The sequence below is a fragment of the Vulpes vulpes genome, chromosome 10, assembly GCF_048418805.1.
Source record: "Vulpes vulpes isolate BD-2025 chromosome 10, VulVul3, whole genome shotgun sequence".
Taxonomy (NCBI): domain Eukaryota; kingdom Metazoa; phylum Chordata; class Mammalia; order Carnivora; family Canidae; genus Vulpes; species Vulpes vulpes.
Genome location: NC_132789.1, coordinates 24,741,607 through 25,254,996, shown reverse-complemented (window position 1 = coordinate 25,254,996; position 513,390 = coordinate 24,741,607). Strand labels below are relative to the sequence as shown.

General features: G+C 47.0%; 14 protein-coding genes across 54 annotated transcripts; 7 read left to right on the top strand and 7 right to left on the bottom strand.

The window, feature by feature from the left end:
- Positions 1 to 12,489: 12,489 nt before the first annotated feature.
- PLA2G3 (phospholipase A2 group III) lies at positions 12,490 to 18,069 on the top strand. The gene is made up of 7 exons (XM_025986012.2): positions 12,490 to 13,171; positions 14,199 to 14,331; positions 14,565 to 14,699; positions 14,989 to 15,296; positions 15,964 to 16,093; positions 16,202 to 16,318; positions 16,956 to 18,069. Exons 1-7 carry the CDS (start codon positions 12,634 to 12,636, stop codon positions 17,131 to 17,133), a joined length of 1,539 nt encoding a protein of 512 aa, XP_025841797.2. The 5' UTR covers positions 12,490 to 12,633; the 3' UTR covers positions 17,134 to 18,069.
- Positions 18,070 to 18,176: 107 nt separating this feature from the next.
- INPP5J (inositol polyphosphate-5-phosphatase J) lies at positions 18,177 to 27,492 on the bottom strand. The gene is made up of 13 exons (XM_025985969.2): positions 26,831 to 27,492; positions 24,040 to 25,202; positions 23,553 to 23,669; positions 23,319 to 23,427; positions 23,001 to 23,117; positions 22,504 to 22,679; positions 21,957 to 22,068; positions 21,707 to 21,816; positions 21,378 to 21,561; positions 19,599 to 19,736; positions 19,361 to 19,438; positions 19,131 to 19,235; positions 18,177 to 18,943 (listed from the first exon to the last, which is right to left on the bottom strand). The coding sequence occupies exons 1-13, from the start codon at positions 26,939 to 26,941 to the stop codon at positions 18,437 to 18,439; spliced, it is 3,027 nt and encodes a 1,008-aa protein (XP_025841754.2). The 5' UTR covers positions 26,942 to 27,492; the 3' UTR covers positions 18,177 to 18,436.
- Positions 27,493 to 33,809: 6,317 nt separating this feature from the next.
- Positions 33,810 to 36,676, top strand: SELENOM (selenoprotein M). Of its 2 annotated transcripts, XM_025986006.2 has the most exons (5): positions 33,810 to 34,185; positions 35,369 to 35,404; positions 35,781 to 35,815; positions 36,145 to 36,223; positions 36,322 to 36,676. In XM_025986006.2, exons 1-5 carry the CDS (start codon positions 34,066 to 34,068, stop codon positions 36,478 to 36,480), a joined length of 429 nt encoding a protein of 142 aa, XP_025841791.1. In that variant the 5' UTR covers positions 33,810 to 34,065; the 3' UTR covers positions 36,481 to 36,676. The 2 variants fall into 2 exon arrangements, with proteins under 2 accessions (XP_025841791.1, XP_025841792.1); XM_025986007.2 differs by lacking the exon at positions 35,369 to 35,404.
- A 177-nt stretch (positions 36,677 to 36,853) lies between these two features.
- Positions 36,854 to 59,446, bottom strand: SMTN (smoothelin). Of its 14 annotated transcripts, XM_072723185.1 has the most exons (22): positions 59,257 to 59,440; positions 57,424 to 57,554; positions 52,312 to 52,460; positions 51,839 to 51,932; positions 51,658 to 51,736; positions 51,467 to 51,564; positions 50,263 to 50,583; positions 50,102 to 50,174; positions 49,434 to 49,505; positions 48,835 to 49,353; positions 48,468 to 48,640; positions 46,450 to 46,542; positions 45,207 to 45,359; positions 45,055 to 45,130; positions 43,819 to 43,983; positions 43,657 to 43,719; positions 43,376 to 43,442; positions 42,247 to 42,420; positions 41,932 to 42,049; positions 41,202 to 41,353; positions 40,064 to 40,229; positions 36,854 to 37,157 (listed from the first exon to the last, which is right to left on the bottom strand). In XM_072723185.1, the coding sequence occupies exons 2-21, from the start codon at positions 57,472 to 57,474 to the stop codon at positions 40,085 to 40,087; spliced, it is 2,835 nt and encodes a 944-aa protein (XP_072579286.1). In that variant the 5' UTR covers positions 57,475 to 57,554; positions 59,257 to 59,440; the 3' UTR covers positions 36,854 to 37,157; positions 40,064 to 40,084. The 14 variants fall into 14 exon arrangements, with proteins under 14 accessions (XP_072579286.1, XP_025841721.1, XP_072579279.1 ...); XM_025985936.2 differs by lacking the exon at positions 46,450 to 46,542 and having other exon boundaries at positions 59,257 to 59,446; XM_072723178.1 differs by lacking the exon at positions 46,450 to 46,542 and having other exon boundaries at positions 50,263 to 50,409; positions 59,257 to 59,436.
- Positions 59,447 to 141,826: 82,380 nt separating this feature from the next.
- On the bottom strand, positions 141,827 to 151,985 carry TUG1 (taurine up-regulated 1; the record flags this gene model as incomplete). Its single annotated transcript, XM_072722464.1, has 2 exons — positions 141,827 to 148,435; positions 149,588 to 151,985. A coding segment is annotated over one exon (462 nt), but the record flags the coding sequence as incomplete, so codon positions are not given.
- On the top strand, positions 151,507 to 194,178 carry MORC2 (MORC family CW-type zinc finger 2). Of its 8 annotated transcripts, none has more exons than XM_072723172.1 (27): positions 151,615 to 153,532; positions 160,652 to 160,705; positions 163,050 to 163,084; positions 169,242 to 169,310; positions 169,828 to 169,918; positions 173,127 to 173,235; positions 177,315 to 177,474; positions 177,587 to 177,698; positions 178,187 to 178,312; positions 178,933 to 179,012; positions 179,735 to 179,817; positions 180,373 to 180,458; positions 181,578 to 181,718; positions 181,815 to 181,969; positions 182,085 to 182,213; positions 182,705 to 182,810; positions 183,125 to 183,257; positions 184,435 to 184,509; positions 184,630 to 185,010; positions 185,597 to 185,728; positions 186,362 to 186,416; positions 186,832 to 186,973; positions 187,096 to 187,356; positions 187,444 to 187,537; positions 191,012 to 191,191; positions 191,324 to 191,386; positions 192,498 to 194,178. In XM_072723172.1, exons 1-27 carry the CDS (start codon positions 153,465 to 153,467, stop codon positions 192,564 to 192,566), a joined length of 3,189 nt encoding a protein of 1,062 aa, XP_072579273.1. In that variant the 5' UTR covers positions 151,615 to 153,464; the 3' UTR covers positions 192,567 to 194,178. The 8 variants fall into 8 exon arrangements, with proteins under 8 accessions (XP_025841685.1, XP_072579273.1, XP_072579272.1 ...); XM_072723171.1 differs by having other exon boundaries at positions 191,012 to 191,200; XM_025985899.2 differs by having other exon boundaries at positions 191,012 to 191,200; positions 191,294 to 191,386.
- Positions 194,179 to 207,880: 13,702 nt separating this feature from the next.
- On the bottom strand, positions 207,881 to 401,406 carry OSBP2 (oxysterol binding protein 2). 8 transcript variants are annotated; one of them, XM_072723163.1, is made up of 15 exons: positions 401,065 to 401,406; positions 398,698 to 398,809; positions 343,638 to 343,846; positions 236,909 to 237,165; positions 223,684 to 223,876; positions 222,780 to 222,897; positions 221,521 to 221,572; positions 221,123 to 221,269; positions 219,864 to 220,109; positions 217,392 to 217,512; positions 217,023 to 217,126; positions 216,855 to 216,950; positions 216,584 to 216,768; positions 209,666 to 209,892; positions 207,881 to 209,480 (listed from the first exon to the last, which is right to left on the bottom strand). In XM_072723163.1, the coding sequence occupies exons 2-15, from the start codon at positions 398,724 to 398,726 to the stop codon at positions 209,338 to 209,340; spliced, it is 2,127 nt and encodes a 708-aa protein (XP_072579264.1). In that variant the 5' UTR covers positions 398,727 to 398,809; positions 401,065 to 401,406; the 3' UTR covers positions 207,881 to 209,337. The 8 variants fall into 8 exon arrangements, with proteins under 8 accessions (XP_072579264.1, XP_025841691.2, XP_025841692.2 ...); XM_025985906.2 differs by lacking the exons at positions 398,698 to 398,809; positions 401,065 to 401,406 and adding an exon at positions 380,389 to 381,127 and having other exon boundaries at positions 207,881 to 209,483; XM_025985907.2 differs by lacking the exons at positions 398,698 to 398,809; positions 401,065 to 401,406 and adding an exon at positions 380,389 to 381,127.
- Positions 395,103 to 401,294, bottom strand: C10H5orf52 (chromosome 10 C5orf52 homolog). Its single transcript, XM_025985908.2, has 3 exons — positions 401,065 to 401,294; positions 398,698 to 398,809; positions 395,103 to 395,386 (listed from the first exon to the last, which is right to left on the bottom strand). The coding sequence occupies exons 1-3, from the start codon at positions 401,292 to 401,294 to the stop codon at positions 395,228 to 395,230; spliced, it is 501 nt and encodes a 166-aa protein (XP_025841693.1). The 3' UTR covers positions 395,103 to 395,227.
- DUSP18 (dual specificity phosphatase 18) lies at positions 401,344 to 422,422 on the top strand. Of its 8 annotated transcripts, none has more exons than XR_011994688.1 (5): positions 401,542 to 401,856; positions 405,811 to 407,396; positions 418,422 to 418,577; positions 418,923 to 419,063; positions 419,588 to 422,422. XR_011994688.1 is itself a non-coding variant. In XM_025986027.2 (2 exons), exon 2 carries the CDS (start codon positions 405,880 to 405,882, stop codon positions 406,444 to 406,446), a length of 567 nt encoding a protein of 188 aa, XP_025841812.1. In that variant the 5' UTR covers positions 401,344 to 401,856; positions 405,811 to 405,879; the 3' UTR covers positions 406,447 to 411,292. The 8 variants fall into 8 exon arrangements, 1 of the variants encoding a protein (XP_025841812.1); XR_011994691.1 differs by having other exon boundaries at positions 401,547 to 401,856; positions 405,811 to 406,893; XR_003233167.2 differs by having other exon boundaries at positions 401,507 to 401,856; positions 405,811 to 406,893; positions 418,422 to 419,063.
- SLC35E4 (solute carrier family 35 member E4) lies at positions 420,960 to 427,357 on the bottom strand. The gene is made up of 2 exons (XM_025986026.2): positions 426,236 to 427,357; positions 420,960 to 421,923 (listed from the first exon to the last, which is right to left on the bottom strand). Exons 1-2 carry the CDS (start codon positions 426,852 to 426,854, stop codon positions 421,490 to 421,492), a joined length of 1,053 nt encoding a protein of 350 aa, XP_025841811.1. The 5' UTR covers positions 426,855 to 427,357; the 3' UTR covers positions 420,960 to 421,489.
- A 4,226-nt stretch (positions 427,358 to 431,583) lies between these two features.
- TCN2 (transcobalamin 2) lies at positions 431,584 to 467,955 on the bottom strand. 2 transcript variants are annotated; one of them, XM_025985972.2, is made up of 12 exons: positions 467,862 to 467,955; positions 451,567 to 451,672; positions 448,540 to 448,691; positions 448,004 to 448,148; positions 442,985 to 443,177; positions 442,160 to 442,335; positions 440,510 to 440,671; positions 439,049 to 439,221; positions 438,731 to 438,917; positions 437,724 to 437,889; positions 435,000 to 435,115; positions 431,584 to 432,170 (listed from the first exon to the last, which is right to left on the bottom strand). In XM_025985972.2, exons 4-12 carry the CDS (start codon positions 448,065 to 448,067, stop codon positions 432,109 to 432,111), a joined length of 1,299 nt encoding a protein of 432 aa, XP_025841757.1. In that variant the 5' UTR covers positions 448,068 to 448,148; positions 448,540 to 448,691; positions 451,567 to 451,672; positions 467,862 to 467,955; the 3' UTR covers positions 431,584 to 432,108. The 2 variants fall into 2 exon arrangements, with proteins under 2 accessions (XP_025841757.1, XP_025841756.1); XM_025985971.2 differs by lacking the exons at positions 451,567 to 451,672; positions 467,862 to 467,955 and having other exon boundaries at positions 448,501 to 448,596.
- A 58-nt stretch (positions 467,956 to 468,013) lies between these two features.
- PES1 (pescadillo ribosomal biogenesis factor 1) lies at positions 468,014 to 484,659 on the top strand. 2 transcript variants are annotated; one of them, XM_072723161.1, is made up of 15 exons: positions 468,014 to 468,325; positions 472,066 to 472,145; positions 472,904 to 473,057; positions 474,252 to 474,361; positions 477,110 to 477,281; positions 477,372 to 477,461; positions 479,973 to 480,089; positions 480,208 to 480,282; positions 480,504 to 480,590; positions 480,725 to 480,855; positions 481,222 to 481,347; positions 481,464 to 481,648; positions 482,120 to 482,277; positions 482,434 to 482,595; positions 484,169 to 484,659. In XM_072723161.1, exons 1-15 carry the CDS (start codon positions 468,302 to 468,304, stop codon positions 484,250 to 484,252), a joined length of 1,755 nt encoding a protein of 584 aa, XP_072579262.1. In that variant the 5' UTR covers positions 468,014 to 468,301; the 3' UTR covers positions 484,253 to 484,659. The 2 variants fall into 2 exon arrangements, with proteins under 2 accessions (XP_072579262.1, XP_072579263.1); XM_072723162.1 differs by lacking the exon at positions 479,973 to 480,089 and having other exon boundaries at positions 468,236 to 468,325.
- LOC112909839 (small ribosomal subunit protein eS24-like) lies at positions 469,970 to 470,813 on the top strand. The gene has a single exon (XM_025985956.2). The coding sequence runs from the start codon at positions 470,301 to 470,303 to the stop codon at positions 470,691 to 470,693; it is 393 nt and encodes a 130-aa protein (XP_025841741.2). The 5' UTR covers positions 469,970 to 470,300; the 3' UTR covers positions 470,694 to 470,813.
- A 1,667-nt stretch (positions 484,660 to 486,326) lies between the features above and the next one.
- On the top strand, positions 486,327 to 502,869 carry GAL3ST1 (galactose-3-O-sulfotransferase 1). Of its 4 annotated transcripts, none has more exons than XM_025985967.2 (4): positions 486,486 to 486,637; positions 494,608 to 494,682; positions 500,511 to 500,650; positions 501,439 to 502,869. In XM_025985967.2, exons 3-4 carry the CDS (start codon positions 500,520 to 500,522, stop codon positions 502,580 to 502,582), a joined length of 1,275 nt encoding a protein of 424 aa, XP_025841752.1. In that variant the 5' UTR covers positions 486,486 to 486,637; positions 494,608 to 494,682; positions 500,511 to 500,519; the 3' UTR covers positions 502,583 to 502,869. The 4 variants fall into 4 exon arrangements, with proteins under 4 accessions (XP_025841751.1, XP_025841750.1, XP_025841752.1 ...); XM_025985968.2 differs by having other exon boundaries at positions 486,500 to 486,637; positions 501,442 to 502,869; XM_025985966.2 differs by lacking the exon at positions 494,608 to 494,682 and having other exon boundaries at positions 486,327 to 486,637; positions 501,442 to 502,869.
- The last annotated feature ends 10,521 nt before the right edge of the window (positions 502,870 to 513,390 follow it).

The following is a 513,390-nucleotide window of genomic DNA, read 5'->3' as shown; positions in this document are numbered from 1 at the left end:
GCTATTAATCCTTATTGTAGCAACATTAAATTTTCTAAATTTGATCGCTATATTGTGTTTAAGAGAATGTCTTTGTTCTTAGAAAATATTCCCTGAAATATTGAGGGGTTAAAGGGCACAATGACTCTACCTCATTTCAAATTACTCAGAAAAAAGTGGATTGTGGGGATCCCTGGGTGGCGCAGCGGTTTGGCGCCTGCCTTTGGCCCAGGGCGCGATCCTGGAGACCCGGGATCGAATCCCACGTCGGGCTTCTGGTGCATGGAGCCTGCTTCTCCCTCCGCCTGTGTCTCTGCCTCTCTCTCTCTCTGTGACTATCATAAATAAATAAAAAATTAAAAAAAAAAGTGGATTGTGTGTGTATGTGTGGCGGGTGAATGATTAAGTAAATGAGGCAAAATATAAACAAGTGGTGAATCAAGGTAAAAGGCACATGGGAGTTCCTTATATCGTTGTTGCGACTTTTATTTAAATTATTAAATAAAAGACAAATCTTTTACAAGACAAAATCTTTGCTTTCATGTCTAGTGGGAAAAGTATTGAACATGTGATCACAAAACTAATAGGCTACTTATCCTGAAGATAATAATAGCTCACATTTGCTGAGCTTAACTAAACACACTCCACACAAGAGTTCATTTGGCCCTCACAGCAGTCCTTTGAATGGTTTTGGTGTTTATCTCCATTTTACAAATGGATAAAGGAAAAGTTTTTAAAGTTTACACAATTTTTGGATGCCTGGGTCGTTTAGCAGTTGAGCATCTGCCTTTGGCTCCATGATCCTGGAGTTCCAGGATTGAGTCTCACATCAGGCTCCTGCGAGGAGTCTGCTTCTCCCTCTGCTTCTCGCTGTGTCTCTTGTGAATAAATAAATAAAATCTTTTTAAAAGTTTACACAATTTTATCACTTAATTAAAAATGTCCAACTCACATACTGATAGCTGGTAGAGATGCAGTTTGCACCTAGGCAGTTGTTCTCTGGAGTTTTTGACAAACATTTATTAACTGCCTACAATTATCCCAGAGGCTGTAGTAGAGATTGAGTCTGAGTAGGTAGTAGATGAAGGTAGTAGATGAAATAAACTCATAGATGAAATTCATCATCTGCTGGTCTTCTTTTCAGGTTTCTGTGAACAGGGAGTAACACAGGACGTGTTTATAGCCACACAAACCTGGATCTGAGTTCAGGCTCTGAGAAAAATAAAAGCAGCTTTTGATATCCCAGAGCTAGCCTGGCACTCACAGGTAGTCCTTGGTGTTCTCCTGTTGAATATATGCTCTCCCCCAAATTATTTAACATAAGCCCCAAATCTAAATGTCCTTTCTAACCCTCTGTTATTGAGATACTCCATCATTCCTCATGGTTTGCATCCTTCACTTTCTGATAACCAGTAATAAGCCCAACCCATCCAACCACAGGTGTATTCCTGGTGGTCTTCGACTGAAGGGCATTGAAAGTCCCCATGCTTACTAGCTATGTGAATTTAGATGAGCAGTTTCACTTACAGAAGTCCCCATTTCCTCATTTGTTTATTGGGGAAATTTATTTCTTCGGAAGGTTGTTGTAAGGATATAGAACAGGCTTAGCACTGAATGAGCTCTCAGTATACCTTAAAAAAATTCCTGCTTGAGCTTTCTCCTTTGAAAAAGTCACAGAGTACCATCATTATGAAAAGACAAGGGAGTACCAGCTTCAGTTAAGACAAAGTTGCCAAATATATTATCCTTTGCTGTTTTTGTTGGGTTCAACAGGCAGACTAAAGGCAAGAGTTCAACTTTTCCTTTGTCAGAAATGAGGTCATTCTCATGGTCTCTTCTGGAAAACAAAAACCACATTCCTGAAACTTCAATGTTAGGGAACCAACACTGTTTATTTCTTCCTGTTCTTGGTATTAAAGACATTCCCAAGAAATAACAGAATTGGAACTAGCAAACTTGGAAGCACTTCAGCTTCAAAAATATATCAAGTAATACCTTCTCTATTTTAGCACACTAAGTAAGGCACTTATGGACCGCAAAAGCACCCTGTTGGTGATGTTTGCGTCTATCCTGTCAGGACCCAGCTTCTGGTCCTTCCTAATATTATTTAATGCTTACAACAAATTGTGATGAGTAAAAAATATTCAGTCCTGTGGGACAGAATAGAATAAATAGAAATGTTCTGATTTCTTCCTGTGCCTGTTCTGAGCATCCCAAGGGTTCTCATTTTAACAGCTCAAATCTTCCTTTTGCCCCCTTCCTTCCTCTCCCCTTAATCTTCTGATACTAATACTAATACTGGCAGCTAATATTTATTGAATGTTTATTAATGTGCTACATACTAGGCTAAGGGTTTTATACAATTTAATCCTCACCCCTGAATCGTGAATCAACTATTATTACACGTGAGGAGCGAGAGGCCCAGAGAAGTTAAGCAGCATACCCAATGCCTCACAGCTGAGGCTGAAGATTGGAATCTGCCTACAAAGCCTGCTCCTGTTGGAATGCTGCATCACCACCCTGGGCCAGAAAGTAGACTCTATGAAGATAAGTGGAGACTAGGAGCACAAGACAAGTAGGAGGCCACTGCAGAGACTCGAGGGAGCAGGAATATCAGTCAAGGAGTTTGAAGGGCCAAGAAGGTTGAATAGTGGGAAAAGGCAAGTAATTGGGTAGGAGAAAACTATGATTAAGGACTTGAGACCTCAGATATGTATCTGCCAGGTGAGGAGAGGCAAGAAATCTGGTAGACCTTCTGGCTTACTGGATCTGTTGAGGTTCACAGGTCCTTTCCCTTCTCTAAGCCTTAGTTTTCTCTTCTGTTCAATGCAGGGAAGAAAGATTCCAAGATCCTAGGAACCAGCCCAGCTCTGGTAGATGCCATCACTTTTTCCTCCAATCTCTTCATCTGACATGGGGGAGAATATATCCTGAGCCTGGCCCATCCCCACCCTCATCCTAGGATGAGGTCAGCCTCCCCTCATGGGTACAGGAAGCTCAGAGAGGAAGACCATGTGTATAGACAGAAGGGAGAAAAAGCTAGAGAAAGCATCCCCTAATCCTTCTCAATTCCAACCCTTCCATAGAGGAAGTTGGTGGGTTAGGAACATGGCCTCATCAGTTACCCAACCCAGGGCAAATGTGCAAATATTTGCTGCATGCCTCAGGCCATTAAGCCTTGTGCCCCAGGACAGCTCAGGGTCTGGTTCTTCTGCCTCCTGTTGGAGCCTGGCCTAGGACTCTGCCCATATGGTGACCTGCTGGCTGAGGGCAGAGTGAACAAAGGCTGCTTCCTAGGTTCGGGTCTGGATAGTATTATTTGTTTAGGAACATGGCCACAAGGTGGTATCATGGCCATATTCTGGAATCTTCTGCCTGGGTGATAGGCTCTTCCCAGAGGATTCTGGGATGTTCCCAACATGTGAGGCGTGGACAAAAGGCTAGAAAACCAAGGAAGGAGAAACTGGTGAAAGAGAGGAAAAATCTGGAAGGCACTAAGAAATCATGAGGTCCAATTCCTAGGCAGTGTAGGGAGGGAGGCGGGGCACTCATTGGGCCTCCCATCTCTGCCCTGAGCCCCTGGAAGCCCATACAAAAATGGTCAAGGTCTTAAGTGTTCAGCTCCACAGATTTTTACATTTGTACACACTCGTGTAATACCCACACAGACCTGTGCTGTGCAGTATAATGGCTTTTAGCCTCATGGGTGCTTGAAATGTGGAATCCAAAGTGAGACACACATTTTGAGTATAAAATACACACCAGATTTTTAAAGACAGAATGAGGAAAAGAAGGTAAAATAGATCATTGATAATTTAAAAATATTGATTACATGTTGAAATAATATTTTATGCATGGATTACATAAAATGTATTATTAAAATTAATTTCCCTTGTATTTCTACTTTTTAAACTGTGGATAGAAAATTGCAAATTACAGGATACCTGGGTGGCTCAGTGGTTGAGTGTCTGCCTTCAGCTCAGGGTGTGATCCCTGGGTCCTGGTATTGAGTTCTGCTGGGGCTCCCTGTATGGAGCCTACTTCTCCCTCTGCTGGTGTCTTTGCCTCTCTCATAAATAGATAAATAAAATCTTTTAAAAAAGAAAATTGCAAATTACATTTGTGGCTCACACTAGAGTTCTACTGTCGAGCACTGGTGTAGACAGAGTCTGATTTATTCATCTGTGAAAAAGGAACTCAAAGAGGTGGAGCTGATGTTCACACTGCCCACTGCTCTGCCACACTGTGGCCGAGTGGGATGGGAAATCAAGTTAGTTTGAACTCTGAGCCCATGGATGGACTGAACAGACTGGATGGACTGCTATTTGACCTCTTCCACGGTCATATCTTCTTTGAGACCTAAATCTTCTGTGGGGATCTAAAGTACACTTGCCCATTCTGTGTTGGGAGCATCAAGGAATAGGGCTTCCTGGAGGGAATGATTAAGCTGACACTTGAAAGATGAATAGGAACAAGCCAGATAAAAGAGAATATTTTAGGCAAAGGGAATGGCATGTACAAAGGCCTTAGGAGGGACTAGTGGTTGAGGAAATTAAACCAGCTCTATGTCACTAGAGCAGAGAAGTGGGGAGGGATCTAGTAGGCTCAGATCCTGCATGGTATGACAGTCTTCAACCTGAAGAACAGGGTGGGTCAGGGGACAGACCTGACTAGGGCTGTGTTAGAAAGATTAGACCTGCTGTGATTTGGAGAATCGTTATTCTTTTTTTTTTTTTTTAAGATTTTATTTATTTATTTATGAGAGACACAGAGAGAAAGAGAGAGGCAGAGACACAGGCAGAGGGAGAAGCAGGCTCCATGCAGGGAGCCTGACATGGGACTCGATTCTGGGTCTCCAGGATCATGCCCTGAAGGTGGCGCTAAACCGCTGAGCCACCCGGGCTGCCCGAGAATCGTTATTCTAAGAGAGAAACCTGAGAGCCTGTGAGGCAAAGGGCTTGTTAGTGTTCTACAGCGACTCAGAGGGTAGAGCCCAGACAGGAAAGACCAGGAAGTGCAAAAGGGACCAGAAACTTTCAAAGACAACCTTCTTTGTTCGGTTTCCCTAGGAGGTGCTGGCTTTAGGTGCCCACTAGATGGCAGCAGAGGCTGGAGTAAACACTGTGGACCTTGAAAGGGCCCCCAGTGCTGTTTCTACCAGGCCTTCCTGCTCCCACCTCCCTAGTCTGGGCTTGAAGGGGCTCCTCCCTGGGGCCCCTTGTCCAGGCCCAAGAGTAGCAGGAAGACCACTGGGTGCCAAGAGGTTCAAAGTCTGGTTCTAGCTCTAACTGCCATCTGCTGTTGACTTTGGTCAAATTCACAGATAAAAAACTGTGCTTGAGAACTTGAGTCCTTGGCTGTAGAAATGGGAGATTTATTATTTAGTTTATTGGGCCTGAGTTCTGCAGTCAGATCTCCCTCTGGCCTCCTGATCTTTCTTTTATGCTCCCCACCTACCCTCTAAATCCTGCTGAGTGAATTAGACTCCCAGGGCCTCTCAAGGGCCTCAAGGGCCAGTCTAACCCCAAGAGGGAAGGAGGGATTGTGAGCTAAGGTCTCTCAGAGCCAACAAACAACCCAGGTTTCAACCTCAGCCTGTGTAGAATGAAAAGATGGATAAGCAGCAGAGCTTTGGACCAGTCCTATCTCCTCCCTGTGCCTCCACTGTGAAGTGGGGTGAAGAGTTATTGCCTGCCTATTCTCATTTCACTGCTGGGTGGGGTCATCAGATGTATCAAATAAAAACACAGGATACCCAGTTAAATTAGAATTTCAGATAATAAAAAATAATTGCAATGTCCAGAGCATACACTTACACTAAAAATGATTCACTGATTTCTGAAGTTCAAATATAACTGGGCTTCTCTCTTTTATCTGACAACCCTACCACTTGGGCTTGGTCAGAATATAAATGTCAAGTGCCATCTGAATAGGAGGGTTGTGATTCTTGCCCTCAATGTCATTCTGTCCTATAACCCCAAGGCCCTCTGTGGCTGCCACGTTGAGCTAGACACAGCTCTCAGGGTCCGTTCTGCCCCCTTGTTCCTGTCCCAACAGTTCTGGGAGTGGGATCTCATGCCCAGTTCATGTGGGCTACTCATGACCTAATGTCAGTGAGCTTGTTTTCCATTCTCTGATCCTTACCATAATCCCTGGGAAGTTAAAAAAAAAAAAAAAAAAAGGCAAAGCAAACCAAAACCAAAAAACCAAAAAACAGAAAAGGTAGGCATGAGCTTACCAATCAATAGATTACATCATAGGGATTCAGCCAAGATAAGGGATTTAAGGGATTTGCCCCAAGCTGCCCAGTGAGAAGTGGAGCTAAAGGTTGAATTCAGGGTGTGGATAAGGATCTATTGAACCTCTTAAGACCCTACTAGCAGGCTGGAGTCAGTTGGGAGAATGGAAGGAGCCCACATTCTGCAGCGTGGGGGACTGGACGTTAAATTAGTTACACTGCGATCCTGCCTGCCTCCTGCCTTCAAATCCCCTCCTACTTATCAAAGGCCACTGAAGTACCCTATATGCACTCACATTAATCCTCATGGTATAGGCACTATTCTTATCTCCATTTTACCAATGAGGCACAAAGAGGCAAAAAGATTTGCCTTGGGTACGCTGGGTGGCTCAGCAGTTTAGTGCCACCTTTGGCCCAGGATCTGATCCTGAAGACCCAGGATCGAGTCCCATGTCAGGCTCCCTGCATGGAGCCTGCTTCTCTCTCTGCCTGTGTCTCTGTCTCTCTCTGTGTGTCTCTCATGCATAAATAAAATCTTAAAAAAAAAAAAAGAAAGGATTTGCCTAAGATCGCACAGAAAGTAAGGGAGAGGCCAGGACTCAAATCTGGGTCTGTCCTGGGTTTATGCTATTCCATTACACAGCTTTCCCCATCCCAGGTACTGGATACACACTCTAGATAGATAAATCAATCTACAAACAATGACAGTTTTGTTTCTTCCATTTCAGACATGACAATTTTATTATTATTATTATTATTATTATTATTATTATTATTATTAAGACAGAGAGAGAAAGAGAGCATGAGCAGGGGGAAAAGGCAAAGGGAGAGGGAAAATCAGATTCCTTGCTGAACAAAGGGCCCAAAGCAGGCCTTGATTCCAGGACTCTGAGATCATGACCTGAGCCAAAGGCAGATGTTTAATTGCCTAAGCCACCCAGGTGCCCCTGTATTTCTTTTTCTTATGTTATTGCACTGGCTGAGACTTCCAGTAGCATTAACAGTAGGTACGCATGACATATACCTGAATCTTTCTGTGTTACTTATGTATTGCTGTGTAATAAATACCTCAAAACCTAGAATCTCAAAAACAACAAACATTTATCATGTCACACAATTTCTGAAAGTTAGGAATTAAAGAGTAGCTTAGTTGAGTGATTCTGGCTCAAGGTCTCACAAGGTTACAGTAAAGTTATCTGCCAGATTTCTTCAAAGAAAATATGCAAATGGCCAGTAAGCATGAAAAGACAATCAACATCATTATATGTCAAAAATGCAAACAAAACCCATAATGAGATGCCACTTTAAACCTACTAATGATGACTATAAGATAGACAATAATAAATGTTGGCAAGGATGTGGAGAAATCAGAATTCTCAAAATACTGCTGGTGAATATGTAAAATAATGTAGCCACTTTGGAAACAGTTTGGCAGTTCTTCAAGTGGTTAAAGATAGAATTATCACATAATCCACCAATTCTACTCCTAGGTATGTGCCTAAGAGAAATTAAAACATATGTTCACATGAAAAGTTTTACATGAATGTTGGTGGGAGGATTATTCATAATAGCCAAAAAGTGGAAACAATCCAAGAGTCCATCAGCTAATGAATAAATTAATAAAGTGAAGTGTATCTATACAATGGAATATTATCCAGTCATAAAAAGGAATGAAGTACTAATATATGCTACAACACAAATGAACCTTTAAAACATTATGCTAAGTGGAAGAAGCTAGTCACAAAGGCCGTATATTGTATGATTCCATGTATATGAGATGTACAGTATAGGCAGCTCTATAGAGACATGAAGTAGATTAGTTGCTACTCAGGGGGAGTGAGGAAGGCAAAATGACTGTTATTTGTTGCAGGGTTTGTTTTTGGAATGATGAAAATGTTCTGGAATTAGGTAGTGGTGATGGTTGCACAAATTTGAACATACTTAAAACTATTAAGTTGTATACCTTAAATGGGTGAATTGTATGGTATGTGAATGATATCTCAATAAAGCTATTATCAAAGGTGGAGGGTGGGAGAGGTCAGGTGGTGCTGTACTCATTCATCTGAAGTAGGGGGAAGGGCAGAGGGAGAGGGAGAAGCAGACTTCCCACTAAGCAGGGAGCCCAACATGGGGCTCAATCCCAGGACCTGAGATTGTGACCTGAGCCAAAGGCAGATGTTTAATCAACTGAGCCGCACGGGTGCCCCTGAGATGTCTAGTTTTAAACACAGTTGTGTCTCATTACTTATTCCCTCAGACCCAGGGCTAGGCTCAGTTTATGCCTGGTATGCTTGGGGCTGAACTCCTACCTGGAAATCTTATGAGGGATAGTCCTATACCCAGATTCCTACTCCTTAGTCCTGGGATCTCCCAGAAGAAGACTGCCTTCTGGGCTTCCTCCCAGATGTCAGACTTCATCTGCCCATTGAGTTTCTTCTGATCTGCCCCAGCCAAATGGGATAAATTCCCAGATGCGGCAGCATCAGCTGCAGTCCTTCAGCATCTGCAGCAGCATTGGAGTGGATGCCACTGTCCTCCTGGGCAGCCCCCAACCAATGACTGCGCACAGTCAGGGCACTAGGGCCTGCCTATTTCTGCCCAGTTGGAGCTCTTGTGTGGGCAATCTTTGTGCCAGAGCTCCTTGTTGGCTGGCTGAGATCTGCTCAGAATGGCACCACAGTATGATGCTCTTACCCAGCTCTCCTTCCCTTCTACTCTCTCCCATAGATGTCACACTTGCAACATTCTGAAGGCTTTCTCTGCCCAATCCTGGTTCCTCCCCACCTCCTTTATCGATCACAGGCATTTCCTCCAATATATCTCTTGCACTTTCTAATTCCATCTTGATGGTGGCTTCCTAGAGGACCCAACTGACACTTAGGCCCTAGCTCCCCTGGGCTGCCAGACCCTGTCCCTGCAGGGAATGTATTCCTCTCCCAACTTGAGCATGCTCTGTCCCTCCTCCCCTCCTTTCTCTGTTCAGGGCCTCCCCCCTGTACCTGGCAGTAGTAGACACTCATGACTATTTGTTTTTGAATGAATGCAGAATGCTCTGGAGCTAGGTACTGCCTGCATCATTCTCCTGGCACAGATTGCTGAGAGCGACCTCCAGGTGGGGTAGAGAAGGCAAGCTCCCAGGGCTCTAGGCAGTGGGGAGGAAGACTCCAAGATGGGGAGGTGGTAGGGGAGGCAAGAGCCACCCAGTGTCACGGGAGGTCCTCCCCACAGGCCAAGAAAAATCTGACCTATGTTCTCCTCTCGTCTACTGTGTGACTCCTGGCAAGTTATTCCTCTTCTGGAGCCTTACTCCATCCATCTCAACAATGGGATGAGAAGCCCTGCCCTGCCTGTCTCCATAGGGAGGGGCAGGGGTTGTGAGCACCAAATGAGGTCATGCTTTGGAAAGGGCAGGATACACTGGGTCCTGGGCCTGGGGTCAGGGTGTGGAGGGAGAGAACAGGCAGAGAAGGAAGGAAGAGAGAAGAACGAAGAGAGAGAAACAGACACATAGGCACACCAAAGGAGGAAACCATGAGACATAATGAGGGAATGAGTGAGAAAGAGAAGAGGGAGGGAGGAGAGGAATGAGAAGACATTAAGAAACAAAGAGAGGAAAACATAGAGGAAAAAATTAAAAGAGAAACAGGATAAAGAGGGAGACAGGGATACTCAGAGCCAGAAAGGCACAAAGAAATGAGATAGAGAGGGAAGAAGGGGAGAAGGGACAGAGAAGAGTGGCACAGAGAGGGGAGAGAAAGAGAAGAAAGAAAGAAGAAGAAAGAAAGAAAGAAAGAAAGAAAGAAAGAAAGAAAGAAAGAGCAAGAAAGAAAGAAAGAAAGAAAGAAGAAAGAAAGAAAGAAAGAAAGAAAGAAAGAAAGAAAGAAAGGAAGGAAGGAAGGAAGGAAGGAAGGAAGGAAGGAAGAAAGAGGAGAAAGAAAATGAGATGAAGAGTTAGAGTCAGGAGAAGATGGAGAGGGAGGGATAGAAATGAGGAGAATTAGCCAGAGAGGGAAAGAGACCAAGAGATGGAAGGATGAGAGAGAAGCCAAAGGAGCCAGAGTGATGGGGACTCATGGACAGAGAGAGGGATAAGTGATCAGATCCTGGGGACCCCTGCCTCTCATCCCCCTGGGACCTACCGTGTACCCTTCCTCACCTGAGAGAGGTGGGGTTCCAGAGCAAAGCCTCAACTCCCCTTTTGTCTGCAAGGCTGGGCCTGTCCTGTCCTGCTGGTTTGGCTTCTGCGATCTCTGTGCCAAAGCCTCTGAGGGGCACTCCAGTGGGAGGCAGGGCTCCAAAGTCTATCCTGTAAGTTGACTGACGAGGCCACGGGGTGGAATCTGAAGGGAAAACCCAGTGACACCTCCCCTTGAGGCCTAGGCAAGCCCTAACCTGCCTTCCTTTAGGGCCCAGACAGGAAGAGACCTCAAAGGTCACCTTCACTGTTTTCTTCACTGCATAAAGGAGGATACTGAGGCCCAGAGAGGGGCAGGGACAAGTCTGAAGTCATAACAACCAGGTCACAGCTTAGCTGGGACTAGCTCTCATGGATGCTGTGGTCTGAAAATTTGGGGACTTGGTTTCTCCTGGCTAAATTGCTTCCTACCCAGGGATGTCCTGAGGCTTTAGTGACAGTGTCTTGGATGCCAGTTACTGCACAGAGAGTCTTATCCAACATCCCATGAACTGACTACTGTGATTATGCCCATCATACAGATAAGGAAACTAAGGCTCAGAGAAGTTAAGACTTTCAAAGCCTGAGGTCACACAGTGCCGGGACCCAAGTTAGGTCTGTTTGACCTTGAAATTTGGGTTCCTGGGACCTCCTACCCTTCCTGGACAATAGGCTCTGTACTATGGTAAAGGGGGCAGAGGTGGGTGGCCATTTCTACAACTGGGAAAAATTATCAAATCATGATTTCCAAACAATAGAGTTCTTCCCAGAGGGACCTACCTTTGTTCAGTGGTGTCCCTACCTTTGGGAACCCTAGGTCTCCCTACCTTTCCTGCCACCACTCTCTCTCTCTGTCTCACACCCCCCACCCCCAGCTTCTGGAGGAAGGAGTTTGGCTCCTGGGCACTCCCAGCAGCGCCCCCCTTCTCCCTGCCAATGTACATACAGTGAGATTCTCTTTCCCAGCTCTGCCTGTGGCTCTGCCTCACTGGGGCTCGCTCTCCTGGAATACACTGGGATGGAGGTTGAGAAGGATGTTGGGGGAGCAGTAGGCTGACGGACAGATGGATAGACAGACAAATCACTGTTCCTGCCAGTCCTGACCTCTCAGCAAAGCGTTCCAAGAACTCTACTACTATCCTCCCTTGCCAGGCACTCGAAGTTTCCTCACCCTCAGTGATCCTCAGTTTCTTCATCTTTCCTGTGTGTATAAGCACTCCAGCTTCCCCGGGTAGTTGGGAGCTGGATAAGACATCAGCTTTGGGACACAGGAACACGTGCTGGCAGTAGTCCTTCCCTGATGGAGAGACCTTTCCTGTCTCTTGTGGAACACACGATGCCTGCTGTGTCCCATCGGTGGCTCCAGTCCAAGGACAGAGATGGCTGCAGACTCAGCCCTCTGCCCAGCCCCCTGCTCCTCTAGAGACCATAGTCCAGAGCATTAGCCCTGCCCCGTGCCCTGCTCACAAGGCCTGCTCTGGCTGTGTCTCTACCGTCTATGGGACCAGGAGGGTTGCTGCTTGGCCAGGCCTGTGTCTCTGAGTCGCAGGAAGTGGAGAGCCCTGGGGCACTGTCCCGTGATTTGCTGAGAGGCTTTCTTAGAACCAGCGATGGGTGGTGGTGCACCCTAGGTGGCCAGGGGATGGACACTCCCTTTCCCAGAAGCCTCTGAACTCTTGGGGTTGGGGAGGTGCACAGGGCCCCAGTCCTGCCCTCACCTCGTTCATGCCGCTCTGGTAGAGGCCGCAGCCCTCTGCCAACTTCATAGAGGTGGGTGTGGCAGCCACCACTGGGGCAGGGGCTGAGGACAAGTTCTGGGAGCTTCCTAAGTGCCCCTGACCCCTCTTCTCTCCCCAGGGAGATAGAGATCCCCTCCTGGCCCCCTGCCTCAGGGCCCAAGACTTTGGCTCCCACAGTACCCATGCAGGCGGGGCTGGCAGCAGGTGACTGGATGAGAAAGGCGTGGTGAATGGGGGCGTGGGCCCTGGCAAGTGCACTCCTTGGCCAATCAGCAGCCTGCCCAGCCGGTGGATTGAGTTACAAGCCCGAGATCACCCCATACTCCAGCCTCCTTCCTACTCCTCCCAAAGCTCCATTCATTGGCCCCGCTGCACTGGGTCTGGAGGGCACTGCTTCCGCTCAATTGCTAAAGCTGCTGCTCAGTTGCTAAAGCTGCTGCCTCGTGGGCTGCCAGGGGTAGGTGTCCTGGGGGCTTTGTCTGCGTCGGCTGATCCGGGACGGAATGGGGGTTCCAGTAGTGCTGTTAGGGATGCTGAGCTTCCTGGGAGTGGCTGTGGGGGGCTCCTCTAACCTTCTCTGGGACAGCACCTCTTGCCACCTGGCCAGGCCCATCCCTGGCAACTCCTTGGGGACTCTGAGCTTTCTGGGCAAGGATGCCCAGGGACTGGCCCTGTTCCACACTCACTGGGACAGGCAGGGGAGGCTGCAAGCGTGTAGCCGGCAAGATGAGCCAGAGCTCACCGCAGCCTTCAGTGCCCTCTGTGCTGGGGAGATCACCCGGGGCTCCTTCATCCACACCCCTGGACCCAAGCTGCAGAGAACCCTGGCCACACTTCAGAGTCAGTGGGGGGCCTGCCGAGGGCCTGAAGAGCATCCAGCAGGGGCTAGGGAGAAGCGAGCAGCAGGGGCCAGGGAGGAGAAAGCAGAACAGAGTGGAGCACCTGGCAGCATAGGACACCAGCGGGTGAAGAGAGGCTGGACCATTCCTGGCACGCTGTGGTGTGGAGTAGGGGATTCTGCTGGGAACTCCTCGGAGCTGGGTGAGCCATGGGAATGTGGACTGAGGGGCAGGGGAGGGAAGTGCAGGCTTTCAGCTCTACCCCCCACTCATCCAGGCTATACACCCTTGGGGGAATCTAAGTTATTCAGACTTAACCACTCTGAATTTCAATGTCTTTATCTGTAAAATGGGGGTGACCATAAGTCTCATCATGGGTTGCTTAAATTAGGTCACAGATGGGAAATCTAATCAAAACCTTGGAATCCTCATTAATCACCCTCCCAGGGAAGGGTTGGACTGGACTGAGTCCAAGGTTGGGTGAGCCAAAACGCCATTACCCAAGAGGAGGCTTTATGATGACAGGATGCCCAGGGGAGTGGACGCCAAGGCCCAAAGGCCTGGGTTAGCAAATTCAAGCTGAACAAGTCACTTCCCCTCTCTGAACCTTGGTTTCCCTCACCTGTACCTGGAAGTGACATTTCCCTCACAGAACTGCTGTGAGCTTGGGTGTGGGAAGTGCCAGGCAATTGGGAAATGCTCAGTAAAAATCACTACTGCTCAGTTGGTAACAAATTTGGATGACTTTTTTGCACTCCATACTGCTGTCTTTGTGCATGCATGTATAGCGGGTTGGGGGAAGGCTTTGGCACCTGAGTTAGAGCAGATTGGCATCCTGGCAATGCCTCATCATGCCAGCGAGAAAGGTTGCACCCTGCCTCTTTGCCATTCCATGGCACACACATTCATAACTTTGGAGTTTTATTTGGGGTATGAGCTTGGGAGCTCTGGAGGCAGACTTCACTTCCCCTGAGGAAATCCCTTTCCTGGACAAGGGCTCCTGGGTGGGCTCCTTGGCATTTGCAGCTGCCCAATAAAGGCTGTGCCTGGTTGCTTTCTTCAAGCTTTGAAACTGAGAGTCCTCCAGAGGGAGAGTGGCCTGAGGCCACCCAGGGTGTCTGTGGCAGGGCTGGAGCAAGAACAAGGTCCCTGTTCCTGCACTGGGTAGGCATAGCAAGCGTGTGACACCCCTAACCCTGCTGAGCTGGGGCCCCCTCTGCTTCTTGCAGGGGTCTTCCAAGGTCCCGATCTCTGCTGCCAGGAACACGACCGCTGCCCACAGCACATCTCGCCCCTCCAGTACAACTATGGCATCCGAAACTACCGATTCCACACCATCTCCCACTGTGACTGTGATACTAGGTTGGTGGTGGGCAGAGAGGGCTGGGGGCTCAGGGGTGAGGTAGTTCCTGGGTGCAGAGGCTGGAATTCCAAAGAATCCTAAAGGATCAGCCAGCCAGACCCCACTGTGCAGGCGGGAAAACTGAGTCCTCGGAGAAGAAGAGATTCTTGGATCTCAAACCTCCTGTATGGCAGTGACTGGGTGGGCTTGGAGGAGGAGTTGGGTGGCCCCCTGAGTGCCAGCTCTTGGACAGGTTCCGGCAATGCCTGCAGAACCAGCAGGACTCCATCTCAGACATCATGGGTGTGGCCTTCTTCAATGTGCTGGAGATTCCCTGCTTCGTGCTGGAGGAGCAGGAGGCGTGTGTGGCGTGGTACTGGTGGGGAGGGTATGTGGCTGCCTCCTTCAATCCCCTGCCCAATCAGAGGTGGAACCCAGGCTCCAAGCTGTGGGAGGGAGGCTTGTCTGTATGTCCATCCTCTAGCAAATGATTCCTCATCCTCCCTGTCCTCTCCTCAGGGCAGGGCCCAGGATGCAGACCTTCCCTGGAGGCTCCACACAGCCCAGTGGGACAAGGGATGGGACTGTCAGAGCCTTGGTCTCCATGGAGATGAACCTGAGGCTTCTGGGGAGAGGGGATTAGGAGTTACCAATTGCCACCAATTGTCACCTTGTAGGTGTAGAACGTATGGCTCCATACCCCTTGCCCGCCTCCAGCCCAGGACCTTCTACAATGCCTCCTGGAGCTCCCCAGCCACCCCCCCAAGTCCCAGCCTCCAGAGCCCAGCCCCCAGCAAGCCTCGACAGAAGCAGCGTCCTCTGAAGCGGCCACCACAACGGAAAGGATCTAAGCGTCCCAACAAAACCAACACCACAGCTCTCCAGGTCCCCGTGGCCTCCATCAAACCTGACATATCCCCCACAGCCTGGCTGGAGGTCACCCATCCAGGCCTCCAGGGGTCACAGAATGGCCTCAAACCTCAGGGTGAGCTCAGAACCTGATTTGGAGGGCTCTTGGTGTGGGAAGGTGTCCCTACCTCTGTTGCTTCCTTTCCTGTTCCAAACTCCTCCTGGGGTCTCCCAACCTTCCCATCAAGTCATGCTGCAGCTAGAAGGATTTTCATAAACCCCAAACTTGACTATGTTAGTCCTCACTGAGTCTCCACCACGGCTCATGATGTCTCAATACCCAGGGGCGCTCAGGTGTTGGTTCTGCAGACCCTACTCCCCAGTTGAAACTCCAGTCTTACAAGTTTCATTTGGTTCCTCAAAAGCACCTTGCTCTCACCTCTGGACCTTTGCACATGCTGTTCCTTCTGCCTGGAGCACTCTCCCGAGTTGCCTTCTCCTTGTCTCAACTTAGCAGTCTCTACCACCCAAAAGCATTTCCTGACCTAGCTCTGGGCTATCTGGGCTATATGGTGGCACTGGTCTGTGTATGCGGGTGTTTGTGTGTGTGTGTGTGTGTGTGTGTGTGTGTGTGTGTGTGTGTGATGTGTGCATCATTCTCAGGGCAGGAAGGGCATGAGAGAGAGGAACACTGTGTGGCTGAGGACACGAACCCATGTTTCTCCTAAATGGCAGTGGGCATCAGTGGGGCTTTCCTGGGGGACCGGGCTTCCCTCACTACTATGTCCCTCACTCCAATCCAGATGCCCGCCGGGCCTGCCGCAGCTTCCGCCGCCTGGATCAGTGTGAACAGCAGATCGGGCCTCAGGAAACCAAATTCCAGCTACTCAATAGTGCCCATGAGCCCATCTTCCACTGCAACTGCACGCGTCGGTGAGGCCTGCTTGGGCCCTTGGGGGTGGGCAGCCTACTGCCAGTCACTGAAAAGGGGGCTCCGGGTGGCCAGACCCTGCCCTAGCCTAAGCCTGCCTCTGCCCTCAGTCTGGCACGTTTCCTGAGGCTCCACAGCCCGCCTGCGGGCACCAACATGCTTTGGGAGCTGCTAGGCATGACCTGCTTTGAGCTGGCCTCTCCACTGGACTGTGCTGAGGGCAAGGGGTAAGTAAGGGCAAGGCCAGAAGGGAGGGGGCATTTGGCCAGGGGGTGGGTCACCTGTCTTCCCTTCGTGTGCCAGGACCAGGGGATGGGGAAAGGGGTCAAGGCACCTCTGAGTTCCATCGTCACCATCACCCTACTCCCAGGTGCCCAGCTATGGCTCTGCACTTGGTTCATATGGGTCCATGTTGACTCTGTCACTTCCTGTGGGACCTACAAGTTCAGTCACCTCTCCGTGCCTCCATTCTCTTTGTAAAAAGCTTGTAGAAGCCAAGGAAATGGTGTGTGTGACACATATAGCCCAAGGCCTGCCTGACACATAGTAAAAATGCTTGCTTAATACTTACTCCTGAGCTAAAATCTCATTTCAGTTCGGATTCTCAGAGTAAGACCCTCATTACCTTCCCCATTTCACAGGTCAGGAAACCGAGGCCCAGCTTGGCCCAGGTGTCTACAGCCAGCTGGTAGCAGAACAGGGGCCTCTTGATGCCAGCCCAGGTTTCTCTTGCCCCCTTCGAGAAGTAACCCAGCTCTCCCTGGCCCCAGCCCTGCTTCTCTCTAGGCTCAATGCCCCTGTCTGCAGAGGAGGGCAGGATCCTTGGCAGCCTTAACCACCTGCCCCACTTTTCTCTGCCCACAGCTGTTCCAGAGACCCTAAAGCCATCAAGGTGTCAGCCAGACACTTGCGGCGACTTCAAAAGAGGCGGCTCCAGGTCTGGGGTGTGGGCACAGGTGAAGGGCAGGTGCGGCCTTCAGATCACACAAGAGCCCCCATATCGTTCTATGATCGCTGCCTGCAGCTGACCCAGGCAGCCTGAAGACCCAACGGGCAGCAGAAATCCTAGAACCACTGATCTCAGTTCCAGACTGGACCCTGCCCCCAGCTCTGCTTAGCCCTAGGGGGTCTTGGCTTCCTCTCCATATGTTAGACTGAAGCATGGCTTGGGCCCCTGTGGAAAGCCAGGGGGCTGGATGAGGAGGGAAGGGGAGGCAAGGCTGAAATGCTGGACCACGTCTCCTGCTGTGCTGAGCGCTCTTGAGTTGGTGACACGACCCCTCTGTGCTTGGATGTGAGGTTCAGGAAGCTCATTCTGATGTCTTGGGCCTAGGCCTTGCCAGATGGGAATGGGGAAGGGTAATTTATTACAGCAGCCTCAGGAGGTACCAAGAAGAGGTACATTTATCTCCAGGTTGCAAAATTAATACATGTTACAAAAATCTGTCCTGGGGAGCCCCAGCACCAACTTGCTGACACCTGAGGCAGCAGGTAGGGAATGAGATGTCACAGAAGTGTCTGTGTCTATATCCAGGAAAGGGGAGGGTGGCCAGAGGGGGCTTCCCAACTCTTCTTCTTGGGGGATCCCTTCTCTTAACAGCTATTGTGCTCTTCTTGGCACAGCCTTGGCCCACTTTTTCCTACTCTAAACCTAAATTCAAATCTCCTCTGTGTCCTTGAGTGAGGGACCTTCCCCACTCTGAGCCTTAGTCTCCTCCTCTGAAAAAGGGCCGTGTAATCAGAACCTACCTCATAGGATTGTTGAGGATTAAGTAAAATAATTTATGGAGAGTGCTTAGCACCCTCCCTCTAATGTATTGATAGCCAAACTGTGGATAGGTGTGTGATTCTGATAGACTCACCTCCTGGAGGCCTCACTTTGCCCACCTGCAAGATAGGTCTAAGAATTGCACTGAACTCAGCACCACAACTCAGGGTTGTGATGCAGATTAAAAGAGATGGCATGTGTAATGCATACAGCTGGTGCCTGGTAATTGTCAGATCTATCATCCTCTTGCCTCTTTAGTCCCTTCTTCTGACAACCCCAACCCCCAGGCTGCTAACAAGTTAGGAAGGAGTCAGGAGTGATGTTGGAGAATTTAATTTCTAATTGATGACCTCCAGGATTGCCCCCCACCCCATCCCAGATGGGGGCCAATAGGGCTTTGCTGATTGTCACAGTTGAGATGCCAGGACTCAGTTTGGGGGACCCCAGTTGGCCACCCCTGGCCAGGAGAGAGTGGCAGGTGTGGAGAAAGCTGGAGCAGCAGCAAGAAGGACATAGGTGGGTTTGCAGAAGATTGGGGCACAGTGGGGGCCACCTGGGCCCATCTGCCCACCTACCCTCATGGCCCCAGACCCCCTTCCTCCAGCCCCTGTCGGCCCTGGGGACTAGTAGACAGACTACTAGGGGCCGGGCCCTCCCGATTAGGTCCCCAGGAGCCACCACCACCAGGGTCAACGGTTTCCAGGCGCAAGGCAGGCAGCAAGCCCAGGCTTCGAGGCACAGATGGTGGGAAGGCCCAGGGACCAGGCAGCCCAGAGGGTCCCTCCTCACTACTGCCCCGGCTGCCACCATCATTGCCCTTGTCAGGAGCCACCCGGGGCAGGCGGCGGCTCTGGGGTGAGGGGCTGCGGCTGGCACCACGGCGTTCACGGGATGAAGGCCTCAGGGCAAGGCCAGGGAAGCGGGCCAGGCCTGGGCTGCGGCTACGGTGTCTCTTGGACTTGCCAGGGCTGGGGCTGCGGGACTTGGGTGCAAGCAGCTCCAGGGTACTGTCATCTTCATCCTCTGAGCTGGCACTTGAGCTATCTGTGCTGCTGCTGGCCAACTCCGAGGTAGGCAGCGAGATCTGGGGGGAAGGCTGGTTACTGGGGTGCCCCACTCCCCGACTAGCATCTTTGAACCACTCCAACCCTGCCCACTGACAGACTCAAGAAGGTCAGTTTACTTGTAGGAGATTATGGAGCAGAATGTAGAGGCTGTGACATTTGAAAAGGATCTATTAGCACCCCCGACCCCACGATCTGACTACTCACCTGGAAGGGCTCAGTGACACCAATGAGGATGCTGTGTGTGTGGCTGTAATAGCCCAGTATGAAATCTCCATGGCCCTTGGGCAATGACTCCTCACTGAAGGTCACCTGATGGGCCCAGGGCATAGGCTCAGGTTAGGGTCAAGGAGGCAGCTTCAAGGACTGTCCAAGCCACGTCCTGAGTCCCAAAGGCAACAGGGGACTCCTCCCACTCTCTGCTTCCCCTTCAGTACCTGGTAGATGTTCCCATCCACATCCTCGTGTTTGGCCCAGACATAAGCCACGTAGTCCTTGCAGTGGCGGAAACCTACCTGGGGTGAGAGGATTCAGGGTTGTGTCTCCTATCACGTGACTGCAGCCCCCCCCGCAGTGTAGCAGCAAACTCCAGAGAAGCCAGTGATCCCCCTGAGCCCCGGCTGCTCCTCCAGGTCCTCCCTTCCCAGAGTCCCTGACCATCCCTGCCCTTCTCACCCGGTACAAGCCAATCCAGTCCCAGGAGCTGCGGGCGAACACAGTCTCGATGCGGTACCTCACCACGGCCTGCTCTGGCCGCACCCACTCATCAGCCACCTCCAGTCGCACTAGTGGCACGTCGTCCCTGTAAGCAAACTGCCCAGGGGCAGGGGCAACATCGGGGGGACACCCTCTAAGTATCCTATACACCTAGGGCCCTTGGGCCTGAGTCAGCAAAGGGCCTTTGAAACCACCTTACAGATTGAGAAACCAAGGCAGAACAGGTCTAGGGTAAATGCCAGGCTTCCCACATCCCACCTCAGGGCTCCTTATGCCCAGAGCCTCCTTGGGCAGTGAGAACACAGCCTGGAGGTGAATAGTGTAGCCCTGGTTCTGTCATTCCTCTGCTGTTGTCCCTCAGGGAAGGACCCAGATGGTGTGTCAGGCTCAAGCTTTTGTCTGCTCCTCTGTTCATTGGGTTTCAGGTTTCCCTCCCTCCTCAGGTTTTGAGCCAGGCTGTTCCAGAAGAAACCGGCACATCCTCTTCCTGTCCTGAGGCTCCTAACAGCAGGTGTGCCTGGTGGCCTCTTGGAAATGATCTCCAGAGCCTTGTCAGGTCAAGGTCACTAAGTCTCGTTTTGATTGTGTTGCTTTCATGAAGAGACTCAAGTTTTCTGAGACTCAGTTTCCCCTCAGTAAAACAAGGAGGAGAATTTGGTATCTCAGGGCCAAAAAGGCATTCAAAGGGGTGACAGCCAAAGAGCCTGGCATGTAGTAGGTGCTCGACAGTTTAACGTTCTGCAAGGGTCAGAGTCCTTGATAAGGAGGGAAGGTCAGGGTAGGTTACCCAAAAGGAGTGGTTCCCAAGGTGAGGCCCCTGACTGAGGGTTAAATCTCACACCCAAGTCTTTTACCAAAGGTCATGGAAGGCCAGACTTGGGCAGATTTCCATTCCCATCTGAGGATATTGGCCAATGTCCCACTGACTGACCACATGACAAAGTTACCAGCGAAAACATTCTCTGGGCTGCAGGGCTCTCTCTTATCAGATCAAGGGAATCAGAGAGCCCAGAGTTGGGTTTCAGGACTGGAAAGATGGGATCTACCTTCCCTCACTGCTGAGCATATGTGCAGCTTGGGGAACATGCCTACCCTACTGGGGGCCTCAGTTTTCCCTGAGAAAAACAGAGTGTTGGGTTACATAGTCTCTCAGGTCTGGTTCTGACATTCTAGCATTTCTCTTTTTTACTTTGCCAACCAGAGACCTCAACCTTAAACGCAATGCTAAATTACAGTAATCCCTTAGAATTTAGCTTTGTATTTTTCATATCTCTACTCCTCCTCCCCATGACTACCTCATTCATGGTGCCTGGCACACGGCAAATAGTAAATAAATAATAAATAAATATGGGGTTTGAATAAATATTTTGATTTTTCTGGTCTTATTCTATACTATATAATGTGAATTTTAACAAATGTCCTGGCCTCACATCCAATCCCTCATGTCCTAATCCTTTCTCAGAAGAACAGAGCTAGGGATTCGTGGGGAAGGTATAGGACTCTGAAGACTAGCTTGGGTTCAAATCCTAATTCTTCTGTTCAGCAGCATGTGATGCTGTGTCTCTGAGCCTTGGTTTCTGCATCTGAAAATAGAGATCATAACCCACCCCTTCTCTGCTACAATGAATGGATGCTGCTGAGGGCAGGCTTTGCCCCCATCAAGGGGTTACTGGTGGGCCATGGGATGCTGAGCTGAATCTGGGGACATAATGACAGGAGGATGAGGCTGGGACTCACCTGCAGGACAAACTGGGCGGCCACGGGCTTATGGTCACTGACAGTGTATTCCATGTGGCTGCGGTAGCTGTGCTGGGTCACCTGGAGCCGATGGCTTTCCCGTCCTGAGGGGCTGGGACCCACACCTGGAGCCTTGACCTTCCACAGGATACGGTCTGTCCAGGCTGGCTTCCGCTTCTTGGCACTGAAGTGGGTAGGGGTGACCCAAGTTTCAGGGGCTAGGGTTTGAGGCACAGCCCCAGCTTTGCTTCTTGCCAATCCTCTTCCCTTTCTTCCCTATCCAGAAGACTTCAGCCCATGTGTCCACCTCATCCCAGTGCTGAGCTTACCTGGTGTCATATTTGTTAGTACCCACATCAAATTTGAAGGTGGGCGCAAAGTTGAGGGGCCCCTCTTGGAAGCCCTTCAGGATGGGCCAGGTGCTCTTGGCCATGTTGAGCTGTGAAGGTCCAAAAGGGTATGAATTGGACAATGGCTTGGACAGGGCAAGTGAAGGGAAGAGCCAGAGCCTAGTATACAAAGGTGTGCTGGTCATGCTCCATGTGCTTGGTGTTTAGGGTGTGGGCTGGGATTCTGCACCTGGTCCTTCTCCCAGAGCTGGTGGAGTTGGTCGCTGTCAATGGCAAACTTGACGAAGTGCAGGTCATAGCTCTCGATGCGGAAGTTGAGGTCCCCAAACCAGAACACGAGGCTGTTCCGGGGTGGGAGTCATCAAGGTCCACGGGATGAAAGCCCCACCCAGATCCTTCACCTCTACCTAACCAACAGCACTGGATGACCCTAGTAATGACACAATGGGTGGAGTGGGTGGCAGCAGATTCTCCGCCTGCCAAAGAACAGCAGGGGCATAAATCTAGAATAATGTTAGGTTGGACCCTGGGCAAGGCCCTGCCCCTCAACAAAGCTCCACCCCGCAGGCTCTGGCCCCACCAAACTTACATTCGTGTTCCTAGATGTAGTTTGAGGGTACCCGTCATAGGATCTGCCTCTCCCCACAAGGCCCACCCAGGCTGGTACAGGTTCCTGTGGCCAAGTATTTGGGACTCCACTCTCTGAGGCCTACTTCTCCTTCGCTAGCCTCCCCCCCGACCCCCACGCTCAATTTGGCCCCGGCCACAGCCCATACTCATGATCCAGGATGCCGTGTGCCCCAGGCCCCGGGAACTGCTGGAGGCTAAGGATGGTCTGGAAGTTGTCCTTGCGCTGCTCTGCTTTGTCCATGTGTGCAGGCAAGTGGCAGTTCAAGAAGCAGAGCATGTGCCCAAAGGCGGCCAGTCGCACACTCACTCCACCCTTGTTGCCCTTGGGAGACAAAGTTGGTCGAGAGTCAAGGGTGGGGCCTCGGCAAGTAGGTGAGGCACTGGGAGGGGCATCGAGAAGGGCGAGGCCAGCCCGCAGGTGGACAAGGCTTAGAGCAGGTGGGTTCTAAAAAAACGGAGCGGAGCACTGGATGGGGCAGGGACAGGAAGGGGTCTTGGTCTAGAAAATGGTGTGGGGTGTGGGGTGGCGTTGGGGAGAGGAAGGCCTCAGAGTCGGGGGTGGAGATGGAGAGGGGACCTTGCCAGTGTGTGGGGGACCGGAGGACTAATCTATAGACCCCTCTGGGGCTGCTCGCATGCTCACCCAATAGCCACCCAGGCCAGTGCGCGTGCAGTCCGTCTGCACATCCCTCAGGAAGGGCAGATGGTAGTACTTGGCGAACAGCAGCAAGATGACGCCCTGCATCCGCACGGTGCTCACCTGCGGCAGGAGGTGACCTGGTTGAGAGCTGGACACAACCCCCCCTCCCTCCGCCCCGCTGTGCGCTTTCCCCCAGTCTTTCAGAACTCCCATTTCGCAGACCTGGCCACAGAGGCCCAGCAGGCCCCACAGTGAGTCAAGGCAGAGCTAGGGCCAGGGATCCAGGGTCTCCACCCTTCCGGGGGCTGAGGGAGACGTTACCAGCACGAAGTTGAAGGGTGCCAGTGCGTCCATGAAGAGCTCGCTCCACTGGTCTGTGAAGAGCGCGTCCTTGAGCCGCTTGTTGATCATGGAGTTGACTTCCTGCAATCTGGGAGTCGAGGTGGGGGTGAAGCAGCTGTCAGGTTGGGGGTGCCCTAGAAGCCCCTCCCGTGGGCAAGGGTCTGGGAGGCACAAGGGGTTCCTGAGCAGGGTCCACATGCCCGGCCCCCTCACCCTATGGCAATCATGTCTGCCCCGTCACTGTCATCGCCACTGCTGCCCAGGTGGAGGAGGGATGTGACGTCATCAGGGGGCATGGCAGTGCCCACGTTCCATGTGACCACAGTGATCCTGGGGGTGGGGGTAGAGAAGGGGTTACCACTGGGCACCACTCCCTCATCCTCGGCCTCCCTCCCACAAGGATCTTTCTGGGGGAAATAAACTGAGGCAGGTGTGGGTGTAAGCTCTCAGGAGAAGGACAGTGGGCCCAGCCAATATCCCTCCTACCAGACTCTCCCAGGGGAAAGCCATTGAGGCAGAGGTGGGCAAGTCCCTTAGGAGGAGATGTTGTCTCCTGAGGGTTCCAGAGTAGGCCCAGTACCTCCCAAAGAATCCTCCTCAGGGAAGTAAACTGGGGCAGTGTAGGGTAAGCCACCCTGGAAGGACGGCTAACTTCACAGCTCAAGCCCTACCAGTCTTTCTTGAGAGAAGGCCCCCTCACCAGAAGCCAGGGTCGCTCTTGCAGGTAGGCTGAGCTGACCAAGAGGATGATGAGGTGGAGGTAGAAGGGGAGGTGGTGACTGGAGCTGGAGTTTCTCGAGGCTGAAGGCTGGGGCTCAAGTGCCCACTATGCCCCACACCCTGGCTGCCAGGCCTGGGGAGGGCTGTCTCAGGGGCTGGGGGGACACAGGGGGAGCGGTTGGGGGAGCGACTGGGGGAACGGCTGGGAGACCGGGGTGGCTTGGGTAGAGGTGGGGGCACAGTCTGGGCCGAGGAGGACCCTGGCCGGAAGGTGGGGGACAGAAGTCCTGGGGAACGGGTGGCAGGCTCTGGAGGGCCCTGGCCCACATCCAGGGGTAGCGTCTGGGGTGGCGGGGGCAGGACAGGATCCTCAGGGCTGCTACGAGGGGCCTCAGGCCGGGCTCTGAATGAGGGGGAGATCCGGGGGTCTGGGGGGCTTTGGATCAAGGATGTGGAGCCTGTGGGACCAGAGGCCAGAGCTGAAGGCTGCAGATGCGCTTCAGAAGAGGGGAGAGGTTTAGGAGCTGGGGCAGCCTTCTGTTTAGCTGGCTTCTGTCCCACAGAGGTCGAGGCTGAGGTCACAGAGGCTGGAGCCAGGGCCTGTTCTTGAGAGGACGACAAGACTGGACTGGGCACTGGGGAAGAGTTGGAGGGGGGCTGTGAGTGTTGCTCCTCAGATGCCAGGGCCAGGCTCAGGCCTGAGGCAGCCAGTGCTGGCTTGGGTCCCACGGAGGCAGGTGGCACCTGCTTCTGGTCCCTGGATGTTGGAGACAGCCTGGGCCGCAGGGTGGCTGGGGGAGGCCTCGGCCCCGCTGAGGCAGATATCACTAGCTGCCCCAGGGATGTCGGAGCCAGGACTGAGCCTGAGGTCACCGCAGGAGGCTTTGGCCCAGCCGAGGCAGACACGACTAACTGGCCCACAGATGTTGGAGCCAGGCTGGAGCTGCGGCGGGCAGGAGCTGTCTTCTGTCCTCCGGGGGTAGACAGTGGAGCCAGGATGGGTCGGGGAGATGCCAGAGCCAACCTGGGCCCCTCTGTGGAAGGTGGCACAGCCGCTCGCGGCCCCACGGCTGCTAGGGCCAATCTCGGTTCTGAGGGTGCCGGGGCTGCATTCTTCGACGGGAGTTGAAAACTTGAGTCCACCTGGAAGAAGACCAGTCAAAGACTCAGGGTAACCCTACCCGGGGGCTCGGGCCCCGTCTTCCATGGAGACCCCAGCATACTCCGTCTAGGTAAGAAAGGCACATCTTTGCAAGGAAGTTCTTCCTAATTTCTCACTTCAATCCATTCTGTTGCAAATCAGCTTCTCTTTTGGAGGAAACAGGAGACAGAACCTTATCTCCCTCTCTCAAGTCTGACACCTCTCACAGATGGGGAAACTAAGACCCCCAACTCAAACGAGGCAGCATGTGAGCCATACCCAAGGTTTCTTCCCTTGCCTTCCTGGCTGACTGACGCCCACTCCCTGGTCGCGCTGGAGGGCTGGGTGTCTGGAGTCAGGTTCCCTGGGCAGCTCTCCCTGCATTCCCTCCTGCTCCCCTGGCTAAGGGCTACTGACCTAACACCCCGGATCTGCCCTCTCTGGACACCTTGGGTCTAGCCTATTAAATTTCCCTCCTTTCCTCCATAGTTCCTCCAGGAACCCTCAGCTTTGTCCCTGTCAAGGATCCCAAACTCCTTGGCCACAGTCCTCCCTGTCCTCCTCACCCATTCCCAGAGTTCCATATAGAAGCAAGAGCCTAGGGCTAAGACTAGCCATGTCAATTCTAAGCCCAGCTCTCTGTCACCTTAGACAAGCACCTCTCTGCCCAGGGGCTCAGTTTTCATCTGTAAAATGATGGAATCCTGAGAAGCCTTGGTCTCATATTCTGTGCGTTTATGAGCCGAACATTTTCTAGGATTCCATTTGAACCCCATGGAATAGTCTGTCCTCATCAAGTGTGATTCTAACATTCTGTGTAAGTCCAGGATCCTGGCAGATCCTGGCAGGGCACTTCTCTGTGCCCAATTGTACCCTCTCCCCTGTGTCCCTCACCTTTGAGGACAGACAAGCAGGTATCCTCTTTTTGTCCGGCAGGTGGAGTGGGGGCAGGTGGAGTGGGGGAACGTGAGGCCCTGCAGGGACCTCCTCTCTCCTTCCCATCTGTCCTCTGTTTCTGATGCCCCTATCTCCAGAAGACGGGATAAAATGTCCTTTGCCAGGGAGGGCAGAAGGTTTACACTCCCCCTGAGGTGGCCCCATCCTTGCCTCCAGACATGCAGCTCTGTCTGTGTCCCGTGTCCTTCTCGGTTCAGAGAATCTGAAACTCTGCCTCCACCTTCCTCCCCAAACTTAGCTCTTTGAGACTGCATTTTAGGCTTCCTCCTCGGCTCCAAGTGTCCCCCCAACCACCACACCACCTCCAGCACTAGCAACTTAGACACCCCAGATGTCACCATTTTAGTTTTCACGAACAAGCCTCCTCATTTTGCATTGGTTCAGAGAGGACAAGCAACTTGCCCAAGGTCACACAGCAAAGCTGGAGCACAGCTGGATCCCCTGACACCCAGTCCAGGGCTTGCTGGGGGCTCCCGGAGATGGCGAACTCCATCTCTCTCTGGGTGTCCCATCACTGCCCCCTCAGCCCCCAGAGTGCCCTGTTTGCCTAGCCCCTGTTGGTGGGTAGAGGAGAGTGCCAGCCCCTCAGCCAGGGGCACCAGGGTGCCTGCCGTGTGTGGGGGTGTGTGGGACCAAGGATCAGGGATGGGGTGCTAGGTTTTAGCGGTCTTACCTTGGAGGGTGCCCCAGTTTGGGAAACCACATGGGGCACAGGCACAGGCAGGGGACCTAGGCCAGCCCGGGTCCCTGGCCTCCTACTGCCACTGCTGCTCTGGCCCTCCATGTCTGCAGCCCCTAGCAGCCCGGGCTCCCTCGGGCTCTGGCTCTAGCTCCTCCGCTCCCGGGAACCAGTGATGTCATCAGCCGTTTCAACCTGCTGAGAATTTAAAGACACAGGCACCTACTTCCCAACCTAGAGGTGGCCAAGGCAAGGTGGCCTACACTCTGGGAACCCTTCAAGCTGACTGCTGAGGCTGAAATGGCTGTGGGGCAGGGTGGAGAGTGTGCCCATTGGCCTGGCTTGGGGCCCGACCAGCAACATGGAGGAAGCTGTCTGTCTGTCCCCACTTTCCTGCCAGTAGGCCTGGTGGGTTCTCACTCGAGGGTGGGGTATTGACACACCTGACAGGTAAGGTAGAGACGGGTAGCTCGGAGGTCAGCACCCTCTCCAAGGCCACAGAGACACCTAAGTCCCTGCCATGATCCTGGGAGCTTGACTCCCTGCCAGCCCAGGGCTTGCTTTGTCCTCACCTTTGCCCCATTTCTGGGCCTTGGTGCCAGCCCCCTGCCTGCTCTATCCTTCCCATCGGAGAACCAGACACTCAGGCTCCAACTGCTGGAGCCTCAGCACCGCCCCAGCTATTCTACACACACCTGGCCATCTGCCCTGGATGTCTCCACAGCCCAGCCCCTCTCACCTTTCCTCTTTCCAGTATGCACTGGATGTGGTTTGTTAGAGGGACTTGCTCAAGGTCACCCAGCAAGGTGGGGAGATCTTAAGAGCTACAGTGAGGGGAGCTTTCTCAGTAACCCAAGACCCATGGGAGCCAATTGGGGTGTCTAGGGGAAGGGAACTAAGGTGGAGAAAGGCCCAGCAGTAGAGGAATAGACTGGCAGGAAGGTCAAAAACAGGCCTGGGAAACTTCGATGGCCAGGACCCAGCACAGGGTCCAGGGAAATGTTTGCTGAATGAACAGATGACTCAGTCAGGGAGTAAGGAAAGTGAATGAGTGACAGGGCTCAGATGTGGCCAGGGATGGCTGTGGGCCCTCTGCTTCTGCTTTCCTCTCCCTCTTACTCTTATCTGCTAAGAGATCCTGATTTCTCCAGAATTGCTGGATTGCTTTGAGAGGAATGATCACACTTAGTTTAGCCAGGAAATGTCCAGAGTTTTGTACCCAGGGCTCTTGGGTGGTCCACAGTCACTTCTGTATCCTCATGGGCCTGTGTTGTCCCCTGTATGAAAATTGCATGGACAGATGCCTCATCCCCTTCTCCTGGATGGGCTTCCTACCTTTGCTTGACTATCTCTGGTTCTAGTCTGTGTTCCCTGGCCAGTGACTCTGTGAGGCTGGAATTTGTAGGGGCAGAGACCCAGGCCATCTTAGGGCTCTGGAGTAGAAAGAATTTGGGGTGATGAAGGATGGTGGAAGTGATGAGTGGTTACTGGGGAGGTGATTATTGTGGAGATAACGACCTATGTAATTATGATCATGGAAATGGAGGAGTGATACTGATGATGGAGGTGGTGGTGATGGTTCAGATAAATGGAGGTAGTGGAGGTGATGACAAAATTACAGATATTGGGGATGGTCAAGATAGCAGAATGGTGGTAATGGTGATGAAGGTGATAGTAACGGAGGAGGAGAGATGGGGGTGGGGGAACAGCAGGGATATTATGTTGATGGTGGAAGAGATGGTGGTGGAGCTGTAGGTGAACGTGGGGATGGTGGTGACAGAGGAGGTAAGAGTGGACATGGTGGTGGCACTCAGGTCCCCAGAGAGAGAAGGAAAATTTGGACTCACCCTCCCCAGTCCTCTGACTCCTATTACATAGATGAGAAACTCCCCTGAGTACTAGCCTCTAATGCAATCCTGGAAGTTAGTTGGGGGAGCGCAGATCCCAGTTCCTAGGGCCTATTGTAGGATTCAGCCATCCAGAGCTCAGACAGGGGCATGCTGTCCTTTGGAAGCCAGGCAAATATCATGCAAATGAGTGTGCAGAGGGTTCCTGCACACTGCTGGCAGCGCAGGATTTCCTGTCATCTTCCCTCCCTGAAGTCAGATCCCATGGGACAGTCCCCCCAAGAGGAACTTTGTTTCTGGCCCTGCCACTGACTTACGTGGGGAGGTCACTCAGATTCCTGATTTGTGTAAGGAAGATTAAAACAGTAGATACCCCCTAAGGTTGCTGTGAAGTTTCAACAAGATGACATATATGAAGTGTTTAGCACAGAGCCTGGCACAAGCAAGCTCTCGGTGAGGGCAGCTGCTCTGGAGTTACCGTCACCAGTGCCATTATCATCATCATCTGCTCCAACCTGCCCATTTGGTGGATGCTGAAACTGAGGCCCAGTGTTAGTTTCGTTCCTTGAGGGGAAGGGACAGGGGCTCTGAGACCCAGACATGGCTTTGCCAGGGGAAGGGGGTGGAGGGCGGACCCTGGCTGAGAAGGGAGCAGGGTTAAGAGCTATATTTGAGCTCCTGGTGTGATGACTAAGGAGGTTGATAACAGGCTCTGGGGCTCTGGGTGGCAGGCTGGGGGCAGCTGCCAGGGAGAACCGCCCCCCTGGAGACGGCTGTCTCCAAAGGCCCCTCCTGCTTCCCTCCTTTCCCTCACTCCAGGGAGTAAGGGGGTGGTGTACTGAGGCAGAAGGTACATCTGGTCCAACCCCCCTCTTGGAAACTCTTAGTACTACCCTTCAGGCTGTTTAGGTCAGGAATAGGAAAGGAGGGAGCTGGTGATTGACAAATTATCTTACTTACTCTCCATAGTAACCCTGGGAGGTTGGTAAGAAATCCCCATTCGATGGAGGAAGAAACTGAGCTCTAGGGATTACACAACCAGTAGGGGACAGAGCATGGGGTTCCCAAGGAGACAGTGGATAATTCTCCCCCATAGAAGTGACCATTGAACTCCTCTGAAGGAGAGTCAGTGTTGCCAAATTGGAAAGAGAGAGGGAGGGAGGGAGAGAGAGAGAGAGAGAGAGAGAGAGAGAGAGAGAGAGAGAAATGCCCTGGGAAGCAGAGGGAGGAGCAGGGGCAAAAGAATGGAGTCCAGGCTATGACTGATGCAGAATCTGGGTATGTGTCCTCATGTCCTTTGGCTCAGAGTAAATTCATCATAAACAGGGAAGAGAGAGAGACTTCTCTTTCCTCCTCCTTCTCTTCCTTGAGCCATCTCCCGGGGGCACTTGAGAATAGTAATGGTACAGAAGGGTCTGTCCTCCTTCCTTTGGCTCCCTGATCAACCTGACCCAGGCCCACTGTGAAGGAGGTCACACTGGGGCCTCTAGCTGATAAATCTCTTGAGATGTGGAGTGTGCCACAGGGTACTGTAGGGAGGTATAAGAGGTAAGCATTCAGGAGGGCTTCCCTGAGGCGGAAGCATTCAGGGCACAGAGGAACATTTCTCTTCCCTTCACTCCAGGGTTCCTTATTCATACTGAGTACCACATGTTATGTCATTGTCTCCTCATTTTCCCCCTCTGGGGCAGGTGTCATCCTCACCTCCCATCCTGCCCTGCAGGAAATGGGTTCAAAGAGGAGTGACTTTCCCAAGGTCACACAGCTGGAGCTGAGCTCAGACATCCCTCCTCCCTCTCGACAGCTCCCCCTCCTCCCAGGCAGCCCAGCACCCGCTGTCAGCTGCTCTGAAGTGAGCAGCTATTTTTATTCTGGTGCGAGGGGATCTTGGGCAGCAGAGCCATGTAGGTTAGAAGGCTCTAGGACACCGGTTTCAGCAGGAAAGAGGAGGCTTAGTGCAAGAATGGAAGCTTGCCTGGGGGCTCCCATTTCCTGCCTACCAACCTGCCCTGTATGTATCATGTATCCAGAAATTGCTTTTCTGGAGATCAGAACAGAGCATAGCACCAGATTAAACCCTGGCCCTGATCCCAGGTCCAATTTGAGCCCTAATTTTGGTGTTAACTGAGCCTTGATCTCATGCCAAGATTGACCCTATACTATACCCTCACCGTAGCCTTAGATGGAGCCCTGACTCTACCCATGGACTGAGCCTGATCCAAGCCTGACTATGGCTGATCCCAACTTGAGACCTTGATTCTGGACCTAGATTGAGCCCTGATGCTCATCTAAGACTGAGCCATAGTCATAGACTGAATTCTAACCCCAGTCCAGACTAACCCTTGATTTTAGACTGAACCCCAACCCCAGGTCTAGAGAACTCCAAGTTTAGTCATTAACTAAATCCTAAAACTGGTGGCAGATTGAGCTATGATTTTGGTCACAGACTGAGGTCCAAGCCCAATTATTGACTGAGCCCTGATCTGACTCTAGCTCCAGACTCGGTTCTAAATCTGGCTTTAAGCCAAGGACTGACCCTGACCCTGAGCCTGACCCCATTACAGACTAAAACCCAAACATAGCCCCATCTGAGGAAGCCTGCTAGCCTAGATTATAAAATGCCACATAAGGGCATGGATTATAAGCAAAGATCTGTTCTGGGACATCCTCAGCCTCCCATGGGAGCTGATGCCAGAATGTTCCCGGTACTGTTGTGGCCAGTGTCTCTACCACTGGTTCCACTGTCTGGCTAGTCAACGCTCAGCAGCCTGGGCTGTGGCCCCTCTAGGCCACAGCATCTAGGTTAATGCAATGAGAGTGGTTTGGTGGCATCTGTCCAGTGAACAACATGGGCCCGTGAGGCACTGAGGTTTGGCTCTGTCAGCAGGAAAGCCACAGGCTCCATGGGGCCTCTGGCTTCAGCCACTCTGAGGCTCTTGCTGGGGTATGGGCTAAGGTTGAGGGAATCCATGACATTTGTCCCATTATTTTTGTAAACAAGGTTTACTGTTTGTATTTAGGTAATACATTGTTATTTTAGAAAATACAGAAAAAAATATAAAGGAGAAAAAATTCACCCTATAATTTTGTCTACCAAGAGATGACCATTTTTACTTCTTGAGTTGTTTCCTTCCAGATTTTGTTATTTGGTCTAGGCAGATATATCTATATCTTTATAGTTTATAAAATTGGTTGGCTACTCTGTTGATGCTACAACATCTGTTGCAGCCCATATCCTTGACAAGCTTCTGGAATGACTCCCAACTGGTTAAACCAATGAGCAATTTCCATTCCCCTAGTCACATGATTGGATAATGGATTGACTAGTGAGATACACAGAGACTTTTGCAAAAGAAATCTTGCTTTTTTCCTGAGAAGGTTACCAAAAAAGATCATTTCCCCTTCAGTAGATATAAATGATGAAGTCTGTGGTCCTTGTTACTATTGACAGCCATCTTGACACGGTGTAGGTAATTGGCCTCATGACAAGCTGTCACTATGGAAGGCAGAATGGAGAGAGATCAGGTCTTGGTGCCTTTATCAACTAGATCAAGCCTCACCTGAAACCCTTTTTGCTGACTTTTTTGTTGTTTGAGCTAACAGATTTCCTTTATTGTTTAAGCCAGTTTAACTTTGGGTTTCTGTGATTTGCAGCCCAGAACATCAGAACTCCCAAACAGCTATTACTGTTTTACAGCTCACATTTTTTTTCAATACCATAACCATGAACATTCTCCATGTTGTTCAACCCTATGCTGCATCGTTTAAAACAATTGCGTGATTTTCTATCCTAGGGTGGTACCATCATTTATTTAACTAATTCCCTGAGGTGACATACTTACGTTGTGTCTCCAGTTTTTCACCATTATAAACAGTGGAGTTCTTTTTTTTTAATACATATGTCAATAGTCTGGACAAAACCAGTTATATTTACAGTACCCTAATGTATTTACAGAAAATGGGTATTAAATAACAACTCTGGGCACCTGGGTGGCTCAGTGGTTGAGTGTCTGCCTTTGGCTCAGGTTGTGATCCTAGGATCCTGGGATCGAGTCCAGCATCAGGTTTCGTGCAGAGAGCTTGCTTCTCTCTTTTTTTTTTTTCTTCTGCTTCTCTCCCTCTGTCTGTGTCTCTGCCTCTCTGTGTCTCTCATAAATAAATAAATAAATAAATAAATAAAATCTTAAAAAATAAACAACTCTAAGCCCGTTATTATTATATCTTTACAATCAAGTCAATGAATGTGAGGTAGCAGGATGTAAGCAAAGAGCTCAGTGCAAACCTGACTTAATCCATTAGGCTTAGTGTTGAGGTCCCATGATAACTTTTAGAGGTTCTGAACATGCTTTAATATTAATTTATTTTAAAATTGAAAGAAAACCCCCAAACATATAATAATGAATCCAGCCAGGATTATATTCACTTTAAAAAAATTAAAGCAGTTGTAAAATGCAATTTTTAATACATATGTTTGTTTAATAGGGAGAAAAGGCCCAGGAGGGCAAAAATGCCTAAGAGTCCATTAACACTGTAATGCAGCTTTGGCTCGATGTGGAGAGGGATTCTGATTCCCAGTCCAGATTCGACAACAAAGAGCACTGTGATCAATTGGCCGTACCTGCCCCAGGCTTAAGGAGGGGAGGTGGCGTCCTTTATCTAGCCATCTTTGGTTTGATGAGATGAGCACAGGGATGTTTCAGGTTCAGTTCCCAGGTTCGCAACGTCTACCTTTCTGAGCCTGTTTCTCAACTTGCAAAAGGGAGTTCACAGGGGCCTCTATGAGGTAAGAAATGAAATACTGAAAGCTAACACTGTGCCCAGGACTGTTCCAAAGGGCTTTAGGTGTATTAACCCTCTTATTCTCCCAGCCCCTACAGAGTACGTAGTATTCCACATTCCTCCGTAATGTGTGTTCCAGGGATTTGAAACCCAGATCGGAATTTCAACCAAGCAAAGAAAAGGCACAAACAAGAATTATCCAAGCCTCAGTTTCCTCATCTTCAAGCCTCGCGGTCGGCCCAGACACTCCGGTGTCCGTCCGCATCCCTCCCGCGCCCCCTACCGGCGCGAGTGCGCACCACCTGGCCGCATCCCGCCACAGCGGCTGCGCTCCCGTCCGCAGGAGGAGCGCGGACACTCTTTCGGGGCTAGAAAAATAAAGGCCTCGGGGCCAGAGAAGATCTTGAGCCGGAGAAGGTTCCGGACCTCTCCGGAAGAGAGCTGAAGGCCCCTGCGCCGGCCCTGGGCGGACACCGACCTCGAGGGGCGTGGGCCCCGGCGGGGCGGGGCGGGGCGGGGGCGGGGCCAGCCGGCGGACCCAGACGTGGCGCAGCGGCCAGGCGGCTCGCCTCCTGCTCGCCGATCGTCTGCACCTCGGGCCCGATGCGCCTCCCGCTGCCTCCGCCGCCCCTGCTGCTGCTCCTCGCGGCACTCGCGGCAGCCGTCACCACCTTTCGGCCCGACTGGAACCGTCTGCACGGCCTGGCCCGCGCTCGGGTAGAGGTGAGTGCGCTGGTCCCTGGCTCAGGGACCCCTGCCGCAACCCTGTGGCCTCTTAGCTTTGGCATCACCGCTCACTTTGGCCCCGGGACCCTCCCGACTCCCACGTCCTTCTCAGGGCTGGGACCATCCCTCCCGCTCCCCAATCTCAGTACGCCCCAGCACCCACCGTGGAAGCCCGAGACACCACCGTTCTTGCGGCCTGGAAGCCTGAACTCCTCCCTAGTTTCCCATCCGGCTGGACAGCGGGCCCCCCAGACACGCTGGCCGTCCTTTAACTCTGCTCCTGGCCTAAGACTCTTCCAAACCTGCCCCCTGGAGCCTAACTTTACATCCTCCCATCACTTCACTTTTTCCTGGAATTCCTCCCCCACCCCAGTTCCGGTTGGTCTCTCCCTTGCGGTCGGAGGGAAGACTTTCTGGGCGCTTGCCCCACCATGCAAAAGCCAACTGCATTACTAACACTCGCAGCAGGTCCCCATCCTCCTCTGTGGGAAAGTTACCCGTCAGAGTTCTCGTTTGGTTGTGTGACTTGAATCATCACAGATCCTCTATGGGCCTTAGTTTTGTCTGCCTGAAGGACGGGGAGGAGGCGAGGAGGATGAGAATAGGTGGCCCTGGAGTCTGGACTTCTGCTGGGAGGTGCCCTTCCCCTCTGGGAATGCCGGGATGGGCCCACACACCCTCCCATGTTGGGGAAGCCACCAGATGGAGGCCCAGCTCTGCATGGGGCTAGGTAGGGACCAGATGGCAGGTATCTAACAGGGTCTCCACGGGAAATTATGAGCTGTTCTCTTCTGGCCTGCCTCCACCTTGAGGTTCTAGGGGCCAAAGTTCAGGCCCAGATCCCTACTGCCTGAGAGAAGTAGAATAATCTTTTTTTTTGGGGGGGGGCATTGGGAGTAAGTCAACAGTCAGTAAGGTAGGCAGGCAAGAGCCCCAAGGCTGGTAAGTGCCTTTTAGGTCTTGCTCCTCTTTTCCCTGATCTCTGTAGGCCTCAGTTTTCCTATCTGTACAGAGTTCCCCCTTCTGCTCATAAGGGACCTCCATCTCCACACCTTGGGGACTGCTGTTCCAGGGGTAATTCATAGCCCCACCAAACTCTGGGAGGAGGGTGAAGTGGTCTTGAGAGTGTGGTTGGGCAGGTATGAAGGACTCCTGACCTACCCAATTTGTCCCCCTCCAGACCTGTGGGGGATGACAGCTGAATCGCCTAAAGGAGGTAAGGTTTGTATTGTAGTTTTTTTGTTTTTTTTTTTTTAAAGAGGGAGGTTGAGGGTAGGGGTGGGCAGAAGGAGAGAGGGAGAGAGTCTCAAGCAGGCTCCACACCCCGCTTAGAGCCTGACTCCAGGCTTGATCTCACAACCCTGAGATCATGACTTGATCCGACATCAAGAGTTGCTTAACAGACTGAGTGACCCAGGCATCTCTGAAGGAGGTAAGTTTGAAGGGGTCTCCAGCTCTGTCCCCACTGAGCCTCTTGGAGGATGAGTAACAGAGTCCTACAGACTCTGTCAAGAGTGTGCGGCCTCAGCAGGCTTCAGTTTCTCGTTGGTATCTGGAGGGAGTTGGGGTCTGATGCTCTGGTTCTTCCCCAGGTGAAGGCCTTTGTCACCCAGGACATCCCTTTATAGTATCCTTTTTCTGTTCTAGGGGAGGAAGAAGGGGTGGGAGATCTGGGAAAATCTCCTTCCACTTAACTTCACAGATAGAGATGACACATGGTTTACATCTGACAAGTGGAACTGATTGATAGTGACCGCCCAGAGAATTCTTAGGTGGTAGGCATGAGAAATTGACTAGTGATGACTGCCACAGACACAGGAACTCCAACTTCCTCGAGTGTAAATGGGGATCCCTGCCCTACCTGGGCAAAAGGGGCGGTGCTGTTCACCTGCTGTACATAGGTGGGAGACCCCACCTGCCTTAGGCCACCACTGTCCACCTTAACAACAACTCCAGTCACAACCTGGTAATGAAACACCTCCCAGGGGCTGACCCAGAGCTCGTCCTCCTGGGCCACCACTACGAAGAACTGGAGGTGAGGCCTTGGAAGCCAGGCCGGGGTGTGGGTGGAGGTGGGGGGGGGCGAGGCGAGGCGAGGCGGGGCGCGCTGACCCCACCCCTCCTCTACTTCAGCGAATCCCACTCAGCGAAATGACCCGGGAGGAGATCAATGAGCTGGTGCAGGAGCTCGGCTTCTACCGCAAGGCGGCGCCCGACGAATCTGTTCCCCCCGAGTACCTGCGGGCGCCCGCCAGGCCCGCAGAAGGCGCTCCGGACCGTGCTGATCTTTAAGGTCCGGGGACGCGGGCCCGCCTCCTCCCCCCCCTGAGCCCTGGGGACAGAATGAAGCGCTCAGCGTCCCGGGAGCGTCTCCCTCGCTGAGGGCCGATGCCTCGTCCCAGAGCCGGCAGAGATGGAGGTGGGGGTTCTTCCTAACCCCCCTTTCTCCCATACCCAGCTCGATTAAATAAATCCTCTTCCGCCTTAACGGAGACTCGACTCCTTCCTTGCTGCGGGGGGGTGGGAAACAGGAGCCCCCCCCCCCCCATATGCCCGAGAGACCAGCATCCCCAAGTGCTTAGCCGCTGGAGTGGGTATTTTTGCACACCTTGCCAAGCTGCCCCCCCCATTCGACACCCCCCAGAGAGGTAGAGAGGAGTCAGGATCGTTGAAAACCAATAATTTATCAAAACGCAGCGTGTGTATGCAGGGGAGGGTGTCGCGACAGACAGGGCAGCAGTGGGCAGGCGCACAGGGAGGGGATGGTGCCTGGATGGTGGGTGCAGCTTGCCGCAGGCGGGCCGTGCGCGCAGGGAGGCTACACATTCTTCCCGCGCAGGCGCAGCTCGTGGCGCCGCAGGTGGTTGTAGAGCGACTGCACATAGGTGAAGACGCACTTGGGGTCGGGCTTCTTGCCCATGATCATCATGTCCTCCACCTCCACCAGGGGCACGCAGTCCACCAGCATCCTGCAGGAAGGGGGTACCAAGGTGGTTGTCAGCACCGAGCCCTCCTCCTGCCTCCTGCAGCTACCCTCTCCCCGGAAGTCTTTTCACTGCTGGCAGCCTGCTGATCTTCCATAAACTCCAGATTCTTGATTGACTGATGGGGTAAAAGCCTTCCGGAAAGACAGGAAACCCCAGGCTCCACTCACCCAAGCCTAGAAACGTCACTATGGGGAGCCAGTCCAGGCAAGTGGAGGTCAAGATGGGAGAGGAGAGCCATGCCCCCCATTCCACTCTGGACAAGGTCCAGACCCCAGACCCCACCCATGTTCTCTTTGGAGGACCACCTCCTGCACACCCTCATTGCAGACTCCTGCTGGCAGGAGCTTCTGGGTTGGGCCATTGGATCCAGAGGGGCCTTACCAATGGGAAATCTTGCTCTGCAGCCAGGACCTGCCCCAGTGAACCTCTGTGCCCTGGATTATCTCCCAGATGCCTTGCCTGGTACCTCCTGCAGAGAGGCCCAGGGGACAATCCTGCTACTTGAGATGGAGGACAGAGAGAGTGTGTGTGTGTGGGGGGGTAGTTCTTTAACCCTTACCACCTGCTTTGGGTAGAGCAGGGGAGGCAGATGAGGGTCTCAACCAATACAGACAGGCCCATCTACAACATGCTCAAGGATGGGGCTGCCCTTCTGTCCTCCAGAGTGCTAGATGTACTTTACAGAGAGGGAAACTGAGTCACAGAGCAGGAATCATGTTTCAAGCCCCATAGCCTAGCAGGTGCAGGGTTGGGCCTCCTGTGACTCAAGCACCCTAGCCCCGGGTGTTGATACCCACCTAGAGCCCCATCTTCCCTACTGTAGGGGCCATCTCCCCACTCTGGGGTGAATGGGCTGCGGCCTACTAAGCAATTGATAGTCCCAGAGCTCTAAAGCTGAAGTTTGCTCCTTGGCTCCATTTCCCCCTCCTGTCCCAAAGCAAGACCTCTTCTGCCTTGCTTCCTCCCATCAGTCCATGTTAACTGAATTCCTTTGGCAGGGAAGGTGTAAGGGCATGAATTGCTCCTATTGCCAACACACCAACACACCAAGGGACCCATGACTACTTCCTCCCATCTTGTGCCTTCAAGGTCAAACCTGGGACAATGGTAGGGTTGGAGCCTACTCCCAGCTCACCTGGACTCCTTCATGGAAGAAGCTTGGGAGGCAGGAGATCTCTGTTTCAGCCCAGGCTAAACCCGTGATCAGCTGTATGTACTAGATAAAGCTCTCCCCTGTTCTGTGACTTAGTTTCTCCATCTTTAAAACAACAAATTCTCTGCCTCATTTGAGACTTGGGAGCACTCAGGATGAATGAGGGAGTTTCTGACTCTGTTGCTGATGTGCTATGTGTCCCTGAGGTCATCTCTGGATTCATTTCCCCAGCTATACTATGGTGAAAAAGGCAGCCTCTCTCTGCAGCTTCTTCAAGTTGTGGCTATCTCCCCAGGGATCCTGGGCTCCCCAACGTGGAACTCCCTCCCATCTCTGGTGTCTTCCCTGGAGACCTTATAAAGCCATTGTTTACACTGGGGCTCACAGCTCAGGGCTCCAGCTGCCCCAGTGACAGGCCAAACACAGGGCAATTCGAGCAACAGCACGGCTGAGTCACACTTTCCAACTGGATCAGGGCCCCTCTCCCTCCAGGCCAGCCTGCTGGGCAGCAGCTCCTAAGTCCATATATGACCTGGAGACAGAACCAAGCCCATCCTCCCCTCACCTGTATGGCTTCTCTGGATATATGTGTACACATGTGGGCTGCCCACCATGTGGTTCCAAGCCCCAAGGGGCATCCGAGTGCACCACTAGCTCTGTCCCTGATTCACATTACTTTAGGCAATCCCTTTATACCCTCTGAGCTCTCTTGTCTTTTCTTCTCTCTACACAATGGGTGGGAAAAGTGATGTGGTAAGGAACAGAGCCACTATGTGGGGAGCCTGGAATTCTAGTTTCTGGCCCTGTCTCTGACCTAAAACCTCCAGGACGCTGAGCCACCTTTCTCCTTCTCTGAGCAGCATTGTCTGGAATGGACAGTTAGCTCAGGACCTGAATTCTCTACTGTGACCCTGAGGTGAGGTGACTAGAGAGAAAAATGCCAGAGCTGGTTTAAAGATCCAGAAACATCTTCCTGTTAAACTGGCCCTGCTCTTGAGCTCTCCAATGAGTGTGATACCACCAATTCCCCAGTGCCCAAACCGGAGGCCTAGCAGACTTCCTTGAGCCTCCTTCTTTCTCCTCAACTGGATACATCAGGAAGCCTGTCCTACTTCTTATTAAGCTGCTCCAGCTATCTAGCCCATTCCTTCCCTCCTCATCCCTCATCCAATCCTTGTTCTAGAATGCTAACCAGACAACACATATTCCTTCTCTGTTTGGAAATCTTTTAGGACTCTTGTCCTCAGGAGAAAGTTCAAACTCCTGTGGCCCCTTTCTTCCCTTCATACCCAGACTAAACTTCTTTCCCTTGCTGGCTGTGCCATGCTCTCCATCTCTCTCGCTTGTAGCCGTGGGCATAGGCTCATCCGTCCACCTGGGACTCCTTTTCCCTCCTCTAGCCTGAACTTGTTCAAATCCCAGCTAGGTTTGCACTTTTTTCAGATAGCTGTCCTGGACCTGCAGGCCGTGTCAGATGCCTCCTCTGGGGTTCCTTCCTGGGCTTGCTCCATCTCAGGCCTGCTCATGTAGGGTCATCACATGAGCAGGACCCTTTAGAATAATGGTCTTGCTTGCTAGGCCCTGAACTACCAGAGGTGGAGCCACATCTGGCTCCTTCTGGTTCTTCTCAGGGTCCCATTGCACCCCCCACCCCCTCCCAGGTCTCTCTCTGTGCCCGTGCCCCTCTGGTCAGATTCCAGCATACAGCGCAGGTGGGCGAGGCGGCGTTTCTCACCGTGGGGCCCCTGAGCAGGGGTTAGGACTTTTTGGTTTTTACCAGCCCCTTCTGGACCAGACAGCGGTAGAATTCCTGGATGTACGTGTACACGCACTTCCAGTCAGGCTCTCGAAGCCGCACCATGTCCTCTGTGTCCAGGAGCTGCGGGCAGTCCGCATGGGTCCTGGGGAGGGTAGGGGGCCGGGAAGGGGCAGGGAAGCAGGGCCCAGGATGGGAAGAGGGGGAAGAGGCAGAGAAGAGAAAGGGGAGGAGAACAGAGAGACACACACATACACACACACACAGAGACAAGAGTTCAGTTACATTCTCAGTGCTGCAATCTGCCGGCCCTCCCCGCATGCCCCTTCCCCATCGTGGACGTGCCGCTCACTACCCGTCACTAATGGTGTGCGATGCAGACAGGGGTGGGGGGCCAGACCAGTCACAGGTGCAGAGAACTCTTGGGGCAAGCGGGAACGGGGTGGGGGCAATGGCGTTGGCACTGAGGTTGGAGAGGAGGGCTGTGCCCCAGGGAGGGGGGGTGAGGGAGGCGTGAGAGGAGGTGGGGGAGGGGGAGGAGGAAGAAATCTGGGGGGACCAGAAAGAGAAAAGGAGAAAAGGAAAGACAGATGGAGGGTGCTGAGGGTGAGGTGAGCAGACAGGGTAACGATTCCAAAGTGGAGGGCTTGCTGATGTCCTATATAAGCCTCTGGCAACACCTATATAGGCTGGGCGGGCACGGTGCCCGGGCCAGGAGCCTCCTTTTGGAATCTCCAGCCGGGATCCCGTGGGAGCAGGAAGCTCTGATGATAGGGAGGAGAGCAGGACAGAGAAAGGCAGAGAGAAAGAGAGAGAGAGAGAGAGAGAGAGGAAGGAGGAGGGGGCAGAGGGAGGATGGAGGATATGGACAGGGCCACCTGGTGGGCCTTGGCCCGGGCTGGTAGGCGGGCGGCTCCTTCGGTCCGGCGGGCACCTGGCACGCTCAGCAGCGGGTGGGCAGGGTGGAGAGGACAGGGGTTTTCTTGGGAAGGGGGTATCAGCCGCTGTCTGACAATGCAGCTGGCCAGTTCCAGGGGCCTTGGGGCAGCTGAGCCTGGCCCAGACGCACAGCCCCAGATGCCCAGCTGATACCAGCTGGGCTGGGGCCCACACTTACTCAGCAGATGAGAAGGCCACCTCGAAGTTCTGACGCCGGTTCTGCGGGCTGAGCTGCCCATAGTCGAAGGCCTCAGGGAAGAAGTTATGCACCAGGGCACAGAAGGCCATCCCATCACTCCAACTTGAGGAGAAGTTCTGGATGTCCACATGCTATGTAGAGGTGGTAGAAGGACTGGTCAGCTTCCCCATAACTGCTATGCCCCCAGCATTTGACATTCCAAGAATTGGGCAACTGGGGTCAGAGAGGCCCTGTAGCTTGTCCAAGGCTGCACAGCAGTTGGGCAGTGGTAACATGAACGTCCTTCAATTCAGTTTGTCAGCTCCATATCTGCTACTTATAGGCACAGAGCAACCAGGAGGACCAGCTCCACCCAGCTACGACCATGGTCATGCCTCCTTCACTGCTTCCCTTACTTATAGAAATTTACCCAGCCCCCACTCCTCCTCCCAAAAGCAATGAGAGGGAACTTCAAGGGTGAGGTCTGGCTCTGAACTGGGCCCTCATTAGACCCTGCCACTTAATCATTTATTCTGGAATCTAGGGCATGTTGTGTGTCCTATTTGAGCCTTTCCTCATCCTCAAAGCGGGCTTCCATCCTTGCTGCCAGGCACAGGGGCTGCGAAGAGCACAGGGGGTGAGGAGCTCCGCCAAGAGGGAGGTGCAGAGCTGCGGGCAGGGGTTGGGAGGAGGAGAAAGAAGCCAGGCTGCTTGGCCTCTCAGCACTCACCTCATAGCCGCGTGTCTTGGCTCGGCACCAGTCCAGCAACATCTGCTTGATGCTGTTAGCGTTGGGGACTCCGAAGCTGGTGGAGCGCTGCACCGCTGCTCGCGGCCCCCCAGGGCTGCTGTAGGGGCGCGTCGGGGCCGCGTCACACGACCGCAGGGGGCGCTGCCTCCGCCGGCCCCCCACCAGCCGGCCCCAGACTCCGCCTTCCCGGTCCTTCAGGCCTCCGCCAGCACAGCTCCCACCTCAGCTTCCCGCTTCTGGCCCCGCCCCGCGGGGTGACTAGGCCCCGCCCCACCCCGCCCCCTTGCCACTCACCCCGCGGCGCCTTCCTTCTCCAGCTTCTCAATCATGGCTTTGCGCGCCTGTGAGGCTGAGGTCTTGGGCAGGCTCTGCGCCTTCATCAGCTCTTTCTTCTTCTCTGCCTGGCGTTTCTCGAGTGCCGCCAGGCTGCCGGGCCGTGGGCTGGCCTCATCCTCGCGGTCAAAGATACTGAGGGGTCGGAAGGCGACTGTCTGGCTGCTCTTGAGCCTCGACCCCCACTCGCCAAGGGAGGGGTCTTGTGCCCCAGACCCCGCATACACCCTGTGGTATATCCATGACCCGCAATGCTCTCCAGCAGGGGAGGTGTCCATATCATACCCATTTTATAGAGTAGACTGAGGCTCAAAGGACAAGAAGGTGGGAGCCACTCTTTTCTACGAATTTGGCCCTTGGGGAGTTCTCTGAGAAGCCTCACTCTATGATCGAGTTACAGGTGAGTTCAGATTCTGGGTGCTATCAACTAATAATGCCCACCAGCATGATCATAATGATGGCAATAATAACAGCTCATGTCTATTGAGCCTTTCCTATGTGCCATTTTAAACCTCACAAGGGAAAGGAGGGACCCTTATCGTTTCCACTAAATATGAGGAAACAGGCCCCTCTGAGGAAATCAGGCCTCAGATTTCAGAGGGCATGGGAGGGCAATGCAAGAACTTGAACACAGGTCTTTCTGATGCAGAGGTCTTGGACTCCTCTGGTTCCCAGCCTCAATTCTGATCCAACAGCCCTGATACACTCTGTATGATAGAGGTCCTCCCTCTATCATAAGAATAAGGTGCAAAAGTGTTCTGTGACAGGGGACATGGTCTGCAGATACTGGGAAGTGGCAGTGCCACCAGGCAGCTCAGTGGCAGGCAGGCCTCTCTAAGGGCTCAATGCTATCGCTGCCACTCATGCTGTGAGATCCTGAGCAACTCTCTGGCCTCCCCAGTGGTGTGGCTGAGGATTAGGTGAGATCGCAAGAGGAGCAGGAGAGGTCTGACTCCTACTCTGACTCTCCCTGCCTGTATGCTTGTCACCTTCCCAGCACCCTGGTCTACCCTTCTGTAGAATGGGTGTGCAGTGGGGTCCCATGTGCCACTGACTCCTCTGTGGTCTGGGGATGGGTACTTGTGCTCACCTGCCCATCTTCTTGGATGACGACGAGGAAAAGGTCTTGGTTTGCACCATGGTGCTGCCGCCACCATCTACAAGAAAGGGGAAGTGGAGCAGGGTGAAGGCTTAGGCTGGACATCAGGAGATAGGGTGCGGGGGTTTAGGGCAAAAGGTGGTAGCCACAGGCAGATAAGAGAAAGTGACTGCTGGACAGAGAGACACACAGATGAAGGTACGGAGAGAGAGCTTGAGGAAGAGTCTGAGGAGGTAGTCAGGCAGGCACAGCGCGACACCAGGCAGCCTTACTCTCCGAGCGCCTCACAAAACTTGACTCCACTGTGGTGGTGCGGGCCGTCCTCGTGCCATCATCTGGAAGGGCCAGGGGGTGAGAGGAAGAATGTGAGTCATGGGGCTGGTGGGGTGAATATATTCCCACCTGGAGCCCTTGAGCCCTGCTTGGTCACTTACTAGAGTGGACGAGCCGCTCAGTCTTGGTGACAGTGCTGACAGCTGAGCCATCGGCTGCCCGCTGGCTGTGCTGCGTGGTGGTCTCTGTGGCTGTGTTGCCACGGCCCTCCCCTGGCCGGGCCCGTGCCTCTTGCAGCCGCCGTTCCCGTTCCTTGTCCCGCTGGTCTGGGCGGGGGGATGCCCCATGCATGCCCAGAAGGGCCACCCATCACCCACACAGCACATATGCACGGGCACACAGGGCACACAAGATGGGGTGGAGGGCAACTTGTTAGAAATACTGAAGACACAGGGGACAAGGGCCCTCTTTAGAAGTAGCTGAGGGGGAGTGGGTAGCTGTCACTTGAAAGAGGTGGTGGGGTATGGTGTGTGGCAATGGACTCAGGGAAATGGACAAGGGAATATGGAATAGCTGAACTCAAAGGGGGGAGCATTTGAATCCAAGAAGGGAGTTTCTATGGGAATGAGGAGCTTATTAAAGAGGGAATAGGCAGATCTAGGGAGGAAGTAGCAGAGTTCAGGGAAGGAGAAGCTGAGTGAGACTAGTTGCTGCGTGGGCCTTTAAATGGGTCTTAGGTGGGAGAAGAGCAGCTAGAGGAGGAAATATCTAGATCCAAGAAGGGAGGAATTGGAGGTATGTGAGAAGTAATTTAATCCAGGGAAAGAGTAGCTGGGAGAGAAGCTGGCAATGAGGCCTAAGGAAGTAGGTGGGTGGGCACAGGGGCTAGGTGATCCTCAGTGGTGCTTGGAGGGAGCAGTCAGATTCAGAGAGTATCTGAAGCAGCAAATGAATCTAGAATCTGAGGGAAAGAATAGCTGGGTCCAAGAAGTAGCTGTGCTCACAGAAGGGGAAGCTGGTTGGGAGCAGGGGGCAGAGGCAGTGGTTATCATCAGTGGATCTCAAGGAGAGAAAAGCAGCTGGGGGAAGGAGTATTGGATTCAGGGAAGGAGTAGTTGGCAGTATGTAGGGAAGCAATGGGATCCAAGGAGGAGTAGGTAGGAGCGGGAGTAACTAGGTCTGGGAAGGAGATGAAAAGCTGGTTGGGGATGGTATAACTAGGGTGGCCAGGGGGAAAGAAGGGGCCAGGGAAGAGAGAAGCCAGATCCATCTGGGACTAGAAAAGAAGCTGGGTAGGGCAGTTACTGAACTGGAGTGCCCATGAGTGGACCCCAGAGTAAGGGGAACAGATGGGAAATGGGGCAGCTGGATCTGGAGTGGGGCAAGTGGCTCTCTACCTCTCTTCTTTTGTCGGAGCTCACGTAGTGCAGCCCGGATTAGCTTCCGTTCCTCAAAGTCTGTAGTCTGATCCAGCTGCAGATAGAACCCCTGTCATTACCCACCTGTCCCTGCCCCCTGGCCACCCCTAGTCCACCAGATCTGGCCATACCATCTTGTCCAGGATGCTTTCATCCTCAATGGCCATCAGCTCCTCAGTGCTTAGGGGGCTCCGCCTCTCTGGTGCTTTGTCCACTCGGGTTTGCTCGGCGCCATTAGCCACTTCCACTGCCGCAGAGGGGGGCCCTGCTGGCTCTGGCTCCATCTGCAGGATAGGGAGAGGGCATGGGCTTTAAGAAGGGGTATAGATGAAACCAAGCATGCCCCAAGCAGACAGGGAACTGGGCCCTGGGTCTGCGGGTACAGCCTGGAAATAACCACTACCCGGTTAGACTGCCCGTGCAAGGATGGTCATATTGTTGTCAGATTCAGGGAAGAGGTACTGACAGCCTTGCTGTAGGGCTTCCTATCTACCTGGAATTGTGCTAATACAATTAGTGGTGCCAATACTGGTCATTTGAATTTGGTAGTAAGCACTGAATAAATGCTTGGGATTTTGCTGTCCTCATGGAACATAAAGGAAAACTGAGGCTCAGGGTAGCTGTATAACTTGCCCACAGTCATTCTATAAGTGTGATGTAGCTTGCGGTCTGAGCTGAAGGTAGCTTAACTCTTGAACCTGAGTTCTTTCTGCTGCTTCATTCCCAGCCCCCTCCCAAGCAGGCTGTGCTCCATCCTGGCAGTTCCCAAGGCCTGGATCCTCCTGGGCCAATGTCCAGGCAGCACATGCCACACACACACACACACACACACACACACACACACACACACCAAAGGGGCTGGACCAGGGCCCTTGGGCTCCTGACCAGGTGTCTGACTGGGATTGCCCAGAGCCAAGTCCTCTCCAAAGCCTGCCCCTATTCCCTGCTCCCTCTAAGGGGCCTTCAGCCCCAACCTAGCACCCTTCCCCACCAGGCCATCTTCCAACAACTTGTGGACGAGCCCCCAGCCCAATTATCACAGCCCCTCCCCTCTTGGCAGGGCCTCTCTATCTGCTGTGAGGGTAAGGAGAGCTGAAGTGGCAGCTGCTTTAGGGCGACTCAGCCCAGCTGAGGCAGAGTAGCGGTGGGGGTGGGGGGCTGGGCCCTGGCCAGGGGCTGCTAGGGCAGTAACCACGCATGCCTCAGGGCCAGGAGCCTGGCACCCTTTCGCCTGAGTGTTGGAGCACCAGCATCCCAGTCCCTCTGCTGATAGGTAAACTGAGACCCAGAGAAGGTAGTGGCACACCTAAGGCCCCTCAGCAGAGGCAGAATCTGCTCAAAACCACCCGCTCTCCCCAGCCCGTAGGGACTTACGAGACTGCTGCTGTGGGCAGGGCCGGCAGAGGAGCGACGGCGGGTGCTGAAGGCAGGCGGGTGGGCCACGGGGGTCCCAGCATCCTCAGCCGCCTGGAAGAGGGCCTCGGGGTCGGCAGCAGCCAGGAGCAGCTCACTGGGCTCCAGCTCAGATTCAAGGTCAGGCGCAAGTGGGACCCCCAGCCGCAGACTCAGCACCTCCACCTGCCTGCCCAGCGCATCCAGCCGCCGGCTCAGTGCTGCCGTCTCCACCCGCAGCTCTTCAGCTGCCCGGGCCACTGGCTCCATGGCTGAGGCAGCTGCCTCAGCTGCCTGGGTCACTGCCGCCCGGCCTGCCTCAGCCACTGCCCGCAGCTCCTCCAATGCCAAGCCCAGTCGTTCCTCAAGGGCTGCAGCCAGCTCAGACCCAGGCCCCGGTACCCCCGGCATGGTGATGGCAGGGGCTCTATGATGGGGTGACGATGGGGACAGTGGTAGGGACAGTCGCCTCTGGCTGGCAGTGTCAGAGTCTTTGCAGCTGGCCTGAGGGCGCAGGCAAGGGCAGTGGGCCTGCCCCGCCCCTGTTGGCCTCCCGGCCTCCCAGCCTGCCACCTGCCAGCTGGGGCTGTGGCCCAAATAGAAACCTATTCTGGGCTCCCCGTGGAGGGGGCTGTGGGGGATGGGTGGCCTGCCCAAGCAGGCAGACCGCCAGGCCTGGCCCTGGCCCTGCGGAGATCACAGACTGGCAGCACAGCAAAGCTGCACCGGTTCTGAAGGACTGCCTAGGCCACAGCCCCAGGCCCCACAGATGAGGAAACCGAGGCACGGAGTGTGGAATGGGCCTCCCTGGGCCACCATTTACATTAGCTGTGAGGATCCAGTCTGCCAGACTCCAGAGCCTGCACGCCTTTGCCTTTAGGCCATGTGGTTTTAGAAAGCCTTGAACAAATGGGAGAAATGGAGGCACAGAGAGACGGGACTTTGAGCAATCTGCTATAACAAGTGCCTCGTCCCTGACATAAACATCCTCTGGCCTGCCTGTGGCCCTTGGATCCAACCACAGATTTTGAGCACATTTTAGGCACTTTTCTGCTTCCCCTTGATTTTAGATGGGGAAACTGAGGTGAGTCGGTGGTATGAGATGCAGGGCTCACTGTCACACCTCCCACCCACACCCCATGGCCACCTCTGCCACCATCTCCTCACCCCCTTGGCAGAGAGCACTTAGGTCCTGCTCTGTGGGGGAAAGGGTGCTTTCTCGCCCCCACCCTCTGCCTGTCACCCCAGAGAAGGCCCAAAGCTGGCTCTAGCCATCTCACCTCAACCAAAGTCCCATTCAGTCCCCAGTGCAGCCCAGAGGACATTACCTGGGCAGCCGGACAGCCCACTGGGGATCCCTTCCCCAGCTGAGCTCCCAGCCAGCTGATCCTAGGCTCGGGAATGAATAATGGAAGGGTGCAGCGTATTCAGTTCCCGTGGCACCTGCTAGGCTGTTGCCTCACCTGACTAGGCACCCCCTGCCTGTCCCCCCATTGATGCTTCTGCCCAACCTCCCCAGAGATGTTGACGCAGATGGTAATCACTAATCTCAATCTCCTAAGAGGCCAGGCTGATCTTGGATGAACAGATCAGCAGCTTTGCTTCTTGGGGCTGAGTTCCACTGTGGAGTAGGAGCAGGAGCACTGGGGTTGCCACAGGAAGAGGGAGCAAGCCCTCACCATCCTCTCTGAGCTTCCATCTTCCCATCTATTCATTAAGAACAAACCAACCAATTCTGTAGTAAGGACCAGAGATCAGCATGTGGGAAGCCTGAAGCCAGTACAGAGTAAGCTTCCAACATACCTAGTGGCTGATCCACTAGGGTCTGCCCTTAGCTCTGCCACCAACTGGCACCACCACCTTCTCTCTCTGGGCCTCAGTTTCCCTGTGTGTGCAATGGAGGAGGAGCAGAGCAGAGAAGCCCTGCTAGCCCTACATCCTGAAGCAGTCTACAGAAGATTAATGGACAGTGAGGCTGGCTGGGGAGTAAGGGGGCTCACCTTAATGCTGCAGCCTCTCCGGCTACCAGGGGAAGCATGGCTGAAGCTGGTGACATGAGTGACGCTACCCAGCTGGGCCAGGGTCGCAGGGCTGCTGATATGGGTGATGGTGCTCTTGCCCCCACTGCTGGTGCTCAGGAGGGTGGGAGGCGCCCGTAGCCCCAGCGTCAGTTCTGGAGGGGGAGAAGGGCTACTGTCAGATCTGCTGCGGTGAGGGCAATGCCAGCCAAGGTTAATGGTGCCCCCTGCTCCCAGCACATCCTCTTCAGAGGCACCCTGAATCCACAGCACTTGTCCTATGTACAGAGCTGGGTGGCTGGCTGCAGGCACTCATCCCCAGCAGTGGGGAGACAGCAGGGAGGCCTACCTGCCCTCTGGTTGCCTGTGGGCAGCAGCACTCGGCTTGTGGATGCCTGGCCACGGCCATCCTTGATCTCGATGGTGAATGTGGTCTTCATACTGGCCCCTGGCTCAGCAGTGCCGGCAGGCACGGGAAGCAGGGCACTGGGCTCCTCTGAGAGGGCCCCAGGCCCCCCTGCTCTGTTTTCAAGGGACCTGGCAGCCAAGCCCCGCCCCCTGGGGCCCTCCTCCCGGGGGCAGCTCTGAAGCTGGGCCAGGGGCCTGGCTGTTCCCCGTGGCTCCTTGCTGAATCGGGAGGAGGTATCACTGGGGGCCCGTGAGGAGGAGCCATTGGAAGAGGCAGGAGTAGTGCTGATGTGGGAGGGGCCCAGGAGTCTTGTGGGGGTTGAGGCACCCAGGGCCAACCGGGGTGGGCCATCCTGGAGCCCAGCAGCCATAGGAGAATCAGATGTGAACTTGCGCACACGATCCCGTACAGAGCCAGCCCGCTGGAATGGGGAAGGTCCGCTGGCAGGGTTTGGGGGCTCTAGAAAGGATAGGAGGGTTATCAGTGACTTGGTGGGACAGGTGCTGCCGCGAGTCTGCAGTAGTGAGAATAGGAGGTACCTTGGTTCTGGGCTGGCTGGCGGGGGCTGAGCACAGACAGGGAGCGTTGGCAGGGACGGGGTCCGGCCAGGTCTGGCAGTTTGGAGAAATGGTGGTGGCCAAGTGGGGGAAGATAAAGGAGGGTGGATATGGGGGTTCCACCTCTCACAGTTCTCTCGTCCACACCTCCTCTCATCCACACCTTCCAGGCCCTTCCTGTACTCCAGCCTCCCCATCCTGTTTTATACCTCTTTAGCTCTTGGCCTCCCCACTCAACTGTATCTCTCTTATAGACTCCTCCTCCTCCTCCTGCACTGACCTTAGGATGACTTGGACACTCCTGGGGACTGTGGCTAGGCTTGGGCTGGAGGAAGGGTGCCCAGATCTTCCCTGTTGATGGGGATGGGGGACACCCCCCCTGGCCAGCACTGCCCATGGCCTCAGCTTGAGATGGGTGCGCTCCCTTATTGGGGAAAAGAATGTGCCTGAGGCCCGTTGCCTTTCAAGGCTGCAGGGAGGCCTCTGCCCAAGGGTGGGGGGCGGGGCAGGAGGGGTGGGGATACTTCAGGGCAGTGGGAGGAGTGTCAGGGACTGCCTAGCCTTGAAGAAGCTGAAGCTATCTAGGCACTAGAGCCCATTTTCCAGACAGGGAAGGAGAGGCCTGTAGCTACCCCTCCTAGGACCCTCACCTGCTCTCTTTGTGTTGGAGGGATCTTTGGTGGGGCCTTGGACAGCTGGGGGCTCTGTGGGGCCAGACAGGAGCTGCAGGGGAGACAGAGCATTGGCAGGGCCTGACTCCCAAACCAAGGAGTTCACCTGCCTGGCATCCCTGTCCCTTATCCAGACTCACCTTGCTGACCACCTGCCTCTCAGTGCTGGGGGTGGCTGGCGGTTCCTGGGGCTCAGGACTGGTGGCCCTGGGTGGGCTGGAGGGTGGCTTGGGGCTGCCCACAGCCTCAGCAGCAGGACACTGGGCCTCAGCAGGCTCTAGTGGAGGCTCAGGAGAAGCAGTGGTGGGTGAACTGACAGGTGAGGCAGGTAAGCTGGGTGTGCCCCCAGGTGGGGCCCGCAGCAGGAGTGTCACTGTGGTCACATCCCGGCTGGTGCCCTGAGGGGTTGGGGTTGGCTCTGGGACCTCTGTGTGCTGCTCCCGTTTCTCTTGCTCTGGCACCTGTGGGTGACCCACAGGATGCAGCAACGGCTCCCGAGGCTGGCAGGTGCCCAGGGCAGGGCATGCAAAGCAGAGGAGCTAGGCATAGCTTCCTGTGGGCACACCTGTTTATGCATGAACACTGGCACACCATGGGCGGTCTCTGATTCTCACTTCCCAACCTCCTGGCAATGTCTAGTCAAGGGTGGTTCAGAGAGGACCAGATCCTATGTCAGGGGTTGGGGATGACAGGAGACCTGCTGGCGATTCCTGGTCTTAATATATCCCTGGAGCAGAGGCCCCTGACTCCTGATCCTAGCCAGGTTAATCAGAGGGTGTGTATGTGGGGGTACTCCTTCAGGGACTGGGACCCAGCGGCCTCTCCTGGCCACTTAGGGAATCTACATGGCTTGATCTCTCATCCACAGCCCCTGGAGAATAGTCAACTCTGTGAACAGTGCTCCACGAGTCAGCTGGGGTGCAATACGTAAGTCCTGATAAGCCAAAGTATGGCTGTGGGCTGTCTGGACAGGGAGGGACAGCTTCAGGATGGGTGTAAGCTGGGGAGGTACCAGGGTCTCAGTTTTGCATTTCAGGGAGATTGCATTGGCTATTGAATGGAGGCTGGATGGCCATGGCAGGTAAGAGGTAGGCACAGAAGTAGGGAGACCAGCAGGGTGGTAATGGGAGACATACTCAGGAGTAGGATAGACAGAGTAGCTTTGAGGGGAAGGCCTGGGTAGATGCAAAGTCTGGATTGGGGGACATCTGGCCAGAAGTCCCCCAAACACCCCCCACCTCCAGTCAAGTACCAGTCTAGCAAAGACACACAGGTGCTCTTTGCTGCTGGCATCTGTGGACACAGGACACTGGGCTACCCTCCCATCCTGCTCATATCCCTTACCTCACACTGTTCCAGCCTGTGTGCTGCCTGCCCCTTGCTCTCCTCTCTTGAGCCACCGTTGTGACGCCCGCTGCACAACCTCCCAGCCAACGTGGCAGCTGGAAGGGAAGGAGAAAATGTCAGCTGAGTGGCTGGGAGGTGCTGTGGGTAGCATGTAGCAAGGCACAGGGTGGGCCAGGCAGGGCACATACCCTCAATCTCCTGGGCCCTTATGCGGCGGATTGCAGCTCGGATCAGCTTGCGTTCTTCATACTCACCGGCACCTCGCAGCTGTGGATGAGAAGCAGTCCACAGGGCTGGATTGTGGAGTCCAGGGCTTTACCTGCCCTGCCCCAGCCTCTGCCCCAGCCCCTGCCGTGGCCTGGGCCTCACCAGTGCAGTCAGCTCTTCCACATCATTCATGGACTCCAACCGCCCTGCCAGCCGCGCCAGAGCAGCTTGCTGCTCTGCCTCCTGCTGCTGAGAGCTGCAGGGACATCATGATTATAACACCCACTGCCATAGCCAAATCTTGGAGGATGTGGGCTGAGGGTAGGGGTCAGGACAAGGTACCCAGAACTTTGGCAGAGGGGCAGGTAGCTGTGCACACCCTCTGGCTACATGCTGGCCCACACATGCCCATGTTACATGAGCGCAGGCTCAGCTGTGCTATCTACATGGGTGTGTCTGGGACTCCATGCCTGGGGAGTGGTCCAGGCCCGTAAACATCCCTGTGCATTCCAGATCCTGCCGGTACTGCCATTTGCACGCCCAGATGGGCAGCAGACACACCTGTGCCTGTACAACAAAGCTGAGCCTTGATACATACTCCTCCCACCTATATGACCAGTCCCCTGGCCACTCACTGCAGCCAGTTCTCCTTGTTGTCCTGCCGCTCGGCACGGAAGCGCTTGGATGCCAGGGCCTCCTCCTCACGCTGTAGCTCCTGCCGCTGCAACTCCCGGATGGCTGAGCGGATGCGCCGCCTCTCTGCCAGATCCGCTGTGACCTCCAACTGTGGGGCAGGCGGGGGGTGAGGAGCAAGTCATTTTGGCTGCTGGGGCGGAGGGCGGGCACCAGCTGCCCACAGCTTGGCCTGGGCCACAATGAGTGGTCTGTCTCTACTCTCTCTGCCACATGCCTGTCACAAGCCTGCCCTACCACCCACCCAAGGGTCTCAGGGAGACTGGGCTAAAGGAACCAGAGCTTCTGGACAGCCCACTGTGCACTATGGTTTACAGGATGGGCAACCAGGAACTGACCACCTGTGCCAGTTGCCAAGCCAGGCACTGCTTCCTGAGATTTGACTCCTGTCTGAGTCCTTCATCAAACCCCCAAGAGCCTGGGAGTCAGGAGGAAGGAGGCCACCCTATGGGCTCCTAACAGTGTCCCCGGGTAGAAAAGGGTGATTAGGGCAGCTGGAATCCACCCTGTGAGCGAGGAAGCCATGTTCTGGTCCCAAAGCACTATAGCCTTGCTGGGGGTGGCAGCCTCATCCACATTGGACTGATGGGAAAACTGAGGCAGGGGCACCTGCCCAGGAGTCCTAGTTTCTTGCCTGGCTAGGGGCTGTTTTCCTCTGTACTGACCCAGTCCTAACCACTATCAAAGGGGCCAGGGCCGAGAATAGGAGGATCAGTTCCCCAGATAGATAACACAACTGTACTAGGGTCTACCCAGGGCTCCAGAGAGGGCATCAATGGGGAACAGGTGCTCCCACCGGTTTCTTAGTTCCTCAATCCCTGGGAAGTTGGGGGTAGCTGGTCTAACCAGGTTCAGGAAAGGACACCTTCTCTGGGTAGAGTCAGCTAATTCTTTTTTTTTTTTTTTTCAAGATTTTATTTATTCATGAGAGACACACGGAGAGGCAGAGACATAGGCAGAGGGAGATGCAGGCTCCCTATGGGGAGCCCAATGCGGGACTCGATCCCAGGACCCAGGGATCACGGCCTGAACCAAAGGCAGATGCTCAACCACTGAGCCACCCACGCATCCCAAGATTCAGCTAATTCTATTGCCTTCCCTGCACCTCTCCTCCCTACGGTCTCTGTGGCTCAAGAGAGAGGCCTGGCTTGGGGAAATCATTCAGGGATAGGGTCCAGGAAACTTCTACCTCCTTCCTTTAAGCCTCCTCCCCGATCATTCCTTCCTACTCCCAGATGGGGGACCACATGGTGGTGGGGATAGGTTTCAGCAGGGTGTATGGGCTGGCCCCACTCTGCCTTTCGGTCACTTGTCCTAGTCTGAAAAGAGTAGAGAGAGCTCTGGGGGGACAGATCCCTCCATGGTTCCTTCAGGCTCCACATTTCTGAGGAGCTATGGGAGCGTCCCTTGAGGCTCAGGTCAAACTCTCAGCTTGCTCCAGCCTCAGTCCACTCCTGGCTGGGTAGTCAGGAGCACGTCCTTAACCTCTCTGTGTCCTGGTTTTCTCATCTGCCAAATGGAACAATGGCTCCTACCTCAGGGCAGTGGGTGAGGGTGGGGGCAGTGACTTGGGGTCCCCTGGCATAGCTATGCATGCAGTAAACGTCACCCCCTCCTTGCTTCCAGCCACTCAGGAGGGGGTAAAAAAGCAAGGGCAAGTGAGTACAAAATATGAAGCATCAATGACATTTATCAAGAACCTATATGACAAATCTTGCACTGAGCCCCCAGTTTGTCCTCATCTCACAGAAACCCTAGATACTTTATTACTCCTATTTGACAGATAAGGAAACTGTTGGCGCGAGGGGCAGAAGTCTTTTGTTCACAGCCAAATGCACTGAGCCAGGATTTGAACCCAGGTCTCTCGGACTCCAGGGTCTCCCTTGAATTGAAGATAGCTCTGGTGCTGGGGTCTGTCTGCCATGGTGGGTACCTCAAGGACCTGGGCACCACTGTGTAAGGAGCCCTCTCGCCTGGACTAGAGAGAACTATAATGGCCAAAGGGGACCTATTAGAGCAGCAGGAGGGAGAATGAGGCTCCCCTTCTTACCCCCAGTCCTGGCCTCAGGCCTAGAGTCCTCTGTGGTGCACTTGGAGATGGTAGGTCTGAGGGGTCAACTGGCTCAGTCCCCCTGGACAGGAGGGTAAAGAGGCTAAGGGATGCAATGACCAGCCAGCTGCCTCCTGGGTATCCCTTCTCAATGCCCTCCGTTGCAGAGATGGGGTTTTAGTCCCTGAAAATAGCCTGATGTGGAAACTTGGCTACCACTGTCCCCCTCTGGAAAATAGGCTCTTCTGTCCGATCCCCCCACCAAATGAGTGGGGTGGGGCTGGGGGAAGGACAACCTCTTTCCACTGGCCAACCCCCACCATGACCCTTCCCTTAGAGCCTGGATACTGTCTGCCCACAGTATCCCTGCTGTGTGGCCTATGTTCCCGCCCTCTCAGGCCCCCCTGTTGTGTGTGGAGGTGTCTGTGGGAGGGAGGGAAGGAAGCATAAAGCGCCATTGTCTACCAGAAGGAAGGGGAAGGGGATAGGGCGGTTTCCGAAACTGCCCAGTGAAATTCTCCCGGGAGGAAAGAGGGCACTTCCTCCTCCCGGGGGGCCGGGTCTCGGGGCCTTTCTGCCCTCGCTGTTGGGGAGTGGGGGGCGGGGCGTGACAGGCCCCGGCCTCTCCCTGGGCCTCAGTCTCCCCCTCAGCACAGCGCAGAAGACCTGCCAGACCTCCGCAGTCCGGGCTCCTGCAGCCACCCTGGAGGACCGGCCGCCGAGCGAGGCCTCGCCAGGGGGCGCTGACCGCCCGCAGGTTCCGGAGCCGCCGCCCGGCCGCCCGCCCACCCCCCGCCTCCCCGGCCGCCCCGAGCTAGGCGCCCGGTGGGGAGCCCGGCTGCGAGCCAGACGGGAAGCCCCCCCCCCCCCCCCGCACCTCGGCCACCGCCTGCTTTAAGGTCTCTGGTCGCGGGGAGGAAACCGAAGTTCCCAGCACCTAAGCAGTTCCCGAGGTCACGCGGCCAGGGCGCGCCGGAGCCCGAACTCGAACCCAGGACCGAGGCGGAAGGCGGCGCGCCCGCCCCCACGTGCCCCCGTCCCGCGCGGGCACCCCCCCGGCCCTCAGGAATGTGCGGGAGCGGCGGCGGAAGCGGCTGCCCGGTCCCGAATCGGCCCGGGGCTGGGGCTGGGGCGCCCGCCAGCTTTCCCTTATAAGGCCCGGCCCCGCGGGGAGGAGCCCTGCTGGGGACGCCCGGTTGTTGCCACGAGGCCGGCGGGGGCCAGACCGGCCCTGGGGCGGGGACCCTCGCGGGGCCCGGGCGAGGCAATGGCGGGCGCCGGCCGTGGGGTAGACGGCGGGCGACTTCGCGGTCCCGACACGAGGGGCCGCGTCTACTTAGTCCTCTCCCAGGGGCGGGGCCGGCCGGGGCGGGGCGGACGGCTGCTCCCGCTGTGGCTTCTCTGAAATTCCACGTGGGGGTGGGGGGTGGGGGTGGCGGCTTGGGAACCCCGGGCCTCACAGCGGCCCCCTGCAGATGGGGGTGCGCGGAGACTTGGTTTTCTTTCTGGAAAACTCTGCCTCTACTATCCCCGGCTGACTTCCCGCAAAGAGGGTGAGCTGACGTGGTGGGAACTTGTGGGAAACCAGTCGGGCACACAGCCGGCGTCGGCGGTGGCTGACACCCTAGAGTCTAGGCTCCGGGCCGGCCTAAGGGTCTGGTCCGAGGCCACACAGGCTGACCCCTTGGGTAGGTCGTGGCAGCGCTGGCCAACTGCCCAGTGACCCCTGCCTCCAGAAGAATGGTATGGGGGTGGGTTGATCACTCGCCTTCTCCTAGGTAAGATAAATCTTTACCCCCCCCCACACACACACTGCCCACCCTCACAAAGGTCAAGGGCGGGGTGGGGGGCGGGGCTCTGGCCCCTCCTGCAGTTCCGAAGCTCCCTGCCCTTGATAGTGGGCACAGGCCTGCCCCGTTGTGTTTGCCCTACAGCCCTTCTGTGCATGGGGATGGGTGGGCTACCGTTAGGGCGCTCAAGATGCTGGGAAGAGAATGAGACTATCCTTATTCCATCCTAAGATCTGGGTCCATGCCTCATCCTATCCCCATGCCAACTCTAAGACCTAGATAAATGTTTGCACAGATTTCCCCCTTCCATTTTACAGGTAAAGAAACTGAGGCTCAGAGAAGTAAAATGACACACTAGAAGTCACAGAGCTTATAAAGGCCCCTAAGGCCTTTCTCTTTATGGGCTCTTCTGGTTTTGGGTAAGTACCCAAGACTTGGTCCCCCATGACCCTCATTGGGGTTTTTTTTTGGATCCTGGCACAACCTCTTTGGGTGCCCTTGGGGAGGTGATTTCACCTCTCTGAGCCATAATGCCCTCCTGGCTTTTGGAGCTGCTGCTGTGGTCACAGCCTCTGTGAGATGGTCTAGCACCAAACCTGACCTCTGCTGTGCCCTGGCATTTTTAAAAAAGATTTATTTATTTATTTATTTATTTATTTGAGAGAGAGTGTGTGGGAGCAGGGGGGCGACAGAGGGAGAGAGAGAGAGAGAGAGAATCCTCACGCAGACTTCCAGTGAGTGGGGAGCCAGACATGGGGCTCAATCCCAGGACCCTGAAATCACAACCTGGGCTCAAACCAAGAGTCTGAGCCACCCAGGCACCCCCTTTTCCCCCAGCATTTTTTATCACTGCTTTACTATATCATTGGGCCAGCTTCCAGGGGCAGGCACTGCCCAGGCTATTGCTTGGGTGAGCAAATCTAGGCTCCCCACACCTGTAGTTGCACATGGGTGAGTCCTCAGGAGTTACTGTTTAAACAGGTGGTGGCAGTGGGGGGCTGGGAGGGACCAGGCCTTAGCACCTGGCATGGATAGGCACATGCTACTGGGTCCTCTGCATCAGCCATGCATAACAGGCTTAGTCCTGTTCCCATGGGCCCTCCCCCTGCCCCTTCCTCCCACCCCTCCTCTTGTCAGCTGAGAGGTAGCCTGGACAGGCCCTGCCTCTGACCTGGCTTGCCTGTCATCACAGTGGGGATGATTGGGCCACTTACCAGCTTTCGCAGGGCTCCCTCATCCAGTCCGGCTAAGGCCTCATCAGCCATCTTGCTGGCCCCTAGCTCTGTCCGTCCCCTCCTGGTGAGATCCCCAGTGCCCGTGGCACCTGACACCAGCTCAGGGAATTCTGCAGAGGACAGACATGAATCAGGCCTGCTGGGGCCTCTGGAAACCACAGATACTTGGGCTCTGTGCCTCAGTTTCCCTCTGTAACACATGATCATCTGTTGGGTGTCTCATCCTTGCTACCTGATTAAATCCTGGCTGGGAATTGCCCTCTGCCCTAGGCTGGTGTATTAAAAATTTAACAAACCAAGGGTGGAAGTCCCTAGTTCCAGCCCAGCCAACCTGATGCCAGCTGTGTGGTCAAAACTGGGCCTATCTTGAGCCTCAAACCGGGAGAGCAGAGACCTGGATTAAGAAGGCCCACCAGGCTGTTCTCACCACCAGGGGGTGCCCGCCAGACTCCAGTTTCCTGCCCCACCCACCTATCCTCAGGACTTGCCCAGCCCCCTCCCTGACCAAAAGCTCGGTCTCTGGCTGCCGGCTTCACCTATATCCAAATCCTAGCTGTCGTTACCCCTCATTTCTCCAGGTGATCTAATCCATCGGAGGTAACATCCTGTCTTCCACTTCTTGAGGGCAGTTCTCAATATACACTACTCTCTCCTCTTCCTGCCCTCGCCCTGATGCCAATTGTCCAAACCTCATGAAGCCAGGTGTCCAGGTACCCAGCTCCTCCTAACAATTTACACACTTAGAATTGAACTCCCTAGATAGAATGGCCTTCAGAACCTGATCTGTCCAACCTCTGGATAGGCAAAGCGAGGACTGAAGAGGGCCAGGGATTTGTCACAGGGGGAAGAAGGATCCCAAAGACCCAGAGGGCAGGGCTGGATTTAATAAAAATCGTGGCCATCTCTGGCTCCTGAAGCCCCCCTCCAAAGTGCCCCTAGGGGCTCAAGATATTCCCTCTTGCCCCATCACTGCCCATCAAAATGGTCCCCTAAATCCTGGCCCAACCTCAGCTCCTTCCTTCTTTCTGTAGTCCTCAGGTCTTTATGGAATTTGACGGCCTGACACACAGTTGGCGCTTAGTTAATGTATGTTGACTGAAATGCTACCCCCACCCCACATTGATTCATCCCTCAGTCATGCCTTCCCCCTCCCCAGAACAGTCACTTGTCGAGTCACCTCATCCGGTGAAGGTGTCTGATGGGGGCGGGGGGGTCCTAATCCACACAGAGTTCTTCAGACCCTGCCTATTCAAGTGGCTGCTTGCTTTTCCCATCCCCTTAGGCTTGGATGGGTGTAACTACCCATCTTCCCTCTGGTGGGGTCCTTGCCTCTTATCTGTCTACTCTGGGAGTAGTGCCCCCCAAGAGTGTCACTCCGTAATCACCAGACTTAGGTTCTGTGGACACTCTGAGCTCCTCCATGTCTACTGAGGGGCAGGAGTCCCTAATGCGTGAGCCTGGACGCCCAGGGGACTATAGGAAGTATTTCTCCTTAGAGACTCCTGCCGCTGCCCCACTTCAGTTCCAGGGCTCCTTGTCACACATACAGTCTGGGGTCCCCGGGGATTGAGAGAGGCCTCAGAGGAACGTGGGACCTTCTCCAAGGTGTGTGCCCCCCACCTTGACCCCCGACCCCTAGGGGGTCGTGGAGCCTCCAGAAGGTCCAGGGTATCCTTTCCCGCGGTCTAGAACCTTATCCCATGGCTTAGAGCCCCCGTGGCTGGGAGTCCCAGAACCCCTGTCCAGATATCCGGGTTCCACCCCCAGGACCCGTCGGGGGTCGCGGTGCCTCCCAGAGGCCTGCACACCCACCTCTCCGTCCGGCCCACCCGTTGGGCGCAGGCTCAGCTTAGGTCGCTCGGGATCCGACAGACAGACTGGGAGCCTTCAGGCGGAAGGCGCCGCGACCGGGATCCCAGTCCCCCTCAGCAACCGTCCCCGAGCCTCTGCAAGCGCCGCCCGTCCAGCCGCGCCGGCGGCCCCGCTAGCCCCGCCCCGCGCCGCCACACCGGCCAATTCTAGGGACGGTCCCGCCCACCCTCGTGCTCCATTGGGGAGATTCAAGTTGACGGCCACGCCCCTAGGCAGGCCCCGCCCCGCGCGGGCCGAGTGGTTAGGGGGCTGTCGTCTTGGGGCTACTGCTGCCCGGACCTTGGCTGGTTGGGCGGGCGTCGGCAGGAGGACGCAGCTTTGCACCAAAGTTGGGGACGGCACCCAAAGCCGGGGTGAGTGGCCCGGGACCGTCCTACTCGCGGAGTCTTCAGAACAGCCCCTCTCCGCCCTCCTCTTTGTTCCTGAGACCTTGTCCCTTCCCCCGACTCCGCCCCCTTCTCGCGTTAGCATCTGGGCTTGGCTGCAGCCCAGCCTACGTTTGGGACACCTGGTCCTGGCCACCTCAGAGCACGGACTGTGACCAGCAGGGCGTCGACCCTATGTTGGTGCATCTCAAGCAGCATCTCAGGTGAAGCAGGATCAATCACAACAACCCTTCCCCAGTCGACACACCTTTGCACAGACATTGCCTTCATCTATCAATCAGGCTTCTCCCTTCTGAGGCCCCTCAGGGTCCGCCTCTGGTTGCGCTGGAGTCCTTAATAGGGAATACGAAGTCCAGACACTGATTCAATAAATGGGGAAAACAGGCCCAGAGAGAGCCAACATGCCCAAGACAACAGCAGGAGTCAGCCAGGGAACCCAAGAGCTCAGATCCACTGGGGAAAGCCATTGTATCTGCTGCTGGAGGCCCAGGGCCCTCCCAATCCATAGATCCAGGGTCATTGAACCCTGCCTGTTCAAGGAGGCTGGAGGTAGGATCTGGAGTCCTGTCTGCCAAATAAAAATAATACATTTATTTTGTACTTGCCATGTACCAGGTATATAATCCCTATAGCAACCACTTGAGCACAGGGTTACTGTCCCATTTTACAGTTGAGAACAACAGCTGATAGGTAGTGGAACTGTGACTCATCCTAGCACTTTTTGAGCCCAGAATCTGCTCTTACTCACCGAGATGTGGAGTTGTGGGGAAGTGGTTTCAGCCTATTGCCCCAGCAGAGTTCTGCAGCCCTGCTGTCCAGATCTGTGACCACCCACCCACCCCACCTCACCCCCATCTAGAGAAAAGGCCCATACACTCCCAGACTCTTAAAAGGTGTCATCTTATTTCCTCATCACATCCACTTTACACATGGGAAAACCAGGGCACAGGGAGGGAAGAGACTTGTGAAGGTCACATGGGAGGAGGAGCAAACAGAGCCCATTTGGAGGCCATGGTTTGAGGTCCCCTTCTTCTGGGTAGGCCCCATCTAGGCCCTCTCTATTTGATCTAGGTGCCATTTCTTCTCCAGAATGAGGGTGAGCACCCTCCAAGGCAACTTGGTCCTACTTCAAACCTCGTGCGGCCCTGGGAACTTCTGTTGGGGTGGGGCACACCTAGGCTACCTGGGATTCTCAAGGCCTGCCTGTGTGGAGGCTGTCAGCTCCAGTGAATGGCTTGCTTCCTGCTAACCCTGCCCCTCGGTCCCGCAGGCTGGGAGGAACTACACAGGTGTGTCTGTGCCCGAGGACTTAATATGTTGCACACGCGCTCACCAGGTCTTGGCAGTACGGAAGAGGTGTGTGGGTCCCACCCCACCATCAAACCCTCAGAGCTGGGGTCCTCCTCCAGACCTACTGGCCTGACTCTTCCTTCCTCCCTGCCAAGGGTGGGGCAGGATGATGGTGGTGGCAAAACAAAGATCAAAGGGTAACAAGTTGCAGTACCTGGGAAGCTTCCAGCCACAGCGCAGGAAGGAGTAAACATCCCATGAAGAGGGTCTGCCATTAACTGAGCACCTATTGCATGTCAGACACAGGGTTTGACCTATTGCAAGTTGGACACTGGGCAAGATAAGTATTACCTGGATTTTACAGAAGAAGCAGCTTAGGGAGGTGAAGGCACTTTGGGCTGGTAATGGCATTCAAACTTGAGTGGAGTTCTGCTCCATACCTAAGGTCCTTTCCTCCAGCCTGCTGCCTCTAGCATGGGGGAAATCCTGGAAGACTTTTTGGAGGAGGTGATCTGCAAACTGATCCTTGAGGAAGGGTGCAAAAAAATCTATCATACAGAGAAGATGGGGGAAAGGCATGGAAGGTATTTGTGGCAGGGGAATAGTGTGAGTAAAGGCTGGGAGGTTTGTAAGTAGAAAAAGGAGGAGAGATGGGTTGTGGATTAAGCAGGCAATGGAGATGGGGGTGGGCCCTGAATGCCAGGTGAGCAAAGTGCACATATCTTGTAGGCACTAGAGAGGCCCCAGCCTCAGTCTCTCCATCTGCAAAATGAGGGGATTGGATTGGTCTGCTTCAGGCCCTCCCAGGGCAAGGGGATATAACAGAAGAGTCTGAATTCCTCCAGGTCCAAACCTGGACTGGCAGAGTGGGGAGTGGCTAGAGCAGCTCAGAGGCCAAGGGTAATATTTTGCTCCAGTGCCTGAGTCTGGGAATAAATATTTTACCAAGCTGGCAGCGCCAGATCCCTGAATCAACCTGGCTTCCCCTCCCCCCAGCTAGGGTCCTGCAGAAGGCAGGCTAAGTGACAGGTCTTAGCTGGGGCCCTGACCCAGGCAAAGTTTTGGTCCTTCCAAAGCCTCAGTTTCCTTATCTGCACAATGGAGGAATTATGGCCTGAGCTCCCTAAGCCCTCTCCCTAGACTACACAACATAAAATCCCAAGGCTTTCAGGGAGACCTCCCCTTGGGGTATGCTTACATGTGGCTGTGAGGCTGGCCAAGGCCAGAACCTTGGGCCTATGAAGGAGCTAGGCTTGGGGACCGCTTGGCATGGGGAGGAATGGAGGGTTAAATGTGAGTCAGAGTTGGGCCTGCCACTGGGGTCTCACAGCCTGGTCAGAGTAGGGGGAGACACAGTATCTGGCCTTTGAAAATTGTACAGAATGAAGTCCTCACCTGCTGTTTGGCATGGTGAGGAAGGGATCAGGAAAGGCCATCTGGAAAAGAGAACAGCATGAACAAAGGAAGGGAGGTAGGACCGTTGAGGGCTTTGTTGGGGGAAAAGTCAAGCAGGTGAAGCTGGAGCAGGAGGTCCTTGAGAACTGGTCCTTACTGGGGTTGGCAGGATCCAAGGGCTGTAACCTTCTTCCTCATGGGCAGAACTTGAGGCTCCCATGGTTCATGGCCAGCAGCCCCTGAAGCAGGACTGGGGACCTGTTTGGCAAACCAGTTTGGCAAGGCTGTCTCCTCTGTAATGTCATCCAGCTGCTGTGTTCTCTGAGCGACAGTGCTGGATAAACTTCCGGCCTTGGAGAAGGGGGCCTGGCCTTAAGTGCTGAGGGTTGGGAAAGGAGTGACTCTTCTTTGGAAACTTGGAGGCAAATGGCTTCTGGGAAGGAGAAGGAGGCTTGAGATGCCCGTGAACCCCAGGAACACATTCTCATGGAGAAAGAAGAGGATTCTGGATGGGCTGGCCTGGACCTCTTCTGACTTCTCAGGGATCAGTTCCCTGATGCCTGACATCTATCTAGGTTCATGATAGGGGCCCTGTGTACTTGCTGCTTAGTAGTTTGGAGCCTGGCACCAGACCACCCTTCTAATACAAGAGTGGCAATTTGTTGTTACCAAGACCCTCACAGCTCTAGCCCTGTGAGGTAGGACCATGATTATAGAGAAGGAGACAGGCTCAGCAAGGCCAGGCCATGCCCACACCTCACACAGGACTTGAACCTGGAATCCTCTTTTTTTTTTTTATTTTTTTAAAATTTTATTTATTCATGACACACACACAGAGAGAGGGAGAGACACAGGCAGAGGGAGAAGTAGGCTCCATGCAGGGAGCCCGACGTGGGACTCGATCCCGGGTCTCCAGGACCACGCCCTGGGCTGAAAGCGGCGCTAAACTGCTGGGCTACCAGGGGTGCCCTGAACCTGGAATCTTTAACTACAGTACCCCACCGTCTGCTGTTTGGGATCTGCCATCTGCCACATGGGCCCTTGTCCTATTTATTGACTATTCAGCATAGCAGCTGAATTTTGGCATCATGGAGTCCTAGGTGGCCACCTTGTGATCCAAATAGGATTACTGAGTCCCAGAGAGGGCAAGGACCAGGCTTCAGGTCACATAGCAACTTGGAGGTGGAATATCACTCTGCAGATCCCCAGCTTCCCAAATCCCTTCTTTCCCTCTTGGCCTGGCACATCCAAGCATGAAATAACATTAACTGGAGGATATTGAGTGCCTCTTATGTGCCATCTACTCGTTTAATCATCACTACAGCCCTGTGAAGTAGGTGCTCAGATTATATCCGTTTGGTAGATAAAGACACTGAAGCTCAGAGAGGGAAGGTCACTGGTCCAAGTTGACACGGCATCTTGGTGGTAGGACTGGGATCTGAACCCAGGGGTGTGGCCCTTTCCCCTTGGTGGACCCACTAGTCCTCACTGAAGGCGCAGAAGACCTCTAGGCAGGAGGGTGGGTGGCCCCTTTGCAGGCTCCAGAGGTGAGCAGGGTCCAGTTGGCAGTTTCCAAGCAGGCCTGGCCTCTCTGGGGTGGGTAGAAAAGTGCTGAGGCTGTGGAAATGCTCTGAACCTTCCCAGAGGAGGCGGCCACGGTGGGAGGGAGTGCTCGGTGCAGACCTCAGAGCCAAGTGGAGACGTGGCGGCTGGACCCGCTGCAGGCGAGGGAGGGCAGGCGGGGTGGGGCCCAAACCCAAACCGGCCTCCAGAGCAGCTTTCCCAGCCATCCGCCCGCCAGGCCCGGCCCTGCCCACCCTTCTAGCTCCCCATCTGGATTTGAGATGAGGACTCTGTGCTTAATAATAGCTGAGTGGCAGCAAAGGCAGTGCCTGGAGCTGCAGCCAGTGGAGGGCTAGGGTCCTCCATTGTGTCGTGCTGGCCTGGAACAGGTTTCAGAACTTACAAATAACAGCCAGTGTTTATGAAGTACATACCTGTGCCAAGCTTTGTGCTAAGGCTACGCCCACAGGAACTCATTTATTCCTCATGGACCCCCTCATGAGATACGACTGTTATTAGCCCTGTTTGAGGGCTAGAGAAACTGAGGCACAGAGAGTTAAGCAACTTGCCTCTGATGACTATGGCAGCTTCTGATTGCTGAGCATATACATGTCTGTCCTGGACGCTATGCATTTGAGGAAACTGTATGATGCATCATGGGCAGATTGTCACTTATTGAGATGAGGGAAAAAAAGACCCAGAGAGAAAAGGGACTTGTTCAAGGTTATATGGCTCAAGAGAGAGTCGAAACTCAAGCCCCGGACTCCCAAACTCTAGGGAAGTTAAAACCTTGGCTTCTGGAATCAGACAAACCTGAGTATGCTGAAGACATCACTGCTCCTTAGCTGTCTGGCCTTGGCAAATTGCATCGCCTGCCCAAGCCTCTGTTTTCTCCTCTAAAAATGGGGGTTTGGCTGAGATGATCCTATATCACCTGTCAGATAGTAAGTCCACATTGGGGATAGTGTGTTGTTGAAATTGTGCATTGATGCATCCACTCATTCAAGTCTCACAACAGCCCTGGAGGTGGGGACTCCTTTCCTACTTGTTTTACAGAAGAGAGGGAAACAGGAGGCTCAGGGAGGGAAAGGGACTTCCCCAGTACAAATAGCAAGCGAATCAGGATTGGAGCTCAGTGCTGTGATTCCAGAGGCTGAGCTCTTATTTCTTTACACTTTGCCTTTGATACTAAGGCACGGAGAGGGTATGGGCTATGCCTGGGTCACACAGCAAGGTACATCTTTAGGGACATCTGATGTGTACTTGCCAGGAGGGGGAGACCAGTCTGCCAGTCCCAATCCACCGAAGTCATAGCTTCTCCAGCTTTGGAGCTCAAGATATTCCCTAGCCTCAAATTTCTATAAAGATGCTCTGTTCTTCCAAAGGCTAGGCCAAGATCCAGATTTTGGGACCTTTTCCCCAGGAGGTTAGGGTGCTGGATTCTGGGTTCAGCTAGCAGAGTTGGAGAGGTTCCTTCTGGCCAAAGAGGACCTGTCCTCAGAGTCACCAGCAAAGCTCAGGGCATGAAGAGATCTTCAGGTTTTGCTTAAATCCTGATTCTTCCATTTACTATCTACTTCATCTTCCTGAGGCTCAGTTTCCTTGTCTTTCAGATGAGGGCACTAATACCTCCTGTGGTAGATTGTTTGCAAAAATAACTTCAATGCAATTGCCTCCCTGCAAGCACACCCTTTGCAAGACCTTGAAACCCTGCCCATCAGGAGACAGAATCTGTTTCTTCACAACCTTGAATCAGGGCTCAGCCATATAGCTTATTTTGGCCAATAGAATACAGAGGAGGTGACACTGCCTGTTCTGAGCCTGGACCTGAAGAGATCTTGTAGCTTCTGCTCGTTCTCTTGGAGCCTTCTCAGCTGGCTGTGAACAAATCTGGCTCTCCTGCTTGAGGATGACAGACCACCGGAGCAGGAATGAGTTGTCTTAGCTGAGGCTGTGCTAGTCAGTCACCAGCTGATCCAACAGCTGACCGCAGATGAATGCATAAGCCCAGCTGAGACCAGAAGAACCTTTAGCTGAGCCCAGCCCAAATTGCCAATCTGTGAAATTATGAGCTAAATAAATCGTTGCTCGTTTAAGGCACTATGTTTGGGGTGATTTGTTGTGCAGCATTGCTGTGGCAATAACTGGTATCCAGGGTTTTAAAAAAAATAATAATTTATTTAAGTTATCTCTATACCCAATGTAGGGCTTGAATTCATGACCTCCGAGATCAAGAGTTGCATGCTCTTCTAACAGAGCCAGCCAGGAGCCCCTGGTATACAGTTTTATTCAGTGTAATTAATGTAGCAAATAACAAATCTCAGTGGCTTATCCTAATCACAGTTTATTTCTCACTGACACAAAGGCTGATAAAGGGCAGGGATGGGACACCTGGGGCTCAGTCATTGGACACCTGCCTTCTACTCAAGGCATGATCCTGCGGTCCTGGGATCGAGTCCCACATCAGGATCCCTGCATAGGGCCTGTTTCTCCCTCTGCCTATGTCTCTGCCTCTCTCTCTCTGTGTCTCATGAATGAATAAATAAAATCTTTAAAAAGGGGGAGGTGGTGGAGCAGGGCTCTCCTAAGCCACTCTTGGAAGGCACCTCTCTTCCAAGCAGTGATTCCCTCGGTCCCTCCCTGGGATCCATTTTTGAGTCTTCCGCCTGTGGGAAGGGAGCCTAAAAATCAAAAGAGGCTCATTCACCCTTAATTGCTTTGCCCAGGGGTGATGTGTAATTTCATTGGCCAGAATGTAGCCACATGACTCTACTCAAGGCAAGCCAAGAATGAGGCTGTGCTCTTTCCTGTGTACCCAGGAAGAGGGAAGAGGTTGGGAAACACAAAGCATTGTTGCTCTACATTCCCTTTCTCCCTAGGCGGTCATGAGGGGTCAAGCAGAGAATTAACATCTTTAAAGAATTAATTCTAGCACCTAGCACAGGGTGGTTTGAATAAGGGACAATTTGTAGGTGAAGAATCTGAGGCTCAGAGGAGTTGAGAAATGTGCCCCAAATCATACAGCGAGCCAGTTGGGTAGCTGTTTTGTGGTAGTGAAGGGTTCAGGACACATCTGGGGTTGGAGAGGTCTGGGTATATAAGTCTCAACTCTGTCACTTCCTCACTGTGTCCCTTCCTTACTTAGTTTCTCTGGGATTCAGTTTCCTCATCCACAAAATGGGGAGAGCAATAGTTTCAACCTCAATAGTTTTGAGTGAGCATTCAGGAGCTTGTGTGTGTCAAGAGGTTAGCTTATTTTTTTTTTCAAGATTTTATTTATTTATTCATGAGAGACACAGAAAGAGAGAGAGAGGCAGAGACACAGGCAGAGGGAGAAGCAGGCTCCATGTAGGGAGCCCGATGTGAGACTCGATCCCAGGATTCCAGGATAATGCCCTGAGATGCTCAACCGCTGAGCCACCCAGGTGTCCCAAAAGGTTAGCTTAGATCCCGGTACATGGGCACTGCTTAATAAATATGAGCTACTTTGCCTTTGGCCCAGGGCGCGATCCTGGAGTCCCGGGATCGAGTCCTACGTCAGGCTCCTGGAATGGAGCATGCTTCTCTCTCCTCCTGTGTCTCTGCCTCTCTCTCTCTCTATGTTTATCATAAATAAAAAAATAAGCAAATCTTAAAAAAAAAAAACAATTGTGAAAAATAAATATGAGCCACTTATGCAGATGTGATGTTATTTTTGATCTTATCTTGCCAGGGTCAACATATTTATTCTGTTTTTTTTTTTTTTTTTTTTTAAGATTTTGTTTATTTATGCATGAGAGAAACAGAGAGAGAGAGAGGCACAGAGACACAGGCTCCATGCAGGGAGCCTGACGCGGGACTCGATCCCGGGTCTCCAGGATCACACCCTGGGCTGAAGGCAGCGCTAAACCGCTGAGCCATCCTGGCTGCCCCATTTATTCTGTTTTGTAGAAATTCTGTCCCTTCCCTTTACCTCTTGTGATGTGCATGGTTTTATTTAAGAGAAGAAATTTTTTCCTCAATTGGGTATTAGTCACTCAAACCTTTATAAACACAAAGCCCCCAAGCACCCATGGCTGTTCTGCTGACAGAGGTTTGAAACGCCCTCATTTTTGCTTCCTTTAGACTAAAGCTAAAGGCTTTAGCCCTTGAGCTAAAAGCTTGGCCCTGTGAAATGCATCCCCTTCCCAACCCACCCCTAGGATTGTGCCATCACTGGAGTGCCTGGGTGGCTCCCTTGGTTAAGCCTTTGGCGCAGCTCATGATCCCAGGTTCCTGGGAGCCCCACATCTGGCTCCCTGCTCAGTGGGGAGTCTGCTTCACGCTTTTCCTGTGCTCCTCACCTTCTGCTCATGCTCTCTCACTTTCTCTTTCTCTCAAGCAAATAAATAAAATCTTAAAAAAAAAAAAAAAGGATGGTCCCATTACTGAGAAAGGGGCAGGGCGAGAGGGTCTGGAGCTAATGGGCTCCAACTGGAGAAAGGCCAGAGCCAGAGAAGACCCTGCTGGGTGTGTGGTCTGGGCATTTTGAAAATGTCTGCCCACACGGAAGGAAAGGTCCAAGATGGGTAAGAAGTGGCTTCCCCTCCTTTTTTCCAATGTAATCCATCTCTGAGCTTCCCCTTGCAGCCAGCCAGACAGAGGTTCATGAGCATATGCTGAAACTTGGCAGATCTCATGGAACTCACAGTCTGGATAGGGAGACAGACTCAGCAAACAGAGTACCATATAAAGTTATCACTACAGATTAGGGTGAGCTCTGTGAAGGAGGGGCTACATGTCACAATGGGAGCACGTCCTGGGGGCCTACTTTACATTATTCTTAAAGTTCTGTTTTGAATGGATAATCCTAGGAGGTCAGGGAAGGTGTCTCTTGGGAGATAATTATGCTCAGATCTGGAGGATAAGAAGAAATTTGCTGAACAAAGAACTGAGTTGGCCTTGGGTGAGGGGTGGTGTTCCAGGCAGGGGCAACAGGCTGTGCAAATGCAGAAACTGATGGACGACCAATGTGACTGGAGGGTGAAGGGTAAAGGACAAGTATGATGGGAATGAGAAGGGAGAGGGGAGCAGGAGCCAGACCAAACGGTCCTTATAGGTGGTAAGTGGCTATATAATTTGTGGGGTCTGGTACAAAATGAAAACATGCTCCTTGTTCAAAAATATTAGGAGTTTCAAGATGGTCGGGACACTTGAGTGGCTCAGTTGGTTAAGCGGCTACCTTTGACTTGGGAGACGATCCCAGGGTCCTGGGATTGAGCCCTGCTTCAGGCTCCCTGCTCAGTGGGGAGCCTGCTTCTCCATCTCCATGCCACTTCCCCTATTTGTGCTCTCTCTCTCTCTCTCTCTCTCTGTCAAGTGAATAAATAAAATCTTAAAAAAAAAAAAAAAAGAACTTCAAAATGGTGACAGTAGAGCATTAAACCAAGCATAAGGTCCTGTGGAACTGCACAGATCATACACCTGTGAAGTTGGTCCTGCCTGTGGACCACTGTAAGAAGGAAGGACTTCACTGTGGGGCCTGGAGGGAGCCAATGAAGGCTTTTGAGTTAGGGGTGATAAGGTTTGATTTGCATAAGCTTTTGTTGCTGTCTTACTGCACCACATCTGGATGGTATGTGACCCTCTTCTGGGCACATGTGGCCTGATTCATTTTCTGAAATATTTTACATTCTCCTGCTCAAGAACCTGCAATGGCTTCCACCCCCTAATCAGATCCAGCCCAAACTCCCTACACAGACACTCCAGGTCCTTCATGATCTGCCCTCACACGATTTAGTTAACCTGTTGCCAACACAGGCTGTGTGGTGAATCCCAGAGATGATGAATTAACCTGAGGACACAAAGCAATTATAGGAGGGCAAGTCAGGACTAGAAGCCAGGTCTTCTGACGTTTGCCCACCCTGCCTTGGAGGGTGTGAAGCCTCACTGTGCTTTGTACCCTGCCCCCCAAAAATAGAACCTTGCACATAGTAGCTGCTCAATACATGCCTATGGCAGTGAGTTCCTCCGGGGCACATCTTTGCCAGGGTAATGGTGTTCTAGGGTCCAGGATGTAGTTAGCTTCCTTCCTGACTCCTCCTCTCCATCTCCCCTACCATACCCCCAGGGTGCCCGATAGGCTAGGTACTTCCCATAGGCATGTGTCTGGCCCACACAGCTTTTTAAAAGCTTTTTGAAATTGTCATTGACATTTAAAAATCAGGAAATTTCATAGGGAAATCTGCATTTTTGTTTCTCTGTAGTCTCCAGCTTGGATCTGGATTTCCCCCAAGTTAGCTAGCTGCTCCTTTCTGAAGTGAAGTCAATCCTCCAAAGGGGTTCCGCCCTAAGCCCCTATCAGGCCTGTGGGTTTTGGACCTCGAAGAAAGAACGCTCTATTTACCACCAAGGAGCTATCAGGATTCTGGAATCTGACCAATCAGGTGAATAATTCCTCCTTCTGGGGGTGGGGCCAAGAAAAGTAAACTGCTCTCAGGCTCTGCCAACGGGAAGAGGGAGGAATGCCCATGACCATGTGTTGTTGGTGTGGGTGAGAGCCTGTATGTAATGGGTAAGCTGGTTCACAATTAGGGAGTAATTAGTTACCAGCTAATTGATGCACAATACAGCTCAGGGGTTGGGAGGAGAACAAGGGACTGAAGCTCAGAAAGGAACCTCAGTCTCTTTCTGGAAAAATACTGAGAGAGGGCAATGAGGAATCCCCAGGGTAATGTTTGAAAACCTCTTTAATGTAGCGGAAGGAGATTTAAATGTTCAGAAGCTCCCCAACAAAGGTCTTGATCCCTTTGAGAAGCAGGTGTGTCTAACCAGGCTGTGGTGGTTGGGGCTGGATGGTACAGAGTAGGGCTGAGGAAGAGTAAGCCTTTCTTACTTTGGGGAGCAAAATACTTTTGGGTATTAGGAAAGGTTCTTTGCAAAAACTAGAAACCTCCCTGGATCACCCTGAGCAAAGGGGGACTTTATTAGAAGGCCATCAGAAGTGATATCAAGATTATAAAAATGTCACGGTAGAAACAACAAACTTGTTGTTTTAGTCCAAATTGTTTTCTGGTTTCCAGACTTCCTCACGATCAGCCTGTTTGTTAGAAGTACACACTTGCATTTGAGGTTTGGTCTTGGACCAGCAGTTTTGGCATCTCCTGGGCCCTTAGAAATGCAGAGTCTCAGGCCTCCCCCCTAGACCTACTGAAACAGAATCTGTATTTCAACAAGAGTTTCAGAGTGATTCATGTACACATTATAGTTTGGGTTTATGGCTACAAGGGAAGATGTTTCATAAACCTGAAGGTTCCTAGGCCTTCGAGGAGAGCTGTTGCCTTGGTGGTCTACCAAGGAGATGGATGTTTTCCAGGGTCCATTGGGGAGAGGTTAAAAAAATAGGCAAATAGTCTGGAACTGCTGCCACCAATTCCTGCCCAGGTGCTAGCGGGGCAGGAGTGCAGCCTACAGTAGCTGGCTTCCCAGGTGGAGATGGGCCAGAGAAACGCAGGCCTGTTACTTGTCAAGGAGGAGACTGCTCTGGACCCTAGAGGGAACGCCTTGTATGCTGCTGGGTCTCTACTTAGGGGGCTCTATTTTGAAACACTCATCTGCATGGCTGAAGTAAGGCAGAGGATGGCCTGGGCTGATGTCAGAGCTGGGGACCTTCAACCTTCCTGCTTTGCTCTGTCCAAGCAGTTCCTAAAAGCTGCCCTTGGGGCACAGAATGGAAGTAGCAATATTGACTTGGCTCTATAGGGAGTTTCAAAGCTCCCTCACCCTTTATCATATTTGATCTTCATAAGGGTCTCATACAAAGGACCAAAGAGAAATAGTCAAGCATAGATGGCTCCTGCCCCTAACAAGGGTTGAATTCAACCCCAGGAGTGACTGTAACAGCTAAGTTTAGTTAGAGCTCCTACTTAACTTGTACCTCCCTCTTGGTTTGTTCAAGTTCTGTTATTAAATTAGAAGTACTGTTGAGTTAGGAGGTTGGGTCAAGGCTGAGCTCATCCTTTCACATTATGAAGTTGTTAATTTAAAGTATGCCCATGTTAGAGCTCTCTGTAAGAGAAGAGTATCCATCCCAGCTCATTCAATACTTTGTGGGGTGTGAGTTTCCTCTTCAGGGCCAACACATTATTGGAGGAAGGCAATTCCTACTTCTCCCACTTATTTCTGCCACTTAGAGAAAGGATTTCTGACCTGCCAGCCACAGGTTCCAGGTGTCACTTGGCACTTCTAGGCGGCTCCCAAAATTAGAGATTTCAGAAGGAAATTGTCATTCTCTAGAGGGCTCACCTTATGTCTCCAAAACTTATTAAATGACATCACAAAAAAGGCTTGGCAATTGGGATGAGGGAGTCTGGCCAGTAAGGACAGATGGTTGCCTGCAGGCATGGATGCATGCAGGATGGAAACAGAGACCTGACAATAGGTGGTGGTGATGACAGAGCTGAGATCCCGGGGAAGAGAATGAACTATCCCGGTTAGTATTGTGGAACACTTCCACAAGCAATGTCCTCCTTTATCCTTGAGTGGTAAGATAGAATTATCCTCATTTGGGGTGCCTGGGTGATTCCATTGCTTAAGCATTTGCCTTCAGCTCAGATCAGGATCCCGAAGTCCTGGGATTGAGTCCCACATCAGGCTTTCTGCTCAATGGGGAGCCTCATTCTCCTTCTCCTTGCTTGTGCTCTTTTGCTATCTCTGTCTCTTTCTCAAGTAAAGAAATCTTAAAAAAAAAAAAAAAAAAAAAAAAAAAGAATTACTCCCATTTTACAGATAAAGATCCTAAGGTCTAGTAAGGTCATGGAGCTACACATAACCAAGCTAGGCATCTTAGACCGTTGCTTAGTGGGTGTACACCTGATATCTGTGGAATAAAAGTAGAGAGTGTGCATTTGATAACACTTTTCAAATGATGAGAAATTTATGTTTGTATAGTCTTAAGTGTCTCCCCACAAGACGCTTGCTAATTACAAAGAGGCCCTTTACAACAGAGAAACTTGGCAGATGTCTCTTTAGTCAAGTGACAGATGTTAACATCACCAGGAATAAATCATGTTGACAGAATGTAGCTCCTGAATGATACACTAATAAGACTACAATGTTGCTTGGTGGTATTCTTGCCAAAAATGCACAATCGTGATCTAAACATGGGAAAAAATCAGACATTCAAATTGAGGGATATTTTCTAAAATGACTTAGCAGCACTCTTCAGTGTCAAGGTCATAAGAGAAAAGAGAGATTGACCAACGGTCATAGATTGGAGGAGACTAAGAAGACATAAAAAGTAAATGCAATGTGGGACTCCGGATTAGAACATAAGAAAACTGGCAAAATTCAAACAAGGTCTGTAGGTTAGTTAATAGGATTCTTACCTTAGTGTTAATTTCCTGGTTCTGATCATTGTACTAAGGTTGTGTAAGATGTTAATATCTTACACAAGCTAAGTGAAGCTAAGTGAAGGGTACTGAAGGTGAAGACGTTAGCAGAACTCTGAACTATTTTGTCAACTTTCTGTAAATCGAAAATTATTTCATAATAAAACATTTGATACATGTGATGATATATAGACTATATCTCAATTTTTAAAAATAATAAAACTCTTGACAAAGTAAAGCACTAATATATAGCTTCTTCAGATGGTAACTTCTCCACCAGTGCTTATTTTTCTCTTCTAATTTGAGATGGCATTTAGAATCTCTGTACGTTCCACATAATCTCAGCTCAAATGCCATGTCTTCCAAGAAGATCTACTTGATCTCCACAGCTAGAAGTTATGTCTTCTTCCCCTGAACTCCTGTGATACTTTATCTGCACCTTTAGCGGGGCATTTATCATCTCCATAATGGACAGTTATGATATTTCCCATCCATTCCTCTTGCCTAGCTCCTCTTCCCCTTTCTGACTCCAATCACAACTTTCTCATGGGAGCTGCCATGTGTTTACAGACCTGTCCCAAGCCACAGTTGATTGTTTCAGGGCTAGACATGTGACTCAGCTGGGCCAATCAAACACCTTCCCGGATTCCCCCCATCCACTGGAACTGAAAAGTTCAATTGGTCTGTGGTGGTGCTTTGAGTTATGAGATGTGGAAGGTGTTTGCCATCACCTTCACTGCTACGTGGGGGAACCCTGTCTATCACTAGAGAGGGAAGACAACACAGAGAGAAGCAGAGAGTGAGAGTGAGAATGGAAGAGACCTGATTCTATTTGTTTTTGGAGTTTTCGGTCTTTGCCAAGTATAGATTGGTTGGTTGACCCTACTGTCTACTACATAATCCCCAGAATCCAATCTCCCAATAAAATCTCCTTCCAATAACTCTTTTTTACTTTATTCAGCAAGTTACTGAAGGAGAACATGTGAGTCCAGTGTCCCACTCATGCTGCAATAATTCCCAACTCCAACTTCTGACCAGGATAGTTTTATGTAACTCTCAACCCAAAGACACTCAAAGAATATAGCTACTCTGAATTATTTCCGTAAATGTTTTATGTCTCCCACTCATCTGGGGATTGCTAAAGCCCCATTTAGATTGTTTCACTGGCATGTGGCTAAGGAGAAAACTAGAACAATGCGGTGAGTTATAAAGGTAATTTTTTTTTAATTGCTAAATTCTGAAATTAGTCCTTGTTAAACTTTATGGTGACAATCGAAAGTAATGCTTTATTTTTCCTTTTTTTTTTTTTTTTAATGTTCTTTGACAAATAACAAAGTATTGCCCCATTTGGGGAGGACACTTTACAGGGATGTAAAATCCCAGAGTCTGGGAAGCACTGGCCAGGTAGTGATTCCTCTGGGCCAGAGCCCTTGCCTAGCTCTCAGCCCTGCTCCTGATACACGAGGGTGGGAGGTACCTTGGAAACCAGTGAGATGAGCTAATGGGTTTAGAGAGCTGTGCTGGTCTCCTGCCTGTCACGCGGGGGTGATCTGATTCAGAACTGTTATAGCTTGTCCATTCACTCCATTCTTTTATGATTTTCAAATCAGGCCAGATTTCTTTATCTATTTGCAAAATGCCCCACTCATCCTGTGTGACCTTTCCTTTCAAGTGGACCTCAGATTAATTTTCTCTTTTATTCTTACATCAACTAGGGGTGGCTTGACTGGGAGGAGAGGTGAAAACTCTTCTCTCAGAACATGGAGGGTCAACTTGCTGTGGTGGGGAGAGAGTATTGGGATGGGAGTCAGATAGCCTTGCCGTCCAACTCTGGTTTTCCCTCTGGCTGGTTGCTAACTCTCAGGCAACTTGGCTTTAGTTCCCAAGCTTCAGTTTTCATATCTATAAAATGGGGACGCAGCCTAGCCTACATTCTGCATGGGGCTTTTATGAGGGGCTGAGTAAGGCTTTGGAGACAATCTGGAAGTGGAGGCAGGGATAAAGAGGTGCCAGGAGTTGTTTTACAGGGCCAGTTGGGGGTATTTGAGTAGGAAAGGATGAAATGACAGGAATGGGAAAGTAGAGAAGCTGCTAAGTACTTCTTAGCTATTCCTAGCTATGTCTCTTACTTGCATGTGACCTCAGTTCTCTGTGCCTCAGGTTCCTTGTCTGGAAAGAGTCAGGCCCCATGGTCAGGATGTCACATTGGGCACTGCAGTACACATAGAGCTGGTTAGGGAGAGAGAGGCATTCTGGGTGAAGGGGGCTGCAGCAAAGGTTTGGGATTAGGAATTACGGCGGATTGGATGAGAAACACTGGTCTCTCGTGATGTGTTTCTTGGGTATAATAATATTACTTCTCTATCATGATGAGAATTAAACAAAATAATACAGATGGAAGCCTCAGCTTGAACTGGCACATGGCAAACTTGGTCATGGTGCTTATCCTTACTGCTATTGTTTTATTTTACCCATAAAGGAAACAAAATCTCTGAGAGGTGATGTGGCTGGCCAAGTCACATAGTTATTGGAGTCAGGCAGGATTTGAACCCCATCTTGACTCTAGAGGCCAGGCTCTGAACAACTGTGATACAGTTGCCCCTTTGTGGGGCCTCTGCTCTGGACCCCAGCTGCCTGCCTGACTCAGCAACTGTGGGTGGCCTTGCCTCCTGTGCGTGGGCAGCAGAGCCCGTAGGAAGCCTCCCAGTTCCTTGAAAACCAAATATGGCCAGACCAGGCCCTCTGAGGCCCGACCCCCAGGCTGGGCTTGCTCCTGCCTGCTCATCTGCCTTGTGGGGCCCTATTCCCTATACAACCTCCTGGTTCTGCCCCAGTGGACTCTGGGACAGCCTCTCTTCAGACCTCCTTCCTCATGGGATCTTGTTGAGCAAGTTACTGAAGGAGAATATGTGAGACCAGTGTCTCTTCCATGCTGCAATAATTCCTAACTCCAAGCCTTTGCTCATTCAGGCCCCTCCACCGGGATGCCTCTCTCCTTTATTGCTCTTATGCATTCTTTGGTGTCCAGTGTGGGGTATCAGGAAGAGTTACTTCCAGACTGTGTGACCTGGAGCAAGACACTCATCACATCCATCCATCCATCCATCCATCCATCCCACCTTCCCTTCCTTCTTTCCTCCCTCCTTCCCTTCCCCTTTCTTCTTTTTGTCCTTCCATCTTTCCTTCCTTCTTTTCTTTCTTTTTTTTTTTAAATGTTTTTTCTTTTTTTTTTTTTAATTTTTATTTATTTATGATAGTCACACACACACACACACAGAGAGAGGCAGAGACACAGGCAGAGGGAGAAGCAGGCTCCATGCACCGGGAGCCCAACGTGGGATTCGATCTCGGGTCTCCAGGATCGTGCCCTGGGCCAAAGGCAGGCGCCAAACCACTGCGCCACCCAGGGATCCCCCTTCCTTCTTTTCTTTCCTTTCTTCCTTTTTTCCTTCTTTTTGTCTTTCCATCTTTCCTTCCTTCCATCCAGTGGGTACTTACCTGTGCCAGCCACTTTATGTACAGTCTCTCCTTGTAGACTAGAAGCCTCTTGAAGATTGCAGACCAGGTGCCAGAAGATAATTATTCAACCACTATCTATGGGCCAAGGCTTGTCTTCACTACAGTGCTAGTGAAGCTCTCATTATCACCTCCATTTCATGTTGGGAAGACTGACAGTAAGGGGTGGGGGAGGGGAATCCAAAAGATGCACAGCTGAGAGGAGCAGAGCTGAGATTGAACCCTAATCTGTAGGACTCTAGAGGTAGTACCGCCCAACTCCTAATGGAGGGACAGACCATGGTGACGGTCAGGTCCTGGGGGAGGGCTGAGACCACTTCTTCTTCAGGTCTTAGCTTCTGAGTAATCCCCTTAACTCAGAGCCTTTCTGAGGAAGCTATCCCTCACTTTCCCTACTCCAGCCCCTCTGTGACTGGAGCTGACCTCTGCCAGGGTGGCTAGAGAGGATTAATTCTTTCCCTTGGATCCTCCTTTATGAGCCCTTGAGAGTGCCTGTCCCGTCTCATAAACTGCAAAGTCCTTCTTAAGGTCAGTTGCACCCTCGCCTCAGCCCTGCAGGGAACAGCAGAGCAGAGAGGATTTTCCCCATGGTTTGAATGGGAAACTGAGGTTCCTGCACTGGTCATATACCACATTAGGAGGTGGCTTTGCTTCAAAGAGCTGAGCATGGAATTAGCTGCTAGGTCTTTCCTGAAACCACGATATGAAGTGCTTAGAATGCAGCAGATCCCAGCTCTGCTACTCGCTAGCTGTGCAGCCTTGGGAGAGTCACTTCACCTTTTCTTTTCTTTTCTTTTTTCTTTTCTTTTCTTTTCTTTTCTTTTCTTTTCTTTTCTTTTCTTTTCTTTTCTTTCTTTTCTTTTCTTTCTTTCTTTTCTTTTCTTTTCTTTCTTTCTTTCTTTTCTTTCTTTCTTTTCTTTTTCTTTTCTTTCTTTCTTTTCTTTTTCTTTTCTTTCTTTTCTTTTCTTTCTTTTATTTTCTTTCTATTTTACTTATTTATTCATGAGAGACACGGAGAGAGAGGCAGAGACACAGGCAGAGGGAGAAGTAGGCTCCATGCAGGATGTGGAGGATCCATGCAGGATGCAGGATCGATGTGGGACTCGATCCTGGGACTCCAGGATCATGCCCTGAGCTGAAGGCATGGGGCTCAATCTCTGAACCACCCAAGTGTCCCTCACTTCACCTTTCTGAACCTTGTCTTCTCTTCAGACAAATGGGGCAGTGCTAGGACCCATTTGAGAGATGTTGGGAGGTTGAAATAAAATAATGGTTGAGAAGCACTTAGCACAGTGCCTGGAACATAGTGGGTGCTCAGACAATGAGGTTATTATTGTGCTAAGTTCCTAACATAGAACCTCAGATCAGGAGGGTTATCCAGGCCAAGTCTAATTTACTAACATTCCTTTATCAGTACTGGGTGCCCAGCACATCCACCAGGACACCATCCCTATAACTCAGTGCCATTCTACGGATGAGGTAACTGAGGCTCAGAGAGGGAAAGTGACTTGCCCTAACTTCCTGTCTAATCAGAGGAAGAGTCTGGGCCTGGACTCAGATCTGTGTCTATACCCTCTGCTCTCCAACCTTATCATGCTAAGGCCCAGAGAAGTTATGCGGAGCCCCGCAGCAGCTGGGGGCAGGTCAGACCACGCTGGGGAGACCTCTGCCATCCTGGCAGATCTGCACAGGTCTGGATAATGCTCCACTTCTAAGATTAAGACAGGAGCTGACTAACATAATCACCTCAGAAGGGTCTTGGAGTCTGGTCCATGGTCTCAGGCCAGCCAGCAGATCTCAGCTTCCCCAGACACCTCTCAGCCCCCACTCCACCCCGTGGCCACCCCTCCAGCTTTCCACGTGCTCCCCCTCTTTTTCAATCAGCTGAACCTTCTGCCAAAGAAAACTCGTCGATGCCTGCAAACCAGCCAGCTGGGGAGGAGGCTGCCCTGGAATGTCGGAGGGGGGTCACCAAGCTGTTTGTGAGCAGGCCAGCAGAGAAATGTGAGCAGCTACCTTTTTTGGGGAAAGTCCGAACTCCGGTGGGAAAAGATCCAGGCCTGGGCCTCAGTTTCCCCATTATCATTCATATGGGGTATGAGTAACTCCAGCTGTTGATTCAATAGGTGGTAGGTGACTGCTGGGTGCCAGACCCTGAGCTGGCCACTTGAGATACAGCCAGGACAGAGCTAAGCCCTGTCCTTGGGGTTGACTTTCCAGCAGAAGGCAGGCCCTCAGTAAGTTTCCCAATGAGCCAGAGGCAGCTGCCCCCAGCCCACAACCCTTGATCAACACCCAGGGCTGGGCAGGTTTCAGAACTCAGAATGGGGAGGGGGCTTTATTTTTAATTTTAAAAAAATATTTTATTTATTTATTTATTTATGAGAGACATGAGAGAGGCAAAGACACAGGCAGAGGGAGAAGCAGGCTCCATGCAGGGAGCCCAATGTGGGACTCGATCCCGGTCTCCAAGGTCACAACCTGGGCTAAAGGCAGTGCCAAACCGCTGAGCCACCCGAGCTGCCCTGGAGAAGGGGGTGGGGGGCTTTAGAAGGTGATTCAGTGGGGCCCACTCATCTCCAATTAAATCTATGAATATTGCTGTCATTAGAAGTGTGAGTATTGAGTAGAAGTGAGGTAAATACTTGTTCTGCTCAGCCCCAGTCTATCAGGGTCAGGTTTTGCCTCCAGAGGAGTTTCCTTCAAATACCCAGAAAAGCCTTTAGTTGTCTCGGCTTTGTGGACTGTTCGAGTTGAGACAAGGGATTGAAGCCCTGATTCATCTCCCCATTTTCTCAGACGAGAAAACTGAGACTCAGGGCAGAGGAGTCACATACCCACGGCCCTGGAGCAGGCAAATGGTGCCAGTAGGTGGGATGACAGGTCTCAATGACTCTAGATTCAGAGCTGGTGCCTGGCAGGGCCCTTGGGTGGGAGAGAAGCAGGGGCTGAGTAGGGAAGGCTCCTGAGCCAACCCTGGGCAGCCCACCAGCCAGTCCTGCCAGGAAGGAGTTAAGAGCATCCTGGGCCTCAGCCAGGCCTCTGCAAGGCGGTGGCAGCAGCAGCAGCAGCAGCAGCTCCTCCTCTCAGGGCCTGCCTGTCTGGGGCCTGTTTACCAGGCAGCGCTTGCATCACCGGCTTCAATGTGCAGTGCAAACACACTCACATTCTTGGGTCATGAGAAATGCACAATTGTGATGACATCATGCCCAGGGAGAAGATTCACGCCAGCCTCACTCCTGCCCACAGTCAAAGCTGTTTAATTAGTGTTCTTAACTGGAACTCTTGTCTTCTTGTAAAAACCAACTGGAGAAATGTATGGGTGGGAGTGAGGGGGGTTGGAGTGTGTGTGTGTGTGTTTTAAGGCATAAAAATAGCCCATCTGGGACTCCTTTTGGGGTATTTGTGAGTATCAATGCACCACTGTTTATATTAAATCTATGTCACACTGGACGTTTTCATCTGAATTTGGCTTGGAGACAGTTTGAGGGAAACCACCCATGTCTTTTTGTTCCCTCTAGTTTTTCCTTTTGGGAGGAAGACACGTAGGCTAAGTAAAAAGGCCCTTGGAGATGATTTAGACCAACCCTCATTATAAAGTCAAGGAAAAGGAAGCCCAAAGAGGGGAGGGCCTTGCCTGAGGTCACACAGCAAGGCTCTGAGTTCCCACAACACTCATATGGCATTTTGCAACACTACCTTCAGCCCCCACTTTGGTTTTGTGAGTTGGTTTTTCTAGGTGTTGGGAAGAGAGATGCCTCTAGCTAGAGACCTTCCTGGATGTCTTTTGAGATCAGAGTGGAGGTAATGCTGTTGTTGTTGTTGTTGGTGGTGGTGGTGGTGAATGTGGAGATGGCCTGGGAGCAAAGGAGAGAGATTGGGACCACAGGAGACCTCAACCTCACTCCCCTGATACCCTTTCCTCCAACAAAGGAAGCTACCCTAGGCAATCCCAGGCTTCCTTTATCACTCTCTTTGTAAGAAGTGCCACCCCCTAACTGGCCTCCTGTGATGATTGAAGACTTATTTCTGGGGATCCCTGGGTGGCTCAGCGGTTTAGCACCTGCCTTTGGCCCAGGGCGCGATCCTGGAGTCCCGGGATCGAGTACCACGTCGGGCTCCCGGCATGGAGCCTGCTTCTCCCTCTGCCTGTGTCTCTGCCTCTCTCTCTCTCTCTCTCTCTCTCTCTCTCTCTGTGTCTATCATGAATAAATAAATAAATAAATCTTAAAAAAGAAAGACTTATTTCCTACCAAGAGGTGCTAAATTTTTAGCAAATGAAAAGAGGAGACACCTCATTAAATTTGACTTTCAGATAAACAACAAAAAATGCTTTAATTTTTAAAAAGATTTTATTTATTTATTTGAGAGAGAGAGAGAGAGAGCATGAGCAGGGAGGAGGGGGAGAGGGAGAGGGAGAGGGAGAGGGAGAAGCATGAGGCTCCATCCCAGGACCCTGGGATCATGACCCAAGTGGAAGGCAGATGCTTAACTGAGCCATCCAGGCGCTTCTAAAAAACAAAAAATGTTTTAGTATAGATATGTCTCATGCAATATCGGGGCATCTGGCAATCTTAATCCTCTTCATCTTCTCATCATCATTGTGGCAGATACAGTGCCTCCCCATCAGTCTACCCTCTCCTTCCTCATTAACTGAACCCTGACTTTGTCTGGAGTGGCATTGTGTCCCAGGTGATGAGTCAATCATGATTAGTCTAAGGTAGTCATGACAATCCTATTCTCCTTTGCCTTCCCAGACTCCCTTGCAGTCAGGAATGATCTGGTGGCTGTAAAATATGTCTGTAAATTTTTTGACACTCTCCCTTTGAAAAGGTGGAGACTCATCCCCACAACCTTGACTACTGACTAGACTTGGTGACTTAATGACTCATTTCAAAGAGTGACTTCTGAGAGTAGGTCATAGAAACCATTGTTGCTTCTGGCCTGCTGTTCTGGGTTACTCACTCTGTGGGGAAACTAGCGGCCATATTATGAGGACATTCAACAGCCCTGTGGAGAGGCCCGCATGGGAGGAACTAAGTCCTCCCACTAGTAGCCAGCACCAACATGCCAGGCATGTGAGTGAGACACCTTGAAAGTGACTTCAGCCCCAGTCAGGCCTTTGAATGATTGCAGTATGGGCCGACATTTTGACTGCAACATAAGCCAGAGATATCTTTCTGTTAAGTATATTTTTAAAGATTTTATTTTGTTTATTTATTTATTTATTTTTAAGACTTTACTTTTAAGGGATACCTGGGTGGCTCAGTGGTTGAGCATCTGCCTTCAGCTCAGGCCATGATCTCAGGGTCCTGGGATCAAGTCCTGCATCAGGTTCTCCACAGAGAGCCTGCTTCTCCCTCTGCCTGTGTCTCTGCCTCTCTCCGTGTGTCTCTCATGAATAAATAAATAAATAAATAAATAAATAAATCTTTTTTAAAAAACGATTTTACTTTTAACTAATCTCTACACTCAATGCGGGGCTTGAACTTAAGAGTTGCATGCTCTATTGACTGAGCCAGCCAAGAGCCCCTGTATTAATCATATTTTAAATTTTATATATTTTATGATTTTTAAGCATCTTTGGAGAGCCTTGCTGGCTGGGAAAAGACTGCCCCTCCCAGTTAGGGCTGGCTGATTCCTGGAGACAGTAAACAGCCTATTGGTGAGCCCACCTTTCATACATAAATCAACTAATCCTGAGTCTACACCCCCAGCCACCTGCTTATCTAACTCACACACCAAGCCAATATTTCCCCTGACCTAGATCATCCTAGGGCCAGGTACTAGACAACTAGGGACAGCCCCTCTGCCCCAAAGTCCACTGGAATTATCCAAACTATGCAAACATTGCCCTGCCCTGCCTTGCTTTTCCCACAGAAACCCCAATGGAGGTTGTGGCCTTGGCCTTCTTTTGATCCTTTCTGACTCCTGGCTGACACTGATGCTTTCTCCTATCTATGGCCCTGCATGGTACGCTGTGCCTCTTGTTTCTAGGAGAACTATGAGTAATGTTCAACATTGCCTTCAGTGGCATTGAACTTTCCGTGTTGTCATGTAGTCATCTTGATAAATTAGGATTCAGACACAAATCACCCCTGAGAGATCCTGATCCAGAGCCACATAACTTCGCCATCCCTAGCTGACCCACAGAAACTGAGAGACAGTAAAATGTTTACAGTCTTAAGCAACTAGGTTTTGGGTAATTTGTTTCCCAACAATGGGTAACTAACATGAATGGTCATGTGACTGTGTTCTGACTTGTACAACATAAGGGAAAGTATGCTGGGGTGCTTCTAGGAAGCTTTCCTCATAAAAGAATCAGAAGGGAGAGGCGAGCTGAGGGGTATCACCCTCCTTGAACAAGGATGATACTTAGAGAAATGACAGCCGTTGGGGGACCAGGAAGCACTAAAAATAAGGATACGGGAGTGAAAAAGTAAAAAGCACTTGTGCCTTTTATTTTTATTTATTTTTAAATATTTTATTTGTTTACTTGAGAGAGAGAGAGAGAGAGAGAACAAGCAAGAGAGAGCATGAGCAGGGAGGAGGGGTAGATGGAGAGGGAGAAGCAGACACCCTGCTGAGCGGGGAGCCTAGTGTGGGAGCCTGCCCAGGATCCTAGGATCTTGACCTGAGCTGAAGGCAGACACTCAACTGACAGAGCCACCCAGATGCCCCTATTTTTATTTATTTATTTTTTTAAAAAAATGTATTTATTTATTTTGGAGTGAGAGAGTGCATGCCCATGAGTGGGGAGAGGAATAGAGGGAGAGAAACCTAAGCAGATTCTATGCTTACCGGGCCCAACTTAAGGCTTGGTCTTAGGACCCTGAGCAGAAATCAAGAGTTGGCTGTTCAACTGACTGAGCTACCCAGGTGCCCCACACTTTAAAACATCATTAAGCTGGTGGAATGATTCCATGACCACCTGCATCTGGATATGCAGGCAAGCAAACAATCAATGTGCTTATGGTTTAAGCTACTGTATTCTGCAACTTGCAGCTTAATGCATTCCTAACCAAAATAATCAGCATGCACAATAGCACCTCACTTTACTGGGAGTAACTTGTGTGATGACTTACTTATCTACAATCTGAAATGAAGCTAAAAGCCCAACTGAACACCAAAACCAATATCACAGTGTCCATACCAACCACCTTACCCTTAGGTAAGTGGGTCCTGGTCTTCACTCATAGCCTTTTAACTTTTACTTTAGACACAATTCTAACAAGCCAATCCTAAGGTATCTTCCCAGGCACAGGAGCTTAGAAATAAAATTCAATTCAATAATCAATCATTTGCTATTGTACAATGCACTGTGGGAGGCTGTGCATGACACTGGGTATCCATAAGTGAGCATTAAGAGAGAGAGCAACATGATCTGATTGGCCAAGCAACTTGGGCTGTAGAGACCAGAGCAAGCCTGGAAAAAGGAAAAGAGTAAAGTTGCTAGGGAATGCCAATTTATTAAGAAAATATATATTTCAAAGTATTTTTCCATGGAAAATTCCAGCTACAGGACAAATCACTCTAACTCTTCTTAATTGTTGCTAATACTGGTTTCCAAAATACCCCAAATACTTGTATGCTTTAACTTCCTGACTCTCTTAAGAAAGTTTTCACAAGTTAAATACTGTGCTGGGCCTGGATCTGAGTTCAGAGGAGATGCACAATGTTGGCAATTCTAAGATATCCTGATGCGCAGTTATTCCACTTGTGTAGATGGGCATCTATGGCCTAGGAACAGTGGGAGTGACACGATAAACTAGTGGCAGAGTGAGGACTAGAACCCAGAACTCTGAACATTTCCTTTCTCCAGGCAGTGAGGAAGGTAACATCAGTTCCCTCAAACCACCCGAACATTTTCTCTCATGAGGAAGAGGGTCTTCAAGCTCCCTCACCCCCACCCCCACCCCTCAGGTCAGGAAGCTCTGCCTGCCCAGGATTTCCTGTGTGTGGGAAAGAAACAGAATGAGCAGATAAATCCTCCGAGGCTTATTTTCAAGTGCATGAGGCCCTCTCCCTGGCCTCGATGCCCTGGCCAAGATGACCAATCCATTGACACATGTTTTGTGTGTTTCTAAAAGTACTTTAAAATGATGACTGTGCACCCATGAAGCTGGATGTGGTAGCAGAGGACCGTATGGGTCATTGTTCCTATGCTTGGGGGGCTACCTTGGTTTGAGTCCTCCCAGAAGCAGACCCTGGGACAAATATTTAAGTGTCACTAGTCTATCTGGGAAATGAATCCCTGTGGGAGAGTAAGGAAGTGAGACAGGGAATGGAAGTTTGCCAAGAAGGGAAGCATTATCAAGGTAGTCACTGGGGTGGATAACTAGAGCTCAGCCCCACTAGGGACCTCTCAGAGACAGTGTTGGGCATACCTCAGTCATCCCAACCAAAGATTTAGGGAGCTGGGGTGTCTACCCACCAATTTTCCACCCTTCAATGGTCAAGGGCTGCCAGTTCTTGGCACTTCCAGCTTACCCGCATGTAGTCATGAGAGCTCCTGAGGCCAGAATGAATAATGCTGTCAGGCAGAGTTATAGGATTGACAGTGAGCAGCTTTTGGTGGGTAGAGGTGATTGCAGTGGGATATGGGTGGTGTCTGTTCCAGTTGACCACTAATTGGTTTTACATTCACAGGAAAAGGTGGACGTGGGCCCAGGAGACAGGACTCCCCCTCTCTGGGGGAGGATGTGAAGGGTGTGTTCACTGCAACAGCAGGGGCTTTTTCCTGTCTGGGCCTCCATCCCTGCTTTCTTCTTGTGTTGGGGAGCCCCGTTTCTGTGATAGTCAGCTAGAATATCCACGTCTTCCTCTTTGACACTCAGCTAGACCACATTGCCCAGCCTCCCTTATAGTTAGGAAGAGCCATGTGCTGATACCAGAGAGTGAAATGTGAGCAGAATGGCTGTGTGGCTCCTCCAGACTTGGGCAAAAACAAACAAACAACAAAACAAGACCTGCCACATACTGTGCATTTTCCTATTTTCCCTTTCCATGGCTTATTTAGGGGCTGATGGTGGAATGTCTTTAATGGTGCTTTGGTGGAAGACAGTGTCATGCAAATTAGTACAGAAATCACTTTGCTAGCTGGAGTTATCTCTAGGAAGGAACAAGAAGATCTAGGAAGCACTTTGCCTCTTGTTCCAGGTAGAGAGAACAGCATGGACAAAGGCCATGGGGCAGGAAAGAGGAACCCAAAGCAAGTTGGTGTGACTGAAGGTAATGAGCAAGGGGATAGTGGTATGAGAGAAAGGTGCATGATCCTGATACAAGATTCATGGGTTTGTAGCAGGTATTTGATGGGTTTGGGCCAGACACAGCCTTGGCACCCTCTCCTGTCTCCCTAGGGCAAAGCATCAGCTTAAGAAACCAGATTGTAACCAGGAGGGGCTGAACCCAGAAGCTCAGAATCTGTGTGTGGCTTGGATAGTCGTGGAGTTCAGTGAGCCCCATGCCTGGGGTCCTCTGTTCTGGAGTCAGGGCCCTCTGAAGGGCTCTTCTGTGTTCCAGTCACAGCCCAGCCACCCCCCTAAAAGGATCATTCCCAGGTCACCTGGCCTGAATTTGGTGAGTCTTGAAAATCAGGAGGCCCAGACCTTCTCTTGGGCTGAGTCCCTCTCTTCCTACAGGAATGACTCTAATACCAGAGCTACAGGCTGGTCTTATGGGCTAGCCTGGGAACCTCACCACATTGTTTTGTTAAACCTCAAGTAACTGATTTAAGTAATGAAGTGTTGGGCCAGAGCTGCTTGCCTGACCTCCTGGGCTGCTTTTCGCCTGCCCTGCCCCCACCCCCTCCCCCAGAGCAGTGTCCTCTCGGGAAATGCAGCTGACCCAGCTGCATCCGTGGGAAGGCCTGGCCCCCACACCTCGCCCTCCTAGCCCTGCTGAGGCCTCAGGAAATGACCCTCTTAGCAGCCGCGAGCTGCGATCCAGAGGACAATGACAGAGAGACGGAAGCCTGTTTGTCTCAACTAACTTGTCCCTTTGGGTGGATGCCAGCTGCTGGAAACACAAAACTGAAGATTCAGTGGGAAAATATATTTAAAAAAAAAAACAAATAATCCTATGGGCTTTAGCCAACTTCTGAGGCTCTGAGGGATTTTGTTTTCTTTAATTGTGTGTGTTGTGTGTGTGTGTGAGTTTAAAATATAGATAAGGCTCAGAGAATCAAAGAATCTAAGGTTTGGAAGATCAGCTGTCCCACCCAAGCTGCAGGCCCCTGTGGCATCTGTCTTTATGTGGCTGGGCCCCACCTCTCCACACCACTGTTAATTATATTACTTGGCTTTGGCCACTGTCCCCAGCACACCTACACTTACCACCTAGAAACCCAAGAGCTCTTCTCAAACCCAAGTCCGGCCACCCCTTCTAGGGCTGCAGGCCAGCTCTGTCTCAGCTCAAATGCCTCTAAGGGGCTTCCTGACCACTCTCTCTGAAACAGCACCTCTCAACTGTTCTCTCTCAAAACATTCATCATTGCACTTAACCCTATCAGGAGTCATCTGGCTGGTTTACATATGCCCAGTGCATAGTAGGTGCTCAGTATATGTTTGTTGACTGACTGAATGTTTTCCAGTGGTAGTTGCATTTAGATCAGAGTTGACTCAGAGAATTCAGTGTTGATTGACTTGCAACAAACATTAGTATTGGTTACAAAGAGTGTGCCAGGGCCAGTAGGTAAATCAATCGAGAATATCCCTCATTCACTCATTCATTTGGAGAGTAGAGCCCTGAATAGGTAGGGATTTGGTTGAGGGGTGCAGAGAACAATAAGGAAGTGTCATGGAAGAGGGGATTTAAGGTGGGTTTTTCATCAAAAGAGAAGCCAGATGGGCTGGAGGACTGTCCAACTTGAAGGAACTGTCTGGCTTGGAAAATGTGAACCTAAATGTGTTTGGGAAAGGAAGAGAGCTGGGTGGCTCAGCAGTTGAGCATCTGCCTTTGGCTCAGGTTGTGATCCTGGGGTCCTGGGATCGAGTCTTGCATCCAGCTCTCTACAGGGAGTATTCTTCTCCCTCTGCCTGTGTCTCTGCCTTTCTCTGTGTGTCTCTCGTGAGTAAATAAATTAAATCTTAAAACAAAAAAAAAAAAGAGAAATGGAAGACAGCCATGGAGGGCAGAATTTAATTTATTCCCACTTTGGACTCCAGGAAAGGCAGAGACCCGGTTTCATTGGGGGCACTCCACAAGGTGGGGACACTCCGCCTTGTTTGCTGAAGCAGTGGAGCGATGAATGTGAAGGGCTGAGGTGGGCTGGGGGTGAAGCTGTTTTGTCATCCGGAATCCTTGAGTGCTGTGCTAAGCACTCTGGGTTTTCATCAAGAGGCAACAGAGTCTAATAAAAATAATGACGCTGAGAAGCCTGTTTCAAGATCCTGGATGTCACCGGCTCCAGAGTTTCAGTTCTCCAGTGATGCAGACTATTATGAGACGCTTCTGGAAAGTACAGTCACCTGGGACCCATCCTGGAAGGGTCTGATTCTCTGTTAGTTGGAGTTGGGGCCTGGTCACCTGCATTTTTACAACCTTTCCAAACGTTCTCATCATTTGCCAGGTTTGGTGACCACCGAGGTTCAGAGAGCTGAAGGCAGGCAGACAGCGGCAGAGGGGGCATCCGAACCAGGTCCATGTGGCCCTCCGTGTTTCCTCGCTTCTTCTGCAGCCTCCCTCTGGACTAGCTCCTCTCTCCAGTTTTCTTTTCCCCGGGATGCAAGTATCTGGCTGAGGCTGCCAGCTCCGTTCTCTCTTCCACTCCCCACCCCCAGCCTCAAAGGTCAGGTACCTCCCAGCCTTCTGCGGGCATGTCCATTTATGGCTCTGTTGTTCCAAAATGTGGCCAAATTTATAAACTCCCCCTTCCCGGAGACACGAAACAATTTGCGCAGAGTACAGTGTGGTGGGGAGAGCTGGGAGATTCGTCCGAGGCCTGGACTTCAGCCCGGGCCCAAGCCCAAAGAACTCTGGCGTGGGACAGGCCCCAGTCTCTCCTTGGGCCTCAGTTTCTCCACCTACAGAGCAAAGGAACTGGACTAATCATTCCTGAAGTTCTTCTTACATTTAGACACACCCAATTTACTACTTACAAATACCAATTTTGTAAATCTGTGGGCCCAATAATTGTAAAAGGGCTGGAGGATGGACTGCAACTCTAGGCTCTTTTGCTTCTTTTCTTTCTTGATAGCTTACTTGGTTTTTAAAATTAAAACAATTACTCAAGGAATCAGTTTCCACGGTGAAATGAAAGTCCCCCTCATCTGCTCCCTATTCCTACATTCCTCCCCAGAAATATCTATTGTCAAAAGTTTGGAATGGTGCTTTGAAGACAGGATTCTCTGCCTTTATTTATACGTGTATTTGTGTTAATAAGGGAAGGTTTTAATGGCATTTGTTTCTTACATACATGAGAATTGTATAGTTGGCATCTCACTCTTTTTTACGTAATGTCTTATATTCCTCTTGCTGTATCAACCTCTTTATTTATTTTTAAGATTTTATTTATTTGAGGGAGACTGAGTGAGAGGGAGCATGAGAGGAGGGTGGGTCAGAAGGAGAAGCAGACTCCCCACTAAGTGGGGAGCTCGATGTGGGGTTTGATCCTGGGACTCCAGGATCATGACCTGACCTGATGGCAGACGCTCAATTCATTGAGCCACCCAGGTGCCCCTCAACCTCTTTTTTTTTTTTTTAATTTTTATTTTATTTATTTATGATAGGCACACAGTGAGAGAGAGGCAGAGACACAGGCAGAGGGAGAAGCAGGCTCCATGCACCGGGAGCCCGACGCGGGACTCGATCCCTGGTCTCCAGGATCGCGCCCTGGGCCAAAGGCAGGCGCCAAACCGCTGCGCCACCCAGGGATCCCCTCAACCTCTTTTTTAAAAAACAGTTTGAGGTATGATTTATATACTATAAAATTCACCTGTTCTGAGGGTATAGCCCAATGACTTTGGCAAATGTGTAGGGCCATGCCATTTGACAATGAGCTCTTTGTCACTGGAGGTATACAAGCATACAAGTGGAGCCTGGCCAGTCATTTGTCAGGAGCTGTAAAGGAACTCTCAAAATCTGATGGGAAACTGGGCTGTGTGGCTTCCAAAGAGCAGTTTGGTTAAGGGGTTAAAACATTTCCACACCCTGCCCTGCCCCACAAGTGCCCTTGGGCCCATTTGCCAACATCCCTCAACCACAGGCAACCACTGATCTGTCTCCATAGATTTTCTTCTTCTGGACATTTCACATAAATGGAATAATTACAATATGCTCTTTTGCATTTTACTTCTTTGCTTAGCATAATGATTTGGAGGTTCATCCATGCTGTATGTGTATCATCCTCTCTCTTGCGAATATGCCGGTGTCTAGATATGCTACATTTTGTTTGTTTGCCAGTTGATGGACTCTAGGAGCATATTCAGTTTGGGGCTATTAGAAATGATATTGCTATAAGTGTTTGCATACAAGTTTGTGTGGGCATGTGTTCTCATTTCTCTCGGGCAGATAACCTCAATCCCAACCTTTTAAACTACTATGGTGTCCTCCACTGGAAAAATGAACTCTGATGTCACCTGTCCTCTGTCAATGGTCATTTAGATTGTTTTCAAGGTTTTATTTTTTTTTATAGATTTTTAATTTCTTTATGAGAGAGAGAGAGAGAGAGAGAGAGAGGCAGAGACACAGGCAGAGGGAGAAGCAGGCCCCACACAGGGAGCCGATGTGGGACTCGATCCTGGGTCTCTAGGTTTACACCCCAGGCTGAAGGCGGCGCTAAACTGCTGCGCTACCGGGGCTGCCCTGTTTTCAAGGTTTTATTCTCACAAGCCCGCTGGTCTGAGATTCTTCACCTATCCATCTTTGGGTGTGTGTGCTAGAAGAGAAATGGCTTGGTCATAGAGTATGTACATTTTACATTTGTTAGATTGTTGCCAAATCATCCTCCATGATACTCTTGCCTTCTCTTCAAAGGAACAGAGAATAGTGAGAGAGAGAATCCACTACAAAGATATCACCATGACTCCCACTCTGCCCATTGAGCTTGAGGGACTGGACAGGTAGGAGAAAGGCCTGGATAGAAGTCTCCAGGCTGGGGCAGTTACAAGATAGCTGAGGTCAAGCAGGAGAAAGCAGAGGCTGGTACAGGCACTAGAACCCTTCCTCCCAAGCTTCTCCTCTGCAAGCCTATAGGTAATGAACTCTTTGTCACTGAAGGTATGTAAGTGAAGCCTGGCCAGCCATTTGGGAGGGGCTATAAAGGTATTTTCAAAATCTGATGGGAAACTGGGCTATGTGGCTTCCAAGCAGCAGTTTGGCTAAAGAGTTGAGAACATGGGCTTAGCTGGCAGGGGCCCCTAGTTCAAACCTCAGCTCGGCCATTTCCTAGCTCTCTTCCTTCCAGCCTCCAGGTAACCATGGTTCTGACTCCTATCACCACAGAATTATCTTGTGCATTCTAGAACTTCATGCAAATGTTATTACACAGAACATTCTCTTGTATCTGGCTTATTTCATTCGTATTATGTTCATGAATTCCTGAGTTGTTTTTTTTTTTAAATCTCCCTTCTCCAGTAGGAGACATTCATCAATATTCAGTGATTCATTAATTTCTTCCATCACTGAGTCACTCATTCAACAAATATTTCTTGAGCCCTTACTGTATGGGGAGGGCCGGCCAAACACAGTAACCCATGGCAAAGACTGGTGAACTCTGAGTCTCCCAGGATTTTCTTTGAGTACAGACTATTTTGGCTCCAAATTCAGAATGGTGACAGCCCTACTGTGAACTACCCCAGTATCACGTAGAATCCCAGTTGCCAGAGGCCAAACAGCTCAGTGGTGAGGGGCTCAGACTCTGGCATCCATACACCTGCACTTAGTAGGTGATTAATAAACAGTGGCTATGACTATTTCCTTGGCACAGAAACATTGTAAGGAGAAGAGCCTTCCCCTTTTCCTAATCTTTCATTGGCCCTAAAAGGTAGGTACTATTACAATCTACATTTTACCAATGAGGAAAGGATGCTCAGAGAGGTGAGATAACTCTCCTGAGGTTGCACAACTGGTGAGTGGCTGTGTCAGGATTCAAACCCAGATCTGCTGAGTATCAAGTATGAGCTTTCACCTCTGCTACAGGGAATCAGCTGACGCCTCCTCCCCCTTCCTTTAAGCCAGAATCGCTCTGGACAAAGGTTGTGCACTTTGCCATTTCTTGTTGTCTTTTTCCTACTTTGAGGGTCAACCCAGGATGTTTTCCTAGCTTTGGATTTTGTCTATTTCAGCTTAAAATAATATTGGAGGGGGTGGGGAGAAGCACAGCTCACCAGCACCAATTCCTGCCCCTGTCCAGCATCCTGGGCCTGGGATCGAAATGGGCTCACTGCAATCTGTCCCCCTCCATCCTGCTTCCTGGGGAATGTCCTCTTTAGGGTCTTCCTGGACCCTCACTTGAAAGGTCTATCAAGTGCTCTCTAATGGCAACATTTTCCTAAGTGATAGACATGAGATTATACATTTGGGCTAGTTGTTACCAATGACCTGACTCACCCAGCTCAGCTTGTTCCTGTGAGTGAATGAGCCTTTCATTTTAACTGCTGGCTTTTAAGGGGCCAAGCATCCATTTTTCCAACCATGTAAAATCTATTAGAGAAGGAAAAATGTGATTCAAAGAAGTAGTTAAGTTTTCTCCATGGGAGCAAATTTTCCAGGGAAGAAAATATGTCAATCTTATGATATAATTGAGTGGCTTTCAAAAACATATTTTTTCAGCACATGAACCCTTTTGCAGAGGCCATTTAAGCTGAAGCTCAATATACAAATGGTAAAAGTGGAGTTTCTGTGACAGAAGGGGGAGGAGTGAGGTTGCCAACAGGCACAGGTTCCCTCTCACTCCCTTGCCACTCATTTCTCTGTGAAACTTGCCACTGGGTGTGGAACCCAGTTTGAGAACCTCTGAAAGCACCCTGGCCCGGGAGTAAGAACCCTGGGTCTGAGCTCCAAGGTCATTCTTTACTGGCGTGGGACCTCAGAAAAGGGGGCAGGCTTCTCTGGACTCAATTTTCCCATCTGGGAAATAGCACAGTTGTAACTAAATATAAACTTCTTTCTAGTTCCAAGATTCTGTGTTACTTGGGAAAATTTAGTTTGAAGCAGTAAACTGTTGGAAATACTGACTTTTGAAAAAAAAAAAGAAACAAAGTTCTCTTGTTCGAGGACATCCAGTAACAAACCCATGGCTATACAAGTATTTTCTAAGTAGAAGTGCTGTGGATCTCGGGTCTCCTTGCATGACTTGATAGAAAAAGACCAGGAGGTTCATTTGCTTCATTATTCAAAAGTAGGTTAAGTCAAATCATCATGCTGTACAGCTTAAATTTACACAGTGCTGTATGTCAATTACATCTCCATAAAACTTGGGGGGGGGGGAAGGAGATAATATTAAAGTGTCAAAAAAAAATACTACCCAGGAAAATCGCTCCTACAAATCAATGCCAAAGTCACTAACGTATTACCATATGTGTGGCAAGGGGAACACTCTAGAAAAAAAAAAAGTAAGCTAGAGTTGTCCCCTGTTATCCCATCTGTGTAATTGATTTGTCAATAACCCTTTCTCTCATGTTCATTATAGGAAATGTACTAAGTAATGAAACGTACTTAGTAATGAAAAGCCAAATGACATTAGCAAAGGCGGTTACTGAATATCAATGTAGACAATTAAAAAAAAATCAAACACACATGTGCACCTGGGAAAACCAGCAGTTCTGCTTTGCTTAGTGGTTTTTTGGGACACAGAGCTCTTAGTGCTAACACCAGAAAAATCCTAGGCAAGCTGGGTTGAGTTGGTCATCCACCTGACATATAGCAGTGACTATGTGCTAGATGCCGTTCCAAACATGTTTCACATATTAATTTTTTATTTTTTAAAAAGATTTCATTTATTTACTCATGAGAGACACAGAGACAGGCAGAGACATAGGCAGAGGGAGAAGCAGCCTGTTGCAGGACTTAATCCCAGGGCCCCAGGATCACTACCTGAGCCAAAGGAAGACATCCAACCACTGAGCCACCCAGGTGCCCCTCACATATTAACTTTTTAAATCTGAATTACAATCCTATAAGGGAGGTACTATCATGATCTCTATTTTGTAGGTCATCAGGAGGAAACTACAGCTCAAAGGGGTAAATGGCTTTTCCAAGGCCACACAATTGGCTGGAGGCGGAGCCAGGATGAAAACCCACCCAATATGGCTCTGATGCCGGTACCTGCTAACATCACGTCATCTTGCTCCTAAATTGTGTCTTTGGCGAATCACAGAGCTATGGCCAGTGTGTGGCCAAGGCCAGCCAGTGCTAATGTCATTTGGGTTTTCATTATTAAGTACGTTTCATTACTTAGTACATTTCCTATAATGAACATGAGAGAAAGGGTTATTGACAAATCAGTTACACAGATGGGATAACAGGGGACAACTTTAGCTTACTTTCTTTTTTTTTTTCTAGAGTGTTCCCCTTGCCACTCAGGAGACCCAGGCCTGGCTCTCTGTGTAATATTGAGGGACTATATCAGCTTCTTTGGATCCTGGCTTCCAGCTTGGTGAAATAAGGGGGCTGGTCTGGAACAATTTTTTTAAGTAGAACTTGTCACTCAGGACCCCAATGCATAGAACAGACCATAGTCACAAAATGTACATCGTCAGCATTTAGCTGGAAATTCTTCACGGTATACAGAATTCCTGAAACTCTGCTCCATAGCCTGAGGCTTCCAAAAGTGGAGTGTGAAAACTTGTGGTTTAATTGCTCTCTAAGGACCTTTGGAGCTTTAAAATTAAATCCAACATTTAATTCAAACATTTCATTTGTTCATGCCACAAAAATGTTTGAACTGCATAAGATTTGCCAGGCACTGGTCCAGGCACTGGGGCATCAGAGATGAGCTAGACAAGGATCTCTCCACCCTGGCGCTATTGTTGTTTGGGGCTCTTGTGCCTTGCAGAATGTTTAGCAGCATTCCTGGTATCTACTCGCTAGATGCCAGTAGCTCCTGCCCAGTGTGACAGTTCCAAATGTCTTCAAATGTTTCCAAACCGAACTTGGGGAGTAAAAATCAACCCTGGTTAAGAATTATTGAGCTAAAGTTATAAAGATCTCTCATTTCATGAGTTTATGTTCCCTGGGGAGGGACAGACAACAAACATTTCTTTTTTAAAGAAATGTGTGCTAAAGCGAAAATGGGGTGATGAGTTGGATGAGCAGAAAAGGTGTCTCTGAGAGGATGATATTTGATCTAGAACAGGAATGTCCAGCAGGAAGGAGCCAGTCATGCAAAGATCTGAAGGAAGAATGCTTTGGTCAGAGGAAGCACTGAAAACAAAGGCTGAGAGGTGAACAAAACTTGGCTTGATTAAGGTACATAATAAAGGTCAGTGTGCTAGGAACATTGAGGATCAGGGCAGAGGCAGGAGAGGTGAGCTGAGGGGGCATGGAAGGCAGGTAGAAAAGGGAAGGATCATATCATTGAGGGCCTCATGGGCCAGGGGAGGGAGGCTATTTTTAATTATGACCCTTGCCATGTGCTCCTGGGCTAGGTACTAGGGACACAAATGTGAAGAAAATAGTGAGCCCACAGAGGATGATACAATTAATTCTGTCTGAGGTGAGTCTAGGCAGGCTTCATGGTGGAGGTAACATTGGAGCTCATTTGAAGGATGGATAAGAATCCATTCTGTGGAGAAAAAGAAGAAGCAGAAATTGTTTCCCATACACTATGCATGTGATTCTCTCTATTAAAGTTGTTAAATTGCTAACTCCTGGGTCCTATCCCCAGAGGTGGTAGGGCCCAGGAATCTGTATTTAACACAGTGTTGTAATGATTCTGAAACAGTTGGAGGGGGACCTCACTTTGAGAATAGTGCTCCATGGCTTTCCTGTCACTTTTCTGGTGCTTGGTGGCGTATGAATGTCTGGGCAAGTCTTATTCCAGTTGGAAAGCATTCACTGGTTTATTGTATACCAGGGCCCAGGGGTAGAAGAGAAAGGCAGAAAGACCCAGTCTCTACCTCTCTGTGTCTCCAGTTATTCCTTCTCTTGTATGAAGAAACGGAGGCTCAGAGAGGATAAGTGACTCCCCCAAAGTACACAGCTTAGAAGAGGCCCATCTGGACACTGACCCCCGGTCCAGTTCTCTTTCTCTTCCACCAGCCACACTCAGGGTGTTCTGCTCTAGAGAATCCCTGCGTACACCACCCATGAAGCTAGTGTCCCCTGATTTGAAAGTCAGTTCTGACTCACACCAGAGGGAGCCACATGAAGCCAAGCAGGCCAGTTGCCAAAAGACCGGGCAGGAGAATGGACACAGGGTGCTACACACAAAGCTCTGAATGAGCAAGTGTCCCAAACGTTGGTTGTTTTTCTTTCTTCCAACGGACACACATGGCTATGAGGGGAAAAAATCTCACAAAAATATTCAGACCACAGGAAATATGTTGGCAACTGCCAGAGGTGTGGACAGGGGCTCTTGCAAGAACGGGCTGGTATGAGGCCAGCGCCAGGGATGACTGCTGGGAGTGTGACTAAGAACCTTCCTTCTCTGAAATCCAACCTCCTTTCCTTTTTAACTGGGTATTTGGGCCGCTGAGACCACACCAGATGTGGATCTGGAGCTGTACAAGTGGGTGATGAGCATGAAATTGTGTAAGCTGGCAATCATATAAGTGTGTAATGGCATAAGGGACTAAGCAGGTAAAAGGGTAACCCTGGAAGAGGGCAAGCAGATCAGCAAGTAAGTATGTAATTGCATTAGCACATGAGAGTGCAAGCATGTAAAAGGTCCATGTGCAAGGAGATAAGTGTTGGGCATGTAAGGAGGTAAACATGTGAGCTGGTAAGTGCATAAGAATGTAATTGAGCAACTAGGTCAGGACGGAAGCATGTAATTGTGTGGGCAGAAAGTTTGTAAATAAACAGACATGGGAGCAGGAAGTCATATAAGTGGATTAGCATGTAAATGGGTAAATGTGGAAAAATGTGAGTATTTGGCTTGCTACTCGAGGTGAGAGACATGCAGCTTCCACACACTACTGATGTGAACCAAGCCGTTTTCAGAATTTCAACCAGATCATGGTTTTGGCCTGTAATGTGGTGAGGTGACAATGTCCAAGACCCATTCTAGAGTATTCTCAGCACAAACTAGCCTTGGGTCATTTGGGACATTATTTCTATTTACCATACTGTCAAGCAGAGCAGACAAAGGCTCAGTGTGTCAGTGTGCTGTAGGGCTCATTCCCTAAAGTGGCCTTCGATGTCTATGAAGTGATTTTGAATGGTACAAAGATAAACACTTTTTTTTTCCTATCAACCATTACATGTATCTTATAGGAAAATTTAAAACTGGCCCTCCAAATGCATGATATCACCATGGCCTTTGTTTCTTAGGATGAGTTAAAAGAGGTAATGCATTTTGTTGAGTTAAAACATGAATTGACTCACTTCACAACTGGAAGCCCATATGGACTCCTAGAGTTGCTAGTAGTAGTGGCAGGAGCAAAGTCCTGGGCCATAATAACTTCCATTCCACAACCAGGGCACTGGCAGGTGGTCTCACCTATCCATAGTGACAGCAGTGAGCAGCAACAAAATATTGTGTTTCCTTGCTTCCCACGCCATGGCATAGGGGGATCTGGACCCAGTGGCATCTGCTCATCCCCACTGCTACGAGAATGTCCTCAATGAGAGCAGATAACCCAGAATAGCATTTTTCCCCAGCACATGGCACCGATAGAGATTGAGCAGGAGCCTCAGCATCACCAGAAGAATGAAGCAGATAATAGCTTTGCAAGAGTTCAGAGAATTAAGCTGCCACTGGAACTCAAGCCCAAGGAAACAGGCCAGAACCTACACCTCAACAGGGTGATTGCCAAAAATACAAGATTTCAGCAGGATCAAGAGCCTCCTGATGCAATTACCAAAATGTCCAGGATGAAATTTTAAAAATCATCTATTACCAAGAACTAGGAAAATTACAATTTGAATGAGAAAAGAAACTTAACAGGTGCTAATTACAAGATGAAGAGGATGTTTGAATTGCCTGACAATTTTAAAGCTGCTATCATAAGAATGCTTCAATAATAATGACAAATTCTCTTGAAACAAAAGTAAAAATAGAAAATCTCAACAAGGGCAGCCCAGGTGGCTCAGTGATTTAGCACCGCCTTCAGCCCAGGGCCTGATCCTGGGGACCCAGGATCGAGTTCCACGTCAGGCTCCCGACATGGAGCCTCATTCTCCCTCTGCCTGTGCCTCTGCCTCTCTCTCTCTCTCCATGTCTCTCATGAATAAATAAATAAAATCTAAAAAAAAAGAAAAGAAAATCTCAACAAAGAAATAGAAGTTATAAAAAGAACCAAGTGGTATTTATAGAACTAAAAAGAAAAAAACAGTAACCAAAATAAAAATCTTGCTTGATGGTTCTCATTATTGGAGTGGAGATGACAGAATAGAATTGTGAACCTGAAGACAGGACTATACAACCTACTCAATCTACACAACAGAGAGAAAAAAAGACTGAAAATAGATATAGAAGACATATCTGATAAAGAACTCATCCACAACATGCAAATAACACTCAACAATAAGAAGATAAATAACTTGATTAAAAAATAGGCCAAAGATTTAGCAGACACCTCACCAAAGAAGATCTAAATATGGAAAATAAGCATGTGAAAAGATGCTCTACATCATATGTTCACATTTAATGCAAATTAAAACAACAATTAGATACTACTACATGCCTATCAGTGTCCCAAACAACATCAAATGATGGTGAGGATATGGAGCAACAGAAATTTTCATTCATTGCTGGTGGGAATACAAAATGGTATAACCACTTTGGAAGACATCTTGGCAGTTTCTTACAAAACTGAACATACTCTTCCCATACAATCCAGCAATCATGCTGCTAGTTATTTATCTAAAGAAGCTGTAAAATTATGTTCACATGAAAACCTAGCAGCTTTATTTATAATTGCCAAAAATTGGAAAGAACCAAGGTATCCTTTTGTGGGGAATGGATAAATAAACTGTGGTACAACCAGTCAAAGAAATATTATTCACCACTAAAAAGAAATGAGCTATTAAGCCATGAAAAGACATGGAAAAACCTTAAATGCATAGAATTAAGTGAAAGAGGTCAATCTGAAAAGTTTACATATTATGTGATCCCAGCTATGTGCATTCTGGAAAAGGCAAAATTTATGTAGACAGTAAGAGATCAGTCATTACCAGAGGTTGGGGGTATGGAGAGCACAAAGGATTCACATCATTATACATTTGTCCAAGTCTATAGAATATATAAAACTAAGAATGAACCCTAAGATGACTGTGGACTTTAGGTGATAATGATGTGTCACTGTAGGTTCATTAGTTATAACAAATGTACCTCTCTGGTGAGGGATGTTGATAATGGGAGAGGCTATGCATGTGTGGGGGCATGGCACATATGGAAAATCTATGTACCTTCATCTCAGTTTTGCTTTGAACCTAAAACTCCTCTAATTTTTTTTTTAATTTTGAAAAAATTGAACAAAGTCTCATGGGTCTGTAGGACACGGATCTGCGAGACAATAACAAAAGATCTAACTTTCATACCATGTTCCAGAAGTGGAAAAAGAGTGTGGGGCTAGTGTTCATAGAAATAATATTTGAAAACTCATATTTGGTGAAAGACATAAAAATATAGTTACATGAAGCTTAGTGAATCCCAAAGAGGATAAACTCAAAGGATCCACATCAAGGTGCATCATAATTAAACTTTTAAAAACAAAGACAAAAAATATTATAAGCAGCCAGAGAAATGATACATTACCTATAAAGGAATATCGCCTTGAATGACAGCAACTTTCTCATCTGAAACCGTAGTGTCAGGAAATAAATGGTACATTTTTCAACTACTGAAGAAAATAAAGTATTGTTAACCCCAAATTTTATATCCAGTGAAACTATCCTCAAGGAATGAAAGGGGGGAAATAAAGCCATTTTAAGATGAATGAAAACTAAGAGAATTTGCTGCTAGCAGAATTGCCACTAAAGAATGGCTAAAGTTTGTTCTCTTGTCAGAAAGAAAATAACAGAAGGTTTAGAAATTAAAGAGCAATGGAATGGATAAAAATAGAATTAAACTATTCTTCACCTCATGATTTTTAATTATATTTTATGGTTGAAGCAAAATTTATAATACCATCCATTATGGTACACAATGTATGTAGAGGAAATATTTAAGACAATTATATTGAAAAAGTAGAAAAGTAAAGGGATCCAAATGGAAAAATATAGTTTCTATACTTCATTCAATGTGGTAAATATCAACACCAGAAGGCTGTGATGACTTACATAATTATATGGTAACACCTAGAATAGTTACTATAAAAACCACAAACAAATTTGAGATCCCTGGGTGGCTCAGTGGTTTAGTGCCTGCCTTCGGCCCAGGGCATGATCCTGGAGACCTGGAATCAAGTCCCATGTCAGGCTCCCTGCATGGAGCCTGCTTCTCTCTCTGCCTGTGTCTCTGCCTCTCTTGCTCTCTGTGTCTCTCTTAAATAAATAAATAAAATCTTAAAAAAACACAAACATATATTTGTATATTATACATTCTGTACAATATATTATATATTGTATAATTTGTATGTATACTGTGTATATATTCAAAGCAATATACTAAAAAACATCATAAGTAAATTAAGCTGAAACTCTAAAAATGTCACTTAAATGCTTAACCCACATGAAGGTAGTAAAAAGCAGTAGGATGAGCAACAGAGGGAAAAAAACAGAAAGCACATAATAAAATGTCAGACTTAAGCCTTGACACACCAATGGTTACTTCAAAATGTAAGTGGTGTAAAGATACCAATTATAAGACAGAGACTGGCAAAACAGAAAAAAATTACGGTCCAACTATGTACTGTCTATAAGCAATTCATTTCAAACATAATGATACAGGAAGGTTGAAAGTAAAATGATGGAAAAAGTTACATCATGCAAACATTAATTTTAAAAAGAAGGAATGACTATATTAATACTCAAAAAATTAGAATTCAGAGTAAGAAAATCACAAGAAACAATGAAGGACAATATATAATGATAAAATGATCGATCTGCCAAGAAGATATAGCAATCCTAAATGTATATGCAACAAATATCAGAGCTTGAAAATATATAAGCAAAAATGATATAACCAGAAGGAGAAATAGATAAATCCACATTATAGTTGGGAATTTTAACATATAATTCTCAGCAATTGATAGAACTACTAGACAAAAAAAATCAGAAAATATATAGAAGAATTGAACAACACCAACCAAAAGGGTCTAATGGACATTTATAGAACTCTCCACCTAACAACCACAAAATATATCTTTAAGGTGACCAAGGAACATTCACCAAGATTAACCATATTCTGGGTCATTAAACAAACTTAAACAAATTTTTAAAAACTGAAATCATACAGCATAAATGCTCTGACCATAACGGAATCAAACTAGAAAACAGTAATAGAAAGACAATAGGAAAATCTCCAAACTCTTGGAAATTAAATAATACATTTTAATTTATAGGTTAAAGAAGAAATATCAGAGGAAAAATTTTTAAATGTAGAACGAGGGCACCTGGGTGGCTCTGTCAATTAAGTGTCTACCTTTGGCTCAGGTCATGATCTAATGGTCCTGGGATTGAGCCCTGAGTTGGGCTCCCTGCTCAGTGGGGAATCTGCTTCTCCCTCTCCCTCTGCTTCTCCTCCCCACCCCCAGTTTGTGCTCTCTCGCAAATAAATAAATAAGTAAATAAATAAATAAATAAATAAATAAATAACATCTTAAAAAACATAGAACTGAATGAAAATGAAAATACAACATTTGTAGGATGCAGGTAATGCAGCGTTAAGAGGGAAATTGATAGCACTAAAATCTTTACATTAGAAAATAGGTAAGACACTAAGTTAATAATCTAAGTTCCCGCCTCAAGAAACTAGAAAAAGAAGAGAAAAATAAACCCAAAGCAGAGAGAATAAAGAAAATAATAAAAATAAGAGCAGAGGGATATGAAATTGAAAATTGAAGAACCGGAGAAAATTAATGAAACGAAAAGCTATTTCTTTGGGAAAAATTAATAAGATGACAAACTTCTAACAAGATGGGCAAAAAAAAAAATCAATATCAATATCAGAATGGATGGGAGATACCACAACAAATTGTGCAGCTATTAAAAGAATAAAAGAATACTACAAACAACTTCACACTATTGGACTTAGAAGAGATGAACCAATTCTTCAAAATCCACAAATTACCAAAGCTTGGTCAAGGTGAAATAGATAACTTCAATAATGCTTCGATTACTGAAGAAATTGAAATTTTAATTTAAGTGCTCTAAAAAACAAAAACAAAAACCCAACCCTCCAGTCCCTTTTGGTTTACTGGAGAATGTTACCTAATAGTCGAAGAATTAATGCCAATTTTACACACTCTTTTCCAGAATATAAAAGAGGAAGTTTCACTTCTTAATTCATTTTCTGAGGCTAGTACTATCTCTATACCAAACACAGAGAGAGGCAGCTCAAAATTGATCTTTCATAAATTTAGACCCAAAAATTCTCAAAAAGTTTTTAGCAAATCAAGTCCCACAATGTATAAAGAGAATAATATACCATCACTAAGTAGGATTTATTCAAGGCATGCAAATCTGGTTCATTATTTAAAAATTAATGAACATAACCCATCATTAATTTAAAAGTTATATACTGAAGCATAAGTCTAACAAAAGATGAACAGAATCTGTCTGATGAAAAGTACAAAATTCTGAAGAAAGAATCAAAGAAGTTCTAAATACTTGGGTAAACATACCATGTTCATGAATGAGAAGACACATTACAATAAAGATGTCAGTTCTGCTTACATTCATCTATGGATGAAATTTCTATCAAAATCTCAGCCAGTTTTTATATACAGAAATAATCTTATTCTGAAATTTATATGGAAAGGAAAGGACTCTAGGTTAACCAAAACAATTTTTCAAAAGAATAAAGTGAGAGGAATCACTTTTCCCAGTGTTAAGGCATACTATATAGCTACAGGACCTGATGGAGGGACAGACACATGGATCAATGGACCAAGATGGAAAATTCAGAAATATATCCACACAAATATTCCCAATCAATTTTTGACAAAGAGCAAAAACAATCCAATGGAGGAAGGACAGACTTTTCAGTAAATGGTGCCTAAATGGCAAAAAGAAAAAAAGAAGAAGAAAACTTCACATCTTATAAACCTTAACTCTAAATGAATTACAGACTAAATTGTAAAAACATAAAACTACAAAACATCTAGGCAAAATAAAATACAAGAGAAAGTCTTTGGAACCCAGGACTAGACAAAAAAGTTTTTGGATTTGACACCAAGGGATGCCTGAGTGGTTCAGTCAGCATAAGCATCTGACTCTTGATTTCAGCTCAGGTCATGATTATTGTGAGATTGAGCCCAGTGTGGGGCTCCATGCTTAGCACACAGTCTACTTGATATTCTCTCTTTCTTTCTCTCCCTCTGTCCCTCCCCCTTCTCATGTTCTCTTTCTCTCAAATAAATAAAATCTTAAAAATAAGATTTGATGCTAAAAGCATCGTCCATACAGTATGTTAAGTGAAACAAACCATTCACAGAAAGAAAACAACAACTGCATGATCACACTTAAATATGGAATCTAAAAAAGTCAAACCATAGAAGTAGAGAGGAGAACAGTGGTTATTAGGGGTTATAGTGGCCAGGTGAGTGGGGAGTTGGGGAGATATTGGTCAAAGGGTACAAAGTTGCTGTTATGTAAGATGAATAAGTCTAGAGATTTAATGTACAGCATGATGACTATTGTTAATAATACTGTATCAAATACTAGAATTTTGCTAAGAGAGTATATTTTATGTACTTTCACCACCAAAAAAGTACTAACTATGTGAGATGATGTGTTAATTAGCTTTGCTATAATAATTGTTTTACTATATATGTACACCAAAACATCATGTCGTACACCTTAAATAAATACAATTTTTATTTTTAAAAAGCATGGTCCATGAAGGAAAATTGATAAATTGGAGCTTGTCAACATTAAAAACTTTTGCTTTACAGAAAAGCATTAAGAGGATGAAAAGACAGGGATCCCTGGGTGGCGCAGCGGTTTGGCGCCTGCCTTTGGCCCAGGGTGCGATCCTGGAGACCCGGGATCGAATCCCACATCAGGCTCCCGGTGCATGGAGCCTGCTTCTCCCTCCGCCTGTGTCTCTGCCTCTCTCTCTCTCTCTGTGACTATCATAAATAAATAAAAAATTAAAAAAAAAAAAAGAGGATGAAAAGACAAATGACAGGCTGGGAGAAAATATTTACAAACAACATATCAGACATAGAAGAATATCTTGAATATATAAAGAACTCTCAAAACTGAACAGTAAGAAAATCAAACATTCTGATTAGAAAATGGGGAGAGGACGTGTACAGACATTTCATTGAATAGGATATATACAGTTGGCAAAAAATATGAAAAGATATTCAACATCATTAGCTGTTAGAGAAATGCAAGTAAAATCACCATACACCTATCAGAATAAAATAATAAATAGTTATAACACTAAATGCTGGTAAGGATGTGGAGAAACTGGATCACTCATATTGCTGGTGGAAATACAAAAAGGTACAGTGTCTCTGGAAAACAATTTCTTTTAAAACTAAAAATGGACCTACCAAATGACCCAACAATGAAAACTTATTTTCTTACAGAAACACATACACAAATATTCATAGTAGCTTTACTCATAATATTCCCATTCTGGAAACTACTCAAATGTCCTCTAGTGGGTGAATGGTCAAAGGAACTATGCTACATCTAGGGGCACGTGTGTAGCTTAGTTGGTTAAGTCCCTGACTCTTGATATTTTTTGGTCTAACTTTATTTATTAATGAGACACACACACACACAGAGGCAGAGGCACAGGCAGAGGGAGAAGCAGGTTCCATGTAGGGAGTCCAATGTGGGACTTGATCCTGGGACTCCAGGATTATGCCCTGGTCCAAAGGCAGGCACTGAACTGCTGAGCCACCCAGGGATTCCCTCTGACTCTTGATTTTGGCTCAAGTCATGATCTCAGGGTCATAAGATTGGGTCCCACGTATGGCTCTGCACTGGGTGTGGAACCTGCTTAAGATTCTCTCTCTCTCCTTCTGCCCCTCCCCACCTGCTCGCTGCTTGCTCTCTTAAAAAAAAAGAAAAGGAAGAAAAAAAGAAAGAAAAAGAAAGAGAGAAAGAAGAAAGACGAAAGAAGAAAAAAGAAAGAAAGAAAGAAAGAAAGAAAGAAAGAAAGAAGAAAGAAAGGAAAGAAAGAAAAAGAAACTATGGCATGGAATACTACTCAGAAAAAAATCCCCAAACTATTGATATACGGAATCATTTGGATGAATGTCAAGGAATGTATGCTGAATGAAAAAAAAAAAACAGTCTCAAAAGGAAGTATAGTGTACAATTCTAGTTAAGTGACATTCATTAAATAACAACTATAGAGATGGAGACTAGATTGGTTGTAGCCAGAGGTTAAGGATGGATGGGGAGTAGAATGGGTGTGGCTACAAAATAAGGTGGGAGGGAGTCTTGTGATGATTTAGTTACACATGCAATAAAATTGCATAGTGCCACATAAACACACACGCAGACAGGAGTGCATATCTGAATATGTTCTGGGGGTTGTACCATAATCAGTTTTCTGGTTGTTGTTGTTGTTTTAAGATTTATTTATTTGAGAGAGAGATCAAGAGTGCAGCACATGCATGTACACACTCAGGGGTAGGGGAGGAGGGGCAAAGGGAGAGGGAGACAATCTTAAGCAGACTCCCCACTGAGTGTGGTGCCCTAGACAGGCTTGACCTTGCGACCCTGAGATTATGACCTGAGCTGAAATCAAGAGTCAGGCTTAACTGATTGAACCACCCATATACCCCAGTTTCCCGATTTTGATATCAAAAGCATGGTCCATACATTAAGTTGTACAAGGTGTTGCTACTGGGGGAGGCTGGATGAAGAGTGTGTGGGACCTCCCTGTACATTTCTTCTTCCTTCTGGTGAATCTATAATTATTTCAAAATAAAACATCTTCTTAAAGTGAGATGATTTAAAGAAAAATTTTAAGCAAATAATAAGGGACACAGATATGGCAAAAACCATGAAGGTGGTAAAGTAAATGGCATTTAGACATTGTGCTGATGGAAAGGGCACAGGGTTTTGGGATCCTGGGTTCAAATCTTTGTCATCTACAAGCTGTGTGACTTTGGGTCAGTCTTTGCTTCTGTTTTCTTATCTGTGAAGTGAGGAGAATCAGATCCACTTGAGAAGACTGGATAAGGCTCAAAGGTGAGTGGATATCCTGAAAGGGCAGGTGGGTTCTGATGTAGGTTTACAGGATGAAGGAGCAGGAACCATCTTTCTTGGGTGGAATTCTCTGCCTCACTGATACATAGGATAAGCTCCTAGATTTGTTCAATGCCAGTGAGGGAGCTGGCTCTGAGTGATGGATCTGAGATGGGTGGGAGGTATTCCCAGAGGCTAGGGTTAAGAATGGGGTAGCCTGAGAGAGAAAGAGCAGCATGACTGTCCTGCCCTTAGGCCTAGCATCCCTTCTGGCCAATATGAGGTAACTGAGAATAAGTTTGTCTGAATAGGCCCAGGGCAGGTGAAGGGAAGGAATGCTAATAACTAGCCCAACCCAGCTAATAACCAATGACCTTTCCTACCTTTTAGGAAACTGGTGAGATCACAGGCTGACCTTGCCTTCTGCCCTCATATCTCAATAAGCTGCATAAGGGAGGAAAGGGCAACAGGGGCAGTGGCCTGGACAGCAGATTCTTCTTGCTCAGTGGAGAATGGCTCTGAAATCCAAGAAAGTTGCAGACCACTGCCAGATAGGTAGGACAAGAGTGCTTCATCCAGAACCTACTCAACACTGAGGAAGGGGATGCAGGCCCCAGAGGAAAAGTTTATTAGCAAAAGCAGCAGCCTTCTGCCTCTGCAATGAATTTACCAGGAGGAGCTGAGAGAGAACACTTATGAAGTGACATTGGCATCCTCAGGCTAGAGAAGAATGGCTACCATCCTTTCTTAAGTGAACACAAGGCTGACCCTTGACTGTGACATGGGTAATGCAGATACCCACAGGTGCCAAGATGCCAACATAAATGAAAGAAACCATTGAGCATAAAAAAGTAAAATAAAAACCAATAAAAGGACAAAGCTCACATGATCATCTCAATAGGTACAGAAAAATCTTGTGACAAAATCCAATACCTAGGGGTGCCTGGGTAGCTCAGTTGGTTAAGCATCTGCCTTAGGCTTAGGTCATGATTCCAGGATCCTGGGACAGAGCCCCATGTTAGGCTGCCTACTCAGTGAGGAGGCTGCTTCTCCCTCTCCCTCTGCCTGCTGATTCCCCTGCTTTGTGCTCTGTCAAATAAATGAATAAAATCATTAAAAAAATCCAATGCCTAGTAATGATAAAAACTCTCAGTAAACTTAGAATAGAAGGTTATTTCCTTAATCTGATGAAAAGCTTATAGCTACCATCATTATGGTGAAAGATTGCAATGCTTTTCTGCTAAGATCAGAAAGAAGGCAAAGGTGTCCAGACTTTCAGCTTGTATTCAACATTGTACTGGAGGCTCTAGATAGGTAACATGGAAAAATAAATAAAAGAAATGAAAGCCACCTATTTGGGAAAGCCATCTACTGTCTATATATGAATAATGGTCATATATATAAAAAATCGTAAAAGCGGTCACCTGGTTGGCTCAGTAGATGGAGAATGCAGCTCTTAATCTCAGGGTCATGAGTTTGAGCCGCATGTTGACTGTAGAGATTATGTAAAATAAATAAATAAACATTTAAAAAATAGAAATTCCTAAGGAATCTCACTCCTGTTACACATGCAAGCTGCTAGAACTAATGAATGAGTTTAGTAAAGTCACAGTATATAAAGTTAATATAAAGAAAAGAGATTGTGTTTCTCTATACTAGCAACAAATACTTTTAAACATGGAATTAGAAAATCATTCCATTCACAGTAGCATCAAAAAATAAAATGCTTAGGAATAAATTTATTAAAAGGAGTGCAAGACTTATACACTAAAAATTACAAAACACTGCTGAGAGAAATTAAAGAATATCTAAATATATGGAGATATTCATGTTCATGACTCATTATTGTTAAAATGGCAATTTCCCCCAAATTGATCTACACTTTCAATGCAATCCCAATAAAAATCCTAGTAGGATTTTTGTAGACATTGTCAAACATCCTAGAATTCATATGGAAATGTAAGGTCCAAAAATAGACAAAGAATTCAGAAAATAAAGAACAGCTGGAGAACTTACACTACTCAAGTACAAACTCAACTGGCAAATGGTTAGATATGTATCAATAGGACAGAATCAAGACCCTAGAAACAAACCTTTATGTTTATGGCCAACTGATTTGCCACAAACTGTCAGTGCAATTTGATAAGGAAAAGGTAGTTTTTTTCAGTAAATCGTTCTGGTAAGATTGAATATCAATATGAAAAATGATGAATTTACACCCTTTCTTCATACCATACAGAAAAATGAACTGAAAATGGGTCACAGACATAAATTTAAGAACTACAGCTATAAACCTTATAGAAGAAAACACAGAGGAGAACTTTGTATTCTCGAGTTAGGCAACGATTTCTTAGATATAACACTAAAATGATGATCCACAAAAGAAAAAAAAATAAGTTGGCCTTTAATAAAATGAAAAACTTTTGTTTTATGAAAGACACATTTATAAAAAGATTAAATTACAGACTGGAGAAAATATTTCATTTTATTTTTTTTTAATATTTTATTTATTTATTTGAGAGAGAGAGATAGTAAGAGAGCATGAGCAGGGGCAGGAAAGAGGGAGAAGCAGGCTCCCCATTGAATAGGGAGCCTGAAGCAGGGTTCAATCCCAGGACACTGAGATCATGACTTGAGCTGAAAGCAGAAGTTTAACCAATTGCTACCCAGGCACCCTTGGGGAAAATATTTTCAAACCATATATTTGATAATAAATATATAAATAATTCTTACAACTCAATAATAATAGCAAACTAAAATTTAAAAAAATGAACTAGAATCCAACAATATATAATAAGAACTATACACCACAACCAAGTGGGATTTATCCCAGGAATGCAAGGTTGGTTTAGATCTAAAAATCAATTAATGTAATACAAAATATCAATAAACTAAATAAAAAACCACATGATTATCTCAACAGATAGAGAAAGCATTTGACAAAATCCAGCACCCTTTCATGACAAAAGCATTAAGCAAAATAGGAATAGAAGTGAACCTCAACATGATAAAAAGTAACTATGAAAAACTTACAGCTACATCATACTTAATGCTGAAAGTGTGAGTACTTTTCCCTTAAGACTAGAAACAAGACAAGATGTCCACTCTTCTCACTTCTATTCAACATTGTGTTAGAGTTTCTAATCAGAAAAATTTTGCAAGAAAAATAACTGAATTGGATAGGAAAAAGTAAATCTGTATTTGCCAATGATATGATTTGTATATAGAAAATCCAAAGGAATACATTTAACAAGCTAATAATGCTGATAAATGAGCTCAGCAAAGTTACAGGATACACAATCAATATGCAAAATTATCAACTGTATTTCTATAAAGTTGCAATGAACAATTTTAAAATGAAATTAAGAGAACAATTCTAGGGGCACTTGGTTGGCTTAGTTGTTTAAGTGTCTGCCTTTGGCTCAGGTCATGATCTCAAAGTCCTGGGATTGAGCCCCCCAACATTGGGCTCTCTGCTCAGTGGGAGCCTACTTCTCTCTCTCCCTCTGCCTGCTGCTCTGCCTGCTTGTACTCTCTCTCTCTCTCTCTCTCTCTCTCTGTGTCAAATAATAAATAAACAGAATCTTTTTAAAAATAGAAAATTTCTATTTACAACAGCATAAGAAAGAATAAGATGTTTAGGAACGATTTAACAAAAGATGTGCAAAATACACTCTGAAAACAAAACATGGTTGAAAGAAATGGAAGAGAATCTAAATACATGGGAAAAGATGTCATGTTCATGAATTAGAAAGTCTGTATTGTTAAATGATAATTCTCTTCAAACTGACCTACAGATTCAACACAATCTCTATCAGAATCCCAGATGGCTTCTTTGTAGAAATTGATAAGGTTATTCTAGATTTCATATGGAGTTGCAAAAGACCCAGAGCAACCAAAATAATCTTGTAAAAGAACAAAGTTAGAGGACTCACACTTCATAGTTTCAAAACTTACTACAAAGCAACAATAATCAAGACAGTGTTTTTTTTTGTTTGTTTTTTGTTTTTTTTAAGACAGTGTGTTATGGGTTTAAGGAAGAATGTATGGATGAATGAAATATAATCAAGAGTCCAAAAGTAAACCCAGGTGTCTGTGGCCAACTGATTTTTGACAAGGGTTTCAAGGTCACTTAATGGGAAAATAATAGTCTTCAATAAATAGTGCTAGGACAACTGGAGAGCCATATGCAAAAGAAGGAAGTTTGATTCTTACCTCACATCATATATAAAAATTAGTGAAAAATAAATCAAAGACCTAAATAGAAGAGCTAAAAGTATAAAACTCATAGAAGAAAATGCAGGGTTGTAGTTCATGACCTCAAATTTGGCAATGGGTTCTTAGATATGACACCAAAGGCATGAAGAACAAAAGAAAAAGAGAAATTGGACTTCACCAAAACTGAAAAATTCTATACTTCAAAGTGACACCACTTTTAAAAGTAACAAGTTGAACAAAAATAAAAATGGCTGCACTATTGCCTCAGTGAAGCTTGATTTGTTTTTTGTTTTTTTTTCTTAAGATTTTTTTTTTTAAGAGCACATGAGCTCAAGTGGGGCAGGAGGCAGAGAGAGAAGGAGAGGCAGGCTCCCCACTGAGCAGGGAGCCCATAATGGGGCTCAATCCCAGGATCATGACATGAACTAAAGGCAGACACTTAAACCAGTTGAGCCACCCAGGTGCCCGAAAGCTTGATTTTAAAGTAACCTTTTTGATTTGTATTTCCCTAATGCCAAGTGATGTGGAGCATTTTTTCATGTGTCGGCCATTTGTATGTCTTCTTTGGAGAAATGTCTGTTCATGTCTTATACCCATTTCTTGAATATACTATTTGTTTTTTGGATATTGAGTTTGATAAGTTCTTTATAGGTCTTGGATACTAGCCCTTTATCCCATAAGACATTTGCAAATATCTTCTTCCATTATGTAGGTTGCCTTTTAGTTTTGTCGACTGCCTCCTTTGCTGTGCAGAAGCTTTTCATCTTGAGGAAGTCCCAATAGTTCATTTTTGCTTTTTGTTTCCCTTGCTTTTGAAGACATGTCTAGCAAGAAGTTGCTGTGGCTGAGGTCAAAGAGGTCACTGTCTGTGTTTTCCTCTAGGATTTGATGGATTCCTGTCTCACATTTAGGTCTCTCATCCATTTTGAGTTTATCTTTCTAAACTTTAAAATTTTTTTAAAGGTTTCGTTTATTTATTTTTTTGAGAGAATGAGTGATGGGGAGGAGCCAAGGGAGAGATAGAGAGAGAGAGAAAGAGAAAGAGAGAGAGACAGAAGCAGACTCCCTGCTGAACAGGAAGCCAACATGGGGCTCGATCCCAGGACCTGAAGATCATGACCTGAGTGAAGGCAGACGCTTAACCAACTGAGCCACCCAAGCACCCCATTTTGAGTTTATCTTTGTATATGGTGTAAGAAAATGGTCCAGTTTCATTCTTCAACATGTGGGTGTCCAATTTTTCCCAGCACCATTTGTTGAAGAGAGTGTCCTTTTTCCATTGGATATTCTTTCCTGTTTTGTCAAAGATTAGTTGATCTAGAGTTTAGGGTCCATTTCTGGGTACTCTGTTCTGTTCCATTGATCTTTGTGTCTAATTTTGTGTTAGTACCATATTGTCTTGATGATTTCAGCTTTGTAACATAGCTTGAACTCCAGCATTGTGATGCCACCAGCTTTGTTTTTCTTTTTTAACATTCCTCTGGCTATTCAGGATCTTTTCTGGTTCCATACAAATTTTAGGATTATTTTTTCCAGCTCTGTGAAAAATGTCAATGGTATTTTAATAGAGATTGCATTGAATGTGTAGATTGCTCTGAGTAACGCAGACATTTTAACAATATTTATTCTTCCAATCCATGAGCATGGAATGTTTTCCATTTCTTTGTGTCTTCCGCAATTTCTTTTATAAGTGTTCTGTAGTTTTTAGAGTATGGATCCTTTACCCGTTTGGTTATGTTTATTCCTAGGTATCTTATGGTTTTCGCTGCAATTGTAAATGGGATTCACTCCTTAATTTCTCTTTCTTCTGTTTCATTTTTAGTTTATAGTAATGCAACTGATTTCTGTGCATTGATTTTATATCCTGCCACATTGCTGAATTCCTGTATGAGTTCTAGCAATTTTGAGATGGAGACGTTTGGGTTTTCCAGATAAAGTATCATGTCATCTATGAAGAGTGAGAGTTTGACTCTTTTTTTAATTTAAGATTTTATTTATTTATTCATGAGAGACACAATGAGAAAGGCAGAGACATAGGCAGAGGGAGAAGCAGGTTCCCTGTGGGGAGCCTGATGCAGAAATCGATCCCAGGACCCTAGGATCACAACCTGAGCCAAAGGCAGACACTCAACCACTGAGCCACCCAGGTGCCCTGAGAGTTTGGCTTCTTTGACATCAGGGAAATACAAATCAAAACCACAACGAGATACTACCTCACATCTGTCAGAATGACTAAAATTGAGAAGTCAGGAAACAAATGTCGGCGAGGATGCAGAGAAAGGGGAGCCCTCTTACACTGCTGGTGGGAATGCAAGCTGGGAAAACCACTCTGGAAAACAGTATGGATGTTCCTCAAAAAGTTAAAAATAGAGCTATCCTATGACCCAGCAATTGCGCTACTAGGTATTTACCCAAAGATACAAATGTATTGATCCAAAGGGACACCTGCACCCCAATATTTATAGCAGCAATGTCTACACTAGCCAAACTGTGGATGGAGCCATGATGTCCTTCAACAGATGGATGGATAAAGAAGATGTTGTAATATATACAATGGAATATCACTCAGCCATCAGAAAGGATGAAAATTTACCATTTACATTAACGTTGATGGAATTGGAAGGTATAATGCTGAGCTAAATAAGTCTTTCAGAGAAGGACAATTATCATATGGTTCTACTCATGTGTGGAATATAAGAAACAGCACAGAGGATCACAGGGGAAGGGAGGGAAAACTGAATGGGAAGTCATCAGAGAGGGAGAAAAACCATGAGAGACTCTTAACTATAAGAAATGGAGGCGGGGATCCCTGGGTGGCGCAGCGGTTTGGCGCCTGCCTTTGGCCCAGGGCGCGATCCTGGAGACCCGGGATCGAATCCCACATCAGGCTCCCGGTGCATGGAGCCTGCTTCTCCCTCCGCCTGTGTCTCTGCCTCTCTCGCTCTCTCTGTGACTATCATAAATAAATAAATAAAAAATTAAAAAAAAAATTAAAAAAAAAAAAGAAATCGAGGCTTGCTGGAGGGGAAGTGAGGGGGATGGGGTAACTAGGTGATGGGCATAAGGAAGGGCATGTGTTGTGATGAGCACTGGGTGTTATAGCAACTGATGAATTATTGAACTCTATATCTGACACTGATGATGTACTATATGTTGGCTAATTGAATTTAAATTGAAAAAAATTAAAAGTAGCCTTTTTCCTCTCTTTCACAAGCCTTCCCTCCTCCCTTCTTAGCTTTTTGTTTCAGGAACCTGGTACCACCCTAAAGACAGGACAAAGAAGGCTGGCAGCAAGTACACAATTCCTGTCAAAACCAGCTAGATCCTGTTTTTCCCTATAAAATCCCCCAGCCCCTTCCTCTGGGCAGGTTTGCAGATTTTTGAAAGCCATATCCTGCTGCAGTCTCCTTTGTCTGGCGAAGCAATAAAGCTTTTGTTTCTCTTTATCCCAAACTTTGTCTTTGTGCTATATGTTGGCTCTGAAGCACAGGGGTTGGTTTTGGACAAATTGACACTGTCAAGAAAGTGAAATGACAACCCGTAGAATGGGAGAAAGTATTTACAAATCATATATCTGATAAGGGATTGGTATCTAGAATATATAAACAACTTTTATAACTCAATAATAAAAAGCCCAAGAAATCAATTTAAAAATAACCAAAAAACTTGAATGAGCTTTTTCTCCAAAGATATACAAATAGTCAATACACACAGGAAAAGATCCTCAAATTCAGTAGTCATCAAATAAATGCAAATCAAAACCATGAGATAGCACTTCACATCCACTAGAATGGCTGTAATTAAAAAGTCTATAACCAACTGGGCGCCTGGCGGGCTCAGTTGGTAGAGCATGTGACTCTTAATCTCAGAGTCATGGGTTCAAGCTCCACATTGGGCATGGAGCCTATTTAAAAGTCAAACAAAAAAAGTCACCAATGCTGGTGAGGATGTGAAGAAATCAGACCCCTCATATGCCATTGATGGGAATGCAAAAAAAACATGCTGCTTTGGAAAGCAGTTGGCACTAAACAGAATTACCACATGATTCAGCAATTACACTTCTAGACATATACTCAACAGAAATGAAAACATGTCCACATAAAAACTTGTACATGAATGTTCATAGCAGCATCATATATAATAGTTACAAACTGGAAACAATCCAAATGTCTACCAGTTGGTGAATGGATAAATGAAATATGGTAACAATGAAAAAATATTCAGCATAGAATATTACTCAGCAATAAAAAATAATGAAGTACTGACATAAGCTACATCATGGGTGAACCTCGATATGCTAAGTGAAATTAGCCAGACACAAATGGTCACAAATTATGATTCCACATAAATGAAATGCCCAGAAGAAACATATTTGTAGAGACAGAGAGCAGGTCATTGTGTGCCCAGGGTTGAGGTTGGAAGTAGAGATGAGTGGAAACACTCACAGGGCAACTTGTTAGGGTGCTGGCAATATTCTAAAATAATTGTGGTGATGGTTGATTTTATTGTCTAAGTAAGTATTTCCATCAAGCTGGGAAAAATCCAATAACTGGCAGATGGTAGGTGGGGAGGCATTGATGAAGCAAGTTTGGTAATATATATATAGATAATTATTTAAGCTGGGTAATGGATAATGGGGAGTCACAGCAGGTTGAATTGTGTCTTCTAAAAAGATATGTTAAAACCCTAAGTTCTTTTTTTTTTTTTTTTTTATGATAGTCACAGAGAGAGAGAGAGAGAGAGAGGCAGAGACACAGGCAGAGGGAGAAGCAGGCTCCATGCACCGGGAGCCTGACGTGGGATTCGATCCAGGGTCTCCAGGATCGCGCCCTGGGCGAAAGGCAGGCGCCAAACCGCTGCGCCACCCAGGGATCCCTAAAACCCTAAGTTCAAGTATTCATGGTTGTAACCTTAATTGGAAATAGGGTCTTTGTAGATGTAATCAAGTTAAAATGCAATCATACTGGATTAGAGGGGGCCCTCAATCCAATAATTTGATATCCTTACAAGGAAAGGAAGATTTGGAGACACAGAAACACGGAGGGACAACCTGTCATGTGAAGACAGGCAGAGACCATTGCCAACAAGCCAAGAAACACCAAGGATTGCTGAGAATCACCAGAAGCTAGGACGAAGCAAAGAATGTTTTTTCCCTAGAGCCTTCAGAGGAGCATGGCCCTGCTCACATCTTGATTTTGGACTTCCGGCCTCCAGAACTGTGAAAAATAAATTTCTTAAAAAAAACCCCAACAACAACAAACCAACAACCTTAAAGATGGATGTATTTGTTGTTTTATGCTATCCAATCTGTGGTAATTCCTTAGGGTAGCCTTAAGAAATGAATACAGAGTTCATTATACCATTATTTCTACTTTTCTGTATGTTTGATATTTTTCACAATAAAATGTTAAAAAAAAAACATTGTGAGCCAATTCAGAGGCCTCCATGGTAGGAACATTGTGGGTAGTAGACACTGCACGCATGCCTACAGAGGGCACACGCTCTGTCTAAAGGAGATCTCTCTGCTCTCGTGATTGCAATGCAGTGGAATGTGCATCGAGTGATGCCAGGGCTTCCAATTTATCTAAAGAAACTGGGAATCCATATTTTTCTGTGTGATCTCCTAAATTTGAAATGTTTGTAACTAATTTCAAAATCTTAAAACCTTATGTAGCTCTTTTAAAAAAAAAAAAGATTTTATTCATGTATTCATGAGAGACACACACACAGAGAGAGGCAGAGACACACAGGCAGAGGGAGAAGCAGGATCCCCTGTGGAGAGTCTGACACGGGACTCGATCCCAGGACCCCAGGATCACAACCCAAAGGCAGACCACCCAACCACTGAGCCACCCACATGCCCCTTGTGTAGCTTTTCATAGCAAGACATGGCAATTGTGTGTGTGTGTGTGTGTGTGTGTGTGTGTGTTTTACTTTTTCAAATATTCTCATAAACATAAGAGTAGGATAACAAAAGAACCCCCAAATCACACATACACACACATATACACAGTCCTTGTCTGGGCCAACTAAGATTTCTGTTGGTTGGATCTGACACTCAATTAACACTGGAATTACAGGTTTCTTAAGTGCCTATTATGTGCTAAACACTATGAACACATTTTATAGGCTGTATTTCTCATAATCATCATGAGGTAGTTATTATTCACGAGGAATTGTTTTTTTTTTTTTAAGTAAGCTCTACTCCTAATGTGGGGCTTGAACTCACGAACCCGAAATCAAGAGTTGCATGCTCTATCTACTGAGCCAGCCAGGTGCTCCTCATAAGGAATATTTTTTTTATATGGGCATAAAGTGAGGCAAAGACTTTGCCTTCTTAGTCCACCCATGAGTTGTTTTGAAAGGTCTATATCAACTGACCTTAAAAGAATGGACCCTGGAATCAGACCTGGAATCAAGACTCAGCTCTCAAGTTAAACACTATATGATTTGGGTGAGATACTAACATTCCAAGCCTCAGTTTCCTTGTGTATAAAATGGGGATGATATCAGGGCTTAATTCATGGGGTTATTGAAGAATGAAATAAGACAGTGTATATCAAATGCTTAGTCTGGTTCCTATAAAGGCAACTGGGAACTAGTAGATTATTATTATTGTCTTAAAATATTATGCAAAGTGCAAAGATTTCTTCCTTTAACTATAACTCCCTCCAGCACATTCCAAATTACTGCTTACAAAAATCTAACACTGAACTTTCTAGAAAATCCTTCTATGAAGAAATCTTTTGGTTTTCTTTTAAAGCAAATGGATTATACTCATTGTTTGCCATGTGTACAGATAGGATACATTCTCTATAAAATGCTATGTTGCTTTCCTTGCTGGGGAACTGCTATTGCCAGAGATGGCATTCTTCGCTCTCACCATTTTCTGGCAGGATGTCCAAGAGATTCCTGGTCTCTTGGCTGTTTCTCCCTGCCTGCCCAGCAGATGGCCACTGAAGTGTTTGTTTTCCTTCCAGTTCAATGTTGTAGGGATGACTTTTGAGGGAATAAGCAAGTCCCAAGGCAGAGTCTGATTTGCTCAGCTGGAATTTGATGTCCACTCTTGGGCCAATCAGCTGTGGTCTGGGAGGGTCATTTCAGTAGGGTGCTCTGGAGCTCTGACTCTCTGAGAACTAGAGGCATAGGTCACCAGCAGGGCCATCCTGTTCATGTAGTCAGACAAGAGGTGTGGAGATGTACAGGTTGATGCCAGAGATGACAACCATGGCCCTCTGGGGCATATCCCTGGGGGAAGTTGTTAATCGTTTTCTTTTTTGGATATGCACCAAGTTTATTAACTTATTAGTTAACCTAATCTTCTGGGGATTAGGACTTCATAACAGAAGAAAAAGATCTTCACTTTCCCTACCTTTGTGTTGTTTAAAATTTTTCTTTTTAATACACTTTATTTTTAGAGCCTTTTAGATTCATAGAAAAATTGACAAGATAGTACAGAGTACCCTGTGTCCAATTTCCCTATTATTGACATCTTCCATTAGTATGGATACATTTACTTACAATTAGTGAATTATATTCATTCATTATAATTAACTAAAGTCCATACTTTATTTAAATTTTCTTAGTTTTCACCTAATGTCTTTTTTTCTGTTTCAGGATTCCTCCAGGATACCACATTACATTTAGCTGTCATCTCTCCTTAGGCTCTTCTTAGCTGTGACAGTTTCTCAAATTTCTTGTTGCTGATGGCCTTGACAGATTTGAGAACTACTGGCCAAGTATGTTGTAGGCTGCTCCACTGTTGGATTTGTCTCATGTTTTTCCTCATAAGTTTGGATTTTTGGGAGGGAGACCACAGAGGTCTCCATTTTCATTACATCATATTAAGCATACATACTATCAACATGATTTATGCCTGTTGATATTGGCCTTGATCACCTAGCTGATGTAGTGTTTGTCAGGTTTCCTCCACTATTCCTCTTTCTATATTGTACACTTTGGAAAGGGAGTCACTATAATAGACTGTGCTTGATGGGTGAAGATTTCTGCTCTCCCTCCTTGAGAGTAGAGTATCTATATAAATTATTTAGAATTCTTTTGTATACTAGTTTCCAAGATCTGCCATAACAAATTACCACCGACTGGATGGCTTAAAACAACAGAAATGTATTCTCTCAGAGTTCTGGAGTCTAGAAGTCTGAAGTCAAAGTGTCAGCAGGGCTGTTTCCTCTGAAGGGTCTGAGAAAGAATCCTTTCCTGCCTTTCCTAGCTTCTGGTGCCCTCAGGCATTACTTGGCTTGTGGCAGCTTAACTCCAATCTCTGTCTCTACCTTCACATGGCTTTCTTTGTGTATTTGTGCTCTGTGCCCTCTTCTTATGAAGACATCAATCATTGGATGAAGGGCTCACTCTAAATCCAGTAGGATAGCACAAATATGCTATTTCCAAATAAAGTCACATTCTGAGGTTCCAGTGGACATGAGTTTTTAAGGGACACCATTTAGCCCTTTCCATTCTGCATGTCTCCACTTTCTTAATTTATTAAATCCTTTATATTTATTAAAGATATTTATTTTTTACTTTGGGTCCTGATCCAATACTATTTTTTTTTCTTGCTCAAATTATTTCAGTTTTGGCCATTAGGAACAATTTTAGTTGGTTTCTGTAATATATTCTCATTAAAATTTTTTTTTTAGTATTTCCTTATTCTCTGGAACCAGGATCATCTTGTATATTTCCTATACTTGTCCTAGAATCGGCTATTTCTCCAAGGAGTTCTGGTTACTTTTATTGGAGAAGGGGATTAGAAACCAAGATATGGACATTAAACATTCTCCTAGCTACTGGGGTGTCATTTCTTTTAGGTCTTCTCTGCTGACAGAACAAAAAATATTTGTGGTTAACAAATTAACTAACTATATACACACACATGCACACACAGCTATGCATTTTTCTATATATAATTTTTTGTATATAAAAAATAAAGAGACACCTGGGTAGCTCAGCAGTTCAGTGTCTGCCTTTGGTTCAGGGCGTGATCTCGAAGTCTCAGGATTGAGTCCCACATCAGCTCCCTGCATGGAGCTGCTTCTCCCTCTGCCTGTGTCTCTCATGAGTAAATAAATAAAATCTTTAAAAAAATTATATATAAAGCTGAACATGGGCTCATGTTGATGCATCTAATACTACATGGATTATTCTAGTCCTCTACCCTTGGGTATCTGTAAAGTATTCCAACACAGAAAATTCCCACCTCCCATTATCTGATACTCATTTACTTAATTGCCCTATTCCAGTATTCAGGTATCTGAATTGTTAACCTGTACCCACATAGGAGACCATGTTATTAACTAGAGTACAGTGCTTATGTGCAGTTCCTTTTGCCTTTAGTCTTACAGACCTGACTTTTTTCTCTCTTTTAAAATAAATTTTATTTATTTATTCCCTGAAATTATGACCTGAGCCAAAGGCAGTGCTCAATAACTGAGCCACCCACATGCTCGAACTGACTTATTTCAAAGATCTGCTTAGATCAGCACCCATGTCCCTTCAGTGGAGGCGTTTCACAGGCTCACACATGCATATAGTGAAATTCTCTTACCACAGCCTGCATTCCTTCCTAGGATCCCTCCACTTCCTAAATGATTTTTTTAAAAATTGCATACATTTAGGTTCATTCTTTGTGTGGCACAGTTCTGAGTTTTGAGAAATGCTATAATGAATTGCATCCATCATTACATTATCATACAGAATTTCATTGATTTAAAATCCCTTGCACTTCATTATTCATCCCTCTCTATGAACCTTTGATCTGATGTTGTGTGTGCTTTTTCCAACACCACAGGCAGTTAACTCAATCCTGACACCGTCTACCTGGAGATAGCATAAGATCCCATGGGTTAAAGGTTCGGTCCTTATAAGACACAACCTTCCTGGCCCAACTCTCCAGAAGCTAATCACAAGTTCAGGTTCTCACCTGTGCTTCTGACCAATCAGCTCTATCAGATATTCCCATGACTCCATCCTTGAGTTTTATTAATTTGCAACAGTGGCTCAAATAACTCAGAAAAACATTTTACTAACCAAATTACCAGTTTATTATAAAGGGATATAACTCAGGAACAGCCAGATGGGAGAGATGCATAAGGCAAGGTATGTGGGAAGAGACCCAGAGCTTCCATGTCTTCTGGGTGTCACTGTCCTCACATTTCCATGTGTTCACCAACCTAGAAGCTCTCCAAACTCTGTCCTTTGGGGTTTTACAGAGGCTTCATAACATAGGTATGATTGAACTCAATCCCTAGTCCTTCTCCCCTCCCTGGAGGCGGGGGGACACTGGAAGTTCCCACCCTTGAATCACATGTTTGTTTCCCTTGTTTCCCACCCTTAGGTGACCTAGAAGCTTTCCAAAAGTCACCTCATTCACCAAACAAAGACACATTTTTATCACTTTCATCACTTAGAAAATCCCAAGGGTTTTAGGAGCTTTGTGTCAGGACAGGGACGAATGAATATTTACTGCTTGCTATAAATCACAATATAGCATCTGGCATCCACTAATTATTATACTGTCTCTACAGTGTTGTGTTGTCCAATTGGAGTCACATAAGATATAGCCTTTTCATACCAGCTTCTTTCATTTTGCAATATGCATTTAAAGTTCTCCCATGTCTTTTCATGGCTTAATAGCTCATTTCTTTATATTGCTGAAAAATAATCCATCGTATAAATGTACCATAATTTATCCATTCATCTATTGAAAGACATCTTGGTTGCTTCCTGTTTGGGGCAATTATGAATAAAGCTGCTGCAAACATTTCCACAAGGTTTCTTTGTGTAAGGTGTTGTTGATTAATTCTGGGGGGACCTGGGGACCTGGCTTTGGCCCCTGATGACCCACGTTCCAGCTGTAGTATGAAAAACATCATTCACAGGTTTGCAGCTTTAAGGTGGTGGTTCTGAGATTCTCAGAGAGCCTAGCCTGTTCCTCCAGCTGAAAGAATCCTTCCCCGCTCTCAGCCCATGACTTTGACCACCCAAAACATTGACAACTTGCCTGTTCCAGCCTGTCCCCAGGAGTGCTCACTAAGGTCTCACTGCTTCCTACTCCTCCACCTCCAATTTCATGAATCTCAAAATGAACTCATTACCTTCTCCCTTAAACCTACACTAGGTTCTTTATTCATTCTCTTGGAGGGGGCACCCCGACCCATGCCCTCCTCCACTTCTCCCCACATCCAGTCAGTTATCTAGCCTGTGGGTTCATCCTGAAGTCTCTTCCTTCTCTGTTTCATCACCATCCATGCTTCTTAGGAGACATCTTTCTGAACTCCCCCTCTGCCCACCAACTTTTGAACTTTCAGACAAGCCATGCCATTTTGTGCCTCTGTACTTTTCCATAAGTCCTTCCCTCTGCCAGGATACACCCTTTCCCTCCTTAACTGTCTGGGAAATTCATATTCATCTTTCATTTTAAAAAATGTTATTATTATTATTTTTAAAGATTTTATTTATTTATTTGAGACAGAGAGCGAGGGAGAAGGAGAAGCAGACTCCTTGCTGAGTAGAGAGCCCGATGCGGGGCTCAATCCTGGGGACCCTGAGATTATGACTTGAGCCGAAGGTAGATGCTTAACTGACTGAGCCTCCCAAGTGCCCCCATGTTCATCGTTAAAAATTCTGTTGAGGCATCTGGAAAGCTCTACTTGTCTTCAATTTATATTCTTGCTACTGAAAGTGTGGTCCACAAATTATCTCATTTTTGGGATCACCTGGGAACTGTAGAAATTCAGACTCTCAGGCTCTGTCCCAGACCTACTGAATCAGGTCTGCCTTTTAAATGATCCCTAGGTGATGAGTGTGCACATTAAGGTTTGAGAAGTGTTCTATACCACTTCTGACACTGCATTTTCATTTTTTACATGAGTTGCATTGTTTTGTAACTATTCCTGTCAGTTTTCCCATCAAGACTGTGAGTTCCTTGAGGTCAGGGTCAGGGTCCATGTATATTCAGGGGCCAGTCAGGCTGTGGCAACTGAAATGGGGCCCAGATATTTGTCTAACCTTTGGGGATTTTCAGATCTGGGTACAAGCTCAATGGCAAGGGGAAACATTACAGAAGTGAGGCTCTTCTCATGCATTATTTTCTTTATCCTCACAAAGATGTTAAATAATGCATATCCTTTTTTTCTCCCCTTAGGATGAATTCATAAAAGAATAAATGGAGGGATCCCTGGGTGGCGCAGCGGTTTGGCGCCTGCCTTTGACCCAGGGCGCGATCCTGGAGACCCGGGATCGAATCCCACATCCGGCTCCCGGTGCATGGAGCCTGCTTCTCCCTCTGCCTGTTTTTCTGCCTCTCTCTCTCTCTCTCTCTCTGTGTGACTATCATAAAAAAAAAAAAGAATAAATGGAAAAATGAACAAAGGTTTATGTCTGAGAATGTTTATAATTACAAGAAATTAGAAGACTTAAATGTCCAACTAAATGCAACCATTAAAGTATGAGGTGCCTGGCTGGCTCAGTTGGAAGAGTGTGATCTCAGAGTCGTGAGTTTGAACCATACATTGGGTGTAGAGATTACTGAAAATAAAAATTTTAAAAAATAGCGTTATATGAATATATACTTATAAAGATAATATGCATTATACAAAGGCTTATAATTTTTGAAAATGACAAATTATGAATAAATTTAACAAATCTTAACTATATAGAGCTTTAGTGGGTAAGCATTAAAAGTAACAGTTTGGGGAGCAGCCCAGGTGGCTCAGCAGTTTAGTGCCACACTTGGCTCAGAGTGTGATCCTGGGGACCCGGGATTGAGTCCCACGTTGGGCTCCCTGCATGGAGCCTGCTTCTCCCTCTGCTTGTGTCTCTGCCTCTCTCCCCCTGTGTCTCTCATGAATATATAAATAAAATCTTAAAAAAAAGTAACAGTTTGTCCCCTAGCATCTATTAACTAAAATTTAACATCAGCTATCAGATATTAATTTCTAGTCCACACACAAAGAGTGAAATCCTATATGGTGTGAAGTGATGGCTTCTAAAGTCAGCTCATAATGTAAAATTTTATTCTTGTCAAAATTACCCTTAAAATATTTAAGATTTCATACAGTTCAATATATGTGATCTTCATATATACTATACCTCCTTTAGTAAGTCCACCTAGTTTTCCTAAGTCAGGAAATCACTTTTTTTCACTTGAGTATCAATTTGCATTTAGGGGTCAGGTTGAAATATTACATATATGTGAATATACATACATATGCATCTCTATCTCTATGTCTCTCTTTTTAATCTCCAAGCCTTTAAAAAATTTTTTAACATTTTATTTATTTATTCATAAGAGACACAGAGAGACAGAGACACAGGCAGAGGGAGAAGCAGGCTCCCTGCGGGGAGCCTGATGTGGGACTCAATCCCAGGACCCTGGGATCACGACCTGAGCAGAAGGCACATGCTCAACCATAGAGCCATCCAGGCATCCCAATCTCCAAGCCTTTTGAATTATATTTGGGTAATTGAACTCTTTTTACCCCTATTTCTCTAGCATACTACAATTCTGCATACATGAATTGTATCTTTCCACAATATCAGCCTTATTCGATCATAAAGCAAAGTTAACATAATTGTTAACCAACATTCCAAACTCAGTGACATTTCACTAGGCATTTAGCTTCATACACATCACATAAAGCAAAGCACAGTATGAAGTAACACAACAAACAATATACAATAAGGGGTAAGAAGTTAATGAATCAAGCACAAAGTCATTCCATGAGCATGCAGTTGAAATAAGGACTTGGTCTTGTCCAGGTCCATTCTTGAGACTTACTATTTATATGTTGAAACAGAGGAGGATCTCTATTATGTTGAGATCAATTGAGCATAAGGTTTGGAGAATGTTGCCTTACAAATGTAGTCAGACACGGAAGGGTCAGCATCTGGAGGGTCTGACAGTTTGCTGTAAAAGTCCTTCCTTCTTAAAGGAGTTTAATAAGTCCTGGATCTTTGCAGGCCACTACTGGTTCTACTATTTATCAACACTTCGTTCTTCCAGGCTCTTTTAGCTTTGCTGGTTATCAGTTCTGAGTGCTGCCAGCCTGTGCTGGTTTCAGTTATGTCTAGTTCTACCTGCAAAGCCCTTGGCTGCTTGTGTCACTGTTTGACATGAGTGACTCCATCTTGCTCTCTACGCCCCACAAAAATGAGAATATATTTTTCCGAAATTGGTTAATATTTTTCCAAGTCCCTTCATGTAAACTACCTTAATATTTTCAATACCTTTATCATCACTTATGGGAGCACCATAATTTAACCACTCTCTTCCTTTTTTTTCTTTTAAAGATTTTATTTATTTATTTGAGAGGGGGAGAGAGAGAGAGAGCACCAGCAGGAGGAGGGAGAAGCAGACCCCTCCCACCCAGCTGAACAAGGAGCCTGATGTGGGGCTCAATCCCAGGATCAGGAGATCATGACCTGAGCTGAAGGCAGAAGCTTAATGGACTGAGTCACCCAGGCACCCCAACTCTTCCCTTGTTGGACTTTTCCATTGTTTGCCATTTTATATTATTATGAACAATGTTGTGTGAAAATTAATACATGGAAATCTCATTTAGAATGAAGTCAGGAGGCTGTCAGGTGGTGCTGTCAAGCACTAACATTCCTTTATTGTAGACCCTACAGGAAGAGACACACCGTGCATGTGGATATTTCTTTATTATCCTAGCAGGAGGAAGAAAGGCTTTCCTTTTCCCCTGGCAACAGCTTAGCAAATCAGAGATTGTCACAATTCAGCCAATGAAAAGCCACTATACTTAGACATCCCAGTTTACTCCAATGGACTTTTTGTTTGTAACAGCTCCATCCTGTCTCCCCCTTTCCTCAATAACACAGCATTCCTCTCATTTTCCCCGTGGACTTCCCTGCATGCTTTTTGTCAGAGTTTGCTTAACCCAGCTTCCAATTCTTTGCCTTCCCTGAATAAACCAATTTTTGCTGGTAAAATAACTGGCAGTTTTCTTTTTAAGTTTAAAATTGTCATGAACATTCATTAACATATATTTGGCTTTCTTTTATAAAATATTTTATGGCTTAAAAATAATGTATATTTATGGTTAAATTTTTATTTATTCTTATCTTATTATTTTTTTAAAAACATGATTTATTTCTAGGGTGGAATGAATGGATTTTTTAAAAAAGTAAGCTCAATGCCCAACATGGGGCTCGAACCTCACAACTGGGAGATCAAGAGTTGCATGCTCCCCCTACTGAGCCAGCCAGGCAACTGTGTGGTTAGATTTTTAAAGAAAATTACTGAAAATATAACACATAAAGATGAAAATTAAAAATCATCCTTATAATTCCATCACCATTGTATATTGAGTCTTAGTTTTTTTATTATTATTTTTAAAAATTTTATTTATTTATTCATGAAAGACACAGGCAGAGGGAGAAGCAGGCTCCATGCAGAGAGCGTGACATGGGACTCAATCTTGGGTCTCCAGGATCGTGCCCTGGGCTGAAGGTGGTGCTAAACTGCTGAGCCACCAGGCTGCCCAAGTCTTAGTTTTTTAAATAAAATGTTTATCTTACTAGAATTTAACAGAAGAAAAAGAACTGAAGTGAAACCAATTTCCCTGCACCCTCCAAAATCCTTCTACATTTAAAAAGAGATTGTGAAATAGTAAGAGTGGGAACCTTGTGTTTTTTGTTAAACTTTGTTTTTCTTAATAGGTATAACTTTAAATTTCCATGTAGTAAAATATTGTCACCTGTCAAATAAAACTCAGAAGACAACTGTCACAGTTAAGCAAACAATAAACACACACATACACATTTTAAAAAATTTATTGAACAGGGCAAAGATTAAAATCTGAACCCACTAGAAGAAAGAATTCGAGAAAGGCTGATCCAAGAAAAGATCCAATAAAAGTGACAGATTGCTTGTAGGGCAAAAACATTAGACGTCCTATGAAAACATTTATTCTTGCTATCTATTTTAAACCCAACAAAGTTAATTGTGAACTCAGAGTATTAACTTCACTCCTCCCTCAATTTTTTTGTTCTATAATGGGTGGGCAATTTCATACTTGTTTAAAAAATCAACACCTTGCTAAGCTTTGAACATGTACTTTCAAGCATCTCTGCTCAGTGACCTGAGGCCCGGGGAATCTTGTAACATCTTGGACTTGCTTAAAGGCAGATTCCTACTGTCAGTGACAGAACTTAAAGGTGACCACCTGCAAACATGGTTTGACAATCTGTTTTGTGAGCCAGCTAGAGACTGTAAATCAGAATCTTGCCTTATTTGATGCCTTCTTTTTTCCTCTCTTTATTTACTTTAAATTTTTGCTCAGAGAAACCTATGGACTCTGCATTTGAGAGACATGACTCTTCTTTGCCAGAAAGGCAATAAAGTTAGCTTTGTTTCAGTTTGGTGATTTTTGTTTCCTACTTTTATTTTTTTTTTATTTATTTTATTTTATTTTATTTTTGTTTCCTACTTTTAAAAACACAATCAGTTGTCCAAAATCATGTGTATTTTACCCTTACCATGATTTTCCAGCATAGCTTGTCTCCCCCCCAGATTTTCCAACTGCGCTTTCCCTTTATGGCAGTCAGTCTTTTACCTTCATTTCACTTTTAATGGTTTTCAGATTTTTACTCAATTTGCACAATGACATCTATTACATCCTTACAGTTTTTGTCTCAGAGACATCTAATATCCAATTCTAGGTTTGATAGATTGTATTTTAGGTCTGCTGAATAGCTGTCAGGTTGGAATTTTTTCAAAATTTTTCCTGCTTTATTTCCACTATTTCTTTTTTTTTTTTTTCCTAGTCTTTTTCCTGGGCTCCTTTCTCAGTTTGTTGGAGTACATCCTCAAGTAGTTTTTTTTCAGAGAGGGTGTACAAGAGAAAGTTTTGGAATTCCAGCCTGTCTTCAGATATCTTCTTTTGCCCTCACATTTGCTTAACAGTATGGCTGGACATGGACTTTTCATTCAAAATTATTTTCTTTATAAAAGTCTCATGTAAGAAACAGAATTTTCGGGCAGCTCCGGTGGCGCAGTGGTTTAGCACCGCCTGCAGCTCAGGGCGTGATCCTGGAGACCCAGGATCGAGTCCCACATCTGGCTCCCTGCATGGAGCCTGCTTCTCCCTCTGCCTGTGTCTCTGCCTCTCTCTCTCTAGCTGCGTCTCTATGAATAAATAAATAAAAAATCTTAAAAAAAAAAAAGAAACAGAATTTTCAATATTTTAACAATTGGCATCAGAATTCACTTAAGGGAAGGGACTGTTTAAAGGATGGGAAAATGTACACTGATAAATTCTTGTGAGTAGAGGAGAAGGGAAAGAGTGTTTGAGAGAGACAAGGGGGAAACAGAAATCAGCCATATTGCTCATTAGGATACAAGGTGAGGAACTTGAATTGGTTCCAAGAGACCAAAGGCTTGGAGAGGGTGTCTAATGTCCAGGATGTAGTGGAATATGGCTGTTAGGGTACTTTTGGAGAAATGTGTCCACAAACTCTTTTAACACTCTGCTCTTCAAGAGATAGGGCTTAGTTCTGTCTCCCTTAAGTATGGGCTAGACTTGGTGATTTGCTTCTAATGAATAGAAAACAAATAGAAGTAATGGTGTGTGACTTTGGCATTGTGGCTTCTGTCTTATTGCCTTTAAGAGGATCTCCTCTCTCTTGGAATTCTGGGGGAAGCCAGCTACCATGTACAAAGGGTGTACTTGTACCTGAGACTGCCATGCTGAGGGGAAGCCCAAGGTAGGCATGTGGAAAAGGAGGATCAAGAAAGATGCCAACCTCCTTCCAACTATCCACCTGTTCTCAGCTCAGGTGCCATGCATGGACAATGAGAAAGACATCTGCGTCATTCCTGTCCCAGCAATCTATAGCCATCTTAGGCACTCCACTTGGTGTCCAGGGTATCTAAGCACAGAGATGAGTCATCCATACTATGTTCCGCCCATGATTCCTACAGAATCATGAGTATATAAAATGGTTGTTATTTTATACTACAAGGTTTTGGTATGTTATTTAATGATAAACAACTGGAAGAATCACAGTTTATAAATGTTTAACTCAGGCATTCTTTTTTTTAAAGATTTTTTTTTTAAAATTCTCATTTCTCTTTTTAAAAAAAAAATTTTTTTTTAATTTATTTATTTATGATAGTCACAGAGAGAGAGAGAGAGGGGCAGAGACACAGGCAGAGGGAGAAGCAGGCTCCATGCACTGGGAGCCCGACATGGGATTCGATCCCGGGTCTCCAGGATCACACCCTGGGTCAAAGGCAGGCGCCAAACCGCTGCGCCACCCAGGGATCCCTTTTTTAAAGATTTTTAAATTTATTTTAGAAAGAGAGAGAGAGAGAGAGAGAGAGAGCAGGGAGGGGAGGGGCACAGGGAGAGGGAGAGAGAGAATCTCAAGCAGACTCCCTGCTGAGTGGGGATCCTAATGCAGGGCTCAATACCATGATCTTAAGATCATGACTCAAGCCAAAATCAAGAGTAGGATACTCAACTGAATGAGCCATCCAGGTGCCCCTAACTCAGGCATTCTTTTAAATGTTTTAAAGGATTTTATTTATTTACTTGACAGAGAGTGCATGAGAATGGGGAGCAGAAGGCAGAGAAAGAGGGAGAAGCAGGCTCCCTGCTGAGCAAGGAGCCCGACGTGGGGCTCATCTCAGGACCCTGGGATCATGACCTGAGCCAAAGGCAGATGCTTAATGGACTGAGCCACCCAGGTGCCCCAACTCAGGTATTCTTAACAAAATTATTTTTTTAAGATTTTATTTATTTACTCATGAGAGACACAGATAGAGAGAGAGGCAGAGACACAGACACAGGAGAAGCAGGCTCCATGCAGGAAGGGTGACGTGGGACTCGATCCCAGGACTCCAGGAACATGCCCCAGGCCAAAGGCAGGTGCCAAAAACTGCTGAGCCACCCAGGCATCCCCAACAAAATTCTTACTACACATTTTTTTTATTATTGCAAAAGTAACACCTGTTTGTTGTAACACATTCAAATACAAAAATACTGTTTAGGGGTTGGGACCTTGTGGTATTTATCTCCATGACTTTAGTATCTAGCTCAGGGCCTGCACTTCCAGAAGCTTGATAAAGTTTACGGTGAATGATTCTTGCCTTCCTTTTCTCATCTCCTTCCTTACTGCTTTCCCTCTCACATTTACTTTTTTAAAGATTTTATTTACCTATTCATGAGAGACACACAGAGAGAGGCAGAGGGAGAAGCAGGTTCCTTGCGGGGAGACCAACGTGGGACTTGATGCCAGGACCCTGGGATCACTACCTGAACCAAAGGCAGATGCTCAACTGCTGAGCCACTCAGGTGCCCCTCCCTTTCACATTTAAAAGAAGGTTAAGCCCTAAAAGTTCTGAAACGGTGTGCCAGAGGTCATTTTCACTGCTCTGGGGGACAGGTAATCAGGCCTCATGGATGGTGGGCTGCCCAAGTCTCAGGCAGAAGGGTGCTAGCTTCTGCTATTCCAAGCTTGTCTGAGAACCCCTCTTGATTAGAGGTTAGGTTGTGGCTTACACAACTGAACTCTGCTAATAAGGCCAAGGCTAAGAGCTTTAGGGATATAGCTCAACTACAATGTTATGAGGCATTTGAAGGGGGAGAAATTTCTGGGAGACAACAGGCTATCTGGCCTTGGGTGTGTCATCCATTATAGGGCCTCAGTTTCCTCTTTCTGAGTCCTCCTTCCCAAAGCCCAGTCTGGGAAAAACCTGAGGCCATTAAAAGTGGAGTCTGGAAATGTTCCAAAATCCCAGGAACAAATTCACCCTTCTGATATTTCAAATTCTTTAGAAAATGTGGGCTGACACCGTGGAAAGCACAAGTTACAAAACAGTCCGTACAGACTGTTCTCTGTTTGTAACTTTATCCAGTCTCTCTGCATAGAACCAAGTTGGGGGAGGCGGTTTGCCAATATGTTATCTGTGGTTATCTAAGGGGGTGGGAGGAAATTATTCCTGGTAATTTTTATTTTCTTTTTGGTGTGCCTCCAAATGTTCTACAATGAGTATCTATTACCTTTCATAATCAAGAAATTTTAAAAATTTGTTTTAAATAGGCAATTTGACGTGCTCTTTGTCATGCTCAGTAGTACACAAGTTGCTTCTAGGTAACAGTGAAAAGGAGAGGAACCATCTATGCAGCCTTGTTAATGGAGATTGAGGGGTTTTCTAATGTATTAGCTTTCCATTGCTGTGTAACAAACAACATAGGGGCTTAGAGCTGCATGCATTTACTATCCTACAGTTTCTGTGGGTTGGGAGTCCAGGCATGGCTTGGCTGACTCCTCTTCTCAAGGACTCACAAGGCTCCAATTAAGGTGTTGGCCAGACTGCACCCTCATCCGGTGGCACAAATGGGGAAGAACCTGTTTCCAAGGTCCCTCAAGTTGGCAGAATTCAATTCCTTGTGGCTATAAGATGGACAGCCCCAGCTTTCTCCTTTGGTTGGAAGCCACCTTCTGCCTCTAGAGGCAGTTTCTTGCCAGGTGGGCTTTCCCAAAATGGCTACTTCAACAAATCAGCAAAAAGAGTCTCTAAAGCATATTTTCTAGCAAGATGGAGTCTTATATAATGTAATGTATCACAAAAGGACATCCCATCACCTTTGCCAGATGCTATTGGTTAGAAGAAAATCACAAGTCTCATCTCAGGGAGAAGTCCAACTCAAGCAGAATGGATTACTTAAAGGTTGTTATGAACCGAATGTTTGTGTCCCCACTGAATTCATGTTGAAGCCTTAACCCCAGCATGGCTATCTTTGGAGATGCCTCTACAGAAGCAATTAAGGTCAAATGAGATCATAAGGGTAAGGCCCTCATCTGATAAGGACTACTATCCTTATAAGAGGAGGCACCAAAGAGTTCACTCTTTCTCCTCACACACACTGAGAAAAGGCCATGTGAGGATGGATTGAGACGGTAGCCATCTGTAAACCAGGAAGAGAGCCCTCCCTAGAAACCAAATTGGTGGGTCACCCTGATTTCAGACTTCCAGCCTCTATAACTTTGAGAGAATAAGTTTTTGTTGAATGAACTATCCAATCTGTGGTATTTTCTTATGGCACTCTGAGTTAAGACAAGTGTGAATGCCAGCAGGCACTGATCATTGTGGGGGCACCTAAGAGTTTGTCTGCCCACACTTAATATTGTAATGTTGGCTGAAATTTCAAATAGAAATTCTGAAAGCTGGTAGGTAACACACAGGATTTTAAAAATGCAGATTGTCCCCACAGTTTTTCATTCTGTAAGCCAGTCTCTGACCTGGGAAGTTTCAATGAGCTTTTCCATAGTGATTCTAATGATGGAATTTCTTGGAGAAACAAGAGAGGGGGAGTAGGTGGCCCACAGTTGAAAGTTAAAGTCTGAGAGCTTCAAATTCCTAGCTCTGCTACTTCCTAGCAATAGGACCTTAGATCAGTGATCCTTCTTTCCAGTCAAAACTTCTTAACCTGATGTAATATGGCAAGTTCCTAAAATGAAAAAATACCCTCCAGTGTCAGCAGTTCCTTTCCCCAGCTAAGCCCTAGCAAAAGGAGGCTGGAATTTCTGCCTTATACTCCCAGCCCCATGCCCTTAGTGTTTGGTGTTTCAAGGCCATGGAAAATTTGAAATCAGGAGGGGGATAGGATTTGGAGGATGTTCAAACATGGAGATGACCTGGGTTTTGCTTGTCCTTACATTGCTCCTTCAGGGAGAAGCTGAAATATATCACTGGCAGTGAAGAAGGTGAAGGTCCAGGTATAGGTCTGAGGTACGGAGGCTAGAGTCCTTGGATACCAGAAGGAAAAGTAGTCCTTGGCCATTATGTCATAATGTCCATGAGCAGGCAGAGAAGCTTCCGTGTGGCACCTATTTTCTGACATCACAAAGAGTCCATGGCTGTGTGTGGGGCTGTGTGTGGGGCTGTGTGTGGGGCTGTGTGTGGGCAAGTTGACTTCAGGGCAGTATTGAATGAGATAAAGACATGGGAAACTTCTTGTATTAGGGCTATGGAATAAATCTCACACCAGAAACTCACACTCAAATGAGATGATGCATGTAAACTGCAGTCCTAGTTTGAGTGCCTATAATGCCTCTATTATTCATCTACCATCATGGATCCCGCTGATTTACAGGCTGATAGAGATCTGTCATTTAGAAGATGGGGTTTTGGTTAGAAATCTGGGTAGAAGACCACCTACAAGCTGAGGGACTCTGGTTTTCCTCCTCTGTAATGACTGGAATAAAACAACGGAGTTTTAACTGAGTTAATAGGCAGAGGGCTTAGCTCTATTCCTATCACTAGTAAATGATAATTACTACATATTGTAATATTGATACCAAATGCTGGTCAGAACTGGCAGACTGGGTGGCATGGATGTGTTCATACTGTTAACCAAAGGGTATTTGCTATTCCTGGGCATGGGGCCTCCATGCATACTTAGGACCCCATGCTTAGAAGAGCCCTGTGCTCAGAGGGGCCTCACATTTGGTTTAATAATCTGCTGCTGCCATTTTGAAATTCTTAATAATTTTTGAACAAGGGCCCTTGCCTTTTCATTTTACACTGGGCCCCACAAATTATGTAATTGGTCCTGTAACACCACATCTTGGCTGAAGTTCATAGTAGCAACCCGTAGATAAAGTTTTCAAATTTCTTATAGCCATTTTTCTAGTAGGAGTCTTTTTTTATTTTTTAAAAAGATTTTATTTTTTCATGAGAGAGAGAGAGAGAGAGAGAGAGAGGCAGAGACACAGGCAGAGAGAGAAGACTCGACACAGGTAGCCTGATGTGGAACGTGATTCCAGAACTCTGGGATCATGCCCTGAGCCAAAGGCAGATGCTCAACCGCTGAGCCACCCAGGCGTCCCTATCATAGGAGTCTTTATATATCTTGAGCGCCTTCCTCCATATGAAATTTCACAAGGCAGGGACAGAGGGTGGGCACTGTAGGATTAGAAAAAGGGGGAGGATTCAGAGCTGTGGAGAGTATGTGAGGGTCTCCTCCACATTGACTTGGTGGTACCTACAGATGGTAAAAGAAGTGGTTGGTTTCTTCTAAGGCCCATGTGTGGGGAACATGGAAGCTTGACTCATTATTTTCTAAGTGGAAGAAAGACCAAGGAATGAGAGAAACAAGAGGGGGAACAGGAACAAGCATGTTCTGCTTCTCCTTAGGCTGTTAGGCCCAAGGACAAGCACAGAAAGTAAAGCCAAAAGTATCTACTTATCACAAAACAGGTCCACATAGGCAAGGCCAGACTCTGGAGAGCAGAATATGATTAGAACAGAGCTCTTTGCCTTAAAAGAGGGAACTGGGAGAGGTAGCAGGCAAAGAGCCATAAACACAGCCTGAGCCCTTGTTCCCTTTTTGGGTGCCCAAGGCATGAGGAAACAGCAATCCATCTGGCGAAGTGCTAAGAACAACTTGGTATCAACTTGCTTCTCAGCCAAGGCCAAGGATGCCTGCTATTATGGACTTGAGGTTTCTTGAAAGTTTTCCACATTTACTTTTGATTATGGCAAGTTTCCTGTTATTAGAGATAATGAAACATCTCTAAGTAGCTGGGGTCTTGCTTTGGGCCAGGAAGTGATGAGAAGCCATGTAACTACTTAGATCCTCTGTAAGGACCACAATGTCTGACTGTTTCCTGCCACAAGCTGCCTTTCATGGAGACCCCAGGTGGGCCCTGCTTCTGTGGCTGGCTTCCTGGGCTGTCTTAGTTCAATGGTGGTGGTGGCAGATGTATGTGTGTAGCCTTGGACTCTGATTTCATGCTTGTTTTGTCACATACTCTTCAAAATTTGTGGTGTAGCTTAAATGATCACATTGTAAAATGAATAGTGTAAAGTACCCACAAGAATATACTGCAGCAAATTTTGCTGGTCGCAAGATAACCAAAGGATTTATTTTAAAATATAATTCATAGTGCATTACAGGCAGTGTGTTATGAAGATGGGATAGAAGTTGAACACCACCTTGAGGATTGCTGTCATTGTTTGACCATGTCAGGGAATCTTTGTGGTAAGAGTGAAGTTGGGCTTAATGATCCCCTTGTCACCCCCTTTTCTTCCCATCAACTCTATAGTCTTTGAAGCCCTGATCTGTGTATGTCTCTGGAGTCCTGGACCACCCAAAACAGTATCTGAACTTGAATACTTTCTCTGAGAAAACTTTCTCCTCAAATCCAGGTAGCCCCAGACATCTTCTAAACTTGAGAAATTGAGTTCCTGTCCAAAGCATCCAGGCATTGAATCAGGCAAATGTGGCTGGGATGTTTCTGTTCTGTTGCTATTGCCTCAGAAGAATATCAGTGATGAGACTGGGGCTCCTCAAGGTCCCTCAGTGCTTGCCACTTCATGAAACATGGCTTTGGCCCATTTCCCTGACCTAATGACTAGGTCTGATTTCAGTTACTTTCCCTGACCCAAAGTCCTGGCAGTTCAGGGAGGTGACCTTGGATAAAGCCACAGGTCTTCTGAGATATTCAGAATTACGCCTGAACAGAAAGATACCTTTTATTCTTGTTGGTGTAAAGGACCAGGATTCTTAACCGTGACCTAAACCTGTTTTCTTTTTCAAAGAAGCAGCAGTTGGGAGTGCTGAGTCTCAGTGTGGTTTAGTGAAGTGGTGAAACACTCATCAGTCTGGAGCATGCCCAGATTGGCCACCTGCTCTGACAGAGATGAGGAAGGACATATTTCCTTTTCTTTTCTTTTCTTTTTTTTTTTTTTAAGATTTTATTTATTAATGACAGAGAGAGAGAGAGAGAGAGAGAGAGAGAGAGGCAGAGACACAGGTAGAGGGAGAAGCAGGCTCCATGCAGGGAGCCTGATGTGGGACTCAATCCCTGGACTCCAGGACCACGCCCTGGACCAAAGGCAGGTGCCAAACCGCTGAGTCACTCAGGGATCCCAGAAGGACATGTTTTATCAATGAGAACTGGACCTCATTGGACCCTTAATCCAGGGTTCCTGTCACATTTGCTAACAGATCAGCTGGCACAGGTGGCATCCAAGGACCTCAGCCTATGAGAGAAATGGAATGTGACATGTTTGTTGCCACCAGCACTTCCAAGGGTGATGGGGCAAATAAGGAATTGGTTTTCTTTATAAAAGAGATCGACTATGATGGAATGTATTCTATTGACACTGGCAAGTTGTGGTTAAAAAGATGGCAAGGGAATGGCTGGCCTCCAGGGTATTAATGCCTTAATATTATTGCTAACAACTGCCATTTACTAAGGGCTTATTAGGTGCCAGGCACTGTGCTCAGTACTGTGTGTTCATTCTTTCTCCTAATCCTCATAGGGACCATAGCTATGCCTACTTTTCTGAATAAAGAAATCAGCTCAGAAAGGTTAAGTAGCATGTCGGTGTCTTTGGCCTTGCCAATGCAGAAATTTCTGTGGTTCTGTCTACTGGAGTTAACAAATTCTAAGTTTCTGCCTCTTAATAAATTGATCTCATACTATTTCCTAACACTTACTATATGTCTGCTGTTGTTAATAAGTTGAAATGGGATGGTTCAGTCAGGACTCTGTCCGTTTCATGAAAAGAGAAGACAACTCAAAACGAATTAGATGAAAGTTGGATTTACTGCTTGCAAAAAATGTCCAGGATTACTTTAGCTTCAGGCATGGCTGGATCCAGGGGGCAAATGTCTTTAAGGATTCTCTTTGTTAGGTCCCTGTGCATGTTCCATTCTCGGATACACCATCTTCTTATGGTAGTGAGATGGTTATCAGCAGTACCACACTTGTTAGCCTTAGACTTCTAAATTCAGTGGATTGAAAACAAAAAGAAATGCCTTTCTCAGTTGTTAAAATATCCCCTACCCTCTCACCTCTTAGGATTAACTTGTAGTTTGTATAAGACTGGTTTGGCTTAGATCATACGCTTATCCCTTATCTAAATACCTTGACCAAGGGGCTGCAGGGCTCTGGTTGGTCAGTCTTGGTTATGTACTCACCCTGGAGCCAGGGATAGTTAGCATACAGACAGAGTGGTGGAGGGCAATTCAAAAGAAGTGGGGATAGATAGTGGAAATAAAAAAAGCAATAGATATCCATAGCAGTGGGAATTCTGGGGGCATAAAGAATGGGCACCTGGCTAATAAAGCCAACTGACTAGTTTATGATGGGAGACATATACCTGATTCGTGGCTCAGCAGTCATCCACCTAGAACATTGCACTTCTGTCAGTCCAGCCAGGGGCAAGTTGTTTCAGTAGCATAAAATTAGAACAGATGTGATGAGATGTTCCTAAAAAATATTCCCATCAAAGTATTCAATGGGCAGATTAGGTTCAGCTGTGAGAGACAGAAAACCTCAAATACCAAGTATGTTAAGAGGACAGAATTTATTTTATAAACAACGTCCAGAAGTAAAGAGTTCAGGCCTGGTATGGTGGTTCCTCATTCATCATAAACCTAGGCTCCTTCTAACTTGTTGCTCCATGACATCTGCACACACTTCCTTCTCCACGGTCCAACAGTGACATGCTCAAGTTCTTGCCACCAAGCCCACATTGTGCTCAGCAGAACGGAAGAAAATGGGCGTACTCTTTTAAGGACAGGCTGCAGCAGTTGCTAATGTCCCATTGGCTAAAAAGTAGTCAGTGGGTTATACTTCCATGCAAGGGAGGCTGGAAAATATGTTTGTTCTGGGAAGGACAGATACAGGGAGACAACCAGTCTTTGTCAGAATGTTCACCCTAATGTACAGTTCTTCACTATAGAGAGTGCCCTATCCAGTCACTTGGAAAACAAATACCTTCAAAAGGCAATCCTAAATATTAAGACTTAACTAACCATTACTCTTTGTTCCCCTACTTTTTGATTCTCACTCTTCTATTAGCATATTCTTTTTTTTTTTTTAAGATTTTATTTATTTATTCATGAGAGACACAGAGAGTGAGAGGCAGAGACACAGGCAGAGGGAGAAGCAGGCTCCATGCAGGGAGCCCGATGTGGGACTCGATCCCGAGTCTCCAGCATCACACCCTGGGCCGAAGGCGGTGCTAAACCGCTGAGCCACCTGGGCTGCCCAGCATATTCTAATTAGAAAATAGCCAATTGCAATTTGCTTTAAATATACTTAAATTTAGAAATGACTAAATTTTTTCTTAAAAAAAAAAAAGGCATGTTCTGCCCACAACTAGTGAAACAATGTCAATATGTACAAAGTACTACGTTTCTCCAAACTCTTCAAGTTACATCATGTCTGCTGTGTGTCCACCTTTCTTTGATGATCATTTATTCATTGACACATTTGTAGGTTTTGTTTTCACAAAAATGGGTTCACAACATACATTACTCTGTAACTCTGTCTTTTCACTTATGGTATATATCATAGACATGCCACAGGTTAAGAGCTAGAGGTCTGTCTCATTCTCTTAAAAAGCGGGATCCCTGGGTGGCGCAGTGGTTTGGCGCCTGCCTTTGGCCCAGGGCGCGATCCTGGAGACCTGGGATCGAATCCCACATCGGGCTCCCGGTGCATGGAGCCTGCTTCTCCCTCTGCCTGTGTCTCTGCATCTCTCTCTCTCTCTCTGTGTGACTATCATAAATAAATAAAAATTAAAAAAAAAAGCTGCATAATACTTCAGCTTTTAATTCTAGAAATTATTTAACTAATTCCCTTTGATGGACTGTCAAGTTGTTTCCAGTTTTCTGCTACCACAGGCCATGTTGCAGCAAACTTCTTGCACTGATGTCCTTGTATCGCAGTGCTTTTAGTTCTCTGAGATAGTTCTTCAAAGGGGGACTGCTAGGTTAAAAGATGTATTTAAAAAATGTCATTGCTATGGCCAATTACCTTTAAAAAGATGGGAACACTCCATATTGCCACCAACAATGTACAGAGGTTTTCATTTACCCTAATTTTTGCCACACTGGAAGTCAGTGCTTTTTAAAATTTTACATCTGATAGGTGACCAATGGTACCCTGTTATTTTGAATTACATCTCACTAACCATGCATACACTTTATCTGCTTTCATATGCTTATTGAAATGCCAGAGAGAAAAATGATTCAAAGCATGGACTCAGGAGTCAAATCACTTGAATTTGTGTCATAGCCCAGGACCTGTGATCACCTACTGTAGGACCTGGGCAAGTTACTTCATTCTTCTGAGCCTGTTTTCTTAGCTGTACAACAGGGAGAATACTGTTCTCTATTGAGGTGACTTTTTTTTCTTTTTGTAATAATCAATTTGTAGGAACTCTCTGTATGTTAGTGATATTAATCATCAATCTGTCACTTGTGTTGGAAATTTTTCATGTGTCTCTCACGTGTCTTTTATAGAACTAAGATTTGTTTTCCCCAAATTTGTTTATGTAATCAAATATGTCTATAATTTCCTTGAGAGCTTCTAGATTTTTTGCTTATGATCCCCCATCATAAAATTATAAAAAGTCTCTTAACAATTCTTCTAATATTTCATTTTAACATTTGAATTTGTAGTTTTTCTGCTATTGTCTATGTTGTGAGGCAGGAATTTGGTTGCTCTCTAGGCACTTACGGTAGTTCTATATAGTAGTAACACATATCAAATTTAATTTAGAAACTTCATGGAAAGAGAAATTTGGAATCCTTTTTTCATATGAAATATTATAGGAAACTCCAACATACAAAATTGAGTTGTCCTTGAAGTGGTGAAAGGCTTGAGCAAGACAATGAAGAGCCTTGTAAACAAGTATAAAGTTCCAGAATAAAAGTTTAGATTTTATTCTGAAACAATGGAGCAACTGTTAAAAGGTTTTAGGCAGGGGAGTGACATAATCAGATTTCGTATCAAAGATTACTCTAGCTGCTCTGCAAAGAACAGTCTGTAGTAGGACAGCAGTAGAGATAGTGACACTAGAATGGCATGACAATAGTCTTAGCAATAGATACCTTGGACAAGGCTGATAGAAGTGGAGACAGTTTTAAGGTATATTTACATGATACACTAGGAGAGGGATTATGCTATTTATATATTATGTTCTGGTAGCATAGGAGAGTGTATCATGTAAATGATGTACCTTAATGACTAATAGGGATGATGGGGGTGATAGAAGCTTCAGTGACAAGAGTTAATTCCTGTGTTCTGGTTTGAAAATAAGGGTGGAGGGTGGTGCCATTAATCAAGAACAGAACACCAGAAGAGCAGATTTTGAAGGGAAAATGATCCTTCAGTGTGAAGAATCTGTGTGTTTATCAAGCAGGGGAATATCCAGATGACATTCAGATCTGGAGCTCAGGAAATATACCTGGACTAAAAATAGGAATCTAGAAGTTATCAACATATAGTTGGAAACCAAAGCCATGGGAATGGGGGAGATTCTGCAGAATAGGCCAAGAAGGCCTAAGACAGAGGAGCAACACTGATTCAGTTGGGTTTCTCTGACTGTAAGTAACAAAAATTGACCCTGGCTACTAGGCCTCTGCACATAGTGTAAAGGGATATCTTTTGCAGACCTATGTAACAGCCTGCACAGCCAATATAATGTACAGGAAGGATATAAAGCAGTTCACAAAAAATTTGTGAGAAGCTTAACATTCAAGAAAACCAAGAATCTGGGCAACTGAGGATACCTCAGTAACATGAACTCATATGCTATTTACATATTATGTTTGGGTAGCATGGGAGATAGGCTGCTTCCCAAAGGGAAGGTGAGGTGCTATTCTCAAAGGAGAGGGAAAAGACACTGGTTAGGTAAATGCAGCTGTCCACTATGTTCTATTCCTTGGCTGCCCAGGACATGCATTCTTCAACAGGAGTAATTTTATAAATGCTTCCACTCAACACACTGTAGAAAATGGATTCTTCTCCCTAAGAAGATTATTTAAAAAAGTAATTTCCACTTACCACATCCACTGTCAAACCTAAAACTTCTGTGTGATACTATCCTTGAATTCTTTTTTTTTTTTTTTAATTTTTATTTATTTATGATAGTCACAGAGAGAGAGAGAGAGGCAGACACACAGGCGGAGGGAGAAGCAGGCTCCATGCACCAGGAGCCCGATGTGGGATTCGATCCCGGGTCTCCAGGATTGCGCCCTGGGCCAAAGGCAGGCACCAAACCACTGCGCCACCCAGGGATCCCACTATCCTTGAATTCTTAAACCAAACCTTGAAATCTGTAATTTACACATCCGCTAGCATATTTAACCATCACCAGCACACACCTGTAGATGTTAGAAGATACTGCCAGTAGAATGGCTTCCTCATCCATTTCAAATTGTCAACAGCTACCTGGTTATCTAAATTTTGCCTTCAACAGGCATATGCTTCCAAATGACAAGGGGGAAGTACCTTTATTGGCTCCTTTGCCAATATAAATTGCTCATTTCCCCTACTCTGGGAATATAGGGCAAGTTTTTTGCTGCCTTTAATTCAGATTCAATTCCAGATCTTCCATGTTCCTGAGGGTCTGAAGCCCATTTAACTCTCTGGTATCAATTTGTTATTAATCATTCGGCTGTAAGCAAAAGAAATTTGCTTTGGCTGACAAATGAAAAGGGATCATACTTCAAGGATGTATGGCAGTCTATAGAATCAAAGGAAAATTTGGATAACTAGGCCTTGACAAAAAGAGCCAGGGCACTATGGGGGGCGGGGGGGATATCCTTGCACCAACTCTGATAGTTTTCTTGGGACACTATCATTAGAATGAATCAGCTCCTGATTGTTTGTGTCACCTCTGTTAAGACTCAAAATCATGGTGAGAAGAGAATTTTGATTGGACAAGCCTTGGGTCACATGATCAACCAGGGGGGTATGAGGCTGTAATATTGTAATCTATAGTTTCACTAAAACCACAGAATGGAAAGGAATAGCATTCCAAAGGAAATGTGGGGATCTATCATTAAAAGAAAGGGGAAATGACTCAGGAAGCAAAAATCAATGGATAGCCATTATACTTAAATATTTAAATGGTGGGGAGAAGACTATCTACAATGGAGCAACAGCCAGAAAGGCAGGAAGACAATGAGAAGTGTCACCTAAAGGGGGTGCGGTGGTGAGGGGGGAAGGTCACTACTGAACTGGACTATGAGATCAAAATACTCAAGGATTTCAAGGAAAATGTTTTTCCCTTTTACTAGCTACTGTGAACACTGCAGTAATCTTTAGTGAACACTGATACTATGATATTCTGGTCATCCAAAACAACTCAGACATTTAAAGAGATATGCTTGAAAAATTAAGAAACACTGAGCTGAGTTTCTCAAAGAAGGTACACAACAACCTTGTCAGCTTCAGTAATGGATGATGAATAGATTTATCTAAATATTAACTAACATAAAGATGGGTATTTAAAATTACTTGACAAAATAAGCTCAGTGGTAAGTAACCTGCCAAAGTCAAACAATAAGTACTAAATTTAATTTTTAAAATCCTTTATTTTTAAATAAAGTTTAAAAGTAATGTGAGTAGTGTAAAATATTCAATACAGAAACATATAAAGTTGAAAGTCTCATGTAAACTACACTATTTGAAGAAAGCCATTAGTTGACTTTTCTATGCATCATAAACACAAATTTTTAAGTGAGTTCATACTATACATTTTTCTATTAATAGTTTGTTGCACTTAATATTATCATGGCCATTTTCCATGTCCGTACAGAATAAAGGTAGCTTATTAATTTTAATAGCCATATAGATTTTCTTACATGGCTGAAACGTGTTATTTAACCAATCCTTTACCAATAAATACTTAGGTTTTCTTCTGTATTTTTCTACCATGTAATTTTTATGTGTCTGTAGTAACTTAAACATTGTCACTTCCTGTTTCACTCTGTCTTCTGGTTTGAAAAGTAAGTTCAGTGTGGCCATGACCTCCAGTTTAATAAATACTTGAATCTGTTAAGTTTTGATATTGGTAGACAGTATACTAGTCAGGACTGACTCAATATTAAGCAATAGAAACCCAACTCAAAGTAACTTAAAGCAAAAAAGGGTATTTATTGGCTCACATAACTGAAAAGTCCATAGGGATATACTAGCTTCAGGCACGGTTGGATCCAGGGGCACAAACATTGTCATCAGGACTCAAGTCTCTCCATCATTTGGCTCTGCTTTCCTCTGCACTGGCTTCATTTTCTGGCTCATTTAATATGGTGGGCCCTGTTGGTTAGAGCTTTCATACTACAAAGCCAAGCAACCTCAGTAAAGATAGCTTCTGAGCTTCTCCTCCACAGTTCAGTAAAACTCTTATGGCTGAGTATCACTGGACCAATTTGAATCAAACCATTCTAGAACCAATCACTATGGTGAAAGAGATGGGACTATGCTGATTGATCAGGTCTCAATTACATGTATACCCAAGAAGCTTAAAGTTAGGCCAGACTGTCTGAACCATGTGAACTGGAAATAAGGAAAAGTGGTTCCAAGAAATATCAGAGTTGTTATAAAGAGTGCAATGGATGCTGGTCAATCAAAAACGACTAATGTCAATTGTAAGACCAGATACTGAAAAATTCGCTTAGTCTCTGTTCAGTAACAGCTGGCATTGTTACTTTCTTGATAATAAGAGTATTTTTGAAGAAAACATCGTGAGGAGTAAGTCTGTCCTGTACTCAGGAAGCCTGTAATCCATTTGAAGGGAATAATCATGTCCAATAGAGTACTTTGGATAATGCAATAGCATTTCAACAGAAGTAAACTCGGTGGCCTTGAATCTGAGAACCCAACCGTCTTGCTGACACAAAGCAGAACAAGCCTCCCATTGGCAAATAGTCCTGAGGCTGCTGAAGTCAGTGGTAAGTTTAAGTGGAAACCTTTTCTTGGGTTCTTTTTAGCTGTTTGCCAAGGTGAGCTGGTACATTTCTGTCATCTCTGTATTACTGCAGAAGAGAGGAATGGACAGTGCTTTCAATCTGCTGTAGTCCTTCAGATCTAGTATAAGGTCTCAGATGCTGAAAATGATCAAATATATATATGTAGAGACTTACTCTGCACTTAAAAAGAGCTGCTGGTCAAGTAGTATATAGCATGGTCCTTCCAGTTGTGAACATTAAGTCCAGGGGAGTGGGTGGGGGTGAGGTGCAGGTTGCTTCAATTCAAAACTCCTGGGTGGAAATGAGGGTAAGACAGGCTGATACCAGTTGTAGTTTTCTCAAGCACAGCCAGTCTGATTGCAAATTTTCAAAAATGGCAGACAGGGCTAGGTTACATAAAACAGGCAAATAGGTTACCTTCACCAGGGCTAGCCACACCAATAGCCAGGATGTTATCTGGAAGAACGGGCAGATTGATATCAATGCTCTGTAAATTAGTTTTTACCCTGAGTACTCCAGGGTCATTCCTTAGGGTTTCCTCTGGATACCATTTTCATCAGTCAGGTATACAGCTTTCATTTTCATATTTATCTGCCCAAGAACTTTCAGCTCAGTAGAAGGATATATTCCCAATTCAGACTTGAGGTTCTGTTGAGGAGTCTATGCTACATCTGGGAATGACAAGGTTGGGAGAGCCAGGTTCATGAAGGTTGGCCCTACTCTCTTTGGTAATCAAGTCTCCATCTTCTGAAACGGCCCGTCTCTGAGAATCAGCTTATAAAAAAGGCCTTAGATTGGTTGGATAGTGCTGCCGAAAGACTTAGATTGAGATCTGAGGCAGGGAGATAGGTAAAGCCCTAAATTTGAGTTTTAGGCTTTATTTTCAACCATCAATTTTTATATACAGTGTATATTAGACTCTCGAACAGATGATCCTCACCTTAAGTCCCTCATTTTGACTGTGTTTGACAGGATTAAACGGAATGACTGGCAGTGTAGATCCGTATCTTTTTCTGTAAAGTACAGAAAAAAAAAATTGAGCTGACATTTTGAAGGTAGTAGAAAATGGAGTTTGTAGATAACTTCTTATTAACAATAGTTGTATATACAAGCAAGCTAGTCATTAGATTTTTATTAGTTGAGGATGCACAGGCCTTGTTTGATGATTTGTAGACAAAGTCACATAATCCGGGTTAGTCTAGAGAATAAGAGACAAAGATACAAAGAAATCATTCCCAACATTTAACCAGTGCATTCATTAGAGTATAGTTGAGGATAGCTGGCCCTTAAGTAGACTGTGAAGTGAAGGACTGAGATTTCACTCATAACAAAAATCGAAGTCTACTTGTCTGACATGATCTGGTCTGGGAGTTCATGAATTGAATCCATCCTGCAGAAACAGATTAAGTTGTCTTAATGCCTGAGAGTATCTCATAGCAAGGAATGAAGTCAGCCACTCTGAATCAGTGTAAAACAACAGTATTGAGACAGATGAAACTCCATTAAAACATCCACAAGGACAAGACACTGTGGTCTTGTAATATTAGGAAGAAGCTGCAGGAAGCTCTGGAGTCTAAAATCTTAGCTGCAGGCTTTGTAGATTTTCAAGTCAGTCTACATTTCCAGCAAAAAGGTAGATGATACACAACTTGAGATGCCCAGCAAGCAAACTACCATGGCTTGGTCAAAAGGTCTACCTCCAAATATCCCTAACGCCTGGTAGTTGATGGTACCAGACATCAAAAGATCCATCATAAGAGTACCTCTCATTGGTTAGAAGAAAATTTTCCAAAGCATCAAATTTAACATCATATACAGGAGAGAGGATATTCAAAAATAGTCTCTTGTGGATCAGGTGTTACATGTAGTTAGAGAAGAGTATTTGTAATTTTGGAGATGTGCCAATCATGGAGGAAATTTTTTTTTTTTTAAGGTTGTTAGCTCATTTATCTTGGAAAACAGCAGTTAAACTGAAAAATAACCAAGGAGCAGTGTAACTGCCCCTGGTTGAGTCATAGTGACTTGGAGTTTTGAGAATTAGATGAATAACCATTACCCCTAGATAATGTTACCAGTATTTCAGTTCTACTTTCATTGTTAATGGTTATCCCTTGCACACGAAGTAGAGTACCATGGCTGATGATGGGAGGTCCAACGTATACAAGTTGGTCTACCATGGCCTCAATGAGGCATCATCAACTCTAGTACCAGCTTCAATACCTGGCGATTCAGGTATCCAAAGAGGATCAAGACTTCAGAGTTATTTATTTCAAGTACCACTAGAGCATCTGGTGTTTGTGAAAGAAGTTGGGTAAGGGGGTATGTCAGTGTAGAGTACATATGAATTGCTCTCTGACTATATTGAATCCCGGAATCACTGACTTGATATCCATCTGGGGGTACAGGGCTGTTGATCTAGTCCATTTGATACCACTTTCAGCCCACATGACTACTCTGAGGGGGCAAAGATATGCCCATCTTCTTGTACTTTTCTGACTTTGCCCACAGTAAGTATTCCTAAGGATGAGTAGCATCAACTGAACATGGACTTGGTTGGTAGAGGTACAGATCAGAATGCCATTCAGGTTGCACATGTTGTCTAGGGCAGTGGTTTTCAAACAGTGTTCTGAAGAATTCTAGGTGTTGTAAAGAAGTCTCCTTAGGAGTCACCATGGTGATAAAGGAAGATGCTTGTGGCAGGTTTCAGGACCCCCACTCCTGCTTCATCTACAGCAGCTTCTCTTTTACTCTGGGCTTCCACATAGTTTTCATCCAAAGGGCTTCATGGTCACAAAGCCTTTGGAAAACCAATGATCTAAGAATAAGTTGTTCACAAAATGCTGAAATACAAAAAATAGGTCACAGAAACCAGAAACTGTGAGCAAAGGCTGTGGTAAGCCAAGAAGGTGTTTTCCTAGTCATTCTTTCCCTAATATGGGCCACATTACAGAATGATGAAGTTATAACATTCAAGTGTGCTATAAATTGATGGCCTCAAATTGGGTTTGTGACTATCAAATAACAGTCTAATTGGCTTTAAGTGACAATAGTACTGGAGTTTTTGCAGTCAGCATACATCTGCAAAATGTATTCATTTCTTTGCAAATATTATCCCAAGTCCATGACTAGATGACTTATTTTCAAGTACTGCTAAGATCTCAATGGGCCACAATTCAAATTCTAAGAAAATATTTCCTTCTCATCCCCCCTCCCCCTTTTCTCCATTCTTCTCCTCCTCCCTTCCCTTCCCAATCTCACCCACTTAAGTGAGATTCAATACCTTTGGGCTAGGTTTACAGCACAATTCTAAGGACAGACAAGTATATAGTTAAATGTCATGGAATCCATCCAATTTGGGGGATATTAACTTTTCCCCATTCCCTTCCCATATATTCCCACAAATTTTCTAGCAGTTCCTTTAACAAATAGAGGTAATATGATCAAGATATAAGACTCTTAGATGATTAAAACATACCAATTCAAGCAGTTATTGACAAAGTACAAAAAGGGAGGGGGGAAGGGCTTCAAAGATGCTGTTTATTCCTGGGCCTCCAGGGCAATCAGGAACCACTGGCTATACTGCTCTAAAGCAGTTTCCCTCATTCCATTTAAAGGAATGCTGCAAAAATAACATTGTGTTTGATTAAACTTAGGACATACTGGGCTAAACAGCTCAATGAGGCTCCCTGTTGCAAGCCTTCTTAGAGCCTATAATACACTATATTGAATCAGGGGAGGGAACACATATTTTACCACCTTACAGGACTCCGGAAGCTCTATGTATATAGATTATATGTATGCATCAAATATACACATGCATACATATATGAACAGCCCTGCTCTAAAAAAAATGTAGTAGAACTATTAAGTAAATGTTTGAGGGCAAAGGACCATAGATAATAAGATCTTGGTGTCTAGGAGTTATTAACAAGACTTAGAAAAAAAAAAAAAAAAAAAGAGAACAAAACATGAATAGGGATCTCCAATTAATTAGCCCATTTGGAAGACCATGGAAACAACTAAGAGTAGCTTTGTGTTTCATGTTACATAGTTTTACTGTCATATGAACGTGTGCCATGTTGACTGGATAGTCTACCACTATGGAGAGTCTGCTCTTAAACCTTAGGGTTATTGCCATGGAATTCTGGTCTAGGTGCAGCCATCATAAGATTACACTTAAAACATCCTGAGAGCACCACATCAGGAAGTTGGAAACTTTTCCAGGGTTACCAATCTCCAACCATCTTAACAATGCAGGTAAAGTGGAGGCTAAGTTAATTTCATGGAGAGAACTGGACTGGGAGTCAGAAGGCCTGAGCTCTACCACTTTATAGGTGTGTCACCTTGGATAACCTTTTATATTTCCATTTCCTCATTTGCAAAAAGGGATTATAATTTACTGTGTTATTTTGATAATTGAGATTAATGTAAAAGTGCTTTGAAACTATAAAGTGCTAAATAAACATAAGGGATTACCATTATAGGTTCTACCTGGATATATCAAGAGGTCTTTTCTGGAATCTGATTGGAGCTTTGTGAGATGCTGTTAGGTAAAGGGATTCCTTGGTAGAATTTCTTACATTTGTGTGAAAAGTTCTGGTTCCTGAGTAATCCCAAAGATGCTGTGAGTTCACTGTGCCTTTGTTTTAATCCCAATATCTGCTGGTCAGAATATCTGCTTTCTATTCAGTAGGCTACTATAGACTTGAAGTGGACAAAGAATAGGGTCCAGTGACCTGGATAGGATCCTAGACACTTCATTAATTTCAATCATTTGAGATTGTGGGGTATGGTCCAATGCCATTCTTGACAAGATGTTGTCATTCTTCAGTGTTGATAACTAAAAATCCCCTGGTCCAAATTTACCATGTCTCTGAAGGCCTTAACTGAAGAAATGAAATGCACACTCGAGGAAAAAATTGGGCCTTTGTTGCGACAATATAGTTTCAGCTACTTGGCTTAAACAGTTTGACTTCACTATAAAGGGCTGTTCTGAATCTGAGTGGAACAGGAGTGGAGGTGAAGGCCACATCATGATGGTTGAATGCCTCCTGGATCACAGTGGTCCACTGGAATGGTGTCTTCTTCAGCAGTAAGGTGAAGGAATCACCAAGGGCAAAAATCCAGGTACCAGATCTGTAGACTGATGGAACAGTACAAGGAAGGTGGTCAGAAGGTCCAGATGAATACTCAGCAATCAGGAGGCACAGGACTGGAAGGGACAGGAACAAAACAGGTAAGATAACAAATGTATGGAATTAGAAACACAGGATTCTAACACTGGAGTGAGTGTGCTATCAGCTATCAGCTGCCTGATGGGTACTAATTCTTGATAGGACTAGCTAGGAAGCTGACAAATGATAAATGCAGAATTAAAAAATGCTTTCTGATTAACAATTAGTGATGATAAGAACAGAAAGAGTTCTCTGGCAGGGACTGCTTCCTGACTCAAGAACAAACCGTCTCAGAGTAGCAACAAACAGGAATTGCCCTTAAGTCTCATAATTTGGGGGAGTAATTTGATTGTATTCAGCCTGCTGAGCAATGCCTGAAGGGGGAGAAAGAAGTAGCTCAATGGGCAGCACATGAAGAACTGAATTTAAATTTACATACAAACAACGAAGGAGACCTTGTCTTTCTTTTCCAATGCTTTCTTCAAACTATCCTACCACCTCATACTTTTAAAAGTTGTCCTTAACTTTCATTTTAAGAAGATTCCATCTTGTGTGGGAAAGAATAAGATACCCAGGGAATAAGACCCTGGTATTCGCACCCTTCTGTTAATACCCTATATATCAGTTTTTCTTTACATCTGAGGGCTCCCTAAATCTTTTAAATTTAGAATCAAAAAACAAAAACAAAAAATCATGAAACATAGAAAGAAATATGGCCCATAATAGTGATCTTTTTCCTAAATCAAGAGTACTTAGGTTACCAAATATCTTATGGAGAATCTATTTTGATGGCCTGCTCTCTAAATTAATTCTTTCTACAAAACGCTTCATCACATGTAGCAGTACAGGTGGGCAAAGATCCTTAAGACAAAGCCTTTGCTTTCAAGGCACTTGCTATCTGGAAAAAGCAAATGCTTGCCAGGGACTTTACGAGGTATGCTATGCAAATGTAGCTAAAAGGTAAACAACTTAACATAAAATAATGAAATATTATTTAATATAAAACTTAAGAAAAAGTAAAGCTAAAGAGACGCATGAAGTAGAGAACATGTGACGTAGATATTGAGGAAATGGCAGCATTTTGACAAGTGAAGAACCAGAGGAACACATCCCAAAGTAGAGAGCAAGAACGGAAAGTGCAGAGATGGTAGGTAAGTAAAGAGTGAGGCATTTTGGAAAATATCAAGTACCGTAATTCACTTTTGATGGAGTGTTGCTAGAGTTTGCACTGAAGGTCTGGCAGAAACTCAGGTCTTCGAATTCCCAGTAATAGTGCTGGTGGCAGTGCTTGCTCGGTTGTTGTCTCTTCTTGAAGCAAGGTCAACAGCCCCCAAATTCAAAAACATAAATATTCAGCTCCAGAGTTCCTGTCACATCCTGACAAGCTCTTCAAATGGCAGGTGCAGTTCTTGAAAATCTGGAAATCTGGAGTCCATGTCATGGCTACACAGAAGAGCATCTGCTCCAGGTAGTGCAGAACACCGCAGTGAAACCTTTTCGGCCTCCTATCCTGGACATCTCACGTTTTGTCACAGAATTTCAAGCTTTGAGTTCCAGTTGTTTTTTTCCCCCTCCTTTCTCTGGAGGAAAGCATCTTATAAGATCACCACAGTCTTAAGATTCTTTTGAGGTACATCCAGATAATAACAAAAGAGCTAAAAGACCAACACGTTTTTCTCCAAAACAGTCATTTCTCTGGAAGTGTGATCATTTGTCTCTCCCCTTTACGTAAAAGGAATAGTCAATTGATTTTCTCAGACATTTGTATGTAATAGCAAAACAGGTAAACGCCTAACCAGACAAAATACACTTACATGTGTTTATGTTCACTTGCTTAGAGCTGTACCACTGGTAAGCACCACCCCACAAAATGAAAATGTTTGAAATCCAACTGTTCAAACATTTCTATAGTGTTTGCTGGACAATGGCCTGGAATTTGATAAAAGCAGCTGACAATTAACAAAGAAGCATTTTGGCCATCTTAGTGACACACTTTCAAGCAAATAGAATACAAAGCAGGCCAGGAAACAGTTAAGCATTGAAACACTTCCAAATCTACTGATTTTGCAGTTCAGCAGAAGTCATGACAAAACTTTCCAGAGAATGTTAACCTTCCATTTAGAAACATAAACCCCCAAACATCTTCAGGAATTCCATGCCTAATTTAGTCTGTTCCAAGTGAGCCAGCTTGCTAAAAATCCACCTGCACCATTAATTAGCTGGACTCGGCAGCACCATTTAAAAATAAGCCTGCTCACTACCAACCGCACAGACTAAGGATACAGAATATTGAAGAGTAATGGATGGCAACCATGGTTGTGGAAAATTGTCAATGAAAGAGGAAGGTAGTCAGGTACCAGTATAAGCAGCAGAAAACCAAGAATTGCTGGCCCAAAGATTCTACAGGCTTCTTAATAGTAGAGAACACACCCATTTCTAGTTTTAGCTGCTTTATATTGGGTGCCATTGAGCCATACCAACATGTCAGCCACCCTTCAGGCACCCCATGGTAAAAGGAAAGGACTCAGAATAGAAGCCAAGCAGTGGAGTGTTGTTACCCCAACTATCCATTATGCATAGAAACAGCTCACATATCCCAGGGATTCAAACAGGGGCTTCAAATCGGTTGTGAAGGGTCCCAAATGACATCTAGGCCTCAGTTTCCTCCCTGTGGCATAAAAGAATCATAGTTCTTAACTCTTCTGGGTCTCAGTCCCCTTTGAAAACTTGCTGGCGATGGATCCTCATTCCCCAAAAATGCACACTCCCACTATTTCTGCATACAATTCCAAGGAGTTTAGGGGGATCTCCAACTTCAATCCAAGGTTCCCAGGTTCAAAATCCAAGAACTGGGCAATTGCTAACTTTTCTTACAACTCAAAAAAACCCCGTTACAAACAATAATCATCCCTTACGTACATACCAACGCTTTATACTTTACAAAGCGCTTTCAACCCCACAAACATTGATAGGCAGAGGAGGAAACTGAGGCGCCGACAAATTACAGAGTGATTTGCCTAAGGTCACTCGGCCAGCTGGTGGCTAGGCCCGGAAGCAAACCCAGCTCTTCCGACTCCGGGGCTTGTCTCCCCACCCCGGAGCTGCCGCCAGAGCTCCCGCCCCTCACTAAGGGGGCATAAGGAGAAAAAGGCAAAGTAGAAAGCCCACCACCAACCATCCCCCAGCGCCCTCTTGCCCCCCCAACTGGGTCCTTGCAGGCCCCGAAGGGTGGCGCCAGGCCTCCAGGCCAGCCCCGGCCACCCCCGCCTCCCCGGACGCGCCAAATCCCGCCGCCGCCGCCTCCCCGGGAGCGGGGCGGAGCAGCTGCCCGCCGCCGCCGACCACCCGGACGACTCCTCGTCGAATCGCAAACGCATAGGCCGCCGCCCGAGTTCTGCGTACGAGAAGAAAGACGCGGCGCGAGCGCCAACGGCCACCGGGCGCGCGCCGCGGCGGCCGGGCCTGCGCCCCAAGAGCTGGATGCCAGAGCAGGAGAAAGAGCCGCCAACCGATCGCTCGATCGACCGCGCGCCCGCTCCTTCGCCCTACCAGACCGGGGAGGGGGGGAGGGCGCGCCAGGGCTTCTTCGAGTTAGGGGCCTGACTCCCCGGCGACGAGACAAGATGGCTCCTCCGGTCCGCGCCGCAGCTACCGTCCCGGCTGCGTCGCTCGGCCCGCCCCCGGTACTGTTTCTTTAAATGGCGGAGAGGGTCATGAAAGCAGGAAGAGAGGCGCGCGCTCTCACGTGACAGGGGCGGGCCCGGCTAACAAGATCCGGTCACGTGGAGACCCGCTTCCCGCCAATCGGGAGGCGTCGCATCAGGGCGGGGGCGGGAAGAGCTGCGGCTCCGTGATTGGCTGAGTGCGCCGCGGAGGCCTCGGGGGCTTGGGGCGTCGGGGAGTGCGCGAGGCGGCCCGGGTTGTGTGCACTAGCGGAGACAAAGCGGTGCCCGAGGTGGCCGTGGCGGCTGCGGCAGCGGCGGCAGAGCAGCCCTAAACGCCGAATATCGTGGTGCTGAGTCCTGTCATCATCTCATCCAGCGCGGCGCGTGGGCGGCTTGTCTCGCGGCGGCGGCGGCAGCGGCGGAGGCGGAGGCAGCACATGGTTCCAAGAGCGCGCTGCGGTTGTTGGGTTCCAATTCCGTGGGGAGGGACAAAGGCAGCTTTGAGCACCGGGCAACGCCCGGTCGGGTGGTGCGCTCGCCACACTGCCCTCGACTCGAGCCTTGAAAGCTGGGACTAACTCCTCTCAGTGAGGAGGAGGCAGCCTCGGTACCGAGGCCCGGCAAGGGCCCGGCAGCCAGAGGCCTCTGTCTGAGGGAAGTGGGGGAGGGGCGCTGCCCACGTCAGGTGATTTGGGCGGGTCAATTCTGAGGCGTCTTTGTGGGTCAGTGTGAGGTAATTTGACCAGCGCGCTACCCTGAGGAGATTGGGACGGGACCACAAGCTAGATTGCTTCTGGGCTTTGGAAACAGAAATCGCCATCAGCGCTTAGACCTTTCAGTTGGGAGGTGGTGAAGCCGGAACTAACGCCGTATGTACTCCATCGACTTCGTAGTCCTCAGCCTGGGGCCTGTTTAAGAATCCTGGGCTCATTGGTGAAGAAATGGGTGACTGTCCAGTTTTATGACCGAAGTTGGTAAATTTCCGGATTGCTAAATTTTCTGATCAGAAATTTAGAGGAACAAAGAAAGCTTGAAGAACTTGTGAAGATGGAGCAGTCATAAATCTTCAACTCCCAATACCGTCTACTCCAAGACCATCCACATTCGACTCGAACTATCGCAACTTAATGCTAAAGCACTTTAAGACTACAGATTTATAACATAGTTTTTTCCCCCAGAATATTGCATCATAAACATTGAGAAGATTAAAAAAAAGGAGGAATCAGTTGTAGTTTTAGACATCTCTTTGAATGTGTTTTGAATAGGTACTAGGAAACCTTCTTTAACCGTCAGAAGCACAGACTTACCAAACCTTTACTGGAAGGAATCCTCGAAAATCTATTACACCGTAAGGTTTTATTTCCCAGTTAGGGGGTAAAGGACTGGAGACCTCACTGCACTCATGGCTTTCACAAATTACAGCAGTCTCAATCGAGCTCAGCTAACCTTTGAATATCTGCATACAAATTCGTAAGTATCCTTTAGGTGCCACTGAGGTCACTGCTAACTCATTCCTTGATAATACGGAGATCCTTTTCCCAGAAAATTCTGCGTTTTTACTTTTGGGGATGTATCACTGGATGAGTCTTGAGCTCTGTGTTGAAGAACTGAGATCAGTGAAATATTTGTTGCTAATCCAGAAGAATATGATCTTCATTTGTTGGATCAAAATATATTTGCTCATATGCAAATTTTTGCTTTTTTGAAGTCAATATATTGAATTGTTTCATTCGAGTGTTGGATAGGAATCCAACAAGTACTCTTTGGATCACCAGAAGTTGGACTATTCTAGAATCAACTGTTTCTCTTTAGTGACAAAAGCCAAAACAGTTGGGTAATAAGTCTTTTTTTTCCTAGCAAGAAAAAAAAAGAAGACATTTAGATGACAACTTTTGAGAAGAAATTATTAGTTTATCTTTTCAGCAACAGTTGGCTCTATCATCTAGGGAGATCTGTCCTTACGTCCAATATTTTATGTGCTAAGCAGGAAATGGCAACTTGTTTAAACCCATAATTTAAATAGCCTTCCCCCAAAATGTGCAAATCACAGAACACATAACGTGTTTATGATTCTTGAGTTCATGAAGAGATTATCATTATCCCATGTTGATCAGGAATGTTTCAGGTTTAATTCTTATGCCCACTCTCTTGGAGGTAATTTGGTGGGATCATAACTACACAGTGTTTTTCACACATTCGTTTGTCACTTTTGAGATGAAGGTAAGTATTCTACCATTTTAGTGATGGAGAAGTGATGAGCAGCTACATGAATGGCCCAGAGAGCTGAAGAACTACCTTGAGGGTTGAGAATATAGACTTCAATCATCTAGTGGTAGTAAAATAGTATTTAGCTTTTATGGGAAAGAACAATATGTTAATTTGTGATGACATCCGTAATTTTTTTTCTTTTCTCCAATTAAGGAAATAAAATTTTTCTGAGTAGTGAAGTGAATTGCCAAATGGTGATAGCCTGCTTTTATTTTTTGTTTAGGAAGCTTATTATTGAACTAGAACGTTTTAGAGTAGATACTGTAGAGGCCATTTAGGTGAAGTCTCATGTTATGGATGATGAATCCGAAACTCAGATAAGGTTGCAGATCAGGCTTGCTTAGCTAGTTTATAACACAGTCTTGGGCAAAATCTTCACTATCCTTTTTTATATTTGGACTGCCATGTTTAAGAACAAGCACATGAAGGCCACTTAGATGTTCTCAGGTGATTGTATTTGATAAATGGTTACTTCAGTTCTGAATTGTGGAATGAGGGGCCAAATTTGGAACGGTGGATTATGATAATCTTGGAAGACCATGAATGGTACTTGCAAAACTGGGTGGGTTGTTCTAGCTTTCCCCAACGACTTTATTTGATAATAAAATAGTAGTTACAACCAGTTAATTGCTTCTTGCCATTACTTTTAAACATGTGTAATCTTTATAATAACGTTGCTGGAGTAAGGATTCTTCCTGTTTTACATTTGTGGAAACAGGCTCAAATTGAGTAACATGCCAAAACACACCTGCTAAGTGGCAGATTTAAGGCAATATGATTTATTTGGCCACAGTGGTTAGTGTCTTTAACCATTATTAGGCAGTCAGTGCTAACTCTAGTTAGTTTTGCCTTAAGGGCTTGTTTTGCTTCAAGGAAAGGGTTTACTTCCTACTTGGAAAGTCTGTTCAGTTTATCTCAAAAACCTTTAATTTGAGGTTTTGGAATGTTGTTTCTTTTGCTATCTTATAACTTAATAGGTGAGCAGAACTAAGGTAAAGAATCAAGCTCTAGTTAAGTCATTTGTTTAAAGTGAAATTGGAGAGTTTGTGAATTTGACTTACCCATATTGAGTTGGAACTACCTTCTTGCATGAACATTTGCGGGTTGGATGTATCATTTGGAAGCTCTAGATTTTCTAATCTGGATCACACCTTTGAAGTTGTCTACTTTTGGATATGTCCAAACCTACCAGGAGAAAATACAAACCCTAGAATACTAAGATAAGTTAGTTTATAATCAATTTCAAGGTTTATCAAGGTGATATGAAATTCATTTCTAGAGGAAACACGTTTTTAGATTTTCCTAAGCTGTGACTTGTTTACTCCTAGTGATGGTGGATGGATCCTCATTTTGTTAAGTGATGGTGTCACCTTTAGAAATGAGAAAATTTGTCTATAGTTCCTTTTCCTTTGTTCTAATTTTTAAAATGTAAGACCATAATAGGGTGTCTGATATCTACAGTATTGCCATATTGTGAGTTATGAAAAGTATGGTCCTTTGCTTACCTCCCATGTGATTTGGACTTGCAGGCTGAACCCAGGCAGGCTAGAAGGATAGAAATCAGTGTGGTGCAATGAATAGAGGATGCATGGGCTTGGGAGCCAGCCAAGCTTGGGTTTGCCTGCTTCCTGGCTGAGTCTTTGGGCAGGCTGAGCCTCAGTTTCTTCATCTATAAAAGGGGGCTAATCTGAAAGTAGACGATTATGTAGAATAATGTTTATAAAGTAATTATAGCTCAAGCATGGTACACTGTAAACATTGAATGAGCCCAAGATGGTGCTTATTGTTTATTCATTGCATAATAACTTATATAAACCAGAAGTTGGCCAAGGTAGCAGTTTGCTCTATGGTGGTAGTCATTAGGTAGATTACATTCTTGGTAAATTCTGGAGCATTTGTTGGAGACAGTAAACATCTGTCCTGAGGGTCTTTTTGTTGTTGTTGGTTTTGGTATGATGTCTGTGGTAACTGATGATGGTTATTTTGGTTACATCAGCGTTAAGATTTAAAGCAGGCCTGAGAAATTCTCATGATAGTGTGAAAGTTTTAGGGTACTTTCTTTTAATGCGGGATGTTGCTAGTATGAAATGATAAAAGGATTTTGAAATAAAAGGAGTTTTATGCTGTTACTGCTCTTTAGTGGTGGGTTTTGTGACTACTAGTAAAAAGTTGATGAGCCATCTAGGTGCTAGATTCCAGATATAGTGGTGGTAGTGATGTTCCTTTGTGATAAGATGCATAGCTTACATCACTGCAGTACTGCTAAGTGGTCTGATAGGGCAGGATGCTTAAGTATAAGATGCCTTCTCTCTGTGTTTCTTCCTGTTGGCACATTTAATTATCTTGGCAATATGATACTTTTGGCTTGTTTTATCTATGTATGTAGTGAATATAGAGGCACCTGTCACCTCTAGAGACAATATTTTTGGGGACTTAAAATTGTGTTGAAATGTGGGTTTACACTCTAAGTATATTAAAGCCATTTGAATGTAGAATGGTTGCTCTTGCTTCTCAGCTTTATTTTCTAGCAATTAAGGCAATTAACTTGTCAATATTTCCAAGAACACAGCAGAAGCTATCACTGTGTGATGGACTTGTGGATAATCTATTGGTTTAAATTCAGATTGAATATAAATAGGAACACCATTTTCCTTATGTAATGAGTAGATTTACTCATGAATTTGTCACTGGAAATGCTGAGCTGCAAAACTATTTTGATCATGGCACAAATGATAGAAAAGCCAATTGAAAGTGAGTTTGCTAAAAATCTGTCTTTTTCCAGATGGTTGGCCTTTCTTGGATAATGTGCAAAGAATCTTTACATCTGAGAAAATAATTTTCTTTTGATATTTATTCAAATACCTGTTTCAAATGCTAGCAAGCAATGAATGTGTCTCTTTGAATATTATTTAAGAAAAGGGAGAGAAATACATTTTTTAAGATTTTTTTTTTGTTCTTAAGATTTTTTTTTAAGATTTATATTTATTTATGCCAGAGAGAGAGAGAGAGAGAGGCAGAGATGCAGAGACACAGGCAGAGGGAGAAGCAGGCCCCATGCATGGAGCCCGATGTGGGACTCGATCCCGCGTCTCCAGCACTACGCCAGGGCTGAAGGTGGCGCCAAACCGCCGAGCCACTGGGCTGCCTGTATTCTGAAGATTTTAAGAAATATTTAGAATTCTGACTTTGTTAGTAGGACCCATCAATTGGTTGAAGGTCTGGAGAAGATTATGAGTATTGACTCTGATCTTCCCAACCCTTGTCACAAAAGATCCCTTTTATGATGTGTCAGTACACATCACAAAAGTATCCCTTAACTATATTTTAAAGATATCTGTTAACATATCTGAAATATGTTTGTGTGGAACAGCATTGATACTATGTGGAACAACAAAGGCCATTTGGAATGTTTTCTTTAAATTCTGATTTTACAAGGCAATATTTTTAAGCATTGTATAGAAAGCAGTGAAAACTTAGCCAGAGGTCTTTGTGCTTGCCCTTTTGAGATCTTACTGAATTCTGAATGTCTCTCATTTTCATGTGAAGCAGTCAGACATACATGTTGCTGAGAAGCAGTTGCCACTTTTATTTGATTTCTTGGCCTGATGGCAAAGGATTTCAGAATTAGTTTTCAAGATTATTCATATTCACTATTCTCACCACCAAAGGCCAATACTTCATTCTTAAAACATTTATTCCAAAGATTGCTGCATACAAGCTGTAGTCCCATTCTTATTATGGTAGTATTCTTTTTGTTGTTACAGGAGCTGTATTTCTGAGTTTCCTTGACTATAGTTAAAATACAGGCTCTTATTGGAATGAGAACTATTATAATAGAATTTGTTTTATATTTTGAAATAATCTTCAAAATTAAAAGCCTAGAGTATAGAAAACTAATTCATTTTTTAAGTTTGTTTGTTTCTTTCTTTCTTTTTCTTCTTTTTAAAGATTTATTCATGATAGACACAGAGAGAGAGAGAGAGGCAGAGACACAGGCAGAAGCAGGCCCCATGCTGGGAGCCCGACACGGGACTCGATCCCGGGTCTCCAAGATCACACCCTGGGCCAAAGGCAGGCACCAAACCGCTGAGTCACCCAGGGATCCCCAAGTTTCTTTTTTTTAAAAAAAAGATTTAATTTATTCATGAGAGACAGAGAGGCAGAGACATAGGCAGAGGGAGAAGCAGGCTCCATGTAGGAAGCCCAATGTGGGACTTGATCCCAGGACCCCAGGGTCATACCCTGGTGGAAAGCAGGTGCTAAACTGCTGAGCCACCCAGGCATCCCCAATTTTTGAGTTTCTAAGCCACTTCTAAGGAAAATGGTTGAAAGCTTGAGTAAATGTTAGATTTAATTTATATTACCTTTACCAAATTATCCTAATTTTCTAACATTTCAACTTATTTTCTTAGCGTAGTAATCTACAGAATACTTGCTTCTTTAATTGATAATTTGAAGAATTTAAGATGATTATAGAGACTTAAATTTTTTAATTAAAAATATGTTTTATGCAGGTTTTTTCCTTTAAAAAATTGTTTTTCTTTTCAGTAATATAAGGATTGGAGTTTGGTCAGAAGAATTTGAGCTCTATTTCTAGGCAAACGAGATAAATTTCTACTTTTTGCTAAGACATATTTATTGGTGCTGCCTTTGGATTAGCAGCAGATATAGTCACTGATCTCATGGGAAAAGTTCTTCCTAAAATTCCAAGAATCTTTTTTTTCAATAACTAGTAGTTTTTTTTTTTTAATTTTTTTTTTAATTTTTATTTATTTATGATAGTCACAGAGAGAGAGAGAGAGGCAGAGATACAGGCAGAGGGAGAAGCAGGCTCCATGCACCGGGAGCCTGACGTGGGATTCGATCCCGGGTCTCCAGGATCGCGCCCTGGGCCAAAGGCAGGCGCCAAACCGCTGCGCCACCCAGGGATCCCCAATAACTAGTAGTTTTAATTCAAAATTTGCAATTGTAAAAATTTGTAGGTTTACTTTAGGAGGGAAAACCAGGGTTCCTGGACAGTTCAATTTTGGATGCTTATTCTATAAGCAAATATTTTACAATTTGTTTTTTGTTTTACATGATTTAATAAGTGATCAGAGATCCTAGACACTGGTTAGTTAATTTTAATATATTCTAAATTTTTAGACATTTTCACTTTGTCTATTGGCTGAAATGGTATGTGAAAAAATCAGTGGGAATAATTTATTTTTGAAAAATTGATGATGGTAATGTATTATTCAGATTAATGATTTTATGTTTTGAATCATTTCAAGGTTTCTAGGTGGACACATTGTACGTTTATATCTAAAGAGGACTATTATGGGAAACAGCACAAATTAAAGAGAATGTAAATGGAGAAAGAATTTAAGGATACATTTTATGTATAAATATCATATTTGTTGAGTTCTGAATAATATGATAAATATGTATTTACCTAACCCAACTTTGAGCATTGTCTTGGAAAAGAGATGACCTCCTTAAAGGGGCTAATGGACACTAGGAAGAACACACCAAGCTGTTGTCCTTCTTTTTTTTTTTTTTTAAATTTTTATTTATTTATGATAGTCACACACAGAGAGAGAAGAGAGGCAGAGACACAGGCAGAGGGAGAAGCAGGCTCCATGCACCGGGAGCCCGACGTGGGATTCGATCCCAGGTCTCCAGGATCGCGCCCTGGGCCAAAGGCAGGCGCCAAACCGCCGCGCCACCCAGGGATCCCTGTCCTTCTAAGAGGAATTGTACAAGAGGGTCTTGGATCCTTTAATGTGAAGAAAGTTGTTTTTAGCTAGAAGCGAAATGTCAGAGAATAGATTATTCTCTTCCCTTTCAAATGGAGTATTTTGCTTATAAAATGCACAGAAACAAATGGGTTTTCTTCTTTCACCAATAGATAATATGCAAGCATTGGTAAAACAAAATGTTAGCAAATTGTCCATTGAGCATGCTTAGAGATACGCAGAAACTGACGGCTGGTTAAGGCAGTGAAAAATAAAATACAGACATTTTTCTAGGCAGAACATGAGTAGTGAAAAAACTTTTTAAATCAGTAGTACACATAGGAATCTTACTGCTTCAGAGTGAGTTTCTTAACATAGAGCGAATAAATATGAGTAGATAGCAGGACTTGGTTAACATTTGAGGGGGTTTAGCAGGCTCTTAAAAGGCTCTAATTTTCGGGATGTTTAAATTTGATTAGTGTATATTGATAGTGCAAATGGCAATTTTAGTATTTTTTTCCTAAAAACATTTTATAACCTCGACTTATTAGGTATCATAGTTCAATTCTGTGATTCTGCTGATTCTTCGTATTTATCATTTCAGAACTACTCATGAATTCTTATTTGGTGCTCTTGCTGAACTGGTTGATAATGCAAGGTATGTAGTCTTTTTTTTTTTTTTTTTTTTAAGATTTATTTATTTATTCATGAGAGACACACAGAGAGAGAGGCAGAGACATAAGCAGGCTCTATAAAGGGAGCCCAATCCTGGGACTCCAGGATCACGCCCTGGGCCAAAGGCAGGTGCTAAACCGCTGGGCCACCCAGGGATCCCAAGGTAGTCTTTAAGCTTACAGTATCTGCCTGAAAACTTTTTGGGTTGTTGTGACCTTTGCTTTCTGAAGATGTAGGAGGAAGACAATTTTGTAAGCAGTTTTAATTTACTCCTAAGAACTCCTAAGAGGTCTCTTACCCCAAAAGTATTTTTAATAGCATGTTAGTTGGTACTTTCAGTTTACTTGATTAACTTTATTCATTTATTGCCTTTCTAAAAATAGTGAACTTATGACCTCCAAAGTTATCTTCCATTGTGTATTAGAGCAAGATAATTGGGCGCTGGGGTGGCTCAGTGGTTGAGCATCTGTCTTTGGCTCAGGTCGTGATCCCGGGGTCCTGGGATCAAGTTCTGCACCAGGCTCCCTGCTGGGGGGAGTTAAGATAGAAACTTAGGAATCAAGTTAATGTGATAGCTAAGATCTAATTTATCAGAACAGTACACCATCTAAAGTCTTTAAAATTATGCCAGAGTTCTGTGTGTTTTTAAAATGTATATTGTCAGATGACGGATCAGAGTGTCTTCTATTGTTAGCAGCTGTGCTTGAAGAAATTCTTTAGCATTGTGTTACACTGAGTTCTTAGTGATGGAAGTCTATAACTGTTACTGTGCAATACTGGAAACAACTTTGGGTTGGCTCAAAGATAAATAAAAACAACCAAATCAAGATTCTGTTAATAATTATGAAAATGTTATCTCAGTTTTGTTTCTGAATGCAAACATAAAATTCAGACACATTGCTATTGACCCGGTGTTGATGACTGATGAAGGAAGAGGGTAAGAGATAAGTACTTTTTTGTAGAAGTACTTTCTAAATAGATCCCCAGTTAATGAGCTTGCTATTTTTTTCTGTATTTATGCCTATACTATAATCCTGTACCATTATTACTTTTATTGTTATTCCCTGGAATAATACGGAAGTGTGCTTATTAACAAGTTGTTTAACCAGAAAACTTCCATTTTTTGTTTTAATGATGGTTGACACATAACTTTTGTATTCTATTTAAATTTTTTAAAAAGATTTTATTTATTTGAGAGAGAGCTAGAGTGAGAGAGCACAAGCAGAGATAGCTGCAGAGGGAGAGGGAGAATAAAGCTCCCCACTGAGCAGGGAGTCTGATGTGGGGCTCAATCCCGGGACCCTGAGATCATGACCTGAGTCAGAGGTGGACCCTTAACCCACTGAGCCACCCAGGTGTCCCTGTATTCAATTTAAAAATGGTGTAGCCTAATGGAACTATGTTTGAATTTGTTAGCTTGTTAGCTTAGTGAGACCATGGTGTGCTTTGTCACTTGTTAACTTAGTGAGACCATGGTATGCTATGGCAGACTGCCTTTTTGTGTATCATGTGGTGAACTGGAGATTCCTGAAGTATGTGTTCCTGGTCATGCACACATTTTGCCCCTCTTTCTCATATTTGAAACTGTTTTTATGTTTTGGGGAATAGATACATGTAGAACTGTATGGATTTTTTACATTTAAAACTGATGAAACACTCCGTGCCTCATTTTCCTTGCCTGCAGTTAGGAGAATTGGACTAGATTACTTTCAAGCTTTTATTGATAACTGAACTTGTATTTCAGCTGGTGGTTGGAGTCTAATATAGTGCGCCAACCTCCTTTCTAGGTTAGGGAGGATAAGATTACAAGTTTGTGAATTAGTCTGCTGACTATAGTGTATACTATGAGACGTGATTTTTCATAGGCTTTATGGCAGATGGTTTTTTTTCTTTGTTCTCAGTATCTTACACAAAAGAAAAATGGAAAAGTTATTGGAACATTTTCTATGATTGCTATCAAATTATGAGAGAAACACAGTTGTAATTTTTTAGTATGTAAGAGGGAATGTTCTTCCTTATTCTATAGATATTGTTACTGTGAAGTCCATATTAAAATATCTAGGCCCTATGTGTCGTGTGGTTATTTTAAATAATTTAGAGCTTCACACATAGGGAAATATATTTCACACATAAGGAAAATAGGGTTGTCAAGTGGGAGAGTACTTTAATGGATACAGAATTTCTGTATGACTTTCTAAAAATAAACTCAAATAGTATGCATCATACTTAAAATACTATGCGTTTTGATGTTTGATATTCTATATTCAGTATTTATTTGAAAATTTATATTCATTTGGATTTTGATTTTTTTCCTTTTAATTTTGCAGAGATGCTGATGCAACCAGAATAGATATTTACGCTGGTAAGTCAGACATCAGTCCTTTCTTCTAATGCTCAGTTCCTTTGAATGCATTTATTGCTATGTCTAAGAAGAAATGCCTAAGAGCCTGGGGAGAGATGGCATGATTACTCCAGGTCATAGGTAGAAGCAGGGCAGCCCTGGTCAGGCATGTAGTAGAAACCAAGAATATTGGTGTAAGGAAACTCACACATGGTGCCCAGATCTATAGATCTATTTATTTTCTTAAAAGAGATTTTATTTACTTGAGAGAGAGAAAGAGAGAGTTAGCGACATAGAAAGGGAGGGAGAGGGAGAAGCAGACTCCTTGCTGAGTAGGGAGCCAGATGTAGGGCTCCATCCCAGGACCCTGAGATCATGACCTGAGCCAAAAGCCCCCCTGACTTAGCTGACTGAGCCCACCCTCCCCCTCCGGGCGCCCCTACATCTATTTATATAGCCACTGAGAGTTTAATGGGATGATAGAGTAGTGGGGCGTGAAGTGACCAAGTACTGGTGATTTTACTGGTTAGATTACTGATTGGTTGGTTTTACTGGTCCCTGCAGCCAAAGAGAGAACTTGTTAGAGGCCATTTCCTCTCTAAAACCTCAGTGAGGACTTGGAGAGTTGCCTGTGTCAGTTGCATAAAATAGTTGGGTTAACTGGGTAGGCACTGGGGTTTACTGAGGAGATGTTCTCAGGCAGAGGTGTCAGGTGGGAAGGACAGCTGCTTTGCTTGGAATTGAAAGACTTTTTTTTTTTTTGAAAGACTTTTTTAAAAAGATTTTCTTTGAGAGCAAGTGAGTGCATGAGCAGGGGGAGGAGCAGAGGGAGAGGGACAAGAGCCTGACCTGGGCATGCTCTCAGGACCTCCAGATCATGACCCAAGGCGAAGTCAGATGCTCAGTTGACTGAATGACCAAGGCACCCTGGAATTTAAAAATATTAATGATGTCTCCTGTTTTGCTTATTTCATTGGCTCTGCTGTTTGGTAGTAAGTTTCTCTTTCTTTTTTTTCTGGAGTGGGTACAACAGTGGAGGAATTCTTAGTCATCATTTGCTTTTTTAAAATTTTAAATTATTATTTTTAGTTTGCTTTCTAGCTACTTGTTCAGTGTTTGTACCAGCATGTTTTTGGTAATTTGAATGCTAGAAATTTGGAAGCAAAATAGAGGAAGGTGGCTTTTAAATCCAGTTTGCCTGCATATAATGTTTCTCTGACAAACTTTTCTGAAGTCTTGAGTAACACTCACTAACTTATGAGAAGACTTAAAGTGTTTTTGTGAGAATATGCAGTTATCAAATAACCCCTCTTTGTGGATTCATTTGATAAATGGGAAAAAGCACACAACTAAAATAATTTTCAGAACCTCCAGTGTTACATAATTATGAAGAATCTCCTATATGACAAATTTTTCATGTCTGAATTACTTTAGAGCAAGAAAATAATTCAGAACAGCTAAAAGTCGCTGTACTGCTTAAATTCTGAAAGCCTTCTGCTCAAAAGGCTATGCCAAAGTGGTGAAAATAAGACTTTTATTTTTATAATAAAGGAACAAAGTAAATATCAGGTGTTAGGAATGCATCTCAGAGGCACAGCAGCAGAAGAGTGTTAGAAGATGGTTACTTAAACCCTAAGGCCAAATGAAGGCACCATTCCCAAGTCACAGTGTGTATCTTACATCTTAAGTGTGCTTTAATGAGGAGCAATTACAACTACTTTTGAAAGAAATGTTGTTTTAATCGTTGCACAGATGGTAAAGCAGAGAATGGGCGTCTACTCCAAGTGATATTGAAAGGACAAATCATCATAGCTGAGTCTATTTGAAAAAAGCATTTTAAACACATCATCTCTGTCTCCTCCTACCACCTTTGGTGGGTGAATTTCATGAAGAAAATTTAATCCTTTACACTTAGATTGCAACAGAATGGATTTCAATTTAAATGAAAAAGGCCCGCTGTGTATTTATTCTGTGCTCAGTGTTCTTACTCCTATTGTGCTTTGGGAAGAGTCCAGAGAGGATGTGATGGAGCCTTTTTTAAGTTCTCATTAGAGAACGTAAGTCTTTAATTGGAGAGGCAGCACTGTGTAAATGATTAGAGAACAATAACTTGATCTTGAGGGAACTGTCAAGGCAGTTAAGGATTAAATGGTGTGATAGAAGTACTAAGCACTATAGCATTTTAGAGGAAGACTTGATTTACTCCAAATACCTCAAGATTGGGAGTCTTGGGTGAAATGTCCTTAACTTTACACTTTCCTACCTCAGAGTTTAATTAACACATTCAACAGGAGGAATAAAAGCAACCTCAGTTTATGAGTGCAATAGTAGAATTAGTAATACCTGGTACCATAAAGTTCTTACTGTCAGTACACAGGGGAAAGTGTTTTCTTGTCTCCCATTCTGAGACTAGATTGATAATGAATGAGTTTGGAAATCCCCTTAAATATCAGATTGTTTGAATTCCCTAAAAAGTCATTTTTTTAAAAGATCGTATTTAAACCTAAGAAGAGTGACAAAGGAACCAGACTCTTGAAGTACAGAGGTGTTCATTTACCCAAAGCATTCTTATTAGATGGGGCCAGACAATAATGTGCCTGTCAGAAGTAGATTCAGTATTTGTATTGACTCTCTTGACTTCCTTAAATAGGTAGTGCAACTCCTCAAAGAAAGATCTCTTTTGTGATGCTAAAGCATGGTTAGTAAGTGGGAAATTAGAGCACTGAAATACTACCCAGATTTCAAAAGAATAATGAAGAACTTGGATGTCATTTTTTTTTTTAAGATTTTATTTATTTCTTCATGAGAGACACACAGAGAAGCAGAGAGAGAAGCAGGCTCCATGCAAGGAGCCCGACGCGGGACTTGATCCAGGCCCTGGGCTGAAGGTGGCGCTAAACCACTGAGCCACCTGGGCTGCCCTTGGATGTCATTTTATTATAACTTCTGCTAAGGACATTATTTTATCATCTCTTTTATTATCTCCATTTTACATTTCTTCTTTTTTTTCCTGTCTTTTCCCCGGTGGGAGTTGGATGATGGGAAGTCAGGCTAATTTGGATAAGCCAGACTTAGCCATATTGGGGGGAGCTTAGATGTGTATCCTTCCAAACTCATTCTGATAATCTTACATAGCTGCTACCAGGATCTGAAGCACAACTGTAAAGAAGGCAGTTTGGCTTTTCTCTCCCTGTCTTGCTTCCAAAGATGTACGATGGGAGTGGGACCATACAACTCGCAGCTGGTTAGTCTCCTATCTCTAGAACTCCCCCCTCCTTCATCAAAATCCTTTGCTTGGAGGCTTCAGATAACACTCAATTGATCAAAGCAAGTATCAGGTGTTAGGAATACATCTGTAATTGGTGAAATGTCTGGGAAGATAGTTTTGAGCAGGAAAACCTTCTAGTTCTTGTTTCTCTAGCTCAGTGCTTCTCAAAGAGTGGTCCATTGATGGATAACATCAGCATCACGTGGGAGCTTGTTAGAAATGCAAATCCTTAGGTACCTCCTCAGACCCACACAGACTTTCCTGGGTGGAGCCCAGAATCTGGGTTCTTTAGCTGATTCTTTTTTTTTTTTTTTTTTAAACATTTTTTTTTAATCTTTATTTATTTATGATAGTCACAGAGAGAGAGAAAGAGGCAGAGACATAGGCAGAGGGAGAAGCAGGCTCCATGCACCGGGAGCCCGATGTGGGATTCGATCCCGGGTCTCCAGGATCGCGCCCTGGGCCAAAGGCAGGCGCCAAACCGCTGCACCACCCAGGGATCCCTCTTTAGCTGATTCTTATACACACTACATTTTGCTCTAGCTGTTACTCTTACTCGTCTAATTGAACCCTTCTGCTTAACTGATTTGCTACAGAGAGTAGCATCTATAGGACCATAAGCTCCGTGAGGGCAGTGATCATATCTGCATTGTTTATCTTGTCTTCATCACAGAGCCAGGCACAGAGGAAGTGCTCAGTAAATAGTCATTGAATAAATGAGTGATTGGTAGAATAAGCATAGTAGCCAGGGGATGATGCCACATTGCCTATTTACAAAGGGACTGCTGTGCCAGCTGGTCTCTCTTGACCCTGAGGCAGTGTTGCATATGATCCTGTGGATTCGGGTACTATGAGCTGCTTACAGGCTTGTTGATCACTATGTGGCCAGGAGGATCCTTTATGGGTAGATCTCTTACCTTTGTAAACCATATGAAAAATCTTTAAATGAAGTCCTTGAACAAGAAAGGGATCTTAGACCCACTGTTAAGTAATGATTATGTGTTAAGACAGCCTGCAGATCCTGTTCTAAGGAACTCAAGGGCCTAAAAGTAACTTCCTATATGATGTTCAAGAAATGCCAGTGATCCTTGAGGACTTTTCAGATGCAGTTGACTTGAACCAATTTCTGGATCCCAAAGCAGAATCTACATGTATGTTTATGGCTGAAGTGTAAAACAGATGGCTCTTGGCTAGATTTCTTTTACCATGCTCTGTATCTGACCTAGTTTGAGTCTCCATGTGATATTTTGCTTCCTCCAGAAGGAAACTTTGAAGGCTTTTTGCACTTTTATTGCACTTGCTCCTGCTTACCAGATTTCCACACTGATAGAAGGCACTTCCATAAGGAGAAATTTTCTTAGCTACCAGTAGTATTTACAGGAAGGTCTTTGCTCTTGAACTTTCAAGAAGCACTTATTATTAATGTTTTTGCAAAGTCTGCTTCCTCAACACTTAATGATACTTGAAAATCTGTGGTTTATAGTACTTTTGAAATACATTTTAAATTACACTAGTCCATTTGATAGAAGGTGGTGATGACTCACTTGAATCTTTAGCCCAAGGGGAGGACAAAGAGTATTTTAAACAGATTCTTCAGCTTAGATAGCTGTATAAAGTTGGTGAACTTCAGCTTGCAGGGGACAAAAAAGTACTCAGGAACTAGGCTCCAAAGCAGCCTCAAACTTGTTTCTGTAGTGCCTTATATAGATCTTCCTTTTGGTAGAAGTGCTCTCCTGATTCCGCATCCTCTGCTGTTCCTTCTTTACCAACATGATCCTCATCATTGGTCATAGGCACCTTGGGAATTCGAGTATGGCTCTCTTCCCTATTTGAGCATCTCTTCCTTAAGTGTTTGTGACATGCTTAGACCCCGACTACTTTGAGTAACCACCTGCTGCTGCAGAAGACAGCTCCTGAAAGAAGAGTTTCTTCCTCCACCCACTAAAATGGCAGCTAGTTTGTTTTGTTCCTTTCCTGTCAACCAGGAAGCCCTATCATGGCTGCACTATCAAAGGATTTAATCCTCTTGTCAAAAGACTGTTCCTCTTTCCAGTCAAGCAAGTCCAACTGGGAAGTGGGTAGCTCTCGCTGCACCTTGTGCCATCTCATTCTTAGGTTGGGGGGCCATTTCAAGGACTGATCAAGCAGAGGAGGTAGCAGTGAATACAGATAGCACAGAAACTCGAGTTAGCTTGGGGATAGTCATACACAGACTTACCAGTTCATCTGGATGGCAGCTGACACCCTTAGCCTATAGCATGTCTGACATGATCACATTGTTTGAAGGCTACCCCAAACTTAACTCACAAAGGACTTGCCCTGTTGATTTGAGCAGTGTTGATAAGGACAGTGTAATACTTGGAGAATTTTAGTGGCATCGGGCCCACAGCAGAGGGCAGAGGTGGGAATAATCCAGGTGGAGAGAGGCAGAGGATGATTGAAATTTGCCTGAAATACATGCATATTCAGAGGCTCCTGGGTGGCTCAGTTAAGTGTCTGCATTTGGCTCAGGTCATGACCTCAGGGTCCTGGAATCAAGCCCCACGTCAGGCTCATCAGCTTCACTACCCCCCCCCCCCCCATGAACACACTTGTGTGCACACTCTCAAATAACATTTTTTTTTTTTTAATTGTAACACTTTGCCTAATCTTGATGCCTTTATTTTTAAAAAGAAAAAGGAAAAACATGCATATTCAGTGGTCCTAGGTGTGGTTAGTCTAGTGGACCAAGTATTTCTTTGATAGTAAGGGCCCTGACATTTATCAGCTAGGGCTATTAGAAGGAAGAGCTAGGTTTGTCCTAATCTCTTTGGACCCAGATGTTAAATTGATCCACCTTCTTCTGACCTTACCCATGTTGCTACCCTCTGGTAGGTAACTTCGCAGTAATAGCAACTGCTTCTTTTACAGAAAGGCGAGAGGACCTTCGAGGAGGATTTATGCTCTGCTTTTTGGATGATGGAGCAGGAATGGATCCAAGTAAGTAATGAGATGATTACTGCTTTTGGGGGAGGATGTAACTCTTTTTACTGAATACTCATTGTGTTGTTTTTCTGTTGCCTTACCGTTGTGACTAGAAGATCCACCTGGAGAGAGAGAGGTCTGTTGCAACATCTCAGGCTTAATTCCACTAATGGATTTGCCAGGTCTTGTCCTAGTATAGTAGATAGTATCTGAATGGCAACCCAAAGTCAGTCAGATTACCTGTTTCTTGACATGGTTGCACAACATCCTGGAGCTGGAACTACAGAGGCCTCCCTCAGCCTTCATACCATATTCTGGTAACAAGAAAGTCATAGTGATAGGCTGTACTGACAGGCCAGTCAGAGGTTGCCTCCCTTTGCCTCATGGTTGTGAATTTCCTTGGAAAGTGATTTTTCCTTGGAAAGTAGACATGCAGCCCTGCTTAGATTTAACAAGGCTCAGACCTTTGAGTTGTGAGGATCCTGGGGAAGAAATGCAAATACTTCACTTTCTTTTGTGCCTGCCACTTTAGGTGATGCTGCCAGTGTGATCCAGTTTGGGAAGTCAGCCAAGCGAACACCTGAGTCCACCCAGATTGGGCAGTATGGGAATGGATTAAAATCGTAAGTATACTAGAAGCCTATCATAGGACTCAATACAAAATCAAGCATGCTCTCCTGCTGCTGTACAATGGAAATTTTTCAATTCCTTATCCTTTAGTCAGTATAACTCTGAAACATCAGAAAAATCAGAAAGAAATGGTAGTTTGGGGACTTAGTAACTTGTTTAGCCAAAACTTGTTTAGCCAAGTTTTCCTTACAGATTGAAAGTATGAACAGCCTAAACCATTTGGGGTGAGAGAAACAAGTTGTAGGTTTCTCTTGGCAATGTACTCTGGAACCACATCTCTCCTCCTGACGAAAATTCTTACTTTTACCCCATGGTTTCAGGATGCAAGTGGTTGTTTTGCAGGGTTAGATGTATCTGAGATGGTAGAGAAATTGCTTCATGGCACAGCAGTGTTCCCAGCAGTGTTCCCTGAGCACCTGTCACATGTCATGTTTTGAGCCCAGGCACTGGGGGATCCAGGGTAAGAGAGATCTGAACCCTCCCTCTCAGAGGACATGATCTCTCCTCCTGTGTCCTGTTGGACCCAGTAGCAGGGACTTACCTAATGTCTTCAGATCCCTTGGGTCTTTCTCAACCCTTGGTTCCCACTTGTTTGGTGTTTGGAATGTGTTGTTCTGATTTTGAGTGAAGCCCCAAGAGAAAGGTTTCTATTTCTGAAATGCTCACTTCCAGCTGTACATACCTTTGGATGGAATAAGATTTAGTGGAATTGGAGTTTGTACAAATGGAATTCTGAGTCACGTTTCCAGTAAACGTGTTGTTTTGAGAGAGGGTGGTGCTTTGGTCAGTCAACAATCAGTTGTGTCTCATATGCAGCGTGCTTTGGATGTGTAGCAGTGAAAGAGTGTGCTTTCAAAGACATTAGGGACATGGTACCTGGACTTTTTAATTGGTCTTTCAGGGGAGAAACCAAATGGTAATAACAAGTACTTACCACGTGCCAGGCACTATGCTACAAATTTTACTTGGATGATTTCATTTAATCCTTTTATTCTCATTTTCCAATGAGGAAATTGAGGTTTATGGGGATGAAGTGATTTGCCTAGAGGTATAAAAATATTTGCCCGAGTGTAGAGCTGAGATATGAACCAGGTCTTTCTACTGCAAAGCTGGAGCTGTTGTCCATCTCACTTCAGTCCTATTAAATTAAATTCCAAATCTCAGGCACTTAATTATTTCTCTGAGCCTCAACTTCCTCCTTTGTAAATTGGGAGTGTAATACATGCCAGGTAAGTTAAAGATTAAATGCTCCCATTATTGTGAGAGCCTTAGACAAGTTTCTGGATTGTTTTATTTCTCCTTTGATCTCACCATTCAGTTTCCTGGCCTGATTCACTAGATCTAGGGTAGGGCCTAGGAGTCTATGGATTCTGGTGATTCTGGGGCTAGTGCCCTAAATTCCCAATAACAGGTCTCTTAGAGTCAGTGTGAAAGATGAAGCCCCAACTTATCTGGATTGTAGGCCAGCACCTTCTACCTGGTCTTAGCAGTTCTGTGGCCTCAGGCAAGGTATTTCATGTCTCTGAATATCTGTTTTCTAATCTAGAAAATGGGGTCCTATTCTCTGACATTCTCCCTTACAGAGCAAGTTTGAGGAGCAAACAAAATGTGACTCTGACCATGCTTAGAAGACCAGGAAGTTGAGTGTTGTCATTAGTGTATTTTAGTAGAATGAGTTTTGTAAAGAACCCATTGAGTTGGAGCCATCTAGTGTTGAAAGTGTATTTATTTTGAAACCAATTCAGAAGTTGAAAAGTTTCAGGAGGGAGTGATTTGTGGTGAGAATAGGGCTGAGAAGCAATGAAGTCAGCAGAGAGGTGGCATTTTTGAGGTTGTTGCTCTTCAGCCTCCCAGGTCAGGATCAAAGAGGGAAGAAAGAAGTACAAAGTGAGAGTTTTTGCCAAATTCGGGCAAGAGCAAGCTTTGACAGAAAACAAGGTAATGTGCCTCATTTTGCTATCCATAAGCTTCAGAGAAGAAGGAGGAGGGTTGTGAAATCTGTCAGAAGGAGTGTTGCCAGCATCTTTGGAACTGGAGGAGGAGAAGAGAACTTGGCAGCCCCCAGGGTGTCTCTGGATAGTGTCCTGGGCGTTTTCCTGAGCATTTGGGGAAATGGGACATGGCATTCATTTATGTGTTTGGCTTGCCAACCTGGTTTGTATTCGTACATAGAAGAGAGTAATGAGGCTTCCCACTGCCATCCCCTCCCTGGGGTATTATGAAGGCTAATGAGATAACAACCATAAAGCCCCAGAAGCTGCTCAGAAGAAAGGAGTTAAACAGCCCCATTGTTAAGTGGGTAATGAACTGTTAGAACTTCTGCCCTGTTCCATGTTGCCCAGAAAGGCCTGTTCTTGCCTGTTCCTCAGAAGATTTAATGTGGCCAAACAGGAAGGAAGCAGTTGATTCCATTCGGACTTTCGTCTTGTGGAACCCAGCCTCAAGGCACATTTCCCAGAAACCATTTGTGTCTAAAAGTAGGGACTGCCTATGGCATAATGAGCTTGAGGTGGCAAAACAGTTTTGAGGGAGAAGGTAATTGTAGTTACAGGGCATGAGCCAATTATAGGCTTCTTAAAAACTGTGATTAAGAATTGTGTTGTGTATGGTTAGCCCCTATATTTGGCTGAGCCTTAGGGTCATACTGGTTTCTTTTTGAGGATTTACAAGAGTAGATTGTGGGCTACACCCTTGATAGTGCTGCCATTTGATGACTGAATGAGAAGGGAGTTTGTGTCAACAGTGGAAGGATCAGGTGGGAACTAGATGTGGTCAGTGTGGAAGATGATGTGTTGAGGGTATTGATTCCTGGAGGGAAATCTGGTGGTGGCTCAAAGAGTACAGCAGCCCTAGTGTGGCGGAGATGAACCTGATGCATGGGCAGCAGAATTACTTACCATTGTGGCAGTAGGTTGGGGGCGAGACTGACTTGGGGCTGATGATCTGTGGTGAATGTGTCCAAGAAGGGTGGTGAGGGAGCCCTGTAAGGTGGGTAAGTAGAGTCAGGGACAGCAAAAACTGATGGAAGAGTAGAGGAAATGAGGGCTTGGACTTCATCATCTCAGGGTCCTGGGAAGGAGGGAGGCCTTGAGGAGAGCCTTCAAAAGGTAATTTCACTCATGTCCAGAGAGCGAATGTGTTTCTTTTTCAGATGAGTTTTTGAATCCCTGGGAGAACAACCCATTTCTGCTTTCCTTTCAGGGGCTCAATGCGCATTGGGAAGGATTTTATACTCTTCACCAAGAAGGAAGACACCATGACCTGCCTCTTCTTGTCTCGGACCTTTCATGAGGAGGAAGGCATTGATGAAGTAGGTTCTGTCCTTGTGGTCTGAGTCATCATCTCGCATTTCCTAGTCTGCCTAAGTTATTTGTGATGCTGGGCTCATTGGGGTTGCAGGATTGCAGCCATGGCCCCATTATGGGATTAGCTAGTTAGTTGAACTGATTGAGGGGTTAGGCATACCTCTTAGTGTGAGAGGAGGTAAAAATCTCAAAGCTTCAGAGAATAGGTGTCCTATTAGAATGAGGCCATTAAATGGCAGGGACCAAGAGTTGGATTTGTATCTTCTTTAGACTTGCAGCCAGGATTCAGTCTGGCAGGGTGGTTTTTTTTTTTTTTTTTTTTTGTATTTATTTATGATAGTCACAGAGAGAGAGAGAGAGAGGCAGAGACACAGGCAGAGGGAGAAGCAGGCTCCATGCACCGGGAGCTCGACGTGGGATTCGATCCCGGGTCTCCAGGATCGCGCCCTGGGCCAAAGGCAGACGCCAAACCGCTGCGCCACCCAGGGATCCCTGGCAGGGTGTTAATATGAAGAGTTTTATCAAGTGGAGTGTTTTAACTTGACTGTGGGTAGAGATCACAGCCTGCCATAGTAATAGGAATTAATAATAGGAATAGACTGTTTTTTCCATACGCTGGTGATTTTGTGGAATGTTATGAAGGTATTTTCCTTTTGAAGAAATATGTTGATTTAATCATTTATATCAGAAGGTGGAGTCAGATACCTGTAGGGCCTGGACAGGTAGTGAAGCAGGTAACTATATGGAAAACATCACGGTAAGCTCTTTGCTAAATGATAGATGACACTTAGTCCCAGCTTATCATTGATGTGCTAGAAAGAAGTCCTAATGAATCTAGAATATTTTGATTTTATAACATTTCAGTAATTACCTATGTAAGCTAAACACATGCTCAGTTGATTCTCTTTGCGGCATGGTGGTTCAGACATCCACAAAGCTGATGTGGTGAAGTCTGTGCTTCTTCATTGTGGGGATCAGAGACAGCTTTAGTCTGCCCAGCCTCAGACTGGACTCTTTTCTTCCTTTCATGTGTGAGAAGTGGCCAGAACTTTAGAGAGGGGTCTGAGAGGGTCTGCAGACAGAAATCCACAGATGTCATGTAAATAGGTGAACTCAGTCAGGGTTTCGAGCTGATTAATCTCTCTTGGTTAGCTGTGATTAAATTCGTGCTGGCCCTGTTTAGATGTGAGCTTAAATCGTAGCATATTAGTTCATATTGGGAATGAAAAACTGTCTTTTTTCCACCACCAAACACTGGCAAGCTAGTGTTTTTGTTTGCCTTTTTAGTGCACTGTATCAGTTCATCTATCATGCATGCAGTGAGACAAGTGCTATAGCTGGAAAAAGCAGGCTCCTGGGAGAAGGTGGGGCCAAAGAACTTTTGTCCAAGCTGCGGTTTTCAGTAATTTTCAGATGGACTGTGGACAGTGGGAGGAGGATGGTCAAGTTCATGGAAATGGTGTGTTCAGGGTCCTGAGGGTTCGTATGTGCTGTGGGAAGGGACTTGGCAGAGGGGCTACCTGAAGAAAGGTGGTGGCCTCTTGGAGAGCAGGCAGGGCCAGGTCAGGCTTAATCTCAGGGCTTTGGTGAGTGCGGGATTTTACTAACAGCAGCCTTCAAAGGTGTGGCAGTATTAGATTCCCTCTTAAAAAGATCCAGTTTGGTGGTGGGCAGGGCGCGCCTGGGTGGCTTGATTTCATCTCAGGTTGTGATCTCAGGGTCATGAGATCGAGCCTCATGTTGGGCTCTACACTGGGTGTAGAGCTTGCTTTAGATTCTCTCTGTCCCTCTTCTTCCCCTTTCTACCTGCTTGTATTTTCTCTCTCTTAAAAAGAATCAGTTTGGTTATTGTGTGATAACTGGATTGAAAAGACCGATGTTGGAGTAGACTAGTTAACATTCCCTAGCTGTGTGTAGCATGCCAGGACTGCAGCAGGAAGGTGAGAGAGCTAGGAAGAATTGTCATTTCTTTGACATGTGGGGCCTGTAAATCTGGTGTTTGATTAGTGGAGAGCGGAAAGGGGAATGATGTAGGTTCTAGTGTGGCAGCTGGGGCATGGTGGGCTGTTTGGAGCTAGTGAAGAATGGAAGAGAGGGGCATCCTACTCTTTGATGAAGAGTGTCAGTTTTCTCCTGGACTTGGAAAGTTAAGTCTGGGTCATGAGCTTTTGTGGGGAGGCCTGGGCTCTGGGATCCTTGGTAACAGATGAGCTTACCTAAAAGTGTGCAGAGTGAGAAGAGCACCTGAGATCTCAGGGATGTTCTCCCCTAGGGAGAGGAGGCGGCCACAGAAGAGATAGGAGTGGCCAGATGGGTAACAGGAAAACCGGGGGAGTGGTGACATTGAAACTAAAGAAGTGTCCTGATGGCCAGGATGGGTGCCAGTGGAAGTGTATGCTGTGTAAAGTAATGCTATTGTCACCTGGGGCTGCTGTGAAGAATGGGAGTTGCAGAATAAGGTACACATTCACAGAACACAAATGGAACTCAGTTCCCCGGGTAAAAAAGCTAGGTTGAAATTTTTTCCTTACTTGGTGCTTGAAGGTCACTATTTTGGATTGTACTGTAGTGCGAACTCAGCCAAGATTTCAAAATAAGATCATTTTGACTGGGTAGGAATGTGTCCAAACCAGCTCCAGGGATGAATACCATTAGGCAGAAAGCTTCTTAGAAAAAACCAAAATGTTTCAGAACCCTTAACAGTTTATCACTCTGGCACTTGTTAAAATAGAGTCTTTTTTTTCCTCAGGGTGGGCAATTTGATTTGAACCTTTGGGGTGCCTGGACTGATTAGCTTTACAGAGGGAATCAAGCAGTCAGCTATCCACAGGGCTTGTGGGCAGCTGTCTGGGAGAGGAGCACATCTAAGCCTCTGGGTGTGGCACTTGAGGGTAGGGTTTTAGAAGACAGAGTAGGATTTTTTCCCCCAGTTTTATTGAGGTGCAATTTTATCACTCTATCAATCAGGTAGGATATTTAAAAACATAAACATAGATTATTCCGTAATATGGAATAGTGTTTATTAAAACACAGGTAGAGTTGAGAGAATAATTATAAAGTGAACACCCAGGTAGCTGCCATAGTGGAGTGATACTAGAAGCCCCCAGTGTACCCCTCACTAGTAATATTCTTTACTGTACCTCTGAAGGAACTGCCTTCAGGTAATTTTTGTAATGATCATTTCCGTGTTTCTCTTTATAGTTTTGGTATCTGTGTTATATATGCATTCTTGAATAATAGTTTTGTCTGTTTTATGACATTTATATAGTGGGCACATAACATACAGTGGGTTTTTTTTCCCTGTTTTTTTGCCATTTTCATGTACACTGGTTGTTTGTTTGTTTTTTAGTACAGGGTGTACAGAGGGAGAGGGAGGATCTCAAGCAGGCTCCATGCCCAGTGCAGAGTCCAACACGTAGCTTGATCTCACCACCTTGAGGTCATGACCTGAACCAAAATCAAGAGTTGGACACTTGGACACTTAACTGACTGAGCCACTCAGGCACTCTGTATATAACATTGTTTTTTGAGATTCATCCATGTTGATGCTAGTAGCTGTTAGTTTGTCCATTGTCATTACTACACACTATTTCATCCGTATAAATATACAGTAATATAACTTTTCCAGTCTTTATTTGATATTTTTGTTACTCTTATATGTTTGCTGGTACATATGTACAGAGGCTTCTGCTAGGTTATAACCTGGGAGTGGAATTGGTGAGTTGTCAGTATATATGTATCTTCAGATTCACTAGATGAGTACAAGTATCTCTTCAATAGTAGAAAGAGTAGAATTATTACCAGGTAAGGAGAATGGCCAGGACTATCCCAAGGAGGGAACTGCCCATGCAGGGACCCCCACGGCATAAATCAGCATATCCCAGAGGACCTGGTGCTGTGAGGCTGAGTCTTGGGAAGGGATAGAAGCCACAGAGTCTCTGGTGGTAGGCAGCAAAGCTTGGACCTCCTCTCTGGGGCAATGTGGAGCCATTATGTGGAGAGAAAGGAACAAGATCGGTGCACATTTTGGGAGAAACCTCTTCTGGGTCCTCCCTTAAAGCATCTGCTTGTGCTTTCTCCATAGGTGATAGTTCCATTGCCCACCTGGAATGCTCGGACCCGGGAACCTGTCACAGACAACGTGGAGAAGTTTGCCATCGAGACAGAACTCATCTACAAGTATTCTCCCTTCCGCAATGAGGAGGAAGTTATGACTCAGTTCATGAAGATTCCTGGGGACAGTGGTAAGTAGGCTTTGAACCTACAGCTCCGAGAATCCAGGAGCTCCAGAGCCATGAATAGTATGGGGATGTGCAGGGGGTGCCTTGCAGGGTGAAAGGAGGATTTGTTTCCCAGGAACACTGGTGATCATCTTCAATCTCAAACTCATGGATAACGGAGAGCCAGAGCTAGACATAATCTCAAATCCAAGAGATATCCAGATGGCAGAGACTTCCCCAGAGGGCACGTGAGTGTGGCTGGAATGGGAGGGAAGGTTTGGAACTGATGTTCGTTTTCTTTCTGAGGGAGAGCTTAGAGGGTGACTTCAGGGAAAGAGGAGGGAGCTCATTTCCTGAATTTCCCAGTTCTTGGAGTTGATGAAGCTGAGCACTCAGTGTTTTCTTACAAGTAGGAGGATGAATAGGACAGCAGCTCCTCAGCTAAGTCAAAAGAAAAGATTGATGATCTCTTGCTCCAGCTCCTTGATTTGGAAACTGAGCCTAGAGATGGGAAAGGATTTGCTGGGTTTAGGGTGGTCGGGCTGGGTCTGGTGTCTGTGGAGTGCTTACGCTGGTGATGTGAGGGGTATGCTGCCCACACTGAGGGAGCAGCCCTTCAGGCTGGTGAGAAAAGCCAAGATGTGAGGTGGATAGCCTGCAGAGAGGCTGTCCTGTCATATTTTGGTCAAGCTGGCTGTAGAGTAGGTGATAGCACTCCTCTTCCTGCCACCTCTAGGAAGCCAGAGAGGCGCTCCTTCCGCGCTTATGCAGCTGTGCTCTATATTGATCCCCGGATGCGGATCTTCATCCACGGGCACAAGGTGCAGACCAAGAGGCTCTCCTGCTGCCTATATAAGCCCAGGTAGGGGTCTGCCCACCCTGGTCTGCTGTTTCCCTTGAGCTAAGGATGGGGCCTATGGGGCCTTGGCTCTGTGTCTGGGGCATTGTTGGAGTGATGCTAGGAGTGATGATAAGAGGCTCTGACAGTGTTGTCTGCATTTGGGCCTTTAAGCTCCTTGTGATTTACTGCGTAGAAACTTCTAAATCCTGAGGGGGGGGACACAGATGGCTGATGAGCTGTGGAGGTTGGCTCGTGAAGCTCATGGAGTATGAGTGCCTTCTGTGACATGGAGGGTGCTCTGCCTGGCACAGTGAACTGTCTGGGCCTCTCAGCTTCAGGGCCAAGGGGCCTATAGACACTACACAGGAGAACAAAGGCCCTGGCTGATTGCTGAGATTTGTTTCTACTGTGGGATTAATGACACACCTGGTGAGTAGTGGGGTTGCTTATCAAAGATGGGAGCAAGGGGCAGGTGGAATAAGGAATTGAGTTGTTTGCTAAAATAACTTCGTTTTTTAACTCATCATGAGTACAGTGTAATTTGGGAGGAGGCAGGAAGGCAGGGTGCTTCCCGCATTGCTCACGTTGCTGCCCTACCCCACTGCTGCTTGAGTCTTTAGGTTGCTTTTTCCCCTGTTCAGGATGTACAAGTACACATCAAGCCGTTTCAAGACTCGTGCAGAGCAGGAGGTGAAGAAAGCTGAGCATGTAGCACGGATTGGTAATGCACGCACCCCCACCCCCACTGGGCAGGAGGGGGATCAGGTTGGGGTTGTCCGGGGAATACTTGTGACCAAAGCAGGATCCACAAAAAGCTCTGTCTAGCATCCAGAGTCAAACTGTTCTCCTGAACCACTGATCTAGTTCCTCTTGCACCCCTCCCCCTGCATGCCAATCCTTTCAGCAGTTTTTCTCCCCAAATTCTACTTTCTCTTCATCAGCCATTTATAGGGACTTATCTAAAACTGTGTCAGTTCCTTGGCTTGCCCAGAGTGAAGAATCTCACACTATCCTCTGGCCCAAATACTTGTGAAATTGGTTTTCCTGACTGCAGGGCAAAAATCTCAAGGTCTCTCATGCTGACAGGGTTTCTTGGCTGCTTGATGGAGAGTGATTGGCTGAGGACTTTGATAACTTCCAGCTCCTGCTGAGGATGTAACTGTTGCCTTGGGTAGTTTTTGACCTGTTCTGATTCATTTGTAAAGTTTAAAAAACATGTCTCAAGTATAAATAGTGCCTGTTTTCTTTGGGGCCTCCAAATGAAAGGATTTTCCTTTTTGTACTGACTGCATTCCAGCCAGGGAGGCTGCTCTCCTAGCACTCCTGTTCCTTGGCGGTGTACATACATCTTGTTTAGCAAGTGCTATACTGTGGCATTCAGGATGGAAGACTAAGTGTTTTTGAACCTTTGTGTTCTTCACTGTGATTTCTTCTGGATTTCAGCTGAGGAGAAGGCACGGGAGGCAGAGAGCAAAGCTCGGACCTTAGAAGTTCGCCTAGGTGGAGACCTTACTCGAGACTCAAGGGTAAGGCCCCTGATCTGTACAGCTCTTCTCTAGCATTTCTGGCATTAGTATCCCAGAGCTGGCCTGGGATCAGGCTAGTCATGAACTCTTTCTAAAGCTGAAAAATGGGATGTTAAGATGTTTCCGTAATCACTGTTGAACACACTGTGTGGCAGAATCTTGGCCGATCATTTATTTCAACATCCTAACAACCATATAAAGTGGCCACTGGTAGTATTCTCAGTTTATGGAAAGGGAAATTGAAGTGAAGATGGTCACTTGCCCCAGGTCACACACAGTAGGTAAGGGGTCTGAGCAGTTCTCTTTACCACTCTCTGACATACACTTCTGTAGACTTACTATTTCAGTTGGAGTGTTTGTTCCTTCAAGTCAGCCTAGTCAAGTGAAGCACAGCTTCTGAGTTTGTCAGTTTGAGTTTTTAAAGAAGTAAATCTCTTAAGTGTGGTTTTGAATCCATGTGATTTAAAATGAGAAATTTCAGATGTTTGTTATAATATTGACTGCTGCGGCCCAGAGCCCCTCCTCCACTCACCTGGTGCCATTGTACATTTTCAGGTGATGTTGAGGCAGGTCCAGAACACAGCCATTACTCTGCGCAGAGAAGCCGATGTCAAAAAGCGGATCAAGGAGGCCAAACAGCGGTGAGTGCCGGGGCTGGCTTTGTTTTTTTGTTTTTTTGTTTTTTTAGTTATATAACACTCATTATTGACAATTAAAGAGCTTGGGGAATCTCTCCCCACCCTGTGAGGTTGCCATTTTATTACAACGATTGCTTTGAGAGCACCATTGATGTTGTGATCCCAAATGCTTGTTAAATGCCCACTGCAGGTTTTTTTCCTGAGCTAGGAAAAGGCAGAGCGGGGCCAATCCCTGGTAGAGAACCCAGACCTTCTTTCCTAGCAACTCCTGTTCTATCTTCCCTCCTTCTCTTTCTTCTTCCTTATTTTTTCTCTCTCTCCTGTCTTTTCTTCTTTTTTCTCCTATTCATTTAAAGGATTTATAAAATGCTCATTTGTATGAAACTTATAAAACACATACCTTTTTAAGAAATACGACTTTAAAACTCGCTTTATGTTTGTACCATCTGGTAATATCTACCCTTAATATTTTACCCCTGGATACAAATGTGGAATGCATAGGTTGAGTTCTGGACCTTTTTCATCTAGAATGGGTCATCCTGGCTAATTAGATTATCTCCATGTCTCATCTTATGTTTGGAGCTTCTCGGGTCTCTGGATTTCAATTCCTGCATTGCTGCTTCTTGGCCTTACTGCCACAGGCATAGGTTTCCGGATTCTTCTGAGTCAGTGCACTGCTCATACATCTTCTTTTCAGCTCCATGATTTTGTTATTTATCACAGGAGAGTCTCTTCTAGATGTTCTTGTTCTGGTGAATTTTTTACTTTTTTAAAATTACTGTCGCATTAGTGGAGTAGGTATAACCTTGTGTTTAGTCCACCATGTAACTATCTTTCCAGAGGTTTGCAGCAGCTTCAAAGTATCCCATTCATACTTAAACCCATCCTGTTTTGTAACCAGAAGCCAAAGTCCTATGCTTTTATGTAGGGATGCGTAGAGTCACTGTGCAGCACCGTATCCCTATCAAATCTAACAAGTTACACATTGACTGGAAATGCAAAACTTGCATGTTTTTTTTCTTAACGTGTCTCAAGTTTAAGCTTAAGCTAGCATATCTTAAAGACCATGGTGGTTTTGTGTTAATGGATTGATCTGCTTAAATTCATCTTGTGTCTTCTCAGAGCACTTAAAGAACCTAAGGAACTGAATTTTGTTTTTGGGGTCAACATTGAACACCGGGACCTGGATGGCATGTTCATCTATAACTGTAGCCGCCTGATCAAGATGTATGAGAAAGTGGGCCCACAGCTGGAAGGGGGCATGTGAGTATTGCCCAAGGAGAGTTTTTCAGCCCTAGGCAGATGACAGGATGTGTTTGGTCAGTGGGGTGACAGAGCTCTGTCATCTTCTCCCTGTAGGGCATGTGGTGGGGTTGTTGGGGTTGTTGATGTGCCCTACCTGGTCCTCGAACCTACACACAACAAGCAGGACTTTGCTGATGCCAAGGAGTACCGGCACCTGTTGCGGGCAATGGGGGAGCATCTGGCACAGTATTGGAAGGACATTGCCATTGGTAATTCCCTTTCTGTTCACTTCCAACCTTAGGATACTCTTAGTGCCCAATAGTGTAAATTTAGGAAGAGTGAGAAGCTGCCTCCTGATATATTGTGTGGGTGTTTGCTTTCCAGCCCAGAGAGGAATCATCAAGTTCTGGGATGAGTTTGGCTACCTCTCTGCTAACTGGAACCAGCCTCCATCCAGTGAGCTACGTTACAAGCGCCGGAGAGCTATGGAAATCCCAACCACCATCCAGTGTGGTGAGCTGGTGGTCGGAACCTCCTCCTGACTCTCCACCACAGTCCATGAGCCTTTTTCTCTTTCCCCTTGCGGGCCTCCTGACTGACATTCATGGACTTTTGGTCCCACTGGGAATGAGTCTGTTTGGTGATGGCCCTGGGAGCTCAGTCTTGGTGCTATGTCAAGTCCCACCTGTCCCTCCTGAATGAGGTAGAAGGTGTCTTGGCCAAGCCTCACTTGGTTTGATACCACATTGTTAATGGTGCGAGTGATGATTGAGCCACTATCCTTTTTGAGGAGGTGGAGAGGCTGGGAACATTGAGAATCCACAATATAAAGTGGCTATTCTTGCTGGAATCACTGAGAATTACTGTTCTGCAAGGAAGGAAGGGTTGTAGCCTGAGTAAAGATCTTTGCATGGAAAGTTGGGAGCATCTTTGCCTTGGGAACCTGCTTATACTGTTAGCGGGCATGACTGCTGATGTTTGTGGGGATGTTTTCTGTGTCATAGATTTGTGTCTGAAGTGGCGAACCCTCCCCTTCCAGCTGAGTTCTGTGGAAAAAGATTACCCTGACACCTGGGTTTGCTCCATGAACCCTGATCCTGAGCAGGACCGGTGAGCACTTGCTCTAACAAGGAGACTGTGGGTATCTTCTCTCTCCCCCACTGTATTCTTTCTACCCTTTGGGTAAATAATTTGCTGTGCATCTTGAGGTCAGTGCTAATATGCTCATGTCTCTGTCTTGCTGCAAATAATAAGTGCTCTGGAAGTAAGAATAGATGTCTGTCCTGCAGTGAGTATTAATTCTGTACATTTGGGAACCTTGAGGTCATTGCTGTGGTGAAAGCATGGGTTGGCTAAAGAGGAAGGACCATGTCCTACCTAGGGTTCTGTTTTGGGACAACCTCCCTAACACTCTCTTTCTACAGATGTGAGGCTTCTGAACAGAAGCAGAAGGTTCCCCTGGGGACATTCAGAAAAGACCTGAAGACACAAGAAGAGAAGCAGAAGCAGCTGACAGAGAAAATTCGCCAACAGCAGGAGAAGCTAGAGGCCCTGCAGGTGCGTGTGTTGTGGGCAGTGGGCAAAGCCAGCTTGTGTCAGGTCTCTCTGGGATGGAACAGGAACCTTCAGTGGCTCCCTGGTTTTTGAGTACACCATGATCATCATTTTTAAAAATCACACTGCTGTTTTATGTATTCCAACGTGGTCAGAAAATAAGTATTCTACTATAGAGGTAACCACCACTAACTGACAATACCCTTCTAACTTTTTATGATTGCCTGTGTACACATGAATATATGTAATAAAGTGGAAATCCTGTGCCATGACATGTCACATTTTTTTTTAGTGCATACTTGGGATATTTTTCTGGAAGTGAATTTGAAAGAGTAAAAAGGGTTTGTAAAATTTTGTGGCTTTTTATAACTACTTCCAAGTTTTTCTCCAGGAGATGTACTAGTTTGGTTTTTTTTGTAAGCAGTACATTTATTTTAAAGTATTTTTTGCAAATTTGACAGGCAAAAATATATATCTTATGATTTGAATTTTTGATTTGGAGAGTTTTTTTACTCAGCTATTTGTTTCAGAATAGCTTATTCTCATTTTCTTAATTGATTTGTCAAGTTTTTGAGACATATTTATGGTATTACTCCTCGATCATTTTTATTTTTATTTTTTATTTTTTAAAAAATATTTTATTCATGAAAAACACAGGGGGGCGGGGCAGAGACACAGGCAGAGGGAGAAGCAGGCTCCATGCCAGGAGCCTGATGTGGGACTCGATCCTGGGTCTCCAGGATCACGCCCTGGGCCAGGCATCCCCCTCCTCTATCATTTTTATTAGAAAAAAAGCTTTTTCTTTTCTGGCTTCTGTGTCTGTGCAGATGTTTGCACTAACCTGGATGTCTTACACCTGCCTCCCTGCCTACTGAATCCCACTTGTCCTTTCTGGCCTTTTCTATCACACGTTTCCTAACTTTTCTGGCTTCTTTTATAGGAATTTAGTTCATTGACACTTTCTCTTAGTCTCTCAGTTGCTAGATTAGTCACATAGAATCCTGATGATTTAGTGTTTGTATTTTTTGTCTCTCCAATGAGAATGAGTCTCTTATAATAGTAGGACTGTGGTCTAGGTTTTCTTTTTTATTTGCCCACTGTCCCAGACACAGTAGGGATCCAGAGAGTTTGCTTGAACGTACCAAGATATGCAAACAACTTCATCATTTTTGCCATGCAGAAAACCACACCTATCCGCTCCCAAGCTGACCTGAAGAAATTGCCTTTGGAAGTGACCACCAGACCTTCTACAGAGGTAAAATCCAGGAGGTGGGGAGTGGGGGGGGGAGGGGGTTGGTGACTTTCCCTTAGGTGTCTTGTGCTAGGATAAGTGTTCCGTTCTCTTCCGTTCTCACTCTGTTCCGTTCTCTTTTAGGAACCTGCACGTAGACCTCAGCGACCTCGGTCGCCTCCTTTACCTGCTGTGATCAAGAATGCCCCAAGCAGACCTCCTTCCCTGCAGGCTCCCAGGCCAGCTAGCCAGCCCCGAAAGGCTCCTGTTATCAGCAGTACCCCTAAGCCTTCTACCCTGGCAGCTCGGGAGGAGGCCAGTACATCCAGGCTGCTGCAACCACCTGAGGCACCCCGAAAGCCTGCTAACACACCGGCTAAGACTGCGCCCCGGCCCACTCCTATGGTGCAGCCACTGTCACCATCTCTGCTACCCAACGCCAAGAGCCCTCGGGAGGTCCCTGCTCCCAGAGCCATCAAGACTCCAGTGGTCAAGAAGCCAGAGCCACCCAGTAAACTCTCCCCAGTGAGATGCTTTTCCTCTTCCAGCTCCAAGCCTACCCTCAGTGGTGTAGGAACGGTATCAGGCTGTGTCAAAGCTGTACTGGGGGAGCCTTATTGGAGATCACCAAACCTCAAACTTCCTGTTGCCCCTAAGGAGGAGTCTCAATAGCCAAAGGGACTTTCTCTGGTCAGGGCACAGAGCATGTTGGTTTCCTGTCCAGGGAGCTCTTCAGTATTCCCTTTGTGTTTTGATCTGCCATAAATTTGAGTCCCCTCCACCAGCTTCTGTGGTATGGGCATAGGTTGGCAGCCTGGTGAAAGCCGTGGTGGGTTGCAGCAGTCAGCAGCATGTTTCAGGGAGGTCACAGCTGGTGCCAGGGAGGCTAAAGGAGAAGTAAACTGAGAAGCTCCCCCTATGACAGCTTTGAGCAAAGGTCCTTGTGGGCACAGGGACCAGGAGGTTGCTGTATACTGAGTAATGTCAGGGGAGGCTCAGCCGTTGGGTAACTGAGAAGCACACAAGTGTTACTGCTTCTTTAGGCCAAATGGAATCTTCTGCACTTCAGGGGCTGATAGGGCCCTTCACATTCCTTCTCCTCTTGCTGTAGACCACTCCTGGTCGGAAGCGGACTCTTGGGGTCTCTGATGAGGAAGAAGCCGAGGAAGAGGCTGAGAGGAGGAAAGAAAGGTCTAAGCGGGGCAAATTTGCTGTGAAGGAGGAAAAGAAGGACTTGAATGAGGTAGGTGGTCCCAGGTGAAGTTAAAACCTCCTCAGGGTTGCAGTCTGCACCAGCTCTGTTTCTGTTTTGATTTGAGCCTTCCAGAAGCCCAGTTCATCTCTGTAGGATCTTAGTCACACAGGTGATTTAGAAACATGGTGTCAGGCACCCTTCTGAGTGAGACTGGCTTCTGGCTCTCATCACAGGCTGGAGGTCACACACAGATCAGGGAGGCTTGAAACCGTTTGCATCCCTGTGTGACTTTCATTTGGATACTGTCTTGTTTATAAAGGTGGCAGAAGGGTTGACACTCAAGGTTCTGATTTAGAGAGCAGTTCTTGGTGAGACATGGAGATTTAAATGGTGACATAAGGGACACCTGGGTGGCTCAGCGGTTAAGTGCCTGCCTTCAGCCCAGGGTGTGATCCTGGAGTCCTGGGATCGAGTCCCACAACGGGCTCCCTGCATGGAGCCTGCTTTTCCCTCTGCCTGTGTCTCTGCCCCTCTCTCTCTGTGTCTTCATGAAAAAAAAAAAAAGTCACATAAGACAACATGAAGTGACAGCTGAGGACCCTGGATTGCCAAACATGCAAAAATATGCTTATCAGGGACACTGGGGATGCTTTTAACACTGTAACATTGTTCTCCTTGCAGCTCTCAGACAGTGCTGGGGAAGAGGACCCAGCTGACCTTAAGAGGGCCCAGAAAGGTAAATTCGGGGAGGTACTTGGCAGCCTGTCGGGGAAGGGGATAGCGGGGCCCCTCAGCCAGCAACAACTTATCCTGAAGGTTCTTGGAGGCTTTCCTGGTTCTGGGCTCTTGTGTAGCAGTGGTTCCAAGTCTAGTCCCAAGAAGAATTCTGAAGATAGCACACCCTTATGTGTATTTTTAGCACAAATTTCTTGGCTTGCACTTCTGGCAGTCACTCATCCTGCTGCTCTTTGGCACCCTCATGGCAGATGGGGAAGGAGACCAGGGTGGCTGGGCTCCATGTTCCTGGCAAAGTACTGGCAAGCATTTAGGGGTTCTTGTCCTAGCAAGTCCTTGGACTGCCTCTCTAGGTGGCCCTAGCTGAGTAGGGAACTCCGTTAATTTTCTGACTCACTCCATCATCATTCTCTTAGATAAAGGGTTGCACGTGGAGGTGCGTGTGAACAGGGAGTGGTACACAGGCCGTGTCACAGCTGTGGAAGTGGGCAAACATGTGGTGCGGTGGAAGGTGAAGTTTGACTACGTGCCCACAGACACCACTCCGAGAGACCGCTGGTAACGCCCCTTTCCAGAAGCCCACAGAGTTGTCCAGGCCAGGGGGTTCTGTCCCAGCCTCCCAGCAGGCGGCCCATCCTGGGTGCCTGGAGCATACATGACAAGTGCTTTGTGCCTCCTAGGGTGGAGAAAGGCAGTGAGGATGTGCGGCTGATGAAGCCCCCTTCTCCGGAGTACCAGAGCCCTGACACGCAGCAGGAGGGTGGGGAGGAGGAGGAGGAGGAGGCAGCGGTGGCGGCACCACTGGTGCCGCCAGCGGCAGCAGCCCAGCAGGCTGTAGCCACGGCAGAGCCCTCTACTTCTGACTGCATCCGCATAGAGCCTGACACCACTGCCCCGAGCACCAACCATGAGACCATTGACCTGCTCGTCCAGATCCTCCGGTACATGTGTCTTCCCAGTCAGGCTAACTCTGGCTCTCTACCTTCTTCTTGCTATTCTGAATTCCTCTTCCTACCTTCTTTCTTTAGGAATTGTTTACGGTACTTCCTGCCTCCTAGTTTCCCCATCTCCAAGAAGGAGCTGAGTGCTATGAATTCAGATGAGCTAATATCATTTCCTTTGGTGAGTTTAGCCTTTTATTTTTATTCTGCATGGCCCCTCAGCTTCATGTTTATTGTGATTGCCAGCTCTTGTGTCATTCCCCCCCACCCCCACCATTTTGCTGCCCACCTCCCCTATGCCCCCTCACAGCCTCTCTTTTGCTGAGAGAAATAGAAAACATGTAGAAAAAAGTGCCATAGCTGGCTATGATTGTAGTATGCAGAAGCCAACCACACCGTTCCATAAGATGCTGGGGCTGAGTCCTCACTTAAGGACAGCAGGCCTGGTTTGACATTTCCTAGAGTGTATCTGTTTTCCTCCGCCCCAGCAGAGGGAGTAAACTTGTCCCAGGCAACAGTGAAGAACTTAGACTTAAAGTGCCTAAAACTTGACTCTTACAGTGAGGTAGAGATGTGGGTAGTGTTATTTTGTAAGCACTGGGTGTTACTATGCTAAAGTGGCATAGGCCCTGTGCTGGATCTCTTAATGAGCAGCAGTAGAGAATCCTGCCTCCCAAGTGCCTTATGATTCAGTAGAGACTGAATTTTTAGTAGGTAGCTGGACATGAGACTGAGAGCAGTAAGTGCCATGGAAGCAGTTGGGCTATGGCAGCCTTGGGGAGGGAGCAGCAGTCTGAAGATGTGGGTCTCTGCAAGTGCCTGTGTAAGTGACAGGGAAGATTTGAGGCAGGGCGACTTTGTGAGCAGGGGGTCAGAGGGATGAAAGTTCCCAGGGCAAGGCAGCAGGCTATGTGGTGAGCATTTAGGGAAGAAGAGGGCCCTGAGAGTCAAGATATGGTACTTTTTGAATGTCTGATCTTTGGGGCTTAGTGGTTTAAACCTTGTATAAAATGGAGGGCCAGCAAAAGTTTTGAGCCAGGGGAATTGTCATTCTGAACCTGGTCTAGGGCAGAAAAACAAACTTTTTCTCTAGAGGGCCAGTTAGCAAATATTTTCAGCTCTGTGGCAGCTAAACACTATGACACTGCAGTAGATCATTTGTAAAGGAATGGATGTGGCTGTTCTGTAGTAAAGTTCTATTTACAAAAAGAGGTGGTAGGCTGATTGGGCCTGGGGCTCTAGTCTGCTGACCCTGCCCTAAGAGGATAGCTCTCATGGCAGTAGGTTTGAGTGAGATGGGTGGATGGAAGATGCCGGGGCAAGAGGGCCAGTTGAGTTGTGAAGGGTCAGAGATGAGGGAATGGGAACTTGAGTTAGAGTGGTGGGAGTGGACTGGTGGGTGAAAGGGCCATGTCAGAGATGGTTGACTGGAGGCAAATGATGGGGGAGGAGGCAGAGGCCATGTACTTCTTTGTGTCTCAGGCCTGTGGGAAGTGATGACAAAGCTATTAACTGGGAGAGAAAACGGTGGGTTAAGAGCGGTGATAAATTGTGATTTGTGTTGGGCTGGGAACACTGGCCATCTGCATTTCTGGTGATGTTCAGTGTGCAGGTCGAGATCGGGGATGGGGCACTTGGAGGGGTGGGACGGTTAGGGCTGCAGATGGAATCTGGGAGTTGTCTTCCTCAAGTGGGACAGATATGTTTGTTTGGAATAGCTTAAGTTTTCTAGGGAAGAGTTTCTAGAGAACAGAACTAGAATTGAAACTGTAGATATTGGGCCCTTGTGTGGCAGCTGTGTGAGAGGAAGAGGAGGGCTTTTAATCTTCATTCTACTAAAGAGGAAGAGATAGGGCTTTTAATCTTCATTCTACTAAAAAGAAAAAAAGGAAGTATTAGGAGTTGAAGAAACTGAGGCTCAGGTGAAGAATCTGTTGTGATAGAACCCAGATTTGAATCCAGGTACTACTACTTTAGGACATGGGGCTTGCCCTTCTTCCAGTACTGCCTTGCTTCCCATGAGAGGAGAGGGCAGGTGCAGGCTGAGGAAGCTAGAGGATGGCAGAGCTCATCAGAAAGCTTCCTCAGAAAGCTCTGTGTCTCAGCTCTGGCCTTTGTTGAGGCTGCAGCTGCTCTCTGCAAATCCCATGAACAATCCACTAATTAGGATGCTTAGGTAGGTGGCCTGGCATCCTCTTGTCAAATTTGTTGCTTGTGGTTTAAAGTTGTTGCCAGACTCAGAGCAAAGCCTGGGTCCACTGGGATCTTCACTGTTCAGACCAAAAACACAGTCAGCCAGGAGCATCTGAGCTTTTGTTAGCATCTGAGCTAATAAAAGAGTCTATTAGCTACCTTATGCTTGTAAAAGGAAGTATACCACCAATGCATCAAGTTTATAGTCTGCTGACTGTAAGGTCTAAACTAATTTTTTTTTTTTAAACTAATTTTTTTAACGTCAGGGACACAACAGACAGAGATTTCTAATGTTCATTATGTTCTTGTCAGTCTGTGTAAGATCATCCTTTTTGCCATCATCCTGGATGGGAGTTTCATAAAGTCCTCAGGAGTCCTACAAATACTAGATTTAAACATATATGTTTTTAAAAAGTATTATAACTGTACAAATTTATAATAAATGAAGAGTTAAAACTAACTCAAATCATAGGCTCAAGACATACTGAGTTTTAATATTTTGGAGTCTGCCTAAACACTTTGTGCTACCGGGGTAATTATTTTTAATGGAAAACTTCAAATTTCTCTTGCCATTCTGGTTTAATAGGATAATACTCTAAATTGTAAGGTAAATGACACAGTTAAGTACTTGCCAGTAACACTTTTTAAAAACAGCAGTCAGGAGCCCTCAATGTCAGGTAGCTCATACATCTTTATAAAAGCATATAAACCCACGAGTTGATAAGACTACAGTGGTCAGCTAGGACCATTCATTTTCATCAGAATGGTGTTATTCTCAAGGGTAACTTATGAGTAAATGATGTTGTAAGTTTGAGTTTTGAAAATAAACAGATACTGCACAGATTTTTTTTACAATTAGGTTCCATGTAACATTTCTTTTGAAGCAACTGTCCTAGCTTTTAGAAGTTTGAAAAGCTTCATGCCTTGATAAACTGCTAGTTAACATCAGTACTCCACACCTTGGAAATTTCAGGTACTTAGGAAAGACAGTAAAAATTCTAATGTTGCTTATTAGTATACTGCACAAATCTGGAGGTATCCACTGTTGGTGGGTGCTTGATAAATATTTCTGGAAGAGAACTTCTGCTTCTGACATTGTGAGGTGTGACTTAGGATGGGCTGCCAAAAGGACTGTGGTGAAGTTAGAAACATGTGATTGAGCTGGGAGAGGGACTTGTCCTTTTCGTGCCAACTGCAATGGAAGAATCATCCCTCACATTTACTAATCGCTTGCTGTCAAGGGCTGAAGGGTTCACATAGGTGATCCCATCTCTTTCTTCATGGCAACCTCATGAGATGGGCATCAGGTTTTTCCACTTTGGAGCTGGAGAGCCTATTTATCCCTTGTCTGTGACATCCCTTCACACTGAGCCAGTTGCATAGGGATACTGGAGCCCATCTAGAGAGGCCCTGGGGACCCCTGTAAGCTCATGCACTTACCCTCTGGGTTCCCTCCCTACAGAAAGAGTACTTCAAGCAGTATGAAGTGGGACTCCAGAATCTGTGCCATTCCTACCAGAGCCGTGCTGACTCACGGGCCAAGGCCTCCGAGGAGAGCCTGCGCACTTCTGAGAGAAAGCTCCGAGAGACAGAGGAGAAGCTGCAGAAGCTGAGGACCAACATCGTGGCGCTCCTGCAAAAGGTGCAGGAGGTGAGCCAGGCAGCCCTCTCATTGCAGCTGGACCACCTGGTGTCTCAGGGAGGGGGGCCTGGGCACCTCCTGCTCCCTTCTCCCCACTCACAGGAATCTGTGGTTCCAACCCTGGCTGCACAGCATCCTGACCAGGAGGGCTGGAGGTGGTGCGGCTGCCTGGGCCTCATCCCAGCCAGACCCACGGTATCAGATTTTTGCCCTTGTTTAGATCTTCTCATTTACAACCTGGTTTGAGAATCCTCCGAGCCATAAAACAGAAATTCTCACTTTTCCAGATGACGCCCAGATTGGGATTGTAAGGAGTACCCCTTTAGGGTCTCAGTCCTTCATCCAGGCAGTCAAAATTGTGGACTTGCTTTGTTTCCTGTGGGATATTGGGTGAACCAGATAGGCAAGATATGGCCCAACACTCATGGCCCTACACTCATGGCCCAACAGACTGGTGAAGGACACAAAATTATTGATGGCAGGAAGTTCTATGAAGAAAACACTTCATGTAAGAGAAGGAAGACACAGAGGCCACTTAGGGTGTTCAGCGGTGGCCTGAGAAGGGGATATTTGAGCTGAGAGTAGAATCAGTCACATACAAGATGTGAGTGCTTTGGGCAGAGGAAAGGGTAGGACCTAAGGCTCAAGGCAGGGAGTTGCAGGCAATAGAAGAGGCAGGGCCTGTATGAGGTGAGCTGTCCCTGGAGGGGTATGGCCCAATCCTGTTTGCAGATTAAGACATTTAGTTGGTTGGTTATAGGAATTCCTGGAGTGGGGTGGAAGTTAGAATCCAGGACTTGGGTGAGGAGGTTCCCATACTTATCTGAATGAGAGATTTTGATGGCCTGAATCTTGGTGACCATGTGAAAGGCAGATTTGTAATATTTGCGGGGGGGGGGGGGGGGGGGGGGGGGAGGAAGGAAACAGGGGTGATTCTTCTGATTTGTCTTGAGTCCCTGGGTGAGGGAAGGTGGTGGCCTATATTGAGATGGGCACAGCCTGGGGTGGGGTGGTGCAGTTGGGCTGTTTTGAGTGTACTGAGTCTGAGAAGCCTGCAACACATCTAAGGCACCCAGGATCCTGGGGCACACAGGGCAGGAGCAGGGCAGGAGCAAGAAATCTGGGCGTCATCTGTGTATTGAGGATGGGAAGGGGGAGAAGGATCAAGGTGGGACAGGCCTTGACAGCCGGGGGGGGGGAGAGGAGGGGACTCTGGGCTCAGGCTCCATTGCCTGCAAGAAGGATGGGGAGGTGGGCCCCCCCTTCTGCCTTCTGGCCCCCACCTGACTGCTTTCTTCTATTCCAGGACATAGACATCAACACAGATGATGAGCTGGATGCCTACATCGAGGACCTGATCACCAAGGGGGACTAAGGGGCTCAAGACAAAAATCAGCTCCTCTGCCCTTCAAGGCAGAGTTCTTGGGGGGTGGTGTTTTGTTCATGGGTGGTGGACTTACCTTGGTTTGACTCACATGAGACATTTGTGCTTTTGGAGGGAAAAATACTCTGATTCTTTGAATCTTCCTCCCTAAGTTTATAAATATTTATTTTTTAAAAGAAATAAGATGCTGCGCCTGCTGTGAGACCATACATTTTTCTTTTGGTGACTCCTGGGCAAAGGACAGAGAACCGGGATGCCAAGCTCCTTCTCTTGGCTCCTGGGTCCCAAAGATGTGGTAAACCCAGTGTCATCTATAAGTCGGAGAGGCTCCAGGGGCAGGGCTGGTCTCTTCTAGAGGATGAACAATGTTGAAATCTGAGGGGTAGGGGAGGGAACAAGCCTTCCAGAGTGGTACTTTTCCTAGAGGCTCTGATCTAGGGGACCCCTGGAGGCAGTGGGTCAGGATAGAGGCTCAGTGCTGAGCAGCTCCCATCTCAGGTCCAGGACATGACCTCCAGTTCGACCTCACCATCCATCACTCAAGTTCTCTCTGTGGCAGTGATTTCCTCAGTTAACCATGCATGGATAGTGAGGTTTTCCACCCCAAAAATCTGAGTCCAGGTGGAGTAGTAGATCTGACTCTAGTGGGCTGTACCCTGAATGAATGTTTGAATTCCAAAGGATTCTTTTTGAAAACCTTTGTGACAGTGCCCCTGGTACTGATCTGGTGGTGACCTCTGCCGGTGGGTTTGACAGGGTCTGGAGGGAGCACGCTGCCCAGATGGTGCCGGCTGACCTGGAGAGCCTGCTGCTGCTGCTGCTTTTACAGTTTCCCCCCGCCTGGCCCCACCAGTCCCTGCTCTGGGCTAGACAGGAAAAGGGGTCACTGAGCCACAGGGACTCCAGAGGCAGCTTTTTAGAAAGCACACCATGCCTTCCCTCCCATCTAGTCACAGCGTCATTCAGCTGTGTCCCTCAAGTGACTTCTCAGGGTCAAAGACAAAGGCAAGAGTTGCTGAGTTTCTCTTTAGTCACTGGAAAAATTCTGGTTTGATTTTCCCCAACTGTCTTCTCTCCTCTTTATTTGGGGACTTTGGGTTTTCTAGAGGCACAAGAACTGTGGCCTGGTACCGCTAGTCTGGGATTCAAACCTTTCTGGGTGTGTTTCTGCCATCTATCCACCTCAGGTCATCATGGCCCACATGCCACTCCGTGGCCTCTGCAGGAGACTGGGAGGTGCTGATGAGGGAAGTCTTTACCCACTTGTGTGCCCAGAAGCACCTGCAACTTGTGGGTTTGGGGCTTCCCCAAACCACATCCCTGGAGGAGGGTTATTTGGGGACATACCACTCAGAACTTGGCCTCTTCCTCTGGAAGATTCTCTGAACCTCGGGGTTTCTTGAGCTGGTGATTACTCTCCTTCCAGCTCACTCTCTTCATCCCAGGCAGCATGTGGTTCATGTTTGTCCCCAAACCTATTGTTTGAATCTAAAAGGAAGTTGGTTCTGCATTTTTATCAGAGGGTGTAATACCCACCTTTTTTATTTACACACCTGTAATCAAAATGCAATACTATAAAACTTTTGCTGGTGAGACTCCTGAACTCAGTCTGTTTTCTTCTGTTAGTAAAATCTAGCACCTTCTTTCTACTTCATTCTTTCTACCACTGTGGCTTTAAATGGATTTCAGATATTTCTTCATCACGATCTTCCTTTTTCTGTATCCACCCTCCTTACCACAGAAACAAATGCTCAATTTCTTAAGATGTTTTAGCTTGAACTTCGGTGTATCCATTTTGTTTAAATCCAGTCACAGCTGTACTGAATGCAGCCTGTGTCCCAGGCAGAGCTCCTGCCATTCTGGTTGGGAGATAAACTGCCTGAAATTGTCTGAGGACTTGGGAGGAGGGAGTGGTCTGGCTGGTCTGTGGCCCAAGGGTCCCTAGCACAGTGGCAGCAAAACAGGTGAATACAGAGGAGCAATGGGGACTTTCTTTGGTTTTAAGTGACACAGCATACCGTAAGAATTCAAACAGTACAGAAAGGCTGGAAAGCCTGAAAAGCAAGACGCCCTTTCACCCTTGACCCCTATTTTCTCCCTGAGAATAATATCCATACTTGTCCACACATCCACTCTGTTCAGTTTCTGCCTGTTTCCCACAATGTATCTTGGAACCTGTTTCAGAATAGCCAATATGGGTCTACTTTTTTCTTCTGCAAAACCCATAGCATTTCATTGTCTTGGATGTACCATTAAGAGTCTCCTACTTAAAAACATTTGGGTTAACATTTACTAAAAATGCCCTGATGAATGTGGTGTGTGTGTGTATTATTGACTCAGATATGTATGTATGTATGTATGGTAAACTCCAAAGAGAAATGGCTGTGTCAAATGGTAGGTATTAATATTAAAAATATTAAGATGGTCCAGAAAAGACCTCCAACTTTAACTCTTGCCAGCAGTGTATTTCACCCCACCACACTTGTCAGTATGCAGTCTCTTCCATCCTGTGTACTAATCTAAAAGGTGGAAACTGATGTACTTTTGAGTTGGTTTGAACTAACTTAAATAAGATTGAGACCTTCATTGGCCATTTGTGTCTCTGATGCAGGGCGGCAGTTTTGATTTTGGATTAGGGACTTTATAAAAGTGTTTACAAAAGTATAATCTGAAAACCAAGAGGGTGAAGTCCTCCAGAAAATCTTCACCTTGTGAAGATTTCACCAGGCCCTAATGGTCCCATAGACTTAGGATTGTAAAGCTCACTTTAGGATCAATACTGTATTAGTAGGTAGGGACAGAGGTTTGACATGTTTTACTCAAGGAAGGTATGAGTTAATAGGCTGAGAAAAACTTGGTGTTCCTTCATTACATCTATCTGACACTACTTGACTCTTGTTGGGTCCCCATGTTTACATGACTGCCTTTCAGACCTGTGGTTCAAGCAGAGGTAGCCAGGAGTTCATAGCTCTAAGACTGATAGAGCTCAGATTTCTTTGCCATTTATGTAGAATACAGGCTTGCCGAGTAGGCAGTGGGTCCTGGCTACTTGTCCCTGTTGGAATGTTGTTCTCTAGCTGGTCAAGGCTATAAGGGGGCCTGTTGGTGGGTGGTTGCTAAGGTGCCTGAAACATCCTCAGAATTCCACTGCCTCCCTTTGGCCAAGGGAGGCAAAGCTCTAAGGGATCGTGCTTTCTCCGCTACCCTGTTTGAGGCCTCGGATTGTTCCTTCTGTTCTCAGCACTAATGGGGTCACTCTCTCCATAATGAGCAAGACAGACTGGACAGAGGAAGGGCCTGGCAAGGAACATCTCACTCTGCATTGGACCAAAATATTGAGCAGCCTCTGCCCCTTGCCTTTTTCATCCAGGAACTTGGAATGTGCCTGGCCTAACTAGTGCTCTTGGTGGGTCTTGTAGAAATTTCCTTCCAGCTCACAAAGCCTCAGACAAATCACTGCCCATCTTGGCTCATTTATGCCATGAGGTTGGTTCTTCACCTGAAATTTGCCCAGGGGTGCATATAGATAGCCACTATTCTGGGGCTGGTCTGATTGAAGTTGGAATGAAGGTCCTGACCTCTTGTTGCCTCAACCCTGAATTTTTGTGTCCAAGATACACTGGTCCCTATGTGCTACCTGTAAGCATTTCACTGCTTCCTCAATGGGCCGCCTGGGGAGTTGCCCCAGAGCCATCCTCACGGCCTCCTAACCTTGTGGATGAGAAGGGGCAGGGCTTCCATCCGGCCTCCTTCAGGCCTGGCCTGGAGGTTGCTCACGGTACCTCCTGGCATTCCCAGCACAGGCAGCCATGGGGAGCGGAGGAGCGCGCCCCACTAGGGCGCAGAGAGAAGGAGCGCGCCCCACTGGGGCGCAGAGAGAAGGAGGTCTTCCCCCTCCCGCTGTGGACTCCGCTGAGATGCTTCCGTGGGACTGGCGGTTGGTTGGGAAGCCGTGGCCAGCGGTGATGCCCCCGCCCCGGATTTGCCGTCCCCCCCCCCCCCCCCCCCCCCGTTAGGCTCCTCTAGCGAGGCCCTGGGCGCTCACTCCTCTCCCCAGGGGGCTGTCACCGGTGCGGGCGCTGCCGGGGGAGAACTAACAGGGAGGGAGTTGGGAGTTTCTTACTCTACCTCGTTTATCACCACCGTACAACACGGCTGGAGGACTGGCTCCAAGTCCTCACCTGGCCCGGGAGCGGCCGAGATCCCGCCGCAGCGCCCCCGGGCGCCGGCCCTCTCCCGACCTGCCAACGGTCGCGGCGGCCGAGCGCGCCCCCTAGGCCGCTTCTCCAGCCCGCGAGGCGGGAGCACAACGGCGCCTGCGCGGTGCCGCGGGACGGCACGTGGGCCGCGCCCCTGCCCTGTGCGTGCCCCGAGCGCGACGAGCCGGTGGGCTCGGGCCGGGGACGGGAGGCGGAGGAAGCGCCGGGACCGACCCGAGCTGCGCGGGGACCGGCCGCGGAGTCCGGAGGTGGGGGCGGTGGCCCCTCCGCGCGGGAACCCCCGGGGCCGGGAGCGGGGGCGGCCGCCACACCCCCCGCGGGAAAGTGGGTGTCGCTTTTTTTTTCTTCTTTTGGCGTCTGCATATTAAATCCAAGTGTGAGATTAAAAAAAAATTTTTTTTCCCCCGGTTTTCAGCTGTTTGGGGTTTTTTTATTTTTTGGTGTGTTTTTTGGTTTTTGGTTTTGCAACTACAGAAAGTATTTTGAAGAGGACTTTGTGGTGTAGCGCGTTTATATCTGCACGATACAGGCCCTGGAAAGGAAGCGGCATGTTTTACGTCTTCAAATAGCCGCCTTCAGTGATGCTCCGCCAAGGTCTGGCCTGTTTGCCGGCCCCTGGGCCTCTCCTGCGTCTCACAACCTTGGCCCATTTAGGTGCCCCTGGGGCGTGTCATTGGAAACAGCCTGATAGCAGCTGGACCAGTAATTCTGATGTGAGGGGTGCGGGCCCAGCTGAAACTAGAATTTTGGACACCAGGAGTTTAGATGGATCAGCCTCCCTCACTTTTTTTTTTTTTTTTAATACTTTGTCAGGCTATTCTTAGAATTTATTCTAAGTGAAACTTAAAATCATGTTACCTAATTTTCCCCATCCTCGCCAAAGAAAAAAGTTCCATTGTGACTTAAATTATAACTGCATTAAATTTAGATGAAGTTATAGGAGACTTGACATTTTTATTACCTTAAATCTCCCCAGAGGATACAAAATGATTTTTCATTTGTTTGACTTTCGTCCTACAATAAGATTTTATAATTTCTTCATACAATTTTAATACTTTCTCATTTATTTTTAAGTGTGTAATGGTTTTTGTCAATACTGTGAATGGGATATTTTTTCCATCTCTGTTCCTGATTATTAATAATAGAGAAAAAGGCAAACACTAAAATAATTTATTTTCTGTTGTGAACTCTGGTAGTTTTAAAAAAATAAACTCAAAAAAAAAAAAAAAACAACTCTTTTACAGATGCAAATTTGCCAGTGCACCAATTTGCCATTTTACTTTATTAAAAAATTTTTTTAATACTTTTTTTTTTAAGAGTGTGCAAGTGGGGTGGGGCAGAGGAAGATTAAGATAATCATAAGCAGGCCGCACCTGGAGACCATTGGCAGGGCTTGATATCACGGCCTGAGATCATGACCTGAGCCAAAACCAAGAGTCTGAAGCTTGGGGCACCTGGGTGGCTTAGTCATTTAAGCTGCTGCCTTTCGCTCCGGTCACGATCCTGGGGTTCTGGGATTGAGCTCCATGTTGGGCTCTCTCCTCAGCCAAGAGCCTGCTTCTCCCTCTCCCCCTCCCTCCAACTTGTGCTCTCACTCTCTCTCTCAAATAAATAAAATCTTTAAAAAAAAAAAAAAAAGAAAGAAAAAAGAAAAGAATCTGAAGCTTAACTGCCTGAGCCACCCGGGTGCCCTGTCATTTTGCTTTGGCTAGAACTTCTGAAATGGATGAAACAATGGTGAATAATTCTCTGGGTCTTGTTTCTGAAGAGATGCAAATCCACAAGTTAGAGTTGAGCAGAATATTAGCTGATGGTTTTGGTGAATGGCCCTTTAAGGTGTGGAAAGAGTTTCTGTCTCGTTAATGTTGGGGCTTCAGGGATGGAGCTGTGGCTGCCGGTCTTACCTGAGTGGAGTACTAGGGCATGTTGGTTACATAGACTGAAACGTGGCTTGGGGGGCACATAATTGTCAGACATACAACCTCAACTGTCAAACAATGAGTTTTTTTTCCTTTAAGCTGTTTTAGCAGTCATTTTTATTAGACATTGTGTTGCTACAAAAGAATACTGTATAAAATATATGGAAAGAATATGCAGTGTACACCTATCATCTTGTTTTTTGAAAAGCAATATACTTACCTTATAAATCTGTGTGCCTCTCCTAGGTCCTCTCCCCCTTCCTCCTTGCCCAACAGTAACCACCATCCTGAATTTGATGTACATATTTGTTTTTGCTTTTTTAAAAATTTTTATTTTTGTTTATTCATGAGAGACACAGAGAGAGGCAGAGACCTAGGCAGAGGGAGAAGCAGGCTCCCCGCAGGAAGCTCAAAGCAGGAATCCATCCCCAGACCTGGAATCATGCCCTGAGCCAAAGGCAGACGCTCAACCGCTGAGCCCCCAGGTGTCCCCGTTTTTTGCTCTTTAGAAACTTTTACCACTTCAGTTTGTATTCCTAAATAATTGTTTTGTTTTGCATGTTTTTGAACTCTAGTAGACATCACATTTACTATTTTGCAACTTGCTATTTCTTTTTGATATTGTTCCAGAAGTCCATGTTGTTAGATATAGCTGTAATTTATTAATGTTCACTACCATATGGTGTTCTATCACAGATGAATATTATAAGGTAATGAACAATGAATCACCCTACAATGGAACATATAATTCTTTTATCCAGGTCTCTGTGACTGGCATTTGGGTTGTTTCTAGTTTTTTTGCTATTACAGTACAGCTGTGGACATTCTTGTTTATGTCCTCTCTGTTGCATACATTATCTTTGGAGGAGACTTGTTGAATCATACAGGTAATACCCCTTTCAACTTTACTAGGTAATGTCAAAATTATTTTCAGAAGCATTTGTGTATGTTTACATGCTCTCATGCTAAGTTCTTCATTTCTCTACTTCCTCACCTACACTTGATATTGCTAGACTAGAATTTTTTTTTTTTTTTTTTGCCAGTCTGATGGGTATGTGGTGGTAGGTCATTGTGGTTTGTATGTTTATTCATTTATTTATATTTGTTTTGTCATAGTTTAATTTGCATTTCCCTGATTTCTCATGTGATTGTGCACCTTTTCTTGTCTACTGACCATTTGGATTTCTTCTTTGATAAGTTGTTTGCTCAAAACTTTTGACCATTTTTTCTATTCTGTCTTATTTATTTGTATTTTTGTATATTCTGGATACAAGTTCTTTGTAAGTTATGTTGCAGATTTCTACTGCTTCCTTTTAGAAACTCTTTTTAGAGAGTCTTGATGAGAAGTTCTTAATTTTAGTGTAGATTAATTCACCAATCTTTTTTATAGTTTGCATTTCTTGTAGCTTGTTTCAGGAAGTTCTTTCCTATGATGAAGTCATGAAGATACTATTTTATGTTATCCTATAGAACCTTTATAGTTTTGTCTTTCACATAGAGATCTTTAATTCACCTAGAATTGACTTTTGTGTATGGTATGAGGTAGAGATTCAATTCCTCACTAATTCCTGATTGTCCCCATACCCTTTAATGAAAAGTCTTACCTTTCTCTATTAATTTGCAATGCTCTCTTTCTTTTTTAAAATTTTTTATTTATTTGTGATAGTCACACAGAGAGAGAAAGAGAGAGAGGGAGAGACACAGGCAGAGGGAGAAGCAGGCTCCATGCACCGGGAGCCCGACGTGGTACTCGATCCTGGGTCTCCAGGATCGCACCCTGGGCCAAAGGCAGGCGCCTAAACCACTGCGCCACCCAGGGATCCCTGCTATCTCTCTTATATATCAAATGTTCATATATGTGTAAATCTGTTTCTAGATTTTTATTCAGTTACATTTGTCTGTTATCTCTTTCTCTGTGCCAATACCACACTGATTTAATTATTACCATTTAACAATAAGCTTTTATATCTAGTAGAGCCAGTTTGACCACTTTATGCTTCAAGAGTGTTTGACTATTTTTGGTCCTTTGCATTTCCATATAAATTTTAGAATCATTTAATCAGGCTCTATGAGAAAACCTGCAGGAGTTTCATTGGAATTAATTATAAGTCATCAGTTTGAGAAAAATTGATATTTATGTCTACCAAACCATGAAGATAGTATTACTGTCCATTAATTAAGATTTTTTCTTTAGTGTCTCTCAAGAAAATACTATACATTTCCCTTTAGAGGTCTTATATTTTCTTGATCAGATATATCCTAGGTACCTGGTGGTTTCTGATGCTATTGTAATTTATACAATAAACTTAAAACTTCATTTTCTGACAGTTTGTTGCTAATACATAAAGATATACTTGATTTTCATATGTTCGAATTTATCTTTGTATTCTTTTTTTTAAACATTGTATTTATTTGAGAGGGAGAGTGAGCAAGTGAAAGGAAGAACATGAGTGGAGTGGGGATGGGGAGATGGGAGAAGCAGACGAAGAAGAAGAGGGAGAAGCAGACTCCCCACTGAGCAGGGAGTCCAATGTGGGGCTTGATCCGGGACTCCAGGATCATGACCTGAGCCAAAGGTAGATGTTTAACTGACTGAGCCACCCAGGGGTCCCTAATTTACCTTTAGATTCGTTTCAGTTTTGCATATCGTCTGTGAGCAATGATAATTTTGCCAATCCTCATACTTCATGTATTTTTCTTGCCTTATTGCATTGGCTAGGGCTGCCAGTACAATGTTGAATGTAAAGGGTAAAAGCAGGTTTTTTTTTGTTTGTTTGTTTCTTATCTCATAGACAAAGCTTTCTTCTCCTTCTCCTTTTTGGGTAGATACCATTCATCAGATTAAGGAAGTTTCCATTCCGATTTTTAAGCATTTTTTCCTTTTAAGTATCATTGATGTGTGTTGAATTCTATCTAAAGTATATTCTGCATCCATAGAACCACGTAGTGTACTTAGTTAATGTAGTGAATTACATTCGTCAGTTTTTCTTAGGGTAAACTAACTTTGCATTTCTAGAATAATGATTGTAAGTTTTCTATATTTCTAGACTTTTGTTTTGAGTTATACCATCACTAGTTTGTAATTTTCCTCTCTTCTACTGTCCTTGTTAGGTTTTGGTGACCAGATTATACTAGCCTCAAGAAATGAGTTAGGGACTATTTCTTCTACTCCTGGAATAGTTTCTGTAAGGCTGGTTATTCCTTGGTTAGCTGTGTCTGTAGTTTTTTATGTATATGTGTGAAGGGAAGTTTTTAAACTGATTTTTAAAAATGGATATACTGCAGCTCAGGGTTTTCTAATTTTTGAGTCAGTTTTAAGTTAGATTTGTCTAGAACTTCATTTCAGTTTTTAAAGTTAATGTTAAAAGATGTTTGTAATATCCTTATTTGACAAAATTTGTAGCATCTATGTCTTCTTTATTTCAAATACTGTTTTTAAGGTTCATCTATTTCCTCTCTCCTTCATTTTGTCTTCCTTATTAGTGAAATTTGTCAATTTTAGGTTTTCAAAGAAACCTTTGATTTTATTGTCCTGTTATGTTTATTTTCTCTTTAATTTCTGATTTTTATTTCCTTTGAGTTCATTTTAGTGTTCATTTTCTTGCTCAAATTGGATGGTTAGGTCATTATTTTTTAGTCTTTCTTTTTTTACAACATGAGCTTTTAATGCTATATATTTTTCTCTAAGTACTGCTTTATCCTATGTTTTGATATTTAGCATTTTAATTTTTAACTGTATTTTATAATTTCTGTGGTTTTTCTTCCCTGATCCATTAATTATTTAAATGTGTATTTCTAAATGTTCAAGAATGGCTTTATTTTCTTTTTTCTTTTTTTTTTTAAAGGCAATCTTTTTTTTTTTTTTTTTTTATTCATGAGAGACAGAGAGAGAGAGAGAGGCAGGGACACAGGCAGCGGGAGAAGAAGGCTCCATGCAGGGAGCCCGATGTGGGACTCGATCCCAGGACTCCAGGATCACACCCTGGGCTTGAAAGGCAAGAGCTCAACCGCTGAGCCACCTGGGCGTCCCAAGAATGGCTTTATTTTCTAATTGCCTTTTTGTTAATTGATTTTGAACTGTCTTCATTTTGGTCTGAGAATGTGATCTGTATACTAGTCTTTTGAAATTTGCTGAGGCTTTAAACTGGTCCAAATATGTGGTTAATACTCAAAAATGTTCCATGTACATTTCAAAAATCTATATTCTAGTTATTTTTTTAAAGATTTTATTTATTCATGAGAGACACTGAGAGAGAGGCAGAGAGAAGCAGAGGGAGAAGCAGGCTCCATGCAGGGAGCCCAATGTGGGACTTGATCCTGAGACTGTGGGATCACACCCTGAGCTGAAGGCAGATGCTCAACTATGGAGCCATTCAGGCATCCCTGTATTCTGCAGTTATCTGCCCATTACATCAAGTTTGTTAATTGTGCTGTTGGAAACATTGCTGTTATTTTTTTGCCTGAGCTCTCACTACAGGGAGAGGTATATTATAATCTTCCATTATGATTGTGGATTTATCTACTTCTCCTTACTATTCTGTTTTACTTTATTTTGAGATGTTATTAGGTGCATAAAAGTTTTAGAACTTTGTGAATTTTATCTTTTATCTTTATAAATTGACTTATTTCTAGGAGTGGACATATAGAAATACACATTTCTTTAAAATCTATCTTGTCTGTATTCAGTTTATACTTGTAAGTAACATATAGTGAGATTTTTAAAATTCCAGATATTTTTGTTCTTACCCAAAGATGTAACTTACTTAAATTTTGTGTATTTGATGCATTGACTTATTTTTCTTATTTTGTAATTTTTATTCCACCTTATCTGCATTTTTTTCCTCTTCCTTTTAGATTGACTGAAATTCCACCCCCCCCCACACACACACACATATACTGTTTTCCCTTGTTTTGGAAATTTGTTATTCTTCCTTTAGCAATTACTCCGTGCTTTTTACCTAATACTTAACTCACCAAAGTCTAACTCCTCAAGACTCTTAATATTGTCTTAGTAAGTTTTTATTAATACCTTTATTTTCCTTTGGATCCTGAAAGATATTTTTACTGGGAATACTAATCTTTTCTACTTTGGAGAAATAACTTTTTCCTTCTTTCTTAGGAGGTCAGCTCTTGCCTAATCAATGCTCATTGAAGTCATTCCCACCACCCACCCCAAATCTGGCTACTTTTAAGATTTCATTGTTTTAAGAGTCTTGCCATTTCACTATATTGTATTTAGCTGTGGATGTCTTTTTATTTTCCTGATGAGGATTTGTTGAGATTGACTCTGTATATTGGTCTTTCTCATGACTTCTTGGTAATAGTTATTTATTTTTATTTTTAAAAGATTTTATTTAGGGATCCCTGGGTGGCGCAGCGGTTTAGCGCCTGCCTTTGGCCCAGGGCGCGATCCTGGAGACCCAGGATCGAATCCTACGTCGGGCTCCCGGTGCATGGAGCCTGCTTCTCTCTCTGCCTGTGTCTCTGCCCCTCTCTCTCTCTCTCTGTGTGACTATCATAAATAAATAAAAATTTAAAAAAAAGATTTTATTTATTCATGAGAGACACACAGAGAGAGGCAGAGACATAGGCAGAGGGAGAAGCAAGCTCCTCGCGTGGAGTCTGATGTGGGACTTGATCCCCAGGCCCCGGGATCATGCCCTGAGCCCAAGGCAGACACTCAACTGCTGAACCACCGAGGCGTCCCATCTTGGGAATTTTTAAATCATTAAGCTGAAGGCAGCAGCTTAAATGACTAAGCCACCCAGGTGCCCCAAGCTTCAGACTCTTGGTTTTGGCTCAGGTCATGATCTCAGGCCGTGATATCAAGCCCTGCCAATGGTCTCCAGGTGGGGCCTGCTTAAGATGATCTGTCTCCTCCCTCTGCCCCACCCCACTTGCACTCTCTCTTAAAAAAAAAAAAAAAAGTATTAAAAATTATTTTCAGAAGCATTTGTATATGTTTAATGTTTACATGCTGTCATGCTCACTAAGTTCTTCATTTCTCTACTTCCTCACCTACACTTGATATTGCTAGAGTTTTGCTCTATTTTGATTAGACACATATGGGATCTTCTCACTTTACTCTCCATGTGTCCTCTTTTTCATATTTTTCACATCTTTGTGTTGTATTCTGGATACTTTATTCAGATATTACTTCTGTGTCACTAATATGCTCTTTAGTAGTGTAATATTATAAAGTTATTATTTTAAATGATTTTTAAAGAGCTTTGTAAAAATATTGTTCATTTTCAGGAATGAAAATTCTATAAAACCTCCATTTCTAGAAATATGTGTGCTTATTTTATCTTCTGTCTGATAATTTCACTATATGGAGAAGTTTTATGTCTGATTCTGTTATTTCAGTTGGCCTATGCTCATGGGCCAACTTGTGTGTTGTGTTTCCTTGTATGTTTAGAGATATCACACTGTAAGGTATTCATTTTCTTTACAACTTCCTATTTGGGATTCCATAAGGCCTGGAATGAAGGGGATAGCCTCCAGAGAGGATTTCTTTGCTTCTCTCATGTGACTCTGGGGACATTGCCAATTTGAGACCATGTTATACTCTCTGCTAGAGGTTTTGCTGGATATCCAGGTAGTATATATTTTGCTATAAAACCAAACTATGTGAGGGTCTGCTCTGGATTACAAATTCTTAGGGGATTCTTTTCTGCTGTGCTTAGGACTAATCTTTAAGACAAACAATTTTCCTATATTTGATTTTGGATTCATTATATCAAAGGTATACACCTTTGGGAGTCCAGCTTTATAGAGGACATCTCCTATTACATACCCTACCTTGGAAGGTCATTTGAGGCAGTTGAAACTTAAGTTCATTGGCTATGAGGGAAAAGCAGACTTCAGAGCTCTTCTTACCTTTCCACGTTTCTACAGTCATTTACTACTTGGCCCAAGTATTCTTTATATTCTTTCCAACTCATGGATGCTTTTAAGATATTTTAAAATTTTATCTAGCATGCCTAGTTTTACACAAGGTTGGTTGATTAATGATTTACAATGAAAAGCTTCCCAATACTGACACATTCTTGCATTTCTGTGGTAACCCTAAGTTAAGCTGGGCATGGATTTACCAACCTGAGTTATCAATCTTTGGTATGTGGCAGGATTTTCTTTGCTATTTGGATTTTTGAAAATTCTATTTTTTAAAAAGATTTAGTTATTTGAGAGAGTATGAGCAGGGGAGGGGCAGAGGGAAAGAGACAGGGAGACTCACTGGGGAGTCCCATGCAGGGCTTGATCCCAAGACCCCGAGATCATTACCCGGGCTGAAGTCAAAAGCTTAACCAATTGAGCCACCCAGGTGCTTGAAATACATATTATATTTTCATGCTGTCTTTTCCAGGTTTTGTTGTTGAAGTTAGGTTGGCCAGCTTCATAAGGAGAATCAGAAACTGCATTGGGGTGTCTCTCTGCTACACTTTGACATTTTTCTATCTGGTGTCCTTTACCCATGTCATGCTGAGCACCAGCCCCGGGGGTAAGGGAACGTCAGGCCTCCTCCCCCAGTCTGTCAGGAGCAAGGACTTGGACTCTCACGTTTGTGGGAGCAGGAGTTTCCTGGGCCCCTAGGTTCAGCTCTTTCCAGTTGTATCTCTGAGGCCCTCTCACAATTGCTGCTGCAGCCGTACTTCCCAGTGGCTCTAGGGAGTATCCTCCTAAGCTTTTGCTCTGGCTGGGCCTTCTGGCCTGGAATTAATTCAACACCTATTTACAGATCATCTCCTCAGTCACTGGGGATGCTACAGTGTGTAAGACAGACACGATTCCTATTCTCATGAAGCTCACAGTCCATTGTGAGGTGGGGGAGGCAGTCAACAAACGAATAAAATATATAGTATGACACACTGTGCCAGATGTGCAGTGGGGAAAAAGGAAGCAATTTGATGGTAGCTTTCCAGCATGTTCGGGTATCTGCAGGTCAAGTCCATGTCTTCTACCTTCTCAAGAATTGCTCAGTTACTCTCCCATGTACAGTTCATCATCCACTCCTCAAGTGTTTAAAAATATTCATAGGATTTGGATTTGGATCCTGTTGGATTTATAGATTTGGTAACAACGTACAACAGCTGGCCATCTGTGAAGATGGTGTTTTCCCTTTTAACTCAGGTCTTCTCTGTCATTGAGTAAAATTTTAAAGTTGTATCTATGCAGGTCTTTGCATCTTTTTATCAGATGTATTTTGAGGCCCCTTATAGCCTATGGTGCAGAATCTTTTTTCCTATGACCTTGTCTACTAAGTGATGGCTGGTGGATAAACTGAGGAGTGTAGGCTGATCTCCTGTGATCAGGTTAGAGGGGTTCAAGAACATCAACCTGATGTCATTCCCTGTTCAGAGCTCTGCCTGACTTCACTCCAGGCTCTTCCCTCACCTTATCTCAGTGGCCTGGCTTTTGTCACCTCTGGTCTTTGCCCACGTAGTCCATCTTCTCCCTTGGCAGACTCTCTTCCACTGCCCTGTGTTCAGTTTACTGTGGGGTTGCCTCACCCGCCCTGCACCTCTGGCCAGTGAGAGCTGCAGGACTCACAGTGCCTGCCTCCCCACAGGTGGGAAAGCAAGGCCCTGGTAAGGAAGGAGCTGTGCAGGGGCAGCCTTGGATCCCACAGCACTGGGGCTTCAGGGCAGGAGACTGGAGCCTGGCTGCGATGCTCTTGTGGTGCCCTGCCCCGACCCCATCCTTCACCTGGAAGCACTGTCAGTGGGAAGCCCCCTCACAGTGGGCCAGGCCCAGCTGCTCTTGGCCAGACCTGGGAGCTAGTGATCTGAGTTGCTTAGCAACCTGGGACAACAAAAGCCTTCCAGGTCATGGTTGCCGAGTAACCCTGGAACTCACCAAAGTGAGCTCCCTCCGAGAGAAGAGCACAGTGGGTGCCTTGGCTTGGCCCCAGACAGCCCCAGGCAAAGCTGTGAGCCTTCCCCTAGGTTCTGTCTCTGCCTTCTGCAGCCTTCCTGTCCCAGACCCTGTCTCAACAGGTCTTCCACCCTCTTCTTTTCCCTCCCCATTCAGATCAACTTTCCATTGCGTGCCTCAGTGGAGAGCAGAACAAAGCCCCAGGCTCCGCCCCCATGCTGCCTCATAGGCTGTCACCTGTTCTGCATCAGCCCTGATCCACCCAGTCACAGACACATTCAGGGACAGGTCCTTGGAAAACAACAAATCCAAGGTTTTTATTACCGGTCAGAAGGTGCTCCCTCACAGTGTGAGAAGAGGTACATTGCACAGCTCTACTTGCAGGCCTGGTGGGGCCACCCAGCCCACCCTGCCTGCCCTGCCTCTTGAGTGGGCACCCTAAGGCATTTCATATGTTGGTGTTTTCACTTTTGTTTTCTTATAAAAACAAAACCAGTCCTGGAGTATACAGAAAAAAACCCTGTGATGAATTTTCAGGACCAAACTTAAATGGGAGGGGTTGGAGTGGGGGTTCTGAAGGGCCGGGACAGTGGCCATACTGGCCCAGTCCCCCCACCAATTGAAAGGAGCCGTTGGAAGGGGATCCGAGGAGAGGGTGGGGCACAGCTGACAGGAGGGCCAAACTCAGACAGGAGTGCACCCTGTCTTCATCATTTTTTAGCTTTCACATACCATAGAAATTTAAGCAAAATAGCTATTTTTTATATATTAATATATCTCATATATATATAAATCAGGCAAATAAGGAGTTCAGGGGGTGTGGAGATGGGCACTCCGGAGGTGCCTGAGGCCGAGGCGGGACACTGGGTCTCTGGTGCCTGGGGGCACTAGCCCAGGCTGAGCCGAGTGTTCTTATTGCTGATTTGGGGCCTGGTTCTGGGGTGGGGAGCACCTGCAGGCCCTGCCCCCCAGCCCATCCCGGCCTCTGGGGCGAGGGAGCAACCCTCACATGGCCAAGGCTAGGCAAGGGGCTGTTGCCCTCAAATCTACGTGGGGGCCCCTCAGTGCCCCCTCCCCCACAGTGGGTGCAGCTGTAGCTCCAGAGACAACTGACCTGTGGTCTCCTGGGCCAGGTGGCCCCTCCAGTTCCCTTCTCTGTGGAGTCCGTGCTCCCAGTGACTGGGCAGCCGTGACACAAACGTGGCCCTGCTATGTCGAGCTACAAAATGCTCCCTGCTCAAAGGGGTCTGGCTTCCTGATGTCTTAAAAAGAAGGGGCTCTTGCCAGGACACATTTGTGGCAAGAAAGCACACTTAGAAAGTTGTCTGCTAAGTGTTGTACTAAAAGTATTTACTAAACGTCTTGGCTGGAAAGAAATGGAGATAGTTTTTTCTAAAAAAGTCAAAAGTGGCTCCTCAGGAGGAGCCAGTGCCTCCCTGGGTGGGGCTGGTGACTGGGGCAGCCCAGGACTCGGGCCAGCCTGCCTGAGTTGTGGTAACTGGGAGCTGGGGTCCCACTGGGACCCAAGTCCACAATGAAGGGGCTCCGGTGACCCGGAGCACCTGGGGGCTGAAGAGAATGCAGATCAGCACTTCCTCCTTCCAAAGTGGGAGCCCCAAAAAAGTGTTTTAAAAAAAAAGGCGAGGGTGGGAAGGTTTGGGGGGAGGGCCACTGAGTACTAAATTGAGTGCATTAAAGAAGAGGTGGACCAGGCTGTGCAGGCGCCTGTATTTGCAGGAGAGGTGGCGCTCAGAAGATGTTGGGGCACATGTGCCAGTCCTGCCTCTCCTTGGCCTCCCAGTAGCCGCCCTTGTATATGCAGGCCGTCTCCCCGGTCAGCGGGTCCAGCCTCTTCTCGAACCACAGCGGCATGTACACATCGGCCTCCTTCTCTGCTGGACGGGCACATGGGCGGGCGGGGGGGTGGGCGGGGGCCTCCTTCCTGGTCCACCCCCTTCCCCATGCCCCGCCTCCCTGTCCCCCTCCCTGTCCCCTCTGCGCCCCCATTCCCTTCCTTCCAGGAAGGAGCCGCTCCCCAGCCCCAGGGTACCTTCTCTCGGCCTGCGCCCGGCCTCACCTTCCTCGGCGCCACAGCCCCGCGAGCAGGCCTCCAGCCTCCGGCGCCTGGACACGCGCTGTTTCTCCTCCAGCCGCTGCTTCTCGCTGTTGGCCTCGTCCCAGTGCCCCTTCTCCATCAGCCGCTGGTCGGGCCGCAGGCGGCTGTCGGTGGGCGCCACGCCCTCCTCGTGCTCGTTGAGGGTCAGGGCCAGCTCCGAGAAGTAGTACATGTTCTCCGCGTTCTCCCTGCGCGGGGGGTGAGCGGGGGTGAGCGGGGGTGAGCGGGGGTGAGCGGGGGTGAGCGAAGGTGAGCGGGGGGTGAGCGCCTGCACCTGCACGGGCCCCGCCCCGGCCCCGCCCCGCGCGGCCCCGCCCGCTGCTCCCGCCTCGCTCCTTCCTCCTACCCTGGCCCTACCTCGCCGGCTCCACGCACCTGCCTCTAGTTTTGCTACATTCTACTCCTCTGGGAATTAGCGCATTTCCACCAGTTTTTCAACTAGATCAGTGCGAAGTTGTTTCTAATCTCATCACGTCTGGGACTGGCGATGTCCTCCCTTCACATCTGTGAGGTCGGTTACACGCGCCCCTCCCCACTCTGCAGGCCTGGCGAGGTGCCTCCACGCTCTTCATTGGTTGAAGGTGAAATTTTGTTGACTCTCTTTTAGGTTTCTCTGCTTTACTGAGTTTGCCTTTATAGTCCCTGCCCCTTCATGCAGTTACATTTTCTTTCTTTTTTTTTTTTTTCATGCAGTTACATTTTCTGATGTCCACGGTATCTTCTTAGATCCGTGGATTAGTTGGAAGTACATTTCTTGAATTTATAAACATCTGGGGATTTTTACTAGTCACCTTTATTTCTAGTATAATTGCCTTGGAGACAGACAATATACTGGCATAATCTCAGTTCTTTGAAATTTGCTGAAAGACGCGGTGTATGATCAGTTTTTGCAGATGTTCCATGTGTACCTGCAGAGAATGTTTCCTACAGTTGTCCAGTAGATTCTATGGTTTAAACTCTTTATTTTGTTTGTTTCTAGCCATTACTAAGAGGGTTTTGTTAAAATGTCCTACTTTGGTTGTAAATTAATCCCTTTCTCCTTGTCTTTCTGCCAACTTTTGCTGTTAATATTTTGAGGCTATGTTTTGTAAGCACAGGATACGTTCAGATTTAAAGCTCATCTTAGTGAATTGAGCCTTTATCATTATGTCCCTCTTAGCTCCTGTCTTACCTTTGGTTTTAAAGTCTGTTTTGCAACATTAATATAGCTACAGCAGCTTTTGTTTGTTATTTCTGTGAACATATCTTTTTCCATCTTGTTATTCCAGTCTTTTCTCACTTTCTTACTTAGATGTATCTCTCATAAGCCAGGTATAGTTGGATTTTTAAAACTTATCTGAAATCTCATACCTGTAATGAGAGTAATTAATGTAATTACTGATATATTGGATTTAAGTCTATCTTTTTTTTTTCCTTTTTGTTCACCTTTTTTGAATGTCAGGTGTACAGCTTTGGATTAGTCATGATCCCTTTTATGTGACACCCTCTTTTTATTGGTCCTTGCATGCCTCACTTGTATTAATGTAACTTAACCACCAGAAGAACCTCTAAACAAAAGGTAGAATCCTAACAAAACCTACATCTAACCATATGGAAAACTCACCAATCTATCCCCTCCTCAGGCAGCTGTCAGAAAGACTCCTGGGCTCATTAGTCCCTTGCTTACCTTTTAATATAATTTTATTGAATATTTAAATAGTATTAAATGTGCATGTATGTGTGTGTGTACTCATGTACATATATTTACATACTTGTTTTTAACCGTATAAAAAAGAATATCATGATGTATGTAATAACCTTCTGGGACTAACTTTTTTTTATTATTTACTAAAATTTATATTGTTGCATATTTCTGTGGTTCATTAGTTTCAATGAATGAATATTACTGTGTAATACTGCCTCCTGTGAATAATACCACAGTTATTCGTTCGGTAGATCTGGGTTGTTTACAAGTTTTTGCTTTGGAGTAATATTATGCATGTTTCCTGTTGTACATTTGCAGGAATTTCTCTTGAGTAGAATTGCTGGGCTATAGCGTCCGTGGCATGCTTCTTTAGGAGGTAAGGCTAACCTGCTTTTCAACATGGTGGCACCAATTCACATTCTCACCAGCGATGTGTAGGAGATATCGTGGATCTACATCTTCTTCCACACTTGATACTGTCAGGTTTTTAATTTTTCTTTAATTGAATGAAGGCAAGATGGTCTCATGTGGCTTTGATTTGCATTCCCCTGTTTACCAATGATGTTGATCATTTTCATATGATGACTGGTCACATGTATTAATTCTTGTGTGAAATTCTTCCTCATGGCTCTTGGGCTTTTTCTTCCAGATTGCTTTTGCTTTATTCATGTATTAGGTATTCTTGACTTTTTTTTAGTTATTTTCAACTGTGGTCGAATACTTTTTTATGTATTCTCAATACTGATCTGTTGTTGGGTATTAAGTGTTATGATTATCTTCTGCAAGTTTATATATTGTGTTTTCACTTTAAATTGTCACTTAATGAGCAAAACTTCTTTTAATGAAAAAATATTTTAATATAGTTCAGTACATCAGTACTCTTCTGTGTCTTGTTTAAGATCTATTTCCCTAAGGTCTAAAAGAACTCATCAGTATTTTCTCCTTAGAGTTTAACTTATTGTTTAACAGCAAATCAGGCTTAATACTTTTTCTAAGACTTTTATGTAGAGTCAATTTCTATTATAATGTCAGGGAGAGATTCAGTTAATCTTTTTCCATATGGATAACCAGTTTCCTAGTTTTTTTTAGGGAACAATGCCATCTTTCCACATGATCTCACATCACCTTTGTTACATACCAAAGATATATACATCCATAGGTCTGTTTCCCAGGCTCACTGTTCTTTATTTTTATTTTTATTTATTTATTCATGAGAGACACAGAGAGAGGCAGAGATGTAGGCAGAGGGAGGAGCAGGCTCCAGGCAGGGAGCTCGATGTGGGACTCGATTCCAGGACTGTGGGATCGTGCCCTGAGCCAAAGGCAGACACTCAACCACACTGAGCCACCCAAGTGCCCTGGGCTCACTGTTCCATTGCAGCTTCAAAATAAGTCATGATATCTAGAATAGGGCTAGTGCTTATTCCTCTGTTGTTCTTCAGACATGTTTTGGCTCTCTATTCTTCAGTATAAACTTAAAAATCATAATATCAAGCAATGAAAATCACTGTTGGGATTTTGTTTGATCTACTCTTTAGATCATAACATCTTTGTAATACTAAGTCTTTCTTCTTTCTTCTGGTTTATATGTTGATCTTTCTCTAATTTCTTAGATTAGAAACTCAGAAAAAAAAAAGTCTCAAAATGAACGAGCTTATATATGTGCCTGTTTAAGGCGATCCATTTCCTATGAAGCATCACCTTTGTTACATCTATTCTCATTAAATTTTAAGTATTTTATGATAAGATTTTATTTATTTGAGAGAGAACAAGCAGAGGGAGGAGAAGCAGGTTCCCCGCTAAGTAGGGAGCCTGACTTGGGGCTTGATTCCAGGACCCTGGGATCATGACCTGAGCTGTAGGCAGACACTTAACTAACTGAGCCACCCAGGTGCTCCAATTTAGGTATTTTAAATTTTTCATTCTAATTTATTATTTTACCCATGCGTTGTTTAGCAACTTAACAATTTTTTCCAAACATGTGGGGACTTTCTGTCATCTTGTTCATAACTTCTGACTTAGTTGTCTTATCGTAGATGTGGTCTGTATGCTACCCTCTAACTCTGTTGAGTCTTTCTTTAAGGTTCAATACACAATAGATCTTCAAATACATTTGGTGTCTACTGGGGTAAAAAGTAAAAAGTCTCTGATACAACTGTAAGTATGTAGATATCCTGTGCTGTTTTGATCTCCTCAGACGCTTGTTGATCCCCTCACCTCCCAGCCCTGCTCTGCATCTGACTGATCAACAAGTGGGAAAGGTGTAATGAAGTCTCTCTGTCTCCCATCCTGGTAATGGATATATCAATTTCTCCCTTTATTATCAATATATGCTTTGTGTATTTTTGAGGCTGTTTCATCACATCATAGTGAAACTCATATTTTCTGAAGAACTCAAACTTTTGTCATGTAGCAACTCTTCCATTCCTAATGATGCTTTTGTCTTATTAAAGTCTATTTTATTTGATATTAACATAGCTCTTACAGTTTTTTCAGTTAGGTATTCCCATGATGTCTTTTACTTTCAACCTCTGCATGTCTTTGTTTTTGACATTTCTTAGAAGGTGCATGTATCTGGATTTTTAAAAATCCACTCAGTATTTTGCTTTTTGACTAGTGAGTTTCACCTGTTTTTACTTGTTATGCTTGGGCCTATTCCTACTGTGTTGATTTACTGTTTTTATTTGTCCTTTTTTCTTTTCATCTTTCCTTACTATTTTAAACATATTTGTCTCTTCCTTCTAATAAGAACATAGTGATCCTTCGCATTCCTTGATGCCGTCTCCACTCTCCTCAGACCCTGTCATGTTAACATTATCTACATCTTAAGTTCTGGATTATTATGGGAGTTTTTTCTCTTCTACTGTGGTCTTAGTAAAGCAGCTTCTGGATTTGTTTTCTCCCCCTTTCAAAGTACTAGGAACACCTGGGTGGCTCAGTTGGTTAAGCATGGACTCTTGGTTTTGGCTCAGGTCATGATCTCCGATCATGAGATAGAGCCCCGGGTCAGCTTAGTGTTGGGCATGAAGCCTGGTTAAGATTCTCTGTCTCTGCCTCTTCCTCGGCCTCCCCTCCCTCCACCATCACCCCTCCCACCCCTGCTCACTCTCTTTCTCATTCCTTCTCTCTCTAAAACAAATAAATAAAATGCTTTTTCTTTTTTTAAAAATGATTTTTCTAATACAATTTTCTTTCTTTCTTTCTTTTTTTTTTTTAATTTTTATTTATTTATGATAGTCACAGAGAGATAGAGAGAGAGGCAGAGACACAGGCAGAGGGAGAAGCAGGCTCCATGCACCGGGAGCCCGACGTGGGATTCGATCCCAGGTCTCCAGGATCGCGCCCTAGGCCAAAGGCAGGCGCCAAACCGCTGCGCCACCCAGGGATCCCTCTTTTTTTTTTTTTTTAAAGTTCTAATACCATTTTCATTGTGGGTTTTGTGTGGCAAACCTTCTGAGGTTGTTTGCCTGATGACATTTTCAGTTGTTGTTGTTAATGTTCTCACATTTAAATGATAGTTTGGCTGGATAAAAATCTTAACCTTCTAATTTTGTTTTCTTCTACTTTGAAAATATTACTCCAGACATTGGCTATTGAAAGATATTGATCTTTCTGATTTGTCAGCTGATTCTTTATCCTTCATTGTAATCTTCTTGCATTCTTCTCTGGAAGCCATTAGAATCTTCTCCTTGGCATTTTAAATTTTCACTGTAGTATGGTTTGGGTGAAAGCTTTTACCTCTGGTGTCTGAAACCCTACAGGCCCTTCAACACAAGGTCTCCCATCTCTTTGTTCTTATTCTGGGAAATGTAGCTGCATTATTTAATTATTTCTCTTTCTTTTCCTTTGTTTTGTTTTGGTTTTTTTTGTCTTTCTTTTTCTTCTGGGATTTCAATTAAACATTGTTGTAATGATTATTCTGGGAATTGTAACAAGCAGCCTTCACACAGCCAAAAGTTAACATACCTTCTTGACCTTCTTCTTGGGTAGTGCAAAGGCCTTTGAGAAGTTTCCTTTCATTTATCCCTCTTCTGACTTAAGTGATCACATAGTTATATTTTATGTTTAGAGTCTAAATTCCACAAGACATCATCACCATTCCTGTTTAGTTACTGTTCACTTAGGTTCACATAGTTTTGGTTCTTTTTTCATTCATACAACTCAGTGCTTCCATTTGGGACCACTTTCCTTCCACAGGAGATGTATCCTTTAATGTGGGTCTGCTGGTGGCAACATGAGTTTTTATATGTCTGAAAATAAAGTACTTTAAAAATAAAATACTTTAAAATTCTGTAAAGGTGTTCTCGCTGGGTGTGTATGACTGTATGCTGTCAGCGAGTCTTTCTGCACGTGGAAGGTCTCATTCAGCGGTCTCCAAGTCTCCATCATCGCGGAGGTGGAGGAGACACAGCTGTCACTCTGCTACTCCACAGAAAGTCACACGTGTCTTTTTCCAACTGGCTGCTTCATACTTCCTCTTTGACTTAGTTTCAGCATTTCTACTATAGATTTGGTGTGGAAGATTCCCTGCAGTTTGCTCCTCAGCTATGGTCTCTTTCCTCCTGGACTCTGACTAGAAGTATGCTAGACTCTGCTCACTAGCCTGACGTGTGGCTAGCCACCCCAGGGGTCTTCCTGAGATTCTGGGCTCCCAGGGCTGCTGCTCCAGGGACTCACTCGGGGCCCTGGTGGTGAGCTTTCTCTCTGTTAGCTTTTTTGTCTTTTCCAGGTCTTGTCTCTTTAGCTGACCTATATTCAGTTGATGGATTCTATTCAACCTTCCCAGTGGGGGTTCTCAAGTTCAGTTACTTAATTTTTCCTTTGTAAAACTTCTGTTTTGCTCTCTTTGGAACCTGCCGTACCATTTTTTATAGTCTTCTGTTTCTTGCATTTGGTTTTTGTTCCTTGGACTGTGGGACTGACTCTGTCCTTACCAGCCGGTTTAAAGCCTTCACAGGACTTGCTACCACTTGATATGGCCATGCTTACTTATACCTGGGTGTCTGTCTCCCTCACGGGGGTGTCAGCTGCAGAACACGGCCTCTGCCTACATGTGGACAGAACCTCCGTCTCCACCCCAGTGTCTGCCACTCATCTCTTGTCTGGCTGGATGCTATCCCCTGCCTGCCCTCTATCCCCTTGCCTCCAGCTTCTGCTCCCTGCCTGCTCTCTACCCGCCCTGCAGCCCCACTCACGGCAGTGGGTACTTCTTCCACAGCAGCTTGGCTGGCAGCGTCTGGTACACTGTCTTCTGCTTCCCATCCGAGCTGGGGCTGCTGGGGCTGCTTTGCACGATCTTGGCGCACTCCATCTGTTCATCCCACGAGCCTGACAGCACATAGTGGGCTTTGCCCTGACTGTCACTCACCACTCCTGTCACCTGTGGACATTGGCAGGATCAGCATAGGCACACACCCCACTCTAGCACCCCTCCCCGTCGAGATCCTAAGGGGTGGCCATGCTTACTTTCCGGGCTACCTCTTTGGAGAAGTAGCTATAGGGCAAGAACTTTAGCTGGCACCGGTCCTTGGTCTTATGGTTCACGATCTCAATATCCCCTGTCTGGTGAGGGAGGGTAGTCATCAGCGGCCCACCTCTAGGCCACATGCCCCTCCCTGAGGGCACCCTCCTGACCTGGTCGATCCAGAGCTTGCCCACAATGATGTTATGCACAGTCGAGGTGCTCTTCCTCCACACGTAGTGATTCCCACTGGCCTGGAATTCTAAGTGGATGGCACCTGGAAGCCAGATACAGGGTCAGAGGTCATGGCTCACCATGCTAGACCCCAGCCAACCCGCCTGCCCACAGTCCCAGGGTCCTGACAACTGGAAGCAGTATTCATGTAGACTGGAGACAGGACATAGGCCAGGGAGGTGGGAAGCCAATTTGCGGAGAGACTAATGTCACTCACAGAGGCCCCAAGCTGGCTTCTGGGTTGGTAAAACCCTCCCCCTTATCCAGAACATCTTTCTGTCCTTGGAGAGCACAGGGCTCCAGCTCACCTAGCGGCATGATGGACAGGTATTTTCCCCGGAACTTGCTGGAGATGGTGATCTCCTGCCAGAGGCTCCAGCCATGCTTGGAGAACACGTAGTGTGCAGCTGATGGTGGGTGGTGGCTCACCTGAGACCAGACCCACAGGACATGAGCGTCTGCTGGACATGGGCCCAGGCTCGCTCCCCAACCAGCTGGGGGGACAGCCTGCCCCGTGCTCAGCACAACCAGCTCCCTGGCTCTGGGAGCAGGCCTGCCTGTTCCTCTAGGGACCACAGACTCATAGCAGCCCCCAGGAAGGATGGTGCTTTGAGTGAAAAAGCAAGGGTGTGGTAGTGGGACCAGCCGGGGCTGTCCTGGGTTTGCTGTGGTTGGGAGAAGAGGGTTGAGGCTTCTCTCTGCTGGACTTGGGCTCTGAATGGGGGTGACAACAGAGCCTGGCCTCAAGGAGGCCCCTGGGACAAGCTGTGCTGAGGGCTACTGTGCCCACTCTCTAGTTAGCTGCCCCACTCATCTGCAAAGGGCTGCATCTACTGTGCTGTGTTGCACGGGGGGGCCAGGCCAGGGAAGCCATTCTAACTTCCTTCCTCCCTCCAGGCCAGCAAGGCTCCAGAGCGGGAATCTACCTCAGCGGCCTGCCTGCCCCGGGTGTGGACGGTGTTGCAGCAAGCTCTGCACAGCCCTGCCCCTCGCCACTCCACTCTGGCACTGGGCACCCCTTACTGCCGCCTCACCTGCCGGTGCTCCCCTATCCGCTTCCCCCCTTCTTTGTTCTTCCTCATCTCCATGGCTCTTTTGGTGGTAGGGTCCTAGGGCTCAGCCTCCCCCCAGCTTCCTCACTCCCCAGGGCACCTTGCTGCTGGATCTCGGCCTCAGGCAGGCTTGGGCCCAGCTGTGCCCTCCAGCTGCCCACCGGATGTTCCACTCAGGTGGCTGTTTGGACTGACCAGATTGCCTGACGTGCCCACCTGCATCTCTCATTGTCTCCTGTCACCGGAAGTGACACCTCACTTCCTCCCTGGCCTCAGAAGCACAAGTCAGACCCACCAACCACTCCTTGTTGCCCACGGCCAAGGCCTAAGTGCCCTAGAGCCCTCCACACTGGCAAACTCAAGCACATGCCTGGAGGTCCGCATCATGGCTTCCTGCTCAGGCTGATGATCACGTCGTAACAGCTGCTCACACCAGATGCTTCCGAGTCATCCCTGGCCTTCTTTCTTGTGTTCCTCCTCTAATCCTTAGTAAATCCTGGCTGTGTTTTCTTCAAAATACATCTAGAACCCGCCCCATCCCCCACCAGGCCAGAGTGGGTGGTGCAAAGCGGCTGCAGGCTTTACTCTCTGTGGCAGCCAGGGGGGCCCCATAAAATAAGTCAGGTGTCACAAGACTCCTCCACCTGCCACACACAGTGAAACCGGAGGCCTCAGGCTGCCTGCCCACTTCCTCTCTGGCCTGTGCTCCTTTCTCCCTCTCAACTTCAGCCAGCTCTCTAAAGGAGCCAGAACTATCCGACACACACAGCACCTGCTCCTCATGGCCCCTCTCAGGAGAACAGGCACCCCGTCCGCTCAGCACCTGGTGCTTTGGGGGCACTGGGTCAACTCTGTTCGGTGAAGAAGAGAATTCACTCAGGAGTTCAGGCCCAGAACACCAGGCTCATCCTTGCTGCTTTCTTTTGCCTCCCTCCCTCCTCCTTCACCCCACATCTAAAGAGTTAGCAGATCCCCAGGCTCTGCTTTCTAAGCAGCCTGTGCTCTGCCCCCCATGTGCCCTGGTGTGTCACGGCCACCACCCTCCTGTAGTGCTACACTGCAGCCGAAGCACGCCTTTTAAACTAGCCACTTGGCCGTGAAATGTCTGCTTTCTGAGCTCCGTCCCAAGCCCAGAACAGTGACTGGCCCACAGCTGATGTCCAGCAGCCCACTTGGGAAGCTCTATGTTGGATGCCTTCATGCAGCACCCACTTGGGTCCTCCCAGCAGCGGGGGAGGCACCAACAGAGTCACCCCTTTTCAGACAAGGGCGCCAAAGCTCAGGCTGAGATGCCACTGCTGAGGCTCCCAGACCTCAGGGCCCAGTTTTGGCTCCGCCCCGTGAGAATACGCATCTCTGTAGGGAAGGCATGGAGAAGGAATAAGGGCAAGCTGACCTGCCCCCCCCCCCCACGGCAGGACCTCTGGACCCCAGGAGCTCCTCACACTCTAAGCCATCACCGACCAGGCTCCCCTCTGCCTGCCACCTCCCCCACTCTGGTCCACCTGAACGGCCCGACAGCACCAGACACATATCCCTTGATAGCTGCATGGTTCCTAGCAAGGAGAGGGGCCTCCCCTGCCCTGCACACCAGCCCTGACTCTGTCCTGGGACAGGTAGCGTGTCCCGGGACCTGCCCCTGCTGCAGGAGGCCCAGCTGCTGACTGGCTCGGCCCCGCGGGCGTGGGCCTGGCTGGAGTGGATCAGCGGAGCGTGAGTCGAGCTCACCTGCTCACAGAGGGAGCGCAGGCCCATGTCATCGAGGCGGTCCAGCTCAAAGGTCTCCCCCAGCATGGGGTTGAAGGGCTTGGCGATGCGGTGCACAGTGGTGGAGTAGGAGGACACGGAGAAGGCGGCCACCAGGCACATCTGCTCCACCGAGCTGGTGCAGTGCACCGCCTTGTCCAGCAGGTGGTGGTACTCCAGGTCCTCCGTCAGCCGCTGGAGCATGGACAGGGGCTCGTTAAAGTTGACCTGCGGACAGGCAGCGGTCAGGCGCGGCTCCGGTGCGGACCCCCGGACCCCCGGGCCCCAGGTCGGCAGGCACCCTCACTTGCTCAGGTGTCCGTGGGCACCGCTGCTGGGGACGCTTTCACCGTGAGTTTCCTCTGCTCTAAAGCCCTGTTCAAACCCACTGCTCCCTGCACGCTCCTCCCCAGCGCCTCCGGCCTCAGTTTCTCCACAGCCTCACCGCTTTCTGACCTGCTCTATCTCGTACCCTGGCGCTGGTGGTTACTGTCACTCTCCCCTCCGAGGATGGGAATGCCACAGACGCCAGGGTTTCTGACTTGGTCAGCAGAGTCAGAGTCAGTGAGTGGATGGGTGGGTAGATGAGGGGGTCTTCCTTCTGAGCTGTTCTGCTGGGTTTCTGGTAAAGTTCCTGTAGGTGGCCCCCCATCCTGGCCTCGGACAGGGACGGCCCTGTGTTCTCTCGTCCACCCAGTCACTGTTGTGTGGCCTCTGTGACCCTCCCCGTTTTGCAGATGTGGACACACAGGCCATAGTCGTGACGGGGCTTGGCCCCAGGGCACACAGTGAAACCAAGTCTGGCCGGAACCCAAAGCTCTTCCTCCCCAGAGATGCCATTTCAGCCTGGTGGCACGAGGATGCCAGCTCTACCCTCATTTTGTGACCTCACTGGCATGGGCACCAGACACCACTCTGGGCACAGGGGACGGCCCAGCCCTGCTGCCTCCTTCTACGAGGTTGGGCCAGCCAGGATACTATGAAGCCCTGCCAGGGACAGAGGTGCTCTCTGGGGGTCCCCACGTCCCCCCTTAGCTCCTTCCCTCAGAGACTGAAACCTCTGTTCTTAGGGGGATTTTGGCAACGTCGTTGAACACGATTTGATCATTTGTTACATGCTCCTCTGGTGTCATTAAGAAAATAACACCTGGGCTGCTTATACTTCTCAGAGGCCATGACCTCTCCCCCACACACACCAAGAGCCCGCGGAGCCTGCTGCGGCTGCCGGCTCCAGCCCGTACCGGCATGGGGATCTTGGAGAGCTCCCGGCCGATGCAGTTCTTCATGATGCTCCAGAGATTAAGGCTGTAGTTGGGTTTGTCAGGAATGCGGACACGCCTCTTGACTTTGGGGGGGCCCTTGGGCACAAGCGAGGCGCCATCTAGCACCTGCCAGAGAGAATGTGGCTGCTAACGGAGGCCAGGGCGCCCCTCCAGCCCTCCAGCCCTGGCCCTACCTCCACCCAGTGCAGTCCGAGGACCGAGCTGGCCACTGGCGAGTTGCTGGCGCAGCAGCAGGCTGATTGCCCGATCGGTCAGACCAGGGTGTGTGCAGCCAGGGCACCGAGGCCACCCCCAGGGGCCCAGAGCCACGGTGCCAGCCTGCCCTCCGGACACCCTTGGGGTCTCCCCTCACTTACATTGTCTGATGAGGTCCAGTCCACTGAGCCTGTGGTCCCACCCTCTGCTTTTCTGGAAGAAACACAAAAGGGGAGGCAAGTTATTTACAAATCCTGAGGCGTCCTGGGGACCTAGCCAGACCCCTCATGAGGTGCAAGGGGCGCCCCACCCCAGGGCTGCTTCTCCAAGGGGACATCTCCCGTCAGTCCATAGAGGCCAAAAATGTGTGGCCAGGGGTTTTAATCGGCCTCTCCCCACAACCCCCCGGACTGGGCTTCAGGGAGCCCACAGAAGGCAGTGTGGGTTGTGATGGACAGCAGAACAGATGTAGGGGGGGAGGGGAGGGGTAAAGCCACTGGGAAGCCTGTAGTCCCTTGTCCATGAGGGGCTGAGTGCCCTGCCTCAGGGTGTACCCACAGGTGAGCATGAGAGGCTCTGACTCTGCTTGGCCCCATGGGTGAAGGTGGCAGTGGGCAGTTATGTCACCGTTCCCAGGAGCAGCAGCTCCTCCCCAGGCCATGGCAGGGGCCCCAGACACTGGTGGGGCCATCGGCCACTTCTGTGTCCCTCAGGGCTGCCACTCACCACCCTTCTACTGTTAGGGCCTGAGCAAAGTAATGAGAAGAGTCTAATGAGGCAACTCCTAAGTAGAGCAAATCTCCACAAAGCCCCAGGGTGCTGCCTTCTGACCCAGCCCGCCACCCAGGTCTCCAGCTCTTCCCTATTGTGGGTCTGGCCCCCAGCTGCATGGTCCCACCCATGGGCACTTCCTGAGGATCCCAGAGTCTGACAACAATGTCCCAGTTACCACTATGTTCTAATGTGTATCTAGAAGCATCCTAAAAGAGGAGGCTTTTATGAAAAAAGTGAAAGGCTTAGAAATAGAAAATAAGAGGAACGTCCTGCATGTCCTGTATGTTCAGGAATGCTGGCGTGGTGGAGGGAGTGGTGGAGGGAGTGGTGGGGACTGCCCCAGCTCTGAGGCAAGAAGGCGCAGTGCCTTCCAGGCCTTCCAGGCCCCGGCCCCAGCCAGGTGGCTGACTGGATCCCACCAAGGCCTGGCTTCCACCTCCACTTAAAGTCACACCCTGATTCAAATTCTCTGTGGGCATTCTGGATGTAAGGAAGAAGAGGATAAATTGAATCAAAATATGACGTGAAGCAAGACTTGAAACCCCAAGTGCAGAGAGTATGTGGAGCCTAAGAAGAAGGAGGCGAGAAAGGCTAACCACGGGGGAGAGGCTCCTTCTGGGCGGCCGGCCCTGCCTGGAGAGCGCACCTGTCCTCCTTGGCCTCAGTGATCACGGTAATGAAGGATGTAGAGTCTTCCATGGCGTCGAAGTACTCAGTATCTTCATCTTCCTCACTGTCTTCTCCTTTGGGAGTTAAGAGGCTTCCTAGAGACACACACGAAACCGCTGCCTCAGTTTACAGCTCTGTGAACTCACTCACTTGCCTGAGGAAGTCCAGAGCCCAAATGGTGCCCCCCGCTTTGGATCCTGCCTCCCAAGGCCCCCTTGTCCCCTCCCCACTCCAGTCATCCAGTCACCTGGTCTGCATTAACCTGGCTATGGCTGCCCTCGCTCCCCTTCCTTGAATGAGCGTCCTGCTCAGCGCTCTGGCTCAGAGGCCTCCCTCCTGGAAGCCTCCCCCGATTCCTCAACATGCTGGTCAGTCTCTCTGGGGCCTCGCTTCCCTTTCTGATGGGCCTGTCACCCCCTGCCCAAGGCTAGGTGGGCCGCCACCTGGCACCGGGGCAGCCCTGCCACAGAGGGAGTTAGGCTCCCTGGACTTTTCTTGTGAGAACTGGAGCCTAAATGTAGGGAGATAATTGCCCTTTGGTGGTGAGTGTGGGAAACACAAGCACGCAGGCGGGCCCAGATGCAGGCACGTTAAGAGGTATGTGCATCGGGGCAGAGGCTGCGTAAGCAGAGTCAGCTGGCCGAAGGAGTAGACGGGGCGCCTGGGTGGCTCAGGGTGTGATCCCGGGGTCCTGGGATCGAGTCCTGCATTGGGCTCCCCACAAGGAGCCTGCTGCTTCCTCTGCCTCTGCGTCTCTCACGAATAAATAAAATCTTTAAAAACCCCCAAAAAACGAGGAGTAGACAGAGCATAGGTTGGACGAACAGAGGCCAAGCAGCCCTGAGCATGGGGCCCAGGCTGGGTGGCCGTCACCCACTCACCTTCGCTGAAGCTCTTGGTGGGGTTGGCGGTCCGGCCGGGGGCGCTGCGGAAGGCGCGCTCGAGACTGTTGTGCTGTTTGGCTAGCTGCTCAATGGTCTCCTCCAGGTGGATGCGCTGTTCTTGCTCATACTGCAGGGCGCGCTGCCATTTCCGGCTGTGTGTCTCTGCTAGTTCCAAGAAGTCTCTGCAGGCCTGGGTCGGGGGAGCGGTGGCTGGTGAGCACAGGGCCTGGGGCAGGGGCCTGTCTGCCCCACACCCCACCTGCCAGTCAGTGAGGAAGGGCCTGGGGTGCTCTCACCCCCCCTAGTAGGGGTGCTCAGAAACACTTCTGCTGCCCTTTCGGCTTCTGTGGGGACATGGGGACTCTTTGGCTTTCTCAGAGCCAGCCTGGGGACAGGCATCTGCCCTGGGCGGCATCCCACAGTCAGGATGCCATCTGAGAGTGCCAAGCCCGGGCTGTGGCTGGCAGATGCTAGGTTTTCAGACGGCCGGGGCCTGAGTTCAGCTGCTGCATCCTCAGGGTGCTGGACCTGAGGTCTGTCCCAACCTGTCCCCATGAGAACCCGAGGTATATGCAGCTCTGGGGCCAGTCCCTGTCCTTGGCATGGAAGGAAGGAAAGCCACATTCAGCTACCCTTCTTGGCTTTGAGAGGTAAAGGTCTTGTCTGGCCAGGAAATGAGACTGGACCTTTCCACGAGGTTACCTCAAAGTCTGTATCTGCTTTTTAAGTAAGGTTCCCCTTCAAACTTGTGGCCTACTGACACCCAGGTTCTTTCCAGCTTCCCAGGTCCGTAGTGGTTCCACTACACTCTTAGGAAGGAGGGGTTGTCATTCTGCCCCTGTCGTCAGGGAGGGCCCGGCTCAGCTGTCCCCAGAAGGCAGTGAGGTCCGAGCCAGGGACCCCTGGATTTGCCCCTCCCAGCCTCCTTTAACTCAGTGTGAAGGGCCAGGCTTCCTCGGCCCACCGGGCACCCAGGCCCTGCCCCCAGCACTCCCCACGCCCTGTGGCACCCACTGCTCTGCTCAGCTCCACACATCACATGCTGTCTGACCCCTGCCTGACCCCAGGGGTTGGAGTCGTGCTCTCCTGGAAGGAGAGGCACACCGCCCCTCATCCATGCCACAAGGACAATGCAGCCCTGTCCTGAGGGCTCTTGGGAGGAAAGAGGCAGGAAGGTGATGTGGAGTGCCAGGCCGAGGAGTGCTCTCTAGACACTCGTGCGGGGTGGGGGGGTACCCCGCAGGCATCGGCAGCTGCCCACCGGCTCACCCCGCTGCTCTGACCAGTCCCCCGCCCCGGGAGGGCACTTGTGCCAGCTCGGTCAGGTCCCCTCACTCACCCCTCCACTCCCCACAATCTCATGTCTACACGTCAGCTTCTCTAGTGACCATGCCTGTTTCTCTTTGTCCCATGGAACCCCCAAACTCAACAGCTGCTCCAGACATTTGCTGGAGTGGACACCCTGCTAAGGGCTGGGTGTTGGGGCCTCTTGGGAGAACAGATGGAAGGTGCCTCACTAGAGGGGGCAGGCTCTTGCGGGGAAGGGCCCCAGTCGGGGCCCCAGAGGGCAGGCTGCCTGGCAGGCCCCAGCAGCACCCCGCGCCTCAGCCTTCCCCCTTGCGCCTTCCCTCCTCTCATCTCCCCTCCCAGCACCCATGAGGAGTGCCCCCCCCCCCCACACCATTCTGCAGATGTGATGGAGGCCCAAGGAAACCAGCAAAGTAGAGTCAAAGGACTTGTTATCAGGCCTGCGCTTCTGTGCAGGCCATGCTGCCCCTCTGAGCCTGTGTCCTGTGAGACAGAACAGTAATATCTGCTCTCACAGGTCCCTGTCTGCCTTGGCCCAGCACAATCCTCAAGGTCGGAGGAGTGGCAACATCTCCCATTGACATATGAGGAAACTGAAGCTCAGTTTCCAGCAGCTCCCCTGCCAGGCTCTGGGGAGGAGGTGTATTCACTCCCTCTCAGATTCAGGAGCTTCCCCACTCTCCCTGAAAGGTCCCTCCTGGCCACACCTAAGCCACTGTAACCCGCTTCTCCAGGAGGGGCAGGGATTTATACAGGCAGGTGACCTGGCACAGGTTGGAGCGGGAGTAGAGAAATCTCCTTATGCATTTATCAGGCTCTGGAGACATAGAGAGGCTGCACCCAAGGCAGCCACAGGCCAGGGCTCTTTAGTTTGTAAATTCTGGATCTTTGAGGCTCACCAGCTGGTGTGGGGCTGCATTCACTGAAGCTCATGCAATTTGGGGATGAGGACAGGCCCAACTCTGCTGCTCCCTGGCTTGTGACTTGGAGCCAAGCCTTTACCACCCAGGATCCCCCAGCAGCCTTGTCCCTGGCCCCTGCTCCTCTCTCACCACTGCAGACCCCAGGGTGGGGGCCCTGATGGCAGACACATGACCACCCACTCCAAAGGCCGACTAGAGTTTGCCCCGGTGGGTACAGGAAATAGTAGTGGTGTAGGGTGGTGGGCAGAGTACTCTTCTGGGCACGTCAGAAATGTTCCAGATGCGTATAGGAGTCCTGGTGAAACAGGCTCTGAGGTCACATGGCCAGAGGCAGCAGACCCAGACCCGGACCCCAGCTCCTTGTCCCAGAGCTCGGGCCACTCTGAGCCACCCCTCCCTCAAAATCCCTATCCCATGTCCTCCTTGGCTTTCCCACAGCCCCAAGCTCAGCCATGGTGCCCAGTCAAGTTAGTCTCAGATCCTGCTGCCCGTTTGCTGACCAAGGAAGGAGTCCTCACACCGGGGTGCCGGTCCACCTGGCTGCTGGCCTCAGCAGCTTGCCAGGCCCTGTGGAGCTGGGTGTGTGGAACAGGTCAGAAAGAGGCCCAAGTGCTGGTGGAGGGGGAGCACCTCATTTCCCTGGGTGGGCATGGGTGCCAGGCACACCACTTCAGCAAAGCGCCTTGCCAGCTCCCCCTCCTGCCCCCCGAGCCTTAAGCCTAGGGAGAAGGAGCACCCCAAGGCACGAGCAGGATGGGCCCCAGTGCCAGCCTTCCCCACAGAGCCAGGCCTACCTGTCTCGGGGTGAGGGTGCAGGTGCCTAGGCTGTGCCAAGCACTCGGCCTTTCTATGAGCAAGATGCACAATGGGTGCCTGATGGTCTTCTGGGTTCTTCTTGGTCTGTGGGTGTTCTGCCTGGTGGCATGCTGCCCCCCCCCCCCACCGGATGGCCTGGCAGCCACACCAAGCCAATGCCCTCCTCAGCACTGCTCCCGCACACATGCCTTCCACAGCTCCCTGGCGACTTCTACAGCTCCAGTTTTAACACTGATGGGCACTTTGCTTTCATAGAACTCCTGTCATTTACAACAGGACAAGTCATCCACCCTTCCACCCTCACGTGCCTACCTGGTGTCCCTCCTCAACTGCCAAGGTTTCTTCCTCTGCTGCCGCCAGCCTTCTCCAGGGCCCATCCCAGCCACGCTGTAGAGAGAGGCCGGCGCCAGCCTGGCCCCCGTGCCCTGGAATGCTGAGCTGGGCTGTGCACTGTGCGCTCACTAAGCTGGATTAGGCCTGGGGCCCGCTGGGGGCTGGCTGGGGGGAGCTTCCGTGGGCCCAGGGAGGGGCCTGGCTGACCCATACCCTGAACTCCGTCCCATTTCCCCTGAGGCTCGGCCACGACTCTCAGAGAACTCGCACCCAGCCCTGAGCAAGAGCAGTTTCCTAAGCCACTCCGAAGCCCCCTACCCAAACTAGCTCTTAAGTGATGCAAGGGACCAGGATGGAGCAGAACAAGGAGTCCGGCCTCTGGGCCCCTCATGGGCACTGCCTACGCCTACCCTGGGCCAGGCCTATAGCATCCTGGGCCTTGGTGTCCTCCTGCACAGTCCCTGATTCCATGACCCAATGAGCGGTCGCCCTCTGGGTGGGAACAAGGTTCTGGTCTCCCAGGCCTGTCCCTTCCTCCTGCCCCCCATGGCTGTTGAGAGGGTCCCCGAGATAAAGAGGTGTGGGGTCCTGGGGGTAGTGCCATTTTACCTCTGTGTGGAGGCTGGGGAGCCTGCTGAGCTGCCCCCAAGCAGTGAGAACCCAGAAGCCCAGGACTGAAAAGGCACCCTCTGTACTGGAGCTGGTCTGCTCAGCAGGAGGCTGGGGGTGCTGCTGGGCCTGCCCACCCACCACTGGCTCTCCCCGTTCAGTAGCCCCAACTGGTGAAGGGGTTGTGAGGCCTCTCATCCAAGCCGTGCGAGCTCCAAGGGGAGCTGCTGCTGGTCATCCTGACAGGGATCCCGCGGGTCAGACAGTGTCTCCGAGCTGCAAACCTTTGCCCAGCTGTGCCAGGAGGAAGGAGGACAAACTCTAATCGCTTTTGTTGCTCCTAATCCTAATCCTGACAACGACCTCGCCGTTCCCCAAATATGGGCAGGTGAGCAGGGCATGGGGTCAGCCGTCCTGGGTCCTATGCCCATCCTATGTGTAGCCCAGGAAGCCTCTGGAGCTCTCACAAGGGGATGCAGAGCCAGGACCCTGCTTAGGCCTGGCCTTCAAGGGCTGCTTGGGAAGCACTGGCCCCTGCATTGTCACTGCCTCCTAGACGAGGGCCTGAGGAAGGTGCCAGAGGATTGCTGGACATTGGGGGTGGCTGGCCCTTGGACTCAGGGAGGAGGTGGGGTCAGGCTAGCGGGAACCCTCAGGCTTTCAGGCTCCCAAGTGGATGGGTAGTTGGGCCTTTCCACTCTCAGCGTTGCTGGGGCTGCCCATCTACCAACTACCCCACCTCACTGGTCCTCACACGGCCAGCATAACTGTGGACCTGCCCCTCACTGGCCTTTTATCATAAAGTAGCAAATAGAACGAAGTGGTCCTGGTCTTCCTGAGCCACAGTGCATGGCCAGAAGCTCACACCTGGGGACACACTAGGGTGAACAGGGTCTCTCCTTCTCCCCCTCACCAAGGAGCAGCAGGCTGCCCTCAGTTCACACCTCCCAAAGGCAGGAAGGAGCAGTGCTGAGATTCAGGCCAGGCCTACATGGCTCGGAGGCTGCTGCAGCAGGACATGCACAGCCATCTCAGGCCTCCAAGACCAAGAGCGGGGACCCCTGGAGCCATGATGGTCATGCTGGGCTAACCTGGGGCTTTGGGGGGATAGTCCCTCTAGGTCAGGCCTAGCCAAGCTGCCACGCTGTGTCTTCAGCACCCTCCTGGCCCCTAGAGGCCGAGCAGCTCCCAGGCCAGGCCAGGCCAGGCCAGCCATCCGCCTCTGTCCCCTCCTCACACTGCACTCAGAATGGCCTGCTCAGCACACACGGAGGCCAGCCCTTCCCAAACACCGAAGGGACAGTCATGGCTTCTCCTTGATATGATTCAGGGCACTGGAGAGGCAGCTTTTCAATTCAATTCAAACTTTAAAATAGCCCTTTGCACATTCTAAATAGTTTACCCCTTGAGCACAGGAACCAGCACCATCTGGCCGCTAGTTTGCCAACTGATTTTAAACAGTTATGGAATCTATTTTTATTCATCCCCCCAAGCCCCAAATGAGCAAGCTGTCAAGAGCAGAACAGTGGTCAGGTGGACAGGAACCTGCCCACGGGCCCCAGAAGGACAAGGGAGGGCAGCTCCGGGCCCCTCACCACTGCTCTGCTTGGGTCGGGGGCAAGAACCCCTTTGTGATCTCCAAATGGGGCTAGGGGAAGCCTCAGAGCATTTTGGGCAGCAAACAGTTCCGATCTGGGGCTGTATTTCTATGATGCCCCGAATCTGAGGCCTTGGCCTACTGCTCCGTCTATCTCTGCTACACCTCGTGCCCGGCCCTCCTGGCCATCCTTGTCCCCAGCCTGTCCGCGCCTGCTCTTTTCTCTTCTAGCCTCCTTCAACTGGATTTGGAGCCGACTCCCTCCCAGTCTGGCTGTGCTGGTGCCTCTCTCCACAGCGTCCCTGCCACCAGAATCCACACCCTCATCTTGTCCAACCAGCTCTACTGCAGGTACCAAAGAGTGTCTCTAGCAAGCCACTACCTTCTTCAGTAAACTGAGAGGCCCAGAGTGTGAGACCTGTCCCATCAGGCCCTTTGAAGTGGGCCTGCGGGCCAGTGCCACTTCCTGCCCCCACAGGGCACCTTGACTGTCTGGTTTCCTGTGGGGCTCGCCCACTGCCCAGCTCTGCTGACTCACTGGCTGCACAAAACCTGTTTCTGGGAAAGACCTTCCTGCATCCTACCTGAATCTGTGGGACTGACCACTGAGTCCGGCATTGTGAGGCTGAGGCGGGGATCTGACAGCCAGGGCCCCCCCATTCCTCCAGCAGCTTATGCCCGCACCTTACAGTCCCTTAATAGCCCAGATCTCTCCCTGCATGCCGCTCTGCTGGCTCTGCTCTCAACACACCGAGCAGCCTGGCTGGTTGCGCCAGCTCCTCCCAGCAGTCTGAGCCACCAACCCTCCATAGGGGACAATGAGGGGCCCCCTAAAGGGGTTCTAAGTGTCTGCCCCTGCCTCACCTGTAGTCCATTCTCCAAGCAGCAGGGGCTCTTGCCAAGATGTGGGTTGGACCACTGTCCTTGGCTGCAGGGGCCTCATTCAGAGTGGAAAGCTCAGTGTTCTGCGTAAGTGCAGTCTCCTGTGAGCAGCTCCTCTCCCCAGGCCTCCCCTCCACAACTGCCAGCACTCACCCCGGCTGCCCCCTGCTCCAGGCCTGCCCACCTCCCTCCAGGTGCCCTTCCCCTCCTCTCCGGCCAGTCTGTACCCAGGGCTACGGCCAGTCTGTACCCGGGGCTACGGCCCCCCAGCCTGCTCTGTCCCCTCTGAAGGTCTTTTCACCTCTGACATGCCTTATCATCTGTGTGGTGACGTTTCCCCGAGGGGATACAGGTTCCCTGAGGCTGGGCTTTGTCCGCCCTGTGCCCCAGGGCTGGACCAGGGCCTGCATCGGATCACAGAGGGATCACCGAGGGCCCCCTATGCCTCCGTGTCTGCAGAGGGCTGCACACCACCCTGCTGCAAAGTGCTCAGCAGATGTAAGCCAGGCTGACCTGAACTCCTGGCTCCTAAGGCCCCTGGGGGGGGGGGCCTGGGGTGGCCATGTGGTTGGAGGGGCTGAGTCCTGGGCTCCAACCCAAGTCATACACTCTGAGGAGCTTCCCACAGCTCAAGGGTGGGGGCTGTGTCAGGAGCAACTGCCTTGTTTGGGGGCAGTCCCCTCCCCGACAGGGGCCTGGAGGAGCAGCCGGTGGGGAACAAGCCAGAGGCTGCCAGCCTGTGGAGGGGCTTAGAACTGGAGGGAACTGACACCAGCACCCGCCACTCAGCCCTCCATGCCTTCTAACTGGACTGCGGCTGCCTGGGCTAAGAGGAGGAGATGTGAGCGGGTGGCATATGGAGGTCCCGTGGGCTTGGTGGCAGAGAAGTGGGCTGCAGGCAAGTCCCTAGTCAGACTCCACTGCCTGGGGCCTGCCAGAGAACCTGCTTCCTGAGGCCAGGGAGGGGAGAACTGGCCCTCACGTCCCTCTGGGGCAGGCTCACCCCCAGAATGTCCATGACAATACTGAGGATTTCTTCTGCTGGGGGCAGGGACCGTGAGACTGGAACACAGGGCAACCATGGGAAGCCCAGGTCACACAGGAAAGTGCAGGTGTGCTGGGCCTGGTGACAGGTGACATGCCTCAGCCCTTCTGCGCAGATGCCACAGCCAGCACTGAGGATGGCCCAGGGCCCGGGGCTGTGGCCCCAAGAGCTCGTATAACAGCCAGGCCTGCAACGTTATGCAAAATGACATCTCTGGGTCTGAGGTGACACCTTACTAATACAAATGATGCTGATGACAAGGAAGCCACAATAACACCAACCTCGTGTGGCCCTTGTGAGGAGCAAACAAACAGGAAGAAACAGGGCAGACTGCTGTTGTTACACCACCACCTGCCCAGAGGCGTCCTTCAAACCAGGGCACTCTGCTTTATCCCAAAAAGAAGTTTATAGGAAAAGAGAATGAAACCAGAATTTATTCTTTTCCTTTATGGAAACTAACACCCAAAGCATGAGTTGGTCATATGTATTAATTCAGTCATTCTCCACTTCAAACCATGTGACCAGCCCAATGCGACTACACACCAGCATGTCCTGGATCCCAGGAAGGATGCCGGATGGATGATGGGGCCGCTGAGGTTCCAGGCTCCATCTAAGAACAAAGATGTTCATCGGTGCTCTGAGTTCCCACCTCAACGGCAGGCTAGTTCACAGTTACCCAAGCAGGAATTCATGCAGGGGACCCCTGGGCCGCCTTTGATCAGACTCACAAAATCCCCTGCCGGGGAGATCTGTCACACACGACACCATGCCACTGCCGCTCCTGTGTTTTCACCACCTGCTTGCTCTCACCTGTTTGCTCAGGCTCCTGTACGCCGGGCCCTGTGCTAGACATGGAAGCTTCAGGGCTTCCTTGCAGGGTGCCCAGGCCAGCAGGGGGGTGGGCGGGACGCTGCTGCAGACACTGTGGCCCCGAGGACAGATGTGGCCATCGTTCATACTTTCCTTCTCTGCCTGTGAGTGACCCTCCTCACCTGTAAAGGCTCCACTCTGTGGCCACTACCTCTGCTCTCTGCAGGCCCTCACTGGCTCCCAAGATGTACAGCTAGCACCCGGGTCACTCTCTTGGTGGGGCTGTGATGATCTGGGCTTGAGCCTACCTCCTGGCCGACTGTGAACCTCCCCACCCCTTCCCCAGACCCTCTATGTACTTGGCCTTCAAAAGTGGGCATGTGAGCTGTGGTCTCCAGGGCCCCTTGAGAGGGCTGCATTGCCGCACCCACGTGTGACAGAGCACCACTATGTGGGTCCTCTGGATCGTGAGCTCCAGGGGCAGGGCCCAACCCCCGACTGGCATGAGCCTGGGGAAGGCTCAATGGAAAGCTGCTCAGGTCTGGGTTCAAATCCCAGAGGCAAAACCTTCCTAACTGTAGGAGCCACATGCTCATGGCCTCACTACAAGGGAAGAGGGGACGGTTGCCCTGGGTTCACTGCTGTGCTATCCCAAGCTGCTCAGATGCTGCCCCCAGAGGGGCTGCTCCAAGGAGCCAATCTCTGAGTCCTGCCAACTAAAATCACAAGCGGAGGGAAGGAGGCCAGGGTTCATTACAGCCCATACTTGTGAAAAACCCAATTATGACTTAATTTCATAAAGTACTCTTCCTATTTCTCTGCGACCAGGCTGGATCATTTCTCTGCAAAGAGGAGTGATAAGAGTGGCGTGGGGATGTGACAAGTGGCTCCACGGGCTGAGGGCTGGATGCTGGACCTACTTTCTCACTGACCTTGTTCAGGTGAGGAAATGGAACAGGAATGGCTTTGTAAATGGTAACAGCGGGCAAACATGAGATGTGGGCTGCTTAGAATTTTCTTTTCTGAGATACAACACCCACTTTGGTTCAAGTATCACATATTAAGCACACCCACCGGACTACTGTTGGGGACACAGGTGAGTTAAGATCTGAATCTCACTTTGGGGAGACAAAACCTGATGAGGGGCAAATGTCAAAGTAACCGGGGAAGCTCTGCACAGCGGGCTCAGCGAGGCACAGCAGTGCCTGGGGCTCCAGGGGGTTCTAGCCAGAAGGAACGGCTTCCTGACAAGGAGCTTGGAAAGCCTCCCGGCCATGTGGGGTTCTAAAGGATGAGAAGGGATCTGCCAAGTATCTAGAGGGTGGGGAAAGTTCTAGAAGGTACAGCACAAGCAAAGGCACAAGGAGGTAGAACACTGTGGCACTGTTCAACATTCCTGATCCAGAAACTTCTTCTGAGCATCTTGTTGCCTCCAACACTTATGGAAGGAAAGGGGGCTGGGCTCCACTCGGGGTGAGTCTTACCGTGCCGGCCCCCTGTGAACAGTGGCCCGGGAATGGGCTACGTCACTAACCATGGCTCCTGGGGTCTTAGGGATTGTCCAGAGAGTCCCCTCACCCTACCCAGCTGAGAGCTAAAGGACCTAAAGGCTTGTGATATCAGTGGCCTTTCCCAAATTTGAAGGAGATTTGATTGACCCTCTGACTTTTCTCCTGAAGGATGGACAACCCCTGATTCTTGGCCATCTTGGGTAAAAGTAAGGGTGATGCAGCTGCTCCCTCCCTGTGTGGGAAGGATGCTGCTTGCCAAGGGCCCTCTAAAGGATGTGTTTCCCTGTAAGGCTTTGGCTAGCCATCCCTCATTTTCTGTTCCACTTGTATGACCCAGGCTCAGTCAGAGCCCATGGGGTGGAAAACCCACAGCCATTCACAATCCATAGGAGGAGGGCCTGCCCTGAAGTGGCAGTGGGAATAAGTGCCCCAAAGTCAGGCATGGGGGATGCTGGAAGCTTCCCTACAGAGTAAGCATTATCAGTCAGGGCAGGAGAAGGGGTGTGTGGAGTTGCAAAGGGATCTCAACAGGGGGCAGAAACAGGTTTTTCCTTCACAGTAAGAACTGGCCTGTGACCCAAGTGTATGCCTTCTGGGGACAGTGGGGGTGGCTTCCACCCATCCTGAGTCCCCAGCTCCCCAGGAGGGGCCCTGGTGGGGCTGTAGCTTAAACGCAGGTTCCTGAGACTGGTGGCTGTGCCCTGGTGGATGCAAAGGCACCCAGTCCATGTGCTGATCTCAGAGGAGAGGGGGCCCTTGCCACCCTTGGGGGTCTCATCCTTGCTGCTTCTGAGACTGTGGAGGCCATCACTGCCCCTCTGAGCTACACGGAGAGGATCTGAGCTCGCATCTTGGCTCAGATACCTACCAGCTGGATGACCTTGAGCAGCTCAGGTGACTTCTCTGAGTCTTGGTTTCCACTTTGCACTAACAATACCTAATGGTATTAACTAAAGAGGTTGTAGGGAGGGGTAAGTGTATGTGGTGTGAATGTGCATGGCTTCCTTACAGATCCCTGGTCCAACCCCCTTCTATTTTTTTTTTTTTTAAGATTTTATTTATTCATTAGACACACACAGAGAGAGAGGCAGAGACACAGACAGAGGGAGAAGCAGGCTCCATGCAGGGAGCCTGATATGGGACTCAATCCCGGGACTCCAGGATCATGCCCTGGGCTGAAGGCAGGCGCTAAACCACTGAGCTACCCAGGGATCCCTCCAACCCCCTTCTATAACACGGGTGGTGGAAGCCAAGGCCTGGCCAGGGGTGGGGATGCTCTGCCTAGGTGGCCTCTGCACACAGTGGGAGTTTGGACATTTGGTGTCTTAGCACTGTCCACCCAGAGCTGACTTGCTTCCTGCCAGGTGAAGAGAAACATCAGGAAGTCTCCCCGAAGGAAACACAGACCTCCATGAGAATCTGAGCTACTAGCACAGCCCGCTGGGAGCCAGCACCTCACTTCTGTGTGATCCCCCATGATGGAAGGAGATGGGAGAGGCCCTCGCATCAGGTTCATGGACCCAGCCCAGCTAGAGCTGCAGCTCTCCTCAACAGCTCTCCTCAACAGCTCTCCTCACTTGGGTCCACATTCCTGGTGCTAGAACCACAAACAGGCTTTTGTAATCCACCCCAGGGGCTTGCTTCCCATAAAACAATTTATGTGCTTAGATAGAAAACTTTCACTGTTTTTACTGCTTCCTACAGACTGAGCCTCTAATGCCTGATAAAAGATTTCTGCTAAAGACGCCAGCTGAGAAGCTCATTATCTGGGAAAAGCCAAAACTGCTAACTCAAGACAAAGTAGCTTCGGTCTTGGCAGGCAGGGAAGACAGTGCCAGGGAAGCCTCGAGCGGGCGATGGCTTCCAGGATGGACAGGGAAACACAGGTGTGTCATTCTGCCATCAAATGCCCGTATCTGTGTCCGTCACTGGGAAAAGTGCAGTGATCCCACCCCCTAGAGTCTGGGGGCTGTAAGGAGGCCATTGGCCCAAGAAGCTGAATGCGGGGGTGGGGTGGGGGAGGTGGTAAATGTCACTGTAAAGTGATGATGAGACCGACTTGCAGGCTGCAGCTCAGCAACCTCTCAGTGGGCATGCCCCGGACACAGCCCTGAGCGCTGTGGATGGAGGTCTGTACTTGCCCAGTGCAGGGAGCCAAGCGCCTGGGGATGGTGTGTCCCAGCAGCCTAGAAAGAGGGTATGCTGCCTCAGCCAAGGCCTGAGGGGGAGGATTCCTCAGGCTTCCTCCTGCACCAGGGATGGCTCCAGTGGCAGGGTGGGTGCAGGAGGGTATGAGTGGTGGGTGTGGCTGCTACTCCCCACATGGACTGGCCACAGTGAGTCAAGCTTGGGGCAAATCTCTGATGCACACAGTGTCACCCAGGGGTCTTGGCCTGCATTGGCTCCAGCCTCCACCTTCCCAGCCTGCTCTGGGACTATAGCCTAGTCCTGACTCCTAGCCCTGCTCTGGTTTGACCACCTTAATTTGGAAGCTGGGCACCAGTACTGCACCAGTACTGCCCATTGTCTTTGGCCAGCCTCTAGGCAGCCTCTAGACAGGGCTGCTTCCCCTGAGGTGGCCTCTGTGTCCCCACACCTCCCCTCTCTGCACCTCCTTGCTCCCAGTGTGCCACCCTGGCCCTGATGTGTGGCTCCTGGGGGCTGTCCTTGTGAGGAGGCTGTTGTAGTTAGACCTGTGTCTGCATTGGGGAGGCCTAGATGAGCACACACATCTTGGGGGGAAAAACTCACCAAGCAGGAGGAAGAAGGGCCCAGAAGCCAGAAGCATTATATTCTCTGCCACCATGGAGAGACCCTCCCGCTCCCAGTCACAGCAATGTGGCTTCCAGAACCCTGTGGAAAGTGGCGACCCCTGGGGCTGTGCCTCTCAGTTTACAGACTGTGGCTACTCATTTGGCTACTGTTGGGTTGGCATGACCCATGGCAGGCTCATCTTTAAGCTCCTCTGGCTAAGGGAACCCATAACGCCGGTCCTCCACCTGCAGACATGCCCCTGTGGTTACTGGATTCTGCTCCTGTTGCTTCTGAGTGGTACTAGGGAAAGGAGCAGCGGCAGCTGTGGTGGATCAGTGTGGCAGCCTTGTTCCTAATGGGTGGGGTGGAGCCATCTGCTCAACTCAGGGCCCTGGTCTTCCTCACCTAGGCCCGAACCATCAGCAAGTCTCAATCAGGATTCTGCACCCCACTTTGGTTTCCACCAGAATTACAAAGAGGGCAGGGGGGCTTTGGGAAATGACCTGAAGCCATCAAAAAATGGAGCCCTGGTTTGTCAAGCACCCTGGTCACCAGCTACTCAGGGACTGTGGTGCTGGTGACAAGGAGCCACTTCCCTTTTGGGAAGCTCTGTGCCAAGTGGGTGGGCACTTACATTGATCATAGCATTTGAGGTGATGCGGAAGAGGGTGGCTCGCTCGTTGACGACCTTCAGCTTCTCGCAGCTCTCATAGGGGATTTTGAGGCCGTCCAGCTCGCTCAGGGAGCGCTGGAGTGCAGCGCCGTGCTTGGCGATGAGGTCATTGCACGTACTGAGGTCATCCAACTTCACAGAGAGGCTCTTGATGGTGTAGTGTAGCTCACTCTTGTCAGCTGGAGAGGTGGTCTCGTCGTCGTCGTCCCCAGAGTCATCTGTGAAAAGAGAAAGAGTTGCCATGGTTATTAACTGTCCAACAGGCACCAAGATGCCTATGTGGCCAGAGCCCAGGAGGAAGGAGCAGATAGAGCCGCTCAAAACAGAGTGCCCTAGATGGTGCCAACTCCTGCTGCCAGCCAGCCTTCCAGGGTGGGCACAGGCCCTCCTGGGTCAGTGGGAGGGGATAGGAAGGGGGGACCAGCCCTGCAGACAGTGCATGTACTGCACTTTGTCTGGGGCAGGTTTGTAGGCACCCGCCTGTGTGCAGGGCCCCAGTCCCCTAAACTGCACCATGTAGCCCAGGGTGCACCATGCTGACTGGAGAGGTGGAGACTGCTGTGAGGACCAGCTCCTTTTGCAGACCAGAGACCCTGGATAAAGGCCACCTCTTTTCCCTGCATCACAGGCCCAGCTTAAGCTGACCCACACTTTCCTGCCGGCCTCACTTTGTCCAAAGCTCTACACCCACGCCAGGGGCCCCCTGTGCCCTGCAACACTTGAGGCCTTTCCCACTGGTCCTCACTGCCTGGAACCTCCTGACACCTACCCCACCTTCTCAGAGGCCTCACCCCTACCCAGCCTCAACCCCATGCCCCCTATCTTCAAAGCCTGCCTGAAGACACTCAGGCCAAAGTCATGCTCCCCACCCTGCTGCTACTCTGTGCCATCCTCCTCCAGCTCCCCACCTGCCTCCCCTGTGGCATTTGTTGAATGCCTTCTGTCCAGACACTGGCTGTCTCCATGGCCTTGTCAGGGTAGAGACTATACTATCTCCCAGGGACAGACAGGGAGCTGAGGATCAGACAGGTAAAGTCATGCCCCAGGCCACCTGGTTAGTCTGCCTCTGTAGTCACCTTCTTTATGCCGGGCCGCTGGGCCCTCTGTGAGTGGACCAGGTGTGTGCCCCCTCGTCTCCTGGCCGAGCCCTCTCACCTCTCACAGAGCTGCCCAGGCGCCCTCAGCATGGCCCTTCTTGGGAATCTGGGGTGCCTTGGAGCCCAGCCCTCGGCCAGCCCTGCCTGTGTTCAAAGGGCTGCAGGGTCATGAGGACCTCAGGGGGCGCACTGCCGCGGGTGGGGCACAGGGGCAGCTGGCGGGGCTCTGCTGCTGCTTTAGCACTAGGCACATGACAATAAAAAGGCAGACACCACCATGTGAATGCCAGAGCCTATAACTGCCAGGGGTTTCTGCAATGTCTTGTTTTAGAAATAATCGGCACAAAACATTTTTTCTTTTGTAAAGGAAATCTATAACCCAAGATACAAAAATTTTTAAAAAGACACATACTGTGAAGGAACAGATTTCTTCCCACGGTAGACAGGGTGCGTGGGGGTGGCCATGGCTGTGTTTCTACTCTGAGCATGCCCCGAGCTGGTGGCAGTGCCAGGACAGCCAGCAGCTTGGCCCCTGAGTGGGTTGGACGCTGGGGGCGCAGCATCCACTGCACACTCTGTTCCCGCTGGTCACAGGGGCCGTGGGTCAGCATCCGGGCTTGGAACAGGCACTCTCCGTCTTCCCACCACAGCCAGCCCAGTACCGCTTGGAAATGCCCTGGTGTCTGGAGACTACATGTGCTGCACCTGCCTCTGGGCCACTTGCTTGATCAGTGTGAACACAGCCTCACAGTCGTGGGTGGACAGTGGGAAAAGAGAAAATGCACTTTCTTAGACACCAAGCCACCAGTTCAGGGTGCTGCTGATAGGGGGGGCAGAGCCAGATCTGAATCCAGGTCTGTCAGGCATCACTCACTTATGATGCAATCTCCTGTCACCTTTCCGGGTTCAACACATGTAACAACCAGAATGGCCAACCACTGACCAATCAGAACAGAAGCTGCTGTGCGCTGGGATGGGTGTGTGGGGGACACGCTGGCTGTGGGTCAGTCTGAATGGGACCCCTCCCACTCCCCCACCCCTGTGCTCTAAGCAAGAAGCACAAGTGGCTTAACTCTGAGCATCTGCTGTATGGTAGGCAGAGATGAGAAACCACATTTCTCTTTAACTTGTTAATTAGTACGCCTTTAAAAGCAGCTCTTAGGGTCCCAAGTTCAGGTCCAGCGGCCAGGGATGAGAGGATGTACTTGTTCTGCTCCCAAGTCATGGGCCGTGTTGTTGAGGAAGGGATGGGAAGATTCTTGGGTCAGCGGTTCCCAGCAGCACAGTGTGTTCTATGGGGATGGGCAGGGAGAGTCTCTCCCAGAGGTACAGTGAGATCAGGAGAGCGAGTGAGGGAGGGCAGGTGTGGCGGTGGGGCAAGAAAGAGGGAGGCAGTGAGTGAAGGAATGAATGATCTTGGGAGTTTCACAGGAGGCCTATCCAGGGGTTCTCAGTGGAACACACAGAGGTGGCAGGTCACACACAGGAATGGGAGGGCAGACTCTGGAGATGGGCATAAGCAGTAGGGGTGAGGCACCGAGGAGCCAGTTGGAGAGAGGGGATGGTAAAGGGCCTCTGGCACAGCTGAGGAGACTAAGCCTTCATCCCTTGGCAAGAGGGAGACTGTGGGCATTTGAGCAGAGATCCCTGGGAAAGATGAGACCGGTGACAAGTGGCAGGATGAGCAGACTGAAGGGACAGAGAGGCCAGAGGTCTGGCAGGGCCAGAGAAGCCACAGGAGGCCAGGGGCTGGAAAGAACAAGACCTCTGAACCCAGCTCAGAAGTGCTGATGGCAGCACTCACCGAGCTCCAAGGCCACAACTGTCTAGTGACAGCCATGCTCCCCAGCAGTCCCCATCCCTGTCCAGTCCTCAAGGAGGAGGGGGTAGGTGTCACTCAGAAGCTGACATGTGGCCCTGTTGTTCACTTTGCCACAGTGTCATGGGCTATTCAGACACCTACTGAGCATAGCGTTGTGGACCCCCCCCTCCCCCCCACTCAAGCCTGGGCAGAAGCAGAGCTGAACCACAAAGGGAACTCTCTGCCTCTGATATGATGAAGTCTGACCATGCTGAGTCTCCAGGTCTCAATCTGGGGTCAGGGATCCTTGCTAGGAGCAGACTGACATTAGAAGGAGAGATGAAACTCACTACTAGAGACATAAATAAAACTATTGAACGTGACACTACTTGAATTAAGAAAAAAGAATGAATGGCATTGAATTAGCTTAGGCTTTCTGAAGGATAAACCAACAGATAGATACCCAACAAGAGCCACAAGGAAGAGCCTGCTTCTTCCTTTGATGGGGGAATTCTACTGGCAGGGAATTTGGTCCAAAGGAAGGCAAACACTTGTATGCACAAAACTGTTCAGGCCTGTGGCTCTCAAGCTTCTGGTCTTGGGGCTCCTCAAGCTTTTATGACCTGCACGTCCCTTCTGTTCAATCCGCGTCTCCACAACCCAGCAAGCACTAACCTATCCAGAAACATTAAAATCCTATGGAAGTTTTACAACTATTTTAATACAAGAATAACAGCAACCAAAATCTAAGGCCACATCAAACCCATGCACCTGGGCACAGCCCCTGGCCTGCCTCTAAGCCCATGTAAAGGCCAAGACTTAGTACACTGAGCAGCTTTTGGGGGAGAGGGTGCCGGAGTGTCCTGGGGTGGTATAAAAAGGAGGTGTCAGAACAGGTTTGAAGGCTTGAGTTCCGGGTTCACATTGAACTCTGCGGCTTTGTGGGGCTATCTTCCTTCTCTGAGCCTTGGAATCCTCCTGTGTACAGAAGAACACCAACACCCACATCCTGGGGTTGAGGGGCACATGGGTGTCAGGTGGGCCACATCGGGTGGGATTATCCCTCGCAACAGCCACACTGAGGGGGATCTCTGTGCTTCTGGCCTGGGATACAAGATGTAACACCAGCAGAAGCACGCCCTGGTTTTCATGTGCCGGCTGAACCCAGTGCCTTTCCATTACCTCCCAGAAAAAGATGGTCCTTTAAAGAAAGGAAGTCTACATGAGCCCTGGGAGGGTGAAATGCTTCACCAGCCAGGACACAGTGCAGACCTGGGCTAGGGCCCACCCAAGTTTCAGTGGAGACCAGAAAGGAACCTGTGGATGCCTAGCAGGTGGTATCTCTGCCTAAGGCCCAGGGGTGAAGCCAGGAGTGGGGGGTGGGGTGGAAAAGCTGCACTGCAGACGTGCTGAGGCCGGGAGGGAGGCGGGGCAGCTGGCCCCAGCACAGGGGGGTGGGAGCCCAGGGGTGGGAGCAGGCAGGAGAGGATGAGGGACTGCCTTTACCGGGCAGTAGGTGTGAGCAAAAGGGCCAGTGAAAGGACCCCGAAGTGCACATGGCACCTGCCCTTTGCTTGGTGAGGATCTTTCTGCCCGTCCTTCCTGTCAAATACCGACCCCTCCACTGGGGTTTATCTTTCCCCTTCTCTCCAGGACATGCCCTGTCACACTGGCTCTACATGCCCAGCACTGCCTGCCTCCGCTGAACTCCCTGCAGTCAGCAGCTCTGCTTCACTCATTTGGCTTCTGACTGGCTCTGCACCCAGCTAGTGCCCTCCAGAAATGCTGCACAGATTACACTCAGACCCAATTTGGGTCTCAGCATCTTAGGAAGCAAGCTCTGGAAGAGGCAGCTTCTAATCGCCCAGCAATGAAGCAGCTGGATAAGAGGGCAGTGTCCTAACCTTGCACCTTTAGTACCCTCGTTTTACAAGTGAGGAAACTGAGATCAGAGCAGGATGGGTCCTACATGAGTGAGTGGCAGGGCTGGGAGGTCACGTTCCCCCCTGCCCTGCCATAATGGCCATTTCCCATCCTCCAGTGCAGGCCACACTGAGGGGATCTCTGTGCAGTGGGCCTGGGAGATATGCCATAAGGCCAGGAGAGGACACCCTGGCTTCTGTGAAGCCATGTATGGACTTCTGGTCCTGGGGTGACCACCCACTCTCACCCTGCACAGTGGTTTCTCTTTTTCATGGGACTAATGCGAGCATCTCGCCTTGCCCTCATGCTGCTGGCCTGCATCATCTCACTCCCTCTCTGAGACTGTCAGGCTTGCCAGGAAGAGGACAGAGCCAGACGGTCTGCACTGAGAGCACCCTATAAGACCCCGCCACCATGCCCTCCTCCACAAGAGGGCCAAGGGTCAAGGCAGGAGGCCTCTGGACCAAGACCACCAGAGTCAGGGTAGGAGCCCACATTCCTGCATTGCTGACTTCCAAGGACACTATTCACAGAGGAGTGACTAACTGGAGGGACTATGATGCGGGAAGGACAGGAAAGCTGCAGGGGGCAAGAAGAGGGCCCCTGGCAGGAGGCCGGCAACAGGGGACTTGTACCTCCCCATCCTCCTCAGGGCCATCGGTCATGCCTGCTTTGCAAAGGACAAGCCACTGTCCTGCTGTGCCTCCCAGCAGTGCTGCAAGGGAGCATGGTTCTGAACTCCTGCCCTGCTTCCTCAGGCCTTGCTCTGTGCACTGCCAAGCCCGCCATGCTTCTAATGCTCACATCAAACCTCCACAGCAAAGTGACCATGCAGGAGCCCGGGGAGTGGCTTTGCCATCTGCAGAGGCTGTGGCTTCGGAAACAAAGGGCACTGGACATGCAAGACGGAGAAGCTGACTGCTCTTCATCTTCCCCAGAGACAATGCAGCAGGGCCAGAGGGCCTGCACTTTCTAAGGAAAACGACTTCTCAGTAACTGCCAGGGAACTTGGCCTGACATTCCTCAGCCAGTGGCACTCCCAAGCCTCCTTGGCTAAAGCAGCAAAAGCAAACAGCAGCTCCAGACTGCAAAACATGAAAGAACAAATCGATCTGACCTCTGAGGCAGACTCGGAGCTCAAAACAAGTTGCAGGCAGCCCTCGGGTCAGTGGGACCATGTGAAACAAACAGGCCAGCCTATTCTCGAACACCACCATTTCTAGAAAAGTACTGATTCCTAAAATACCCATCAGTTTCCACCAGCTACACCCAAGAATGAATTCTTTTTGTTTGAAGAGAATAAATCCTGGGGCATCTGGGTAGTTCAGTCAGTTAAGGGCCCAACTTATCCTGATTTCAGGATCATGAGATTGAGCCCCGAGCCAGGCTCTATGCTGGACTGAAAGCCTGCTTAGGATTCTCTCTCTCCCTCTGTGCCCCCCTCCACTCTCTCAGTCTGAGAAAAAGAAGAGAATAAATCTATAAAACTGAGGTTACCAATATTCTAAGGCAGCAGTCCCAACTTCTCTGTCCACGTTGGCCAGGCCAGCAGTGTCTGGCAGTGGCCTCTCATCCATGGCCAGCTCTCCCAGTGTATGAGTTTCCAACCTTTAGTTGCCATACTGGCTTGACCAGTCCTCCCTTCCCCGCCCCCATTCATGTCCTCCTGGAATTTCAGAATGTGACCTTATTTAGAAGGGTTGTTACAGATGTAACTGGTTAGGATGAGGTCATCCTGGAACAGGGTACCTCCTTATTATGGCCTTATGATGTCCTTATAAGAAGAGGAGAAAAGATACTGAACTATATGACAGAGAGACAGACTGGTGGGGCAGACACGTTTACAAGCCAAAGAATGCCAAGGATTGTCGACAACACCAGAAGCTGAGAAAGGCCTGGAGCAGATTCTCCTGAGGCCTTCCAAGAGCATGGTCCTGTCAACACCTTGATTTCAGATTTCTGGCCTCCAGATCTGTGAGAGAATAAACTTCTGTGGTTTTATGCCACCAGTTATGGTAATTTGTTATGGCAACCCTAGAAAATGCAAACAGTGGCTTAAAACAACACGCATGCATTACCTTCCGGCCATGGAAGTCATGTCTTAAAATCAAGGTGTTTTAGGGCCGTGAAATCGGCCCTAAAGTCAGAGCTGCATTCCTCCTGGAGGCTCCAGGGTAGAATCTATTTCTACCCTGGCTTTCTACCCTACCTTTTTGGGCTTGTGGAGGCTAACCACATTCCTTGGGCTGTTGCCCCTAACCCCCTCCTCAAAGCCAACAGGGTAGCATCTCCCTGACTCTGACCCTCCTGCCCCCATCCTATAACGATGCTTGTGATTCTATTGGGCCCACTTGGATAATCCAGGATAGTCTCCCCATCCCACCGTCCTTAATCACATCTTGCAAATCCCTTTGCCATATAAAGTAATCTACACAGAGCTTCTGGGAATTAGGACTTGGATGTCTTTGGGGGCCATTATTCAGCTACCACACCAAGTAGCCATGGCTGAGCTCAACACTAGGCTCTGGTCATGGATCATCATGTTTGACTTACTGCCCTGGGGTGCGGCCCCTAGATGTTCTCTCGTTAAACATGGAGACCCTACCCGGGCACAGACACCTCCCAAATCCCTGTGTACCACCCTCAAAGCCTGGCACACGTGTCTTCCTACTGCTCAGAGAGGAGCAGGGTTGCAGGCCAGGTAGTCTGGCTTTGACCCCATGTGGCCTTGGGTAATACACTCTCCCACATGCATGGGGATAGCCATACCTGCTCTGGAAAGGAGTTAAGTGACTGGTGTGCAACCAGAACAGAGCTGGGACTTACTGGTCCCCAGCCCACCCAGACCCTGGTCATCCTTATCGGTACAATTCACTCTTGCACAGAATGAGTCTTGAGTTTGCTTCAAATGGTAGAGGTGTGGAGCTGAACAGGATCCCGGTGTGCTGGCTGTGCTCCCTGCCCCTGTCCCCCACTCGGCGATCTCCTCAATGCCTTTAATTATCAGCTCAGGCCAAGGAGCCCAGTGGGGACCCACACCAGGGCTGGGACCCTGTTTCACTCTCTTTTACAGGGGGACTCCTGGGAAGGAGTGGGTTGCCATGGAAACATTACAGTGGAGCCAGGTAGGCTATTTTTAGAAGTAGAGCTTTTTTTTTTTTTCATCTTTGGAGGAAAATGGATCTCTGTGTCCCCCTCCACAGGTGGGGAAGCCCTGTCAGGGGGCAGCAAACACAAGCTTAGAACCAAGAAACCAAAAGGCTGCACAGACTGGGTTGGAGGGGACAGGGAGACATGGTGGGGATGTGTGCCCCATTTTGTACTATCTCTTGCTTTTTTCTCTGGGAAGCCTGGCTCTGCCTTCATCTGCCCATGAGCTCCTCAGGGACAAGGCACAAGATAGCCATGCACCGTGCTGGAGATGAGTGAGAACAGCTCTGACTGTGGAGGGGCCTCAGGACAGGCAAAGTCAAGGTCAGAGGAAGTCCAGCACTCACTCCTCCCTTTGCACCTGCACCCAGCACTAGGCTGGATGAGTTGTAGGGGTGGGGGGTATGGAGGTGGTGCTGAGATGGGTCCTGACTGCAGAGGGAGGGGACAGACTATAGAGGTGCAGCAACAAGCACAGGGGCCCCCCAGAGTCCTGAGCAGAGAGGAATGTCAAGGAACATTCAAAAGGCCAAAAAGGCAGGAACTCCCCACCCCCACACCCCATGCTCCATGCCCAGCAAGGCCCGGGGCAGCACCTGCCTTTGTCCCATGTCTTTTCTCTTTCCTGGCTCTTCGGCTTGCCCTGTGCACACCCCCCACCCCCGTGGAGACCACATGGCCTCCGTGCTTTTCCACTTCTCCATTCCCTGCATTTCTTTCCTCCCTCGACTCTGTCTGGCAGATGGCTACACACATTGTCTTAATGTCTGTGTGTCCTTGCTCCCCCAGGCTGGCCCCACTGGCCCTGTTCTGGCCTTCCACAAGAGAGTGGTGAAGGATCCCACCTCTGCCACAGTAGGGGATGGGGTGGGGGGAGCCTGTGTTAATGCAGCATGGGCTCCACTGCACCTATTGTCTGTGACCCAACTGTCCAGTGACAGCTGATGGGCACTCACATCACCAGCAGGACTAACTCTGGCCCAGGGGTATAGGCCAGTGGCACGGTTAATGGGGACAGGTACTGCTCCCTTCCCTCCCTCAGTGGCCACACCTCCCAGACACCCGCAGGAGGGCTTTTGTCCTATCCTGAGCTGGAAGGTCTCTGCACAGGGAGTGCATCCTAGTATTTTGCAGTCTGGCTGTGCATAGACACCTCACTGCAGGGCCTCAGAGAAGACATAGACATAGAGGTATCGCATTTAAATGGGAACCGCGGGGGCACTGCACTCTTGGCAAAAACAGCCTTTTCCAATCCACAGTCTTAGCACCTCAAAAATCCAATTACAGCAGGTTTAGTGATTTTTATTGAAATTTCAGGAGGTTTGTTAAGCTGCTGGAATTTGATCGCAGAATCCAATCAGCCGGCTGCTGAGAACAGAGAGAAACAGGCCCTGAGGCAGGTCTACGGGATGTCAAATGACTTCAGTGGGTCTGAGAATGAACAGCCGGGTTGCTCAATGGCTGCCTACTCTAAGCGTCCATCTGTTGTGTCATTCTCACATACAACACAGTATGCGGCACGAATCACACCCCAAAGAGGGAAGGGTGGCATGGAGAGTTAAGGATCATGTCCAAGACCCCAGGCTCCCCAGAGGGGAGCTGGACTTGGCAGTGTAGTCTTTACAGAGAGCCTGGTGGCACCTGCCACACCAGATCCTAGAGGCTGGCCTGCACCTGGCACTGAGTGAAGCCCATGCCTGCCAGGGCCCTCCAACCTGGCCTGGAGGACGTGGGCAGGGAAATGAGCTTTGCCTAGGGGCTCGTGCTGGTCCTCTGGTCCCTGGCCCTAGAGGAGGACCTGCCGGTCCTCTGCTACACTCAGGCAAGGCTGAGAGGTCTTTGGGAGCTTCTGAGAGAACAGGGAGCCTGAGACCTCTGATGGAGATCAGGCTCAGGGACCCCTGGTGACAGTGTCAGAGAGGGGACTTCAAGTCTGGAGAGGGGCCCCAGGAGGCCGCCTACAGGAAAAGGAAGGAGCAGGAGCAGGAGGTTGGAGCACTGAGTATGAGCACCCCTAAAGTACAGTGCTTGAGGCAGGTCAGAGGGCTCCATCCTGGAGAATGAAGCACGTGGCCCGAGTCAGATGTGACAGGGGGCCACTGAGGGTTCGTGGGCATAGATTGGCCACCAAGGCACTGCCAGTCCTTCCTGACTGGGGACCCCGGAAGGAAAGCAGGCCTGTCTTCCCCAAAGTAGGTTCTGTGGGACACTAGTCCTGTAGAGAGCTCTGCAAAAAAGGAACCAGTGATGATTAAAAAAAAAATGCTTTGGAAAATAGGATGAATGATGTCCCTCCCCAAAGGGGCAGGTGACTGAATACTCAGAGAAGCTCAGACCTGAGGGCAGTGGAAGGCATGTCAGGATCTATGTGGATGGAAAAATCAGATAATGATAAATAATAAATTGTGAGACCTTGGCAGGCAGATAGAAAACACAAACCAGAGCACCATCGTAGTCTTGGCCTTTGGTCTGTGGCTCATCTCCCCTCCTCTTTCATTGGTGACCAGCAAAGGGTATGTTGAGGGCATCAAGGACCTGGTGAGACACATCTGGGCTCTCTGGCAACCTTCCCTGGAGAGGCATATGGGGTGACACCCTAACCAGGGACAGTTATCAGCAAGGCCCAGGTATAGGGCCTGAGGGATGGATATCCCGGGCTGATAGAGAAACTGGGCTTTGCTTTCATTCTACTAGAGCTACAAGGGTCAGAACCCTCATCCTACAGACACATCTTTGGCAGCCAAATCTCTGATCTTCCCAGGGAAAAATACTCCCTGGGACCCCTCGACTGGCTACAGACTCCAGCAAGCAGAAGGCTGGCAAAAATCCCCAAGGGCAAAGAAAGCCATCTCCTTTTCTCTCACTGCAGGGGGCTAGGGCCCAGGGTCAAAGCCAAGAGCCACAGTGAAAGGTGAAAAGTAAGCACACATGAGTGACAGGATGGCCACAGAAACTGGTGCCTCCCCGACACGGCAGAAAGCTGCGACCAGGAGCCACACTATTCTCAGGATGACGAACAGCTCTGGAAGCAGGGTCCACCTCCTCCAGGGAAATAAACACTGGCACAGAAACGGAACATAAAAATAGAGGCGCGTGCTCCAATTATGGCAGCCACTGTGATGCTGAGGACAACTTGCCACCCACAGCCTCCTCCACCCGGCAGCATGCCCAGCCTACCGCTAGCTTCCACTCTAACCAGGGTTTCCGGGTGGGGGGTGGGGGTGTCTCTCTGATGGAATAGAGGTGCTATTCAGGGAGACGACCCCCTCCCAGGGCCTCCGGTTCACTCGCCTGCCTTATCTTGGCTGGAGTCTCGCCCCAGGACCCCAAGGTGCAGAAATGGGCTGGGAATGACCGCCACCTCGAGGCAGGTACATCAGGGCCGGGCCTAGTACTTCTGCAGCCCACTCACCTGTTGTAAGCTGACTGGGGCAAAGAGTTGCGGCTTCCACCTGAGCCCTTGGTTTGTGGCCATGGGATCAGTGAGAAGGAGCCTTGATGGACAACAAGGAATCCCACTTGTCTGAGTCTTTCAACTCACTTGGCACAGACATGTACCTCAAGGCGGAAGCAAGGGGGACTAAATTCTAAAGCAGGGTCTGGCAACCCTGCTTCAGTCCCTGAAAACCCTCTGATCTGTCCCAGAGGGAGCCAGGGCTGTTGAGCAGGTCACTGGAAACTATTAATTTACATTTTCCTGGCTTGAAGACAGCCACAGCTGCTTATCCTTGGAAACCATCTGATGTCCATGTAATCACACTAAAGAACTTTCCACGTGTGGTTGCCTATAGGCGTCCACCACAAGGAGTGAGCTAAAGCAGGGGGCCTGGGGTGGGGAGAAAGGTCCTATTACCTAGGAGCCATGTCAGCCCGATTGGTCCCCACATCCCGAGACAGGTACATAGGAAGTGCTAACTAGGAATCTGTTGAGAGAATGGATGACACTAGAGACAATGGGTTGGAAAAGTGTTTTGTGAACCGTGGCAGCATGCAAGTGGGAGCAGTGGGGATTGTGGTGCTTTGGGATTAGGAGAGGGGTCCAGGTGCAGAGTTTTCCTCTACGCTGCCTCTGGTTTTCTCGGGCTACTACAGGAATCCAAAGTGAAGTGAATCACAACCCAGTTGCCCTGTGACCCACTCCCTTGACCAGACTTCCTTGCACAGTTGTTGCGTGCTCTGCGGCAACATGATCAGGGTCCCGAGGGTAAGGGGATGAGGAAAACAAAAGAAAAGTAAAGAGATGGGGACAGGAGGGACACAGTGGATGATGTCCAAGCAGTGTCAACTTTATTCAGGGTTCTTACAGTATTATATAGCACAAGCAGAACAAAAATAAAGGAATACCTACATGCATGATAAACCCTACTGACACAGGAGGGTCCTAGTTAATAGATAAACATGCTATTCTAGGTACATACACTCAAAAGGACAATAGATATGATTAACAGACCAGTAAGAATAGCACAGACCCATATTTAACTTTACTACCAGGCTAGAACACATTATATCAATTGTATTATGCGGGTGATCACGTAAAAGCGAGCTCCGGAAACCATTGCTCAAGCCCTTTCTCAAGCGTCAACCAACTATTTACCCTTTGGGCTCCTGAGCCTTATGAGTAAATGAGGGACGCAAGTCCGAGCTTGGTTTGGTTTAGTAACTCTAGCTAGTCCATGGCCGTCCACACACAGTCCTTACAAAGATCCTCTTTTCCACCTTGCACACGTTCTCCAGGTGCCCTCCCTCCTCTTCTGACTGCAGGGTGGCAAGTGGGGGGCCCTGGCCCTGGCTGAGCTCTGCAGGGTCAAGGGGTGAGGGAGAGACCCACAGTCCCTGTGGAGGGGGAGTCTCAGACTGTGTTCCATGTGAGGCAAGACAGGCAAATGTGTGTCTTAAACAACAGGATAAAGCAGCCCTTCTCGTTTAATTGTCCAAGTAAGAGATGTTTTCCCCTTTTACGAGTCAAATACACTGACCTGTCTTACCACTGTGGCCTTGTACAGTTATGTAACATCTTAAATGGGTGAATGCCTACCGAGTGCTTAGCACCGTGCCTGGCCTACAGTGAGGACACAATTATCAGGCGTTATTACCTGCCTATAAAAACGATCCACACTTGTAGAAAAATGGAAAAGCTCTATAGAGAAAAGCAGGAAGTAGCAAAGAAACAATCTCCAGCAGTTCTCCTCTAGATAGCCTCATCTGTCTGTCTGATGCTATGGCAACCTCTCCCTGCCCACTCAAACGTGCTGCATGGGACACGGGCTGCCTCCTTCATTCCAATTCCGTGCCGGCCAGGTGGCCACAAACACCCAAATAAGAGGCCTTTCTGGGGCCAGGAGAGCAGGTGGGAACTCTCGTCATTTGAAAGATCTGTGCTCAGGGTCGCAGCCCACCTGGAGCCAGGCTCCCTCCATTACCAGCTCCCTCTCCATCTGCATCCCTGGAGGCGTCCCCGCGCCCTGCCCAGCATGTGAAGCCTGAGCCAAACAACAGGCTTACAGAGTGGAGAACCAGAAGGCAGAGGTGCCACCTCGGGAGGGCCTGCCTCTAATGCCAACACGGGGAAAGTACACTTGGCGACAGAATATGTTCAAAGTAAACGAGCCCAGAGTGAGGCTGTGAGAAGGGGTGGAGGGGGTGGGGATTATTTTGGGGGAGGCTATTTTAGCTCCTCCAGAGCTCCTTTTATACCTCTCCTAGTTCTGGGTCACTGTCCGAGCAGCTGGGAGCCTGGCACATGCTCTATCTTTGTTGCCACCTGAACATTCTTCCTGGAGGATATCTAGGGCAGTGGGCAGCCCTCCTTTGTTGGGGTGACCCAGAACTGATGGGGAGAGGCTGATGCAAGGGTCAGGGAGGACGTGGAAGGTATTCCTACACCCGAAAGACTTTGAGGTCTGTCCAATTGCCAATAGAGTTCTTTATTTTCTGTTGTCTGCATCCCTAGGTCATTAGAGAGACCACTGGGTAGGCAGGTCCTCGCTTTAAGTGCTCATTTGGACACCAACAGGCTGTGTGACTTTGAGCAGGTCCCTTTCCTCAGTGTTTGCTCCTGTAAGAGAAGGCCCTCTACTAGGCAGACCCACGCCTGCCAACTCCAGTCAAGGGCCTCAGGACTGGGGTGAGGGGGGTGGGAGAGGGGAGCGATGACACACTCAGGTTCTTGTGCTCTGGGAGTGGGAAAAGGAGGACATGACCATGTAAACAACTGCAAACAACTGCGTCCCCTGGATTTGACAATTCAGCAGAACTGCTCATTTATGAGGAAATCCTGGGAGCCAGGCCAGAGGCCAAGATCTATGGGCTCCCCCACCACTGTGAAATGGAGCAGAAAGCCGACAGAGAGTAACTGCATCCAGCCAGGTAGGCTGAGCCCAGATCTGCCACCTGGGGACTCTGCACCAGGGCCCAGATCCAGAATGGGGAGAAGGCAAAGGGGCTGAGGAAAGGTCTGCAGCAGAAAAGACTCAAGAAGAGTCATTCACTAGCACCCTCTCCCCTCTGCACTGCTCCTTCTCCATTGGTCAGTATGGAGGCAGCTGCCATCCCTGTCTAGGTTCAGCATCACCTCCCTGCCCCATCTCCCTTGTACCCATACCCGTTGGATTGAGGGTGGGCAGTCACTGCCCACAGCTCAGGAGGAACCTACCAACAGGACCAGCGCAAACACTGCTGTGAGAAGGTGGCTTCCAAGGCTTGGCTTGTGGGAAAGCTACCCAAGTTGTTGTTGCTAAAGAGGAAAATCATTTTGAAAATAATGAGGCAGAAAAACTCCATATTTGGGAAGGAAACTGCTTACCAGGAGCTTGGCCAAAGACAGATGAGGTGGGATTTAGCCTGCCTCTTCCTCAAGAGGCTGAGTGAAGGCCATGATCCCAGCCTCCCTGCAGCCCCTAGCTCTGACCACCTGCTTGCCCAGCCTCCTTCAGAGGGGACCTGCTTTCTCCTGGGTCAGCGAGCATCACTCTCAGGTTCTTGGGCAGTTACATTTTTTACTGTAAGGTAATAATTTTTTTTTCTAAAAGAAATGGAATTTAAAAATTCCTACATGTGGGATCATATTGGTCAAGAAACTAAAGGGGACTGTTCCTAAAAGCTGAAGGGGGCTGTTTCCAACTGCCAAGTCCTGGTGACCAGGAGCTGATTCCTGGGCAGGAAATACCTCGGGGAACCTTGGGGGGGGGGGTGATATGGTGGAAGTGACAGCTATGTGAGGCCAGGGAGGAGGTGGAGTAGGGATGTCAAGAGTGGCAAAGAACCTTATCTCAGAGCCACTGGCTGGGGACCCCGCTACGCAGCAGCTGCTCCCTGAGCCTGCAGGGGGGGCTCCTCAGAGCCTGAGCAATACCAGACCCTCAGAGCTTGGCTGGGACCTTCCCCTCAACTGCAGAGCCACTTTGTGCTCAGAGATTGTTCACACAGGCTGTGGGGCTGAGAAAGAAACCTGAACACCCCCAAAGATGCACACACCACGTAGGCTGGGAGGGTGTCAGAATATGATCCTGCAAAATCCCAAACTCCACAGCCAACTGGGCTTGAATTACAACCAGCCTGCAGAAAGCCAACGTCTTGGGGCCAAGTTTCCACCCAAGACTCATCTCAGATTGGCTCCATGGTGGCCTGGTGATGCTCCCCTTAACTAGGTCATTCTGTGGCTGAGAACTTTCTGGTGTCCCTGCTCTAGGCCTACCAGGGGGAGAGAATGAAGGAATGGGGGGCCGTGAGGTCTTTGGGGGCTGTGCTGAGGAATATCCAAGGCCATTTAAGACCAGAGAGGGCCTTGGAGCCTTGGAATATCTGAGTCCTACAAAGAGTCCCTTTTCTGGAGCAGGTGAGCCTGAGGCAGAGAGCTGGACAACAACAGCAGTGGCCACTGCCTGCTGACAACACAAGTTACTTTACAACTCATTAAGCACTCTGCCAGACAGTGCCCCCCGGCTCGCCACACTGCCCCGCTGTGCTGCGGGCTCCGCTGGCCTTAAATGTCTGGGATGCTGACGTGCCATGAAGTGAGGTGCCTGCCTACAGTCATCTGGGCTGCTTTGACTCTAGGACTTAGCTGCTGGGTTCCTGAGAAGGGATATGCCAGGGCAGTGGGCACATAAGCCAGAACACAAAGAAGAAACAGCTTCTTTATAGTCTGAAAGAAAAATAAACCCTAGAATTATATAGCTCATAAAAACATCTTTCAAAAATAAAGTAGAAAGAAAGATAAAACCTGAGAGAATCTGCAGCTGGCTGAGAAGTGCGCTGTAAAATGTTAAAGGAAGTTCTTCAATCTGAGAGAAAACGATACCAAATGGAAACTCAGATCCCAGCAAAAGAATGAGAGGTGCTAAAAAAGATAAATATGTGAGTAAATGTAAAAGATGCTGGTTTTCTCACTTTTAAATTTCACATTGAGATAAATGCCTGTATAGAGCAAGAAAAAAGTATATTGTAGGTTTTATATCATCTTTAAAAGTAAAATAAAACACAATGGAGAAGATGAGGGCAATAGAAGAGCATCATTATAAGGTTCTTAAGAGCTGAAATAGTAAAGGATTTGAAGGAAGTCTGTGATATGTTAAAGATATGTAATGTAAACCCTAGAGCAACCTACCAAGAAGAGAGGTGTATAGTTATGGGTTAGTAAAGAGGAAAAATGAAATACAAAAATTATACCACAGATGGCAGGCAAGGAGGAAAAAAAAGTGCATGGAAATAGAAGAGACCAAAACAAATAGCAAAATGGTAGATTTAAACCCAACCATATCGATAATTACACTAAATGAAAATAGTCTCGACACTCTAATTAAATGTCAGAGACTTTATCAGACTGTGGAAAAAAGTAAGACTCATGATATGCTATCTACAAAGAATCCTGTAAATATAAAAGCATAGATAAAATAACCAACCATATGCTTTCTACAATAAACACAACTTTAAAGATACCAAGGGAAAAAATAAAAAATAAAAAAATAAAGATACCAAGGGGCTGAATGTAAGACTGGAAAAAAGAAACATCAGGCAAACAGCAATTACAAGATCAGCATCCAAAAGGAGGCTTGAGGACAGAGATAAAGAGGAAACTTTCATAATGACAAAAGACACCAATTCATCAAAACGACCCAAACTCTTGAATGCACAGGCAACTTTTGGCAGAGTTTGAAAAGTACAGGAAACAAAAACAGAAATGAAAGGGAAAAGAGACAAACCTGCAATTATGGTTAGAGATTTCAATACTACTTTCTTAGGGATTGATAGAAATAGATAAAGTGAATAAGGATTTGAATAAGGACATGAATCTTCGAAGTATCCTTTATCAGTCAACTTGACCTAATGGATACTTATAGAACACTCTACAACCCTGCAATGGCAGGATACACATTCTTTTCAACAATACATTAAACATTTACCATATCAGTGCCTATGCTGGGCCACAAATCAGGTCTTAAATTTACATTATAAAATGTGTGTTCTTTGGAAAATACTCAAATACACACACTTCCGTGTCTGTCAGTTTCCAAATAACTGACGGATCAAATAAAAAACCACACAGGAAATTAGAAAATATTCTGAAATGAGTGATGAAGAAAATGTAACATATCAATTTTGTGGGATGCAGCTAAAGCAGTGTTTGGAGGGAAATGCATAGATTTACATAATTATTATACAAAAGAAGAAAAGTTTAAAAGATCTATTTATGATGATCTAAGGTGATAATAGATCTAAAAAAATCTATTTATGACGATCTATTTCTGGATGATCTAAGCTTCCACCTTAAGAAACTAGAAAAAGAAAAGCACCTATACTCAAAATGAGTAGAAGAAATAACATGATAAAGAGCAGAAATCAGTGAAATAGAAAACAGAATAACAATGGAAAGATTTAAAGCTTTGAAAAGATTTTCTTTGAAATGATCAGGAAATTGACATGCTAGAACTATCAAGAAAGAAGGAAAATGCAAATTACCAATAACAGAAATGAAAGAAGTACATCACTACAACTCTTATTGGCACTAAAGAGATATTAAAAGACTATTATGTAAAATATTATGCCAATAAGTATGATACCTTTGATGATATGGAATAGTTCTTGAAAGAAGAGATTACCAGAAATGACACACTAAAAAAGCCTGTTATGAAGAATCTGGATTTAAAATTAAAAACCTTTAAAAAAAAAAAAAAAACCTTTTCCTCAAAGAAAACTCAGGTACAAATGGCTGCACTGATGAAATCCTACCAAATATTTAGGGAAGAAGTAATACAATTAGTATACAAATTTTGTCAAAAAAAAAAAAAAAAAAAAGAAGAGGGAGAAACAATTCTCAATTATCTTATGAGGCACTACTATTTTATGAAATACCAGTATTACACATACCAAAAGCAGACAAAGACATTACAAGAAAACTACAGCTTAAGATCCCTCATGAATATGGAAGCAAAATTCCCTGACAAAATATTAGCCAAAAAAATTCAGCTAAAAGGGATAATACCTTATGAACAAGTAGGGATTATTTCAGGAATGCAAGGTTTAACATTTTAAATTAATACAATTCATATCAACAGTATAAAGAAAAATATATAATTAACACAATAAATACTAAAAAAAAGCATTTGACAAAACTCAATACCCATTTAAGACAAAAACACAGAACACTTGGAAGAAAAAGGAACTTTCCCACCATTACATAAGACATCTATGACAATCTTACGGTTATCTTCATACCTAATGATGAAAAGTTGAACTTTTTCCCCTAAGATCAGGAGCAAGGCAAGTCACTTCTATTCAATATTACACTGGAGGTCCTTGCTAGTGCAAAAAGGAAATGAAAAGAAACCAAAGCATACAAGTTAGAAAGGCAGAGGTCAAAGGCCTTTAGGTACAGACAACACGATCACCTATACAGGAAATCCTGAGGAATCCAAAGAAAAGCCACTAGAACTAACAGGTGAATTTAGCAAGATAGCAGAATACAAGGTTATATACAACAATTGTATTTCTATAATACCAACAAATAGCTGGAAAATAAAAATGTAAAAATACTGTTTATAATAGCAACAAAACCAGTAAATACTGACAGGCAAATTTAACAAAATCTGTGCAAGAAAACACATAGCTTAGAGAAATTAAAGAAAACATAAATAAACAAATACCATGTTCATGAATTAGAAACTTCAATGTCATTAAGATGTCAATTCTCCACAAATTGATCTATAGACTGAATACAATCCCAATCAACATCCCAGCTGACTTTTTTGTAGGAACTGACACGCCAATTCTTTTTTTTTTTTAAGATTTTTAAATTTATTTATGATAGACATAGAGAGAGAGAGAGGCAGAGTCACAGGCAGAGGGGAGGCAGGCTCCATGCCAGGAGCCCGACGCGGAACTCGATCCTGGGACTCCAGGATCGTGCCCTGGGCCAAAGGCAGGCGCTAAACCGCTGAGCCACCCAGGGATCCCTGACATGCCAATTCTAAAATTTATATAGAAATCAAAGAACAAGGAAGAGCCAAAACCATTTGGGAAAAGAACAAAGCTGGAGGACTTAGGCTACCTGATATCATGATTTACTATGCAGCTAGAGTAATCAAGACAGTATAGTATTGGCATAAGGATAAATTTATAATGGAACATAATAGAGTTCAGAAACAGACCTATACGTGTGTAATCAACTGATTTTCAACAAAAGTGTTAAGGTAAGTCAATGAGAGAAATGCTTTATTTTTTAAAGAAAATGGTACTTAACAACTGAACATTCACATGGAGAAGAAAATAACCTTGACAACTACCTCACACCATACAGAAAATGAACTGAAGGTGGATCTTACAACTAAATATAAAAGCTGAAACTACAGAACATCCAGAAGGAAATGGGGCTATTTTGAAGTGGCCAAAAAAATTTCTTAGAATGCAAAAAAAGCACAATCATGAAAGAACTGACAAATAGTTCTAATCAAAATTAAAACCCTGTGCTCTCAGAAAGACAGCATTAAAAATGAAAAGATAAATCAGAGATTAGGAGAACTTGTTCTTAGTACATATTCCTGAAAAAGAACTTGTATTCAGAATACATAAAGAACTGCCAAAACTCAATAATAAGGCAAACAGCCCCCCCCATAGGCAAAAGATTTGAAAAGGTACTTTATGAAAGAATATATATAAATGATTAATAAGTACATGAAAAGATGCTCAACATCATTAATCAATGAAAAATAAATTAAAACTACAGTAAGATACTGCTACATGCTCACTAGAATAGGCAACTTAAAAATAATGGTAGCAAGTGTTGGCAGGATGTAGGGCAACAGAACTCACACACATTGCTAATTGGGATGTAATGTGGTACCAACCATTTGGGAAAACAGGCAATTTCTTATAAAGATAATCGTACACTTACAAGATGACCCACAATTCTTCTTATAAGTATATCTAAGAGAAGTAAAAATTGATGTCCACAAAAATACATGCATTTTAAATGTTCATAGCAGCTTTTTGGCTCATAGAAGCCCCAAACTGGAAGCAACCTGTATGTCCATTAACAGGTGAATGGACAATTGTAGCATATGGAAAATTACCAATAAAAAGGAATAAATTATGTATTCACACAAGAATGAACTTCAAAAACATTGTGCTGAATGAAAGAAGTCACACACACTCCTGTCTGATTCCAGTATATAAAATTCTAGACAAATGAAACTATAGTGCAAAAAGATCAGTGGTTGTCCGGAGCTAGGCATGAAGGGCATTGGCTGCAAAGGGGCATGAGGAAACTTTTTGGGATGATAAAAATGTTCTATATCTTATTTGGAGTGGTGGTTATACAGGTATATATATATACATTGTTAAAACTCACAGAATGGTTAAAGTCAGTACATTTGATTGTACTTAAATTATACATCAATAAAGTTGATTTAAAAAGACAAAAATGGATAACCACCCACGGATCCAGGTGTAGTAATATATTCTACAGATATGTAGATACACATGCAGATGTGACCAAAGACTGATATATAATAAATGTACATTTCAGGGTTGCCTAGCTGGCTCAGTTGGAGGAACATGGACTCTGGATCTCTGGATTGTGAGTTCAAATCCCATGCTGGGTGTAGAGATTACTTAAATAAATAAAACTTAAAAAAAATTACATTTTAGTATTGTTTGCAATAGTAACAAGTCTATAAACATCCTAAATGCCCCTTAGAAGGGACTGGTTACTAAACTATGATACATGCATATAACAGAGTATTACAAAGATGTTCTCTAACATTGCTCTCTAACAATCCATGAGCTTCTGTGTGATATGAAAAAAACTTGAAGACATAGTCAAAGAAAAAGATCAAGGTAGAACAGTATTATAGTATGATTCAATTTACTTTTTTTTAAAGATTTTATTTATTTATTCACGAGAGACACACAGAGAGAAGGCAGAGACATAGGCAGAAGGAGAAGCAGGCTCCATGCAGGAAGCCTGATCCCAGGACTCCAGGATCACACCCTGGGCCAAAGGCAGGCTCCAAACCACTAAGCCACCCAGGATCCCCTCAATTTACTTTTTAAAGGGTATCTACAATGTATATGTTTTTAAAGAGTATTTAAGAAAAACAGTTAAGATCAATAAAACCAAAGTCTGATTCTTTGAAAATATCAATAAAATCTATACACTTCTAGCCAGTTTGAGGAGGAAAAAAAAGGTATAACCAATTACCAATATCAGCAATGAAAGAGGGGACATCACTGCAGATATTAAAGGGTAAGAAGGAAATATTGCGAACAACTATGTGCTCACAGATTCAACAACTTAGATGAAGTAAATCCTTGAGACACAAAAATACTGCAAATTACTCAGTAAAAAAATAAATAAATAATCTAAATAGTTTATTAAGGAAATTGATCTTATAGTTAAATATCTTTAAGGAAACTCAGGTCTAAGAAGGATCTGCTGACAAGTTCTACCAAACACTTAAGGAAAAAACAATATCAATTCTACATGGACATGGACTCTGTCAGAAAATTAAAGAGGAGGGAATATTTCCCATTTCATAAGGTCAGAATTACCTGATACTAGAATTATCTGATACCAGGCAAGGACATTACAAAACAAACAAGGAAAAATCTTATAGACCAATATTCCTCATGAAAAAAGACACAAAAATCCTCAAAAGAAGTATTAAACAGATATAATCCAACGGTATATAAAAAGGATAATACATCTTAATTAATTGAAATTTATTACACAAATGCAAGGTTGGTTTAACATTCAAATATCAATGAAAGATAACCTAATTTAAAAATGGGATTTGAAGGGTACCTGGGTAGCTCAATTGGTTAAGTGTCTGACTCTTGATCTTGGCTCAAGTCTTAATCTCATGGTCATGAGTTCAAGTCCTGAGTTTGGCTCCATGTCCAAAAAGAAGAAAGAAAAGAAAGAAAAGAAAAGAAAAGGAAAAGAAAAGAAAAGAAAAGAAAAGAAAAGAAAAGAAAAGGAAAGGAAAGAAAAAAAGGAAAGAAAGGAAGAAAGGAGAGAAAGAAAGAAGAAAAAGAAAAAATGGAATTTGAAAATAAGTAATTAAATAGTAAAATAAAATTAAAAAATAGGATTTGAACAGACATTTCTCCAAAGAAGATATAGAGATAGCCAATAAGCACATGAAAAAGTGCTCAGTATCATTAGTCACCAAAAGAAAAAAATATTAAGTGTTGGTAAGGACGCAGAAAAACTGGAACCTCCCGCCTAATGGAAATATAAAATAGCACAGCTGCTGTAAAAAACAGTTTGACAGGGGCACCTGATGGCTCAGTTGGTAAAATGTCTGCCTTTGGCTCAGGTATGATCCCAGAATCCTGGGATTGAGCCTCCGAGTCAGGCTCCCTGCTCAGTGGGGAGCTTACCGCTCATTCTCTCTCTCTCTCTCTTTCTGCCATTCCCCCTACTTGTGTTCTCTGGCTCTATCTCTCTGTCAACATAAATAAATAAAATCTTTTTAAAAAAATTTGGCAGTTATTATATAACCTAGCAATCCTATCCTAAGTATACATCCGAGAAAAATGAAAACATATGTCTACACAAAAACTTGTGTGTGAATGTTTATTACATAGTAGCATTACTCATAGTGGCCACAAAATGAGAACAACCTAAATGTCCATCAACAGATGAGGACTACAGAGGAAGGAACCTGGGTAATGCTGGCACTAAGGTTTAGCTCCCATGATCCTATGGATCAGATTGCTTCTCTCATTTCCTGGGCTTCACTCCCATCCTGAACCTGCAAAGAACCACATTACAAGCTCAGTTTCTGTTTGAGTGCAATGTGAGTGAGCAGCTGGCACACAGTTTGTCCACAAGCTGTACCTATAAACCAGCACACAACTGGAATGCATGGCCTGCCTCCTTCTCACAGGGGTGTGGCAGGGAGTCCCCTGCAAGAGAGGTTTTGGTGGTTTCCCTTGCTTCTGCATCACTGCAGGAATTCAAAGAGCCACATCTCTGCCCCCTATCCCCCCAGCATGTAACAGATAAGGAAGCCAAGGTCCACTGGGGCTCAGGATAAGCTATCTACTTTGGGATTGGAGTGAGAACTTTGTCCCCTGATCCCCAGCACACCATATCACTCAAAAAGACTGACAGCTGACAGCTAGGAGACACAGAAATTCAATTTCACATCTTGAATCTGCTGAATTGGTTCCTTAATCACATTACTCACTCAATGTGTTGACTGTATGTGCCGGCTACCCTGTGGGGTGCCAGGGACACAAGCAGCAGTCTCTAAGGATCATTAAGTCCCCAAGCCTCATTCTCCAGTCAACATCAACCCAGAACTCCAGTCATTACCACTTCTTGGGGTTTCTGGTGTCTCTCCTGTCCCAACTGCCCACTCTGTCCTAACCACAGGTTACTTGTCCTGCTGTGTCTTACCTGCTTTCCAGGCAGCTCTTCTCTTGACTACACCTGCATCTTTGCCTAGAAAATTACCCCAAAATATCAAACTGGTGGTAAATATCTTTGGAAAGCTTTCCCTGAAATATCCCAAGTAGGGAAAGAGGAGAGGATTAAAACCTCAAACGAACCAGATCTTATTATATTTAAAATTTACTTACCTTCCCTTTGCCTGGCAAAGAAAGTGAAAAGGGTAAAGTCTTAAACTTTCAGCTGGTAGAACAAGTACCATTTGAATATGATTGTTGTTCAGGTATGCAGATTTTAGAGACTAAGAGCATGCACTGTAATCCTAATTGCCCAAGTTCAAACAAGCCTGGCTCTGCTAGTCACTAGCAGTATGGCCTGGGATGTAACCTCTCTAGACTCAGTTTTCCCATATGTAAAATAGAAATAAATATAACATCACCCTGATAAGCTGCCAGACTTGATCTACAAGACATCAAAATGTATAATAAAGTACTTAAGGCAGTGTGATAATGGTAAAAGGGAAAAATTGCACTATGAAATGAGAGTCCCAAATAGATCCAAGCATATGTGGTTCTTTTTTTTTTTTTAAGATTTTATTTTATTTATTACTCATGAGAGACACAAGGGGAGAGAGAGAGAGAGACAGGCAGAGGGAGAAGCAGGCCCCATGCAGGGAGCCTGATGAGGGACTCGATCCTGGGTCTCCAGGATCAGGCCCTGGGCTGAAGGCAGGCGCTAAACCGCTGAGCCACCCGGGCTGCCCCTATGTGGAACTTTCATAGCTGCCACAGGTAGTAGAGCAGATCAGTGGGAGAAAAAAAGGACTGCTCAATAAACAGTACTGGGCCAAATAATTGATCATATGGAGAAAAATGAAATTAACTACAGATTTCGAATCCTATCCAGAAACCAATTCTAGATGTGTTAAGGACTTCACTGTGAAACTTTAAAACTTTTAAGAAGAAAATATAGAAAAATAGGGGATCCCTGGGTGGCGCAGCGGTTTGGCGCCTGCCTTTGGTCCAGGGCACGATCCTGGAGACCCGGGATCGAATCCCACATCGGGCTCCCGGTGCGTGGAGCCTGCTTCTCCCTCTGCCTGTGTCTCTGCCTCTCTCTCTCTCTCTCTCTCTCTCTCTCTGTGACTATCATAAATAAATAAATTAATTAAAAAACAAAAAAAAAATATGTTATCTCTAGACAGAAACCTAAAACTGAATTTATCATAAGACTGGTAAATTCAACTACATTAAAATTAAGAGTGTCTATTGACAGTGTAGTAATGGCATTAGGATATTATGGATCAATGGGACAAAATCGCGAATCTAGAAACAAACCTTTACATTTATGGCCAGTTGATTTTCAGTAAGGATGCTAAGACAATTAAATAGAGAAAAGAATAGTGTTTTCAATAAATGATGCTGGAAAACATCCAAAAGAACAAAGACGGAGCCCTACCTCACATCATATACAAAGACTAATTCAAAATGGATCATATACCTAAATGTTAAGAGCTAAAAGTATAAAATTCTTAGAAGTAAACATCCAAACTTCATCCTCATGTATTTGGATTAGGCAGTGGATTCCTAGATATGACACCAAAACACAAGTGACAAAAGAAAAAACAGATAAATCAGACACCAACAAAATTAAAAACTTTTGTGCTACAAATGATACCATCAAAAGAGTGAGAAGACAATCCTCAGAATGGGGAGAAACATTTGCAAATGATGTATCTGATAAAAGACATCCAGAAAATACAAAGAACTCATACAATAAAAAGCAAATAACTCAAATAAAACATAGATAAAGGATTAAAATAAACATTTCTCCAAAGAAGATATATAAATAGCCCATAAGTACAAGAAAAATGCCCAACATTCTTAGTCATTAGGAAAATGAAAATCAAAATAATGAGATATCACTTCATACCCACTAAAATGGCAATAATAAAAAAAATGGCAATAATAATAATGATAATCAGAAAGGAACAAGTGTTGGTAAAGATATGGAGAAATTGCAACCCTAATACACTGCTGACCTTGGTAACGTAATATGGTGCAGTTGCTGTAAAAAAGAGTTTGGCAGTGCCTTTAAAAGTTAAACGTCACAACCCAGCAGTATGACCATATGACCCAGCAATCCCACTCATAGGCATCTACCCAAGAGAAATGAAAACACACATCCACACAGAAACTTATACACTGACATTCACAGCAGTGTTATTCATAATATCCAAAAAGGAGAAATAGTACAAGTGCCTATCATCTGTACTTTGATGAACAGATAAAATGTGATAGAACCACATAATGAAATATTACATGGCGATAAAAAAAGGAACAAAGTACTGATGCATGCAATATGGATAAACCTTAAAAACATTATGTTAAGGAGGGTGGGGGCATGGGGTGACTCGGTGACGGGCACTAAAGAAGGGCACTTGATGGGGAGAGCACTGGGTGTTATATGTTGGCAAATTGAATTTAAATTAAAAAAACAACAACACATATGCTAAGTGAAAGAAGTCAGACACAAAAATATATGACATCTATATGAAATATCCAGAATAGGTAAATCTATAAAGACAAAAAGTAGATCAGTGGTTACTTAGGTTTGGTAGAGGGAGAAAGGATTGAGAATGACTGCTATGGTTTCCTTTAGGAGGGACAAAAATATTCTTTAATTAGATTGTGATGATGATTGTGCACCCTGTGACTATATTAAAAAAATTGAATTACACACTTTATATGAGTGACTTACTTGTATGGTATATGAATATTTCAATAAAGCTATTTTAAAATGTATTCATCAGGGGATCCCTGGGTGGCTCAGCGGTTTAGTGCCTGTCTTCCGCCCAGGGTGTGATCCTGGAGACCCAGGATCGAGCCCCACATCCGGCTCCCTGCATGGAGCCTGCTTCTCCCTCTGTCTGTGTCTCTGCTTCTCTCTTTCTCTCTGTGCCTCTCATGAATAAATAAAATCTTTAAAAAAAATTAAAATGTATTCATCAGAAGACATCATAAGCAAGATGATATAAAAATACAAACTAAAAGCTTATCACTGGGGCACCTGGGTGGCTCAGTGGCTGAGCATCTGCCTTTGGCTCTGGTCGTGATCCCAGGGTCCTGGGATTGAGTCCTGCGTCAGGCTTCCCACAGGGAGCCTGCTTCTCCCTCTACCTATGTCTCTGCTTCACCGTGTCTCTCATGAATAAACAAATAAATAAAATCTTTAAAATAAAATAAAGTAAAAGCTTATCACTGACAGTTGGTATCCAGAACATATAAAGAGCTCCTACAAATACATAAGAAAAGGACAAATCACTAACAGAAAAGTGCATTTCACATAAGAAGAAACATATACTTACCAATAAAACACACTATTTTGATACCAAGGAAATGCCAAATAAGATTACACAGAAATACCATTTTAGGGCCATCAGATTTGCAAGAATACACGTCAATACCAAGTGTCAAAGAGGATGATAATCAAAGGGAACTCACCCACACTTATCTAATGGGAAGTTAAGTCAGTACAACCACTTTGAAAAACAATCTGGTGGTATTTTTCAAAACTCATCATTCATATATCCCATGACTGGAAATGGCCTGCCCAGGTATCCCCCAGCAAACTTTTATACATATGTTCTGGAGATGTGTAGAATAATGGTAGCAGCAAAGTTCATTACTGTTAAGTATCAGAAATAAATCTCATGTCTATCAATAGAGGAAGGGTCCATGGTATTGTGATAGAGTCACACAAAAGATTATTAGAAGCCATGGAAATGAATGAACAACAGCCATATCCACCAATGTAGATAAATCTTAGAAACATAATGTTGAAAGAGAAAAAGTCCTCAAGGATGCATTAAATAATCTGATTAAAATTATTTGTGGTTCTCTCTGTGCAGAATTAAAGGTACTTTTTATTTCCTTCAAAGTGCTTTTTCCTTCCTAAATTTTCTACACTGAGCATGAATTATCTTTGTAATCTAGAAAAAAATGTCAAAAATTATTTTAACAGCCAAATGGCAATAATTTGGGACTGCATCCTGTGGTCTCTAGAAGTGGATGGCTGGCTTTGTGGATTCCCAACTGTGCCCAACTGTGTGTCTCCAGGCCTCAGTTCCCCTGTCTGTACCATGGGGATTGGGCAAATCACTTGCAAGATCTCTCCAACTGTGATAGTCATGGATTCTGTGGCTACACGATTTTCCTTTGTGTGGGTAACTGAATGCTTCTGAAATTCACATAGACACCTTCCTGATTCAACCTTTTAAATATGGGGATGCCTCGGTGGTTCAGCGGTTGAGCATCTGCCTTTGGCCCAGGTCATGATCCTGGAGACCCCGGATCGAGTCCCAGGTCGGGCTCCCTGCATGGAGCCTGCTTCTCCCTCTGCCTGTGTCTCTGCCTCTCTCTCTCTCTCTCTCTCTCTCTCTGTGTGTGTCTTTCATGAGTGAATAAATAAAGTCTTTAAAAAAAAAAACTTTCAAATACGTAAAAACAAACAATACAAAACAAAAGCCCACACGTGTAAGGCCACATTTCTCATGAGAGTAAGAGCTTAATCAAACCAAGGGCCATTTAAAAAGCTCTAAATTCTATGTAATGCACAGGGAGAAGGCAGGAGACGCATCCCAGGAATTTCCCCCCCAAGTCCCCTGCAGAATGCCACTACTCAGAACACACAACAGGGTACATATACCCTCCTTCCGTGGAAATCCATTTGTTCCATTCAGAATGCCACCATTTTTCATGCCCATCCTCCCTGCCCCGCAAAGTTAACACTCCCTCCCCTATCCCTACTTCTGGAACCTATACTGTTTGGTGGGGAAAGGTGGGGAAAGGTGGGGAAGGTGACCAGGGAGACAGCCTGACATTTCCAATTACCAGCAAGTGCAACTAGCTACTGATTCTCAGCAGTTATCTGCTGCCACTTGGATGAGCAGCTTCTCATTACATAAAGTGTTAACAGTTCATCCTGGCCCTAGGCTGACATGGAAAGGCTCAGGAGGGAGAAAGTAAGACAGAAGGGGGAGAGGCAAAGGTGAAAGCGCACACAGGAAGAACAGCACCAAATATTCAGAGCAGTGAGATGCTGCTTGTTTTGCTTGGCGAAAGTTAAGACAAAGATGACCAGAAGGGACAGCTCTACACCAGAAAGAGCCTCTAAGGGTCAGCATGAGGTGTATGAGGGCACAGAAAGGGCCACTGAGGTAAAGATGACTAAGTCTTGGGTGGAGCAGACCTGGCAGGATGCATGGCCATTGTCAGTCAAGAGCAGCAGGAGGTGGGGTCCCATGTCAGAAGTCCATCTATATCTGGAACCTCTACATCTGGAGAGGGTCCTGGGGAAGCTGGACTGTGGGTACAGCAGTCAGGCAAGCCACTTCCAAACTCGGTCCACTTCTAATTAGAGGAGTCCAGAGGGTGGGGGCAGGGAGGCTGTCACAGGCATGTGACCTGTACCATCTCTCAGGACCCAAAGTCAGAAGGGCCCCATGCTTGGGGGCATGCTTGGTTCAACGTACAGCTGTCTCCCTCTTGAAACTCTTAATAATTTTTAAACAAGAACGCCACAAGTTTGTGCAGCAGATCTGGCCAGGGAACGGACAAATCCAAGGACCATTTCTCAGAACCCCACCCATGAAGCAAAGCAGGGCAGTGCTGGGGTCCGGGGAAGTCCTGTCAGGATTGGGTTCCGGCCAGGTGCAACAGAAAACAACAACATTCATAATGCTCCCCTTTGGGTTTCCGCACAAGGGCAGGAAAAGGTGTAGCTGATGAGCCACAGAAGGGTAAACCACAAATAATAACCAAACTTAGCAGAGGAGGGAGATGGGAGGGCATGAATTCATCCTTTCTGGTTAGTCAAATGCAAGCTAAAACACTAACAAGGCACAATTTTATGCTTGGTTAAAAAATGCTCTCTCAGAATGATGGAAGGCTAGTGCAGGGCAGGGCAGGTGGAGAGAAGCAGAACACTTCGGCTGAGGGCCATGGAGGGCCAGAGGGAAGCAGTCACATTGCCCCTGGGCTCAGCAATCACACTCCTGGGAATTTTTCCTGGGAAGAGACACCCAAGAAAAATTTTACATGCCAAAGATGCTCAGGCGGCAGTTTGGCTGTGGTGACAATCTGGGAAAAACCGAAATGCCTAACAGAAGGAAAAGATGTTCCACAGCCACTCAACATATTAAGCCTGTGGCAATGTGGGAAAGTGCTTATGATGTACAGCCACGTGAGAATGATGATTTTTTTTTTTTTTTGGTCTCTCAATGATGTAAAACGGATGTTCAGATAAAGGAAAAAAAACTAAAAATAGAGACCTAAAAACAGCGGCGTGAAGGGTAATGGAGTTATGGAAACACCAGGATCTTGAACATCTGGAATTGTTGCTTTCATGGTAAACAACCCTCAAAAATCATGAATGTGCAGGGTGCAGAAGAAGCCCAGATGAAGCTCAGTTTGGCCAAGAACAAAGCGTGTATGTGTGTGTGTGTGTGTGTGTGTGTGTATGTATGTGTGTACGTGTGTGTGTGTGTGTGTGTGTGTGTTTTGGGGGAGGTGAGGAGTGGGTTTTAGGGGGTGGGATTTCATCAGGCAAATGGTCAATGAACCAAGAGTCACGCTCTTGGGGCCCTGCTCCAGATGGACTGCCCTGCTTCTGATATAAAAATATCCCCAGCTGGGCAGCCTGGGTAGCTTAGTGGTTTAGTGCCACCTTCAGCCCAGGGCACGATCCTGGAGACTGGGGGGGGATCGAGTCCCATGTCGGGCTCCCTGCATGGAGCCTGCTTCTCCCTCAGCCTGTGTTTCTGCCTCTCTCTCTCTCTCTCTGTCTCTCATGAATAAATAAAATCTTTAAAAAAATATATCCCCAGCAGAAGGTGGGACCCAGGGAGCTTTGCTGGCTGTCAGTTCTAGCCTCTTAGGGAAAACATGTGCCCACTAACCAACTCCCACCCATGGCCTCGAGGACACTGGGCAGACCAGGGAGCTGCCCACGTGGGGATCCTTCTTCCCTGAGCCTGTGGCCTCCTTTGACCTCACCACACCAGCCAGCCTGAGCAGCTACGACTTCTGAAGATGCACGTCAGGTGTCATTATTCAACACATACGTCAGAGGAAAGCAGGACACGAAAGGAAATTTTAGCGTTGGCAGCCTGAAGCCCATAACTTCATCTTTATTCATACTGTTCATCTATTCAATCAGCTGCTGCTGACTGGCACTTTACTGGAAAACCAGGCGGCAGAGGAACCACCCGTGTCTGCAGAGGGCAGTGCTGCCTGTTATAGGACACCTCCTGCTGAGGTCAGAGGAGGATGTACTTAGAGCAAACCCCTCTGGATCCGGATCTGAGCAAACCGCTCAGGCTGCCCCTGTCTCCACAGTGGCTTAGACTCTCCTCTCTCTATTTTGCTGGCTTGCTGAAGCCTCCCCCACATAGTTTAAATGGCCCCTCCGGGTCCTTCTCCCATGTTGGCCTATGGCAGGACCCTGCAGTCGCCTCTCTTGGCATGGCACCTGGGCAGCCCTCTCTCTCTCTTCACCTAGAGGCAACAGAGGTCATTGTGTAGTCCTCAGGCCAGCCAAACATTGCTCCTGGTAAGTGTTTCTATCAATAGGGCTGTTGCGTATGGTTAAGCAGGTTGCTCACTGCACAACCATAGGGGGCACCTTTTATAATGGACACTGTAGATTTGCTTTTATTATAATAGCAAGTGAAAGAAAAGAGCATTGCTCTAACAAACTTAGTATATTACAACAGTTTCAGGATGAGTAGAGGTCAAAGATTGTTTTCAAAAGATGGGTACCAAGTGGGCTCATTGCAGCCCTAAACACCAACCTGTGAAAAACCAATGAACCAGCTAGAGAGCACACTACCTTGTCCATACTCCTTGGGGCCACCAGTGCCACCAGAATCCCAGATGGGCAGCCCCAGGGCCCATTACAGCCTTGTTACCTCCATACTGCCAATACCCTCCTCGCTGGCATGCTGCTGTTCAAGGGTAGAGTCACGAATGCCTGGGGCAGCTTCTATTCTCTACTGTCCTCCAAGTAGAGGTCAGTTCTGCTCAAGACTCTTTCCTCTCTCAGTCCCCAAATCCAGCATAGCGGTCCACTTGCCACCCAAGGACTCAGCTGGCACAGACAGGAAGTCCACTGGCAGACATGGGCTTCTGCACAGCAGGTCCACAGCACTGGGGGACACCTGCTCTGCCCACCTTTCTCCATCCTCCTCCTTGACTCTTGCCTTTAGCTCTCCACTTTCCCTATCTGACCGGCCTGCCCCCATGCACAATGACACCCACATGCTCCCCTGTGTGCAGCCCTCCTCACTGTCCTCAACCTGTTGCCCTCTCTACCTGGGGCACCCCTGCACAGAACCCATCTAACTCACTCCTCAGCTAGCTGCCCACAGCAGGCCCTCCATGCTGGGCTCCCTGCCTACACCTACCGCTCACCTCACTGTCCCCTGGCAGCTTCTTTCCTCAGAGTTCATGGACTCCTGAGAGCCACAGCTCTTCTCTACTGGGCATTACCTCCTGTGTTCTGAGTCTGGCCAGCCAGGGCCTTGCCCATTGTCCATTCCTTCTTGGGGAGAGGAACTGGCATGGTAGATCAGAAGTATGCATGCCAGGCTCCAGCATGCCTATCCCTTCTGGGCTGAATTCCTGCCACCTGGATGTGGACACAGTGTACCCCACACAGCTACTGGGACAGTTCTTAGCACAGAGTGAATGACTAGCCAGATTTTCTGCTCAACAGAAAAGACAAATTCTTCTCTTTTACCATTTATTGCTATTCACTCTGACTCAAAAGCATTGAAACATTTGAAATGTCTGCCCTGCATTTAGCCTCTTTCGATAAGGAATCCCCCATCCTCGCCAGCCAAATTGCCACGCTTTATACTTCCCAAGCTCTGGCCCAAAAATTCAGCCACCAGCCTTACCCACTGTGGCTTCTATTCAGGCCAGGCTTGTTCAGAGTCTAGCAGACTCTCAGTCTATACCATTCCCTGCTGGCCCTCCTCTGCCCCTTGACCCTCCATTCCACTGCCAGTGCTGGCAGAGCATGAAGGCTCTGGGTCCCACTTAAGCCTATGATTTGAAAGTCCTTTAGTCTTGGCATCTCCATCTATAGAATGATATAGATGATACAGTACAGGGGCGCCTGGGGGGCCCATTTGGGTAAGTGTCTACATTCAGCTCAGGTCATGATCTTGAGGTCCTAGGATCAGGCCTATGTGGAGCTCCCTGCTCAGCGGGGGAGTCTGCTTCTCTCATTCCCTCTCCTTTTTCCCCTCCCCACTGTTCCTACTCTTTCAAATAAATAAAATCTTTAAAAAAAAAAAAAAAGAATGATACAGTACAATGATAGAATAATCATCTTATTTGCTACTACCAATAAAGCCCCTAATGTATACCCAGGGCTTCAAATTCCCCCTCATTTCAAGCCCACAAAAATAACAGTAATAATGATGAGCAGCTACCATGTGCCAGGAAGGGGAGGGGAGGAGTGCTCTCATACACATTGCTCACCACCCCCAGCCTACAGGTATGTAGAGGCTCCCACAAGGTAACATGTCTGTGAGAGAATGTCCTCTTCCGTGTATTGCACCAAGTAATGGTGACGTCTCATGAGGCCAGATGTCCTTCCAGGGAAGACATAATTGGGTTAGTGTTACCCTAAAGCCTCCTTCCTACAATCCATACACCACCTGCAGAGCCAGCAGAGCTCACCTCCTCGCCTGCCTACCTGTCTTTTTTGATCCAACCCACAAAAAAAGTGAGGCCTTCTTCCACCTCTTGCCAGTCATGGGCCTCACTCAAACCTAAGTGAACACCTGCCTATCCCCATCCTCCAACACCCATCTGGTTGTTACCTCCTCCAGGAAGTCCTTTATGATCTCTCACATTCACCTAAGAACCCCCCTTCCTCACACCTCTGAGCTTCCTCTGCTGTTCCAGGGGAGCCACTTGCCATATACAGTAACACTAGAAGGGGCAGAGCAGGACAGATTCCACCCATTGCTCCAATCTTGAGTCAAGAGAGTTATGGTGAACCAGGAAAACCCCTCAGAGGGTTCTCAGGAGATTGAGAACCCGGCTGGAAGGGAAAACCCCAGCCAAGATTGCTCCTGGCCACTGAGCCTCAGATGGCCCTTCCCTCCACTCACTTTCAGCTGGTAGGCTCATTATGGAACAGCAATTTGCAAAATGCCAGTTCCTGGGGGTGCCGGGGGCACACCACAGACACAGATGAAACCCAGGCTTCACGTTTGGGTGCTTAAAGCCTCAGAAGAGGGCAAGACTTGCACTCAATCCAGGTCTACTGCAGAAGGGAGGCCCAGGAGAGGCCTGAGGGGAGAGGTCACCTCCAGCCTTGAGGAGTTTGGGGCAGCTTCAGGAGGATCTAGGATGGGCACTGGGCCTCAAAGGATGAATCTGATTAACATGTGAGGGATGAGCAAAGATGTTCAGCCAAGTGGGCAGAACAGAGTGGGAGGCTGGACCGGGTGGGCAGTAGGCCAGGCCCAATGAGGTCACAGATACTAATCTTGGGGCACCACACTGGGGGGCCATTCTGTATATACATATGGAGGGATTAGGACAGAGAGCTAGTCCCTCACTTCATGCCCCAGTCCTTCTTCCCAAGGATCCCAGCAGACACCTGGGAACACAATGCAGGGGAACACAAGATGGGACATGTTAGCAAGTCCCAAAAGGAACATGAAAGAACCACCTGCCCTGTGACTTTTTGAAGGACACCATACCCAACAGCACTTCTCAGCTAATGTTCTATGAGGCTCCTTCTCTGAGAATGGTATCTGTCCTAGGCCTCAAAGATGCAAAAACAAACAAGCAACCCTCATCAAAACAATAGGCCTGGCACTCATCACAGCCACACAGACTAGCTCATGGGTATGCAGGGGCTCTCCGAGGCCACAAATGGGTAATTGTGACATCAGTAGTGCCACGAGCAGTCCAAGCTCACCTGGCTCTGACTCCTGGTGAGTCTACCTTGCCAGGGCAAGGGGTCCCTATTTTGTGCTTTTAGAACTTTACATTCCAAAAAAATGCAGAAATCCTAAACACAACTGTGTGTGCGCGCACACACACACATAAATGAATGAGCTGCCAACAGCTGAATTCGGAGCTCATGAGAGACCCTGAGTGGGCATTTCCCCATCTGTGGTTCCCGGCTCTGTTTGAAGGACAGAGACACACAGATTGATGGATGGATTAGTAGGTATAGATATATATTATCTCATTTTGACCTCCCAACAACCTTGCCAGGTAAGTAGGTTTAATGCCATGTTTTAGACAAGAAAATTGCAAATCAAAAAGGCTACGAAGCTAGCTGAAGGCCAGGCAAGCACTGGAGGTGTGTGGTTTGAATAGGGCATTACTGGCTGAAGAGCAGCCTCCTGTCAATGGGCTCCCCAGGGCTCCCCTTCCCTAGGGCGGGACCTGAGAGCAAGACGGGCATCAGCCCTTTCCAACCCACTCCTCTCCCTGTCATTTACAGAGGTGGCAGCTACTGAGGCCCACAAGGGGATAGGGACTTGTCCATGGTGACACAGCCCAGCAATAGAGTCAGGATAGGTGCTCAGGTCTCCTGACACCCTGGATCCACTGTGGGAACCCTACCATCCCCCACAGAGTTAATAGTCCATGTGATGAGCCTCCACAAGCTCAGATGCTATCCTGCCACCTAAAATGATCACTGCCTGGACATCGGCCCCTAATCCCCTGGGCAGGCTGTGAGCCCAGCTAGTTCTTCAACCTGCACCATTTCACTAGGACCATTTTCTAAGGGGAAATGTGTCTAGAGTAGCCTCTCACTGCAATACCTTTCAATGTGTCTGAAACAAAGAGGCCAGTCTCACCTCATTTGCAAGCTGGGGATGAGGGCCCCATGCCCCTCCCAGAACAGACCACTGACCAGACCTCCTGAAGTCCCCATCTCTGCTTTCCTTCTTTTTAGCTGGCCAGGTTTGCAAGCAGTATCCCGCCCACAGACATGTTCTGTTTGTCAGTGCAGGGTGTTGACTCACACAGGGCAGCAGTGGGACACACTCTGAAGTCTGCCCCTAGGGCATCTTGACACAGAAGCCTAATCCTAGCTGCTCTTTAGCCCTGTGCTGGCTCCTGGGCCTCCTCCCACAGCCCAACAAGCTCTGCTCCAGGCCCTGAGCTTAGCAGGGTACCCGCACACACACAACCTCCTCCCCTTCTTTTCCCCAGACCCACTGTGGAGAGTGGGAGTCACAGGAGGCGTAAGAAGGAAGGCCTAGTCTGGAGGGATCTAGCAGTCAGAGGTTACTCTGCCAACAGTCCTGAGGTACAAGTGTTTGACCTTCCAGACCAAAAATGAGCATCCTCAGGAAGCCTGGGTGGCTCAGTTGGTTAAGACTCTTGGTTTCAGCTCAGGTCATGATTCCACCATTGTGCAATCAACCCTGGGCTCTGCGCTTAGCGGGGAGTCTTCTTCAGATTCTTTCTCCTTTTCCCTCTGCCTCTCCCCACTTTTGTGCATGCTCTCTCTCTCAAATAAAATCTTTCAAAAAAAAAAAAAAAAAAAAAAAACATCTCATCTGTGAGCATCTCTCACAACAAAGCAGAAAGCAAATGGACACCAGGCCCAATGCTCCCTACCAGCAGCAAATGTTCTAGAGAATGGCAACCAAGAAAATCACCAGGCAGGCGAACAGAAGAAAAACTATTTAAAAGGACACTCTGTGTAAAATAAAAATTGGAAATTAAAACTAATCTTAAATCAGAAGACATACTTTATACAAAATTCACTTGTCAGTTTATGTAAAGGATTCTCAAGATGAAGTCACAGCACCAGCTCAATAAATCTCAAATGTTTGTAATTACAAACACGCTTAGACTTCAGATGGTGTTTTCAGAATTTGCATGATTAAACCTGACTCCAAGATTGAGGCTTGGAGTCTATAACTTCGAAGATGTCTGCCCTACATCAGGGAGGGCCTCACGAAGCCATTAGTGTAACCAGTCAGCAAAATTAATTACAAGGCTTATTATAGATCAGAGGGAGTTAATTTCTAAAAGGAATTCTTTCAAATGAAATCAGTGTTAAGTGAATTTAACGAGTCTACCTTTCTAGATCTACAGAGTTGAAGAATTCCATATTTTCCCTAGAGTTTTAAACTATAACAGAAACAATAAGGTAAACAGCAAGTTTCACTCCTGTAAAATCTCCAATAATGCAAATTTCAAGCATTAGGAATTGCAGGCAGAGGCTTAACCAGCTTGCAAGGCTTCAACCTTAACAGCTGCTGGCCGAGGTCTCTCAGAGGATCAAGCCCTGGTGTCATTCAAGAGCACCGCCCTGGGAGGGCATCCTCAAGGCTGGTCCTTGCTTACACCCAGGCGGCCACTTACACGGACTCTCCTGATCTGTCGCAGCTTGCTCAAAGGGTAAAGAGAAGTTGGTGGGGTCAGGCACTGAGCACAGCTGCCACCACGGGCCCCAGGAGGAGGCCCTTGTGGACAAAGCAGTTATTCTGGCAGGACTCCAGGGGCACGAGGGCCCCAAGCAGATTCTGGGAAAGGAAGGTGGGTTTAAACAGGTACCTGCTGCTCCCTCTTCCACCCCTCCACCCCCCGCCCCTTATTTCCAGAAAGCTCTGGATTATATGGTCTTTCGTTTTCGCAGAGCTTAATCAGACGCATGTGTCTCTCGCCCTCTCTCCAAGATGCCCCGCACTTGACGCGAGTCCGGAGAGCACAGGCTGGCGGGGCCGGGACAGGGGTTTCCCCTAGGCTCCCCGGCCGCCCCGCGCTAGGGAGTGACATCAGAGGCTCGCGTGGAATGGTCATGCAGTAAGCCCGGCTCCGGTGGGCGTGCGCAGGAGCCTGGCCTCTGGGCGGGAGCCGGGCAGCACTAACCCTTCTTAAATTTATTCAGGCAGCCGGAGCTGCAGAAGGAGCGCACGGAGGCCGACTCCCAGCAGCCGCGTCCCTTCATCCCCGCGGCGGGACGGCCTCGGAGCCGCCGCGCGCTACATGGCGCCGGGCGCAGGGGCTCCCGCGGTCGCGTGCGCAGCTCGGCGGGCCTCCCGGCGGAGGCGGCGCGGGCTGGCGGTGCGGGCGGCGCGTTACCACAATGCACCACTGCTGCCCGCCCGCCCGGTGCTGGGGCCTTAACCCCGTCGGCGCCGCGGAAGCCCAGCGGAGCGCGAGCTGCGGCCGCCCCCCCCCCGCCTTCTCCCAGGAGCGCTCCCCTCGCCCGCACGCCGCTTGCTCGCCCCTGCGACCCCCCCTGGGGCACCAAGGTCGGACGGATGTCGGGTGTGCTCCTCAGCCAAACGTCACATTTTAATGAGAAAATGCGAGCGAAAGTGTCACCTCCTGCAGTAGCAGGATTGGCGTCGTTTTATTTCAAAGGTAAAGAAAGATGCCCTTGAGAGCTACGGGCCATGTGGGAAATGGGGATGGCCCAGGGCCTGGCGGTGATTCCAGGAAATCGGGGTCACCTCTGAGACCTGGTCACCCTCTGATTCCCTTGTGGCACCTGGTGTGCCTGGTGCACCTGTGTCTGCCCACCTGCAGACACCTGTCCACCCTTCCGGAGGAAGGCAACAGGCCGGGCCTCGGGGAGTTCAGCTATCGCTGCTGCCACAGGGCTGCAGGCACCTGGGGATAAATGTCTGTCTCTGCTCAGACCTCCTGAACACAGTTCACCTGTCCAGCTGCCTGCAGGAGTGCTCCATGGAATGTGCATAATGGGCATCACAAACCCAGATGTCCAAATCAAAGAGCCCAATGGCCTCCTAGACCTGTATCCTTGCCCTTCCGCCAGTCCTTACCCCCTCAGCTGGGGTGGTGCCAATCAATATTCCAGTTGCTCAGGACAGAAACCCAGAAGTCATCCCTGACTCCTATGTCTCTTAGACCCACCTCCTATTGGTCAGCACACCCCAACAAGTTCTACTCTTAGAATACAGCCAGGATCCCCTCCCTTCTCACCACCCCCACTGGTGCCATCCTGGCCAGACACACCATCATTTTCCTTGTGGACTCTTCTAGAGAGAGCCTCCCAGCAGGTCTCCCACTTTCACCCTGGCCCCCACAGCCTACACTCAATGTAACAGCCTAGAGATCCTGTTCCAGGTATCTCAGACTCTCACACTTCCACTCAGTGAAGTGGTCTCAGTGACCTCTAAGTCCCCACAAGCATACCCATCTTCTTACCCTCCCTCCCTCACTCCAGCCACACTGACAACTTGGCTTGAACACACAGTCACTGGAAGGCAGTCCAAACCCAGGCTGGCCCTCCTTGTTGGTGCCCCCCACCCCCCACCTTGCCTTATTCTGCTGGGTTTAGGTCTTGTTTTCCCCACTGGTCTACAAACTCTGGGCCCTGGGACTGGGCTTTAGCCCATGCTCCATCCCAACACCGCCTCTTCACAGGAGAGGAGTCAAGGAAATGTATCAAGTGTAATCTATTGAGATGGAATCAAGTTTTGCCAATTTAAAGGTTTTCAAATATACAATGAAGCTCCTGGTTACAGCATAATAAACTCAGGGAAGGTGGTGCTGTGCCAATTATTTCCTCTAGGCCTTTGAAGCAACTGAGTATTTCTTCTATCTAGAGAATTGATCTAGAGCAATTGTGTTAGATTTGCTGGCCCAGGGGATATAAGGCATCTAGCCACTCTGGGCCTTGATTTTTTGGCTACAAAATGAAGAGCATAATAATGCAAACGGTTACCAGTGATGGAGTGCTGACTGAATGCTGAGTGCTGGGCTTCAAACTTTACCTACATTTCTTGCAGTGCCTCATTTAATCCCCACTCAATAGCCTCTTGTAGGTTCCACCAACATCCTCTTTTACAGATGAACAGACTAAGGCTCTGAGGTAAAGTGACTTGCCTAGGGTCACCAGGCTTGGACCCAGCCTCTTCTGGCTGATCTTGGAGGCACACTCTCAACCACTTTCTGTGGGGTTCCTTAAGCAGAATGCTGCTCCCCAGGCTCCCAGATGTCTCATCAGGAAACGTGTGGTGAGCCTGGAACAGTGCTTTGGGTAATGTTTATAAACACACAGGGAATTTTTAAAGGATCTGCGTGTGGAAGAATAATCCAACCCAGGGTATTTAACCAGATACTGTATCACGGACTCTGCAAACTGGAAGAATCTTTCGAATGTGGAGCTGTGCCCTCCATCTAGAGCTGAGGAAGGGAGGGCAGAGGGGCTGAGTACCTCATATCCTCACCATGAGCGGATGCTGGACTCCCCACCCCCCTCCCTCAGAGCTGCACCTGGCTGACAGCTGAATAGTGGAGGAGATAGGGAACAAAACGCACCCAGGGAGGAAAGCAAAACAGTAAAGAGAAAGAGGAAAGAAAATCATGCAGTCCTACTAAGGCAAATACATACAAATTTTCTTTCTACATAATTGTTTTATGCTATTAGCCACATCAAACAATTATCAGACTCTACTCATGGGAAATACTTTAAAAATCTGCCACCTTGCTTCACGGGCAGCCAGAAGAGTGCCGATTTGTCCATAAAGGAGAAGATATATTAGCCAAGATGTCTTAGCAGCAAGAAAGCCAAGGGATAGAGTATAAGATGACCAGTGGGTAATTCCAACAGCTCTGCTGGCTACCCTGAGGCCTGTCCAAGTTTCCTTCCTGTCCTTGTGTGTGAGGGTGAGGCCGAACCCCAACCAGCTCCTGTCCCTCCATCCGCATTCATTCATGGAGGGCAGCTCCTGAACAGCTCTAGGTGGACGGCCACGCCACCAACACCCTTAACATGACATCTGAAAGTCAAATGCACTAACTCTGTGACCTACCTGAGATCCACTCACTCCAAATACCCTGCAGTGACAAGCCTGGAGGCAACTGCCACCCTCCTTCTAGGCTGTATCTGACCCTACATCGAGGCCAGTTGATGTGGTCACCAGAGTTTTTGGCTTCCTCTTGTGTCTATGGTGACATATTCCATGTCACATCCCCCCTGGGCTGCTGCGGTTGCTGCAACAGCCTCCCTGGAGGCTGCCCTCCACCCCCCAACTTCTACTTGCTACCAGAACATTGTTATGCAGGCACTGTTTCCAGTATGTCTCCTTTGTTCAGTGGTACACATATCCACTCAACTAAAATTCACACATGCATGCATGTGTGGGGTAGGTGGGTATATTTGTTGCTCATCCCAGTACTGAAGGCAACAGAGAAACAGGTCCCTGGAAATTAGTATGAGGCCACAGGAGGGGTGAGGGAGCATGTAGAAGCTAAGAACCACAAACACACATCCACATCCTCCAGCCCAGAATGGCGAATCCCCTGGGATTCATCACAAGCAAAAAATGGGAAAGGAACACAAAGCTCTGTATCCAATGCCATTTGTTGCAAAAACCTAGAAGCAACCCAAGACCCTAAGAGCAGGCAAATGTTTATTTCTTGAACTTCATGGAATATCATGGAGCCATTCAAACTTATGTATGGGATGACTCTGCAGAAATAAAAAAAACTGTGCTTAAAAAAAATGCTGAGGAAAAAAGGCAAATCATGCAATATATTTATAATTGTGTGAAAACTATCTATCCCCAGAAATGTTAAAATACGAGGATTACAGGCGAATTTCTTCCAGTCTGGGCTCCCAGAATGCCCTGGGTTTCTTTCTTTCCCGGGACCTTCCTTGTCCTAAGGTGGGGGTTCCTATTTACTTGATATTTCCCACACCAGACTGCAAATTGCTTGAAGGCAGAGATTGTCGCTTTTCTTACTGTTCCCAGCCTCTCAGGTGGCCTAGCATGTGGTAGGCACACATTGAATGAATGAGCATAGGACTAAACATATAAATTAATTCATTGATAAACCAATCAATGAAAGCCACTTTATCAAGAGCCCTACTTGGCCAAGCCTACACATCCACACCCCCTTCTTACCTTCCCAAGCTTTCCATCAACAACCTTCTCTTCCCACCCCATGGCCCCTTGTATATGGCATTTTTTGTGCACACCACCATGCAGCCCCTTCCCCTCAGCACCTTTGCCCTTGCCCAGACCTCGACTGGACAGACTGGAGGGGCCTACAGGGGCAAGATCCAGTGGTGGCTTCCTGACCTGAGTTGGCCACGGCCTTCCATTGCTGTGGAACTAAGAAATATTTGATTGCCCCTCTGGGCCTCTGGTTTATCACTAATGGCTCAGGACCACAGGAGAGAGGCACTGACCTCTATATTGTCTAGGGAATCAAGCACTCCAAGGGTCTGTGTAGCATACAAGTTTCTTATGGAGATATCTTAAGAATGAAGCTCTTTAAAACAGCAATGTTCTAAGAATAGCTACACAGAGATGCTGACTGGTATCATCATTAATAAATGAGTCTGCACCAAAGCCAAAGAACTAATTTGAGAGCAATATATAATAATGTGTTGCTAAGCAATTAAACTTCCGAGGGGGAAAAATTTTCAATTAATTGTTGATTATTTTAGATCAGAAAGATGGAGTAGGAGAGAGCACACTATTCAAACCAGTTTGAAAAACAGGAAACACGCGACAGATTTTACTAGGAATGGTGCCTGCATGTGCCTTCTGCTGCTAGTAGCAGCCCTAGAGGTCACCTCTCTGGTAGCTGAGCCTGGTGGGCTTTGTTCTAGAGTGACCCAGGGGCTGCCCTGTATCCCTGCACATATGTTTGGAAGGAGTGGCCTGCCTGAGGGCCAGGTTGCTGGAGGACCCCATGAGAACTGGGGTCACATCCCATCAGGCAGCTCTGAGGATGCTGGCACTTTTTAGTCCTTTCTGCTCCCAGAAGTGGCTGGCCCAGGTGGCCCATTCAATTGCTTACACCAGTTATCGACCAAAAGGCCTTTTGCTTGCTGAGGTCTAAATATCACTTTGGCCAACAAATCCCTCAAGATGATCAAAGAGCTGGGGTTCCCAGGGGATTATTATCCATTTGTCTGGTCTTCAATTATTCCTTTTTTTTTTTTTTTTTTAATTTATGTTAAAGAGAGCGATAACAGAAATCATTAAAAATACAAATCTACTGCAGAATGCTCCTCCTCCTTGCTTGGTTATTTAAAAAGTACAAATTAAAGCAGTCTTGATGTAGGTATCCTTTTAAGTATATTAAAATGGCCCAAAAGGTATTTAATTATTAACACTAAATGCAAGTGAGATGACAGTGAAGCTGGTATGCTCATTCATTGTTGGTGGCACGGAACATCGGTATGTTCATTCCAGAAAGAGATATTATAACTCATGGAGGCACTGTGATGATGTTGCTTCCCTTAACTCAGTAATCTGACTCCTGGGAATATTCCTTTTGGAAATAATTCAAGAGAAGCAGAGAGCTTTCAGTACAAAGACATTCATTGCGTCATTATCTGTAATAGCATAAATGAGAAACTCAAATTCACAAAAATCAGAGGATAATTCAGAACATTAGAGTACATCAACTTGGTGGAATACTACACAGCCATTAAAATGATCATTATAAAGACAGAGACACTGTTAGTTATAATGTGGGGTGAAAAAGGCAGAGCATGATGGCCATGTGTAATATCATGCAAAGATATGAGATATAGGTGTATGTGCAGGCTGCAGAAGAGAAGGTAACATGCAAAATCAAAAACAGTTTTGTGAGGGTGTGAGATTCCTAGGGAGTTACCTATATTCCAAATGCTCTTTATCTTACTTTTTCCACAATCTTTCTCCACAACAACAAAAATTGAGCAAGCTACATTCAATCAAATGAATTATCTGAAACCCTTTCCCAAGGGGCCAAAGGAAGTACAGAGGAGTCAGCTGGGAGTAGGTGCCCTGCTCAGGGAGCATGGGGTAAGATTACGGCAACAGGATGGCAAGGGAACAGAATGGGACCAATGAATGGGAAGTCACAGCAGCGGAGCCAAATCAGGTCTCAACATCACTCAGGCTGCCCTGCGTTTAGGGGTCAGATGTGTGGGTCTGAGCACAGAGCTGCAACCTGCTCGCTGGGTGATGTGAAATAAGTCCAGGAGCCTCTCTGAGCCTTGTTTCCCTGATTCTCAGCCAGACAGAGTGCTGGCTCCTTATTATGGGCTGACCTGTGTCCCTCCCTGCCACCCACCTCAATTCCTATGTGGAAGTTCAAACCTGCAGTACCTGAGGATGTGACTATATTTGGAGATACAGCCTTTGAAGAGTTGCCTGAGGTAAGATGAGGTCATATAGATGGGCCCCCATTCAATAGGCCTGGTGTCTTTATAAGAAAGAGATCAGGACATAGACACATACAGAGCAGAGGACAACCATGCGAGGAGACAGTGAAAAGGCAACCACCTACAAGCTAAGGAGAGAGGCCTCAGAAGAATCAAAACTTGCTGACACCTTGATCTCAGAACTGTGATAAAATACATTTCTGTTGCGTAAGCCACCCAGTCTATGGTATTTGATGGCAGCCTGAGCAAACAAATATACCTCCCTTTGAAGAGCCCTGAGGACAACCTCACCAACACAAGGCAGGCACTCAAAAGACACGTAGGAAACATAACCAAGGTCTGAGGCAGGGTCTTGGGAGTCCTGAAAACCACTGCCTCAGACAAAGGCCTGTGCTGGAAAATTGGGTCCCAATGTCTATCAATGAATTCATTCTATTGTGACATTCAGAACGACTATGATGTCCTGCAAAACACCTTCTCCCGTGATCCCCATCGCAGCTGGAATGGGGCTGGGCAGGACAGACAGCACTGTACAAAATGAAAGTTTAGTCAACTTAAGGTGTTCTGTTCAAAGTCAAAGAGCACCTGGGTGGCTCAGTGGTGGAGCATCTGCCTTTGGCTCAGACTGTGATCCCGGGGTCCTGGGATCAAGTCCCGAATCAGGCTCCACGCAGGGAGCCTGCTTCTCCCTCTGCCTATGTCTCTCCTCTCTCTCTGTGTCTCTCATGAATAAATAAATCTTTAAAAAAAATAGTCAAAGAGCAAGTACAAACCAAGAAGGGTCACTGATGCAACATCTTAAACTTCTAAGCTCCACTTCTCCCCACTACTAAAAAATAAGGCTCTAATTGATTGATGCTACAACACGAAGGTTTAGAAACTCCACAGCCCCCATAAATCTAGTTAGAAGATAAGCAACACAGAAAATACTTGAAAAATAAATAACTGACAAAGGAGAAATAACCATAACTCAGAATGAGCTCCTACAAATCAATATTTTTATACAAATATCTAAACAGTATATTTACACAATATTACACAGTAATATTTACACAAATATCTAAACAGTAAAATGGCAATAAATATGAACATACAAGTCACAAAATGTGCATGATTGGTCAATAGAGATAAAAGTATACCCAATCTCTATTGGTAATAAGGAAAATGCAAAACAGAGCAAAGAAATGCTTTATCATTCACACATCAGAGCAACAAAGCATAAAAAGAATGATGGGGTAGCCTCTGTTGATAATCCGTACCATTGGGAGATATAAATTTATGCCCTCTTTTTGGCTTAAAATTTGATAGTGTCTGTTGGTATCCATCATGGGTATCCTCTTGTAGTTTAGCAATTCTACTTCTAGGAATTTATACACACATGCATTAATTTGTACACACAAGAAGGTCCACTAAGCACTCCGGGAAATAGTAGTAAAACATAAAGAACCTAACTGTCCATCAAGAGGGAAATGATTAAATAAATTATGATATACTTCAGAATTCTATACAGTTATTTTAAAAATGAGATAGGTCTATTTGTGTTGACATGTAAAGATCTCCAAAATAGGGCAGCCCAGGTGGCTCAGCGGTTTAGCATCGCCTTCGGCCCAGGACGTGATCCTGGAGACCCGGGATTGAGTCCCACGTCAGGCTCCCTCCATGGAGCCTGCTTCTCCCTCTGCCTGTGTCTCTGCCTCTCTCTCTCTCTATCTCTGTGTCTCTCATGAACAAATAAATAAATCATCTTAACAACAACAACAAAAAAGATCTCCAAAATATATTGGTAAGGGAAAAAGCAAGCTGCTTATCAACATCCACAATATGATCTCATTTACATATATATAAGTACATGTGTGGGTGTGTGTGTGTACTTACATGGCTTTGTAAAAGCATGAGAAAAGATCTGGAAAAGCACCCTGCTAACCAATGGGTGTGTACATTTCTTGGGAGGGAGGTAATGAAAGATGACTAAATTTTATGTTATATATTTTAGAGTCATTTAAATATTTTACAATCTTGTATTTCCTAACAAATGTCATCTCTCAACAAATTACAATTGGTGAGTGTGCCAGAATCAACTCCGGCTCATGTTGAAACCTGTGAAACCCTACAAAAGACTCTCTAATGGTAGAAGGTCAGGCATGAAGGGAGGTACATAATGAGTGAGTTTGGGGGCAGGAGGGCCCAGAAGTCACATCAGAGAAGCCACCACATCAGTGCACACAGACCAACCTGGCAGGCAGCAATCAGAGAGGGGCTGGATCATTTGACGCACCCGTGGCACAATCCCCATGAGGCGGAGGAGCAGAGCCGCCCATGGTGACGGGCCCTGCAAAGAATGGACATAGCTGCAACCAGGTATGGGAGGCAAAAAAGCACCTGTCACTCGGCCAGGCTGGAGGCCTCACCCCACCCTCAGCCACAAGGCTGCTGGCAGATACTCACAGGCAGGACACCAGTGACCTTGAGAGTAGCAGCTGTGGCTCATGGATGAGGCTCAGGAGAGGCCACCATGTGGTTGGCCAGGCATCCACCTATGCTCACCTCACCAGGACTGCTCCAGGTTGCATGGTCCAGAGAGGTGTCAGGAGAAGTGTCAGAAAAGGAGAGGATGTTGTAGGCAAGTGTAGACTGAAGATGCAGGGATGAAGTGACAGATGCTATTCAAAAGAGCCATCCCTAAATGCAGCAGCCCCATCTGATGCCCTCTCTAGTGCCCTTAGTGTGGCAGGCATGAGTCACACCGGAGGCCTCTTTTTGAAATCCCATGCTTCCTGGTCGTGTAACCACACACTGGTTGCCCTCCAACCTCCTCTCTCCCCCCTCCTAGGCAAGAGTCAGTCCTCATTCCCATGTCCTTCTCACCCCTTGCTGGGTGGGGCCCAGGTAATGGTGCCCATGCCCATGGCTCACTGTCCTGTCTCCCTCTTCATGTTTCCCCATACGTACCATTGCTATGGTCTTCCCCTTCAAGCTCCAGATTTCCAAGGCCAACTAGATATCCCCCACACTCAACCTGTCCCCAACTGAGCCCAGCATCTCTCCTCTGCTCCTTCATGACAACCTTTCCCCCTCCAGACAATTCTTTCTGGCCACAGGCACTAGGCTGAGGACCTGAGGGTGGGCTCCTATGGCTTCTCCCTCACCTTGAGGCCCCTACACGCAATGTGGCCCCAAGTCCTAAGGATGTTAACTTCAAAATGTTTTGCAAATCCATACCCTATTCTGCACCTGGGAGGAATAAGCCATGCCCCAGCTCACTTCCAAGGTCTCAGCTTCAACATTTATCCCTTCTGATCCATCCTTCAAGCTGCCATAGGGACAATTTACTGAAAATACAACATCTGCTGTCACTTCCCCTCCATGGCTCCCTGATACCCACAGCAGCAAGTTCAAATTCAAACTCCTTAGAAAAGCACAGCCCACAAGGAGCTTAAGCCTAGTGGGCCTCAGAAATTCCTCACTTCTTACTCCTTGGCTTCACCCCTGCTCTTCCCTCCCTTGCCTTTGCTCACCTGGCTGAGATGCCTGGTCTTTCCTTCCCTTGACTGGCTGCTGTCATCTCTGGAAATTGGGTGTGGGCCCCTCCCTAAGGGAGCTTTACTTGACAGCTGCCACTGCACAGAGGGGGGATGGAAGGACCCTTCCTTTTTTTTTTTTTTTTAATTTTTATTTACTTATGATAGTCACAGAGAGAGAGAGAGGCAGAGACACAGGCAGAGGGAGAAGCAGGCTTCATGCACTGGGAGCCCGATGTGGGATTCGATCCCAGGTCTCCAGGATCGCACCCTGGGCCAAAGGCAGGTGCCAAACCGCTGCGCCACCCAGGGATCCCGGAAGGACCCTTCCTCAGGGTGCTCATCAAACCTTCACTCATCACTTGCTGCACTCATCACGCTGATTCATAAGGATCTTGACTGTCCCCCTGCAAATACAAGGTCAGTACCTTGAGGGCCAGGGAGGAGGTGTACTCACTGTATTAGTTTCCTAGGGCCATCACAAACCAGATGGCTTCAAACAACAGAAATTTAATGTCTCACAATTCTGGAGACTAGAAGTCTACCATCAAGGTGCTGATAGAGCCATGCTCCCTCTGAAGTTTATAGAGAAGGATCTTTCCTTGCCTCTTCTAGTTTCTGGTGGTCGCAGAAATTTGTTGGCTTACAGTAGCATAAGTGTCATCTCTGCTTCCGTCTTCATATGACCATCCCCTTTGTGTCTGAGTCCAAATTTCCCTCATATTAGGAGACCAGTTGTATTGGATTATGTACCACTCATGACATCATCTTAATTTGATGCATCTGCAAAGACCCTAGTTCCAGTCACATTCACAGGTACTGAGGGGCTAGGTATTTAATATATCTTTTGGGGGGTACACAATACAACCCATAACCCTCACTTGGGCATCACTATTGCCCAGAATCATTAATGGGCGACTGAGCCAGTGTGCTCTGGGTCTGTGCAGGGGAGGAACAGTCAGAGAAGGAAGGCATCTTGAAGAAGATAGCTCTGAAGCTAGGCCTGGAGGAGGTGGGAGAGGGAAGGGACATGTCCAGGTGGAAGGAGGAACACAGCATGGGGGAGGAGGGAGAGTCAGGCTGCACAAGAAGCCATGGCTCTGTGCTTTGTGCTGCAGGGAGCTGAGCCAGCCTGCAGAAAGGCTTTTCAGGCTGTATTGCGGCATCTGCCCTGGTACCCTGGAGGCAGTAGGGGGCCAGGGCAGGAGGGAGCAAGGGAAGGTTCAACAGGAAAGCAGTGACAAGAGCAGACCAGTGTTCCTGAAACATAACTCTGCCTGAGGCATAGAGGGGCATGTCTAAAAGGACCCTCCCGACGCAGGGAGTCACCAATAATGAGGGCAGTGGTGGCAGGACAAGGAGAGAATCCAGAGAAAGTGTGACAGAATGGACAGGGCATGACCTCAGGCAGCAAGGAGAGGAAGGAGTTGAAGCTTGCAGGAGCTGGGGTTCATGAGGTCAGTGACTGAAGGAGAGCAACATGCTGGCAGGAGTGGCAATGGGTTTAGCGTCATGAAATGCCATGCAATTTAAGAAGCAAGCTCATGGGTGTGCTCATCAAGTAACTGCTGAGGTGGGGCAGCTGAAGAGTGTGCAAAGCAGCTGTAAGAGTCCACATTCTTCATAAATAATTCAGGTTTATGGGCAACAAACATGTTTTTTTATATCAATGCCTAGTACCCAGGCTGTTAGCAGCAGGCATTTTGGAAGAAAGGTCTCAAGCCAAGGGAACTAGAAACTCAACTGAATCACCTTTAAATTACTGTATCGCCTCAGGAAATGGAAATCAATACAGTGTGCAAATGGCTACTATGTGCCAGTGGAGGCCAGATGGAGTTGGTTCCCAGGCGGGGGAGCCAGGGGCAATGGGATCTGTCCACCTCGGGGGCATCTCTGGGATCAGAGGAGGTCCCAGGACTTAGGATGCCCTTTCTGACAGACCTACCAGCAACACCCCAGAATTCTTGGAGAGGCACCACTAAGGCACAGCATTAGGAGAGACTCTTGCCTTGGGGAATGGAATAAAGACCCTTCTCTCCACTCCTCCCACCTTCAGGGGTGATTCATTCCCTCTGGGCCTTGGGCTCTTCATATCAGGGGAGGATGGCCTTACTGTTTTCCAAGGGCCCTTCTACCTTCCAGCCCTGCTGACCACTGTGGCTGCTGTCCCTGCTGCCCAATCACAAACATGCCTCATCCCCGGGCGAGGATGGGAAGACCCGACAAGCCTAAAAGGGAAGGTCTCAGACACTAACTGCTCCAAGTCGTGATTCTGTACAGCTGATCCTAACCCCTGCTTATTCTTTCTCGTCTAGCCACTCGGCAATGGGTGGCCATCAACTCAGCACGAGAAGGGAGCACTGGATTGTGAGCCTAGTGATCAAGGGGACTATGGGTGTGTCGCTTGGTCGCCCTTTTCATGCCATCAGCTCTTCTCTGAGGCTTTCTCCCCATGCCAGCCAGGCAGGTGCCACAGTCAGAACCTGGACACGTGTGATCTAATCTCATGCATATCATAGGGTATGGTAATGGTTCCATCTCACAGGGTTGTTATGAGGACTGAGTTATACAGGAAAGCCCAGTCAGTGTCAGCTGCTATTACCACAGGGTATTGGGGACATAAACAGGACACACATTGTTGGAGGAAAACCAGTGTCAGAGAGAGAGAACTTCAGGGGAGACAGCAAGCAGTAGCCTCCCACAAGAAAATGTCCCCTGCCACATAGCCTCTACTGGAAGAGGTTTCTTGCACAGAGACTCCCCTCATGGCCTTTGGCATGGAGGCTCCCTTCTTCCTGGAGGGAACACTCCCCTTGTCTTTTGCCAGAGCTTCACTGCTGGCCAGCCAAGGTCCCTGAATGACAGCAGACCCAAAGACAGCCCCCACCTCAGGAACACCACCTCCAGCAGGACCAGGCTACCCCAAAGCAAACTACTGAGTCCTTTCACAGCCATCATGATTTCAGTAAAAACATCAGTGTGTGGGGACTTTTGTCCCAATCTGTTCAGATTTTTCTAGTAACCAGTGGCAGTAGACTATGGCAAGACATATCAAGGATAACACTGAGTCCCTACAATCCTGTGCTAAGCTGACATACCACACAGCTGTTACTTTCTCTATCTTACAAATGATAAAACTGAGGCTCAGGCGGCACCTGGATGGCTCAGTGTCCAACTCTTGATTTCATCTCAGGTGATGATTCCAGGGTCATGAGATCAAACCCAACAAGCTCCGCACTCAACAGGGAGTCTGCGTCTCTTCCTCTGCCCCTCCCCCTGCTCTCTCTCTCAATAAATAAATAAATAAATAAATCTTATTTTTTAAAAAAAACCAACCCCGAGGCTGAGAGAGACTAAATCATGGCATATGGTTAATAAGAGGTGAAATGGGAATTTTAACTGGGGTCTCTTAATCTACAGAATGAGGCCTTTTCTTCACTCCTTTACACAACATAGGTATTATCACCATTCCTAATAGCACTCTAGCAGGAACCCAAGATGAATTATTTTCACCAAAATGAAACTTGTTCTATTGCCATATATTCATCACTATATCTTTATTTTCTGCCTTGGCCTTGAGAAATCCAGTCAGAAAGGTTCTGTTCATATTTTTCATGCATATTTTATAATTGTATATAGATGAAGGCTTGCATGGGATATAACCAAGTGTGTGACTTCTGAACAGCGACCGTGAACTGGATCTAGGACTATGTATCACCTAGACAACCCTCAAATGTTATCTTTCTCAGTTACAGAGGAGAACTTGAGCCCACCTTAATTATTGAGGAGGTTTTAAGTTGCTAAGATTGTTAATAAAAATAGGTAGCCTGATTGCATTACAGGTTTAGAGCATGCTAAAAAAATATATACCTCCACTTGATCTAGTTAAAGAAAACTTCAGGCCTATAAATGTATTTTCAAAACAAACAACAGGCAAAGCTCAAATACATTGTTTTTCCAAAGCAAAAGCAATGGCCTGCTGCTCAGCAAGCCTGCAGTTAATGTATTTTGGACTTCATAATTTTATGAACCAAGTCAGCAAGGATGTCAAAGTACAGTTATGAGTCAGCCATCCTTCCAGACAACTACTCTCTAAAGAGGTTTATTCATCTGGCCAAAATACAAAGTGTTTAAATGGTAGGTCAAAACTTACCTACTCAAAACAAAGATGCTTTGGGATGGAAAAAAAGTGGTCATGAATAATGTAAATCAAGTATATGTTAGATATGCAATTATTATGCTTTCCCCAATATGACCTTTCCTCTCTACAGAACACTGTAGAACAGAGATAAATGGTACCTGGTACCTAATGGTACCCAGGAATGCTACCACATTCTTGGCATACATTTCAATCAGCACTGCAGCATCATTGCAGCTCACACTGACCCTAAAACAAGCACATCATCTCACATATCTTTTCCACCTCTCTTTCAGTTAATCAACACCACTAGGTATCCAACGATCCAAGGACGCTGCCCACTAGAGTCATTTCTAATGCACATAACTTAGGTTAGACAGTCAGAACAAAACCCAGACCTGGATCCTCCAGAACAAGCCTATTCAGATTCAGAAGCTTCATGTACATCCACCTGGTTACAACAGGCATTTTACAAGGCTTGGAATCCAGACTTCTAAGGGGCCCTGGAGGATGATCCCTCCAACTCCACCCCCTTCCTTCCACCCCTTCACCTCCCCAACACACCCACCAAAAGTCCTTCGCCAAGGTAGTAGAGCCCCCCAACAGCCCACCCATCAGGTTCTAGGAGTCAAGAGGTCTATATGTCTGACCTTGCCAGGTGATGGAGATGGGAACCGAATGCTGGTGGGATCGAAGGCAGAGGTGACCCATCAAGTTTAAACACATCTCCCCCTTCAGTGGATGGCTCAAAGCAGGAGGGGGGCAGCTTTAAGGACCGAAGAAGCCCAAGGCTCCTGGCTGGGTAGTTGCCCAGCGTGACCCCAAACTGCTTACTCAGAGGTACAGGCCAGCTGGAGAAGGGCTTTTCCTGTGACAGGCACTACCGGAGTTTAAAATCCCCTTTGCGTGCTGGGAAAACACACACACACACACACACACACACACACACACACTAGCAGGAAGTGCCTGCCCAGTATGTACTCCAAAGATCTTCTGCCTCAGTCCAGCTCACTCACATCAGCCAGGTGCACTCAGGTGACCCTTGCCCTTGAAGCCCTGGTAATGGCAGCTCAGGTGTCTAAGGAGACTGGAGGAAGGCAGGGAAAGGGCTTTACCTCTTGCTTGCAGCCCCTGGGGAAGGCTCAAGCCTACCTTCCCTGCTAAAAGATGGCTGGCCTCTGTCTGGGCTGAATTCCAGTGTCTGGTCTACACAGGGCCAGTCCCCTGCACAGAGAGAGGAAAGTATTGCCCTTGGGACACCAACCTGGGCAAACATCCCTTTTCAGTGTCATATAGTGAGCAGCACCCAGGGTGGTGAAGAGGACAGGCTTAGTGACTGCCCTTAGACTTCTAGCTAAACCCTTTGTCCCCTGCCTTGTGAGGGCAGAGGGACTGCCCTCTATCCCAGGACTGGGTAAGTACCAGGACAGAGAGATCTGAGCCCTCAGTCGTGTAGGCTGCTCAAGATCGGGGCTGGAAGAAATTTACAATGGCTAAGGAAAATTTAAAAGCCCAAGAGATCCCATGCCTCGGGACCCGCCCGCCCCATGCCTGCTCCGCCAGCTCCAACTCACCCCAGGTAGGGGCTCCCGAGTGTGGAAGTGGGTCTGGCCCCGAGGCTGCAGGGGCTCTTGCAGCCGCCGCCGCCGCCGCCGCCGCCTTCCCGCCGCCGCGCTCTCAGTGCATCTCCGTGCAGTGCCGGCTGCCACCGCCGTGCCGGGAGAAGGAGGGCGGTCCCCGGATTGGGTGTGTGCTAGCCGGCGGCTCCCGGCCCGCCTCCCCACCGCGGCCGCCCCTTCAGCACCGCGGACAGCGGCCAGCCCGTGCGCTCCGAGGGCAGCCAGGCGAGAGGAGCCGTGCGCCCCGCTCCGCCCCTCCGCCTCGCCCGCGGGTCAGTCAACGGGAGCGCAGCAGGGGCGCGGCGCGCCGCGTCCTCATTCCTCCTCCTCCACCCGCCCGAGGAGGCCGCCTCCGTCCCTCGGGCCCCGCTCCAAGAGCAGAGGGCGCCGCGCGAGGCCACCAGATAGTCCGCGGAGGACGGGACGCGCCTCCTCCCGCCGGGTCGGAGCAGGGATTAGCGCGCTCCTCCCGCCCGGCGGGCTAGACAAAGGCGAGCTCTCGGTGTCGAACACCAGCGGGCGACGGAAAGCTCAGCTCAGCCTCTTAAAATGCAGGAGCATGGCCCGGAACCCGACCCGGCTTTAAGCGTGCGATCGCGGCTCAATCAGGCCAAAGAGGGCTGGCCCTTCACCTGGGTCCAGTGTGGGAGGGGCTCTTGGCTCAAGCCGTCACTTCTCCGCCGTCATATATCCTGGAGTTGTAAGGTGTTAACCAGTTAGAGTGTCTTGGGAACTAGGGAGAGGGAGAGACTTTGGGGTTCCATCCCCACCTGGAATCCAAGTACCTCCTCCACATCTTTGGTGCCAGAGCCTCAATCAACCAACAGATGGGACTACTGGAGCCTGGTGACATCATTCAGAACGCTTCCACATTTTTCATCTGTTAAATCCCTCCCACCAGTCCTTGTCTCCTGCCAGGAAAGTCAAGACTGAGATGATGGGCCCTGGTTCTGAGAGCCTCTGCCACAGACCAGAAACATGACCTGGGCCACCCTGACCTCTGCCCTCAGTGAACCTCCGCTTCTCCTCTTGGGATGTAGGGGTAAGGATGGAGCTACCTCTGGCTCCAAGTCTGAGATAATTCAGCCTGTCTGCCTGGCCAAGCAGGAGAATCCACAGACTGGGCAGCCACCCCCAGCCCAGCTCACTTCATGGACTCCCTAGGGCCTTTCCATGTACAAAATGAGGAAGCCCACTGCCAAAACTAGCAACTCTTGCTTAATTCTTTCTAAGGCAACCACAACTTTTATGCCTTATTAATTCAAATCCAAAGACTTGTTGATTTTTTACCATTTGGTTGAGCCCCTGGTTTGAAAGGGGAAGATCAAATAGAATGAGTTCTAGTGAGGTTAATAAATGCTATCCAAGGAAGCATGAGGCACTCCACTCAAACATTCACAGATCAAGGCTGCTACACAAAGAGCCCAGAGCTGAAACATTCAGGAAGGGCACAGCAGGAACAGGAGTGAGCATTTGCCATCCAGGAAATGCAGCAAGTGGGGGGAGGGAGGAGGGGCTCCTCCAGTTTCCACATCAAGGAAAAAGAATCACAACCCACATGTGGTGCCTTTAAAAAGAAACAAAACCACTTTAACTTTTAACTACAGTCTTTTAACTTTTTTTTTTTTTTTTTTTTAGTAGCATACCATCAAAACACAGATAAGAAGCGAGTCAGGTTCCAGGGACACCAGGTTATGTGGGCTTCCTGCTGCACTGGTCACAGGTATCAGATGGAGTATGGGCTGCCTGTCTGCCTTGCAAACATCCGGCATTTGCCAAGTGGACACGTTGACACTTAGGAGGAAAGTCTCAGCTCTTTCTTTGTGCATTTCCTCATTTGGAATGGAATTTCTTGAGGATTTTGTGACAGAGAATTCCTTCAATTTAACTCTTTTAATTGTCTAACTTATGGCACATTCAGCAATCACCAGCAAAGTCTGCATCTTCATCTTCCAGGAAATCAGTGAGGGACCCAGTTGATGAGGGAACAGGATTAGCTGAGGACAAAGCACGGTGGATATCCCATCCAGGGTGGGATATGTGTGACATTCTTCAAGAAGTTTCCAATTGTCTTAATGTTAATGCCTTGCTAGAGGGAAAAACAACCTTTAACTTGACAATGGCAAGGCCTCCAGTATCCTGTAGGTCCTCCTTAGCATATGAAAATCCTTTTGAAATCTCCCTTTTGCTTACCTTCCCCCAACTCCTGGGTATATAATCAGCTACCCCTCACAAGCCTGACGCAGCACCCCACCAAACTTCACTTATGCTCTGAAATTTTGTCATTTGGCACCCTACATGGGGCTTTGAATCTTTTACATCTGGACTCTGAGCTTCAGTGCAAAGTTGGTGAGTACTTTCTCTCTTCTTCCTTTTACTCTCATTCCAGGGGCCCTTCAAGGAGTACAGTCTTATTGGAACACTTTCATGCTGATTGCTCAGGCTGCAATCCTCTAGCCCATGGCTACCTTACAGGGAGGAGAAAGCCTGCCTTTTGGCTGGTAGTTAGTAAGTACCCTAGCCAGAATAGTAATAAGACCCAGAAACTTAATGCCCTCTCTTTATTCCTGTCCCTATACAAAGTTGTCTGTCTTGGGCATGGGACAGCCACCTAAGTAACCAGGACGGCTGCCAATCTTAAGACTCCTGTGTGAGGTTTCCTCCCCATTGGTCTAATGTGATCCCCTCCACATCCCTGGTCTAGCTGCTTCTAGCTGCGAGATCTCTACTGTGAGCCGGCTGAAACTAGTGCTCAATGGAATTAAAACCAACTGGGGACCATTTCCTAGGGAAGTTGGCTGTAAGAATTACACGTGTTGGAACATTGCATAGACCATGATGGATTTCTTTCTTTATTGTTGTCCGTCAATGTCCTCTAGTAACCACTTAAACTACGAAATTAGGTAATTTCCCCTTGTGAAACTTTTCTAGTGTTCTCCATGTGAAGGCCGAGAAGTTGGGGCCATTGGGTTTAACATTGTACTTTGTCAGCCATCTCAGACCAAGAACTGAACCCCATCCCGGTTACAGGAAGAAATCACTCCCCCACTCTAGTCAAGCCACCGGCTCATATAGGACTGTGGAACCCCCCAACCACCGAAGAACATAAACCCTGCTCTTTGCCCGCCAAACCCGCACGCCAATTCTGACCAGAATAACAGGCTAGTTCAAACGGACCCTATAGGATGAATTGTAATTCAATTGGCCATCTGCTTGTGGACCGACATGACCATGTAACTTTCTATACGTGTTACAATCCCCATTGGCCACCGGCACCTATAAAACTGCTACACCTCTTAACCTCGGGGTCCAAGCCCCTGCTCTGTTGTGTTGGGTATACTTGGACCCAAGCTCGAGCTTGTAAATAAGCCCTCATGTGTTTGCATTGGTGTCGGCTCCTTGGTGGTTTCTCAGATATGCAATCTTGGGCACAACACTCCATGAGTGAAAAATGGCAGGTTTTGCCTTCAAGGCCAGGTAAAATAAGGCGTGACCTTCATAGCACGACCTTCAAGGCATGGTATTTCAGTCCATGGGCAGGCCTCCCTCCTACAGGAGCCTTTAACGGCTGCAGTGATCATTGCAATTTTGTTTGGGGGATGCCTCAGGTTGCTTTGACACTAGAAACCTCTGACATATCCTGCTCATGGGACGCCACCCCGCAGTAGGGGGGGCGTGGATTTTCTTTGGTAATGGACCTTCTTTACTCCTTAGGAGCATGGGAGCTCCTCTCTTCAGTCTCCAAGGACTCTCCTTTGGGGTGCCTTTTAACCCACTGGAAACAATTCGGATTGCAAAATTTAGAAAAGGACTGAGCTCTAACTAACACTACATGGCCTCATCGGGATTATCCATTAGATCTCTTCTGCAGGAAATAGGGCAAATGGTCCAAACACGTTGGCTAGTAAACTCCCTTCTGACATTGGATAATAATGATCTAGGTAGGCCTCCTCCAAGTAAACCCAGGTTGCTGGAGGAAATACAGGCCATCCCAGACAAAAGGGACTCTGACTCTCTGTTCCCCCTAATAGATGTAGGGGTTCCTCCCTCATTCATTTCCCTAGTTAATGACTATAATTGGAGCCAACTGTGCTTAGTCTACCTCAGGACAGGGACTTTAAGGAATACTTCCAAGCAGCTGCCAAAACTCTGTTTCAGGGAAATTCCGTTTTCTCCGGTCTGACATGGACTGCCTATCCCCGCCCCCCCGCCCCCGCCCTTGTTGGCGGGAAAACACAGTGTCTGCTCTAGAACCAGGAACCCTTTCTCTGCCTTCTGTAGGCACTTCACCTCTTCTGCCTCCCTCCCCCCTCCTCATGTTTCTGTACCACCTTGGTGCTGCCCACATAACCGGCTTCTATATCATCCTTGGTGCCTCCAGCACCATTGGCTCCTCCTACCCTTGCTCTCAAGAAGCAAAGAGGAGCACCCTCTGGACTTAAAAACGCCCACTCCAGATTTCCCCACCAGTGTTTCAGGTAAAAATTGACAATGAGAAGGATCCAGGTGGAAGATAAATAGGTACTTAAACTAAGTTAAGTGGTCTAAGGTAGAACTGTCTTTAAAGTTACCAGCATTAAATGTGAAACTTTTATTCTACCAAGGTTTGTTGAAGGTCAAAGTAAGTTCATGTTATCTCTGTAATTTCTTAGCAAAAGATAACTTGAAATAATGGTTAACTGTCTCAAAGTTTTCATAAGTAATTGTTAGGACAACTTTCAAAGTCTTTGGCAACCTGAAATCTTACAAAGTTTTGCTTGGATAATCTAGGTCTTTTCCAAATAGGATAAAGTGGTAAAACATTGATTACTGGATGAAGGTTTGTGCTTTAGACGTCTTACTGCAAAGAAAATAAGGGAAGTAATGCTATCTATAAGAAAGATCTAAGGAATGGAAATACAACTTTCTAAGGTTTTAACAAACCTCCCAAGATTTGAGTTGTAAGTGAAGTCTCTTTAACTCACTAGGCCTTTTTATTTGGTATGTTGGGATCCCTGGGTGGCGCAGCGGTTTGGCGCCTGCCTTTGGCCCGGGGCGCAATCCTGGAGACCCGGGATCGAATCCCACATTGAGCTCCCAGTGCATGGAGCCTGCTTCTCCCTCTGCCTGTGTCTCTGCCTCTGTGTATGTGTGTGTGTGTAACTATCATAAATAAATAAAAATTTTAAAAAAAAGTATTTGGTATGTTAACTCTGGAAGCACTGTTATATAAGCCTTAGGTTATGTTTGGGTAAATGCTATAACTATTCTAGAGGTTACATGCAATTCCTAAAGCTTCAATATGTTTTAATATAAGGTCATCACTTGATATTTTGATCATTGAAATGTTATGTGTCACAGAAATAGATTTCCTTGCCAGCTATGTTGTAACATCTCAGATTTTTAACCATGTCCATTTTTCAGTCTGGTCATTTATAATTGTTCTTATTTTCTTGCAAGATGAGATTCATCTTCAAGGAGTTTCATAAAAGATCTTGAGATCTTTAAATACAGATATTCAATGTCTTTAAAATCTTAAAACTGAAATGGGTAATAATCTCCAGAACTAAACTGCATTCAAACTAATCAAAAATCCTAATATGGGACACTAAGTAAATTGGGGAAAATGATTATATATAGTTGTTGTACTCTTGGTTAAAACATTGCTGGTTCTCTAATATTTGCTTTTCCAAGCTAAGAAAACACTCACTTAAGATATCCATGACTTACAGAAATGTGATAAAGTATTCATTTGTAAGCATTAACTTTTGTCTTTACTTGAATCCTCTGAAATTCAAAGGGTCTCAATAAGTATTGGTCCATGGCAATCACAGTCATTTGCATAAGTTCAATAAGAATCTGTTCTTGTAACAGGACACCATTGGAAATATTGGTTATTTTACCAATGCTTTGACTAGAATGTCATATTTGAGAGACTTGCATAGACTCAGATATGACCAAAGAGCTTTAAGGAACTAAAGTTGACTTTATGAAACCTGGAGCCATAGGCCACTTGGAAATGTTAGCCCGATTATCTTGCTTACAGAGTTACCTGCAGCCTCACCAGGTGAGTAAAGAATGTCACTTGGAGTGGGGACGGGGGCCGCCCGGGTGGCTCAGCGGTTTAGCACCGCCTTCAGCCCAGGGCATGATCCCAGAGGAGTCCAACGTCAGTCTCTATGCATGGACCCTGTTTCTGCCTCTGTCTGTGTGTCTGCCTCTCTCTGTGTGTCTCTCATGAATAAATTAAAAAAAAAAAAAAAAAGAAGAAGAAGAAGAAGAAAGAATGTCACTTGGGGACCTTGTGAAGACAAATCTGCCCAAATCTACAGATATTGAAGGCATGTCTGATTGCAAGTACTTGGCTTAGCTTCTGGCCTGGAGAGGCTACTAAAAGTTCAACCTAGAGGTTCCTCATAAAAAGTTCCAGCAAAGCAGATTCGAGAAGGATTTCTATGATCAATCATTCTTGCTGAGCTTATGTAAATAATGAGGCCGAGTTTGTTAACACTGGAATCGTTTCACAAATTGGTCTTGACTATCTCTAGAAATGAGGATTATTTTAGAGAAAGAAATTGTTTTCAATAACACCTTCATGAATGTAAAAATCTGGATCTGATTGTCTTTAAGTGTTTACCTAACCTAGACAACTTGAGGTAAACCTCAGAGAAATTGCCACAATAGCTCACATATAGACAATCTTCTTTTTTATTCTGTGCGGATAACAGGACAAGGGTGCCAAGACCATGCAATGGGGGAAAACATGAGCATGTCCTTGGCTCATCCCTTCTCCCTTACAAGAAGCCTGCCCCAAGGTCCACCATACTTCCTTAGCCCAGTCTTTTCTGCTCAATCAACTGGGGACCTGGACCTAGCCGCCCTTCTCCCTGGTCCACCATGGCAGCCTCCTCCCTGGGCACCTGCCTGCTCTCTTTTTTTAAAGATTTTATTTATTCATGAGAGACACAGAGAGAGAGAGAGGCAGAGACACAGGCAGAGGGGGAAGTAGCCTCCATGCAGGGAGCCTGACCTGGACTGGGACTCGATCCTGGGTCTCCAGGATCAGGCCCTGGGCTGAAGATGGTGCTAAACCGCTGAGCCACCTGGGCTGCCCCCCTTTTAACCTCTCTGGCCGTATGACTCCTAAGATACCTGGTACAGCCTGTCCCTACTGTTACAAGCCTAAAATGCCACCATCCTACTACTAACCAATGTTCAATTGCTAAGCCTAATTCTCTTGAGTCATAGGCAGACATGCCCTCTCTATCCCATTTCCCAAGCCCCCTAGTAACAGCTTTGACCTCTGGCCATGATGTCTCAAATCTTTGCTTCATGACCTAGACTGTCCCATGCCAACTCTGAGTATCGACGCTACTATCCTGCACCTGGCATCCAAGTCACCTGTCCATCTACTGGAGTTGCAAAGCTCTTAATCCAGAAGTGCTCCCAAGTGCTGCTGCAGACAGTGCTGGGTCTGGTGCCAGGAAGTGCATGCTTATTGTTCTGGGGCATGGCTCCTCACCTTGGCCTCCACACTTCCACTTCCTTGAGCTCTTAGAGCACTCCCTGACAGTACCATGCACCAGATACTTAATCTTTCTAACCATTTATACACCACTATCTGCCTGTCCATGCCCAGTCATCTTACCTCTCCAGAAAGTCTACAGGAGCCCTTGACTTCTGTTTTTTGGGGGGCCTGTCACTTCCTAGCAAAATGTTCATAGTGCTATTGAGAGTTGCTCAATAGTTCTTGAATGAGCAAATTCATCATGGATAATACCAAGAAAGGGATAATTTTATCTCTTCTTTTGCATTTTTTAAAAAATATTATTTATTCTTGAGAGACACAGGCAGAGGGAGAAGTGGGCTCCATGCAGGGAGCCCAATGTGGGACCCAATCCTGGGACTCCAGGATCATGCTCTGAGCCAAAGGCAGACACTCAACTGCTGAGCCACAGGTGTCCCTCTGCTTTTGAATTTTATCTAATTTGTATTTTCTCTCTCACCCCCAGGCCACATCCTGCCAAGCTGAGCTTGGGATGGCTGGCAGGGGAGAAAAGAGGCTCTAGGCTGCCAGAGAATTCACAGAACAAGTTACCAGTGGGTGGTAAAGACAAGACTGATACGGCTTTCCATGGTATGTTATTACATAGCTGTATTCAGGAACATAATTCTGCAAACCAGATGACAGGGCAAATTGGAACCCAGTGACAGGTTGAGTAACCTGTCAATATATAGGTTATAGCGATGCCTCAAAAACACAATTGTTGCCAGTGACTGCTCCACAGGAGTGGCGAGGGGCTAGATAAGCCACAATTGGTTTTCTGCAGACTGGAGACTGGATTTGCTGCTTTCATCAAAGTAGTAACTGGCATAACTCTACTCTAGGAACAAAGCAAACTAGCAATCAGCGTTTAAAAAGTATCCAATGTGAAAAAAAAAAAAGTATCCAATGTGAAATCAGGCCAAGGATGGACTCCTAGCTCTGTCATACACTAGTGATGAAACCCAGGGCAAGTTGCTTTCTCACTTTGGGCCTCAGTGTCCTTATCTATAACAAGAAGGTACTGGATTAACTAATTCTGGCAGTCTCTTTTTCCTCTAAAAACTCAATGGCCCTTCAGAAATAAACCCTTGTATGTATAGTCAAAGATTTTCTGACAAGGGTACCAAGACCATGCAATGGGGGAAAGGACAGTTTTCTCAACAAATGGTGCTGGACAAACTGGATGTCCATATGCAAAAGAATGAAGTTGTACCTTACCTAACACCAGGTATAAAAATTAACTTAACATGGGTCAAAGAGTTAAATGTAGGACCTAAAGGAATAAAATTCTTAAAGAAAACATAGGACAAAAGCTTCACAACATTTAATTTGGCAATAACTTCTTAGATACAACACCAAACGCACAAGAAGCAAAAGAATAAACAGGCAAACTGGACTTCATGAAAATTAGAAACTTTTGTGCATCTAAGGACACTCCAAGAGAGTCCAAAGCCAGTCCATAGAAAGAGAAAATACTAGCAAATTGTATCTGAGATAGGACTAATAGCTAGAATATATAAAGAACTCCTAAAACTGGGCAACAAAAACTGACCTGATTCAAAATGGGCAAAAAGGCTTGACTAGACATTTATCCCAAGAAGATCTACAAATAGGCAATAAGCAAGCACATGAAAAGATGCTCAGCATCACCAATCATTAAGGAAATAAAAATCTAAAACTATTAATGAGATCTCACCTCACATCTACTCGAATGGCTAATATTAGAAAACCAAACAACGTAAGTGTTGGGGAGAATGTGGAGAAATTGCGGACCATGTACACTATTGATAGAAATATAAAATGGTGCAGCTGTTATGAAAAACAGCGCAAGTTCCTCAAAAATTTAAAAATAGAATTATAATGGTCAAGAAATCCTCCTTTTGGATATATAACCCAAAGAATTGAGAGCAGCATTCTTAAAGACATATTTCTTTAAAAAAAAAACATAATTTATTTATTCATGAGAGATAGAGAGAGAGAGGCAGAGACACAGGCAGAGGCAGAAGCAGGCTCCAAGCAGGGAGCCCGACATGGGACTTGATCCCGGGTCTCCAGGATCAGGCCCTGGGCTGAAGGCGGCGCTAAACCGCTGAGCCACCTGGGCTAAGAGATATTTCTATACCCACATTCATTCATAGCAGCATTATTTATAATAGCCAAAAGATGGAAGCAGCCCAAGGGTTCACTGACATATGCAAGGAGAAGTAAAATGTGAAATACACATACAGTGTAATATTTAACCTTGAAAAGGAAGGAAATACTGACATGTGCCACAACTTGAATGAACCTTGAAGACCTTATGCTAAGTGAAACAAGCCAGTAACAAAAAGAAAGATACTGTATAATTTCATTTATATGAGGTTCCCAGAGTAGTGAAATTCATAGAGATAGAAAGTAGAATGTTGTCATAGGGGACAGGATGGGGACTGCAGGGGGATGGGTTTATATTTCCTGGGTATAGAATTTCAGTTTATCAAGATAAAGAGTTCTGAAATGAATGGTAGTGGTTGTTGGGCAATATGACTGTATTTAATACTACTGAACCATACACTTAAAGATGGTTAAAATTTCAAATACATAATATAATAATATTAATTACTATTAAATTAACAAAATTCTTAACTGAAGTATATATATTAGCAGTGGAAGAGAATTTTTTTAAAGATTTATTCATGAGATACATAGAGAGGCAGAGACATAGGCAGAGGGAGAAGCAGGCTCCATGCACCGGGAGCCCGACGTGGGATTCGATCCCGGGTCTCCAGGATTGCGCCCTGGGCCAAAGGCAGGCACTAAACCGCTGCGCCACCCAGGGATCCCCTGGAGGAGAATTTTAAAAAATACTACATAGTCAATTAAGCTTGATATCAGTTATTTCCCTTGTTAATATGTTTTTAATGTATAAAAACTTGTGATATACAAGGATTAAAAGCAGGAAAAACCAATAAATTCAATCCTGAATACCATGCTTTTAGCTCTGACTGACCAATGAGCTCTCTGTTAGGTGGATCCAAGCCCAGGAGACTAGATTTCCCTCAGCAGTCACCAAGCAACCACATCTACATCAACTGGGAGCCCTGAGTCCCCATAGCTCCTGGTAAGTTCTCAAAGACGTAATATTCTCCCTGCATGAAGCCCATGGGCAGTTAGGGAAACCTAAGAAAATACTACATGAGAGAAATGTAAACCTTCAAAAATACAGATGGCTGAAATGTCAAGAGCCATGAGAAGAGCTACTTGGCATATTTAGTGCATCCTAAGCAGCTTGACTGGTAAGAACCTAACTTCAAAATAACTATAATAAGTTTAAAGAAAAAAAAAGCAAAATGGATCCATAGATGTAACATTTCAACAGAACTGGAAATCTATAGAAGTAATCACATGAACATTCCAGGATTTAAAAATACAGTGTCTGAAATTAAGAATTCATTGACTTGGCTTCATGGCAGAATGCGTAAAGTAGAAAACAGGATTAAAGAACTCAGTCTGGTCAATCAAAAATATCCAGAGAGAAAAAAGATGGAAAAGACTTACAACAGAGCATAAAAGTCACGTGAGTGATCAAGAGGTCTATTGTACATGTAATTTGAGCCCCACAGAGATAAAGAGAGAAAGAATAGGTCAGAAGCAGTCACGGAAGAAATAATGACTGAATTTTCCCAAATCTGGTAAGACATTAGCTCACAGATTCAAGATGCTCAGTGAACCCTAAGAAGGGGAACTATAAATCCAACCTTACCTAGGTAGATTATAGTCAGCCCTAAAAATCAAATACAGAGGAAAAAACAAAAGCAGCTGGAGAAAAAAATAGATATACTTTTTTTCTGATTGTTGTCATTTCAATATAAAATAGAGAAAAAGAAAACAATAGGATCCTTAAAGCTAAAAAAGGAGGGGACGGAAGGAGGGAGGAAAGGAGGTAGGGTAAACTGCTAATCTAGAATTCTATACCCAGGGAAAAGAGCCTTTGAAACTTAAGATGAAATAAAGATATTTTAAGGCAAAATAGAAAAATAAAGAATTCACTGCCAGATGACACAATTCATAAGAACTATTCAAGTTCTTTACACTGAAGGAAAATGGTCCTAGATGGAAGAAAAGAAATTCAGAAAAGAATAAAGAACATAAGAATTGCTTTTTTAAATAAAGCTAAGTATAAATAAATATTGCTTAAAACATCAACAAATATAATGCTCTGTGGAATTTATAACATAACTAAATAACTAAGAAAAGCAAGAGGAGATAAATGGAATTTAACTTGTGGAGTTCTTAAATTGTGAAGTGGTAAAAATAATAGTTTAAAGAAGATTCTAATATATCAAAGGTTCATATTATAATCTCTTTTTAATATTTTATTTTTTATTCATGAGAGACACAGAGAAGGCAGAGACATAGGCAGAGGGAGAAGCAGGTTCCTCGCAGGAGCCTGATGTGGGACTTGATCCCAGAACTCCAGGATCACACCATGAGCCAAAGGCAGGTGCTCAACCACTGAGCCACCCAGGCGTCCCCATTATAATCTCTTTTATTAAAAGAGAGGGACAAATGGGTGGAGTTAAGTGTTCAACTCTTGGGATTCTTGGGTCCGGGTACAGAGTTTCACATTGGGCTTCCTGCGAGGAGCCTGCTTCTCCCCCTGCCTATGTCTCTGCCTCTCTCTCTGTGGCTCTCATGAATAAATAAAATCTTTAATTAAAAGTGTCCAAATCTTGGTTTTGGCTCAGGTCATGATCTGACAGTTGTGAGATTAAGCCCCACATTGAGCTCTATGATCCGCATCACTGAGGAGTCTACCTTAGATTATCTAGTTTCAGTGTGTAGACAATGTAGTAAGACAGGATAAACCAGAGAATCTGAAGTCAGATAGACCTGGATTCAAAGCAGGCTCTGCCACTTACTAGCTCAGTGGCTAGTAAGTTTCTTGCAGGGCTAAACATAACACATACAAGAATGCCAGGCACACAGCAATCACTCATGTTACTCCCACCAGGTCAGAGAAGCTCTCTGATGTCAGGTGGGCTGCGGAGTGTTCCAGACTTTGAGCCTTCAAAGTGCTGCTGAAGAAGATGCCTGAGGCTTATGCTTTTCATAGTGTTCATTTCTTCCCCAACCAGCAAGAAGACAACAAAACTTTTAACAGCTGCCAATCAACTTTTATCTCTATGAGACATGTTGTCAACCAATGATAATTGGCCAAAATGTATTTTACATTTTACTTAAAAATATTGTTTCTGTTCATCTGACTTTAAATGCCATGTGCTGATGGCAAGCCCAGATTATGAATGATTCATGCATAGACACAATGACTAATTAAACCCAATAGAGACTATTCATTAAAAAATCAAACTTCTACCCAAGGGCTTGCAAGTAAACTCTGCAGGAGGCATTTGAAGGTTTATAACCTCAGCTTTCTTAGTCAACAGCACTGCAGATGATGGTTGAAAAAAGTGCTTGCATTCATAAACTTTCTTATGCAAATCATCATGATCACAGCTTCTGTACATGGTTCCTAAATCCTTAGTTTTTTGCTGTTTTGATAAATGCTTATGGATTTTTAAATCATGAGTCTTTTGACTCTATTTCTATATTTTAGTGATATCTATGTAACCATTGATCTGGAAACAGGGTAGGAGGCTAGCTGGGTTCTTAAAAAAACTATTTACTACAAAGGCTCCTGAAATCCCCCTTGCCCTAGACCCAGCCCTGGGACATGACTCTGACCCTCTCAGTCACACTGCTCTGGGCTAGCTAAGGCACTCTGCCAGTCTACAATTTGCTTTTCTCTATTGACAAAGTGAAATTACGATTGACAGTGTATTTCACAAGACTGGCACAGATATGGTAAAGAAAAAGGACTGGTCATATCTAAAATTCCCTAATATAGGATCCCTGGGTGGCTCGGCGGTTGAGCATCTGCCTTCGGCTCAGGGCATGATTCCAGAGTCCCAGGATCGAGTCCCATGTCAAGCTCCCTGAATGGAGCCTGCTTCTCCCTCTGCCTGTGTCTCTGCCTCTCTCTTTCTCTTATGAATAAATCAAATCTTTAAAAAAAAAAATTAGGTGTGCAACCCAAACTCCTACAAATGAGTGATATGTTTTCAAGTTGTCAAATCTTTTCTATCCCTTCTCTCCCTAAAAAGGGGGTTCAAACAGCAGTGCCACATATTTTCATGAGGCTACATATCCAAAGTTTTTCCTGAACCTGAGAATATGTGGAAGCAGAGGGTGACACTGGAAAGAACAGAGACAATAAGCCCTGAGGGTCATCTGGCCAACCACTGCCTCCAGCCCAAGGAGCCCACACCCAGTCAGACACTGCAATGAAATGAAATGTGGGCCCTCATGGGGCCCACATCCTTCTGAGCCCAGTCATCTTGTAGCATGGACACAGGAGTCCCCTCTGCCACCCTTCTTTCTGATGACAGCTATTGTCACATATAGAGAGATGCACAAGAAACAACACGTGTTCTCACTGAGATTCACATCCTTCCTACCCCCAGATAACATGGCACAAAATAAAATAAAGCTGTGCTCTAAAATGGAAACAGAAGAGGAGCCAAAGCTGCTACAGAGAAAGAATCTCAAAAGCAGGTCCTGTTCTTAGAGAAAAGTTCATCCTGCCTTTTGTTGTTAGAACTGAAGTCTGTCCACCTCTGGTCATTGGTGCTGCCTTCCAAAAGGCTATACCCAAACCACCTCCAATAAAATCATTTCTTTCCCCTGGACTTGGAGCCTCAAGCGGACTTGGGAACCTCAGCCAATGCTTTTTCTATGTGGTGAACCCCAAAGGGGTACTGGGTTGTCTTGGGGCTCTTTTGGGTTTTCTTGTTCTTTTTTTTCCCCCTGATTTCTATGTGTCCTGTAAGTTGATTTTTCTCTCTGCAAGTATCTGAGCTGAATTGGTGGGTCAATGGAAGGGAGACCTCATTCACTTGTGTTAACTATTGGCTTCTGGAACTGGTTGGGAGCCGTGCAATCTGGAAAGAAGATGGGCCAGATCATTTCTAAGAGGAAGCAGATTTCACTGCCCTGAATCCTAGCATTTGAAGCCACAGAGGATGCAGTCCCCACCTGCTGGCCAGACTCAGGCTCTCTCTTGCTGGTCACGATTGGACTTCTTTCCAGAGCCCCTCCCTGCAACATCTAGCATGCATCTCGAAATGGAACAGTAAATCTTCCAAGATCCTCCATTTAAGCTAAAAAAAAAAAAATAGTACAGTTCTTTCTAAGACGGTGTGACAATCAAAAGCTGATGTTTCACCAGTCAATACCAGAGCCAACATTTTGCGTTCGCTTTTCCTTTAGGGTACAGTTTCTGAGATGGCCATACATGTCAATGGCCTCATGCCAAGCGATTTTTGCCCTTTCGTGGTATTGCATGTAGATTTGCCTGAAGCTATTAAAAGTTAATTATTCACCCCCAAAGAAGGCCTGAATCAAAAGTAAACATTTACAACTTATTAATTAACATGGTCTCTGGCATTAGAGACTCATTACACTGGAGCCATGGTGCTAATCTAATTTTACATGAAAGGAGATGTGTAATTGCAGGAGCTCTGCAAGTCTGAGCCACAGCAAAATCATTTTATGCTTCTCTTTGAATCTGTCAGATTAAATCATACCAAATGCCTTGGCTGGTTTGTCAGTCATCCCAGAGCACATTCAGCCTTTTGACTGAGGGCCCCAAGTGAAAAGGGAATAACGCGGCTAGAAGGGCAGGGCCTGGCTCTGAGCACACCATCCACCACCAGTTCTCCACACTGAAGAGGCCTGGATTCTCTATACTGAAAGCTCCTTGGAAGAAGATCTCCCATGGCATCTGGGTGGGATTCTACATTTTCAGAATGATCGCCATAGCATTACAGAAACAGTAGATCAAAGGGAAGACTATCACTCCCTTCTCCCCTTCTTCACTCAGCAGGACATTTGGCAGCTGATCAAACTGTCCCCACCATCACCCATCATTACCATCACTTGTATTGGTGCCATACAAGCCAAGCAGGGTGTTGATACTTTATACATCCTCACAATCATCTGATTCTTCAAATAATGGAACTGGGGCTCAGGAAGATTGGGGGTTGGTTTAGATCATTTGTCCAAGGTCGTGTGGCTGGGAAGTGACACAGCTGAGACCCTAGTTTGCGTGGCTTCTGGTATTGCAGACACCATAAGGAACAAACAGGACACAGAGCTTGGCTCTGCCCCCTGAAGCTCTCAAATCCCAGTGCTTCTCTCCTTTCCCACTGCCAGCATGCCCTGTCAACAAGTCTTGCCTTGTTCGGACACACTGTTTCCCCTGTAGCCAGAGGAGCAAAGCTGAGAGTGCCAGGCTCCAGTGTAGCACCTTTCTGGGAGACTCAGCCCTTCTTGGGATCCAGGAGGGAATGTGGCTGGGAAGGCCATTAATCCATGATATGGCCCCTCCAACCTCATCTTGGGACATGCCCAGCCCATCCCAGCCCTCCCTGTCTGGGCTACTCTTGAACTATCTGTAGCTCTCAAGACCGTCCTGCTCCTCCCCACCTCTGGCCTCATTTTTACTTTTAGTCTTTGTGCTTCATCAGGCAAATTCCTCCTTAACCTTCAGGCCTCAGCTTACACATCACCTCCAGGCAGCCTTCCCTGACCTCCAGGCAGCCTTCCCTGAACTGGGCTAGGTACCTCTCCTTGTGTGTCCTTTGCTGGGACACATACCCTCCACTGTGATTTTTTTGTTGTCTGCCTCTTCACAGCAGGTATGAGATCCACAGCAGCAGTGACTGATTTTGTTTTCCATTACATCCTCATCTCCTAGCATTGTCTGGCACAGAGAGATGTGCAGCAAATATTTATTGTATACTGACTTAAAATATACTAAGCTCTATAAAGTTTAGCAAGGAAGCAAGTTTCCTAATTCGGAAATATTAAACACTGCTTTAGATATACAATTAAAATTATTTGGAGAACAAAACGCAGTCCACATGTTCCATGGTTAGTTAAAAAAGAAAAATTAATCTACAATTAAAATGCAACCCTAAACAAAATCCCAGTGGGATATTTTAAATAAAACTTAGGACCATTCTAAAACTAACATAGGAGAGGGAAATCCCAATATATTTTTGAAACTAAAGTTCAGTGAGAAAGGATTTATCCAGCTAGCTGTCAAACTCTACCATAAAGCTACAGTGACCTAACTTGGGAGAGTAGTGTTCAAAAACAGAATAAATTCTGCTGAGAAAAAATGAAATTACTTTTGGAAAACATAAAAAATTAGATGCCTACCTCATATCTCACATAAAAACAAATTCCAGAAGGACATAACTTAAAACATACTTATTAATGGTCCTTCATTGCCCAAGTGATTTGAATGGCAGCATCTTTATCACTAAGTGAACTCCTGTAAATACACAAATCTATTTCTGGAGATGCCATTCTAGTTTTAAGAATGAAAAGCAAGGGTTTTCACCCATGACATGTTAATAAGCAACCACAGGCTTGGCTCTGTGAGACTATCCACCGGAGCACGAACACTTATGCCCACCTCTGAAAATGCTGTCCCTGCTTCTGAAGCTTCTCTATGGGAGGAGCAGTCATTCTGCAGATACACGCGGAAGACAACTTTCAGTTAAAAAGTCTTGAGTGTTTATGGTGGACATCTCCGAGACCCATGCTCCCCTATCCATTGTCAGCTTGCCTGACCCAGTAGACATGCCTCTGGGAAGCTTCTGGGGCTTTTGGGCAATGTTGGTGATGAAAAACAAGCTAGAGAAAAAAAGACACATTCTGCCTCAAGGTGCCACAGTTTTTCTATTTCCACAATAAAGACTCCCCATAAAGTTCTTTCTTATGCAAAAATTCACAAAGGCAAAGATTTTAGGTGATTTGGGGAACAATAGTACTAGGAGTGTTATGCAGTTACTCATTTACCTTTGGACAGAAATATGCTCTCTGAACAAGCCTCCCTGCCTCTAAAATGTGGTATTTCTCAACCCAGGGGAATGAAAACAGAACCTATGTCTTCAGTAAGCTGCTTTCACTGATTCCCCCATGGATACCAATGACTAGGACCCTATGTACACAAGTCTACTCCTCGAAACAAAGAAAATGTGTAAGGCACTGTAATGCCTGAGAAAACATACAATCCTTTTTTTTAAAGGCAAAATGATTGTTCATCAAGAAAATGTGTACTCAACATTCCTCAGGTTGTCCTGGGATGGTTGACTCCAGTGTCCCCCAGCCTCGCCCCTCTCACACTACTGGTGGGTATTTAAATAGTACACCCGCTTTGGAAGACAACTTGGCAGTTTCTTAAAAAGTTAAACACATACCTACTACCTGATAACCCTGTCATTCCACTCTTCAGTATTTACCCAAGAGAAAAAGCATATGTCTATACAAAGGGATGGACATGAGTGTTTATGGCAGCTCTACTGGTGATAGTCAAAACCTGGAAAAAACCCAAATGCCCATCAACTGAAACAGCAGATCTTCCATTCAACAATGGAATACCACTCGGCAATGAAAAAGAACAAACGTGATACATGCCACAATGTGAATGGATTACAAAATAGTTATGCTGAGTAAGGGAGCCAAATAGAGTAAATAGTGTATGATTCCATTTTTATACAATTCTAGAAAATTCAAACAGAGAGCATATTAGTGGTTACCTGGGGAAGTGGGAGGGGCTGAACGGGAGTCACAAAAGATGGGGGGAGACACTGGGGAGACAAATATGTCCATCATCTTGACTGTGGTGCTGGTTTCGCGGATGCATACATATGTCAAAACTTATCAAATTAGGGACTTTATTATTTTTTTCAAAGATTTTATTTATTCATGAGAGACACCGAGAGAGAGGCAGAAACATAGGCAGAGGGAAAAGCAGCCTCCTTGCAGGGAGCCCAATACAGGACTTGATCCTTGAACCTGGGGTCATACCCTGAGCCAAAGGCAGATGCTCAATCGCTGAGTCACCCAGGCATCTCTCATATTAGGCACTTTAAATGTAGGCAGTTTACTGCAATGAAGGACCATTAATGTTTTAAGTTATGTCCTTCTGGAATTTGTTTTTATGCGAGATATGAGTATCGATTATATCTCAGCCAGGATTTTTTTAAAGACGCATACGGAAGACCAAAGAAGAGTGGTTGTCCATCAAAAGACCCTGTGCTCCCCTGTCCTCCAGCTGGGATAGCTGCTACAAGCCACCAAGGCCATGAGGCCTGGCACCTTCCTGTGGTTGGATCTCCTGGTTCACTGGGGCTGCTAGCCCCACCTTCCCCTGCTAGGCAGGTCCTCCTCTCCAGTCAGCCTACACAAAGCCAGTGCATAGTCCACTGTCCACCCAGGGCCACTGTTCACGTTCCACGAATATCCTCCCTGCCCCCCTGCCCCTCACCAACTGGCTCAGACCTTTGCAGAAGGAAGAGGTGTCCTGATAGAATTCTATTTGTGACTGTAGATCACCTTCTTGGGCTGCTTTTAGGCTGGACACCAGCACTATAGCTGATAAAAACTTAACACTTATGCTTTATTTCCCTCTCCCTGAGTTCTGATGTAATAAAACTGCTATTTCAAAAAAAGCAGGAAAGCACCTGGACTTTTAGGAAGCAGCATTAAACTCTCCTAAGCCTGCAGAGCTCCATGGCCATCTAATGAGCAAATGTCCCTACTCCTGGGTGTCCCCTACTAAATAACAAAGAAAATCATCCTTATGTGTTCCCGCCTTTCACTATGTTCTCATCTAGGGGATGCAAGAAGACCTAGCTTTGAAGCTGCAAAAGTCTCTGTTTGGATTTCCGTGCCACCTTGCATTCAGTGGACATTTTCCTGAGCATCTCCTGTGGGGTGGACCCTGCCCTCAGCAGTCTTTTTGAAATAGACTGTCTAGCTAAGCAGCTAGATGGCAATCAAAGTGTCATTACCTCCTAACAGTGATTTCCAAAAAGGCACCGAGGTCCTCTTATATAAACAGGAAAATGGGGATCCCTGGGTGGCGCAGCGGTTTGGCGCCTGCCTTTGGCCCAGGGCGCGATCCCGGAGACCTGGGATCGAATCCCATATCAGGCTCCCGGTGCATGGAGCCTGCTTCTCCCTCCGCCTGTGTCTCTGCCTCTCTCTCTCTGTGACTATCATAAATAAATAAAAAAAATTTAAAAAAAAAAGTGGATTTTCCTTAAAAAAAAAAAAAACAGGAAAATGTTCCCTTCCTCTCAATGGTACTGCTTGAGTCACTGAGATAGTGCCCCATCATGTCCTGCACAGGACCCAGCACCACCTATGGTCAGTCTCAGTACCTGGGTGCAGGGAACGGACATCCCTTAATGTCTCCTTCCCTCCAAATAGCCCAAGCTCAGAATGCTCCAACCCACTTCAGGGGCTTTTTACACAGAGAAACACAAAGAGTTAGTGTGTCTGTGGGGAGTGCAGGTTCCAAAGGAGAGGTGGATATCCTGGCCAAGAGACCACTAGGCTCCTCACTGGCTTTTCCACAATCACAACTCAAGTTGAGGCCTGAGCCAAGGGACAGATGTGTGGCAGGAACCATGAAGTTAAAATGCAGGAATGGCTGCCTTTTGAGGATGATGATTTTTATATTAAAATAAAATTAGTACATGGAATTTACTCTTTGGGTTGCTTAAAAGGAGTGCACCAAAGCCTAAGGAATGGGAAGTTGACTTGACAGAAGTTGCACCCACAAATGCCAAAGGGATTTGATGAAAATGGTGTAACAGTATCTTAGTGGCCAGGGTGTCTGTACAATGGATAGTGGAAAGTCAGAGTCACAGCCCACTGGTATTTCACAAGTGTTGGCTTGTTACATAGAGTAAGGGCTAAGTAAAGCTCACTGATGAGATTTTCAGCTGTTTTTCCACTCCCTGCTACCTGAATTTGTCCCCAGGACCTGCTACAGGATAATCACTTTGTTGTTTCAAGAAGAAATGGATCACTGTAGCATATTTACTGCAAAAGCATTGATACTGCCATCCAGAAAACAATACGAGATGACTCAGTTTTCAGATAACATCAAATAACTGTGCCATTCTGCTTACCCAGGGCTGTGAGCCCCTCAAGGACTGAATGCTCAGCTTGAATAATCCAATTCAGGCACCTTCATTTGGTTTTAAATAGACTACAAATAGATTACAGTTTTTGCTTCATATTGAATGAGAATCTGACTGGCACACCGAAGTACACATCTGAATGGGAAAATGATGAGCAAAGAAATACTGAAGGGTAAAAGGAAAGCCAGAGGAGTGGGAATAAGCTGTATTTCTGTGTAACTGAGGAGCTGAGAGCTAATGGGAGGGAGAGAAGACAAGCTAAGGTCAGGGCCACCCAGGTGGGCCAGGGTGGGTAGTGAGACCAGGGAAAAGAATACCCAACCACCAAAGGGGCCCAAGATCCTTCTGCCTTGAGTCTGGTCCCTGCCACTTAAGCACAAAACTGAACCCCTCCTTTGTTCCCTTGGCTCCATTTCAACTTCATTCTGGAAAGGAACTGGGGATACTTAAAAAAAAAAGTACTTCCCTTCTGGACCTCTCCCAGGGAAGGGCAGGATATGTGATACTTGTCAACTGGAGTCACTTCTATCTAGCTACTGCAGCAACAAGTGTACCTAGGAAGTGTGGGGAGGCCAAGGCAGTTAAGGCAGCAGGGCATCAATTCCCTGAGTAAGCCTAAGTCCAGCCATTCAGGAGCAGGCCAGCGAGCAGTGCTGCCCAGGACCATCTTTTAGAAGCTTTGCCAAATGTTTGTGGAATGCCACTCTGTGCTGGGCAGTGGGCAGAGAACGAGGAGAAGGTGGTGCTGTTCCTCATAGTACTCAAGCCAGATGTCCAAGCTGTTAGGATTATGCACCCCATCCAAATTTTTTTTAATTATTTGGCCCCAATATATTAATAATAATTATTTCTAGATTATACACATGTTGTATACTTGACTTAACCCTTTATGATCTGGTACCCTCCCTCCTGCAGGGCATTCCCCTCCTTCTTAAAAACAACTACGTTGGAAGACAGTAGAATCAAGAGCCACAATACCACCTGCATGTCCCCTTCCACAGCCCCTCCCCCAAGACACAACTATTCCTAGGAAAGCATCACAAAAGAGAGGATAGCTGCATGCATGGACACTATATTTATAACAGGCCATAACTGGAAGCTGTTCAAGTGTCCAGTCAAAGGACAGCAGGGTACGAAAACTAGGACTAGAAGCAAGCGTAAACATAACAACCAGGGACGCCTGTGTGGCTTAGCGGTTGAGCGCCTGCCTTGAGCCCAGGGCGTGATCCTAGAGTCCCAGGATCTAGTCCCAGGATCGAGTCCCACATCGGGCTCCCTGCATGGAGCCTGCTTCTCTCTGCCTATGTCTCTGCCTCTCTCTGTGTGTCTCTCATGAATAAATAAAATCTTTAAAAAAAAATGACAACCAAGGCTGCAGTGCTGCTGAATATTGATACTGTGATGCCAAGTGAGATAAGATGTGTGGTGGTCACTACAACTTCAGCTGTGTGTGGGGGTGGGAGGGGTGAGATGTGACTGGGACCCCAAAGGCATGGCCATGGCCAGAATCATGATTATGTTTTTATTTCTTCTTTTTGATGTCCTTTAATATCACAATAATGTCTTTAATAGCACAGGAAATCAAGTTTAACTGAATGGCAGAGGATAATTATTCTCACCAGTTCTCTTTTTTCCCCCTCTCTTCCAAAAGAGTATCAATTTCCCACCACCCAGCCTCCAGACTGATAAGCACATCTGTGAACCAGTCCCTGGCTCCACTAATGGGGCCTCTGCCTTCCTGCTCTCCAATATTATTGCCAACACTCTCCCCAATAGCTCCGAGTCCTTCCCTGGCTGACGATTCCAGGGGCTGTCACTGTGGATGCCACAACATGGCATTTTTCTCCTACATTTGGTTATCAACTGAGGGCCTTGAGCTACCATGGCATCTGGGAGACCCTTTATCCAGTGTGACAGAGCATTTCTATACAAATGGGAAAGTAGTGGTACTTTTACTTAAGTTATGGCAAAAGACTAACATGTGAATATTTCCAGGGAACACCTTCTCTTAACCAAGCCATCCATTTTCTGCTAAGGAGAGTATAAAGTGGAAGCTTTATGGGGGGATAACTTGGCAATGATATCTAAATGGGAAACATGTATTTGATCCAGTAATCTCTTTTCTAAGAATTTACCCTTCAGAAATCACACTACTGTCATAAAAAAAAAAAGCACATTTCTGTGCTTTCTTTGATAATAGGAAACATTGCAAACAGCCTAAATGGCTACAAATTATCAATTTAATTCTGCTATATCCATTCAGTGGAATATTATGAATGATTAAAAATGAAATTATAATTAGACATTTAAACAAGTAATATTAAAGAATTGTTATTCCAGGTGTGTTAGTGGTCTTGGATTTGTGCTTTTACAAGAGTCTTTGTTTTTTAGAGATACTCAGCAAAATGTTTGCAAATGGGACTTTTTAAAAAAAAATAGAGGGGAAACACCACACCAGCCCAAGGTGCAGGTCCTCAAGAGAGGCCACCCCCTGTCTGAGCAGTCGAGTGTGCAGATTAGTGGTTGTCAGGGGTGGAGGGAAGGGTACATAAGAAGTGACTGCTTAATGGGTATGGGGTTTCCTTCAGGAGTGATGAAAATGTTCTGGAACTAGATGGAGGTGACAGTTGCATGACACTGTCAATGTGCTCAATGCCATTAATGGTGAATTTTATGTTATGTGTACGTGTACTTTACACACACAAAAAAAAATAATAGGGGATACAGAAGATGGGGGGAGATGAAATAAGACTGGCCATGAGAATTGTTCAAGAGTGTGTGTGTGTGTGTGTGTGTATACATGCATGTAACTTGCTACCAAGTTTCCATAATAAGCCATGCCACAGATATATATTTGTCAGCATGGGATGTCTATAATATGCTGAGTTTGATGAGTCAGTTGCAAAACTGAACATTGGAAATTTCCCCTGATGATGTGAAAGTATATACCTAGGGGCACCTGGGTGGCTCAGTGGTTGAGCCTTTGGCTCAGGTCATGATCCCAGGGTCGTGGTATCGAGTCCAGCATCAGGCTCCCTGCTTCTCCCTCTGCCTATGTCTTTGCTCTCTCTCTGTGTCTCTCATGAATAAATAAATAAATAAAATTTTAAAAAGAAAGTATATACCTAGGTCTAAATGCACATCTATGCATAAATAAAATGTCTGTAATGCTGTTGAGTACAGATTTCAAAGTGGCCATTTCTGGGTTAGTAGACTTGAGGAGATTTGTATCCCTTTTATCCATTTTTCAATATGGTTTACTCTTCTCTTTTCCACTGAGTATACTTTTATAAAACAATAAAGCTTTCTTCTTAAAAGGCAGACATGTTTAGAAATACCCTTTTCACCTGTAGCATTCTGACTGGTCCTGCATAATAGCACATTCCTAACAAAAGCCGCCTGGCACCTGGCACTTACTCCAATGACAATGACTGTCTATAAAGACCACCACCCCATGGAGGGATTGAAGAGGGCCCAACTTTTGTTGGACACCTCTGCCAGTGACAACCCCAACAGTGCCCCCTAGCAACTCTTTCTCCTATACACCCAGCCTCATAGCTACCCTGCAGAGTCAGCTGGGCCAGCACTGAGGCTGTCCCCATTTCAGTGAGGATGATGCTAAAGCCAGTGCCCACATACCACAGCTGAGTAACCAGGACAGGACCCACCCCCACATGGACTCTTTTTTCTCTTAGGAACCACCCCTCTTTGGTGGTTAGGACCCTGCTGCTAGGGGCTGAGGCCAGTCCTACACACAGGAGGTAAAGACCACCACACATTGATCTTGCATGCAGAAGCAAAAACCCTAAGTCCTGTATTATCACTCACAGCCAAATGTTTCCCGTTCCTACGACATTTCATGTGAACAGCAGCAGCTGGAGAGCTAAATATGGTGACTACTGCTGAACTGCCCATTGCTGAGGCCACCAATGCTCCCCTGTGGTCTCTCCAGATTAGCTGCCTAGAGTCCTTCCAGATCTCCCACACTCTTGGTAATGCCCTTCAGACGGACACACTTTTCAAATTTGGCTCTGTGAGGATCCTTGTGCAATGTATCTGAATGGCCTAAAGGCTCAGTACCCAGAATGTATGAATGGAAGGAACCCCTGTGCCTGGCCAAAGCACCAGGCATCTTCTACATTCATGCATTCTCCCTCCTTCCATCCCTTCCTTTATCCACCCAACCAATAGTTGCTGCATGTCTACTCTGAGATGAATAAGGCCTAGGCCAGGATTATCGGGGAAATCAGACATTAAACAGTAAGTATACAGGGACGTCTGGGTGGCTCAGTGGGCTGAGCGTCCCTTTGGCTCAGGGTGTGATCCCGGGGACCCGAGAACGAGTCCTGCATCAGGCTCCTTGTGGGGAACCTGCTTCTCCCTCTGTCAATGTCTCTGCCTCTCTCTCTCTCTGTCTCTCATGAATAAATAAACAAAATCTTAAAAAAACACAAAAAACCAGTAAGTACACAAGTAAATAACAATCACAATTGTACTGAGTGCTATGAAACAGAGGCACCAGGGCCTGGGAGCCCACCCACTGAGTGTGGGAAGCAGCCAGGCTGAGCTGGACTGGAAGGTGTCCTGCAGAAGAACACTCGTGACATAACAGCCATCCTGTTATGTCACACATCCTGTGTGTGTGTGTGTGTGTGCGCGCGCGACACTGCACAGCCTGTGCGGCTCACACCAGCTGTCTAACCGCCTAGGGGCTCTCGTCAGTTCTCTTCTACAGACAGGAACCTGAGTTCCAGAAAAGCAAAGGCAACAGAGGACAGTGCTCAGCTGAGAGGGAGAGCCAGACCTGGCAGCGGCCTCAAAGCCGGGCCTAACCAGTCACAGGCTTGCCTAGAGCTGGCACAGCTGCCGCCAGGATGGCTGGGGCTCCAGGGCTTCTGCAGCCAGGTCCTGAAGGTGACTCTTCTGGCTGAGCTCGCAAAACAGCAATGAATAGGATCTCTCTGCAAACACAGAGCTGCCTCATCAATGACAAGATGTCCCATGAACCAGTCTGGCCTCCCCACTTCTAGCATCTAACAGAGATGAAGAAAGATGGGCAGCTGCAACTCTTCCAAGGCAGGCATGACACCATGACTGGAGAGCCTAATTAAAATGAAAATCCCATTCCTCAAGAGAGGCCACCCCCTGTCTGAGCAGTCGAGTGTTTCCGTTGTCTTCTATAGAAAAATGTGAGGTGGTGCTGGCAGGAGAGGAAAATCCACCACCACCCAGTCATCTAAAAGCAGAACTCGCCCACCAGAATCCCAGCGTGCAGTCTCCGTCCTGGCCCCGCATGAACCCACTAGGATGATTTCTTCTCTCTCTATAGGGGGCTGTGCCCAAGGCTGCAGGAGCTGAGCAGCCAGAGGTGGCCTGCATTCAGCCTGGGGCTCTGGCCTCAGGGCTGCCTGTTGGCCCAGCTTCGTTCTTCCCTACTCCCACCTGGACAAAGGCAGCCTACAAGCCTGCAGCCCTGTACACACAAAACATCTGAGTGCTGTACCGAATGTTCTTTCTGCATCCAGGCATTAAAGGCCTGTGCATGGGTACAGCCTTTGTCCTTTCCATGGGAGGAGAAAGGACCCTTGATGTGGGAGCCCTTGCAGAGTAATGCCAGCTAAGTGGGCAAGGGCAAACCCAGGCCAAGTACTGTGAAGCCTTCCAAGGAGGTGCCCCTACAAGCTTCCTTTGGGAGATCATGAAAATGGCCAGGCCCCGCCCCTTGTCCATGCTCTTGCCACCCTCAGGTTCAGCCTTGGTTTCAAAGCTAGTGCTGACCTCATGTAACAGCTCTACACCAATTGTTCTTAAACCTTTTGTAGTGGAATCCATTTTTTAAACAGATATCTTCACCAGAGACCACCAGACACAGAACAAGGGAAGCTACTGAGTCTGACAGAGTGGAAGGGGGTCAGCCCAGAGCCCACCACACCAGCCCAAGGTGCAGGAATTACTCTGAGGCCCTGGGATGCCAGAGCCATTGTGCCCAGTTGTGCCACATGATTACCAAGCTGCTGAGAGCCAGCCTCCATTGGGCCCAGCTCTTCCTGTGCTCACAAGGCCCTCCCTGACTACACAGTCCACTTGTGAAGTGCCTCCAGAAGCTCTATGACTCCTGCCCCTGCTTCCAGGGGATTTTGTCTTCTCCCCCAATGATTCCCTTCCACAATTCATGTTGTCACACCCACCTGCTCGCCTGGCCTCCCTCCAGAGCTGGGTGTGAGCTCACCATGGTTCTCTGGTCTGGGATGGATATGGGCAAGGGGCAGCCACAGAGCATGTAGAACCCACACATCTGCTGTCTATCCTCCTGTCCTTTTTTCTGCTCCTGGAGGGGACAGTAAGGAACCACTGGATGGAGGCTGGACATGGTCAGGGTAGAGTCTGCAGAAGAGGGGGCAGGATCCAAGAGGGGGCAGGATTTCTCCCTTACTAAACACATTCAGGTGCCCTCAGGTATGACCCTGCCTCCTCTGGCCACACCTGATGGGACCGGGACTGGGTACCTTCTACAAGCAGCTCTGGGACCTCTCGCCCAAGAATCTGAAACTGTGGCACAGAGACAGCAGCACAAAGGCCGGCACAGCCAGGGCAGGTCAGCCCCATCAGCAGAACAAGGTCATAGAAGAACACAGAAGACCATCTGCAGAGGAAAAGAAAGCAGAGAGGAAACCAGGAGAGAACCAGAAATGGAAAAATCAGGAGTAGCTGCAGACACATTCTGTCCCTCCAGGACACACCCTGAGCATAACTCTCTACTTTTACAGTTTGAGTGGGTTTTCATTCCCTGTCACTAACTGACCCTGAATAGAAAACCATGACAAAATAATAATTGTAAAGAAAGAATTAGTAAACAAGTCCTATCCATAATAGTGTTTCCAGTGCAGTTAGAAGGCATCCCCACGTGCATAAGACCATTACATGCAGATCTACTGTCAACCAGGGATGTGGACTGAAGAGTCAGGGACAGTGGGTGGTGGTAATGACTGGCACCTGTCAGCTGTGCCTCATAGCTCCTTCTCTAGGTTGTTTTGTATTATCTTATTGCGTTTGTTCTTGTTATTTATCCTTATAACCATCTTATGATATAGCCATTATTCTTCCCTTTGATGGACCGAGAAACTGAGGTTTTGAAGTGCTCATGCAAAGTCACTAAGGGACTCAGAGCAAATCTAGGATTCCAAATTTTGCACCCTTTTTACTAAGCCACATTTCACCATGCAACAGACTCAGAAATTGCCTGGGAGTCCAGCAGAGCCCAGGCTTACAGGTCTATATCCTAGAATACTTAGCCTTGACCTTTCAAAACTTATCTCCAAATCAAAGCTCAAACTGGCAAAATGAAGTGCGGGAGGATCCCTGGAAGATGTCCCAGCCTAGTGTGCCTTTAGGACTTGTTCACACATTCTGACCTGGTCCCCAGGGCCCTCTGCCTTGGAGCTAGTGACACAATGAGCCAACAGCCTCACCTATGTCAGAGCTTGGCACTCATGCCCACTGATACACAAGCAGGTTAATATCTAAACAGTAACAAAGTAGGGACACCTGGTGGCTCAGCAGTTGAGCATCTGTCTTTAGCTCAGGTTGTGATCCCAGGGTCCAAGGATTAAGTTCCTCATCAAGCTCCCTGCGAGGAGCCTGCTTCTTCCTCTGCCTATGTCTCTGCCTCTCTCTCTCTCTGTCTCTCAAGAATAAATAAATAAAATCTTTTAAAAAAATGGTAACAAAGCATAAGCCTTATGATTCTAATAATTAAAAAGTAAAGTGCTATTATGTCCTTTAGTTATGAAGAAAGCAATTAATAATCAAGGTAATTGCCCTGGCAGGAAAATGATGCTCAAACCATCTTAATGGTAAGATTGTATCAAATGTAGATGGTGACCATTTTGTCCACTTTTTTAGTCAATGACTCTGACCTTCTAATCCTTTTATAATGACCACTTCCCAATACTAACATCTTAGAATGCCTATTTTCTACTGAGATAAGGGACCATCTTTTGGCTGGCTCCAAGGCTTAGTGGGCAGGCAGAGGGTCCAAAGGGAAGAGCTGAAGTCAGAACAGACACAGCCTGTCATCCTCACTGTGAAAATCCAACTCAATTTCTCTGAGAACTGAACATCAATCTCTTCAAATTCTGCACATACATTCAAACTTGCTGGTGACCCATTTACCCTGGGCCTCTTTTGGCTAGCACTGATTTATATGAGTCCCTCAGGGGTAAGCTGCTGCCATCTGTATGGGTCACAGGGTAACATCTAAATCCAAATTGTCAACACCCCCTACAGAATAAATACCATTGCTGTGCTAAGTCCCCTTCTGGTGGCTCTTGCCTTTGCTACTTGAGAACTGACTCCAGCTCAAGCCCTGCTCTTTGCCCTGCAGGGCCTCCTGACAAGGCCAAACCAATAGGAGTCTCCACCTTTCCACGTCCTCCTGAGCCTCGCCACACCTTGCTTCTTTGTGACAGGCCAGAATTTTCTACCAGCTGAAGGATGTTAACTTCCTCTTTGGTTTCTTCAAACTCTGAATAAAGCCCTGCCTTCTCAGCTGGAAGCACAGGTGTGCCCCCCTTCTTTAGCCACTGCATTCCTAGTTCTAGTTCCTTTATACCCTCTTAGACACCAGAGAGAGCACTGGTTCCCTTAAGTAAACCTCATTCCAAAGCACTCTACATTTTTTAGGTGTGATAACAGTATTTTGGTTATGTTAAATTTTTAAGAATGAATCCTTACTCCTCCTCTTCTTCTTTTTTTTTAATCCTTACTATTTTAAAGATACATCCTTAAATACAGACAAATGGAATGACATAAGGTCTGCAACTGGCTTCAAAATTATGGGGAAAGAGGATGGAGACATAGAAACAAGGTTGAGGTGATAACTTAGTGACAGCTATGTATGGGTTCCTGAGACTCTCCTGCCCACTTCACTTCTTGTCTTAAATTTTCTGTAACAACGAAAAGGCTTTAGAAAACTCCATCCCGGGGGTTTTGGAGCATCCCTGAGTCCAACTGTCCCACCTGACCTTTTACTTGCATCCTTTTCAACTGGCACATGTTTACTAGCATCTACTACTCTCAAGGTTGAAGCTGCAGAGTTAAGTGGCTCCACTTGAAATGAGCCCTCAGGATGCTGTCCTGTCCTGCACAGTCCTGTCCTTTATCTTAACAAAGTCCCCAAAGCTCCATTTCTCAAATTGGGCAGTGGTTTTTCTCTACTCCCCAATACCAGAGTGGGCAGTCAGGGCCTCCCCTTCCTTGGCCACGTGGAAGGGAGTGAGCCCAGCTTCTTGTCCTAGCACCGTTAAGAGGATACCAACTCCCTCTGTTCTTCCCTCATTCCTACTGAATGAGACAGCCCTGGCATGGGTCAGGGCAGAGAAGAGTTTCAGAGAAAAGAAAGGCCGACCCATCCACATTTTGGAGGATCTGGGTGAGGTCAATCCTTCCACACTATAACTTGAGACAAAGAACCAAGGGCCAGGACACTACCTGCCTCCCATTTGGACCAGCAGCATAGAGAGCAGCACTGAGACCACTAGGGGATCCAGGCCCGAACACCTGGATGTGGGACACTGCCTCATCCAAAGAACTCCAAACCAGAAACTGATTTCTCTTCCAAATAGGCACAAATGTGTTGATTTGTTCAGAAGTCTGTGAGGCATTCTCAAGGAAGCCTGAATTCACAGCCCAAGTCGGGAAGGAATGCCCACCTTGAGCTGCTGACCTATTAAGGACAATGGCTACCATCCCAGGGATTGGTAAATGTTCATCCTGGTGCCACTACAGAAACGAAGCTAATCCCTTCAGTCAGCAATACGCTTTACCACTATTGATTTCAATAACCAATAATTCACACTCCTGCTTCCACTCTCTCAGTTCAGGGGAGGACCATGAAGAGACTATGATGAGTAAAGGGTACAGCACTTCCAATGTAGACACAATCCCCCCTGTCAGGTAGAGAAAAGGCTGCATCTATGCCTGGAAGACAGGTGACAAAAAATCGGATATGAATGTACCTGGTGTTCACCTTACACCGTCTCTTTTGTCTCTCTCTATCCAGTGCATTAAATAAGTATGTGGGAGTAAAATGGAATTAAATCCCCATTCAATGGAAACCATGACATTTGGAAACAGGGGAAGCAAGCCAGCTGTGGTAAGGAATCCAAAGAGTCTGAACAGATGACATTTCTTAAAATGAGATCCATGGGAGGCCAGCATGAGCCCTGTGTGTAATGCTTATTAAAAATGGGGGTTCCTAGGCACCACATAACCATCACGTCAGAATCTTGGTAGTCCTCCCCTAAGATTTTTAACGTGCTCATCCCAGGGGACTTCATGCCCACATCGAAGTTAAAGAGAAGTTATTCATGGTTTTGTTTGTGTGTGTGTTGTTTAATCAAGGCCAGTCAATATTTTACTAATTTAATAAGCTCACAAGAGATCTCATTACACCTTTGGGCCAGCTAAGCAGATGGGGGATCTTTCTCTTTGGGACTGAGGGATCTGAGAGCTAATAGCTGGAAAGTGGCTGCATTTTCCCTTTGTGCTGAGAAGGGCACAGCCCTGTCCCCGCCCAGCCTCTAGGGATTGAAGACAGAGGAAGTGGCCACAGAAGAACACACCATGGTTTAGTACTTGCAGGCATTCTCCAAACACTAAGGAACAACTCCCCTGCAACAAGTAGGAAACTGCATTTCAGGAAGTCATTCCTTCAAATGGGAAGAGAAGAGTGTTGAGTGGACCAAGGAGAGACCAGCATTTCTCTAAGCCACTTGCATCCCAAGGCACAAAGGCATCAGGTTTCCCAGGAGTTGTTTACAGAGCCAGAACAAATCCACATTCCCCAGGAATTTATTTCTACCTTGGAGGACCACAGCCAACAGGGACAAAAGGAAAGCCTTTGAAGTCCTACCTTTTAGAGGATTTTCATTTTGGAGCAATTGGATGGCAGGCTGCCCAGATGTTCTTTAGGGTCAACCCCTAGGGCTACCAGCCAACCAAAAATCCCCTCACCCCTTGTTCAAATGCCAGCCTTGGTTGCTCTTAGGGCAGAATCTGGGCTGCCTAGGTTAATTCCAAGCATGGGGTTGTGATGTCAAAATAGGGATATGACATCAATGTGAGAGTAGGCTGGGGGAAGCAGGGCAGAAGAGATGAAGACTCTGAGGGGATGGATTAACCCTCTTGGAAGTAAGGTCAAGAGAGAGAGCTAGCTGGCTCTGTATTCACTTCTTATAGCCTCCCATACCCTGCTGGGACACAGGCTTGCAGATCTTCTGAAAATGATTCACAAGTACTGAGAGGTAAGTCACAAGGCAGCCCACAGGCCTGCTTCCTTAGACAATTTAGGAGCAAAGAAAGTGAACAACTATCCTCTAGCTCCCCCCTGTGTCAAGTGAAAAACTACTATTTTTGACTGGGAGGTTTAACTTTCGACCCTACCAAAGGAGTCAGGAGCATAACTTCGACCCTACCCAAGGAGTCAGGAGCATAACTTCCAGGGTTGAGTGTCAAGATCTCCCAGGATACAGTTAAATCCAGATAGATAACAAGACAATCTTTACATCTGAATACATTTTGGTTATTACATGGGACATACTTACATTAAAATATTATTTGCTGTATACATGGAAGTTCAGATCAAACTGGTTGGCCTGTATTTTTATGTGCTAATTCTGGCACTCCTTCCTAAGGAGTACCCAGTACTGCTTTCATTCATTCAGATTTATCAGGACCTGAGAACCCGTATTGTTTTAAAGCTGCCAAGGTGGCTATTATCAATGACTACAGCTAACTGTTCTTGAGCATTTGCCAATTCAAGTGCTAAATTCTTTTCATGCATTATTCAAGTTAATCCTCACAGCACCTCAAAGAGGTGGGTCCATTATTAAGCCCATTTTAGAGAAGAGAATGAGGCAAAAGACAGCAAGCAACTTGTCCAAGGTCATGTAGCTAATAAGTAAGGGAGCCTTGGTTTGAACCCAGCGAGGCTGGTTCCACTGACTTAGAAATCTTTGAATTGCAAGGATCCTGGGAGGCACATAATAAAAGCCTCCAATGGACTGACAAACAGGGAATCTGAGGCTCTGGGAAGCCCTTATTCACATTAACCACTAGCTAAGCCAATTCACAGAGAGCAAGCATCTGGCCTACACAGGGGGGCTGGTTCAGGGAAGTTTCCAGAATGACCCTTTCCTTAAAGGAGAAGCAGACCTAAGGGGAAGCAGGGTGTGGGAAGAGGCTGGGTGCTAGGGGTTTGCAGGGAAGAGGTTCAGCATGTCTGGCAATAAGACAGTGTGCTGATGAGGAGTCAGGAAGCTGGGTAGATCTGGAGGGCAGGGGAGAGCCAAAGAAGGAATACAAGTCAAAATTGCATTTTGTTTTTAAATTAAATTTGTTTCGAATAACAAATTTTACTGCCTTCTATGCATTTTAACACATGTATAGATTCATAATACACCTCTACAACTAGGACATAACAGTTCCTTTACCCTTAAAACACTCCCTCGTGCTATAACTTTGTATCATCCGCCCCCTCCCCCCCCCCCCCCAATCACAAATCTGTCCTCCATCTCTACAGTTTTTTTGCCTTTCCCAGAACATTATATAGATGGGGTCATAGGACGTCTTGAAAATGGCTTCTTTCACTTGGCATAATACCTCTGAGATTCATCCAAGTTGTTGTATGTATGGGTAACTCATTCGTTGTTTTTTTTTTTTTTTTTTTTTTTTTTTTTTTTTTTTTTAGGATTTTTAAATTCATTTACTCATGAGACAGAGAGAGAGAGAGGCAGAGACACAGGCAGAGGGAGAAGCAGGCTCCAAGCAGGGAGCCCGACGTGGGACTCGATCCTGGGTCTCCAGGATCATGCCCTGGGCCGAAGGCAGCACTAAACCGCTGAGCCACCCAGGCTGCCCTCATTCGTTGTTATTGCTGAGTGGTATTCCACTGTGTTGTGGACCAGAGTCTGCTCAATTGGTTACCCACTGAAGGACATTTGGGTGGCTTCCAGTACTTTGCGATTAAAACCAGTGCTGCTCTGTGCTGCTCTGAACATTTGTGTGCAGGCTGTTGTATGAACTTAAGCTTCCATTTCTCTAGGATAAATGTGCAAGGCTGTGACTGCTGGGTCATATGGTAATTGCATGTTTAGTATTGTAAAAAACTGCCAAACTATTTTCCAAGATAACTGTACCATTTTATATTCCCACCAGCAACATATAGGACAGATCCTTGCTAGCATTTGGTATTATCACTATTTTTTATTTCAGTTTTTCTAATAAATGTGCGGTAATATCTCATAATGATCTTAATTTGCATTTCTCTAATAACTAATGATAATGATCACCTTTTATGTGCTTATTTGCTGCCTGTATCTTCTTTTCAGTGAAATCTCTGGGTTTTTTTCCCATTTATATTTAGATTGTCTTTTTATTGGTGAGTTTTTATACTTCATTGTATATTCTAGGTATAGTCCTCTCTTGGACAAGTAATTTGCAAATATTTTCTCCCAGTCTGTACTTTTCTTTTCATCCTTTTTTTAAAGATTTTATTTATTTATTCATGAGAGACACAAGGAGAGAGGCAGAGACACAGGCAGAGGGAGAAGCAGGCTCCCCACCAGAAGCCCAATGTGGGATTCCATACCAGGATCCTGGCATCACGACTTGAGCCAAAGACACATGGTCAACCATTGAGCCACCCAGGAGTCCCTCTTTTCATCTTTTGATAGGGTCTTTTGCAATGCAAAAAATTTTAAATTTAAAGTCCAAGTCTTAATGTTTTCTTGAGTAGAGTGTGAGTCTCATGTCGTAAACATGTCTAAGAACTCTTCATCTCACCCCAGGTCCCAAAAGTATCCTATATGTACTCTAAAAGTTTTATAGTTTTACATTTAAATCCATGCCCCATCTTGAATTAATTTTTGTATACCATTTGATGCTTAGGTTGAGGTTCATTTTTTTTTGCCTATGAATGTCCAATGATTCCAGCATCACTTGTTGAGAAGACTACCTTACCTGCATGAAATTGGTTTAGTACCTTTGTCAAAAAATCAATTTGGTGTATTTGTGTTTATTTCTGAGGTTTTCATTCTGTTAAATTGATTTATAGGCTTTTGTTCCTTCACCAACATCAAGTTGTCTTGATTACTCTTAGCTATACAGTAAGTCTTACCATCAGTAAACTGATTTCTTCCACTTTATTCTTTTTTTTCTTCCACTTTATTCTTTTTAAAAACTGCTTTAGCTTTCCATATAAAATTTAGATTAAGCTACAAGGTATCTTTCTAGGATGTTGACAGAAATTGTTTTAAGTATATAAATAAATTCAGCAGGGAAAACTGACATCTTTATTGAGTCTCTCAGTCCATGGACATGGTATGTCTCTCCATTTCTTCAGGTCTTGAATTTCTTTTCATCAGCATTTTGTAATTTTTAGCATACGGATTCTGTATACTAAATTTTGTTAGATTTATGCCTAATTATTTCATTTTGAGGAAGCAATTATGAGTGGTATTGTGTTTTAAATTTCTATTCCCACATGCCAATATATAGTTATATGTTGATTTTTATGTGTTGATCTTATATCCTACAACCCTCTTGAACTCAGTTATTAGATCTATGCACTTTAGGGGGTTATTTGTTTTTTTGTGTGTGTGGTTGGTTTAAATAATTCTTTACATTGTCCCAGGGTGCATAGATGGCTCAGTCAGTTAAGGATCCAAGTCTCAATTTCAGCTCTGATTAAAATCTCAGGTTCATGAGATCGACCCCATGTTGGGCTCTGCACTCAGCAGGGAGTCTGCTTGAGATTCTCTCCCTCACCCTCTACTCCTTCCCCCACTCACATGCATGCTCTCACAAATAAATAAATCGCTAAAAAAGAACTCCTTACATTGTCTGCAAACAATATATGCAATGTATAGTCAATCTATATACACAATGTATATTCTACTGAATATACAACCTGCTAGTCTATAGTCTGACTTTTTAGTCTCTTTGCAGTGTCTTTTGCAGAGTAAGAGTTTCACATTTGTTACTTAGTATTTTTTTTAAAGATTTTTATTTATTTATTCATGAGAGACACACACACACAGAGAGGCAGAGACACAGGCAGAGGGAGAAGGAGAAGCAGGCTCCATGCAGGGAGCCTGACATGGGACTCGATCCTGGGTCTCCAGGATCAGGCCCTGGGCCGAAGGCAGGCACTAAACCGTTGAGCCACCCGGGCTGCCCATGTTTCACATTTTTGATGAAGTTCAATTTATCAGTTTTTTTTCTTCTATGTATTATGGTTTTGATGTCATGTTTAAGAACTCTTTGCTTAATCTTAGGTCACAAAATTTTCCCCTATGTTTTCTTCTAAAAGTGTTATAATTTTGTGTTTAGATCAAGATACTTTTTTAACATATAAATGTTCACTTGTTCCAACATTACTTGTTGAAAGGACGATCTTTTCTCAATTGAATTGCTTTTGTACCTTTGTCAAAATCCTACTGACTGTTTTGTGTAGGTCCATTTTTGGATTATTCTGTTTCATTAATATGTGTGTCTGTCTCTTTGCTAATACAATACTATCTTCATTACAGTTTCTTTATAATAAGTCTTAACATTGGGTAGTTACTCCAACTTTATTTTTCAAAATTGTTTTAGCTATTCTGGTTCTTATTTCTTTCCATATAAATTTGTAATAAGCTTGTCTACACTGAAAAAAGTGTCTTGCTAAAGGATTTTTATTGGAATTGCATTAAATCCATTAATTTGGAGAAAATTGACATCTTTACTCTGTTGAATCTTCTGATCCATGAACATTGTCTTTCTATTCATTTTGGTCTTTTATCTGCATTTTATAGTTTTCAGTATACAGATATTATATATGTTTTGTGATATTTACACCTAAGTATTTCATGGGGGTGCATTATAATTATTTTTTAAAATTTTAGTTTTTAAAGGCTCACTGTTAGGACATAGAAATATGATTGGCCTTTGTGTATTGATCTTGTATACTGCAACTTTGCTAACCTCACTTATTCTGAGAGTATTGTTTTAGATTTCTTAAGGTCCTCTACATAGCCATCTTGTCATTTGCAAATAGGGATAGTTTTTGTTTCTTCCTTTCTAATATGAATGCCTTTGGTTCCTTTTTCTTGCTTTATTATACTGGCTAGGACTTCCTTCCAGTATGAGTATAAACATGAGTTGTGAGAATGGACATCCTTGCCTTGTTAATGATCTAGGAGTCTTTCACCACTAAAATTCCTCTTAATCAGGTGACAAAATTCCTTTACTTGGAAGAACTCCCAATTTGCTGAATGTTTTTGCCATGAATGATACTGAATTTTTTCAAGTGCTTTTTCCTGCATCAATTGACATGATCATGTAATTTTTTAGACCATTAATATGGTGACTCCACTGACTGATTTTCAAATATAGAACCTATATTGTGCAGCTAGTATGAATCCCACTCTATCATGGTATATTATTCTACTTATATATTGCTACTTACATATTATTCTATTTAAATATTGCTACAATACACTAGGACTTTTTCATCTATGTTCATGAGAAATATTGATCTGAAGTTTATTTCTTGAAGTCTTTGTCCCATTTGATATCAGGGTAATGCACTGGGAAGTGTTTCCTCCTTTTCTATTTTCTGGAAGAGGTTGTGAGCAAATGGTGTTAATTACTTTTTCAAATGCTTGATAGAATTCACCAGTGAAAGCACCTGAGTCTGAATATTTGTTCTTTTTTTTTGAAAGGTTTTAAACTATGAATGCATTTTTTTCAATGTCATTAGATTATTCAGGTTATATACTTGATCTTAGGTGCATTTTGAAGTTTATGATTTTTGAAGAATCAGCTTATTTCATCAAGGTTGTCAGAATTGTGGGTAAAGCTATTTGTAGTATTCCTTATTATTTTATGTCTGTGGAATCTATACTGCTAATTGCTTCTTTCATTCCTGTCTGTGAGCACTTTGATATTTTCATTTTAGCAGGCAGTTGACTTAGGTTCATTTTAGCAGGCAGTTGGGTTCAAGCCACAAGTTCTTTTTTTTTTTTTTTAATTAATTTTTATTGGTGTTCAATTCAAGCCACAAGTTCTGACCAAACTTCTCCTAGTGATGGCTTCATTATCAGTTTCTCTTTCAATGCTTTTGCTATTTTAATCTCTCCCTCATCTGTGCCAGTTAGTGGCCACTGGAACTTTGATGTTCATGTGGCTTTTAGTTCAGTTTTCCAAGTATGCAGTTTAGGATCTGATTCATGCACATGTAGCTTGGATGTGAACCTTGAAGTTCATAAACAACTTTACAGGGTCACTTTCCCAAGCGCCTCTCTGTGATATCTTAGTATTTTCCAATTCCCAAGGGCTCCTTCCTTCTGCCCTCTGGCCCAAGACTGGGGCTTTATTTATTTATTTCCACTGCCCATTTCCCATCACTGCACCCACATCTGAAGCCAAGTGGATGGGAGGAGAAAGAGAAGAACGCAACAGGGATTCTCACTCACCCTCTTGGGACCACAACTCTTTCTCCTGGAGGGGAGAGTTTACCTCAAAACTTTGGGCACCTGCAGCCCCCCTGCTGCCACTCTTACTGCCAGGAGAACTTTCCTGCTCCTTTGGCCTGAACAAGAGGGCTTATCCTGGAACTCTCTCTGTCTGCTCACTCATGGGTCTCCCCCAAGTCCAGACTGGAAAATACTGGAAGGAAAAGACGTTATAAACTTACCACCTGTTCACTGTGGTGAACACTCAAATTATGGTCTTCTCCAATATGCTTGTGGCGACTTAATTTCCAACGTGCTTAAGTAGCTGCCCTATGCATTCTGTTCACGGTTTCTAGCTGCACAGTGAACTTTTCACTTCATCTTACTGAGAACAGGAATCAAGCTGAAATGCATTTTAGCAGACTCACTCTGGCTGTTGGAGTCTCTATTGGAAGAGTCTGGAGTTCAGAACCTAAGAAGCCAGGTGGCTGAACCAAGGTGGAGGCCATGCAGATGAAGGGCAGCAGGCAGATGCAAAACTGTTCAGGGCTGGCACTCACAGGATCTTAGGACAGCTGAATGTGAGAGGTGAAGTAGGGCAGGAGTAAACAGGACACTCAGGTTTATTACTGGTCCGACTTCCAGGTCTGGAAGGTAACCCAAAGACTGTGATGAGGGCAGTCTCAAGGCGGTGGGCAGTGGGTCAGGTGGAGCAGTGGGGAAAAGCCAGAAGAGAAGCTGAGGCTACAGGAAGAAAGAATAGTAATGGAACCAGGTCCCACCGGAGTCACACAGGGGTGGATGCAGGGAGGTCGCTAAGTTTGACGGTAGAGAGCTGAGGTGGTGCGGAAGGTGGACTTTTTTGCTCTATGGAATGAGAAGGAAACAAGGTCTTTTGCTAGGGTAGCGAGGACATACAGAGTGGCAAGGACTTCAAGAGCCACTGAAAGATGGGAAAGGAAGCTGTCAGGGGACCCACACTGGGGAGGCACTGATAAAGGCCCCACAGAAGCCCTGGGTTTAAGCCCTGGGTTTATGCTGATCTATGTGGTAGGGAGGGGTTACCCCCAAAGCTGGCTGTGTGGTATATGTACCTTGGCTCAGTGAAGGGGCCCTATTACTCCTGCCTGAAGACAGAATGTGCAGAACTGAAGGGTCATCACCAAAAGAGCAATAGCTTCACTGCTGTCAACTTGAGCAGCCACCACACCCCAGTTGCTGAGCTGAGCAGTCTGTAATATTTAATTTATTCCTCTTGACAACCTTATGTGGTCTTTATCAATAGACATGCTTTTAGGGTAAGGAAACAGAGGCACAGAGTGGTCAAGCAACTTTGCCAAAGTTACCCAGCTAGGAAATGGCACAGCTGGAATTCAAGCCCAGAACTGTCTGGTTTCCAGGCTGCTCCATGGTTTGCCAGAGGATGTGTGGGTGTGATGGAAGCCAGACAAGCAGGCGAGGGAGGAAGACCCCTCTCAGTAGGGACTGAGGGACAGATCCTGGGGCAGGCCAAGCAAGAGAGAATAGGAAAGAAGGCAGCTGTTAGAGGAAGAGCCAGAGGTCCAGAAGGGTACTGAGAGGGTAGCTGATGTGGCAGCCAAAAAGAGGTCAGACTCCGACTTCAAATTACTGAGCCAGAGCCCCAGGGTGCAGAGGTAGCCATGTATAGGAGGCAGACAGGATCTGTGGAATCAAGGCACAGCTAAAGATGCAAGGGTATGTCAACCAGAAGACAAGGCCCAGGAACTTAAGGACAAGCTCCCTAGCCGAGGGCCCGGGTAGACCTGGGGCTGAAATGGCGGGGAGCAATCCCAATAGGAATATCAAAATGCCAAGATTTGGTTGAACGAGTGGCACAGGGAGGCAAATGCTGGAGGTGGGCATGACCCTGACCTTGGTCACTTGCTCCTCTCAGAGCAGGGGGCTGTCCAGATGTAAATTCATTCTCTTGATTGTGTTCTTCTCCCCAAAGGTACCACATTCTGATGACCCTACACAGACCTTTTTAAAAAGACAAGTGAGTGAGCAAAGGCACATATGCAAACCAGCCCTCACAGGTCCAGCACATCCTCAGAAGGGCCTTGATCCAGCCACCAGATGGCAGCTGCAGACACCAGATAAAGCCTTCCATTGTCAAGAGAGGCCCACATTTCAGAAGCTACTGAAAGTGTAAATCAGCCAGTCCTGGGATTGCCTGGCTCCTCATCAGAATATCAGAAGACTTTATGCTGTTCCTCACACAGATTCTTCTAATAACACACGAGAAAAATCTTATAAATCTGAGATGAAGGAAGACTGTCCTGGAAGGCTGGTGAGCTCTGCTCTCTCTTGTGACACAGGTCCCTGCCCATTTCCAGCCCCACTGGAAGGTCGCCTGATCAGTTGCCCAAGACTTGACCTGAGGCCCCAGCCTCCTAGAGCTCTATGTGCTCACTGCTCTTAGGTTCCCTAGGCCTGGCATGCTGCCTGAGGCAGAAAGCATGACCATTCAGTAGCTGTGGCTTGCGCATGTGTAGACATTGTCTCCAGCATTCCACGGCAGCAGGGCAGAGGCCCAAGGTAGGACACAAGCAGGATGATTGCAGCTTGGGGTTTGGCAGGTGGATGTGCTAAAAGGTCAAGAGGCCAAGAAGGGCCTGGCAAGGTAGGGGCTGCACAGGGGATCCATGGGAAAGGCTGCATAGTGGGAAGTTTGGGTGGACAGAAGAAAGCAAAGGACAAGGATCTTTGGGAGCTTGAAGACACATATGGGGATGATCAGTGATAGGGAGCAAGATATGGTCAGCAATGGCAACATGTCAATGGAAGGCTTTGTAGAGGTAGGAAGGGGGAGAGGGGACAGCCCTAGAATGTGGCCAAAGACGATGCCAGAATTTGCTCCAGGCTGGACAGGTCATCTATGCCCTTCTCCTGACCCCACCTTCAGTGAAGTTGCAGGAGGTGAGAGGTGAGGAGCAGGAGCACTGAAGAGCAGCTTCTGGTAAAGGAATCAGCTATACCAGGGCAGGTACACACCAGAGACAAGCTTCCTCCAAGAAAGATCAAAGGACAGGGGAAGGGGGCACAAGGCTTGCCACAAACAGGGCGGGGTGTGAGTGAGGAACATAGGGTGAAAGCTAGGGAGGGAGGGGCCTTTGGCCGAGAGGAGGAAGAGAGGACAGTGGCTGAGGACAGTAGGGACAGGTTGGTTCCTGTCTTCCTAAGAAGCAGTAAGGACGATAAATAAGGAAAAGAGAACCTCGTTTAAAACAAACCAACAGGGGGATCCCTGGGTGGCTCAGCGGTATGGCGCCTGCCTTTGGCTCAGGCTGTGATCCTTGAGACCGGGGATCGAGTCCCACACTGGGCTCCCTGCATGGAGCCTGCTTCTCCCTCTGCCTCTCTCTCTGTGTCTTTCATATGAAAAAATAAATAAAATCTTTAAAACAACAACAACAACAACAACAGGGGATCCCTGGGTGGCTCAGTGGTTTAGTGCCTGCCTTCGGCCCAGGGCTGATCCTGGAGTCCCGGGATCGAGTCCCACATCGGGCTCCTTGCATGGAGCCTGCTTCTCCCTCTGCCTGTGTCTCTGCCTCTCTCTCCCTGTGTCTCTCATGAATAAATAAATAAAATCTTTAAAAATAAATAAATAAATAAATAAATAAATAAATAAATCCAACACTACTAATACACTATATGTTAATTAATTGAATTTAAATAAAAGAAAACTTAAAAGAAAATAAACCAAAATAAAACAAACCAACAAAAACAAAGTAGTTGCCAAAATGAGCACTGTGCTCATCACCATAAAGTGGACATGGAAGGCAAGAGCACCTCTGGGTCCTGTGGATCAGGTGTACATGGCAGCTGCATGCAGCCCCCAGGCTTTCCCAAACTACCAGGGCAGCCAGCCCCAGAACTAGTGAGAACTGGTCCCGCAGGGCCTTGGCTTGCTGACCTCATCCCTGGAGGCATCTTTAGAAGTTAGGGTCAGCTTTGGGGCCCAACTCCCTAGAGCACAGCAGGCCAAAGGGATGAGGTACAGCAGCTGGAAGGCCAGGACCCAGTGAGAAAGCAGAGGCAAGAGAAGTGAGCCATGTGGCCTGGAGTGAGTGAGGGGCAGTGGTCAGAGTACGCCCTCACAGTGGACTCCACATCTGTGCTCTCTCTTGTTCTCGGTTCAGATTGGTCATTTTGACTGTGGCTGCCCTGTAATCCTTCCTTTCCTTGTTCCCTTGTGGAAGGCCTCTTAACCTGCCCCAGCTGATAGGGATGCTCAGTCTGACCCTTCCTCCTATAACCTGTGCCTCCTCCTTGTAGGAGTACTGGCCTGGGCTGGGGTGCCACTGGGTCCAATGGCAGCTCTCTTTTCCAGAAACAGGTTCTGGGACAGGTGTCCCCATGTTCTTGGCCTCTTACTCTACCTCACTTCTCCCTCTGAAGGGTAAGGTGCATCCAGGTTGCCTACTCTCCACCCCAACCAGAGAGCCCCTCCAAGGCTGAGTCCAAGCCTGTGCCTGTTCATCTCTTGAGTTACCCACACATGGCTCAGTTCCCAGGACACAAAAGGATGCCCACCAGAGCCCTTTGCGACATATACATGCACTTTAGCATATAAGGATCATTTTGGCTTCAAGCGACGTCCCATTATTGTACTGCTTTCTTTCTTTCACAGACAGAAAAGAAGCCTAGTGTCAACAATAAAAAGCAACCATAAACAGAGGGAGCATTAGATGAAAAAACAACATCTAGGGAGTTTGAACATCCTCCCCCCCACGATGCCCCCATGCACTTGGAGAAGTCTGCCCAATTTTTGGCTAAAGTTCATTTCTTTAGTGATTATTCACAAAAAGGTTAAAAGAAAAGTCTTTTCCCCCATGTAGCAGAAAGAAAGATTTGACAACTGTGTCAATGTCATTTGTATCTCTCAGAGCTTGATTGTGACATAACAGGTATAACAAATAAGGATAAGTAAACTCAAACAAGGAACCCCAAATCTGCACCCCAAATACATAGGTAAGAGGGAATCTGAGAGTCTTCACTAAGCAAAACAGTGGGAATACAAATTGACTAGAGAAAAGACCATGGGATTATAGGGCATTTGACAGGACATGATGCTTCACTGCTTTCAAATCCTTATAATTTGAAATATGTCTCAGCAAGCAATTTGCCTCCCTCTGAAGAGGTGCAGCCAAATCAGTCCTTCCCGGAGAAGAGCCTGATGGCAGCTGTTAAGCAAACCCCTTCTCGAAGGGCTCCAAATAACTGAAGTGCTCAAACCATCTGATGCAAGGTCCTTGGGCAGAAAGTAGGCCATTCTGCTGTATGGGGGCTTCTGCTGCTGACCAAAGGTGCTTAGGTATCCTGGGACGGGCAGGTGGCTTCTGTGCTCTGGCTGCTGAATCAGTCAGCCCTTCTGGCTACTGTCCTCCCTTCAGGAGACTTGTGCCCCCAGCCAGATGGAGGCCCTAGCCCCAGATCTTGCCAAGGCCATCCCTACCTGACTGATTTCAAACCTCCTCTTGGTAACCACTGGACTGTGAGATGATACAGCCTGAATACACACTGTCCCCAGCCACAGAGAACCCCCACAGTCCCTGAACACAACCATTCCTTTGCTCCAGCCATTCCCATTCCCACTGTCTGGATAGTCTTCCTTCTTTTTTGCTCCTCTCACCTCCATCTCCACATTTCAAACTCTTCTCTGTCCTTCAAAATCCATCTCAGGTCTCAGCTCCTATAAGTAGCCTTCCCTGACATTGTTCCTCTCTCCCACCTACCCCAGTGGTGACAGCCTCCCCTGCAAATCACTCTAACCTCCATGGGAGCTGTCACGCCTCGTTCATGAAGTTTGAGTTCATGTAGGACTGTGCCATTTGAATGATGTTTGTTTCCTCTGAAAGGTTAATATATAACGGCGCATACCGTGCAGAGGTCTACCAGGGGTTATTTTTTGTATAACAAAAATTACTGTGGCCTGGAAATAGGTGGTTCCTTCTTTTTTATGTGAAATTTTTAATTCTTTCATTCTTTATTATTTATTCATTTGAGAGAGAGAGAGAGAGAGAGTGTGTGCATGCACGAGCTGGGGGTTAGGGGAGAGGGAGAGGAAGAAGCAGACTCTCCCCTGAGCAGGGAGCCCAATGCAGAGTTTGATCCCAGGACCTTGAGATCATGACCTCAGCCAAAGGCAGAAGCTTAACCAACTGAGCCATCCAGGTGCTCCAAGGTAGTTCTTTCTTTTTGCCCATTTTAGATAATAACTAGCAAGTTAAGGCCGCAAATATAAAACTGAAAAACTCAAAAGGCCAAGTTTCAGGTGCCCAAGAGGTTGGTTATTTCTGTAGAGAGCAGATATGTGCTGCTGAGGGTTGGGCTCCAGAGTGTGTCCAGGTCCCAGGCTTTGCAGAAGATCCAGAGCAGGGGCACAGCTGGCGGAAGGGCCACTGTCCCAGCACTCAGCACTGTGGGACACAGACACTCCTTCAGGAGGTGCAGGCACACCCTCAAGATGATCATGACTTGTCCCTCTGCACCCACCAGCAGCACGTCCCCAGGCAGAGGGGAGGGCAGCTGCCTTCCAGGAGATGTAGCTTGCTGGAGCTACTGTGCCACATTTCAGAGAAACCCATGTTGTTGGAGGTAGGTCATTTTAAGACAGTGAAAGCTTTTCAAACACCCTGGGTGCTTGACCTTCTGCAGATGATTCTGTCATTTTATCTGCTACCAGCTGTGGGTAGGATGATTTATGGGTGCTGGGGCACACTCCCTGACCAGAGTGCTGAGATGAACGCAATTGGTCGCATCCATAGCACCACATGTTTCCATGTTTCCCATATGTTATCATGTAATCGCCCTGGTGGTTGCGCAGGAGTGCTGAAGATGAGAAACCTGGAACTCAGAAAGATTAACTGGTTTGACTGAGGCTCTAGAGCTAGACGGGAGCTCAGGGAGAAGCTTTGCCAAAAAAAAAAAAAAAAAGAAGAAGAAGAAGAAGCTTTGCCAACCATCCACTTTACAGATAAAGAGATCGAGGTCCCAAGAGAAACAATGATTTGCCCAAGGTCAAATCTGACCCTCCTTGGCTCAGCATCCTGTCCATAGTGCCACAGAACATTCTACCAAATTTGGAAAGTGAATGGCAAAAGAAACACAAAGTTAGCCCAGAAGGACAAAGATAAAGTCTTGAAGAACCTTTGGGACCCCCACCCTCAGACCAGCTCTCTGCTGGAACCTCTCATCATGTCCCTGACCACACTCCTCCCTTTTGTAACAAATGCTGGTTTGTTTCTCAGATTAAGCAGAAACTGGTCTCACCCCTTCTACCACTGGTTCTGCTGTGCCTCCCAGTGCCACACACACAGACACACACATACACACAAAAAGAAAAAAAAAAACCCAAAGCAAAGAACAGGTCTGCATTCTCATTCACATGCTCTGATCCTTCAAACTTGCAATATGAGTAGGCTCTCCCTGGCCTTCCTTTCTACATGTCATTACATGTCATGAGTCCTTTCATCTGCTCCAGTGGTGACAGGTACAGAGAAACCATGACACCCCAATCCTCCTCTCCAGAGACAGTCCTAGTACTGACAAGGGTGTCCTGGCTGCTGTGCACACTGGCCCCACAACAAACCCTCACTGAGCCCTGACCCCAATGCCAAACCCAGTTCTGGGCCCTGAAGTCACCATGGAAATAATACAGAATCACTCTGCCCCGGAGGAAATAAGGTTTTATGGAAGAGATGGACAATAAGTAACTAAACAAGCCAGTCAACTAATGATGGCAGACTGCAGGGAAGAAAAAAAAAAAGGATACTACCATGGATCTGTCTTAGGAGAAAGGACCAACTTAAAACACTCTGAAGGGTCATTAAGCTGTGTGTGACCTGAAGGATGAGAGCCAGGTAGGCCGAGAGTAAGAGCAAGAGGTTTCTAGGCAGAGAGAAGAGGCCAGCAAGCACAAAGGTCCTGAGGCAGGAGCTGAATATAGCAAGCAGGGAGAGAGTGAGGGAAGAAAACCATATAGACTGTCAGGCAGGGTAAGGAGCTCGGACTTTACCCTGAGAACACCGACAAGCCACCTGAGATTACTTTGCATATGTGCGTGTAAGTGTAGTAAAATACACATAAAATTTAACATTTTAGCCATTTTAAGTATATAATTTAGTGATAGTACATTCAAGTGTTATGCAACCATCTCCTCTAGTTCCACAACATTTTCATCACCCAAAAAGAAACCCTGTTCCCACTAAGCAGACACTTCTCATCCCGTCTCCAGCTACTGGCAGCCACTACTCAGCTCTCTATCTCTCTGGATTTGCCTATTTTAGACATTTCCTATACACAGAATCATACAATATGTGGCCTCCTGTATCTGGCTTCTTCTACTTAATGAGTTTTCAAGGTTCATCCATGTTGTAGCATGTATCAGTACTTCCATTCCTTTTCGTTGCTCAGTAATATGCCGTTGTATGGATACACCACATCTGTTCATCCACTCATCTGATGATGGACATTTGGGCTATGCTCACCTTTTGGCTCTTGTGGATAGTGGATACTATGAATATTTATGTACAAGTGTTTGTTTGAACATCGGTTATCAATTCTTTGGGGTATATGCCCAGGAGTGAAATTGCTAGGGTCGTATGAGTGGTCGTATCTTTAACTTAGTGAGAAATTACTAAGACATTTTCCACGGTGGCTGCACCATTTTACATTCTTACTGGCAATGTTTGAGGGTTCTAATCTTCTATGTCCCTGTCAATGCTTACTTTCCATTGTTGCTGGGTTTTGGTCTTTGATAATATCCATCCTAATGGGTGTGAAGTTTTATCTCATGTTCTGTCATTTTCTTAATGACTAACAATGTTGATTATCTTTCATGTGTTTATTAGCCATTTGTAAATCTTTGAAGAGATGTCTATTCAAGTACTCTGTCCATTAATATCATGCATTCTAGACTCATCAAAAACATGTCTTACAAATATTCTCTCCAATTCTGTGGGTTGTCTTTTCCCTTTCTTTTTTTTTTTAATGAATTTTTAAAAGACTTTAGAGAGAGAGAGAGAGAGAGAGAGGGAGAGGAAGAGAGAGAAGCAGAAACACAGGCAGAGGGAGAAGCAGGCTCCAAGCAGGGAGCCCAACGTGGGACTCAATCCCGAGTCTCTAGGATCATGCCCTGGGCTGAAGGCAGTGCTAAACCCCTGAGCCACCAGGGCTGCCTTCTCTCTTTCTTTTCTTTTCTTTTCTTTTCTTTTCTTTTCTTTTCTTTTCTTTTCTTTTCTTTTCTTTTCTTTTCTTTCTTCTTTCTTTCTTTCTTTCTTTCTTTCTTTCTTTCTTTCTTTCTTCTTTCTTTCTTTCAAGATTTTATTCATTTATTCATGAGAGACACACAGAGAGAGGCAGAGACATAGGCAGAGGGAGAAGCAGGCTCCCTCTGGGGAACCCGATGCATCAGGGTATTGAACCCGATGGGACTCAATACCAGGACCCCAGGATCACAACCTGAGTAGAAGGCAGATAGATGCTCAACCATTGAGCCACCCAGACACCCCATCTTTTCCCTTTCTCAATAAGCATCCTTAGATGCACAAAAGTTTTAAATTTTGATAAAGTAATTTACATATATATATATATATATATATATATATATATATATATTTGTCTTTGGCTGCTTGTGTTTTTGGTGTTATATCTAAAAAACCATTACCAAACCCAAGGTCACAAAGATTTACTCCTTTTTTTCCCTCTTAAAGTATTATGGTTTTAACCCTTATATTTTTAGGTCTTTAATGCATTTGAGTTTTTGTACATGGTGTGAGGTAGAGGTCCAACTTCATTCTTTTATATGTGAACACCCAGTCATCTCAGCATCATTTGTCGAAGAGACTATCTTTCCCCATTGAGTGACCTTGGTATCCTTGTTGAAAATCCATTGCCCATGGATTATGTTTATTTCTATACTCTCAGTTTTATTTCATTGATCTGTATGTCTATCCTCAGTCCAGTACCACACTGTTTTGATTGTTGTAGGTTTTTACTTAAAGATTTATTTATTTTAGAGAAAGTACACTGAGGGGAGAGCAGAGGGAGAGGGAGAGAAACTCAAGCAGACTCTGTGCTGAGCTTGGAGCCTGATGCAGGGCTCGATCTCATGACCCTGAGATCATGATCTGTTGATAGTTGCAGCATTATAGTAAGTTTTAAAATTAGAGTTTTCTAACTTTGTTTTCTTTTTCAAGGTTGTTTTGGCTATTTTGGGTTCCCTGGAATGATTTTTTTTTTTTACTTCTAAGAAAAAAAGACCATTGGAATTTGGTATGGATCATACTGTATCTATACATTGCTTTGGGCAGCATTACCATCTTAATATTAAGTCTTCCAATCCATGAACACAGATGTCTTTCCATTTATTTAGGTCTTCTTTAACTTCATTCAGTAATTTTTTTTTTCAGTTTTCAGTGAAGATTTCATCTCCTTGGTTAAATTTATTCCTCAGTATTTTATTATTTGTGATTATATTTAAATGGAATTGTTTTCTTCACTTCTTTTTTGGATTCTTCATTGTGAGTACAGAGAAATACCAGTGAGGGTTGTTGATCTTGTGCTGTGCAGCTTTGCTGAATTTGTTTATTAGCTCTAATAGTTGTGTGTGTGTGTGTGTGTGTGTGTGTGTGTATTCTTAGAGATTTTCCATATATAGGATTGTGTCATCCTCTAATAGGAAGTTTTACTTCTTCCCTTCCAATTTTTCCTTTTGTTTCCTTTTCTTGTCTAGAACTTCCAGTATAGTATAGAATATCCATGGTGAAAATAGACATCCTTGTCTTGTTTCTGATCTTAGGGGAAAACTCTCAGTTTTTTTTTTTTTTTTTTTTTTTTTTACCATTGAATATGATGTTAGCTGTGGGGTTTTTCATAAATGTCTTTTATCATGTTGAGGAAGTTACACTTTAGTCTGAGTTTGCTGATGTTTTTATTATGAAAGGGTGTCGGATTTTGTCCTTTTTCTGCATCAGTTGAGATGATCATGTGAGGTTTTTTTCCCCTTCAATCAATGTAGTCTAATATACTGATTGGTTTCTTACTTTGAACTGCCCTTGCATTCCTGGGATAAATCCCACTTGGTCATGGTGTATAATCCTTTTGATATGCTGTTGGATTTTGTTTGCTGATATTGTGTTGAGGGGTTTTACATCTATATTCATAAGGGATAATGGCCTATAATTTTTTTTTTTCCTGTGATGTCTTTGTTTGGCTTTGGTATGGGGCCAGACTCCCAGAGTAAGTTAGAAAGTGTTTCCCTCCTCTTCATATTTTGGAACAGTTTGAGAAGGATTGGCATTAATTCTTCTTTAAATGTTTAGTAGAGGGGCACCTGGATGGCTCAGTGGTTGAGAGTCTGCCTTTGGCTCAGGTTGTGATCCTGGGGTCCTGGGATCAAGTCCCACATCAGGCTTCCCGCAGGGAGTCTGCTTCCCTCTCTGCCCATGTCTCTGCCTCTTTCTGTGTCTCTCATGAATAAATAAATAAAAATCTTTTTAAAAATGTTTAGTAGAATTCACCAGTGAAACTATCTGGTCCTGGACTTATCCTTGTTGGGAGATTTTTTAGGACTGATTCAATCTCTTATTATTTTCTATTTCTTCTTTAGTCAGTTTTGGTAATTTGTGTGTCTAGGAATTTGTCCATTTTATCTACGATGTCTAATTTGTTAGCATAAAATCATTCATAGTATTGTTTTATAATCCTTTTATTTCTGTAGGATCAGTAGTAGTGTCCTCATTTTCATTTCTGATTTTAGTAATTGGAGTCTTCTCTCTTTTTTTTCCTAATCAGTCTGGTGGAAGGTCTGCCAATGTTGTTGATTGTTTCAAAGAACCAACTTTTTTGGTTTCACTGATTTTTCTCTATTATTTTTCTATTCTATATTTCATTTATCTCAACTCTATATTTATTGTTTCCTTTCTTCTGCTAGCTTTGGTTTAGTTTAGTCTCCTTAATCTAGTTTCTTAAGATGTAAGGTTTGGCTATTGAGATTTAAAAATGTATATTTTATAGGTATAAATTTTTCTCTGAACACTGCTCTTGCTGTATCCTATAAGTTTTGGTATGTTGTATTTTCATTTTCATTAAACTCAAAGTATTTTCTAATTTCCATTATGATTTTATATTTGAACCATGGGTCATTCAAGAGTGTTTTAATTTATACATATTGGTGAATTTTCTAGTGTTTCTTCTGTAATTGATTTCTAGCTTCATTTCACTGTAGTGAAATGAAAAAAAAATAATTTTTGTGAAAACCTCACATGAAAAAAGATACTTTGTGTGATTTATGTGGCCTAACAGCGCATCATGGAGAATTTTCCATATGCATTTAAGAACAATGTATGTGGGGATGTATGTGGGCAACTTCTTTAGGGGTCCCAACCTCCCCTAGGGGAATGTGTGTAGATGTATGTGTGTGTCTCTCATGAATAGATAAATAAAATCTTTTTTTAAAAAAAGGAGAATGTATGTGTTCTGCTGATGTTGGGTGAGTGTTCTGTATATGTCTGTTAAGTCTAGTTGATTTATAGCACCCAAGAGTTTAAGCAGTGCCAGTATATGATTAAATTCCCATTTTTTAACCTGTCATTCTGCCCGTGGTTTGGAGAAGTGACTTCACAGGAAGACAGTGAGGAGGTTGTTGCAGATGTCCTGGTAAGAGGAGATGGTGTCTGGACTGGTGGGAGGCAGAAAAGCTGGGGAGTAGCAGATGTTTTCAAGAAGTAGGTAGAGGTAGGAAGTAGGCTTTCTGCTAGATGAGACTTGGTCCACAGTCTAGAAAGGAACAGATAGGCCCCAGGATGACATGCAGGGGGTCTTTCTGGAGTACTGTCTGTGCCCTTGACCTACCTTGGTCACTATCAGCCAGAGTCAGAGAACCACACCAGGCTATCTTCCTTCATTCAGGGTTACCTGAAACTTACTCCATGTGAAACGTTGCAAACCACAACTCTCCAACAACAGCCTGAGAACAGTGGGAGAAGGGTGTTGCCTTGCAGAGAATGCTACCATAAGAAGAACTATTTTTCTTTTTCTTTTTTTTTTCTTTTTTTATTTTATGATAGTCACACAGAGAGAGAGAGAGAGAGGCAGAGACACAGGCAGAGGGAGAAGCAGGCTCCATGCACCGGGAGCCCGACGTGGGATTCGATCCCGGGTCTCCAGGATCGCGCCCTGGGCCAAAGGCAGGCGCCAAACCGCTGCGCCACCCAGGGATCCCAGAAGAACTATTTTTCAAGAAACAATCAGCCTTTCTATAAAAGCACAGTATCTTCCTGAAGGCTTCTCTTTCACACACATTAGTTAATTTATATTTCAAAATACTCAAAGGAGAGGAATCCTACCATTTCTCATCAACATATAGCAAGTACTACCTTGAATTGTACCTGAATGTTTATGCTGTGTCCTTACCAAGCTAACCCTGGGGAACACAAGACATGTGCTGTGTCTCCAGCCCCTGACAATGCCAAGGGGTATGAAATGAAGCAAGGTGAGCCTGAGGCAACTTCTTTAGGGGTCCCAACCTCCCCTAGGGGAAGTCCAGGCTTAGCAATTCCTAGCACTGCCCAGCTGAGTTAACATTCACCACAGAGGTTTCCATAGACCTCCAAACAGAAAGCACAGACTCTACTGGGGGTTTCACCATATCCCATGCCTGAAATGGCCCCAACATCCTCCTTCAGTAGGAAATGGAGTGGTATCCTAGGGACCCCTTGCTAAGCTCAGCATCACTGTTGACACACCAGAGTCACACAAGTGCTGACCCCAAGGAAGAGTCACAAGGGGGAGGAGGGCAGGGCGATCCATGCTCCAAATGTGTGAGACCAAAAGAGAAGATCAGACTATATTCAATGACCTTCAGTGTGTACTGAGAAGCTACTGCTGAGTGAGACCCCAACACAATCCGACTAGGGATGGGGTATGGCGGTTGATATCATAGCATCCCTCATCCTGCTTTGTGCTAAAGTTCCTTCCATGGGATTCACTGTCTCTCCAACCAGACTGTGTGCTAATGGAGAACAGAGGCTGTGAGAATACCTGGACCCCTACCTTCCTAAAAGAACCCCACATGGGTCTGAGGAAACACACAGCATTTTGTGTTAACCTCAGAAGAATCACAGCTTCTCAATCTCTCCTCCCTGTGTGTGTGTGGACCTAGTTTTCACCCATCAGAAACATTTGCTATCCCTCTGGGTGGACAAGGCTGTGGGAGGCAGGCATTCTCACACACTGCTACAGGCATCTGGTAGTACAACCCCTTTGGAGGACAGCTTGACAATTTCTCAGAATTACAAATGAACACACTCCTGTTAACCCAGCAATCCTGCCTTCTGGACTATACACTTCATTTATATTTCTGCAAAATTGAAATGAAATACAAGGTTACTCATTTCAACACAGTGTGTCATAGCAAAATAAACAATCTAAATGTTCATCAACAGGCTTTGAATTAAATAAACTATGATACATCCATACAACAAAGTGCTATACTGTTGTAAAAACAAGGAGGAAACTTTTCATGTACTGATAGGGAAAAAATTCCAAGATATATTGTTAAATGGAAAGAAAGCAAGGTGGAAGACTGCATTTATTTTAAAATAAGTACCAATTTTAATATATACGTAAAAGACACAAGGTAGCTCTGGTTGCTTCTAGGAGGGATGACAGGGTGGGTGGCTGGGAACGAGAGTCCAGGGCAGGCGTCACTGCATGTGCTTTGGAAACTGCTGCTTTATGAATCTTATTAAGATATTACATATTAAGAAAATAACTGTATTAAAGTAAATCATTAAATGTCTTGCTCAGGATATCAGAGCTGGCCTTCCACCTCAACAAAGGCAGCAGCTCTGGCTTTTCAATTTCCAAAATAGGCCTGGGAGAAAGTCTGGTCCCAGGCACAGGTGCATAATCCTGAACTCCCACCCCTGCTGCTGCCTCTGGGTCTCACCCACTGCAGCATCTGAAGGGTCTGCTGAAGTCCAGAAACCAGACTTGTCCAAAGAGAGACACACACGGTCCTGCTCACTGAAAATATTTCTATCCCCAGAACTGCCAGCCAACCTTGACTACCTAAGCCTCTCACTGCTGAGGATACATGGAGCTGGGTGGGACGGGTGAACACACACCTCCACCTTCCAGGGTTGGTCTGGACTAGCCCCGGGTCTCCTGGTCACCAATACCCCCAAACGCTTTCAATTCCCACTTTCTCCAGACCATGACACTGCATGTATACCCGCTCACCAAGTGCTTACTACCTGAGTGGCTGCTCATCATGCGGACAGCCTTGGCCTTGGCCAGCTCCAGGGCGGTGATCCACTGTTGCCGCTCCACCTCTGAGCTGGCCTTGAGGTGGTAGGTCCTTGCCCCACTGGTCAGCACGATACCACAAGAGTCCTCCGTGTCAAAGTGCGCAGTGGACAGGTTGATGGTGCCACGGCAGGTGTGGGCCATTTCACCCTGATTTCTGTAGAATGCAAGAGAAAGTATGGGGTGAGGCTCCCAAACTCAATAGCTCTGACTAAAGAAAGCCGCAAGGCAAATCCTCAGAATCTCAGACCCTTCAAGCTGGGAGAGACCCTGGAGTCAGAGTTGGGAGACAATGACTGACAGGACTGACTGGAAGGTGCTTGGCTGAGGGGTGATCTGTGGGGAGATGGCAGAGGGAGGAGGGCCTGCATCAATACCAACTGCAGGGTATGCCTGCTGTGGGCTGAGACTTTGCACAGGAAATGGAGAAGGGTGACTGTCTAGGGTCACCTTTTAAGTGGGAAGATGTCAGCATCTGTCAGGCAGCGTAGACATCTAACTCCATCCCAGCCTCCTTCCACTAAGTCTCAGAACTACAGAGGGGGAGCAGGATGGGAATCTGTCACTGAAAATGAGATGAGAGACCTGGAACCTCAGGGAGTGAACTTGGAGGCACCTCCTGCACCCCTCCCCACTGGCAGGAGTCACCTGGGCATAGAGATCTGCAGACCAAGGATGCCACCATGACGACAAATGAAAGAAGGCAATAGCTGGGCTAACACAGTGTGAACTCATGACAGGAACTGACCCTTTGCCAGTTACAAGATTATGGAGCTAATGGTACCAAAGTAAGGGGAAGCAGAGGTGACTGAGTGTGGGCCATTTCCAGCTCTGACCAATGTTTGAAAACGGAGACTGGATCTACTTAACTCCCTCCTTCACACGCTCAAGGGAAATTGAGAACCCTCACAACATACCAAATCTTCTTCCATAGACTGTGTTGGAAAAGGAAGAGCCACTGGTCAGTATGTAACACTGCCAGTGACAGGAGCTCATTTGGCAATTCTGCTGTCTTTTGATGCTCCTTTATTTCTCCTAGCTCTTCCTCATCTGTTATCTTCTTGATTCTTCTATCAGTTCTATTTTTTAAAGATTTGCTTGTTTGTTTCTAGAGAGAGCGAGCGAGAGCACACAGGTGAGCAGGGGGAGGGGCAGAGGGAGAAGGAGAAGAGAATCTCAAGCAGACTCCCCACTGAGCATAGAGCCCAATGCAGGGCTCGATGTAGGGCTTGATCTCACAACCCTGAGATTATGACCTGAGCCAAAATCAAGAGTCAGATACTTAACTCACTGAGGCGCCCTTCTTCTACCAGTTCTAAAGTCAAATGACTTGACAATAAGACATTCAGCTTTCATGTGAACAGTAGCCTCCTTTTCCGATTCTCTTCTGCTTTGGTTACATTCCTTAGAGAAGATGACATAGTTTATACCCGAGGAGAGGTCCAATTCATAGATGCTGACATATTCCACTTGAAGGAGACTCCTAATTTACAAAACTGGCAAAGTTGGGCATGCCTGTTGGAGGCTTTACCTTTTAGATCAAAGGATTTTGAGGCTAGAGACCGTTCAGGTATTTTATTATTATTATTATTCATGGGAGGCACACACACACACACACACACACACACACAGAGAGAGAGAGAGAGAGAGAGAGAGAGAGAGAGGCAGAGACACAGGCAGAGGGAGAAGCAGGCTCCATGCAGGGAGCCCGACATGGGACTCGATCCTGGGTCTCCAGGATCACGCCCTGGGCTGAAGGCGGCACTAAACCTCTGAGCCACCGGGGCTGCCCTAGACTGTTCAGATATTAAACATTATAGTAATTATCCAAAAATGCCACTCTGGCTCAGCTGAAAAAGGAGGGGAGGATGATTGTTCTAGACAGAGGGAACCGAAGTGGCAAAGACCATGAGGCTAGGTGGAGTATATAGCTTTCAAAGAACAGGAAAAAGTTCCATGTGGCTGGTGCATTGAGAACAACAGAGTGAAGGAGAAAAAGATACAGCTAGAAAATTGTATAGGAACCAACTGTAATGCCTTGCAGGTTATGCTAAAGATTTAGACTTTTTTTTCTTTTTAAAGATTTTATTTATTCATGAGAGACACGGGGGGTGGGGGGGGGAAGGGCAGAGACACAGGCAGAGGGAGAAGCAGGCTCCATGCAGGGAGCCTTAGGTGGGACTCTATCCCAGGTCTCCAGGATCACATCCTGGGCTGAAGGTGGCGCTAAACCGCTGAACCCTAAATATTTAGACTTATCTCAAACAAAAACAGTGGGCCTCCTGGGCCTAACGTCAAGAAAGAAGCAGGGGTGGCCAAGAGTTATAGAAATTCCTATAGAAAATAGGGAAGAGAAGTACTTGGGTGAGATGGGGATATGGAAGCCTGGCCACTGTGTGGTATTAGGGCTGGGCTGGAAGTTACCCAGTGGCTATTGCATTGGATTACAATCCATTGACTAAATAAATATCCCTGTGTCCATAGTCAAAGGGATAAATAAATCAGGGAGAAGGGACAGATATTTCTTAATGAACATAAATGTGATCATAGAAATAGAAAATCACTGAATGCAATGTGGGATCCTGGATTGGATTATAAAAGTTTTTAAAAAGACATTAAAGAAAAACTTGTGAAATATGAATAAAGTTGGAGGTTTAGTTAATAGTATCTTACAACACTAATTTTCCACTTTTGATAATTGTACTTTGCTGAGATAAGATGTTAACATTTGGGGAAGCTAGATGAGGGGCATGTGAGAACTCTCTGTACCTGCAACTCTTCTATAAGTCTGTTATTTCTTTTTTCTATTCTTTTCTTTTTTTCTTCTTTTTGTTAGTAGATAACCCATTTATTATAAAAGTACACAACTCAGGAACAGTCAGATGGAAGAGATACATAGGATAAGGTTTAGGGAAAGGGTATGGAGTTTCCATCATCTCTGAGTGTGCCACGTCCCCAAATCTCCACATGTTTACCTACCTGGAAACTCTCCAAGCTGCAGTCTAAGTTACTTCAAAATTAAAAATAATCTTTTTTAGGGGAACCTGGGTGGTTTAGTGGCTGAGTGTCTGCCTTTGGCTCAGGTCATTATCCCGGGGTCCTGGGATCGAGTCTCTCATTGGGCTCCTGCAGGGAGCCTACTTCTCCCTCTGCCTATGTCTCTGCCTCTCTTTCTGTGTCTCTCATGAATAAATAAAAAAATCTTTTTTAAAAATAATAATCTTTATTTAATGCTGCCATCACACTCTGCCCAGGGCTACAGCTGATATGAAATCTTGTGTCCAGAACCTGAACTCACTTGCCATCAGGCTCAGTGACAGAGTTGGAGATATTCCCAATGTCACTGAAGGACAGAAGCCCTAACTCAGCCCCCATCATAAAGCTTGGTTCTGGACAAGGCTCTCCACAGAGTGAGGTGAAAGCACTTTAAAAATCACTAGAAAAAGAGGAGTAGAGTGGTGGGTAAGGCTCAGAGAAGGAGGGAGGATCTCCCAGTGAAGATAAACTGAAAACCAAAACTCAAAACCTATGAAGAAAATTAATGCTAACAAAGAAAACAACAAAGTCAAATGCTCAGCAGATGAATCACTTCAGACAAAATGGATCTATCAGAATAATATTTTTTAAATGAACATAAATAGGCTTAATATTATTAAAGATGAAGGAAAAACATCAATAAAGAGCAATTATTTGTGAAACAAAAGCTGGTAGGGATGCCTGGGTAGCTCAGTGGTTGAGAGTCTGCCCTTGGCTCAGGGTGTGATCCCCAAGTCCTGGGGTTGAGTCCCACATTGGGCTTCCTGCATGGAGCCTGCTTCTCCCTTTACCTATGTCTCTGCCTTTCTCTCTGTGTCTCTCATGAATAAAGAAATAAAATCTAAAAAAAAAAATAAAAAAGCTGGTTAAAATGAAACAAGAACAGGTAGGTATGAAAAGTAACCAGAGAATTTCAGCAAATGAAAATATAGCAGATAAGCTTTACCAGTCACCTAGCATCCACATCTAAATTTAAACTTAACTCTTTGTTACTAGAGTTACTTTTTATTAAAAGACTTGAGATTAATTTTTCAGTTTTTGTTCTGTATCAGAAGAAATTATATAGGGGCACATGTGAATTTAGGAATTAAACACCCATTAAAATCATTAAATACATTTGCTTGTCTTGGAATTTAACTATGTTCTTTTTTCTTTCATTTAGATGTTTTGTGGTTAGTCCCTGCTCCACCAGTAGCCAAAGTGATATTTTTTTTTTGTCCTGTTATTCAGTTTTTTAAAATTTCAATGCCTTCAAAGTAAGTTCCATAAGTATCTAAAATTCAGGACATTTCCTAAAATTCTGGTTGTTTTTTGGGAGTGGTGCACCTACCCATGTTGTATATAAGAGTTTTTGTTTCTCCCATTGTGCGTCCTGGCTAATGCAATCCTTCTATGAGAGCTGACCCTTCCAGGGCCACCCAACATCCCAGATAGTGGAAAAGTTAAAGCCCCACTCATAGAAAACTGTGTACTTGGGTCTGTAAGCTGCAGTGGCAACTCCTGTCCTACCTTCCCTGGATGGGAACTTTAGAAGTGTAAAGCAACCCAGAACCATCTATTCTCATCAATCCCTGGGCACCTTCAGTGCCTCAAGACAAACTAGGCTATGTCCTAGGGTCTGCCAGTTATGTCAGAGCTCATATCCAGCACATATGATCATTTATATTCTGCCAGTTTTTAAAAGAAACATGTTTTGTGGCATTACTTTACATTTGGTGGATATTTTAAGTATTTAGAACAAAATATGGAACACCTTGTAAACTTAACCATAAGAGAGCTTACCATAACTAATACCCTTTTAAGTGAATCACACTGACTCTCAGCCAAATAACATTCAGCAGTTCTGATGGCCAATGTCCTTGCCAGAGATGAGACCATGATACCAGTTATCAGAACTTAGAAGCCTGTAATAGTTAAGTAGCACGTCCTAAACACTAACTAAACTGTAATAGTTAATGTAGCACTTTGGCTAGTGACTAACCCACCTGTATTGGGTATAAACCTTGTACACCAGAGTCCCCTCACCACCTCCTCTATTATCTCTCTTGGAACCCCATTTGGCTTGAGTCGCTCCTCCATTTCTGGGCTTGGCAGGGACGCTGAATCTCAGAGTGTGAGATCTGGCTTCCCGATTGCCCATCGAGAGACCAGATTTTTGTAACCCACTAATGTGAAAAGGTTAACACCTCACAGGCTGAACAATGACCAGTGGGAAGTGGTAAATAGATGGGAAGCAGGCAGGTAAATACTCCTCACTTTTCCCCTCAGTGGACTTTTCTAAAGTATGTTTTATCCTTGCAAACCTTCTGGAGAAGTCCATGAGCCTAGAGAACATGAGTAGTCTATGACCCTTGAGTTTGCTGTGAAGTGGTAGCCACCTCAATAAAGTTTCACATTACTTTGGATCTTTGCCTTGCCTTTCTTTACCTTTTGGCCTCCACATCACCAACGCTCATCTTGCTGAGTGTCCAGCCTGCCAGCAGGAGGGATTGACACAAAACCTCCATGGCATGACCCCCTCCTTGGGGAGAACAAGATAGCCACCAACTAGATCAGATCACTTTCACCTTGTGTGTGTGGACGGGGCAGGGGTCAGGTATTGAGTGATTTTTCCTTACTGGAATCCATGTGTTTTCTGGTAATGGTGTTGCCTTCAGCAGCACTATGGTCTGGTTATTGAATCCTCATTCACTGGCCTGGATTCTTATATGACACAGCCTCAAAGTCACCATTTCAACTGAGAAAGTGAACCAATTACTCCTGACTGGAGTTCACTGATCTCACTGTGAACCCTATTGTCACTCAGGAGCAGCCAACCTGACAGAAGAATGGAATGGCCTATTGAAGGCTCAGCTTGGGAGCACCTGGGTGGCTCAGTGGTTGAGGATTTACCTTTGACTCAGGTGATTCCAGGGGAATCGAGTTCTGTATCAGGCTCTCCACAGGAAGCCTGCTTCTCCCTCTGCCTATGTCTTTGCCTCTCTCTGTGTGTCTCTCATGAATAAATAAATAAAATCTTATAAAAAGAAAAAAAAAAGAAGGCTCAGCTGGGGCATCTCCTGAGGAGATGTCTTATGGGATTGACCATCTAACCTCCAGGATGAAGCATATGCCTTGAACTGACAGCTGATATTTGGTGCTGTGTCCTATATAATTACAGAAGATGTGTCCCCGTGAGCCCTGCTCACCATTACTCATAGTGACACCTTGCAAAGTTAGTGCTTCCTATCAGCTGGGCTCAGCTGGTTTAGAGGTTCTGCTTCCAGGAAAAGGGGAAGCACAACACAATAAGGCATGCATTAAATCAGAAGCTGATGCTGCCCTCTGGCCACTTTCTGCCCCTTGTAACAGTGACCAACAGACCAAGAAGAGAATGACAATACTGCTGGGGTTACTGATGCTAACCACCATGAAGAGTTAGGTTAGTAGCACATATGGGGATGGGAGGGGAATGCCTGGAATTGATCTGAGGGGAGTCCCTGAGGACTTTCTTAATACTTCCATGTCTGGCAGTGGTTATTAATGGGCAAGGCAACAAGGAAGTTGCCAGAGTGCTAGTAGAGAGCAAAGAGGATCTAGAACAGGTGGTGGAGGAGGAAGATAATGAATATCCATTACAGTGTCAGGACAGACAGGACAGCAGCGAATGAGCTTGTGTTGCGGCCTTCTTGCTTCCCTCTGCCAGGTAACCCCAGCAGGCCACCAGGAAGAGGCGTCTGTAACTGCTCAGATTTGCACCTCCCCTCCCAGGGAAGGGGTAAAGATGTCTTCATTCTCTTAGGAGAATGGGGGTTCCCACATTGTAGTAGGAGAGCTGACACCATGCGAGGGCATGAGTGGACCTGAGTAGCACAAAGTGTGGAGCGTATTGGACACAAACCTTTGTGCACCTTCTCGGGTTCCCTCGGCCACCTCCTTCCCTGTCTCTCTCTGTCGCTACCTCAACCTTGCCTGATTGTCCCTCTACTTCTGGACTTTTGTGAAATGTTTTGTAGGAAACAGAAGGTGGAAGCAAAAGGGGCGCAGATCAATTCCCCCTCCACTCTTTCTTCTGCAGACTGCTCAGAGGTATGTTTTCTCCTTGCGTATCTTCTGGAGATGTCCCTATGGCAGGCCTCCTGTATCTCTCTGCAGCTCACCTGTCCACTTCCCGTTTCTACCTCTCCCCCCTGGGATTGCGCCTTGTACATAAAGTGTCAGATCTTGGGTGCCTGGGTGGCTCTGGCCTTCAACTCAGGTCATAATCTCATGGGTGGTGGGATCAAGCCCCTCATCAGGCTCTGAACCCAGAGGGGAGTCTGCCTGGGGATTCTCTCCCTCTGCCCCTCCCCCTACTCGTGTTCTCTCATTCCCTCTCTCTCTAAGGTAAAAAATCAATCTTAAAAAAAAAAGAAAGAAAACACAAAGTGTCAGCTATTTAATCCTTGCCTTGGTCTATGTTTTCTAGAGAACCTTCATAAAAAATAGGCAAATAATAATAATAATAATAATAACTGACAAGCAGCAAATTCAGATCAAGATCCACAGAAAGACAAAGGCTACTAATTTAGAGCAAAGCACTTAGCCTTGTGTGTGACTTTCATTCAATGCTAGCTCAAGCTGAGTCTGATTCATTAGCAAAGTCTGCTCCAATCTTCCAAACCCAAATTCAGTAGTACTTCCTATGGGTCACGATATATAGGAATTGCGCTAGAAATTGGAGAGGGGGTAAATATAAAGATAAATAAAACACATTTTCTGGTCTCAAAGAACATTCCATCTTGTGAAAGAGACAGGCCTGTAAATGGCAAGCTACTATTTAATAGGCAGAGGAAAATAAATTCAAAATGGAGTATTCACTTTAGGAAAATTCATTGAGTTGTATACTTATAATTTACCTACTTTTCTCCATGTATGTTACACACGTATAGTATATTGTGTGTTACAGATACAACCATTGTCAAAAAAGTTTTGTTTTGTTTTTTTAATTCATGAGAGACAGAGAAGAGGCAGAGACACAGGCAGAGTGAGAAGCAGGCTCTCTGCAGGGACTCGATCCCAGGACCCCAGGATCATGACCCGAGCCAAAGGCACCTGCTCAACCACTGAGCCACCCAAGCATCCCAAAAGTTTGTTTCAAAAACAAACTAAAAATGGAAGAATAGGTTGCAGGTGGTGGGAGCTCAGAAAACAGAACAACCCCTTCTGTCCTAGGGGGATCAAGAAGGTACACTGGAACAGAATTTCAAACAATGAGGGGACTCTGCCCAGGCAAAGGCTAGGAGGAGGGTCAGACCAACCCAGAGCAGTGATGTGGGTGGAGGGTGTGGCTCTAGGAAAGTTTCAGGATCCAAGGCAGCCAAAGAAGTCCAGACATGGCCTGGCTTGATAATGGGCATTATGAGTTAAACTCTATTGACCAGGAAGACATGTTGAAATTCTAATCCTCAGTACCTGCAAATGTGACCTTATTTGGAAATATGGTCTTTGAGGTTATAATTAGGTTAAGATGAAGTAATTAGGGTAAACCCTAATCCAGTATGACTGGTGTCCCTATAAGAGGAGGAAGAAAAACACAGAGACACAAGGCAGCAGAGATGGGAGTGATGTATCTACAAGCCAAGGAACACCAAGGATTACTGGCAAACATCAGAAGCTAGCCAGGCCTGGAACAGAACCTCCAGAGGCATCAGAGAGAGTGTAACTCTGCTAATCCCTTGATTTTGGACTTCTAGCCTCCAGGACTGTAAGACAATAAATTTCTGCTGTTTTAAGCCACCCAGTTTATGGTGCATTATCACAGTATCCCTAGGACACTAAACATGATGGCTGAACAGATAGATGAGCACAGGAATGGCCTTCTAGAAGCTGCCATGTCTGGCTGCTGGTTTATTCCTACATATCAATCATGGGACTGCATTTCAACTCTCCATCCAGTCCCTACCTAGAACAGTCTGTCACCACAGCACCCATATCGCTCCTCTTTTTTTTTTTTTAAGATTTTATTTATTTATTCATGAGAGACACAGAGAGAGAGAGAGAGAGAGAGAGAGAGAGAGGCAGAGAGAGAAGCAGGCTCATGCAGGGAGCCCGACGTGGGACTTGATCCAGGGTCTCCAGGATCATGCCCAGGGCGAAAGGCAGGCGCCCAACCGCTGAGCCACCCAGGGATTCCCCATATCGCTCCTCTTGTTCCTAGAGCAGCTCTGTCCCAGAACTACCCATTGCAGTTCAAAGCTTTTCCATTTTCCTATACCACTGAGGCTGGAGCACCCAAAATGGCCTTCAGCAAAGACTCCAAGGATTCAGGTTTCACCAATGACATGCATTAACACAAGATTTAAATGTAGAAGTAAGTTAAGAGGGAAGTGAGCAGAAGAAAAGTTATCCATTGTGGTGGCAGGGACTCTGACAGAGGGAGCAGGCTTTTTAGCCATCGGCTTCCCAATTCTGTGGCTCCCTACAGCAGCATCTGCTGCCTCCAGCAGAGCTAGTCTGAGGACCTACAATGCTCCTTTCAGCTAGCAGCTGCTCCCCCAGCCTTCCCAGGGACTAGGAAGCTACCTCACCTTTGACAGCACAGCCTTTAGGCTAACACTAGCTAGAGTCATTTCTGGTATGCTCAGCTGAGTTCTGGCCAAGGCACCTTCCCAGAGGCTACATCATCTCAGAATGAATACCCGCGACTGCAATCAAGATTGCAGATCTTGTGATGTATGCTGATATGTGCTGCCTGAGATCTCTGGCAACCAAGGCACACACAGGCCAATTCTATGCATTCGCAGAGGGTTTTGTTTTGTTTTGCAGAGGTTTTAAAATCTGGATCTAGAGATGCAAAATGGAAGCCAAAAACCCAATTTAAACATAGGCAAAAGATTTGAACAGATACTTCACAAAAGACGATCTCCAAGTGGCTAAATGAACATATGAAAAAGTGTTCAACTTCATCAGTGATGAGTAAACCTATGTATGCATCATGATCCAACAGTTCCACTCCTATGGACTTCCCCATCAGGGATGTATGTATACTTGTGGTTATTAAAAGACATGTCCTGGAATGTCTGCAGTACTCTTCCTAAAAGCCCAAAACTGTACCAACCCGTATATCCATCATGCTCAAATGGATAAACAACTGGTGGCTTATCCATGTGATGACTTATCCAAATGGTGGAGCGTTGTACAGCAATGCGAATAAATGCATGAGAACATACACAAACATGCTGGAAGAACCTTACAGATACAATGCTGAGCAGAAGAAGCCAGACACAAAGAAAATGTATTGTGAGACTCTACTTAGAAAATACAGTAACAGGCAAAACTGAGCTCTGGAATAAGAAATCAAGGCAGCAGTTGCCTGTGGGAAGCAATGACTGGAGGGGACAAGTGGGAGGCTCCTGGGGGTGGGGGATGGTCATGTTTTACTTCTCTTTACAGGAGAATCGGCTATTCACTGTGTTCATTTTGGGAACATCCCCTGTACACTTACCTACCACTTGTCTCTATTCATATCCAACTTCATTAAAACTTAACATTAAAAAGAACAGGGATGGGGGATTCTTTCATGGCAGCAGAGGCAGCAATGACTGGTTCTCAAGGGCAGCAGAGGTAGCAGAGCCCCGGGAACATGAACATCCAGTGCCCAGGTGGCAGTGTCCTCTCCAGGACATGACTTTGGTCTGCCAAAAGTGGCTGCCCAGCCTGCCTTGTTCTCGCCCCCCTCTGACAGCTCTGTCCTCCTGCCTTTTCAGAAATCCTATGAGCTCCTATACATCCTTTTTTGCTTAAAATATCCAGAGCTGGGTTTCTATTGTTCTTGACTGAGAACCTGCTAGTACAGGTGGACAGTGGCCACAGAAGGGATATGAGAGGGCAGTGAAGAGAGTCTTACAAGAGACATAGGCAGGAGAAAGAGTAGATTTTGGTTCTTGTACCTCTTCTGACACAAGGATGTTGTTAGGACCTGTCCAGGTCTAAGTAACAAAGCTCAGGCTATTCGTTCTATCTACCACATCCTGAGGGCTTACCTTAGAAGTGTCTCACATGGATTAGCCACTTAAGATATGATAGGAAAGGCAGGAATGTTACCTTTCTGGAATGTTACCTTCCAGATGCAGAGGCTGAAAGGGTTGGCTATGTGGGCAGCTCACTGCAGGTCCCACAGGGGACCAAGCCACTAGAGCCAGGCCCATCAATCCACCTGCAGCCCTGTCTCTTACCCACGGGAATGTATGGACACGTCCCCACGCTTCATTTCTACTTTCAAAAAGTCATCAGAGCTGGTTAAATAGCACCATCCAGAAAATGCTCAATATGGCAACTGTCAGAAGTGGCCAATCGAACAGAAGCATCTACTGCATGGATGAGACTATCACCATGAGACCTGACACTGTTTCACTTGGCTTCTGGCCTCATTCTTTTCCATTTAAAGCTTCCCTTGAGAAATGTGAAATAATTGTTGCTGCAAATTCTATAGGAAGGACATTTCTAATGTAATTTTTTTAATAAAAAAGGAGACTTGGGAGCATTCTCCAATTACTGAAACTCACATCACTACATGTTTACAAAAATAGACAGTGACAAAAAAAAAAAAATAGACAGTGACAGAGAGCAATTTATAAAAGGCCAGCACATTTCTCCATACAACTTACATCTAGATAGTACTTCACTTTCCACAGGAGACTGTCACCAACACGATTCCTTCAATCCTCATAAGAACCCATAAAGTGGGCAAATATTTAAGCAAATGTTGATTTGCTTAGCAAATATTTATCAAGTATATTCCAAATGGCAGGCACCTGCAGGAGGGAATTAGCCTTATTTTACAATCAAGAAAGGGGAAGAGGCCAGGAAAAGGTAAATCATGTCCAGGAAAAGGTAAATCATGTGCCCTCACCCATAAAACTGGTAAACAATAAAGCCAACTGGAACTGGGTATCTCTGCCACCAACACAGGGCTCTTTCCATGGAGAATCCTAAGGTATCCATCCAGGAAATGCTTTATTCTGGTCATTACTTCTGTTTGTCGCTTGCAAGTGAAAACATAAGTTCCATGAGACAGAACTGGCCTATCTTGTCCTTACCTGGCCCAGAGCTGACGCATGGTGAGAACTCAGAGGTGGTGGGCTGGCTGTGAGAATTCATGCATGAGTGTTACACAAGCAGGGGGACAAACCCAGGGAGATGATCCAGCCCCAGCGCCACCGGAAGCCCTGCCAACCTCACACATTTAAGGTGGAACAGCAGGATAACAACACCTTACCCTTCCACATCACTCACTGAAAATTAACAAGACTCTTTTTGTGGTTCCACCAAAATGTCAAAATACCATGTACCACCCATCAACGACTAAGGTGGTTCCTAAGATTCTTAAATGGAAACCCTGTCACAGAATATTAGACAAATGCTTTAGATCTCAAATTTAGACTAAAATGCCTCATCAGGTAGAAAATGGATGAACACGTCACTTTTGCTGCCAATGCAGTAACAATAAGCCACGACGTTTTTCCAAGTCATTTACGCTTTTAAATTGTGAGACTGGTCAGGCGAAAGCTGACCTGGACTTCACTGAAAAGAATGCCAAGTCCTCTCCAGCCTGCCTCCTCAATCTCCTTCAAAGCCACCCTCTTCACTGCAGCTGTTCCGCTCAGCCCTGCACTGGGCCATGGTTATCCCTCCCTCAGACACACTCATAGTCTCCTCATCAGCCTCTGCCACTCCCCTGTGGCAGAGCTACCTTTTTCTAAAACGTCATTCTGAATCTGTCAATATACTGCGTTAAACCCTTCGACAACTCTCCTATTCCTTCAGGACAAAGTCCTTGCTCCTGAATATGACTTACCAGCTCTTCCTGAATAGAAATCTACTGTTTCTCCTGCCTGTGTCTCTTGTAAGACTCTCTTCACTGCCCTCTCTGCCCTCTGATATCCCTTCTGTGGCCACTGTCCACCTGTACTAGCAGGTTCTCAGTCAAGAACAATAGAAACCCAGCTCTGGATATTTTAAGCAAAAAAAGATATATAGGAGCTCATAGGATTTCTGAAAAGGCTGGAGGATAGAGCTGTCAGAGGGGGACGAGAACAAGGCAGGCTGGGCAGCCACTTTTGGCAGACCAAAGTCATGTCCTGGAGAGGACACTGCCACCTGGGCACTGGATGTTCATGTTCCCGGGGCTCTGCTACCTCTGCTGCCCTTGAGAACCAGTCATTGCTGCCTCTGCTGCCATGAAAGAATCCCCCATCCCTGTTCTTTTAAATGTTAAGTTTTAATGCATTTTGATATATAAAGTGGCACAACATTTTTCAAAGGCTGAAAGGAAAGAAGTGCCAACCCAGAATCCAGTGAAAATACCCTCTAGGAATGATGGAAAAGGACATTCTGAAATGAAGGAAAACAAAGAGAACTTGTCACCAGCAGATCTACCTTAAAACAATGGCAAAAGAAAGATTCTCTAAAAAGAAAGGAAATGATAAAAAGAAAGAATCTTAGAACATCAGGAAGAAAGAACATTAAACAAATTTATGGCTTAAGACAATAGATATTCCTTCTCTTGAGTTTTCTAAATTATATTTGATGGTTGAAGCAAAAATTTAAACACTGTATGATGTGGTATGATGTGGTTCTACATGTATGTAGAAGAATATTTAAGACTACTAGACTATAAATGGGGGCAGGTAAAGGAACTTAGAGGGAAGTAAATTTTCTATACTTCATTGAAACTGGTTAAATGACATCAGCAGATCTGATAAGTTATGTATATATAATGTAAGATATGAAGAATCACTAAAAATGTTATCCAAAGAGATACTCAAAGCACTGTAGAATTAAATACAGTCATCATATGACCCAGATTCCACTCCCAGATATATAACCAAGAGAAATGAAAATGTATGTCCCCACAAAAACTTGTACACAAACTTTTACAACAGTATCACACATAAAAGGTGGAGATAATACACATATCCATAGGTAGATGAATGAACCCCCCAAAATAGTATATTATACAATGGAATCATATTCCTACAATGGAATATTATTTAGCCATAAAAGGAACAAAGTACTGGTCTAAGCTACAACTTGGATAAACCCTGAATACTATGCTAAGTGAAAGAAGCCAGTCACAAAAGTCCACATACCATATGACTTCATTCATACAAAAGTCCATGCTAGGGAAACATATAGAGGCAGAAAGTATATGAGTGGTTGCTTAGGGCTAGGGGAAGATTTGGAGAGAGAGGGATGGGCAGAGTAGTGATAGCTAAAGGATATGGGGTTTCCTTTGGAGGTAATGAAAATGTTATAAAATTGACTGTGATGGTTGCACATATCTGTGAATATATTAAAAACCATTAGTTGTATACTTTAAGTGGGTTATTTGCACAGTATGTAGATCATATCTCAAAGGTCAGAACAAGAATAACAACTGCAATACATTGAAAGGCTTCAAGTCAAGAAATTTATAATGATACTAAAAAATAAGTCATTAGTAACCCTGGAGAGATAATAAAAGTCCAACTCATTTGTCTGACAACTGGTGAATAAAGGAAAGCATAGAACATTTTCCCTACCATTTATATTTTAGCAAAACTATTGGGTAACCAAATGGTTATATGAGGGGAAATTTCTCTTTATAGAATTATTTTCACTAATAACTACAAAAGGAATGATAGAATATCATCATTTTGTAACCTGTACTGAACTAATGGGTCTAGGAAATTGTCCACGATAGCTGCTAGTGTGTGTGTGTGTGTGTGTGTGTGTGTGCAAGAGAGAGAGAATCAGACAACATGCATACCCTTTCCATATACCTATGAATCATTTTGCCAATATAACTGAATCTTACTCTGAATCTCTAGCTGTCAGTTTATACGAAATAAAGGAAATAGAAGAGTATCATAAGCAACATTATGGAGATGTAATCAGCAAATTCCAGTCTGTGGCAAACTATAGAACAAATGACCTAGTTTCTTCAACCAATAAATTGCAAAAGGAAAAAAAGGGAGAAAGAGAATCTGTAAATCAAAAGAGACGGGGGAGTTCCTTCCCCTTTTCCAGGCAGTGCTCAGCCACGGGGACTCAGCACAACCAGCAGCATCAGGGCAGCCAGGCCTTGAGGCAAAGAGGTATGGCTGGCATCAAAGATGAACAACACTAAGGTCAAGAAAATTCAGTGAGCACGACTGGGTGTGAAGGAACAGACGGAACTTGGTCAGCATGGCTGAGAGAGTAGTTTCATACCTGAAATTGAGCAAATATTTAAATATATTGAGGATAGTGGGAGCCAGAGCTCTTTTTGTCAGAGTTTGAAGTAGGAAAAATGGAAGGAGAGAGTGAGAAAAAAACTATCTCTATCCACCGAGACAGCCAGAAGCAATGATGTCCCAGTGACAATGAGTACACCCAGCATCCAGAACTGGGCTTCTAGATATCATTTTCCACTAAAAGAGATGGGGTTCATTACAGAAATGCACATTCCAGTATAAGACAAACCAAGAATATTTTGTTGTGGGATGACTGGGTGGCTCAGCGATTGACCATCTGCCTTCAGCTCACAGGATCCAGCATGGAGTCCTGCATTGGGCTCCCTGTGGGCAGCCTGCTTCTCCCTCTGCCTATGTCTCTACCTCTTTCTCTGTGTGTCTCTCATGAATAAATAAATGAATCTTTTAAAAAAAGAATATCTTGTTGTTCCAAAAGTAAGGAAATGTTCAGAGTGATGGGTAATGTCAAAAGTACACAGGAGCCAATTTAAAACGACTCCTCCTACCCAAAGCTGGGAAAATTTGAGTAGCAATATAAATGAGAGTTACTGATAATAACCCACTGGATGAGACAAAAATCTATGAGGTCATATTGATATGAATAGATGAACAGATAATTAAATAAAAAGCTCCTTTTATAGACAATGCCTTCTGATAAATGTGAAAGGAATGGTGTAAAAAGAAATATCACCAACTGGCAACTATCAAAACAATAACTTATTTGATTCAGCCAAGAATAACCAAAAGGTACTAAAAACCAGTGGGATTTGTTAAAGAATTGTGTTTTACCTAGCCTCAAAGTGTCTCCCCATAAAATACATTCTAATTTAATTCTTAATTAATCATCACATTAGTTATATTCTAGTTTTATTCTGGGGTTATTCCAAGTATCTAAATTATAATTTAATTCTAATCAATTATTTGATGGTTCTAATTAATTGTTTATAATTCCAATTAATTATTAATTCTGATTACTTACTATTAATTCATTGGTTCTGAGCAATTACTTATTAATAATTATAAGTCAACTTTACAGTGGAAAAATCTGGCAACAAACACCATCTTAATCAAATGATAAAAGTTACATGACTACTAGCAAGACTAATCAACATCCTGTGCCTCCTGATATGATGCACTGTGAAGGACATGGTAGTATATCCTGCAGTATTCCTGCCACAAATGTAGGACCTGAATCTAAATATAAGGGAACACTAGGCAATCCTAAACTGAGGCACAATCCACAAAGTAACTAGCATATATTTATCAAAAATTTCCAGGTCATGAAAAACAAGGAAAAATGGAGGAACTGTTCCAGACTGAAACTAAAGTGGTAAGACAACCAAATGCGATCAACAATCCTGAATTGGCTCTTGTACCTCTAAAGGACATAATTGAGACAACTGGAAAAATCTGGATGGCATCCATGGATTAGATGATAGTATTTTTAAAAAAGATTTTATTTATTTATTTATGAGAAACACAGAGACAGAGGGAGAAGCAGACTCCCTGTAAGGAGCCTAATGTGGGATCATGCCCTGAGCTGAAGGTAGATGCTCAACCGCTGAGCCACCCAGGCATCCCTAGATGATAGTATTGTATCAATGTTTACACTGCGGATATAGGAGAATGCCCTTGTTTTAAGGAATACACACTGAAGCACTAAGTGTAATAGGCATCATGTCTGAAACTTACTCTTAAAATCTTAAGAAATATGACGTATAAATATGACATACAGAATGTAGAGCATAGTAACAATAGGGGGATCTGAGAGTACATGGGTCCATAGGAGCTATTTGTGCTATTCTTGAAATTTTCCTCTAAGTTTGAAATTATTTCAAAACAAAAAGTTTATTTTAAAAAATCCAAGGAGGGCAGCCTGGGTGGCTCAGCGGTTTAAGCACCTGCCTTCCGCCCAGGGCGTGATCCTGGAGTCCCAGGAACAAGTCCCACGTCAGACTCCCTGCATGGAGCCTGCCCCTCCTTCTGCCTGTGTCTCTGCCTCTCTCTCTCTCTGTCTATTATGAATAAATAAAAATAAAAATCTTAAAAAAAATAAGAAAATAAAAAATCCTGGGAGAAATATAAATAATTGCAATAAATGGATCTTATTTGGATCCTGATTTCTAGAAACTGTAGAAATGGGCAGCCCAGGTGGCTCAGTGGTTTAGCGTCTGCCTTCGGCCCAGGGTGTGATCCTGGAGTCACGGGATCGAGTCCCGCATCGGGCTTCCTGGATGGAGCCTGCTTCTCCCTCTACCTGTGTCTCTGTCTCTTTCTGTGTCTCTCCTGAATAAGTAAATAAAATATCAAAAAAAAAAAAAAAGAAAAGAAAAGAAACTGTAGAAATGATTTTAAATTAATGAGGATATTTTAATATTGACTGGATATCTAATCTTATCAAAGAATCATTGTTAAACTTTTAGGCATATTAATGCCATTTTTATTTTTTTAAAAAAACCTTCATCTCTACAGAGATACATACTGAAATATTTATAAACATTAATTATTATTAAAATTATTTTTAAACTAATTATTAAAATTAGGTTAAAGATGTCTGGGACTTGCTTCAAATTAAGTGAGGGTGGAGAGGCTATAGACTGACCTAAAGGTAAGACTTGCTCACATTGAGTGATGGGGATATGGGGCTCATTATACCAACATCTCTACTTTTATATGTTTGAAATTCCCCATAATAATAAAAAAAAAATCCATTGCATTTTAAGTTCTTCACTGTGTGTAGTGATGACCAACAGCAGTCCGAACTACTTTTTTTCTTTTTAAAGATTTTATTTATTTATTTTAAAGTAAACTCTATACCCAATATGGAGCTCAAACTCATGACCCTGAGATCAGGAGTCACATGCTCTACCAACTAAGCCAGTCAGGTGCCGCTAAGTTGAACTACTTTGATGGTGAAGGGGACGTCTTGAATCCCGGTGACCAGGCACAGGAATGAGGCTGTGCACTGAGTGTCTCAGGAGGAGATAAAAGATGACAGGTCCCCAGGGCACAGGGCTGGATTTATTTCAAGACCTAGTCATGGGCACAGAACCATTCAGGATAGTTGAAAACAGATTTGTTTTTTTTTTTTTTTTTTAAATCATCACACAGTCTCTGTAGCTGCAGCCATAATCTACAGAATGTTCCAGCAACCTAGATTCTTCCTTTTATAAGTGCTCTGTTGGCTTAAAATTTCAGCAGCCCTAAACGTACCCCCCAAAAATACTACACTAAGCAAAGGAGGTTCTAAAAAAGAAAACCAGTTAGCAAGCCAAGCAAAAGACTGAAACACTACAAATTAGAAGTCAATTAAGGAAACACTTGGATGGAATTTTAACACATCGAGGCCAATTACAAATTTAAATGCACAGATTACAATACAAGCTTACAGATCTGATGGTGAGACATGTAATTTATTCAGGAATTCTACTTCTTCCTTTCATGGCCTCCAAGATGATGCACATTGATATTAATATTAGATGGAATAATCTTATGTAAAACTGACTCCCTCCAGGTTTCAAGTGAAGCAAAAATGGCTGAACTCCTATCAAAACATGACAGCAGCCTGTGAAGCTATAGGCCTCACACCACAGGCTGTCACCAACTTCCCAGAGACTGTGTTTAAAACAACTGACACCCCTCCTCGTCATGTTCACTGTTTCATTCAGTCAGTATGACAGGCCAGCCACTTGTTCAGATCAGTGAAGAAAACAGATGATGAAGAGGATGAAGAAGACATAGGATGAAGGTCCAGGTTCATGGGGTGGTGGCTCTCTCGGGCCTCCGCAGAATCCATCAAGAGTGTATGACTTTCTGTCTCTCCTCTATCATTTGGGCTGAACAAGAGAGGGCCTCATCAGCACAGAGCACTCTCCTATGAAAAGGTTCCTGAACTCCAGAAGGATAGACCACAGCCTGGCTATACCCAAAAGAGCCTTCAAATATGTCTTCTTCATCCTCTGGGAAATCCATCCCTGGTTTCCTTGACTGTACATGATAGACAGAAGTGTGAGCTTAAACGGTAGGTTTTCACCAGTTAAGCATTTACTACTAGCAAAATCCTTACATTCAAAGCATCCCTTTTAAATTGAAGCAGTCATCAAAAACCTCCCAAGACACAAAAGTCCAGGGCCAGACGGCTTCCCAGGGGAATTCTATCAAACGTTTAAAGAAGAAACCATACCTATTCTACTAAAGCTGTTTGGAAAGATAGAAAGAGATGGAGTACTTCCAAATTCGTTCTACGAGGCCAGCATCACCTTAATTCCAAAACCAGACAAAGACCCCACCAAAAAGGAGATTACAGACCAATATCCCTGATGAACATGGATGCAAAAATTCTCAACAAGATACTAGCCAATAGGATCCAACAGTACATTAAGAAAATTATTCACCATGACCAAGTAGGATCTATCCCTGGGACACAAGGCTGGTTCAACACTCGTAAAACAATCAACGTGATTCATCATATCAGCAAGAGAAAAACCAAGAACCATATGATCCTCTCATTAGATGCAGAGAAAGCATTTGACAAAATACAGCATCCATTCCTGATCAAAACTCTTCAGAGTGTAGGGATAGAGGGAACATTCCTCGACATCTTAAAAGCCATCTACGAAAAGCCCACAGCAAATATCATTCTCAATGGGGAAGCACTGGAAGCCTTTCCCCTAAGATCAGGAACAAGACAGGGATGTCCACTCTCACCACTGCTATTCAACAAACTACAGGAAGTCCTAGCCTCAGCAATCAGACAACAAAAAGGCATTAAAGGCATTCAAATTGGCAAAGAAGAAGTCAAACTCTCCCTCTTCACCGATGACATGATACTCTACATAGAGAACCCAAAAGCCTCCACCCCAAGATTGCTAGAACTCATACAGCAATTTGGCAGTGTGGCAGGATACAAAATCAATGCCCAGAAATCAATGGCATTTCTATACACTAACAATGAGACTGAAGAAAGAGAAATTAAGGAGTCAATCCCATTTACAACTGCACCCCAAAGCATAAGATACCTAGGAATAAACCTAACCAAAGAGGTAAAGGATCTATACCCTAAAAACTATAGAACACTTCTGAAAGAAATTGAGGAAGACACAAAGAGATGGAAAAATATTCCATGCTCATGGATTGGCAGAATTAATATTGTGAAAATGTCAATGTTACCCAGGGCAATTTACACGTTTAATGCAATCCCTATCAAAATACAATGGACTTTCTTCAGAGAGAACAAATTATTTTAAGATTTGTGTGGAATCAGAAAAGATCCCGAATAGCCAGGGGATTTTAAAAAAGAAAACCATAGCTGGGGGCATCACAATGCCAGATTTCAGGTTGTACTACAAAGCTGTGGTCATCAAGACAGTGTGGTACTGGCAAAAAACAGACACATAGATCAATGGAACAGAATAGAGAACCCAGAAGTAGACCCTGACCTTTATGGTCAACTAATATTCGATAAAGGAGCAAAGACTATCCATTGGAAGAAAGACAGTCTCTTCAAGAAATGGTGCTGGGAAAATTGGACATCCACATGCAGAAGAATGAAACTAGACCACTCCCTTTCACCATACACAAAGATAAACTCAAAATGGATGAAAGATCTAAATGTGAGACAAGATTCCATCAAAATCCTAGAGGAGAACACAGGCAACACCCTTTTTGAACTCAGCCACAGTAACTTCTTGCAAGATACATCCATGAAGGCAAAAGAAACAAAAGCAAAAATGAACTATTGGGACTTCATCAAGATAAGAAGCTTTTGCACAGCAAAGGATACAGTCAACAAAACTAAAAGACAACCTACAGAATGGGAGAAGATTTTTGCAAATGATGTATCAGATAAAGGGCTAGTTTCCAAGATCTAGAAAGAACTTATTAAACTCAACACCAAAGAAACAAACAACCCAATCATGAAATGGGCAAAAGACATGAAGAGAAATCTCACAGAGGAAGACATAGACATGGCCAACATGCACATGAGAAAATGCTCTGCATCACTTGCCATCAGGGAAATACAAATCAAAACCACAATGAGATACCACCTCACACCAGTGAGAATGGGGAAAATTAATAAGGCAGGAAACAAAAAATGTTGGAGAGGATGCGGAGAAAAGGGAATCCTCTTACACTGTTGGTGGGAATGTGAGCTGGTGCAGCCACTCTGGAAAACTGTGTCGAGGTTCCTCAAAGAGTTAAAAATAGACCTGCCCTACGACCCAGCAATTGCACTGTTGGGGATTTACCCCAAAGATTCAGATGCAATGAAACGTCGGGACACCTGCACCCCGATGTTTCTAGCAGCAATGGCCACAATAGCCAAACTGTGGAAGGAGCCTCGGTGTCCATCGAAAGATGAATGGATAAAGAAGATGTGGTTTATGTATACAATGGAATATTACTCAGCAATTAGAAACGACAAATACCCACCATTTGCTTCAACGTGGATGGAACTGGAGGGTATTATGCTGAGTGAAATAAGTCAGTCGGAGAAGGACAAACAGTGTATGTTCTCATTCATTTGGGGAATATAAATAATAGTGAAAGGGAATATAAAGGAAGGGAAAAGAAATGTTGGGAAATATCAGGAAGGGAGACAGAACATAAAGACTCCTAACTCGGGGAAATGAACTAGGGGTGGTGGAAGGGGAGGAGGGCGGGTGTTGGCGGGGAATGGGTGACGGGCACTGAGGTGGACACTTGACGGGATGAGCACTGGGTGTTTTTCTGTATGTTGGTAAATTGAACACCAATAAAAATTAATTAAAAAAAAAACCACAATGAGATACCACCTCACACCAGTCAGAATGGGGAACATTAACAAGGCAGGAAACCACAAATGTTGGAGAGGATGAGGAGAAAGGGGAACTCTCTTGCACTGTTGGTGGGAATGTGAACTGGTGCAGCCACTCTGGAAAACTGTGTGGAGGTTCCTCAAAGAGTTAAAAATAGACCTGCCCTACGACCCAGCAATTACACTGCTGGGGATTTACCCCAAAGATTCAGATGCAGTGAAACGCCGGGACACCTGCACCCCGATGTTCATAGCAGCAATGTCCACAATGGAAAAGTGAATGGATAAAGAAGATGTGGTTTATGTATACAATGGAATATTACTCAGCCACTGAAACGACAAATACCCACCATTTGCTTCAACATGGATGGAACTGGAGGGTATTATGCTGAGTGAAGTAAGTCAGTCAGAGAAGGACAAACATTATATGTTCTCATTCATTTGGGGAATATAAATAATAGTGAAAGGGAATATAAGGGAAGGGAGAAGAAATGTGTGGGAAATATCAGAAAGGGAGACAGAACATAGAGACTCCTAACTCTGGGAAACGAACTAGGGGTGGTGGAAGGGGAGGAGGGCGGGGGGTGGGGGTGAATGGGTGACGGGCACTGAGGGGGGCACTTGAGGGGATGAGCACTGGGTGTTATGCTGTATGTTGGCAAAGTGAACACCAATAAAAAATAAATTTATTATAAAAAAAAAAACAAAAACAAAATCCCTTTTAGTGATGAAAGTGTTTACCAAGTACTTCCTCATGGTTTGTTTCAAACAGCCAAGTATGGCTGCTTATAGATGATAAAAGTGGGGGCCACAGAGGTTTAGAGACTTTCCCCCACACTGGCAGGGCTAATTGTATAACCAACAGGATACTGTGGAAATGACAGAGTCAAAAAAAGTCAAAAAGATTTTAAAAAATAAAACAAAACAACAAACAAACAAGAACAACCCAACCACTGTGTTCTCCGCTTGCTCGCTCAGATCACTCTCTGGAAAAAGCCAGATTTTTGCATGTTGTGAGGATACTCAAGCAGCCCTTTGGAGAGGTCTACAAAGAGAGGCCCCGAGAACTCCTATCAACAGCCAACAAGTGCTTTGCTAAGCACATAAGTGAGTCACCTTGAGAATGGAGCCTGTAGCCCCAGTCAAGCCTTCAAGTGACTGCACCCTTCATGAGATATCCCAAGCCAGAATCATCCCAACTAACCACCCACACATGAATTCTGGCCCCACAGAAACTGAGATAATGTTTATTATTGTTTTAAGCCACTGAATTTCAGGATGATTTGTTACAGAGCAAGAGAAAATACACAGGGATGCTGAGCCAGCCAGTGAGGATGAAGAGTATGGCTGTGTGGGACAGAGATACAACCCAATGAAGACAGATGTTGCCTGGAAATCCATCTCAGCTCAACAGAGGAAGAAGTTTCTAACAGCCAGAATTATTCAAGGAATACCAGCTTGTCTTGGGAGATACAGGTTGCTCTCTGTCACTGGAGAGATTTGCTCAGAGGCTGGTGCTAATGGGGCAAAGATGTCATAGGAAGAAGTCAACAGACAGAGAGATGGTTGGATTGGACAACTTTTAAGTTCCTTTCTACCAGAGATTTTTCTACACTATGCAACTTACCTAAGGACCTGGAAAATCTTGCTCACCAGCTTCCTAGGCTCCGATGACATGCTTGTACAGTGTATATCTGGCTAACAGTTACTGAGAACTGATTTGTTCTGGGAGGAAACAGACAACACTTGAGCTACTGGTCCCACCCTCAAAGAGCTGCACATGCCCATGAATGACATATTGTCACCAAGTACAAGCCAGGGCTGACAGGAGAAAAGAGACAGGAAGCCTGCAGCCTGAAACCATTAATGTCTAGAAGGCTGCAAAGGCAGGGCATGTTGCGAGGCACTCAGGTAAATGCAAGGGAGACAAAAAGCACTACGGGAATTTGCTTAGTGGCTAGGAATGCCCTAATCCCATCTCCAGAAGGCAATGACTCAGTAAACTGGCAGGCAAAATAAATTCAAACTTAGGAGAACTGCGGGGCTCAGAAGAAGAAAATTACTTCTGTGCCTGCAACTGGCAAAATAAGTTCATTTTCTAAAAATGGAAAACTCAAGTAAGGTGTCTTTCTTGTCAGGCATGTGAGCAATGCAGCAAAAGACAGTGTTCTCCACCACCACCACCACCCCGCCCCGCCCCACCCCGAGTCTACTTGCAAGTCTCCCAAAACTGGGAACAGGAAACACACCATTAGCCCATCTATGGCTCAGCAAAAGTTTCACCCATTCTTTCTCTACTAGGTCAGCACCAGCTTGGAGTGCCTGGAGTCTGATCTCCATGCCACTAAGTCAATAGACATTTCTGTGCCAAGCCCAGTGCCAGGCAGAGATCATATTTGATATCTCATCTCTCCCCTGACTTCTTCCAATTGTTTCCTCATCAAATTCCCAGGAGGTTGGGGCTAAAAGGAACCCCACAGACCACCCAGTCTACCCCCCTTGCTTTACAGATGAAGAGTGTGATTATTGGAAGGAAGGTTAGAAGCTAGGAAAGACTGAAAATTTTTTCCCAATTCCTAATGTCCTCCCTGAATTACAATTACATGTCCACACCCTTCATCATAGGACTTTGCAGGATCACCCACCATAGTAGGCAATGGGTACCCTCTTGCCCCACCAATATTGGATAAGGCCACGTGCCTTGATTCAACCAATGGAATATGGACCAGAGTGAAGGTGTGCAGGCTTGAACTGGGGTGCTTCCTTTCCTGCTTGCCCTCCTGTACTTCTACCATCATAGGGAGAAGACTGATTCTGTTACTGTACTCGTTCAAGGCAGAGGAGCATCCTAGGTGTCACTGCTGGAAGCAGAGCTGCTCTAGTCATCTGCAGACATGCAAGCAAGAATAAACCACCCTTGCTTTAAATTCTGAGTTTTTGGGGTGATTTATTTGGGGGCTGCCTTATCCAGGAGCACAAGTGAGCTGAGGGCCCAGTTCTAACTCTCATCTACCTCCTCCCCTCTTAGGATGTACACAGAGCCCACTGTCCCTGGGGTGTGACAGTAGAGGAAGAAACCAAAGATTATCCTGGAAAGGCAGAGGTCCTGAGGATAAGCAGTGGATGTATGTGTTTGGGATGAGGGGAAGATGGAAAAGAAGTCTCTTGGGGAGCCAGGTGGCTCAGCAGTTTAGCGCCGCCTTTGGACCAGGGCTGAATCCTGGAGACCCGAGATCAAGTCCCACATCGGGCTCCCTGCATGGAGTCTGCTTCTCCCTCTGCCTGTGTCTCTGCCTCTATCTGTCTCTCTATCTCTCTCTCTCTCTGTATCTCTCATGAATAAAAAAATAAAATCTTAAAAAAAAAAAAAAGAAAAAGAAGTCTCTTGTGCCAAAATGTCAGCAATCTTTGTCAGCAACCTAACTGTCTGCTTTTAATTTCTACCCACCTTCTCTTAGGCTATCACAATCATTCTTTTTGCACTAGTAGGTGGAGGGCTTACTAGCCAGCTGCAGAAATCTAGAGATGTGCATGGAAGTGAACTTAAGAGGTCTGTCTTCTCAGATTAACTTCCCACAGTCCCAGATGACAGAGCTGCAGGTGGACCCTGAAAATGGCACGGTGTCCTATCCAATCAGTATAGATGTTTTTCAAATCTTTCACCCCTACATATATGGTGCCAGGGTGCCAAGACCACTCAGTGGGGAAAAGACAGTCTCTTCCACAAGTGGTGCTGGTAAAACTGAATGTCTACATGCAAAAGAATGAAATTGGAGCCTTAACTAGCTCCAGGTTTGGGAGGGCAAAGACAAGGCAGGACAGTATGAGCATCATTAAGGGAAATACAACAGTAGGTTGAACATAGGCAAACACAGGCAACATGTTTGTGTCCATGAGATTATAGTGTTTTTGAGAAAACAAACAACATGGATTTGTCACCATTTGAAGATAAGAGCCAGTTCATGATTTTGAGAGCTTGTGATTAAAGGGAAAGAATCAAGAATTTGTTCTGCCTTTCCTGTGTGAACTGTACCCCTGAGTAACCAGAGTAGTAGAGGATGGGAAGTTTCTCTCTAGAGGTATTCCTACTAATAAATAAGGAAGGAGTGATAGAATTACACTCATTGAAGACTGATGATCACCAGCAGCTAACATCACAAACCAAAAAGCCACCAGACATTATGAGCTCCTGATGGAAGAACACATTACCATTTGATCAAGTTTCTAGATCCATCTGCCAAGTTAAAGAATTGCAGAAGCCACAGGAACATGTTAACCTACACCAAGAAAATACAATCAGCAAAACCCAGACTGTGTGAAATTCTGTGGGGAGACTTTACTTGGGTCCTGATGCAAACAAATGTATCAAAAAAAAAATTTTAGGACATTTCAGACAATTCAAACTGTGAACACTAGATATTTGTTGATAATAAGGAATTATTAATTTTAGTATAACAATGGTATTGTAGATATGTTTTTAAAAATCCTTAATCTTTAGAGCTACATACTGAAACATTTACAGGTGAAATGTGATATTTGGGATTCACTTTGAAATAGTATTGGCAGGTGGAGGACTGAGATGAAATAAGATTGGCTGGAAAGTTAATAATTGTTGATACTGGGTAAGGGGTACATGGGGGTTACTACTATCTATTCATATTCATATTCATTTTAAATACAAATGAGTACAATGAGTTCTCAATACTGTCACATCTGTTTGGCTCATGCTAAGCCTCAGAAAAGGAGCTGAAAATATGAGCATTGTGTAGTAGCTTCCATGGTCACTCTATTCTCCTGGCAAACAGTGACTCCCCCTGGGCTACTGTAATAGTATAAACTTAATATTGGGTCTTTATAACATATAAAAAGATTAAAATTACAAAGTGCTTTCTATAAAAAAAAAAGTCTTCACTGAAATTGAGAATCTACTAAGCAGAAGTGACTGCCCAGTACCCCAGGGGACACTATGTCAAGAAGACGCAGCCTCGGGCTCTGGAGGGGAGGAGCCAGTTTTTAATCTAATGGAGGGAAATAAAACAACATCCTGCAAATAGGGGTATATGGCCAAATGACATAATACACCAAAGGGCATCAGAGGAAGGATGGTTCTGCTAGCTCAGCTGACTGCAGGGGAATCCAGGCAGGTTCATCTTGAGATGACTTGGAGTTAAGATTGTCAGCTAGGATGTCTATAGCAATGAAGAGGGGATCTCCTTGCTGAAAGGATGTCCAGTGCAGAGATCTGAAGGAGAGACTGAACAGCATGTTGGTTGCAGAAGGGGAATAAGGCAAGTTAGGTAGAAGATGGATCAAGGGGCAGCCCTGGTGGTGCAGCGGTTTAGCGCCACCTGCAGCCCAGGGCATGATCCTGGGGACCCTGGATCGAGTCCCAAGTCAGGCTCTCTGTATGGTGCCTGCTTCTCCCTCTGCCTGTGTCTCTGCCTCTCTCTCTGTCTCTATGAATAAATAATAAATCTTTAATCTAAATAAAATCTTAAAAAAAAAAAAAGATGGATCAAGGCCCAGGGATCAAGGGAGAGGGAGAGAGGGAGGCACCCAACTTGGAAGGGCAGTGAGTGGTGTGCCCAGGAAAGCCACACACTGTATTTCAGGAAGAGAGTACCTACTGCAGCTTCAAAGGACAACACGTTCTGGCAGTGTCCTATGCAAGCTCAGCAACACCATATGCCCTCTTTTTGGTCTAGGCAAATAGCCCAGCAATGCAGATCAAATGGTGTGAGTTAAGATTGTTAAATCGGCCTTCAATGCATGGAGCTGTGGCTGAGCATGTGCTGAGGTGTCAAGAGGAGTGAAGCTTAGTGATCAGAACTCCTAAAAATAGAAACAGACGCAGGAAAGAGTCCCATGTAAAAGAAAAATATATACAGCACCCAGCATGACCCTGAAACTCACTGACAGTTTGCTTCATGTGTCTGATTATGAAAGGAGCCTCCTAAAGCCACATTTCTGTGTGGCAGCACCTGTTATGTGTGATTCACCACACATCAAAGCTGCCAATTTCAATTTGTTCAGAGTGTTTCTTACCATCTCCTACTCTCTGTATGTCAGTTTACAGTGGAGTGTATTTCTCTCTCCCAGGATAAGCAGACGTTGATCTTGGTTAAGGAACCCCACATTCTTTTCACAGACATATCTTTCTTTGCTGATATAGTCTGCCAACTATATCCCAGAAGACTACAGGAGCTGCAGTCTTGAACACCCAGCTCCCAGGGAGCTCCCCCAACGCACTATGTCTGAACCTGCTGGCCTTTTACCAAATGGCCAGGATGGGTATGGATTTCCTCCCTCCTTCTCCACACCACTGTTTTATGATGGTATGCATGTCCATCTCCCACACTGCCTTATAGATTTTTGGCCCTCAGTAAATGATACAACCAAAGCTAGTATATGTTTACTGTCACAAATGTTCCAGACTGCTCATCAGGCCCCAGTCTTGAATTAATAGACCCTCCCTGAAGAAGTCACAAGGGTCAGCAGCAGCTGAAGAACTCAGACCAGACATTCTATCAGAGACACAAAAGTACTTGTAAAGGAAGGAAGAACATATGGCAAGTGTATCCTAGTCATATGCAAAGTCAAGTCACCAAAGGGTTTCAGGAAAGGTCTAGATTATGAAAGTGTCTATGAAACTATAAAGGAACAACCACATGGCCAGAGGCTCAACAGAGAAGGCTGTCAAGCATACAGAGCAGCAGGCCATGTTGATGCACTGCAAGACTGGCATGTGTCTTCTCTGATAGGTAATAAGAAGCCACTCTGCCACTCAACGCCAAATGTAAGCACTCCTTCTCCCTAAACCAAAGTGAGTGTTGGCCCTTAACCCTGCCTGACATTACTTAAGTCTGCAAGGAGGAAAGAGGTCAGAGCTATGCAGAATAGAAATGACATAGTTGGCCTAAGACCACTTATCCTTTGAAAGATTTGCCCTTGGCTGTCATCTGGGAGTCTGGATTTGGGGGGGGGTGCTCATTCACTAATTGCTAAAGGTGGCTCACTGTGCCTAAACTACTTGCACAAAATTGTGGTCTATGCTGAATACCTGCTTTAATCCTGGCAGTCTGGACTTTGGGTATGCACCAGGCAGACAGTGAACACATAGCCGGCCCCCATTAAAAACATGGCCACTGAGTCTCTAGTGAGCTTCTCTGGCTGGCAACATTTCACATATATTGTCACAACTCATTGCTGGAGGAACTGAGCGTGTCCTGTGACTGGGAAAGAACCCTCAGAAGCTTGCATGTGGTTTTCCCAGACTTTACCCCATACCTGTTTTTCTTTTGCTGATGGTGCTTTGCCCCTTTTCACTGTAATAAAGCACAGCTGTGAACACAAAGAGATGCCGAGTCCTAAGAGTCCTCTTGGCTCCTTAAGGAACCTGGAGGGCTAGTTTTGGAGAACCCAACAGGACCCTAGCCAGAGGTCTCCACCATATGAGGTGGGTGGAGTCCATGAGCTATCCATACCACCATCCTGAACTCCCACTTGTTCCATATAACAGAACAACACTTCTGTCCTGTACTCCTCACTGAAAGCATGAACTGGACATTGTTCTGACACCTGCACCCAACCCCACAGATGTGAGGAGCTGTTATTCAATTGGATCTAACATTTTAGGATGAAGGCCTTGCCTCTGATCAATGGCCAGCTTCCCACAGGGTCTTACACATGGTGTGCAGACAGAGCAAACCTTCCAGTACATATGAAACTATTTGAGGGAGCTATAAGATTGAGAAAAGCCCTTTTAATAGCTTTACCTTTGTTCCCCATTCCTTCAACCACCTCTACACTTTACAAAGTGACAAGTCATCCTAGGTATATACAGACCACATGTATAAACACTTGCAACCCTATGGAAATACAAATGAGGACCACAGAGAGAGGCTACTATTTCACCGGAGAGCCTATTTCAACACAGTCAAATCTGTCAACATAATATATCCAGATAATCTGCATTTCATAACTGCAGCTTTTCTGGCACTCCAGGCTTAAGCCAGCAATCTCCCACTTATCATCCCAATCTCATTCCAGCAAACAAGTTTTTGAAACTGAAAACAAATTAAGAAAAATCCAAGTTTGGCACTAACATACTTGGCTTTCTGAAATCTCATAAAATTGCAAGCAATTCTCATTCATTCACTCACTCTTCCATTCAGATTAGCCAAGCTACTGAGAACATATCAGTGGCAAAGCACCTCCTAGGCTCCGTGCAGAATACAAAGAAGCTGCTGAACTTGGCCATGGTGTTCCTTTGGCACAAAGCTGCTGCAGAGATGCCCACACAGGCACCCTGTGTATATGGTTCCCAGAGAAGACATGGTCTTTGGGTCAGTCAGGGGCCACTGTGGGTATTTCAGATAGGAGAAAACCAAAGCAGATATGTATGAACATAAAGGATGGAACTGTTGAAAAAGAATCCTGGAGAAGACAAGTCAACTCTAGGGCGACTAGGTAGGGAGCTAGCACCACGGTGGGGATACGCTGTCCAGGGCAGAAGTCGGAAGCTGGGACGCCAGTGAAGCAGAAGGCAGACCTGAAACCCAACGTGGCACTGGGAATGGAGAGGAGGGACTAGAGGAGAAAGACAGGCAGGGCTCGCAATTCCATCTGATGTCGGAATAGAGAAGGAGGAGGCAGCAAGCATGACTCAGAAGTTTTCAGCTATTCATAGAAAGAGAAAAGTTAGCAGGAGGAGCAGGCTCGGTGGGGAAAATTATAATCTATGTCACCAGACTTTGCTAAGAACACTGGTGTGTACTGTGCTCCTCCAAAATATGCTGCGGGTCCACCCATGACCTGTTTGCCACACCCTTCTGCTAAATGTTAAGAAAATACACTTCAAACAAATGTGGACACGTTGTCAACCTGTGCATTCCTTTTCACCCTTCTAATAGTCTTAAGATATGAAACACTGAATGATATATATTTTTTAGATTTTATTCATTAATGTAACAGAGAGAGAGAGTGTGTGTGCACAAGCAGGGGGAGCAGCAGAGGGAGAGGGAAAAGCAGGCTCCCTGCTGAGCAGAGAGCCAACTCGGGGCTCCATCCCAGGACCCTAGGATCACGACCTGAGCTGAAGGCAGACACTTAACTGACTGAGCCACCCAGGCGCCCCACAAATTATATTTTAAATTAAAGCTGAATCCAATATGATAAGGCCCATCTTCTAGGGTAAAGACCCCAGTGGCTTAACCTGCAGACGTGCACTCTAACGGACACTTGGCAACTGGAGAGTCTTTCCCATCTCTGTCCCTCAAGTATTACCTAGAGTGACGTTTGAGAACACTACTATTTCCTGGCACCCAGTCTCCATGAGAGTTTGCCTTTGAGAGATGGTCGCATGGGAAGAATGAGTACAAAATCCATCCTGGAGTCTAAGATGTCTTGGTGCACCATCTTCTCTGACCTGATCTAGCACCACCCCACAGGGGGCCGGCTCACCAAATGTTCAGTGGTCTCCCTCAACGAGGGGACTTTCAAAATGTACTCTTGGGCAGCCTGGGTGGCTCAGTGGTTTACTGCAGCCTTCAGCCCAGGGCCTGATCCTGGAGACCCAGGATCGAGTCCTACATCAGGTTCCCTGCAGGGAGCCTGCTCCTCCCTCTGCCTGTCTCTGCCTCTCTCTCTCTCTCTCTCTCTCTCTCACTGTGTGTGTGTGTGTATCTCTCATGCATAAATAAATAAGATCTTTAAAAAAAAATGTATTCTTACTTGACCGAAGCCTTCTTTCTTACAGACCCAGGCTAATTTCTTTTTTTTTTTTTTTTCCAGGCTAATTTCTTTGGGGCCTTCCTTGCTAACTGGTTTAGCCATGCCTCCCGGTGCAGATCAGTCTGAACAACAAATAAATGAAAACAAATGCTTCTGTTTGAACTCCCTTCCTGGGAAACAAACGTCATTTATAGTGTCACCAAATAGGCAACTGGTGTAAACAAAACAGAATTTTGCTTAACCAAATCAATTTTGTCATCAATGCTGAGAAAGCTCACGCATGGGACACTCTTGCCTTAAGGACTTGCCAAAGCGATGTCTTTGAAAATTTCACATCATTTAGGAATTTTTCCTTAATTTCATGTCATGACATGTTCTCTATGAGATGAGAACTGGGGATAAGATTTTTAAAATGGGAACTAACAACCAAAAGAAAAAAAAAGCAGGCACAAACCATATTCTCTTTGTCTCCAAACAGACATGTAATGAAGCATGTCAGCAATGGAATAAGAACCTCACCTCCTGTATTTATTTAGATTCCTTGCACCTTGTTGGAAAGAAGTAAAAAAAGAGGCACCTGGGTGGCTCAGTCAGTTAAGCATCTGCCTTTGGTGCAGGTCATGATCCCGGGGTACGTGGGATTGAGTCCTTCAGTCCAGCTCCCTGCTGTGCTGGCAGTTTGCCTGCCAGTCCCCCCGCTTGTGCTCTCTCTCGCTGTCAAATAAATATTATAAAATCTTAAAAAAAAAAAAAGAAAGAAAGAAAGAAAGAAAGAAAGAAAGAAAGAAAGAAAGAAAGAAAGAAAGAAAGAAAGAAAGAAAAGAAAAAAATTTCCCGGAAATTGTTTCTATATGTGAATATTTACAAAGACCATTTTTTAATCCTGACAATAGGACTGTTACCAAGCCCAGCTATTGACACTAGGCACTTTCTCTTTTAGAATAAGCTTCAGTGATCAAATGAGCTCCTGAAAGCAAAATCCAGGGCAGAAGTACCTGAGAAAGCCATAGTTAACAGAGAAATTCTAATCCAAACCTCCACTGATTTTATATTAAGATAAAAATAATGGGGATAGAAATTCAGGTCCATACTATGAGATGCCATAGTATACCCATTCAATTGGTAAAATCAGTGCTGACCATACCAAGTGTTGCAAAGGATGCAGATTCGCAAAATCTATTAGCTGTCGGTGGGAGTATAAACTGGTACAACCCTTTGGAAAATAGTCTGGCATTATGTAAGGTGAACAGTCACATGCCTAGAGCCCAGCAATTTCACCCAAGAGAAGCTCCTGCATGTGTACAAGAACTGTCATGGTCACTCATCAAGAGGAGAATGCAAAAATAAAAAGAGGTACACTCACATTCCAGACTGCTATAAAGCAATCAGAATCAGTCCCCCCAAATCATATATTGTACAATACTCTTTTCTATAAAGTTAAAAATGGTTGAAATGAAAAATACGGGGCTTTTTAAACTGCATATAGATGAGACAAAACTGAATAAAAAGGAAAGAAAGAGGATAGTAACCCAAATTTGGGATGGTGGTTACCCTTGAGCAGGGCAGGCTGGAGGATGGGCTAGGAGAGGGAGCACAAAAAATATGTGCCCACATTTTCTCTGATGACATTGTTCTGAACACCAGGCCTCACTTAGTTTTAAAATAATAATAAAAAGAGATACCTGGGTGGCTCAGTGGTTGAGTGTCTGCCTATGACTCAGGGAGTGATCCCGGGGTCTGGGATGGAGTCCCACATCAGGCTCCTCGCAGGGAACCTGCTTCTCCCTTTCCTATGTCTCTGCCTCTCTCTGTGAGTCTCTCATGAATAAATAAATAAAATCTTTAAATCATAATAAAATTAGAGTGGTCTTTCCAAAAGGGAAGCTTGCAAAAGAAACAGCTCTGATTCCTTCTCCACCAGGTGCATCACCCCAATAGGTTAAATCTGGCTCTACATGGCCCCTAAGGGAAAAAGATCATGAATAAAAATTCTCTCACTCTGTCTTCAGCTCATAAGCACTTGAGTCATGCCTCTCTTCTAGCCACACACACATGGAGAATCAGTGGGAGCTGGGTTCCAAGGAGGGTATATGTACAGCACTGGGCACAGACAGAGCCTGGATAACCCACCCTGCTGCTGTCAGAACTATGAGCGACAGGCCTGGAGGGTGCTCTGTCCTTGACCTCAGTAGGCAGGATGACCATTCAGATCAGAGGCAGGGACAGGAGAGCTGTGTCAAACATCTGAAGTGCTGAGAAGCACAAGGTGCGGCAGACCAAAGGCTTTTCCAGGAGGCAGAACAGGAGTGCAAGGAAGAAGTGCCCATTTGGGCTCTACGTCAGAAGGGCCTTTTCTGCACTTGGAGACTTACCTACCTCCACTGGCATTTGGGTGCCACCCACAAGTGAGGCACCTCTGGGTGAGCCACTGAAGTTTGTTCGTTTGGTCTCAGTTTCCTTTCCTCTAAAATGGGAATGAGGCCGTATTCATGGAAAGGCTCACATGGGACTAAATGACAGCACAGGGCTGTACTAATGTCAGGAATCATTCATTCCACCCAGACAAGTCAAGCAACGAATTTTGTCCACTTTGGAGTCTAGAAATGACGAAAAACAAAACTACAGAGATGAACTGTGCAAGCATACCCACAAGAAACTTGTTCCCACTTCGTCCTTCCCATAAATTAGTATCTGTCCCTACAACCTTTATCAGCAAGCAGTAAGAATTTTTTTGGTTGGCCAGAGGCTCTGCACATTTGAGACAACCTAGAAATGCGAACTGTCTACACCCAGTTATTTTAAAGAAAAGAAAATGGGGCATCTTTGATCTTTTGAGTAGAATAAAACAAAACTGCATGAGATCAGGTTTTATTTCTACTAGAACTGTGGGACCCTATATTCATAAACATTACCTTGGCCTCTCCAGGTTAGTAGTAAATACCTGGTAAATACGGATAACCCAACAACACTAACTCAGGCATAAGTGGGCATTAGGACACACATCTGGGACAGGCACAGACCACGGAGTACAACAGGCCCAGGTCAGAATCTCTCTCTGTGGCCTATGGGGCCAGTGACTTCTGACAAACTACATCCTCCTGTCAAACCTCAGAACACCTCATTGGTCCAAGAGGACAATCCTGGAACTCATGTCACAGTGTGGCTGTGAGGATGAAATGAATGTAACATAAAACAGAGTGTGTGGTTCATAGCCAACAGTGACATATTTCATAGCAAATCACCGATGACCCCTATCACTGCATGTCCTGGTGAAATGTTTACACACCTGACAGAGAAGGATACGCGGAATAAAAACAGTTTGGAAAAGAATCATTTCTTGTTTGGTCGCCTGACTCTTAAGAATGCCGTGTTCTGTGGGATCTGGAGGGCGCAGCTGAGTGGGGTGAGGGGCACCAGGATATCACCTGAGAAAGGCACTTGAGAAATACTTGTCAATTTTCTTCCCTGCCAGGAATTGACAGTGATCCCCATTTTGTAGTGGAAACCATCACTTGAATTCAGCGGAGCTGCCAAATTCTCAGGGGCATCATAGACTCGACCATTCTCCAGATGCTGTGTTCCAAAAACGCTAGGAAGGATCATATAAACTATATAGTGAGTGACCTGAAGGGATACTGCCTGGCTGAGTGAAGTGACCAAGGTGACCTGAGTTTTACCAAACATCAAGGCAGGGCCCTCCTGTTTACCATGACAATGGAGCACTGCTTCTCAGACTGTGGTCTGGAGCAGCAGCATCTGGGAACTTGGGAGAAATGCCAAAGCTCAGGTCCTCCTAGACCCTCTGCGTCAGAAACTCAGCAGAGAGGCAAGTATTTTGTGTTTCAACAAGCCCATCAGGGAATTCTAATACCAGCTCAGGTATGAGAACCAATGGTATAGAGTGACCAGAGATCTCAAAGTTGAAACCAACCATCCCCAGGAAACATACCAAGGCAACATTCAGTAAGAAAGGAAAGAAGTCTGGGGTGCCTGGGTGGCTTGGTCAGTTAAACGTTTTGCCTTTGGCTCAGGTTATGATCCTGGGGTCCTGGGATCGAGCTCCACATTGAACCCCACATGGAGCTCCCTACTCAGTGGGGAGTCTGCTTCTCCCTCTCCCTTTCTCTCCCTCTGTGCTCTCCCTCTCAAATAAATAAATAAATAAATATTTAAAAAAAAAAAAACAAAGATGGGGAGAGAAGACTTCAGTACCTTTCTCCCTTTCATGGGGCAGACAATGTTAGCTATCTTACCGCTGGACTTCAATTTTGAATCTGCTGCTTCTGCAATAAACAAAGTGACAGCGGGAAGATTCTGGTTCGCCACAGAATGCTAAGATGGGCCCTTAAAAAACAGGCTGTATCTGATACATCTGTGAGTCTGCTGTGCCCATCCCAAGGCCTGGCAACCAGGGGTGTAAGGAAAAGTGGGAAATTAACAAAGTGACCAACTTGGGGGAGAGGAGAACAAGCACTCCTTCCCACAGTGGGTTCCAAAGACTGGACAAGGTGATTGTCCCCCTAAATCCCTAACGCAATGATCTTAGCTCCTGAACCAGAATCAAAGACTTAGGGGAACTGACACTGGTTGGCTGCCCAAGACTCCACTGCTACGAAGAGCAGAGCGGCCCTGAGGCCCCAGGTCACACTCTCACTCCACCTCCCGACTCACTCCTTTAGCCCAAGCTTGTCAGAGGTCCTGTCCACAGGGGGTTCCCCTGTCCCAGTTCAAGGCCCCCAACCCTGGGAGGTTGGTCAGAGATATTATTTCTCCTGCTGGTCCACGTCCCAAACACACGTAGGCTAGTGGCAGTGTCCTCCAGCCGCAGACACGCTGTCACCATCACTGCAGCATCACCAGCCTCCCAACCTCAGATGCCCCGGTTTGGCATGTCCGTACCTGTAGTAAGACAGCAGGCCATTGCTGAGCACAAACCAACGGCGCTGGTAGCCTTTCAGGTAGTTGGTCCATTTGAGCAGCCAGCCCTTGAAGCTGTCCAGAGGCAGTAGGACCTTAGGCGCAGTGGCGGTGGTGCCAGTCCCTGACATTGGAACCCCAAGGGACGCCTTCGCCTGACTGGGTCGCAGAAGGGGCAGGGGCTTAGACGCTGGCAGCGCCCCTGGCTCGGGTTTGGCCCAGGGCGCGCTGCCCACCCCGGGCCCCAGTGCCGGCAGCTGCTCCGACGAGGCCTCGGAGTAGGGCCCAGCCCCTACACTTGAGCCCAACTCTTGCCGGCCCCCCGCCCCCCGCCCCAATCCCAGCAGCAGTTCGGCTCCCTGTCGGAACTCCGGCCTTGGCTCAGACGTCTTCTCGGACACAGGCTCCGACCTTGGCACCGGCTCGGGAACCGGCTCCGACACCTGTTCTGACACCGGCTGCCGCTCGGGCTTCGGCAGCGGCGGGGGCTGGGGCTTGGGCTGGGGCTTGGGCTGGGGCTTGGGCTCCGGCCCCGGGCCGGCCGTGGAAGCGCTCATGCTCGGCGCCGCCGTGTGGCAGGACAGGCAGGGGACAACCGTGAACAGCGACGAGAGTCCGCGGGAGCGGCCGCCACAGCCGCCGCCTCGGCACAGAGCGGCCGCTTTCCCCATAGAGCCCGCCGCCCGGAGCGCGGCCGAGTCGCGGGGCGGGGGCGGGGGCGGGGGCGGCGGCGGCGGCGGCGGCGGCGGGGGGCGGCGGCGGCCGGGGGCGGGGCCGGGGGCGCCGTCACGGGCGCGCGCAGCTCCCCTGGCGCGCAGCTCCCCTCGCGGCCCCGGGCGCGCCGAGCCGCCAGCGCCCGCCGGCTGCTGTCCTCCCCGCTTGGGGCCGCGTCCCCCCGCTCGCGTCGCCAGCGCCCGGCTCAGGGCTGGCCCTTGGAAGGCGCCCTGGAAACACCTGTGGCGCCGGAGCTTCGCGGGCGGGCGACGCGGAGGGGACGCCGAGCTTCAGGCCACCCTCGCTGCTGCGCCCCACCCCGTGCCAGGCGCCGGGGGAACAATGATGAATGCGGAGCCCGCCGCCTCCCGGCGCAGCTCTGCCTGCCGAGCCCCGCGCTGGCGCCCCCCCGCCCCCCGCCGGCCGGGGTAGGCTCGCTCCCCACGAAACCCAGGAGAGTGGGGTGTGGGGGAGCCCTCAGCCGCGCTCAGAAACCACGAGACGCGCCCGAAGCCCGGGGCCCAACCGGATGACGCTAAGAGCTGAGGAGGACGCCCCCTGCCCCCATGGGACTCATTACCTGTCTATAGGTCCTGACCCCGCCGATGCTGCGCTAGGATCGAAGCCGCCTCCTGACAAGCTGGCCTCTATCTAGTTCATGCGCCTCTATCTAGTTCACATTTTGCTGCAAGTGGCGACATAGTTTAGGCTCTAAATGAATATAGAAAGAGTTTTTGTAAACTGAGCGTTTTAAATATAACAAGGAACATCTAAAAGCAGACTTCCTGGACCTCCTGGATATACCTGGGGGATCCTGGCTGGCAGTCCATGAAGCTTCTGCATCTGCAGAATTTTATGTCTCGGTGCGTTTTTCTAGGGAGGAGGTCCCTGGTTTTCATGAGATTCCCGAAGGAGTCTGTTATCCCAAAAAGGTTAAATATTTTAAAGACTCTCCTAAAGGGAAAAGTCGATGGTTACCACAAATAATGGGAAATACAAGCGGAAATGTTGGCTTTGGGCCTCCCACCCAGACCCTTCCATCTCTAGACCTCTGCCCAGGCTCCTCTCTGTTCATCCTAACCTGTCTTATCCTCCCTTTGCCCACTGTTCTTTCCTGATCTTTGCTTGTGACAAGACTGCCTGTGCAGGGACCAGCCTCCTACAGTGATAGCTGAGCCGAGCAGACTGGAAAGTCCTAGAAACAAGTAATGCAGGCGCTTCCCAAACAGAACTTCCTTGCCATCTTTGCTGGTGGCTGGCATCCCTTCCTGGGGCACCTGCCGGTGAATGGTGGTCTTACCTGCAGTTTTGTGTGAGCTCAGGAGTGCAGAGACCTCCCTATCTTGGTATATCACGTAAAAACAAAGATGGTCCTCAAACTTCAGTTTGAGTCAAGAAAAAGTGGTTACCTCTGTGAACTGGGCAACAGTGGGATGGAGTTGGGGTGTTTGCCTTTCACTTATACCCTTTGAACCTTTTGAATGTTTTCACTGTGTGTTTCACCTATTAAGAAAATAATAATTTTTTCAGCTCATCCCAAGGAAGCTTACTGGAAATTCAGTTTTTTCATCCCCATCTTCCTGGAATTCTGAGTCAGTAGGTCTGGGGTGGAATCCAGGAGCATGCATTTTAATGAGCTCCCCAGGGGCTTCTGATGTGGATGGATCATTGACCACACTTTGATGGACAATGATGTGAAGGGAAAATCTTAGGTTTTGGGCATCCAATCCATTATGGAAATCCCAGCCCAGCCACTCTCTAGCTATGGGAACTTCAGCCACCTCACTGAGCTTCCTCTTGCTCATCTGTAAAAGGAGAATAATCCCTACCTCACTGGCTGAGAGTAATAAAATCATGTATATAAAGCACATTTGGCATAGTAGGTGCTCAGTAAGTATTCTCTAGTTATTTAGCTCTGTGAAATGTTTGGTGAAATGAATTAACCAGAGGCCAGAGCAGAAACAGATGAGACCAAGGTTAATAGGCTTGGAACACAGCCACAACAATGGGAAAAGCTCAGTGCCTGCTATGTATGTGCCAGATGTGTTTGCAGCCCCAAGGAAGGAAGCCAACTATTAAAAGTTTAATGATATGTTTTGGCTGCTGCAATAAATGGATGATAGGATCTAAGTCAGCTGCCAGACTGAGTGAAGAAGGTATCACAGAAAGCACAAGGTTTGCACTGAGTCAGAAGGGCCGGCAGTGGAGGGCCATTCAGGGCAAAGGAATCAGCATTCATAAAGCCCCAGATCAGAAGAAAACATTTTGTCTGAGAAATAACAAAGAGTTCAGCATATTTGAAAGAGCAGGGCAGGAGATGAAACAGGGAGCTAGGTGGATACCACACAATCAGGAATACCCTGTATCCTACAGAAAGTGGGCCTCCTGGACACTGGGATCTCCTGGGAAGTTTTTTAAATTTAAAAATGCCAGATTCCACCTGCTGGAGAAATGGCTGTCTGCAAGTCTGGAGCAGAAAATGTGCAAGATGAGCCTGCCTGAGACATCTTGTCACACCAGAAAGTAAAGAGGCTATTAAGGACTCTGAAGCCAACTATAAAGGGGCTCCCACAGGCCAAAGACAGGACAACTTGAGCATCCAAAAGAATAATGATTAGGGCACCTGGGTGGCTCAGTGGTTGAACACCTGCCTTCAGCTCTGGTCGTTATCTCAGGGATCAAGTCCCCCATCAGGCTCCCCATGGGGAGCCTGCTTCTCCTCTATGTCTCTGCCTTTCTGTGTGTCTCTCATGAATAAAATAAAATCTTAAAAAAATAATAATGATTACAATGGGTCAAAACATCAACTATGTGAAGATCCGTAGGTTGGGCCCACAAATACCTAAAGTTACATAGAGAAAAAAAACTTCTTAAGTTACCTTCATTAGTTTACCAGCACCAATTCATTATTCTGAAAATTGATAATAAAGGGAGAGAATTAAGTTTGTATCCTTCCTGTCTTATACAAACTCTATATAGTAACCTAAGAGTTTATGAGGGAAATATCTTTATAGACAAATTACCTAATGAATGCAGAAGGAACAGTAAGATTAAAAGAAGATGTCATCTTTTGGCAACCCCAAATGAAATAATGGATCCAGTCCTTAATAGATGGGGAACTTCATAAAGGATGAATCAGAGTGATGTCAGCTGAATCTACAGATCGATCTTGCATCACCAAAAGTGCAATGACAGGATATTATGTGCCTCTGAATGACCCAGTAGGAAACACATAGCACCACCTATGAAGTATTTTTACTTATCCCCTCCTCTCACCTCCAAAAGGGGTGTCCCTTAACTTGAATCTAAGCTAGCTTCTAGCCTTATCAGCATAAAAGAAATGCAAGGGACAGAGAAACATGCTGAATGACTCAAGGAGTCAATCAGTCAAATTAATAAAATAGGAAAATCGATATTCAAGTAATCTATCATATTAAATAAATACATGGCCTAGGGGAAAATGGGAAAAGGAAAATTTTATCAACTTTAAAAAGACATATCAACCAGATGCAGTATGTGAACCTTGTTTGGATCCTGATTCAAACCAACTGCAAAACATATATTTCAGGGACAATTGAGTAATTTTGAACAAAGAGTGGGTTTTAAGGAATATTAAGAAACTGTTAATTTTGTTATATGTGTTATAATGGTATTGTAATATTTTTGGTATTGTAATTTTTAGATGATTTATCCCTAGAGATATATTCTGATGTACTTCCAGGTGAAAGTATATGATATTTGGATTTACTTTCAAATAATACAGCTTTTAATAAAATGAGGTGGGTGGGGAGCAGATGAAAAACAAATGGCAGGCAGCCCAGGTGGCTTAGTGGTTTAGCGTCGCCTTCGGCCCAGGGCATGATCCTGGAGACCCGGAATCAAGTCCCATATCGGGCTCCCTGCATGGAGCCTGCTTCTCCCTCTGCCTGTGTCTCTGCCTCTCTCTCTCTCTCTCTCTCTCTCTCTCTCTGTCTCTCATGAATAAACAAATAAAATCTTTAAAAAATAAAAACAAATTGCCAGGGGTTGACAGTGTTGAAGCCAGGTGATAGGTACACATGAATACATTATATTGTTTTCTCAGCTGTCATGAGACAGCTGAAAATTGTCTATTGACAGCTGAAAATTGAAAATTACCACAAAACACTTTTGTTCTACAAATGTTGGGCCTTTTACAAACCTCACCTCCTACCTTTCCAATGACCCCATAAGTTCCCCCATGTTTACATAAGAGGAAATTGAGGTTCATGGGGCTAAAGGTCTGCCTGGAGTCACACTATGGATAAATGGGGAGCTAAGATTCAAACAGAAGGTTATTGGGCATCTGGATAGCTCAGTGGTTGGGCGCCTGCCTTTGGGTCAGGTTGTGATCCGGGGGTCCAGGAATGAGTCCCGCATCAGGCTCCCCATAGGGAGCCTGCTTCTCCCTCTGCCTGTGTCTCTGCCTCTGTGTGTCTCTCATGAATAAATAAATAAATCTTCAACAACAACAACAACAACAAAACAAAAGGTTCTCTAGCCCCAAAGCCAGTCCACCTGTGTCATAAGAGAATAGACACCAGACACCAGCCCCCAGAGACCTGCCTTCCACCCCCAAAAGAAGCCTTGCCAGGTTGCCCCTGCAGACCTTAGGAATAGGAAAAGCTAAAGAGTGACAACCAGTGATGGCCCTTGTGGGTGGGAAGACCAGGATAGCCGATCCAGCCTCATGCCACAGAACTGGTCACAGCCATCACTTCTACTTGAGGTCAGCCCAAGGTCACAATGCTAAGTGGATAACAACCCAAGCCTTTCAGGGCACTTAGCTGGCTCAGTTAGTAGAGCGTGCATCTCTTAATCTCAGGATTGTGAGTTCAAGCCAGCCCCAGGTTGGGTATGGAGCCTATTAAAAATAAATAAATAAATAACCAAACCAAAACAAACCCAGACCTTTCAGTTCCCATTGGTCTTTATTCAAAATCCAGATTCTCTTCTAAGCTTGTGGGCACATATTGAAATGTTGATAGTAGTTTGTGTCTCATTGTACCCAGGAAAGGATTTGTATGAGCTAAGAGCACAAGTTAGGAAGGAAGGTCTCTGTTAGAATTCCAGATTGGGGGCCTTCTGGCTGAATGCCCATTAGTGAGTACCTTGTAAAATGAGTTGGTATAGGTTTCTTCTATTACACAATTAGGCCTGGTTTACCTCTGGTTGTTTTGCTAAATGAGAATACCTGGCTAGAAGCCCTGCATGGGTAGTCAGGAGGCCTCTATTCTGTGGTACCAACATCCACACTGCAAGCTCTAGCTGACCTGAGATATTGAGTTCAATTTCTTTAGGGAAAAGCCATCCTGTTTTCTCCCTGGGAGAACTGTTACTGGCACTTTGGAAACTTGAGTGTAAAGAGGGGTGGGACAGTGGATTGGAGCAATTATCCACCACCCTAAATCCCCCTCTGAGTCAGGTTGTGTGTGAGTTTATTATATACTAAGTAGATACAAAAGAATATCAATACAAGTGACACCCAGGAGCTTACTAACTAGCTTAAGAAATAAAATACCCTATTTTTGTTCCCCTTCCTTCTTCCTTCTTCCATAGCCTGTTGACTTTGAGCTCAAAGCTTCCCTGGGTTCTTTCAAGCTAGCTGACTCCCATTTCCTCTTTAGTCGGCTGCTGGCTGCCACTTCCACCTGTGTCATTCATCAAGCACTCTCATCTTCTTCCATGTTCTAAACACTTGTTGAAATCTCATTCATCAGTGATCCATCTTTCTTTAAAACTGAAACAACCTCCAGTATGGCTTTCCCAAGCCCCCGTGACTGTTTTCTCTTTCTCCCACAAAATTTGTCACTTTCTAAAGGATTTATTTGGTTTATTTCTGTCTCCTCTTAATAGGATGTAAGCTCCAGGATGTCAGGAATTTTTGTCAGGTTTATTTCACTGCTCTACCATCAGGGTCTAGAAGACTTGGCACATAATATGAATTCAAGGAATATTTGTTGGATAAGATCTTCTTTCTAGTTCTCTTCGCTGTTGAGTGTTTAGTACTTTCTGAATTTTCTATAACTTCTGTTTCAGTGGAATCTCAAGAAAGATGAGAGGCCAACATGGGTGCTAGTTGAACATCCTGAACTAGAAGTCTGAGAGTCAGGGGTTCTTAATGTGTGTGGGAGGGGATTGTGGACCCCCGTAAGATGATGATGGAACCTACAGAATATACAAATCAGCATTTACATCTAAAATTTTACATACAATTTGTGAAGACCATGAACTTCATCTTAAGGAACTGTGATCTTAGAACATTTCTGTAGAGATATATAGAAACTGTTAACTTGGTGGTCTCAGAGAAGAGCAAGAGGGGAGTGCCTGTATTATTATATACACTGTATATCTCACTTTTGTATAAAGTACAAGTTTAGGGGCCCCTGGGTTGCTCAGTGGTTGAGCATCTGCCTTTGGCTAAGGTCATGATCTTGGGGTCCTGGGATTGAGTTCCACATCAGGCTTCCCAAATGGAGCCTGCTTCTCCCTCTGCCTATGTCTCTGCCTTTCTTTGTATCTCTCATGAATAAATAAATACATCTTTTTTAAAAAGTATAAGTTTAAAGTTGCAGAAACTAGTTGAATATTTTAAAGGAATCAATGTTCTAGCATTTTGGGGTGATCACAGACTCTCATGTCTTCAGGGACCAGGGAGGTAAGTGCCCTTGTCTTTAGGTCAATAGTAATGGTAGGAGCTGTTACTAAATTGGTGCTTGCATACTCCACTCAAAGTGTTTAACCTCAAGAATACAGAAAACATGGTGCTGATCAAACTCAACACCTCCACTGTCAGCCCCAAGAGGACTATTGGCTAGCAACCTCTGTTTTGGCCTTAGGGTGATAGAAATCCCAGGTTGTATTTGAAAATCTTTTGGATTGTCAATGATTCCTCATTGGTAGAGCACACAGAATCTCTGAAAAGTAGAAGGAAAAAGAAAATAGAAGACATCTTGGAAATGACCCAGGAGTTCCAGAGAATATGGTTGGTGGTACATGATGCAAATTCTACCCAAAAAAGGGTAGCCAAGCCTCCCTTTGTCCAGCCCCTGCCTGGCAGAAGCTCTCAGTCCCATCAGAGAATGAAGGGAATGTGGTGAACGATAATAATACCAGGTGTGAGAGATGGATGGTATGCATCTAGTCCAGGAAGAGAGAGCTCACATCAGGGCAGGCTTCATGAAGGTAGACCAGGAACCAGGCCCTTAAAGGGTCTGAGCTGAATTTCAAGTGGAGAGGAGGGGGAGCTATATTCCTCGCAAGATAAACAGTGGGGTCAAAGGTTCCACGTAGAAAACCAAGAGGCCTCTTTGGAGAAGAGAGAAAATTCATGAGGTTTGGCACATGGGAAGAAGTACAGGAAATAAGTTTGGAAAGCTGGGTTCTATGGGATCAGGTGCTCCTGGTCCTCTAATTTGCCTTTTGAACAAAGCTAAGAAACCATTTTTCCCGTGACCATTTCATCCTGGAGAGCCCCAGGTACTCAGCCCCATAGAACTACCAGAGGAAGGCTTGGTTGGGGCCCCCATGACTGACTGCTGCTCCATGGCCAGGTTCCCAGCAGGCACTCACTGATTTACAGGGGGCCCAGGCCCCTAATGGGCTATGGGTGTGTCTCAGTCCAGCTTCTTCCTTCTGAGGGGTTAATTGAAATTTGAGGGAAGAGGAAGTCTGCCAAAGAACAGAGATGGGATGTATGCTGCCCAGGGTCTCAGAGCAAATTGAGAGGCTCACTCTCCAGCACCAGGCCACCTCTTGAGGTTTATATGTCAACTCCAAGCACATCACAACAATTACAATTACACCACAACCCCTTTCACATTTACCCCAGGAGGGGCCAGGCCTCATGCTGGGTTCCTGGTGTGAGCATTCACTCAGAGTTCTCAGAACAAGCCTATAAGGTAGATACCACAATTATTTCCCATTTTCAGATGAGGAACTGAAGCTCCAAGGGAGGGTGAGGGGAGGGTAAAATGACTTTCTCCTGAGAGACAGAGCTGAGATTCCTACTCAGAGTCATCCAATCAGAGCCCGCATACATCAGAGGAATGAAAACTTACTGCAGCAGAGAGGAATGATGACACATGCAGCCTTCCAGGCCTGTGGGCAGCCTTTTTAGTGGCTAAAGGGTTGAACAGGGCAAACGAAGCCCAAATAGTTCTCCTTGTAGACCCCAAAGGAGGCACCAGCCACTAACAAGCCAGGGTTTTAATTTGATTCATTTTTTCACCCCTAGGGGACTGTTCAAATATAAGCTCCCTGAGGGCAGGGAATTTGAGTCAGTTTTGTTCACAGGTGATTTCTAGCACTTACAAAATGTGCCATACAAGGAGCTCAAAAAACACATGCTGAATGAAGTGGAAGGTGAATGTTGGCGAGGCACAAGGTACGAGAGGAACTGGTAAAGACCATCACACAAAGCTTCTCAGTGGAGATCATTCCAGCTTCTGACAGTGACTTGGTGACAGGACCTTGAAAAGGCTCCCAGATGAGCAGCAGAGTGCCCACCATGATCTCATCAGAAATCATTCTGCCAAATAATAAATACACTAGTAAAGCCAAACTCACCCTGAATTATCATTTTATATAAGCCTGACATTTTAAAAAGATTTTATTTATTTATTTAAGAGAGAGATAGTCAGGGAGAGCAAGAGCAGGGGGGGAGAGGGAGAAGCAAGCTCCCCACTAAGCAGGGAGCCGAACAGGGAGTTTGATTCCAGAACCCTGGGTTCATGACCTAAGCCAAAGGCAGACACTTAACCAAATGAGCCACCCAGGTGTCCTTATAACCCTGGCTTCACTCAGAGCAGGAGTTTCTCCCATCCATTCAAATGCAGGTATTTATGGAGCATCATGTGTGTAAAGCCCTTTGCCACATCTCAGGATCTGAGAACTGGAAGGAATGCAGAGATCAGCCACCAGGTTGCAGGTAGGAAAGCTAAAGCCCAAAGAAAGGTTACATGGGGAGTAGGGAGTCCCAGGTCTGCTCATGGCTCTGCCCCCTCAGCTCTCACAGCCCTGCAGAGTTCCAAAGTCAGCAGCTGGACCAGGCTCTGTACTATCACACCCAGAGTAACACTTCTCAATTTCACAAGGGGCTGGACTGGGATATGTCCCCACCTACTCGTGTTATGGATCCTCAGGAATTAAATGACTTGGCCTGTCTCCCAGACCCCAGCCCACAAGGCTGTGCCTTCCAGCAGATCCTAATGGAGCGCACAAGTATCTGCTGACCCCTTGTGGTTACTGTGGGATCTGTCCAGGCTCAGCAGCCAGGGCTTCAGTGGCTCCTCAGGGACACTCTGGCCTCTCAAAGCGATTCCTACCACTACTATCCCATGAGCTCCTCCCTACGATCCCAGAAGGCAAGGAGAAACAGGATCCCCACTTCCACTTTACAAATGAGTGGCAGCGTCCTGCAATCCAGTCCCAAATCCACCATTAATTCCTTACCTGTCCTTGGCAAGCAAGTTTCCCACTCCCTGCCTCAGTTATACATCAGTAAAATAAGAGAAGTGACCTTGCACAAGGCAGCTCTAAGGTATTTTCAGCCCCACAAACTCTCAGAGTGAAGGGATGACTTGCCCAAGATTGCAGTGAATCCAGGTAGAAGCACTCCCAGTTAGCAGGTCACCCCACTTCCCCACACTGATCAGGAAAACTGAGAGGATCACAGCAAACAAGAAAACTAATTCCTCCATCTGTGTGTTCTGATTGTGTGCTGAAGGGCCATATGGACAGCTGAGTGGTTGGATGGATGGACTGATGGTTGGATGGATGGATAGACAGAGGAATGGATGGGTGAACTGATGGGATGGATATGTAAGAACTTTGTGTTCACTCTTGGCTGCAGCTGACTGCTCCCTGACAAGCTGTGGCTATGATTCTAGCGGCCTAGCCTGTGACAGCCTGTTCCACATTTACCTGCTGGGGTTTTGAAGCCACTGCTCCTGCCTGATAGCCTGCAGCAGGGCCCTGCCGTGAGGGGAACGAATCCTAATCCAACACTTCCTCCCTGCCCTGTCATTGACCTCTATGGAAGAAAGTCAGGGGCCAGGGCCACCAACAGGCCCAAAGCATAAGTATCCCTCACAAAGCAGTTTCTGCCACCAACAATGGCTAAAATTGAGTTTAGTGATCGCGATGAGGCCGAGGATCACCAGAGTGACTGAATGATTCGGAAAACGTGCCCTCTGCATCTCAAGCCTGGCTCAAAGCTACTGACTTTGAGCAAGTTCCTTAGCCTCTCTGTACCTTGGTTTTCTCACCTGTAAGATGGGCACAATACCGGACAACCATTGTGAGGACTGAATGAGGTAAGATATGAAGTGCCTTGCATTGTAACAGGTGCTCGGTAAATAGAATGTCCCTCTTTTTGTTCCAGGTCAAGGAGAAATTCTGGAGAGGGAAGGAAAACAGGGTCCACTGTGCCCCCACCAAGTTTTCTAAACTGGGAGGTTTTCCCAAGAATTCTAAAGTAGTAACATGCATGTGATGTTAGAGGAGGAGGGAATGAAATGTATTTTCAGCAAGAATTGAAAGTGTGCTCAAAAGAGAGTATCATTCATCTGTCTCCTGCCCTCAGCATAGTTCTTCAGACACAAAGGATATTCCACAGAGATTTTCTGGGGGTGAAACTGAGAACATCTTTTCACAGCTAATGGGCAGTAGAAGGGAATCCTGTGCCCTATTTCATCCCCCTCATCTAGATCTCCCTAAACAGCCTCTATCCTATATCCAGGTCTTCCTAGCCACCTGGTAGAAGGGACACTTGTGTTTTAGCCTAGCTGACATTATAACTGAGGCCCTTACAACATCACCTGTAAAATCACACTCCAGAAGGGCTCTAGGTCCCAGGCCCTCCACTTCCAACTAGAATAATAAAGATGGGGAACTTACTACATGTTGACTAGGAGATGGTCTGCAGAGTGAGATAGGCTTAGGGTGGCTTCTCTCACTTACCAGTTGCCCAACCTTAGGTGGGATTCTTAACTCTCTGAGCCTCAATTTCTCACCTATAAAATGAGGCTATTAAAATTACCTATTTTGTTGTTGGGAGGATCCAATGAATCATGTTTGGAAAGAGCTAAGCCTTGTGCCTGGCACGTGAGTGCTGAATACATGTTAATAAGGCAATAGTTTTGACTGTTGGAATAGGCTTGTGGGCAAGATTTCGTTTGAACTAAGAGTTCTGCATATGTGTATGTGTAGCCACCGAACTAAAGAATCTCAAAACTTTTCCTTAGCTTCAAGATTCTATTTCTCGAACAATACCTTCTCATCCAACAACCTCACCCCCATTCTTCCCTTGCTGATTTTTCTTCTCTTTCCCTCCCAACAATTAAGCGGCCTCTCCAGAATTCCATCACTTCTTGTTCCCTGCTTAAGTGTAACATCTCCTGGTTTTTGGGGGTTTTGTTTTTTATTTATTCATGAGAGACACACACAGAGAGAGGCAGAGCCATAGGCAGAGAGAGAAGCAGGCTCCCCATGGGAACTCGATCCAGGACCTCAGGATCATGACCTGAACCAAAGGCAGATGCTCAACCACTGAGCTACCCAGGTGCCCCTATCCCCTGGTTTTTAATGCAAAAATGGGAAGACTGAATCCACACAATCAGAGGTGAGTTAGTGATTTATAAAGTGACCCATTGGTTTGACATCTCACTGCCAGGGAACCCTCAGTCCATTGGGCCACAGCATGAAGATGCAAAGACTCTCAGCCAAGGCCAGCCATCCAGGGGAGAAGAGTGCATGTGGCAGGAGGCTAGACTGGAGTAAGGCTCAGGGAGACTACATTAAGTGAGATCCTGGAGGTGGGGAGAACCCCAGGGACAGTTTGGAGAAAGAGAGACTGGGGCTGCTCTGTGGGCCCTCTGAAGACTCCAGGGTCCCCAGAGCATTTCCCCTTTCCAGGCACATCAGCTGATGGCCAAGGAAAAATATTTGTTGAAAGGAAACAAACACAGCAAATATAGGAAAGACACCAAAGTGCTAGCAGTGGTTGATCTAACAGAAGAGGTTTTTGGTTGTATGATAAAGTGTAAATTCTAATCAGTTGTAATCAGGCAAAAAAACAGATAAGAGCTTGGGAACAGACTGTTTTGACTCTCCTTGAAAAGTAGCATGCCCCAGTTCTCAAAAGAAAACCATAAAGGAAGAAAAGAAAAACATCATGAACATCTCCCTCCTTTTGCCACCCAGCCCACTGGGCTGGAGGCTCCCAGATATTCAGTTGTTTTTTTTTTTTTTTTAAGATTTTATTTATTCATGAGAGACACAGGCAGAGGGAGAAGCAGGCTCCATGCGGGGAGCTCGACGTGGGACTCGATCCCAGGTCTCTAGGATCAGGCCCTGGGCCAAAGGCGGCACTAAACCACTGAGCCACCCAGGCTGCCCAGCCACCTGGGCTGCCCCAGATATTCAGTTTAAAGGAAGGCCTGCTGCCAGGCAGCAAGCCTGGAGAGGGGCGTGATGAGGATGAGTATGGATGAGGAGGACTTCCTAAGGAAGTCTTCCAAAAGCCACGAGAGGACTGATGTCCTTACCTAGCAGGTGTTGTGATGTAGAATGACCACTCCATGGCAGTCAGGACACCTGCTTCTAGTTCTCTACCATTAACTTGCTGCAGGACCCTTGGCAAATCAAGTCACCTCTCTAGGCCTCAGTTTTCTCATCTGTAAAATGAGGGATGTGGTCAACTTAGTATATATATATATTTATATTTATATTTATATTTATATTTATATTTTATATATTTTATATATTAATATATTTAATATATATATATTTATACTAGGTCCTTGCTCTGTGCACTGTGCTAAAGCTATAATACAAAGAGGAATAGTCATTTATTCAGAAAACATTGAGTGACTATTCCATTTACTAGGCATTGTGGTTATAGATGAGTAAGCATCCCTGCCATTAAGACATTCACAATCTGGCTAGGGAGACAGTGAGCAAACAAGAAATGGCCAACCACACACTTGGTGCAGACAGAGGTGTGGGCACAGGAAGGCATGGCCTTTTTTACTGGGGCCAGATTGGGAGAAGTGTCACAGAAGAGGCCTGGACTGAGTCTTGGAGGATCCTTGGTCCCTGCTCTCAAAGACCATACCATCTAAGCAGGGATTAGGACAAATGCCCAATTAGCTACCACACAAGGCAGAATTAAGCCACTTGGGTAATTAAAGTTCAGAGGGGAGCGGAAACCTATGTGACAAAGGTAGGGGTAGTGGGGAGAGGCGGGGGCAGAGAGGGGAAAGGCAGAAGGCAGGCAGGAGGCAGAAGGTCAGAAAAGCTTTGCAGAGAATGGCATTGAGATAAGCTTTGAAGGATGAAGTTTCCTGAGAGCCCTGGGGGGTGCTGAAAGGGTCTTCTGAATGAGGGGCCTGCGCATGTAAAGGTACAATGTAGGGATTGTCAGGGTATAGCTGGGACAGCAGGCAGGCCAGAAGCCATCAGGGAGGCCCCCTCATGATAAGAGCTATTGGCAGTGATGGGCACTGGGTGAAGCACTCCACAACCTCACACCGGTTCTTGGAGGCAGGTTCCCTCGCTACCACCCCATTCTTTCAGATAAGGGAACAGGGGCTCAGAGACGTTACAAAGTCACATAGCTCAGAGGTGGCAGGTATAGCACTTAACCTAGGTCTGTCCGATGTCTCACCTTGACCCCCTTACCACTAGTCAGTGGCACTACTGAATCCTTCCCATCTAAGCTACCACTCACTGTCCCTGGACACTTGGCCTAGCATTCCACTTCAGACATGTGGGTAGCAAAGGTCCATCTTTGCCTTAACCATGGAAGCCGGCTTGGTTCAGCCTCCTCCCAATCAGGCAGCTATGGGACCGTCAGGAACACATCCACCAGAACAGATAGGATGGGGCAGGGCAAGGAATATTACAGTGGCTGAAGGGTTTTGTGCTCCACTATCCGCTGGTCTCAGTTTATTGTTGTTCTATGATGGTGTTGGCTGCCTAGTGTCTACCTCTCTTCCTCCTGTACCCTGGTGTCCTTGTGGCCCAGGGGCAGATCATTCTGCCTTGATTAGGGTGGCTGGCTTCTCCTGCTAGAATGGAGTTTGAACTAGAGCTTGCACACTCGGATGCTATCCAGGTACTGCTGGATGTTCATGGATTCCCTTCTCCAGCGGCCCAGCTTCCTGAGCTGGTCTGTCATGAACTTTTTCTTCAGGTGGTCATAGAAGTGGCTTATCTTTCTCTTGGTCCTTTCTGAAGCTCTTATCTAAAAAAACAGAGCTGTTGTTAGGATGAAGAAGCTACTTCACAGAAAACAAGACATCTGTGCTGCTGGGGATATGTGGGGGAAGGAGGTGGGAAATGTGCTAGCTGGGCTCAATAGTTCATAAATATATGGACTCATAGTGAGCCTCAGTTTCCCTGTTTGGAAAACATGGCCATTGAGCTACATAACCCCTATGGTACCTCTGACAGTCCGCAGCTGGAAGCCTGACTTTAACCTCAACATCTCTATTTGAAAACAAGCCAAAAAGAGATGTGGGGTGGGGAGGGTGGAGAAAAGTTTCATCATGTTCTTCCTCCTCCTTAATCCTATCACCCTGCCCCGATTACTCACTTAGTCCTTCCCAAAGATTGTCTCTGACATCCCCTACATCACACTGACCTCTGCTTGTTTTGTCTAGCATATCATTTCTGTCCTGTCCCCAATGAGACTGGAAGCTCTAGGAATGCATATCCTTTATCTTACTTGCTCATTTGCCTATTCCCATGAGCTCGCTCTGAAGCAGACACTAACAAAAATCAACCACAGATCTTCATAGCGACTTCAACATAGTCAGGAAGGCCGGGCACGTGCCTAAATATTTCTAAGTGAGGCAGGGAGTGACACATCCCTAAAAGAAGTACAGAGTTCAAAGAAGAGAGATATCAAGAAAAGCCTCACGGAGGGTTGACATATAAATTGGGATTGGGTTTTGAAGGATGGGGAAGTGTTGGGCATGTGAAAACAGAACCAGGTGGGAGATGATCCTGGGAGCCAACACTTTTCACAAACTCCCCTGGGCATTCTAAGCACTGACACTGTCTCAAAACCCAGCACAATGTAAGCAAAGGAGAGCTCCATAAAGGCCAGTCAGTGTTGCCATGATTATTTGACAAAGGGAACAAGGGATGAACCAAAAACCTAATGGGTTTTGGGAACAAGGATGAAGAAGGAGGGTGGGTGTGTTCTTAGAGTGTGCTCAGATGATTCCCAAGATACAAAATCTTAGCTGTTCTTGTCAAGGTCCTGAGAAATCAGTGCCTCTTTTTTGAGCACTTTTTGGAGAGGGGGGGCAGAAACACTGCCATACTGTCCCTCAAGCCTCAAATCCAAGAGCTTCTACAAGCTGGGCCCTTAGCAAGTCACCAGGTCTACAAATAAGGAGAAGAAAGTCTCATCCTTAAGGGAAAATGTCAGTCAGACCCAGGTTTACAACTCTAGAATGATGTACTGTATGACCTTAGTGAGGTTACTCCATCTCTCTGAGTCTGTTTCCTGAACTATTAAGTGGGTTAATAATACAAAATGGATGTTGAATACCTAAAACATGTAAGGGCTCAATACAGCTTTAAAAGGAGAACTTCCGGGGTGCTCAGTTGAGTGTCAGTGGTTGAATGCCTCCCTTTGACTCAGTGGGTGAGTGTCTCCCTTTGGCTAGGTTGTGATCCCGGAGTCCTGGGATTGAGTCCTGCATCAGGCTCCAACCAGGGAGCCTGCTTCTCCCTCTGCCTATGTCTTTGCTTCTCTCTGTGTGTCTCGCATGAATAGATAAGTAAAATCTTGGGACGCCTGGGTGGCTCAGCGGTTGAGCACCTGCCTTCGGCCCAGGGCGTGATCCTGGAGTCCCGGGATCGAGTCCCGCATTGGGCTCCCTGCATGGATCCTGCTTCTTCACTGCCTCTCTCTCTCTGTCTCTCATAAATAAATGAAATCTTAAAATAAAATAAAATAAAATAAAATAAAATAAAATCTTTAGAAAAAAATAAAAGGAGAACTTCTGGATTGCTGGAGGGTGGCACAGACCTCTGGTACATAAAAAGCACCTCAGGAGAGTTTCCAGTTACAGCACGTTACAGATCCTCTCCCCACTTGCCGGAAGTATAACGTCCCCTCTCCCGCTGGTCATAGAAATTGGCCCCCAATCCATCCTAGGCCATTTAAAATAGCACATTCCACCTGACCACACTGACTAGGACAAGGATGGGCCAATGACACACCCTGGGCCAGCTGGAGTTTCTCCAAGATTTGTCTAATGTGAGCAACAGTGGAAGCACTCCATTTCCTTTCTAGGCTATGGGCCAAGGTTTCCCGTGGCCATGCTTAGCAGGGACAGCCGGCCTGATGATGACGCCAACATGCACAAAGACACAGAAAAGAGATGAAGAGGGAAAGTGGAGGACTCATCCAATGGTGCTGGAGCTCCTGGCTCCTCTCATCCGAAACATTGGGGACCTTGCCCTACCCATCCTTGATTATATAAACACATCATTCTCTATTTTACTTCTACTACAAGATCAGTTTGAGTCACCTGCAACTGAGGATCCAAATAGATCCTATTTTACCAATGAGAAAAGAGAGTCCTGGAGGAAATGTTTATTCCCTGAGGTCACACAAAGCTGGCTTGTCCATTGCCAAGCCCACCCTCTTTCCACTACACCATGCCACTGAAGTTTAGCAAAGGGAGAAAAACCCAGATCCCTGCTCTTCTTTTGGTCTCTTTGGCCTTTAAGAGGATTTGGCACCATCTCTTAAGCCTCTTCTACTCTTAATACTAGAGTCTGATAGGCCCATCCAGATTGGCCCTGGAACATGGAGGGAAGTCAAGAATCAAGAAGGGGGTAGAAAAAAAAAAAAAGAAGGGGGTAGTAGCCACTCTGGGCTGCTTGCTCCACTTGAAAAAATGAGTACATTCTCACAGTCCATTGTGTGCCCTAGCCTCTTCCTCATGCCCAACACAGTGCCTATCCCATGCAGCCCCTGATGATGCATTTAATGAATTAATTAATTGGGTCTGTGCAGTGACAACATTGTTTTCCCTCCCCTTCTTCTGCGGGCTTTTGGGTAAGCAGGTCCAACCCTACTTGTCCATAAGCAAAAAGGGGAAGAGCCTCAGCTCTCCCCTATAACATAGAGGGAATCCCTGAGAGAAAAAACAAACCAAAGGGTGTTGATGCCACTTTAAACTCCAAGACCCAAGACTTCTTTTTATAGGAGATGGTAGGAATCCATGTCCCTAGAGAAATAATATGATTGAGGAGGAAAATAATGCTACAAGAGCCAAGAAATATGGAATCCTTCTCCCTGGTTCCCTTGGCCCAGGGGAATAGCTGTGACATCTGGGGCAAATCAGTTACCTCGAATCTCAGTTGCCTCCCCTGTAAAATGGGGCTTGCTTTAGAGCAGATTGATGGCTCCCAATCACCCCTAAGATCTGTGATTCCGCACCACTTCCTGCTCAGACTACTGGGGAGAGTGAACTGAACATGGGTCAAGCCACGAACACCCTCTAATGCAGAAGCTTTTGATGACTTTACCTCCCTCTCATCGGTTCGTCGTCGTGCATTGAGGTTGTCACGAATAATCACCCGAGATAAGTTGCTCTTCGGTAAAAATTTTTTCACCGCTGCTTCACTGGAATTCATTAAGCTGGAAGCGGGAGGGAAAAGTAGCATGGGGTAAGATGGCTGGGGCCAGGGCTAGGACAGGCACTGATTTGATAGGGTCCTAGGGGAGTGACTGAGGCTTTCCCAGGATTCTTAGGAGAGGCACAGCTCTCATAGTTGTTTGAGGAGCAAGGGAGTAGGCCTAGGCTTCCTCTTGCAGAAAATGTGCACTAAAAGGGGTATTTTCGGGCAGCCCAGGTGGCTCAGTGGTTTAGCACCTGCCTTCGGCCCAGGGCATGATCCTGGAGGCCCAGGATCGAGTCCCGCATCAGGCTCCCTGTGTGGAGCCTGCTTCTCCCTCTGCCTGTGTGTGTGTGTCTCTCTCTGTGTGTCTCTCATGAATAAATAAATAACATATTTTTTAAAAAGGGGTATTTTCTGGATACTGAGAGGAAAAGTCATCCTGAGAAGGATGTAGAAAGTCCCACAGCCGTCCATAAGAAAAGTGTGAACAGGACTCAGAACTGCCCTCAGAAGCAGCCATCTTTAAGGAGAAAGAGTAGGGTGAGATGAGAGGTTGGGATCTTAGAGAGGAACAAAAGTTGTATGGTAGGGTTCAGAAAGATGATTTTGAGGGGGGTGAAGTGGGGAGCACTTGCTCCAGAGCCTAGGTCTAAGAAAGATTGGCAGGGGGAGGGATCAAAGGAAGCAGGGAAAAAGAGAAGATTACAGGTTAGGCTGGTTAATAGAGGGATTCTAAGGGAAGAGGGTTTGGAAAAGTCTGGAATAGGGAGGGAAGCTGTGTAGGAAAAGGATTGAGGAGACTTCCTAAGAGATAGAAGATGCAATGGGAGGGTTTGGGTGGCGGGGTACAGAACGGAGCCAGGTGATCCAGGCGAAACTCCAGATAAAAATCTGGCCAAAATGAAGAATTGGTCAAAAATGGATAATGCCAGATTTTTGCTTTTTGATAATTTAGTTACAGCATGAAATGGTTTTGCAAATGTGTACCTTTAAATGTTTTTGCCCATTTCAAAATAACTGTTCATACTTTTTCCTAAAATTTATAAACTGTACAATAGGAAGCAATAGAATAGATTTTAATTAGGTCATAGAATAAAATACTATGCACTCATGAATAAAATAGATATCCACAGGGTACTAGGTGGAAGGGGGGGTGCTAGGTAACACAATAGTAAAATTTCTTGCGACAAATTTTTCCCCCAAAAGATGTATCACCATGTTGTAGTAAATATATATGAATGGTTCTGAAAGAATATACACCAAAATGTTAACAGTGATTGTCTGTGGCCATTCATTTTGCTTGCTTGTCCTGTCTGATTTTCCTATAAAAGCGTATACTACTTTGACAGGACCAAAAGGACAATTTTTAAAGATTAAAACATTTTGAAGGACTAAAAATTTTTTTCTAATTAATTTTCTGCCAATTTGGAATTACATTTTTACACTTATGGACTAGTTTAAACAAATGTCCCCAGTCTCCCATGTACATCTTTCTGACAACAAAGGCATGAAAATACAAAGGCCCGCATACAAAAAAGCAGCTCACATACAAACGTCTCCCTTGTATACTGTAAATATTTAAAGACACATAAAACACTCAGAACCTACTCATTTGGGTGAACCAAATTTACCAACACTTCTTGGAAAAGTTTTAAAGGGTTGGGGGCAGTGATTGTAAATACCTCCTTTCAAGTAATAAATGGTCATTTTGAACCACAGTGCTTTCCAACTGCAAGGCCTCTGTGGGAGGAGGCTTCCAGGGTTGTGGGATGGAAGGGAGGGAGGGGAAGTTGGGGTCTGTGGGCACTCGGGCTGAATTGAGGGGCACTGCCAGGGCTTCTGGGGCTGCGGAGAGGGGTGTCAGGCTTGAGGGGCCTTGGGCCTCGCTAGGCTCTAAGGTGAGTTAGAGGGTGACCCAAAGGGCGCTGGGGACCCCGGGGCTCTGCTGCGATGTCGAGCCTGGAAGACTAACAGGCCGAGGGGATTCGTGGGCATGCGGGTGGGAGATGGCAATTCTCCCCGGGAGTCCGGGCTGAGAGTTTGGGCTCCCAGGCTCCCGGAGTGCGAGCGGTTGGACTGGGAAGGACCGGGGGCTCGCATCTGTGAGAAATCCAGGCTCTCTCGGGGTTTAAGAAAGTGCCAGGCTCCGAAGGGCTCGGGGCTCGGGGCGAGCCAGGGCCGAGGTCCCCAGGGCCGCTGGAGGAGCGGGGGCGGGGGGGCGGGGGGTCGAAGAGAGCTGGGGGCCGAGGAGAGCCCCGGGCACCCGGGCCGCACCTGAAGAGCACCGGCCGCTGCACGGTCCGCGGCCGCAGGAAGCAGATCTGCGGGTGGGCCCCTATTTTGATTTCGGGTTGGCTGCTGAACCTAACGTGCCGGGAGGCCGAGGCCGGGTTGGTGTCGGAGCTGGTGGTCGCCTGGGCGGCAGCCGAATAACCGGACGGCGAGCCCAGGTTCCATGTGACCGAGGGCCTGGACTGCTGGGCAGCCGAGTCCGAGTCTACCATGCTCGAGAACGACTCCGGAACGAGAGTCGGCGGGCGCCGGCGCGGACGCAGAGTGAATCTCAGGTCAGACGCGGGGAGCTGAGCTCGGCGCGTTGCCCGGGAGACGCGTGACGGAAGGTTGCGGGTGGGGGGGGGGGCGGGGGCGGGACGTGTGCGCGAAGTCTAGGAGGCTGCGGACGCGGCAAGGATTGTCCCTCGGCGGCCGCCGTGGTGCAGCCGGGCGCGTTGCCGTGGAGACGGGCTGCGCGAGACAGCGAGCAGCGGCGCGCTGAGCTGACACTACCTCTCCGCTAGGACTCCTGCGGCCCCCGCGTGATCGCGGGGCGGGTAACCGAGTAAGGGCGGCGGGGGGGGGCGGCTCCAGGGAGCTGAGACGAGGCCGGGCTTTCTCTGAGGACCCGGCACTACCGATTCCTCCCCGCGAGGAGGGACTGTTGCTATGGAAACCAGAGCGCGGGGTAGCCAGGGATGGTGGCGCCCGGATGGTGACAGATCTTCCCTCACCCGGAGACCCTCAGCCGAGGCTTCCGGCGCGGTTGCTTCCTGAACGAACGGGAGAGAGGTAAGACTGGGGGGTCTTGACGCCCAACAGACGAGCGCAGGCCAACGTCAGCTGCGCAGGAAACCTGGGCGGCTCACCCCTGGCTGTGGCTCTTTGCTCTTGTCAACCCGCGGGCTTCGTTGCACGCTTATAAGCCAATATTAATGAACGCCCGCGGTGCTTGCCGACTTTTCCCACCCATAATGAGACCAGAAGACCAGCTTTCGGACCGTGCTTTGTGACCCTAGACAGGCCCTTTTCTCTCCTCTACTTCACTTTCCCGTGTGTGAAACGAAGATATTAGTTACAGACACCGGCCTATTATGTTTGTTTGAAAACAGAACCAGATGAAGGACGCCAGAGGCTTTATAGGCTATAAAACGGTGAAACTAGTCACCACCACCCTCCCCACCCCCCACGCTATATGTTCTTCAAATCTTTGTGTCATTTCTTGAGGCGATCTTTGCAACTCCCTGGCCCCAAGCCTGAAATAAATCCCTTTATTCTTCCCTCCCATAAAGCTTTACGTTTCAACGCCCCTAACAGCAGTAAGAATAGTTACCATTACAAAAAAAAAAAAAAAGAAAGAAAGTAAAAAGAATAGTTACCATTTATAGAGGACTTACTCTGTGTCAGGCCCTTTAGTTTACCTGGGTTACCTCATTTCATCCTCAGAAGGTCTTATAAGACAGGCACTATTATTCTTATTTTCCAGCTCTGTTGTGCCTATAATTGCCTATTTATTTGTTTTTATTTTTTTTTAATTTTTATTTATTTATGATAGGCACAGAGAGATAGAGAGAGAGGCAGAGACACAGGCAGAGGGAGAAGCAGGCTCCATGCACCGGGAGCCCGACGTGGGATTCGATCCCGGGTCTCCAGGATCGCGCCCTGAGCCAAAGGCAGGCGCCAAACCGCTGCGCCACCCAGGGATCCCTATTTATTTGTTTTTAAATATTTATTTATTTATGAGAGTCACAGAGAGAGAGAGAGAGAGAGAGGCAGAGACACAGGCAGAGGGAGAAGCAGGCTCCATGCAGGGAGCCCGACGTGGGACTCGATCCCTGGGTTGAAGGCTTTGCCACCCCGGCTGCCCTACAATTGCCTTTTTTTTTTTTTATATAATTTTTTATTTATTTATGATAGTCACAGAGAGAGAGAGAGAGAGGCAGAGACACAGGCGGAGGGAGAAGCAGGCTCCATGCACCGGGAGCCTGATGTGGGATTCGATCCCGGGTCTCCAGGATCGCGCCCTGGGCCAAAGGCAGGCGCCAAACCGCTGCGCCACCCAGGGATCCCCAATTGCCTATTTAATATCTGCCTCTCCCACTAGACTTTGAGCTCTGTGAAAGAAGGGGCCATGACTGTCTACATTTCAATATCCCCAGCCCCTAATACAGAGCCTGAAAAATATTTCTTAACTAGCATGAAAATGTCTCTCTTCCCATTGCTACCCTTACCTTCAAGAGAAATGTCTTCTTTGCTAACTTTTTGTCACTGGGATGGATAGCAATTTCCTCTATTTCTGTTTCCTACTGGGCACTAATTTTGGGGACCCGCAGTGCACTTTTCTCTGGGCTTTCGCGTGATAAGAATCCGTTTTGGGTGATAAGAATCCATTTTGCGTGATGAACATCCCTTAGCATTTAGGCTTTCAACTGAGTTTTTGGGGGGCTTTTTCTCTGCCCCACATGACCCTTAGAACAAACAACCCCATCTGGCCTTCCTGGGGTGAGCCTGTTGTATTTGACTTTAGGGCATTGGCCGATAGGATTTCCTATGTAGCCTTTGGCCTTGCTTTCCAGCAGCTTAGGAACCACCCTCACCTCCACCAAGCCCTTTCCCCAACCCCAAATTTCAGATGAACAAAGACAGAGAACTCATCCTTTCCAGATCTCTCAGAAGGCAGAGTTATGGCTGTTGAAGTCATTCCTCATTCAATAGATATGTATCAAGCAACTACTTGTAAGGACACAGAACTTAGCATTGGTGATGCAGTAGGAGTAAAGATAGTTATAGCGAATCCCAATAGAACTCACAGATGAATCAAGACAAAAAAAACACATCTTCAGGAAGTAGTAGGAAGAAGAGCATATAAGGCTTAGAAGGCCTGGAGGAGCAGGGACTTGATTAAACATAGGGGAGGGGTATGGTTCCAGGAGGTTTCCCTCAGGAAGTGACCCTTGGCTAAGATCCCAAGTCCTCTGCTGAATGGAACAGATCATGATGTGATAGGCTGGTAGGGAAACAGGGTTCTAGGCCAAGAGAGCAGCAAAGATGAAGGCCCTGGACCAGGGAGGACCAGGTGTCCATGTGGCACTGTACATGGCTCAGCCTAGCTGAGGTCCTTCAGGACGTAGGAAAAGCTAATAGAAGGGATAGAGATGGGCAGGAGCCAGACCACAAATGGCCTTGACAGCTAAGCTAAGGGGCTCCATCTCATCCTGACAGTGGGCAGCCAGTGAAATATATATATATATATATTTTTTTTTTTTTAAGATTTATTTTTTTTTAATTCTTTTTTTTTCTAATTTTTATTTATTTATGATAGTCACAGAGAGAGAGAGAGAGAGGCAGAGACACAGGCAGAGGGAGAAGCAGGCTCCATGCATCGGGAGCCCGACGTGGGACTCGATCCCGGGTCTCCAGGATCGCGCCCTGGGCCAAAGGCAGGCGCTAAACCGCTGCACCACCCAGGGATCCCAAAGATTTATTTATTTATTCATTCAGAGAGAGTGAAGAGAGAGGCAGAGACACAGGCAGAGGGAGAAGCAAGCAGGCTCCATGCAGGAAGCCCGATGTGGGACTCTATCCAGGGTCTCCAGGATCACACCCCGGGCTGCAGGCAGCGCCAAACCGCTGTGCCACCAGGGCTGCCCAGCCAGTGAAATATATTATGCAGGGGAACAGAACTTCTGCTCCTCACTTGTCTCTGCCTGATGAAGACTGCCATTTGGCCTTGAGAAGTGTGCTCTAAATCCGAATACTCCTGTTTCAGTGGAACATATAAAAATTTGCTATTTTTGCAGCTTTGTTCAAGACTGGGAGAATGAAGCACCTAGGATTTCTTTCTTTTTTTTTTTTTAAGATTTTATTTATTTATTCATGAGAAACAGAGAGACAGAGAGGTAGAGACACAGGCAGAGGGAGAAGCAGGCTCCATGCAGGGAGCCCAACATGGGACTTGATCCCCGGTCTCCAGGATAACGCCCTTGGCCGAAGACGGCAGCTCTAAACCGCTGAGCTACTCAGGCTGCCCGGGCCTAGGATTTCTTAGGAGAAAGCAGGGGTGTGCCCCTCCCTGGGGTGCCTGCCACAGCCCTGCTGCGCACAACATCATGCTGGTATAGCTTGTCTACCTGAGGCCCCTCTGTTTCTCTGGGAGCTGCTCTAGTGCCCTTCCTGCTGGCCTCCAGGAAGCTTTCAGCCACCCTTTTGCCCAGTCCCTCTCCTTAGAGGCCAAGTGCAAGAGCTTCGTTAATGTAGGACTCTGTAATTTGACATCACTTTCACAGAAGCACAACCTATCTCTTCAGAGGGATGGTTCTTGGAGGGGGGAATCTGAGACCCCCCTTTCTCTTATACCACCAGTGACTCCCAGCACAGTAGGCTCTAGCACCATGTCAGTGCTTCAGAATCTCATGATTTGAGCATAAAGTCAGAGGAGAAGCAAGAGGCTGCTTGTGACTCCTCCCACTTAGAGGGAGAAGAGGGCTGTGAACTTAGGCAGAGGGGCCAAGGCCCAGCTGATGGACACCAGTCAGCTTGCTCAGCTAGAGATGTGGAACCCCTCAAGGGAGGCCTTGAGTTCCAGACTTGTAGATAAGTTCTCTGGGTACTTCTGCTGGGATGGTCAGAGGACTACTTTGGAGATCCAGTATTGACCCATTTATCCATTCCCCAGAAATCCCCCGGGGTTGGCTTTCTGGCCCGGCTGGCCTCCTGCTCTCTTAAATGTTCTCTCCCTCCTTGCAGTTTTCCATGGCGTGGCCTAACAGAAAGATGTAGCCTTTGTGCCTCCCTGGCCGCTGACCGCCTGGCCTGATGACAGCACCCCCGTGCACCTTTCCGGTTCAGTTCCGGCAGCCCGTGGTCAGCGGCCTCTCACAGATCACCAGCAGCCTGTATATCAGCAATGGAGTGGCCGCCAACAACAAGCTCATGCTCTCCAGCAACCAGATCACCACGGTCATCAACGTCTCGGTGGAAGTGGTAAACACCTTATACGAGGACATCCAGTACGTACAGGTGCCTGTGGCTGACACACCCATCTCGCGTCTCTGTGACTTCTTTGATCCCATAGCCGACCATATCCACAGTGTAGAGATGAAGCAGGGCCGCACGCTCCTGCACTGCGCCGCTGGTGTGAGCCGCTCAGCTGCCCTCTGCCTGGCCTACCTCATGAAGTACCACGCCATGTCCCTGCTGGATGCCCACACGTGGACCAAGTCATGCCGGCCCATCATCCGACCCAACAGTGGGTTTTGGGAGCAGCTCATCCACTACGAATTCCAGCTGTTTGGCAAGAATACCGTGCACATGGTCAGCTCCCCTATGGGAGTGATCCCTGACATCTATGAGAAGGAGGTCCATTTGATGATTCCACTGTGAGCCATCCTACCAGTCCCCGCACCCAGGTCGGGGGTGCAGATCTGCTGTAGACCCTCCTTAAACATGATCTGAACTTAAACATTCTCCTTCTGTTGATACAGACAAAACAGATGATACCTTTTATGAGGGTCAGAAAAAAAAGGAAAGGTGCTGTAGATTTTAACCTTATTATCCATATCTTCAAAGATGAAATTCACTAACTGCCCATTGGTGCAGAGAAGTTTCCAACCCTCTAAGTGACATGTCACGGCTGCTGGCCAGAGGGGAGAGTGAGGCAAGTGCCCGGGTCAAAGTCCAGCACCTTAAGCGTTTAGCAAGCCTAGAATCCTGCTGTCCTCCACCAGACTGACTAACCCAGGAATGAATGAGTCAGCCACAATTCTACTTTATTCTTTCAAACCCAAAGCCAGAGCCTTAACCATCATGGTGCCTCCTGTGGTGTTCACAGTAAGTGCCAATCCCCTAGATAAGTGGCCTTTGGGTAGTGCACTGGTCCTGAGGGCCCAGGCCAACCCTGCTTCCACCTTCAACCCACAGGGGCCCAACTCTGGTTTCCTGGATTTGATTTACATATGACATAGTTTTTCAAAGAAAGCATTTCATAGTCATAAAATTTTTAAAAATATATTTGATTTTGAGTACTGTCATACATGGCAAGATCTCAAAGTATCCTTGGCCGTTCCCTGCCAGCTTTTGGGGGGTGGCATTAGTTTCTTCTTAGAGGCACATGTGAAGAGCAGACCTGACATCAGGCGTCAGGGGTTCACCTCAAAGGTCCCGATTTGGAAAGCCAGAGCTGCAGACCGGAACCTAGCCTTGTCACTTCCTCCCCCATGTGATCAGGACCTCTTGGCACCTCAGCTTTCTCATCTGTCCAACCACTGACAGCCCTTTCCTCCCAGCGTTGTCATGAAGATTCAATGATCCCTTAACATGGCGCCTGGCACATGGTAGGTGCTTTATGGTAGCAACTCTCGTTACGGATGCTGCTTTGGCCCTGCTGGTCTGGGTCAGTGTGGTCATCCTCACGATAGCATTTCCAAACCATCCGTACACAGCCTTTCACTGTTTACAAAATGCTCTTCATAAAAGTCATCCTGTGTGGGGAAAAAAAAAAAAAAGGTCTGAGGTTCTTTCAGACCCTACCTTAGAAGAGGCCTAAACTTCGTAGCCTTTTCCGAGTTCCCATTGTGTTCAATCCACGTGTGATCTTGGGGTCCTAAAGCAAGGAGCACACTTCCAGCTTCCCCTAAAAGGCCTTGTTTAGATTGCTGACCATTAATGCGGGTGCTGGCTAACCACTGGGTCCATGGGGGCACATGCCAAAGGGACAAATGAGTCGGCCCCAGCTATATGCCCTGAAGTCCAGGATTGTTCAAACCCCGTAGGGGCCTGAGGATCTGACTTAAGACCAGTTATTCTAACCCAGAGGTTTTCAGATGAACCTTATATGAGACAGACAAAAGCACAACTGTTCTGTGAGTCCAGAGCCCAGTGGAGGCCAAATTTTGCCTTCTCCCTCCAAACCTACCCTACTGCCACTTTCATAAAGGGCATGCCCAGGGGTGCAATTTTAGGGTGCAGAGGAGAAGAAAAATCACTGCTTTGGACTGACTTCTCGTTACACAGGCACACAAACACCAGGGCTGGTGTGGCAGGGCCCCCCACAAAGCAGTCTTTCTGGAAGAAACCCAGATGGAAAGTTTCTCTTAGAGCCTTTTTAGAGATAAATTGATTGTGACATATTTTATCTTCATTTGAAAATGTTTTTTGAGTTAACATACGATAAAATTAATTATATGTGCAGTTCTGTTTTAACACATCTGTATAACTACCTCTACAATCAGAACACAGAGCAGTTCCATCATCCAAAAAATCCTCTTATGCCACCACTTTGTAGTCAAACGTTTGCCCTGCCCCCAGTCTGTGGCACATACCAATCTGATCTCTGTTCCTATAGATTTGCCTTTTCTAGAATGTCACATACATAGCATCATAGAGGATGTAACCTTTGAAGGCTTTCAGTATATCTTTGAGTTTCATACATGTTGCTTTTTATAGCTAAGTAGTATTTCATTGTATGGATAACCACAGTTTGTTTTCATATTCACCCACTGAAGGATATTTGCGTTATTCTAATTTTGAATAAAACTGCTACGAACACTTGTTTACAGGTTTTTATGTGAACATAAGTTTTCATTTATCTAGGCTATATACCAACAAATGGGACTGATCAGTTATATGGCAAAGGTTATGTTTAACTTTCTAAAAAAACTGCCAGACTTCCAGAGTGGCTATACTGTTTTGCATTCCACTATAAGAGATCCACTTTTACACTAGTATTTGGTATTTGGTACTGCCAATATTTTTTATTTTAGCCATTCTGATAGGTGTGTGGTATTAGCTCATTGTGGTTTAAATTTGCATTTTCCTAATGGTTAATGATGTCGAATATCTTTTTGTGTGCCTAATTGCCTTCCACATACCTCATTTTGTGAAGTGTCTATTCTTTTGCCCATTTCAAAATTGGGCTGTTTTCTCACTCTTGAGTGTTGAGAATACTTTATATATTCTGAATACAAGTCGTTTGTCAGATAAAGATTTGTAAATATTTTTTCCCAGTCTAGCTTATCTTTTCATTTCTCTTAGAAGTATCTTTTGCAGAGCAGTTTTTAATTTTGATGAAATGCTACTTGCCAATTTTTCCTTTTATGGATTGTTTTTGGTGTCATGTCTAAGAACTCTGCCTAACCCCAGATCACAAAGATTTACTCCTATGTTCAGTTTGAGGGTCTAAATTTTTCACTTATTTTTTATGGTCCTTTGGTATAAGTTGTGAGGATTTGTTTTTGGTTCATAGTTTTTCATATAATTGTCTAAGGGTTTCAACTACATTTGTTGAAAACTGTCCTTTATTGAGTTACCTTTGCTCCTCTGTGTAGGTCTGTTTTGGGACTTTTTATTCCGTGTGATTTCACTTACCAATACCACACTATCTTGATTACTGTAGCTTTATAATATGTTTTCAAGTCAGACAGTATGAGTCCTCTAATTTTCTTTAAAAGAAGTTTGGGGGGGCTATTCTAATTTCTTTGCCTTTCATATTAATTTTAGAACCAACTTGTCTGTATCAACAGCAGTAATAAATTCCTCCTGGGATTTCCATTGAAAGTGTGTTAAATCTATTGGCCAATTTTGGGGAGAATTGCCATTTTTACTCAGTTGAATCTTCCAATCCATGAATATAGTATGCCTCCCCATTGGTTAGGTCTTGATGTCTTTCATCAGTGTTTTGTGGTTTTCAGCATGTAAATCTCATATATTTTACTGTATTTATACCTAAGTATTTCTTTTGAGGAAGGACATGTGTAAAAAAGTTTTTAATGTTGGCTTCCAGTTGTTCACTGTTGGTACTATATAGAAACATAGTTGATTTTTGTATTTTGACTTTGTGTCCTGTAACCTTGCTAAGAACATTTTTGTAGATTCCTTTGCAATCTACATGTAGACAGTCTTATGTACAAATAGAAATAGTTTTATTTCTTCCTTTCCATCCTGAATGTCTTTGATTTATTATTTTATTGTACTGGCTATGACTTCTAGTACAATGATGAATATGAGTGATGAAAACAGACATTCTTGCTTTGTTCCTGGTCTTAGAAAGTGTTCAGCCTTTTACCATTAATTATGATGTTAGTTATAGGCTTTTTGTAGTTAAGGAAGCCCTTTGTTAAATTAAGGAAGCTAGGGAGGAAAGTATTGTCTCCCCTTCTACTTACTGAAAGAGATGTAAATTTAAATGTTCTTTAAATGTTTGGTAGAATTTATCAGTGAAACCATCTAGACCTGAAGATTTCTTTTTCAGAAGAATTCAACAACTGGGACGCCTGGGTGGTTCAGTGGTTGTGCTCCTGCCTTTGGCTCAGGACATGATCCTGGAGCCCTGGGATTGAGTCCTGCATTGGGCTCCCTGCATGGAGCCTGCTTCTCCCTCTGCCTATGTCTCTGCCTCTCTCTTTATCCCCCCCCCATGAATAAATAAATAAAATAAAATAAAATAAAAAGAATTCAACAATGAATTCCATTCTTTTAGTCATTAGGACTATTCAAGTTACCTATTTCATCTTGGGTGAGTTTTTGTAGTTTGTGATTTTTCAGGATTAGCTCCAATTCATCCAAGTTGTCAAATTTATGCACAGAGAGTTATTTGTAGTATTCCTTATTATCTTTATTATTTGCAGAGTCCACAGAAATATCACCTTTTTATTCTTCATGCTGATCATTTGTCTTCTCTCTTTATTTCTTTATTAGTCTGGCAAGAGGTTTATCAATTTTTTAAGTCTTTTTAGACAATTACCTACCCTGTTTTTTATTTTCTCTTTTGTTCTTCCCTTTTCTACTTCATTGATTTCTGTTCTTTATTATTTCCATGGTTCTGCTTATTTCAAATTTACCTTGTTCTCTTTTCTAATTTTATAAGGCAGAAACTTAGATTTTAGACCTGTATCCCACAAATTTGATGTGTTGCATTTTCATTTTTGTTCATTTCAAAATATTTTCCAGTTTCTCTCAAAATATCCTCCTTTACACATGTATTATTTAGAAGTGTATATAGTTTAATTTCTAAGTATTGGAAATTTTACAACCATCTCTCTGTTATTGGTTTCTAATTCCATCATGATCAAAGGACATACATTGTATGATTTTATTTCTTTTAAATTTGTTAATATTTACTTTATCATATAGGATTTGGTCTATCTTGGTGAATGTTTCATGTGCACTTGAGGAAAAAAAGGTTATTTTGGATAGAGTGGCTAATAAAAGTCAGTTTATTGATTGATGATGATTGATGGTGGTTTCGATTCTTTCATACTTATCCTAATTTTCTGTTTATTTGTTTTATTGGTTACTGAGAGAAGAGTGTTGAAGTATTTAAAATTGTAGGTTTGTTTACACCTCCTTTCAATTCTCTTAATTTTTGTTTCATGTATTTTTAAGCTTTGTTGTTAGGTATATACATATATTTAGGATTATTATGTCTTCATAGTGAATTGATCTTTTTTCAATATGCAATTGTCTCTTTATCCTTAATTTTTTTAAAGATTTTATTTATTCATGAGAGACAGAGAGAGAGACAGAGTCATAGGCAGAGGGAGAAGCAGGCTCTATGTAGGGAGGATCATGCCCTGACTCAATCTCCAGGATCATGCCCTGAGTTGAAGACAGACAATTAACCGCTGAGCCACCCAGGCATCCCCTTCTTAATTTTTTGAAGTCTACTTTGTCAAATATTAATATTTTAATATTAATAATTTTTTAGTTTATTTTTAATATTTACATGACATACCTTTTTACATCCTTTTACTTTGAACCTACTATATTGTTAGATTGAACATGGATTTCTTATGGACGCCATAGATTTGAGTCCTTTTTTTTTTTACACATCCAATCTGTCTTTTAATTGGTGTGTTTAGACCGAAATTATCAATATTTGGATCTAGGTCTACCATTTTGTTTTCTGTTTGTCCTCTGTTTTCCATTTGTTTCCCTTTTCCTGCTGCCTTCTGGATTATTGAATATTTTTAAAGTATTCCATTTTGATTTTATATAGTTGTTTCAGAGGTTACACTAGAGAATATATTATATGTATTTAATTTTTCAGAATCTATTTAGAATTAACATCTTAACCACTTCTGATATTCAGTGGATAATGTGTTAGTTTTCTCTTGCTGCTATAACAAATTACCACAAACTTAATGGCTTAAAACCATACCTATTAATATTTCACAATTTCTGTAGGTCAGAAGTCTGGTTGGGCTTGACTGAATCCTTTGCTGAGAGTCTCACAAAGCCAAAGTCAAAATGTTTCATAAGGCTGAAATCATGTGCATTTTTTTTTTCTTTTTACAGGGAAGCTCTGGTAAGGATTCTGCTTCCAAGCTTATTAAGGTTGTTGACTGATTTCAGTTCCTTGTAGTTGTAGGATAGAGGGCCCCATTTCCTTATTAACTATCAGCTGGAGGCTGGTCCTTTCTCCTAGAAGCTGCCCATATTCCTTCAAATGCTATCCAGGGGGTTGAGTCCTTCTCACACTTTGAATACCTCTGACTTTTCCTTCTGTTGCATCTCTCTAAATCCAGCCAGAGAAAGTTCTCTGCTTTTAAGGATTCATGTGATTAGGCCTGTCCAATAATCCAGATAATCCTGATTTTTAAAGTCCAAAACTTCAATTGATCTGCAAAGTCCCTTGTGTCATATAGAGCAACATTCACTATTTCCAGGAAATACAGCATGGACATCTTTGGAAAGGATGGGTATTCTGCCTATGACAGTTAACTTCTACTGATCTATTTTCAAGTTCACAGACTTGAACTGTCATCTCCATTCTGCTACTAAGGCCATCCAGTATATTTTCAATTTTTGATGAGTGTAATTTCTTAGTTTAAATTTTTCTATTTGGTTATTTTTCTGTACCTTCTATTTTTCTGTATCTATTTTTATCTTTTCATTTGTAAAGTCTTTTTCTGACTATTCCATCCAGATCATCTCAGTGTTCAGACTTTCTTGGTTCTTTGTATGTAGAGTAATTTGAGATTGTATCCTGAACATTTCGAATATTATGTTATGAGACTCTAGGTGTTGGTTAAATTCTATGGAAAATGATGAGTTTTCGTTTTAGGAGGCAGTTGACCCATTGAGGTTCAGTTCTGATCTGCCTCCTATGAACTGTTAAAAACAACACTATAAGCACAGAATGGAGTCATTTATGATAAGCCCCAAGCCACCAAATTGAGACTTAATTTAATTATAGTTTTAACTCTACCAGAAATGGAATCTTAAACCAATCAATCAGAAGGTGCCTGATTGGCACTAGATAATCGGCTTGACAGATCCTTGCTGTCCCCAAGGAAAAATAACCTTGCAATAACCTACCCACTTTTTTGCCTAAAATAACTTCCTAGTACCTGTTCCTTTCTGCTTATAGAAGTCTTCCATTTTGTATAGCTCCTTGGAGCACCTTTCTTTCTGCTAGATTGGATGCTGCTAGATTCATGAATCATTGAATAAAGCCAATAAGATCTTTGAAATCTACTCAGTTGAATTTTGGGTTTTAAAAAGGCCATAGTTGGGATCCCTGGGTGGCGCAGTGGTTTATCACCTGCCTTTGGCCCAGGGCGCGATCCTGGAGACCCAGGATCGAATCCCACGTCGGGCTCCCGGTGCATGGAGCCTGCTTCTCCCTCTGCCTGTGTCTCTGCCTCTCTCTTTCTCACTGTGTGCCTATCGTAAATAAATAAAAATTAAAAAAAAAATAAAAATAATAAAAATAATAAAAATAAAAAGGCCATAGTGGGCAGCCCAGGTGGCTCAGCGGTTTAGCGCCGCCTTCAGCCCAGGGTGTGATCCTGGAGACCCAGGATTGAGTCCCACATTGGGCTCCCTGCATGGAGCCTGCTTCTCCCTCTGCCCGTGTCTCTGCCTCTCTGTGTCTCTTATAAATAAATACATAAAATCTTTTTAAAAATAAGATAAATAAAATAAAATAAATTAAAATTAAATTAAATTAAATTAATAAAATGGGCAGCCCAGTGGCTCAGCGATTTAGCTCTGCCTTCCGCCCAGGGGTGTGATCCTGGAGACCCAGAATCAAGTCCCACGTCGGGCTCCCTGCATGAAGCCTGCTTCTCCCTCTGCCTGTGTCTCTGCCTGTCTCTGTCTCTAATAAATAAATAAAAATTTTTAAAAAATAAAATAAAAGGGCCATAGTTCCAATGTGAGTTCAATTTTTAAAACTTTGGCAATGTAGTTTAAATCTGTCCTAAGTTTGTGCCACCCAGGGACCGGTCTGAAATCTGGGTGGACTACCTAGTTTATGAGTCAGACTACCTAGTCTGAAACTCATTGGAATACTGTTGAGTCAGATCCATTCATGGAATCTAGCAGTTCATATGGAAGGAAACATACCACTGTACCAGCTCTTGACCTAAAATTAAGTCTTAGGTACTTTCCCAGCTGCCACTGCCATTGCCACTGCCGCTGCCCTGAGTTTTAACAAGTATCAGGCCTTCCTGGGGGGCAGGGCAAAAGAAGAGAAAAGGGGGGAAATTAAAAGGGTTTCCCTTACTTTGTCCTAAAGTGGCCCTCCTTTTTACTCTTCAGACCAGGAGGACAGGGCTTTTTGGAGTTTTTTTCTTCCATGCCCAGGCACAGTTCCAGGAGTCACACTGCCTTTGAGACCAGGCCAGGAGATACAGGAACAAAAAACAAAACAGGAAGCTCACCACCAGATTGTTTATATTTCAAGTTCTGATTCCCTTTCCCAAACCACCTGCTACCATTTCGTTTTCAGAGTCTTCAGAGAGCTGCTCCATCCGGTCCAGTGTTTTTAGTTGCATTTGGGGCAAGGACAAATGATGCTCACTCTACCTTACTCAGAACTGGAACCCTAAGAAGTTTATTTTTAAAAATATATGCCCATTTGTAGAAAAAAGAAAACAAATATGGTCCATCTATAATACTAGTTTGAAGCAATAACCAAGTCCACATTTTGGTACAGTGTGTACATTTACTTCCATGTATTTTTTTCATAGTTGAGGAGATATAATTTTGGATCCTCCTATTTAAATCATTCTTTTTAATTTTCAGAATTGGTTGTGATAGGACCAAGATTTCATATCCTAAGCAGAAGAGGTGGAGATTGAGGGCTCTTGAGAGTGTCCAAGTCCTTTTCCCAAACAGTTCACTCTGTTCTTTCAGACTCTGTAGAGTGGCCCTTTAGTCAAACAACCTAGGAAAGTAGGTCATATTGAAGCTTTAACATAATCCTGTAATAGGGGAAGAATGAAATGATCCTCACAGCCCAACACCCTGTCTTGGAGCAGGAATTCCAGGTCACTGTGATTTTATGAGCCTTTCACTTTCCCACTTTCAAAGTCCAGAATTTCTTTATTTCTTTATGATGAATTAAATGAATTAAATTTGGCTTGAGAGTTTCTGTGAGGTTCATAATACCCTGTCAGGTAAATAGTGACACGCTAGCGGCCCTGGGGACTTCCCTGAACAGCCTCTGTAAGATGGTGATCTCCTTACAAACCCCAGGGACAGGTTGCTCTTGACCCTAGAGCACACAGTCCTGCTTACCTGTACCTGGGACGTTTCATCCAAAAGCCTTAAGAACCCATCAGCCTTCACCTCTGGGCTTAGAACCAGTATCACTTATGAAGCTTGAGAGGGAACCAAGAGGTGGGTTTTCATCCTGCTTTGTGACTTCAGTCAGACCCTGGAGTTTTTCTGGAATTCTGTCTGCTGTGTAAACAAGAGTCACAATGGCATCTGTGGTGACCCTAAGAATGTCACAATGGCCCAGCAGTTTAGCACCCCCTTCAGCCCAGGACGTGATCCTGGAGACCTGGGATCGAGTCCCACATCAGGCTCTCTGCATGAAGCCTGCTTCTCCCTCTGCCTGTGTCTCTGCCTCTCTCTCTCTCTCTCTCTCTCTCTCATAAATAAATAAAATCTTTTTTTTTTCTAATAAATAAAATCTTTTTAAAAAATGTCACAATGGCATCTGTGGTGAGCCAAGAATGTGTCCCACAGACCTTCAATTACAGAAAGTAAAACTGACCAAAGGCTGTGTGAAATCTATGGGCATGTTTATGCTGAGGCGAGACTTCCCTCAGACTCCTTCTAGCTAGTTCCTGAGCACAGCAGGGGTGCTAAGGCAGACCCATTTCTGGGAGACTTGGAGCTTGTCCCGTGGGCTTCTTTGGCTTAGGGACGCCGAGCCTTCCTTGGAGCGCAGCGTGATCAGGACCACTTTTCCCAGCCTTGCTCCCCTCTCTCCTCCACTCAGACTCTGGCTCGCACCATGGTCTGACAGCTCTCCCAGCCTTCCCTGTCCGCTTCCCATTTTCTGTCACAAATGTTTGCCCTCGGGATCCCTGGGTGGCGCAGCGGTTTGGCGCCTGCCTTTGGCCCAGGGCGCGATCCTGGAGACCCGGGATCGAATCCCACGTCAGGCTCCCGGTGCATGGAGCCTGCTTCTCCCTCTGCCTGTGTCTCTGCCTCTCTCTCTCTCTCTGTGTGACTATCATAAATAAATAAAAATTTAAAAAAAAAGATTTAAAAAACAAACAAACAAAAAAAAACAAATGTTTGCCCTCATAAAACCCTTGCACTTTTCCTTCCATCTTGGTGCCTGCGTCTCAGAGGACCTAGAGTAAGCCACCATGCTGCCCACCTCCCAAAGGTGCCAAGAGACACCCAAGAGCAGAAAGCTTTCAACACATGTAAAAGCCTCTTGCCACAAATGTTTCTAGATGTCCCCTTGACAAAACATTTGTAATGCTTTTCCCCTGAAAAAAATATATTTGCAGACTGAGCTGGGTGGGGGATACCCGGCTGGCAACTTCTGTGGCAGATGCTCCTGGGCCAGACCCTACAGGTCCCCATAACTTCACAGCTGGCTCTGTTCTCTAGAGCAGAGCATGGAGCAAGAAATGGCAGGATCCCAAGAATTAGGAGATGAAGTCCTAGCCCTGCTGCTCCCCCCTTTGCATCAGATTTTTGCTATGGCCTGAATATTTGAAATTCATATGCTGAAAACCTAACGCCCAAGATGATGGTATTAGGAGGTAGGGACTTTGGGAGATAATGAATGAGGTCATGAGAGTGTACCCATCATGAATTGGATTAGTGTTCTAAAAGAGGCCCCAGAGAGCACATTGCCCCATCTGCCATGTAAGGAAACAAAAAAGTGACCCAGAAGAGGCCCCATGCCCCATCATGCTGGCACCCTGAGCTCCAGAACTGGAAGAAATAATTTTCTGTTGTTTAGGGCAGCTCCGGTGGCTTAGCGGTTTAGCGCTGCCTTCAGCCTGGGGTGTGACCCCACAGACCTGGGATCGAGTCCCACGTCGGGCTCCCTGCATGGAGCCTGCTTCTTTCTCTACCTATGTCTCTCTGCCTCTCTGTCTCTGTGTCTCTCATTAACAAATAAATAAATAAACCTTAAAAAAAATTCTGTTGTTTGTAAGCAAGTCAGCCTATGGCATTTTGTTATAGCAGCCTGAACAGATTAAGATCTTCATCTTGGTTCCTCCTCCTCTTTCGGCTCCTTATATGTATGACAAGGATTAAACTAGATTTGTGGCTTTCAAACAGGGCTTGTGGGAAATTTGGCAGACGTGCTTCAGTGGTGAGGGGTTTCCTGGTTTAGCTAAGGTGCTTCAGCTTCAGCTTGTTTGATATTGGGTTCCAGCATAAGATGCATGGACAGGGTTCTCACACCAAACAAAGTTACATACAAAGTGAAATGCCCAGTCCAGGCAGCAGGTACTCCTGCACTGGAATCTACCCAGTTGGGATGCTGGCAGTGATTAGAGGAGGGAGGGGCACATGATGGTTGTGGCTGTCAGGAGGGGGCAGGAGAAGGCCTAGATACTGGAAGGTTCCATCAGGCACAGGGAGCAAGGGTGGCCTCGTATAGCTGAAGAATCATGGGGAATGGGCTTGGAGATCAGAGCATCCAGGGCTTCAAATACCAGACCAAGGAGCCCAGACTTTCTCTTGTCTGCAAGTGAGGAAAAGAGAAAGCAGCCTCCGGCCCTCTCTGAGCAAACATTTGCCGAGTGCCCTCTGTGGGCAGGATCCCACAGCAGAGGTGCGGCAAACAAAGTCCCACCTGGAGCAGGAGGCCCCATGGCCCCAAGCTGTGTGCCCCTCAATCATTCAACAAACATTCACTGATGTGGCCAGCCTGAGCTAACCTCAAAGATCCCCTCCTCTTGGTATTCATGCCCTTAGGATAGTCAAAGTTGGAGGGCCCATACTGGATAGGATTGACCCATCTCAGAGAAATGACAGTACTAGAATTACATAATAAATGAAGATGTTAGAGAAAGGAGTGTGACTTCTGAAATTGGGTCACAAAGGACATTGTGGCTCTTTGCTTTTTTTCTCACTCACTTTGATAGAGGCCAACTACCACCATGTCATGAGGACACTCAAGATGCCCTGTGGAAAGGCACATGTGGCAAGGAACCGAGGCCTCCTGCCAACAGCCATGTGTATGACCCATCTCTTGGAAGTGGACCTTCCAGCCCCAGTCAAGCCTTCCTACGACTACAGCTGTGGGTGACGTCCAGAACTATTCCACTAGGCCACTCCCAAATACCTAATGCACAGGAACTGTGAGATACTCATGCATGTTGCTTTAAGCTGTAAGATTTGGGGATAGTTTGTAACCCCAAATCTATACAACTGCTGGTACTCTGTGTTGTGCCCACAACACTGTCCCCATTGTCCTCTGGACCTATACTACCTCTTCCCTGATCTCGCTACCTCCAGTCAATTTCCCCTCCATGTCGGATCCAGACCAAACTAAAGGGCCACTATCAAGAAACATTTATTGAACATCATGGCTCGCCTGCTCAAAATCTCCCATGGCTCTCCACTGTGTTTTGTGTTCTTTCCAGGAAGTATTGGCAAATGAGCAGGGGCAGTTCGATGGTGGAGCTTCTGGCATCCCTGAGCTGATTTGGGAACAGAGCAGAGAGCAAGAAGAGTCCTTGTTTGCTCTGGCCCCTGGAATGACAATCCAAGGGCCCCCTGGGGAGGTAGGGAGGGGCCCCCTCGCAGCTGGGGCTAAGACAAGGCAGGAGCTTTGTTCTGAATCCACAGTGGCAGGATGCCCAGCACAGACCCAGCCTCCCCAGCTTCCTCCAAAGCCGGGCAAGAGGGTGAGAGCTGGGGCATCCCTCCCACTGTGCTCTTAGAGCAAGTCCTGGGGGGCTCTCAATGTGGATGGAAGGCTGGGTAGGAGGGAAGTGGCTAGTATGAAAAGCTTTTGGGGGAAGCTGAGGAACCCCTTGGGGTTTCTGTTGTTACTCTGCTGACATTTCTTGAGGACCTATTAGGTTTCAGGCACTATTGCTAAGCACTTGCCATACGTTAGCCCACTGCAGCCCCCCAGAGCTAGACAGGGTTAGGTCCTCTACTGCTGTGCCCACTGAACACAGAGGCACAGGAGGAGAAGGCCCTTGCCTGGGGTCACACAGCTTAGACACGCCGGGGGTTTGAACCCAGGTCCGACTCCCTGTTCTTGACTAGTATTCTCTTCCGCCCACTCTACCCCTGCCAGGTACTGTGCTGGTGTTGGTGAGACAGCGGTGAGCAGGACAGCTGCCTTGACCCTTCCAGAGCCCGGTCTGGCTCTGGTCGACTAGTTCTGACAATGGGATGTGCTCAGCGCCCTGCCTGAAGTGTGGGGAGCTTGGGTGACCTTTCGCTGTGATTCTCAAGTCAGCTTCGCTTGGAGCAGGGCAGTGGTAAGGGTAGGAAAGAGCTTCCCAAGGAAAGTGACGTCTGTTATCCTGAAGAGGCTTCCCAGCAAGGACTGGGTACAAAGATTGAGGCTCGGAGAGGCGGAGTGACTTGCCTGAGACAACTAGTAAAAGGCAGAGCCTTAAGAGGCAGTGGCCTGGGTGGGAATCACCTGCTAAGCCCTTCCCACCAGTGATTCGAGCAATGCCCACTCCTGGTGATGCTGTGACACCAAGAGAGGCCAAACAGGTCACACTGTGAGAAAGGATATAAGCCCAGCCCAGAGGGAATCTCCTCAATACTGGATAGCTCTAAGTCTGATGACAAGCCAGCACCCAGGTCAAGCATAACTCCAATTCACCCTGCCCTCCCCTACAACCACCAAGGGCTGGCTTTGATCGGACAGGGCTTGGGGGCAGTGGGGCAGGCTCACCCTTCAGCCAAGCATTCCATGGGGGCCCAGGAACCAGGATGCAGGTGCGAGAGGGAGGCTCCTGCTATGGCAATGAGCTCCCTTGAAAGAGAAAGGGTCCTGAGTACTAGTGAGGCTCTGCACCCAGAGACATCTAATCTGTCCTGTCTGGCCAGGCCTCAGAGTGGAGGTTGGAAATGCCCAGGCTGCACAGGGACAGGGCTGGGCCAGCGGCATCTCTGAGTCACAGGCAGGGTGGGTAGTGAGTGACTCAGCCTGAGCCCACTTCCCCTCCGAAAGGCCAGCCTGGGTGGAGACCAGGGCCAGGAAACCCTGCGCCTGTCCTTCCTGGGCTGGGTGCCTGAAGGAAGGTGTTGAGGATGGAAGGTGGAGCCCGAGGAGAAGAGAAGCAAAATAGGAGCCAGGTGAGGCCGCAGGGGCCAGATCTTGAGGGTCCTGTGGTCTGGGGCAGGAAGTTCTGTTTTGTCCCCAGAGCAGTATAGAGCCCCAGAAGCTGTGTGTTTTAGAAAGAGAATTCCAGAGTTGTGTGGAAGGTGGAGTGGAGAAGCCAGAGCAGAGCAGGGAGGAAGCCACCGCCACCATGCAGAAAATGAGCAATGGCAGCCCGGCCAGTGGAGGGACTTTAGAGAAGGGGACCCAGACAGGGCATGATGGGCAAGGGAGGATGTCCTCGTTTCTGGGGGAGCAGCTAGCGGCCAGGGGGCTCTGAGCTCTCCCTGTATTTCCTTGGCTGTAACCCTGAGGAATGACACAGGTATACAAGCAAAAATAGTTTATTTGAGGATGGAAGACCCAAAATTGGGGGGCCCAAGGGTGAGGCTACAGCAGCTGCCTGGAGTTGGCACAGATGACCCCACTCCCCAGGGGATCCCAGCAACAAAGAAGCCCTTCCTGGGGCCCCCTAGCTGCCTCCCCCACTTCCTGGAGGGATTGTGCAATCGCCAAGAATCATCGTCGTCATCAGAACATGGTGAGGTTTTCAAAGTTTGGCCAGCAATTTTTGCAGTAGTAGTTGATGCTAATCATAATAATCAGTCCGACAAGCACAGTGATTGTGCCAGGTCTGGACCCACCATCCAGTGGTGAGTGAGGTCTGTGAGGAGAGGCAGGCAGGGACAGGAAGTGGTTCTCTCTGGGAGGCAGAGCCTCCAAGGTGGCCTTTCCAGAAGGCCCCCCTCTCTCCCTTGGCTCCAGTGGCTGCCGGCTCTCTACTTTTCCCATGGCCACTGGCCAACATTGGATTCAGGCTAGGGTCTGTCCCAGGGAACCCAGGTGTTCCCCTAGGTCTCAAAGACCTTTGCCAGTCTGGTCCCTCCGCCAGGGGTGCCGGCGGGCAGCCCAGGAGGCCACGAACTCGCAGTTGTGGTAAAGGAACATTCCTGAAAGGGTGAGTGCAATGCCCACGTAGCTGAGAGCACTGAGGCGGCTGCCAAATAGGAGTCGGGACAGGACGAGGTTGCCCACGACAGTGAGGTTGCCCAGGACGTGGACGGTGAGGGCAGAGGTGAGAGCCAGCAGAGAGAAGCTGGCCAAATTGTAGAGCACGGACAGGAGGCAGCTGAGCAGGATGCAGGCCCAGAGGTGGGAGTTGGTAGGAGTGGGCGGGGGTGCCACTCCGGCCTCCAGCACCAGGGCCGCACCCGCCAGCAGGCAGAAGCTGGGCAGCGAGGTGGCGTACAGCAGGGTCACCGCGTCCAGCCTCTCCTCCTGCAACAGGGCACCTGCAACCAGGACAGCAGCCATCAGCACCCAGAGGGAGACAACCCCCCCCACCTGGCCGACCCAGCATGGGCTCCGGGGCCCAGCACCCAGGAAGCCTGCCTCAACCCCTCAGCAGAATTACTGGCTCCTGCTCCATAACACGAAGGTCAAGACTCCTGTCACATCACCTGGACTGTGACCTGTACTTAACCTCTGTGTCACCTGCAACGTTGGGTGAGAACACCTAATACGTAGCATTGTTGTAAATATTAAAATAGATGACACTTAGAAAGCCTCTATAAGGTGAGTGCTCTCTAAATGTAAAAAGGTAAATAAAGGGCAGCCCTGGTGGCTCAGTGGTTTAATACCGCCTGCAGCCCAGGGCATGATCCTGGAAACCCGGGATCGAGTCCCACGTCAGGCTCCCTGCATGGAGCCTGCTTCTCCCTCTGCTTGTCTCTGCCTCTCCCTATCTGTGTCTCTCATGAATAAATAAATAAAATCTTAAAAAAAAAAAAAGGTAAATAAATAAGCCGGTTATCATCCACTTCAAACCACCTTCCACATGCTGAAATAGTCATCTGCTTGTGATAGCCAAATGATCAATAAACACAAAAGTGGTTCCCCACCCCCTCAAAGTCTTCGGGGGCTCCCCAGGCCCTGGAGAAAAATCTCTTTGGTTCTTAACCAGCTCGGAAGGCCCTGTGCCAAGTGACCCTGACCCACCTTTCTTGGTCTCAGGCCTTACTCATCCACCCGCTACCCCACCCTGCAGCTCCCACCACCATAGGGCAGACAGACCAGCAGAAGGTCAGCTCTGCCAGTTACTAGAAGAAAAAAAAAAGTTTTATAATAATAAATTGGAGTCAAATGGTAGGTTCATTCTTTGCTTCATTCACTTATGACCCCTGGGATGATGGGAGAACAAGAAAGTCATTGTTTGCACTTGGCTGTCACTCACTGTTTATAACTGATCTGCAGCATCTTTTGCTACTAACACGAAGGCTTGTCAAGATGAATCCAGGACTAAGAGGAAGCCTTTTAGTTTTGCATGGAAAGAGGATCCTACCAGCTTGCAGATGTGTGTGTGCGTGTGTGTGTGCGTGTGTGTGTGCTTAGACATATTATGACACAGCTGTTCACAAAGGAAGCAATGCCCACCTTCAAAGTCAGACAGCGCTCCAGTGAAACGATAGTATCTGCACCCTGGTGATGCTGTTTTGGGGCCCTCTCCAAGCTTTAGTGGAGAGAGATGAGTAATTGATCTAGGCCCCCTCCCAGGGCTCTTGGAGCCTCTGTGCATTTTCTGACACACGATTTCCAAAGAGCCACAGGGGTGCTTACTCATAGGCCAGGAGAGGAAAACCGTATTTCTCTCTCGGTTTCATTTTGATGTTTTGGCTTTGTTCTCTAGGCAACAGTCCCTCTAGCTCAAGCATTTCTAGAAATGAACAGATAATTGGAATGCCTCCTGCTCGTTCACTCCAAATTTAGCACTATTACAAGCAGCATGTGGCTTATACATTAGAGGTCCCATCACGGGAAGGTGTTCAGGTGAATTTCGCCCACCGTGAGGCAGCCAGGCAGGAGGGTCCTAACCTCCCCACCACCCCCAGCCCCTTCTGCACGGTCTGCATCCCACCCAGCCCTCTGCCTCCCCTTCCGGCCCTCCAGGGAAAGAGCAGTGATCCTCTGCCACAGGCCACTTACTCCATTTCCTGTCCCCATAATGATCCCTCCCCTGCCAGCCCCACCAAACCCTCTAGTTCAACCTCTCCTCCTCTAAGGGCAATTTTGTTTCAGCATCTGAAAGCACCCAGGCTTCTGCCCCTACAGACAAAGGTTCTCTAGACCCTCTGTTCCGCCGGCTGCTGGCTTGTTCCATCTTTCTTTGCTCCTGCACTAGCTGTGTAATATCACGCATGTCAGCCTGTGTCCTCATGTGACAACACCCCCCGCCACAGGAGGGTGCAAGGTGCTGAGCTCAGGGCCTGATGCCCAGTGGCAACCGCTCACCACGGCAGCTGTCATGATCCTCCCTGCCGCTCCTGCTGGCTGACATCCGTGCCCTAGCAAGGCCTGCTTCCCACTCCCAGAATGCCCTCTCCTCTGGTCTCCCAGGAAGAAGAAACTGCCCACCCCGCCCCCACACCTGTGCCCACCTTGATTCTAGAACTTTTCTCCTACCAGTGTAGTCTCTGCCTCTGAGTGCATCTCGCCACCAGCCTGAGAGCTCAGGCAGGGATCAGGTCAGGCTGCTCTCGGAGGCAGGTGGGTAAAGCTGAAAGCAAGTTCAGCAAGCTGGCACCTCACTTCCCACCCTTTCTGTGAGTGTAGCCCCACCATGGGCCTGCAAGTGGCCCAGGTGGGAAAGAAGCTACTGGTCCTGCCCTCGGCTGCCTGGGTAATCCTCTTCCTGGACTCTCACCCTTACCCCCTCGAGTCTGCTCTCAGGAAAGGAGCTGGTACCTGCTGTTTACACTCTAGTCTGAAAATGCACCCCTGGAAGTAGAAACCTCCTCTTATCAAAACCCCATCTCACTTCCTGGCTCCAGTCTGTTCCTCCCCATCTCTGCCAGGCTCCCATCTCGGCTGGTGGGGCTTCCAGCCTCCTAAGCTCCCTCCTTAGCATCCATGGCATCCACGTAGCCTAACCAGCTTGCCACTTCTGCCATCAGAGCCGTTAATAACCCAACCACTTAAGGGAGTACCTGCCTGCGCCAGGCTTCAGGCCAGGTGCTGGGGAGGTGGAGAGGCCGAAAGCCATTCATGCCCTCTCAGAGCTCCTATCTGGTGGGATGCAGATAGGTAACCAAGTGGCTACAATACAGACATTCAGAGCTGTGATGGGAAGCAGAGGGTGCAGTAGGAGACTGGAGGAAGCACCCAACCCACCTCAAGGGCCAGGTGCTTGACACTTGGGAGAGAAGGAGGTAGCTGGCAGAAGCCAAGAAAGAGACCAACACCAGGCACCCCCTGTGCCTGAGGCCTGGGTGAGAAGCAGGCGTGCTGTAGGCCTGGAGGCTGTGACCCTGCCTGGGGTGGGGGTGGGGGGGCAAGAGGTCAGGTTTCCCACTGCCGACTTAGGCCCAGAGCTCTGGCCCAAGCTCAGCCACCAGCTCTCATGTAACTGGAGGGCAAAAATAGAACAGAGCTTTGGTCCTGTCTCAGGGCCCAGGAGGACGGGGACAGGGCCTCTGAGTCCTGGCTCTGAAGATGCCAGGACAGGCCTGAGCTCTAACTTCCACCTTCCCTTTCCTGCAGGCTGCCCCCAACCCCAGCCTAGCATCCTTGGAGCCCCTCCTCCTCCCAGGCCTGGGTCACAGATCTCAGAGCTGGAAGGGAGAGAGAGCAAGAGGCCCCTGGAACTCCATCAACTCCAAACCTCCTCCTCTGAACACACACAGGGAGACTAAGGCCCAGATAAGACCCAAGGTTGACCAGCAAGTATGAGCAAAGGCGTGGCTGGATCCCAGGCCTCTCCATACCAACTGGGCACCCTGCCCTCCCCCACATCTCCCTTAGGTTGAGGCGGGGGGAGTGGGGGCACTGTGACTCAGATGCCCCTTGGTAAGACAGAGAGGAAGGCATCTTCTACCCTCAGTGATTTAGCAGGGTCTCAACCTGGAGCTTCCACATCACCTTCTGCCCAGAGCCCCCCTGTCTCATTTCTTTAGAGGTCAGGTGGGGCAAATTCATGAACTCTAGGTCTCAGTTCCTTGGACCATCAAATGAGAAAGAAGGTTGTGGTTGCCATGGCAATTCAAGGTCAACACCCAGCATAGGGCCTGTTACACTGCAGCTCCCAGTAAATATCAGCCCTTCTCCAGACTTAACCAAATCCTTCACCTTCCAAATCCCAGCTCAAGGTCCCTCCCTCTTTCTCTCTCTTGGGTTCCCATGATCTGGTGTTCCTGTGGGTCCAGAGCCTTACACCACATCACATGGACAGCATGGAGTCTGACTGCCTGGGTTCAGGTCTTGCCTCTGCTGCTCAAGGCCACATGACCTAGGGCAAATCTACCTGTCAATGGGGACAGTATAGTGACTTCCTTCATCAGAGCAGTATAGAGATGCAACAAGATAAGCGATTTGACAAAACATGAGACAGAGATCAATGGCAACTACTAAATATTGGTTGGGGTCTAGAGCCTAAGTTTGGGGCCCAGAATTCTCTGCCCTTTCTGAGCCTCCATTTCTGCCTCTTCCAAAGTCATGGACCTCCGTTTCTTCATTTAGAAAATGGGATAATAGCCATACTCTTCACAGGGACATCCAGGCCACACGCCTACCCCAATCCCCACATTCTCAGCCAGTGACCCAGGCACTCACTCTGCTGAATGGACTTGAGGCCACGGAGGCAGGTCGCAGCCAGCAGGAAGCCACAGCCAGCAGGAGGTGTCCGGAGCTCCCCAGCCAGGCTGCAGGCAGCCCCCAGGCAGAGTGGACCCATGGCGGCAAATTGTAGCGGGTGGTGGCGACGGCCGAGCAGCAAGGCTGACAGGGCCAGTGTGATCAGTGGTGTGGTAGTGGTGGCCAGCTGTGCCAGGTCCAGGGGCACCGCGCTCAGGCCCACATTACCACAGGCCATCGAGGTGCCGAAGGTGAGGCTGAGCAGCAGCACTTGGCGGCGAGTACGGCTGGGCATGGGGCGCTGTGCCCCCCAGTGGCATGCCAATGCTGCTGCCAGCATGTGCAGTGCTGAGAGCAGCAGGGGCCGACCGAAGCCATGCACGGTGAAGATCCACTTGTTGAGGCTCGACATGCTGGCTCCCGCTAGCAGCCACACCAGTGCTGCCACTGCCACCCGGGCCCGGCCAGGCTGCCCAAGGGTCCGGGGGGTGTCAGGGGGCCACTCAGGGGACCCAGCCACCCGAGCACCACTAGCCACTGCCACTGCCTCGGCTGAGGTCATCCTGCCGTCATGGTGCTCCAGTGGGCAGCGACACATCCGTACCAGTGGGTCTGGGGCAGGAGGATGGCTCCCCAGTGACCAGCTCTGGGCCACCAGAGTCCCCCTGTGGGCCAGGCCGGATCCCAGTTCCCCAGATCCTGGGCCCCGCCTCAGACAGGTGAGGGCACTGCTTCTGTGGCAGGCCTGTGCCAGCCAAGGTCCAGGAGCTATGCCGTGTCCCTGGCTCAGCCAGGGCAGAACCCAGGCCGCGCTGCTGGGGTGCCGGGCTCTCCGGGGCTCAAGCCTGGCCTAGGAGGCTGCGGGCACCTCTGCCCAGTCCCAGGTGAAGTCCCCACTCTCCTTCCCGCTTTTAAGCCCCTCCAAGAGGAGATGGAGTCTTCGTTCCTTTCTCTCTTCGGTCCAGACCCCGCGACCTACTGCTTGCTTCGGCCGGGCCCAGGCCTGGCAGGGCGATCGGGGCACCAGCTCCCGGGGCGTCCCGCGGTGTCCGGTGGTCGCGGCTCGGCCGTGCGCTCAGGCCCGGCGCCAGCTGACACCCCGCCCCGCGCTCGGCCGGTGCCAGGCGGCGAGCTGGGCTCGGCTGGTTCCGGCGGGGCCTGCGCTCCGGCTGCGGCTCCGGCTCCGGCTCGGGCTCCCGGGCGCTCCGGCTCGCGGCGGCGCGGGCGGCGGCTGCGGCTGCGGCTGCGGCTCCGGCTCCGGCGCGGGCGGCAGCTCCCGCCAGGCTGCAGCCCCCCCGGCCCGGCGGGCGAGGCCCCGCGCTCTGAGGCCCCGCCTCCGCCGCCGCCACCGCCGCCCGCGCCGCACCCGGAAAGTTGAGCGGAGCCCCCAGCGCCGCCCCCGGCCGGGCCCCGCCCCCGGAGCCGGAGGGATGTCTCGCCCCGCCCCACGCCGCCCGCTCCCAGCCGCGCCTCCACCCGCCCCGCAGGGCCTCCCCCAGCCGAGCCCCCCGGCGCAGGGGCCCCGCTGCCTGTCCCCGCTGCCCCCAGTGCGGGATCGGCCCCTCTACACCCCGCGCCAAGGCAAGCCCCCCATGGAGACCAACACTGGGCGGGGACAATGAGGTGGCCTTCTGAGGGAACCCAATAAAAGCCCCAGCTACAGGAGACTGCATCTTCAAGGACCCCCACCCAGGGACCCTCCCTCATCCCAGGACCAATCTTGGGGTCGCCCGATCTCTGGCCACAGCGATTCCCTGGGACCTCAGCATGTGGAGGAGTTGGAGCACCGGGCCCCTTAAGGCCCCTCCATAGCCCTTCCCTATTCCCAGCACTTCCTCCCTCTCCCAGCCCAGGGCCAGCCCCCTCTAGGCAGGCACCGAGAAACTGAATCACCAAGGCCACCCACATTTGTGGAAGTGGGGTACCAGCCAGCATCTATCCCTGGCCAGCAGCCCCTGTCCCGTCCCCTGGGCACTCAGCTGACTCAATAGCTGGTCTTTCTGGGGTCTGCCCTCTGCCCTCAGCCCTAGCAGGACAAAGAGCCCTGGGTGGGCTGGGAGCCAGAGCAGCTGCCACTAAGCCCTTGCCCCTGCCTGGGTCTCTGCTTTCCCATCTGAACGACAGATGCTCTCTGAGCTCAGGGTTGGGTAAACCGCGCACGCCAGAGCAGAACAAGCGGATTGGGATTCCGGGATGGACCCTGGAGTCTCTGAGCTCGAGTCCCAGTGCGCAAGGACCAAGGTGGAATGCCTGGCGCAGGCAGGTGCCCACTGCCAGCTGCAAGCCTCTTTCCTGACATCGGGCGTCCTTCCCCGCGGAAGCTGCCCACCAGAACACGGCTCACCCTTAGCCTGCTGTCTGCCAGCAAGTCCTGATGACAGCAGCCAGTCCGGAGGAACAGGACCTCAAAGGTCAACCACTTAGCTCGGTCCGCGGCGCCCCCTCGTGGTCAGACCGCGGGATGACAAGTGTACCCCAAGCCCCCTCATAATCACTGAACAAGATCTGTGTCCTCCCCCCACACCTGCCCCCAGCTTCACGGGAGACCTGCTGAATCCCAGGCTCTCTGGTGGGCCCAGGAATCTGAATTTTTCCATTTGCCTCTGGAGATTCCGATGCCTGCTGGAGCCTACAAATAGCTGCTTAATAGCCCAGATTGTAAGGCAAAGGATCTCCAGATCAAGGACTAAAATAAAGGGTTTTTAGACAGGGTTTCTCCAGAAAGGGTTGTGGGAGAGAAACTAAGGCAGCCAAGGAGGCAACTTCCCTCCCTCCGTATTTCCTGAAGAGGAGGAGTCAGTGCCACCTAAGGGTTATATTCTTTTTGAGATTTTGTCAATCTTCCAGGAAGTTTCCTTTAATTAAAATAATAATAAATTAAAAACTAGTAAACACCCTGACCTTCTCAGTGCTGAGTTAGCAGGGAGTGGTAGGCAGTGTTTACAACTCCTCCAAGACTGCCACAAAGCAGCTCCTACTTGCCCTGCCTCATAAGGGGTGGGCTATGAATAATGAGCATTAATCAAGATGAGGCCTGAGTGGGCCATGGTGGGATGGAGGGAGCTGCCCACACTGCAGTGGGGGGTAAGGGGGAGGCTGAGGGCACAGCTCAAAGCAGGGGTTGTGCAGCCTGAGTGCTGGTGAGGGATTCAGACTATGTCTGGGTTACAGAGCCTCAGTTTTTAACCTGCCTTGACTTGTAAGCAGCAAGACTCTCCACAGGATATTACCTTGTGCAAAAATGGGGGCAGCGGGCTTCTTCACTGTCCTTGGGGTCAATCCAAAAGCCCAGACCTGCCCAGAGGAGCCTTCCTTTCCCACAGACTCAAATCCCTCAGATCCGATTGCTGCTCTTTGGAGTCCCAACCTGCTATGGGAAGTGGGTGATTACGGGAGGGACTCCGGGAAGCACCAGGAGCAGGAGAAGAACCCATTTCTGGCAACTGGGCTGCACCTCTCCTCTCATCACTGCATCAATCACTTCACTGCTAGGGCCTCCATTTCCCCATCAGTGATACAATCTCACAGGCATGAGCATGCTAAGCAAACCCTGGCGCCATCTCATGGAGGGGAAGGGGAAGTGGTCTGTCTGGAGGTCTAAGCTAAATGCAGGCTAGACACAAACCTGGTCCCCAGTCCCCAGGAAGGGCCTTTGTTTATCAGTCTCTTACTATGGGGCCCTGCACCAGACATGACAGTGCTCTCACCACACCCCTTCTTATGATCCCAGCACATTATGCCAGTCTGGACACCTGGCCCAGAATCTGCAGGTGGGCTGGGCTGGGCCAGGTGTCCCTGGACCCTGAAAAAGCAAGAGGGGGCTGGGGAATTGAACTGGAAAGTGACAGAGTCACTGCTACAGCCACACTCTGAAGTTGACATTGGAAAGACAAAGAGAATAGTGAGCACAGTGGAGGGAAGGGAACTCGGAGTCCCAACTTCCGTTTCTCTCTCACCCTTGGTTGCCCCTGGGATGGTATAGACTGGGTTTTTTCAGCAAACATCCATTGATTTGAGTAGGATTCAGTCATTTCCCACTCCTCAGAGCCAAACACACCCCAACTAAAACAGTCCCTTTGGAGGGCAGATCAATCACAACCAGTTCATGACGCGCCCTTGAGAGCCCAGTGCAGGGGCTTCCCTGAAGTTCTTGTCCACTCTCCCTAGCCTGGCCTGAAACCTGCCACTGCCAGTCTCCTCTATGTGGGAAGGGCCTGTGGCTTCCTCGCCTGGTGTCTCGGGGGCACAGCCTGGTAATATGGTGGCAAGTACCTGAGGGCTGGGGTCAATGGGGGAGGATCTGGGATCAGCCACCTCCAGGCTGTGCAACCTGAGGGAGGCCTCAGACCTCTCTGAGTCTCCACCCTTCTTTGAGGGGATTGTAAAAGAGCCACAGGGCACAGAGTGGGTTCTGAATCCTCTGAGAAGTGCCTCTGATTGTGATGAAGGAAGGACAAGTGAACAAGCACTATGGGGTTCTGGACATAGACATTTCACCTTCAAAACAGGCTGCATCTTTACTTGGCTTTCTGATACTCAGATGTTTGTTTCAGTATAAGAATTTTTAAATCGCCTACTTCCCATCCTTGCCCAGACCCCAAATATTTGAAACTGGAACTCTAGGAAGTGGCATATATGTACTATGTGAGTTTGATGACTTTGCAGCGCTATAGAACTTGACAGAATGCCCCTCTGAGGGCAGGGCCCCCTTCCTAACCTTGGTGAGGAAGGGCATGTGGGGTGCCTGCCTGGCCTGAACCCCACTTCCCAGAGGTCAGGCCCCTCCCCCTACCAGGCAAGATCCATGGCCCCTGGCTGCTGAGGCCTGGGGTGGTACCTTGACTGTGTGTTGGGAGAGAAAAAAAAGCTCTAGTGTCCTGGGCTTCCAGTCATATTTGGGCTCTGCCGTGTAATCATAACAACCACAGAAGCCCCCACCTTTCAATGTTTGAGTGGAAGAGCCAGGAGGCCACCCCAGGCCAGGTCTGTCTCCTAAGCCATGTCCCCTGCTTGACATTGTGGGTGAGTCACATATCCTTTGTGAGTACCAATTTCCTTATCTGCAAAGTAGAGATGAAAATAAGAATATCCACAACCTCAGAGTTGTGTGAGAAAGTGTCTAGCACGTACATATTCCCTAAGCAGTAATCAATGTTGCCACTGCCAGCGTCACGTCCTCCCAGCACCCGGGAGAATGCTCACCCACCTCTTCCTCCTCTGCTCCCCTCTGAAGCGTCTCCTCCTCCTCTGTTCCAGCGCCCTCACCCCACCCCCGCCTCCCCGTACTCAGTACTCGGTCATGAGCTTGAGGCATCAGGACACTGGGGCATGTGCACAATCAACACTTTAATCATTTCAGAGGCAGGCTTTGAGCAGCTCTGCAGAGCCCTCCCCAGGCACTATGCCACGACCAGGACTGGGGCCACTTCCCTGAAGGCCAGGGACAGAGCTGGGGTCAGGGCCACAGCCCCTGGGCCACAGAGGTCTCCTCGCAGGACCCCAATCCCATATGGGGCGGTACTCACAACACTAGTAGCCGGTGACTTCTCCTTGTGTCGAGGAGTCTGCTTTAGACCCTTCAGACTATGAGTGGCCTTCAGGGGATGCCTGTGTGGCCAGGCTGAGCCAGACTTGAGAAGGCACCCTTCCCAGGGAAGGTGCTTGGTTCCCTGATCCAGGGTGGATGATGGCTGAGGACATCTGTGAGGGTGACAGCTGGGTAATCCAGGGGACACTGCTCCAAGTACACATGAGGTAGCAGCAGGGTTGGGTGTGTGCCTGTTACAGCGATGTCTGGAGGGAAGGCAGAAGCCCAGGGAGTAGGCCAGGCTGTGGGCAGGTGAGCCCAGGGGCTACCAGCTAACCAGCCTCAGCTCGATGGTTTCTCCGTTCTTGGGGGTGTACTCAGCAATACCTGCAGAAACGGGGTGAGCAGTGGAGTTAGCAGGGCAGAGAATCTCACTCTCCCCACCTCTTCTTATGGACAAGGTCTCTGGGATCCTCTCAGGGCTTGGTGGTAGGGAAGAGGGAGCTGTCCAGAGCCATTCTGGAAACTGAAAACAGCAGTGACCTCAGGGTTCCTAAGGCCCCCAGGCTCATTTTACAGTGGGGGAGCCCCCCAAGGAAGGGGCATGGGACAGCATGTTGGATAACCAACATGGGATGAAAGGAAAGAGACCCTTGGCAACACCTGACAGGCAGACTCACTATCTTCAGGGTCCCCTAAGGGACTGGTGGGAAGAGGGACTTGCTCAGTGTGGTCTGGAGGGACAGCCAATTCCATGAGTGAAATTTCCTGGAGCCAGCCTCTGCTCACCAGAGACAATCAAGGTCCAGCCTGGCACCTAGGGTTAAGCCCCAGTTCTGCACTCATCAGCAGTGTGACTTTGGGCAAATTATCTTCCCTCTGTGAGTGCTAGCATTCCCATTTCTGAAATGAGGACAATAATGGTATCACAACCACGTGCTCCTTCTTCCCCATGGGAGTGGGCTTCCTGCTGGACTGGGGAACAGAGGGGGTGGGAGGTAGAGGACATGATGATCCACGTCTGCCTCATGATTGAGTCCATCAGGCTCTTGCACCAGTCTACAATCTCTAGCCCTGATTTTCAGAAGTAGAGGTCAGACCTGGGGTCTCCATCTGCCACCTCTTTGTTTTACTTGTCAGTCAGTTCAGAAGCAGGCAGGGAAAGAGAATGCTTTTCCACATACTGGAAAGTTCCTGGCCTGATGCCTGGCATGGGATAGGTGCCCCCACAGAAGCTCCAGGTACCAAGAGCAGGGACAGATGACCCAGAAGAGTCTGTCTGGTAACTGGCCTGATGCACAAGGATGCTCATGACAGCTTAATGTTGTAAGAGTTAAAACTGGAGTTAAGGACACCTGGGTGGCTCACGATTGAGCATCTGCCTTTGGCTCAGGGTGTGATCCTGGATTCCCAGGATCGAGTCTCACATCCGGCTCCTTACATGGAGCCTACTTCTCCTCCCTCTGCCTGTGTCCCTGCCTCTCTTCCTGTGTCTCTCATGAATAAATAGATAAAATCTTAAAAAAAAAAAAAAAAAAAAACTGGAGTTAAAACCCTAAATATCTAGCAGGAATTGAGAAGCCGCAGCCTCCCCATCTCACTCCATACCGCATTGCAGCACCCAGTGCCAAGGCGGGCCCTGACTGGCCCACGCCAGTTGTGTGGCAATCCTTGCTCTCTAGCCAATGATGAGTACAGAACCTGAGCCATCTCCTAACAATGGGGATGGGTCCAGGAATGTGCCTGTGTCCCAATTCTACCTCTGTCTGCTCGGGGCAAAGTTTTCAAAGGGAACAGCCCTGGGAAGACACAAGAAGACACAAAAAGAGGAAGCCAGCAGTAAGAGGAGTATAGAGTCATAGGGGAGCAGGGCTGGAGTCCAGGTTACACCAGCCCAGAAGTCCTCATTCCCTCTGGACTCTGGTCAACGGATGTCATAGAGTGGAAGCTAGTTAGCACTATGCTTCCTGTTACTTGCAGCCCAAGACACCCTCGTGAGTGATATATTCTATATACTCATTTCAAAGGAAGGGGGAAATCTACATATAACAACATGGAAAGATATCTATAATACGTTAAGAAGTGAAAAAAATAAGTTGCAGAACACCTGGCTGTCTCAGTCAGTAGAGCATGTGACTCTTCATCTCATGGTCATGAGTTCAAGTCCCACATTGGGCAGAGAGCTTACTTGAAAAAGTGAATAAATAAAATAAAATGTCTTTTAAAAAGAATTTTTTTCAAAAGTTGCAAAACAGTATGTAGAGCTGTGCCATCCAGCATGCTCACGCTAGCTACATAGAGCTATTGAGCATTTGAAATCTTAGAACAAAAAAGCATGTAAAAATGTCATTAATAATTTTGCATTGATTATATCTTGGAAGAGTAATATTTTATATATTTCGTTAAATAAGATATAATGTTAATATTAGTGTCACCATCTAGAAAATTTAGAATTACATATGTGCCTCACATTTTATTTCTGTCAGACAGCATTGCTACAGATGAAAGCCCCATTTTTAAGAAAAAGCAAACTTACATATTTAAAAAATTAGCTGGAAGAAAATACACCAACAGTTAAAAGAAGCGATTTCTAAGTAGCAAATGGTAGGTGATGTTTTTTTCTTTTAAAGATTTTATTCGGGCAGCCCCGGTGGCGCAGCGGTTTGGCACCGCCTACAGCCTGGGGTGTGATCCTGGGGTCCCAGGATCGAGTCCCACATCGGGCTCCCTGCATGGAGCCTGCTTCTCCCTCTGCCTGTGTCTCTGCCTCTTTCTCTCTGTGTCCATGAATAAATGAATAAAATCTTTTTTTTTTAAAGATTTTATTTATTTATTCATGAGAGACACAGAGAGAGAGAGAGAGAGAGAGACAGAGACACAGGCAGAGGGAGAAACAGGCAGAGGGAGAAATAGGCTCCATGCAGGGAGCCCGATGTGGGACTCGATCCCGGGTCTCCAGGATTGGGCCCTGGGCCGAAGGCAGCGCTAAACCACTGAGCCACTGGGGCTGCCTGATTTTTTCTTCTTTTTATTTTTAGCCTATCTGATTTCCTAGAGTTGCCACAATAACTTACCTAAGAATTCTTAAGGGTTCAGTTAACTTATAAGCAACCTTGAGCATCAGTGATTATCGAGGCTGAGGCCCAGAAATGTTCAGGGGAAAGCCGAGGTGAGCTGGGGAAGCCTCACAGCAACCAGGCTGGTCAGGGGACTTACCTTCTAGGAGCGGGGTGTCAGGGGCTCGGAGGAGCTGCCAGAACTCACGCTCCCCAACTTCTTTCCCCATCACGGAAGTCAGGTAGGGGCCCGACAAGGTGTTCTGCGTTCCATACCTACCAAAGGGAGAGGCAGAGGAAGAAGGGGTGACTTTTGCTTCCACTGACCTGAGGGCAGAAACAGAACTACCCTCACCAGGAAAGCCCTGGCCTGTCCCTCAGGGCCAGAGCTCGCCAAATCCTTTCCAGGCCATGGGCCTCACCTCCACCCTTCCTCTACTCCCCCGACACTGCCCATTCAGGAGACTTTACCCCTCCTCACTGACCAGCACCATGGCTTAGGAAGGGATGCTTATTACATTACTGGCTCAGCAGCTGCCCCCTCTCTGGGAGCTGACATTACAGGATGAGGAGCAGAAGCTGCCAGAACCACATTACGATGCCAATGTCCAATGAGAGAGGGTGAAACCATCATGCAGAGAAGCAGGGATGTGTAAGACAGAGATATGGTGGTGGCACTGGGTCTCTGGTTCTGGAAGAATCTGGGCTCAGTGGCATTCCCCTTCTCTTATGGCTGGGTGGCTTAGTCTTCTCTCTGATTCTACACACCCCATGCTCCCCATTACCAAAGAGGGTTAGAGTTAGGTTTCTGGCCACTGTGGCCAAGAAACTCCTTATTCACAACACCCCCTCCCTGAGCTCCTTGTCTCCAACTGTGCATTTCTCCAAATCACATGGACACTGCTGCCAAAAGGGTCCTCTTAAAAGTCCATGAGTCATGTTCTTCCTCCCTCTAAAAGGCTTATCAATGGCTCTGTCTTAGGGAGGGAAAGTTTCTATCGTTTTAAGAGACAGAAAACCACTCAGGGTCACTTCGTCAAAGGGAAAGTGTTCGGTGGGGGGGGGTTGTCATAGAGTAGCCCCTGTTGTCCTGTCATTCTCTAACTCTGTGGGTCCATGTGGCTGCTTAGAGTACGTCTGCTTCTATTTCTCTCTCTCTTTCTCTCTGGATCTCTCTGCAGTCTACCTTTCTCTGCTGTTCATTTATAGGCCCCTAAACACAACCTTCCTGTCTGGCCTCTGCACCCAGTTCAGGCACCCACCCCCACTGACAAAATTGTTTCCTTGATGTCTTCTCAGAGATCCCGGACTTCTGAATTAGAATGTCAAGTTCTATTTTTCTTCATTTTGAGGACATTATTCAGACATGAATGCCGGCAGGTTCTGCATACTCTCAATGCCTGCTAGACTGGGCCTGCCAAGTTGCTCAGTGTGTGTGGCCATCTGGGACTGTGTTGTATGCACTGCAGACTACTGGGAAGAGAACTGAGGTGGGCTCAGTAGTGAATGGAGTGTTGGGGGCCAGGGAAGGGCCTATGAAGCCACAGTCGCCTGGACAAACTCAGGCTTGACAGTAGCTCAGGCCTCAGCACCTGAGAGCATCGGGCTCACCCCATCCCATGCCTGGCCATGTACACCTGGCTCCTCAGCAAATAGTCCTTATTTGAATGTTACTCTTTTTACACTTTATATCTAATTTGCAAAGTTGTTTAGGATTTACAGATGTTTGGAGCCAGAAAGAAAAGGGACTTTTAATGGTAACCATAATAATATACATCTAAGTCATAGTATAACAGAAATAACCTAGGTCTGGGAGAATTTTTGTTCTTTAAAGGGCTTTTGTGTATCTCTGGCCCAAAATTCCCTGGCCCAGACAATTTCAAGACACCAGCTATGGACCCTCTTTGTCTTTTGGGAACTCCAGGTGGGGAACAGAAACTGAGGCCCTCTCAAACTGAGGCCCAGCTTTCTAGAAGAGAAGTCTGGAGTCTGGGTGATCCCGTGGAAGCACTCAACTCCTCTGGTTCAGATTTCCCATTGGTAACACAAGAATTCCACCCATGTTATTTAAAAATGGACATGGCTGGGCATAGAGCAATGCTCTAGAAATCCTCGGCCCCAGACTTGTTGAATCTTGTCAGAGTGAGAAGTAAGTTTAAGGATGTTGTCCAACCTCTACATTCTACAGAGGACTTGCCCAAGGTAATTCGTCACAGGAATGAGGCCAAGATTGCCTGATAATAAAAATTCTTATTCTTTTGAAAGCTAGCCTGTATTGAGCTAACTAAGTGCAGGTGCCACGTCCCATATATGCCATGTCCTCTTTGTGTGCTAATTCCTAGACTCCTTGCATGGGCCCTGTGAGGAGCAGGGCACAGCTGGTGTTCTCACTGGGCTGCAGGTAAATAACTAGCTCTGGGTACCTGGCTGGGGAGTGGTGGAGCTGGGATTCCAATGTGGATGCTCTGCCCCCAGAGCATGTTCTCAGAGCCACCGACAATGCTGGCCCACAGCAGCCCCTTTCCACTACAGTGTGGGCCATTCAGGAATAGAGAAGGTGTGGATGCTTGGGTGGCTCAATGGTTGAGCATCTGCCTTTGGCTCAGGCTGTGATCCCGGGGTCCTGGGATTGAATCCCATATCAGGCTCCCTGTAGGGAGCCTGCTTCTCCCTCTGCCTATGTCTCTGCCTCTCTCTGTGTCTCTCATGAATAAATAAATAAAATCTTAAAAAAAAAAAAAAAAAAAGGGAGTGAAGACGGTAGAAGCAGAGCCTGGGCCAGCACCTCTACTGGGGAACCTCTTCTTCCATCCCCATCCCATCCATGTTCTGTTTCAGGGATGTGGGGTCCGGTGGGGTGAGGACCAAGAGGTAGGGGTCTTACGTGAATCCTCCGAGCTCCTGGGCCTTGTTAAAGACATCTTCCAAGGAGGACCCAGCAGGGACAGAGATGGAGTGTCTGTATGGTGGCAAGACACTGGGGACCTTAAGCATGACGCTGATGACCTCTTGGGTCTGTGAAGGATTCTCCATGGCTGGTTGCAATAGGACTATGCCAGAGAGAGAGGAAGGGGTAGCTGGTGTGAGGGCAGGGAGCCAGGTGCTAGTCATCCTTTCTTCCCTCGAGGACACTGTGGTCCATCCCAGCCAGCACCAGCCCAGCCTCCCCTGTCCCTTTGCCCTCATGTGCCAAGGTTGCCCAAGCTTGGGCCCCTCCCTGTTTTTTCTGACTCCAGTATCCCCCTTACCACCTATCTGCCACAGAGCAGCCCAAGGTATCTTTCTTGAACATGCATCTGTTCATATCACCCCACAAACACCATTACCACAGAGGGTCTCCCCTTCTTTTCATTCTCCTGCCTGCAACTCCATCTCATTCTCCCATATCCCAGTTTCTAGGAAGACCTTTTCCCCAAATGTCAGTCTTCTATACCTTGGCACCTTTGTTCCTACCGCCCCCTCTCGGTTCTGCCCTTGCTATTGCTCTTATCCTCCAGCAAATCCTACTCACCAACTAAAGTCCTTCTCCCAGATGAAGCCCTGATTCAAGCTGCTAATTGGAACACATTGGAACTCATTATGATGTATCAGGACTATCCAAAATGTGTCTCTCCCCATTTACTCATTCAAACATTTCTGCATGCGGTATTACATGAGGGGCTGCAGATTCATGGCCCACCCAGAGCTCTCTATTTGGTATCTCTTTCCCCACACTATGACTTTCTGGAAGCTATGTCTACATCGGAGCTGTAGGTGTGTCCCATGTGCACCCACAAACACCTGTGGACTCAGCAAATCAAGACTAAGCCATCTCCCTTCCCTGGGACATTCAGACTTCAGGGAGCACTCTGCAGATGAAAAGAACAGGGCGCCTGCGAAAGGCCCAGCTACCTCTTGGTGCCTCACAGTCTGGGGAGATGAGATCTACATAGCTCTTGCCATTCAGGACAGGCAGCAGCTGGGAAATTAAGAGGGCATTCCGGAAGGCCTCATCCTTCATATTGGCCAACAGAGCAGTCCTTGCCTTGAGGCATGCTGTACCCAGCTTCTGTCCAGGCATGAAGGAATTCATCAGTAACTGGTGACAAATGGGGAAGACAAGGAGGAGGTGGGTCAGCTGGCATGGAGGAGCCAGGTCTTCTGGTCCCTAGTCAGGCCACCGTCCTCCAAACACAAGGATGGACTATGGCCCCAAGCTATCTTTCCTACCTGTAATGCCAAAGGGGTGCTGTAGACATTCCCAAAGTAGCCCTCAGGGGTCTGGGCCTTCAGGATCTTCTCTCGTACTGTCCTAATGGCCAGGGTGATCCGGTGTCTCTGATTGGGGTTGAAGTTGGAGTGATCCAGACAGGTGAAGGCCAAGCCTGCCATGGCCACTGTGTCTGCAAGGGACAGAGCCAATTGAGGTCAGTCTAGGCAGGGCCCTGGGGCAATGGGCTGCCCCCAGAGGACTTAAGGAAGGGGCATAGTCAGATCAGCATTTTAGAAAGTTCTCACCAGCTAGGGGGACCAACTCAGCCCAGTTTGCCCAGAACTTTCCCAGTTTGGCCATTTCAAGTCCAGTGTCCTGGGAAGCCCCTTAGTTCTAGGCAAACAAGAATGGTTGGTCACCCTACCCTGTCTACTGTTTAGGGGTTAGAGGTTAGGGAGAGAGCCCGGAAGAGAGAGGCCCAAGAGGACTTTATCCTACACCACTAGTTCCCAAACCGGCCTGCATTTTGGAACAAACCAATAGCTGGGACCACCCCCATGTGATCTGATTTAATAGGTCCAGGTTGCTGCCTGGGCCCTGAGGGATTTGAAGCCCCCCAATCCCTGTCCCCATTCTGAAGTTATTTACTGGGTCCAGAGTGTTTTTTCTATAAGCCTCAGGCAGAGCAAGCTCCCTGTCACCTTCTCTCTGGGGCACCTTCTCACCCTCCCAACCTACTCCACCCCACCCTCACCCATGTGAGGCACACACAGAATGCCAGAACTAAAAGAGAGCCTAAATCACAATGATAAGAAAGGCACTGGAGGGGCACCTGGGTGGCTCAGTGGTTGAGCATCTGCCTTTGGCTCAGGTCATCATCCTGGAGTCTCGGGATCGAGTCCCACATCAGGCTCCATGCAGACAGCCTGTTTCTTCCCCTGCTTATGTCTCTGCCTCTCTCTGTCTCTCATGAATAAATAAATAAAATCTCTTTTTTTATCTTAAAAAAAAAAAAAGAAAGAAAGAAAGGGTACTAGAGAACCAAGGCAACACAGTGAGGTAGCAGTTCCAGAATCCAGGTCTCAGGCTTCTCAGTTCATATGATGACAAGATCATAGCTATATATCTAGAACTTTCTCCATGCCAGGCACTATGCTAAGCCCTCTACTCAGAAGGCATTTTTCTATCAGGATACTGTTGGGAGGTTATTTTATAGGAGAAGCTGAATCAGAATGGCCATCTGAGGGGTGGCCTACAATAAGTGTGGCAGAGCTGGGGTCAGGGTCCCAGTCTAGCTACAAAACTGACTCACAACCTCTGTACCACACACACATGAGCCCTCATCATTTCACTCCTAAGAGACACATAAGGAGGGGTCCCAGGGAAAGGTGAGCAAGGGGCAGGGGATGGAGGCCTTCAGTTGGGGCTGGGGGCTGGAGGAGTGCCAACCTGGCTTTAGTAGGGTCTAGCCCACTCACCCACAGAGAGGTGGTCCCGGTGGAGATGCTGTTCATGTTCCACAGCATACAGGAGCTTGCCCACCACGGTGTCATGGAGCCGCTTCTGGTGGACACACAGGGCCAGGATGCCCAGGCCATACTGGTAGTAGCTAGTGCGGGGGTGGCCCTTGTGATTGGGTCCTAAGAGGGAGAAAACCAGGGGGCAGGGGCTTTATGCTGGGCCTGAGGGGTTGCCTCCCTGCCCCCTCCCAGGAACCAGCCCAGCCAGCACATGGGACCCCATTGCTCGCACTTCCCAACACCATCCTCTGGGTCATGGGATCTTTTATTCCTTCATTGTCCCAACCCATTCTTGCTGAGGATCCACTCTGTGTCAGATGCTATGCTCAGGGTGGTGACCGAGCTAGTGGCAACCAGCCAGGCAGAGCGCAGCCAGGGCCTCCAACAGTAACACAACCTGCACCCATGACAGCATGATTAGAACTGAAATGTGGACTGAGGCCTCTGGGGCCATACAGTAGAGGCCTCTGAGTAGCTGGGGAATCAGGGCAGGATTCTCTAAGGCAGTGACACAGGGGAGGCAGGGTGGAGAATAGCTAAAGAGGAGCAGGGGTAAGCTAGAAGAAGAAGGAAACCTTCCAGATATATATATATATATATATATATATATATATATATATATCATATATAAAGACCCTGATCTGTAAGCTGAGATTCAGTGTGGCCAGAGCCAGAAAGGCAGGTGCCTGGGTGAACGAGCGAGTGGGCCAGCAGGTCCTGAAGAGGAGAAAAAGACAGACAGATGGGCCTGAAGGCCTGTGACACAGCAGTGAGCAGCCTCTGCAGGGTTTCAGCACGCTAACAAGATCAAGTTTATATTTAAAAGGCTTGCCCTGGGATCCCTGGGTGGCGCAGCGGTTTGGCGCCTGCCTTTGGCCCAGGGCGCGATCCTGGAGACCCGGGATCGAATCCCACATCGGGCTTCCAGTGCATGGAGCCTGCTTCTCCCTCTGCCTGTGTCTCTGCCTCTCTCTCTCTCTCCCTGTGTGACTATCATAAATAAATAAAAATTAAAAAAAAAAAAAAAAACATTAAAAAAAATAAATAAATAAAAATAAAAGGCTTGCCCTACAGCCCCAGTGGTGCAGCGGTCTAGTGCTGCCTGCAGCCTGGGGTGTGATCCTGGAGACCCGGGATCGAGTCCCACATCGGGCTTCCTGCATGGGGCCTGCTTCTCCCTCTGCCTGTGTCTCTGACTCTCTCTCGCTCTCTCTGAATGAATAAATAAATAAATCTTAAAAAAAAAAAAAAAAAAGGCTTGCCCTAGTTGTCATGTGCTGGGTCGAATCAGGAGGCAGGACAGTTAGCAGAGAGAGCCTGAGGAATAAGAAGTACGGGGGCCATGGAGTTGTCCCAGAGGTAGAAAGTCAGTTCAGTCCTGATAGCTGAGCAGTAGAACTTGCCAACAGAGTACATGTGGGATACAGGAAAGGCTTGATCAAGGATGGCTACTGCAGCAGGGCCAAGCCTCTAGGTGGATAGTGAGACAAGCAGAATGGAGGTTGGGAAAGAGGCCTGGAAGAAAACCTGAAGTTCTGACTTAGATGCTTCCCCAGAAAATGCTACTCAATGAGGCCCCCACACATTTGGCAGACTATGTCCTCTCACCAATGGCCCTCTTCTCATCTTCCAGGAACCGCTTCAGCTGGGAGACCAGCCTGTCACCCTTGTGGCCTCCAACGAACTCACAGTTAGCCCTGAGAGCCAGCAGGTAGAGGGCCAACTGGCCCATGGAGGGCTTGGCCTGGTCGTCCCTGTTGTCATCGTTGACAGCAAGCCTAGGACTAAAGCCAGTTAACAATATTTCTGTAAGAAAATGCCACCCTGGTAAGCCTGGTTTGGGGCACCACCATCACCCTCAACATCATAAAGTGAAAAGAATCCTAACAATGAGAAACTTTGCTAGAACTACCAAAAGTAGACAGTCAGCTATGCACATTCTAAGGTACATGCCATACATATTTTGTAAAGATAAAAAAAGACAAGCCCCAAGGGCTCTCACATCCAAGTGACCTGTGTTTGCCCCACCATATTGATCACACTTTGCCTACACAGTCTTCCCTTTCTTCCCTCTCCCTGCCCTGTGTCCACTTCTTGAGAGGGAATCCAAGCAGGAGATGCTCATGATCCTTCACCTTTCACTCAAACTCCTACACTGAACCTCAGAACAGGCCTCCCCTTAATGCCCCCTGGAAAGGGAGCACAGAGTTAGATGCTGCTAAATGCTGCTTCTGGGCTCACTATGAGAGGGATTATAGATTAGTGATGTCTGCCTCCAATCTAGTCAAGCCAACCCCATTCTACAGATGGAGAAAGTGTCAAAGGAGACAAAATTTGCCCAAAGTCTCCCAACAAAGCAGTGGCAGCCCAAATCAGAACATATGTCTCCTGTCTCTTAGGAGGTGGAAAGGAGAAGAAAGTGAACCGGGATACCTCCGGAAGCTCTGCTGGTACTTGAGCTTGAGGATGTGCAGATAGAAGGCCTCCCTGGCCCCAGCCTGCAGGCTGGAGAGGCGTAGGCCCACGTAGATACTGGGGTTCAGGTGCTCCAGGGAGAGCCAGTCTATCCAGGGCAAGAGGCGCTGGCCCAGTGTCTCCACCAGCTTGCTATCCACCTCCGGTATTTCTTAGGAAAGAGAATAGGCCAAGTGAGGTTGCAGGGCCAGGCCACCAGCAAGGAACTGCTTTTACCTTACCAGAGCCTTCTCCAGGGAATAAACATTTCTACTCCATCCCCATCAAGCACACAACCTACTTGTATGGGAAAATATGGCAGTAATGAAAGGTGGTAAAGAGGGGAAGCAGATATCCCAAAACAGCAGTTGGAGTGAGCCAGGAAGAGGTGGGGGGCTGAAGGCAGAGGAAGCTGGTACCAGGCAACCACTCTGCCACTACGGGTAACAAGAGAGTGGAGGCCCAGCTGCGTTATGTGCCCCAGGCACTGCACCTGACCTCACCTGGTTCTCATGCCAGCCCTGTGGCATAGGAACTGTCACCATTGCTTTGCGCAAAGAGGAAACAGCCATACAAAGTCATGTTGTGTCTTATACAGGCTGCAGAGCCAAGGATGAACCTGCCTGCAAAGCCTCTGTTCTTTGGTGCTCTGCCAAATCCATTTACAAAAACCATAACCCACATGCAGAACATGTTACACACCCAGTTTTATTTTTTTTAAAGATTTATTTATTCATGATAGACACAGAGATTGAGAGAGAGGCAGAGACACAGGAGGAGGGAGAAGCGGGCTCCATGCCGGGAGCCCAACGTGGGACTTGATCCTGGGACTCCAGGATCGCGCCCTGGGCCAAAGGCAGGCGCCAAACCGCTGAGCCACCCAGGGATCCCCTCACACCCAGTTTTAAAACACTTCAGGTGGGGCACCTGGATGGCTCAGTGGTTAAGCCATCTGCCTTTGGCTCAGGTCCTGATCCCAGGGTCCTGGGATGTCCTGCATCAGGCTCCCCGCAGGGAGCCTGCTTCTCCCTCTGCCTACGTCTCTGCGTCTCTCATGAATAAATAAAATCTTTAAAAAATAAATAAATAAATAAATAAATAAATAAATAAATAAATAAAATAAAAATAAAACACTTCAGGCTGGGGTGCCCAGGTGGCTCAGTCAGTTAAATGGCCAACCCTTGATTTCAGCTCAGGTCATGATCTCAGGATCATGGGATCAAGCCCCAGGTCAGGGAGTCTGCTTGAGGGTTCTCTCTCCCTCTCCTTCTGCCCCTCCCCCCTAAAACAAGTAAATAAATCTTAAAACAAACAAACAAGGCCAAATAAACCATGTAGGCTGCCCATGGCTAACTGGGGCTGCTTGATGAGATTCCTCTGTGCAAAAAAAAAGAAAAAAAGAGAGAGATTCCTCTGTGCAGATCTCAAAATAATGCTTTTCCTGCCATATCTTGTTAGGTGAAGAGGGCCTGAGATTGAGGGGTGAATCTGTTAGAAAGCCATCATCATCTGCAACCATTTCTCCATGTGCTTTGAGATTTGCCTGAAACTGTGTCATCAGAATCCTGAAATACTGGGGAAGTAGAAGCCTCAGAGGCATTTCCCAGCTCCAGCTGACCCTGCCTTCTTCCCTTAGGGGAGGAACCTGAGCTCAGTGGGTGGCCTTGGAGGCACTTTGGACTTTTCCCCATTTACTGCCTCCCAGTTATTTGCAGGGCTCCAGCTGCTTCCACTGTGCTGAGTCCCAGGATGCTGGGCAAGCTGCCCCTCCTGAGAGGGGGACTGAGAAAAGGAACTACCACCAGAGCTCTTCACCTGCACAAGGACTGGGGTTTCTCTCATACAGGCCCATCTCTCTTGGTTTGGACCCCACCATCATTTTTTTTAAGTAATCTCTGCACCCAGAGTGGGGTTCAAACTCATGACCCTGATATCTAGAGTCACATGCTCTGTGGACTGAGCCAGCCAGGCACCCCAAGAGTCCCACCATCTCATGTCTGTTTTCCCAAAAGTCACAGGTATCTCTTACTACCTATGGAGGGCCTAGAAGGGGTGGGGGTTGGGCACAAGGGTTGCTTTTCTTTCCTTTCTCTTTCTCAGTGTCTTTCTGGGGCTGCCTCCCATTCCTGTAGGTATTTCCCCCCTCTCTGTCTGGATCTGTCTCAGTCTCTGTTGTTGTTGTTGTTTTTTTTTTTTTTAAGATTTTATTTATTTAAAAAAAAAAAAAAGATTTTATTTATTTATTCATGAGAGGCACAGAGAGAGAGAGAGACAGAGACGCAGGCAGAGGGAGAAGCAGGCTCCATGCAGGGAACTCAGGTCTCCAGGATCAGGCCCTGGACTGAAGGCGGCGCTAAACCGCTAAGCCACCCGGGCTGCCCCTGTCTCAGTCTCTACCTCTTTCAGCCTGTCTCTCTGGTCATATGTCCCCTTGTCCCTCTCTTTCCCTCTTCCTTTTCTTCAAACTGGTAGGGAAGCCTCACCCGGACTCCTGGCTCTAACCTCCAACAGGTGAGTCAGCCTTGGGATTAGAAGTGATAAGAAGAGGAGCCAGAGCTATAAAGAGAGGCCAATAACCACAATTCAGCCTCCAGTCATAAAAATGGCCCAGGGCGAGCTCTCTCCATGGGGCCTCTTGCTCACAGGGCCATGCAGCTCTGCCAGCTCACAGGCCTGACATTCCAAAGCATAGGAGCCCACCCTGGGCAGCATTAGTGCAGCATCTTTGTCAATTTCACAACCTCATAGAGCTTTGAGCTGGTAAAGCAGGTGCTGTGGGATCCTCTGCACCACACCAAGGAGGAAGGCAGGGAAACATTCTTAGCCCATTTTGCAGAAGAGAGAATGAGGTTCAGCTAACTGGCTCAGGAGTAGGCAGCTGCACCCCCAAACCTGGTCCAGGGCTTCTCTGTTGGGTCTGTGGGCCAACTACTGAATGGTTCGGATCCAGTGAGGGTGAAGACTGGGTTTCAGGTCTCTCCTAGGGACTGTCTGTACAGGAACTAAGAGCCAAGAGCTAAGGGGTCTGGTTGCATGTATGGAACAGTGGGTGGGGCTCCTGATGCCCAGGGAAGACGGTGGCCTGGAGTTATGAGAACTGAGTCCAGCAAAGTGTTGGAAAGCCGGGGTGCCTTAGCAGGTCACCTGGCTCCTCCAACCCTTCACTGACTTATCTGTCACCTGAACCTGCCTCTTGGTTTCTCCAAAGATCACAAGAGATCCAGGGTGAAAACATATTATACAGTTTAAGGCTGCGGGCAGAACACAAGGAGGGAAGAGAGGTGGGTAGCCCCAGAGCACAGAGGCTTCCCTGCCTGCTTTCTGCTTTCTGCCTATCTCCAGTGCACAAAGAGCACCAGGTCTGTGTTCAGACTCCCAGATGGTCCCAAGAGGTCCCAAGAGGCCCCTGAGGGGGACACTGGGACACAGCCGAAGCAGCTAGGCTCCTCTGTGTACAATATAATACAAATTCCTTGCCATGACCTGCCACCTATGTTCTCTCAGACTCCTCATCTCCTGTAATGGAGCCACATACTCACTTCCCTCTGCCTGGGATGTACCCCACTCCTTTTCTTGCCAGCTTCTTTGCCTTCTCTGGGTCTCAATCCCCCTATCACACCTGGCCCTTGGAAATCCTTCCTCAAATTCTCTGCCTAAATCAGTGGCCCCCAGCTCTCAACCTCCGTGCCTGGTTCACTTCCTTTGGCACTCACCATAGTCCCCAAACAGTACCGATTTGCCTCTTGACTTCTGTCTGTTCCTTTTACTAGAACAATCTACTAGGACAGGGATGGCACCTGCCTTGTTCTTTCCCCAAGCCCCAATGCTATACTGGCACGAGAAGCCTCAGTCTATGTGTATTAAATTAAATCCAAGGATGGAGTCCCTGGATGGAGCACCGCATTGAGCCTTGCATCGAGCTCCCTGTTCACTAAGTCTGCTTCTCCCTCTGCCCCTCACCTCACTTGTACTCTCTCACTCTCAAATAAATAAACTCTCTAAAAATTTTTAATGTATTTTCTTTTTTAAAAAATAAGATTTCATTTATTTATTTGAGAGAGGGTCACAGGGCTTGATCCCAGGACCTTGGGATCCCGACCTGAGCCGAAGGCAGACGCTTAGCTGAGTCACCCAGGTGCCCCAAATCTATTTTCTTTCCCTTGTGATTTTCTTTTTCTTTTTTAAAAATTTATTTATTTATTTATTTATTTATTTATTTATTTATTTATTTATGATAGAGAGAGAGGCAGAGACACAGGAGGAGGGAGAAGCAGGCTCCACACCGGGAGCCTGACACGGGATTCGATCCGGGACTCCAGGATCGCGCCCTGGGCCAAAGGCAGGCGCCAAACTACTGAGCAACCCAGGGATCCCCCTTGTAATTTTCTTAACATTTTCTTTTTTCCAACTGACTTTATCCTAAGAATACAGTATATAATACATTTACAAAATATGTATTAATTGACTGTTGATCTTATTAGTAAGGCTTTCAGTCAATGGTAGGCTATTAGTAGCTAAGTTTGGGGGAGTTGAGGGACAGCTGGGTGGTTCAGCGGTTGAGCATCTCCGCTGTGTGATCCCAGTCCTGGGATCTGGTCCTGCATCTGGTTCCCTGCAAGGAGCCTGCTTCTCCCTCTGCCTATGTCTCTGCCTGTCTCTCAGTGTGTCTCTCATGAATAAATAAATAAAATCTAAAAAAAAAAAAAGTTTTGGGGGAGTTAAAAGTTTTAGATAGATTTTTGGCTGCATGGAGGGTCAGTAGACCTAACCCATGTTGTTCGAGGGTCAACTGTAATTAATCTCAATACAGCGTGTCAAACATTGAAGTCCAGCTAAGTCCCAACTGCTGTGGAAGCCCAAAGGGGCAGTTAAATCGGATCTTCCCACACATCCGAGCCTCAGTTTCTCCAGCTACCCCATGAGAGGTTCGGACAAAACAGCCCCCCTCCCCCCAAGGACCCAGGAGGAAAGAGGCACAGAGTAGATTTGGTTACTCACCGCAGATATCAGCGAGAGTTCCCAGGCCCCCAAGCAGGAAGAGGAGGACCCCAAGGTGCCCCATGGCAGGAGCAGAGGGGTGAAACACGACAGACTTCTAGGGCTGGTCTTGCAGAGGCTTTCCTAACCACAGCGGGTCACTGCTCTGAAAGAGGCAGCTTCCTGTCACTGATTAATCCCTCCACACCCCCAGCAGGATGCTGCTAAATCAGCAGAGAGAAAGGGGAAAAAGATCTGTAGCTGAGGTGAAAGGAAGGCCAAACAGAGGAAGGAAGGGCTGAGCAATCTTCCTGGAGGTAGGGAGCTGGGGGAGGGGGAGGGCAAGTAGGAATGCTGTGAGACCTCTTGAGGGCAGCTACATTCTGTCCCCGCTGCCTGAAGAGCCCTGGGCAAGCACAGAAGACCTGACATCTGATCTGCCCAAGTCTGTCCAATTGCGCCTGTGTGGTATCCCCCTCACCGTCCCAGCAGTGAACAGGCAGGGCTGGGGTGCCTACCTGGTGCCCCCCACAGAAGGAGTCCCTGCAAGTACCCACCCTGGTCTGGGACAGGGAGCGGAACTGAGAGCCCTACTAGTCACGTGAGCTGGTGTCAGCTGTTCTCAGCCAGCCCGCCCGGAGTTGGGGGTGGGTGGGGCTGGACCCGGACCAGACAGGCCAGTTTCTCAACTAACCAGAAAGCGGGAGGCCTGGGAGACAAAACAAAACAAAGAACGGGATTTAATCATTTGAGACACGAGCCCCTGGGTAGCAGGGCTACTTGTTAGGACTAGGAAAGTAATCTTAAAAAATAATAATAAAAATTTTAAAAAATCTCTGTAAGTAGAAAAGGGAACAAAGGATTCCTCATCTGCCTAACCTCACAGGAAAATCAATGCCCAAGCGTTAACCCTGGTGGTGCTGTGTACCTTGTCCAGGTCACCTAACCTCTCTGAGTTTGAAATAGTTTCTCCTGTGTGAGATAAGAGGGTTGGAGAAGATCATTCTAACTGAGCTCCCTTCCAGATCAACCTGTGAAAATGTTATCATTTTAAAATACCTCTAATCATTTCCTCTAATGAGATTTTTACTGCAGTCATATTATGGCTAATTGCCAGGGCTCCAGTATCATACCTTAGGCTGAAGGCAGGCGCCCACCTGCAGAGCCACCCAGGCGTCCCTCATGAATACATTTAAAAAAAAAAAAATCTTATAAAAAAAGAAGTTTCTGGATTCAATATTACACACCTATCTCTGTAATTTCCAAGGGAATAGGACTCTGGGTCCACTTTGCTATCCAGATCTGAAGTTGACCCCTCTAATGCAGTCCTGCAATACGTTGAGTCTATCAAAGCACTGTTTGGTTAACATTTCACCCAATCTCAGCTTTTAGCCAAATGCTTTAAAAACCTTTCTGTTCGTGTGGTCAGACCTCTACACTTGCTCTGCTCCACAGAGGATCCTACAGATTCAAGACAGTTCTAAGGATCTGTCTGAGAAGTTCTCTTGGGATCTGCCAGCAGGAATCCAGTGTTCCCTCCAGGGGTCCTGGTCAGGACAACAAACCCTTGAAGATAGAGGGAGGTTCAGGGGAAAGAAGGAAAGACTTTCAGACAGGATTATTCACGTTGTCTGCTGTATGCCAGCATTGCATGGATTAAGATAGTCTCATAGTCTTGTGTCATGTGCAAGACTCTTTTCTCTTACTAAGCTGGAATCCTGACCTTTAGAAATTAGAAACTTGCTAAGTGGACATTTAGCTTTTCCCTGTAGTATTCTTTCCTGGATTTTGATAGTTAGTCATTAATAAGAGCTAAAATGGGGATCCCTGGGTGGCGCAGCGGTTTGGCGCCTGCCTTTGGCCCAGGGCGCGATCCTGGAGACCCGGGATCGAATCCCACATCGGGCTCCCGGTGCATGGAACCTGCTTCTCCCTCTGCCTATGTCTCTGCCTTTCTCTCTCTCTCTCTGTGACTATCATAAATAAAAAAAAAAAAAAAAAAACTTAAAAAAAAAAAAATAAGAGCTAAAATGGAATGAGCTTAAACCATATGCCAGCCACTGTTCTAAGCATTTCACAAGCATCCTCGTTTGATCCTAATGAGAAACCTATGACTACGGTATTACAGTCCCATTTCTTGTAAGAAACAGGCTTGAAAAGCCATCTCAGTATATGGCAGAAGGAAATGGTAGCTCTTTACGAATGTACTTCAAACCTAGGCCTCAAAGAATTCCAAAAGGCAGAGAGCTAAAACAATGTGAGCATAAACAAAACATGTATAGGATCAGGGCACCCAACTGGCTCAGTCAGTGGAACATGCAGTTCTTGCCCTCGGGGTCATGAGGTCAAGCCCCATATTGAGTGTGGAGCCTACTTAAAGAAATATAGGATCTATATGCAGAAAACTCTAAAATTCTGATAAAAGAAATCAAGGAAAATCTAAATAAACAGAGGGATATTTTGTGTCCATAGACTGGAAGGCTCAATATTGTTAAGATGTCATGGTGATCACATGATCTAGATATTCCAATGACCCCAGTCAAAATCCCAGTAAGCTATTTTGTGGGTGTTGATTCTAAAGCTTATATGGAGAGGCAAAAGACTTAGAGTAATCAACAAAATACTGAAAAAGAACAAAGTTGGAGGACTGACACTACCTAATTTCAAGATTTACATGAAGCTACAGTAATCAAGATGGTGTAGAACTGGTGAAAAAATCCACAGGTTGACAGATGGAACAGAATAGAGACTCTAGAAATAGACCCACACAAAAACTGTCCATTGATATCTTGATAAAGGAGCAAAGAAATTGACAATGGAGAAAGGATACTTATTCCAACAAATATGCTGGAACAATAAAATGTCCATATGCAAAAAAAATTTATTTAGACATATACCTTATACTTATCATGAAAAATTGAGAACTAAACATAAGATACAAGGCTATAAAACTTAAAGCTTCTAGAAGAAGTTATGACTTTTTGACACAATGTCAAAGTCATGGTCTGTGAAAGAAATAATTGATAATCTGAGCTTCATTAAAATTAAAAATTGCTCTGGAGGACACAATCAAGAGAATGATAAGACAAGCCACTGACTGGGAGAAAATATTTGCAAAACACAAGATAAAAACTGTTATCCTGGGGCACCTGAGTGGCTCAGTCGATTGAGCATCTGCCTTCAGTTCAGGTCATGATCCCAGGGTCCTGGGATCAAGCCCTGCATCAGGCTCCCTGCTCAGAGCCTGCTTCTCCCTCTCCATCTGCCTTGCCACTCTGCCTGCTTGTGCACTCTCTCTCTCTCTCTCCAAATAAATAAATAAGTAAATAAATAAATAAATAACTTAAAAAACACACACACAACCCTGTTATCCAAAATATGCAAAGAATTATTAAAACTCAGCAATAAGAAAACAAGCAACCCAATTAAAAAATGGGCAAAAGACCTGAATAGACACCTCATCAAAGATGATATATAAATGACAAATAAGCATATGAAAAGATACTCCACATCATATGTCATTAGGAAATTAAAACAATAATGATACCACTACAAACTTGTTAGAATAGTCAAAATCAGGGCACCTGGGTGACTCAGTTCGTTGGGTGTCCAGCTCTTGATCTCAGCTCAGGTCTTGATCTCAGGGTTGTAAATTCAAGCCATGCATTGGATCAACCCTGGGCTTGGAGCCTATTTTAAGAAATAAATAAACAAACAAATAAAATTCTAAAAAATTTTTTAAAAGGGTGCCTGGCTGGCTCGTTGGTTAAGCATGCAACTCTTGGTTTTGGCAAGATCATGATCTCAGGGTCTTAAAGTTGAGGCCTGCACTGGGATTCTCTCCTTCCCTCTCAATCTACTCCTCTCCTGACCACATGTGCAAGCTCTCTCTCAATAAAATAAATACAATATAAATAAATGAATAAATGAAAGAATGGTCAAAATTCAAAACACTGACACCACCAAATGCTGGTGAGTATGCAGGTGAACAGGAACTGCCATTCATTGTTGGTGGGAATGCAATATAGGACAGTCACTTGGGAAGACAGTTTGGCAGTTTCTTTCAAAGCAAAACATAGTCTTACTGTCAGATTCTGCGATCATACTCCTAGCTATTTACCCAACTGGAGATCCATACAAAAATCTGCATATAGAAGTTTATAACAACTTTATTCATAATTACCAAAACCTGGAAGCAACCAAGATATTATTTAATGAGTGAATGGAAAAACAAATTCTGAGATGTATATATAAAATATGATGTATATATAATGAAAATATCGTATAGACAAACAAAAAAGAAATGGGAAATCAAGCCACAAAGAGACATGAATAAAACTTAAATGCATATTGATGAGTGAAGAAAGAAGTGAGTCTGCTAAGTCTACTTACTATATGATCGCAATTATATGACATTCTGGAAAAGACAAAACGATAGGGATAGTAAGATCAGTAGTTGTCAGAGGTTGCAAGGAAGAAGATTGGGTAAAGGGGTTGAATAGGTAGAGCAAAAATAGGGGATTAGGGGCACCTACATCGCTCAGTCATTAAATGTCTGCCTTCAGCTGAGGTCATGATCTCAGGGTCCTGGGGTCAAGCCCCGTTTCATGCTCTCTGCCCACATCTCCCTCTCACTCTCACTCTGTGCTCTCTCCCTCTCAAATAAATAAATAAAATATTTTTTTGAAGATTTTATTTATACATGAGACACACACACAGAGGCAGAGACATAGGCAGAGGGAGAAGCAGACTCCTTGCAGTGAGCCTTATGCGGGACCCAATCCCAGGATCCCGGGATCACACCCTGAGCCAAAGGCAGATGCTCAACCACCAAGCTACCCAGGTGCCCCAATAAATAAAATCTTAAAAAAAAAAAGAAAAGGTTTTTTTTTTAGAATGGTGAAATCCACCATAGTAATATGGTGGATATATAATACTTTGTATTTGTAGAGACTGATAGAACTTGACAGCACATAAAGTGAACTTAATGCATGCAAATTTAAAAAAATAATTGAGGAGATCAGGAGATCCCAGGATAGAATGCAGAACATGACAAGCAATCCAATTTGTATTACCAGTGTATAAAGCAACAGAAGTAGTGGAAGATAGGATGCTGACCTAAGAAACTTTGAAAATGAGTGGGATCTGTAAGAATAATGGCAGAAAGATCTGCACATAAGCACTATACTCTAAGCTGTATAGCATAAAGGTATGAATGAATTCTGATACTACTAGACATGTGTACTGGAATTGGACAATTAAGTAAACAGATTGCAGATTATGAAGGCAGGTTTCTCACAGCTGAAGTGTGAATTTACAGATATGCAAGAGGAAGCTAGAATGATCTATCATTATCTATCTAATGATAATGGATTAGAGCTAGAGACATCTCTATGACCTCATGTTTAGCTTAATGTAGACAAAGATAATGATATATAGAATATTTATAGATAAGTGTGTATACACTTTTATTATGAAAATTAATAAATGGAAACCTTGTTTACAATGGCATCAGGAGGCCAGCAGGGGGAGCTCTCATAGACTACCACTTGTTCTCTGCAAACCCGGTAAAAGGAAGACATCAGCAGAAGAAAGGAAGATTTTCTCCTTCCCTGGCCAACACCACCTAGCCATTAAGAAACAATCACAGCTCAGCCAATGAGAAACCACTATACTTAGAACTCCCAGTCTACTCCAATGAGTTCAGCCCTTCCAAATCCCCCTTTTCTCTATAAAAAAGTATTTCATTTGTTCTTCTGACCCACCATGGTTTTGCTGTAGCTTGCTTGTCCTGGATTGCAATTCTCAGCTCTTCCCAAATAAACCCATCCTTTGCTGGTAAAATAATTGGCATTTTTACTTTTAAGGTTAACAGTATACACACATATTTTTTATTGTCAGCTGCAAAAGCCTAGAAGTGAAGACATCCCAGTAGCAATAAGATTACCTAGCACCCAGATTTTGGTTTATAATACCATTCTCTAGTAGAAGGGACTACGGGGTCCCTAGAAAAATGGCTGATTCTAGGACTGGGGCAAGAATTATACAAAAAGCCTGGAACATCTTATAGTACGAAAAAGTAAAGAAGTGTGCATCCCCTAATGCCAAAACTGGAACAATTTGAGTAAAAAAATAAAGAAGTATTAGAATATTATCCAAAGTGAAACATTATCATTGCGTTCATACTGATATGATTGAATAAATAAATGGTGCCATTGACTGAATGTTTATGTCTCCTCAAAATTCAGTATTGAAATGTAATCCCCAATGTGATGGTATTTGAAGGTGGAGACTTTGGGAAGTGATTAGCAGCCTTCATAAATGGAATTAGTCCCCTTACAAAAAACAACAACAACAAAAACCCAGGGAGCTCCCTTACTCCATGTGAGAACAGTGTGAAGACAACTGTCTATGAACCAGAAAGCAGGTCCTCACCAGATACCAAATCTGCTCACACCTTGATCATGGGTTTTCTAGCCTCCAGAATTGTGAGAAATAAATTTCTGTTGTTTATAAGCCACCTAGTTGATAGTATTTTGTTATAGCAGTCTGAACAGACTAAGACAAATAGACAAATATTCTTTGCAGAAGAATTCCAAATAATGCGTATAGATGTTCTGCCCTTATGGAGGGGAATCATAACTCCCTACTCCTGAAGTATGGACTATGTACAGTGACTTCCTTCCAAAAAGTAGAGTATGGAAGGGGGGCAGGAGGAAGAGCAACTTTACAGTGGAGAAATCTGAAAAACACTGCCTCAGCCAAATGGTCAAAGTCAACGTGAACAGTGATAGATCATGTTGGTAGTCCATACCCTTGATAGGATGTGATGATAATGGCATTTTCCATCTGTGTGCTTCCTCCCCTAGTCCCCAGTTTAACCATGGGAAAAACACCAAACTTCAAAGTAGGTATATTCTACAAAATACTTGACCGTTATCCTTAACACCATTAAGGTCATCAAAAATAAGGAAGATCTGAGAAACTATCACAGCCAGGAGGAGTCTAAGGAGACATGACAACCAATGAAACATGGTATCCTCGAACAGGAGAAAAAAAAAAGAATATTAGGTTAAAAACTAATAAAATCCAAATCATGTGTGGACTATTAATAAAGTATTGATATTGGTTCATTAATTGTAATAACACACCATACTAATGTTAGATGTTAGTAATAAGAAAAACTGACTATGGAGTATATGGGAAGTATCTGTACTACTCAATTTTTTAAAAGATTTTATTTACTTATTTCAGAGAGAGAACGAAGGCATGAATTGGAGAGAGGGGCAGAGAGAAAGGGAGAAGCAGACTCTCTGTTGAGCAGGGAACCCAAAGTGGGCCTCGCAAGATCCCAGGACCCTGGGATCATGACCTGAGCCAAAGGCAGATGTTTAACCAACTGAGCCACCCAGGCACCCCTCTACTCAATTTTTTTAAAGATTTATTTATTTATTTTAGATAGAGAGAGAGCACAGTGGGAGGGACAGAGAGGGAAGGAGAGAGAATCTCCAGTAGACTCCACATTGAGCACAGAGCCTGACTCAGGGTTTGATCTTAAAACCTTGAAATCATGACCTGAGCTGAAACCAAAAGTGGGTTGCTTAACCTACTGTACCATACAGCCACCCCTATCTACTCATTTTTTTATGTAAAGCTAAAACTTTCCAAAAAATAAAATATATTTTTTAAAAGGGAGAAGTTTCCTTAAAATGATCACCTCATCATTTCTGTGGACTTTGAAGGTAGTTTTTCAGGTGTTCCCAAGTAATTCTATGTTCTGGAGGGTCTACTGATTGTATGCAACTTACAGAGTGTGGGAATCTTTTGGGAGACTAGGTAAAAAAAAAAAAAAGTGATGTTGTAGAACCATATTTTAACCAATTTCACAAGGACTCAGTGATTTTAAGTGTCCTTATTTTTTAGAAAGATTTTACTTAAAAAATCTAAAAAAAAAAAGAAAGATTTTACTTATTTATTTGAGAAAGACAGAACAAGTGGAGGGGGGGCAAAAGGAAGAGGAGAAGGAGAAGCAGACTCCTTGCTGAACAAGGAACCCCATGTAGGGTTTGATCCCAGCACCCTGGGATCATGATCTGAGCCGAAGGCAGATGCTTAACCAGTTGAGCCACCCAGGTGCCCCAACTGTCCTTAGAAACAAAAATCTGGGGCAGCCCCTGTGGCCCAGCGGTTTAGTGCCACCCTGGTTTAGGGCCACCCCCAGCCCAGGATGTGATCCTGGAGACCCAGGATCGAGACCCACATCGTGCTCCTTGCATGGAGCCTGCTTCTCCCTCTCCCTTCTCTGCCTCTCTCTCTCTCTCTCTCTCTCTCTCTCTCTCTCTGTGTGTGTCTCTCATAAATAAATAAATAAAATCTTTAAAAAAAAAGAAACAAAAATCTTAGTATAATTTTTGATAGTTTATAAAATATTATAGTTAATTCACCTCAATCTTATCTCAGTCAGTCCATCCTTATTAATTAATTTTATGATTCTCTTTGCAAGTTAAATAAAGTAAATGTTTCCAAAAATGTGAGCAATTAAAAGGCATGGATGATAGAGTAAGAGTGTCCAACATAAGTTAATGAGTGAGTTCAAGCCCCACATTGGGACCCATGCCCACCATGGAGCCTACTTAAAAAACAACAACAACAACAACATAAGTCTAATGAAAACTACAAGAGAAAAAAATGGTGAGAATAAAGAAGAAGCAATATTTGAAAAGATAATGGCTGAGAATTTTCCAGAATTGAAGAAAGACAAAAATCCTCAGAATGAGGAATACCAGTGAATCTCAAGCCAGGTAAATAAAAACAAATCCAAACTTACATACATTATACTGAAGCTAAAAACTATAAAGAGAATATCCTAAAAGAAGCTAGAAAAAGGGGATGTCTGGTGGTTCAGTGGCTGAGCATCTGCCTTGGGCTCAGGTCATGATCCCAGGGTGCTGGGATGATTCCTGGATCCCGGGATGAAGTCCCACATCGGGCTCCTCACAGGGAGCCTGCTTCTCCCTCTGCCTATGTCTCTTCCTCTCTCTCTCTGTGTCTCATGAATAAATAAAATCTTTAAAACAACAACAACAACAAAGAAAATGTAAATCAAACTACATAAGCCATCACAATCCATGTACTAACAGTGTCTTGAGTCTACATGGAGAGGATGCTTGGAAGCTCCCCATTTGGTACTTGCCTAGACCCTGCCCTATGTGTTTCTTCCCTTGGCTGATTTTAATCTGCATCCTTTTTCTGTAATAAATTATAAACCTGAGTATAACAGCTTTCACTGAGTTCTGAAAGTCCTTCTAGTGAATTATCAAACCTGAGGATGATCTTGGGAACTCATGAACTTGTGACTGATGTTAGAAGTATGCACTATTCCCTATCTTCACAGTTGGTTAACTTTTGGACTATCTAATCTTCACCAAAAAATAAAATGGATTAAGTATGGCATTTTCTGTACAGCATGAATAAATACACAACAATAAGGATGAGTTTCATAAACATAATGCTGAATGAAAGAAGCCAGATGAAAAAGATAACATTGTGTAAGGAAATAAAACCTCCATGGATGTCTTGGTGCTTCTGTAGAAAACCCTAATCTTGGGGCACATGGGTGGCTCAGTTGCTTAAGCATCTGACTCTTGATTGACTCAGGTCAGAATCTCAGGATCATGGGATTGAGCCCCGTGTCAGGCTCTGTACTAGGAGTGGAGCCTGCTTAAGATTTGCCCTCTCCCCCTGCACCACCCCCCGCCCCCCACCATACACTCTCGAAAGAAAGAAAGAAAGAAAGAAAGAAAGAAAGAAAGAAAGAAAGAAAGAAAAACTCGTCTCCTGAGATGTGGAAACGTATATTATGATATAAAGGTAGGCAATGCTTGCTTTCACTTTCCATTAAAACATTTAACTTTTCAGATGCCATGAGACTTCAGTGTGTAGCCATTTGCCTAGTTAATTGGTGTTATCCAAAAGCAAAATAAAACTTCTCTTATCTCCCTGAGGGCCAAATGGGTACAGTCTAACTAGGCCCCTGGTTTAAGCTCCCAAAATTCCAGGAAAACTAGAGTGCTATCTCCCCATGTATTTCAAAAGGGATAAAGCCCAGACATCCCAAACATCTCTACATCATAAAAGCCAGATACTGGGGTGTATCCAGCACTTACAGGGATGTATTTACATTCCATCAGATTAGGGTAAATACCTAGGATCCTTTCCATTCAATCTCCAATAAGCAGAGTTTTTTCTCTTTCAAGAGAAGCAGTTGCTTTTCTCCTACATATAGAAATGGAGAAACTCCATTGTTCTCCATCCCTCATTTATGACATATAACCCACCACTCACATAGAAAGCTTCCATCACGGCAGCGCCGGTGGCTCAGCGATTTAGTGCCACCTTCGGCCCAGGGCCTGATCCTGGAGACCCGGGATCAAGTCCCACGTTGGGCTCCCTGCATGGAGCCTGCTTCTCCCTCTGCCTGTGTCTCTGCCTCTCTCTCTCTCTCTCTGTCTCTCATGAATAAAGAAGTAAAATCTTTAAAACAAAACAAAACAAAACAACCTTCCATCAGCTCTCACTGAATTGTCTGAGGGTCTAGGTGCAGGGAACCAATGCTGCAATGCTACTCTGGCTGTTAATCTGGTTGTGGGTATCAAGTAAAAATTCTTTCTCTTGACCCAGAAACCTCATGTTTCTGCAGTTTACATATATATATATGCGAGTGGGTTAACACCTTGGACTCTTCATAGTTCTTACCAAAAGATGTTATGAAATTAATTGACACAACGTTCGAAAACAGGCAAAACTAAGATATGATTTGGCAAGTGAAATTAGTGATTCTCATTGAGGAATAGGAACTAAAAGGGTGTACACTTGGGAGGGCTTTTCAGGGTGTTGGTCGTGTTCTGTTTCCTTATCTGGGTGCTGGTTCTATGAGTATGCTTGCTTTGTGAATCATCATCAAGCTATGAATTTATGACTGGCCATGTTAGTCCAGGTTTTTCAAGATTAGATGCCAAAAGGAGATTAGGGGTGCATAGGATCGACTGGGGAGAATTCTGTGCATATAAAGATGGAGGGACCCAGAGGAGGCCAGAGGACCCATCAGACTGTGGTGCAGAGAGAGAGGGAATGAAAGAGTTAAGGGAGGTTGTAGTCTGCTGTATAGCTCTAAGAAAGTTTTAGCAAGACTGATAGTGAGCCCTCAAATCAGTCACTGTAGGTAAGTGTCTGACAACCAACTTTAAAAAAAAAAAAAGATTTTATTTATTTATTTGACAGAGAGAGAGAGAGAGAGAGAGAGAGAGCACAAGTAGGCAGAGTGGCAGGCAGAGGGAGAGGGAAAAGCCGGCCCCCTGCTGAACATAGAGTCCCCATGTGAGGCTCCATCCTAGGATCCTGGCTGGGATCATGACCTGAGCCAAAGGCAGACACTTAACTGAGCACTGAGTCACCCCTGACAACTAACTAGCTTTTTAAAAATTATAACGCAAGTGCCTGACATTAAGCTTTTGATTGCCAACGCATCCATTTCGAGGACAACCATCTTGAATAAATATATTGCCAACTGTGTGATACAGTTACTAGCTAAACAGATAAGGAGACAGGCAACCCCCATTCCTGTAGTTTCCCCTTTCAGAAAGCCCTGGATAGCCTGCATAACTGCCCATTGAGTGCTTTTCTCTTCCTATGCCCTAATTCCTGTTCTTATGTTTTGAATTTGCCAATGAAGAGGGAGCCCTTGAAACCCTAGGCAGCTGACACTTGATCCCAACAAGGGCAAAACCCCTGGTGCATGCTCTCTTTCTACCTGTGACCTTACTGTGTGGCCCTGGGCATGTCATGTACCCTTTAGAATCTGGGAGTAATAAATCTTTTTTCTTAAGTTCCTTGATGGTTATTGCTGATGTCTTGCAATCATAATAAGAAACACAAGGGTCAGTCCAGCACAATATTGGCTTCAGTCAGGGAAATGACTGTAGGGCCTTGCCACAAGTCATCCAGGCCCAGGGGAGTGCCCCAGGCATTCCTAGCTGACAGTGTCATTATCAATAGCTGAGATGGACACGAAACAGTCATCGAATAGAGGAGCCTGTGGCTCTAAGGAATAAGTCTGCCTCAATATCCTTGCTATGCACAATCATTGGCTAAGAGCAGCCCCATGGGAAGTGTCATCTTGGCACTAACATGTGATGGATTTCATAGCACAGCTGGGGCAGTCAGATAATTATCCTGCCATAGTAGGAGATCTAAGAGGCACATCTTCTAGCCAATACAGTCCACTCTTTGCACTATATATATTGGCTTCTCCACACAGGTTCAAGGAATAGCTCCACGGGCCTCTCTTTCTGAGTGGAACTTTAAAGCAGGGAAGTTAAGGGGGGCCTGGGTGGTTAAGTGGACAACTCTTGGTTTTGGCTCAGGTCATAATCTCAGGATTGTGAGATTGAGTCCTTGCGTTGGGCTCTGCATTCAGCTCAGGGTCTGCTTAAGACTCTCTCCCTTTGGGATACCTGGGTGGCTCAGGGGTTGAGCCCCATGCCTTCAGCCCAGGGCATGATCCTGGAGTTCCAGGATTGAGTCCCACATCAGGCTCCCTGCATGGAGTCTGCTTCTTTCTCTGCCTATGTCTCTGCCTCTGTGTGTGTGTGTTTCTCATGAATAAATAAAATCTTAAAAAAAAAAAACCTCTCTCCTTTTCCCTCTGCTTCTCCTTCTCTCTCTCTCTCTCTCTCTCTTTTTCTCAAATAAATAAATAAATCTTAAGAAAAATAAAACAGAGAAGTTAGTAGAATAAATTACAACCCCCATTGCTTCAGCTGTTTTCTGGCTGCCACTGGTACTCCTCCTGTCCCTCTTCTACTATCCATTCTATTCCTTTTTAAAAAAAGATTTTATTTATTAACTTGAGAAATGAAAAAGCACAAGTGGGCAGAGAGGCAGAGAGAGAGGGAGAAGCAGGCACCCCACTGAGCAGGGAGCCCAATATGGGGCTTAATCCTAGGATCCCAGAATCATGACCTGAACCGAAAGCAGACTCTTAACAGACTGAGCCTTCCTAGTGTCCCTCAAAAGAATGTTTATATGCTAAAAAGGATCTACAAGATACTGGAGGTTTTGCCTTAGTCAAGTTGATGTTTTTTTTCCCTCTAGTAAAGCATTAACTTAAGATAGCTAAGAGTTTCCTTCTGGAAGTTAGGTTATTTATTAATAAGAATGCTTTTCCCTGGTAAATCACTAAGACATTTGCAAACTGATGGAGAATCTTGTCTTGCAGGACTGTGATCTCTATTTAACTATTTGTTTTCCCTTCTCTTAGTTTTAGGGCAGCCAGGAGTGCCTGAGGGAGTCACACCAATCCTGAATCCTATATCCTAGTAGGGGGTTGGGGGGTCAGCTTGGGCTTTGTCCTCAGCTCTCTCTGCTCCCTCATCAGTTTGGCACTAGGATATACATACAGACCAATGAGCTAGAACCAAGAGACGAAAAGTAAACCCTCGCACATATGGTCAATTGATTTTTTGACATGTTACTTCTCTCATCTACCTCCCATCCTCTTCAGCAAGGCTGTTCCATACATTTATTGAACTGTTAAGATTGTTTTATCACAATCTGCATTCCATCCTGGGATTCCACTGACCTCCTAAGTAATTCTTTTTGTGTTAATTTGCACACATTAAGATTCACTCTTTGTGTTCTACCATACTGTGGGTTTTGACAAATGCATGGTGACATACCCCTCCAGTACAGTATCACACAGCATAGTTTCACCACCCTAAAAAACTCCATGTGCTTCATCTAGTCAACCCTCTCTCCCCCTACCACTGAACTTCTATCAACCATCGATTTTTTTTTAACTGTCTAACTGGTCTTTTAATTGTCTATAGTTTTCATTTTCCAGAATGCATTAAAATTGAAATTTTAAAATATGTAGGTTTTGCTGACTGGCTTCTTTCACTTAGCAATGTGCATTTAAGATTTAACCACTTTTTTTCATGGCTTGATAACTCATTTCTTTATGGATAGTGTGTTTATCCATTCACCATAGTGTGTTTATCCATTCACCTATTGAAGATTATCTTGGTTCCTTTTAAATTTTAGCAATTATGAATAAAGTTGCTCTAAATATTCACAGCAGGTTTTGTATATATATTTAGTATTCACATAAGTTGCCCAAAGTGTCATTATTGGATTGAATCTTAAGACCACATTCAGTTTTGAAAAACAAAACAAACAAACAAAAAACAAACAAACAAACAAAAAAGACCACATTCAGTTTTGAAACAAAACTGCCAAACTATCTTCCAAAGTGGCTGGATCACAATTGTCTGTTTTAAAAAATAATTTAACAATATTTATTTTGGCAACTACTCTATGTAGTTGGTGTATCCATTTTACAATTGAGGAAGAGTGGTACAGTGAGGTAAGGTGCCTTATTCCTAAAGCCAAGTGTGTCTACCTGCAGAGACTGGACTCTTCACCACAATGGTGAAGAATACATTCCACGAGTAGACATGATGAGAACAAAGGTAAAAAGAAATGCAAGTAAAATTAAATTTCCTTACAATTTGCAGCCAATTAACAAACTCTTGCGAAAGGCAGAGTATGACACTCTTCGAGGAACTCAAAACTGCGTTAAGGTTAATTAATGCTTTCCTAGAGGCAAAAAGGAACCTTAGCCTGACAATAGCCAGACCTCTAGGATCCTGTATGTCTTTCGCATATGAAAATCCTTTTGGAAACTTCCTTTCTCTCTGCCCTCCTAACTTAAAAGTATATAATCAATCCCTGCTCACAACTCCAGTGCAGCTGTTTCTATACCTGGGTCCTGTCTCCATGCTTTAATAAAACCACCATTTTGCATCAAAGTCATCTCAAGAATTTTCTTTTTTTTTTTAATTGTATTTATTTATTCATGAGACACAGAGAGAGAGGCACAGGCACAGGCACAGGCACAGGCAGAGGGAGATGCAGGCTCCATGCAAGGAGCCCCACGTAGGACTCCATCCCAGGTCTCCAGGATCACGCCCTGGGCTGAAAGCAGGTGCTAAACCGCTGAGCCACCCGGGCTGCCCTCAAGAATTCTTTCTTGATCATCGGCCAGACCTCATCCCATCAAACCTCACCTATATTCCAAAACTACATCATTATGATCTCTGTTGCAATTTGTCACCAAAAGAAAAAAAAATGGCTTAAAATGATGGCTGATTTTGTCTGTCTCACAAATTTCTCATGAGTAATTTTTATTTTAAAAATTGTATTTATTTATTCATAAGAGACACACAGAGAGAGGCAGAGACATAGGCAGAGGGAGAAGTAGGCTGCTTGCAAGAACCCCAGTGTGGGACTCGATCCCAAACCCCAGGATCACACCCTGAGCAAAAGGCAGACGCACAACCCGCTGAGCCACCCGGCATCCCTGTCATGAGTGATTAAGATAGTTTTCAAAGTCTTTGGTAACCTGAAACTAAAGTTTGCTTGGATGATAAAATGAATTCACTGTAATGTAGGGAACAAAGACAAGGAAATGTAGATAAAATAAAATTTCCTTATAACCTGCAGCCTGTTGACAAATATTTGAGGCAGTCAGAGTATGAACTTCTCCAGGAAACTCCCAACTGTCTTAATGTTCATGCTTCGCTAGAAGGAAAAACAACCCCTAGTATCCTGTGGGTCTTCTTTAGCATATGAAAGTTCTTTTGTAAACTTCCCTTGTCTTTACCTCCCGCAACTCTGTAGTATATAATTAGTTGCTCTGCACAATTCTAGGGCAGAGCTCCTTGTGCCCAGGGGTCCTGTCCCTGTGCTTTAATAAAACCACCTTTTTGCACCAAAGATATCTTTAGAATTCTTTCTTGGCTGCCCTCTCTGAATCCCATCACTCCCAACCACATCAAGTGGACAACTAAGTCTTTTCCAAATAAATAAGATACTGATACATTGATTATTGAACATAAAGTTTATCTACTTTTGGCTTCTTATTACAAAGAAACTAAAGATATTGGGTCTGTTGGTAAACATGCTTTGAGCTTTATTAAAAGATTGTACTGTGGAAAAATGTTTTTATTTTAAGATTTTATTTATTTATTCATGAGAAACAGAGAGAGAGAGAGGGAGAGAAAGGCAAAGACACTGGCAGAGGGAGAAGCAGGCTCCATACACAGGGAGCCCGATGTGGGACTCGGTTCCGGGTCACCAGGATCACGCCTTGGCCTGAAGGCGGCGCTAAATCACTGAGCCACCCAGGCTGCCCCTGGAAAAATGTTTTTAAAATTGTAAAATGTATTCATAAATTTCAGATCTAAAAGAATTCTGGTGTAACAGACAGTTGACAATTGGTTTCTACTTAGTTTTCATTGAAGACTATGGTTTCTAACAGTTAAAATTCTTCTGCTAAATGTCATTAAGACTGATGGGCGGCGGGTCGTGGGGGAAGGTTTAGGTAAAAATCTGAATTAAAAAATTGTAGAAAGTTTAAGAAGGGAAATCACTGGAAAGGAATTTTATATATAGTTGGGACTAAGTTTGAAATGAATGGATTTTTTTTAAAGATTGTATTTATTTATTCATAGAGAGAGAGAGAGAGAGAGGCAGAGACACAGACAGAGGGAGAAGCAGGCTCCACGTAGGACTTGATCCTGGGACTCCAGGATCACACCCCCGGCTGCAGGCGGCGCTAAACCGCCGCGCCACCAGGGCTGCCCGAAATGAATGGATTTTTAAAGTATTTTTGGTATAAGATTACAATTTTTTTTAAAGATTACAATTCTTATACAATTATAAAAAGACAAGTTTCCTTGGATTGTTGGTCTGCTCCTAATAAGAAAATACAAACAAAGTTTTTTTTTTTCTCTTTTGTCTGCCTAGGAAACCAAAGTTTCTATGTTTGGTCTTTATCAAGTCTTTGATTACTTAAGATAGTTAAAACTTCTCAATATTAAAGGAGCTAAGTTTTGCTAACAACTATATAAGCCTACTTATTTGCTCTTTGGAATCTCTTATTGCTACTTTGGTTAAATAAATTATTAAGTTTTAAGTTTTGCAATGATCGGTGATACTGTATAGGAATGTGCTTTAAAACTTTCTGAGGGGGTGGGCGCCTGGGTGGCTCAGTCTGGTTAACTTCTGACTCTGGCTCAGTCAGGATCTCAGGGTCCTGGCATCCTGCCCTCCATCTGGCTGCTCAGATGGGGACCTGCCCTGCTCAGCAGGGAGTCTGCTTGTCCCTCTCCTTCTCCCTCTGCCACTCCCCCCTATTCATATTCTTTCTCTCTCTCAAATAAATTAAAAAAAAAAAAAAACAACTTTCTGAGGGTTTTAAACAAACTCCCTTGAGATTTAAATTGTAAGTGAAGTCTTTTTTTGACTAATCAGGCCTTTTTATTTGGTATGTTCAGTTACTCCAGAAACACTGTTAAACAAATGATAAACTTTCGGTTATAGTGTTTCGGTAAATGCTATAACTATTTCAGAGATCATATGTAGTTCCTAAAATCTTTCATACATTTTGATATAAGGCCATCATTTGATATTCTTTTGGTTATTGAAGGGTTAGGTGTCACAGAAATAAGTGGATTTCCTTGTCAGTTATGTTACAAGGAATTCTCTTATCAGATCTTTAACCATGTCCATTTTTTAGTCTTTTCCTATTTATAGTCATTGTTTTAATCTCTTGAGAAACACATTTCATCTTTAAGGAGATTTCATGAAAAGGGCTTCTGACAAATACAGGTTTTTGAGATCTTTAAAATCATAAACTAAGGAGTACCTGGATGGCTCAGTCAGTTAGGCATCTGCCCTTGGCTCAGATCATGATCCTGTTGTGCCCAAGATTGCAAATCCAAGAAACCACCAAGGAGCCGACACCGATGCAAGCGCACCAGGGTTTATTAACAAGCTTGAGCTTGGATCCAAGTATACCCAACACAGCGAAGCAGGGACTTGGACCCCAAAGTGGGTTACAGCTGGGTTTTTTATAGGCTGGTCTAGGGGATTTTCAGAAGGGGTGGTGGAATTTCTCAAGTTCTGTTTACACTCTGATATGGGGGCTTTCAAGGGCATTGAGCTCTGTTTTCATTCTAATATGGGACTCGATCCAGGGATTCCAGGATCATGGGCTGAGCTGAAGGCAGACACTTAACTGCTGAGCCACCCAGGCATTGCGTTTCCAGTGAGTTAAAAAGCATTCCAAGGGAGAGTCCTTGGGAACTGGAGAGGTCAATTGCCAAGAAAATCACCCCCTGGTTTCTGAGTGGCTTGCCACACAAGCTATATCGGAGGTTCCGGGTGTCAAAGTGACGTGAGGTGTCCTTCAATGAAATCGCTATGATCACCACCCTGCCCTGTAGGAGGGAATACTGGCGTTTCATTCTAGACTTCAAATGGGTGCTGGTGTATGGACTGAGATATCGTGCCATGCTTTGCCTTGCCATGAAGAACCTTCCCTTTTTAACCCAAGGAAAACACTACAAAAGTTTTACAAGGGGAAATTACCAAATTTGTCATTTAAGTAGTTAGAAGGGGACATTGATGGAAAACACTTAAGGTAGAAATCCATCATGATCTAAGTGACATTCTAACGCAGGTGGTTCTTACAGCTAACTTCCCTAGGAAATGGTCCTGGGTTGAATTCAATCAGGTACTGGTTTTGGCTGGCTCCGAGTGCAGGTCTCACAGCCACAAGTGGCTTAATCAGAGATGTGGAGGGGACCTCATTAGACCAATGAGGAAACCTCACAGGAGAGTTTTAAGATTGGCAGCTGGCCTAGTGACTTAGGTGGCTGTCCCGTGCCTCCCCGCCCCCCGACCAAGACAATTTTGTATAAGGACAGAAATGAAGAGGAGACATCAAGCTTCTGGGTCTTATTACCATTCGGGCCAGGGGACAAACTTCCAGCCAAGAGGCAGGCTTTTTCCTCCCCATAGAGCTGCCACAAGGTAGAAGATTGCAGCCTGAGCAATCGACGTGAAAGTGTTCCAGTAAGACCATACTCCTTGAAAAGCCGTGAAATGAAAGTAAAGGAAGAGAAGAGAAAGCACTTAGCAAGCTTGCACCCAAGCTCGGAGTCCAGATGAGGAAGACTCAGGCTGCATGTTGGGACAGCAAAATGATGTGAGATGTTGGGGTCTCCAGGATCAGGCCCTGAGTGAAAGGCAGATGCTCAACCGCTGAGCCACCCAGGCATCCCTAAGGTTGCCTGTTTGCCTCTAGCAAAGTGTTAACGTTGAGGCAGCTGAGTTCCTGGAGGAAGGTCACCCTGTCTGTCCCAAGTACTTGTCAATGGGATGTACATTATACGGAAATTTAGGTTTTTTTCCTGTATTTCTTTCGCCTTTGGTCTCCACATCACACATCATCCAAAGGTGGTGTGAAGATTTGTATAATCCTCATAATTATCCTTTGAGGAACACAATATGGAAAGTAAAGCTCAAACATGCTGAATGTACATTTAAAATATACCACAGGGACGCCTGGGTGGCTCAGTGGTTGAGCGTCCGCCTTCAGCTCAGGGCGTCAGGCGCCCCTGGGGAAGCTGCTTCTCTCGGCCTAGGTCTTTCTCTCTCTCTCATGAATAAATAAATAAAATCTTTAAAATATATATATATATATATATACCAGAGTTCTATAGCTCTGCTTCGCCTTTTGTCATTTGTCACTTCACCGCTAAGGCTCGCAACAGAAAAGTGGCCTCTAGGGTCACTATACTTCTCTGAAGAAAAAATTCTGCTTTTGATCTGCTTCATCCCCCTAAGAGCCAATGAACCAAAGGCAAAGCCCCCCGGCCGCCCCCGGAAAACACAACTCAGCTTCAGTCAGCGCCCCCGGCGGCCGCTTTTCCTCGGGAGGAGCCTAGTTCCCACGGTGCCTAGCAACCGTTACCGTGACAACGCGACCGGCGCTCGCGCACCTCCCAGCGAGGTTGTCCTCTGCATCCCAGAAGGTACTGCGCTGTCGCCAAGCCTTCCGCCCCCCTGCATCCCAACATGCAACGGGGTTCTATTAAAAATCAAGCGAGCGTCCCCAGGATGGTTATAGAAACGCCTGAATATCTGTGTTCGTTTAAACATGAAAACTGACTGTCATATGTTCACAGATGAGAAAGAACTCTAAAGAGAGGCCTCGGTGATCTTTTTCAGAAAGCTCAGTTGTATGTTTTCGAGGAGGAAAGCCAAATATTGCCCAAGACTCGTTCAGGCACATCATCGGGCAGCCCGCACAGACCCGCGGCGTGGGGGCCTCGGGGCCCTAGGCAGGGCACGTGCGAGAGGAAGTGGCGCTGTCAGTCCGCGCGGCGCTGGTAGACCCTTCAACGTGGAGCTATGGGAGGCCTGGAGAAGAAGAAGGTGAATGAGGCGGTATCCCCGGCGGGGTGGGGCTGGGGAGAGGGGGGCCGGGCGGGAGATGGGAGCGAGGGAGCCAGGGGACTGGACCTTTCCCGGCCGTGGCCCCTCAGGTGTTCAGAAACGGCTGTGACCTATGCGATGAGAGACAACTATGAGAAGGGGTCCGAGGATGGGCGAGGGTGGCAGTACTCGTCCGATGAAGTCCGGGAAAGAACTTTGGAGTAGGGCTGTAAATGAAAGTTGGGAATTGCGAAGGAAAGCTTCACTCCAAATGCAGACCGGGCCGGAAGACAACTGTTTACTGAAACAATAATAAACGTTACGTAAAGTTTACTATTCCGTCAAGTTTATGATCTCCAAAACTCGTTATTCCCTTCCCTGTTAAACCTGCCTTGGATGCTGGGGAGGGAAACATAAACAGTCAGATGTGGTCCCTGCCTTCCCCGAGCTCACTTTCTAGCGAGGAAAGAGGGTTAACACTGAACAACCAAATGAAACGATCACAGATTGTTAAATGTGATATGAAAGAGAAGAGCGGAGAATATAAAAGAATACTTACTTCGGTTAGTGTCGTGTTGGAAGGTCTCTCTAACTCAACGTTTGGGCTGAAATCCGAAAGATCAGAAGATCTCAGATGGGTTCTGGGGCCTGGGAGTTCTTAGCGAGCAAACCTGACGGGAAACTCAGTAGCAAGACTGTTAGGTGGGAAAGGCTTTCTGTGTGCAGAAAATTAGAAGGACATCAAAGTGGTTGGGTATGGTAAACCAAGGGAAGAATGGCATTTGGTGAGGTTAAGGCTAGACAGGGACCAGATGTGGAAGGCCTGTGAGCCACCGTGAGGAGCTTGGTTTTTATTCCAAGTGCAGAAGGCCTCAACTAAAGGGGAAGTACCATGGTCGCTTTTTCAAGGATTTGTTTTGTTGCTCTATGGAGGATCACCTTAGTGGTATGAAAAGATTGGGGAAGGGGTGAAAGTGAGGAAGATGCAGTTGCTTCGTGTTTCCTTCAGATTGTAAGTTTCTGTTGTTTATGTTTAACCCAGCACGCTATTGAACAACCAGTAAGTGCTAGTGTCTGGAATTACAAATATATAAGATGGAGGGATGCCTGGGTGGCTCAGCGGTTGAGCATCTGCCTTCGGCCTCAGGGCATGATCCTGGAGTTCCAGGATTGAGTCCCACAACGGGCTCCTTGTAAGGAGCCTGCTTCTTCCTCCACCTATGTCTCTGCCTCTCATTCTGTGTCTCTCATGAATAAATAAATAAAATCCTCTAAAATAAATGAATAAATAAATAAGATGGATAATCTTCCCTTGCAACATGGATGCAGCTATGTAAACAAACCACGACAGGGTTTTTTTTTTTTTTTTTTTAAGATTTTACTTGAGAGAGAGCATGAGCAGGGAGGTAGAGGAAGAAGCAGGCTCCTTGCTGAGGAGGGAGCCTGACATAGGGCTCTGTCCCAGGACCCTGGATCATGACCCAAGTCAAAGGCAGATGATTGACTGACTGAGTCACCCAGGCACCTCAGATCATGACAGTTTTTAATGCTGGGTTTCACAAGCATTTTGAGCCAGATAATGCTTTGTTGTAGAGTGCTGTCCTGTGCGTCATAGGGTGTTTAGTAACATCTTGACCTCTTACACACTAGATGCCAATGGCACTCAACAATCCAAAATGCCTAATTCCCTTCCTTCCATCCCATACACAGCCAGGGAGTAAAACCATCCCAATTGAGAACTACTTAACCACTTGATGTTTAAAATAATAAGCATGATGACAGACACATGTGTGATGTAAGGCTACGGAAAACACTTTTAATGAACAGTTAGCTTTCTGAGACAGACTGAAGCTCATCTTTGTATCTCCAGTAAACAATGTCTGGAGGAAAGAATAAATGGTGTATTTTGTGACAGGGAGCAGTAAGACAGTGAAGGGTTATAAGCATACTTTTGGCTTAAAGCTCGGCCGCCATCATGAACAACACAGTAACTATCCAGACCAGGAAGTTCATGACCAACCAACTGCTTCAGCGGAAACAGATGGTCATTGATGTTCTTCTCCCCGGGAAGGCAACAGTACCTAAGACAGAAATTCGGGAAAAACTAGCCAAAATGTACAAGACCACACCAGATGTCATATTTGTATTTGGATTCAGGACCCATTTTGGTGGTGGCAAGACAACTGGCTTTGGCATGATTTATGATTCCTTGGATTATGCAAAGAAAAATGAACCCAAACATAGACTTGCAAAACATGGCTTGTATGAGAAGAAAAAGACTTCAAGAAAACAGCGCAAAGGACACAAAAACAGAATGAAGAAAGTCAGGGCGACTGCAAAAGCCAACGTTGGTACTGGCAAAAAGTGAGCTGGAGATTGGACAACAGAAGGAGTAAAGATTCTGCAGTGGCTTTATCTGAGGTGATTGTGCAGATTTTTCATGAGAAGATTAATAAACTAAGAAAGTTAAAAAAAATAAACATACTTTAAAGGGGCTATAGGTTTCTCTCTTTAGAGCTGGACTGGCCATCAAGGTACCTGCTGTCTTACTGCAGAGGATGATCTTGTTTTGAAAGACATTCCTGGTACAATGTACTGCTGCTCTTTATCATTGATACAGAGATGCGACCATGAGGCAGCATCTTGGCACTACAGACATCCACATGGTTGCATCAGATTGTATGCTCCTTGGGGGTAGGTAGAGACTAGGCCTTCTGTCTTCATTGCCCTCATAGCATCTAGCTTAATACTTGATACTTGGAACACAGTAGAGGTTCTCTTATTTTCTGTTAAATGAATGAATGGTGGAAGGAAGAGGCTTTGGCTTAGAGTGTGCATTTTCAACTGGATATCACTCATAAGGGAACAAAAATTAGTTGAAGGGGACTTAGATATTTCAATGGTTTATGGCCCTTTAAAAAGACCACATTACACAGGTATTTGGATGGCTCAGTCGATTAAGCTTCTGACTCTTCGACTTAGGTCATGATCTCAGGGTCATGGGATCTAGCCCCATGTCGGGGCTCCACACTCAGAGGGGGGTCTGCTGAATAGTCTCTTCTTTGCCTCTCCTTCCGTGTGTGTGCACGTGCTCTCTTTTCTGTAAATTAAACAAACAGAAAAGACCACATTACATTATAGGTCTGGTATGTTTGTAGTATTAACATTTCATGGGGTTGTGAGAGGGGACGATTAAGGGGGAGCGTGGTCTAAAAAGGCTTCTAGTGGTAGGTGTTGGTCATAATGAAAAAGTTGAAAAAACTGGCTTAGGGGATTAGGCCCTGAGGCTCAGGACTCAGACCTATGTTTGAATCCCAGCCCCTAAAAAAACTATGTGACTTAGATAGGTTATTTTACTGAGCCTGTTTCTTCTCAGTAAAATGAGAATTTTAATGGCACCGATGCCATGGGGTTGTGAGGAGTAAATGAAATAATGTGTGGAAATCATTAATCACAGCAGCCAGTACTTAGAGCTACTACCAAGCATAACACCTGATCCATAGCAACTTCATGGCCCCCAGTATCATGCAGATGTATGTGTCCTTTACACTGATTACTGTAAGGACAGTGCAGGAGAGCTTGTTCAGGCAGGTGGACTCCCTTCCTATAGCATTTCCTGCCCCAGAAGCCTCTTGGTTACTTGGCCACAGTGATAGTTGCCTCTGGCATGAGGCATGCCCAGAGATTGTCCTCACTGCAATTGTTGCTAATGGTCAGCTATTTTTTTTTTTCTCCCCAAGTACGAACGAGGCTCTGCCACCAACTACATCACCCGAAACAAAGCCCGGAAGAAGCTGCAGCTGAGCCTGGCTGACTTCAGGTGAGGCTGGAGGAGATTGGAATAGAGGAACTGAGTCGGGGTGCCTGGACAGTGAGTCACACTCAGTGATGGTGAAAACTCAGCTGCCTTCCTTTCTTACCTGTGCTACCACAAACTCTGTCTAGAATCCTGATAGCCCTCCTCTTTCTTGTCTGGCTTTGCTTTAATAAGCTGTGCTTTGCCAGGTGTGGGTCTGTAGGGAAGCTGGAGAATGGGTCATGCCACTCTGGGTCATCAGAATAGGCCTACTGGTACAGTGCATTGCTATTCTCTGGCTGGGTCTTTGTCACCCATCCCTTCCCTTCTGGCAGAAAAGACCCCTGATCCTGCAGCTAGGGGTCCTCAGCTCCTCTTAGAGTCCAGTCCACAGTTTCCCACATCCTTGAGCCCTGCTGTGTGGCTCACTTTTAGTCACCCAACACTTCCACCCTTACAGCCTTTGTCCTTCTAGGATGCTTTTCCCTCCACTTTTTATATGTCTGAAATGTTGGTTTCTCAGCAAGGCCTTTCTTGACTCCCTCTGCTAAAAGAGGTACCTGCCATCTGGCCTCTGTCAACATCCTGATTGTTTCCTTTCTGGTACATGTGACAGTCTGCATTAGGTGATTTTCGGGGCTTATGATTGTCAGATCCTGGACAGGAACATGAATTCTCCAAGGGTAGGGCCCCTGTTTTACCTGTTCACTGCTGTTTTGCAGGCCTGCTGTGGCCAGTGCTCAGCATGTTTACTGACAAAAGGAATGGCCTTTATCTTCCAGGCGGCTGTGCATCCTGAAGGGAATTTATCCTCATGAACCCAAACATAAGAAGAAGGTTAACAAAGGCTCTACAGCAGCCCGAACTTTTTACCTTCTTAAAGACATCAAGTTCCTCCTCCATGAACCCATTGTCAACAAGTTCCGGGAGTACAAGGTGAGGCCTGGATTCTGTGGTCTGGATGGGGTCCATCACTGCTCTGTGACCCACCAACTGTGACCTTGGGCAGATTGTTTAACCTCTCTGAGCAAGCCTGTAGAAGGGTGAGGTAATTCTACCTCAAAGGAATGTCTTGAGGATTAACTGAGATCACGTGTGGAAATCATTTACACGGAACCTGGCAAATGATTAATGCTTTTTACCTGTTGTACCTTTCCCCTGGTCCTTTGGAAAATAAATTTATTGCCTCTGAAGCAAAGATGGTACTATTTCAGGGACTCTTGGGTGTATTCTTCTCTGCCCAAAGAAACTGCTCCTTTTCAAATTCTTTCTGGAATTGCTCCCAGGAGACCAAGCTTTCCATTCCATAAATGGAAACTATTAAATGCTTAAATCCCACGGGGAAAGTAGAAACCTCATTAGACCAAATGCTGGTAATTGAAAGTAGACTGCTATTACTGAAACCTTTGTAGAGTGGCAGGGCCAGGCTGAGCCCTGGGGGGTGGGGGGGGGTGGGGCTTGAGGCGCCACTTGGTGGCTACAGGAGACTGGCCAGCACCTGCTTCTGGCCCTCTTACCCAAGTCCATGAGGTAGATGGCTGGCTCTGTTTTGCTTCTGGGTTTTTTAGCTACGTAAACTTACTGCATTGGAAGTGGGCCCGTTGTGGGTAATGGCTGTCGTGACTATTCAGCAGATGTAGCCTTAGAGCCTCTGAAGAGTGCCAAGGGTAAGCCTGACCAAAAGTAGGGAAGAAATCAATTGATTCGGAGGACATTCTGGGCCCATACCTGGGCCCGTGGCTTATTTCATGCCTATACAGACTGGTGCTAAAAATGAAGGCCAGCTTTCCTGGCGCTGAGCTGCCCTGCCAAGGGGTCACTTGGCCTCTGTTGGAAAATAAGGCTGAAAACATGTATTCATGTAAACGTGTGGAGTCAGCGCATCTGAGTGGTTATCTCTGGTTATCCATTACAATGGTATATTGGTCTGGCTCTGCTCATCTTGTGGGTCAGTTTTGATATTTTTTGTAGTTCACTGTTTTATACATCCTGGGCTGAGGGGATCAGATGGCACAATCAGATAGCTGTGATCAGCTTCAGGAGGCCTTGAGAGTCCTCCCGTTCCATGTATCCCACTTTAGTGGAAGAGGCCCTTGGCCCCAGTGTCAATGATCTCCTCCTCTTTCCCAGGTGTTTGTCCGAAAGCTCCGGAAGGCATATGGGAAGAGTGAGTGGAACACTGTGGAGCGTCTAAAGGACAACAAGCCCAACTACAAACTTGACCACATTGTCAAGGAGCGGTGAGTTGGGAACTCAGTCATAAAACTGGGACTAAGACCAAGACCCTGCTCAAGTTGCTGGCATCCTTTTGGAGGAAGCAGTCCAAAAAACCAAACAAATTGCTAGAATAATTACAAGTCACAGCAAGTGAGGATCCCTGGGTGGCTCAGTGGTTTAGTGCCTGCCTTCAGCCTAGGGCATGATCCTGAAGTCCCGGGATTGAGTCCCACATCCGGCTCCCTGCATGGAGCCTGCTTCTCCCTCTGCCTGTGTCTCGGCCTCTCTCTCTCTATGTATCATGAATAAATTAAAAATCTTAAACCAAAAAAAAAAAAAAAAAAACAAGTCACAGCAAGCGCCATATGGGATGCTAACTGCATGAAGGGACTGAGAGGACATACGTTACTTATAGGCTTGTCAGAGTAGGTGTCTGGGGGCAGATGTTTGAACTAGCCAAGAGAAATAAAGGAAACAGTAGGTGCAAAGGCCCTGTGGTGATCGAGAGCCAAAGTTCTGGGATTGTACTCCAGGCACATGAGCAGATGTGCAGGCGTGGGTGCCTCTGACCTTGAGTATTCTTGCCCAGTCTTCTCAGCAGTCCTACTCATCCATTGGCTAAGTCAGTGGTTCTTAACCAGTAATAGTTTGGTCCCCAGGAGACATTTGGCAATACCTAGAGACATTTGTGGTTCTCATGACTGGATATGGAGCAGGGGAAGGAGTCCTACTGGTGTTTAATGGGTAAAGACCAGGGATGCTGCTAAACACCCTACAGTACACAGGATAATCCCTGCCTCACAGGACAACCAGCCCAAATTGTCAGTAGTGGTAAGGTTCAGAAATCCTGGGCTAATGAATGTCCATCTTCTCTTGGGGGCTGACAGCCTAGAAACACTTGTTCCAGGCTGGATGGACTTGGCTGCACTAAGTCAGGCCTGCCATGGGCTAGCATGGAGAGAACCCCAGCAGAGGAGTCAGACATGTGGTGTTCTCACCACAGCTCTGCAGCCTGCAAGCTGGGCGGCCTGGGAACAGTTCCTGCTCTGAGCAAGCTCTCCTCTTAGAGAGAGACGATAGCTCCTGTCATGCCTGGGGCACACAGCTGTTGTGTGGAACAAATGCAAAACTTGCACGAGAAAAAAAGCCAAGTGTCTGGATTCATGCCCACACCAGGTGGCAGTGTGGTTATGGTGTTCCAAATCTGTGTCACCTCCATCTTCTTAGCCATCGTTTAAAAAAAAAAAAAAGGCAGATGGCTCAGAAATAGTTGGTGCTGTTTCTACAAAGGTCCTGGCTGGGTTGGTGGGTTTGTACATGAGACAGAGGAAACTTTGAGGCACCAGATTGAGGTTGCCTGCCCACCAGAAAGCCAGATGTCTCTCCTCTTGTGGTCTTTGGAGAGGTCCCTGCAGGCTTTCTTCCATCTCAGTATGGTTTGAAGACTGGCAGATTCCTCCTGACACATTGCAGGGAGTGACACCACCTAGGGCTGGAAGGACCAGGCCATCTCTGGTCTTGTGGCTTTCACAGTCCCTTTCTGAAGCAGCAGAACACTTCTGTAGAAGACAGCTTTCTGGAGGGCATTTTGCGTGCTGGGGCTCCCAAAATTGTCCTGGCTAGGGGAGGGAGACCTGAAGCTCTGTCTGTCTACTTGTCCTTAGGCATTTCCAGGGAGTTACACAAGCCCAGTTCGAAACCAACTGTTTGGCCCAGCAGTCATTTTCCAAGTGAAATCACTGGGTTTGGGTGAGGCCAAGTGACCCATCCTGGGTCACAGCTGGGGCTGAAATCCAAGTATTATTACACATAACCCAGTGTCTCCTCCATGACCTGGGCCCTCATCCCTCAGCAGGGCAGCCACGAAGTAGTTGATCCTGCCGAGGGTCGCTTGTTCTTGTCAGCTTCCCCATTTGCCACAGGAATCCTGGAAGTGCTTTCTTGCTCTGGCTTTTCCTGGCCCAGGACTGAAAAAATTCCAGTATTTTTGTCATCTGGTTCTTTTTGTTTTTGTTTTTGTTTTAGACTTATTTATTTATTCATGAGACACAGAGACTGAGAGAGAGGCAGAGACACAGGCAGAGGGAGAAGCAGACTCCTCCTGGGGAGCCTGATGCGGGACTCTATCCCGGATCCTGGGACTACAACCTGAGCCAAAGGCAGGCGCTTAACCACTGAGCCACCCAGGCTTCCCTGCCATCTGGTTCTAATTGGTTCTGCAAACTAGACAGAGGGCTGAGTGATGAGGGACAAGATGTAACTCACTGTGGTGACCTGTGGTTGGGCCCAGCCATAAGTGTAGCTGAGTGTATTCCAGCCCCCATCCTCCACCTTGACCCACTAGGTCACATTTTTCTGCTTTCTGTTTTGGACATCCAGATATATTTGCTTCGGACTATGGTTACCACTTTGTAAAAGAGTTAGACACTGACTCAATTTACGCTCTTTGATCACAAAGAGAAGTAGGTCCAGACTGAGTCCTTGATGTGCAGTGAGTGTCTTTAGGACCCTCATTGGGATTTCTCTGATCCTCAGAGCTAAGTGGGCTCTGAAGTGGGTCCTCATTCTGTGCTTCCTCCCAAGGCTATGGGGAAGCTGGCACTGCCAGGCCCCTGGGTATTGCCTAACTCTGTGGTCAGGAGGTGGTAGTGGCTAGGCCTGCTTAGGAATGGGGCCACTGGAGCGACTGACAAGAGTGGACAAGGAGTTCAGGGCCCCCCTTGGAGCCTAGGCTGACTGAGCCTGTGAGCACTGCCCTCCTGGCCCTGCAGGTACCCCACATTCATAGATGCTCTGCGGGACCTGGATGATGCCCTCTCCATGTGCTTCCTCTTCTCCACCTTCCCACGGACTGGCAAGTGCCATGTACAGACCATTCAGCTGTGCCGCCGACTCACAGTGGAGTTCCTGCACTACGTCATTGCTGCCCGTGCCCTGCGCAAGGTTAGCCCAGGGCTGCCTGGGGGCAGGGGGCCCGCTCTGCTACCAACCCTGCCTCCCAGTGCCTTTCACCATACCATCCCCTCCCCTCAGGTCTTCCTGTCCATCAAAGGCATTTACTACCAGGCTGAGGTGCTGGGGCAGCCCATTGTGTGGATCACGCCCTATGCCTTCTCCCATGATGTGAGTATGCCTGTGGGGAAGGGAAGGTGGGGTCTTGTGCTGGGCCATTGCTCCTTCTCTGGCTTGTAGACAGGACTTGGGCGGAGGGGGGATTTTGTTGTCCTGTATAGTCCAGCATGTGCTGGGTTCCTGAGTGCAGCCGGGGGTGGGATGTGGGGGGTGAGGAATGTAGCACACAGCATCGTAGTAAGAGCTGGAGCCAGCCTGTCTCCAGTCTTCCCAGCTGGGTGACCTCGGACATGTTTCTGCAGCTCTCTGTGCCTCAGCCAGTAATGTGCCTTTCTAAGCCTTGTTCTGAGGATTTAAGGAAAAAAAAACTTTCAAAGTGCCTGGTGCTTGGCCCTTTGGAATTGCTGAGTGAACAGGGAGCAGCTGTCAAAGCTTGGACAGTGGCAGAGCCCAGTCCTACCCTCAGATCCATGGGGTCGTTGTCCCCCTTGCCACTAGTGGCTCCCAGACCTTAGCCACATTGTTTTGCTGAACTCCTCAGCTTCTCCTGACTCCCCTCCAAGGCTGGCAGAGTGGAGGAGGTGGGGGAGGGTGAGCATATGAGAAGCTTTTAGCACATGGCACTTCTTCCTATTTATCTTGTTTTAGACTAGTATTTTTGGCAGGGATTCACAGAAAGAAATCCTGATTTTGCCTCCTCATGGGGCAATATTAGCCTCTAATCCTCCACGTGGTCTTGGCCAGGCTCTCCTGCCTAACTTGTCATCCTGTGGGCCTGCATTTGGCCCGGTTCCCTGCCTGTGCCTTGACCAGCAAATGTGCTAGCCTGGCCGGACAGTCTGTTTGCTGACCAGGTTTTCGGGTGCTCCAGGCTGAGCTGGGGGTCTGGGCCCCTCCCCTTCTTTCTGGGCTGGCAGGGTTCCAAGGCCAGAACCTGCTCTGGCCACAGGGCAGTGGAGATGTGTGGGGGCAGGCTGCAGTCCATGGGTGAGAGGCAACTTGGCCCTCAACAATCCCCTCTTCCCCAGCTCGTCCCTCCTCTTCTCCTCCTTCCTTCCTGTCTTCTTGCCATGCCTCCTTCCTCTCTAGCCCTCCCTCTTTTTCCTTCTCTCTGATGTCCCACCCCCACACTGCTCAGACTGGTCTTTGTATGTCCTCTGTATGGTGAATAGGGCCCTATCGAGGCCAGCCTCCACACAGCTGTCCCTGGGGGAAGGGAACAGGCCGTCCATTCCTCCTTCCTCCCTGGCCAGCTCACTGTCACTACTTCCTCCCAGCAGGAGGATGGGGGACCAGTCCTGTGTCATAACTGAGGCCCTGATGTGCCTTCTTCCCCTGAGCAGCTAGTGCTGGGCTCCTCAAAGTAGGACCCAGGCAAGTAGTAGGGTGGGATTGAGGGTGGGTGGGTGAAGGGACCCTGCTCTGCGCTTTGGAGAACGGAGTGGAGTTAGTCCTCAGATGTTTCCCTGGCAGATGCTCTTGGAGGGGTGGAGGGATGGAGGGTGAATGGGAGGATAGGTGGCGCACCTCTGGGTTCCTGCGCCCTCACATACTGCCTAAGGGCAGAATGGAGAAGCAGCTCAAAGTCATGGGCACGCCCAACGTAAAAGGGACATTGTGATCACCACCAGTTTTGACATTGTTTGGCATATGGTGCCATCCAGGGCCTGAGGGGTCAGCAGGGCTGGGCTGGCCTCCCTGGTTGTGGGGAGCAGTGCTGCTCAGGAATCAGAGCACTTTGTCTGGCCCCCCCAGATCCTTCCCCTGTTCTGCTTTATCAACTCCTCAAGGGCAAAGATGACCCTTTCCATGTCCCCTGCTTGCTGGGTTGGCAGCTCTTGAGGGTAGCCAGGTGCTTTTGCCCCAAGCAGGCAGCTTTTCTCCCACCATTCCTCCAGAGCTTCCTGGGGCCGAGCCAGGCAGCTGTCCCATCTTGTGCTGGGTCTTCAAGTTGTGCATGTCACTCTGGCTGGGACCTGGGCTTGGAGTCACTGAATTGAGTGTCTGTCCCAGTGCTCCTGCCAAGGCTTAAGGGTGCCAAGTTCTGTCCACCGAGGCAGACAGACTGCATGCTGCAGGGCCGCCTCTCCCAGCTGGGCTGGCAGTGGGGCTAGGCATAGGGAGGCCAACAGGTGAGCCCCAGAGAAGATGTTAAACGAAGAATGTGGGGTGATTCAGGGCAGGGTGAGCTCTGACCACAGCAGCCCTGAAAGGCTGCCTCTGTGGCCGAAGTCTGGCTTGAACTGGGACTTGCAGGGTGCGTGGGGAGCTGGGGCAAGGGCGGGGAGCGCTAGCCAGTTCCTTTGATCTTCCTTTTTGCGGCTTGAGGATCTGGCAAGGCCTTAGTATGCCCCTAGCCCTTGGGAACCCTCCAAAGCCTCCCCCAGAGTGCTTGTGGTGGGACACATCATACAGCCCCTTCTCACAGAGAGAAGGTCTGAGGGCAGGTTCCGCTCTGGAGGAGCCCTGGGCGGGCTGGAACCCGTATCCTATGTGGGTCGTCAGTGCCACCTTTCCCCAATACCTTGCCCACACTGCCAACGGGTCATCTGTGCCCCCTAGCACCCAACGGACGTTGACTACAGGGTCATGGCCACCTTCACTGAGTTCTATACCACTCTGCTGGGTTTCGTCAACTTCCGGCTCTACCAGTCGCTCAACCTGCACTACCCACCCAAGGTAGGACTCCAGCCCAGCCCAGGTCCTTCTTAGCATGTGGGGGCCATAGCCCTTCTCTGCCCATGTGGAGGCGGGGGCTGTGGTATCCTCTCCCTCTGACCTTTCCCCTGCCTCCCAGCTGGAGGGTCAGGCCCAAACAGAGGCGAAGACCAGTGAGGACACCTATGCATTGGACTCGGAGAGTTCTATGGAGGTGAGAGAAGTTTCCAGAGCACCAGCCCTGCATCCCCTCAGACGATGGTCACTGGCCTGGGGGTGGGGGTGTGCATGGCTAAATGGGTGGGCTTAGGGCTTGCCCTTGGAACCCAAACCCCCTGATGTCCCAGAACTGTCACTACTCCCTCTTTGCCACCCTGACCACGCCCCCAGACAAGACCTTCCACCTGCAAGCAGCAGCCCTTTTCTTTCCCGTAGAAACTGGCGGCCCTCGGTGCCAGTCTGGCTCGCATGGTGGTGCCTGTGGAGGAGGAGGCTGAGATGGATGAATTTCCTGCTGATGGGGTGAGGACTGTGTGCCAGGATGGGGGGTTGCTTGGGAATGGGGGGTCTAGATGGAAGTTAGGGACCATCTCCAGCCTCTGCCCTCCAGTGCGGGAGTGGACAGGCCTGAGAGTGCCATGGTTTCTTCATGGCAGGAGATGACCGTGCAGGAGGAGGACCGCAGGAAGGAGCTGGAGGCACAGGAAAAGCAGAAGAAACTTTTTGAGGGCCTAAAGTTCTTCCTGAACCGCGAGGTGCCACGTGAAGCCCTGGCTTTCGTAATCAGGTACAAGGCTGACGGTGTCTGCCACACTCTGGGCTGGGTCCCCCATGGATGCCCAGCAGTAATGTCAGGATGGTGTCAATATCCACCCTTCAGGGCTGTTGTGTAGATTGACCAGAGCAGGCGTGGAGAATGTTGAGCACGCGCCTGAGCGTACAGGAAGCACTTGTCAGAGGGCAGCTGGCACCACTTTCTCGCTGGCTCAGGGCAGGCTCTGCTGGGCCCACACTGGAGGTGTCGGCCTGATAATGATCCTGATGTGGGGAAGAGATGGGTGTGTCCTAGGAGAGTGAGTTTGTAAACCACTGGGTCCTGGGGCAGGCACTTCATGCTGCTGAATACTCTTGTGGTCTCCCCCTGTGCCTGTAGGAGCTTCGGGGGGGATGTATCCTGGGACAAGTCTCTGTGCATTGGGGCTACATATGATGTCACAGACCCCTGCGTCACCCACCAGATTGTCGACCGGCCTGGGCAGCAGACACCTGTTATTGGCAGGTATGTCCCTAAGGATCTCATCTTTGCCTGTGTGGGTTTCTGGGGGCAGAGGTTTGTCTCAAGCTCCAGATGCCATGGGGGTTCGGGTTGCTTCCATGACTCATCTCTGCCACCAGGTACTATGTGCAGCCCCAGTGGGTGTTTGACTGTGTGAATGCTCGGCTCCTCCTCCCCGTGGCAGACTACTTCCCTGGAGTGCAGCTGCCTCCACACCTCTCGCCCTTCGTGTCAGAGAAGGAAGGAGATTACATCCCTCCTGAGAAGCTGAAGCTGCTGGCCCTGCAGCGGGGAGAGCACCCAGGTGAGTGGGCCAGGTGATGGGATGGATGGGTTCCTCTGGGCTGGCCTTGGACTCCTTGGCCTCACCTTGTTTCCCCCCTTGGCTACAAAGGTGGCAAGCTTTTGAGAATGGGATGGCAGGGGTACAGAGCCCTTTAAATCAACCTTTGGATTAAGGCTTAGGAGAAAGGAACATTAGTGTCCTACGATCAGCTATTACTTGATGTTCAGAGTAACCAAGCAGTAGTGTTGTGGAGGCTGTCATTGGTATTTTTGTAGGAGGTGGCAGAGGTCAGGAATGGGGGCCTGGAGTGCCCTCTGGAAAAGGTTGGGGCTGTGGGGAGACATACCAGAGGGAACCACAACTGGGACAGCCCTGCACTGTCTTTGGAATGTCTTCATGGCTGAAGAGTGTGGTGACTGGCCCCAGCTCCCGCCCTGCGAGGAGGAGAGCAGGCTCCCATGGCATTCACAAGTCACTGGCTGTTTATAGGAAATACAGACGAATCTGAAGAGGAAGATGAGGAAGATGATGATGGTGATGAAGGGGGAGAAAATGAAGAGGAGGAGGAAGAAGATGCAGAGGCTGGTTCAGAAAAGGAAGAAGAGGCCCACCTGACAGCCCTAGAAGAGCAGAGGATGGAGGAGAAGGTACTGGGAAGCTGACTTGGGGTGTAGCCTGGGAAGCAGCCCCACTGGCCATCACTGGGGCTAGCCCCTGCCCAGAGGGCAAGAGCCAGGGGACTGGTGGGGGTGGGGGTTGCGGGGGGGAACCTGCATCCACAAGTGTCCTCCCGATGTCTGCAGAAGCCCCAAGTGACGGCAGGTACCGTGAAGCTGCAGGACAAGCAGCGGCTAGCCCAGGAGGAGGAGAATGAAGCCAAGCGCCTGGCCATCATGATGATGAAGAAGCGGGAGAAGTACCTTTATAACAAGATCATGTTTGGCAAGAGGCGCAAAATCCGAGAGGTGAGCCCCTGCCACCTGCCTGAGACTCCAGGTGTGGCCACCGGATGTGGCTGCACAGGTGAACTTTGGAACCAGCTGACTCTCCTCTGTGCAGACTCCAGGCCATTTCTTCCCCCCCCCACCCCACCCCCCTCCAGGCCATTTCTTAGCCTTTCTCTTAGGTTGCCCGTCTGGCCTGACCCCTGAGGGTCTGCGTGGGCATATTGGTGTCAGCAGTTTGTGCCTGGGCTTTCTTCAGGGCTTCAGTCTCCTTACGTTTAGCTCTTTCTTTTCTTTGTTTTAAAAATATTTTATTTCTTTTTTTGAGGGAGAAAGCAAGCATGAGGGGTGGGGGGAGGCAGAGGAAGGGGGAGAAGCAGGCTCCCCCTGAGCAGGGAGCCCCACCCAGGACTCAATCCCAGGACCCCGAGATCATGACCTTAGCCAAAGGTAGACGCTTGACTGGCTGAGCCACCCAGGCACCTCTGTCCAGCTGAGTTTACTGAAATCTGGGGACAAGGCTGTCCTAGCAGACTCAGTGCCCGCTTTCACAAATGACCACTTAATAGATGTGTATAAAGCAGGAGGGACTATGGGAGGTTTGGGTTAGATTTCCATTTTGTTTCTCTCATTTACAAAGTCATAGATGCTCATTGTGAAAAAAAAAAAATTCAAGTTCTCTGCACGCCACAGTTCTGTAATCGATGATGTAGAAGTGGCTCACAGTCCTGCCTTTGGGATGATCTGTAATTACAGCACTCCAGTTTCTCTTGTGTGTATAATACATTATTTTGGAGCTATTGTGCCACATACAGGTTGTTTGGGAGTGTGTTTTTCATTTAACCATAGGGTGAATTTCTTGCTATGAGCTCATACAAGTGACTTGTTTTCTGCTAATAAGATTAGATTGCTTTTCATTTTGAGTCATTCTTAGAAAACACCCTTGAGCACATCACATCTTTGCCTGCCTCTGAAGTCTCTGCAAGGTAAATTTGCAGGCTTGTAATTGCCAGGTTGAAAGGCCTGTGAATGTTTTGTAGTAGATAGTGCCAGATGGGCCCCAGGGGAAAGACTGCTGTTCCAGGTTGACCCCTCCCCAGCAGCCTGGTGAAAGTTTGATTGGCATGCAGCTTTCCCAAGGAGGAAGGTAAATGGAGCATTTACCTCCAGCTCTGGGATTCTCCTAATTCGTTGTGAGCCCATAAAATAATAGAGACTTAAAAGCAAAGGTAAAGACCTGTTTTATTGCCTGAGGTTATTCAAATAGTTGTTTATCCTCCTGGTAAACTGCCTATTTAACTTTTCTGGAAGTTCAGCCTTTAAAAAGGGATGGCCTAGGGGCATTTGGGTGGCTCAGACCGTGATTCGAGTTCCTGGGATCCGAGTTCCTGGGATAGAGTTCCCCTTGCATCTGGCTCCCCATAGGGAACCTGCTTCTCCCTCTGCCTATGTCTCTGCCTCTCTCTGTGTGTCTCTCATGAATAAATAAAACCTTTAAAATAAATAAATACATATAAAGGGATGGCTTGGAGGAGGAGGAGGAGGAGGAGAAGTACCCTGCAATCACAGCTTGATCCCCCCTTCATCCTCACAGGCCAACAAACTGGCAGAGAAGCGGAAAGCCCATGATGAGGCTGTGAGATCTCAGAAGAAGGCCAAGAAGATCAGGCCAGTGTGAGTGGTGGCAGCCTTTTGATGAGTGAGGCCCGTGGCCCTGTTCCTGGCAGCTGGACTTGGCACAGGCAGGCCAGAGGACCCGGGCTTGGTGGCAGGACCAGAGCCTCTTCTGTTTTCATCCCCTTCCTCCCCCTGCTGGCGCTGGCTTCCTCTTACGCTCTCTGGCTGGAACCCCAGCCGCAGTTGGATGGAGCTCCCTGTTGGTGGCTGGGCAGAGGAGAGGCCTCTGATGTTCCCAGGAGTCAGTGACATGGGAGGTAGGGGCCTGAGCAGCCCCTCACCAGCTGCTCCTGTTCCTCCTGGCTTTCTGCAGCACCCCCCTCACGCCATGGTTGGACCTGTAATTCTGCTGCTGTGATGGGGTGTGGGTGGGAAAGCATTTGTTATTAAACTGCTGGAGTTTTGGAACCAGTTGAATTCTATGTTCACAAGACTTCGTGGGGTTGGAGAAGGGCCACCCAGTGAAGTGGAGTCTGCCCTTGGTTCACATTCCAGCCCAGGTATTTTTCCTCTGTGAACATTGCTTCCTCCTGTGTAAGTGAGAGGTAGAAATTCTGGAGTCTCTCTAGGGGTTGGAGGAGGGTGGTGGGTGCAGAGGGTTCAGTGACAATGTTATGCAGGCTCAATTGAGTCAGGTAAGTAGGGTGCTCTGTAAATAGCAACTATGATCATCATAACTTGCTGCTGGAGTGAGCCCAGAATATGGAAGCCAGTGCCTGAAGAACCTGTAGGGGCTGGAGTTGAGGGTACCTAGCTTTACCTTGTAGGCTTGTGGGCCAAACCACGTAGTAACCCCCAGTATGGGCATGGTCAGCAGCCTGACTTGTGACCTTTGCTGGGCCATCCTTACAGCTTCCTACTTAACCCTGACAGTGCCCTTGCCAAGGCCTGGAGAGACATGCCTCTGCCCAGACTGCCAATGCCTCACAGCAGAGCCAGGGCCAGAAACCAGGGTGCAGGGTGGTCACTCAGCTCCCCAGATCAGACAGGGATTTCTAAATAGCTCCACAGGGGGCCAAGAGCTGTCAGGAACAGCGCCCAGGTGGCAGAGTCTGGGTTTGGAACTGGGCTCCATGTATCCCCAATCTAGGCACCTGGGGGCCTTGGCCCTCTGCCCCTCATTGTGCTTAGCCCCTGTAGAAGTTTTTCAGGCTGTGGCTGCAGGCCCACCCTTGGGGAGTGAGGGACCAGAGAACCCAGGACAACTGTCTTGGCCGGGCCTTGCTGTGGGTGGAGAGAGCTACATTAAGCTCTGGCATTTCTTGAGGGTGGGGTAGAGGTGCTTCCAGAGGCAGGAATGGGATCGGGGTCGCCCGAGGGGATGACTTGGGCTTTCCTGGGTGCTCAGGCCTCCTGGGGCTGTGGAAGGGTGCTGGGGTAAGACAGGAGGGTGAACCTATTGGATATGGAAAATCCCTGGCAATCATGCTGGTGTGGAATTTTCCCCGTTCTAGAGTTGCCCAGCAATGGCGGGGGCCACAGGGCTCTGATGCAGCCCAAGCTCTGCTGAGTGCCCAGCAGATTTCAAGGTGCCCACAGGTGGAGCTGCACATTCCCAAACCAGGGCGGCATTTGTGCCAGTCTTTGGTTCTCCCCTGGGGTGAGGAAGGGAGCTGGGGTCTGAAGAGAGGCGGGCCTTGGTGGGGCACCTGCATTCTGCAGTTGTAAGGACACTCCCGGAGAGATGGGATCAGCCAAGACCACCTAGTGCCATGACTGGTTGGAGATGGGTCCCTTGCCTGAGCTTCCCTCAAGGGACTCTGACACCCCCCTTCATCCCCCTCACCCACATTTGGACCTCGAAATGTACGTCTCCAGCTTGTATTGACCCGGGAGCAGGAGGCTATACTGGATATTCAGGGCCCCAGAGCCCCCAGTGAAAGTTCAGCAACTCGTCCTAGCCACCTCCCTTTGCCCAGAGCTGGGCTGCCCTCATCACCACCACCACGCCACCCCGTTTCCCAGGCACCCTCGAATCCCCTTCCGGGGCTGGGAGCTCAGCCGAGCCTCAGGGTCCAGCGGTGGGACAATGGCCCCGTTGGCGCTTCCGAGACAAACGCGCCTTGTTGAGCCGGCGGCGGGGGCGCGGCGCTGCGCTCTGGGACGCTGAATGCAGCTTCTGTGCGCCCCGGGCGGACGCGGAGGGGCCGGGAGGAGGCCGGGGCCAGGGCGCCTATTGGCCGCAGCACCGGGGGACGGGCTGGGCCGGGCCGGGCCGGCGGCCGCACCTGGCCGGAGGGACTGTGGCGCGGCGGCGGCGGGAGCATGGTCCAGGCCCGGTGGAGCCGGGGGCCCGGGCGGGCTCGCCCCGCCGCCTAGTGAGCGCCCGGGCGGCGCGGCCCGGGACCGAAACAGCCACGCCAAGCCCGAGGACAACGGGGCCAAGGTATGTCCTGGTGGTCGGCACCCACTGCCTGCTCGTGCCCTGCCTGGCGCTGCGGCCCACACTGCCCAAACCTCCGACCTAGGACCGCACGAGTCAGACTCAGCCCAGAGGTTTGGGAGTGCCCCGCAATTGCTCCAGGGCCTGAGGGCCCCTGGCAGCTGACGGAGGGCGGGGAGGGTGGGCCGCTGGGGGCAGGGAGGGGGGCATTGGTGTGTGCCTTGCCCTTGGTTTCTTCCTCACAGCCCCCTCTCCAGGGTTTTCCCAGTCCTCGGACATGGAGTGGGTGGGGCTGGAGCTGGGCTAGACCTGGAAGTCCATTAATGATTAATCTTGGACACAGAAGCCTGAGCCCTGAGGGAGGAAGGGCAGGGATCTCCTAGAAGGGGAGTGGGTGGCCTCGGACCAGGGGCTAGGGGCCCGAGGGAGGGATGGATTCCCTCTGCTTGGAGAAGGCCCTGTCCTATACCACAGAGGGGGCAGGGCCACCAAGGAGAGAGATCTGGGAAGGGCCCTTAGGAAATCTAGCCAGTTGAGTTTCCAGGATGGGTGCCCAGGAAGGGGTCCAGCTTGGTCTGCAACCTCAGTCACAGCACAGAGCAAGACTATGGCCTATTCCCAATGGTGCCCCTCTTTCCACCTGCCTCTAGAGCAGGAGAGGTGATGATCACACATCTGGCTGCAGTAACCCACACGAGTGAGCGGGAGGGAGGGAGGGAGGGAGAGAGAGCCACAGGCCTGACACCTGATCACCTGGGTTGCCAAGGTGACAGGTGCCATGAAAATCCTCAGGAAGACAGTCCAGTTGGGAGAATCCAACCTCTTCCTTTGCCAAAGGGGTGACCTGAGGCCCAGAGAGGGTAAGGCCATGGGCAGGCCTGGGCCAGAGCATCCTCTATTAGTGCTGCTCTGTACGTTGTCCTGTAAAGGAGAGCATTCCCATTATTCTTAGGGGGAACCCGAGGACCAGGTCAATTCAGTGACTTGCCCAAGGTCACACATAATTCAAAGGTGGCTGAGTTGACTACAGATGCAGATCCCAGCCCTGCATCTCAGGATGGGAGCTCTGCTCAAGACCTGTCTGCTGCTCTGGGGTCCTAAGCTCTTGGATCTGCTTGTGCTGCCCCAAACCCCTAGCTCAGGACCCCTCCCCCACTTGCCTTCCTAGCTCCCAGCTCTGCCTGACACTCGGGGTGGGCAGGCTGCTACCCTGGGAGCAGAGACAACAGAGCCCTGTTCCCAGCTGCTACCTCGGGCTGCTTCATTCAGAGCTTCTCACTTGGGCAGAGCCCTGCCTGAAGGAAGCTCCCTGTGGACAAAGAAGCCTGCCTGCTTCCTGCATGTCCCCTTGTCCAGAGGGCATGGGTCTGTTGAGAGCATGGGTTTGATGCCATCTTGTCACCCAGGAAGAAAGGAGTGTGTCCTTGGCAGTCCCCACTTTGGGCTCCAAGGGACTCGGGGTGTCACCCTGGTGAGAGGCAATGATTAACCTAGGAGAATGAGGCACAGATGGTGGAATTCCAGGCATGGCAGCCGGCTTGTGAAGGGCTTCTTGCTTCATTTTGACTGGGTGAGGAATATGGTGAAGAACAATGCCCTTTATGAGCCCTATTCTACTCTAGACAGAAAGGGCAGGAGTGAGCAGAGGTGCCCATGGAGATCAGTGGGCTGGGGGCTGGAGGAATTACCAGGTGAGGGGTGATGGTTGGGAAGAACTGGGGTCCCAGAGGAAACCTTTCCCACCTGCCAGTTCCAGGTGGCATGGGCATTCCTAGACCTGATCCAGCAGTGCCCTGACTTGCCATGGGACCTTAGGCAAGTCCTTGCCTATCTGTGCCTCAGTTTCCCTCGATGTGAAATCTGGGTGTTAGGGAACTTGGGTCTGGAGCATGGGAAATGTGAGAGTTTGGATCAGGAGGGTTGCCTTCCAGGAGTCTGCACTGGTGGGTCCTGTTTCTCCTGCCAAGTGGGTCTAGAAGGGTCATGATAACAATCTGAGGTATGAGCAAAGGCCTCTGCATGCCTCTGATCCTCACAGCAAGCCCATGAGAGAGGCAAAAATATTCCCATTTTTCAGAAGCTGAGGCTCAGAGAAGGGAAGTCACTTGCCCAAGATCACTCAACTGGGGACTTGTAGAGTCAGAATTCATAGCCAGAGCATCTCAGCCTCTCCTAGAGGGGAGAGGCAGGTGGGCAGATCCAGGGCATTGTGCATAGTAAGGGCTCAGCACCTTTAAAAACCTTTATATTGTTACATATTTTCATGCAAACAAGTGCATGATGTTCCTTTAAAAAACATTTCAGTCACGTTAGAAGGTACAGCAAATGATATTACCAATTCCCACTTACTACCTCTGGTGTTCTCAGTAATTTGAAGCTAATAAAGAAATGACTGACTTCTTGGTTAACCTGGGTTTTTGCCCCTCTCAAGCTACTTTGGGGAACTGAGCCCTGGTGGTGATTTTGCCCAGACAAGGCGGTGTAGCGGGAAGAGATTGCTTGTAGCTCTGACTTTGCTAGTTAGACCCTCTCTGCTAGTTTCTGAGCTTCAGTGTTCCCATCTGTCTGTGAGCTAGCAGATGACACTGGGAAGTCGGTTGAGGCCCTAGGTATGGCTGCTATTTGAAAGGGTAGAGTTGGGTAAGCCTGCAAGATCAAAAAATGCCTTCTGAATCACCAAAGAACACTGCCCTCTTCTCAGTCGGCTGCTAGACCTGGGACCCAGCTGGCAGCCATTCCCCCAGCCAGAGGAGGCAGTAGGAGCAAGGTGTCCGGGCCGACAGTTAAGTGGTGGTCCTGTGAGCCAGCAAGTTGGGGTTCAGCTGAAGGGCCTCCCTGGGTGATCCTCCCTATCTCTACTCCAGCACCTCACTCCAGAGGGGGCAGAGTGAGGAGGCTTCTGGGACCTGCAGGTCTCTGTCCCAACCCTCCTGGATGGAGGGCCAACCTTTCCCATCCTTTCCTTTAACTGTGTGGCCCACGCTTCCCAGCTTCTCCGCTCCAGCCCCCTGATGCCTCTTCCCCACTGAAGACTCATCTGAAGGCTCAGATAGGGCTATGGTCACCCAGCAGGGTAGGACATGGTTCAGACTAGCCACGTCTCTCCTCCAGCAAGACTGCAGTTTTTCAAAAATGGAAATATCTTTATTTTTCATTTTAATTTTTTCCCTAAGTAATACAGACTCTTTGTAAAACAAAATCATATATATGTGTATGTATACACATTTTTTCACTACATTATGTATTGTGGACATCATTTAAATGAGTATATAATAAACCATGAAGTGAATGTCATATAATATTTTTAACCATCTCCTATTGTTGGACATTTAAGTTGTTTCTCTTTCCCCTTTTGCACCCATCTCCTGTTAGATTGTCTTCTGTGAACAAATTGCCACAGATGGGATTTCTGGGTCTGAGGATGGGCACCTGTAGAACTGTAACAGTTGCTGTCAGTTGTGCAGTCTGAGCACTGTAGGCAGTCTTTTTGCTCCAGCTTTAAAGTCTCCTCCAGGGGTGCCTGGGTGAGTCAGTCGGTTGAGTGTCTGCCTTCGACTCAGGTCATGATCCCGGGGTCCTGGGACTAAGCCCTGCATCAGTCTATAGTAGTCTGTTTCTCCCTTCCCACCACTTGTGCTCTCTCTTACTCTCTCTGTCTTTCAAATTAATACATAAAGTATTTTTTAAAAGTCTTCTCCAGGGGCAGCCCAGGTGGCTCAGTGGTTTAGCACTGCCTTCAACCCAGGGTGTGATCCTGGAGACCCCAGATCAAGTCCCGCTTTGGGCTTCCTGCATGGAACCTGTTTCTCCCTCTGCCCGTGTCTCTGCCTCTCTCTCTGTGTCTCTCATGAATAAATAAATAAAATCTTAAAAAAAAAAAGTCTCCTCCAGTGTCCCCATGAGATTCCCTTCCAGCTATAAGAAACAGCCCTAGGACACCCTTACCCCTTCACTCTGCCAGAATCCTGTTCCTATGTGTGCACACTGAGTAAACAGCATGGATGCCCGTCAGTTGGGGAATGGTTCATGGGGAGTGGTGTTCCAGAGAATGTTCTACAGCCAATGGTTTTATTTATTTATTTATTTATTTATTTATTTATTTTTAAAATATTTTTTATTTACTTATTCACGAAAGGCACACATACACATACACACAGAGGCAGAGATACAGGCAGAGGGAGAAGCAGGCTCCATGCAAGAGCCTGACGTGGGACTTGGACTCAGACTCCATCCTGGGTCTCCAGGACCACGCCCAGGGCTGAAGGCGGTGCCAAACAGCTGAGCCATTGGGGCTGCCCAGCCAATGGATTTAGAGGCCTTTTATCTTTATCTCCTTGGGGGATCCTCACCCTCCCTGCTCTCTTCTCCTTCCTTCCCCTTTCTCTCCTGATTCCATCTGCTCCTCTGACCTCACTTTCTACTTCTGTGCCCATGGCTCCCAATCTCTTTCTCCTAAGATCTCCCTCTTGTGCTCCAGGTAAGGAATCATATTGCTCTTTGCATATTCTACAAGCGTCCCACACATCCCCCAGACTCAACTTGTCCTAAATTGAAGCTGACATTGGTTACCCACCGCCAACTAAACATATCTTTCTCTTAGCCTCCCCCACTCAGAAACTAGCTCCATTCCCAGCCAGCCAGTCATCCCAACAGGGGTTCTTCCCACCCCTCCACACCCTCACCTCACTCACCAAATGTCTATGTCTATGAACTGGAACAGGATGGTTCCAGTTCATTCCCAGCCTTCTTGGTCCAGGTCATTTCATACCTGGACAGCTATAACAACCACTGTCAAGGGCTGCTGGCTTCTCCCAGTCATTCCCAGCCCTACAGTTCAATTTTCCATCCAGCAGCCTGATGGGAATCCCATCTCCTCACTTCTCTGCTGAAGACCTTCCAGGGTTCCCCATTGCCCACAGGATCCAGAGAAAATCCCTTAGCATGCTTCCCAGGACCCTGCCATCTCCTGCCTGCCCCTGCCCCCTTTCTGGCTGTGCCTCTAGTCTCCTCTGCACACTCAACCTCTGACATACACACATACTGGGAACTCCAGCCAAGCTGAACATTTGTTAGTTTCTCAATTGCCCTGAGTCTTTGCACATGCTTTTTTCTCTGCCTGGCTCATTCCAGGGTAACAAGTGCATTAGTTAACATTAGTTGCTGTAACAGAGAAGACCCAATTCCAAAAGGCTTGACACAATGGCAGTTTAGTTGTCATTTTCATGAAATTTAACTGGGTGTTTGGTGAGTGGTGATGCGAATACCAGCCTCCTTCCATCTCAGGGCACTGCCCATCTCCAGATAGTCAGAAATGGCCCCATTCATCCAGCATACTTGAAAGGAGACCACAGAAAAGGTCTGCACACCTAACATCAATAGCTATTATTCTGCTCACATTCCACTGGTCAGAGTCCAGTCACATGAGGACACTGAACCACAGGGGAGGATGGGAAATGCAGTTTAGCCATGTACTCAGGGAGAAAAGAGAACTGCTTTTGGAAATCAGAAAACACACAGCACCTTTGCTACCAGGGACCCCTAAGCCCAGGAAGCCTCTCTGAGCACATTCTTCCTGACCCCCAGGCTAGATCAGGTGTTAATGTTCCAGCAAGTCCCACCAACGTGCCATCACTGCACCTGCAGCGGCTTGGTCCTCCCACCCCCAGGACTGTGAGCCCAGAACTCTGGCTCAGGAATCATGAACCCTAGTCCTGGGCACAGTGCAGGTGCTCCCTAAATAACTGTGGAACAGATCAATTTAAAACTCATTGTGGTCACAAAAAGATGGCCACAATCTATTGATGTGGGAGGGGTGGGGAGCAAGTTAAAAACAAAATGTGTTACCCCAAAGAGACCCCTTCTGTCCCCTGTATGGGTATAGACAGAAAAAAAACGTGGGGAGGCTTGTGCTAAAGTTTTAAGGGTGATGAGCTCTGGGGATGGAGCTCTTTTCATTTTTTTTTTTTTACACTTTTCTGTAATTGTATGAATTTTTTTTTTACAGTTATCATGTACTGCTTTAATAATTAATTTTTTTTCTGGGGTGGAAGAACAGCCAGAGATGACATCACTATTGATATCCTGAGAAGAGAACCCTCTGGCAGGGCTAGGAGCATAGGTTCTGCTATCAATGCTTCCTACTCTAGAAAAACCTGCCTTCCCACCCCATGCACGACCTTGCCTTTTGTTCAAGAGTCTGAATTCTATTCTCTCCTGCCCAAGATCCTTAACCTCTTGTGACACTGGGCTTGTCACGTTGCATCCTTGAGCCTTTGCTTCCTCTATAAAGTAGGGGTGGTCACTGCGCCTCCAGTGGCAAGGATTATGAGCCTGTGTGATGCATGGCACATAATGAGCATGCGACCAGACCCTGTTTGGTCAAAAGTCCACACTCATAAACCACCTCTCTGCAGTTTGATATTCACTCTGCCTGGACCCACCCCCATACATTTATCTGTTTTCAAACTTGCTCAGTCCAGAACAGATAAAACAACTCTATTCAGTGACCCAGGTCAATCCAGTACCCAGAGAGATATAGACTCTTGGTGTTCCCTGTGGCTATTTAAACTCTGGTATTTCATGGGGCATTGAGGGCTGCTCCCAGGCTGGGTAGGGCCATGGACGAAAGAGCAAAGTGTCGAGCAGTGTCAGATGCCTGCTGCTTCCTGGGAGGAGCTGGCAGCTGCTCAACCTATGAAAGTGCTCAGTGTGGGATAAATACAGGACTGTCACAATAATGATTTCTATTAACCAATGGTGACACTTTAGTTCCCTAGAGCCCCTTGTGCCCAAGGGAAGGAGGTGAGGGTGCTTTTCTGGGCATCCTTTGTTCATGGCAAAGCTGAACCCAGACCCAAAGACAGACTTTTTTTTTTTTAATTTTTTTTTATTTATTTATGATAGTCATAGAGAGAGAGGCAGAGACACAGGCAGGGGGAGAAGCAGGCTCCATGCACCGGGAGCCTGATGTGGGATTCGATCCCGGGTCTCCAGGATCGCGCCCTGGGCCAAAGGCAGGCGCCAAACCGCTGCGCCACCCAGGGATCCCCCAAAGACAGACTTGTACCCAGCTAAGAGGGAGGGTGCAAGAGATTTCAGTGCTTGAAGTGAGCCTCAGGGCTCTTGGGGTTTAGGATAGGGCCCCTAGAACTACCTCTTCTTGCCAAGACCTTGGGAAGAATTGGCACCTGCAGTGGGCCCGCATCCTTCAAAACTGGTCCCCGGTGTCCCATGCACCGATCTGTCACACAGGATGCAGGTAGGATAGGCATGATCTGTGCTGCCTCTGATGAAGGGCTTGGAGCTGAGGAAGGTGAAGTCTCACCAGACTGATTCTCCCAGAACGGGTCAGGTTCTCTGTTCCAGGAGGACTTGGTGAGTTGCTTGCTCTCAGGGCTCCACAGGTTTAAGACAAACCTTGGTCTCTGGTTATGTGTCAGTGTCATTAAGCGCTGGGATTTGGCAAGTCTGCATTTGGATTTCTGCCTGGCTCTGACTGTCCCCTGCTAACTGTGACCTTGGACAAGTGGGTTCACCTCTCTGAGCCTTGGTTTCTTCACCTGGAGAGTGGGCTAATCATGGTGCTTAATGCCTGGGGAGCCATGGGACGTAGATGAGGGGCAGTTCAAGGAGTCATGAGCCTCCCTGCTCCCCTCACCTCCCCATCATTCCCATGGCCTTTGAGCCTCTCCTGGACTGCAGGGCTCTGCAGCTGCTTGTGTCCTTGGTGCAAGGACACCCGGAACCTTGCTGAGTCCTTGGATGAAGGAGCTGCCTGGCTGCTGAGGTCTAGAGATACTCAGGGACCACCCAGAGGGTGCCCCTGGCGGAGGGCCAGGGCAGCACCTGCAGGGTACAGACACATGCCACCTGCTATCCCCAGGGAGGGAACTCATGAATATTCACACCCGCTGGAGCGTGAGGGAGCCAGCCAGAATACTGCTGGGTGTCATTGGAGCGTTCTTGTTTCCCAGTGACCGCAGAGGCAGCCTGAGAATCGGACGGGGCTCAGACAGGGAGAGGAAGGGGGCTGCCAGCCACGGCCCAAGGTGAGTGTGTCTTTCTCCGTCCCTGCCCAGGGGCCCCTGGGAGAGCAGGACACCTGGGACCCAGGCCTGCCTGGTAGTGATGCTGCAGGACGGGAAGGTTTACCATCCTGGGCTCGGTTTCCCTACGTGCATGCTGTGGGGATGAGTCCTATTTCTCCTTCGTTCTCTAGAGGGTGCTGGTCCAACCGAATGGGAGGATTGCTGGGCCTGGCCTGGAGCCAGCTGTCAGCACAGATGGAGCATGATGTAGCTATGATATCCAAGAAGGATAAGAATAGATGGGGTGGGCTAGGGAGGGTGGACCATCGGCCCTGAGTGCCTGGAACTGTCACCACCATAGGCAGAGGAGGAAAGACCCTGGTTCTAGTTCTGCCTGCTGCTGGTATGCTGTGTGACCTTGAGGGTGGCCCTGCCCTCTCTGAGCCTTAGCCTCCCTGCTGCGCTGTCTTCTAGACTGGAGGCTGTGAGGGTCAGGCCACACTGAAACTGTCCCTGGTACCCCATGGCCTTGGATCTGGTGCTGTCAGCTGACTGCAAGCCTCCATCATGGGCCAGTGGACACACACCTCGAAGGGCCCATGACCCTAGGAGGGCAGTCATGATGATAATAATAATGTTGGCAGCCCATGTCCCTGTGTGTCTGCTCTGTGCCAGCCGTGTACTGGATGCTTTCCTTGTGAGACACAGAAAATCTGTACAGCACCCTGTGATGGAGGGAGGGGGAGTTGGCATCAACGTTTTGGAGGAGAAACTGAGACCCAGAGAATGACACAGCCTTGCCTAGGGCACACAGAAAGGAAGCAGCAGAACTGGGTTTCAAACCCAGGTCCCTGGCTCCAAGGTGCTGGCTCTAGATGGCTCTCAGATGTGTGACTCACACACGAGGCTCTCACAGTTGTGTTAGCCCCGGTCACATTCTGCCCTGAGAGTCATGGGGGTTATTCATCAACCATTTATCTGGTGCCAGGCTCCGAAAGCTCAGGGATGAGTTACCTTCAGGCTTGCCTGCAGCTGGGCATGGAGGGAATCTCTCCTCCCACAAGCCTGGGCCTGGGAAACTGGGCCCTGCTCAATGGTGATGATAATAATAATTAATATGTATTGATTTCTGCCTGTGTACATCCGTTCTCTCATTCAAATCTCAGTCTCATGACTATTCCTTTCAGCTAGGCTCCCGGCTGCCAGCCAGCCCATCTCTGGACCTCGGTCTACCCAGGGACTCTGCCTGTGATCACCAAGGGCCCTGTTTGCCCCGATCTTGATGTTGTGTGTTCATTGTACACATAAGCAGGCTAAGACTGAGAGGCTGAGCAGCATGTTCAAGTTCACAGAGGCCAGGCAGGAAGGGAACCACCAGCCCCAAATGCCTCGGGACACCTAGGTCCCCTGTGTTTCTCTGTTATTCATCCTGGCTGCCTGCTGTACTACTGGGACAGAGTCCCATTAGCCACTCGTTGACTCCTGTGATGGATCTTTTGATGGCACACACACTTCCCACAGGCTTAGGACAGGGCCTGGGACATGTCAGGGAGGGGCTGCCATGGACAAAGCTGGAAGCTGCCTATTGGAGGCCAACAGATTTCGGCTTGAATCCCAGCCCTACCTCCTGCCTTGCTGAATGACCCTGGGCAAGTCACATCTCCTCCTGGAAACTCATTTTTCCCGTCTGCAAATTAGGGGTGACAGTGGGGTCAGCCTGCCAGGATACCTGAGCAGAAATAGTGAGATGCTCTAGAGAAACCCCTGCCCAAGGCATGGCTCATAGCAGGGACTCAAAAGTGAAACCTGAGGGCAGCCCGGGTGGCTCAGCGGTTTAGCGCCACCTTTGGCTCAGGGCGTGATCCTGGAGTCCTGGGATCAAGTCCCGCATCGGGCTCCCTACATGGAGCCTGCTTCTCCTTTGCCTGTGTCTCTGCCTCTCTCTTTCTCTTTCTCTCTCTCTCTCTCTGTCTGTCTCTCATGAATAAAATATATATATATATATATATCAGTGAAACCTGAGGACAGGCATGGTTTCAGGAAGCCCAAGTGGCAGAGGGAAAAAGATGAATGAGCAAAACCCTGATGGAGGGATGGGGGCGCTGTCTCAGGCCCAGCTAGGTGGAGCCTGAGTGGTGGTTCTGGGAAGCTGGTCTGCCCCCTGCTGCTGGGTCTCTACCCTAGAACCTCTGCCATCAGCTTCCCAGATTTCCGGAAAGTGCCCTGGTGAGTGAGGCTACTGGAGCAGGAGGGGGCCCTGGGGATTTGGGGAGGGCCTGGATTTTACCCCTTCCCTGTTTTAAAGTCAGAGAATCTGAGGTCTTGGGCCCCACTCAGGGTTTGGGTCCAAGTTTGAGCCTCTGGCCTGACCCAGGGCTCTGCCCTGTTTTCCACTGGGCCCCCAGGGGGCAGGAGCCCAGTTGGGGCACTGGATGTGTGGAGCTGGTTTGTGCTGGGGAAGGGGCAGTAGCCACTCCTAGTTCAGGGGAGCCCACCCTGAGGGTGACAAAGACTGAGGCCAGGAGCAGGTCCTAGGAGCTGAGGAGAGAAACAGCTAACGCTCTTTTGAGAGATAATTATGTGCTCATTGCTTTGTCTACTCCATTTCTGAAAGAGCCAGTGAGGGGGTGGATTTCAGCTTCCCTATTTTACAGATGAGAAACTGGGGCCTCCAGACCCTGGGGTCAGCACTTCCCCCTCCATGACCAGACTGGCTAGCCACCTTACCCTACCTTGCATTCTTTATGACCTATCATGTAAATATATTAAATAGGGCAGCCCGGGTGGCTCAGCGGTTTAGCCCAGTCCCACGTTGGGCTCCCTATAGGGAGCCTGCTTCTCCCTCTGCCTGTGTCTCTGCCTCTCTCTCTGTGTCTCTCATGAATAAACAAATAGAATCTTTAAATATATATATATATTAAATATTTTATTGCCTTTTTTAAATTAAAAAATACATACTCCCTTTTTATTTTTTTAAAGATTGTATTAATTTATTCATGAGAGACACAGAGAGAGAGAGAGGCAGAGACATAGGAGAAGCAGGCTCCATGCAGGGAGCCTGACGTGGGACTCAATCCCAGGACTCCAGGATCACGCCCTGGGCCGAAGGCAGGTGCTAAACTGCTGAGCCACCCAGAGATCCCCACGTACTCCTTTTTAAAAAGCAGTTGTTACAGAACATAATGTAGAAAAATATTCCCTTATATACCCCTTTCCTAGCTATGCAGAGGATACTACTGCTAAAATTTAGAATACTGTCTTCCAGTTGTTTCTGGGCCTACATGTATACATATATGGATCTGGGGAAGTTCCTTAGTATTCTGGAACTTTCTTCTTCTTCTTCTTTCTTCTTTCTTCTTTCTTCTTTCTTCTTTCTTCTTCTTCTTGTAAGATTTATTCATGAGAGACACACAGAGAGAGGCAGAGACATAGGCTAAGGGAGAAGCAAGCTCCCTGTAGGGAGCCCGATGTGGAACTTGATCCTAGGACCCCAGGATCACAACCTGAGCCAAAGGCAGACGCTCAATCACTGAGCCACCCAGGTGCCCCTGGAACTTTCTTTTTTCATATTAATAGATCATGATGTGTTTTTGAACCAATCCCCTTAGCTCTGTCTTGTTAATGGGTACAGAGGACTCCATCTGGGAATAGGCCTTGGTTTGTGTAACAGCCTCTCACTGATGGAAACTGAGATCTTTTCTAATTTTTTAAATTTCTGACCAAGCTGCCATGAACACCATTACATGAGTGACTATACCCAAGTGTTTCTGTAGAATAGTTGGAATTTGGAGCACTTCGGCCTTCCCCCTTTGATAGAAGGAACTGCCCTCTGGAAACATCCTCTCCCTTTCTCATTTATCTCTGACTTGCCCACTTGAGAATTAACAGGGATACATCCTTGTCATGAAGGAGGCCAAATCCCCTCATGCATAGTTTCTTCCTAGGCACACTGCTTCTTCATGTCCTTACCTGTGATGAGAAAATTCTAGATAATGAGCAGAAGACTTGGGACTGGTGCTGGCTGGTGAAGTGGGGCCCGGAGTGGGTGTTGCTGGGTAACTTTCCCAGAGGGAAGTATGTGGGGTCCTCCTCCAGTCAGGCTATTTAGCCTCTTCCCCCAGGGATGGTGGGGACGTGCCATGTTGTGTGGTCACGGGGCAGCCTGCATGACTTCTTATAGCCTCAGAGGCCCAAGGTCCCAATGCAGCACATGTCAGAACCAGAGTGGAAAATTTTGTGCCCTGATCTTAGAGCTAAGGGGAGATAGGAAGGCACCCTGAGCCCCAGCTCTCTCCTGGGCTCCCATGCCATGCCTCCATCAGGCCCTTGCTGTTAGGGTTGCCACAGTTAGAACAAAAGACTAGGACCTAAAACTTCTCCCCAAACCCAAAACAAACTGAAAAAAAAAAAAAAAGACACCCAGTTTAATTCTCAGATAAATATTGAATAGTTTTTGGTATGTCCTGCATAATATCAAAATTAAATTTTGGGGCTAAGTGGCTCACCCCCCTGGGTGGCTCATTGGTTAAGCGTCTGACTCTTGGTTTTGGCTCAGGTCATGATCTCGTGGTTGTGGGATCGAGCCCCACCTCGGGCTCCGTGCTCAGCATGGAGTTTGCTTCACATTCTCTCTTCCTCTCTCCGTCCCTCCCCATGCTCATGGACTCTCTCTCTCTCTAAAATGAATAAATAAAATTAAAAATAAATAGATAAAGGCACCTGGGTGGCATAGTCGGCTGAGTGACTAACTCTTGGTTTCAGCTCTGGTCATGATCTCAGGATCTTGAGATCGAGTTCTGCACTGGGCTCCCAAGCTCACCGAGGAGTCTGCTCAAGTTTCTCTCTTCCTCTCCTTCCACCCTTCCCCAGGCTTGCTTGCTTTTGCTCCCACTCTCTAAAATAAATAAATAAATCTTAAAAAATAAAATTACACAAATTTTATTGTTTGTCTAGAATTCAGATTTACCTGGGCGCCCTGCCTGCTGGCAATCAGAGAGGAAGGTTTGTGGGTAGAGGTTTGTGGGCTGTGTGACCTGAACCCTCTCCTTCCTCATTTTAAGCCTCAGTTTTCTCCTTCCCTACAGACTCAGGGATACAGAGACTAGTGAAAACAGATGAGAAGCCTCAGCCCTTCACTGGGCAGCTTGGAAGGGGGGCACAGAGAACAGGTGGTGCTGGTTGGGTTTGAGATTTTGAAAGGTGAGAGATTCAGGCCCTGGGAGGCCACTAACCCCTCCTTGGAAATGGCCCTGATCTCAGGACTGGAGGGACAGGGCACAGGGAGAGGATCTTCTGTCTTAGAAAATGATTTCAGGGGCATCTGGGTGGCTCATCGGTTAAGCGTCTGCCTTCAGCTCAGGTCATGATCCCGGGGTCCTGGGATCAAGTCTTACATCGGGCTTCCTGCTCAGTGGGAAGTCTGCTACTCCCTCTCCCTCTGCCCCTCCCTCTTGCTCGTTCTCTCTCTCTCAAATAAATAAATAAAATCCTTAAAAAAACCTATTTCATTATGAAGCCCCAAAACAGATAAAGCTAGTGACACCCAGCTACCCACTCTACCCCTTAGCTTAAAAATTAAAACTGAACCAAGCAGTAGAACCTTCTTTCTGCCCCACTCTGCAGTCTCTCTCTGCATTGGCTTTGCCCATCATCTCTGTCTGCAACCCTGTCGCTGTATCTCTTCATGTGTTTGTCTCTGTCCCTATGTGGACCTTGCTGGAGGGCCACAGAGCCGGCAAAGGCCAGTCCCAATGTTGAAGGCTGTCCTCCACCCCGCCAGGCCTGGGGCAGCAGCAGAGGCTCCCTAGGGCTAGCCGTCTAATGCTTTCCCTGCTCTGTGATCCCCACAGGTGTCTGAGATGCCGCTGCCGCAGAAGAAGCGCTGGGTGTCCATGGCCAAGGGGCTGGTCCTAGGAGCTCTCTTCACCAGCTTCCTGCTGCTACTGTACTCCTATGCTGTACCCCCTCTGCACGCTGGCCTGGCCTCCACGTGAGTGGCCCTCCTGGGGGGCCAAGGGGTGGGGATTGGGGTGAGGGGGCACCCTGTGCACTACCCTGCATCATGCTGTGCTGCAGAAATTGTGCTGAGGGCAGAGGTCACTGTGTAACTCTGGGCCTTAGTGTCTTCCTCTATGAAGTGGGCATAATAACAGAGCCTGCCTCATGGAGCATGAGGATCAAAGCTGCCTGTGTACATGGCTGGGATTATCCTCATCTAAGGCTCCAATGGGGCTGGGAGGTGGGGGTGACTTGTCCAAGAGAACTCAGCTGGCACAGGGCCCAGATTCAGACTGGGATCTGCCTGCCTCCAAGCCTGGCTCCTAACCATGAGGCTCTCCCACCTTCTCATGGGGCTGCTCAGCCCAGGCCTGACCTGGTTTGTGCTCTTAGGTGATGGTATTAAATTGAACTAGAGGAAACTACTGATCATTGACTATATTTGGTCAAACAATGAGCTGCAGAATCTCATGTGGTCCCAGCTAATGCTAATGTACGATGTGGTGGCCATGAATGAGACAAGAACCAGGGAGCTTGTCTCACTTTGACCTCCTCCCAACACCACAGATTGGGTGTGTTATTGTCCCTATTTCATAGATGAGGAGAGTGAGGCCAAAGAGACCAAACCACCCACCTGAGCATCAGGGCCTCCTGTCCTGGCTTCCCTGCTACCACCATGGCCAATGACCCCCATCTTTGGACACCAGGGTGCTGGTTGGGGTTTCCAAGTCCCGAGGGCCCCGGCAGCCCCCTGAGACTCTCCCCACATTCCCTCCACAGCAGGACCCCAGAGGGCACAGCGCCCTGCTCCCCGGCCCCGGGTGAGCCAGAGGCGCTGACCCCGGCCAACGGCTCTGCGGGAGGGTGCCAGCCCCGGCGCAACATCGTGTTCATGAAGACTCACAAGACGGCCAGCAGCACGCTGCTCAACATCCTGTTCCGCTTTGGCCAGAAGCACGGGCTCAAGTTCGCCTTCCCCAACGGCCGCAACGACTTCGACTACCCGGCCTTCTTCGCCCGCAGCCTGGTGCAGGACTACCGGCCCGGGGCCTGCTTCAACATCATCTGCAACCACATGCGCTTCCACTACGACGAGGTCCGGGGCCTGGTGCCGCCCAACGCCACCTTCATCACGGTGCTCCGCGACCCCGCCCGCCTCTTCGAGTCCTCCTTCCACTACTTCGGCTCGGTGGTGCCCTTCACGTGGAAGCTCTCGGGCCGCGACAAGCTGGCCGAGTTCCTGCAGGACCCAGACCGCTACTATGACCCCAACGGCTACAACGCCCACTACCTCCGCAACCTGCTCTTCTTCGACCTGGGCTACGACAGCGGCCTGGACCCCGGCAACCCGCAGGTGCAGGAGCACATCCTGGAGGTGGAGCGCCGCTTCCACCTGGTGCTCCTGCAGGAGTACTTCGACGAGTCCCTGGTGCTGCTCAAGGACCTGCTGTGCTGGGAGCTGGAGGACGTGCTCTACTTCAAGCTCAATGCTCGCCGCGCATCGGCCGTGCCGCGCCTCTCGGGGGACCTGTACCGGCGCGCCACGGCCTGGAACGTGCTGGACGCCCGCCTCTACCGTCACTTCAACGCCAGCTTCTGGCGCAAGGTGGAGGCCTTCGGGCGGGAGCGCATGGCCCGCGAGGTGGCCGCCCTGCGGCTCGCCAACGAGCGCATGCGGCGCATCTGCATCGATGGGGGCCGGGCCGTGGACGCCGCCGCCATCCAGGACTCGGCCATGCAGCCCTGGCAGCCGCTGGGCGCCAAGTCCATCCTGGGCTACAACCTCAAGAAGAGCATCGGGCAGCGGCACGCGCAGCTCTGCCGTCGCATGCTCACGCCGGAGATCCAGTACCTGATGGACCTTGGCGTTAATCTGTGGGTCACTAAGCTCTGGAAGCTCATCCGGGACTTTCTGAGGTGGTGACACCCCGCCGGCCGCCAGTCCCCCTCTGCCCGCTGGATCGCAGAGGAGGGGCGGGGCAGGGGCCCTCCTGGTGCCACCCCGGCTCGGGGTGAGGTGGGGCTGCTGCCGGGGCTCAGGCGGCCGGGACTGGGCCGCTGGCACACAGAGCCTGAGGTCCGCATTTGACTAATTATAGCTTTTTAAAGAGTTAAATCCCCTTCCCTCCAAAAAAGAATGTTCTATTTCCTGCCTCCCCTTAAAGGGGAGACTTCAGAAGTAAAGGAATTTCATGTTGTGTTTTTTGTTAATCAGCCTCAGTGGTGCTGACTGGTGGGGCCCTGGGTGGGAGGTGACTGATGAGGATGGTGGGAGGAGGGCCCGCAAGAGAGCATGGCGGGTGCCTGAGTGTGTCTGTGGACAGAGTGGAGGTGTCAGGCACGGTGTGATGAGCACCCCTTACATGCTGCAGCCCTGTGTGGCTGAAGGACTCCCATGAGCTACCAAGACCTGGAAGATCGTTTGTGTGATCATCCTGAGGCTCTACCGGTCACTTACTCCAACTGAACACTGGTTATGTGTCCAGCATTAGGCTAACTGGGTTATCTCAATTCATCTTCATCAAAATTCAGTAATGTGAGAACTGCCATATTTCCTCATGCCAGAGATGAAGAAAGGAGCTCAGAGCGGGCAAGTCATTTGGCCAAGATCACACAGCAAGTGGTAGGACTGGAACGGGGGCCAGGGAGGATGGAGTGTACAGCCAGAACAAGAGAGTCTGTGTGTGTGTGTGTGTGTGTGTGTGTGTGTGTGTGTGTGTGTGACAGGGAGGTGGGAAATCCTTGGTGTAGCATTGAGCAGCAGGCCCTGGGCCCAGGCTGAGGGTTCTTGTATAATCTCATTAATCCTCACAATCACCCTTTGAGGTAGGCACAGTTACCATCCCATTTTACCGCTGTGGGAATTGACATTCTGAGAGAGATCAGAAAGGACTTGCCTGAGGTCACGTTGCAGGTACCCATCAGACCCAAAACTAACCTTCTCTCTGGGACCCCAAACCCCTTGCAGCAGAGTGAGGATGCATCAGCTCTAACCATATGTCTCCCTCGGCCTCTCCAGGGGGACAAGGGCACTTTCTGGGGCACAGGAGTCATGGGTCTCTAACTAGGAGTCAGCAGCCAGACATGAAAGGCAGAGCCAAATGATTTTATTGGAGAACTGTCTGTACCAGGCTCCAAGCCAAGTACTTGTACACCTTATCTGAATATCCACAACATCCTAGCTTTATAGACCAAAGCTCAGAGAGGTTAAGGGATTTACCCGAGGTCACACATCTAATTGGTGCCAGAACCGGATTTCAAGCTGGATTTGTCAGCTCTTAACCCTTCCCTGGGTTTGAATCAGTCTTTTTCCTGGGAGTGAGTTTCTGATCCAAGCAGGGTGGGAAGAAGTTAGGGTGACCAACTCTCTTAGTATCCTAGGACTGTCCCAGTTTTTGCACTGAAAGTTCCCACATCCCAGACAACTCCTCAGTTCTGGGCAACCAGGATAGTTGTTCAGTCTGGGAGAGTTTTGGACCCACCAGCTCCCTGGAGCCACTGCCTGCACCCTCCTAAAGATCTTGGCAGCAAGAAATAAGCACATCTTTGAAGCCTTTGGTTCATATGGAGAGAACTAAGAGAAAGAAAGAAAGAAAAAAAGAAAGAAAGAAATAGAATAGCTAAGATATTATTGATCCCAAATTCATGAGATAATCTCCCCCCATGCACACTTTTGATAAATCAGAGAGAGATGTGACTTAGTGCAATATGATAATATCTTGGGTTTGTGGAACCCCATAATTTTATTTCTTTGGACTCTTAATGGCCTATAAATGTCAATAATAATATATGTTATATGTCATCAAATTATTTATTATTAATATTGGAACTTCTAAGTCCTTAGGGATCCAAGGAGAATAAATCTGGCAAAGAGTAGATGCCAAGAATATAAATTGCTCCATTAGCATTTGCTATCTGCCTGGTTCATTTTAAGAACATTAGAATTATTAACTCGTTTATTAACATAATTAATATTTTAACAATGAGAAGTTGCCTGGCATTCTGTGCTCAGCTCTGTGCCATATGGGAACATTTACTCTCCTGAGAAGGCAACCAAAACACAGAGAAGCTGAGCAACAAGCCTGGGTCACCCAGCCAGGCAGCCATAGAGGCAGGTTGCAAACCCAGGTCAGTCGGACACCAAGGGCTGGTGCTTGCAGCCTCCAGACATTCAGAGCTGTTCCAGATGGCCACCTCAGCCTTGGGATGGAGGTCTTTCCACGGTTGAAAATGGATGAAGTCTCCAAGGGGCTCTCCTGCTTATAGCCTGCAGGAGCCAGTATGCTCTTGCCACACCTGGACAGCAGAGGGTGCCATGGTGCAAAGTTTGGTCTTAACTGGTCAGGACATTCTGTGCTGCTGGAGGGCTGGGGGCACCCATAGTTGGGCCCGAGCCTACAGGTGAAAACCAGGGCAAAGGTTATGGCTGTCCCCTGGGAGAAATTCAGTGGAACTACCTGTTTCTCTCTGTTATGGGATGAATTGTAACCTCTACATGATATGTTGAAGTCCTAACCCCCAGTTCCCTGACTGATCTTATTTGGAAATAGGGTCTTTGTACATGTAATCAAGTTTAGATGAAGTCATTAGGGTGGGTCCTAATCCAATACGGCCGGCCGGTGTTCTTATAAGAAGTGGCGATGTCCTGTGTAGATGCAGGTACACAGAGACAACGCCACGTGAAGATGGGCAAAGGTCGGCATGATGCAGTAACAAGCCAAGGAATGCCAAGGGCTGACAATGACCTCCAGAAGCCAAGAAGAGGCAGTGAAGGATTCTACCCAGAGTCTCAGAGGGAACATGCCGCCGCTGACACCTTGATTTCAGACCTCCAGCCTGCAGAACTGTGAAAGAATAAATTTCTGTTGTTTTAAGCCATCCAGTTTGTGGCAATTTGTTACAGCAGCCCCAGGACACAAACGTATCCTCTGTGCCCAGTCCTAGCTCTGGGTCAGGTCTCTGTCCCTTGCCTGGACTCCCTTCCCCAGGCTTGCCCCTGTGACCCATCTGGAGCCAGAGGTCATCCTCTGCTCTGAGTCCTCCATAGTCTCCCTCACACTTGGGGAGAAGCCATGCAGTTACACACATCTGCGGCTTTGCACATGCTGTTCCCTCTACCATAAGGCCCCCTTCCCGTTACATGCCTAACATTGCTAAGTGACTTCAAACAAGGTCTGCCACCTCCTCTGGACATTCTGCCCTGAGAACCCCACTCACAAGCTAGCTTAGGGCCTCTGGGCCCCCATCTCAGTTCTGCTCACCAAGGGCCACAACTGTGGATATGCTTGACTGTGAGGCCCTGACGGTATGCCCGTCTAGGACACAATCTTCATTTGTCCTGACACAATCGATCTCTAGTGCCCAGGCCAGTGCCAGGCACACAGTCAGTTTTTAATAAATGTTTTTTTTTAAAGATTTTTTAAAAGATTTATTCATTCATGAGAGACACACAGAGAGAGGCAGAGACACATGCAGAGGGAGAAGCAGGTTCTTCGCAGGGAGCCTGATGCAGGACTCAATCCCAGGACTCCGGGATCAAGCCCTGAGCTGAAAGCAGATGCTCAACCACTGAACCACCCAGGCATCCCAGTTTTAAATAAATGTTAAGACAGGAAAGAAAGAAGAAAAGAAAGAAAGAAAGAAAGAAAGAAAGAAAGAAAGAAAGAAAGAAAGAAAGAAAGAAAAAGAAAGAAAAAGAAAGAAAGAAAAGAAAGAAAGAAAGAAAGAAAGAAAGAAAGAAAGAAAGAAAGAAAGAAAAGGAGGGAGGGAGGAGGGAAGACAGGAGAGGTGCCCTGGATGGTATAGTCAGTTAAGTGTCCAACTCTTGATCTTGGCTCAGGTCATGACCTCAGGGTCGTGGGATGGAGCTCTGCATCACGGTCCATGCTCTGTGAGGAATCTGCTTGGAATTCTCTGTCTCTCTCCCTCTGCCTCTCCACATCTGCGCTCTTTTAAAAAAAAGAGAGAGAGAGAGAGAGAGAAGAAGAAGGAAGAGAGGAAACAGAAAAGGGAGTGTGAAAATAGGGCGGTAGGGATGGAGAAAGGCACTTTCACATAGAGAGTCTTTCAGAGCATATTTGCCTTAAGTGACCCAGCCCCCACCTTCCCAGGAAGGTAGCACATTGGCCAATGAACGCAAGTGCAAGAATGAGTTCACAAGGTGAAAAGTCACACATCCCTGGGATGGGATGCGGGATACATAAGTTCTGACAGGGGTGGGTAGAGGCAGGGAACCTGGGCAATGCTTGCTCTGGGGAGTAGGCAGGCCCTGGGCAAGCTGGGGACAAGCCCGGGGTGCTAGAGAGCAGTAGAGAAACTAAGAAAGGACAGGTAGCCTTTGCCAACCTCCCTTGCCATCACATCTTTGGTAAGCTTTTATTTTTTAAGATTTTATTTATTCATTCATAAGAGACATACAGAGAGAGGCAGAGACATAGCCAGAGGGAGAAACAGGCTCCCTGCAGGGAGCCCAATGCGGGACTCGATCTCAGGACCCCGGGATCACACCCTGAGCCAAATGTAGACACTCAACCACTAAGCCACCCAGGCGCACCTGGTAATCTCTTATCGAGCATCTTCTGTGTACAAAGCACCATGCTGGGTGCTCATCTGGGAATATAGAGAAATGAACCAGACTGTCAAGGAGCCTGAGGCAGGGACCTGGGAGAGGCTCACAACAGCTGGCAGATAGAAGACGTCAATGAGGTCTAGGTAGGACTTCAGGGAGGGGGATCTCACCTGCCAGCAAACAAATCAGAAAAGGGAGAAGACCAGGCATTTGAAATAGGCCTTGAGTGAGGCAGATATTAGATGCAGGGTGATGATGCAAGGAAAGCCATTGTAGGGAGGGGAAACAGCCCATGAAAAAGCTGGCGGAGAGGCAAGGGGGAGTCAAGCAGGTAAAATCAGCTCCAGAAGAACCCCAAATGCTCTGGCACTTCAGGCTAAGGGGTTTTCAATTTCTCTCGATGGCGGCAAGGAACCAAGGGGGGCTTTAGAGCAGGGGCAAGGTGTCCTAGGAGGCAGGCTGCAGGAGGATGGGCCAGAGACGCTGGGGGTGGGAAACCAAGGGGAGGAGCTGGGAAGGCTGGGGGACCAGGGAAGGAGCAGGGGAGGGTGCCTGTGTTTGCCCCAGTGACTAAATCTCTAGTCTGTGGGTCTGTGGGTATGCTGGGGAGGTCTGGTCCTGCAGGAGAAGCAGATCCACTCCAATTACCCCCCAGGCAGGACCAAGGGAGGACCATTCTGGGGCTCAGCCAGGCCACCCAGGTGTGTGCTCTGCCTGGGGCTGGGCATGTGTGATTCAGTGACCTGAGCTCAGACAGTCCCTATTGTCCCTCAATTGCTGCAAGGCCTCGGGCCTTCCACTGCCCTCTTCTAGGCTCTGTCAGGTGGGGAGGAAGAGTCTGGGCTCCCAGAACACATGAAGCCTTTGGCCTCGAACAGAATGAAGCCCCACATGCGGTTCTTGATTACAGCCCAAGCTGCTGGTGCCTTACCTGTATCCCCTTAACCTCACCACTCCCGAGGCCCTTCTCCAGCCTCCAGAGCCATGCGCCCAGTGGGCCAGAAGTGCCTGCAGGACTGATGGCCCCCAGAGTGGCCCTGGACCGCACACTGTGTGAAGCTGATGTGTGAATCCTCTCCCTGGACAGCTGCCTCCCATCTTCCATCTCACTTCCCCACTCTCTCCTACTTGGGTTTTCTGGGATCACCTCTGGAATAAACTCCCTGCACTAGAGTCCTGGTCTCTGAGTCTGGCTCTGGATGAACCACACTAAGACAAATACTTACTGTGTGCAAGGCCCCATACACACAGCATGATCTTGTTATCAGACCAAAAGGGGCCTGCTCCTTGGTGAGCTATAGGCAGAGACTAGGCTAAGTGACATTGCCTCTCAAAATTATTATTATTATTTTTGGGGCAGCCCCAGTGGCTCAGCGGTTTAGCACCACCTTCGGCCCGGGGCCTGATCCTGGAAACCCGGGATCGAGTCCCACATCGGGCTCCCTGCATGGAGCCTGCTTCTCCCTCTGCCTGTGTCTCTGCCTCTCTCTCTCTCTGTGTGTCTCTCATGAATAAATAAATAAAATCTTTAAAAACTAATAAAAATAAAAAATAAAATAATAATTATTTTTTAAAGATTTTTATTATTTATTCATGAGAGACACAGAGAGACAAACAGAGACATAGACAGAGAGGGAAGCAGGCTCCACACAGGGAGCCCGACGTGGGACTTGATCCCAGGTCTCCAGGATCACATCCTGGGCTGAAGGCGGCACTAAACCACTAAGCCACCTGGGTTGCCCAATCAAAATTATTTTTATTTGCAGCATATAGGAAGATCTCAGGGAATAATTTCCAAAGCTGTGCCTCCCTGAACAGGGGCAAACAGGCTCCTTTTATTAGGGCTTGGTATGAATAATCAGAGGGGGATTTTAACATTTATAATGAAGCTAACTGTTGGGAACTTTATAATTCACCTGCACAGGCAGCCATCATCGAGTGTTTCTTTTCATGTCCCAGCACTTTGTTAGTTTCCAAAATATGAAATTGAGAGTTAGGCAGAAGCTTCTAGGAGTTTCCTGAATTCAGGGAGTTGGGGGGGCTCGCCAGTGATGATCTTATGCATTCTTGCCTTTGGCTCTTTTTGCTTGTCCAGGGGGTATGGAGGCAGACTGTGGCCAGGAGTCCCCCCATCTCCCCTCACCTGAAGGCCAGATTATACATCCACCTGCTGCATCTGGACCTGAGAAGTCTCTCCTCACCCCAAAGCCAAATGCTCTAACAGCTGTATAAATCATGGGCAGTTGCTCCTGACACACTGGGTGGTTCAAATCTGGGTTGTGCAAATAAGGTCATGAGTTCAAGCCTCAATTTCCTCACCTGGCGAACGGGTATAATAACAGTATCATATTGGGATTAACTTAATGCTTAGCCCAGAGCCAAACATTCTCTTATGTCCTTGAAGACAAATATTAACAGCTCATTTGGAGGTGGGGGCCCCAGAGAAAGCTCTTTGAGCCCTCTTTTGGAGGCTGAGCAAACTGAGACCCAGAGAGAGAGAGGAAGTGACCCAATCAAGGCTACGCGGGGGCTGCTGACTCCTTGTCCAGTGCTCTTTCCTCTGCTACATTCATCACTATTGAAGTTTGGCTTTGACCCACAGTCAGCAACTCTTGAGGCTGCCTGTGGAAGATCCCCTCTCAGGCTAGGTCAAGCTACCCTACACTTGGGGCTGGACAATGGGCTCTGAGCCAGATGTGTCATTTGCCTCCCAACTCTGACACTTGCTGGCTGTGTGATGCCAGACAAATTGCTCAACCTCTCTGAGCCTCAGATTCCATGCAGCTTACCCTCCCACAAGACTTGGCTCTGAGGATGGAGATCAAGCATCTGAAAAGGGCTCCTGACTGCCGCTCCAGGCCTGAGGGAAGAGTCTGGCATATAACTCCCAAACTACATTTAATCCATGTTTAATCCTTTCCAAAGCTTTGGGCAACTGGCTTGGTATTCTCTCATTTCCCAGAAGGAGAAAGCTAACTGCCTGACTTGCTTCAAGCCCTGGCTCCTCTAGCCACTAGCAGGTCCTCTCCTAAGGGCAGGTGAGATCTGCAGGCCTGAGGGTGGTTGGCCAATTCCCTGATGGAGGCCCTCTGACCTGGATCTTTCCCCACTCTGTCCTTTGTTCTGGGCCAGTATCCAAGATGCACTATCTGTCCTGCCCACCTCTCTTCTGAATATAACTGCCTCCTATTGCAGCTTAAAGTGAGGATAGAGGGTGGAGTGGGAAAAGGTCAAGGGCAGAAAGAGGAGTGCATTAGGTATCTATTACTATCTCTGTATCTATTATAACAGATTACTCCAAAACATAGCCATTTAAAACAACCGTAAACATTTTTTAAAAAGATTTTATCTATCTACTCATAAGACACACACACAGAGACAGAGACATTGGCAAGAGGGAGGAGCAGGCTCCCTGCGGGGAGCCCGATGCAGGACTCGATCCCAGGACTCCAGGATCACAACCTGAGTCAAAGGCAGACACTCAACCACCCAGGCACCACTAAAACAACCATAAACATTTCTTATCTCCCAGTCTCTGTGGTCAGGAATTATGGAGTGATACAGTTGGCTTGTTTGGACTCAGGATCTCTCATGCAGTTACAGCTGAGATTTCAGCCAGGACTGCAGTCATCTGAAGGCTTGAGTAGGACTGGAGGGTCTGCTTCCAAACTGTCCTATGTACCCAGCAAGTCAGTGCTGGCTGTTGGTAGGAGGTCTCCATTCCTCTTCCTCCGCAGGGAGCTCTCTAGATTGCTTGTGTCCTTACAACATGGCAGTTGGCTTTCCCAGAGCAAGTGATTCTAAAGAGCAAGGAAGAAGTGGCAACTCCATAATGACCAAGCCTTGTAAGTCATACCCCATCATTCCTGCAATATCCTCTTGATTACACAGATCAGCCCTTCTTGGTGTCAGAGGGGACTAAACAAAGGGGTGAAAACCAGGAGGTGTGGATCATTGGGGGCCATTTTTGAGGTGGCTGCTGCCAGGAGGAATAATAATTACTACTATCTTTTGAGCACTCATTCTGTGTCAGGCACTAAGATAATCTGTATTTATCATTGCCTTGTTTTTCTTTTTCACAACACAGTGAGGTAGGCACTATTATCAGCTCCATTTTGCATTGGAGGAAACTGGTCAGAGAAGTTAAACCACTTAGCTGAAGCCATTCAGGTAGCAAATGCCCAAGCCAAGTCAGTCTGACTTTAAAGGCCAACAGTTAAACATCTACCCAGAGAAAAAACTTGGGGAAAAGGCTTTGCTCTTGAGATAAGTGTTGGAATCCCAGGAAACTGCCTGCACATACAGGAAACCGCTTTTCCATGGCCCTGAGAATGTGGCCAGAGTTCCCACACTCAGACTGCTTCTCAGTGGGCTAAGGCTGGAATCCATTTTGGCTGCTGTAAGGCAACCAATTTAAAATCATGTTGAGGGGCACCTGGGTGGCTCACTGGTTGAGCATCTGCCTTTGGCTTGAGTCATGATCCTGGGGTCCTGGGATTGAGTCCTGCATTGGGGTCCCCATAGGAAGCCTGCTTCTCCCATTGCCTATGTCTCTGCCTCTCTCTCTGTGTCTCTCATGAATAAATAAATAACATCTTAAAAAAAAAAAAAAAAACATGTTGATGGGTGCCTGGGTGGCTCAGTTGGTTAAGCATCTGCCTTTGGCTCAGGTAATAATCCTGGGGTTCTGGGATTGAGTCCTGTTTCAGGCTCCCTGCTTCCCACCTCAGCCCTCCTGCTCATACTCTCTCTCTCTCAACTTAATAAGATCTTTAGAAAATAACCAACTAAATAAAGTGTTGATGATCACGCATACCCCAACTAGTGCAGAGTACACAGGAATTCATATGCCTGAATGGAGAGAGAGCACAGAATACTTAATATGTGGTGAACAGCTTTTGTAAATATGGGAAGGCAACTTGCTTCTGAACGTGGTGTGTAGTTTATACAAGTTATGACACTTTCCCAGCTCAAAGCATCTGCTCGGACAGTTCTCTCCACCTGTTACAATCCCCCTCACACTGTCACCAAAGCAGAAAAGAATCCTACCTGGAGTCCTAAAGACCCAGTCTGATCCCATCTATGCCTCTTACTAGCTGGGGTGGAACCTGGGGCAGGCAACATCCTTCTGCTAGGCCTCAGTTTCCTTGCCTGTTCATGGGAAACTAGACTCTTCTGGCCATCTTGCAGAGTTGTCATGAGGCCTGTCTGAAGTCAATGCAGAGACCAGCTCTGGGGCCCTAAAAACTGAGGGAAACCACTCAGTTCTCAGTAGCCAGGGGCACGTAGCAGAATTGCTGTAGAAGCAGATGAGCAGTGGAGTGTTAGCTCGGAGGAACAATGCCAGTTCCAGGAGATCTGGGGAATGGCCCGGGGAGCTGGGTGTGGCCTTGGGCAGAGGACTGCTGTTGCCAGCCTACTTGTTTATGACATCCACTGGGTGTTTTTCTGATTATAATATCAGGGCATGGTCATCATGGAAAAATCTGGAAAGTGTAGACAGAGGAAAGTACCATGAGAGTTATAGAAATTACCTGTAATCCCACCATATCATGAGGTTACTTTACATAACTTTTTAAAACACAAGTGAGCTCATACATGATAAACTGTTTTGTTTACTAATAATTTCAGGAACATTTCCCCAAGTCATTAAAAAATTTCTTCTTGAGGCGTCTGGGTGACTCAGTCAGTTAAATGTCTGCCTTCTGCTCAGGTCATGATCTGGGGTTCTGGAATCGAGCCCCACGTCAGGCTCTCTGCTCAGCTGGGAGCCTGCTTTTCCCTCTCCCTCTGTGATCCCTCTCCCTCTTGCTTCTCTCAAATAAATAAATAGAATATTTTTTAAAAAAATTTCTTCTTGTCTAGTGTAGTTGTAAGGCTGCAGAATGTTCCAGGGAAATGGTTCTATATGAATGACTTAAATATCCTCTTCCTGGCAGCCCTACTTTCTCAGTTGTTCAGAGCTAGTTCCATCTGCTCCATGAACCTCTTGAATTATAAATCTGAGGACTGAAGAGTGGCTGGCAGTGATGAAAAGCTCTATTGTTATTTTCTTTAATTTAATAACGTAAGGAATATCTGGACATATTATAAAAAAATCTAAACCTTATTGATAACATGGAAGCTTCCCGAGCCCCCCAAAGTGAACACTGTCACCAGTTTCT

Excerpts from the sequence above, each read along its gene's own strand:
- PLA2G3 (XM_025986012.2), top strand. The coding sequence starts at position 12,634 with ATGGGGGTTCCAGTAGTGCTGTTAGGGATGCTGAGCTTCCTGGGAGTG. Across the intron at positions 14,700-14,988 it reads GCGTGGTACTGGTGGGGAGG|GTGTAGAACGTATGGCTCCA; the intron begins GTATGTGGCTGC and ends GTCACCTTGTAG. Across the intron at positions 16,094-16,201 it reads CACTGCAACTGCACGCGTCG|TCTGGCACGTTTCCTGAGGC; the intron begins GTGAGGCCTGCT and ends CTCTGCCCTCAG.
- INPP5J (XM_025985969.2), bottom strand. The coding sequence starts at position 26,941 with ATGGAGGGCCAGAGCAGCAGTGGCAGTAGGAGGCCAGGGACCCGGGCT. Across the intron at positions 25,203-26,830 it reads AAACTGGGGCACCCTCCAAG|GTGGACTCAAGTTTTCAACT; the intron begins GTAAGACCGCTA and ends GTCTTCTTCCAG. Across the intron at positions 22,069-22,503 it reads CACGGCATCCTGGATCATGA|CCTCGTGTTCTGGTTTGGGG; the intron begins GTATGGGCTGTG and ends ACCCCGGAACAG.
- SELENOM (XM_025986007.2), top strand. The coding sequence starts at position 34,066 with ATGCGCCTCCCGCTGCCTCCGCCGCCCCTGCTGCTGCTCCTCGCGGCA. Across the intron at positions 34,186-35,780 it reads TGGCCCGCGCTCGGGTAGAG|GTGAAGGCCTTTGTCACCCA; the intron begins GTGAGTGCGCTG and ends GTTCTTCCCCAG. Across the intron at positions 35,816-36,144 it reads ACCCAGGACATCCCTTTATA|TCACAACCTGGTAATGAAAC; the intron begins GTATCCTTTTTC and ends CAACAACTCCAG.
- SMTN (XM_025985939.2), bottom strand. The coding sequence starts at position 57,474 with ATGGCTGATGAGGCCTTAGCCGGACTGGATGAGGGAGCCCTGCGAAAG. Across the intron at positions 51,933-52,311 it reads AACAAGGAGAACTGGCTGCA|CTCTCAGCAGCAGGAGGCAG; the intron begins GTGAGTGGCCAG and ends ATGTCCCTGCAG. Across the intron at positions 46,543-48,467 it reads GGAGAGGCTGCAGCATTAAG|GCGGCTGAGGATGCTGGGAC; the intron begins GTGAGCCCCCTT and ends GCCCTCTTCCAG.
- MORC2 (XM_025985899.2), top strand. The coding sequence starts at position 153,465 with ATGGCTTTCACAAATTACAGCAGTCTCAATCGAGCTCAGCTAACCTTT. Across the intron at positions 163,085-169,241 it reads CAGAATAGATATTTACGCTG|AAAGGCGAGAGGACCTTCGA; the intron begins GTAAGTCAGACA and ends CTTCTTTTACAG. Across the intron at positions 177,699-178,186 it reads GAGACTTCCCCAGAGGGCAC|GAAGCCAGAGAGGCGCTCCT; the intron begins GTGAGTGTGGCT and ends TGCCACCTCTAG.
- OSBP2 (XM_025985906.2), bottom strand. The coding sequence starts at position 381,077 with ATGGGGAAAGCGGCCGCTCTGTGCCGAGGCGGCGGCTGTGGCGGCCGC. Across the intron at positions 217,127-217,391 it reads CCTGTCCATCATGCCGCTAG|GTGCCATCCACTTAGAATTC; the intron begins GTGAGCTGGAGC and ends TCTGGCTTCCAG. Across the intron at positions 209,484-209,665 it reads GGGCTGTGGCGCCGAGGAAG|CAGAGAAGGAGGCCGATGTG; the intron begins GTGAGGCCGGGC and ends GTGCCCGTCCAG.
- C10H5orf52 (XM_025985908.2), bottom strand. The coding sequence starts at position 401,294 with ATGGTAGACTCGGACTCGGCTGCCCAGCAGTCCAGGCCCTCGGTCACA. Across the intron at positions 398,810-401,064 it reads CAGCGGCCGGTGCTCTTCAG|CTTAATGAATTCCAGTGAAG; the intron begins GTGCGGCCCGGG and ends TCCCGCTTCCAG. Across the intron at positions 395,387-398,697 it reads GACGAACCGATGAGAGGGAG|ATAAGAGCTTCAGAAAGGAC; the intron begins GTAAAGTCATCA and ends CTGTTTTTTTAG.
- DUSP18 (XM_025986027.2), top strand. The coding sequence starts at position 405,880 with ATGACAGCACCCCCGTGCACCTTTCCGGTTCAGTTCCGGCAGCCCGTG.
- SLC35E4 (XM_025986026.2), bottom strand. The coding sequence starts at position 426,854 with ATGTGTCGCTGCCCACTGGAGCACCATGACGGCAGGATGACCTCAGCC. Across the intron at positions 421,924-426,235 it reads CCTCAAGTCCATTCAGCAGA|GTGCCCTGTTGCAGGAGGAG; the intron begins GTGAGTGCCTGG and ends TCCTGGTTGCAG.
- TCN2 (XM_025985972.2), bottom strand. The coding sequence starts at position 448,067 with ATGGGGCACCTTGGGGTCCTCCTCTTCCTGCTTGGGGGCCTGGGAACT. Across the intron at positions 439,222-440,509 it reads CCGGGACCACCTCTCTGTGG|ACACAGTGGCCATGGCAGGC; the intron begins GTGAGTGGGCTA and ends TGTCCCTTGCAG. Across the intron at positions 438,918-439,048 it reads GCACCCCTTTGGCATTACAG|TTACTGATGAATTCCTTCAT; the intron begins GTAGGAAAGATA and ends ATTTGTCACCAG.
- PES1 (XM_072723161.1), top strand. The coding sequence starts at position 468,302 with ATGGGAGGCCTGGAGAAGAAGAAG. Across the intron at positions 480,591-480,724 it reads ATGAATTTCCTGCTGATGGG|GAGATGACCGTGCAGGAGGA; the intron begins GTGAGGACTGTG and ends TCTTCATGGCAG. Across the intron at positions 482,596-484,168 it reads AGAGGCGCAAAATCCGAGAG|GCCAACAAACTGGCAGAGAA; the intron begins GTGAGCCCCTGC and ends TCATCCTCACAG.
- LOC112909839 (XM_025985956.2), top strand. The coding sequence starts at position 470,301 with ATGAACAACACAGTAACTATCCAGACCAGGAAGTTCATGACCAACCAA.
- GAL3ST1 (XM_025985965.2), top strand. The coding sequence starts at position 486,362 with ATGCAGCTTCTGTGCGCCCCGGGCGGACGCGGAGGGGCCGGGAGGAGG. Across the intron at positions 486,638-500,510 it reads CCGAGGACAACGGGGCCAAG|GTGTCTGAGATGCCGCTGCC; the intron begins GTATGTCCTGGT and ends TGATCCCCACAG. Across the intron at positions 500,651-501,438 it reads CACGCTGGCCTGGCCTCCAC|CAGGACCCCAGAGGGCACAG; the intron begins GTGAGTGGCCCT and ends TTCCCTCCACAG.